Source organism: Caloenas nicobarica, chromosome 7, assembly GCF_036013445.1.
Source record: "Caloenas nicobarica isolate bCalNic1 chromosome 7, bCalNic1.hap1, whole genome shotgun sequence".
In the NCBI taxonomy this organism is placed as follows: domain Eukaryota; kingdom Metazoa; phylum Chordata; class Aves; order Columbiformes; family Columbidae; genus Caloenas; species Caloenas nicobarica.
Window position 1 is genome coordinate 11597652 of NC_088251.1, and position 576716 is coordinate 12174367.

The 576716-nt window shown below is 39.9% G+C and overlaps 1 protein-coding gene across 1 annotated transcript; it reads left to right on the forward strand.

Moving 5' to 3' along the window:
- The first annotated feature begins 180206 nt into the window (after positions 1-180206).
- On the forward strand, positions 180207-468333 carry SORCS1 (sortilin related VPS10 domain containing receptor 1). Its single transcript, XM_065638462.1, has 28 exons — positions 180207-180845; positions 268913-268980; positions 302778-302877; positions 354040-354198; positions 369653-369726; positions 384385-384449; positions 393404-393522; positions 396396-396485; positions 401364-401543; positions 405968-406114; positions 412807-412909; positions 413395-413471; positions 414678-414769; positions 415622-415729; positions 416758-416875; positions 418680-418810; positions 427451-427564; positions 428586-428757; positions 438625-438811; positions 443513-443646; positions 445579-445702; positions 446713-446825; positions 449914-450045; positions 460048-460147; positions 464911-465016; positions 465191-465351; positions 466667-466785; positions 468092-468333. Exons 1-28 carry the CDS (start codon positions 180207-180209, stop codon positions 468146-468148), a joined length of 3789 nt encoding a protein of 1262 aa, XP_065494534.1. The 3' UTR covers positions 468149-468333.
- Positions 468334-576716: the final 108383 nt, after the last annotated feature.

Below are 576716 nucleotides of genomic sequence, written 5' to 3' on the forward strand. Positions count from 1 at the left end.
TTACAGATACTAAAAAATCTGACTTCTCGGGATTGATTCTTTCCCTTAAGTGGCTGGTACACTTAAAAACCAACCAAGCAAACAAAACCCAAAACCAAAGAATACCTAAACCAAGAACCAAACCAAAAAAGCCCCCATCTTCCCAAGATTTTTTTTTTTTAGCATGATTTAGTACAGGAATTATATTTACAACCTTAACTTCCTTATGACAAGAAGAGTCATTGTTTATTGCCATATTCAGAGTACAGGTTCCTACCTGGAATAGTTTTAATCTAATGTCCTTCCAGTGAGTCTCAATTGACTCATGCAACTAGGCATTTTAAAAAAATAAGACTAATTTATGAAAAGAAAGATGATAAAGTCAGGGTCTAAGAAAAAAAATCTGAATATTAAGAAAAGATTTACTTTTCTGCTACAAGAACCCAGTACTTTAAAAATATCCTACCAGGATGAGAAACATTCAAAAAGCTTCCAAATAACAAATCTTCATAGGTCAAGACAGCTTTAAAATGTTCTTTTTCTTTCTTTCAACTCTCTCACCTCAGTAGGAGACCAAGCTTTCTTGTTGCAGCGAGTCTTGAACAACATTGTAAATATTTGAAGGCTCAAATGACTAGATTAGCAGTGATGCCATCATTAACATCAGTGACAGAAAAGTGTCAGAGTTGCAACTTTTAATGTTTTTAATTGGCCCTGCAATTGTATTGTCAAAACATTTACCCAAGGGTGTGATTAATAATAATAATAGGTGACAGCTTCAATTATCCTCAAACATATTAGAAAATATCAGCACTCAGATACAATCTTTAAAAGCACATCTTAAGCTGCTTTACAAGCTCACTATGACAAGAATAAATATAGAGATAACACTTGGAATTAAAATACTCCGTTATTTTAATCAGGACTTGTTTTTTTTTCTTTAAGCAGCACAAAGACAGAATGTTTATGTACATATCAATACTTATCTGAGGATCACCAAACATTTTGCCTGTAGTTTTCCTCAGTTCTTTAATTCAGTCCCAGACACAGGCACGACATTGAGAAGCAAAGTCATTTGACGCTGTGCTAATGATATACAGCCCCTCAGAATTTTTGAAGAATAAAAATAAAACCTCACAACCCCTTAATAAAATTAAGTAAAAACATGAGGTATCTTACACATCTGAGCGACAGGCTTTCCTTTGCAACCAAATAAAAAGAAAGCTTTGTATCTCCATATGTTTCGTTTTCTTCTCTGTCTTTTGCTCGTGTGGTGCATGGCAATGCATTTATCTTTTTTCTCTTTTTTTGTTTCTGATCAGTTTGTGGACCATCTTCTCTTCTCCCAAGGAAGAACAGTTGTTTACAGCCCCAGGAAGAAGCATGTAAGTTTAGTGGTTGTGGGATTTGCTTAGAAAAGGATTCAGGAGACATTTTGTCTTACCGTGTACAAATCCTGTAGCACCACACGACACAGGACATGCAGCACAGGCACCAATGGCCACAACATGCTTTTCAGTGCCTTCAGCTTTATATGGTGGGGCCAGAAGCCCTAACCATAGAATAATAAGAGAATGGAAGAATGCATCCAATTTCATAACAGCTCTAGTGAACAAACAACAGATCCTGATCTTTATTCAGGACTTTTTACTGGTTCTTTGTAGTCAATTCCATATCTCTACCTGTCTTCCCTTGAGAATTTTTAAGGCTTTAATAATGTATATTGAAGCGAGTTTAGTATTGTTTAATTTTTTTTAGAACCCTGATCTTCATCAGATCATTTAAACCAAGGAATAACATACTCTTTGAAGTGAGAATGACTAAGTCAGGAGGAAAAAACCACACAGTTTTTGGGTCCAGCAAATTTAAAATTGTTGGTTCTCAGACACTGAGAGTATTGCTGTGACAGGTGTGCTGTTGGCAAGAGGGAAGAGTGCTGGGTTTGATCCATAAATGACTGAAAGGAACCCAGATCTAAGTGCTCCATCTGTGTTATTTTTAATTGCGATGGCTCACAGGAATAGTGACCATGCAAAAGTCATGAGCTTCCTTGAAAAAAGCTGAAATCACCTTACTTCAAGGGCCCTTGGGCAGCATTTCACTTAAGCATATATTTAACATTCAATGTATGACTAGTCATTGACTAGTCATGCTGACATATAGGAGATTCCCAAGATGCTGAGGGCTGGGCAAGCGTGCAAGTACTTCTGCCAGTTCCAGAGCGGCGTCATCAAGAATACCTCAGCAATAAGCTATGATTTGATTTTTTTTTTTCTTTTTAAGTATAAGATTGGGCTTCTCTGATCAGAAATCAGTAAGAAATTAGAAGAAATGAGTTTTCATTATACAATCTGGAACATACTCTTTGACCACTTTTTGACCAATTTTTCATGTTTGTTTGGGGTTTTTTCCACCATGGATTATATGAGTCCAAGGTGCAAAACTGCTAACGTTTCCAGAAAAAGAATTACATGTTTCAAAAAATATATCTGGGGACAGTTTCCTGTTAAGACAGAATTTCACTTTGCTCTGTCTTATTACACAGAGTCTTTAATTGCAACCTAAACAATGTCTTGCTCACTTCAGAAAGAAAGAAAGAAAAAGAAAAAAAGAAAGAGAAATAAAAAGGAGGAAGGAATGAAATGGAGGGATGTGTGTGTGTATGCTGGGCGTGGGGGTGGGGAGGTGGCTGAAAGGATGCTGGGCCCTAAAATACTGCATCTAACATCCTCCTGCTGCTTATTCTGCACTTTGATTATGTGAACATCCTGTTCCTCTTTCTAATCCCACTAAACTGTGTGTCTCATTGATTTCCCATGGCAGCAAAGTCAACACATGCTGCATAAATGACTTATTCCCTTTTATATATTGTTTTAATTTTGCTGCCACTCATTTTCATTGCTTTTGGATTGCAAGGCTGAAAGAGGCAGAGCATGCAGTCTTCTGGGTTGTAAATCACTTATTTATTTACTAATCCACCCCTTTTCTGCCTCTTCCTTTTTTTTTTTTTTTCCTTCTTTTTTTTTCTTTTGCTCACTAGTGAAAGTTAGTGGGCCTTTGAGTATGTGGATAATGCCATCCTCCTGTATTGGAACAATGCAGTCAGAACACTGCAGCAGTGCTACATCTCTCAGAAATTTTCATGGTGAGGTTTTCTGCCTACTCCACCAACATACCTATGGCTGGGAAGAAGCTACTGAGATGCAGCAGCCTAGGCAGCATGCTGAGTCCCAGTCATATAAATCCACTGGGTAAATGTTATTGCCTTGAACACATTATTTTGGGAGATGGATATCTGAAAGATGAAAAACAGAATCGAGATGCAAAAGGTGAAAATGAGCTTTTGGATATTACAGAAATTAGGCAGAAAGAATAAACATCTCTCTGGTTGAGAAGCCAGGATGAGAATCTATCAGGCAGCTGCATTATCAATCTTATTATATTAAGCATAAGTGTAAACACTGAAAAATTCATGAAGCAGAATGAAACAGTAAAGCCTGGTTAAAACCCAGAGCTCCAGTTTGATATATGCGGTACTGACAGGATAAAGTGAAAGGAAGAAAGGAGAAAGAACAAGGGCAGTTTTACATGCTCTTTCCTTCACGGATTTTTTAAGGTGATTTGCATTCATGAAGTTCAAATGCTGGAAAGTGCAACTGTGTGTGTTGCATAGGGCACATCTCACTGATTCACCCCTGGAGGTTCCTCTCCCCCCTCCTTCGTTCCTGCAGAACCTTCAGTCAGAGTGTTCAAAAGTACAGCTCCCGCTAGTATCAGGTGAGGGCCAGACTTAGCAAAAATGAAGACTATGAGCAGAGAGTTTAGACATTAGAAAAGGGAATAAGACTTTTCCACTTTGCTGGGAACTCTTTTGGGAATAAGGCCGTGAAAGTGATAATGTGACCGCTGTTGGGAATGGACCTCCTTTGATGCAGTGGGCCCTACTGGGCATGCAAAGGCATTTCAGACTCAGCGCTGAGGTCTCTGCAAAGTTTAGCTCTGTATGTGGAAACATTTCATGCTTCATACCTTAGTGCCTATATCCTAGCTACCTGGCATAAGCATCATATGGATACTACGGTATGATGGCTATTGTAATCGATGGTACCTTGGCCATACTGCCAGTGGGCCACTGAGGACTACACTGCTGCGGCTCTAGACGTGCGTGTGTGTGGGGGCTCGTGCGTGCAAGAAGACTCAATTCCTCTCCAGTTTCACCCAGCGCTTTTGCTACTGAGGTTCAATGAGAAAGGCAAATGAAACATCCCACTCTCTGAGGATGTGCAGGCAATGTCAATAAAAAGGAGATCTGAGCTTTGACTCCACAAATAGAATGGAAGCAGGCAAATGCTCATAGGGCCTTTTGATACTGAGACTTCAGAGGGCCTCTGCACACAAAAAAGTGTATGGAGGGAGAGGGATAACTAAAAAGAGGGAACCAACAAAAGAAGTGAAGTGTGGAAAAAGACAACTCACTGATGCAAATTTATGGAAACCTCAGTGAATAAGCCACTTAGATGTTATATGTACAGAGAAAGAGGACAGATGCAAGTCATATTGGAAGTTATTTGAGCCAAAGAAGAGCCAGGTGGTTTGCTTACGAGGAAACACGAGGTAAAAGAAATAAGTACTTGTGCACCTAGAGGGACAATGTTCTTGGGTTTGGTGGGTTGTGTTCCTTCAAAGACCCTTTTATTTTCTCATATTCCTTCATGTACTGCTATCTCTCTCGAGGCCCAGAGGGACACATCATGGCAATCCGTCCCCTTTACTGTCCCCTGTGGAGACAGGGAAACCTCTGGAGAACTTCTCCCTGCCTGTCCTTCTGCCCCATCAGATAGGGCTTAGCTTAGGCTGTATGAATGAGCAGAGAGTGTCCTCCTGCCAGGACTTTGTTTAGGCTCCTAAATGTTGGAATGAAGAGAGTTGGAGAAATCTAGTCCTCCGGAATCTACTCTTTCCAACCTCATGTTCCAAATCCTCCAAAAATATGTGGTACTGGGAGCTATTATCCTCCTGAAGCTCTATAATGTTTGCTTCCTTCATGCCCCACAGGGCACTGTCCTCCCCACTTCTGCTGGTCAAAGAGGACCTTCTACACTCAAATCAAAATACCTTGTTTCTCCATTAAGTGTAGATGAGGTAGAGAAGATAGTCATGCATGCAGGGACACATAACGGGATGTTTTGCCTGGAGACAAAGAATGATTTTTACTTTATTGTCCAGTAAAACTGTAGTGCAAGAGTTTGGCGTCTGTATTGAAGGTATTTAGTGGTGTGGGTGTCGTATGTTCACTTCCCATTAACCAACATGGGATTGTGCCGTTTGGTTTCTGATTGCTGGGTTTGAAGCTCTGTGTGAGACACTGAGGCTTGAAAATAATCTTTCTTATCTATCCTAAACTGAAAATTTTGGATATATTTAATGTTTTGCCCTTGCACAATGGAGGGGACTTGTGAGGCAGCGAATTAATCAATCGATCGATCGATCAATCGGTCTCAGAGTACTTGTTGGGTAAGGACGTTACTTCTGATATATACAGAGCTAAAGTTTGATCCAAAACCACAGGCAACTACAGGTCAAGCCTCAAGAGCAAAGTGAACAACAACAAAAGCTCTAAAACCAAAGCTAAGAACAAAACCAGTAGCTATCTTCTGATGACAGCCAAGTAAGTTTTAACAGGTATGTGTGAATAAACACAGACCTACATGGACACTGACACACACACACAGACATGCACACTTCCTTGAATAAACTGATTTATTCCCCTTACAGAACAACTTAACTCAAAGCCAGCGTTTACAACTAGCCAAAGCTGACTAAGTCCCTGACAAAAGTCTCATTAGTTTAAGATGATACTGATGCGTTTTGATATTTTATCTTTATATGTGGCATCACAAAGATACGGAACAGTTCAGGGGATTCATCTGACTTTTTCATCAGGTGGACTTGTGCTGCATGGCTGAACCCTAAATTCATCTACATGGTGAGAAATAGCTATAATCTGCAGTGACTAAATAAGCAGCAGTTAAGCTTCATTATCTGAACTTAACCTAGACTAAAGAGTCAGTAATACTGATACCATTTCAAAAACATGAAGACTTTGACTATACATGGGGCTCACCTTAGAGATCTATACTAGCTCTGAAAATACTGTGCATATTTTCCATGTAAGCCATAAAATCTTTTTACATGTTATGATATCTTTATTTGCAACTGACCAAGAAATCAGCTGATTTCAAGGCTGCAAGTCTGAAATAATTGTCTCCTTAATACAATTGACATTCTTGGACTTTTCTCAGCTTTTATTTGGCTGAAGGATAATGCCATTTTAAAGGGTTAAAAACTTAATCTCTTTTGAACTTCTTTCAAGTAGTAGGACCTTCTCTGCTGATAATTTTTAGTTATTACATTGACTACATGGTATACATTCAGACTCCAACTGCATTGTAGGCAGAATCTCTATTGTTCTCAGTCTTTTTTCTGTCCTTTATCTAGAATTTTACACCTCATGCCAATTGTATGGGTTGTTCAATGGGACAGCCACTGACTTCATATCAAGGCATTGTGCTGACCTTATCACGGAGCTTTCATTTTTACCCACATTCTTTGAAAATAGCCTATTGTCAAGAAAGTTGCATGGTTAGAAAAATGTGCTATTTAATGGTTAATAGTTGCTATACAGTTTTCTGCCCACATTTTTACACTCTGACCTAGTCTTTGCACACATACATGCACTCACAGATACACTCATTTACTCAGTGTTTTCAGGCATCAGAAAAAATAAAGAGAAAGTTTCAGGCTCGTTGATATTCATGACACACAGTGGAAATGTGCTTGGCTCTGTTCAGCCATCTCTCAAGCTGCAAAGATGAAGGAATCAAGGACTCTCTGATCCAAGCTTCATCCAGCTACAAGAAGAGGGGGCATATCCCTGAACTACCTCAAGGAACAAGAATATATTCCGATGAACTATGGTATTTATAAGAGACATTAAAAAAATCTTATACTGTCTTCAAACTGAGATTTAGAAAAGGGAGAACTTATCATTTTGGTCATCTCCAGGTTTTATTTGATACTCCTCTGGAATTCTTTCATTTTTGCTAACATGAATAATTTTTAACTAACCTTTCCCCAAGAAATTTCCTTGCAGTTCCGAAATCCTTGAGAGGTATATGCTCAGGAAATACTGCCATGTTCTGTCTCCAGGCTCAGGAGTTGTACAGTATGCAGAGTAATATGCAGGGCAATTTATATTTGTCCCGAGTAACATGAAAAGAGTCACTGCCCTCCCAGTGATTTCTGCATGCAGGATTGGAATGGTAAGCAACTTAAATTGAAGTCACCAGCAACAAAATAGACTGCACAATTTCATTGCTACTGCTTACTGCTATACAATCTTGAGCAAAAAAATGTTTTATTTGCCCCCTTGTGAGTTATTAAATGTTTTTACAGCTCCAAATGCTTCTCTTTTCCTTCCCCTGCAAAATAAATATAAATGATGACTGATAAATTGTAAAATGTTTGGGAAAACAAGTTTCGATGTCATTGCAAACAGTAACAAAGCAAATCCTTCGGTCCTGTCAAATTCTAAATCATCAGATCAGTTCTGGTTTTACTCAGACTAGATCACCAATTATGGGGAGATAATGTGAAAGAAATTACATAGCTACTGGGCCTGGTTTTCCATTAGTCTGCAAATTGCAAACATTCTGATTTAGTAGCAGTTTATATTCACTTTGTAGGGGTGTAAAATTGCAGTCCTGCTGGCTTGAAGGAAGATTAATTCATACCAGCCAAGATTCTGGCCCTTAATGTACTTAGTTCAATGAGATGATCTTTTGGTAATGAGCAAATTGATTCTGATAATAACAGAATCAACCCAAATTGCCCAGGAAGCTCTTAAGGCCAAGAGCTTAGTAAGATTCAGAAAAAAGATTGGACATTTATGTGGATAATAAGTTTATCTGGAGTCAGCCTGTTTGTTAACCTCCACTATGCCAACCCTACCATCCTGTAGGTTTGGAGAGCTTGACCCAACTCTCATTTTCAGTAAAAGGAGATACTAGTGTGAGATATTGAGGAATATAATTTGTGTCTCTTGCAGTTTCACCACCATTCCACAGGGATAAGGTGTACTATGGTGTCTGAAAACGCTTGAGTCACCAAGCACAGCTGACGTGTTAGAAACCACCAGCTTAGGTAGTGAAGGAGTCACCTCTGTGCCCCAGGAACCTTGGGTAATTACATTTTTCCCACTAGATCTCGCAGATGTGTATGAAAGGGTTGATGTTCTTCACTCTGGCTAGGACTTTGTTCCAAGGTGCTGACATTTCAAGAAGAGATCACAGGCTCACAGTACTTTCCTGGAGACCCTCTATCTGCCACAGGACCAGGTTCAAAGTCATTCAGACATGAGTGCATTGAGCCCAGGCTCTGTGGGAGGAAACCAGAAAGGGGCAATTCTTGCTTGTAGCATGAAGACTGTACAAAGTCTGGTGCAACAGAGATTAACATGCACTCTGTGAGGTCCCTATGAAGTCTGATTTGGTTATTGAATTTATATGCTGGTCTAGATTCCAGTTTGTTACTAGCTTCTTGTTTAAGCAGGCATAAATTCCTCGAAAAGTCATTTTGATTTTTGCATCTGACAAATTACTCCTTTATATCTGCTATTTTTCTCTCCTTCCGTCTATATTTTTTTCTTACAGCAACGCTCATCCTTTTTTTTCCCAACATTACCATGTTGACAAGTACCGATGTTTAGGTTCAGACAGAAATCACTTCTGAACTGCAGCAGTCCACCCTTTCATTTTAAGAATGATCTGGGAGAACAAGATTACAGCAGGACCTTAATTTCCCTTGTTAGAGCTGTAGCATTTGGGGCTGATGAAGTTCACAGTAAACCTGTCGTAAGTGAACCTTACCTGATATATTATCTATCAAGGCAATATAACGAACATCTGGCGGGGATTGCAATCTGTATGCAGTGAGGCAGCAACTATTAAACTGCTGAGGTGTTGTGTGTTGCGCTTGGTGAGTTCACCCATGAGAAAGCAGAATGAGGCTTTCACTGAACTTGTCTTCACACTCATCGAGTACGGAGACACAGGCTGCCTGTGAGCCCAAAGGACCACGCAGAGCACACTGTGAAATGCGATATACTTCAGCCCACCAAGGTGTGAAGCAGCTGTATACACTTTGCTGAATCTTTTGGAAAATAAGGGTCTATGCTGAAGTAAGGTCACAAAGATTCGCTTTTACAATCTGCCAGTGAAGTGCCATGACAACTGGTGCCAGTTGACAAAAGATGTTTCCTTCTGACTCCAAAACATGTAAGACAATTGACAGGTGAGCCTGGATTCAGGGACACGTAGTGTTTTGTCACCTAGTGCTACACTGGCCATGACAGAGGAACTGCAGGGTAGATAGAGCCTTCAGTGAGCAATGCACAGCCACTCAATGTACAGGAATGATTTATGAATGACTTAAGAACGTGAAAATGACTGCACTGGATGAAAACAAAGGAAGTACTTTCAGGGTAAAATGTGAAAGAGTAGTGAACCCATTGCTTAAGGGATAGGTCACTGTCACCTCTTTTTGAAGGATCTTCAAGAGAAGAGGAATGTTAATGTCTTTCAAAGCAGACGTAGAATAATTAGTCTCTCTCTTAACTGACTGTTGGAATGGAAAGCAGTCAGCGATCAGCAGCCCATAGCAGCAGTCTGTAACAGATTAAGGCTCTGAGAAGAAATGCTTCCTGCTAAAGTGAGTAAGCAATATAAACAGACAGTGCAACTACTCTGAATTCAGCTGGACAACCAAACTCTGTCTTACAAATGTGGGGGGGTGGTTTCAGCCTTTGTTTTCAATTCACGATTGCGATGACCCAGACCTCAACAGTACCCAGACATCATATTAGCAAGCACTGTTGCAATTTGGATAGACAGGGTCTCTCAACTTTCTATTTTGTTGGATGTAAAGCACCTTTATGGAAGCGCAATCAACTCAGCTGAAAGTCACACAGGGCAGAAAAAGTTTGTGCACTTCATGAAGCAGTTCATGAGGTATCCATCCCTCCTCTTCCCAGGGATCATGTTTCTCTTTAGTATTCAGTCTAATCTTACACAGGTTCCTGTATTTCCTTTCCAAGATGCGTCCACATACCTTTCTGTCAAAGAGGAGACGTGGAGCTTTAAAGCATCTTTTCTTGAACTGAATAGGTTTAGGGACTTTCTTGAGAACTGGAGAACTGAAACTGTCTCTGTCATGGAGATATCCAAAGACCCGTCAGTGCCAGACTTGGAAATACTATCTGCTTTTGATTAACGGTGGGTTGGAGGGAGTTTATTTCTTCTTCCAGGGTTTCTCCCTTGTAATGCATCTTACCCGTGTTGTTTTAAGGTGTGAGGCACATAGCCAAATTTCTGGAGTTTGAAAGGAAGGAGTCTGAGGTTTCCTTTAATTTGCCAAAGGCTGCCTACAACTAATCTAATAGAAAATAGATATGTGATGGAGTTCATACAGCTCCAATTTGTCTGGCTTGCAGACAAATCAGGATACAGCTGGGAGGAAAATGAGATGCTGGAAATTGTGAATTTCTTGAGAGAGATACCTGGAGAAGAGTTCAGATGGAGGCAGCTTGCCAAAAAGAGACTTTGACCTCAAAGATGTGGCAGAAACAGGTTCCCCGCTCACCCCAGGGCTTGGGTATAGCTTGTAGACCAGAAACAAATCCCTGGGTTAAGGGAGACTGAGTGTGCTTGTCGGACTATTTCACAGACATGCAGAAAATGGGACCATTATCAGCCAGTGCTACCCACAGGCAGCCCTGCTCAAAATGATCTTCCTAATCACACAGTTTTCACTGCTGAAAGGCCATTTCCCTAGCAATTGCTGAATCATCAGCTCCAGTTTACCAGAAGTGCTGTTTTCCTTCACAGAAAGAAACCCGTGGCAATTTAAGTTCATGTCCTGAATGGAGTTTTTATCCCCCTTGTTTCTGAGTTTTTAAATAGATAATGTTGTGTCTCACATTTAAATTTTGGTAAACTGAGAGGTGGAATGTGTGTAAGTGTCATTTTATAGGCAAGTCTGTACAAGGCAGAATAACCCGCTCTATTATGCCAAGCATGTGTGACCAAACTGTACCTTATCCAAAGACATTTCTTAGATACGGGAAATTCCAGAGACTGACTCACAACAGCCCTTCAGAAGACAGATTTCTGCCCAAACCGTGCCTCATTCAACCCACGACTACATAAACTCACATCCTATTCTAAGTGCAGCCTCTATTTCCTTATGACACAAAGGAATTTATCTGCTTTATAGGCAGACAAATAAAGGGGAAAATAAAACTTAATTGTTCCAGAGTGTTTTCTGCCTCTGATATTCAGCTGTAAGGTCAGGGATAATATAATTAATGTAGGTAATGGATGAAAACAAAAAGCAGACAAATCTAGAGACTAATTGTGTTGGTGGTCACTAAGCAGTTTTGTAAATTTATTTGTCTCGATAGTCTCTCAATGAGTAGCTCACTGAGGATCACTCATCACTACAAAGATCTGGTTAATATATTTATACTGGCAAGTTTCTGGTAGCAGAGATAAAACTTGTGTAGCCAAAATAATTCCTATCCTGGTAGTAAAACCACTTCCCTAAGCTCTATTGACAAAAGGGCTCTTTTGCTAAAATGAGTTGCATCTGTACAGGGAGTTCTGACATTCAAACTGTACAAAGTTGAATCATCCTGTTTTGACTATGAATGAATGGGGCATCTTTCAATGTCAGTGCAGGGGATCCCAGCGGTACTTGTTATGCAGGAAAATTTAACCGTGAAGTTAAAGTATAATTTAAAAAATCTCCTTTATTTGAGCAGAAATGTAATGACTCCCAGTTTCAGCTCCAAAAAAATGATTTTCCCATTCCCTTAAGGTATGTTTAGTGACCAGTGTGAAATGAGTTTAATTATCTCAATATTTTGCTTCTTTCTGTTTGAACCGTTAAGTCTCACACTGGTGGCAGTGTCCTTTGGTTCAAGGCTGTCATCACCGACTGACTGCCTCTGGTCTCCTCTATGCTGCCCGTGCAAGTTTCCTCATGAGTGTAAGAGGAAATTCTCCTCCTGAGTTTGAAGGAGTTAGGGAATCACACTGTTTGGTGGATCACACTGATATGGTTTACTGTCTCCATTGACACACTTGATTCCGTTTTCATAGAATTGTAGAAGATTCCACAAATTCTGGTCTCAGAATTTTTCCAGCCATACAGAAATTCAAACAAATTCCACCCAATTTAAGTCTCCCTCTATTAATCCTGCCAGTGTAGTGTTCATGGGTGAATGGTGGCAGAATGGCTGCAGTAGATCCACTTCTGGGTTCAAAATTGAGTTCATGCCTTGGCCTAGACTTGGACCAAATCCCAATCCAGTTGTCAGCTTGTAAGAAGGGATCTGATCTTTTGGGCTGGTGAGACAAAAGGTGGCCAACTGGAATGCTTCTGTCCTTGAGTACAGAAGAGGCTGTTTCTTAACCACCGTGGAAAAACAAAAGTCATGGGCTCTGAGGCTGCCAAGGAGACAGCTCTTACCGACCTGGTGGGACTGCCAGGGTGCTGGAGCAGCTGGGGACAGATCCAACTCTACTGAGTCATAGCCCAAAACGTGCTCCTTCCGTCTGCCAGTTGTAACACACGTAAAGAAATCTGCCGAATGAAGCACCCTGTACAGAAAACAAATTAAATATATTTAGTCAATGAAGAGGTGTTACTGGTGAAATCAGTCCTATGTGTTTTGCAATGTTTACACCACAGTTAATTTGGGATATTATTTCTGTAAAACCTTACTTGGTATTGTAGCTGTGTAACACCAACACTGTACTTCCTGCAGGTTGTAGCACAAGGACTCTGGGATATTTATACCTATAGTACGTTGAGGAAGTGAAGTACATTAAATTCAAACTCAGTGGAGATCTGTTATGTTAGAATGAACATTGCCTACAGTACAGTAACTCATGGAGATAAGGGGAAACATGCTACTGGTACAAGAATTTGCATTTCGTAGTTTAGGATTGTAACCGATATAGCAGATGGTTTAATCGGGAGGCTTAGCTGTGTGACTCCACTGAAGGTCATTTATGCTCAGGGCAGGTATTGCTTGGATTGTGGAACAGCAAATCCAAGCTGGTGATGTTTGACTCTAAAGATGTGTAAACAGTTCAACTGTTTTCACAGTAAATATTTGCTAGAATATAAAAAATGGTGATTTGTTTTTTTCATGCTTATTTGTGTTTGCTTTCTAGTAAATGACTGTGAGGTGAGGACATGTATAAAATCAATTAATTTTGAACAAAGATCAAATAATATGTGTCCATTATCTTCTTAACTTTGGAATACAAAATTTGAAACCTAGGAGGGATTTTTGTAGGCCCATAGAACAGCAGCAATTCCATGCAATTTGTTACAGAGCGTACAAAGCAAGTCTGTGTGTGTCAAATGGTGCACTTTCTTAACATTAAGCAGAGTAAATATTTCTTTCTCTTTAGTCACAGATTGCATAAAGACGACCTTTTTGTGTTAAGGTATTACTTTCTTCTTGAGTCTTTAATGTAGGCAAAACAAAGTAAGGAAAGATGGCCTCTTTGAAAGCCAAGAAAATATCCATGACTTCTAGGTAAGTATCAAATGAATTTTCTTTTCCTTTCCACAAACAAGAGTCACCCACCATTTCTGTACCATGGTCACCTCTGTCTGGATCCCCAGCATCAGACAAAAGTTGTCCTTCATTTGTCTGTTGCTCATGTCAATGGAGAGGCTCCCATGGACTTCAAAGGAATTAGGATTTGGACCTTTGCAAATGATCAGGATATGGGTTTAGAAGGAACTGTGCTGCATTCTAACTATTTAGATTAATTCGTATTTACATATATTTATTTTACTGGAAGATCTCATTCAAGCAGGTGATCATCTCACTGCAAGCCCCCCTGTGACTCTCATCCCTACAGAAACATTCAGCAAAAACCACCAGTTTTTTAAAAGACCTGAGCCCTCACCTCCCTGCCAGCCTCTGCTGCTATGAACAGTGAGATACACAGTAACAGACTTCGAGTAAGATTGAAAAAGAGGAAAAAAAATATGCTCACAGCAGGCAAAATACTGCTGACATTTTTAATAATAATGAAACATAAGACCACAGTAGGGCAAAACTGAAATCCATTTTGCATGTCAAAAAATTGGTTGCATTTAATTTGTTTGGGATGTTTTACTAGGATTCTACTTCTTACGCAATAAGTTCAAGGTTATGAAAAGTTTTGCTAGGACTAAATGTTCATAAGGTTTTGAGATGAAAGAGAATAAAGCAGAGGAAGGTCTTCCGACTCAGTTTTGATTGATGAAGTCTTTTGTGAAAGATCCTCTTCTTCCCTCTCAATTTGGGTTTGAATTTGTATTTCAGAAACTAAGGTGGGGCAGTATGAAAAACACTGCTACAGCTTTTTCTTTAATTATTATTATTTTTTATTTTATTTTAGAGAGTCCTAGGTCACATTTAGTCCAAAATTGTTGAATTTGTCTAAATGGTTCCCTAACGCTGTGGCAGGACTTAAATGTCTGCAGTCTAGAGCTGAATTTGACTTTGCTTCTTGCTTGATTATTTTCCTATAAGCCTCTTTCCTTTAAACAACCTGATTTTGCTTGAATCTGTACAAGAGTGGCTTCATTTGTGCTCTTCATATGAAAATCAGTAATGTGGCAACTTCAAAAGCTTCTGAAAGGCCACGATAAGCCTCTGAATTACGGGAGGTTTGTTAAAGGATTTCATGCAGGTTCTCATGACGTGTCCGTGATTTGGAAGGACGGGAATAAACGAGCCCTGGGGAAGGGGAGACAGGGCAATCTCTAGGCTTTCTCTGTGTGGACAGACCTCTGGATGTGGCTTAGGCTGGTTCTCAGCCTGATGGCAGCGAGAGTGTGGGGTGGTTGGGGGCAAACCACCTCGGGCCACCTCAGTGGGGACAGGGTGCACAAGGTGTCACAGTTTTGGCCCTCCAGACCTCTTGGCTCTGCAGGATTTATCTGCTAGAGGTCTGTGTGTGCCCTTGAGAGGCTCTGAATACAGCTGAGCAAGTCTTGCCAAGCAGCACTTTCCCCCCATTTTTGGAGGAAAACATCAGTTCAGCGATACTGCTCCCTTTTTTCTGTGCAATTCCAACCCAATATTCATGAGTGGTTTTGTTCAGAACATTTCCCCACCTTCCAGAATTATTCCTTTTTATGTTTTTAAAGGAAAATAAACTTTTTTCTCCCCAAACCTTCAGGGTCACTGAATGACAATTACCTTAGCTTTCACTTGGAGAAAGAAAAACCCAGATCATTTCAGTTTTTCAAAGTAAAAAGATAATGTTTCATAGTGGGAGCTTTCAAACTAAATGGTTTGTAAGACCCAGTTTTCTTCCATCCCCATTTTTTTCAGTGCGTGGAAAATTAAACAAAACAATTAACCTCCTGCCTTCCCCAAGATACAAATAAATAAGCACCAAAATCCAAATAGTTTGGATGTGAGGAAACTTTTTTTTTCTGTTTTGCTTTCACCATTGATTTGAAAAGGCATTATTCATTCAGACGCAGGCTTGCTAAAGAAAAGAGATCTAATCTGAGCTCAAGCTGTGTTGAAATGCATGTTTCCCTTCACATTAGATTTATAGGACTACCTGCCATTAAATACAGCCCTGTCTGGGGAAGCAGGTTGGTGCACTTCGAAGGTTAACCTTGTTAAGACCCATAGATGATACTTTGCTCCTCTTTATCTGTTGCCCGTTGCTCCATGGAAAACTAAAGGTTAATCTCAGATTGTACAAGTGAGAGCATCCTCAGGCTGCTCCAGATTTGTGTGCACCTGGCCCTGTACAGCACTCTCAAAGACCGAAGAAATGAAAATGACAAGTTTAGACTATTTTATCTTTAACAATGCATTCTTAGTGTGCATTCACCAAAAACTTACGAAGTTTTTGTTTTCAAATGAGATAGGAGTGCAAAATTTCCACTGGTATAACTCTAGAAACATTAATCAAGGAACAAATCAATCTTCTGACTATTTTTGTGTGTCTAATCTAGGAAGAAAATTACTGCAGCTAGGTTTGATGTTTTGTAAACATCTGTCCATTTAAATAGCACCCACACAAGACACAGAAAAGCTGTTTGTTTGTGTTTTTTTAATTTTAAAAGTCTTACTGCCTTTTTTTTTTTTTTTTTTTTTAAGCAGAAATAACCATGTTCAGGAAAGTGATAAGTGTGGATGGCAAAGTGCAATAAATCTTTTTCCAAATAATTTCAGCTATCTCAATTCTGCTCTTATGTAACTACTGAGTAACAGAGTTACTTCACTGTTTCTTTTATAAGTCAGTACAGACTATGACCCACTAGCTAAATGGAAAAACATTGACATTTCCTTTATGATGCAAGGGAAATAATTTGAAAAATATAGCTACATGATAGAGATAATTTTTATATGAAAGTGAGAAATGCAGCTACTGAAATTCACAGTTACTGGAGCTTCTGAAGTAATACAACTATAATATTGTGTATTTGAGAACAAAACCTGTGATTAAAAAGCAAGTATTTTGAAAAATTAATTCTCAAAGTGGGACTGATGGTGGTAGAGATATTCTGATTTTACCAAAGAGCTGAGTGATTAATGAAACAAAATTAATCTCTCGTTAATCAGCGCAAGTCCTAAAATGGGGTAGACCAGATTAACTCACAACTCATTTGAAGTGTTGAAAAGCTGTAGAGATTCTAGTCTTAGAGCAGATATTCAGGAGAGAGAATGAATCTCTGCTCAAATAAATGGAAGTTTTATCTTATCAAAGGACTTTTTAATGTTAAGTGAGTAAAGAAGACACACACCCCCCACAAGCTTAAGAGGTGGAATTATTTGCAGAAAATAACTGCAAGTGGTTTTGAATAATGAATGCGTTCAAGAAACTAATGATCCTTAATGGAACTAAGAATTCATCCGTGGCAGTCATGGGCAACTTGGTGACATCAGTATGTGGCAATCAATTGATGTTATTCTGAATTTATTAGACACAGTGTTCTTCACATCTTTTCTTTTAGAGACATGTTAAAGAAACAATTAAAGATTTTAGGAAAAAGAAAAAACAAACCCAAAAGCCTGTGTAGTTCCGAGTTAAGTAGTTTGATTTTATTGGGATTTGATCAAAGTGAATCAAAATTAAAGTGGTAAAAGAAAATCAATCTAAATGAAGAAAATTGATCAGATAACAAGGCGCAGCTTGGTTTTAGGTTGTCTATTGGAAATGACAGTGAAAGATTAATACCAAGCAGCCCTGAGTGTCATTAAGCAGAGTAAAGCTAGCGTGTATCTTTTGATGTTCCTACATTATTTTTTTAACACATCATTTTTTTACTGGTCTTTGGTAATCACCATTCTACACCTGAAGACACAAATGAATACTTCCCAGTTGCTTGCTGTCCATATATCCAAAGTCCGATACTAGGAGATCGCATGTTTGCCTCAGCATAATTCAAGTCTGGGGGAGCCACACAGCTTACAGACATGATTTTGTGTTTGGGTGGAAAGGAACATTGTGCCTTCACCTTGGAGTTGCACACAGGAACCCTCACACCCCCTTGCCATGACATCATTTGACAAAAAAAGTCAGCATCATTTTCTAATATCAGAACTGTTGCAAGGAACAAAATTATTTTATTCTGGGCTTCCATGCAATGGATAAAGTTGAATTACTCATTGGACTAGAAACTGGTGGTTGGCTGGAGACCAGTTGTCTTGACCCCTTTGCACCCAGATGAGCAGACAGAAGGTAGATGCAACGATTACACTTGCAAAAAGACACACAGATACACAGTGCTGCAAAAGAAAGCTCAGCTTCACTGAGTGAAAGGAAAATCATTAGCTGAATTATTTAAAGGAGAAGGAATAGAAAGAAGAATGAGAAGGAAAATTGAGAGATTTTTTTAAATTTTAGGAATCCACAGATCAGGAAAAACAATGACTTCCACTAAAACCTGATTCTACTTTAATGTGCAAGTGAGACAGTTGATTTTTTTCAAAGCAATTTATAGTTAACATTGAAAAAGGGAAGCAGATGGCAATCAATAACCCTGGGAAATTGTGATGTGCAGATAAAGATAACAGGAGGCTACAAATATTAGAGAAAAATCCATGCTTGTAAGTCATACAGACTCCTTTGCTGTCAGTTATATTAGGTACCAAAATCCTTGCAAAACATATTCCTCTCATTGGTAGGGAGAGATAATGAAACTCTCTTTGGTGCAGAGAAAGCAGAATTTTTTCAAAGACTACTTTTGTCCTGTAGCTAGAAAGATGCAGGTGATGAACTTATCACACAAAGATGAAGAACTTTCCAATCCATGAATAAAATGAGAATGTTAGGCAATTTCTTGTAGAGTTTAAAAAGAAAAAAAAAAGATAACAGAGAAACATCTGTCCACCTGATCTTAGTGTGTAAGTAACTTTAGCTGGCTAGGGAAACTGCAGAAGGCAAAGACAGTGCTGATGTTGGACTGATATTAAAAAAAAAAAAAAAAGACAAACATGATGGACTGATAGCTACTAGTAGATGAAATAGAAGCTACAGTTACCAGTTGGCTTAACTAACTTCATATGGCTCCCAGGTACAGTGGTGGGAGGGCTATACTAGATTTTCAGGCAATAAACACTGAAAAGACAGGGATATAATTGCCCACAATTAAAGAAGTTATTTGCTAAATTTTAAGGAGTTAATGATTGTATGATAGAAATTCATGTACTGAAAGAATCAGGGAATAAAATGTAACATTCTACTTTGTAAGTGGGATGAACAGAAATATTTGCAAGAGGAAGAGAAGTCTGATAACAGAGAGGCCCCTTCATCGCCATAGACAAAAGTTAAGCCACATCAGATTTGGGAAGTTTCAAGAAAAAATTAGAGAAGGTGAAACATATTTTATATAAACAAGGATATTAGTGGTTGCAAATACTGAAGGCCGTGGTGAGTACACCAGCAGCTCCATTTGTAAATCTGCAGCAAGTTTTTTTTTCTGAGAAAGACTAGAACTCCAGGTTTGGGTGCTACAAGAATTCAGGCAAGATGGATACAAGCTGCAGCTGATTAAAAGCTATTTCTGCTCGTGTGTGTGTGTGTGAGAGTAGGTGGAAATTTTGTTGTGCTTTTTATAAACTGCATTCATAAAGAGAAAAAAATAGGTATTTACAACCTTTTTTGCCTGGAGGAGGGATGCACCCCAAGAAGTAAAGGCTGAAACTGAATTAGTACTCAAAAGAAACTTTTCAGGATACATGGTAATGGCAATAAACCACCAGAACAAAATACAAGGAAAGGGATAGAAACAAAGTCTCTTCAGATTTTGCAATAAGGGCTGAAAGCTTTTTTAGGAGACAAGCTTTAATCTACAACAAAGCATACTGTAGTCAAATAAAAGTTATTGGACTCAGGGCTGGATAATTGGGTGAAGTTTAGTGTCCTGAGATATTTCAATAAGAAAACAGAGACCTCTTTTGATCTTCCTCTTGTGAATCTGAGAGTTAGATTCTGCGTGACTCCTCTTGCAGTTTCACCCACTTACTGTTGTACTGAAACCAGTAACACATTTTTGATTCCGAATTCATTTCCAGTAAAGGGCTGCTTTTGTTTTGAAAAACTTCATAAAATACAAGCCGACTAGGAGCTAGTTGCTTTTCCTAGAAGCTAGCAGATCTCCACTCAGTGTCTAACTTCCAGCTTTGTCCAACCTGATTTTAAACTTGTCATTAGTCTCCTCCAGCTGGTAAAAAATTTCTCTATTATCCTGAAATATTCCCTGTGCTTCTTTGGAAGTATTTTGTCACATTTTATTCTTCCCTTTTCACAAATTAAGTGACTATTAATGGCCATTTGAGTTACAAAGTAGGATATCTCAATGGGAGCAGGCGTTTTGTTTGAACAGAGGTAACAAAAATCATTTCAGTAGATGCACACGAGGATTGAAGACAAGGTGAAGGATGCAGATTAATTCACGCATTGAAAGCTTTGCAGTGTGGGAATTTTTCCTATTGTTTAGCAAAAAGCAAGAGCAGGATTTTGAAATGGGCTAATTCCCTCTCACTGGAGTAAGCAGCAGAACCCCTATCTAAATGAAACTAGCAGAGTTGGGGCAGCGTATATCACAGCTTTACACTCCAACCTAAAATATTGTTCTCAATTTTCCGCTTGCTTGGTGTCTTGTATTGTCATTTACAGCAACGCAAACAGAGTGCTGCGTAGGTATAAAACAACATTAGGTCAGATTTTTCCACTCATTTATATTAGCTGTAGCATCTGGCAGCCTATTTATATTAGCTTTACATAGCATAAATGAGTGCGTTTATGCAATAGAAACTGCAGAGGTGCTCCCATTAAGCTTTTATTTCCTCTTCAAAAAAGTCTTAGCTTTCTTCTTAATATCCTCCAGGTATGCTAAATTTCCCCCTTCTTATGTTTTGCTATAGAAACTATACGATGTAATGGTTTCTATTCCCTGCTGGTGTAAAACAAAGTGATTGACTATACATCCCACACTCAACACTGCGAATATTCAGAGAGCACTCATCTTCATCTCTCATGACATCACATCACCTCTACTGCCTTTAGTGGATCCAGAAGAATCATTTCCTAGTCCTGTTCTTGGAACTAGGCTCTCTGTGGCCTCAGATTTAGTATATTTACAGCTGCAATGTTTCTACATTCCAGATACTTAATATATATTTAGAAGATAATGAGGCAAAGCAGTTGTATGCCGTGTGTTATCATGAAGTAACTCCCTTGCTCTCATGGCCCACCCATCAGCTTGCTGTAAGCTTGATCAGTTCCTTAAGAATGATGAATAGTGTTAAAATTTGCCATGTTCCTTTCTGCCAGATGCTCTGAAAAGCCTGTTAAAAGTCTATAAAACAAGCAAACCAAGTTCAGTTACGCTCTGCACTTTTCTGGCACTGCTGCCAGCACAAAAATTGATTGATTGTGCTTTGTGCTGGTCTAAATCTAGTCTGTTCACCTGCAAAGCAATGCTCTCTTGTACTTTTTTGTTGTCCTCAGCAACATGCCGGTGAATGTTTTTCCCGGCACAAGGATTTCACTCTAGCACTTGCTGGCCTCTTTTCTCCTCTCTGTGCTAATCTCCGTAGAGATTCACCCATTGCCTTAGCAGCATATTCCCCAGCTGCCGGCCAGAGTCCTGCTGCTCTTCTGTCACTTCTCTGTAGAAAACTAAAAGATGTCACCTCCTTTGTAGCACAGGGCTGTTTGTGTAGAAAGATGAGGTTTTGATAGCTTGCTCAGTATTTACTGGGAACTCTAGCTGGCTGCATCAATGTATGGCATTCAAGGCAATAATATTGGAGAATACAAGTGAATACTTTAGAGCTTTAAAAGTACAGCTTAATCTTGGTAAAGTGAAATCTTGCTGTGGTGGTTGGTAGAAAAATGAAGCATCTGTGGTCATTTTTTGGCAGGAAGGAATGTAAAGCATGCATTTGTCTCAGCTATAATTACTACAAGAAGAAAGGCTTGTAATCATGTTGAAAACTTTGAGGACAAACAATTTTCAGGAAACATGTAATACAGAATCATTAAACCTAAAAGTGGTTTGGGCCAATGTGAAGTTAAATGGGAAAACAGAGGTGAATCCTGCCAGAGATGTGTAGACATTAAGGAAACAAAATCTTTAAATCACTGCTGAAGGATGAGCGAATATTCAAGAGAACTGGAGTAAAAGTGAAAGAGAGATTATGGCACAGTTGGGGTACTAGCCACCAGCCCAAATGAGAAAGCCAAGGTGGAGGAGAACAGACCAGCTTCTGGTGAAAGAGAGGAATGGAAGCTGGCAGATAAGCAAATGAGGAATCCAGTAGGTTAATCATATACAATCAAATAAAGTAAAGAGAGAGGAAAGGGTTTACAAATCATTGGAGGGTTTACAAACCATGGAAGGAGGGGCTGGCCACTTGGGAAGAATATAAGGCTGTTGTCAGAGGATGTAGGGAGGCAACTAGGAAAGCTAAGGCCTCCTTAGAGTTAAACCTGGCGAGAGGGGTCAAGGACAACAGGAAGAGGTTCTTCAAATACATGGCAGATAAAACTAACACCAGAGGCAATGTAGGCCCACTGATGAACGGGGTGGGTGCCCTGGTGACAGAAGATACAGAGAAGGCAGAATTACTGAATGCCTTCTTTGTCTCTGTCTACTCTGCCGGAGGCTGTCCTGAGGAGCCCCGTACCCCTGAGGCCCCAGAGGAAGGCAGGGCAATGGAGGAGTCTGCCTCAGTTGATGAGGACTGGGTTAGGGAGCAATTAAGCAATCTGGACATCCATAAATCCATGGGTCCATATGGGATGCACCCGCGGGTGCTGAGGGAGCTGGCTGAAGTCATTGCTGGACCGCTCTCCATCATCTTTGCCAAGTCTTGGGAAACGGGAGAGGTGCCTGAGGACTGGAGGAAAGCAAATGTCACTCCGGTCTTCAAAAAGGGCAAGAAGGAGGACCCGGGCAACTATAGACCGGTCAGCCTCACCTCCATCCCTGGGAAAGTGATGGAACACCTTATCCTTGGTGCCATCTTAAGACATATCAAGGATAAGAGGGTCATCAGGGACAGTCAATATGGCTTCACCAAGGGGAAGTCGTGTTTGACCAACCTCATAGCCTTTTATGAAGACGTAACAAGGTGGATTGACAATGGCAGAGCAGTGGATGTGGTCTACCTTGACTTCAGCAAAGCATTTGACACCGTCTCCCACAGCATCCTCGCGGCAAAACTGAGGAAGTGTGGACTGGATGATCGGGTAGTGAGGTGGACTGCAAACTGGCTGAAGGAGAGAAGCCAGAGAGTTGTGATCAATGGGGCGGAGTCTGGTTGGAGGCCTGTATCTAGTGGAGTGCCTCAAGGGTCAGTTCTGGGACCAATACTGTTCAATATATTCATCAATGACTTGGATGAGGGAATTGAGTGTACTATCAGCAAGTTTGCTGATGACACCAAGCTGGGAGGAGTGGCTGACACGCCAGAAGGCTGTGCTGCCATCCAGCGAGATCTGGACAGGCTAGAGAGTTGGGCGGGGAAAAATTTAATGAAATATAACAAGGGGAAATGTAGAGTCTTGCATCTGGGCAGGAACAACCCCAGGTTCCAGTACAGGTTGGGGAATGACCTATTAGAGAGCAGCGTAGGGGAAAGAGACCTGGGGGTCCTGGTGGACAGCAGGATGACCATGAGCCAGCACTGTGCCCTTGTGGCCAAGAAGGCCAATGACATCCTGGGGTGTATTAGAAGGGGGGTGGTTAGTAGGTCCAGAGAGGTTCTCCTTCCCCTCTACTCTGCCCTGGTGAGACTTCATCTGGAATATTGTGTCCAGTTCTGGGCCCCTCAGTTCAAGAAGGACAGGGAACTGCTGGAGAGAGTCCAGCGCAGGGCCACAAAGATGATTAAGGGAGTGGAGCATCTCCCTTATGAGGAAAGGCTGAGGGAGCTGGGTCTCTTTAGCTTGGAGAAGAGGAGACTGAGGGGTGACCTCATTAATGTTTATAAATATGTAAAGGGTGGGTGTCACGAGGATGGAGCTAGGCTCTTCTCGCTGACAACCAACAGTAAGACAAGGGGTAATGGGTTCAAGCTGGAACACAAGAGGTTCCACTTAAATTTGAGAAGAAACTTCTTCTCAGTGAGGGTGACAGAACACTGGAACAGGCTGCCCAGGGGGGTTGTGGATTCTCCTTCTCTGGAGACATTCAAAACCCGCCTGGACGCCTTCCTGTGTAACCTCACCTAAGTTTTCCTGCTCTGGCAGGGGGATTGGACTAGATGATCTTTTGAGGTCCCTTCCAATCCCTAACATTCTGTGATTCTGTGATTCTGTGAAAGGATTGAATAAGGGTAAAAAATGTAAGGGAATAGAAGACAAAAATAAATGTGATACAGGTGTCATTTTAGTCTGTAAGAGAGCTGGTGGGGTGTTCAAATTTAAGATGTTGATGGTGAAAAAGTGCAGGCAAACAGCTGAGTCTCGGTAAACAAAGCTGGTGGTTTGGTGAGAGAAAGGATATTCTGAAGAGCTTGTGAGGACCTGAGAAGTCCTGGGGGTGCAGAGGAGAGCAGTGTCCCAGGTGCAAGACAGGATAAACTTCAATATTTAAAGGGTAATAAACAGCCTTTGGAAAAGAGAAAGAGTGCTGGAGATTACAGAGAGCCACAGAGCTTCTACAAGCAGTGAGCATATGGTGAAGGCGTAAACAAGCTATTGAGCAAGATTAACCAACATGAGCAAGTATCGCTTCCAAGAGACATGCCACATTCCTTGAAGTAGAAAAACCCCAGAGGTGTTTTACGTGTCTGGGAAAATGTCTTGCATGTGCCTGGCTGTACAGATAGTCATCCAGCAAAATCCCCAGCTCTTCCCCAGAGAAGTGTTCCCAGTGTAGGGTAAAAGACAGTTTTGCACTGCCCTGCTCCCTGTTGTGGCCTGTGAACTGCTGCATGCAGCCCCAATACAGCTGGTGGATAAATCGATATCTTCACTTTAGTTACCACAGCCAACCCATTTCTCTTTGCACTCCTGCAGCCGCAGGCTGCTGGTAAGGTTTGTTTTCTCATGGCCTCTTCCCAGGTTGTCAGCAAGCTGCTGGTGGTGGCTGAGGGATGAGAGCCTTTGTTGAGAGGAAATGCTGATGGCTCCAGGAGAGAAGTGCATCTACTCTGGAAGGGGTGCCTTTGGTTTAGGGACAGCAGTGATAGGTGGCCTCAGGGAAAGAACTTAACTAATCCCTAATGGGGCATCTGGCCAGCCTGGGTAGATTCTCTCAAAGGCTGTGAATGAAAGAAAACAAGTGCCTTACAAATAAGTTAAAGGCAATAGCCAATGATCAAAATACCAAAAAACCACTATTGACAGCAATCACTGTCGCTCCCAGTCCTCACAAAATGATGGCTGTGCACATCTGTAGCAGTGCCAGGATTTCTCCTGCTTTTGAATAGTCCATGGGGGGTTACTCTTTCCACCAAAGCATTGTTATGGCATTGTTTCATTTCCCTTCCGTAGCCTGAGTGAGCCCGAAGGATGGTGAAATGCTTCCCAAGGGGGTCAGCAGCTTTCTGAAGACAGGAGGTAAAATGCTTCAACTTTAGCATGTGCTTTAATAAACAATGAAATATCATTATGATGGTATGTGGACCTTATTGACTGCTCGAATATACTTAGTCATCAGCTGGAAAAGTAAAATTTCAACAGCAGAGTTCAGTCAGCCTTCCCTCTGCCTTTATTGGTCTCTGTAACTTGCACAAAAATGCAAAAACCATAAAATTATAAATTATTTTGGTTATACCAATCTCATTGTATTGCTCTACTTTCATTTCCATTAACTTCCCTGAGAATTCAGAAATTTTGAAGAAGTTACAAGCAGCAGTGACTAGGGATATGTTCATTCTGTTGGTTAAGCAAAGGCTTGAGTTATGTCAAGAGCAATCCATACTTTAAGCCTTTGGCACAATTTCTGCGTGAAATGGGAAATGCTCTTAACTTAAAGTCCAAGGTTTAAGGTCAAAAGTACTCCCGCTTATATGTGATCTCACTTCTCCAGTGGTTTTGTCCTGTTGGGAAATGCAGGATGAGAGAAGCCAGGTGACTTCTTCAGGGCTCCCACGTGTTTCACGATGTCACTCGCTGAGGCAGAAGCTCGGTGGACAATGCCTCTGGGAGCTTTGCAAGGCGATTTGTTCCCAGCTCTCTCAGGTCACTCTACTAAGACTAGTTTTATGGGATGACCTTATCCCGGACACCCAGTGAGACTGTTATTTTTTAACTAAACAAACATATTTCAGTCCTTTTGTTGGGGAGTTTTTGTCTGCATCTGAAGTTCAGCTTAACATATGCTTTTTAAAGTAGTGATAGTAAGTATACTTATTATGTGGAGTTAATAATAATAAATACATAATTATGCATATAATACCCATATAGATAAAACAACAAATAAATAGTAGCAACATTCCCTCTTCCCTCCTCAGATACTCTAGTCATCACTGAGCTGCATTCTGCTCCCCCAAAAATGAGCTAGCTCTTCATGTCTCAATAGTGGGTACTTTCCAACAGATAAAAGAGGATTTTGGTTTTATCTAGATACTGTGAGGTGTACAGCATATAAAAGAAATCAGAGATTGATATCTGAAGAAAGACTTTATAAAAAGAAGAAAAGCGGGGCAATTATCCAGGATAAATATGTCACACACTCGTGCCGAAGCACAGGGATGTAAGCACACCGTAAAAGACCCATCTAATCAGAACTTCAGGCTCTCAGTTCCGGTGAATGCTCAAATTACCTTGAATATGAATCAAATGGATAAGGGAGTGGATCATTGGTGCTTGTGATGAGAGACTCATGTTGCAAAAAGCCTCCACTTAGATCAAAATGGCATTATGATTTGTGCTCTCTTTCTGATGGTCTCCTCAGTAAATTTTAACTAAATACAAGAAAACAAACACTTCCAGCTGTCTCATGCCGAGGACTTGTCCCCATGCCTGCGAAGACAGCAGAATTATTTGAAGCACAGCTTTTTTCTGGGCATGGGTGGGGAGAGGGCAGTTTCTTTACATATTTTTGTGGGTAAAGAGTCCAGAACAGAGGAGGATTGCATTGCTTTTCTCAGTGATTGGACATGAAGTTAGTGCCTAATCATGCGTAGCAAATTTTATTCTCCTCAGTGGTCAGTCTCCTGGTAATTGATGAAGACCTAATCCATTACTCATTTTAGATCACTTTACATTCACAGTTAAGACTTAAAATAATTATCGCCTCATAAAAGACATTTCTCAGTATCACAAGAAGATACTTATCAAATAAAATGCTTGTCAATTGTCACATCTAGATTTTTTTTTTTTCAATATATAGCTGACATCAATTTCCGGGCATGTTCATATCTTATATCTCTGTTTTTTCTAAGCCCAGATGTTCCAACAGATCATGCTGGAAATTTGGAGGTTGGATCTGAATTCTTTGAAGGAACGTTAGAGCTGATATTCTGCTTCCAGCCTTAATCAACATCCTCAAAGATTCAGCAGATGATAGTACGAAACTGGGCTTTGTATCTGCATCTTTCAGAAGGCTGTCTCAGTTCTGGCCTCTCGCTGCTGTGAGCTTCCTTAAAAGATACATCAAACAACACAACATGAGTTCAAACAATTTTACTTGTAACTGCAACAAATCTAAAATGTAGTGATGAAAGATTTATTGATGTCGTGCAAGGTAGAGTGTCCTCATGTTAGCAGAGACAGTTTGAATCACTGAGCAGGCCATCAAAGAGAAATCAGCATGGTAATTAGAACAGCATTCTTAAGGTAATTACAATGGAGGTTAAGTCATCACCTGAGTAGGCCCTTGGATAATGACAACCACACAAAGCAGTAGTAACCTGGGCCAAACCTCCCTTTCTGTTCCTGTGGTGGATTAGGATGTGTGGCTCAGGCTGAGACAGACTTTGGTACCTTGCTTGGATCTTCAGCTACAGTGACTCCGGTGGACTCCAGCCAAGATGTGCTGACAAAAGAATTTTCATTGGAGAGGGACAAGCCTTATCTCTTGTGCTTGTGGAGATACTGGTACAGGAACAGTGAAAATTATGATTAGGAAAATGTATCGTGATGCTTTCCTAGTTTGCATAGACACACAGGTGAAGCTCAGGTTTCCCTAGGCTTGACCATACTGTTCTTTCTGATACTAGAGAACATTTTTGTGGGGTGGGAGGGTCATCCTCATTGCAAATAATGAAAGCCATGTACAGAACAGCCCACTGCTTCTTGGGCTCTTGGAAATATTACTCTGGGGTTTTCATGCATCATTACAGAATTTCTAAACAATTACATGGGCCCAGGCATTCAACTGGTGGTTTTAGCATCTCTCTAATAGGTGGACTTCATTACAGTCAGCAAGCTGGAATTCAATTCTACCTCTGTTTCTAACTCTGAATGCTGTCTCCCAAATTCTCACTTTCTCCTAGTTTCTCCTGGGTTTCTCCTCCCATTTGGAAGGACCATTGTTATTGGCCATTTGGCTTATTGAGAACCTGGTGGCAAAGTCATTTTGTTGGACTTCAAAATTTATCTCAAAACTCTTGTCTGTCACAATGGCCAGAACACATGATATTAGTCCATTGATGGACTGATTTTACTGTTTTTGAAGCTGACCTTGCATGTGCTTTCTTTGCCTTTACTACACTCAGCTCTGATAGGCCAATGTTCAGACACTTCTGCCTGATAGTATTAGCCACTGAAGATGCTTCATTTATTTCTGCAACATGGGCTTTTGGGTCTGAATGTAACCGTCAACTGACATTGTCTCTGGAACTAGAGCGTCATAAGGCTGCAAACGAAAGCTCATCACATGCTGATATTCAGCCCTGTCTGAAAGTCAGATTGGCATGGTAACACAGCAGGTGTTCTAGTTTTGGATTCAAAGAGATCTAAGAAACACAATAGCAAAAATTAAAAACTCATGTATAAGAAATTAACAACAATAAAAAGCAGCAGGCATAAAATTTTCAGGGTGCTGTTTGATTAACCCCAATTTAACAAAAAGGAGAAATTTCCTCAGTTATTATGTTTACATGGTAGAAAAATGAGTACAAAAATTCTCTGTGATGAATATTTACTAAAGAAGGTTGCAGACACTCACTGTCAAAAATCAGTCTCTCATCCTGTTGCTCAAATATATTCCATTTATGGTGAAAGAAATACACAATAAATAGATTTCTTCTTGCACTGGACAGGGATAAATAAATTCATCCTTCATCACTGATGGCATGGAGAGTTGGATGGCCAGCTCAAAGATCCTCTACCCAAACGCTATGGCTAAGGATGGTCCACACAAATGTACCTCAACCTTACTCTAGAAAGGCTATTGCTAGGCAGTTGTCAACAAGGCTGAGACAAGCCCTGGTATAAAGAATTTACAAGATCCTTGTTTAATTCCATGTTTAATACCTTGTCCTCACATTTTTCCAGATTTGCACCTGGGTACCTTGTAGTCCATCCAGCTAGCAATCAAGATACTTGTATATATGGTTGTGCCAGTCCATGAATAAAATGAGGAATAGATGAGGTGGCTGTAGAGTGGCTACAGAGAGACGTGTAACGTGACAGGGTGTGAGTGTACCTGTACCTGTTGACTCTAATGGGGAAGAATGGGCCTAACAGCTGTGCCCATCATCTGGGAAAACACTAATTAAGTTCAGTGATCCTTTTTGGGTCTTTCTTTCTGAGACTGCCCCCATATGTGATATTGTAATGACTGCCAACTGCTCTCTCTAATAAATGCAGACTTAGATGCAGCCCCAGTTGCTGTAAATCCCACCCAATGATGCTTGCTTTTGGGTTTGCCTTATTCTCCATTTCACTTAATTTGCATAAGCCAGTTTATTTGCCTGCTGTAACATTTCTGAATCTTGGATGGTGAACTTCTCTAGGAAGTTCTGCATTATTTACTTCTTGAGTAAGGTGTTCCAAGAGCCCTGGGAATTTTGACTTAACACTGATCCCTTTCAAATTAATCATTAAATATTTGTCCAGTTGTTGACATCTTTCTCCATTGATAACAGTGAAATATTTAGAAAATCCTGCATATCACAGCCTCTAAACAATATTATAACTAGAATTCCTAATACCAAAAGGAAGTTGGCGAAAAAAACTAATGACTAATACATGGACAGTCAGACCCTGTTGAATTGCCACCACAACACAAAGCAACTAATAGTGTTGTTAATTAATTCCGTAAAATATAAAGATTCAATTCCATATGGAATGCAAAACAGTTGGAAATCAACAGTGGTGGGTTTGGTTTTGTTTTTTTTTTTAATTCCACATCTGGAATTAAAAAAAAAAGAAGTTAGTTTTCACCCTTGAAGAAACGGCCTCACTCCTTGTAGTCCCTGACATTTCCTCATCCTTTTTGTCTTTGGATGTGTATGAAAGATTCGTTGATAGCATGTTGATTATGGAAAAAATGTTTCACACTTTTCATGTGGATGCCCTCCTAATGATGTTCTCCACACTTTCCTGCAGACTCTCTTCCCATTGTGAAACTATGTAAGATCAGTCACGAACAGGGCTGATGTCAGGGAGAACATTTAGACTGTTCTACCTTATCTTGTGGGGCTGGTCTTTGCTAGTTGAACATTAGGCCTTTTGCTAATGGCACTCAGATGTTATCCAACACGGAGTGGTTTATACAGCTGGTGAAACTGCTCATGTCTCAGTCAATGTCTCAGAGTGGGAGTATTCATTATTCCAATGATGCATGAAATATTAAGTCCTGAATTCGTGCAGACAGTAAAGACTCCAAAATATCTACATACAAAGATTAGTGCTATAGATTAATTCTTGCTCTATGAGCAAGATTCGGAGTATGATATGCTATTTTCTCAGATTCTTCCTCAGGGCCAATTATGTACAACAACATTCTTCTTCCTGTCCTAAAATGTTACTGCATCTGCTCTGAACAATTGAAACAGCTATTATGTCCCTGCCCCTAGATGGAGATGCATTTAATTAGTGGAGGGATAATGCTGCATATGGCCACTGTTTTGTAAGTTTTTTGATAGCAAGATTGCTCAGTATTGATTATAAGCTGGCAATGTGAAGATTTATTTTGCTGCAAGAGTCTTGCTGGAAAAACCCAAGTCCACTGTTCCTCTGGCTGGGAACCCAGGGAAGTGATGGATATCTCAGTATCACCACTATTGGAGTAAATCATAGTGACAATGTTTCAAAGATGTCAAAAGCAAAACTGTCTGTCAGCATGCAACATTCATCCCTAACCTATGTGAAAAGGAAAAAAAACCCAAGAAATTAGAATCTTGGTCCTTATTGAGGCTATTGAAAGGTCTGAGTGAGGAATAAAACTGGCTGTTGCCCTTGGAAACCATGAGAACCAAGATACATCTGCAGCCAAAAAGACGTATTGGAGGGTAGTATTAGCTAATTACAGTTAGATGGTGTCAGATTGCTACAAGGAACTGTGTTTTCCTTATAGAGCTTTTCTTACCTTACAGCAGACTGGAGGAGTCTTGAACAGACCCAGTTAGTATAAAACAAGTCAAGTGCAGGGAGGAGATGCTTTTTCTTTCCCTAACATATGGCATGAGTTTTGTCTTGCAGGGATCTACAATGGCATTCATAAAAGGTGATGTTTCTGTGATAATTTTGGCTGAGAAATCCTCCAAGTAAAACAACTAGAAAAAATAACTGAAAACGAAGGATCCATTAAATTCCCTCCTTCAACAATTCTGTAGATGTTAGTACAATTGCATCAGGTGTGAATTTGTTTAGTGGAGTCCAGCAACATGCTAAGCCCGAAGTAAAACACTCCAAGGGTCAACGGCTTATTACTGCAGCTGGTGAAATGATGAACACAAAACAGAAACTGAGACATCCCTTCCATTATTTTTCATAAAAATGATACACTAAGGTACTTCTAGAACCGATGCTGATTTTTCTTATTTTTTTTGGAAATTGGATAATGCCTATTATTCAGATTTCCTGTTTCATTCTGAGTGGTGCTTTGCTATTGAAGCCCTTGGAATAATGATAGAAAATGGACTAAAGTAGAAAATAGAGAAAGTGGAATCCCATAATAGCACTAACTAGCAATAACTTCTATAACCAGCCACTACAGGCACTCAAACCTGTTTAATTGCTAACAAGAAGAAATAGCTTTACCCTTGTGAATCAATGACATACTCACGCAGGGTGATTGGAGTAGGTAACTTCATGCACCCTGGAAGAGAAGGATAAGAGAAGAATGAAAATTGAAAGTAGGTGGAAAATAGGTTGGCTGGTTTCGAAATATATCTGCCTGACCATCTTCTTTTATTTAGACAAAACAGCTTGTAAGCAGAATTCCCATCACTGAGACATTATTGTTGCCAGTGAGAGAACTGCTCACTGCAGATGCACCTTCTGTGTGTTGCCTTTCAAACCCTTTTAGCGAAAGCTGAAGTGTTTTGCTCTCTTGTTTGTTTGAGAGATTTTCTGAAAGATTTTCTGCCAAAGAAGCATCCAAATAACCCACCAAGGGAAAAAGCCCCAACCCTGAAATACCCCATGCGTTCCACTGTTTAACTTTCAGCTGTATAGAAAAATATAGCCTGTCAGAAGATACACAAGACAGCAATGAGGAACACATTTAAAAAGGGCCCATTAATCCTAGCAGGCAACATTAATTTTTTACCTACGGAAGGTGTGAGCTAGAGGTATTTGGGAGTTGGAGGAAACAAATGTGAATGGTTCAAAAGAAGCTGAATTTATGTTAGTGGATATCTGTGTAATTCTAACCAGATGTCCTTAATGACTGTTGGATATTTTAAAAACTTATCCTTAGAGCTAATCTTGAGAAAGAATTGATCAATTTCCAAATAAATTACAGACAATTTGATTGTCTAAAAAATTACTAGCATAAGGTTTAGTTGTAAACATATTCATGTATTCCTTCAATAATTATATGAGTTTGAATGATTTCTATATTGTTACATTGTATTGTTATACTCACAATAAATATTGACATTTTCTGGTTTTTTTCAATGATGATAGAAAGACTAAAGTGCTAATGAAGATTTCAATGTTGTTAGACTGAAATACTTTTAAAAGGCTGGGTAGAGGTGGAAGATTGGACCCAATTCACTGTCCAGAGTGGCTAGGTTCCAGTCTAGGATTCTGCAGTTAATGGCTAGACTAGTGGAAAAACCTGGTGTCCCATTAAATATTCTCTGCTATTTAATCTTTCCTAATCAACAGCTTCTAAAACTCATTAAAAAAATTCTGAAGTTGGATTTTCTAGAACAAAGAATCCCTAAGTTTCAAGCCTTTTCAATCTACTGTAATTTTTCCATTTAAAAATAAAATAAAATAATTCTTATACTCAAAATAGGTTATGAAAATAGGAACTTCTGCACCAGATATGACATCTTTACACTTAGGTTGAAAATAGAAAGGCATTTCCAAAACATATCTTTTTTACATCATTCTATCTCTTTTTTCTTAGTCAACTCCTGAAGTAATACTACACTAAATCTGGATTTGATGTGTAGTCTAAAGAGTGAAGGGACTTGATAGGGTGGCAATTACTTAACTTGTCACTGATAAATTAATACTCCCCAAAGCAATGATGCTGTGCCCTGATGAATCTAACATTGGGCAAGCACATGGGAAAAATTCGGGTTCTCATTGCATCCAAGTCAGTAACCTGTTGTGTATCAATTTCTGTCTCCTGTCTTGTTGATATAAATGCCAATATTTGCATTTATAAACTTGAATACATTGAATAAATATTTCTCAAGATCTGCTTATCTAATGCCTGTTACCCTGAAACTTCATCTTTGGTGGGGTCTTCAGGTGATATTATTCCAGTCTTAGGACTGTGTCAGTTCTGCACTCCTGGAGCTGCAGCTCTTGGAAAGGAGGCAAAGCTTTCTTCCCCAGCTTAATGGATTGAACTGTCTCTCAGCCTTTTATATGATGTATCACTGCTAGCACTGTCTCCAAGACACTAATAAAGAGAAGACTCAATAGTATTGGCATGATAAAGTGAAAACTATTAATAAAAAAAAGCAAGTCCATCATACTCATTAGATTTAAGTATAAGTGAAAGAGTATAGTGTGTGTGTGTGTGTGATGTGGCTGGGGAATTATATTACAAGGCCAATCAATTTCCTTGCAGAGTTTTTGTTGTTGCTGTTGTTAGTGAGTAATTAATATAAATAATGCTGACTGTATTTAAATATTGAGGATACTAGGGAAAATAGTGTAGAAGATGGCAAGCAGATGGATCATTTAATTTATTCCCCAATTACAGCTGACATGTTGGGTACAGAAATCTGTGAGTCATCTATTATTTTTTATGGTCCATTTTACAGCTGTGTTTATTGTTATAATAAATAAATACATTATCTCATTAGGCTGGAATTGTAAAAAGCTTGCAAAATAACAAACATACACCTCTTTCAGCACTTCCACCCATATCAGGATATTACAGCCAAAGAGGATGGATGTATTTATACCTTATTAAGAACAAGGTAGATCTCATTTAGCTTGTAAAAGTACAGAGATATCCGGTGAAAACGACTCTCTCAAGTCAAAGTAAATAAATCTGATTCTTTTTTAGTGGAGGTAATGGGAGAGCCCTGCTGTATCTTTCTACCGTTTGACAGAGGGGAAAACATACCACTCCAGGCAGTAAATATACATTGCAAATAAATGTCAGATTGGCAATAAAGTTCATAGTATTTAAGTTTCAGACTATCCCATAAAATGGCAATTTGATGGGGAAAAACAACTGACTGTTACAGTATTTAAAGTTTGAAAGCTCTCTTTCTGAGACCGGCGGTGGCAAGGACTTTTCCCATTCAGTTGGATTCAGCTGGGGGGTGGGCACAGACCCTGGGGCAGCTGGCTTTGGGAGTGGCACAACAGCAGGGACTTGCTTTCTTGTTCTCTGTACCAGATATGAGAAAAATTATGATTGTTTTTGGGGAAGGGAGGCCAGTGGAAACACAACAGCTGCAGACACTGTGCACCAGCCTACCTATAGAAACAGCAAGTCTCACTCTCCAAGCCTCTCCAAGTCCAGTGACAGGCACCTATCTCAACCCAAACCATTCCCAAATCTGCCATCCCGTGGCAGAAGAAATGGCTGGCCATTGAGCGGTTCTTTCTCCAGGGGCCAGAATTCAGTTTTGTGCATCCTGCTGAGAGGCGTTGTGCAGATCAGCACTTAGAGGGGCCTCCAAGCTGGAAAGTCATCAGTCCGGCTGGCAGAGCTCAGGCAAGCTACTCCTGTTGCTGGGTGGCTGTATTCTCACATTTAAAAAATCTACGGACAAATTGCACCCAGGCTGATGTCTTCTACACATGAGGTCCTCAGTGTTTAGCCAGGCAGGTGGCACAGGGAATCTGTCAGCTGCTGCCCAGAACCCAGAGTCGATAGTTCTTAGGGAGATGCCTGTTGTCCCTCATCCAGCACAACAACAGATCTTGCTATGGCAACTTTATTAACTGTTTCACTGATCCCAAACTCTGCAAATGAGTAACACATCAGCCCAAGCAATATTGGCATCCCAAATGAGCTGGGCTTGTTTTCTGGGTGGAGCAAAATTACAGGGAAAAATGATCTGCAGACATATTTTCTCACTGTTTATGCCAATTTACTTGGCACTTTGTATTCTCTATTACCTTCCTTAGAACAGCTGAGAAAAAAAAAAATTCCTAGCTTTCATTATTTTAACAAAAAATCTAGAAGAAAGGATATATCTAGGCAATGGTTATTTTCACTCTTTTGAGCCAGGCTGGGATGTCTGTCTCTTGAGTAATTCAAGTGTTCTTCTGTTGTAGAACCAGAACTACGCCAAATGCTGTTTGCAGCACACTCATATCAGGGGAAATCTCTTCTTCTGCATGAGAAGTGGTTGTTCCAAAACAAGAAATTTTTGTTTTAGAAGCTCATGAAAGTTCAGTGTTACAAGTTTTGAAAGCAACCATGCAGAACAGTTAAGACTGAGCTCTACCTTTTGTGACTACGGTGTAAATCCAGCCTTCACTTAGACAATTTTTGTGGGTTACTCATGCGAAAGGTATATTATCAACTGATATGCTGAGAATGTTTATCTGAGGACAGAAGTTTAGTCATCTGAAGAAAACCGATGACAGCACCGTTCTCCAAGAGGCTTTTGTTTTTTCTTGGTTTGCTTAACTGGGGACTGGGGGAAGACGGCTTTGAGCAGTCCCAGCAGGAACCACAGATGAAATGAGCCCCCCAAGGCCACCAAGGACACAGAGCCCTGTGTTTGAGACCCAGATCACTGCTCTTGCTCTGCTCAGACAGGTTACCAGTCTCCAGGGACAATGAAAAGCAATTGAGAAGTAAGAGGAGAGGTTTGTCAGCTGGTGTATTTCAGCCTGGAAACAAGCAGTCCCCTCATCACTTCTCCTGTTCCCCACAGACATGATTCTTCATGAGGAAGCAGGCTGATAGATGTGTTATTTGTGTTTTCACATTACATTTAAAGAGGCAGCAAAAGCTTGAACTTTGGCTGAGAGGTCACCAGCCAGGGGAAAAAGGAGACATAAAAAAAAGGTTAAGAAAGGCTGTTTTAAACAGTATTAGTTCCTGGTTTCATAGCACACTCATCAGCTTAATCCCCTGAAGTGTCTCAAGATCAGAGCTTTTCCAGCAAGTAGAGGAACAGCATGTACAAGCAATTTCACATTATGTTCCTTCCTGATGGATCCATGGTCTCAGCCTCTTAGGTCTGCTACTGATATACATCAAGATTCTCATCTGATGTATTATGTCTACCACTGATCTCCTGTCCAGAGGGAATTTCTTGTGGAAGAAGGAATGCGTTTTTAGGAGATACAAAGGAGCTGGGTTATAATTTTAAAAATACTTTTCTATAATTCAGTCAGAAGAATATTGAGGGAGAGAACACAGGACAAATTTTCAGCCACTGATCTTTGACATCAACGTATTTGTAATGCGTATAGAACTTCATCACTCAAGGTGAGAGCCTTATCTAAAGAAGGGCAGGAAGAATGTTTCTCCACCAAAAAAAATGTCGTGCTGCTGCAATGCTAGTTACATCCACACCATGCTTATTCAAAGGGAGGATGCAGGTATACTGAATTATACCCACCTGGTGTGATCTGGGTAAACAGACCTGTGGCTCACAAAGTAAATCAAATCTGAATTTCTGTTACTGTATGAGCAAATATCTCAACTCAACTATGTTACCCTACAGTCTGCTGGTGGGCTGTTACCCATTCTGTTATCTGTGGCTTCCTCCTGCTTGGTCGTATTGCTACTCACAGCTTAATATTTCTCCACACAGCTATTTTCCCTCAGTTATTTCAAGATATAATTAGAGCACAGATTTAGCAATGCACTTTTCCTTATTTACTTGTAAGATGTGGATGAGGACTTGGTGGTTCTCTTGATCAATACATCTACCTGCTGCTGCTTCCACAAGCTTTTAAAGAATTGCCAGCTCAGGACAATGCTGATGTCTCCAGTGATGTACAAACAGGCGGAGGTGTAAATAGAGAGCTGTTGGTGCTATGCAGGTGCTTCTCTGCTATGCAGCAAGAATGGGGAATAAACAGCCTGGCTTGGAGCAGACGCAAGCACAATAAGGCAACTCTTTAGCTGTGCTAGAATTTTCGCGGCAGCAGGAACATGCATTCAGGCATCTTACTGTTGCCCATGTTGTACTTGGCATCAGGATGCCTGGATCAACATGCTACATCCCTACTGAAAGAGGCCAGAAACCATTTGGTTTTGTTTTAAATGGTGTTAAATGCTATGGGTCAGAGTAGCAAAAGAAAATCTGTCTTCCCTGTGCAATCAAATGTTTTCAGCAAGTTTTGGAGAAATATGAATAGAATATGCTTATAGAGATGTAGAGTTATACTGTGGAGTTGTGTACTGTGCATTACTGTGTCTTCCTATGAGAGCATTTGTCCTCTCTGCTTACAAATACTGCTTTATTAAATCAAGTCACATTTTTGCAGGTGGGAAAAATGAGCTTACGGAGTGTTGGAAAGTGAAATATTATTATACTATTAGTGAAGATTCAAGAGGCTGTCTTAATAGTAACTCCATTAATTATTATTCTAGTTCTTACTAGATCTGCTAAGGCCGCAGAAGAGAGCTTGCAAGCAAGAATGATTTGAGTTCTCAGGGCTGGAAACCAGACTTTGCTAACCGCCCATGAATGAAGGACTCTGAGTCCACTATTTCTTGAATCTACCGTTTGCCAAGCATTGGCAAGGGGAAGATTCCTACATACATAACCCACCAGGCCCTGCACGTTTTGCTGAGATTTTGCATGCAAAGAGAGAGCTGGGGAAGCTAAGCTTGTTCCAACCACACAACTTTGTTTTATTACCAATAGCGCTTCATTCCCTCAACTCCTTTTCATTCAGTGAATGGCAGGTGGCTGGACCTTGTTTTGTCTCGAAATTCTAGAGAGCTGGGAAAACACTGGGTTTCCATCTCATCAAGCTGACGGCAATGACATTAGATGGATAAAAAGAAAAACAATAATGCATCTGTCACTGCCTTACTCCTCTCTCCCTTGAGAGAGATTAGATCCAGAAGTCCAGTCTTTCTAGTGCTGGACCTTCATTTAAAAAGATCAGATCTTTGTCCCTTCTGTCCTGGGAGCTGCCACTTGGTGTTTCATATCTGATGACCATCTTTACACAGGGCATCTCTGCATTCAACTAAATTTTTCTTCTGCTCCTCTCCCAGAATCCAGAGGTAAAGGTCACATAGGGCAGAGTGGTGCTGAGCTCCATTACTAGCATGAGGAGGGAGCAGGTCTCCTCTGCTCAGCCACGTTGTGCAATGTTTTGTTGTCAGATTCAAACCCTGTGAACCTTTCAGAGATTAAAATTGATGAGATTATCTGCTGCTACCAGGGTCTTCAGAGCATGCGATTTTCCTGAGCTGCAGTCACTCAGAGTGGGAATTGCAGTCAGAAGGTCAGAAAGCTGTTAAGAAAAGGAAGTCTATATTTCTGTTTGCCATTATTTGAAGTTTAAAACTGATACCAAATAGCTATGGGTTTGATGGGGCTTTCTTGTACCCCAGCAGCAATAGAGATCAGTGAATTAATCCAATCATTTTTTGTTTGGTTGGTTGGATTTTTTGTTGATATGTAAGAGAAGAAAGTGATCTTCCAGTGCTTTTCTGACATTTTTGTCATGGGGAACTGTACATTTAAGAGGCTTATGTTAAGAGTCAGTGTGTGATGTTATTCATAGACTTACACTGCACCGTGCTGATCACTCAAGATAGAAACACAGGATGCGACTCTCTTGTCTCAACAAAATTGTCTGATTAATTTCCCCTACTGGTATTAATATGCCAGCTGCACTATCTCTGTTTGAGATGCATTTGCATTACAAAGGAATTATTTTATCTCAGCCTGCACAGTTTCAAGTGATGTTGGTGGCTCACAAGTTATTGTCCAGGACTGAAACTTTGCAGAGAAATGAGCTCCTGTCTCATCCATGTCAGTGTTATTTGCCTTAGTATTACTTTTTCTTTTCTTTTAGCTCATGCAGTCTAGATTTGTTTCAAACCTATGGTGAATGCTATGCCAATCTTTATCCTGCTGAGTTTACATTCAAGAAAAGAAGTGAGGTCCCCTAATAAATGCTATAATTTAGGATCGGAAGGGTCTTGCCTGCAGAGCCGTCTTAACTCCTGCCTGTGATGAGGTTCTACCTGCTTCCAAAAGAGACTTAAAAACCTCACCAGGAGGCAACAGAGAAACAGGCAGAAAAATTATAAAAATCAAACAAGAACTTTAACCAGTAAATTTATAATTGTTATCCTGTTCCTGGAAGCCCCAGACATTCAAATCTTTCCTTGTTTTTGCCATAAACAATGTGTAATTCCTGTCCTTTTGTGATCCGTGGCCTCAGGAGTAATTTTGTACAAGTGATTTGTGCTTTAAGTGAAGGAAGTGGTGCTTCTCCTCAGGAATTTTGAACCTGGTTTCCTTTCATTTTGTGTTCCCTCTGTGCTGAGACAGGGGAGGAAATGAGGGAAAGATGATGGAGAGTAGATGCTCAGATACTGACAGCTCTTGGGAAAGAGCGAGAAAGCAGGAGAGAGGCAGCTCAGATGGGGAGGAAATTTAGAGTTGAGAATCTGGTGGGGAAAAAAAAAAGACAGCCTAGTCTGCATTCTTTGAATGAGTGTTCCTCTCTCACTTTTTATACATTTTGGAAATGGAGTAAATGAAAACATTTTTGTGATCTGAAATAAGTCTGGTTGCCCTCACTTGGGCGCTATCAATCTTATTTCTTCCTAGACATGAGGTTACCCAAAGCGAACTGTGCATTTCGAATAAGGCATTTTCAACATTGTTTCTCTTCACGCATAAAACATCCATTGCATATTTGATTTCCACAGAAATGGGCCACATGAGCAAGAGCTCATGTAACGCCTTGTTTCCCACTCTCCTACTGTATTTTGGAGAGACAGATACTTCTGTGCTCTTCATCTCAGCCCCTTTTCTGGCCTCCAGGTCTATTGAGGCAGCTAAGGTCACCAGACTCTGACACCACACAATTTTTGTAAATAGTTTTCCAATACTACTGCATGTATTTTATATGCTTCACAGACTCTTTTCAAGTAATTGAGTAACACACATTATTTTTTTAAGCAGGGATTATGATGTTCTCTCCCTCCTTAAATGATGCCCAGAACTTGCTTCCATTTTGATATATTTGAGATATGTTTGTTTCTACTAGTTCGTAATTTCTATGCTTCTGAGAGGAAGTCTTTTGTTTAAGAGCATCAGCAGAGGGAGACAGAATATGCAGAAGAAAACATTTTTCTTATAACACTGGGCAGCAAGCTCCAGGTCTTTGGAAAAAGTCAGCTATTATTCTCTATTCAACCACTGGGAATTGTGCCAACACAACCAAGTGCCAGCAGAGCTGATGTGGATGAGAACTAACAAACTCATTTCACACAGGCAGAGCATAAAACAGTCATTACACTATAGCCAGGTCAATAGGAACCGGTGACCAAGGTCTCTGGGGAGCATGTCTACAGGCAGAGGCACCTGAGCCATGGCAGAGAGGGAGCTTGTCTGAGCTTGGCCACCACAGCAGAGACAATTCCTATTTCTGATGGCAATTTCTCATCTATCTCTACTCTAAATAAACTCTATTGCTTTTGATTGCTTTGAGTGTTTTGACACAAGTACCACTGAACAGAAGTACCATTTGGTTCATTGCTATAGGTGGTTTTTAAATGTTACAATGTTATTTCTGTTCATTAACATGGGGTAAAATGTCAGCATTTTCCACCAGTATTCAGTCATTCATGCTGAAAATACATTTATTCATTTATTCCCCCCCACACACATGTAAAACACAAAAGCTGCTTTTTTTTTGTCCACAGGTGAAAACATCAAGGATAGTGTGGTGTATGTGGTTAGTTGGTGGGTTTTGGTGGTGTTTTTTTTTTTTTCCTGGAAGTCCATTTTCTGTACGTAAACAGAAAGCATTAACCTTAACATCATATAACTCAAGATCAGAACTGCACAGCACTCATTGTCAGATATGTAATTAAAATGAGAGCTGCAGTACAATGGTCCTGAGGACATCAGGGGATAACTGCCCAGCATTATGGCAAGAATTATGATTAACTTGAGACATTTGGCCCAATTTAATGCTTACATACTATAAGCTACTGATTTTCTGGTGAGATCTGAGAGATGCTTCTTCTCTTCTGCTTTAAAGCCTGTAGTGAGAAGCTGCTTTGTATTATTTGCATTTTCATCAAGACTGGAAGAGTGCCTGTTGGATAGCACAGAAACTGCAGTGATTAAAAAGACCCAGTGACTGAACCAAAATCCAAGCTCTGACAGGCGTAAGTCTCCCTTCAAAGACTGCCAACGACCCAGAACTAAAGTATTGTCTGAATAACTTGTGCTCAGAGCATTTGAGAACCTAATCTTAGCCTACATTTTGTGGAAAGAAACCAAGCACTAAAGAAAGAGACTTCCAAATTTGAAGCTCACACATAGGAAGCAACAACAGGAGCTTCTGCAAGTAAGATTTTCATTGTGCCATTACAGGAATTTCTCACAGTCTAGACAGCCCCTAATAGAAATACTCCAGGCTTCCCACCCAGCCTTTCTGGGACCTCTGAAACACACCTTCACTCTTAGCACAACCTACCCTAGAAAATAAGCTGACTCCACTTGTCTCTTATTTATGGGCTTGGTGGCTATATTAACTCCCTTCAGCTGGCCCTAATGAGTGACTCATTTCTTTTTCTTGGTTGGCTTCTGCAGGAAAAGGAACAGCTGCTTGGTTTTGTGAGTCTGGTAACTCCATTCCTTCTAAGCTGCTGTAGGCAAAGTATATCAGAAACAGTATGTATGACATGCATAATTTTTTTGTGTTTGTGTTGTTATTGTTGTTATTCAGGTTTGGGCACGGAAAGCTTAAGTGTGTTGCTAAAACAGCTCCTTGGCCAGTGTTTCTGCCCAAGCAGCTCACTGCAGAATTGGGACTAAGTGATACTGTTGGGGCTGTGTGAGGAGATGGGGGCAGTGTTGGGAGATGGGGGCACTGTTAGGAGGAGACCCCTGGTTTGTGGTCATTCTTGGGTGCTGTGAGGAGAGAACAAGGTTTGAAAGCACCTTGTATTCTGAGTATGGTAGCTGGAATGTGGGCCTAAAGTGGACTTCTAATCTGATAGTTTTCCCTCATAGGCCAAGCAGACCTTATGCTGCTGTTGAGGAGAATTGGAAATTCTCCTTTTGGCATTTATTGGAAAACCCTTGGTTTCACTGGTCTGATTTTCTGTGATGCCTATCCCAGCAGCCACCTTTGCTATGCTAATAGCAGCAGGGATCCGTGACACACATGATTTGAAGGAGTATTTTGTTGTCTACAAATCTGCCAGCCGCTTTCTCAGCCTGAGCTCAAAACGGAGCATGCCAAGCCAGGGCTGCTGCTAGCTTAATGCATAAAAGTTGAGCTTCAAGCCACTGTAGGCTTTAGAATTGCTTATTGCATTAACTCAGATGCTACTATGGAGCATGCTGTGTGCTACTCTGATTTTATTAAAATAAAAAGATGAAATGCCAAATTAAAGAAAAATGAAAGGGATTATTGTGACTCCAGGTTAAACATAAACAGCAGGATCCAAAGAGCTCTTGGAGAACAGAACTACTCCTTCAATAAAATCTTTCCCATTTATAAAACCTTTAAAAAGAAAAGGGGAAAATGGGAAAACATCTATATGTCATATCAAGAAAATGGCCTTTAAATGGTATGTTTCTCAGGAGTTTCTATGAGGCACTAGTAGCTCTCCAAGAAACAGAGGCCTTGTTTTTATGCTAATGTTAACTGAAATAAAGACAGAGGGAGAGAAAATGCAAAATGCTTTGCTATGTAATCTGGGTTGTCTTGGAATAAGTATCTGTTCTTCATTGGAAGTTTTTTGCTGGCTAGTGGCAAGTCTTTAAAGGAAGTATTTTGTTTTTTCTTTGTGGCTTTATGATAATAATTGCCAAATGCAGGAGTGCTGTGAAAGGTGAAATATTTGTTTTATTTAATTTTCCTCCTTTACTCTTCGTTGCTTCCTCTGCCTCCAGTAACAAAAATAATGATAATAATAAACACAGGAAAAACCCTCAGGTAACTTACGAATGAAATGCAGGAGATGTATTTTTATAAATGAGAGTGTGAATGTCACGCTGATAAAATTAGAAAGAAATGTGTAAGTCCTGAGCCGGAGGGGAAAGCTTAAGAGATTTGATTTCTGAGCACAGCCCAGAGAAAGAGCTGCAATAGAAATCTCTGTTTTCATTAAAAACGCAAGCCAAAAAAGTATTTTTCAAAGCCTGATTACAAGGCCCTGACTTTGACCCCTATTTTGGTTGTAATGCTCTTGGAAGAAGAATAAATAAAATGTGTTTCGGTTTGAAACCTCTGACATAGCCACAGCAGGGTGCAATCTTCATGCAAATGCCTGGTGAAATTGTTTGGTGGGAGCCAGCACCATCCTCTGCAGCACCAGAGTGAGACAGCAAGAGAAAGGGAATAAATTTTTTCCTAAAGATGCATAACAACCTGGGGATGTGCTCAATGTTTAAACTTGGGCCTCATGAAGCACTTTTGCCAAAGGTTGCTAAAATGGCAGAAGCCTGTGGGCTACTTATCTCTTAAACTAATGCTGCAGTGCATGCAAGTTCATTTGGGGTCTACAGGGTAGGATGAAATGTTAGGTTTTTGCCTCTTGAGTCCTTTCTAGGATGCTTCATCGCAGGAATGACCTTTTTTTAATGTAAAGGAGGATCACAGTGCTCACTGGGCTGGACTTTGCAGCCTGTTCTAATAACTTGAGTGTTCTTTCTGATGAACCAGCTCTAAGCATGGGTAAATAAACAGCTGCTTTCTGTGGCGGACTGCTGTGGGCTGCAGAAGAGCCAGGCTCACGCATTGGAGAAGCGTACAAAATAACAAGTTATTGGTCGTGTGGTTTTGTGCTTGAGGGGAAAAAGTAGTGCATTTTGTTTGGTCCTATGCTCAAAACCTAGGGGAGCACAACAATGAGTGTCCTTGGAAAAGTGTGATGTTGGGAGACTGAGGTGTACCAATGGAGACTGTCTTGTGTTTTTAACCACTACATTGCCCTAAAATGTTGTTCAGTATCTTTGACTATAAGTTAATGAAGCATTTCTATGGGTTTGCTGAAATTTGTCATAAGATCATTGGCAGGAGTGGTTACAGCTGCAAATTTAATCATCTGCTTCTGTAGCCTAATGCAAATGTTGAAAGCCTGTGGAGCAGGTGAGCTCATCATTTATCTGCAGAAAAGTTCACTTGCAGTCAGTTGGCGCTTAAATCTTCAGCTCCTGAAGAGCTTTACAACTGTTTCTGAAATATTCAAAACATTTTATATCCAGTATGCTTTTCTGCTGTATTATTTAGACACCAGATTCACACCAGTGGACCTGTCTCAGGTGACTGTTTGCATTTTGCTTTTTATGCCTGGTGTAAAACATTCAAGCAGTTCATTAGAATAAAATGCTAAATAATTTTCTTAAACTATTTTCTTAAACTAGATATTCCTGGGTCTAGTAATATTTTTCTCTAGATATGAACAGAGGATTTGGAATATGGGATTGACTTGGATAGATAAACAGGATTTTGAACACTTTTCTGAACCATCTGAATTTTTAAGGCTCATCTATTAGCTGGAATAAGGTCCTTTAATCCCTTCTGAAAATATCAGACCAACCACTGGATTTGAGAAACACGGGAGCGTACAACAGCATCACACAGGACACCACCCAGTCCTAGTGAGCAGCTCAGCTCCCTCCTCCCCACTTCTGTAAGAAGAGTTGTAAATGAACAGTGTTTGTTTGAAAAGGGATGAGAAATATGCAGAGAAAGGAAGGCTTTTTTTTTTCCTGAAGCATGCTGTAACTGGGAAGGACACTTGTGCAAGTGTTTGGAAAGGAATGTTATGCTGAATAAGCCAGAGTCAACAGCTCTATTGCTTGCTTTGCAGCTCCCACACCTGGCATCTGAAGATGTAAATTCTTTGTGTCTGTTGTAAGCAGCTTTTGTTTGAACCCAGATGGAATACTGTAAAGTTTTCATACAAGTTTTGCATTTTATTTTGATAAAAGACATTCTCCCAGCTTCACAAGTTCAGAAATAGCCTCCCTTTTCCTGCTCAAAGCCATATGCTGCTGACAGCGCTACCTGATTATATGATTCTCTTTCTGGATCCTTTTCTTTTTTTGGAAATAAAAAGCAATTTCCTTGACTGAAGTGAAAAATAGGTTATTTTCCCCATTAGCAAAGAGAGTACTTTGTCTGTAAAGCCAAAACAAATGGAAACCAGTGTCTGATCTATACTCAGCGTGCGTTTCTACTCTAGACACAGTTAAGATGGCTTTGCATTGAATTCTGATGAAGTCGACAGTGGAATAATTTAAACATTTGTAGTTTTTCCAGTGTTTTTCATTGTGTTAGCAGTAATATCTCTTGGACTGAACTTCCTGGGAGTGATGTTTCCCTATAAATGAGCTGACTACAATATCTGTCCTGTCCTTCCAGCAAAGAGAAGAGAAAACACTGATATCTGGAAATGAATCAAAGTCCTTATATAGACAGTACTGGCTGCATATGTATTTATGGAGAGGTTTACTTCCCATCTGTCTTTACACCGCCTACAGATGTGAGCTATGCATGCCTGTTCAGAACGACAGTAATTTTTTTCTGTCCCTTGTCTCTATTGCCCTGCTCTTCTAGGGACTAAAGAGGAAATAAAACAATGAAAAAAAGCCTTCTGCCAGTATTTCTGAATTGAGTGGAATCAGGAGCAGGCTGCAGTTCTTGCAGTAAAGCTTGTCCCTCTTCATTTTCCAAATCACCAGAAACTTGGCCATGTCAAATTTCCAGATCGATTGCTATTAGATTTCATCTGAGCAAATCAGGAAAGTTCATCTAGTAGCACACCCTGAGAGATAAAGATTTGGTTTCTTCTGTACTGAAGGAAAGCAGAAACATTTCATTTTTGTGAAATGAAAGCATTCCTCTAAGTGTTTTGTTTCGATCTCATGGGAAATGTCATTTGCCTTTATTATATTGCATTTGAAAAGAAGCAATTTGTCTTATTGATGCAAAATATTTTGACTGCTTCAGAATGAAATGCTTCAATAACTTTTCACTGAAAGTTTCAACAAAAGATATGTGCTCCTGCCAGCACCTCGCACTGAACAGGCGTTTTGTCCAGGGAAACTCTTCTGTTAGGACAATCCTGCTCAGCACTAACTTCCAGGTCAGATCTCTTCTTGATTGCTCAAAGAACAACTATACCCTCTCCAGGTCGGAGACTGCTTCCTCTTGGTGCTTAAAAATGCCTTTGGATGCAGTGTACCTCCTGACCTGTAGCTCCAGGGTGGAAGGAAGAAGTAACAGTTGAAGAATAAGAAATTATGTTGTCAGTACTTCAGTTCACCTGGAATTCTGGACTAGGAGTAGTCTCACTGGAAAAATCAGTGAGCTTTGGGTCAATATTGAGGCTTCTGGAGGTGCTCCCACCAAATCATCAGCTACCCTGACTGTAAGCATATTCCTTTCCTCTAATGTTTACTGCACATGGTTGTAATATGTGTTTGTTCAGCTATGTGCCAGAGAGATAATGATGTATTCTTCAGATAAATACATTAATATCTGTATTTTTGCCAGAACAGTTCAAACCAGTTCTATCTTCTCCTTGTAAATGTTTTGGAAGTACTCTTAGGTTAACTTGGGTATAGGATTCAAATGGTGGTTATTTAAATGAACAGTAGTGTTCTGTCATATAAACATGGTCCAATCAGTGCTGTGTTCAGTGGGGCAGCATTGATCTGGAGGACTAAGACCTGGAAACTAAAATAATAGAAACTGAAATTGAAAACTCTGAAAAATCTATGCAACTCTAGATTTAGGAAGGTCTCCAACAAGTGAAAGATATCATCCTAGTTTTGTAGTCAACCGTGAGTGAAGTGAGAAAATATGGTGGACATCATTGAAAAGAGCCCTCTAATAATGTGAGAAAAAACTTCAATATTCATTAAAAAAAAAGATCCTGCAAGCAGTATGGAAATTGGTCATGATGCCATGTTCATTCTGAATTAAGTTCATGAATTAAAAAAAGAGGAGATTCACTCAAGAAACCCATTACTCTCTATTTTGTTGAGATTATTTATGTCAGAAGTACAATACTTTCCCTTCTTTAGGCCCTTCTAGAATATTTGTTTATAAAACCATTGCATAAAAGATCTGTTTTCTAACCATTGTGAGAAATAACTCCGTTGTGAAAAGAGGGGTGGAAAGTGTCTAAACATCTCCAGGTGGAAAATAATTCTAAATTGAATTTTACAAGCCACTATGGTTTTATTAACACTGATAAAATGAAATAAAGTGAGAGAGAAAAAGGGGGAGAGAGAGACAGAAAAGAAATTCAAATTCAATCTTATTTTAGTGGAGACTGCTCGGTGACTTGCATAAAACAAAATTAATCTTGTTTGGGAACAACAGGAAGTACACAACAGAAAATAAGGATAAGATTGATCCTGGAGTTAGACAGCTTTGTTGCCAAGCTGCTTATGCACAAAGGAGGGAAAAAATATTCAGCTCATCTCCAATAAATTATTAATCTATTATTTTTACAGTATTGTTAATGTTTGTGGCATAAAAGAAAAAGATCAAAGCAAGTGTATACTCAGCAGTGCAGACTTGGTACAAAAATCTTCTACCGTTGGAATAAATATGATTTTTTTTTTATTAGTAAGCTATTTATGTTGCAAAAAGTTAGATTTATTCTTGATTTCTAACCCAAGATTTCTGTGCAAAATATGTCAAAATATGTTCTTAGCACAATCAAAAATCATCAGTTTGTTTTCAGTGGATTGGGAAGAAGCTAGGGTCTAGCTCTTTATAATCAAGAGGAATTACAGCCTGCAACACAAAAATAATTGGCCTGTCACCAAATGAGCAAATAGCTCTCTAGAGTGAGACATGTGCAACCTGCAGATCCCTTGTGCCTCTCAAGTGAGGCTGGTGCTGTCGGTGTCACCTGTGCCTTGTCCCAAGAGCTTGGCAAAGGCCTGATATGGAAAGACACAAATTAAATCTTTGCTGATCTCATTGGAAAAATGGTGCCAGCTGGGTGTGAAACAGGTTTCTGTGAGCTGTGGGACCCCATCCCTTTTGGATTTCAGCCACTCGGGTGGATTCTTTTGTGCCTTTGGAAGGGACACGCTTTTCCCTGGAGGAGTTTTCAACCCACACCTCAACTCTGCCTGTGCTGCTAGTAGGGAAGCAATATCTTGCTGACTTCCTCTGGCTTAGTTGGGTTGAGAAAGGCTTCAGTATCAATATGCTGTTAGGAATACGGAGAAGCTCATGCACACAGCACAAGTCAGCCTAAGTATATAAAGCTACCCCAACAGCAAACAGAGAGGAAAGATGTGATAACCTGTTTCTGCTTGTTTAAGAGTGGAAATATCATAAAATTTAGGCAGTAGATGGGTATGTGTAACTATTAATGTTTGAAGAGCATGTTTTAGTTTAATTTAGAGATGAATGGTCTTAAATATTTTTCACCTATCTGCCTTTTTTCTCTCCCCAGCCCCCCAAAATTTTCTAGAAAAAGGTGATTTTTTTTTTAATTGCCCTCTAGATTCTTATCCTCATTTCTGTCCTTGCCCTCTTTTAGAGACCTAAGAAAAGTTATTCTCCTCTATAAAGGAAAAGCTATATTATTGTTATTCACTTTAATGCAAGCACTAACTATATTTTTCATGTTTAAGGCAACTGGAATCTTGTGTCAGTTGCAAAGCTCAGTTTCTCCTTTGCCATGGAGAGTTGTTCCATTAAGTTGTTTTGCTGCCTGGGAGCTCTGATGACAGTGACTCTTCTCAGGTACTGACTCTGATGAAGACTTATCTTTCTGCTTCTCTCCTGTTCAATATTTTCCCTGCTTGATGGCCATATTGGGTCTCAAGATTTGTAATGAACAGTGGCACCTTTCAGCTGCAGGTGACTAGTATTGAACCTGGCTTGGGTTGGGAATAACTCCAGAGACACCACACAAAGTTTTTAATCTCTGATGGCTTTTGGGTGATGTCTGGGATATAACTCCCACTCTTAGTAGCTGCATCTTGAAGCCTGACCTTGCAGCTGATAGTAATCTCTATTTACATGCTCATCAATTCTGGGAATCAGATGTGGAGACTGAATTACCCTTTGCTTTGGGAGGAGGTGACTCCAAAGCCTGGGTGACATGCAGTGGCTGAATTCACAGCCTGCCCTGTGTTTGCCTGGTTGACAAGGAGCAGCTGTCACCAGTGTGGTGTGTTAAGCTGTTTTTATCAGTATGAACTGCAAAGAGACTCCAACTTTTTGTTCCTTGTAGTATATTTCATTCAGTGTACTGGTTTGGGCTGCAATAGAATCAATTTTCTTTGTAGTAGCTTGCATGGTGCTACGTTTTGGATTTGTGACCAAAACAGCGCTGAAAACATAGGGATGTTTTAGCTCTTGCTGAAAAGTGCTTACACAGCGTCAAGGTCTTTTCTGTTTCCCTCACTTCCCTGCCAGTAAGTAGGCTGGGGGTGCTCAGGAAGTTGGGAGGGGACGCAGCAGGGACAACTGACCCCAGATGACCAAAGGGCTGTCCCATACTATAGGATGTCATGTTCAGCGATAAAAGCTGAGGAAAGAAGGGGGAGTGGGGAGACAGAGTGATGGTGTTTGTCTTCCCAAGTAATCATTATGCATGATGAAGCCCTACTTTCCTGGAGATGGGTGAACACCTGCCTGCCCATGGGAAGCCGTGAATGAGTCCCTTGTTTTGCTTCACTTGAGCGTGCAGCTTTTGCTTTACCTGTCTTTATCTCAAACTAAAAGTTTTCTCACTTTTACCCTTCGGATCCTCTCCCCCATCCTACTGGCGGAGAGCAAGGGGCTGCGTGGGACTGAGCTGCCCATCAGGGTTAAACCTCACAGTCCAGAACTTGCAGGATTGTTAGAGGAAACATTACCCCATACTTGAACTTTTAGGAGGGATACGTTTGTGTGTACATGTGTGCTCAGTAGATTCTTAGTATATGTAAGTGTGACAGTGTAGGTAGCTATGTTGTGTTTGTGTGTTGGAATGTAATTGTGTGTGAAGACTCAAGTGTATCTACTAAGGTGAGTGGATTTCCTGCACCATGGTCTAACCTTTTCAAGGGGTGCTAACTTGAGGCAGTGTCTCAGCACACTAATTGGTACAAAAGGGTGGTGTCCAACCTCATCAACACTTACTCTTACCTGCCCTTTCACAAACCAGCTTTTGGCACTTTTCTTGCCTCTGACATTGCACTTCACATTTATAATAGAATATCTTTCATCACGCAGGGGTGGACCAAGTTGACGTGGCCTCATTCATGCTGTCTGGCATCAGTTCCTTTCCAATATTCAAGGAAGCTGCCTTTGGGCAGTGTCTGTTTCTTCCATTTTTCCCAGAAATGTGGGTCTGGTGATGGTGTATTTAACAACTTTGATGGATTGCCTTTGAACTATCATATACCAGAAAGGGCACTGAGACAACAAGCTTGTAAGGCATGAAGCATAGTAAGGCATCCCTGCCCCTTCAGTTTTTTGGAATGCAAGAAAGAAGAAAACTTGGACAATTCCAGCAAAGCATTGGGTCAGATTTACAGAAAAACTTTATTATTATAGACCATCGGAGGTCCTTAGTCTCAAACATTTATACATCATGCTCTTCTTCCCTCTTCCAAACCAACAATTTCTGTTCCTTTGAAAGGTTTTGACCAATTCTGGCTCAAGGAGGCATCAGGCTTTCAGATGTACATAACTTCTGAGTGTTCTTTTGTTTAACTGTCACAAAGAAACCATGTAGCTGTTTGAAATGATGTGAGAAATCACTTTGCCTAAGTGACAATGGCATCACATTCTGTCTCTTTTATCTTGCAATTCTCTGAAAGGTCGCAGTGTAGCGATTTATGAAAATCATAATTTGGTTCTTTTTCTGATTATTTTTTCTACTGTAGAGTTTTTCAGTCTTGAATTATGCAACTTATTTTACCTTTTGATTCTCTTTTCCCTCTTTTGCAGCAAGTCTGTAGGAATTTAATTACAGCTGACTCGTAATTGCTGCTTTTTTAAAAGGAAGTATGTAATTGTTATATCAGCAAGTAATTCAGTCATAGTGTGTAAAGCTCAACATATCAGATGCTGATGTAGCTTTTCTCAAGATATCTTTTTCTTGTTCTTTTGCAAGTGATTTCATTGGAGGTGTTTGTGTTTTTTTTGGTTTTGTGGTTCCCCTCCCCGCTCCCTCCCCTGCTTGAATGATTTGCTTTTTAATTCATTCTTGATACAAGATGTATGTCTTCTATCTCTGCCTTCCTCTAGACTCAGAGGTTATAAGGCTCTTTCTCTTCCTCTAACCGGACCATCAGGGAATCTTCTTTTTGCTTCTCCACTGGTTGTGCCAAAAAAAAGTTGAGTTCTTGTTCTTGCCTACTAGATTGTACTGATATACATTATTAACATTTCAGAAGAAGACACTAAAAATTGCTTGAGAGAAAACTCTTCACTAAGAGTTCAAAGGCAGCCATGGTTGTTTGGTTTCTCTTATTGAAAACTAGGTATAACCTTAAAACAAATATCCTGTGTTTACCTTCTGAATATCAGTCTCTCTTTATGCACTTTTTCTAGTTCATTATGTGAAAATTTTACATACAATCATCAGCTACTTTAAAATCCTCAGGAATGTTTTCTTAACTTTCCTGTGATGCTTAAACTATCCTTCCAGTCTACCAAAATGTCTACCATTCTTATTATTGCTACCAGGTATTTTCCATGCCTGCAGACAGACCATTAATAGAACTCTGGCTAATCTCCAGTTCAGAATGACCTCTTTTGTGCTGTCTTTCAGCAGCTGCAATATTGCTTGTACATCCCTGTCGTTTAAGAGAAGATACATTGGAGCAGAAGTGATGCACGAGCAAATGTTACTTGAAACAACAAGATACAAGCTTGCCCATTAGCAAATGCCGTGTGGTGAGGTTATGGTTCAATGAAAAAGCCCTTTTAAATCAATCTCTGCTTCTCTTCTGCCAATTTCTAATCTCAACTCCACTGCTGGATTGCAACTTTATCATGTTGGAAGGACATAGCTTGATGCCATAAACTAAGCGTGCAGTAGATAGTTACACATTCCCAAGTGCCTGAGCCAAATGAAAGTTGTTATTGTTTCTGTTTTACATTATAAATACATCTGAATCGTCATTGGTTTCAAATGTAAGACTGGGGGAAAACCTATCACAATTACTAAGGGAAATACAGTTGTCAAGCCTTGGTCTTACACCAAGATGGACACAGCTGGGAGAGGGGAATGTGGAAAAGAGAAGAGCAGGGGTGAACCTGAGTAATGGCCCCAGTGTGAGGAACTGAACTGAAGAGCATCAGCACTGATGGCATGTGTCATCGCAGCTCAAAGTGATAAATCAAATGGTGGGTGGCGCAGAGAAGTAGGTGAGGTGCTGGGAGTGGGGAGAGTCAGATTCAGGTACCTGCTGAGCTGCAGCTTTTCCTTCTTGACAAATCGTTTCATCTCTCTGGGTGGGATTTGTCTCATCTAACTTCAGTGATCAAGAGTAACTGCTTAGCTACCCATGGATTTTTTTCCTTTTTTTTTTTTTTTTTGTATGCATGTAATGAAAAGAAATGTATGCCAAAAGAAAGCAAGGGCAGGTAGGAGAAAGTTGTCCTGTCAGTTTATGCTGCTGGATAGAAAAGCAATGGCTGAGCTCAAGCTCTCTGACAACAGTGGGGGGCTTTGCATTAATTTTCATAGATTTTTGGGGTAAGACTGAAGGTCTTCAGCTCTGGGCACTCTCCTGTGCTTGGGAAACAGGTATTTATCTGCAGGGCAAATCTCTCCAGGCAGAACTTTCTTTAGCTGCCTAAAATTAATTATTAAGGTCCATTTCTGGAATGGCTTTTCTATCCTCTGCATTACCTTGGTGGCTCAAAGAGCAGAGAGTGGTACCTGGAGATTTCTGTTTCTCAAAAATAAGCGTTTTAGACAGCGAAGAATTTCATTAGCCATCCTTTGGGGAAATGAGTCTGCTTTGCTTCCTGTCCACCCTAGCAGGAGGGATTAGATGAGCCACCATCCAAGAGCACACTAAATATGTGTCAAACAAGACCTGAGAACTAGCCTAAAGCATCTCTCTGGACGATAAGGTCCCTGGCTTTGCAACTGGTAGGGAAGGCAGCTGCCAAGCTCGGACACATTTTGAAGTGTCATAATTAGTGCCGTGATATATCTGTCAAATCCTGAGCTATAAAAACCAGTATCGTTGTCTTTCACGTGTGAATCAGTTTTGACAGTGACAAGGTATTCCTCTGTGATACTGAGCATGTAGGTGTGTGTGCATATATACCTATGTGGGTATTTTTATATTCTTATTTATATATGTATGTGTGTTTGTGTCTGGGAAGTGACCTTTTGCTCATGTAGACCAAATTTTGGCCCTGAGAACTAGGAGAAGTTTTCCAGTTAAGAATTTGAATTACTAAGCCTTTTTTTCTAACTAATAATGTTTTCTGTTTCTAAAGGTGGATGAAACATTCTGCACAAAGTCTCATTTTATGGGGGAAAAAAGAGTCTGTATTTGTCGAGGCTGAAAAATTCCTTGGAAACATTTTACCTACAAGGGGTTCTGCAAGTTGGGGAAAGTGTGGGAGCAGTGAGAGAGCAAAACGAAAACAGATGCAATTGTAACCTGAAATGTTTTGATGAAGACCTTTGAAACATTTTACCTTCACTTCAGTGCAGAAATAGGAAAACTCTTAAATGTACACCCAAAAATTACTTTAAAATAGACTAGTTATCTTCCAAGGGTATCGATGTTAAATACTTCTGTTGGATTTTCAGGTAGCACATTGTATTTCCAAATGCTCTGACCATCTTTCTTGCTAGTCAGCAGTTCAAGATTGCTGCAGGTTAAGTTTACATGAAATGGTGCTAGGAAGAGATGCATACTTTGCATCAAGTACTGGAAAGATCATTGCCATGTTCAGCAAGCCCATATAATGTAGAAGCAGTTTGAGATTAACGCAGTTAACCTAATCCCCTTATTGGTCGTTACTTCTCAGCTATCTCAGGTTCACTGAATTATGTTTTGTGATCTTGGCATACCTTCAAACCTGAAGCAAACACATTATGAATCGCTTTATTTGGTGTCTGTGGTTTGTGGGTTTTTTTGGTTTTGTTATTGTGTCGGGTTTTTTTGTTGTTTTGGTGGTTTTGTTTGTGGTTTTTGTTGTTGTCATTTTGTGAAACAACATAAAGCAGAGAGTGTGCGGAGTACTGTGGCACCCAGGGAGTCCTGTTCTGAATTCATGAGAATCACAGAATCACAGAATGTTAGGGATTGGAAGGGACCTTGAAAGATCATCTAGTCCAATCCGCCTGCCAGGGCAGGAACACCTAGGTGAGGTTACACAGGAAGGCGGCCAGGTGGGTTTTGAAAGTCTCCAGAGAAGGAGAATCCACAACCCCCCTGGGCAGCCTGTTCCAGTGTTCCGTCACCCTGACTGAGAAGAAGTTTCTTCTCAAATTTAAGTGGAACCTCTTGTGTTCCAGCTTGAACCCATTACCCCTTGTCTTACTGTTGGTTGTCAGCGAGAAGAGCCTGGCTCCATCCTCGTGACACCCACCCTTTATATATTTATAAACATTGATGAGGTGACCCTTCAGTTGCTTCTTCTCCAAGCTAAAGAGACCCAGCTCCCTCAGCCTTTCCTCATAAGGGAGATGCTCCACTCCCTTCATCATCTTTGTGGCCCTGCGCTGGACTCTCTCCAGCAGTTCCCTGTCCTTCTTGAACTGAGGGGCCCAGAACTGGACACAATATTCCAGATGAGGTCTCACCAGGGCAGAGTAGAGGGGAAGGAGAACCTCTCTCGACCTACTAACCACCCCCCTTCTAATACACCCCAGGATGCCATTGGCCTTCTTGGCCACAAGGGCACAGTGCTGGCTCATGGTCATCCTGCTGTCCACCAGGACCCCCAGGTCCCTTTCCCCTACACTGCTCTCTAATAGGTCATTCCCCAACCTATACTGGAACCTGGGGTCGTTCCTGCCCAGATGCAAGACTCTACATTCTCCCTTGTTATATTTCATTAAATTTTTCCCCGCCCAACTCTCTAGCCTGTCCAGATCTCGCTGGATGGCAGCGAGAGAAGCTGAGGAGGTTGCCTCACATTGACACCTCTGCGGGTTAAGCGCCCATTACTGGTTTGCAGGGCCATTTGGAGTGAATGTGGACTGAGTGTGGGACACCTGGGAGAGGCCTGTAACACGGGTGCGGGGGTTATCACCTTTAGAAAAGTGAACGATACACAACTGCTAAACTGAATATGTGCCTCCCAGAATGGATGTGGCCTTCCGTTTCTGTTGCCTGCAGCATTTCAGCAAGAGCTACATTAGAAATATTTGCCTCTCATGTTTATAACTTTCACCAAGGTTTCCTAAATATTAGTATGTGAGGTAGAAAAGCTAATTTTTCACCAACATTTTGTAATGATGGTTATTCCCTCCAGTACTTCTAAGGAAAGAAACAATTTTTCTTCTCTCTGCTCTTCTCCACATTATCATACCAGGGATGAGTATTTTAAAAAACACCTCTCTTATTCAGGAAAAACAGATAAGACCTTTGCTAGTTCAACATTTAAAAAAAAAAAAAAAAAGTGTTGCAGCATACTGGAATAACAAATGAGAAATTTATCAAAAGGGTAAAAGTGTTTGTTAAAAAATATTGTATTTATTACCTGTGATGGTGGATTTGTCTTACTAATAATCCAGCCAACATACTGATCAGACCTTTTGGAAAAGGAATAACATTGGTTGCCACTGACATATGCTTTGAACTTATTTGGAAGAGAAATGGGACTGAGAAGCTTTCTAACTGCGCATTAAAAGGATGTGAACTCCTTCTACCTTTGCCTGCAATTCCATCAAAACTCTGAAAGTTACGCAGAGTGAAGCTGGTTCTCCACTCTGCTGGTGATCCTGTCTCACATTAGAGATATTCCAACTAATATCACAGACAGCCCAAACTAGTGAGCTTCTAAATCAGGTATGTAAAAAAGCCAACAGGCTGGACAACTCTGTAAAGTCCTTTGGGATGGTTGGTGGTTTCAAAGGGTGCTTGTAATTGAATGTGAGTGAGTCATGAGCATTTAACACAGTCAGATTTGGTGTACCCCCAGTTAGACTCTCATTTGGCTTTGGATGTCTTTCTCAATGTGCTTTGGAACAGGTCACTGTCTGTACTGCTTAATTGTTTTTATTTGGAAATGTAACAAAAAAAGGGGGGGAAGGGGTGAGACACAGGGATGATGACACCCACCTAAACTGCTTAAATGCATCTAAAAAGCGTGCATTTTATCAATGTGAAATGGAAAACTTCTTGTACTTTGAGGGGCAATATGGTCCTAACTGCCCAAGCCAGGGCACCTCTGCCCAGAAAGGTGCAGCCCTAGTTAACTTTCAGGCTGAGTAGGAAGGTCAGCTCTTGGGCATCTAAGTTCAGAGAAGTGATTTGGAAAAACCTAGTCTTCTGATTCAGTGTATATGTGGTGTTGGCCTGGGTTTTTGGTGGGGTGGAGGGAAATAGCCTTGTCCCTCACCCCCTTTTCTCATCAGCCTTCTCTCATCTCTGCTGAGACATTGCCAAAACACAGTACAGCCAGACTGGTAGTGAAGACTGCAATGAGCTGCCTGTACCGCTTCCCTCCCCCACAATATGCTGAAAGTAATAATATCGACTCCATTATGCCTCACTGTAGGAAAAATACTCCATGATTATGGGCCTAATTCCAAACTGATACCAATCATAACAAGGGCATCCAAGATTAGGTGTTAATTTAGGCCAAGACCCTGCAGGCTGCTAGGAGAAATGAAATGGTAGTGGTTTTGCTATTCATCTGCAGTGTGTAGCAAAAGAAAGTCTTGACAAACCCTGAGGAAGAGGCTGAAGTGTGGGATAAGATCTATTGTTGGGGAGAGTGACTTTCCCTGTAGGTTTTGTAGTTTTTTATCTCAGGTGTCAACAGGTGCATGCAAGTCCAACTTTGAGTTTCGTCTTTGCAGTTCTCAAGGCAGGTCTGCCCTTCTCATGGCAGGTGTAGCTCATCCATAGGGTGAAAAATTGAATTTTCATATGTTTCTGAGAAGTGTTGAGCCAGCTCTGGGTGCATTAAGAGAGCTGGCCAAAATCCTATTGACATTACTGGGGATGCTTGATAACTTGTGCTGTGGTAAGTGCTTAAACCCTGATGCTCTATAGATCTAGGCTTAAACTGATACCATCGTGAGACGTTAATAACAAGCTTCTGTCTATTAAATCATCGATCAATTCTGGAGCTGTCAAAGCCCACAATATGGGAAAATTGCTGCCTGACAAACAGAAAAAGCTAGAGAAAGTAGAAGTTGAGCAACTCAACAGCTTTTGAAATCATCAGATTGATAGCTCAGTGAATACATGGCACTTTTTTAAGGACAAGAAAAGACTTTGAAAAATCCACCACTCGGGTGGAGATTCATGGAATGGCTGGATGGAAAATAAAACCCTAGCATTAATAAAAGAAAGCCCCAGTTGGCAACATGATTATTACCGGTACTAGTGATTACAACTGGGACTGTATTGCTCAAAGCCCATAGCAACCATCTTTCCAGGTAGCTTGATCCTGATCCTTTGTTCCCAGCCTCTCCCCAGTTCTGTCAGTGTTTTGTAAATTATTTGTCATGTTTTCCTTGGATGAGGACACTGCATCTCGAGACAAGGACATGGGCATTGGTAAGAGGTTGCCTGGTTCATGTGGCTCACAAGATCACTGTTACTTAACCAGTGTCTCGCATGGCTTCCATCAAACGTGACAGGGTGATGCTTCCTTGCAAGCAAATTAGCAGTCCCGCTGGGTACCAAAGGCCAACAATTTGTCCATTAGAGACAGAGCAGAGATGGCACTGGTTTTGTCTGCATTTAAATCTTGGCCTTCACAACTAGCCTGGTTTGTGAAGACGCTGGCCTTAAGTTTAACTTCAGAATCAGCAGAAAACAGCCATTTTCCATTTGCAGGGAGGCACAATGAGTGATTGGAATAGGTATAAAAATCACTTTCTGCTTTATGATGTGTGGATTAATGAAAGTGTTAAACCATTCTAAATGATAGATAAGGAAATTATTTCCCCTGTAGCTTGAAAGAAATAAAACTGCTCTGTCTTAAATTTAAGAGGTTTCAAACTTTGCAAGCTCATCAAAAGTGCATGGGAAACAAAGAGGGGTAAGTTTATAACCATTTATGGATCACCCTAATTTTTTAACATTCATCATTTTTCTGCTTCATTACTGTTAGTGTTTCCCATAAGCTTTGAGAAACCAACTAATTTATCCAGAAAAAGAGTAAATACGGGTCAGGCTAATATGCTTTTATGGGCAGTGCTGGGATTTTCCCATTTTATTGCCATTTTGCACTATTAATTTTATGGCATTGATGTTGGTGTCTTCATTGCTCATGTCTCACAGACTTGAAAGGTATTATTTACTGTGCTCAGGAGTTCAAGCTGGAGTTGAAATGGGATGAAATTCAAATGTGTTTCCGCTGGACAGTACAAGTGCTATGATGTGACTGTTTATGACTTCATACATGGAGCAGGGTGTAGCTTTTTGTTTTCATGTGCAGCTGTGATTGTGTTTGACTATAGCTTGTGTGTGAATGTTTTTGCACCAGAATGTGTGCAACCAGGTGCCTACCTGTAGATGAGTGTGTGGTCTCTCATGTAGTTGTAAATATTCACATGTGAATTTTTGTCTTGTGAATGTGTGATTCTGACTTTATCTATACACTTGCACTAGTGTTTGCATGGAACTATAGTTTTATGTATTTTGACATAAAGATGTGTGGATTCAAATGAATGCTGCTTTGTGTCTAGTGACTGCAGAACTTGCATACTTTGTGCAAAAAATATTTGAACATAGTAATTACCAATAGAAGTTCACATATTGAGTAGAACCAGATAATAAATAATTTCGTCTTGAAGAGCACCTGGAAAATGGAAGATATGGATCTGTTTATTGATACCTGGAGTTTAAGTCTTGCTGTCTTGAAAACTCAGTCATGAATTGGTAATAGGCTGTTCTTAACCTGATGTGCTGGACGATGACTGGTAGAATGTGCTCATTTATGGCATTTATGTAGAAAATAGACAGCAGAGGGTTTAAAAAGAGGCTGATATGTAATGTGGGGGAAGAAGTCATGGCTCCAGTGGACAAGAAGAAAACTAGAACTGCAGGGTAAGGGGAGAGGAGCAAGAAGCCAAGGTTCCTTCAGCGTAAGTGTTGAATAACTACCTTTGATTTCACAAGAAACCGTCTCTTCTCTCCCCAGCTCCTTCCTGCCTTGCACAAAGCCCTCGTGTAGTTTTGTTATGCTCTAACAAATCAGTTTGTCTGTCCTTTTCAAGAACCAGAAGCCTCTTGACCTCATATAAATCCAGACTCAGAATTGTAACTGAATAATACAAAGTACTGGTTATGTAAAACTGCAGAGTCACCTTTTGGACTGTGCATCCTCCTAATGTTGTCTGCTCCTATGAATTTTGATAATACAAAACTCGATTCAAAACAGAAAAAATAACTTTAGATTTCAAGTCCTATGCCCTTCATAACACATACCAGACAATTTCACCTAGCAAATCTTGTATCAAGCCTGCATAATTAGCAATGGGTTTATGAAGTGGAATTGCAGTAGTATCTTGAGACATCTAGAATGACAAAAGGATTTTAAGTTAGGGCAAATCTGCCATATCTTTGGGTATCATGTGTACAAAAGACCACCCTTTAAAAAAAATAATAAAAATTAAAAAGTCTGTGATCAAGGAGAAAACTCCCCGGCTCAGTCTTCTCCCTACTACAATGTGATGATTTACTGCTGTTATGACGGTAGAAATGTGCTACCTGGCAGCAGCGTAGCATGACTAGGCTTTGGCACTTAAGTCCATCTGAACCACATCAGCCACCTGAAAATTAACACACATTTCTAGGTGATTAACAATCTCCTATTTCTAATCAATATCTCAGTTACAATTTAGCTGCATTTGTTAATATTTCTTGTTCTTTATTTGCTATATCCATTTTATCTCTACCTAGCGTTGGGTAGCCATTAGAATATTATAATACATCATAGTGAATGCTTGAAAATCCTCCAGTAATCATGATAGTAGTGTCCCAAATCATGACACTTCTTCTTTGGGTTCAGATTTATGAGCAAAGAGAGCATATGATCTCTTGCCCCTCACTAACAGTAACTTACCAGATGATCTGACTTCTCTATGTGCTGGACTCCATCCTTCAACTGCTGTTTTTCATGGTGAAGGCTCCAGTTCATTATTTTTCTTTTAAATATTATTAATTTATCCAATGCTTTTCAGAGTCTTACCAGTAATTAATTAATGGGGTGCTCTGCTCAGCTTGTCTATCACAAGACAGGCAGATTCTCAGTCTGGCACTGCTCACCCAGTTACATCAGCCTTCATTATTTTAGTGATCAGAGATCTCTTGAATAAAACACATGGAGTTCATTAAGCAGATTATAGCATCGAGTCTGCAGTGCCTATTGAATGTCACGGGGATAACTGAAGGTGGTGTTGACTTGATTAAATAATTATGAGATACCACTTGAATGTTCAAAAAAAAATTTTCTTTTTACTACTTTAGATTTTCAAATTAGGTATGGCTCTATTCCTCAAACGTGGCTTATTTAGAACCTTTCCGAATCAGACTTGCTATTAATTTAGGTGATTCTCTACATTTTCTAAATGTCACTTATAACCAAACAAAACTCAGTTCTAACAGAGCTGAAATATTCCAATTATCTGTTCAGCATCTAGAAACAACATAAAAGGATATTTAGAAAAATGTAATTCTAACACGAAAAAAGTGGTGTTTAAAAAAAAAAAAAAATTAAAATGACCTATTCAGAGCAATTCAGTGTGTACTTAAGGTATTAATGGAATTATCAGGCACTTGCAATGTGCTTCAGTTGTGCCAAACTTGACGTTTTGACCCAAAATCGTTTCGGTCTGATAAATTCATCTCATCTCCAGGTTTAAGCAAAGCAAATATTTTTAGAAATGAAAGTTCAGTTGGCTTTGAGGCAGGAGACATCCTATAGTTCTTTCACCTCAACTTAATTTGTAAGTAGTACCGTGAGAGCAGCAGCTACCGACATGAGGTACATCCTTTTACTGTCAAGCTGAGCCCACATGAGCAGAAGTTTGTTCCCTGCTCATATCACATCAGAGAGTGATGGGGAATTTTTTCAGTGCTGCAACAATCCCTAGTCTCTCTACTTATGCAGAAAGCAATTTTATGTCTCCTTATATGACAACATGTGTTCAGCCAAACCTAGCTATATTTTATGAAGATGCTCTTTTCTGCACATCGGTCAGTGATTTTTTTTCCCCTTGGCTGGTTGTTTTTGACTGGTCATTTTTTATGGGTCTTGAGCCAAATTTCTTCTCTGCCCAGAATAAGGGGTGAGGTACATATCTGCAGTCTTGCTAGAGAATGATGTAGAGTGAAAAGGAACCTTTTATATAAGATGCCCTGAGCCCAGGCTAAAATTATTTATGAGTCTACGCAAGTTTTTTCTGAATCCATTTGTTCTCTGGCAGGGATGTTCATGCTTTCCCAACTGTGGGTCACACTGATGGTTTTCCAGGCACCTTCAGGCGATATGTGGTGTTGAGAAATCAGATAACCGCCAGCTTGTGTTCTGAACCTGGGAGCTGCCCCACAGGCACTGCCTGTTCTTGATCTCTTCAGGAGCCCAGGGGATGGCATGGGAGGACACACAGGTTGTACAGACTGCACACACAGAACCTCAGTGGGCCTGATCTTAAAAGTCAATTTCTTCAATGGATTTTTGCATCCCAGTGCCTTCCCGTGGAGGTCAGGGGAAACCAGAAGGAAGCTAATAGCTTGTATTTTAAGGTTCCCATGCCCCAAGCACCTGAGAGTGGTGCTTCCAAAGAGTACAAGTTCCCCTAAGCCTTGTAGTTCAGGTCTTGACTGACCTCTAAATGATACTGGATCAGATCTCTCTTAGGTGAAGCCTCTGACCATTACTTACGCTTATTATCATGTTATATATAGTGTGGAGCTGTCGTCTGTTACTCACATTCTTTCTCTTTTGTTGTTCATTCAGTAGTAGAGCTCAGGTTTGACAAAGGGAAAATTCCCATTTGGGATTCACCAGTGACTGTCACAGATCGGTGGCATTTACCCAGAGAAATGTCAAGTGGTGTCATGGAGGTGGAAGAAGTGATCCTTAATTTATTGAGGTTAACTTGTAAATTTAGCCTAATTTGCAATTTATGGCCCTTGACCATCATGAATTGGCCTGTGCAGAAGAATTCTTTCTGCCAGCATAATAATTATACCTTTGCACTAATGTGCAATGGTTTTTCTTTTCACCTTGCTCCAGCATGCTAGTATGCTGCTTTCTTGCCATGCCAGGTGAAATTCAAACCTTTTTTTGAGTATTGTTTATTAACCTGTTTTTTCTCAAATCCTACAAGGGCATTTAGCTCAGATTTAATATCATCATGCTAGGACTTGATCTTACGTGTTTAGCATAGTCACCTTTGCAACTTTGCACTTTTGCTTAACTCCAAGCCTAGACAATTTCTCTACAGCTAGAATGAAAATAGCAGTGCAGATGTTGACATGGGCTGTTGTTCTGAGCAAGGAGTTTTCGTTCCCTAACTAGATTCTTTGACACTTTGACAGGTCACTTAGTCACAGAAGCAGATCACTGTAATTACACCCAGGAAGTGATTGCTGAAGTTCTCTTATTGATATGCACACTGGAGTACTGCTAAGATGGGTTACTTTTTTCTTTTCACTTGAAAAAATATTCCCCTAGGGATTTATATTCCTTGAGTCAACTCGTCAACCATTATAAAAGGGATGCCATGGAATATCTAATGTGGAGGAGGCTTAGATGAGTGCTGGAAGAAGTGGAGAATTCTTCGCCTTTGAAAATACATTAGAAAATGTTTCCTTTCTCCTTCATTCACACCCTGAATGCCATCCTGGTGCTGGGTGGAGGCCACTGATGCTGCCCCATAGCTACAAGCAAAAGGTCAAGGTCCTGAGAAGAGGTGACGTGCTGATGGGATCTAGTAGTAAATGTGTGACACAGTTATACACAGCTCCTCCTACACTAGACCCACAGGCAGTGTGACTCAGTTCAGGCACAGCGAGAGATCTGGGTGTGACCAAGTGTAGCAGCTCATCCTTTTTGCTCTTTATTATCAGGGCCAAAATAATTAAAGGTCACATAAGCCTTACTGGAATAGGGAACTGCTGCTTATTCAATAAACACTACTGAAAGTGTGGGAAGAAGAACGTGTTAGAAGCGTGAGACTGATGACCTATAGGTCTGGAGTGGGTGGGTGGCAGCTCAGAGGAGCCGTAAGGAGGCTGGGAAAAGCACAGCTGAAATACCAGCCAGCAAGCTGGGCCTGGGGGAAACACATAGGTGTGAAAATGAATTACTACAGCTTTGCTCATTGGTGTCTTACAAGGGGTTGTCCCACAGTTAAATACAGTCTCCCTTCATTAGTCCTAAAGGGGGCACAGTAGAATAGCACCATCTACTTTATTCCCTGTCCTCCAAAATCACTGCAGAGCTTAACACACCTGATTCTAGCAAGAAAGCAAATTAAAATGGTGCATCTCATTTCTGGATTCCTGTAATTTGTGTTCAGCATTACCAAAGATAATATACTGAAGTAGATGTTCTACCAACCAAGGGCAATGGCATAAAAATCATGCTGACTCAGACTGGAGTAGCCTTCAACTGGGCCCATATGAAGATAGCTGGTACTTCTGCAACACTGAATAATATATATATATGTATTTTTTTTATCAATGGGAAATGAATTCACAGAATTTAGTCTTGAGACTCATAATGATGTGCTTGCAAGTAAAAATAGTAATTAAAAATAAAATGTCTTCATTGTTCTAACTCTGGGATCTGTAAGATCAAATCCTGCAGGGTGCTTGGTAGTTCTCATTAATGGTGCTAAGCACTTCTTACTAAATCAGAAATCCCATTGGGCTTTTTCAGTAGCTGAAGTTGTTCTTTGCTTGTAATTGCTTTTATAAAGAAGAATCAGCATATTGAAATGTGCTCAAGCCCACTTGTCAGCCTCCAAAGCAAAATAAAAAGGCAATAAATCCTGATTGAAACTCTGGCTTGATGCTCAGACCTGAACACTTTGATGCTGATAAAACGATTGATTGGCATGGCAGGGTGGGATGCTCACTCTACAAGTGTGAGCACAACAGGGTGACCCAGTAACACTCTAACCAAGCCCTGCCCTCAGATGCGAGATGGTCTGATGCTCTCAACTGAGGCTATGTTTAATTCATTGTGGGTTTAGAATTAAAATGTGTCAGCTGGAGAGCTGTTGTGAAGATGGTGACAGACCTGCAGCAAAGCATAGGATAGGGAATACAGAACTCCCTTCTTCTCTCTCATAAATTATTTTTGCTTAAAATAAACCAAAACCAACTAAACCAAACCAAACAAACAAAAAACAAACCCCCACTTTACAACAACAGGCTGTTTCATGTAACCAGTACTCTGATTTGAGTGCTGCTTGCTTGATGGTTTGGTTTCTAGCACTCTTTTTGAGAGATTAAGATTTTTGAAGGTTTCTGAAAGCTAGGGCTTTTGAAGATGTTCTAAAGTGGGCATCCCAAAATAGAGATCCTTGGGTTTACCTGTTTGGAGGGGATTTCCTTCACTCTTACAGAAAAGCCTGTGGTTAAGGTACTGACACATTAGAGGTCAGTGGGAATATTTCTTCTCTTAGATTCCCCTAGTGTTTTTCAGCTCTGAAACTCATTTTCACAAAACCTGATTTGACTCAAGTTTCTCTGGAAGCTATTTTGACATTTATGAAGTAATTGGGACTGATAACCTTTTTTTTTACTGTCCATGGACTTTAGACCAGCCCTTTTGAGAGGGACATATGACAACTTACTGGTGTGTAAATTCAAATTACAGGATTGTCAGGAATATAATTTTTCTTACCTCATATGAATGGTCCTAGGTCAACTTGCTGAGCTATGGGAGAGCAATCTTGGTCAACTTAGAGGTGTATTGTGGATGCTGTGGCACAGCTTCATTCCCCTTCTGTCAGAGCTGCAGGAAAAAGTAATTCCACCCCTCATACCTTTGACAAGTCTTTGTGTTGCTTGTCACAGTTCACTTTAAAAGAAAGAAACAAAACCCCACAAATTAAAAAAAACCTCACAACTTTGGATGGGGATGAGACTTTGACAACTCACACAAGCTGCTGTTCTGACAACAGGAGAAGAGCTTGGTGGCATGGTCTGAGAGAAGGGAACATGGAAGTGAAAGGTGCAATTGTTTTGAAGAGCTTAGTTTCATGGAAATGTATGGTTGTGGAGTTTTTCCTCAGCTTCTCTGCACCAAAGGGTAAAGTGACACTTCCCCGCTCTCTGCACTTGAAGGACCTTCACTGGCCTTTGTCCTCTTGTCAGTAGCTTCAATTCATTCTGTTTCCTCTATTTGTCTGGCTCCATCCTTGTCCCTCCTGGGAGCCAAAGACTGAAAGAGTGGCACTCGCATATGCCTTTTGTCCCAGTAGTGAGACAAAGTCCAAGTAAAGACGATGCCAGAGGTGAATCTGGGGCAAGCCAAGGCCGTGCTACAGAATGTGCTGGCCTCTAGCAGTGCTGTCAATTAGCTGGGACTGAAACAACCTGCTATAACCTCTTAGGTGAGTTGTGCTTTTCCATGCATCTCTGCTTTGTGTTCCCCGCTTATGTGCTTGGTTTACACCTATTATATGCTTTTCAGAGGCTGTTATGTGAATATTCAGCAGCGAACGCAACAGTTCTGTACAGTCTTCCTGTGACATATGGTGTAATTTGAAATAAGATGTAGCAAAATTGTCAATAGAAATGAAAGACAATATGTCAAAGACTGTTGTGATGTGTAATAATGGTATGATTAATAGCAAAAGTGGTATTTATATCAATGACAGTAGTAGTGGAAAAAGATGATGAAAAAAGAGAAACTTCTTCGAAGATTCAATTCCTCTCTGCTGTAACACACAAATTATAGGAAGAGCCATACTGAGTGAGGCCAGTGACTGCTTAGACCTTTATCCTGCTTTTAGCAGTAGTTACTAGCATTTATATCTCCACATAGATGTATAAGGAAGAGCTTAAGGGCAGAAAAAGCATGTGATGCTTTTCTTGGATGTGCTTCCAGACCCAGTCACTTGTGACGTGTGAGTTTCTTGAGCCAGAGATGGCATCTTTGTGTTTAATAGTCCTTTATAGATTTTTCTTCTCTAAATGTGAAACTGCGTAACATTTTGGCGTGTTCAGTAGCCCGTGCAAAGGAGCTCCAAAGTTTAACTCTGAGCTACGCGATGGAGTCCTGGCTGCTCTGAACCCATTGCCTGGAAATTCCATGTGATTCCCTCTGATTCTTGCATGAGGAGAGTCAGAAAGTGATCATTCCTTATTTTGCTCTGTGTGCTTTTGAAAGCATTTCCTTCACTGTGGCAATTCTAAAGCACCCATTTTTGAGCAGTAGCTGTTCAAGGTTGCTGAGAAATCATTAGGGGAATAATATTTAAAATAATAGATATTTGCCATACCAACCAAGTAAGACTCCTTCCTCCAAATTTTCAATTTCAGAACCAGTGAATTATAACTAGATCATGCTAGCAAAAGTAAAAATAAATAGATAAATAGATCAAAAGCAATAAATCCTTCTCCACCACCACCCTTCCCTTCTCTGCAGCACATCTAGTTTTCAGCAGCTGTTATTATGTTCTCCTGCTCTCTGCAATGAAACTGATACATTTTGCTGTAATCTTGTACAGTTGCAGCTCTCTGTTTTGTGGGGGTTTTTGTTTGTTTGTTAAGTCTGCTAGGCTATTGGTGGTTTTGTAATATATTAAAAAAAACACCCCTAAACAACAACAAAACCCAACAAAGTAAACCCAGCATCAAACAATCAAAGGAACACCACAAAAACACTCCAAGAGAACTAATTTTGTGCTTTTAAAATACTAGCTCTTATTAAACAATAAAGCTATTATGTAAATTGATCCTGCAGTCTTTTGGTGTTGAATTGGGTACTGGTTATTCTCTTTTGAAAAGGATATGACTGAGAGGGGATTCAGAAAAGGCTGAGCAAAGGTTCAAGCACTGGAGAAGAATCCTCTGTGAGGAGGTATGAGAAGAATGTGATAGCTTAGAAAAGACGTGAATAAGAGAAGCCAAGATAAAAGATCAAATAATGAATCATCTAGAAAAGATAGATATGATTCTCTTATGTCATGGCCATTCAATTCAATTAGAAGGTGGGAAATTTAAAACTTGTTGAAAGAAATACTTTTTGCATGGTGTGTAATTAGACTTTTGAACTCATTGCTACAGGAAATTGCTGAAGTCTAGACAATATGAAGCCTCAAGGAATAGATTGACCACTTTTATGAAAAATAAAAATGATGGTGCTGAATGTTAAATAACATTAGCGAAGAGAAATTACTCTTGGTGATTCATATCTTAAATCTTTCATGCCATGTTCTTCTGCATGAGGCATTGGAATGAGATCTAGCTTTGGATAAAGAGGTGAAATCATTACATATGTGTTTGTTGTGGGCTCTTACACCTTCCTCTCTCCAGTTTGTTGCTGTGCTCTGTTGGATACTGGACCAGATTCTTGTCTTTGCCTCAGTATGGCAATGTGTCTGCCTTTACTCAAAAGGGAGAGATGGGAGAAAGAGGACAAGAGCATTTAGCAAGATGGTAGCGTTACAGACCGCCTTTGGGTGTGTTCCTCACCAGAGCCTGAACTGGAGGTGGCTGCTGCTGCCGTTTACAAACAGTTAGATGTTGAGGCACTGATCCTTACATACCGGGAGTAAAACTGAGAGGCTATCACCAGGCAGGCCTGTATTGCTGAATTAAAGAGTAGCTGGAGATGCTATCAGAAAAGCTGCAAAGGGCTGAATGCCCTTATGTATTCTTGAGCATATTTTTCGCTGTCCATGCCAAGAGCTGCATGAGTTAGCTCTTCCTTCCTGTGATCCTACTGAGATTTTAAAGTCTTTCAAGAGCAACTCTAGGAGCACTGTGGTACATCTCCAGCTGAAACAGTGGAGCTATACTGATGGCGTGCCACCATATTTTTTTCTCAAAGGTGGTGAATTCACCCATGTATGACCAGCAATGCAATGGCCACTTTCTCATCTGGTGTGCAAATCCCCCTTCCCTCCTTCTATTCCTAGTCTTCTGAGCTGCTCCTGGCTCCTGAATGCTTATGAACTCGTGGCTATCACATGGGAGACCTAAACATAGGAGTTCTGATCTGACCATCCATTCTATAATTTCAGACACATTTCTATTGCAATGCTTTGGTCTACAGTATAGCAAAGCTCAGAAATATGTTTAATAATAAGCCTGTGAGAAATCTATATGAATTAGGAAAATATTAAGAGATCAGATTAATTTTTAGTGTATCTAAATCTAGTCCACTTCAGCACTGACAAATTTGTATTAAGCAAGCGCTGATATAGGTCTTCAACTTTAAGTACATGTTTATAATCCACTGAAGTGGATTGAGATCAATAGGCTTGAGGAATGTGCTTAAAATGAAGAGTATACTTGAGAGCTTGTAGAGTCAAAGCCTTGGTAAAGAGCTCATCAAAGGTTTTCCTAGATGCAAAGTTGCACTGATATAAATTTGAAAGTGACTTGAAATTGATTGGATTTAACTCATCTGAAAGTTTGGTAAGTGCATTTGATAAAAGGGTAGGTTTGAGGGCTAAGAGTTTAATTTTGTGAAAGTTAGTCAGTTAAAGGAGCTGCCACTCTCCCTTGTCTCCTTGCCCCTGTCATGAAGTTCACTTCCTCAGGAAAGAGTGGCAAAACGTAAGTGTCCCTGTCCTTCCACTGCTGTGTTTTACAGGCTCCTAGATTAAACTGTTCAGTAAACTGATTTTATTCTAAAATCTCAAAGTAGGAACAGAAGTAATTGAGAGATGTATCCAAGTTCCCTTTCAGTCTTCCTGAACTAGTGGCCAGGAGTGTCTGGCAATGGGACAGGCAAACAGCCAGGGAGTCAGAGCATCTTCACCTGCCCCTGCTCTTTATATCTCTGGGTGTTTGTGTGTGTTAGAGATGGCAAAAAACAAACAAACAAAAAAGGCAATGAAGCACTTGCTCATGGGTGTCTTCAAGCAGAAACATTTAACTAAGGCTTACATCAGTTTAACAAGATCAGCACTCTGCAATACACCCAAACCTCCCAAACTTTCACCTGCAAGACTGGGCTGGGGGTGGGAAGTCCCTGATTTAATATGCCTTATCAAGTCAATGTTCGTTAGCCAAACTGCAAAATTTGTGTGCATGCTCTCAGCTCACAGCAATCACAGTGTAAATTGTGTTAAATTCATGGTTCACTGGAGAGCCATGTAATGGAAGAACACTCCCAAAGTTTAAAAAAAACCTCATAAAACCTTTAACACCCTGCCTGCCGGCACACAGAGTGTAAGTGGATTTACCACATTTCTGAATAGGCATCACACTTACAATACATTGCTGATGTCAAAAGAGACTTCAGAAATTAGGGTGTGGTTCTATAAAGCCACACCTTGGATATCTGTGGATGCAGTGGCTTTCTATTCTTTGTGAAGTATTAGTATCTATCATTCACTGTATTTCAGTCCTTACCCCCATTCTCGTGCTTTTTTTCCTCCTTTTGAAACTTCTATGTAAATGTAAATACATCCTTAAAAATCTCTTGGTACGCATTCTCTCCTCCATAGCTCCTGGCAATGCAGTCTAGTTCAAGTTGACTTTTATTAAATATTATTTATTATTATTTATTTATCGTTATTTATTATTCTGGGGGAAAATAATAACTTTTGGGTTTTTTCAGTATTGCCAGTATTGAATCATCACATGTTTGAGTTCAATCCATTGCCCAGGAAGCTCTTACACAGATGGTCAGTAGTTCATGCAAGGAGGCAGCAGACTATGTAAACAATTCGGGAATTATTGTTACTAAAGTAGCTTATTAATAAGCCCAAACTCTTTGAGAAATTGCTTATTGCTATCGCTAGCATTCAAGCCTGGTCTAATTTAGGATTTAAAAAAAAAAAAATAAATTGGATTGCTGGAAATTTTATTTCTGTTTAAGTATATACATATATATATTTGTGCACTTGCGTATGTATACATACAATTGTAAAAGATAATCAGAACTAGTCTGATCTGACTATATCTGTAGTTTTCTAAGTCTTTGTTATGTCTCAGCCATTTTCCATAATATTTAAAGTACATGGGATTTTATTTGTCCTAATAAGTATGCATGCTACAAAGTGCAAGCAATAGGACATCAATATGTATGTAGACTCCAGAAGGAAAGACCAGACACAAGTGATAGTCCCTTAGTTAATCAGAAGGAAATTGTTCTTGCAGAAGAGGGCTTATTTTATTTTTGCTTTATTTTTAGCTGTGCCCACTTTTGATCCAGGTTTTGAGCACAGGTTTCACTACTGGATTTTAAATCTCTCTGGATGCTGTGCACTACTCGTTAGCCCAGCAGTGACAGCTTCACAACTCTGCTGTCTTACTTTCCTACAAAAAGTCGTCCCTAGAGAGATCCACCCCCAAGTCCTCAAGAACATCAGCACTGCTCTTACTCATACTGGCACCTGGCAGTCAAAGATTACATCTTATAAGAATTCATCATGATTTAAGTCACCTCCTGGTTTTCAGCTATATAGAGAAATGCAGCCACACTGCCTGCATGAGCCATTGTGATTTGGGGGTGAAGGAGAACCATCAAACTTGGTGGAAAGGGAAGCCAGAAAACAAAACGGTGCTGGATACCAACTTCATTCACTATAAGTGGATCTTTGGAACGATCTTTGACAAAGTAAGGAGTAGTTGTGTCCTGGTGAGTGAGTGGAATCACCTTCATGCACCTGTTCCTGCTCAGGCCTGTGAGAGAAGGTGGAGGGGTGAAGGGCTGCTCCTGCAGGTCGTGCCTTGGACCAGACTCACTCTGGAGAGGCAGAAGGTGAGAAGAATAGTGCAACTCCAGCGCAGTTGCATTTCTGCTGCCCTTTCTGTTTCTCACCTTGAGTTAGCAAGGCAACAGCCTAATATTACTAATATCACACTGTAGAGAGCAATGGTTCTTTTTTGCTGTTCTGTCTACTTAAAATTCTCCATGTCATTGACAAACTGGAGATGCCCTGCTGCATTCCTCTCCCTTTTTTTAACTTGTGATGTGGAGAAATGGGAAAACTGCAAACACTCTTGGGGTCTCTAATCGTTGGGGAACCACACTAGAAACTGCTGAGTTCCCCTAAACTCATGCTTGCACGCTGCCTGAGGAGAGATCGCCCTTCAGACTGCACACACGCATCTCTTCTTAGCAGACCTCAGGGTGCGCATTGCCCGTTGCAAGACCACTGGAGGCAAGCTGTGGGTGTGTGAAGTTGCTAACCGGTACATTCCCGGCAAACCAGAAGTGCTCCTTTTGTATATGCTGTGACACCAAACCTAATTTTAGGAGTTTATACATATGAAGAGCTTCCAAGAGATCCAGAAATGAACCAGCTTATTTATAAAGCGAGACTCCATTGTGGGAAATTAAGCACAAAGACCTCAGTTCTCGCTCTGGAAAGCACTGATCCACAGATTGCTGGATTTGGAGGATTTTCTTTGGCAATGTAATTTCTGTTTGCCTTCTCACTTTATGCATCTGCCGATGGCTGGAGCTGAGTACAGGACACCAAACTAAATGGTCTTTTGTTTTATCCAGTATGATTTTCTTATGCATAAACTGTTATGGAAGAAAACCAGGAGGGCTGGCTCTGCTCCTAGTGAACCATATTTAGCATTGAAGAAACAATGATCAGCCCCAGCTGAGAGCAAGTGCTGGTATGGATTAAATGTCCTACAGCTGTGGAACAAATTGGCAGGTTTGTATTTCTTGTGCAAGCCACGGTCATCCTGTGTCCGAAAACATTCTTTGTGTCTGCTGTGGCATTTCAGCTATGTGCTACTTGTGTGTGTGTGATGTTTCTGAAAGGTGATGGGCTATAGGGAAGTGGCTGGGGAGGGGGGAAGTTGCATCTTCACCCTTTCCAGTGAGGATCAAATCAATAGTTATGTCTGTGTGGGAAAGCACGGTTGTCTCATTAAAAGCTGAATTATAGCTTGCAAATTCTGCAGCTGCCATTCATTCCCTGCTTTTGGGGTAATGTTCTCAAGCTGTATGCAGCGGGTCAGTCCTTTTGTCCGGGCAAGACATATGATTTCATTTCTCATTTTCCCCCTGCAACATCCCCTTCAACACATAAGGATTTGTATCTGACCATGCCAAGGGCAGTGTTAAAAATCCATATTTGCGAAGAAAAGAGAGAGTACTAACATTTAGAAAAGTGGGAGGATGAATCTTCAGTGAAGATACAAAGTCGATAAAGAGACTTGCAGTGACCTGAGCATAGGTCAGGTTGACCTATGTGAGAATAGAGAGTAAAGAATGAAAGGAAAACAAGTTAGAGGAAAAGGCTGCACTAAAAATATGAGCTGCAGCCATTAGTTGCAGTACTGTCAGTTCCTAAAGTGCCTGGGCAATACTTTGCCTTTCTTTGTCTCCTGTGCAGGGATGTGAAAGCACAGGAGAGAATCAGCCTATGCACCAGCCTTGCAGTAAACAGAATATGTCTGTTTTCCTGAGTAGGGAAACTGAGTCGTGGATCAGGAAAATGTGCTGTCATGAGACACGTGCTAGAGCGTGTCTGGGGAAAGACAATCTTGTGAGCCTGTGACTCCGATTTATTACCATTATAATGCCTTTTCTCTCTCTGACCACAATGCTTTGGATGGAGATCATGGTCCACTCTTTTATGTCGTTACAGGAGCTTTGCATACAGACACATAGGATAAGAGGCACAGTTAAAAATGAATCCAACAATTTATGTCCTTCATTATCCAGCAGCCTTTGTAACTCTTGGCTTTATGTATTCCAGGGTGGTGCACCTCCTATTGGGGACCATAAAAGAGAATTTGGTTGAACTGCAAAGTAGATGCAAGAATATTACACTTCCTTAATTTTTACATTTTTCATGTCCAAGCTGCTAGTTGCAGAAAGCATAGGGTGGGGGAAGGAATTTCTCAGCACATGATTTGGAGATGCTCATGGGGATTTTTCTTGCTCTGCAGAGAGATGGCAAAGGATCAATAGTTAGGATACATAGGAATGTTATACTCAATTAATTTCCTGAAATTACACTCTGAAGTTGTGTTTAGAAAATGAATTAATATTGGTGAAAAGCACCAATATCCTTGGATAAAGGGCAACGAGAAGAACACATTGTTATTATTAAACTGTAGTAGAAATCCTCTCTTTGGCTTTGACTGAATTATTGCAGTGAGTTTCCTTGGTGATGTGACGAAGAATTTACTGGAGTGTTTGTGCTGTATAATTGAAAATGACACCACCTTTATTAAACAATCTCTGGGACTCTTAACTCTTCTCTATGCTGCAAACCAGCTTTGCCAGTGATTCTCATCAAGGGTCCTGAGCCAGTAAAGTGGAGGCTGGTGAGGTGTCTGCTATGAGACATCTAAGTTAAGAAAACACTGAGGGCAAAAAATACATGCCTTGCTCAAGGTAAGTGAAATAATAGTAGATGAGTGATGAATGTGTCTGAAGACTCATTAATTGCTCATTAAATTGTTGCCCATTGATAACAAAAGAAAGAGTGAAACTGCTTGTCATTTTGTCATTTTCTCCCTCAGAGAACATAAGGTTCAGGATGAAGAGACCTCTACCTAAGTCATCAGTTTCGAGCCAGCTTTGTTGGCACTGCCTGAAAGCTGTCACCAATGGCTTTTCATTTATCTGAGTAAAATGGTTCTAGTCCAGTTTTTCTTAGACAGGTGTCTGCATCTTAATGAATCTCATCTCAATCAAGGCTAATTGCTGCTCCTGACAGCAGCCTCCCAAGAGAGTCTTTAGGGAGCAAGCAGGCCATGGAGGTCAGATCTGATGGGGTCACACACCTAGGGATGAGTAACTGGGCTTGCCTTTCAAAAGCTGCCGGTCTGGAATGAAATCCAATGATTACTGGAGACTAATATTGTGCCTTGAATTTCTCTCATGCCTGAGACATTAGAATGCTCAGGTTAAAGGTGTCTAGCTTGTTAAGTGTTAGTGCAAATTGTTTAGCAGCGCTCTGTCCTGGTGCAGCAGGGTGGTAATGTGCTTCACAACCGAACCTCACCCTATGGCAACACTGATTTTTATCACCTAGGGTGTAGTGTAGTAGGACCCTTACATTTGGAGAGACTGCAATGCATCAGTTTTGCTCTGTGATAGTGGGTTTTACTGGTGTTGCATCTATGGTAACCTGTGGGGTTTGATGAAGAAGCTACAGGACTGAAAGCTTAACTGCCTTCTCCAAGTATATTATGATCTCAAAAATGAAATTACATCTTTGTAAGAATATAATCACCCCCTTGTCAAATTAAATTGAGTAAATTTTCCTCTCTTAAACTGAGTTTGATTGTTGTGATGACTGCTTTGTCCCACAGATATTGGTATAATGGGAATATAGATACATTTTGACTGAATGTGGATCCTCTCCTGGATACCCCAACTTGATTACAGATCCCAGTGAATCCTAACTAGGAAGCTCTGGATTCCTTAAATTAAGATGGTTGCTTCATTGTCACACCATTAGGAAAAAGCCAGGAACTTGACTAATAGCTGGGCTCCAGGCTTCTTTCACAAAGGCAAGAGAAACTCTGCAAAGAAATCAATAGGTTTGTTAAATACTGATACCTGTGTGGCACTGATATGTAGCTTCTCATTCTGGGATGGGATAGAATAATACATATACAAAGGAAAAAAGCAAAATTATTATACTGTATAAATATATATTTAATGAAGAAAATATAAATTATTCCCCTATTTGAATAAGGCAATTCTGTCAGTACCAAACAATCAATCTCTGATCCTGGGTATTGGAATTCTTTAGTTTTACATGAAAAAAAGAAACAAATTTTTTCTGGAAGTTCTGGGAGGTCTTAAAATGTAGCAGTTTTTTATTTTATGTTTCTCCCTAAGCCTCCCTTTGCCACCCTGAAAATTAATGGATTAATATAATGCTTAACTTCACACTAATACACAGCAGGCTGGACATAACAATTGGTTGAACCCTACATTTGTAAACCCAACAATATTGATTTGGCAGTCTCTCCGTGATGGGCTAGACCCTCTCTCTTTGATCCTCGGTTTGTGAAACTACCGAGGTGTCAGATGCAGACTGGCATAATCCATACCAGCATAAATGAGGGCAGAGTGTCAGCTGAAACATATTTTGCTAGTGATTTGCTTATTATCTGTGTCTTCTCAGCCTTTCAAGAAATGTGAGCTTTGGAGGGGGGACACAAATACAGCTGGATGAGTTGAGGTTGAGGAAAAAAAAGGGGGCATGTTAGATCAAGTTTGAAACTAGACCAGAAGAGACAGAAGTTTTTCTTTTTACTTATCCTATATATGTTATCATTACAGCTCAAATTATCTGTAACCAACTGATGCTGAGTTTGGGACTAAATGCTTGATCCTGGGACTTGCTGAGTGTTTTTCCCCTGGTCTGAATTCCCCTGCTGAATCCAGTGAAAAGATTTGCTCTGGATCAGGCTTAGCAGTAGGTGTTGAGGCTGCTTACAGCCAGAAGCAGAGATTTTTGCTTTCTCCAAGAAAGCAATTTCTTTGCTGCTTTAAGTTCTTCAAATCTTCCTCACCAGAATATAATGTGTCTGCAAAATTATACCCTTTATCGATTTGCTACTCAATCCGAGGAATTAAATTATTTTCTTCATACCACTCTGAGTCAGAATAGGACAAATCTGAATGAAGTAACTCACTAGTGGGCTAGTTCCCTTTGTGTCATCCAATGGAGAGAATTATTGTGAAAGGACAGTAGGAAAAGAAACTGAATCAGCTTGAAATAACTGTTGGGATTTTTCCCTCTTCAGCTCTCGCCTCAGATTTATTTTTTTTTCTCCTTGTAATGAGTGCTTGTGAAGATTGCAAATGCCAGAAACTGCAACATACCCTGTGCATCTACTCCATCTAATCACAAGCCGTGTACAGTTAGTGAGCCGAGCTACAGCTGCTGATCCCTTCTGACTTCCAGATGAATTGAAATGCTCGGCTGACACATACCGGGTCACAGGTTCATCTCATTCACAGGGAAAAGCAAGTGCTGTCTGCAAACAAACCACCAGCTGCACAGTTGAGCCAGGCCAGATTTATTATTCCTTTTCTTCCAGGTCACCAAGTCATGGCATATTGCTTCAGAGCCCAGTGGGCTCCATCCGAAGCCTGCCCTCAGTTCCACAGGTCCAGGGTCATTATGGGACTTACCCATGGCTGTACGCAGCTGACAGCTACATGTCCTCTAGAAGCTGGATGAAAAACAGACAAAGATTAATCAAAAATCTTTTATTTTAATTTGTATCAACCCACAGTATTAATTAAGTTTCCAGGTCAGGTTCTGCCTCTTGTTAGTTCATGGAGTTGACATTGTGGCACTAATGTTGTGTGAGACATTACATCAGTTAAATGTAGCTGGATTGCATTTACTTGCTTTTGAATATCTATGTACTGAGTCTCTTAAAGTTTTCTTTCCTTCTGGAGATTTCGGTTCATTCATTTTGTCACTTACTATGTATGGATGATTACAGTCTGCTCACAATTACTGGGAAGTGCTGATTTCATGCCCAGACATACAGGGCATTTAAACTGTGAACATGTTTAGGAAGCTCTCTTCCTTTTTGACACCTTATGCCCAGAGGAAAGAATGAGAGGAAAATTATGTGCATTTTTTGAGTAGGAGAAAAAAAAGATTGCTCTTAGGTGACTTCCTCCTCAGATTCTGTGATGAGTAATGCTCCTGTCAATTACTGAAATATTCAGAAACAAGCTAAAAAGATGCTTAATTTTAGTTTCATTTGGTTTTGGGGTTGATGTAATTTCTACTCCTGTGAAAACAGGTATTCCCTGTGGAAATGAAGAGCTCGTAGCTGGATGACAAATCAAAGCCAATTAAGATCTAAGTAATGATTAAGGACTTCCCACTCTGGGTCTTCATTTGAGATTTTATTAATACCTTTGGAGAGACGTATTCAGGCAGTTGTGTAGTTTCCCCACAACATTAGCTTTGGAACATTTCATGTGAGTCACAAAGTGCTAAAATAAGTAATTTTCTTCCATGTATCTATTGTGTCTTAGCATGGTACTAGGGACTATAATGGTTGATATCCCCTGATATCCATGACTTAACACCTGTTTGTGGAGAAGGTAGGGTGTACCACACGTATCGAGTGGCGGATTGTTTTCGGTGTGTGTGTTTTTGATTTTTCGTGGGTTTTGTTTGTTTGGGTTATTGTTTGTTTTAAATTTGTGTTAATTATTTGATAGTTTTATGACTCTTTCTTCACTGAGGTCCTTTTCCCAGGGTGAGAATATGTAAAACCTAAATCGATAACAATGAGGATTTATGTCTTGAAATTTGAACAAACGAAAATATGCCTCTAAAGCAGCTTAATTAGCTAGTATCCTTCTCTGCCCTATGAAAATCACATGGCAATTAAATCCACATCTTTTAGGTACCAGTTTTAGAAGGAATTCACTTGTCTCTCCCTTGCAGAGAGAAGAAGCTTGGCCACCACACTAAAAAGTTGGATGCATAATTTTTGTACCATTTTATACAATTTAAAATGGTGTGCGAATCCTGCCTCTGGTCTGTTTAAGAATCCCACACCTATTCTCTAAAGAGCTGTAAGGGCTAGGAGCTGCCTGCCCTGGTGTAAAGAATTTTATGCCTTTTGTCTTGGATTCAACTGCTCTGTCCAATACTGTTGGATGGATTTGTCAGCAATTTACCACACAAGCAACTGCATTATAGCAGTGAATCACCTAATTTAGGCCTGAAACTCTTAAATAATTCTAACAGACAGGTAGTCACAGGAAAAAGGACTGTTCCTTGGAACAGTATGGAGTGCTTAGAGTCTGCAAAAATTCATGCATGGATATTATTTGCTGCTTTATTTGGTTCTAAATTGCTTCAACCCACTTTAGTGAAAGGGCTCTACTCTTGTCCGTGTACCTGCATAGAGCATGATGTTTTTCTTTGGAAGCGTGTGAAGCTGCTAAATTCCTAATTTCCTTTCATGGTCAATGGGGTTTATACCCTTTAATCCCCATTGACATAAAATGGTTTCTCTTTTGTTGGTGAGAAGCTCTACCGTCAAACACAAACATGGAATTAAAAGTACTTCCTGTTTGTAGTAGCTGAAAAGCATCTTGTGGGCAGATGTTACATGGATAACTCAAAAAAAAAAAAATCTGAAAAATAAGAAATGCTTCAGAGAGATACTCTTAAGACTTTCAATCTCTTTCCATCTCTATCTCTTGAGCCCTTGATAAAACTCAGTCACAATGCAAATGGAATATTGACATTTAAGAAAAAAGAATGTGAAAAAAAATATTTGTTACCTACTACAGGGAAGGTTAGAGAAGAGGGGAAATAGGAAATTAAAAAAAAAAAAAACACACCAACAAACAACCCACTGAGCTAATTTTGCCCTCTAATAGAGGGTTTGGTATGAACATTATTCAGGACAATCTGGAATGTAGAATAAGAATGTAATTCTGTGTTGTAAACTTATTTAAAATGAATGAGACTGCCAGCTCTCATTCCTCTAATAACGTTTTATGTACCTAAGTTTATGAGTCAATCCCATACACTTTCTGGATTTCTTAGTTCAGATGTCATTCTGATTTCAAAAGGAGGAAAAGAAACCCAAGTGTCAAGGTTTGTGAAGGTAAGAGATGTCAGCTGAACCCTTCTTGTGTGGTGTCCCCTGCACTTTGACTCTCCCTTCACATAATTTCCTAAGTCCATGTTTTCTTTCTGCTGATCCAGCTGGGGAATGACTGGCCAAGAGATGTGAGAGCTGAGGTTCAGATCTTCATGTCCAGGCTAAGGATTTCTGTGACCTGAGCGTAGAAATGTTGTTTCCACAAGTTGAATGTTGAGGTATGTGAAACTGAGCAGGTTGTTTCAGCCCTCATCTGCATCACAGATCTCTGTGTCTAAGAACAGCCACCATTTCTGACACTTATTGCAGAATCCCCTAAGAGATCCCTGCAGTGTCAAAGAGAATAAATTGCTTCCGAACTTGGAGAAGTGGTCCCTGAAGTTCAGCGTTAAGGAGCGAATGGGGAGGCATCATAGGAGAGATTTTGCTGCTCCTGTCTGTAATAAGGTTAAAAAGTAACTTGATCGCATTCTCTAAGTATCTCCATGGGGATATCTAGTATACAGTGCAGAGGTGGGAGAGGGCTCATTAATTTTAGACAAAGTTGTAACGTGAAACAGTACCTGGAAATTGAAATTAGATGAATTAAAAATGAAAGCAAGTTTTTTTATTTCTGATTTATTTTCTTAACAGCAGAGATAATTAACAACCTTGTCTGACTGCTCAGAGGAAAATGAAGGTTTTCCATTGCTTTCAGTCTTTAAATTGCAATGAGAATTCTTTCTAAGATGAGAGTTTTAGCCACTCCAGAAGTTATTGAGCTGAGTAGAGGAATTCCTAGGTGAAGTGTTGCCATTAATATTATTGAGACTTTGAGGCTGCAGGATCACCATGGGTCTTTTTGGCCTTTAAAAAAATCTGTAAACAGTTGTATATAATATAACCTTTCAAAGCCATTTCACTGAATGGTTGAGCTTTTATGACGTTTTACCTGCACATTTCTGCATACATGTGCAACTCTTTCAGGCTATTTGTGCAGTGCTCTTAAGCTCAGTTTTATTCACAAACTACATCCCCCTTAACACTGCTGCTAGAAATGAGTAAAATAGAGAGGCAAGCGCGGATTGTTCTGGCTCAGGTTGTTAATTCATCCTTTGGCCTCTCTCTGAGACTGTTTGAACTCCATCCTAGCAGAGAGCACTGTGTCTTAAATCCACATCTTTTTAGGAAGAAACTGTTCAAGTATTGTTGTCTCTATAAATCTACAAGCTCTTTCAGTTACTTTTTCCCTTTTCCGTGGGCTCATATCTCTGGCATCAGCCCAGTGAAGATCTAAATGATCTCCTTCAACAATAATCAACTATCCTCACTCGATATCATCTGCAGGTGGAGGTTCTGCTCTGCCGCACATGATGAGCAGAGCAAGGAGCTTGCTAGGGCAGGAAAAAGGGGATGAGATAAAGCAAGGGACCTATTTAGCACCTGTATCAGGAATCAATACTCATTTTCATAATGAGTTTGCCTGTGTTTGTCATCACTGCAGCCTTTCATTGCGACAGTTGAGATTTCTTCATCTGCCATTTCCATGGTGCCCCCAGCTGTAGGTTGCTCAAGGAAAGATCTCTTACTTTGATCACTGTTGTGAAGCATTGGGTTGTGGGTGGGACTGGGGCTGTTTCTGGCAAGACAAGCAAGGGGAGAGAATTAAAGGAAAGTTTTCTATGCCTACAGCTTGTCAGCTTAGCACTAATATATGTGCTCCTGAGCTCTTCTTAACTCACTTCTTTATTGATTTGTGTATGTGGTACTTCATGATGAAGGAATACTGTCCACCCTTCCTCCTGAAATATGGCCACGTCTGCGGTGGAGCGGGACAGGTATTTAGCAACAGCCAGACAACATGACATTTCAGAAGCAGAAGAAGGAAAAAAACCCCAGATTTGGTTGAAGTATAGGGTAAACTAAGGAAGTATTTACACTGCGACACCATTTGTGGAGCCCATCTAAACAGCATATAAACATGGTAGCCTCATGTGGCCCAACAGGTTTTATATACATTTAGCTTGAGGCAGCACCAATTCAGGCTTTTTAGCTACACACCAAGAAAGATTTTGATATTTTCAATTTACAAGAAAGAATTTTCTGTAAGGAAGGGTGATGGGAGAGCCCACTAGGCTATGTTGACAACCAGCTTGCCTACCAGCACTGTCCCTTGGCAGCTGCTCGCGGACCATAAGTAATCGATGTGAAAGAACACAGAAGTGCAATTGTTTTTCCTTGCTGGATGAGATTTATCTGATGAGTATCCTGTCATCTGCTTTGTAGCATAAAGAGTTAAGAGCTGAAAAAAGTGGTGGTGATGTGTGGATAGAAGCTTCTAGCAGTGACTTATGTACATACATGCACACAGTGTGGCTTGATTCAAGATGAAGCAGCACTGAGGCTCTGCTTTATACACGTCAATTTTTCCTGCCTTTGCAGGCGATAAGTACCAGGGGACATCTCATGTAAATTGGAGACAGAAAAATTATCATCTGTTTATCTTACTTTCCTTTTAGAGAGGTACAATGAAATCAGCAGAACTCTTTTCCCCTGCTCCTCCTCTCTTCCTAGCAAATAAACCTTGTATTAGAAAAATTGGAATGCTTTGTAGATAAAGGAAGGTGACCCTAGGTCTTGGATCTGTTTCCTTCATTAGCAGAAAATCGGCATGTAGTGATTGCTGCTTCTAGTGTCAATGCTGGAGCATTTAACTAGTCAGAAGAGTTTACAGATGCCAGAAGAGAAAGCCAGCGATGCATATAATATATTGCTGGAATCATAAATAGCCGAGACAAGGGCTGGTTATTGCTTAGTTTAATATTGTTGTTTAATAGCAACACTAAATACACTCTGCTGGGTTAAATATTGTACTATTAACTCCAGAGATAATGATCTTCCTAGATTGAATGAGGGACAATCATATTATGGTGTGATGCATTTCTTTGAGCTCCCCATATGTGAGCAGGGTAATTGAGGGGACTAGCAATTCTGCAAACCATCTTGATGGTCACATTCTTGCATTGTATTAACTCCCCATTCCTAGAGAGTGCAGAAGGACTTACTCTATGAATACAAAGGCATCAGATGACCCTGCTTTTTATATTTGTAAAGCACCCATTAACCCAGCCTCCCAGCCCGTGGATATTATAAGTTTTTAACTAATTACAAGATAACTGTTCCACAGTAGTATCTTCACAGGTAACAATTTATCCAGGCTTTTCTCTCATCCTTTCTTACAGGTAACTGAACAAAGAAATGAGTTGTCTTCATGTTGATCTTTTTCTCTCTTGCCTGTCTAAGCTAGAAGAAAAATGAAAAAGGACTCAGCAGAGAAAGGAGCTCTCTTTCTAAAAGAGCAGTAATGTCCTACCCTTAAACCCAGCTGAATAGTTCAATGAGAGCATAGATCACGTAGGCAGCGGGAGTGGAAGTTTTTATGATATTTTAGGAATACACTTTTAGCTGGCCAAACAAAAGAGGAATCTGGAGGATAAAAGAAATGCCCACAGTTTACCTTTGCTTGCAATGGTCTATTCTCTTTACTCATGTTGTGCATTTAATCCTAGAGTGTCCCTGTTTTTCTGTTTCTCATGTCCTCAGTTCCCATTTTGTTCTGTGCTGTCTTTAAATGTTTCATTTAAAGGATTTGAAGCTATTGGGAGGAAGAAATTACATATATTTATATAGGTATAGATACACATGTGTACACATGAATGTGTGCATGTGTATAGACATACAAAGTTCTCAGTAACAAAGCCAAATGTTATGCACTTTTCTGCTCTCTTCTGTGATTTAACCCTTTACTCTCATTACTCTTTTGCTTTAAAATTCAGAACCTTTAGAGAGCAGCCTGATGTTGTCTAAATCCACGGAGGCTACCAAAGGCTGGCATCAGCAGACGTGCACCTCAGTTCTGTTCTCTCTCTTGCAAATGGCTATTTTAATTTGCCTGATGGACACTTAAGGTCTGTAGAAACTCCACACAGACATATAGCAAGAGGATTGTGATGGTAAATTATATGAACCATTTTAGAACCCAGAACTTTGTGGATCTCTCTATATCACAATTAAATGTAATTTACCTTAGCTGTTTGGCACTTACCTGGATAACTGTGGTAAATCAAGAACTATCCGGCAAAGACTATAAACAGTTCTTTAAAGCTTAATTTATACTAATCTATCTGCAGAATGACCTCTGCAAGTCTTGCTTATTGGGAGCATTCTGCACTTATTCTCAGGTTCTATTTCTTTTCTCCCTTTGAAGGTTATCTTCAAGGCAGGTTATCTATTAGGCCTTCTCCTTCATGGAGAAGAGGATTTATTTTTATTGCTTTTAAAAATGGGTTAGATGTTTCTGATTTGCTTGCTGGTGTCTTTTTAATTTCATCATGGGAGTCTTGCCACTGGATGCACTGTGATTTTTGAGTCCTAATTTTATTGTCTAGGTAAAATGAAGGACAAATTTGAAATGTTTTTCACCTGAAGTGCAAGGATACTTTTGATTCACAAGCCTATTGATGTCTGTGAAACTACTTGCCAAGTAATGACTGATAAGTTCTGGTGGATATATCCAGGTGTAACTGTTGGGTATGTAAATCTTCACATCATCATCAGCTATGGAATAATTTATGATGCAATAGCAGAGCTACATTAAAAGTATAGGCTTGATTTTATCTGAATGTGAAGATTCAGAGGTTCCTGGTCCAAAGTTACTTTTTTGCTATCTTTGCAATGACTTACGACTTTTTATTGAGCCCCCATTGTTCCTATAAGTTTTTTGTTTTAGTAGTTTTTAGATTTGTCTTGATTCCCATATTGAAGAATGTATATTACTTTGGGATTTTGGTTTATTCTATTGAAATTCTAATATTGAATAATAAATCATAAAATAATAATAGAAATAAAACACGAACAAAAACTTACAGTATTGCTTGATTACAATATTTTTGAGGAAAAAATAAAACTAATCTGATAACTGGATATTATATTAATTTGCACTAATTTAAGATCTAGTCAGCTTTGTGTCGTCTTTGTTTTGATTGTTTTTTTTCTTTAGAAGATCTAGCCCTTTCCTCCAAAAGCAGGAAGAGAAGCTACTGAAATTGCCATAAAGCAGATACTCCTTTTAATGAATGGTATAGCCGTGAAAGAAATATTTGCTTACCTAAACTGACATCATAATGTAACATGCCAGACTGTTTTGTAAAAACTTTTAGCAGAAATAAAGAAGCACATTGTTCTGGACACATCCTACCTGTAGGATTCATTAATATTAATGCTTGAAGCAACCTTAGCCTGCCTGTCTCTATCTATAAAGCAAGTATTTATATGTTTTTTGAGGGGGAAGGAGGAAAAAACTGAAAAAGTAAATGTGTACCAAAAAGAGGAGAGTACAACTATGTACCAGATGTTCATTTGCCATGAAATGATGCAGTGTCACTGAGAGCAGAGTAGCACTAGCAGCACAAAATGACAGGTTTACCTTCAGACCAGCTGCAGGATGCAGCTACAACATATGACATGGGAAATAAAATGAAACATTCTTGAGTCATTTTAATGCAAGGATAAAGAAAGAACAAATGGAGTCAAGACCTCCAGTAAGGACAATTATAGATATGTCTTTTGATGTGGAGAAGATGTTCTATTGTATTTAAAGCTAGGAGAAAAAAAAAATATTCTTAGCAACTGTACTTCCATTGTTCTGATCCCAGCTATGTATAGAGGTTTAGAACATATTTGGAGGAAAAGAAATAATAAGGGCCTGGATTTAAATAGAAATCAGGGCAACACACAACCTAGGTTTGCTAAAATTTGGTCATACTAAGCAAAAGTTTGGGGGTTGTTTGTGTTTAGGTTTTTTGTTGTTTGTTTGGTTTGGTTTTTTTAAATAAGCATTCTTCTGTACAAGGAAAAAACAGATCCTCTAATTTACCTTCTTCAGTAAAGCATTTGATGTAGGATTACATCAAGAGTTCTGAGTTAAGATAGGCTTGAAAAATGAGGGAAGAACTGGATAAAAGAGAATATTAAATGGAGAAGGGTTGGAGTGTGGAAGCAGGCTCCTAGCCAAGTTACCCAAGGACTGTTCTTAGGCTCAGTTTTGTGTAGTGTTTTCCTAAGGGACTTTGGTGCTGTAGAAATTTGCTGATGGTACAAAATTTGAAGAAGGCAGTACAGAGGAGCGTTGGGATTGTTCAAATGAACTCAGTGACCTTCAAGGGGAAGCAATAGAAATGGAATGAAATTCAAGCTAACAAAAGGCAAGTTCATACACTTTGGAACTAATCATAAGATTTTTCTCATTTAGACTGGAAACTCTGCAGTGGAAACGACAGAGGAGGAAAAGGAAATGGATTAGTTGAGCACAGGATGACTGTGAGCCCTCATCTTGCAGTATGTTGGAAAAGACAAACGAAACCATTCAGCCTATCAAGATAAGTAATACCCAGTGGAGACAAAAAAATCTGAATTCCATGGCACAAGGCAGTGATACAAAGCAAATCACTGCAGAGTGCAAAGCAATGAGACCTTACCTGGAATACCATGCTGAGCACTGGTGGCTTCTAGAAGAGAAAGCACAAGAGCTGGAACAACTGCAGCTAAGATCTACCAGAAGAATAAGTTAGAGAAAACAGACACAGGCTGGTTTGGCAGCTACGGTTGAGTCTGAGGAAGTCCTATGTACATGAGAGGAGAGTTCTGTCTACATGCAAGAAGGTCAGACAAACTTCTTCAGGATGGACTTTCCCTGTGTGAAGGGCACGTGGACCAGAGTTGTTGAAGTTGATGACTTTTTCTGTCCATGTGAGTAGGTATATGCTGCTGCACATCTGCATAGCGGGTCTAATGGACAGCAGCAGTGGGAGACACAGCATAGCAGGGTGAGACTGGAGCATGCTCTCTGCTTTCCTTTGGTCTGAGTTGAGTAATTGTCCCATCCCGGACAAGTAGAGTAGTGCAAGTACAGTGTACACCAGGAGACAGTGGTTGGTGCCAACTGCTGCACTGAGTGATGTTAGGCTTGGATCTGCTCCCGTAACACACCCTGCCACCCTCTGGGGTTTTTTCCCAGTGGGTTTATGTTATTAACTTTCATCGCTGGGGCTACTAATAGTTCTGCTCTAAACTTCTTTTGCCTTCAATGTCATGAGGCTTAGGGTGCATGCTGGACCCGACATCATATTTCTGGTCAAGTGCCAGATTGTCTGGACTCGGGCTCCACATACAAACATTTATATAACCAGAGAAAGCTTGATTTTTGTGTTTAATATACTTTCTAACATCATGAGTCAGCTCTGTCTTGAGCTATGTGGCACATCATAAGATGTCATGACACTGTGTCAAAGGTTTCAAATAGGGACAACATAATCTTAGTCTAAGTAAGTAATTTCTACTGCTAGAGATTAATTAAACATTATCAAATTAGTCACAGCTTGATGACTATCAGCCTCTTGGTGTAATTAAGATACAAGAATTATACAAAAGTTTCTACCTACTGGGTAGGCAAAATCCAATGCCAGTTGATCTTTTTCTGGATTAATCTTTTAGGCTTAATAATAATAGGATAAAATGCAGTGAAGACAGATGTAAAGTATGGCACATATGAGAAGTTTGGTTGCACAAACACAAAACAGGGACTATCTAGCTCAGCAACAGTACTTGCAGAAAGAGTATAATATGGGGTTATAGAATAGGGCTTAGCAATAGAGGCTCTGTGTAAAACAAACAAAAACCAAAAAAATATCCTCTTCATGAACAGCAGCTTGATGCAGAAGACATTCAGGATAACTACAGATATATTAAGAAAATAACTGTTCTCTGTCACTTTGAAGCATTCAGATGACAGAAGAACTATTGTAGAACAGTTTACATTGAAATAGGCCTCTGGAAGTGATGTCTTGTATTAAGTTTTTGGTACCAGATATTAAGAATCATGCAATGGGAGCAAGTTCTGGAGAACTGCCCAACAAATAGAGTAAGAAAGAACTGCGAAGAAAGGTTCAAAATTTGTGTTTGTTCTGTATGGAAGAGTCGGAAGAGAGACATTATAAAATATTTTGAAAATAAATGGATTGTTATAAAACTGATTACTTTTGTATTGATGTATATGTACTGATTGTTGTCCACAGACTGTTGGGCAAAAATTAGTTAACTGAAATAGCGGGAAAGGAGATTAGGGATATACATTAAGAATTAAGAATATATTATTAGACAAATATATTTCCAGGTAGTCTAAGTACCATATATCCTGCGTCAAAGTAGGGAAGAAGGACTTCTACCCAGAGAATTTTAGGATTCAGATAAATTTACAAAAATGGAGGACATGACCAATAAAGTAATGAGACTGACATATCTACTGAAAATGTTACATGGCCCTAGGAAACTTGAATGATTTCACTGCTTTCAAAGGCAATGGGATTCACACAGCTTGGTAAGGACTCTGATCATGAAGGACTTTTTATTTTTTTTTTCTCCTGGAAAAACATGTGTGTCCTTTCTGCTGTTCCTTAGGTAGGCAGCTTGGTGGTCTAATGCATGAAGAAAACATGCAGACAGAGAAGTGTAAAAATCTATTTCCAAAGCCAGGGAGTATCTAACTATCAAGTACTGAGTGTTAGCTAAATTAGGATGAAATAAGCTGCAAATAGTTTATGAAGGATAATTCTGATGAAATCAACAGAAGTTTCTACCTTAGGTAACTGTTTCTAATAACTTGGTCTTTCAGACTGCTGTAAATCTTCAGGATAATTCTGAATCCCTGGCAAAAGTCAAGGAAATGAAAACACCATGCACAAGCAGTGTGTGTCTTACTACTTCACTGAATCGAGTCAGAGCTATTACAAAAGACTTCATAACTTTAAGAAAATGCCACTGTCATGACTGCTTGCTTTATTCTTAGAGGACCTGTCTTCCCTGGAAGTCTGTTACAAATTCAGCACATCTAACTAAGTGGGGGAAAAGGCATATACAAAGAATTTTTTCCACCAGGTAAAATAACTTTATAACTTGGGATAGACAAGTTAACAGGTATGACAGCTAACTGTGGATGAGGAAACTCCGATTATAGCATCATCTTTATGGCAGAATTTTTTTCTAATGGGCCTAGAAGATCCCTTATGATTAAGTTAAGTAGATGACTAACTCCCACAGATTGCTTCCAACACATCTATCTGCTTTTCCAGGTGCAAGTGCAAAGGATTTGTTTTTCTGATATTTTTATTTTTCTCCTGTGTAGATCTGTGTTTGATATCTACAGTGCTTAATTCACTTGGGAAATTTGTATAGTAAATTGAAGCACACCCCAGGGTTACAAATGGTTGATGTGGCTCTGGCAGAGCCAGATATGCAGTGCCTGTGCCTCTATTTATTGTAACACTCTGTGGCACACAAAGCCAGAGAGAGGAGGTTTGGCTGCATACAAATTAGGTTTTCTTCCATTATTGTGCAAACATCTGAGTGGAAAGTGTGTGTCAGTGCTTGCACGAATGTTTAGAGATGGTTGATTCAGATTCATCCCAGTGCGTCAGGGCATATGGAGCAGGGCGGGTGGGTGGTGGCGATGCCTTGCAAAGCAACTCCCAAACAACACAACTGGGCTTCCAGACCAGCTGACAAGTGCTGATGAATCCTGAAGGCCACCTAATGATTTTTGTTCAGGAAGGGGCTGGTAAATGATGGATTTGAAACTGGACCTCCCATCTGTTCCTGATTCATCTTCCACTGAAGCTAAAGAATGAGAATGAGCAACCAGGCAAAAGCTTCATCCAGCTGTCTGGGGATCATGTCACCAAGCCAGACAGCAATAATTTAACTTTTCTCTCTCATAAGACTGGTATATACTGGCAGAAATTTCTTTCTTCATTACTAAGGATTTACTGGATGCTTCATTGTTCTTGGGGGGAAGGCAATATTTCCTGCTTTGTAAATGTGACCTTTTCTTTCTGGTTATTTTTTTAGCCAGCTATATTTTTCTTGTATGAGATAAATGTGTGGAGCATTACAGAGAGGACAAAGTTCCGGTGGAGGATTAATAAGGATTGTCCTGCACAGTGAGGAATACTTAGTTATGTCTAAATCTTCATACAGAATACTTTCACAGGGCTGTGATATAGCACCAAGTGGCTATAGAAAATCACCAGATTGAAAGGGGGGGGGGGGAGGGTTGGAAAACAACAAATTTTAGGAAAAAAATAGGCCAGATCTTTAATTATTAAATTAGTGGTGCTTCCCTAGAGATAATGACACATACCCACAGAAGTTCTGGCCACAGCAACTGGAGGCAGAGACCTGGGGCTGCAGGAACATAGACCTCAGGGTGACACGGACCGTGTACTGAAGACTGGTCTGTTTACATGCGATGTGAGTGCTGCTTGTTCTGCAGAAGGGCAAATCTGCACTAGATTAGCTCAATGAGCCTGCTGTCTCTATGGTTGCCACTGAATGATGTGGGGATTTTATGCTGTAAATCTCTTTTTAGTCTGTAAAAAGGCTGTTGTTTATTTTCAAAGCAGCTGTGTTTTTCTGATAGATAGAGAGACATCTGCTCTGGTTATTGTATCAGTCTAATGCATTTGTGATGGCTTTCCCACCACCTCACTATGTTGTGTTATCACCTCCTTCTTTGTGAGAGGAAACAGGAGGGAAGGCATATTTGATCTTTGGGATCTATTAGGGTTAAATATACAACGTACATGTTGATTATCTGAATTAGGTGAAAATACAAAGCACCGTTTTATGAAACACTTAAATATAATAACTTTATTCCCTGGAATCAAACATGCTCCCTATGACATTCAAAGAAGGAAGCCAGGAAAAAATTTCTAAATGAAACTTACTTAAAATGAACAAGTTACATGTTGAAAAATTGCTCTCACAGAAAGCCTGCTCATAGTTCCCAATCAAACTGGAAGGATGAGTTACATTGGGTGCACAGGGAGCTGCCTTAGGGCTGATAATACTCATCATTTTATTAATAATTTATTGATAGACTAAAATCAATAGTTATTTTATTAGCATCTTCTGTGATGTAAGCAGTATAGCTTACTGACGGTATGAAACCTGAAAAGTCTGCAGATGCCAGAAACACTGAAGAAACCGAAATGAACTTCATAAATCAGAGGAACCGTGTGCAAGAAAAGAGTCTGTGATTCAGGAAGAGTAAATGCAAATTATCACATGAAAGTTGAGGATTACCTGGCTCAGCAGGCTTTCTGCAGGAGTGGATCTAAGGCTTCTACGATGTTACAAAACAGCAAGAACCAGGAATATCACACCAGTGCAGAAACCCTAGACAGCTTTTACCGAAGCGTAGAGAAAGAGTGTTGTGCACTAAAAAACCTCAGCTGCAATGCTTCCCCACACCTGCAGATAAATGAAGGAAAGCTGGAAACAGTCTTATGGGTGGCCATAGAAGTGATCCCAGCATCTAAAAAGAGCCAGACATATGGATTATGGAAACTTCAATGGAGTTTGTAAAGAATAGGTTAGAAAAAAAATGTCACGGTAGATGTGAATATAGGAAATTTCCAGTCTTATTGGGGAACAGACCAACTGATATCTCAAAGTTATGTCCAGCCATACTGCTTCTAAGTCAATGATTTTCGAATCCTTTTTTGTATTGTAAGTTGAATTCTTCTCACTTTAAAAGAAAATCAAGATGAACTTTTTGTAACCTGAATTTAGAGTAAAAAATTTGTGGCTTTCTGTGGTTAAAAATTAGCTACCAATCCTAAAAAAATATTTTGATCTGAAAACTGGAAGATATCAATACAGCATTTTAGAAAGTATCTATACCATTGGTAGAACTGTACAGGATGAGAGTGCCTGATACCCACACTTCAGGAATTAAAATGTTTAAACCACATCCAATTTGCATAATGTTATTTGTAGCACAACAATACCAAGAAGATGAAGAAATGTCATGTCACTGAAGCACAAGGTACTGTACAATCCAGGTTTGAATGAAATCTCTTGGCCATACAATAATGGAAGTCCAGTGTGAAGGGGATAAACCATGATCCTTAGACCAGCAATCTGAGCTGTGCACAAAGCAGTGCAAAGTGGCCCGTCCCTCTGCTGTCCTGGCTGGGGATGTCCTTTAGACTTTGCATTTAGAGCAATGCCTGCAGGTGAAGCTGCTGCAGTGGGGAGTATCAGTCACACCCCAAAGCTGCTTCAAATATTCAGCACAGTCTTAGCTTTTGGGGCTTTCTAGGTCTTACTATGCTCTTGGAGAAAGATGATAAGAGAAATCAACTTCCAGCCTATTGCTTAAACCTCCATTTTTTTATTAAATAACCTTTTTTTTCTGTCTATACCTGCCCTTCCTGCCTTTGTGTATCAAGGCTTGGTACGGTTGTGAAGCTGAGACAATTTTGTGACAGCCAATGCAGGAATGGCTTCACTCCTTTCATTACCAGCCCAGCTGCATCTGTTTTTCAAACATGATGCCAAAAGAGAAATGTACTCCTCTACTTAGGTATCCTGCAGCACCAAGATCAATTATACAAAATCCATGCTCTTGGGCTTTAAAGACTGTAGATAGTGGGGATTTTGGAAATTAGATTGAAGTAGTTAAGTGTTGCAAATTTCCCTTCTCGAGCGGCTGTGGCTTGATACGGCTGCTTAAAGGATTCTTTGGCAAATGGATTGCATTTCCTAGTGGGATTTGTGCTGTGAATAAATAAATTTCTGTAATTAACTACTGATACTTCTGCAGTCTTCATAGCCTGCCTTTCAACTAAATGCGCATGAGTATAAAAATTTCTGTCCATTTAAAATCAAGTAAGGCATTGAACTGGAATGTAAACCCCACACCTTGCAAAAAAAATCCATCAATTTTTTACTTTGCTATGTAAATTTGTGAATTTTGTTAGTGCCTTTACCTAGTTAATGCTAACTAGGTGTCAATCAAATGCTGAGCTGACTTGCCAGTGGGAGTGCTCTGAAAATGAGAGGTAGCATCTTGGAACATCTTGCATTTAAAGAGTAATATGCCCTCAGCTTTCCGAAGATGTCTAATTTCCTTTTAAAATGATTCTGTCACAAATCCAAACAGCTCTCTTGTTTCAAACAGAAGCAGAATTAGGTAATACAAGCCTGGAGGGAAGGGAGCTTGAGGGATGAAGCACCCCAGGCTAGACAATGAAAGATCTTTAGGCATTATTTTTATGTTCTAAGTTGATAGTTGAACTTCCAGAATGCTGATAGGTTTGGCTGCAGTTTTGGCATGCCTTTCAGGGTTTTTTTTTGTTTTTTTGGTTTTTTTTTCGCTGACCTTTGAAAGACCTTGGCACTTTATATAGGCCTTAATAAAAAGCAACTGAAAATCTGGTTGCTTATTTGGTCCTGAAATGGAAGGAAACTCTTCTGAAAAATATGGTTTTAATAGTAGTAGGTGGTATGAGGCACAGGGCTGGGGAAACTCCGTAGTTACAGTTTTGAGTCTTAATAGCTTTTGACATAAATAGGACTGACTGTGTGAAATACTTCCACAGTTCGCGTGTTGTACACAGTTGATGATGCACAACATTGTGACTGCACCACTGTTCTTCCTTCAATAATCTCCTTATTCCTCTTTGAGCCTTAGCCTAGTGATGCCAGCACTTCTGTCAACTTAGGGAGTTCAATGCTTGCCAATGTGAGAATTATCTGTGAGCTTGTTAGTGTTAGCTCTTTGAACATCTTGTTCTTGAGCTGCCAGCTGTTATAGGTTCTGATTTATTTTCCTGACAAAGTTGGAATAAATAAATAAATACCACACCCTCAGCTAATACGTGCTCACACGTGATATCTACAACTTTCCATAGAAACTTATATTCTTTTTCTTGTTTGCTTTTCTTGTTCTCCATCCTCTTCCCAGTCCCTCAAAGTATTAGTTTAACCTAGAAATGCAGCTTTAAAGAAATTTTTTCCACTTTGGTGAAGTGAGTGTTATTTTCTTCTTCTCATTTCAGAAAATGAATCCATTTTCAGTTGTACCACTGTGCTATGGCCATATGCAGCAGGTGGTGCTGAAACTTCGAAGATTAAAATAAAATAAAGTAAGGGATGGACTGGTCTGCCAGCTCAGAGCCAAAGAACAAGGTTGGGATTCAGTGCTGGTCCTGCCAAACAGACTGTTGCCATTTCCGATAGGAGCAGGATCAAGATGGAAAATAGAGGGTTTTCATTCTATTGGAAAGGAATATAATTGTACAAAGATGGGAACTTAATTCTCCTCTGTCTTATCTCCACTGACTTTGGGTTGATAGGCTGACGTTGTCTTGCTTTTGCCTCGGAGTGTTTTGGCAGCAAAGTTCTCATTTTAAGCCTCTCCATGTAACCATAATGCTTCTGTTTCCCCAAATGGACTATTTCATTAGTAGAAGATAACTACTCCTTTTTCATTAACTTACTTAATACTGAACTTGATTAAGCACAAAGTGCCTGGAGCTTGCACACACACACACGCATATATATAATCTGCCCAAGAAACCCAATATTTCTATTTGACTTTCATTGACTGAGATTGAGGAATTTTTAAAGGCAGGGAATTGTCAGTTGTCACTACTCTTTCATAGTAGTTTAGGAGCTAGGTAGCAGAGCTCAGGATCCCATCTGTGGTGAAATCAAAGCTGTGTTGCCAATTCCTATGGTAAACTTAGTGGAGAAATGGTGGGAGAACAGCCTTCTCTGCACAGAGGTTGCAACTAAAATAGAAGAGTTTGAGCAAGCAAAATAATATCTCAGTCTGAGCCACCTGACAAGGGGAGTTACTTCCCTTGGCATCCCTTCTATTAATACAACCCCTTAATAGCTCTCCTCTCTCACTTTCCACAGAAAAACTCAAAGCTTTTGCCTACTTTCATTTTAGTCCTTGCTTACATCTTCTTACAGTTGTTATCTTTAATGGACCCAGATCTCATAAGATTATCACAAGTCTCTGCAATTTGCAGTTTGTCTTAAGTCCTCAGCTGGAGTTGAGGTTGTGGGAGAAACTGTAGTTGTTCAAAATTGGTCTAACTTGGCTCACGCTTGAGACCTTATGCAAAGTGTGCTGTGCAAAGACCACACCACTTTACAGAGCTCCAGCAACCTGGAAATGATCAGGCTTCAATAATTGCTTTGAAAGGCAGGAATAAGGTAGCTTGGAGAAGGCAAGTTCAAAAGTAGATGTCTGTTTTCATATAGAAGATGAACTGAGGGGACAGATTTCTATGAAGTGTGATGGAAGCTTCCTCTGTCCTGTATCTGTTTATGAGGATCTTTCACCAAGTCTGGGAACCCGATGAATGGTACTGCCTAATAAGTAGAAGTATTCTGAAAGTTGAGTTTCAAATACCTGGGACAACCTGTTGTATGACCTGATGAGTCCCCAGCCCACCTTTCCTTTCTGTAACAATAGGGTTTGGGGTGGCTATGTCTTTGTCCTGTTAATGCTGTCTACAAATTATTCCTGAAGTCCATGTTGCAAGCAAGGTGTGATTAGGAGATTGAGTTGGAGCTGGCACATCCAGCTGACACACCTGCTTAAATCCAGTGTGCTTTGGCAACAGTACCGCAGCTGTTGTTGCCAAAGAGGTGGTGAAAGAAGCCTTGAGATGCAGAAGGCCAGTGGTGGAGGAGGAGAAACAGATGCCAGGAAAAAGAAAAAAAAAGAAGAAATAAACAATAGTATCAATGAATTTTTGATGGCAGTACTTGGTGTTCAGCAATTAAGGTAGCAAGTACTGCCCGGTTGTCACAGACAGGAAGAAAGTCACAAATAAACCCCTTGACAAATTAAACTCACTTCCCCCCAGGTGTCTGTACCCATTTACAGCCCCAGGAATTGCTCCCATGGCGAATATCTTCCTTCTTTTTTCAACAGGGCAGATTCAATCAGCATGTCTGCTCTTGAAGGATAGCTGTTAGGGCTGGCTTCCCCATCCCAGTGAACCTATTCTTTCACAAATAGCACCTATTGGAGCTTCATCTTAGGGAAAAAAAAAAAAAAAAAGGAGAGAGAAAGAAAAAGTAGCTGGAAGAGGGTAGGGAAGTAATTTCTATCAAATGAAGATTCTGGGCGAAATTCTCAGCTACTGACGAACAGTGTCGCAACCAAGGGATGGCACTGTTCCTGGCTTTTTTCTGTGTCTTTTTCCTTCATGGAGGCAATAGGTGCTATGATTTGTCCAAGCTGTAGATAACGACACCAAAGTAGTCCTCAAGTGTTGGTCAGGAGCACTTGAATTTGTCAGAAGAGATGATTCTTCATCCCTGGCTTATTTTGTGTTATCTAGCTATTTCTTCAGATGGGAAAATCAAACTAGGTTGGATTTACTGAAGCATTCCTTGGAGTGGAAGATTTTTCCTTTGTTTTGTTCTTTTACCACATCTACTCCCCATCACAACTCTACCAGAGGACCAACAGAGTGAAGCTGCCACAGACACAGGAGGAACATCTCTGAACCTGACCTTGTGTGTCCAAGCAATGTGGGAGATAGGAGTTTGGACACTCTCTGCATTGATACCTTTGCTCTTCACATCTATGTTCACAGTAGTTTTTTATGAAAAAAAAATTATGTCCCTCAAGTAATAACATCATGTCTGGAAGTAGTGAGATTAGATAATGCACAGCTTTGGGGTTTTCAGCCCAGACAGCTCATAGAGCTGGCTTGTGGTCTTGCAAACCTATCTTTGCTTGCCTTGTGTTCTTACATACATTATACATTCCATTTCATGGCTATAATTTGTTCCTGTGTGTTTTTATCACACTACCTAGGTGACTGAGGCTCACTAGAGCTGTATTATGTGTTTGAAATCACCTGAAGTGGCTAAGAAGGATCTCTGGTTCCCAGCCATAATATATCCTGTCCTGTTTCTCTGATATCTCAGCCTGATGGGTGTATCCTAACCTCCAAGGCAAACTTTGCTGAATCTCACTAAGTGTCTGTAAAATAAGGTATTTCCAAAGGAAGGTATAAAACCAGGACCAGAAAAGACTTTTATGTCACTCAGTGCTGTCCCCTGGTATCACAGACAGCCATATAATTTAATTTCATTCATAAACTTAACAAAGTTTTTCATCCTGAAAGTAGTTTGGCCTTTCTGGGAGACCCAAATGGTATATGAAAGGGCAAAGTATATCCAGAGCATTTGATGATAGTGACTGCACAGGCTCGAGAAAGCAATGTTCTATGTGGTGTTTGGCTTTGCTCCGATGTCTTGAATGCAGCTGGAAATCTTACCATTCGAAACAGTAAAATTAGGGCTTCAGGGAGAAAACCCCCCAGCTTCTCAAAAACTTTGTGTCATTCCTCTCTTCTCTGAAACATACAATAGTAATAGGGATTTTTCCAATGAATGCTTCTATCTTTTGATCTCAATGGAAGGATCTCCAAAATGTGAGTTCTTTCTCCTCCCTTTTCCCCCCATAGTTAAAACTTTTATTTGACACAGAACAAAGAGACCCAGAAAAAAGAATACAGGAGTAGCCTCTGGGGCATGAAGGAGAATATAATTTTTTGCTTGGAGAAACCTTTTGAGTTGGGTAATAAAGTGAAACATGGAGATGCTGACAAAACGATAAGTGAAATAGTATTTAGCAGTGTTGCCATCACAAATTCTCAGCATGAACAAACTGATGTAGTCTATTATTTACAGGAAAATCAGCAAACAAAATGTTGAAATTATTCCTAATGTACATTTTTAAAAATATCACCAGAGTTGCTTGGCAACTAGTTGAAGGTGGTGCCGTGACACACAGTTTCCTTCTTCATGTTTTCTTTTTCTTTTTGAGTAGTTCCGTCCTTGTTTCGTATCTGAGCATAGAAGCTGATTCCTGATTTTGTGCTGCTCCAGATTTTGGTCTAGTTTTAGTTCAAGAAAGGAGAGTGGAACTTTTTACAAAGTATGAGTTTGATTTTAAATATATTGGAAGCCTGTTTTTTGCTTGTGATGCTGGGAGGGACGGGAAGCTTTCTGTGGTATATGAGAGTTAAGAAATACAGAGACATCATTTAACCATCAGCATCCATCTTCCAAACAGCTGGCCTAGCCAAAGTTTTGCATGCACACAAAATTTTTGCTGAGGTCAGGCAGGAACATTAAGAGAGATCCCACAGCTTGTTCTGTGAATATGTAAGGTTTAGACGGGTTAAAGAGATGCTTTTAGCTATTCCCTCTCCTTTCCATGCCTACAGGAAGCAGCATATGGAAGAAGTCTGCTGCATCAGTGTTAAGCTATTAGTGGAGTTATGAATTTTTGGTACCTTTTGCCTTTTTAGTTCAGAAGATGACTGTAGTGCTTAATTATTTATTTTTTGTAAGGAATCAAATCCCAGGAGGCTTGAAGCCTGGGATGACAGGTAAAAGGGACTTGGTCCTTTAATTTGCTTCCCTTCAATTTTCAGACTGAAATAGGGTAAAATTCGGCTCTACTTTACCTGAGGGGAATGCTCGAACTAGTCTGCATGAAAATTTCCTTCTTCTCACAAAAATGCTCAGAGGAAATATTAAAACAGTCAAAAATGCAGGTGTTTATATGAATAGTTGCATTCTGGTCACATCCACTTCCTTGGAAGACCTCATGAGATACCCAAAGCTGGGAAGCTTTGCTGGTCAGATCTCCCTTTAGCAATGTGTGGCCTTATTAGTGGGAAATGTAACTCTGAAGAAGTTGTGGCTACTCAAGAGTCTACTTTGAGAATATTTACAAACATGCTTTTGGTATGGTTCCTCATAACATGAGGGGTTATAAATATGCCCCTTTTCTATCTCTGTCCTCTGCTACCCACATACTGGGGGCTGTTGCCAAGTCTCAGACAGTATAGCCTCATAAATATATTTAAAGCTTTTGTTGTTTATTTTGTTGGGTTTTATTTGTTGTTGTTGTTATTGTTCTTTATGTTTTTTCCAAGTGAAAAGAAAACAAACACTGGAACCTCTTCTGATAATTAGATCTTGGGAGCCAGCCCATCTGTTTCTGTTTATGTGTTACCCAAAAAATGTCTATTTTAGCAACACTAACTGCCAGCAAGGTCCAGAAGTCCTTTTCAGTAATTACGTACTTTTGGTCTTTAGAAAACACATTTAGTAGCCAGCTGACCCTAGTGGAATACCATTTTATAGAGATCTTTGCTAGCAGTAATTGGCCAGCTGGAAATTCCCCTTAGGCAAGTTTAAAACACATCTTCTTTATCTATAATGGAAAATAACTTTGTCCTATTATCCTCTCAGACATAAAGATGTACTTTAGCCTCACAGAACTTTGCAAACATTCACATTAGAGAGAGTTCTGCTTATGTATGGGAGGACTCAATATGTTTAGTAATTATTACACAGAGTGCATTTGCAGAAAAATGGGAATTTTGTGGCTTGGCAGTTCATATATTTCTCAGCCAGATTTGCAATTTGCTGTCACATCTCTGGACTCTTCACAGCATTTGAGTAAATAATTAAAATACTGTGTCTGACTCTCCACTCTGTTACCAGCCTCTATAGCAGTGGAACTTCATTTAGCATCACAATTATGTATATTTATTGCCTCCTGGAGGGGGGGGTAAAGCACAGAGAGGTTCTGCCTGGCAAGTCAAACATTGCTAAAGAAAGTTCTGGGTGGGAATAATAATTTTTAATTTTAGGGCAAAATTACAGTGAAGAGGAAGAAAAAAATAATTTCCTCATCAGCCACAAGTCACCTCAAAGATAAATGATAATGTCAGAAGTGGAACCAAGTTACTCTAATTTTCAGCATCAGATTTTAATAAAAATTATATCCTTTTCCTCTGGTACTGTCACAATTATTTTCTAGGGGGATAATTGGAATCAAACATGATTAATTTCAGGTAGGAAAGCAAGCAGCAGGGGCAGATGAACTTCTGAGCCACAAAGCTCTTTTTCTTTTTTTTTCTATTGTCATTAAAAATAATAATTAAAAGGAAGCATAGCTCAGCCTCCTTCAAGATGTGATATTTCAGCAGATGTGTCCCTAAAATTAATATACAAGTTTTCCACCAAGTCTCAGGAGCTATTTAATTTTTGATCTCTCTTTTTTTTTTTTTTTTTGCTGGCAACCAAATACGTGTTTCCTCCATTAACAGCAAGATCATCCATAAGAAAAAGTGTTCACTGCCTGTGGCAGACAGGTGTAGGGAAGCCTGCTAGGACAGGGGGCGTTCCTGCTGATCGGCTATTTTCACTTCCATCGCTCATCCAAACACAGGCTGGGGTCTGCCCTGACAGAGCAGTGGGATGGAGATGCAGGTCTGAATGCTGAGGATGTGTCCCATTTGATTTTCTCATACTGGCTGGCAGATGCAACAAAACCTTTCAGTCATGACACCATCGGCCCTTCAAATGCCCGCGGGATGAGGGCTGTCCTGGCTCTGCGTGAAGAATGTGTTCTCTTCAGCCAAGGTTGTTCCAACATTTTAATCCAGCCTAACACCCACAACAAACATAATCCATGTTAGATTGTGAGTCATGCATTAACTCATCTTTGTGATGGCAAAGGTACTCATTTTCCTCAAGCATCTGAGATAGAAATGTCGTGTCTGTAGGATATTTCAAAAAACTCCCTGATGCTATTTTGCAATTGATCCTTGAAGTAACAAACTATTGTTTCTTCTCTGAACACAACACAACTTACTCATGGCCACTGAGACATTCATTGGAAAATGTCATTTGAAAGATGCCAGACAAACCTTTTTGTTTGGTTGGTTTTTTGTTTGTTTTTGTGATTTAAGGTGGTTAAAATATTTTCTTGGGGATATGTATCTGTGTTTCATTGTGAAACACCATCTTCCTCTGATTTTTTTTTTTTCTGATGCATTTTGCCTTGCCTAGATCTTGTCCCAACCTGTCATCACCTATGGTTTAATAATATGGTCTAGTGGGTTTTCATGTAATCATAAATGTTTTGGCGATTTACCCCTCCTTCCCCCCCCCCTTTTTTTTAATTGTTGCTTTCGAAATAAAACCTTTTGGGGTTAGATTTTCAGAAGAAAATCTTTCTTCTGTTATTTTTCTTCACTTAATGAAAAATGTCGAGACATTGTTATCCTGCTCTGATTCAAGATTGAAACAATTTGGGAATTTCCAACACACATAGACACACTCAAACAGCCATGACAAAATGGAAATTAAGTTGTTTTAATAGCACTGTTGTTCTACGTCTTGCCTAGTGTCTCTTTCAGTTGTGTAATTTTCAAGAAAATGTGTTGGAGAAGCTGTTCACCAACAAGCAGTGTGCTGTAAGAGGAGTGGGTCTGTGGAGGGAAATGTTGCTGAACAGGTACATAGATCTTGCAGATATTTCAGGGAGTTTTACTTTGGATCATCTTTACTGGTGTCCCATGAGCTGAAAGCCTCTGAGCAGCTGGAGTGGCTTGATTTCTTGCTAAAGGAGTCTAATTCCTGTGCTCCAAGGCTATGTGGTGATGCAAATCAAATTCTGTAGTGAGGCTGATGAGGACATTAGCTCTCTTATGTTTTACTGCCTTAAAATGTTCTCCATTGCAAATTTTGACCTTCCAGTTGTGTAGAGCTTGACAATAAAAGGTGTCCTATCATGCTTTCATGATGATCTTGCATTTGTCACACAATAGGAAAAAGGTCACCATTTATTGTTATTAATGGCAACTGTTGACTGTGCAATAGTAATTGCAATGTGAATTACTATGAAAGGAGGGATATCTATTATTGTAATTGTTTGGAAAACTGTAGCATGATAGAAGCCTTTGTTAAATTATTCTGTAGGCATGTGTGGAGACTCTTATCTTGCTATTTTTATTCTAGATAAGAGCAATTTCAAGATCCGAGAGACCAAAAATCGTACCATTTAATCCCAGAAACATAAATGGTTTTGTCAAGTTATTAGTGGAACTGACAATTTGACAATTTTTTGTAAATGCTGACATGACATGTATGTACTTAAGTAGTTTTACTCTGCAGGAAATAGATTAATTCAGACTCTTTTAAGCCCCACAAACTGTCACATTAGGGAGATGGTTTATTAATTTTACCTGAACGTGAAGTTAAAATGTGATTGATGTCTTCTTATTTGATATATGTATAATTTTGTGATACTAGTGAGAGCTGTGTATTTTAAACATTATGTACAATGAGTATTCAGTTGCAATTAAGTTAAACAGAGGATGAGGAAGCAGTTCATATAGAGGGTATTTCGTGACTAGTTCGCTCTTGTAGTCTCAGAAACGGTAATTAACCTGGGCGGATCTAAGATATCCTTAGCTATTGAAATTGAACTGTCTTTAGGGAGACTAAAAGAGAGATTATCCTTGGAGGGCAGTTTCTGAAGATATTGACTTTCTGCCATTTCTTCAGTGAAGTCTCTTAACACTTACAGTACTGCCATATGCTTTCTAATTTTATGGAGATTTTAGCAATAGTAGCCTGGTAATGTTCAGAAGCAAGGCCTACGATAGGGTAGTAAAGTTCAGCTCTGCTGAACTAAAACTGAAGCTGGAGGTTCATCTCAGAATGAATCCTTATTTCAGTATTTAAATATATGTTCCTTTCGTTTCCTTGATGACTGGAAAGAGATTGTAAGTCACGGTTGTGTTGAAGACATTTACAAATTAAAGTGTTCTAGATAAATCTTGTAGGAAAAGGATTTAAATTTCAATATAAATGACAGAAATGAAGGAATTAATGATTTGCACAACTTCTTAAAACAGTTAATGCAAAAATTTCCTGTAATGCAATGTTCTGGCTGAAAATTAACATGCAGAAATCCAAGACAATTAAAAATTATAGTTCCCATAGCTACTGTAACTCATCTAGCAATCCATTTAGGCAGTCCTTGATAAAAGTGTATCTGTCCATGTCTAATTAGGAGTTTTGGAGATGGTCATGTTAACTCCTCAGTGGGATAAAGGTAGATAGATAACTTGAGATATTATTTGCTCACACTCTCCTTAAATAAGCATCATAATGACTCAGCTAAATTGTACCAAAATGATAAAAGTCCATCATCACCTAGACATATTATTGCACCAAAAAAAAAAAGCCTTCTCACTTCAAATGAAGGAATCTCATTGGCTGCAGGTGGTTTGGGAAGGGACCCAGAGAAACAGTGAGGATTTGCATGCTGCAAATGGGCGCATACTGTGAAATCATCTTCTAGTCTGTCTTCTGCAAACCACAAACATGCTTTCTCTTGGGCATGCTGATAACGCAAGAATGCATAAACACCAATTAACATTTCCCTGCCTGTGATCAGAGAAAGCCATCATTCAAAACCTAAGTAACTGCAGCGGTACTGGAAAGAAAAAAAAAGCCCAACTGTTAGATATGTGTGTTTTCAGCAGAAGTGTCTTCTGAGCCTTTGGAGACAAAATAAATCTATCCTGATGATAGTCTCTGAAAGTCTCTGAAATTTGGTGGTCTAGATAGTTCACAGAAAATGGAATCTTGTATATTTGACAGCATAATTATTATGCTCTGTCAGATTTATACAGCTCTTTCGTAAGAAACACTTAATACTTCATACGGATATTACTTTTCCCATCAAATATCACTTTAGGAAAAGTTAATAATTTAGGAACTTTTATATTAAAAAATGGCTAATTCAACAGCTGTATCTGATACCATCATCAGGCTTTGCATGAAGGGCACTAAAACTTATCCCTTTTGACTTGAAGTAAACCTAGTGTTTATGCCACACTCTCCCAAGCTTGATGATCCTGGATTTCAAACAGTAGTTTAAAGCTACCCTACAGAGGATAGAGGGTTGCTCCCTTCAGTGTCATTCTGTCCTGAGATTCATGGCCAGTTTACTCTCCTTTCACTTCCTTTGCACTGCTCTATCTCTGGTCTCATTAGAAAAACACTATAATTATATATTATAAATATAAATATAACTAAAACTAAATATTCTATTTAGCCTTCTCTTCAAGTTTTGATTTTCAGGTTTATATCCATTTCAGTGGCACAGAAAATCACCTGTAAGGTATATCACACTGTAAATACATCTGTTACCTGGAGAAGTGATTAAATCAACCTCTGATATAGTTGTTAAAAACTGGAAAGAAGTGTGGGCTTCACTGTGAACATGACAGAGTTTCTTTAACTAGTTCTAAGAATGAGTATTTTCTTGATTTAAAAACAACAAATAATTCAGGGTACATAGCATACTATGGAAGACTTGTGGGAAAAACTGATTAAAATCCTTACAGATATAATTAATTTGCATGGGTTTTTCCATTCATAAATGCATGCTGGTTAGAAGCCTGGATGGGACTCCTTCCTTGGAGACAAATATAAATTAAGATGCGTACATTTTATTATGCATACACACACAGGGATTTACTTAAGCCTAAAAGTATATGTGTGTAATATGTCTGTATATGAGCTTCTTTTCCCCTAATTTACCAGTCACCCTGAAGAAAACAAAGCGCTGTGAAGCCTTGCTGTTGTGGGACCAGATTTGGAGGGAATAAATATCCAATGAGGAACATTTTAGGACACCACTTAGGCTCGAATCTCTGTCTGTGAAGTCAGAGGGAAATCAGGATAACACTGAGTAAATAAAAGATTGTTTCTGAAGTTCCTTCCATGGGAGCTTAAATATTTCATCATTGACATTGTAAATGTTCTTATTCCACCAGGGACACCACTGCCAATTTAGCCTCATTGATTATCAAGGAAAAGAACTATAACACCACTTCATTTTTCACTAGTCTATGAAAGAATACAACAGACCCACTGCAACACATTAAGTGGAATTAAGGGATGTGTGTAGCATCTGTCTGCAGCAGTTCCTGAGATGCCCATCAGTCTCTGTCTTCTGCTTTGCACGAGCGATGGTAGATCAATGTAATACAGAAACTATGCTCTTGTCTAGCTCAAGCTGAATGCCACAAATAGCCAAATGGACAAATTCGATCAGCCTGGGCTGCAGTCTTGTTGTTAATTGCTGCTGCTTTTGAAAATCTAAGTGCTTTGTATGATGGCTCATTTTTCTGCATGTTTATCTCTTTGAATCTCAGGAGAAGGCAATGCAAATCACACATCACACGAAAGGTAAGTACAGATAGCAGTGGAAAGTAGGAGTTTTTGGTAGACCAGACTTCATTCAAGAGGCATTTGAAGGTGTTCCTATCCATTTACCTGGTAGTGAGTTTAGGCACATACTTTCAGAGGATTACCATGCTCGGTACTTAAAATTATGTATGACTTGAATTCTGCTGTGCTTCTTTAGGATTCATCAGTTGATACGATAATGGAGTACAATACCTCAAATTTGTAGAGGTATGAGTCACCTCTCTGGAGATAGCTCGCTTGATTCAGAAGTAGGGAATAACTTAGAGTGAGGATCTTATCTGCCTGTGGCGAGTGAGGTGACTTTCCCAATTCTATCCCATTTGCTGTTAGCACAGAAACCAACACAAAGCTGAACTTTGGTAGCTGCTCATATTCTTTGGGGAATATGGTTCCAGATGAAGTGAAACTCAAGGAAAAAGGCATGTTGTCAGCTCGTAGAGGCGGTATTTGCCATTGCAGCTGTGTGCATACGTGCTAATTCTTACCTACATGGGACGAGTGGCAAGCCTGCTTTCAGACTGCGCTAACTGCATCTGCTACATGGTGGCCACTGCTGGTTATGCCCTTCCAGCAACACACTGGATCTGTCAGAGTATTACACTGCATTTCTCATTGTGTTGCTTCACTCCAGTTAGAAAAAAGACAGTAGCTGTATACAATCAGATGCATCTAGTCAAACATAACATGCAACTTCCTAGAGAAAACTGCTTGCCTGAGTTGGAGTTGAGGGAGATAGCACTGACCTTGGTATGTGTCCCTTTAAAGATACTGGGTCATCAAATATATAGGTTTTCTTCAGATACCAGCAGTAAAAAAGAGACATCCTTCCAGAGCTATGAAAAGCATTTACCAAGAGACTAAGCAGAATATCAACTCTTGAAATATGTGGTCTAGCGAGTTTCTTAAGGGTATTTGGCCTGTACAGAAAGCATTCAGTCATCCTAATCTTCAAGGATTGAGGAAAATGACTGTCAACATGTTGAGGAAAACTGCAGAGTGAATTGAGCCCATCCTTCTACCTTCTGCCTTGGCTGGGCAGAAAACCGCTATTAAGAAGAGTCAGAGAGGCAAGTGCTGACACCAATAAAGGATCTTTGCTACTGAATCCTAACCTGGGATACATCTTTACTAGGTGGTGTTTTGCTTTGCCAGGCCAAGGGTTAAGTCCTCAATCATTATTGCTATGCTGACAATTTTTTAGTTATCCTGTTATGATTAATCGAAATGCTTCTCTAACACTTGCTACGTATCTGGTCTAAACATTTAATTATTTTACTTTTTTTTCCCTGTTTCTCGATCACATGATGCACAGGTGAGGCAAAGGATTAAGATTTACTATGGAGATCAAAAGCTTTCACCTCTTCTTTCCCCCTCTCTCCCAAAGCAAAGGCAGGTATATGAAGTTTTTAAATGTGGATGAGGAGGACTGGGCACCTTTACATGTTACTCCATAGATGCAGCATCTAACACAGCAAAAGCATATGTTGTGTCAAAAAAAAAAAGACATCTGCCAGAGCATAGCTGAGTTATTGGTGTGTTTCAATACAGGAACACCAGTTTCTACAGCCAGCGGTACCCACTCATGTCAGAGAGACAACACGTCACTGGACTGTTTCTGTTTCCCAGCCTGGCTGCCCAGGGTCACACTTTCAGGGAGGAAGGGAGGAGAGAAGAAATAATAGGCAACAGTCTGAGTGGAGACTTAGGATTAAAGGATGGGCATTTCTGGAAATGAAGGCTATAGTGTATCTGTTTGGTATCAATAAAGTCACTTTTTATTGGATGGCAGAGCAAACATTAGCTAGCATCCAGTTACACCAGTTGAAAGAGAAAATAAATATTTATAATATCTAGGAGGAGAGAAATAAGTGAGCTTTTGGAATCTTATGGTAATTTTATTTTTTCTCCATTTTCCTTGGTATAACACTTTTAATTTACACTACAACTTTTTATCTTTTCTTATTTTTTATGATTCTCTATTTTATAAATCTATAAGGGGACTCATAAGGGTTTGGCTGTGGTTGAACTGGATTCATACTAATACAGAGGGTGAGCTAGCACTTTTTCTTATCTGCTTCTAACATCTTTGCATATGAAATACACTGTTGTATTTCAGCACATTGCAGTGTTATCTCAGTATAACCCAGACTTTGGTTGTGATGACCTGCTTGCACATTACCTTCAAGCGATGGAGCAAACTCAATGTGATTATACTTTTGTCAGGAAAAACAATTCCAGTTTTATTTAGGCTAATACCACAAAGTTATGTGGATGTTCTTTTCTGATGTATATTGGATCTGTAATCAAAAACTTTCACTATTTTCTGAATGCAGCATACTGTGATACACAGATCCTCTCAATTAAATATATGCATTGGATAGTTTTCTCCTGAAATGTGGTACTGGTTCCTGCTATATGATTCTTTAGTAAGGCTTCTGTGAGACTGTCCATTTAATGGGTTTGTGCACTTAGAGATTGTTTCCTTTAGACTAAAGAAAACATTATAACAAGCAATTCCAGATTGATAGTCCACTCTGGTCTGGAAGTGCTTTTCCCACAATTGCAAGTTATCAATTTGCTGCATCTGCGGACATGAGTTGAGACACAGTAGCAGTCCACATGGATGCTCTCAGCACAGCCCAACTGCAAAGTGAGACAGTTTGAGTTCAGTTACAGCAAACGTGTTTTGCCTCATAACTGGCGTGAGCTAGAAGTCAGCACCCCAATTACGATGTACTGGCTGGACGTGGGAAGTAAGATGAAATATGTTGGTTTACAAAAGTGTGAGTAGATTCTCTGGCTCCTTAAATACAGCTTTCTGAGAGCTGACGCAATAGGGTAAAGGAAGGAAATGTAAGTCTGGTACTGGTCTGACCTACTTCTGGTGAAATCATCAAGCAAGTAACCATACATGGCTATCCATTTTCTCTTTTTAATTTTCCCTTTTCCCTCTTTCTTTGAATCTGCTCAGAGACAGGGTGACTTCATTGAGAAAGGGAACATGCCAAACCAAAAGAAAACATGAAGTACTGTAGAGATCAGTGCAGGACTCCCCAGGGTTTTATTAGCTAAGTAAATGACATGCATGCCAGCAGCCAAAAGGTAAATTCTCAAGTCAGAGATGATGCCAAAAAATTAAAACAAACCCAACAAAAAAACCCCTTAAACCACATAGGAATGGATAATTGAAATTTTGCAACAGGCAGATGAAAAACTGGATTCTAGATTAACTCAAATGAATGCAAGTTTGGAAAGCAGCTTAATACAGATAACAGTAGAATAAAAAGATGCAGCAATGTGAAGAAAAGAAAAAAAAAAGATATCTTTCAGAAGAGATGTTGAAAGCTGCATACTGAAAAGAGACTTGGGAGTTTAACTGAAGGTAAAAATAAAGTAAAAAAAATAAAAATCCACCCTGTGTTCAGCTGCATTTCAGGATATCATAAGTATTCTAAGTAGCCTTGTAAGAGAAATGTAGTATAAATCAAAGAAGATAGTGTTATTGCTGGAAGACTTGGGGAATAAGGACCTTGCTCACAGCAGAGTGTTCTGGTTTCGTGACTAAAATTGAGAAAACGTGTAATCGCTCTTGAAGGGAAAGCAGTGCTGAGCAATCACAGATTAGTCCTGATTTCCAAGATTCAGCCACGCTAAAAAGAGTAAGAAAAGTCAGACTTATTTCTCCCTGCTGAAGATAAGAAAGAGCTCCATGGGGACCTACACATTTCTGACAGAATCACCAAAGTCTGACAAAATGTGTGCCAATTACATTATTTAAATAACCCGCAAGTGGAAACATTTGGGTGGATGTGTGCAGGAAAGGAATTTCAAGTGAAAGCCTTGCATTTCAGAATTAAGTTAGCAAAATCAAAAAATTAATTTTTGATGGGAAGGGTCAGAAAGAAAAAGAGACCCATAGAGCTCAAGAGTAAAAATGAACAAGTCTTTCTCAATCTAATAAACTCTCTCTTATTGTTCATACAACTAAGACAACAGTGACCAGAAGGTGACCCACTGGAAGCACAAGCTGAGGTGCTTCTTTGCACCTCTCCATTCACATCTGACCTACACAAATTCTGTTTCCTAAAGCTGAATGGCTTTTTTTTTTCTCTACTGAAGGTTTCTGGGATTTGAAATCAACTTGACAAGGGACAATGGCTTAATACTTGTACTGCAGTAGTTCATAAATGCCTGAATCCAGTACTGGTCTTCATGATGCCAGGTTGTGCACAGAGCAAAAAAGGGGTTTTCCCTTTCCTAAAGGTTTGATAAGCCACAAAATCAGAAGTTTATTCTCAAAAGGAGTTTGTTCCTATATCCCAAATGATTCCCATGAAGTATTTAGGCTGAACTTCTCATACATTTGGAGCACCATCCAGTGCTTCTAAGATACAATGAAAACAGAATAGAAATATTGTAAAATGTCTGCTAAATGCAAAGACTTCATGTCTGGCACAGGATCTGCAAACGTGTAAAAGTTGGGACCTTATAAAAACAGGATACTGTTCTTATCTTCTCTTATACTCTGTTACAGAGACCGAGTTGTTATTGGAAACACAACATTGTGCAAGATGAACCTATGCTCCGAACTAGTAAAGATGCTCTTGTGCTATGCATGTTATATACAAAGAAACTTCCTGATCATTTTGAACTCTCCAAGGTGGTGAGTACTTAGCTTTTCCACAGTCCTTACTGTGCCCTAAATCACCAGATGGTGCCAAGTATAATGACACTTTTATCATTTTCCCGTTTGCATGGATAAAGAAACAGCTACGCTGTAAGAGGTCTTTTTGTATGCTACTTTAACATAAAATGTATGAGCTTTATAAACACTTCAGTGGAAATAAATATGCAAAAGGAAATTTAATACAGGCTTCTGTGTGGTTCTGCAGAAGTCCATGATAACTTATCTGCATTAAGCTGATGTGGATTGCATTTGTGCTGGTTTTGGTGCAAAGGAAAAAAGAATGTTCTGATCGGAAAGAATAGTGGGGGGAATTCAATAATACATGTGAAGAGGCGAAATTTCATTAAGCTAATTTTGACTTAGGAGGCAGGTTAATGGGCAAAAGCTCATCCCTAGTGTATTCTGGTCTGTGATTTGCCCTTTTTCTATATGAGTGAGGGACAGTAAGAAGCCTATGTTCCTAGGCTACACCTGGGTTACAGCTATCTTCTACCCCCTTATATGGCACCTTCTTTGGTGTATAAACAGTGTCCAGAGACAGCCTGATATCGGTGGGCCTTTCAGGACCATGTCAAATACATGACCCCTTAAAAGCCAGTATCTTTGATAACTTCTCTTGGGAAATAGCTAAGAAAGCATCTGAGAGGGAAATTACTACAAATGTACTGTGGGGTCTCATCCAGAACTGAAATCCAGCTGAAAAATTGGAAAGACAAGGTTGAGATTTGTACTTCTGATCCAGACCTACCACTTTTGCTGGTATCAAACCCCAGTGCAGCTCAGGTTTGTTTGAAACCAGTCCTCACACACTCTGAATGTGACCTGAATAGACATTCTCGTCACTTGATGAATTATGCGTTTGGAATGTATTGTTGTTACTTTTGTGTTATTTGTTACTTCTTATGCTAAGTTACCCCTTCAATAGTCCTTAATAGCAACTTAAAAGCAATATCCCATAGGGAATATTTACTCTTGGAAGTATCAATATCAACATTCATTTAGGAGGGAGATCTGTTCTGAAAATTTTGCTTTGACCACACATAGAGCAATCCAAACATGAAACTTCTCAAAGCTTTGCAATGTGTTTCTTGGTATATCCAAATTCCTCATCTCTCTAAGTGCTTCCTGAAAATCAGGGAATGCTTTATGGTGAAAACTTAAAAAAATCAGTGTTATATTTTGCACATAACTGTTCATATCTTTGTGCAAGTAACCTCAGTGTTAAGCACTCCTGATTGTTTCCCCAAGGATACAGCATCTCTTTTCCCCCCCTTTTTTTATTTCTCTCTCTCTTTTTTTTTTTGTTTGTTTGTTTGTATATGTGTGTGGACATCTATAGCTTGGTATGAGTGCAGAGGGAGTGGAGGATGGAAATGTAATCTGGAAGAAGCTGTGAAGGCATGAAGGACCTGGTGAGAAGTGACTGATATCATCTGTTGTTGTTGTTGTTCCAAGCAGCCATAGCATAAGTGACTTGTGTTTCTTTTGAAAAAGTTCCTCTTATCCCATCTGTTGGCCATATGGGTGAAAAACATGGTTTTCAGCATGCCCACACCTATTCACTGGCCAACAATCTGTGCTGGCCTAAACACTGCTGCCTACTGTGCCTTGGCAAATTGTTCTTCTTAGGAACAATCAAGGGAATCTCTGCCTGCAAGGTGGGCTTGAGGAAAGATCTGAGAAAAATGAACATATGCATCAGTCTATTTTGAGCCAGTGAGATTCTTTAGCTTGCCTTGCTGCTCTTTCAGAGGATAGAGAGAGGAATTGTGCTGGATTTTCAGCCAACTGGATCAACTGAGACAGTTTTCTGCAAAGTGTCTGTGCAAAGACTTAATATAAAGTGGGCTGGCCACATTCCAAGTTAGAAGCCAAAAATGGATCATATCTTAGCATCTATCTCAGATTTTTCATTGGATCCATACATATATTGCTTTAGTATGCTGAAGATGTTGCTTTTAGGAGGGAATTTGCCTTGTGTTTATACTTGGGGTTCTTTGATATGCATTTGAGTGCAGTGCTGCTGTCCTCAGTGTGGTTTTCTTCCTGGTTGAGCCAAAGTTGAAGCCTACATTTGAGCACTATCTGAAGCCCCCTGCATGCCAGATGGATCCATGCCTTCCATCATTTAGCTCTCTACATATGCATGCTGCACACCTGGGAAAAGCGACTGGAGAAACTTCAATGCAATAACGACAGTGCAGACATGTGATCCAGAATCATAATGGATTTCTGCAAATTAAACTCTGGTCCTTCTCTCTTTCCATTTCATCAGGCTGAAGACATACTCACTGAGACCAGGGCTTTCTGGAAGGGTGTGTGGCAATTCATGTGGCACAGAAACAACAACTGAAATCCCCATTTGTGTACCTGATGAATTCATCTGAAGACCTGATCCAAATGTTATTGAAGTATTGGGGGAAAAGCATTTTTAAAACTTCTCACTGACTTGTTTGGGTTTTGCTTTTGAGTTTTGGACCTTGACCTAATTTAGTGGTGGCACTTTTCTCCTAAATATCAAATAGTGCTTTTCACAGCTTATATTCTTTTCTTGTTTCTTTCAGTCCAGAGAAAGAGTGTATTCCCAGTTACAGTGGAAAAGTTTGCCCTCTCCTGATAGTGACTTCGTATAATTGTCATCTGTGGGTGTAATGTTTTTAGATGAGTTTTTCTCATAATATGATAATGTCATGGTGGCCTTCAGAAACATTACAATTTTATGTTTGGACTCAATAAATCATTCCATTCTTTATATTCTGCAAGTCAGTGGGAAAATGATCTCTAATGTCCTATGCATTTGCAAGCAACAAGGACTGAGAACAGAGTCTAAAATTTGATCACATTTGGAACATGAACAACACAGCTTAAATATGAGGTCTGGGGCCCAGCAAAATCTTGACTGTAATGCCGTTAGCTTACTTCAAAAGCTGTGGGAATCAGGAAAGACTTCCAGCATGAAAAGTGGTTAATTAGTGAGAATCTTCTTCAGCTGATGCCCATTTTGAGCGTCTGACTCTACTAATAACTCTTCCTGACTTTGTTCACCTGTTTCTAGCTGTGTTTTGGACTGTGTTTTCTTGCTGCATCCATCAGATATGCTGCTGCTTTTTTTAAGAGGAAAAAAAAAAGTAAAGTATCAGTCTTGAACTTTGCAGTATGCTCCTTATGCCATAAAACTACATATGGAGACAAGATCTGGAAGGCCCTGGATAGTAAGTAGTCTGAATCATTCATTATTCTCTTAAATGTAGATGCGAACTGCAGGTACCTGAATCCAGCAAAACAAGCACTTGTGTATACTCTAAGTGGCTATAAAATGTTAATGTTCCATACCAAGGAAGTATGGAATAATATATGAAATGGAATAACACTTTGGTGACTCTACTTATCTTTGGGCTTCAAGTAATAGTTTTTACAGGGTTACGTGAAGTTTCTTATGTGATTATGAATATGCCTATTGCTGTTGGAAGCAATTATTTTGCTGAGCCTATGTGCATGAAGTTGTTTCCTCTCCTTTTTAGGGTATGCAGAAGTCTGTTTTACTAGGACAAAGGGAATGCTGCTTGTCTGCATTATTTTCAATAAATCCAGAATCCCTATGTGGTTCCAGTCATCCTTGAGCACTGTGGAGGTAGCTCAATACTTTGGATATGCTGGAACCTTGCTCTTTAACAGCAAGGTATCTTGAAAATTCCAACTATTGAAAGCGTTCTAAGTTAGCAGAGAAAACCTTAATATTATTCCCCTGCTAATGATTTTCTGGGAGCTGTATCTTGGGAGTGTTTCTTTGCCCTTTCAGTGTCTCCCCATAGCAGAGCAAATAGTTTGTCCTTAAATCTCAGCTTAGAATCAAGCTAAGAGGAGGAGGAAGGTGAGCAATACTACACCCTGGCGTTGTCTCTTGGTCTGGATATTCATATCAAAAATCACCAGGCTACCTTTTTTAAGAGAAAAGTTATTGTCAGAGTCCTAGTGATGGTCTGTATGCTGACTTGACTGCATTGGGAGGTCACAGCAAAATCTGAGGTAAGGCTGTTGGTTTCAAAAAGAGAGGAAATCAAAATCCATTTCAGGAGGCACATGAGCTCTGACCAACAGTCTTTTTTTTTTTTTTTTTGTTCTCTAGTTACACTGCAGACTGGTGTGCTCTTCACAACAAGGGAAAACATTTTTCTAGGTTGTTAACTAACGTTATGAACATATTTCCTTTTGGTGGAACATGAGTTTTTATTGCTCTTATTCCATCACACACAAACAAGACTGGGAAGGACAAAAAATCCCATCATAACGTACCAGATTTATTAAACTGGGGCTATTTGCTTACAGATTGGTGCTGAAACTAGAAAAGGCCTTGTTCTGTCAGATAACTGGTTCTGAGACATAGCTTTTATTAAAACTTAACACCCACATAATTGTCTCTTGCAGTGGTGTAAGGAAGAAAGAAAAAAAAATAACCGCAAATGAACAAAGAAACTATTTAAAGTGAAAGTAACTGTGGCTTGCACGGCAGCTTATCATACTGAGAGGAGGACTTTCATGGTAGAAGAATCAATTAATTAATGATAATCTTTGATTAACTGTCCTCAGGGTTTCTTTGCAGTCCTGTGTCCTAGAGTGCTTTAATGTGGCTTAGAAGTTCTGTGTGGCTATACTGCAATATTTCCATTTACCATATATAGTCCCAAAGTAAGAAAACATTAAAAGTCTGTGAGTGTCCTGCTGAAACACGTGGAAAAAGGAGTCTTGGTATTGTTACCTCCTGTAAGTTATGGCTGTTAAAGAACAGAGAGACTATATGGCCTAGTGGTCTCTGAAATATTGGGTTACCTCCTCAGTTCTCTTCCTAGTCTTGCCTGCATGATCCTGAGCAAATCTGGGTTTGTTTTGGTTTTTTCCTCCCTTGCACCTCTTGTGCTGTCTCTTCTGTTTCCCAAATTCTCTGGAGGCTAGAAATTGGCTTTTTGCAAAGGACTTACTTTATTCAGCTCTTGACTTATTTAATGTCAAATTTTTGCCTGGTGATTACTTACAAAATTAGGTATTTGTTCATGATGTAGAAAGTCTTTGCAAGATGGAAGCTTTGCTCTTGTGTTGTAGGTGCTTCCTGGTGGCAGAAATACCCTATGTATCCATATGGAAATGTTTGGGCTGCACAGATGACAGCTGATGTGGCCTGGGTCCAAAGGTGACCTGTGTCTATCTTATGCCTTTCTGCTCCTAAAAGTTCATCAAAGTTGGAGGCAACTGTTGTGCATACTTTAGGGGATTTCCAAATCTCTACCCAAGCTACCTAATGGAAACCTAAAAGTTACTACATGCTGTTGTCTTCTGAAAATCCAGATTCTCTCTGCTTGGGTTGCATGGGGTTAAGTATTAGAGTTACCTCTTTAGTGACTGAGATAATGCAGGACCCTCCAGGGTGTCAGAAGTGTCATCCAAGGATGATAAAGTGTTAAGGGGACTTCTAGAGAGTGAGAGGCTGAGCTGTCCTTCTGTTTGGGGAATGCCAGGGACACACTGTGCCTTCGTTTAGATGACAAAGACCACAGAATTTGCAAAGGTTTGTGGTGCAGGTCAGCAATGAGAGTCAGCTTGTATTTGTCCTCTATGTGTTTGGAGAGTACGCTGCAGCAATGCCATTGTATTGCTATTTCAGAGATGAACAGAAATTCAGCCAGTAGTTTCCCTTTACCTTCCCTTTCCTCAAGAGCTGAATCCTCATCCTCCAATCTTAGCTGCCTTTCACTTCTCCAGTTCTCTAAGTGCTTTTGGAAATGTGTATTGGAGTCAATGAAGGGTAACAGGATCAGATCCTCAGTGTCAAGCAGTATTGTTCCATCGTCATTGAAGAAATAGCGCCAATTTAGGTATATCCTATTGTATTTCTCCTGAGGACTAACATCAGTAATGGGTTTGTGCTCATTAAATGGTGTCTTCCTGACTTTGCTTTTCTCTGCTTCTGTGGAAATACATCAGTTTAAAAGTTCAGTCCCTGTAAAATAGCATGTGTAAGGCAGCTGTTCACTGAGTGGAAAATTATCTGGTTTGTTACAGGAATGCATATGTAAATCAGTGTTGGGAAACACTATGTTAAAACTTATTGTTACCGAATCCTTGACATTCTGAATTGGAAACATTGTTAACTGAGGAACTATTTTTCCTTGGCATTTTGTAAGAGAATCCTAAAGACGTCAAGAGGAGGAAGGAAGTGGGTGCTGATGAATTTGATAACAATGTGTCGTTTTAGATCTGGGATAATTTTGGTAAACATAACCAGATCTTTGCAATTGCAGGAGAAATTCAGGCTTCATCTGAATAGGTTTTACTAATGGCCAGGACAGACAGTTCCTTTCTTGGAGAGCTCAGGCTCTGGGTCATTGTGGTGGGAAGTGATGGTATTTGGTGTGGTACAAACTGAATGTGGGACATGAGAGCTCAGAAAAGAAAAACAGCAGAACAGAAGGGCCAGACTGGTTTGCAGCTGTTGTCTTGCTTACAGTAGCTGAGTGACCTTTTTTTTTTTTTTGGCTCAGCCGTTATAGGAGCATATGTTTTCTTGTATAGCCTCTGACAAAGAATTCCCCATTGTCCTAAATGGCTTGGTCTCCTCAAGGCATGAGCCACTCAGGAAGAGGTGTTCACTGTCACATGTCTTCTGCCTAGTTCCTTGGTAGATCACATATACTAATCTATGTTCATGCTTTTGCTTTCTTCTTGCCATGGGGAATCATAAGTTTCTCCTAAGAGTTCTGTTAAAATTCAAGAGTCCTTGTCTAAGTGAAGTTGGTGGGATAACCACCAGTTCAACCAGTGCTGTTATGTGATGAAAGTATATTATAAACTCTGGGCAGAAATCACATTTGCTTTTCCTGTCCTTATTACACCTCTTTGCATTTCTGAGCACATCTTTTCCAGACCTTGGGGGAAAAAAAAGGTATCTGACCAAAAGACGAATGAGAGCACTCTCTAGGAGTCAGTCTGAATGGTGTTGAGTGCCCTGCAGCCCTTCAATACATGTATATCATCTCTGTGCTTCTCTTATGCATAACAAGATAATTCTGAGTTTTGAATTAGGTGAACTATTTTTGTTTTGCCATTTGATGACATAGTATAGTTTATTCAATTTGTGTCTTTCCATTGCTGGGTTTCTGTGGCATCCAGGTTTGCTTTTTAGTTTTCTGGGTTGATTTTTGTTTATTTTGTGCTTTTCGTAATGTGACTTTCTCTCTCTCTGCCAGTCATGATATTTCAGTTATTCATAATCACTACTATAACACAAGACATTTCATCTACTTGGATTCTTTTGACATTCCTCATGCTCTATGTGCCTAAATCTTTCTAGATGTTCATGTGGCACAAAATCTGACAGTATCACAGAGCCTTCCTTGTTCTCATGATCTTTTCTAAATTCAGACAATTTTAGGAAACTATATTTTACCTATCTTTGCAATTAATTGCTGTGAACTCCTAATGGCTATTCAGGCTCAGATTAAAAACTAAACATAATCATGATCTTTTAGGTGAAATTATTTACTTGCCTTGAAGCAAACCATTGGCAAACTTGGTCTTTCTTTTGAGATGGGGACTGAGTGTCTTGTGTTAATGACAAGTATATGCTTTCCAACTAAGAAAACAGGTGACAGCCTCCTTCATATATTCATGTGCTTCCCAATTCTAGTGACATCTATCAGAAAGCGGTGTACAGAAAGCCCAGTAACAGATGATGATAGCAAAAAAATCTCACTGTTGAGTTAAATACCCCTCTCCCTTCTGGAAGGGCACAGCAATAGCCTGTCACTGCTGAGTCTTTCTGTGCTCATGTGTGTCATGGCACAGACACTGACACCAGGTTTCTTCCAGGTGGAGATTCTCAGCCAAAGTGCTCTGAAGTAGAGGGAATTGTGCTCGGGTAAAACAGCCCTGAGTGAGAGCACAGACGTGACGTGGGAATGTGACAGCAGACATGACATAAAGGTCTAAGCCTGGCACTGCTCCTCTCACCTGGCTTTTTTTAAGGTCACTGACTGACTCCTTTTGGTTTATGTAGTAGATGATACCTATTTCATTTATTTCTTCTCCACTTACATAATGTGGCACTTTTTAATAATAATTGAGAGACCGGGTTGGGTGGAGGCACTTTGGAGTAAGGAAACGTTACTCCATCTCTGAGGAGCAATTGAAAGGTGGTCACAGACTTCACCACGGGGCAGGAAGAAGAGACCCCCTCCAGCAGCTGCAGAGCCAGGAGTGCTGCTCAGCAGCAGGGAGAAGTGCACATGGACACACAGACAAACGTCTGTGGTTACAGCAGAAACCTCCCAGGGAGCAGACAGGACTGCTATGAGTGTGGTGTGCCCCAGATGCCACTGAGCTGGCAGCAGCCATGCCAGCAATTGGCTTTGAGCTGCCATCCAGCATGTGAAACCCTCCAGGTTGTAAAACTTTCTAATGCTCCTTTCTCATCAAGTCACTTTGAGTTGCTGCTTCTTTACAAAAGTAATTGCTCTAGTAAAACCTGACTTTTTGGTTTAAAAGCATTTAGGGGAACTCATGAAGAAAAGAATAAGGTTGGTTGATGGGATGTTCTGTGGCTTAGTACTCAGGGATTTTTGGCCAGGGGATCGTGAAAGGGAAGGAGAGCTAAACGTTTCACCTGAGGGCTGCAGAAGGCATCTGTGAGCTGCAGTTCTGCATGGGCAAGCGATGGGATCCTGCCGCAATCGCAGGGAACCACAAAAGTTATTCAGAAACTTTCTCACATGGATGACTCCTGGCTGCTTTTCTTAAAATATGAAACTTAAAGTCCTTCCTGAGATAGGTACCAGTCACCATAAATAATGTCAAAGGAGCGCAGGGAAATATTGAGATCACTAGGCAAAGAAAAAACAAACTTAGCCTGTCTAAATCATTTGCAGTCCCGCCTGTCTTCAGATCCAGGTGATTTTTATTCAGTTAGAGATGTCAGAGGGGAAGTGGAGGAGAGAGCACTAAGAGGATTTTGGCATGAAGTTGGACCATTTGTTTCTAGTTTCCAGCAGTGTGTTGTCACAGATGTTACTTTATCAGTTCTATAAGACAAAAGAGCAGGTCTCCTTTCCTCACCCGCTCCTCTTAATTTTCAGCAACAGTTGCTGTGCTTGAATCCTGCTGCCATTTTTATGACAGTGGAATGTTCTACCTCATTCTAGCTAATTGGTGCTCTAGCAGCAGGAGGTCGTGTGTGGAGACAGCAGAATTCCCTGACTGTTCAGCATCTGTAGTTTGCTCACATATGTAATTTCAAGATGAAGCTTAAATGTTATAAAAGTGAGTCTAGATAGTAATTGGTTGAAATACACACAGGGTTATCAAAACTTGTGTAGTTTCATGGTTTCACTTAAAGTTGCCAGCCTCTTCGAAACAATCAGGAGGAACAGGCTTAAAAGGAGGTCCCTTAACTTATACAGCAGTATGTTAGAATTTCAGGGTTGATAACTGTCGGTACGTTACTCAGACAAAAATAATATTTTCTGAGAAGCTACTTCCCAAATGAAGTGTTATGTATTTCCAGCTTAACAAATACATATATATATTCACATTGCTCACAAACTTTTTCTCTTTTAGTGTAGGCTCAAGAAGTGGTTTTTATCATCTTTTCTGTGTAATGTGCTCTTAGGATATTGAGGACTAATGAGGTGGGCCATCATAGCAGCCAAGGAATCTCCCTCCTTCATGAAATTGCTTCTTCCTGGGCCTCAGGCTGGGTGTTGTATCAAAAGAAACTGGGGAAGCTGTGAGTTTCAGTCCAAAACTGTATTTCACTTCTGACCTGTAACTCCCTTAGCTACATTCACAGTGCACTGAGATCCACCAGGAACATCATTTCAATCCCCCGTCACCTTTTCTCCTGCTAATGGCAGAGTGATGACAGGGGACAAAGTAGATTTGAAAACTATGCTTGTGGGAATGGTTTATAGACAATAAGATAGATGTCATCTAATCACCCCACAATGAATTCCTGCCTGCTTCATGCTGTGTTGTTCTCTTGCTGTCTTCTCGTTGATTCTCATTATCACCCAGGGCATCCCTCTCTCCTTCTGCTGCTCTCCCTGCTTCTGAAACCCCAATCTGCATTTAGTAAATAAAGGGCGAAATGAGTTCTCTTCCACCTGACTGATGTTTTAGGTCTGAAATGAGAAAGCCTCTGTTGACAATGCAGTGCCCAATTTAAAGCAATATCACCTGTCAGTTTGAAAAAAGGCATGGAGAAAATATCCAGTCTCTGCCAAAGGGGAAAAAAGTGTCATCTAAAATAAATGCTAACCTTAGGAAAAAAAAATACACAAACAAATGGCTGGGAATTGCTTCTATGGTTCTATTCACTGGGGCTAGTCCTCAAAACATAAATTACTGCTTATTTGTAACTCAAACAGAATGTCCAGGAATGAAGCTTGCAGACCAGCAAAGGTGCATTTCTTGTGGTGTTTTTTATCATAGCCATTGAAATGTACAGTGTGAAAGATGCATTTGCAGGACCTTAGGCTCAACTGTCTCAGCCCTCTGATCTTTCTTTCTGCCAGAAAATGAGTCAGTATATTTACCTTTTGTTCTTGGCCTCCTGAGCTTCTGCTTATGTTTCAGCTTATAGAAATGCAGTGTCCAGTTGGTTGGTTGGGGTTTTTTTGTTTGATTTGTTTTGTTTGTAAATAAGCATCTTGCTTAATGCTTCAGCTCTTTCTTTCACCGTGTTGCAGCAAAGCTGCTTCAAGGGGAACAGATGTGGCTCTGGAGTTGGTGCTGTTATTTTATGAGCACCAGTTTCACCTTCAGTTGCAGATTATGATACAAGAGGCTTTACAACTTGAACACAGTTTGCTATCCTATTTGAAATGGATCCAGTCACTAACATCCATCAATGATCGCTACCCCATACCTACAGTTTGGAGGGTTTTCCATCCAGGTGACCTGCAACACTTCCCCTGGGTCTAGTCAGGTCTCTCCTACTTGGCTTGGCCAGACTGCTGCAACAGAAGAGAAAATATCTATGAGATATATAACGAAGTATGTGGTATTCTGCAAGATATGAAATCGTCATCCAGGAGGTTGTCATCTATCTCAAGCTGGCTAAGAAAAATATTGCAACAGCTATGCATAAGAAAACATGTATTAATTGGAAAGTGAGGCAATTAATTTAATCCTAACAGATGACAAATAAATGTTTCCACCTGAGAATGGTAAAAGATGAATAAGCAAGAGATCCAGTCTATGTGCCCTCTAAAGAGGGGATAATTCAACCTAGAGCAAGGCCAAATTTGTTGGCAAGGCTGTGTTTTGGACTCAGGCACTGAAATAATTCTTATTACTATTATGTTAGCTATTAGACTGCAGTGAGGGTAATCTAGAAGCTTTTACCAATACAAAATGGACTGGAAACTGGACAGAAAAAACTAGTTGTATTTTAATGAGAGCATCTTTAGGAACATTTTTTAATCTAGAAATAGTCAAGTTCTGTACAAAAATTTAATTATCAGGAAAATAAAATGACACTTTACTACCAAACATTGTGGGAATTTCAAATGTAGAAAGAATATGGAGATGTACAGTTAAGTCTATTTTTCCCTCCCAGAGTGGAAATAAGCATATATTTCTTCTTCCAGAAGGATGCTGTAATGAAACAATTCTCGTGTGATTTTGAGGTGGACTTTGGAGCCATTAGTGAAGAATCTTTCCCCAAGATATCTAGCATAGAATTTCCATTTGGCCCGGGATATTTTAAAAACACCAGTGATATTTGGCTTATAAGTTTATGGATACAATCAAAAGCTTATACTTTTCTGTCTTTTGATAGTCAAAACCTAGTTCTCTATCATTTCTTTGCACCCTCTCAGGAGGATGTAAGTATTGTAACCTTTATAGTGGGAGTTTGATCCTTCAAGTAGCTCAGTGCAGGAATATCTAAATGTTCAGATATTATGCTAAATGGAAGCCAGCCAAACTGTAGTTTGTGACTTCCAGTAATTCTTCTTAGTCTGGATTCACCATCAGTTGTGCTGTACTAATTGCCACTGCAGAACCCATTCCGGATTTCGCTGAAATTAGAAGTCGTCTTCTGGATTCATATCCTCACTGTAGATACAGTCAAGTTGCATTAAACATTTTAATAAACTTCAGTGCCTAAGCCATTTTCATATTTGCCTCCAAATGGATCTTGTGTTTTCTGTTTTAATCCCCGAAAAGTCAGGATTTGGCCGTTAAACAGGGACAAATTTTTGCTCTAAAGGAGTGTGGCAGCCTGAGGTTGTGGCAACCAGAGGAACTAAAAAACTAGTGCTGGAGATAACTGTTAAGACATCTATGGGCAAGATATCAAGGAGCAGTAAAGCCCATATTGGGTCAATAACACCTATGAAGAAAGTCATGTGGATTGTGAGAATGCCTCATAAAGTGAGTTGCCTGGTGTGGGGAAGGGCATGTGGAACCTGTGAATCACAGGGAAGTGTTAAGTATATTCATAGCTCTCTCACCCTCAAGGTTTAAGTTTTGCTCCAAAGCCAGTATGAATCTGATTCCAGACGAATGCTTTTACTCAATCTGTAATGCACCGTGATATCCAGCAGGTAGAACTCATTGAGGAAAATTGCTTCCTGCGATGATATGATTCATTCAGTCACATCTCTGAGCTATTTAAGGGAAATTATCCATGGGATTGTATCATTAGTTTAAAAGCTGCCTCAATTGTTTTTCTGTCAGGATAATTTTAAGCCACGCGAGAGTATTAGTTGGAAAAACATGTTTGAAAAGGAGTCTAAATCCTCCCATATTTCTCAAATCTGGTTTTCAGGTAATATTTTCCTCTTCATTTGTAACCACTCTATTGAGGGATGGAGAGCAGAGTTCTGTCTCTGAGGTGGTCAGTGACTCCCTCTGAATACAGCTATCCTCTGTTCACGAGGTACTCAACTTTCATGGGTTTATACTTCAGCCACTGGCCTTGTCTGCCCTTGCTACATCAAAAGGAATACAGCTTTGAAAATTTCTAACCACAGTCCTAACTAATGCCAAAATCCAGGAAATAACAAAGTGCAAGCAAAGCAAATACCCTATTCACATTAATCAGTAATGTGAGCTGTTTCTGGAGGAGTTTGTTTAATCAGAAGTCTCTAGAGAGAGTCAGAAAGGAAATTTAGACCAAATAATGAAACTCTCAGAACTAGAGATACTGAACAACAGATACGATTGTTGGCATGTTGATGAGTTGCGAGTTGGTGGAAATACCAAGTTAAAAAGCAAACAAAACTTTATCCGAGGGAAAAGTTCTGTACATCAAAGAGAAAAACTGAATTGATAATAATGGTAAATAGAAACATGACCTAAAGACTGAATGAAAGACAATGCAGGCAGACATGAAGGCATGAGGGGAATTACCAGGTAACTGTTGGCAAGTTGCTTTAGCTTCCAGCAATAAAATGAGCTGGCATGGCTATGTTGTTCAACTGGAATATAAGGTAAAAGACATAATGAGCTTGAAGGTATAAGTTACTCTGACAGTAAGTGCTCTCTGTTGCATCTGAAAATGTAGCTTTTTTCTTTAGTTGCAGCCTGTTTACTGAGCCTTTCATGACTGTGATTTCTTCCTTGACATTTGGATGCATGTTAGGAACATACAGCCAAGCATTCTGCCCTGGGATAGATGACCTGGACTGGCAGCTGCTGTAAGAGCAGGCGGGCTGGCATGACAGAATTCGCATGCTTGGTTAATCACAGTGATCTTGAGGTGCATGGCAGGACCAGTAGTCTTAGCAATGCAAAAATGTTTTGTAATAACTGCTGTAAGGACAGGTATTGAAGAGGGATCCCTCTATATCATCAACAGCAAAGCAGGATTTAACTTTTCTTATGACAGGCCAGCTGCACTTGCTTGCTCTTTTATGAGCAACAGTTCTTCACAAGCCTGACTGTCTTCAGGCCAACAGAAATAATTCCAGCATTTCTAGTCCCAAAACTGGTCTTTCAGTTTGATTTGTAAATTAGATTTTTCTGTCTGAATCCATAAGACTGATCCAAAGTGGTGCGATGTACGTTCAGTTAGCAGAAAGATGTAGCTACAGGTATCATAGACTGCATTTATCACAAAGCAAGAAAAAGAGCTTTTGAAGTTTGTTTGGCTCCACTTGCTTTTCACCAGAGTGAAGATATGACACTGTCATGCACTACTGGCAATATCAATGTATCTTGAACAGGGTCTGTGATAGATCAGCAGAACTGATGTGTGTAGTTGGAAACACACACCAGGAGCAAATAACTCTGATGCAAGGAGCATTTTCTTGTGCCTTTTTAATTTTTCAGCAAAAGATACTCAGTATTTAATATAAATTACTTATTCTCACCCTGAAAGAATTGTACGCTATCCGACCACAAAAGACAGGCTGCATTTTAAAAATTCATGCAGGCAAAAGGGGAAGAGTTTGCAAGACAGTGCTTTATTTTCTGGGAAGAGTCTGGAAATGGACCATTAGCATCTTCCTTTCTGTCCTCTAATATGATCCCTCAGCATTTAGGAGATTAAAAAAAAAAAGCTCATCTTTATATGAAATCTCTTTCTGAAATTGGTCAATTGGAGAAATATTCGATGACAAAACATTTGAAAGCATTAAATGTATATGACCTGAAGGACCCATTTATAGAACTATACACATAGTCATATTTCCAGAGCTAACTCCAAGGTGTGCCTCAAACCACTTTAAGCTGCCAAACAAATATTTGGATGTAAGTAGTACCAAGGAACACTTGGAGTCTGGAGAGACTCTGAGATCAGAGAGTGTGGAATCTATTTCATTAAAGGCCTTCTCCAAACTTCTGGATTTGTTTGGCTTTGAGATTAATCTGACTTTTGCAAGGTAAGACCTTCTCTGGTTAAAAGGGATGGGATGTAAATGCTGTCTGTTCAAAGTTTGGCTTTTATGCAACTGAAAAGCATATCCAGGATATCTCTTGCCCTAGACTTCCCTCTCTTCTGTTGCCAGTTAGCATTACAGTAAGCTTAGATGGGACTCCTTGCCTAGACAGTACATCGTGTCATTTTAGATGTCCTAGGACATCATACCTGCTTTCCAACTGCCCAAAGAATGCATGTCTAACAGGTGAGAAAATCATACCTGGCAGCCCTCTGCATGCTCAGCACATCAGCATTGTGCAGCTGACTCTTAACTCCTCTCTCAGTGCTGTTGGAATTAAATCCTGTCCCCCAATATGCAAAACCTACGGATCCTGACAAGAGCACAATTCCCTGTCCCCATAGGTGGTGATGTTAGTCAGAAAATAGCAAGCTGTTACAAGGGAAGAAGTCCTGTCCATGGACAGAGAGAGATTACAAACACTAAATCAATATCCCTTAAACAGATGCTCAGGGTAAAACCAGCAAGAAATATCAAGACATACCAAAATCTTTGTAACCTGGATGTTACCAATCACATCAGAGTTCAGTTCAGCTCATTCAGGCTTTTTGTCAGCTTTGGGAAATTTCAGCAGAATAGGAAAGCCTACAGAGAAAGCACCAAAGCATAAAGCATATTTTAGTGGATCTCATTTCAAAAGGAAGTAAATGAAGTATCTGCATAGCTAAGGGAAAAAAGTCTTTGCAAAAACAAAACATTACCAGAGGACAAACAATTATGCATTATATTCCTGTTGTTTGTTGTGTTCCTTGCAAATCAAGATTATCTGCCTATGTATTGTGCTCCATCCTGGTCACTGATGTTGTAAAAAAATTCTATAAGGAAAAGATATAGGAATAACTGTCCACAAGAAAGCCACTTTTCAAGCTTCTTGTTGGGAGAGACTTTAGGAAAGGATGACTCTTCTGCATATTCTGTCTGTAAGATCATTGAAAATAAATAGGTACTGGGAGCCTAATTTTTTTTTTTTTAAATGCACTACTAATAACCACCTGCTGTAGATCTTGCCTCTAAAATCCACAATATGTTATTTCTGTGTTATACTAAAAAAGCTCTTTTTTCTGTCTGAGCACCATTAAGTAGCGATGTGCCCAGTGATCTTGAATACAAGGACATTTGGCATCTAGTATTGATGGAGACCAAACCCCATCATCTGTCCATGGCTTGTAATTATCCCTTTTCAATGATTTTCCTGACTACATTACTTTGTGAAAAATTAACCACCTGCAGCTCAAAAAGAGATTTCCATTTCATCCTCCAGAGGTAAAATACTCCACAAGAGATCGGTTCTCCACCTCAGCTGGGGTACATTTGCGTTAGCAAGAAGTGTGTGTTTTGCATATCTGTCTGCTTTGCTGCATCTTAAAAAAACACAAATGTAAACAGTAATTACATGTATTCAGAGATGAACAATATCCAGCATGAACATTACTGTTTATGAGAAAAATGGTTCTCAGATTCAGAGTTAAATGTACTAGAAGCCTAATTGAAACCCATATGTTTCCAATAGTCACACCTTCCCACTTTGTGACATCAGTATACCATAAATCCAATGGGACCATTGTACATAATTAGAGTTCAGGCTATACTTTTTAAGTGACACTTATTCAATGTTCAGTCATGATGGAAGTTTGGGATGAGAGTATGGCTTCTAAAAATGTTGTAGCTCACATGAAAGACGTTGCCATAGGAAAAGTAACTCTGAGAAGTGCTTGGCGGAGTGAGGATGACATATATTTGGAAGATGCAAGATATATAGCAACTGACTTGGCGGGACCCAAGGAAAAGACGTGATAAGTGAACACCAAATACCCAGAGATGCTACAAGTGTTGAGTGATAGCAACATTTCAGCATAATCCTTCTCAGGAATGGTGTCATATCATCTGATATATACTGAGCTGGTGCCTGGCTCTGCTCTATACCACAGAAAATATTCAGACAATAAGAGAAAATATTAGTGTGTGAGCATGCATGTGTGAGATAGAGCGAGTAAGAGAGGGAATGCAAACCAGTGACCTTTAACTGATGGAGTCAGAAGCAATCAACTTCACATCATAAGATCAACTGAATGTCAGAAGTTTTTCAGAGTGGCAACACTGTTGGAAATTCCTCTTTAACTCAAATCTTTGAGCTTCATAAGTAGTATGATTTCAGCATCACACCAATATCTCTTCAAAGTTTCTGTGAATCATGACATGGAACATAATGGAAAAGGTCCTAGACAGTGGTTGCTTTGTTCCAGGATGTCTGCATCTGGAGAATTTACAAATATCAACTTCATTTTAAGAAAATGGAGGGTTGGTTTTTGTTTGGTTTGAGGTTTTTTTTTGTATTACTACAGTTCAGACATCTCCCCCTCCCACCTTTGAGGGAACAAGGTGCCTATGGACCACATTTAGTTATCCTGTATTATGTTTTCAGTAAAAGTAAGTTGTTTTGTCTTTCTAATACACACCAGAAGTCTGTAAATGTACAAATGTTTGTCCAGGCCTTCTTTTTCCATTTCAGTTTCTTCCTCTCCTAGGATTTGACACTTTTGCATTTCCAATGCTTCCAAGACATTTGTTCTACAATCCATCTGTTTTCAGACTCTCTGTTATTATTTTCTTTTGCCTTTTTATTTTTTTTGTTTTGTTTTGGTTTTTTGTTTTGTTTTGTTTGGGTTTTTTGTTTTTGTTTGTTTGTTTGGGGTTTTTTTACATAGAAGTTGTTGCGAAAAGTACTTGAAATTCTGGAGTAGGCAATACCAAAGCAGAACAAAATGGTATCACCAGCACTTCTCTCTCTGGATTTTGCAGGACTAAATATGCCTCTCTACCCCTTTCTCATTGGAACCACTTTCAACTCTGGAAAAACTGCTGCTGTGGGATTGACTAGGTACCTCTGAAGTATTTTTCTAATGGAAAAGTTTTCTGTGAGGAAATGAGGATCTAAGCAGCTATATTTTACAGACGCATCTTGATTGCACAGAACTTTTCTGTGCTTCGTTTCTGAGAGCCTCTGGAGCGGTGCTTCATCTTCACAATATAATAACATGCAATTCAGTTAGCACTATCTAATCCAATGCATTGCAAGCACTTTCACAAAGGCATTGTGGTATTACATAGAGTTTGAAACTTCCGATTTCTGGAAAACCTCAAAGCTTCAACCTTTTGGTCAGATTTGGGAATAACTCAAATGTTTGAAATTCTGAGTTGAAGTCAGTTGTAACATGAGTGGTTGAATAGTATGCTGAGGTTAAGTGAAATTCTTGTGCCTTTTGAGTTTGTTTACAATCTGTTGGTTACTAATTCAACACTGGATATTACAGTCATAGAAAATGCCATGTGGACTAAAGGGAGCTGTCCTTAGGTTTATGATGCAAGTTTTAAAAAAGAAAAGAAAAAAGAATGATTGAGATACGATGTACCACAGGGTCAGACTGACATCTCCTATTGTGGTTGCCAGTTTGTTAGGTAATTTGCAGTTGGAGGAACCTGGGAGCCATATCAATGTCTGATGAATATTTGAGGAATCCTAGAAGCGCTCTTAGCTCTCTTGCTACTCTCTTGTGTTTGCCTCAGTTGCCGCTTACAATTATTGTTAGTGGTTGCTCCATAGGGGGAAGAGAAGTCAGTACAAAAACAGGTCGGAGAGCTAAGAACAGAGCTAATGGGCAAATTATCTTTCTCTGTTGTATGTGATGGTGTTATGATCCTGCACACTAGTTAATTCTTGGCTGGATTTTTCACAGGGCTGCAGTTTCTTTGGGTGGGTTTTGGTGATGCTAGAAAGCTCTTTTCTTCCTTTGTTCAGAATATTTGTCTGTGATTGAAGCTGGAGCTCAATGGACAGATTCAGAGAGGAACAAACAACTTTTCCATGTGTTAGTGTCTGTTCAGTGAGTATCTTCTGGAGGTAGAAAACCCCCAGGTGTCTGGAAAGCTTTTTCTCTTTGCTCAAGCTGCAGATTGAAGACAGTTAAATACAGTTGAGTTAAAGATATTCTGTGAGTTTTCCAAGGGCAAAGTCCTGAGCTCCCAATGTACCTCATTTATCTGTATTTTTGGACCAAAGAATACTTTTAAGTTCAATGACTTCTACGCAGGTTAGGGTGAGCCCTGAATGTGGGCTGAATATTGTCTAGTCATTTTAGACAGATCAAATCATGATTGCATGCACCACAGTTTTATTGTGTAACGGCTGCATCTATAATTTACAAAGACCTCAGTCTTCTGTAAGCTATAAGGACCTCAAGGTTTAGCATGATTTACATTATACAACCTGCTCTTCCCCACATTAGAGCTGGACTACTCCCTCCAGAAATTTGCTAAACACCCTGTGCAATACCGAGTATCTCTGGCCAGAACATGTTCCTTTTTAACACTCAGGTCATAAAGTGCCTATTAAAAGGACATTAAAGCCAAAGAAAATCTATCCACAGCCTCAAATAGGCACTAGATAAGGCCCACACTACAGAATATGCTATATAAGCATGCTTATAAATCATTAAAATTAAGATTAAATCCATCATTAATAAGTAAAGTTCAAGGACAGCCTTTATCTTGTTAAATTATCCAAATTTTGCTGTCTATTAGCATACCATTTAGAATGTAAGAGTGGCTGCAGGGGTTTTTTTCACCCTTCTTGGTAATGACATATTATGCAGAGTAAGAAGCCTTAGCAACTGTTCTAAGATGCCATAATAATGCTGGAATTATTCTTTGGGGGAGGTCGTTGCATTAAGCAGTAAGTAATTAATGGTAAATTGCACTGGAAATTCTTGGAAAAAAGACAAATTACATACGCTCTTGTACTCATACCCAGCAAGTCCCATGTAATTAACAATATTAAGATAAATATGAGAGGAATTATTAATGATGAGATTAACTTCAAATCATCGTGCAAACAGAGGTATTTCATCTATGCATGTGGTAGGAATTGAGAGTTAGTTGTAATTGCTAAAAATATCTGACGTTATTGCTTCATGGAAATTCATTGCAGAACTATTGATTATTATGCAATCCGTGACATTTGTATTGTGACTTCTGTCCCCATAGATCTTGAGTCACAAGAACAGTTTTGCTGGGTGGATTGAGGAGTATTTTGTTAAAGCTGCAACTGTTTGAGAATGTGAAACATTCATTCTACATGATGTGGGTCAGACCCTCGGTAAGCTGCAGTGACCAGGTAATATATTACAAATTACTAGCAGGGAAGGGGGCTGACCCACTTGGCACCATATTCAGCCCAGGTTCATGAGTTAACTCACCATTAAAACACAAGAATAAGTAGGGAATTGCCAGAAAAGGTGGCACATGACAACAGAAGGTAGCTCTTTCAAATGGCAAGTGGAGAAGGTTAGTGCACCCAGATGAAACTTCAAAGGCAGAGGACAAAAACAGCAGAATAATTTCTTCATTTTTAGTATGTCTTCAATAGCCATAGTACTTACTCTAGTGCATTTGTTCTATGTGTCTGGGATATTTCCAATGTAAGAGGAAATCTGCAGATTATTTTTGAATTCAGAAAATCCAGGTTCAATTTCTAGCCCTAGTTCAGTTTCTTTGTGCCTCAGTTTTCCCACCTCCACCAACTAATATCTTGATATCCATTATCAGGAACTTCAAAGTCTGTTTACAATATGGACTAAGGTACATGTGTTTATTCTTGTTTCCAGGCAGAATCATGTCTGCTATTATCAGCTGAAGGGCTACTGCTTCGAGCGCATGTCTCTCAGGTCACTGAGACCATTTCTTCTATGAGCTTCCTGGCCCCTGATTTTCCTGCCCCCCTAAGGGTCTGCTTGAATCCTGTTTAATTCTGCAATCTGACCAGTTGTTACAGTAAACTCCACCTGTGTCAACCTTGAAGCACACCTTTCACATAGCAACTTTTAATTTGATGATCAACTGGGCATCACTTCGGTGCCAACTGAGAGCATTTTGCTTGGTTAAACCACCACCTGGAAGAAAGAGAATTGTGTCTACTTTAACACAAAGGCAGAGGGGTGGTGCTTATAAATCCTGCCTCATTTGATCTCACTGTCACGTACAGAGGAGCAGTCACCAGACCTCCTAGGTTGATGAATCAAGACTCTCAAAAATGCAGATTCTTAATGGCTTCAGGTGCCTTCATTTTTCCTGTAGGTCCTGGTTTGAATCCAGCTTAAATCAGTAGGGATGGAGGGATGCAAGTGACTTCTGCCTGCTTTCTTCAGCAGTGGCAGCAACCGGTGACCTCAGTTGAGTTTTCATTTCATTAGGCACCTACGGGTTTAATATCAGAGTAGTAATTAGCCATCTCAGTGGGCAGACTTGGGCTAAATGTATGGAGTCCCTTCAGGTTGTGCTGGAGGGACACTCCTCCATGGTTGTCCGGACACTTCAGGTATCAGAGTGTGCTCTGTTTGTGCTCTTATTTTCCATTGCTTGCTCTCTTGCATGTTCCCTCTCTGAGGGAAAGGGGAATTAGAGGATAGCATTTTCTCTGTCAATCAAGTAGACTGGTGTCTCTCATGAGAACCCAACTGCACTCAGTCATTCAGCTTATTTTCTAGACATACGAATAATAGAAAATTGTTCTACTCTTGGCTTATATTTCCCTTTGGGGTTTTTTTTGGTAAATATAAAGATACTTTGGTGCTTTTTTTCCAAGGTAAAATAATTATCTCCTGGAGGTAGAGATGCCAGACTGTGTGCATCTCCATGGATTTTTAAAGCTGTGCTATGGGGTCTGTATTTTCTGATATATCTGTGCAGTGCCTGGCACAAAAGGATGCTGCTCATGGTTAGGGTCCACAGATTGGTCCTTGAAGGGGTACTGTATCATCATTGAATGCAATTTTATGTATTCTCATGTGTGCACACTGCACTTCTGACAAACTACACCCCTTTACTAGGATTCAAAAAGTTTTTACGCAAAATTAGCCAAGGCAGACACAGAGGTGGGGAACAACAGTGAAGACCACAAGAAGCAGCAAAATTATTAGAGAAGAGAGGACCTTCGGGATACATTTTCTGTTATTCTTCTCTTATAGTACTGAATTAAGTTGTTTAAGTCTATAACTTGAAGGTTATAGGAAGGAAACCATGTTCCCTGAGATTGTTTAATGCAATTTTTCACCTGTTTGATGTGTTAGCAGGATTATTTTTCAGCTGTCTCTGGTGATTACCTCTCACATTTCTTTGCTGCCCAAGATGATTCTTTGCTGTTATACGGTGGGATTTCCCTGGATATTTTTAGTTTCTAATGTGCCTGACAACACAAAAGTTAAGGAGTTTGGGAACCTACACATAAATGACCCCTAGCATTCTTCTGGGAACGTAAAAGGTTTATACTTTAAAGCCCTGAGGAAATGCAGCATCATTCATCTATGACCTCCACAGTATGCTGAACTCTTGAATGCTTACATCCCTCAAGCCTGGCTTGATGTTCTCATCGGTAATAATGACTGAGAAGTCAGTGAGAATTTTTTTTTTTTTTTTTTACTGTGTCCACAAAAGTGCTGCTTTAGCAACTGTAACTTCTGCTTTAAAAGAGGATGTCATCAATGCAAAGGGCAGCTCTATATTTTTCTGTGACTACAGCAGTACCATTACTGTCCAGAAAAATGACAGAGGAATGGATTTACTGTTTTAAGAGCTCCTCAATAAGTCATTGGTTTCAGTGAAGAAGCGATTGCCTAATTTATTGAGGAAGCAATCAGTCACCAGAAAATACATCCCATACACTAAAGTAAGCCTTTGGGTCTCTGCCCAGTTCAACCAAATGACCCGACAGGTCTCTGTAAGGTAGCCCAGACTGCTGGTCCCTGACATTAGGTGGGGTTTTTTTGGTTAGTGGCTTCAGAAGCAACATGGAAATGCTAGCATGGGGAAGACACAAGCCTTGAGAGATATCTGAGAGCATCTTATACAGAGAAAGGGGTTTGATCAGTGCATCTGCTGTGGAAAGGACAAGGAGTTGTGGGCTTACATTACAGGGAGAGATCCAGGGTAGGCTTTATTAAAAAAAAAAAATTAACAGTAAGGATCAGTACGGTTTTGAAATACATTATCTAAGTATACTAAGTGTAGTTTAGTTACCAGAAGTTTTAAGAGCAGGCAGGATGTGGTATACTTCAAGATGATTATATCTGGAGATGGATATCGCTGTGTCAAGATTTTTACACACTTTAAAAGAAACATCCAGAAAGAAACGGGTTGTTGAGACTTAGAAAGATGAAGCTGAAGCCCTGTAGTCAGCTCACAGTGGAGCCATCCCAGCCTTCATGGCCCCAGGCTGCTTGCCCAACTGAGGGGATGGAAGAGAGGGCAGCCCATAACCACAGCCCTCTGCTCCTTGTCTCTGCCAGATGTCAGCCTTCACTGTAGTGAATCCACAGTAAAGGCCACACAGGGCATCCTCTGATCCCTGCAAGATTTGTTGCCAAGGTTTGTCCTAACTGGCTCTCGTGACTGCTTTGCAGATCTCTCTGCTCTGTCAGCATTTCTCTATGCCTTCATTTGCCATAGATGGCAGTTCCAGGAATCAGGAGGTCTGCGACCTTTCTGCAGGGCACAATTTGGGTATAGGTACTAGATAGTGAATTAACCACAGGAGATGAAGGAAAGTTAATGCATGCTGACCTGATCCTCCTCTGTTGTTCTTGCCCAGCACCATGTCAGACCATCAGAGAAATGTAGTCCTTGCCTCTGGATTGAGGAGACCAAACACACCAGCTATTAGCAAGCAACTGGTGCAGAACACATGCCACCAATCCTGCAGCATGCTTAAGAACAAACATATTTTACTGCAAGCTGATCAGCTCTACAGTGATCATTTTGTAGGTGACCTCTGCTCTTATGAGAGCTATTTACTTCTCATTCAAAAAAGGCTAACTGCAGCAGAATAAATAATAGTTTAAATAGCTTTATAAGCTATAATAACAGTGTAATGAAAATATTTCCAAGGTTGAACACTACTGCTTCATATGTGCCTTTATATTGAATGTCCTGAATTTGTACTCTAATGGACAATAGTAGAAGAGGAAAGAATAAGGTAATAGATTTTCAATATCGCAAACTTAAGATACTTCACTTCACTGATTTTTGATATTTTTCTCAACAGTCATCTCTGAAATACTGCTATGACTAACATCAACTTTCATTAAAAAGAAACGTTGATTTTGACCCTGCATAGTCACAATGAAAGGCAAACGTGTGAGCTGTGATCAAAACAAAGGCACAATCTTTTTTAAAACCAACCCACCACAAACAAACAACACTGAAACACCAAACTGCAAAACGTATTTTTCCTTAACTTTCCTGCTTTTAAACTCGGGTCATGATTTTGAGACATGATTCCCTGTTGCTGAAATCATTAGATCAAAAATACTGCATATATCAGCAGGCAAAAAGGTATCTCTTCTGACGGTCAGGTCCCTTCTGCAGGGATGCTGTCATACTATTGATTTCTTTTGAAGTCTGTATCTTTACTATTGACTTTCCTAGCAGTGGAGATATTTCCTATATTTCCTGATAACAGTTGCTCTGGGATCTGGAGCTGAAGCACAAGCCCTTGCCCTTTTTATTTATATTGCAAGTGGTGTATAGCAACTACATAGCTAGTTGAACAATCCCTTTAAAAAGTGGGTTAAAAGACATTTTTTTTTAACTAAACACTCAGTTTCTTAGTTTTCAATTAAATGCTACATTCGTGTCAGAAAATGTGTCTGCTGTGTTGAGGAAATATAATCTTTTGGTCAAAACATTTGAATTTCAAAGTCTATTTAAGGTAAACCAAGAAGCTGTGTTGCCCTGAGTACAGAGCCTCCAACCCATCTTTCACTTCTCCAGGATGCGTCTCCACCACTTGCTGCATGTCCACTAACTGTTCCTACTCTAGTGAGCACCTGATAGATCTTTTCCTTTACAGAGGAATGCGTTATCCTCAAGATGCTTCATTTAGAAAGGCATTTGAGGCATTTCAGATACAAGTCCCATGAGGTGTCATGAAAGTGTTAAATATACTTCCCAGTACTTTCTGTAATGGTTCCACTGCATACACTAATCCTTCCAAGTAGGTGTCTTCAGTCCTGGGATTTTCTTTCTTGTTCTATTGATCTGACAAAGTAATTTGACATATTGTAAACTTTATGTACTCATACAGGCTTTTGCTGGAGGCCAGTAGTTTGAGAAGGTTGAATTTCATTTTGGAGGTGTGAGGGAATTTATGTGAGCTAGTTCTATAGTCAATTTTGTATCTTGTTAATTGGTGTTCTGTCAGTCTTGTACATGCATCTGGAGGGGATCTGCTTTTTTATGGTATGAAAAATAAATGAAATGACATAAAGAGTCCCTGAGGGACTGTTCATCGCTTTTATCCCTTTCACCAGTGTAGTCTTCTGTAAAAAATAGTGAGGATTCCTCAGTGGTCACTAATTGTTCCAGAGGTCTGGTGGAGATCCCAGGAGAAACCTCACCTTGTCAGATACATCTGGTGTTAGTTTGCCCCTAGGAACATACCCTGTGTATCTTGCTTGCAGCATTTAACTTTTTCTAGCACATACTCTGGGTACACAAAACCAGAACTGTGAGGGGGAGACTAAAAACATTTTTCTAAGAAATGGCAAGATGTTATTTCACAGCTTCTCATAATTGGCCCTACTTTGTGGGACTTCTTCAGAGGAACTTGTGATCGCTTTATTTAAAAAAAAAAAAAGCGAGTGGTAAGAGGGCACAGAGTTGTTGGCAGAGCACATGCTTTGTAGTATTCAAAATTTCACCTCTGTGGTAGCAATAGTGTTACAAAGCTATGTGTTTGCCATAGCCAGACAGTTTAATTAGCAGGACTTTACTTTTATCTGAATCCACTAACCAGAAAAGAGAGTCAGGTCTCTGAATACGGTTTAAAAAAATTAACCAACTGATGCTGATGGAAGCAAGCGTCTGCTAGACACTGTCTTTATCCTCCTGAATAACATTCAGTTCATATTGTGCATGTAACTAAGTGTTCAGATACCTCTCAAGTATTTTAAGGTCAAATATACCATTACAATTGATGACTTATGCTGTCAGTAAGCACCTATATTTCAGTAAGCTCACCACATCCCTTTCAAAAACGTTCTAGACAACAGCTGCTTATTATGAGTTGTTTTTACTATTTCTAAACCATTTATAATGTGGGGGAGACTAGGAACTTAGTATAGACCTTTTCCTTGAAAACTTTTCTCAAGGGATCATTCATAGTGTGTGCATACAATGCCATTTCGTAAAGCTTCAGTTTAGACTGATATTAAACTCTATGCCGCTTTATAACTAGTCAGCTGAGAAAGGAATTTTGCACAGATTTTTGCAGATAACTGGGCATTTTATTTCCACTGTATGTTTTCTGCATTTTCAGCTCCATTTTTTTCCTGTTTTATTTACTGGAACATATTTATCTTGTCAAATCCTGGACTGGGTGTGGAAATCTCTTGCTGAATCCCCAAAGAGCTGATTGGTGTGAAGATGCTTTTGCTTTAATGAGCCCCATGTGTAAAATAAAAGCTTTCAGTAGTAATTTCCCTTTTGTGATTACAGTTCGTATGACCAGCACAGCCTCAAATTGTGCACATTGCGAATATTTCTGATAATTTTTACAAAAATACCCTATATTTGAATGCATCCAGGACTCATCTTTTTTGATCTGTCTCTCATTTTCCTGTAACTTTTTTCTGTCTTCTGATTTTGCTCCTCAAGTTCCTTGTTTTCTTTCCCATATTAATAGAGGCTCTTTATGGATTTCTATTTCTTTTGCATTCCTTTCTTCCCCTCATTTCCTTTTTTTCCTGTTTAGTTCTTCTATTGCTTCTGGGGCCTAAGGTCATAATTTAGTCAGCCTGTTCTGCTGCCTGAAAAAATTCTTTCTCTTCCTGGACAGTAAATAATTCTTGAGCATGACTGCCTATCTTTCATCATCATCATCATCAATAATAATAATAATAATAATAATAAGTTTTCTTGTCCTACTGCTACTGTGTCCTCTCATTGTTCAGATGAAATGTCTTCCTTCCTCTGACCTCCCTGCCTTCTGTGCTTCATGCCTTACACTTCTGGGCTGCATGGGACGCAACAGAGTGGGATGTCTGTTGTTGGAGGTTGCAAACAGATGATCAATCCCAGGGCCATCTCTTCACAGCTATATAGACAGCAAAACCTTCAAGGCATTTCCTGTGTCACTAGCTATAATTTGAAAATCTGAATTCTCATTTAAAACCTCAAGCCCCTGCAGAATGATAGCTGTAGTAAATCAGATCCTGACTCGTTTTAATGAAATGTGAATGAGAGCCAGTAGTGGGCTAAGAACAACACAGGAGGTGGAATGAGCATGAACAATGAAGGACCATCTGAGCAGGGGGTCTGGGCTACCTGAAAGATTATTGCAGTTATGGGTTGATTGAGCCTTTGATCATGTACCTTAATGGATATTTTTATGATGAATCACCATGCAGTAAGTTTGGTTTATGTAAGTAAGTTAGTTAGTTACTAAGTTTGTTTAACAGGATGGCTGTTAGAGAGGCTTTTATGAACACTTTTGCAATTAAGGGCAACAGGTTAGTGCTCCATTCCTGAGTCTGGCATATTTACCTTGTAGGGTGCTCAGTAACTCATTTAAAATCTTTATGCCTTAATTCTGTAAAATAGCAATGGCAGTAAACTTTTGGCTGACCTTGTCCATTTACATTGTGAAGTTTAGGAGCTGTTTAATTGACCAGCACCTAGGCAACAGACCTCCTAGTACAGAAACTGCATGAAACATTGAATCCAGAATCCAAATTCCTCTTTCGGTTTGTGATTTCTTAGTGTCATGAATCAAAACCTCTAGTACTGCACTAGAAGTTTTGATGCTCTGCAGATTAGTTGGAACTCAGATTGGAATTTTAATCTTGCTATTGAAACTCATCTGGAGTCCTCATGCCACAGACGACTTCACTGATATACACAAGACAACACTGGAGAGCAAGGACTTAAGAGCAAATGTGAAAAATTTAAGTCCAGGATGCAGTAACCATCAAGCGATTTTTGTACAGTTACAATTCAAAGGGACATAGTCTATGCCCATTTTTTATAAAGAAACATAATTATCCATGTGTACCTCTATATCTCTGCTTACCATCCTAAGGAGAGACCCTGCCATCACAGATTTCAACATGCACATTTCTGTTTGCATACATGTAAACAAATTTTTCTCTGGTATTTAGTGTACTGGAGAGCAAAGAATATATTATACTAAGGCATATGTTCTCCTTTTACATACATACGTAAGCATATGCAGCCCCACACATGTACACTCTCCTATTGTGGATGTTTTTAAGAAAAAAATCATTGTGCTATTCGCTGCTACTTGGTACCTCTTGATATTTTTTAGCCTTTTGAAAAAAATTAGACCCTCAAAGACAAAAAATCTCAGTCAGAAATGTGCAGATGGAGGTTTTTCTTTTAAGGCAAGAATAAAAAGCAGAAGGGATTGGAACAATATAGCGTGAGTATTTCTTATTTCTTTCTGTGTCACTTTCTTTGCAAGAGTCATTCAAAACTAAACCATTGATGAGTAAGTTAACATGGTAGAAAGGGATTTTTAAAATGGATTAAATATCAATTTGAAGTTAACAACCTAAGAATTGGCCAAATCCACAGAGATTTCTGAAACAAACATCAAAAGGCACATTTCAGGACAGATAGTGCTAGGAATTAAAAAGGGAATTTGCTATTGATTCTGGGCTGCCTTCTGTGGCAGTCCCATTACTGCTCAAGTCTGAGTGGCTTGAGATTTTCCTCACACTGCTTCCCTTATGTGTTGTATCTTCATGGTCCCCTTATTGTTCCTTCCCACGTCTTCCTCAAAAATGTTGCTGTTTTCCAGTGGGTAGAATAGAGTGGAGAATTTCTGGGAACTCTCCAGAGAAGGCCTGATCAGCCCAATCAGCAAGCTCAACTGCAAAAAAGATCTTAATCCGAGAAAGGTAGTAAATAGTTTTAAGGAATTTATCCTGGACAAGATATGAAAGACTTCTGCATGATGGAGTATGAAGTTTCCAGAGCTGATGAGTGAAGCAGAATTGCTTAGGCTTCAAAGTCAATGGACAAGCACTGTGTATTGGCCTTTTGTGGGGTTCATTTGCACAGTACCATGGGTTTTAAGTGACTCATTGATCTTGCAGTAGTGGCACCAGAGAAGAGAGAGTGATGAGCTTTCTTCCTAGATTTCAAAAGATGGAAAACAGAAGTGAGAAGATTCTGGAAAGAGATGGCTGGCGGGGTAGAGAGTTCTGTAAAACTTACGCTGTGCTTTTTTGGTAGCAGCCATCAATTTCGCATCATTTTCTATCTCAGTGACAGTCTTCTAAAGGTCACCATGCTGGCCAGGCTGATCAGGAAAATACTGAAGAAGCAGCATAGGAAGGAGGGAAAAGGTCAAAAATGCATTGTTTTGGCACAAAATTAAGATATTATGGAAAAAAATAAAAGAAACACAAAAATAACTTAAAAGACCGGACTGGGTAATTATCCATACTCTAGTACTTGGAACTTTGGTAACAAACACATGTAGTTTTACATTTATGAACCCAAATTTGTTTTGATGGGTATTACTCAAGTCTAGCAAGAGTGTTTACATGCTGAAATTATGAAAATCACTATTTATAACCAGTTTAGGAAGGCTCAAATTGGCAAATTGATTTTCTCATGAATGTCATCATCTGTGCCATTGACAGCTTTGAGAATTATCTTCTGCATTTACAGATCATATTAAAATATTCAAAGAATACGATGGCCATTTGTTGCTGCTGTCAACTACCAATCACAAAAGCATGAAAGAACAATGTAAACACTTCCTTAAAGATCCCTTTGTGAGGCTTAGAGGTGGAAATTGTTACAGGGAGACAGGCATGTTCAAAGTTTCACACTGATAGTACTAAAATACCCTTTGTAGCACACAACAATTATATTGCATTCAACACTGGGGAATTCTATATTACGCTTTATATTCACAGTCAAAGAGAAACTGATCTGGAAACTGTGAGTGAGGTGTGCATGATCATGTCCTCAATGCAAACAGAATAAATTCAGAATCATTTATATTTATACCTTGTGCCTTGAAAAGGTCAGATTCTTAGAGATAGAAGCAATTATGAGCTAAATTTGCAGGGAGACAGCATTTAAATGGAAAAATGTAAAAAATAATTTGGACTTGTTTATGAACATTTTAATAAATGTCAAAAATCACATACTTTGAGGAAAATGCTATGTTGCTTTTAAAAGACCCCAACTCTGCTTAGAATGAAAAGGAAAATAGCCAAATCTAAATATGTGTGTGTGTGTATATATATATATATGTATATATGAGTGACACATGGAAGCAAAAATGCACATGTAGAAATTTGTAGTCAGCAGATGTAAAGATAACACCAACATTTTAATACTTTTTTACAAGTATATCAAAAACATGAGAAACATAACGACAACATTATTGCATTACTGCAACTGGAATACGGTTTAGTAAGGATTTCTGTTCCACGTCTGAGAGTCAATGAATATTAATATCAGATGGTGATCACAAGGAAGAAATAATTTCAACTCCAACAAAATTCTAGGATAGTGTCAAGCAGAACTTTTAAAATCAGCAGATATGGATAGCTTACAGCTAAGAAAAAAAAAAGCAGTGGTCAATGACCATTAATATTGATTGATTCTAGGAAGGCAGAGTGTATCCCAGAGAACTTGAATAAAATCACCACAATACAAATACTTGAAAAAAGAAACAAAAAAACAAAAAACAAACAAAAAACCCAAACAGGATGATTTAGGTAATTACAAGTTTGTCAGCCCACCATCATTTTGGGGCAAAATAAAGGCATGTCTGAGACATGACTCTAGTAATAAAAGAGGTACTGAGAGGGAAATAACAAATACCAATCAACATTTTTATGAAAAAGGGCCTTGTTTAACTGAATTGCTACTATATTCCAAAATGAAATTTCATCTCTCTTTTATAAATGTAATATTGCTGATATAATAGACTTTTCTCATATATTTGGAATGATACTCACATGATGTATTGATTTGCAAGCTAGAGTGATACAAAGTCAACAGGGCACACATGGAACGCATTGAAACCTCATTAAACAATGGATCAGAAAATCTAATAACAAAAAGAGAATTTTTGTCGAATGTCTGTGTTTCCTGTAAGAGTCTACTCAGACCTACACTATTCAAAAAATGTATCAACAACTTGGAAATAAAAATTAGAATGTAATTATGGATTAAGTCTATAAATAACACAGGCTTGGGGGAACTTGGAAGGGAACAGATTGCTGAGTGATCTGGCAGTTTGAAGATATCAGACAAACAGTATGCATTTCAGCTGAGCCAAATCTATGTTTGTATGTGTGAAAAAAAAAAATACAAAATATGTGCATAGCATGGAAGAATTCTGAAGGCAGTGGTAGAAGGAAGTCATGGGGGTCATAGTCTTCATGCTCACTGAGTGTGGTTCAAAACGCTTGTGTAATATTTAAATGTTTAAATGTGAGAGAACTCAGTAGGAGTAGTGAGGTTAAATTAACTCTGCGTTTGGCACTAGTGAGATTGCCGCTGGAATACTATTTGGTTCTGGTGTCTATGCTTCAGATGGATATTGATGAATTGGAAGGGATTCAGACAAGAGCCACGTGAATGCTTACAGGTTTGGGAAACGTGCCTTGTTGTGAAAGACTCAGGCAACTCTATTTAGTTATCAAAGAAGACTTAGAGGGGTGACCTGATTGCAGTCTAAATATATCTGCAGGGGGAATGGAAAGGGCAGAAGGAATAAATTTGATAAGGCTCTGCAGTGTAACAAACAAAGGCGAAACTATGACTGGTAGTTCAAACAAGACAAATTCCAACTGAAAATGAAGCGTGAATTCAAACAGTGAGCAAACTAACCACTGGAACAACTCGCTAAGAGCTGCAGTAGATTTTCTATCATTGGAAGTTTGAAATTCAACATTGGGTTTATCTTTCCTAAAAATTTAGAAAAAAAAAAATAGGTCAAGAAAACAGCTCTCTGGTCCATGGATTTAGTATGAAAATGAGTATCATGAAGACCTGTGCCTTGTGTTATGCATATCACACTAGACAGTCACTGGGGTCCTTTCTGCCCTTAAAAAAAAATCTATGAATCTTTTTCTCCACACTGACTTCAGGGGATGAAATTGAGCCAAAAGAAATAGACCCAGAATATAAAGTAAAACCCTCTAGCAGTGACTTCCATTAATTTCTGGAATGGTCTCCCAAGAGGAGAAGTCAGGGCTGGCAGGGGAAGGGCCCTTACTAGGTTATTTAAAAGGAAGGTGGTAAATAGAAAGGAAGAAATATCTCAACATTGAGACAGTGACCAGAGTAATAAGCTCAGGCATCTTTTCTTACCCTGTTTTTTAAACTGCTGAGCATTTAACTGAGCCACAGCTGGAAATGAATCATAGTGTCTTCAGAATTTGCTTTATTCCCCAAAGCTGTCCATCGCAGATGTTTGCTTGTCCTTTTAGGAGAAAGGAAGTCCACCTTTCCAGGCTCTAGTGGTGACCACTGTTCTCACCATTACTTTATAGCTTGAATTGTGAACAGCCTGTCTTTTAGGGGGACATTAAAGCAACGTGTCTGGTTCAGCCCTGTAGAGCAATGTCTGAAGTGCATTGCTCTCAGTTTATACCTCAATGGGTAAACGTTATGGAGGAAGACAGGTTGTTTCAGTTAAAAGTAAATATTCCCACAAAAAGAAACAGATATAAATTTTCTACAAGCAAATTTCTGCACTGGTCTTGCAGAATCTGGGAATGAAAAGCCTAAATAACTTTAAGATAGGTCCTAATATTTTCATCAAGTGATTACCTGCAGTATCAAAGAACCAGTGTGGCTGAGATTCTTTAAGGTTCTATGTTTCTGTGAAGCATGCTTCCATTTCTAACCTTGCATTACATATTCCTCTACTTCAGGAGGTCTCTAGTGGCTATGTGTTTCATATACAGTATAAACCCATAAGTCTAGTGCTGTCTGTTGTATTTAGAAACTCACTGCTCTCATATTCATGACATGCACACATCTGTCACTCAATCCTGCTCATAAATCCAAATTCACTAATAGGAGTCTTGCATGTTCCTATTTATCAAGGAACAGAATGGTGACCCTGGGCATAGCAGTAAATGGCAGCAATAATGCAGGTGCAGCTTATAAATTGGTAAAAATTCTAGTGTACCAGAAAGCTAAAATTTCAAAGTTGTTAAAAACTCCTCAAACCCAGCATCTTAGTGGCAGTCTTTTGCAGCGAGAGGGAAATTAATTTCTCTAAAAAAATGAAGAAGACTAAAACCTATTTCTTTTCCCACAATGTATGACCACAAAGCCTGAAAATAAGTTCAGTTTTTCTGATCCCCACAATATAAATTGCCGTAACTTTTAGGTTTTTCTCTGCTTGTTTTTATCTTGGAGGAAGAAAAAACAAAACAAAACATTTTTCTCTGAAAAAGAAGAATCAGTGTTATTATAATCCATATTCAGTCTGTGACAGTCATTGAATTTCAGGGATTCTGAGTGTTGGTGGCTCCTTCCAAAAGCAATGGGACACATATGAGGGGGAACTTGGGATTTTACCCAGAACTGAGATTCCTCGAATGAAAGTTAAGGAAGTGCTGAGCAATATTTCCTGTAACTCACAGACACTCTTATTCTTTAAGCCTGGGCTTCTGAGCTTGCTGAGCTCTACTGGCTTGTGCTCCAGGGGAAGTTACAGTAGTTCCAGTGTTTTCAGTTCTGCAGCTAATTGACTGGGGCTATGGTAGTAACTTGCTGTTGATGAGGTTTAATTGAAAGTGCAGGGCTTGCTGCATTAACACCGTGTTCTGAGCATAAGCAGAGTGCTCACCACAGCCAACTGCATCGTGAGCTAATGCCAGCTCTCCTTCAATCCCAAGAGGAAAAACACGTGGCCTTTATGAACAACAAGAACAACCAAGTAACACTGAGTAATAACTGAAGAGGGTGGGGGAAATAAAGGCTTATGGTCTTTGTGTGTGCAAATGGGTTTTTGTCCTTTTCTGAGCAAGTTTAAGTCACTTCAGAGTGGCAGGTGGGTAGGTCACCTTGTTCACTAGACACCAGCATTAGGATTGGATTTGGCTCTAGCTGAGAATCAGTGTAACTCAATACCCATCAGGCAGTGGTGACACTTAGGTGTGGTCTTGAATATTTTTCTGTCTCCTTTCTGGAGAAAAGTGAGGATTTAGATACCAATAAGCCTCCAATAGTCAGCTATGGAGCACAGCTGGTTTGGGGCTCCCTGCCCAGGAGCTCTGTTCTGTTGGGACAGACTGGTTTTGCTCCATGGTAACTCTGGAGTTTCTGCCCCGTGCAGTTAAAATTTGTGTGATTTACATCATCTCAGTGAGGATGAAGCTCCTCAGGGGGTAGGATGTTGCAATGTGGAGTGCAGCAATACCAAAATATTTTAAAAGTCTGAGCTTTAGCCAACTACTTTTCAAGGACAGGATATTCTCAACTCACGCCCAGTGTCTCTGCAGCAAGCAGATCTCTGACTCATCAAAATCTTCCCTAAGCCAAATCGATTATTTTTTTTTTCTTGCTTTTTTTCTTTCACTTTGGCCACTGAAGGCAAACAAACAAACATGACTTCCCCAACCAGCAGGCAATTTACAATGGTTGTGTGGCAGCCCCATGGTTTGGAAGGTGACTCTCTTCTCAGGTGGCTTTTTTCCATAATGCTGGGGACCAGCTTTGCGGAGCCTCCCCGTTGCATCCAAGGCAGTTAGAGCAGAGCCGGGAAGGATTCCCTTTGTTCACTCACCTCAGATCTCTTGTTTCTAAGTGTTTTGTGTAATGCACATCCATACTGAGTCTTGCTCCTCGTGTCCTGGTGCTTCTGGTGATATTTTGGAGATAGATCTAAATGTAGCCCTTTCAGACTTAATCCCCATATTTTCTGGAGTGACACGGTGAAAAGCTGACAGCTTCTGGTAAGCCATAGTGTATTTTACCACTCTTCTTGACTGCAAGGAAAAGAAAATTATCAGAACTCAGATTTCCTCACCCTTCTCCTCCTCCTTTTTTATAGGGTATCCTACCACTCTCCTCAGAGAGACCTGTCTTTGAAGATAAATAGTGCTTGCAGAAATATAGAGAACTATGTCTTTTTGATACTAAGTTTGACTTTTTAGAAGTTATTCTGTGGTTTAGTCTGGGCCTTGAGCATCTTTAGAGGCAGGTTCCTACCACAAAGCTTAGAAGCAGAACTGGAGTCTAAGGCTGGTACATAGAAATACGTCTCTGTATGGGCCCAGTTCCAAGGACATGAGACATTTTCAAATCATGCATTACATTTAGATTCAGATTTAAAATACTCAAAAATGTTAGTTTACTAAATATTTTCCTTTACACTAAGGCTCTATGCACTATATATAGTACAAAAGACTGCCTGCTTAATCGTTCAATTCTATTTTTAGCTCAATAAACCTTATGTTGTTGTTTTCCTGGTTGTGCCAGCACCGATCACAAATCTGCTTCATGGTATGCTTATAATGATACTGTGCTCCAGTTTCTGGACAATAAGAAAATCTTCACAACATTAATGCTTCAGAGACTAAAGCATGGCAAGGATCACAGATGTAAGGTTGGGAAGATAGGGACAAGGAGACTAAGAATGGGAGGAATCACAGAGAAAAGAATTTGCTGGAAGTTCTAAAGACGAATTCCCTTCCTAACAAATGTGAAGAGCACTGGTAGTGAGAGAAATCTGCCCTCTCTTTTTCCATCTATTTTCCAGGTGGCATATTGATAGAGATTTTCATTCTCCAGCTGTAAATCCAAAGTCATATACTAGGGCACACTCACAAAAAAAATCACTTAAAAAGAAAATAATAATCCTATTTGCTGGATAATTAACAGAGAGTAATATCATTCTGTGCTTTATATTTTCATTGAAATTCTTTATCTCACAGTAGTATGGACATAAAATATATTTCAATTATACAGCTATGCATGTCTTTTATATTAGGTGGAAATGTTTCAATAGATGTTTCAGTTATCCATTTATTGATCTTAATGTATTTTTAATATGCAGGCACCGGTCTCTGCTAACTGAGATATATCTGCTTTTCCCTAGTTGAGTTCTACAAATTAAAAATAACTCTTTTTCTCTTCCAAGAAGTAGTATATGGTGGGCTTCTGTCTTGTGGGCAATATCTGCTATGAGCTGCCTTTTAATTTATGAGATTAATCTGTGCTCACAAAGGGAGATCTGAATGTGAGTAGCAGAATTTGGCTATAGACTGCAGAAGAAATGAGATCAGAGAGAAATGTTGACCTAAGACTTTTTTGCTGGGGTGGACCTCCTTTGTTTTGCTCTGTATAGGAGGCCACAATCCTCTACATGACCTGTAAGGACCTATCTGAAGATCCTTACTTGGGAATGGTGACATCCCATGTTCAGGCTATTTTGAATAAGTTAACAGTTTTCAGTGTTTGTGATTATACATACTGAGTTTAGATAGCTGAGTGTGGGAAGATTTGGTTCTCATCCATTTTAACTATGCTTGCTTCTCCCATGGAGCCTGATCTCAAATGCTTTTTATCCCAGAAATTCCAGAGGGATGGCCTCTGGGCCCAAATGCACCTCCCATGAAGCACTGAATATCTACCTGCTACAAGCATTTCTAGTTACTTGGAAAAGGATTAAAAATCAGTGAGGAATTTTCTTTTAGCTTTCTGTTATAGATGAGAGTAATAAGGACAACATTCTGCATTGTTTTTCAATGTGGATATTTTGGTCATTTGACTGCTAGGTTAATAGGGAACCTTCATCCTGTGATGATCTGGTTTACTCCAGCAGTTACCTTTATATTTCATGTCTTGTTCTTTCTGTTGGTCAATGGGAATTATAATTCTTATTTTGTAAAGTGTTTTCAGATAACCAGATCTGTGAAAGGGCTATGGATTGATCATAGTTATTTCCTATGCTAAGGTTCTCAAAGGAAATATTCTTTCTCCTGGTGAAACTGGGACCTGATTGTGCTGAAATATCTTTGAAAAGATCATCTTTGATAGTAGGGTCAAGGACATATTTCCAAGAGTCCCAACATGACACAGTAGCAATGAAAACAAAAATGTGATGAGATTTGATGGACAAAGACAAAACCATCCAAAGAAAGTATTATTCACACAGGAGACAGGAATCACAAGGAACAGTAACAGTAAAGAAAATAATGAAAGGAAGATGGCTGCTTGTCTTTCGCCTTGGCAGACAGCGAACGATGAGTGGAGCCAAGGAGGAAATGAAGGAAATTGTAGGTGCAAATGACAAGCTCAACATCAGGAGAAATACTGGAGGTGTTAGAAGTGCTAAGCGTGAAACTGGAGGGTGGTAAAAGACATGAAAGGTCCTTTGAATAGCACACCAACCAACACAGTAATAACTGTGACAGATTTTTGAGTGTAGTGAACTTGCTTAAGTAGATGGAGATATTGTTTCTTGTTGTTACTTTTTGCCCCCTTCTCTTCACTTTCCAGAATAATGAGGACGAAAAATTGGGGGGAAAAAGCTTTTCATCATAGAGAAAAGAGATGTCCCTTGTGCATTATCTTTCACCTGCTCAGTTCCAGCCTGGAGGTTGCTGTCAAGTATTTTTGTTCTCTAGTCAGGCATCTTTAAACAGGGAGTGATTCATCAGGACAGCAGGGTGGCTGTGACCATCATTTGCCCTGTATGAATCCACTGGATAACCACCATGCCACTGGGAACAGTGAGTCCATTGTTTGGCGGTAGCATCGTCTCCAGGGAGGCTCCAGGGAAATAAAAGAGATCTTCCATTTGCAACCCAGAGCACTTCCATGCAGGAAGCTGAGGGAAACAGCCTATTTTTCACCCTCACCAACTCAATGCTGTTACGTTGATACACCTGTCATCTATCCTAGCAGTTGTGTACTGCAGTGGATTTTCTTTTCTAATCCTGTCATCTCCTAGTTTGTATCAGTTTCAGTCTTATGCTGATTATTATTGTAGGACAGAGTTTATTCTTCCCCATGCTGATATTTTATGGAGCATTGACATGCTCTGCCACCTCAGTGTAGGACTGGCTCATGAGTCAGGGTGTTAATATCCTCATTTATACTTACACGAAGCTGGGAATACATTTTTCTTCAGAGAAATATGCCAGCAGGGTGTAAAAAGGATAATTTTCCTACCAGTATAAAAATGATCTTTCTTTGTTCTGTGAACTTGGGGGTCTGGATGCAGAATGTGAGAGCATGTTCTTGCAAACTGAAAAAAAAACCAAAAAACAAAGAGAATTCAAAGAACTTGCTCTCATCTCATCCTAGGGAGAGATAAGAGCTAGTGCCCCTTATATAATTAGTTGACCCACAAGTGCAAGGCAAAAGGTGGGAGCACCAATACATGCATCTATAAAATAGAGTGTTTTATTAGTAAACTGTCATAGTAGTTGTCATAAAGATGCTTACAGAGGGGAAACAGCATGTCGCACTTGGTAATACACTAAATTAAGAACTGAGAAACACAATCCATTCTTAACTCTTCCAATTGGTGTGGCTTTGGCAAATTTGCTTCTGTCTTTTGACCTGTGTCCCTCTATCTCAGCAAGTTCCTTTGTAATCTCCAGGTTCACTAAACACAACACTAAAAATATGCAATTCCATTGATGAACTCGACATCATGCTATGATACACGTAATAATGCAATTGAAAGGATAATCATGCCTTTGCGTTAATCCTCTTGTAAGAAAAAAACTATAATCTCCCATAACAGAATGTATAGGCTATTAACTTGTTCCTACACCAGTCTTTTAAAAGATGGAGCATTAACAGATATATTTCTCATAGTTTTGTGATTAGTTTCCCAAAGTTATTGAAAAAAAAGTATCTGCATAAGCAGAGGTGAAAGTTTTAAAACTATAAAACTTTCAGATCTATAAAAATGACATGTTTATAATTTAATATTCCTAGAGCGTTTGCTCCTTTATTACATGGGTATTATAAAGATGACGTGATATAATATCTGTATATAGTAGTGGAAGCATTTGTGTATGTGTCTGTGTGTATGTTAAGCATACTAGTACCATTCTAGAGGGTGACAACACAGTGCTGTTAGCTCTCCAGCAACTAGCTAGAGAAGAGGTCCTTCAAATTGTGGCAGTGATTCACACAGAGAAGACAGCAAGAGCAGAAAAAACCCTGGATTCCGCTAATTATAAACAAATAAAAATTACAGACAGAGGAAAGAGGTGAAAGGTTCAGAAAAAGCTCAGGAGTACGGAGACGCCAACCAGAAAGACCCAGCCTGTTGCTGCATCATGCATTGACAGAGGGAGCTGATGGATATCTTCTGCTGAAGACCTACCCAGATGGAGGGATGGGTGTGAATAAGGGAAACATCCTCATTGTGCCTGTGAGTGCCTTGTGGATTTTGACATGCATGCTGATGCTGGAGTGAGCCTCTGAAGAAGGACACTTCAGATACAACAGAAGACCTTCTCTGTGAGAAGGTCTAAAAAGAAGGAACTCACTGATTATGGAGGATAATCTTAAAATAAGAAGCAGCCTGGGCAGTCTTATCTGGCATCTTGGAGTACTCACTAGGTCATGGAACAAAAAGCAGGAATTGTGGTATATACAATTTTGGGAAATAGATATATACAGACAGACTGAGACTGAAGGTGGCAACGTTTATTAACCAAGTTCTGCATCAGTACAAATATTGGCTACTGGGAGTGAGAGTGGTACTTAGAAATGCATTTGTACTTTGGTAACATGCATATGTACTTGGCTTTCTTTGGTGACACAAGTAAATTCTGTCCTCTGTCCCTTGGAGTAACTGCTAATCTGGCTGGTTTTCAGCTGAACCAGTTTTCCATTCTGATTCTCCACCTGGCCTCACAAATTCTCAGGCTGGCATCATGGATGGTGCACAGGAGTAAGAGCAAGCAGAAACAAATATCAAAAGCTGCTTAGACACTACTGACACCAAGTTCTAACCATTGTTAGATGAAAGACTTAAATGCCCTCTTTTGGCAATCTGCCAGAAGCGTTCTCTAAAAGCTGTCTTTGCCCAGGATAGGAAGACATTTTTGATGAGCTCTTCAGAGTTAAAAGAAATAGTTGAAAATGAGGGCCCTTTACCTTCTGCAGAATTATGAACTCACTTTGTATTTTGAATGTACCAGCAAAGTCATCTTCTGTGTTTTGAATAACAGTTGTACACTGTGAGTTCGTATTAACATCATTGTCACTTCTTCCACTACCTCCTTGCCTTTGGGAACACGCTAGAAACCAAACTGCCTCCTGCTAGCACTTTTTCCAGAAGACCAGACTCTTTCTCCTTAATAGGAAATTAGTGTCTCTATTTTTCTTTCCAAGATAAATGTATGTCAGTGTCCATCAAATTCTCACTTAAATCCATGTCTCTGCAGCTATCGATGTTTGGAAGAATGTCACCTTGCTAGGACTGGCACTGTGTTGGATTTTTCCTTTCTATTGGGAATGGGCTGCATTCTAATTTAAGAACCTCCATAATTTCCTTAGCTGTCATCCCAAATAGTCTTTTCCAAATGCTACGATCAATGTGAACCTCCTGTTTCCAATAAAGGAAGTTCTGAACTCAGGAGTGCCAACTAGAAAGGATGAGTAAGAAATCACAAAGCACTGGAAAAAAATGCAAAAGCAAAAAGCAAAGGAAAAGCCTGTGTCATTATACAGCTGCAGTGATCTGTGGCATGTGTGGTCTCTTACAATTACCAGCTAGCATAGAAGCTTGTTTATGGATGGAGTGGAGATAGCAATTGCTTACTTTCAATGCCTTAGCAATCGTAAAACTAATTATACCCCTCCCTAAATGTAAATATTTAACAGCAAGTATCTTCTCAGCCTTTTATTCATCTGTTTATCATTTTAGAAACAACTGGTTTATCTAGGCACGGACACATCTGAGCAGGAAAAACAGGCAATAATTACAGAAATCACAGATGTTCCAAACAGTCTGCACCAGGGGAATTTCTTGCTGGAAGTCTGCAGAGGTTTTGCCCTTATTTTTTACAGCATCTGTTAGAACAATTGGATTTCCCAGGGATAATGCCCATTGTAAGGTCTCTGAAAGTACCATGTGCCTGGGATAGGAGTCAGTTCCAGATTAAGACACGTTAATTTAGGTGGCCGCGCATCTAACTGTTGACTGAGTGTCTCTGCAGTTAGTGGAAACGTCGTCAGTCCAGGGAGTGGAGTTGAGAAAGCTGTTCAGCTGACTGAACATAAGTGTGAACTTCAGAGGGAGCTGAGCACCTTTCCATACTCAACAGATGCTATTGACTAGATCTCTGTAAACTCTAATGGAAATATAAGCTATTGGCTCCTGTGTCAGCCCAGTTTTGTGGGAAATAGAGGTATTTGAGATGTTAGAGTATTCAAGACATCTACAAGCAACTGATACAAATCCAGACCCACACTACCCTGAAGCCACAGCAGGAGTCCAGGAAAAATAGCACAGCTGAAATGACTCTACTTTGTACCAAATTCCATCTCCAATCTGGAACTGAATATCCCATGTAGGGTTTTACTATCCTGACCTTTCTGATGGTTTTGGGCTCAAAACACTTGAAATGGTATTCATCTAAATATCCACACTGTAGATGTCTACCTCTTAAGCTGGACATCCTCTGTTCTCTCTGGAGTTTCTGGACAGAAGAGATACTTTGAGAATATGTTTCATCCATCCTACTCTGAAGGAATATTTTAAAATTAGAGAAATCATAATCTAGAAGTATCTGTTTCTCTCCAGGGTTTGTAAAAAGAGTCTACACAAGTAATTTGAAAGTAGGAGCATACCAGTTTGAAAACCAAGATGATTTTCATGGCACCAGATTAATGAAGCATTTATAACTGCACCAAGTGCCTAGGTTCCCATTAAATCAGTGGCGCTATTCTAAGTGCAGTCAGCTGGGTATGATCTATGAATTCATCTGCAAATTAAGGGAGGTATCTACTTCAGGATGCAGCAAATCATTTCCCAAACTCAAAGGCTGATACTAAGCAGTTTTCATTGGTTATAAAGAGAGGAGAAGGTCTCATATATTGTACAAACTGTACTGAGTCTTATGAATTCTGTTACACAACATCTTTTTGAGCAACTAATTTCTGCTCCTGTCAATAAGTTTTAATGCTTTTAAGCAGGTAATAGAAGCCTAAATACTTCTGTACTATGGAGAGATGAAGGTCGTCTCTTCAGTCTCTAACATTTTTTAATATAAATTATGGTATAGTTTTCTTTTTAAAAATTATCAAAAAATGATACACTTTTTCTAGAACCCAAATGCTCTTTGGAATCAGAGCCTTCAGCAGGCATCAAGCTGAGAAACAAGTTCTTTAACCTTCTAGTCAAAGCACCTAGATCGAAAGGAATTTCCACTATACATTTTCTTGTGGAGAAAAAAAAAAAGCAAACAAACAAACATTTGTTGAAACATTTGTTGTGGTTCAGCAGGACTGAGCACATAAATGACTGTGTTTGCATTTCAAAGAGAAATGTGCATCTTAGTGGGTCATTGCAAGCAACTTATACAGGAGCATAGGCAGGATTTTGTTGAAGAGGGAGGACTACATTAGCAAGTGTCACTTCTGAAGAAGGAAAAGGTTAGATGAGAAGGTGCTGCTGGATTTCTCCCCAAGTTTTTGGATTGCATGGAGGGTTTTCTAGCAGCCAGCCCACATCCTACTGAGTTCACTAAACACAGAAAGCTGCAGTGAGAAGCTGCATAGGATGCCTCTTGGAGCAGCTCTAGGGTGCTTGTAGCTATCAGGAGCTCTTGGAGAATCTTTTGAAGACAGAGAGTTTAGAAAGAGGTGGCCTATTCCCCCACTGCTTTTGCCTAAGCAAAGCAAACTTCTAAACCAGCTCATTGTCATGGCCAGGGGGGATCAGGAGATGCCTGATTCCTGTCTGCCATTTAGAAGCTCTGGTTAGGGAGCAAGAATGGTTTGGAAAGGTGTCCATCAGGACACTGGGGACAGAGACAGCACATTAGAAAACACTGGTGGTTTTGGAAGGGGAGTGGAAAACTGACTGCTTGCCCCATGAAAAGATTTGATGCTTTCAGCTGATATCCTCATCTTTTAAAATCATGTTCCAATTGGTGACATGTACTCGGACAATTAACCCTGAAAAGCAGGAAGTATCATGTGCAATAGTAGATTGTAATCATGAGTTCTGCAAATTAACAGAATTCATCAGGTGGCCTTCAGTGATAGGTACCAATTCCATCCAATACTGGAGACAGCGTTGTGTCATTTTATTCCTATGCGGTTAATTTAGATTAATGCTTTTTATTGTTGGTTGTCAGCTTTGATTGACTCAACAGCAAAGTAACATATCATTTCCCTTCTTCCATTATTGCACTTTGTGAGGAAAATACAAATGAATTCACATGTTTAATTGGAGCATAGAAATATTGGGTTTGGCTCTGGTTTCAAGAACAAGCATTGAGAGCTGTGTAAAAGCACTGATTGGGTTACTGAATGTGTTAGTGTAAATCTGTAATTGTTTGTTCTTTCTGTCTGTAGTGAGTAGTTTGACAGAAGCTGTTTTTCATTGCCAGTTTATCACTTTCTGGGATTCTGTAAATATCTGCAGAAAGAACAGTCATATTCCTGCAAAGAGATTTTTCCACTGCCTCAACTTCTGTTCTCTCTCTGAATTAATTTCCCTCTTCTGTATAATCTTAATCTCACTCTCTCTGACCTATCCACAGAGAAGGGAAGAAAGCCTGAGAACGAGTGCAGGTGTAAGAAGTTAGTGCATGTGCAAACTTAATTGGATACAAGGAAGAATGTCAGTCCTAGAAGCTGATCAATCCATCAGAGCTGGCAAATACCCTCATGGACTTTTATCAAGGATGAAAAATGAACAGCACGGGAATGTCTTTTCTAGTCTTTTTCTAGCTGAGCAGGGAAACAGTTTCACTCTTCTCTCCTGCATCTCAAAATGTCATTTTGGTAGGCTCTGTAATGCTGAAGGACACCAGTGGTATTTGATCTGGTCAGTCACAGACTCCTGGATGCTATGGGAGGTTGAGTTCAGTGGAATAGCCAGTTAAACTGCTTGAAGTAATGAAGGAGCTTCAGACCTTGAAACCACTGTCCATAGCACTAGGCTGTAGGTAAGTCAGAATAAATTATTTGGAGTGAGGTATACTTTCTGCAGAAAGTGTGAAGAAGATATTTCAGGTCTGTAGGCTGCAGGGCTTGGGAAAACAGGAAGGCTAAAAAGAGGACTAGCAAGGGAATAGTAAGAGGAAATTTTGGGCAGATGAAAACCATAAACTGACAGGCTTTGTGATTTCTGCCAGTGATTTTTGACCAAGGACACTGCTTACTTTGGTTTATTGCTACAGTGCTCAGGAAAGACAGAGCCTGGGTGCATGCTTTTTAAACAGAAGAGCATACACTGAGACTACCAGTCTCATATCACTGGTGATTTTGTTTTTCTCTCAGTGCAAATGAGCCTCCAGCACACCATATAATGAATCACAGTCCAAAACATAAGGAAAACAGATCTGGGTTGAGCAGACTCATTCACAGTAAAACTGTTTTTCTGAGATGCTAAATACCTTCAAAATGAGCCCATACCCCCATCTTCTTAAGTACTCAAGACCAGGATTAATATCTATGCTGATCTAACCTGAGTGTTCCTAAATCTCATTTTTAGAAGTTTCTTTTTCAAAGAAAAATGTGTTGTACCTATCTTATTAAAAAACAAAACCAACCAACCAAACAAACCCCACCACTAAACACTGTGCTCAACAATTGCGTCTGACCAGATTTGGAAAATCTTGCAGAGGAGATGCTGCTCATCATTGCCCACTCTGCACTCTTAGAGCCCTTGCACTAGCAGCTACTAGACAGACCTGAAATGCTAAATTAGCAGATTTCCTCACGTCATGGTAACGTACTTTTTGTTAACTCTTTCCATTTGTTTCATTTTCCCTGAAATAAATTTAGTTCTGGTAAACATTCCTATAATAGGCAACATGACAAAATGCAGATGTCTGTTGTGTCTAAGCACAAGAGAGGCTCTGCTAATTATACAGGGCTGTGCTGTGTTTTCTGAACAGTTGTAAGGGCAGGCTTAGGGATATTGGGTATTGAAGCAAAAAGTGATGAGGCTGTGAGTGCTGTCCAGTGGGACAGGCAATGAGACATGGCATGATGTGGCATATACTCCTCCCTCTTTTAGAGTCTGAAGAACTAAGGGTGATTTCAGAGGATTAACATTTTTTATTTCCTTGGTCTATAAGTGCAGAAAAATCTATTGCAGCCCCTAAAGGAAAAGCAAGGTATTCCCATCTACATCTACCAATGGATGAGGAGTCTGCAGCTTAGGAGGGGGTAAGTCCAGGAGAAGTTCAAAATCTCGACTACTTTCTCCTGTGCATTTTTAAAATTTCCTTAGAAGACAGTTTCTTAGTCACTTTGGAATTTTTCACTGCAATCAGGTCATTTTTATCTCTGGTCAATGAGTTCTGTTGTTATTGGAATGCAAGCCATCAAACCTGTCTGGTCTCTTTTCTCCATAAAAAGTGAGCCTATGGTTTTCAAAGCCTTAAATCAGTACTTTGCTAAAAGTGCACTGGCAAGAGCATTCTGGAAAGTTTGGAGGTGAAAATGGCAGCTACCTGTACAGTTATTTTGTGAACTCAAGTTGATATAAGGCAGATAATTCAGGAAAGGATTAGGCACTTACATGAACATGAATGTGAATAACATCAGCAATTGCACTGGCAAAGAGAAAATTTAGAGGGGTTATCCATCCTTATGCTTCAGACCATGAGGTCATTTCTGGGAAGAAATATTTTCGTACCTATATAGCCCTTAATCCTCGAAGGCCTCAGTGTGTGACACCACCCTTTAAAGCATCTCTGAGTGACTTGGAATGAGAGGCACAACAAAATTCAGGGTGGGGTGGGATGAGTTTCTTTAGGAGGTTAGGAAGGCAGAAGGGCTGGCAATTCCCACTGATCTCCACTAGTCCTGAAGCAGAGACTTAACAGTTCAGCTGTTTTTCTAGGAAACACTGAAATGTGAATTGCTGTTGCCAACTGAAGGGCAATAAATCTTTTTAAAGTGTGGTGAGGGTCTCTGCCAGGTTTTCCTCAGAGTTAAATACAGGAAACCTTTTCACTTCCCACCTTTGGCCTGGTGAGTATTTTGCTAAGTCACCACTAAATCATGAAGCACTGGGAATAAAGTCCTCCTTTGCTCCAGCTGTACACACCACCACCTGAATTACAAGCTCCACATCTAGATATTGGCTTCTTCTGTCCTCCTCTTCCCACCGCAGCATTACACTCCTTGGGGAAACAGAGTCACTAACAGTTTCCACAACTGTGGTATTAAATCAGTACAGCAAAATTTATGGAAAGACTAAGAGAAGCAAGTTTGTACTGTAATGACACCTTAAATAGTCACTTTCTGTTGCCTTTCTCAGAAGGCACAGAAGAAGGTTTTATCTTGGATGTAACTCTGCCAACGTATGTAGAGCTGCACTGGGAGTTAGTCCCTTGTGATGTTGTCTCTACTGAGGGGGTCTTATCTTCAAATTGCTTAAAGTACCTATTCCCCAGCCCAAATGATAAAATAGAGCTTTAGGATCTGGATGTCCTCTAGGCTTCCCAGCAGGAGTATTTCATTGCCAAAAATACAATCCAGCCTCATGCTTGCCAACTCACATTTGCCTTGATGTCTCAAATGTGATATCCTGGATTTCATCAGGAGATTCCTCTCAAATATGAGAGACAATGAAGCCAAAGGAATTGTTTGGAATTCAAACCCTCTTAAGCGTAGCATCATATCATGGTGAAGCCACTAGCTGTAATGAAGACTGACAGTTAATTTCTTGAAGTACTGGAAAAGAAAAGACATCTGCCATGATGGCTGCTGGCTTCCACAAGCTGATGGTAATTGACTGTGAGACCCTTTACAGCTAAAGAAATTAATTCTTTTTTTCTCCGTAATATACCCGTCATTTTCTATATGAGAAAATATGTTTTTTACAATCTACAGCATGGCTATTTTGTCTCCCTATCCCTTCTCTGTCTGCCTCTAGCCTCTGCTTTCCACATATTTTATAAGTTTTACAGTCTAGTCTACCTTGTGATGAGGCAGGAGTGGGTTTGGCAAACAACAAAACCAAAACTTGAGAAGGTTTGCTCAAAACTTTGTTTTGTTTTGTTTGTCTTAGTTAAATATAAACAGGAGATTTCTAAATAATAATGTAATAATATACATATAATTATAATAACAATAATCCTTCTCCACGTGACATGGCATTTCATAAACAGCTATCTCCTTTGCTAACTCAATGAAACATTCTGGTATCTTGAATCCATGACAGAAAATCACCTAAAAGGCAAAGAAAAGAGGATAAAATTTAGGATCATAAAAACTAACTGGGAATGCAATAAGCAGCAGAGCAGCAGTCAGGTTATGTGTGTATTTGTAGTTGTCATCTCTTCCACCAGAACAGCAGCGTCTCCCTATACCCAGCCTGGTCCTCTGGGTGCCTGTGGCTTCCTTGAATCCCTGCGCTGACTTGCTCCCCGTCCCTCTTCCAACATAACCAGCCCTTCACATCTCACTTCTCTACTCTGGCAGTTCAGTGAAACTTGTAAAATGTCACTGTTCCTGGGACTTATCTCCCTGTTTCAAATGTGGTTTAAATTGGCAAGTATGTTCAAAAGTATTAAGGGAGGAATGATGGACAGTTTGACAAGGCACCTGATTTCCTAAGGAAATCAAGCTAAAAAAGAAAAGGGGGGTTGTAATGTAAAAATCATACTGTTTTCCAAAATAAAAACTTCTTTTGTTCCCTTGAGCATCAAAGATTAGCAAAAACTGGAGGAATTTTAAACTCCAATTTAAACTTCAGCACTCACATTAGTGGTTTACTATTGAATTGTCAATTATCTTGGTCTTTTTAATTAACTCTGCTTTTGGGCTCTTGTACAATATTTATTTATTCTGTTTTTAATGAAAAAAAATGGAACATAATACTTAATGGAAATAAAGCTGGCTTTCCATGGAGGGAAAATAAAACCATAAAACTAAAACATAATTTAATCCAACATTTGAAGTTTGTTTGGCTTTTTTTAAGGTTTTCCATCAGTGGGATCTGGCAAATGATGGGAAAGTGATTGTTTTCTAACACATGCTATAGTGTTCTTTCCTGATCAACGCATTTTGTACGCTTTTCTATTGGGCTCATTCGTATAGTGTTTTTACTCTTGTTTGGTGAAGAACTGAAGGTGCAAAGAGAAGTGTCTGAGACAGCCCATGGTGTGTGTCTCTTCAGATAGATGCAGCATCCAAAACCAAAGTTACAACAGTCCTCAGAGGGGAGAAGAAAAGACTTGGCTACATAAAGGTTTGACCACAGGATAGAAAACCTCAGCACCAGGGCATGTAAAATGCAACAAACATTGACATATTCTCAGACTCCCTGTCCATGTAAATGCAGGAGTATGCAGGGTGCAAATTGGTCATGAAGTTCAAGAGCGATGGAGCAAAGGAGGCCTCCTCTCCTTTGGCTTCAGCCAGAGGTTGCAGGATCATCTTTCCCACCGCACTTGTGTAAGGCTGTGCATGTGGGTACTTGACTTTCATGCTAAGAACTGAAGAGCTACAGATTTACAGAGTGATCAGAGAGGCAGAGCATCTGTATATTGAGACTATAACCTTTCATATTCTTTATGGACTGAAAGAAGAGAATTTTCATGTACACTGTTTAGTGAGTTACATGCAAAATGCTTAAGCAGAGACAGACTGAGACCTGTATTGCACGAAACTGTAAACAGATAAAATTAGACTTTAAGCTAGAGCGTATCTGCCTGATATTTTCTTCTCCCATACCAAAACAGGCAAATGTTTGCGTGGAGTACCAGAGAAGTGGTATCTGGAATTCCTCATGAGCTTTCTGACACACTAAGGTGAAATCTCCTAAAATCTGGTGTTGAGATGAGATTTTGCAGAATTAAAGCCAAAAAACCTAGCATTTTTGTCGCAGTGCAGGACCTTTGAAATGTTCTATTTGACTATTCCATGAAACTGGATTCCCAAGGTTTATTTATTTTTTCTATAAATATATATGAGTTACAAAAGTATTTCAAAATGTTCTACTGTGAAAAAGCAATGTTAGGAAAACATAATGCTAACACTAAATTTCAAAACTTTTGACCACTTCTTCTTTTTTAGGACTGCTTTTTGGATGTAGTTCTTTTAAAAGTTCCTAGGGATGACAAAATAGCAAATAGTATCCTGAACTATTTTAATAATGTATGATTGATGACTAGACACATAGAACTTTTTGTAGGTCTTAAATGATTTTTTTTTTAATTAGACCATGTCTTTGAATAATATCCCAAATCACACTTTTAATCTTTACCAAGAGACAATTTCCTCTCCTTGCACTGTTGATGCCTTTCTGTTGCCAGCAATAAATAAACAAATACCAGTAACCTAGTTTTTTATCATCTTGCAGTGGTACACTGCAATCTGAACATCCTAAAGCCATGAAGATAACTGAGTTAATCAGTGGACATTTGCAGATGGCAGTCAGGTACCAGAATTTTCTTCTGTGTCTCTTCCCTTCCATATGGAAATTTATCAATAATCAAGATGTCTCCAACATAATTTTGTAAGGAAACAGACAAGTCAAACCCATGCCTGTAGGGTTCTTGATAGAAATTATGATGTGCCTGCTGGGACTCCTGTTACAAAGGAGGAAGGAGAAACTCTTATCTTTTTCTTTCAGAATGCGCCCTTATTGGATCACAAGCAAAATTGCATTCAAGATCTTCAACTACAGAATTATTATAATTATTGAGGTGCAAACATGTATAAACTCGCACATATATCTTATATAGACTTTGGGAAGGCAGAATGCCTTATATTAAAAAATACCCTTTTTCACAGCTCCTAGCTGCTGTTATCAGAAAAAGAAAAACAAAAAAAAAAAGAGATAACATTGAAAAATCAGAGAACCAGGGGAACTGTTAGCATGAATGTACTTGATATATCAACATGCATGGTGTATGTGTGTACATCTATATATATCACATATTTGTGGGGTTTCTATGTGTGTACATATATATATATATATATGCAGGCACAATGCTCAAAAAAGTAATATAGATGTTCTTCTAGGGAAATTTGGGCATCTGGGTATGATTTATATCTCAGATGGACTGAAGAGATTTTTCTGTTAATTTTGACTTCTGTATATCTCTATAACTGGGCTTCTACTGGATTGCATCAAAGTGTGTGTCCTTATGAGCTGGTGAAAAATTGTGACCTCTATGGAAATACTAATGGCACACATGCAATGTACAGAACTGGAGATAAAATCTCTGCAGAGGGGACCTTCAATAGGCTGGGTGGAATCCAGTGTGGAAGAGGAAACACTTGGTACAGATTTGCACTTAGTTTGGGAGTTGAAACATTTTTGAAGGGTCAAACTGGGAGAAAGGACAGAGTCACCAAAGTGAATTGTGAAACAATCTTCATGACTGTGCTTTTCATTGCATGCCTGGATGGTCCTCCAGTTTATATCTGAAATCTTCACCCACTCTGAACTGAATGGTAAAACAAACTATTAACTGCTCGAGTCTCCTTGTAGAGTTGAAAAATCGTTGACAGTGCTTCTGTCCTCAGGGAGTAGAAGTGAGGAATAGAAATGTCTTAAGGTAATAATTGCTTGCAGTCAGTATAGTTTGATGTTAAGCTGCAATAGTTGCAAAGGCTTTCTCGGGAACAGCCAAGCCTTAGATATTTGTCTGTGGTGCCTTCCCAAGCACTTTGACCATTTTTTGGAGCTAAGCGCCCACATGACTGTACGGAGTTCCAGTCGCTTTGGTAGCAATATGGCACTGGATCCAGCCACCTTGTTTCAGGGTGATCAAACTCATCTTTTAGAGAGAAAGAACTTCTATTACAGTGATTATCAACATTTTCTTTGAGAAAACTATTTCCCTGTCCATACTTTCCCTTAGAATTGCCGAACTTCTAGGTCTCCACACCTGCATCCAATCAAGCTGGGATCAATAGGAGATTGCTTCTGCTGGTTCTGGTCACTGTCAATGAACCAAAGAGCTAGCAAACTTCTTTCTTTCAGTTATTTTTACTATCTCCTTTTTCAGAAAAATAGCAGTGAAGGAAGGGTCTGCAATGGCAGAAGGAGGACTGTTTTGAGAAGCAGTTGGCTAAGGGTTTGAATATTTGTCTGATCCATTTCCCAGGACATTATCTGTGTACTTTCTCTCTGTCCTGACTCAGATTTGCAATGTTCCTGTAGCAGGTGAAGTGCTGCTTTGTGCGTTGCCGGTCCCTGAAATGGCTAAATCAAAATTCTCTGGTGCGTTGAATTTTGACATTATTATTCAGTAAATCATTCATCTTCCCCTCATCTGCTCCCTCTTGATATGTCTTGTTGTTAAACAGCCAATGCCTCTGACACCAGATGAATGCAGCCTAGAAATCCAGGCATGGCGAAGCACGCCCAGGAACAGAGGTTGCTCCAGAGGCAACCCTCACCGAGCGTGTCTCCAGACACATTAACAATGCTGCATCCAGAGCTGCTTATCAAGTGCCAAAAGTGGCTCCTGAGGTGCTGTTGGATATGCTTCTAACTCCATTAGACTGTAAAGAAGAGAAAGAACCAGTTGTAGGAGGCGAGGTGGGAGAGCAAAGGCAATACAGGCTAGAGTTTAAATCCAAAAGTTACACACTATTTCAAAATCCCCTTAGCTTTTCAGTGAATGATCCTCTGGTCTGCAATATTAATTCACCAATTTGGAGGTATTTCTCTAGCCAGTAAGATTCGTTCAATCTACTTATGCATTTCTCTGAATGTTGGGTCTGACTTTGGGTTGGGACATCGCTAACTTCCTATAACAAACTCATGGTATTTACAGAACTATTTCAGTTTGGTCGACCTGTGCCATGCCAGAAAGGTCCTCATCTTTTAACATTTTTCAGAAAGGAAGCACCTATTGTGAACCCAGCGGTTGTTCAGTCAGTTTGGGCTCTTTTACTCAATTACTTTTGATGGTTAACTCAGCTCTGCAACCTAAAGCATGCTTTGCTTAAGAGCTGTGGCTGTACTACCCTTTCAGAGCAAGTTATTATGCTTGTGAAAGTTTTTCAATCATGCTCCAAGGTCCTTTGGGACAGGTAACATTTGTTTATTAAGAACTTTTCTGATAATGACTTCATTTTGACATCTCTGTGCCTAAGACCACACTGTACTGGGCTTGATGTTAGAATTAGTGGGGAAAGGCCTGTACTCGGTGACTGCATTCAGTGATTATGACAACACACCTTTTTGATACCTCCAAATCCTCTGCCCATTTCTTTGAACAATACAACCCTTTTTGCATGGTCAGTCATCAGCCATTGAGCTGAGGTGGGTTCACACCAGAACAATCCTTCACTCAGAAAAAATCTGAAAAGAGAGGAGGACAAAAAGATGCAGATAAAAATGGTCAAACCATTATTTGAACTCAAAATTTCAAAATCACTCCCTTATTTTCCATCTTTGGATGTTGTACACCAATTCTATAGGAACACTTATTGACATACCCCTGTGGAGGACTGTTTTGTACATCTATAGGATCTGCTTCAGTTCAGAGAAAAGCCTCAGCAAAAGCTCACACTGAGTTTATTAGGCTGAGGATCAAGTCTCTCCTAGGATAGCTGCGTTACAGCAATTTGCCTTGTTGACACTTGGGGAAGGTGGAGCTGGTACAGTTTTGCCCACTTAAAAAACAAATATTGCTGTCCTTCATAATAATCTTGTTTGTTGTTTTGCAGTTGCTTCTGTCAAACACTGACAAGTTGGTGTGATTAGTGGGATGCTTTTGGCAAGGTAGCTTGCTTCTTCAGGTTCTCCCACTCCTCATCTGTCCATTTCGGCAAGTTTTGCTAAATTAGTGGCATTTAAAAAATAATTTTAAAGGGGGAAAATCCAGTATTCAGAGGTAGCAAAGCAGAAAGCTGAAGATGCAATGGCTTTTACTTTTTGTGTCAAATTTAAGATCTGTCATCAAGGAAAAAAAAACCCCAAAAACAAGAAAAATGACTACTCAAAAAAGAGGAAGAAAAATAAAAAGGAAAAAGCTTTCCTCGTCTTAAATGTACTCATGTCCATCTTCCAACCTGCAAAACTAAGGGTTAAGCTGTGAATTGGGAATAGCAAAACAGGCCATCGAAAGAGAAAATCTGTGGCAAAAGACTTCAGTAATGTATACAGGGGACTCATTTGGGGAGATACAGGGACGTTGGAGATGCTGTTTGAAGACATACGGGCAATTTCCTGGTGAGTGTCCCCAGGTACTGTGAGTGATCTGGCTGTCTACTACCTTTTCTAGCTTCTCCGGTTTCTCTTGAAATAAATGCATGCAGGTTTTGCTCAAAAGTTTCATGCTGTTGAATTGGTGTACAACCCTAGAAAGGACCACCATGCCAGAGTCCTTGAGCTTTGTCAGATGCTCAGTCCATCCTCACCTCCTGCAGCTGCAGCAGGCAGTGTTTGACACAGGTACTGCTCTGGAGCGGTTAGATCTGATAGAGTGGAAGATGAAGCAAGTGGTGGATCCCAAATCGAGTCCTGTATCCAAAGGCTTTAATGCATTCTGTGCGTATGACTCTAATCCAAATGTGGTTTCAGGTCCGCATTCAGAGGAACCAATTTGCTGGTAAAACAGGTTTGGTAGATCATTCAGCCTGATGGCGCAGGTTTCACAAGCGGTACCCAGATGCCCCCAGCTTGTGTATTGGTGTAAAACTCCAGCCTGATTTCACCGCCTCTTTTCTTATTCCATCTTGATAACTGGCATAGGTTCTGTTTATCTATAATAATAGACAGTTTTTTCAGTCGTTGCCCTTTCAGTGTGTTATGGCTATAAACCACTGGTTACAAAGCCTGAACATTTAATAATCTAGTGGCATTTAAGGAAAAAGTTTCCCAAGCCCTTGAAAGAAACATGCCACTGAAATACACAAAGAAGCACGTGCAACTTCCTTGCTGTTAAAGCGATAAAGAAATTAACAGCACACCAGGTTCCAAAATCCCACTGCTGTTTGGAGATATCTTCTCTTTTCTCTTTTTTCAAACTCTTCTCTCCCTCCACAATGTATAAAGGTAGCTGCAGCTAAAGGGATGGCAAGGCGCAGAAAAGATATTGCTTCCCCTGAGTCTTATGAAGCTGATATCAATCTTTTATTTCATAAACTTCAGGCCTGTTATTACCCTAAAAGCGTGTTCCACGGCATTTAATGCGACACTGATGAGAATACAAATAAGGGGAAGTGAGGGAGATGTAGGACAGGGAGAGAAGAATCAAATAATGTTAAATGAGAGGACCTGAACAACGCTTCCATATCCGTTGCCATTGAGGAGAGTTTAAAAGGGGCCATGAAACCACAGAGCATCTGAATTGTGTTTGGGGGCAGTAAATCAATTTAAGCTGCAGCAGTGAGGGAAAAAATACCATCTGAGGAAGGTGAGAAAAGGAATTTGGATTATGGAGGCATGAAGTCTTCTGTGCGAGTTAATGAGGCATGATTTCACTGAGTGTTGTGTGGAAAGTCAGGGTATAAATGCCCCTGAAATTGGGATGATTTGGAGTGAAAAAAAAAAAAAAAAAGCTTTGCATTTTCTAAACTTTCACCTGGAGGTGTATGAAATGCTGATTAGTTCTATGTCATGTTTATCCAGTGCAGAAATCCATTGAGAATTACTGCACGTATATGAGCACGTATATTTGGTTTGGGAAGTCCTTCAGCTGCAAACTGCTGGAGGTTGGAGAGTATTCTGAAGAAGTATTACTACATGACTGTCCAAGGCTTATATTTCTTCCTTGGCATTTGCTTTTTTTGCTTTCAGGCATGCGATCCCAGGTGGCCTTGACTCACTATGTTCACTGTGCCTATTACCAGCCTTAAGACCAGAATCACTAAGATTTTAGGCATGATTAGGGATTATTCTTTGGAATAAGTTTACCCTGCCACATGCACACCCCAAGATAATTTTTGCATATTGCTCGGAAGCAGTCAGCCTTCCTCCTTAGCCCCACAGGCAGAGCCAGGATGGAAGAGCAGGACCTACCAACATCATGGCCTTTCTGGAGACAATTCTTTCATTGCAGCAGATATTTACATGAGGCATTGTTCAGCACTAGGTTTATCCAAGGCCAAGTGTGGTTTTTTACAGTACTAGTGCTGGACTTTTAGATGGCCTTCATGAGGCCATGTCCTAGGGGAAAACCAGAGTGGCCTCACTAGAGTCTGCCTAGAGCTATCTCAGCTGGAGATCAGACCTACAGTGCTATTGACACAGGCTCACCAGACTGCTGTAGTGACCATGCAGGGCACAGAAACCCGCTGCAGTGCCACAGGGTAACAAGCTGAGCTTTCAGCTGGCCCATGGAGTCACTCCTTTCCTCAACGTACATCCTCAAACTTTATTGTTGTGAGGAAGTTTACAGGACCATGAAGACAGAAGAAAGTAACCACCTCTGAACAGAACCTGGAGGAGAAGTGGTGGAGTGTGAGCTGGACCCAGGCTTGAATGCAGTCAGATCCATAATGTCTTTCTGTTCATCACATTTTTTCCAATGTGATGTACCATGAGCTCTTGGGAGACTAGTTAAGGAATCTGAGAAGTCAGTTCAACAGCCTGTAGAGAAATTGATGTCAGCGCTTTTGAGAAGTGTCGCTGTGAACAGGATGTAGCTGAAATGGTGATAAATTACCTGATACTGCTGTAGGAAACAGCACTGCAGGCATCCTCTTGGCAGCCCTTCCACACTCCCTAAATACTCCAAAAATATATTAGTTTTTTTTAATGAATTGTACCATATGCAAAATATATTATCAGTTCTTAGTTCATAATTTCAGTTCAGGTACCCTGTGCCAAATTCGCACACATGCATATCAAGGAAAATTATATCATTTTCAAATGACTATTCTGAATGAAGATTCAGAACGTGTACATGAAGATCATATGTAATTTTCCATAGACATGAAACTTTTCATATCACTGAATATATATATTTTGATAAGAAAAAAACTACTACAACTCAGCTTTTGTCAAAAAAGCTATAATACTGTTTAGAAACAAGAAAATGGTGATAAAATTGCAGCAGTCAGAGTATCTGTTTTGAGTTTTGATGAGATGTAAAATTGGCTGAAGTTATTTCAGATTTCTGCAAAAGAAGACTGTCTTGAAATGTCAGTATTTGATGAGATTTTTCAATAGCTCTTCAAGTGACACAAAGTACTCTCATGTCAACCTTAGAAACTCCAACTTATGCAGCTGTTCCTACACATGGAATTTCCTTCACAAAGGTAATTCACAGCTGAGGACCAAAACAGTTCTTCAGGGCTGTTAGAAAGAGAAAACAAGTTTCAGGAGAGATTGCAAGTCTGCAAAGCAGTGTGTTTCTCACATTTTTTCCTGACTGAATACTCAGTGGAGGAAGAGGGAATATCTCTTACCATGTTTTGGAAAAAAAAAAAAAAAAACAAAACCAACCAAGCAAACAACCAAAACCAACCACAACAACAAAAAAAACCCCAACACATTAACAATGTAATCTGAAGGCTTAGTCCTGTGACTTTTTTGGGGTAAAGTTTTACCCCAGACATGTGATTTACACTGATTTAATGTTGGACACCTTTCAACTCCTCCATGTACAGGCTAATGACTGTTAACACTTTGATAACTTGGACTACAACTTTTTATGGGAAGGGACTGTGGTCTTTGCTCAGTGCTCAGTTTGAGACTCCTTAAGGATTTCAAGAAGCACAATGATAAATTGGGGAAAAAAAAAAAAGGTACTTCATGATGTCCTGGTACACTGTTTAGTTTCTGGGGAGCTATTCTTGAGAGGTCAGATAGTCACGGAAAGAGTTTACCCTGTGCCAAACTGGTACATGGGCAACAAACAACTTCTTTCCAGATTTATGATTATTTGTGTCTTTGGTACACCACATACAGCAGAAAAATCTTCCCATGTATCTGTGTACCTACATTTAATCCTATGTTTAGGATGTCAGACTTTTGAACAGCAAAACCCATCAATTCCTAAATAGAGACACCCCAACACTATCAAATCATTCCACAAAAGCCCCAGATATTTGTTTTTTCCCTGAAAAGCATTCCAAGAGTGGAAAAACACTGAAGAATTTCATATGTATATACATTTCCACCCCCACCCCCAAATTCAGGAATAAACCATCCTGAAATCCTCTACAAAAGCATGTTTTGGGGCCACTTCAAGTAAAGGCATGAAAATCACCAGAGGTGTCCTAGTTGCGCAAAAAAAAGCTATAGCGATGGTGTCACTAGGTCACTGCCTGTCTTTCTATAATGGTCCTGTGGGACCTTCGTGCCATGACAACCCCCAGCCTTTGTGATGAGGTGGTGGGTTTTTTATTTTTTTCCCAGCTGCTTGTGAATATTTTCGTGTCTTTTATGAGAAGAGAGAATTTGCCCTCTGCCTCTCTCTCCTTTAGTGGATGTTTCTGTTTGCCTGATTAACTTTCTCTTTTCCTCGTACAGTCTTCATTCCCTTGCATAATCCAGGAAGCAGATCCATTTTCCTCAGAGCTGATGAAGTTAGTAGCAGGACAGGGTGAGACAGACCAGGACATGATGTAATTATCCCCACATTTGTGAGAGCAGGAATTTATTTATGCCTTCAAAGCTAATAAAAATCCCCACTTGTTTGTGGGACGATTCTGCCAGCACCCAACAGGTGGCAGAACAATTTTCACTGAACTGAAATAGTATGTTTAAAAAAGGTCCTTCAGGAAATAGAAACAATTTTATTTTATTACTTAAAACTTGATTCTGCTGAATACTAAAAGACCTATCTAATAGCAATACATTTTTAAAGTAATGAAATATTTATGGCTGGAGCCTTCAGCAGAGGAACAGTAGAGTATGTTTATTTTGCAGCTCAGTAAATTATATATATACCAAGAATCAAATTGATGCTTTCAGTTGATCATGCTAATCCAAACAAGCTTTCTTTATGCTTTTTAATCTGGAGAATTTGTTTTCCATTCCCATGCACATAATTATCAAAGCATCTATTAAACACTATAAATAAATCCAGGCCCTAAAATTTGTCTCCAGAATCTAAATACACAGTATGACTGCAGGGCATATCATTTCTCAGCAGAGTCTGGTGTTTTTTTCACTCTCCCTGGGCCCTTGCTAGACCCTTAAAGGAAAACCACAGTGATAGCTAAATAAATATTTGCTAAATAAGAACATATATATTGAAATTTATGCAAAACTGTTGAGAAATATCTGGCAAAATTTCCACCTCTGTACAACAGTAAAGGGTGCTTGTAGCTTTCCATAAGCTTTGCCAAGTCCAGGATGGGCAGGAGCAGGATTCAGTTTTGACACTTTTTGTCATAACTTGTATACAAAGGAAAGTCCCAATGTGGACTTTCTACAGGCAAATTCCCTGAGCATTTGGGAGGAGAGGGACAAATCATATGGAAATACAGTGGATGCTGCTGGCCAGCCAAGCCCTGCTGTTGCTTGAGCTCAGCAGAGTTCACTCCAGCACAAATCAGTAATTTGAAAAACGCAATGTGCAAGAGAGAAAAATAAAAATTCAGGAAGCTTAGGGGGCTTGAAAACTCAGATAAAACCTCAGAAACCTGTCAAAAAAATAAGGATCTCAATTTATGTGAATGTATGTTTACCTGTGTGTGCACATATTTACGCAGAAAAGTAGTAATTCCTCTGCTTCCTATCAGCTTTCCTGTTATCAGCGCTCATTACTGCAGGCGCATAGCATAAGCTGCAGGATCTAATGCTTGTTGAGTCTCACAGGAGAGTCAGTGGCATCACCTTGAGCTGCCTGTTGGATTTGTGCTGGAGGCTTCTCCTAGTCACATCACTCCAATGAAGCCATTTAGCCAGTGGTCACTAAGGGGGACTTGAAGGTGGTTGGATGTGATGGTATCATTTTCACTTGTTGTTTGCTATTGAATCTGGTGAACTTCAGGTGTGCTAAACCGTAAGAAGGAAGAGGCATGGACATTGTGACAGGCAGAATAAAAAAGAGAGGTGAAAAGGGTGACTCAGCCAGAATCAGACTAGAGGTCATCAGCAGTCTCATCAGAATCCCAGACCTGCTCTAGGATTCATAGAGAAGCACCCTTATCACCAGTGCTACATTCAGATGGTTTTCCTCTCTCACACTTTCTTTCAGCACTGGAGCAGGGGCAGCCTTTATTTGATGAACATGCCTTCTGTTTCAAGCATAAACTGTTGGATTCCCACCACGAATATTTCATAGTCACGCCAGTAAAGTCCATGGCAAGTTAATTCCCATTATCCAAAGAAATGACCTAAGTAGCTTTTAGGGTCTTTTTTTAAGAAGCTAAATGAGGAAAAAATATCACTAGAAAATGTGCAGAAAGCAAAAAGCGTGGTATTGCTTAGCTGGTTCTTTCCAGCTGGATTGGTCTCTAATGCTGAACATTAATTGGAAAATAACAGCATTCCTGCCTGCTTTTAGAAAATCAATATGAGTTTTTCTGTCCCCCTCCCTCTATCCAGGTTAATTCATTACTGGGATATTTTTAGACAACCGAATAAATAAAAACAACCCTTTTCCAGTCAAAAATTAATAACTATAACCAGCCAGAAAGACCTCCCAGGTGCCTTCAGCATTGCTTACTGTAGTCCTTGCCAATCCCCTGCCCCAAATCACTTGTCAGCCATTCCACAAAACTGGATACGCATCTGATGGTCCTTTGAACTGGCACAAGCTGGAGGATCAATGGCTCTGTTTGGCAAGGGCTGAGCTGCTGGACATTTTGCAGCACCAACATCTTGGCAGCATCGCCTCAGTACATGGATGTTAATGCCAGTTCACCATTCCCTGTCCACCAAGTGAAAGAGCAAGGCAGGAGAAGAGAGGACAGAGGTAGAAATGCAAAGAGGCAACGTCATATTTCACAGAAGATGTCTCACAACATAAGCAAACATTAATTCTAGCAACATTATTTTGCTTTTTTTTTTTAATACACAGTCCTGCTCAAATCCCCCTGGATCTAATTAAAACTTTGTTGGCCACCCACCAATCAAGATAATTACATTGTCTGGCAAAAACAACAGCAACAGAGACAAAATAAGATTGTTCAGAGAGATGCACCTATGTAACAAAATAAACCAAAACAAACCAGGAAAACAGTCCAGGCCCCATGCCTCATTTATTTATTTTTGCCTCTTTTGGAAACTGAAAAAAAGAACCAAACTGTGTAAAAGATGTTGAGTTTGTACCTCAAAGAGTCCTTCAGCAGATGTTTAAAGCAGCAAAATTCCCAGAGTGTGCCAATGAGGATTTGAAATCACAATAAGGGAATCTTACAGAAGACTGAGGAACCATATTAAATATTAAATTGAGCTGACTGCTGGGAGAGAATGAATCAGAAAAGAAGCTCTTACTGCAGTGAAGGGGCAGATGCTCAAGATGTGTTATATGGAGCAGTCATCACTAATAAGCCAGGACTTGCTTAAATTCGTCGCAAGCAAGGTCTGAGATCCTGGATTTATTCCTTGTTCTCCAAAGTTCCCTGGATGCTGCTGCTGTGGTAACTGGCTTATTCCATGACAGCAAACATATGTAAGTTATACTGCAAACAAACCTGATCCAAATTCCATTAAAATCAATGAAAAGACTCCCACTGACTGTAATCAGACTTAAATGAACTAAAATGTACACGGAGACTTGGCCAGACTGGAAAATTTAAACTGTTTTAAAACAGGATATCAAGGAGTCTTGATAAAAATGTTAAAAATTACTTTGGACTGAACAAAGAGGAAAGTGAAGCACACTTAATATCTTTTGAACAAACATTGTTTCAAACAGAGGAGAAAGTCAAAGTGATTCAGACTTGGACTAACGTGCATTTGGAGGGCTTCAAACATTGGCAAGCACATTTTTGGCATAAGAGAAGCACAAACCCTGAACTACTATTAGTTGAATGAAAATACATCCAAATTGAGTTTTTCTGCTATACTTCCCTGAAATGAGAATAGATATTAAGCACACAGAGCCATCCACATGCGAACACTCCCACAAATATGTGGTATCTCAGGGAATACCTGCAATGGAATCGGCAGAAGCATCACTTACGAGTTCCTTCCACTGCTTGGGCTATTTATTGACTTTTCTGTGTGTATACATGTACCAAATAGAGTTATTGTTTTTCCATCACCCGTATTTCATAAATCTGATTCTTCTACGAGGAAGCATTTTCACTGAAGATGAAGGGATTTCTTTCTTTTCCTCCCCGCCAGGGGATTCATTGAAAACTGAAATAATTTCAATTCATTTTGAAATTATTTCATAGAGTCCCTTTATACATAATATCAACTTTAATCCTAAAATAAATTATCATTATCAGGGTCCTGTTTATCTGATACAAATATCTGTTTATGAGCTTTATATAGCTTAATCTTCCAGGTGCTACTCCCACTGATGTCCCAGATAAACTGCTAAGAGCTCTGGGCAAGAAATGAACCCAGTACCAAATTTATACAAAGAAATTATTTTATGTTGCAAGGTGTTCTGGGAAACATCTCAAATAATTGGAGCCATACAAATCACTGATTTTTTTATTTCCCTGACCAAATTGAATTTTAAAAAGGCACAAAAGAGACTGAGAAATCAAAGATTCATTTTGAGCTGAATGTAGTAGTTTTTTTCAGCTTGCAAAAAAGTGCTTCCTTTTATGTGTGTGTATATATGTAGAAACATATGTAAAATATATGTATTTTTAAAAATCTTGCAAGCAGGCAAAATTAGCTGTAGAATATATTTTTTTAAAAAAAGGAAACCCTTCATTTTCAAAGTATTCAAATGGAATATTTAAATTTGACTGCTTTGGCTTTTTATCTTGTGTTGAAACAATTCGGATTAGATTTTGAGCCAGTAGAAGCCTTGTCTTCATACTGTTCTCCATAGGTAGGAGTACTAGGGTTTTGTTTGTTTGTTTTTGTTTTGGTCAGGCGTTTTTTTTGTTTGGTTGTTTTTTTGTTGTTGGGGTTTGTTTTGTTTTGTTTTCTTAAGAAAACAAAGGAAGGGATTTGATAATCTCATATAAATTCATGACATCAGGAGCTCAGAATGTGTTTCTCAATGAAAAGACTGACAACACAGAAATAGAGATTTCCTTTTTATCCTGATTTTCCACTATCCACTGCAAATCCTTCCTTCTGATACAGGAGTTTCTCACCAAATGTGGGACTGACATGCTATCCTTCATGACTACTTCTTCTGCCCTCATTAGAGGGGGTACCTCTCTTTGTCCCACCAAGAACAAAACAGTAGATAGATGCCACAGATCTGAGCAGCTGTTGAAGAAGTTCTCAGGCTGGAGGGAGAAAAGGTCAGAGGAAGTTTTCCTCTCTTCATCTGCCTTTGTTTCTGGCCAGGTGGATTGTAGGAAACCATTAACCTTCCAAACAGCTGCCCCAATGGGAAAGGTGTCTCTGCCTATGTATTGTAATGTTTGGATGTGGATGTCTGTTGGGAAGTATCACACTGGTTGTCAACTAGCAGAAGCATTCATGTGAGTATCCTCTAACTTGTTTTAGGCAGAAATGAGTTGTGTTAGTAAAACCAGTTTTAACTGGTGGGCAGATCTATCTATCCTGATTTTGTACCATGGAAGTGTGTGTATGAAAAGCTCTCCTGGTTGATATGTGAGTGTTGCAGCTGTCTCCAGAAAAGGATTTCTGACCATGACTTAAGAAATTGTGCATCAGTGAAGCAGGACAGAGTTGCCTAACAGAAATTTTTGCCTGGTCGTTTTTTCAGTCCTGAAACAAAATACTGTCAATAAGCGAGCTTGCACTTTTAAGCAGCCTCAAGGGTTCTTGGTTTTTTTCTTTTTTTGTTGTTGGTGGGGTTTTGTTTTGTTTTTGTTTGTTTGTTGTTTTGTTGTTGTTGGGGGTTTTGTGTGGTTTTTTGTTAGTTTTGCTTGGGGGTTTTTTGTTTGGGTTTTTTTATTTTTTTCTTGCAGTAAAAAAGTAGGATAGAAAAATTTTTTTTTCTGTCTTCTCTTTTTTCTAGTAGAAATTTTATCTTTATCTGTACCTGGAACTTCTACTTTGTCAACACTTCTGGCTAAGAGAAATCAAGCAAGGTGCACAAGCAAGAAAACACCATCTGTAATGATGACAAACTATAAACAGCATTCACAGTCCATTAAGTTTGTAATCTTTTTCTCTTCATCATTATTCTCTTTCCTCCATTAAATTCTTCCACAACCAAGTGAAGAAGCCGAAGGTGACAGTGGTAGAATGACAGACAAGAAATTTTATTGCCCTGTCGATACAGATAAACCCAGAGCTGACAGAATGTCAGGCAAACTTCCCCAGTGATGACTAAAGTTCAGTAATCTCTGAAAAAGGGACAAAATTCAAATTATTTTTACACCTTTTAGGCTTTTAGGAAGATTTATGTTACTGAAGTATCCTGACTCTATGGGAGATGCTTTGAGTGGTATTTATTGTTCACAGGAAACTAACATCTGTACTTGATCAGTCTGCTTCAAATTGCAGATTTTTGAGGTCACAGGACAACCAGAGGCATCCCACAGCCATAGTTCTCTTGAGGAACTGGAAAGGATTAGAAGATGAGGGAATGAAAATGGACACAGTAAGCAATTTGCAACTGATTTTCAATAGATGCAAAGACCCTTCGTTGGTCATTGAAAGGAAGGTTTGTATCTCCACCCAAGGAAGAGAAAGAACATGCTGAGAGCCATATATATAACAGATACGTGCCCAGTGGAACAAGAGAGAGAAAGGTAAAGCCTAAGTTTTTTAGTATGGTCAAATCTAGGATGTTATAGCACAACAGTCCCTGATTGTTATCTTCCAATGCATACCACCACTGGAAATAGCACTACATCAGACCTTGAACTCCAATTTACCCCACTCTCACATTAATGATGAGAGTCCTGTAGGACTCTGCGAAGATTTGGCAACAATACTAAAGGTAAGGGAGATGGGAACCAAGAGGATGAAATTGTCCAAGAGTCCGCACTGATTTGTTAAACTAATGCTGGGGATACAAGCACCTAAAGAAAGGAGAACTGGACTGGTCTCTGGAGGAATCTGAATTTCACTGTAAGATGGTATCTAAACTCATGCTGAACCTGGGAATCATTCATCATTGGAACAGGTTACTGGCTTTATCTTGGGGAGAGATGGATTTATTCCTGCCTATAGCTGTAGACGTGTCTTCTCCTTGAGCTCTTCATGTCTCATAGATTCAAATATCCAAAGAAATGTTGATCAGGAGAGAACAGTCTCCCACTTGAAGCCAGGCTGCCATCATTACTAGATCAGGTTGGCTGTAGCTTTGTCTTCCTGAGGGAGATTCTATAATCTAAAGAAATTGTCCTGGAGTGGTAATATCTTTCTGGGTGAGCTTTTCCTAATTTTCAGTCTGAATGTTTTAAACACCAATTTTGTCTTTTCTTTGTTTTAACACCTGCCACAATGAAGAAGAGTTTGTCTTCTTCATCTTTGTAACTCCCTCTCAGGTAGTTGTAGGCTGATATTTGATTGCCTCTTAGCCTCCTCCAGGCTAAACAAGCCCAGCTCTCAACCTCTCTTTGTAGGTTATATGCTCACCAACTTGGTAGCCCTCCACTTGGTAACCTTCCTCAGTTTCTCCATGTCCCCCTTGAACTGGAGGCCCACACCAGAAACAGTGCTTCAGCCTCCCCAGTGCTAAGAAGGAGATTATAGTTTCTTCTGATTTCCTGATGATGCTTCGCCAAAGGCAGATGAATATGCAATTTACCTTGATTGCAAAGAAAGAGCCCAGTCCAATCCGCACACCTTTTCCGGTCAGTTGATTCTCTACCTCTGAAACTGGTGGTCTAGACAACTTTCAAACCTCTGTCAATTGCTTTGACCTGCTCATACTTCCTTAGTTAACCATGAGACTGTTGTGAGAGCCAGTGTTACAATAGTCAGCTATTTAGTGACAGTAGACAATCAGGTCAGTCAAGCATTATTTGCTTTTGCTGAAGTAATTTTCATTTTTCCTGGTTACATTCTTGCTTTTCCTGTAGTTGGAAATGTCTACAGCATACATTTCAGTTATTGATGGCAAAAACCTTCTGGATATTATGGGGTTGCTTTAAAACAGTCAGGATGAAATGTGACAATTGCTGGGTCATCCCTGTGGTTATCATTCATCTCAGTGGTGGTGAATGACTTGACTACGAGATACACCTCAGGCTTCCTGCTTCCGCCAGTGCTTACTAGTTTAGAAGTTGTTATAATAAAGCTCATTCTAACTCTGAGCTCCAGCTCAGTTTTTTCCTTAGCTGCAAGCTCAGAGCACTAGCTGGGTACGTGCAGTCCTGATGTAAGTGCAGTCCTTGCAGTTCTACTTTACACCCAACTAAACTACGAAACCCAGCAGAAGCTAAGACGAGCTTTTCAGGGCAGTTTTCCAGGTTTCTTAAGCTGCAAAAGCTGATCAAGAGAGAATGCCAGCTGGGAATTTCAAGCAGAAAATTTTCTCATCAACTGTCTTCTGTGGCCTGGAGTGTTTTCAGCTCCTAAATACCATGCTAATCCCTGACAGAGGAGCAGTACTTAGGAGCACAGGTGGGAATGGGTTGATGTGTCCAGATCACAAGGGGAGGGGGTCACTGGACCAGTGATATGTGAGGCCAGCACAGAGGAGCAGATGTCAATAGAGAAGAAATGGCAGAGGTGGGATTAAATCCCAGGATTTACAGGCATAGTGGCAAAGAAGGCTGGATTCAATGTAAGTATGAGTCTGGTAGTTGTGCAGCCACAAGTATTGCTTCTGCACGTGATTGGGAGTACAAGCTTATTTGGGGGGAGGGAGGTCCACATGCTCCCTTTCTGCCATGGCAAATCCATCCTTGGTTTATCCCTGAAATCACTGTGCAAAGCTGGCTCAGGAAATCTCTGCAGCTGGAAGAGTGGGAAGGAGGGCTGGAACCATGAGTCTTGCACCATGAGTGTGAGCTTTGCTGTCTGTGGTGGGATGGTGTGAAAACCCTTTGGATCCAGAAGTGGAAGTGAAACAGAGGAGCCAGCATGAGAGATTTTCCAGAGGAGAAAGATCCAGACAACTCCTCTTGTCCGCAGAGAGAGCTGCTGGCTGATGAGCATCACTAGATATTTCAGTATAAACAGCGCTTTAAGGAAAACTGGCACCAGCTATGGGTGCTGAGTACCCTCCTGCACTTAGAGGCAATCACCCTGATCGAATCTGCTCACCACCCAGCTCTCCTTGCCAGATAAATTGCTGTCTGAAATCTCCATTTGAGGATTTAGCAAAGTGAAATGGCTCTTTAAGTTATAAAGTGGCAAAGTCTTGCACTATTTGAGGTTACTTTAAACCTCGGTCTTTGCAACAGGCTGCAGCAAGAGGGAGTAAAAGAACAAAAAGCCCTTGCTGTTAATATTTATGGCAACTAAAGCAAAATCACATCACATTTGCAGATGAATGGGAGCCCCTGTTAAAAGCTGCAGCAGCTTAATTTTGGGATGGCACTGGTTTGGGGCTTGATTGTCTGGAATAACAAAGGAGAGCTTTCATGATAATAAATTTAGATGAATTATTAGTGTTAAAAATAAATAGTTCAATCACCTTTCCAAAAATAATCTCAGTGAGGGAAATGAAATTCAGTGGAAGGAAGATACAGATTTTATTTCAGTTCCAGATTTTTTTCAGATCATTTTTGTGTGCTGAATGCATTTCCCTGATGTGAGATCCTAGGATTTATTTCTGATAATACTTATGTAACAATTATCTCAATATTGCTACAAAACAAGCCACATAGGTAAATAATTTCCATTTGCTCAGTGAAATAAGAAGCACTTGGAAGTAGTAATTTTGATGTATATAATTAGTCTCTATTTTATTTAAAGAATGAAGCATCCAGAACCTATTCAGAAAAAAAAAAATTCTTTTTGTGATATTTACAGTTGAGAACCGTCTTTTTTTTTTTTTCCCTAAGGGAAACTTCAGCAAGCCCTGTTTTATCCTGATTTGTAATTTTTTTTTTCAAACAGAGATTCCTTTTGGAGGAATTATGTGTAATGTCAAACTACGGTATTCATCACTCACCATGGCTTGATAGGAATCAATGGAACAGTGTTCTTCTTGGGCTCCCTTCATTACACAGTCTTTACAGAGAAAACTGATGGTTTAAAATGAGTGTGGATTCACAAAATCCTGATTATACAAATATTTACTAGATATTTGCCAAAGATTATACTGCTTAGACTAAAAGATGTTCGTGTCCAAGACAGACCAGGCTATATTATGCCCCTGCCCTATATTGAAAACTCAGCTTGTTAAGCCCACCCAATTCTGTTTCTTTCTCTACATCCTCTTTCATTCCTCTTTCTCCTTTTATATACCACCAAAGCGCAGGCAATGTTGGCAAAGGCCTTGAGATGCTTCCCTCATGCAGGGTACATTGCCTAACGTGTTTTAGAAGACAGGAATCCTGTGGAGCCAGGACGTATCTTGGGACCACATTTTCACAAGTCGTCTCTGATTGCAAGTGTGAAACACTCCAGATGAAAGGATTCCCGCAGATGATGGATTATTGCAATCATTGTCACAAGGATTTATGTCCTTGACCAAGCCCTGTCTCTGAACCTGCCCAATCCCAAGTGAAGATTTGTGTAGTCATCTGCATTTCATTCTGTTCCTGCTTTTCTTCTTCAGGCTATATAAATCCTTAGGAAGATGCTTGCTCCACTGCAACAGCTGCCCTGAACTGGTATCTACTCCCTTCACTAGATTCCTGCTTGTGCTTCCTGATCCTGAAAGCGAGAACCTCCTCAAACCCTCTCATGTCTGTGCAGATCTCTGCCTTTGTGGTAGCTCCTCCCTGGCAAAAAGGTTCACCTCCTGCCACTGCTCATCATGGTAAAGGCAGAGGCTGATGAGGCCAGCTGAGACCTGCATTTTTCATTTGCTCTCATAGCATCATGTTTTATAGTGCCAACGATTGTCTCCTGTTCCACAGCCCCTAGTGCTCACTCCTGTCTCCCTCCCTCAAGGCAATATTGCCCGTGTGAAACAGAAGAGCAGTCTCTGATTGGGTAGCGTAGCAGGTCTGATGGAAAACACATTCTCATCAGAGATTGGAGCTGGACATGTGGTGTAGTCTATGCTATTGAAACATCAGATCAGGTGTAGATCCAGGTCAGGATACCCACGAGTGCAGCCTTTCGTTTCTTGTTAGCAAGGCCATGGGTTTCAGTCACTACACGCCAAAGCTTCTTTCTGGCTGAGTGTACGAATTTAGCCCCTCTCCAATGACAGCATCTGGGCTTACTGCAGCTCCCAACTCAGAAAGCTATCCCTTACATCAAAAGGAAGAGGATTATTCTTTTGTGCCAAAGACTTTTGGCTTCTTATATCAGATAGCTCAGTCATCACATCATCTGTGGCAGAGGGATGGCTGGCAACAAGATTAGATTATGGCAATTTAAAATGTCCCAGTTAAGTGCAGATCATGAGTATTCAAAAGCACACATAATCAGGTTGTAAAATTGACCACCACAGCATGCCTCAGATGCCAAGAGTATAAATAAGGATTAGACAAAGTTAGGGAAGACAGGTCCATCCGTAGCTATTAAATGTAAGGAATCAGGTGAAGTTTCTGATGCTGAAATTGCCTAAACTGATCATTTGTGGAAATAGAGATCAGGGAAAGGGTTGTACTGTACATCTCTGTCTTATATCCACCCACAACAAGGGTTATGCTGGAAAAAGTGACAGCAGCCCTCAGGTCAGATCCAGTATTTTCTCTCCATGACTGACTCTCACGTGCATTTGCTGCAGAGCTCTGCAGGTGTAGTGTATTCACAGTGTTTAAGTTGTGCTCTACCAGGCACATCCATATCACTCACTGGTCACTCATCACAACGCAGAGATAATCATCTGCCTAAATGAGACAACTAGATTGTTTCTCTCATTAGCTTTAGCCATTCATTTTCATGCAAATCTCTATTACAATCCCAGGAGAAATTTCCTCTGGCCGCTTATTAATTTCCTTCTTCTGAATTATTTTTCTGACTTCCCACTCATCTCTTTGAATTTCATCCCTTTAGACTGAAGTCTCTTTAAGAGACTTATCCTGGGAAGATGCCACTTTTCAGTGCATCCTTTGGGATAAATCCATCTCGTCAATCTGTTGTATAAAAACCAAAGGATTGGGTTAATAATAAGGTAGCGCCATCTCCAACCCTTGCTGCTTTGCTGATCGCACTGTGACTCGGTTTCCCCTGTTTATACAACAAGAGTAAAATTCACTGGCCTTTTTGAAAAGATTTGGGCTTAGTAAAGGAAAGTTGTAAGTACAGACTCTTAATTATTATTACTGACAGGCTGTAACTAATAGTAACCATTTAGCTGGGAGATACAGAAACAGGTATGCAGTTAATTGGTTTACAGTAGATTTAGCTGAGGTCTGGTAGTTACATTGCCAGCAATCCATCGTTGTTGTAAGCAGCATGAAGTTATGCCCAGCCTTGATTACTGCAAGTCTCCCTTCACCTGTGGTCTTGTGCTAATATCCCAAGACATGTCACCAGTGAGCATTTGAGTGAAATCTCTAAAAGAATGTGGAACAAATCTGCAAATCTCTTTCTGAAATGCCCTGCCAAAAACATACAATAAAGTCTTCCATGTCAGGAAGGAAATGTTAAAAACGTTAATTAAAAAATAAACTCTCCTGGAAATCAAATGGGAATGAGTGAGAGCAAGCAGATGGGGATGGAATAAAATTCTTGTGGAAGAGCCTTTAATTCTCTTCAGTCTTAAGACAGGTGGGCATTTGCAAGTGCCTGTTAAAGCTCGGGCCCCTGCTCTGCTGTGTGAGCAGTGACCGATGGTGCTGCCCACACGAAGGGACCAGCAGCTCCCATGACCAGCAGACAGCAACCTCTGCAGTCAGGGTTTGGTGATCTCCTCTGGCTACCACTAGTGGCTGATCCCTGGGGCAGAGAGCTAGTGAGAGAGGAGCACAGCTCCTGGGTGAGAAATTGCTGGTCCTGAAAACCTGAGGGACAGCTAGAGCAGAAAGAGTTTTTTCTGCTGATAAACCAATGGTGGGGAATCTCTCTCTCCCCCTCTCCCACCACCAACTGCTGTCATTTCATTTCCAAAAGCTTGTCCCTGTCTCCATCGGCATTTATGTGATTACATCTTTGCTGTGCCTGAGTGATTTATCTAAACATGGGCAGCTACTGTAAATGATGGTACAACAAAGCAAAAGCAGAGAAGGAAACGGAGGGGCAGAAATGTGAATTTCCCTCAGTGTAATTGAGCAAAGGTGCCTATTCCCAGCAACTCCAGTGCATTTCCATCAGTCACAGGAAGAGAGGAAGAAAGGGACATTTCAGAGTCTACTCAGACATTTAAGGCCACTTAATTAATCGAATTGAAATATTTCTTCTGGAAAGACTGTACGCACACATATGTATGTGTACATGTATGTATTACTCCTTCAGTTTGCACATTCGCTTCCAGTCGCCATGCAGTGGCTTTAGTATTTTGGGTCTCGGAAGCAGATTTTAGGGGTTTGAGCTGATGGGAAGCACAGGGAAGCAAGAGGATCAGATGGTGTGAGTTTAAAAGTTGGGGTAAGTCCTCCTTGGAGTGGGTGTGTGGTGTATGCGTGAGAGAGAGGGGGAATGAGTAACCAATCGCTCACAGAACACACGCAGGGCGTCCTGACGGGAGGAGTGTGATGCAGAAGCGGCGAAGTGAGAGGGAGCAGAGAGAGAGCGAGAGGGAGACGAGCGAGCTGAGACTTCCACAGAGGCAGCGGGGAGAAATCACCAGCCAGGATTTGCTCCTCTCTCTCTCCCTCTCTCTCTGATTTCAATTCAGCTCCTCCCCCGTGTGGTGGTGACTTTGCCTTCCATCAAAAGCCTGATCAGCAACGCCAATCTTGGGAGACAGGAAAAGAAAAAAAAAAAAAAAGAAAAAGAGGAAAAAAGGGGAAAAGTGCAAAAGAAGGAAAAGAAAATAAGGGGGAAAAAAGAAGGGGAAAGAAAGCAATCTCCTCTACCTCCCGGCTTCATCTAATACGGCAGAGTCTGAAACTTTACGGAGTTTTCGCTGTGTTTACCCCGCGGCGGGTAAATCGGCAGCACCCTTCTCTCCTGCTCTCGCTCCTGCTCTTTCTCCCTCGCACTCATCAGCAGTCAGCAGCGATGGAAAAAGTTGCTGGCTGGTATCCAGCCTGGCACATTGCTCTTCTGTACTGGACATGGCTTTTCCTCCTCACTTTTGGCTGTACCGGTGCAGAAATAACTTGCAGATACTGCCATTCCCAGGTGAAGCCGCAGCAGCAACATCCGCAGCAGGGATTAATGCATTTGAGGACCGACGGAGGAGAAAAGGAGCAGAGGAGGTTTCCCGGGGAGAAGGGAGGTGAGAGAGGGCAAGGGGCCGGGATGGAGGCGGAGGATGCCGGGCTGCCAGCGACCCTCGCCCCTGCTCCCGCGGGAGAGAAATTCAGCGGCTGGGAGACCCGGCAATTGACGAGGCAGCCCGAGAAAGTGGCCGGGGAGAGCCGGCCCCGAGCGGCGGCGGCTCCTGCCGAGGAGCATCCTCTCCGGGGACATGCATCCCCCCCGGCGGGCGCCCGGCCGGGGCCGGGCCGGCGGCGGCGGGGCCGCAGCCCTCGGGGCGCCGCGGGGCCGGGCGGCGCGGCGGGGCGGGAGCCGGGGGACGCCGGCGCCGCCCGCTTCGGGCTGGAGGAGCTGCGGCTGGGCAGCACCACCTTCGCCCTCGCCGGCGACTCGGCGCACAACCAAGCCATGGTGCACTGGTCGGGGCACAACAGCAGCGTGAGTACCGCCGCCGCGGGGTGCGGGCGGAGGGTTTGCTTTTGTCCTTGGTTTGCTTTTTTTTCTTTTTTTTTTTTTTTTCCTTTTTTTTTGGAGGGGGGGCTGGGGAGGATGCAGAGTTTTTCTTCCTCGAGGGAGGGTTTTGCGCCTCCGGGCGCCGGGGATTGGTTTCGCTTAGCAGTGTGCAGTGGGGCAGAAGTGCTTCAAAAGGGCCATTCTTCTGGAGCAAAAAAACTTTCCGGCGCTCGCCCGCTGAGCACAGCCCCCTCCACCCCCTTCTCCCTCACCCTGCGGGCAGAGAGGTATAAAACACTGTGGGGAGGGAAAAGGTCAGTCTAGGGGGGATTCTCGCACCCATCCTTTTCCCCAGGGTAACCCCCGCCGGGAGCCTGTGAAGATAAGCTGGGAGTACGGCCTGGGAAAGCCCCTCTGGTTGCTGCTCCTCCTCCTCCCTGCCCTGGGGGCCCCACGTCAGTCCAAGGGCTGGTCCTCAGGCCCTGCTGATGGGGAGATGCTGGAGGGCTTCAGAACTTCATCTCGAAAGTGCCGAGGTGCAGGACATAAAGCTGCTTTTTGCCTCTTGTCACTGGGCTGTTGAAAAGAGACAGTTCTTGTCTCTTTCCCATAACCTGAACCTTCCTTGTGAATAGCAGCAAAAAGGCTCTGACATGAGAACAAAACCAGCCACAGAAACAGGGGACTGGTTTTCCGGCTGGAGCAATAGCTGTGGCATCAAAGTTACCAGCTTAACTTGAGCTCTGTATCACTCCAGCCTCTGCTGCAGAGGTAGCCTGGAGCTGCAGGGCTGAGGCCTGGGTGCGCTTTCTGCCTGCCTTTAAGTCTGCTTCTGGACTAGCAGAAGTGGGGGGATCTGGCTGTCTGAATGCTCCAACTTCTGTCACTTTGCCTCCTAGAGACAGCAAGCAGAATGCTAATAAGAGAGAAAGGGATAGTTGCCGGCAAGACATAGTCATTGCCTGTACAACTTCCCAGGAGAAACTGGGACTCGGGCTTTTCTCCTCTAAGGTGTCTGCAGCTGTAATGCCAGAAGGTTTCTGGTTGCTTGGCATAAATCCTTGGCCTTTCTTTCAGCTTTTAGTACTATGAGCCTGGTAACATTTTGAAATAATAGTCTAATTATCATGAATTCCTTTCAGTATAGATTGTATTGAGGTATATCACAGCCACCCAATTTAGAATTACAGCGGATGTCGTAAGCACCTCACTGTAGGGTTCAGCCCTAGTTAATTGGGACATGGTTTTATGGTCTCATCAGGAGCTTTTTAATCAATGAGTTGACAGAATAATACTTGTCATCTCTGTTTTGAAGGACTTTACTCTTTCTTCACAACTCAGCCTGTCTCTTATGTAGTTGTGCGAACAGAAGCTGCCTTGTAGGAGCTCAGGTCTGTTCATACAAATGGAATTGAGGCCGACACTGGTTTAAAGTGACCCATTTGCTAAGAAAAAGCTTCTGATATAAAAAATCATCTAGCAGGCATCAGTTTTCCTGGTCTGTCACTGCAATTATGTTTAATCTGTAGATTTATCAAGACAGATATACTGCTATTATATATGTGTTTTAAAATATATGTGCTTAGGTATGCACATATATGTATATATGTTTCTGCCCACTGTGGTAGTATGGACTATTAATGCTAGGGACTGATTTACTTTCTGCATGTCTTAGTGTACAAATGTTTTCAGGGAGCTGTGGGGAAATAATTTGCCGCTGTTCTCCCCAAAGAGCTGCGGGTTGCATTGCATATGGGAGATTATGCTTCCACCTTGCTGCTGGGGGCTCTGTCAGTGCTGTGCGACCCTGTGCTGTGATTGCAGCCCCCTCACAACAATAAATGAAGTTTGGCCTCAGCAGGACATGGATACACGACAGGCTTGTCTGGGCCCAGCTGAAGCAATGGTGCGTGTTCATTAGGTAGCCCAAAGTGGCACTGACCCAGTGTCTTTTTGTGGAGATTTTGGGCACTCATCTGTGAAGAAATGCTTCCTGTAGGGTACAATGTATGTTGTTCTGCCTGTGTGGGGGTTGCAGAGGATCCCATGGTGCTGCTTGCGAGGGATGCTGTGTAACTCTGGTGCCCTGGCTGCACGCCAGCAGCGGCAGCTGCTACTTCCCTGCCTCCGTTTCCCTGCTGTGACAGGGAGATGCAACACACCTCTTCACATTTTCAGTCTAATGCACTCTGTAAGTGCTGCTGTTAAACAGCTTTTCCCTTTCACCCAGGCACAGGGGCACGATGAAGATGATAATGGTTTGCAGCATCTGTGTGAGTACGGGAAAAATCCAAAACAAAGCTCAAAACACTGGAGAACCCTTTAGATAGAAAAGCTGGAAAATTAAAGCACTGCCACCAATAAGGTTTTCTGTTGTAATGTACCTGATTCTGCCAGCTTCGGTGTGGTTCCCTATATCCTTATCTTGGTAGTGGTTTGAATACAACTGTAATGCTTCTGATGGAGGAGAAGGGACTCGTGAAAGGACTCTTGATTTCTGTTAGGGATCGTTTTTAGTGTTTGCAGCTTCTTTTGGGCTTGACTGTGATTTCATGTTGAGTGTGTGCACCACCTAACTGATGGCATTCTGCTCTGAGGATGAACTCGCTGTATGCTTGGTCACAGGTACAATGAGAATAATAAATAGTAGTCCAAGTCATCCAGGTGTAATTCCACCAATGTAAATTGTCTTACATCAGCAATTATTTTGGCCTGTCAGTGACTTTAGATACTCCCTGAACAGCCTACCCTCCAGCACAATATCTGTAGCTGGACATTTGGAGTGTGCCCAAGTCACATCTGTAGGTACACACCTCACATGTGCACTAATCCCTCCTTTCTACCTTGGCTTTTTCACTGGTGGAGTCAGCAGGAGTTCCCCAGAGGAGTGCTGTGAAGGAAAGCAGCATGGGTTTCACGTTCACTTCATAAGGCAGTTTACCTTTGCCTTGCTCTGGACTGAGTGCTCTCCTGGGCTGGATGTTGGTGTAGATCTCAAAGTGTTTAGCAAAGAATTTGAGCATGTACCTTGCTGTACACCTGGGGGTTGGCTTTTACATGGTCATGGTACCTTTAAACATCTGTTTCAAACTTCTATGATTTACATGGCTGGAAAGACAAAGCTGAGATTCTCCTAGGTCCTCCACAACAGAAGATCCTCAACAGACTACTGGAGATGAAGTCTGGACCAGATGCAAAATAACCACGGCCAGACAGGTTTTATATTCCATCCACAGTAGAAAATCAATACAACTGATGGGTCCAATGCAGGATGCAGCCTGCAAGGTCATCATTGCTGTTGTCAGGTGATTACACTAGACAACAGGGAAGAGTTAGGTCTCTTATGGGAGAGCTTTTAGGCAAGATGAGACTCTACATCAGGTATTGGAATATTTTACTTGATGTTATTGACAGGACAAACTGGGCACAGGTAAGGCAGAATAACAAAGCACCTATATATTTCCAATGCACTGTACTTCCTCCTGGGCAAAGTAATTGTGAATAACTTGTTGGATTTTCAGCTGGAGTGTTCCAACCTACTTTATAAATTAGGAACTTAAAGAAAGTACAGGGCTACAACAGGTATTGCACCCTACAGCCATAAACTGATCAAACTGCATCTTGAAAACAGGTTTCTTTAAACCAACCCTCCTATTGCCTTCTTCCTTTCTTGGTAGCTATTCCAAGCTTTATTCTTCACGTTGTTGGAAGCTTCTCATTTCTTTTCTAATGTTGCTATTGGGCAATTCAAAATTTGTTTGTTTGTTTGTGCATATGCTTTTTAATTAAAGTTATTTTCTCTCCCTGACACTTATGTCCCCTGGAATCATTTTACAGGCAGTGATCATATTCCCTTTCAGCCTCTGGTTTGCTAAATCAAGCAAGCACTGTTCTTTCTGTATTCTCTTGTAAGACAGATTGTGGAAAGCGAACTGTGAATTTCTAGGAGTCAGGCTCCCGAGAGCTTGAATTTGAATCAGATTTTTGCTTTTGATGAACAAAATCCCATGCAGATGATAACGAATGTATTCCCTTTTACAAGGGAGACAGTAAAGGCATGGTAAAAGTATCTTAAATTGCCAGTGTTCTTCTGTTCAGACCAGAATGGAGGATCACAATCAAAATGTCACTTTTCACATCATCTCACTCTGAATCTTCTTTGCTCAAATGCTGTGTTCATGCAACAGGCTGTATTTGGTACCCTCTGTCCTTCTCTCACTGGCAGAGTGTAAAACTACAAGGCATGGATGAAGAATCTGTAAACATCATCCCACGACTGACTGGCACTACATTGTATGACACTGTGACAGCCCATTGATCCCTTCGTCCCATGGCAATTGCATTATTATAAAGGAGGAGTTTTAAGTATATGAATATATCTGTGGAGCCCAGAGCCAGCTGTGTGGTGAGACCCACAGTGAAGAATGACCCCTCTGTCAGTCACTTTGCATTTAGATTGGTTCCTAGGGTGCAAGAAACGGGTCCGAAGAATGATTCATCTGAGAAGGATGTCTGCATTAAAATGCTTCAGTGAGATGTAGTAGGTATTTCTTACATATTACAATGATATATAATAGTATTAATAGTATAATGCACCAGAAGCTGAGACTGTTTCAGGCTAATCTCTTGCTAGAGCTAATGAGAATATATTTAGGAAGGGCTGGATAAAAAGTGAGGAAACAAAAATAGGGATTTAAACCAGAAAAAATCAGGTCAAATTGGTATTGCTCAAAGTCCCCTGTTTCAGATTTTGGTCTTCTGAACTAGATTTGCTACTGTGTAGATCATAAATACTTTACATCCATTTTATATATGAAGCCTACTTAAAAACCAAGCCTTCAGTGAGAGAAAACACTGGAAAATTTCCTGTAACTTTGACTAGGACTTTATTTCTTTAACCAGAAAGTTTTGAGGTTTGTTTGTTTGTTTTTGGTTTTATTTTGTTTTTGTTTTTCCTGCATGAGTGATTTGGCAAAAATTAGTCAATAGCCATAGTATTTCTTTCTTCTGTGTTGTAATCCATCTCTAGATATATTTCTTGCCTAGCTAAAACGTAGGCTTTTCATATATAGAACACAAAATAAGAGATGTGGGAATTTGTTAATAAGAATAGCTGTGCACTGAGGGAAAGCAGTGGGTGAAAGAGAATCCATGAAGACTAGAAGAAAGGCTTGTCATTGTATGAATCTGGTCTCTGTGAAAGTGTTTGGGAGATGATGAGTAGCTTCCTTATGGACTGACAGGTGAGATATGCAAATCCTATCATGAGGTGAGATTAAGGAGAATAATGGAAGAGCTCTGACAGTTGCAACTGGCATTGACACAATATTAGGAGGCTACAAACTGTATAAAGCAAAAGGGTTATAGTTTTCAATCTCCTTAATACTGTGCTTCATGGTAGAAGAGGGTTTTCTCCCTCTCCTCCTAACTTTAAGTAAAGTTTTTTATTTATCTGACCTGGCAGTCATGATGAGGTCTGTCCAGAGGGAGAAGCAAGGAGGTCAGAAGTTTTCCACTCATTCTGGAGAGGTTAGAAACCATTCTGACCCCTCCTGTTGTGATACAGCTCTACATGTGAAGGGCTGCAAGATTAGCATTGGCCTTGGACAATCTTGTGTCCTCTGGGCCTTTCTTACTATGCCAGACTCAATACAACCCTCATGTTGTGCAAGGCGGGTGAAACTGGCCCATCAAAGACCTCTTCCCCTAGAAATACTGTTGTAGCTTGGCCAGAGCATTTAATTTTATTTCCTTCTGATCCCAAGGCACCTGCAAAACAGCCTCGAACAAGCCAAAATCTTGAAAGTTTAAATGTAACATTTTTTTCATTGTTTTGTTTCATGAGAGTATTTTTTAATGGATTTCCAGTTCTTTTGTTCTGTATTTAAAAATGATCCTGTGACACAAAAACCTTGATTCAGTGTCCCACACAGAGGAATGTAGTGATATCTGAGATGGTATTGCCTCTAGCTGCTGCTTCACAGGGCAAAGGTGTCCTGTGGATCCTGCACCCTACCTGATGCCCAAGCCTGGGAATAGTAGAGTATCTCAAACTAGATTTGCCTATATGTGGGCAACCGACACTACCATGAATGCTGTGTGTACTGGATCATGTTCAGCCAGAACCAAACCTACATTCAGGTTTTTGTTTCACAGGAGGACAAAAAAAATCAGACTGACACAAGGCATTTCTTTTCTCTCATTTTCTTTTTTTATATCTGGCCAGCAAACCAAAAAATCAATGACTCCCACAGCTCTAATTGACATTTCTATGTTAAATGAAAATGGGCCTCGATTCCAATTCAAATGGCAGCATTGGGTGATAGACTAATTATTTTGGAATTTTAAATGCACATAAAAGTTGATGCAGTAAAATGATTTTTGTGCCACTAGCAATTTTTTTGGCTGTCTCTTAAATCAAACAACAGTTAACATGAGAGCCCTTAATCCCTAATTCTCGGTGCTGGTAACACAATAACACTTTTACTTGGTACTGCACTTTCTTTCCTTGGGGAACATAAAAGGAAAGTACTTTGAGAAGGAACAGGATATTTTAGGATATGTCCTAAAATGTAATTCCTTTATTTTAGAGGGTCTCCAAGATCTTAATTTAACCTCATATTGTGTCTCTAAATAGGGGAGCGATGTTCTCCCGTGATGGCACACCAGCACTCAAAGCTGCCTCTGAACTTCTTCCCCATGTGCTGCCACGCCAGGGACGTGCTCAGGACAGGCTGTGCTGAGGTGCCCCTGACATGGGGCGAGTGGGCAGGAGAAGGCTGAGAAAAGAGATGGAGATTTAGGTGTGTGGGGGGAAAGAAGGTGGGAAATGGGACCTGTTTCTGCTGCTATGGAGGGATGTCAATGCCAAGCATCCCTGCCATGGGCAGCCTGTGTTGGGACAGGGCCTCCAGTGCCCCCCTGTGCTGTGGTTAGGGGCAGAACTGTTCCTGCAGGGGCAGGAAAGTGAAGGGAATCACAGGCCTTGTGATTTCTCTTCTTCTGGAGAGAAAGCTCTGAGATAGCCCAGGTGAGATGAAGCCCACCTCAAGCGAGGGGCTTGAGTGGGCTGGAGGGATTGACCCATGCTGTGCTTCTGGCAAGTGTGGCTGAGGAACTTCAGGGTGGGATGAGGAGAGCACAAAGTGTACATAAGGCAGCAAATTATGTGATACCAGCAACCACCACCCACCTTCACCCACAGAGGGGCTGACCTCATTAAAAATAATTTAGAAAAAACCCAACTTTCCTCCTCCCGTCCCTCCCCCACTACTGCATTCCCTAAGGCAGAAGCAGCAAGGTAGAGAAGATACTCTTGGACTGTCTGAGCAGGCAAAAATACTGGAGTGCGACTAGGACATAAACCTATGGCTGGTGTTTAGAGGGTGTGTCTGAAATTCATTCATCAAGACAGTTTTCACACTGCCACCAGGAATATGTCCCCCGTGCCCTGTGTATCGCTTCTTGCTGCTCCTTGGAACTTAAGAGCCCATTTGCAGAATCTTCCATGCTTTGCACAAATACATTAAATCAAAAGATGAAGGAAAGGAGATGGAAGGGGATGATTTGCAGTTGGCATTTGAAGGCAAACCTTTTCTCAAGGCACGGAATGGCTGGGTTTCTTTGGGTGGAGAGTGTTCAGCTACACGTAGGAAGCTCTTGTTCCCTTACAATACCGGGTCTCAACTCAGTGTCAGTGCTCGCATTCTATTTGTGTTAGGTTTTATGTCACCTTTGCTGGTGATTATTTAAGGACAGGCCAGTGCCATGAGCTCTTGCAGATCATTTTCATGCAGGTCTTCAGGAGGAGGTGAAAGGCACTTCATAAAATCTCAGGCTATTTAGATAACCCAACAGAGACATCCCATGTCTTTACCCAGATGTTTTTCTTCCTCCCTCATTCTCACTTCCCCCACTACATTTAAGGTTGAGAAAATAATTCAAGGGAAATATTTTATACAACAAATATAGGCTTGTTTTTCTCTTCGTAAATTGCCTCTGCTCAGTATGCGATTTTCTCAGGTGTGATTTTTTGTGGTGTGAAGTAATCATTAAGTTCCTCATTCAGAAATCAGTGGGAAATTCCTTGGTAATGTGCGAATAGACAGAATTTAGTCATTTGGAATAGACTTTGCATGGAATTTTTTATTTAAAATTCAAGGTATATTTTTAGTAGATGAAAGAGGTCATATGCTTCCTTTTTGTGTGTGTGACTGGGTCAGTATAAACCTTTTGAAACAGCTTAATGTTCACTGCCTTGGCCAAGAATGTTGCCAGTACCATTCACTGAATATTCTCTGAAAACAGAACTAGGAGAAGTGAATTCCACTGAATATTTGAATGAATGTTCAAGGACTATTTTTTTTTAAGAATTTACCTATATATAAGTATAAATATATTTTTCTGTGTTAAAATCATACTTATGGTGAAAAATCAAGCTCTATATGCAAATAATAGGATATGGAAAATTAATTTGCCTTCTGTTGAGTTTTAGTTCAGGTTTTCAAAAAAAAAAAGTTTTCTATAGATGAAACAGAAAATATTTAAATTGTTCATTATTGGAAACAAAATAAAATTTGGGGAATAATTATCTGCAAATCAAAGTTTGATCTTACTTTGCTTATGTTAATGTATTTTTTATAGGAGAAGATAAACAGGTAAATAGAAGATACACCAGCAAAACAGCCGATGCATTAAACTTAATACAAGAATGTACAGGTCGTGAAATGTCACGAGTTAGAAGAGTTTTGAGGATAATTATTCCCTGAGATGTTATTCTGGTTGAGGATCACACCATGGAAAAGGACTGCACTACACATCTTCCACTTCATTTGTGTGCATGTTCCAACACTCTTCTAAATAGGTTAAAGGAGACAGAGCCTGAGCTACAGATATGAAGAATATAGATCTGGACTATATAGATCTGGACTTAGCTTGGATCCAGTGACCTAGTGTCTCTACAGAATTGCTACTGAAGTTTAGTAATAACTGTTTACACTATTGTAACCCAAAGCTGCTTTGATTCTGATCTGCATCTGTTTGTTAAATGACAAATGACTGTTTAATTGTGTATCTCCTGGAAAACAAAATGAAACAAAACCAACCAAAACATCCTCCAGCTCATCTTTTGGTTGAAAAGCTCCAAGTTCAGTGTTGCTCTTCATTTTGTTTTCAACTTGAATAAGTTGACATGTAGTCTTTCTTTTTGCTTCAGAAACTTCTCACCCGCTCCCAAACAACTCCTTTAAAGTTGTTAAAGGAATAAAAGTGGTTGATTCCAGGTGTCTCTAACCGCAGGCTGTGTCCGTGGCTGTGAGCCAGACAGGACAGCAGTGCCCTTCCATCCTGCCTGTGGTGGGGGGACCAGGACCATGGACACCCATGGGAGCTGGAGCCAGGAACCAAGCTCTGCGTTAATGTGCCATGGGACAGAGTCCTGCCATGTTCTCTGACTCCACCAGAACACCAGGTTCTGCAGTCACTGAAATCCCTGTTATTTTCATCATGCTGCAAGCTGGGATCCTGTCAGATAGACTTGGTAGCTCTTGTGCCTCCCTCTCCCATGGAAACATGAGTTGTTCCTCCCTGCAAACCCTAGTGTGCTCCATCCTCCTCCTCCTCCTCCTCCCCAGGCACCCACAGCCCTGTCTGTTGATGCTGTTGCCTGGTGACCACCCTGTGACGGGCAGTTTAGAGGGAAGCGATGATTAAACAACATGAACGGGCTTCTGAAAGCAGCGATCGTTATTGTAATGTGACAAGCAGTGACAGCTGAGAGAGCAACACATTCTCTGTGTGCTTCCTAAAAACCATGAAAAATAATAAACGTACGAGGAAAGTGCTGTACACATACCTGTGTGGGTAGGTGTGCGGGTGCTGATGCCTTCCCTTGATGCAGAAGGGCCAGGGAAGACCTGAGGTTCTTTATTAATGAAAGGCGAACATAACCCTAATAATTGCCATGATGAACAGGCCACGAGCCAGTGCAGCTGGTATTGATGCTGTCAAACATCTCAGCTGCTCTGGTGGGCCAAGGCAGCAGTGAACTGGGATGTGTAGTTGTGAGCAAGGGGTGACTACAAAGCCAGCAGCCCCTCACCAGCTGTGAGCAGGAATATCCTCTGCATGGGGAGGAACAGATTGAAGCTTCACTATGAAGGTGGTGGTGCTGCTGGGTCCACCTGCCATTTCTCCTGCCTTCCAGATGGACGGGACCGCTATAGGCACAAGGATGCAAGGTGGATTCAGCCCTGATAGGAAACGAATGTGGCTGTATGACCGCAGGGCCCAGCTTAGGGCATTGTGCATCACATCTTCCAGCATCAATTGGGAGGTTCCTTCCTTCCAAATCCAGATGACACCAAACATTGTCCTTACAGAACACATTTGGAAACAAGACCAGATGCATCTCAACAACTGGGTAAACCAGGATGCTAAGAAACGTATCACTACTAGTTGAGAAATCTTAAGAAACTCCCACTCATGAACCAAAAGCCACCTTGACTGTTTGTTTGTTTTTGTTTTGAGTGCTTGGAGCAGGCCAGTTCTGCAACAACTGGATTGGGGCTCTGGGGATTTAGTAATTCAAGTTTCCTTAAGCCACAGGTTCCTATAGTCTCTTCCCTCTTATACTGCCAAAAACTTCCTGAAAATCTTAAAAAGTTCTGTAGAAAGTGTATTGTTTCCCTTTTTCCTCAGCTTGCTTTGATTTAATTCCTTGTAATGTAGCTCAGAATTAGGCTGGGAGCTGGGATTGCAATAGGCAACTTTGATAGCTGAGGAGCTGCTGGACAGGATCATAGCTGAGATCTGACAAAATTCAGCATCCCCACACTACAGAGATATGGGCCAGTTTTGCCAGCATTTGTCTGAAGCCCAGAAAGAGTAGGTTTCCACGCCTTCCATTTTTTTTCCTTGTTTTCAAGTGTAACAGGCTCTAGCGGGTTTAAGTCCTGTCACTGTCCGGGACTCATTACAATGTTAAAGCTTGTGTTTATGAACACAAGATATAGATACAGGATCCAATGAAGCAAATAACATATTCATACTGATGGTTTGTCTGATTTGTGCATGGATTTGGAGGAAGGAAATGAATGTTCTTGATGCTTCCCACTTGCTTCTCAATCGCCCATTTTAGTCTTATCCCAAGTTAGAGTTGATTGCATTTCTACTGTTCTCTTGTCCTGTTTGGGTGCGGGTCCCTTTTAGCCCTCCTCAGGGAAATAGTGCTGTCTTGGCAGGTTCCTTACATTTGTATTTGCACCTCAAAGAACAGTAGGGGGTAAGGTACAGCTTCAGTGCAGGTGAACATCACCTTTCTCTTAAGGCAAGAGTTAACCAAAGACATTCTGATTTTTTTTTTAACTTTTAAAGTGATGTTAAGTGTAGCAAGTATTTTCAGTAAATGTTTGTGCTCTGGATTATCTGCCTATGCTTTGATGGCTGCTCATGTCCTTTTAAAATTGCTGTCAATGTCTGTGCTTGGTACAGCAGCACTGATTTTCTTTAGTGTTATTCAGGTTCTAAGGCAGGTTTATTGACAAGGCATCTGAGTGATGTCTCTAAAGGGAAATAAGAAAACAAACCCCAAACTACTTTACAAAAATCCTTCCAAAAAGAGTTAAGAAATCACCAGTGTTCCTGTCAGACTGAAAGAGAAACACACACACATAAAGAGAAGAAAATTTAATCACCGTAGTTAGTCTATCCTTTCTGTATCTCCATTGCGTCTGGCACCATCTCAGAATGAAACAGTTGAGAAGGAATGTTGAGTCTGTGTCTTGGCTCCTTTTCTGTTCATGGAAATCAGGATTCACTTAGAGGAAGCCAAGAACCACTGTGTGGCAAGCAGAAGGAGAATCTATTCCTTTCTAACACTGAGGTATTGAAAGACCAGGCAGAAAGAATAATTTCTGAGAAATCTTGTGTTTGACAAGGTGGATTTTAGTGAAAAACAAATCTTTATGAGCAAGCAAAGCAAAGAAATACCTTGAGAAATTTTATGAGGAGCAGAGAATATAGTACAAAAGAATCAGCATCTCATTATGAAATGTTACTCAGGAAACCTGTACTTAATGCTCTATATAAAGAGCATTTTGTTTAAATAAGGACATGCTGTTTTATTAAACAAATCCTGGAGATCTTTGCTGGAGAGAGTTCAGAGAAACGGAAAGATTTCTGCAATTTGGTGCTCCCGCTTAAATATATGGAATTGTGTGGTTGACATCTGAACTTGGATGATACAATATGAATTAAACTTTAACCCACTAGTAAATTTGTCCTTCTAACAAGCTACTCAGATGATGCAGAAATATGCGGTAACAGTTGCTAGAAGATGAAAATACTTCATCACAGAGATACATAGTACAATAAAGTATGGGAAATGAATGCAATATCACAATAAGGATAAAAGAAGATAAATGACATACAGTTTTAAATATCCACCTTCTGTGTTGAGTTTACAAAGGACAGATGACGTCAGTAAATTGAAAACACCACTGAGACACATAAATCATTAAACATGAGTATTAGAGCCACTTGGGGAAAGAAAGTTGTCAGAAGAATTTTCCATTAGAAAACATAGTTTAATCAAAATCAGAAAATTTCTTGGGAGTATGTCATTTTCAGTGACATTTGCTATACTAAAATATCAACCAAAATTGTCTGCATTCTGATAGTGTCAAAAACTGTAGTGAGAAACAGTCACAGTTGGCTTTTGCTTTGGCACCAACAGGATACTAATGCTATATCATGGACACATCTTTTATACTGAATATATAAGAATATGTGAGTATATGGGACACTACATGACACATCATCTTATTCCCAGGAGGTGTAAAAGTTTGTTGCTCCTCCATCTTCTTCCACCTTCCCTTCTGGAAATGGGCCCTATGAACAAGCAGTGTTCTTTCTCCTTCCTGGAGAGATTTTGTTTCCAGCTGTCTCTTCTCTGCTATGTCTCCTTTGTCGCATGGTGGGTGTCACCGAAGGCTTTTTGCTGAAGGTAACAACTTCTTTGGGCAGTGAAGGCACTGCAGGGAGGCAATTTGGTGGGTAGTCTCAAAGGCAATACAGTGTTTTCATTTCTGATACAGTATTTGTGAGGATTTTATCACTGATAACCCTTGGAGTGTCTGTAATCACATCTCTATATATGTTTTTAATTAATGTTTAATATTCTGACATCATCAAAAGGAAATGCTTTAGTGCTATTGATTATCAGCTGAAAAATGTTTACCGATAGTCGTTTTCATGGGAAATGTCATGGTCTTGCCTTTCCCTCTTGAGACAGAAGCCAAGCATTAGCCTGTCTGCATCCATCACAGAACAGAAATGCTGGCTTCTGACACATACAGGTAGAGAATGTAGCTTGGAAGGTCTTTTTAAACTGAATCTCAGCAATTTTTGCATTCTATAAAATGATACTTATTGGCTGCTATAAAGTTACGGTGAAGGTAACTTGAATATCAAAGGTTCCTTTTTGTTCCTGAAACAGTCTCAGCGTTACTAAGGATAGCTCTGTGGAAAGTCAGAAGGGTGGCAGCTCAGCCATTACTTACCTAACCAGAAACTCAAGGGGAGAGTAGATTGCAAGAGGAACATTTGAAAACCCAAACAGCTGCTTTTTACTGTTCTGACCCCTTTCCCCTCCAAGCATATTGACAGCTGAGATCCTAAGGTATGCGATTCCATCCAAGCAAGAGCCTCCTAAAGGTGTTAATCGCTGATATTGTTTAAGTGTGAGGCAGGGGTGGGAGGGGAAAGAAATGTCTTTGCTCTGTTAATCACAAAGCCTGTAAAACGTTCCTCTTACAGCATTGAAATGCTTTAAAGACAAATATTTGATTCCTGGCTAAAAAAACTGACAGTCTCAGCTGTGATCTGGGAGGCAGATACAGCCACTCCGCTGTAGGAACAGTTACAAGTTACATGCTCTGGATTGCTTTAGGTAGAAGTCAGATAACATGATCGCAATGGTCTCTTCCTTAGGCAGGAGGTAGACTAGATAACTGGTTCTTCTTCAAATGTGCAAACAGGCAACAAGAAGCAGCAGAAACACGAGGTTTACAAATGGATCAATTATGTGATCACTTGATTCAGCTTAGCAAAGTTTTTTTGTGATTTAGATAGCTAACTTCTGAAAGGAAAATAATTATAGTAAAGAAGATAGAGACAGGCAGGAACACACAAGAGGTGAGCATTGATTTTAGGGTGTGGTTAGAAGCAGCAGAAGGCAATTTGAAGGAAGCCCTCAGGGTGTAAATTGGCCCTTGAAAAGCAGAGGATCCAGCTGGCTGTAATTCCTTTCTTCCCAGGTGGAAGGAATAAGTAATTAAGGAGGAAGAGATATGAGGGGTAAGAGAGAAGGGTGAGAGCCTTTTGTAGGATTGCAGGAAGTTGTAAGTAGTTTGTGGAAGAACAGCTTTTTTGGTGGAGAGGCTGACCTGTGGCTGTTGGTAAACTTTGGAAGAAGCTGATGCTGAGTGGCCTCACCAAATGAAGAAAAATGCTGTGGTCTGAAGTCCCTTCTACCAGCAAAGAGATGCTAAGGAAGAAATGTGTCCTAAGCAGGTAGGAAGCCTCTGCTGTGGGGGGTGCTAACTGGAGAATGAGAGAAGACTTGGCAAAATAGGGGAGGGTGAGGCTGGAAAGCAGTGTGCTGAGGTGTTGCCTGGAAAATGCAGGGAATGGAGCAGCAAATTGAAGAGGCTGATAGAGCAGGATAATGTGATGATGTTAAAAAGCTAGATTTGTGGGATGTGGCCTTGAGAAGTGAAAGAGCAGGCAATGGAATAAGTGGAGACAAAGCAAGGTTAGTGGACTGGAGTAATGTAATCAGAACAGTTGGTTTTAAGGGTGGTTTGAGCTCCAGAATAGGCTAAAAAGAGACTAGAGGGGAGAGAACATTTCACTAGTCAAGATGCAGGTAGCTGGATTGATTTTCTTCAAAAAAGAAGAGCAGGAGTTTTTGAGAAGGCGTGTGGATTTTTCTATTGGGGATTTTGGATTTAAGTGATGTAGAAGCACTGGCTGGTAACAAAGAGGCAGAAAAAGGGTAAAAACCAGGATAAAAATGAAGAAGCATTATTATGCACTGGTGAATGTTGTGTTACTGGTGAAACAGTTTGGAGGGAGAGATAAGGAGATAAATTGGCAGATACTAATACTGCTATACAAAGTTGAATACTTTGTGGGAAGAGACTGTTGCTGGAGGGTGGGACGTACATGGAGGAGTTTACATAAAAGTAATTTTCAATGCTGTGACTTTCCCTGCATACACTGTGCTATTTATTCTAAGCATCTCTGAATGAAAGTCATGTCTTTAAGCACCACCTGTGGAGGTTTGATATGAGCCAGCCAGCAAGTTGTGTCTGATGCATCTGGTTTAATTGTATTCCAATGTTTAGAGTCAGAGCTATAATATGTGAACAAGACCCTCTTCAGGGACGGAGGTAATTATACAAATTGGTGTGGAGACATTTTGCCAGAAGAGATGTGTTTTGTTTACTACCTTGAATTTGGCAGGGAATGATCTTGCTATTTGTAGAGATACAAGTTCTTATAGCTGGAGAGCTGCTATCTGGGCTTAGAAAGGAGTGAAACAATTGGGGACAACAAAAGCTTGTAGTATAGCAGCCTATGTTTTTAGAAGGATGATGTAAGCAAAACCAGAAGCCTTTATACCCTCCTGTATCTTTGTGACAAAAGCCAATATGGACAAGGGACTGCCCTGGTCTCAGCAGGGAATTTTGGTGGTGCAGTTTTTAATTTTGAACATGCAGCCTTAGAAACAAGCTCTTCTGCAGCTGACAATGCAATCACAGCAGAATGTTTGCAGCCTGGCTTGGATTTGAGGCTTAGACCTGAGGTGTAGTAGACTGTCACTGTTGAGCCAAGGAGGGACAATGTCATATATACGCTTGTCTTGCAGCAAGTTACCTGGCGTGTATCTGTATTTACCCTAGCGTATGTTGAGAGGCATTTAAACCAAATTATCTTTCAAGATGAGAAGCCTGCATGTGGACAGTTATCACAGATGGGCTAATGTGTGACAGCTCCGTAAGTTGTACTAGTGTGAGATACTTCATTTAAATCTTCAGATTTTTCCAGATGAAGCTTTTGCATGTTTTCACACAGAAGCTTGCACTATGGTATTGCTTCTTGTTTTTTTTTTTTTTTAAGCTAGTGTTGGCAGCCTGTGGCAGAGTTGATCTTAAATGGTTTGGCATGTCATGAGTGGCACAAAAAGGCAGCTTTTAGCACCAGATATCCTGCAGTATGTCATCCAAAGGGGGCTGGGAGTCTCTGGCCTAAACAAAAGTCACAACCTTCCTTATCAGCTGCTGATTCCCTTTGGCTTCTGTCAAAGGTGGTTTTTCCCATTCTTCTTGCTTGTGGTTTGTTTGTTTTTCCCCTAATTGGTTCCAACTTCTTTAACTCATGAAAGTGAAGCACAACTTGTCTTGTTTCCCTTGAAGATCTGCCAAACCTCACATTTAACCCACAAATATCTGCTTTCTAGCCAGTGTTTTGGCAGGAGACCTTCTGTCTTCATACTGCATAGTTCATTCTGGACAGTAGAAGGGACAGATTTTTGCATTACTGTTTGTAGTTCTATTTAGAAGACTTGCAAATATGTGCCTTGAGGTCAAAAGGGGGTTGAATTTTCTGCATGATTTCTATTGTATGAGATGTGGAAATGAATCTGTACTTAGATGGACTGCTCTTTTTGTTGCTCTTTACTAAGGATGTTTTTAGCTCGCTCTGTAGCCCTTGGCATGTTTGTATGCATTGAAAGGCAGTGAGGATGGCCACTTCTACTGTGGTAATGGACAGATGATAGAATCCCAACTGTCCCTGCTTCCAGCTGTTACACGAGCACCACTCCTGTTGGTGTCACAAGACAAACGGCGTCACCAACCCATATGTAAGAAAATGACAAATCGTGTCTTAACAGAAGGTGTGAAGGTGACGCAGCTGTCAGTCTAGTGAGGTTAAAGCATAGCAGTTTCATGGGCCAAAGCATCAAGCAGTCAATGCTGCAGCTACTTCAGATACCTTGGTCACAATAATCATCTGTTTGCTTATTTTTGATCAGCTGGGAGAGCTTACATAGAACTGTGCTTTGCAGATACAACAGGGTGCATTAGCTGCTCTGCTGGCATAAGCTCTTGAACTAATCTGGAAGTCATTTTCAGAAGTCAGTTGAGTTGGGTCGTGTTATTTCTCTTCTGGGCTTTGAGTTATTAAACTTGCCATTGCTTTTTGCCATAAGAAAGATGACAATGAGCAGGTCTAGTATTTTTTTTTTTTTGCCTCTGATCATGTTGGAATAAATGGACTATCTTGATGAAGGTCTGCAATAATATTTTGTGCTGCATTTCCATTGATGTGCCAGGCTTTACTTGTTATCCTCACCAGATTAGGAACTGACTTGTTCAAGACAGGACTTAGCACTTGTCCTGCGTTTTAATCCAATTCAGCATACCCCTGACTTTTTAAACAAATCAGAAATGTTCACTTTGAATAGCAAAACAGTATTTTAAGGCGTGTGGGACAAGTGCTTATTCCCATTTCAGTCCTATTATAAGAAGATAAATGCTCCAGCTATCCCATCCATCATGCAAAGGTGGGACATTGCAAGAACCACGCAGAAGTCTTGACAAGACTCTTCCAGCTGATGGTATCCATTGCCACTGAATAGCATTTCCCCTAGCAAGGGCATAAGCATAATGCAGGTCTGCCAACTTAGCCACAGCTAGCTGCAACCTGCCATTGTCACCACTTCTTTTGCCTCACACAGAAGCTAAATTGTAGCCAGGTTGAAATATTTTGCTAATTAAAAAACATTAAGTGATTTCCATCTACCTTCTCCCCAATGAACAATGCAATTGCATTATCATTAGAGCTTGTACAGAACCTTTGATAATAGTGGAGCCATTTGTACTAAATTCAGCCTTCATTTTCTTATTCCACCAAGTCCCATCATTGTGTTCATTTTACTTTAAAGTCATAGTAAGCTTCCCTCTCCTGCTATTTACCTGATTTATTTTAGCCCAAACACACAGCTCCTAAATTCTTGTTAAATTTGTTTCTGAACAAAAGGACTAAAATCACAGTGTTTTAAATGAAAGGCATGAGGCAGTTATGGTTCCATTCATTTGTTTGTATCTATTTGCTGTGTCTAGAGAGCTATTGTTATGCATCCAGTACTGGCAAATAATAATACTAATAAAAAATAATAATTCTCCCAGGCTTTGCTGTCAATAGCAACGATCTAAAGAGGACTCAAGCCTAGAGAGTGAATGACAATATTTCAGTTCTGCTGCTAAACTTTAATGCTTTCTGGATGGAAAAAGGGGCTGAAGAAGACAAATAGGAACTAGAGGGTTCTGTTCTGTCTCTGAAGCCAGCTCCTCATGTGGTGTGAATAGGGTCATTCAACTCCACCTGAGGCCTTTTCAGAAGGGACATGCCTGCTGCTCAAGGATGTGTGACTTAGAGTGATGCTCCAAAGGGGTGGGAACTCTGCCTCCTCGTGGCCTTTCTTTCTCTTTCCCCAGGAAACTCTTTTCTGACTCAGGGACATGCAGCAGCTGAAGTTTTACCTCTGTCTTGGGCAGAGCAGGAGTTCAAGAGCTTAGGGAGAAGTTTGAGTGAACTCAGTGCGTGAAAGGGTTTATAAAGCTGCTGCGGGGCTGTCTGTGTCTCTGGGGACTGTGCGTGGATGATGCTGAGTGGACAGTAGGATGTTTCTGCTGCCTTTATTCCTTCCAGATATCAGAGATTTGACTGACTTCTGAGAACTGACCTTCCCCAAGAAGAAATTAAGAGTCTTGCTGTTTGCACCCACTTTGAATTGTATCAGGACTGGTGATGAACTTGGTGATGAGCTTGGCCTTGTAGAAGCCGTGCTGTCTAGGCTAGGTGCTTGGCCCCACTATCAGGAAGATTCCTGCCCCCGCCCCCCAACATAGATGAGTAAACTTATGGAATCCCAGGCTCAGTGAAACACCTGATTATTAAAAACCTGCTGCCTCTGTCTCAGTCTTCTCTGAAAGCAGAGAACAGAATTGCTGGGCAGGTGGGATTAGTTTCCTTTATCTGATAAAAGCAGATTAATTTTAACACTGGCTAAAATTGCATCCATTTTTTTCTTGGTAAATGAACCATAAGACACGTTGTCAGAAGCGAGCCTTCCGTAATGACTGCGGTTAATATTTTAGAGCCATTTTCTCTGTGGATCAGAGCTTAGACTCAAGTGTGTGAGAATCAGCAATATATGCTGTATATTAGCTTGATTTCTATTCATTTTCAGCTCAAGAGTGTTTTTCCCTTCCCTCATGCTAATTTCAGAATACCTTTGAGTTCTGTTCTGTAGAGCAAGGGATTTGCATCTGATTTCCTACCCAGGTATATGCGTATTTACTCTGGGAGAACTGTATCATAGACAAAAGAGAGGTAGGAGAGTTCATGTGCTTGTGGATCTAAGCTGAGGCCTGGGAAATCTCAGCTCAGTTATCTGCTCTGCTGTGGAGTTCTGTCTGTTTTCCAGAAAATCCCTGTGCCTGGTCATGATTCAGTTTCCTCTATTGTAAAGTACATATTAAAATCCTTGCCATGCTTCCTATGGAGCCCATCAGTCTAAATCTTTTCAAAGGCTGTGGTGCACTAAAATACCCTTTTATTAAGATGCAAAGGTAGAGGGGGGAGGTCTCCTAGTGCCCATTGCCAAAGCCCATATTCTAGTCATACATAATTATTTCCAAAGGCTCATTTTGGATGTTGTTTCTACTCGCATGATTTTTGTTCTCTAAGCATGACAGTCTGCTTCAACAGAGCTCAGCAAGAAACATTAATTTTAATTTACTAAAGTGTCCAGTGAATTGGATAAGGACCATTTCTGCAGGGATTACTTCCACAGAGTTCATCTAAGCGATTGATCCTACTGTCCTGAGCTGATCTTGTCCATTCCTGGTGTAAGGAAGAGGTGAGGATTGTTTTTTGGGAGCAATGGGGAAAGTTGGACCTCAGCAGGACGTGGGGTGGCTGAGGCTGCCATGGGACTGTGCCAGTGGGCTGATGTGGCTAGTGAACTTTCACAGCCTAAATGTTGCCTCTGGGAGTGGGGAGAGACAAGTGAAAGGAGGTTATTGTGCACAGCACTGCCAGGAGGGTATTCGTTTTCAGACTTGGATCTTGTGGAGTATTTAATGATGCACAGTCTTATTTGCTGAAGGACAGCTGATTGAGTTGTGCAAATGCAAATTCTTGTGGTATGAGTAATACTGCACATAACAAGGCATGTGCCCTGACTGTCTGGGCCTACTAGTCTGTCCTTGTGTGTGTTTTGGTTTTTTGCCTCCCCTACGTTTATTCCATACTACATAGTACAGGGAACACTGGGACCAGCTACAAAGTGCCCAAAGGGGTAGGGAAGACCAGCTGTCTGTGTGTCTCAAGACACTAACACTTAAGTGCCAGGCAAAGGATGGCTTTTGTCCCCTGATTAGCTCCTGTGTGGACCATTTTCTGTAAAGATGGTCTTTAGTCAGATCCCTCTGGTATTGTCTGCAAGTGCTTCTTCATCTGGAGAGAACATGAATGACCAAATGCAGTTTCCATTTGCTACGTGCTCCACAGGGATGTTTTCTGCCTGATTCCTGCTCTCACTTTCCTGGAAGAAAACATTACATTTCAGACCATGGCACCTTTGTTGTTAAAACCCCATCTGTGTCTGACTGCCTGGGTTTCCCATTACTTTCTAGTCCTAGTGCATAAACCAGTGCAGCCAAGTAAACAATATAAGACTTAAAAATGACTTGGCCCTGTCATTTGTTCTTAACATCTGCTTCAGTACTGCTTGGGGTCTGTAACAACTGAATAGCCCTTGTCACTGACAAAACTTTAGTTGAGAAAATACAGCAGGAATACTGAAGTTTTAAGACAGCCACTTGGGAATTTGAAAAAATTATGCTGTGGATGTATCATAATGGCCTGAGCCTAGGATGAGAAGTTGTAGGGCAAATGCAACAGCCCTGGTGTGCTACAAAATATAATTGTATACAACCAAGGTAATAGTTTTCCAAAGAGGTCTTGAAACAACTGAAATTGTTAACATGACAATTATTCTCTATGAAGGAGTATTCTTCTACTTACACATTGTCTTGCTTTTTGCCCAAATTAGGGGGCGAATTTCTTTCTTAATCAGCCACTTCTTTGGCCCTGATGTTGATTTCTAACACTGGTATATTTAACCAGATCCTCGTTTATGAAGCTGGAGGGGGAAGGAAATTTAGAAAATATTTTTCACTCCAGCAAGTCTTTAGTGAAAACATACTGTTCTACTGATTGGTAACCAGTAACGCTAAGCAACTGTTTTTTCTACAACTTGAGTGCAATATTCATTCCAGAGGAGTGGCAGAAGATAGAAGCTGTTATTCCTGCTGTTGTCCCTTGATAAATTAGTACTTTTTTTTCCCAAAAGTCTTTATCAGTTTGACACTTTTCATCCTTACTTGCATAAGGAAAAGGGTGCTGCAAAGACCCAGGAAAGGTTTCAAGAACACAACATTTAATGAAAAGAAATTAGAAAGCACCAGTACCACAGCTGGGGCAAGCAAGAATTTCCATTTCAAATCTTTATTATGGGAATCCCCAGAGCTTCTGCTGGGATTCTGCTCTTTGTTTTTTCTGCCCCATTTCACAGCTTGCTCGCACTGCAGCATTGTCACAGAGGAAATCCACCTTTTTTATTCATGAGTATCTGAGAAGGAAATTATCAGCACCATCTATTGGGGAAACAGAGGTATTGGCTTCTTCACTGATTTGAATATGCGAAATCTTGTGGTTTTTTGCTTGCTTTTTTGATTTCTAGCTATAGTTGAAAGTGAAAATGTGCCTAGACAACCTGCTTGTTTTTTAACTTATAGCAGCCTGGAGTCTGTGCTTGGGGGATTGTGCCTTGCTTCAAAAGGTGCCCTCAAGAAAAGCAGTGAACCATTTAAAAGGGGGCAAGCAGACAAAGATTCAAATGTCAAAATGGTACCTTGGCCATGGCAGGTTCTGTCACATCAATAGGACAAGGGCAACAGCTGAGAAACAATTTGCAGCCGAGGACATAGGCATGTCTAGCGCCTTGAGTCAATCTAGACTAGGATGTCTGAGAAATTTGCATGAGGAATGGGATATTTGACTTTCTTGATCTTTTAGGACAAAGAAAACTCTATAGCTTGGAGAAAAGGCAGAGGAATTATCAGTTAGCAGAAGACTGGCTTGAAGTATGTCTTGGGGTTGGAGAGTAGTAATGATCTGAAGTAACTTCAGGACAAGCGTGGTTTGATCAGCAAGACTCCTGATCAGATTAGTGGTCTCCCTGGCATGTTTCAGGAAACTCGCGCATGTAGAGCCTGTTCAGACATCTCATGTGAAATTGTCCCCTAACACTCACTTATTCTGCTACGTTACGAGCTGCTTCCTGTTTTGCCGGTACTCTGACCCATTGCATTTTTGTGCCGTTCCTGTAGCTGTGTGTCCCCAGTGGTTTTGTCTTCCCTGTTCTCCTCCTTTGATAAAAGTGATTTCTTGCTGGGACCACCATGCTGACAGGCCAAGGTTCAAATCCCACTGGTGATAAGCAATGATACTGCAAGAATACAGCCGGTAATGGTCTCTTAACTCAACAAGCTCTAATCTCTGCTGCTGTGAGAAAGATATAGCCCATGTACTGATGGACTGTTTTAAGTGGCTTACCCTACAATATTTCTTGAAGAACAGTTAAATCTTTCTGGTCTGTCCATTGGAGAGAAAAAAAAAAATCTTAATGCACAGCATAATTATGTTTAGGTCTTGTTTATCCACTTGCTGTTCTGCCAACACAATCTTTCAATTTCCACTCTGTGATATTTGCACTTTTCTTCTATTTAGAAACATAAGTCCTATCCTTTTGTAGCCTCTATTTTGCTTGGTAAACAAGCAAAGGTCTTTTATGGCATGACCACATGATTGCAGCTAACTGAATTAGCATTTTAAGAAGTTAATGTCCCCCGGGTAACTCAAACAATAAAATTTTAGCTTTGTAAAAGTTTGGCAATTATTATTCCAGACTCTCTGGGTGGCTATTGGAGAGACCTGAGTACTTTCTGTGATAAATTCCTATTTCAGTAGCTTGCTCTATCAGTGATAGGGGGATAAGATAGCTGGATTTTGGATAATTAACACCTTAATATTCAATGACTGTTAGCTAGATGAATGCCATTCTGAGAGTATGTGAGGATAAAGTACAAGAAGAGGGAGAATAGAACTGTATTACTTTTGGGAATGTGAACATAGACACGAAAGGGTTATTAATACCTCTGCAGGTGGTATAAGATGGACAGTTTCAGCTTTGATCCCATGGCCTGGAGGGAATAGCAGCACTCCAGAATTGCAAACTGCAGAATTGCTTATGCAGTGACAACCTCCAGAGCTCTTTCACTCCAGTTTTAAGTGATCTCAATGACAGGTTTCCCCGCACGCTTCCCTTGAGAGGCGTATGCTCTGTCTAATTGATCGACCCATTAGCAAAGCAAATTTCTCTTGCTATTCAGCCAAAATTTTCCTTCTGCTTAATTTCAGCCCATCACTCCTAGTTATGCCCCCTGCGAGCCTGCCTGAGCTGCCACACTACAGCTTTATTGATCTTGGCGCTGTAATTCCCAACTCGCTGAACTCACCCCTGGCAGTACCAGGGCAGCAAAGGCGCTGGGGAGAGCTTGTTTCTTGGCTTTTTGATCTGTGGGGCTCAGAGAGGAATGCAGAGAAAGAGTTTGGTGTTGCTCAGTGAACTTTCTGAATGGCCATATGGTGCGGTAAAAAGTGATTTCTGAGTTTTCCCCAAGTCCTCAGATGTTTGAGTTTCCACAGCTATGGAGGGGAGGGGGTTGTATGCAAACATCCAAGCCACTGGATGTCAGAGCAGGTATCTTGAAATCAGAAGGTACCTTATTAGTATTTGGCCTTTGGAAGATCTCTCAAGAGTAACTTTTGGGTTCCTGTAAGTCAATGTGTCAATGTATTTTTGGGGGACAGGGCAGGATGGTGTCTGGGGAAAGTGCTTTATGCAAGTGTTTGGCTGAGGAAACCTGTTGCCATATGGAAGAGAAGCATCATGAGAACTGACCCCCAAACTTCCTTACCTATGATCCTTTCATTTCAATGTCTAGTCAAGGTTACATATTTCAGAAGCACTAAGTATGCTCAAGTACCTATGAACTGGGGAGAATAATCACCCCTGGACTCTCTCAGGCCCTGTGTACATCTACCTTGTACTGGGCAGATCTCTATCTCATCATAAGCTTTGTGCTGGTGAGTTTATCCTGCTTCTGGAGATGCCATTCAGCCGAGTGGCTGAGCAGAAGGATCAATGGTGCTACTGAATTCCGAAGTTGGGAATGTGCATGGGCACATACTTTTCCTGTGCCTCAGTTTACTCCTGAATGCAACAAGACCTCTTTCTCAGAGGTACTAGAGTGGAAGGGGAAAAAACAGTATTTCTTTCATTGGGATTTAATTTGAAGACCATTTGCAAGACACTTTGGGCAGGTGCTTGTGCTATCTTGGAAGCTGCTTTTGTATGTATTTCTCTGAGCTCATAGAAAAACATATCAACAGGATGGTTAGAAGGACACTACTAGTGAGAACTTTAAAACAAAAGACACCAATGAAATTGTTTCCTGTGTAGCTGAAAGCAGGGAGGCATGTGTGGGTTTGTATATGCTGGGAAATAAAGCCATTCCGTCGGAAAAAACCCCAGCATAATCATCTGTACTGTTACTTCTCCCATTGAGTCTGTTGAAACACTAGCACAAAACTAGTTCTCAAGCCTTAGGCGCTACACAGCATTTAAAAGCTGAGGTATCAAACTCCCTGTTTTGGTATAAAAAGCCCCTATCAATGCAAGGAGAAGAGCTAAGCAGAGAAAATAGCAGCAGCCTGCTACTGAAATGCTGGTGGACACTGAGCCTCCCAGATACCACTGTGTGTTCCCAGAGGCTGCATATGCAGGTGTATTAATAAGTGTGAGCTGTGCATCTTTCTGCTGCCACTGCAGGAGCAAAGCCAAGCCAATTATTTGCCCATCAGAGCATGGTTACGGTGGCCCTCCTCCCCTCTTCTCTATCCATTCTTTTGTGTTTGTGTTGTTTTGCTGAGAGTGTAAATTCAGAGATGATTAATTGCATTGCTGACCTGATTCTGTCTCTACATGGTATCTGCTCATATCAAAATGCTCTGGCCCAAATGACTGAAGTGTGTCAAAGTGTGGTGATTAAAGAATTATGAAATAATTTCTGAACATCTTATTCTTAACTCATTGTGACTTTGGACAGAAGCCCAGCCAAGGCGGGGGGAGGGGAGGGAATCAGTGAGAGGGACTTCTACAATATTTTTGCTCCCATTTTATTGAGAAGAGAAGATAGATAACAAACATGAGTGAGACAAGGCTACAGTGATTTCTACAGATTCCCAGGTGGACAAGTTTAACATTAATAAAATATTATAGCCTTCTCTATCACAGAACTATTGTACTGATCATAAAATGAAAGGGCTTTATATATAGGCAGGGGAGTGTGTGTGTGCTCTTATAATATGAGGCATCTCATTTTCCACTAATAGATTAAAATCCTGTGTTGGGCTGGAATAGCAAAGTGTTTAACTTTCTGCTAATGCTGTGGATGATTACTCTGGGAGAAGACACACCTGGCAAACTCCTTCATTTCAGATGCCAAAGCAAACCCATTGGGTCTTGCTGAAATGACCCCTAAGCCACCAGTGCTGTAAATCTGGTAGCTCAGGTGCCCTGTTTGTTTCTTTGGAGGCTGTCAGCAAGCTGGGCACCCCATGGCTCTCGGAGGTGTGAGTGTGATGCAGCACATCAGAGTTGACAGTTTAAGTGCTTTCTCCCTGCTGCTCTTGAGTCTGTGGCGAGAACTGCGCAAAACTGAAAAACAACTAAATAGAAATAAACACTTCAGGATGAGAATCTTTTATGTGGTGTTTTTAAAGTAAGTTTCTTTTGGATTTCTGTAATACCTGGTTTTATTTTATTACAGATTAAGCTGAGTGATAGGCTTGGTAATGCTGCCTTGTGCTGGCTTCTTACCAGCACTCATCTATCTCTGCTCTGGTGGGAGAGGAGCTGATGCTCTCTCCTGATCCTGGGACACTTTTCTGACAATTGCTTTGGTTTACAGCAAATATCTACTGGTTTTGTGGCCCTAAAACAGCAGAGGAAGAGCAGAGATGAATTTCACCATGATGCAACACAGTCCCCTGTTGTCCTGATGCACCCTCTGAGTTTGACCAAATTGCCAGAGTCAGGTGAAATGAATCAATGTTGATGCTTATCCCACCTGTGGACTTCAATGCACTCCTTAATCTCCTCAATTTACTATATTAAACTTATCACCAAATTTGTGGTGATGGTATTTAGCTGATAAATTCCCGTTGATGTCATGTTTCATTCTCTGGTGTGATAAACTAATGTTGTATACTGGACATCTGCTTTCCTTTAAACCATGTCAAACCAATGAATTGTGGTTTTAATTATTTCCAGGGATTAAAAAAGCAAGATTAAATATTTTTTTCCAATATTAAGTATTTCAGAGGCTAATACTCTTGGAAGTGAAGATAACATTAACTGCAAAATCACATTTGTTTTGATAGCTTTGTATGTTTTAGTCATGTGAAATGAAGAAAACAGACACTTTATTTCTTTCATTTCATTTGGCTCCTGTTTCTGATTTCAATTAAAAACCAGTATAATTCTAACCCTGTTACTCTTTCTGTAGTTTTGCTGCTACCCTTTACCAGGTTTTTTTACTGTAAATATTTAAGAAATAGAAAATGCAGAAGTAGTCCCTATTCCCCATTCTTCTATGTGCTCTCTACATATACTCTAAATGATGTTTGGAAATGAAATGTAAAGAAAAGTTCTTTTTTTCAAACAAAGTCAAAGGAAAACTCAGTCTAGAAATCAAATAAATCAAAATTCAATCAAGAAATTTCAATAAACATTTTCAGAGAGGGCTTATTTTTCTCTGTGATATGTTTTCCTGGGAAAGAAAGGCATAGGCTTTCTGACCAACTCTCATTACTAATAACAAAGGGGACTATCAGAAGGGAAAGAGATATTGATACTTCACTTGACTTCCAATATTTTTTTTTTGTCCTTTGAGTCAGATGGTTGATTAATGATTGATGCCTGCCAGAGCTGGAACTTGGGATGCTTTGGTTAAATTTCCTGTTTCACCACAGCATTCCTGTTTGGGATCAAACAAATTAATTTCTCAAGCTGGGATATATTTTAACCCAGACTTATCCTGCAGCTGGCACACTGGAGCTCCTTACTTTGCTTCAAGTTTTTGAATCCTATGCAGAGCAGTGCAGCATCTGGCTCTGGCAGACTGTATTTATCTTTTTTGTCCTTTCTCATAAGTTAGTCTTTACTGCTCACTATTTGTTCTCTTATGCTTTGAGTTCACTTTAATATATGGGTGTCTTTTGTCATGTGTTGTGGACTGAAGAAAGTCAACTGAGGAAGAACATTGAAGGACTATGTCTGTGTGTACACTCACAGCTTTTCGTAAGCATGAGCTATGGGGTGTAGGGTTGGGAGGGTGGAGAGGGATGTTCAGTCCTGCCCAGGGTTGGACAGAGTCTAAAAAATTACTGAAGACAACTTCAGTAGTAGGAGAAAAATCTACACTAGTGTTCATATTTGAAACAATAGCTGTCATTGCATTCTTCAGTTTTTTTCTCTGCCAGGTAACTTCTATTCTAGCAGACCAAATGATTGTGGATTTTAGATGTCTATATGTTGGGGGAACCAATCTCACTTGGATAGAAACCAAGAATGGATTTAGGGTAACTGGTTTGATTCATAGCTTGCTGACCCTGCTGGGCAACCTCTAGAAAATTGCTCCACTGGTGTCTATTTGTACTGGCAGTTGCATGAAGCAGCAGCTTTCCATGGGATAGTTATGTTTCTTTTGCAGTCTCTGTGTCAGTGGTCTGCGTGCCTTGCTGATCCGTAGGTAGTAATACAGACCATGTAATACTCTGGACTGGCTGAATCTTTTCCTTCCTCCGAAGGAAGGCATGACTGCTTCATGTGGCCTCAGTCTAGTACACCTGTCTCCGGCAGCCAGAAGTTGGGTACCACTGCTTTAGATGCTTCCGTTAGGTGTTTATCATCCCCAATTTTAGGAGTACTGTCCATGCACTTTCCTTTAAAAAGAAGGGGGGATGTTGTGGGGGATGAGCTCTGTAAACCTGTTATTTCCCCCAAGAAGTGAAGATTAATGTTTCTTCATAGCGTCTGTTGTTATTCAGGCAGCTTTAGAACAGCTGTGCTAAAAGTGAAACAATGGGTTGTCACTTCTAAAATGCTGGTGCTGTAAAGACAAGGAAGGAAAGGGATGGCAGATGCTTATCTCCACATTTATACCAAGTTTTAAGGCATCAGTCACTTGGTGATAACAAAACTTGTGGAGGAAAGATAATAAGATTTATTGGTGGCTGTCGAGATAACCCACCTGGTGCATAAAATATGTTAGTAAAACTCCAGAGAGTCTTGGTCTATCAAAATGAAATAGGAAGAAAGGAGCACAAGCCTCCCAGCAATGGAACAGCTGAGTTCTTTGTGGGAGGTCAGTTCTTCGTGATCAACAGGAATTGCACAAATCTTCCGGTGGTGTGGTGTGTTTTTTTTTTTTTAATCCCCACATTCAGTGAAAGACTGAGAGGCAGAAATTAAGAAAGCAGAGATTTGCAGTGGAGGAGGAGTAAAAGGCAAGGGATAAGGTGTGGTTTGCATGTCTTCTGTCCTCCATGTGACCATGGCAGGTGGACTAGGAGCAAGCTCCTGAGTTGATGCTGGAAAGAGGGAGTAGGGGTTGTGACAGGGAAAAGACTCAGCTGGAGAGCTGAGGTAACCTATGAGCATTTGAATAATAAGGGAAAATTTTGACTCACAGTTATTCACTAATCTTTGAATTATCAGTAGAAGCAGGTGATTCAGAGCATGTTGGGGAAGGGACATCTGGGTTTCCCCTTGCTTCACTGCAGAGAAAGAGGAGTGTTGTCTCCAATTAACGTAGTTGTGTTTCCTTTGTCCTCTTCTGATGCTGTTGGTGTCATTTTGAAAGGAAACACAAGCTATGATCATGATGCATCTGTGTAGTTACTACTATACAGATGTTGATAATCCAGATGATCAATTCTTCTTCAAAGTTACCTGTTGTTTTTGGCTGATATACTTTGAGTTATGCATTTTGTGTGATCAAACTGTGTGATAAGCACTCATCTAACCACACAATTGGTTTGGAACTTAAACTCAATTATCTAACAATGTGCAGCACTCTGGGATTTGTGGAAAAACAAATCCCAAAGAATGACTTCAGCATTTGTGGACCAGGTGGAAGGAAGACAAGGTATGCTAACGTAGGGGCTGGTCCTTGTTACCAGCAGATACAAGTGTGGCCTTCAGTGCTTCAGGCTCACTCCACTGTAGTAAGCAAAACATAAAATAGTTCCAGCTATGCTAAAATGGAAAAAACCCATACACAAACTGGCTTCCCTTTCCACTGTGTGGATACAAATGCACGCATACCTACCTGTTCAGGCAGATAAAACTCTGGGTCCAAAGAACAGCCAAACGTCCATAAGAAGCCACAAGCCTACATACCACAACCCAAGAGAGGCCCCTGAGGTTTCAGTTTTATACTAAAATATTTGAACTCAAACTGCCTGCTTTGCAGCAGAGCGCCCCCCAAAAAAACTTAATTCAGAGTGGGAGGAACCTCAGGAAATCTTAAGTCTAATTTCCTGCTCGAAGCAGGGACAGTTTGATATTCAGCCCAGGTAGATCAGAGCTATTCCCAGTTGAGTCTTGAAAACCTCCCTAGATGGAGACTAAGTAACTCTGGGCAACCTGTCCCACTGCTGTTGTTACAAGGAGCCAGATCACAAACATAGTTCCTGGACTTGCCCATGTTACATGTGTCCAGAAGATGAGGTTGCCTTCAGGCACCCTGATATGGATTAGTTTCTTTGCACACCTAGCAACTTGGCACTGGTTGAAGCACAAGTGTGGTTTAGTTTAAAAAACCCAAAAAACCAAAAAAAAAAACCCAACAAAAAAACCCAACAAAAACCACCACACACAAAAAAACCAACCCACCCACAAACAAAAACCAAACCAACCATCCAAAAAACAAACAAAACCACCACCAAACAAAAATGCCTCTTAACAGCCATGACTGAAATGTTCTATGCTTAGAACGAATTCCAGTCTAGGGAGGTTTTTTTACTCACCCCTTTTCTCCTCTTGAACAGGATGACTTTAAGAACAAATTTGATAATCTGGGAGATGTCTCTGAATCTTAAACAGGAGCTACTCAATGTGATTGTGTATTTGCATCAACATAATAAGAAATTCTCCTTTGCATCCACTTGTTACACTGAATGGAAATGACACTGCATGTGCTTCCTTCCTTTTCTCAAAGATGCTGTAAAATTCTATCTCTCAGTCAAAAAAACAATCTTCCCCTTAACTTCTCAATGACTCAGCTAAGGTGAGAAGTAGCTGCAGAGAAACAGTAATCCCTTATGCTTAATTGAATCTGTGCATTAGACTGAACAAATTTCACTTCAGTAGTGTTAAAGCTCCATGGGTGTGTTAACTAGGTTTTATCCAACTGGGGTTTTATTACTTTGTAATTTTAATTACTTTGTAATTTTTATTAATGCTTAAATTAAAAAATAACCCTACAAAGCTGAGAATGGGCTTGATGTGTGTGGTGTTTGTATGTGTGTTTTTGTGTGGTTTTGTTTGTTTTTTTTCTTTGTGTGTGTGGGTTTTTTGTTTCATTTTTGTCTTTAACTAAAAAAACCCAACACACACAAAAAACCCCAAACAAAACTGGCATGCTGCAGTTGCCTTACTAGAGCATTAGCAAAGGGCTTTTCCCATGAGAAGAGCCCCACATTCTGTTATGGGACTGATATAATGAAGCTGATGTGCTCTGCTTTGTCTCTGGGTGAATGGACTTGTTGCTAGCTCCAGATCTGTGGGCAGGGTTGGAACCCAGCAGCTCATTTCTCTGGGCTGCAGAAGCTCTATAGCCTCACGGAGCACAAATACTTAAATAGCTCAAGAAAAGCCTGAGCTCTAATGTCAGGCATACCATAGTTTGCCTAGTCTAGCTATAGATTACTACATTTTTAGTGATAAATCTAATAGAATAAAACTGTATTTATTCACTTACGTTTTCTGATCTGTTTCATCTTTATAATTTGACACACTCCCATATTTACTCAGTACACAGACCCTTTCCTTTCTTTGATTTCATCCCTTAGCTATTTATATACAATGATATTTTCTTTGCTAAAGCTATTATTTAACCATAACAATGTTACCAGCGGTACTATTTTAATGAACAATAGATTTCATAGCTGGAGGTGTGTCCTTCTATAGTTCTGATTTCTCATGGGAACTGGAGTTATTCCATGCATGACATATCTGATGTCTTGTTTTAGTTATGCACAATCCAGCTTTTGAGCTGCTAGGAGAGGCAGACTGTGACTAACATTTAACATCTTTTATAGCACTGTGAGGAGTAAAGTTAGGAATGGGAGGATCTGTTTTATTTTTTCATTCCCTTATTTTCATTTTTGGTCTCAAAAGTGCTTTCTACCTACTTGTAGCCAGCTGTGAAGCAATGCTCTGTATTCAGGTAAATCTCAGCTTTGAGTGCTTTGAAGCTCAAGAAAATCATGGAGCTGGAAAATGAAACAAAAACCACAATTTGGCAATAAATACACTTGATGTGATGGAATTTATTTAAAATAAAGTCCTAATTATCAGGGACAGCTGATTGAAAGACGGACAAGCTTTTGTTACCGCTCTCCTGGACACCTGCAGGAGGAACTCCATCTGCTCTTGGTTTCGGAACTGCATCCAAGGCCAGACTTGCTGCCCATGTGCACAGGAGGCAGAAGGGCTGGCCCTGGCTTTCCAGAGCCTGTGCGCTGGGAGGGCTGAAGTGCACCTGCCAGCCATGGGCTTCATCGGCAGAGGTGGATGAGCTGCTGGGTGCCTGATGTTTACAGCTCCTCTTGCATCCAGCTGTAGAGCCTAGCCTAAGTGTGGCTGTGGTCCTTCATGCAAAACCAGAGCCAGAGGTGCAGCTGAGCGAAGCTGCTGTGAGACGCAGCAGTCTTCGGATTGAGCCAAAGTGGAAAGATGTTCAGAGCAAGTGAGGACTTGGCAGTCTCATCTCAATGTGCCAGCTGGCCTCCTGCGCAGATGATGGGGCTATCTGGGTTTTGTGCTGTGGGACTGCTGTAAAGACCTCCAAATGTAAATTGAATTGAGTACCTTTATTATTATAGTTAAAGAAAAAGACCAGATAGGCAGGACTCATGGGTTTCTGTGCCACTCCTCTGGTGTGGTGATGGGTAACTCAATTAACTGCTCAATGCTTCAGTGCAAGCCATCTGTAACATAAGCATCATCATACTTACCTGCCTCCAAGGGCCATTTCCTTAATTAAATTGCTGATATCTTCAGGTAAGAGATACTTTAAACAAGTAGTTCTGTGTGCAGTAGAAGTAATGGAGCTTGGTTTCCAATGGCTTTGTCTTGTGGTTCATTGCCAGGTCTGACTGAAACTTTTCCCCTAGGCCTGGACTTCGTGAGGGTTTTCTTTCTCTTTCTAATTCTCTCTCCAGGATTTGCAGGTGTTCAATGTAAGCTTGGCCTTCGCTGTAGAAAGGGCAGTCTCAGGGGATGTTTCTTGGATGTCTCTTTTCTGCCCAGCTGCCTGGCTTTTTTAGAGATTTTTCTGTGTTACTGCAGCTGTAAAACTCAGCCTAAGTCAGCCAGTAAGTTCAAGCAGAGCGGCAGGAGAGGAGACTTGCAGACACATTCACCTACAAACTCACAGGACAACTTGCAAAAGCCAGCTTGCCTTGCAAAGCATGTGGAAACCAGAGCATGATAGCGTAGACGTATTGCTTAGAAATGATGGAGGAGCTGAGACAGGCAGTGAGGTTCCAGTGTCTAACTTGGGCACTGTTAGAATGAGGGCTTGTGATCAAACTCCTAAATCAGTTGGATGCTTTGCTCACCTGCTCCAGTGTGATGCTGTCCTAAGGATGCATACATCCCTTTTTCCTTTTTAATCATTCCCTTTGCATTTGGACACATTCCTGTAAGGCAAGTGTGGTTTATGGATTTTCCTCAGTGCTTAAGGTCAAGGAGAGCCTGTCAAAACCAGTTAGCTGATCCCATGTGTCTCCTGTTGATAGCTCTGCTGCAATTGCTCTTGCTGTAATTCCTCCCTGCTGACAGGCTGCCCAGTTGGGAAGAGTTTTGTAGGATTTTTCAGCTGTTCCAGCTTTTGTGCCCACTGCCTTCTGGGACTCCCACAAACATAATAATGCAGATGCACCTTGGCACCCCACTTTAAATTAGGCTGGCAAATGCATTGCAAGTCTAGGAGAGCAGCTGGGGACTTGCCCCCTGCAAAGAAGGGTGTCTGAAGAGTGTTTGAGATGGGGACCAGGGAATGGGGGACATACCTGGTGGCCTCTATTTGAATGTGTGTGAATACACATCAGTACATCTGCACCCTTTAAGCAGTACTCCCGATGTGGTTAAGCTGTTGTCAAGTCAGCCCAGGCCTTCACACTTTCTCCCTGTTATAGTCTGAGTGAAGCACAGTGAGAAGCTCCTCTGAGCTACATTTCTGTTTCCTTGGGTGCTGCACAGCAGAAGCTGGGAATAAACTGACTGAAGGGTGTAAATGCAGAGTAACATCACTTACTGGTGGAGGCATCCATGGGTGCAGGAATTACTCTGCAGATGCAGACTCTGGCTTTGGGCTTGCAGCTGCAGAGTAAATGAGCAATGAATAGGCAGTTAATTGAAAGCTAAAGTAGCTATTTACTGACAGTATAGTCTTGCCTTTTCTCTTATGTGTAATCTGTGTGAAATCACTTGAAGTCAGCCTCTTTGACCCAACTTGTTTCCAATATTTGTTTGTTTTCCCTTTTCCAGGCGAATTTATATGCCATGCTTTTCATTCTTTCTTTTTGTTTTTTGATATTAGCTGCTTAAATTGTTGATCCTCAGTGTTAAACTGCTGCTATGCATCAGTGGTGGAAAACAGATTCTTTCACTGAACAAGTTAAATTTTGCTGATCTTTGCTCAACGGGTAATTGCAACTTTAGAGAACAGAGATACAAGAAGGACTACTTGAATAAGGAAGAGTTTACAGGTCTGAGCAAAAGGAGTTTCAAAATTCTTTTGGGATACTTAGAGTAAAGGTTGAGTCAGGAAAAGAGGTAAATATTTGTGGAATCCCACTGGTTGAATGGAGCTACTTAAGTCTCCTTAAATTCTTTGCAAGGCTAAGGGGTTCATTCCTTGAAAGAATAATGTAGTTAATAATTTCCTACTGGCTGAGTTGCTGACTGGTAGTTTGTACCTGTTCAGCTCTTTCATATTTAAATACACCATCTTATGAATACGTAGTATTAATGCTTTCATTTAGAAAATCACATTGGTCAAAAATATAGAACAGGAAAGCATTTTACTGAGAAGACAAACTTCTCTCATGTGGGAGATTATAGAAAACAACACAATAACACTTTAGTATTCTGATGATGTAGCTGCTCATGGCCTCTGACTTGAAAAGCTCCCTATAAGCTAATGCAGAATGTAATTACTGAGCAGAAGCCCTTGACAATAGGTTTGTCTGTGGATACAGTATTGACAAGATCCTAAACACAGCCAATATCAGAACTGCTTGCCATCAGCTGCCAATAGAGCTGGCCAGCATTTCTTTCATTAATATTAAAATAATTAGCAGTGTGTGAGAAGTTTTTTTACAAAGGGTTAAATTTGGGGGAGAATTGAAATGAAATATAGCTCTCTTGCTGTTTACCTAGAAGCTTAATGCCCCATTCCTAATCTGTCTACAGATAGAAAGTGGGGCTGAGAAGAGACTTTCAACTGAGTTGCCAGAAAAGGAGGCAGGCAGGGCCACCTCCATAGAAAGCCACGAGTATACTTAAAAGAAAGGAGGTTGTATAGCTGAGAGAAAGAAATTGGGGCAATCTATTTCCATCAGCCTGCTTGGATGCCACTTGTTAGCTTCACTAGGCACTTATTGGTTTGATTTTTTTTTTTTCTTTTCTCCCCTCTCTTCCCTGGTAGAACATCCCTTTTAGATGGAGAAGGGAGAGAAGGAAGAGGATCTGAAAATTATCTCTGGAAAACTCATTTTAAGAGTGTTTCCACCTGCAAATTATTCTGACACAGAATTCCCAAATAGTTAGTAATTTTCTTCAAATATTTGAAAAGCAGTCAATCACAAAAGGTGTTTCAGGAAAGGATTTTTCTTTAATAAGTCTCAAAGTACACAATAAGGAACGTTAGAACAGCTCTTTAACTGCTTAATATCCAGACACCATGCAAATGAAAACTTCAGAAATGCCAGAAACACAGCATAGACTTGCATTGGTATTTACACTGAAGAAGTATTTGGGACTTAAAACAAGGACTCAATGTAGTAGATGTTAGACAAGTGGTGGTTTATATAATACTTGGAAGGTGCTCATGGTTACAATTAAAGCTATGAAGGATGTAAAAGGAAGTGAGCTGGGAGCTAATGTGGGCAGGGTGACTAAGGTGTGCTGGGAACATGGCCCTGGCTGTTGAGCCCGAGGAATCCTGAGTGATGCCCCAGGTAAGGGGAGAGGTGAGACAGTGTCAAGATCCTCAGAAGTATGCTGGAAACCTGACAGCAAAATGAGACAGTGATGGGCTATTTAGAGTAATTCTAAAATGGATCCAGAGATGTTTATGGCAGCAATTTCATTGCTTGGAAACAAGGACTTTTAATTTCTAAGCTTTGTGTAATATATGCAGTTGCGTCTCCAGGGAATTAAAGCAGCAAGAATTATTTGGATTGCCTGCATGTATTTGTATTACTGTTCAGAAGCTGAATCTACTTTTGTTTGTGTTTTGATTAATTTCCTGGATTGAAGCTGCACAAGAAAAATGTTTCAAGCCATTTAAGGGGCAGGCTTTTATTTGGTAGAACCATTTTGCAATTGGTTATTAAATCCCTTTGCTGTCTTAGAGCTCAGCGTCCCTTTGGCTCTATAGACTGGACAGCTGGATTGGAGAGTGCCAGCTTGTCCACTAAGTCTGGAAAGATGAATGGGGGGAAAAAAGTTTTCCTTGTAAATGAACCCAGTAACTTGGCAGAAAAGTTTCCCATCTGACTTGCTTGCAATGTCTCTGTCTTGGAATCAGCAGAAATGGCTTTGTGTTAATTTGGATTTGGTTATACTCGGAGCAGGAATAGCTGCATTTGGCAGTGGTGTTTATGTCAGAGAAATAACCAGAAGCCTCAGAACAGGTCTCCATTGTGTGTAGAACTGTACACCTACCTGCAAATCTTTCTCTAAATTCAGTAACTTTTAGACGATTTGGTTGTGTTAATGTAACAGCTGAACTCTTTGTGGAGGAACCCTGGTTTGGAAATGGACATCTGAGCTGGTGGTGCTGGGGAGATGTAGCCCCAGTCTGTACTCTGGGGTGAGGCAGGTTATCTGCAGAGAGTTTGGTGATTGTGTATAATAGAACTGCTCTGTGCTGTTAGTGAGATTACTTTGAGTCTTCGTCTAAGAGCCGCCATGCATTTTCACTTTGCAGAGAAGGAAGCCAGGAATGGTCAGATCTCTGCCTGTGATAGTGTCTGACTCTTTCTTTCCAGACAAGCCAGTTTTTTCCCATGTGGTAAAGGGTCTTGTCTTCTGTGTCACCTTAATCAGAGGGTGGTTACCATACAAAACAGTGGACTTATGGCAGTGGGAAACAGACATTGATTGACTGACTGGTCTGTCCTAAGAAACACCTTGTGGAGCAGAGATTGCCCCAGCTGGTGATCTCAGTGTGGTTCAGTACAGGCTTGCCTGCTCAGGTCTGCTTGCAGGAATGAGTCCTACACTGCATCCCAGTGAGGAAAGCAGCACTCAGAGGCTGGTTTAGAGCTGCACTGTGGCCCCGTGGGCACCACTTCATACCTGCATGCCCTGCTGTACCAGAGGTCAGCAGAGAGCAGGGAGCTTGGACCACCTTGACTGCCCCATGTTTCTCAGATGAGCTCGTGAGCTTGGCCTTGCCCCATGCTGCTGAGTCTTTTCCTTATTGCTCCTTTCAGCTGCATCCTGAGTGGGACTCCTTTCAGCAGGTGTGATGATCCTGCAGGGAAGTCTGGGATGGGCTGAATTTGTCTGAATTGGCTAGACCTCAGCCTCATACATTTCAGCACAGAACTGCCATTACCTGGACAGCTGGGATCTGCTGACCTTCTGTACCTTGAACAGCAAATCTTATTGTGAGGAAAAAGGCCACAGATGTGTCTTTGAAACTTGACATAAAGCAATACCTTTAATAAAAGTCTGGCCTTGCCATGGACCCTTAATTACCAGGTGACCAACCACTCTGTCATGTATTGATTACGCAGCTGCCATGTGGGGCCTCGCATACAGGGAAGGGAAATATTTTGGAAAGCTTACAGGTATCTAGTGGAATGTGGTATTGGACAAGTGTCTGGCCAGCTTTCATTTTCCTTATTGTGCCAGCTTGAGAGAGACAGGGATGGCTCATCCTGTCCAAGATGGGGGAAATCAAGTGCTCTGTTCTGTTGTTTTAATAAGTTCTCCTGGAAAATCGAAGTAATGCAGTACTTTCTAAAGATGAGTACTTCTGGAAACAGTATACATTATGGTTAAAACCTCAGCCAATTAAATTAAAAAACAAACCACTAATTATTCACCTATGTTCTAATAAAGAAATGGAGGTCAGTTGTCAAGGCCACTCACAGTAAAGCTTCTGCTACACTCTGGTAGAAGAAATACCCCATACCTCAAAACCACTTCCTTTTTTTTCCTCTGGAGAATGTGCTTTCTTATCAATAGTTCCCACCAATTAACCTTTATAGAATCGTAGAATCATTTATTGTAGTGTTCTGAAGACCTAGGCTACAGTTATGCATGTCTGATGGCAGAGAGCGAACTGGTTTGTCTTTGTGCTTCAGTTTTCTATCTGTGGCAAAAGGCCATGACCCAGCCTGGAAGTATGTTGGGACTCCCAGTGAAGAGCAGTGTTTAGGAACAGAACGGAGTGCTGTGGGAGCTGTCCACTGCTAAGGTCCTCCAGGGTCTATGTTGGCCCCCATGGCCTCATGTATTGGGAGACAATTTGCAGGTACCACCACCATACCAGTGGGGATGGAGGCTCCCTGGGAGGCCCTGAGCATTCAGTGGCCCATCAGATGGTCCATAAAAATGGTCCATGTGAGCTAGGTAGGAAGGAGGAGAATGGTTTAAGGGGAGTGGTGTATTGCATCAGTGGAGCCAGAACCAGGTTACTTGGCTTGAGACCTCACCCTGCGGGGACCTCTGCTGCTAGGTGGCTGTGGAAGGTGTCGCTGTATGTGTCAGAACAGGAAATACTGCACCTGTGCCTCTGTTTAGATAGCCATGCAAATTTAATACAAGCGCTGACCATCCCTAGCCTGAAGAGCTAGGATTTTGGTTTTTAAATCTGCCATGTCCCCTTGAGCTCCAATGTTTCCAAATCAAAATCTCGCTCATTCAAACCTTTGAATTGTTGATCCTAAGCTGCTACAAATCCCACTTCTGATGGGGAGCTGGCTCAGCTCTGGCAGATTTGGTCTTAGTTTTGGGTTCTGTTCATCCATGTGCAGCATTAACAGCTTTAATCAATGGAAGAGCTGAGCAACAGAGGTTGACTTTTCAGCTGTCTTGCAAATCCTACATCCAAAGCATGTAATGTGCATGGGGTTTTTTGGTTTTGGTGTGTGGTTGTTGTTGTTTCACACCTGGAAAGTACAAACTACTTCAGAAAATGTTACCAACAAAACAACTGTTCAGAAAATTAGCCCATAAATATCACTACCAAATGTGACAGAGCATCTGGAGATGCTGAATGCAATATGTGCGCTTTTCCTGTCTAAGATGGAACTTCAGCTTGCTGGAGGTGAGCTGCTGTAGCCATTTAAAAGGAAGCCATCATTGGCAACAAAATAGGAGCAGTCTGTGTAGTGGGATGACAGTCCCCAGAGACACATGGCTAGGCTGTGCCTGGGCTTTTGCATTATAAAAATCTCCACACAGAACCAGCAAAATAAATTTTGGAACTGAAGGCATGTGTGGCTCAGGTGTGTACAGGAGACAAAGGGATTGTTAAGGGGACATGTGCAGGGGGCATTCTGCAGAGGGAAGAGGGAAGGGGAAGTTTGGACAGAGGGAACAAAAAGGTCTGGAAGAATGAGCAAAGTGAGTGAAATTTCAGAGAAAAGAAAGGATCCAAACCTTGATTTCCACAGATTAACAGAGATTGTCCCCACTGTATTTTACAGACTGGCTGGTAGGATTTGTACTCCTCAGGGGGAGTGAGATTAGACAACTGGAACAATTCCTTTAGGTGGTAAAAATCCACAGTCTAGGCAACCTGTCCCAGAGTGCCTGCATTTAGATAAGATCAAGAAAAGCAGTGCAGTGTGGGGAAAGCAATGTGCCCAGGTTACCAGCAGAGAGTCCTGAGCAGTCCCTTACTCCCTGTCTGTCCCATTCTGTACCCAGTCCACCTTGTTTTTGAGGCAACTATTTGAGTTCAACGCTGCAGCACCAAATGCTCTTTCTCAGCTCTGGGGGGGAATCTGTTTTGCTGTTTAAAAAGAAAATAACAATCTTGCTTCTGAGGGTGCTCAAGCATTCATTTTTCTGAAGACAGCAGTAGACTCTCTGTTTAAAAACAGAATACAACCCCCACTTTCTTGTTTGTTTTTTTTTTAAATGGAAAGCGAATAACACTGCAGTACAAATCCAGCAGCACTTCCCAGTAAGAAAGGGCAGCTCAGTATGAGGTGCTGAATAATGCTAAAACAGCAAATAAGTGAACTGAAAACAGTAAGCCCAGGGAATGCATCACATGTTGGACTCTGTCTTACTGGAGAAGGGCTTATTATGTGGGGAAATCTACAAAAAGGTACTTGTGCATATTTCAGGAGTGCTGCTCAGTAAACAGTTTTGAACCAGGTATGCTTCACTATTGGAGCTGTAGGAAACTCAGCACAGTGATGGAGGGACCCTGACTGGATGTTTGACAAAGCCATTTTTAACTGTGTGTTGTGTTTTAGTATATGTGAAAAGCACTAACTTTCCAACAAAAAATGTAGTGCTAAATAAAAAAAAAGTAGAAAACAACCCCAAACATTACTAGAAATAAACACCCTCAAAATTCAAGTTTTTGGTCCCCTTCTGAGGTCTGCCACGATCACCCCTAGATGGGCTTGTGACCTGGATTGAGTCCATGTTGCTCTGTACATGATTTCACCTCCTTCCATGCATTATCACATTTTTCCACCATTACATCGGGCTAATCTTGTTATGGTATGTAGCTATTACACTTTATGATGTGACCAGCACTTTTAAAGTCAGTTACATCTTTTGCCACAATGCTTATGTCAAGTATCACCAACAGCTCTCTTTCTACAAAGATATCTGAAGTTCGAGCGAGGAGCAAACACCCTTTGAAATCCAGTCCTCATTCACAAGAACATAAACTGTACTGTTGATGCTGATGGCAACATAGATTTCCACTTGCTAGTCTGAAAGTATGGCACCAAAAGAAATTACCGCTTTCTCAAAGAACCAGATACAAAGCTCACAAAGATTATTGGGATGATTCTTCTCCTAATGACCTTTACACCAGCCCTTCATTGGGTTGACTGAATGAAACACTGCTGAGTCTGCTTCTTACTTGAAATACAAGAGAGAGTTTTTCATACTTTTGTTTATCAAGAAGATGGATCCAAGCCAGGCTACTTCCTTAAATTTATCTTTGGCAATATGTGGAAAGTCTCAATTACCTTTGATTATGGTAAGATTTTTTTTTCAGCTTTAATTAAATATAGGTGGAAGTTTTTCCTTAGTAATTATTCCTTGGGATAATTATTTTAGATTTGATACATTTCATGAGAATTGTTTCTAAGGGATTCAGTCTTATCGGGGATAGGAGTGATGGAAGTAAAGCTGGACAAAAAGTAATTTTTATCATTTGATAATAAAAATTTTGTCTAATTTTTGGAGTGAATTCAACAGCAGCTAACAACACAGTAAGTTTAAATGTTGCTGAATGGAATATTCATACTAAGTGCTTGGGTTTCAAGGAGCTCCTACATAACTCTTGGTGCACAAAAGGCCCCTAGTCAAGGTAATGTGGCCTTAGTATCACTCTGTGCAGTTACGTGCTGAAGTAAGAGTTAACTTTGTAAGAGAAGTTTCTTGCTAACATCGGTGGAAGCTGGGAATTCTTGTCAAACTTAGCTTTTGTATGTTGACGTTGCATTGACTCTACTCTTGTTGCAATGATGATATTGCTGAATTGTCCAAGGCTGTGAGAAAGGCAAGTTGAGATCAAATCCACAAGAGTCTGTTTCCTTGTCCTGTGCTGGGGTCTTGCTCTTTCTTGGCCTCAAAAGACTTTATTGATCTTCAAGTACTGTTGTTGTTGTTAGACTGAACTGTATGCTTAAGCTTCTGTCTTCTGTTGATGTGCAAATGGTTTTGAGTTTCACATAGTGCGGGGGATGCTGGCTGCAGTAGTAATCCTAGAACAGGGAAACCTGTCAAGACTAACTATCAGATATAAACATCCAGCAATGGCTCTGCAATGCAAAAGTGCCAACTATTTTTGTTTAGAAATACTTCATTTAGTATTTAATACCCTTTTTGTATTCAGATTGACTAAGATTTAGCTAGCTGCATGCTGGACATGGAATCTGTTACAGACACTGCAAATGGACATGCACAAGAGTCCTTTGGACTCCATTTAGAGAACAAAAGTGATCTCAGATGAATTCCGTCTTAAGTAACAAGTAGCATCTACTGTGGAAAATTAGTAATCGCTATCTGTTTTACACCTAAGATCTTTCAGAGATTGTATCCACACAGGTCCTCCCTGAACTGCTGATGCAACCCATGGAAACAGACCCGTGATTCTGTTAACCCTGAATTTTTGCATGCTCTTTTGCTTGTTCCTAAATTTAAAGGGTAGGGGAGACTTCTTTCTTAAAATCTGCAGGTATGATTTCCCTCATGTAGATAGCATTTTTCTGTGTGGCAGTTTGATCTGGAAATTGAGGATAAATGTTTTCATACTTGCACAGAAAGCTCATGAAAACTTAAAAGCCTGTGCAGTCTGCAGACCTAATCTTGCCACATCTCTCTTGACAGGTGAGATGTACTTCCTTTTGGACCAACTGTTTCAAAGGTTTTTATTAATGTAGTGGGTAGCTGAGGAAAAATCACCTGCTTGAAAGACAGAAGGAGTTTGATTTCAGTCTTTGATCCGGAAGAAAAAGGGACATTCAATCACCATGTTATCTAGATCCTTGGAGATTTTCTTGTAACAGAGTCCAGCTTAAATCATCCACTCACATGTGGAGCTCGAAGAGAGGGGTCATCAAAGATCTACACCTAACTGAGGTTTTCTGTTCCTACGCTCATTATCGAGGCTGATTGTAGTCCAGAAGCAGACTATATACATCTTCAGGCTAGGGATAGTACTTTTCCAGCATCCTGTAACACTGTCATGTAAAGGTAGATATTTCAGGTACTTGAAACAGAGTTGGCACTTGTTACGAATAAGCAGTTCTGCTCGATCTTTAAAAGCAGATCCATGCTTGAGCTGACCTGTGATAGACTTGCTTGATGTTGATTTAAAAAAATCCTCTCTGAAAAACTGGAGCTGTCATAAACCTTGTCACAAGTGTCAAAGAGTTAAGAAAAACACAAACTTGCTGTGCTAACCCTGCTGTTTGTTCTGTTAGTAGATGGTTACCTAGGAAAACTGTGCCCTAGGTAAGGCAATTTTTAAAGCAGCACTAATGACAGACTTAAAATATTGCATGTCTTAGAAAAAAAAAGTTAGTATCTGAAGCATGCAACTGTATACTTTTAAAAGTTAGCTTATGACACCTCTCTAAATATTTTTATTTAAAAACAAACCAAAACCTGAAACAAACAAAACCACCCTCCCAAACAACAACAACAACAAGGGGAAAACAAACAAAACCAAAAACCAAACAAAAACCCCACCACCAACTACAAAAACAAAAACCCCGAACAACAAAAAAAATGCACACAACCACACCTTCAGCATCTGAAATAAAAAAGACTGTATTTGCAAATTAGGACTTTCATGGCAAATTAATCCTGGCGTTGGGTCAAAAAACATTACTCTGGACTGGTAAATATTTCAAATTCAGGCTCTTATTTTTGGAGATAATAATCCAAAGACATCTGTATTAGTGTAGCATAGTTTGATATATGTATTGGAACAAGATATATAAGTAAAATACACACCTATACTGAGTTGTAATGACATCCACAGGGAGTTTCTTGCTTAAACTGTATTGATTTATAAACATGATTATATTGATATGAAATATGTAGAGGAGACCTAGGAGTTGTGTTTCTGTAGCCAAGGGTATGGAGACATACCACAGGGCACATCTGTCCAATTAGAAACTCAGACTTTGTTTTATATAAATCACATGGTAACAATTCGCAGTGATGGATGCATGGTCACTTGGTGAATGCATTGCAAACTATCTGAAAGAGCCGGTCTGCTCAAATTGTAGAAAATCTGGGTGGAGATCACCTCAGGAAGGCACGTGAGAAGTGTTTTGCCTAGAAATATTTGAAGTGCCAGCTTGCCCTGTCTGATTAGCTCCAAAGTAGAGAGATAAGTAGCACGGAAGAGCTTTAAGCAGTGGTAGGGGAACCATTTTAAGCAAGATCTTTTTCCCTGCATGTCAACTTCAATTCACTTTCAGTACTTGGAAGAGCTAGTTAAATTCCTTATCGCTAAATTCTCCTTCTGTATAAAGGATCAGGAAGGGTTTGGGGACTTCACATCCATGTTTGCGTTAATTGCCAAAATATCTTCTACACAAATCTGTTTGTGGAAGATGAGGAAAAAGTGAATGAGGTGGTGATGTCTGTGTGAATTGAGGTCCACAATGTTGTAGCTCCTATTGCCACAACCAAAAGTTTAATGAAAAACCCATCAGAACCTATGTGCTGTTTCAATTTGAAGAATTATTTGAACCTTCAGTGGTTTTGTTGTTTGTTTTTTTTTTTTTTTCAGATGCACTGGAAGACTAGCACCTTTTCCCTGCTCCTAGTAAAACATAATTATGGCAAAACTAGGCATGTTTATGTTATAATCACAAAAGTATGTCTTTTACCTGAGTACTAAAAACTGTCAGTTTTTCATGCTCTTCTCTGACCAGGAATAGCACTACTAGGCCACCTACATTGAGCTCAGAGTAATTCCTTTTGTTAAGAAATTCTCTCCAGTGTGCAGAAAATGTCTTGGAAAAGGGGCCATTGTTCTGGGAAATTGTAGTTGTCATCTTTCAAGGTATCACCAAAAAAAGAATGTCTACATTTGTCATTTCCTATTGAAAGAACTCTCTTAAGTTGTTAATGGGATTTGATTTCAAATGTATTTTAACAGACTTCTCTAAAGCCTCTGCTTCTGACTTAAATACTGCTCCAAAGCCTTGTTTGCTGGTGTGACAGTAAGCTGACAGACCCATAGGAAACAAAGGGTTTATCTGGCATGGATTATATGAGGGCATTTCATACCATATATTGTTGGGGATGAGGAGGAAATATATTCTGAATACGCTTCATATTTTCATTGATTACTTTTGTTGGCCTCAGAGGCAGGTAGCAACATACAAGAACTGTTGTATATTAAAATGCCTGTAGCATTATTGCACTTTCTAGCAGTACTGAGGCACAACTTTTGCTTTGTAGACTGGATTAGGGCACCTCTTTTGCAAACTGCATTATACTAACAAAATGTTTAGCAGGCAGTGAAATGCTGGGAGAGAATGCATTTCCATTCTGGTTTAGAAATTTGTAGCTGCAATTTAATTTTTCAAAAGCAAAGACTAGAAGTAGCGAAGGAAATATCTTGAAGTTTTCAGGAGGTATGAGCACCTGCCCTATGCAAGCCTCATCCTTTTCAGGTCTTACTGAAATGGATCACTGAAGATTTCTGTTCTTGAACTACATGAATGTGGCTTCTGTGATACTGAAGATTTCAAGTGACTACTCTAGCACTTTTTTTTTTAAAATAAAAAAACAAGGGGAAAACAAACAGTCCTGTTCATCTCAAATCAGAGCTAACTACAGTTTACAAAGTGCTCTGTTCTTGGAATAGAAGGTCTAAGTTCACTCCAGCTAGCGGCAGTATCTTTTGGTGACTCTAATATAAAGTAGTACCACTAGATCTATTGAGATTCCAATTGCTTGAGCAACAGAATTGAGGGGAGGAGGGGTAATGTGTCTGAGACAGAAGGAATTGAATCAAAGTTCTTTATATTCAGAATTTCTAGCCAAAAACATGTGTAGATTTTTGTACACGTATTTGTTATCAGAGGCAAGCCATGACATAGTCCCCTCTTAGTGAGCTTCTTTTAGCCAGTTATCAATATATCTATGTTTTCTTTCCACTCTTTGACTTTCCCTGTTTGTTATTTTCTTTTTTTGTTCTCAACTGACAGTTCTGTCCACCAATTCTGTAATTACTGTCTATCATTTTAAGTGATGGGCTAAGGGCCAATCTCTAGGGTCAGGGCCATGCACATCTAACTTCCCTTGAGAGTCGAACTGGTTGAGTGGGAAGAATATTGATTCACTGAGTAGATCAGTGAAAAAGAAGGAAATTTTTTAAATGCTTTTGACCTAATAGTGTCCAACCATCTATACTTGGGGCAAGCTAATGAAGGGGTAAACCATATCTTGTATGAATCATGCATCAAAATACAAAATGAGAAACTTTGAAAAAGCAGCCCAGAGACTAGCTGTAGACAAATGAGAGCATGTCTTAGCCAGAGGTTAGACAAGATTTATAGAAAATTTCTAGATTTATAGAAAATGCAGAAATTTGACCTCTAATTCAGAGTGAAAATTGATTCACTTCCATGGCTACTTTAGTGGCTCTGTATCTTAAACAAGAGCATATAAGCAAAAGCAGAATTCACTGTTTTACCTAAAAATGAGTGATCTAATTCAAATAAAGGGAGAATCTTAACTTACTCTTCCCTCAAATGGTAGCTTAATTTAGAAAAAAAAAAATCATCCCAATTCTTTCCAGGTATTTCTTCCTTTCCCTCATACATGTAACCCTGAGCAGCTATACTTTGCGTCATTGGACAATAGCATCAATTACAGAACATTAAAAACTTCCCAAGCTACTCAAAGAACATTGCAGATGATGAAAAAAGCAACCCCTTCTTCCCCCTAAAAAACAAAACCAAGGATGTTTCCAACATGCCGCTCATGAGTGGTATTTCAGAAGGTCATAAGTAAGTTCAAGTGCCCATCTCCCATCTGGTGACAATCCCAGTCTGGAGTCTGCTGATGTTTGATTATCTGAAAACCTTGAATTCTGTATTTGTGTCTCTGGTTTGAATGAAGGATGTGGAAATGTAAAAGCAGCTTTTTGTATGATGAACAGTAATAGAGAGAGAAGCAAAATACTTATCCAAAAAGACCTTTAGATGTCTTGGCAGAGTTTAACTTTCCTGTCAAATCTTAGCTACAAATAACAGAAACAGCTTGCCCTGCAGGAGGAAAGAAATGCCATGCAAGAAATGTCCTAATCTGCTGGGTTATCCACTCTGATACTTTTATCCTTGAACATGAATAATTTATGGTCAGGAAGTTGGTTTCACTGTGACAGACAAGCATTTGTTGAGAGCTCAGTATCCATCCATTCAGAGGTACCTGAGTGCTTCCTGTTGCCATTTTAGAGAAGAAAAAGATGGAAAATTGAAAAAAGCTCAGGCTTGTTCTAAGGGAGTGTAACAGAAATGCTCCTACCTTTTGATTTTATTTTTTTTTAACTCTGTTAGGAAGCTCATGAAATGCTGCTGACTAGCAGAACACTATTGCTGTCAACACTTAACCATTTCAAGATAGAGGAACAAAGAAGTGTTAGTCTGGAATGGTTAGAAATAAACACTGATCTTGTTCTTTGCATACACTGAGCGGGTTTATAATTTCCAGTTTCACCTATTACTACTTTATCTCCTGCTGTCTGTCCTCTCTTCCTCACATTTGTAGCACACCAACCTTTTAATGAGCTAGTGTGGAGCAGACAAAGGGGTCCAAGGCCAAACCTTAGTCTTCAGTTTGGGTGGAAAAGGGAATAATTGAATGCTGAAAAGGTGATGCAGTCAGGTGCCCTGGAAATGAGGGCAGAAGGCTAATGAGCAAAGTGAGGTCAGTTTTGATAAACCTCTCTAGGGGTGACTTCTGACAGCCAAAGCCACTTTTCCAATGTGGCATGGCATGGCTGTGCTTTTACACACTGCTGATTGAGGGGAACGCTCAAAAAGTCTTGAGCAAGGATAAGTGCAACTTTCTTTGCTCAGTTTGGATGTTGTGTGGAGAGAAAGTGAGCCCTTACCTTAAAAGTCAATGTATAAAATGCCAGTTTTCTGGTCTCATAGAGGCAGATGAGTTAGAGTGGTTTGTGCTTAATTCCACTCATGTTCCTGGAGGATGAGAATGCAACATAAATATTTTAATGCTCTGAATGGCTCTTGTTATATGGTGAGGCAGTACAAGAAGAAGCTAAGCCATGATTAGGAAGGGATTTTCAGTAGCCGTGTGTATAGGGGAAAAACACCAGTAGGCTGTGACACAAACTGTTGCAGATAACATTTCCCAAATGCTGGCTGGGCTGCAGAGTCATCAAGGGAAAGAGGAGGAGTTGCTCTAGGAGGGATCAGGCACTTGAATTAGGAGAATCAATCACTGGTTGGTAAGTGGCCATGGTAGCCATCTGGCAGTGTGACTGTACACAGCTGTGACCCCCCTGTATCTGGACATGCAGAGATGGGCCTCTATAGTACCCATATTGGAGACAGTTACATCACTTTGTGTCAAAAGCAGGCGTTTAAACATAAATCTGAATTAGAGTGCAAAGTCATTCCTAGTTGACTGAAGGGTGCAAAGGGACTCAAAGGTGCCCTAGAGCAAAGCTGTCTGTCCTGGCAGTTTTAGGATCACCCATGCTGACTGAGCCAGCCTGAGGATGGGGTGAGGTGGTGGATATATCTGTCTTGGTGGGGGCTGGTTCAGCTCCAAATCTCTTGCCTGTCTCCACTCCTTAGTGATGAGCACTGGCCCATCTGTGAGCGTACAAGACAGTGACACAGCCAAGGTTTTGCCTGTGGCTCTGGACATCAGGTTTGTGACTGCTGTAATCCAACCTTCCCCTGATCACCCTCAGATGAAAGATACGAGAAGATTTTTGTTCTAAAATTAAGTAGCTTTGTTTCACCAAGAGCACATCACAAAGCCAAAAAAAAAAAAGTTCCTTTCTCAGTCTCCCTTAAAGTATGCCAGACATGGACTGAATTTCTTAGAGAATCTGCAGCATTGCCATTCTTTTGTTTTGTTATCCCTCCCTATCTTCAACACCAACATCTGATATGCAAATGTGGAAAGCAGGGCTTGGGTTTGTAATGATGACAATGTGCTTTTTTTTTTTAATGCTGGCACGCTCCTTTTTTTTTTTTTCCCTTCCCTGCTCTGTAGAGAAGGTAAAATGTGGTCGTAGTTGTTTGGTTGTGTTGTTTGGTTGATGGTTTTTGTTTTGTGGAGGGGTTGAGGGTTTTTTTGTGTTTTTTTCTTCCTTGTTTTGTGTTTTGCAGTGCTGACCCACAAAGTGGAGTAGGTCAGATTCCACTTGGTCATATACCTCACAGGTGCCTGAGCAAATGTAAAAGGAGCTGTACACACTGAGGAGTGGAAAGAAAATCAGCTCAAGCTGTTTTTTGGGACTTTCCATATTGGTTTGAGGGTTATCTGATCTTTTGATGCTAGCTCCTCACAACGTCCTTGTGCAGGAAGGATGTTTGGAAGAGAGGACAGAATCATATACCTACTCGATTAGGCTTGTCTCCGTACCTCTCTCCCTGGGGAAGTGAAGGGGAGAGGTCTAAGGGAGATCTCAAGCTGCTGAAAAACTTGAAGGGTTTAGACTAGCTGGATTAATATTTGCTAGTGTTCACAACCAATCAAAGGACGACTGTAGCTAGCACTTGCTAACTAGTCAGTTCTGACTCACTGGCATGAAAAAGATCAGGTTATAGGTAAAACTACAGGGCAGCCTTTGTCATGATTAAAATTAAGTAAAATTCATCTCCCTTGATCCAAAGGATGATGATGTAACAACCCAATTTGCAATATCATACACTGTCAGCATGAGTGTTAAAAATGAAACTAGCCAAAACCCTTATGGCATAGGTCTTAAAATGTTTAATCTGTAACACGGAGCAAATGCAGAAGAACTAGCAATAAGGAAGGAAATTAAATTTCTGAAAAGGATCTAGCAATTTGCTGGCGTCAATATGTTACAGACACAATGCTGGTAAGAGCACAGCTGTCCAGCTCTCAAGGTGTGACTACTGCAGGGCCAAGCAGAGATACCTCCAGGTAATGTGCCCTTTCTAGCATAATACTGAAATTACACCAATTATTCCTGCTTCTTGAAAGGGCTAATGAGCTCCAGAGTAGAGTCATGCAGAAGGGCTACCTACCTTCCAAGGTCTCAGTTACATTCTTTTCACCTGAGGCCATTTGGACATATTGGCTAATTCAGGGGGAAATACCTCTATATCATTGCACATTGCCCTGAGCAATTGTCAGCTTTTGGAGAAAAGAACAAACAACAATGTATAATTAGCTTCATTTTTCTACAGACTCTGATTTCACTGGCTGTTGTTATAAAGGCAGTCTCTTGGATCTTGCCTTTTAAAATTCAGGACAGACAGCTAGCTGCATCTTTAGTGGGAGATGTTTTGTCTTTGCCAATTACTTCCCAGCTGGAAAGAGTATCCAGCAAGCAGTTACCTTTGCTCATGTTGTATATTACTGAGTATTTATTTTCAATTTATTTTTTGTAGTAATGGCCTGTTTCTGCATACAGGTATATGGTTTCTTGGGAAAAGCAAAAATCATGTTTCCCATTTAGGTAGTTAAATTAGGAACAGGTTTAACAGTATGGCTAAGTAAGCATTGGAACAAGTTAGCAAAGGAATATATGGTAGATTCACTATCTCACAAAGCCTTCATCAAGATTGGTACTTCTCTACAAGGGATTTTGCAGCCCAAAGAAGATACTGGGTTTAATGTGGGAGTCTGAAGGATATTCTTTGATCTGCCTTACAGAAAAAGGCAGATACCACCACTACAATAACCTTTAAAGGCGGTGGGTCTGATTAAATTGCAGTGGTTCAGTAGGCAGTGAGAATCTTAATAGTCTCCCGTGTGTCCAGTGCTGGTACAACTGAGAACTTGGCTAAGGGACTATCCAGTTTTCTGGAACGATCAGCTCTTATGTAAAAAATGCAATCATGTTAGATGAGAGCTGAAAGTTTTACATGTGTTTCTGCAATTTATTTCCCTCTCGTGCCTCTCATATGTAAACTGCTATGCTTTTCTTTCTCCATCTTTTCCATGGTGGTCTCTTCCTCCTGGATAACCCTTCCTTGAGTCTACTTTCCTTGCTGTCTATATCTTTACCTCATCATGATGTTGCATTTTGACAATGTGTATGGTTGTAGAGATGGAAAGGTGCCACCTTGGGAAGGATGCAGTAGGTTAGAGAAAGAAATATAGGGTGGGGGTGAAGATAAAGAAATGTAATAAAATATGAAGCTTAAAAATAATAGTTTCTGCCTTCGGATTTCGCATGTACTTGAACCAGATGTTAAGTGAACTTTTTGCTAACTTGCGGACTTCCAGATAGTGATTCTGAAGGGGAATAAGAACACTGGCTGGAACTGAGTTGATTTTTGATACTTTAAACCTTACCTCCTGTTTTAAACGACAGGAAAAAAGAAATCAGTTCTTTGGGCTTATGTAACTTCTGATTGGAAGTATTAACTAGAAGATAAAAATACTATGTTGCACAAAGCATTAAAATCTGAAAAACTTACATCTTATTTACAGTTTAATTAAGACAAGCATGGATATTTTCATGAATGGAAACAGTGAAGAGGTCAGTGCTTCAGAAAAGATATGACAATTTAAAACCTTTAAATTTCTCTTAAAATATACAGAATTGTAAAAAAGTAGAACTGGAAGAGATCACGAGAGATCTTGCCCTGTGGCAAGAACAACTCAACCTGAACTCTTTCTGACAGAAGTGCATCCACCCTCTTCTTCAAGATGTACTGAGAATAGACACTCCATAGAAAGCCTCAATAACCTATTCTCATGCTTCATTGGTATTGCTGGAATGATGTTCCTCTTAATATCTATCTTGTGTTTCTTTGTAGGTATTACAGTTTGATTCCTGTCATGTCCACCACAAACTTGGGCAATAGTTTGTTCCCTCTTTGAAACAGCCCTGCTCAAACTTTTCCAAGACAGGATTATGATAATGCATTAGGATGGTTTTAAACATGTTTGAAACTTTTAAAATTTTTTGGTGAGGTCTTAAGTTCACAATGTTACAAAGATGTAGTATGGAAGAGGGAAGATAAACACCGAGAAATGAGCTGGCTTGTATAGCTCAGCAAAGCCAAAAGTAGAGACCACCCGTCCTGACTCCAGATTCGATTCCTTGTCTGTTACACCAATCTGTCTTCCTTACCTGAAAAGTACCAAGGCACACAAGGGACACTTGTCATCTAAAGCAGCCTATTCTAGGGACAGTCTGTTGGTCAATTTTTGAATCCAGGTGCTGGTCGTCCTATGCAAGGCAGATTGCATGAGATCTGAGTAAGTGCTCTTTGCTGCGATAACTCTGATAGATGTGATATGGAAGGAGGCAAGTGCCTATATATGGTGAAGAGAAGTACTGAAAGGAGATGCTGCTAAAAACTTAAAAGCTGTCTCTGAAATCCCATCATTTTTTATTGCATAATTAAGCACTATTGCTGACACATCCTCCCTTATGATTCCCTTTAAGTTGGAGCATCTGGCCGGGTGTTGCACAAGAGCCCAGTTTTCTCTTCCCTATGCAACAGAGTTTTGATTAATTAATCATTGCTTCTGTTTGAATAATACATTAAAGATGCGCTTGAATGTTCTAGGAAAAAAGTAAAATAAAAAAAAAGATCCACACAAAACGAAATACTGCTCTGGCTTGTGAAAGGACATACTCTTCAAATGACAAAATAGTTGTAAAGGTAAATGCGTTACTGGTCAGACTATTTATTTTCCTGCTTGTTTATTTTCTGTGCATTTGACTTGGTGACAGTCACTTGCATCAGCAAGATGTTAAGTCACAAAATATATGAACTTCAATACAATAATATTAAAGAACGCTACAATTGTGACAAATAAACTTTTTTGTCAGTGTTTTGCCCTACTCAAAAAAATAAAGGAATTATGAAATATGCATATAATTGGCTGCTGTCCATCATTGTTTGTGGCTTCACAATATCTGCTGCATGCTGATATGACCACTAGTTGGGTAGTCATCCTCCTAAAAATCCTACTATGGTCTCCAAAGTGCAGGATTTGTTTGCTTGGCACTGAACCGGCCACTTAACAGCAGCTATTGCTGGTCCTGTGCTTGTGTAGGAACATTAATTCTAACCAGTGCATATCCTTCACAATCTGGAAGCAATGAGACAAAGCTTCTGAAAGCACAGAGCAAAACTGTTTGTATCCAAAGGCCAGGCTTTCCTGGTATTGGGGTTTTTTTTCCATTATCTAACAACAGTCAGGATTTTCCAAGGAAGACGTCACCCAGCTATCGCTGTCATACTGCATGCAGTCTTCAATGTTGGGGGGCTCAGTTCTTGAAAATTTGGATGTTAACTCCTGGACTCTGACTTTTCAGAAATGCTCAGAGTTAGCCTAAGCTTTTCTTTAGATAATGTTAGCTTTCTGGAGTTGCTCAGTGTTCTCTGTAGAAAGCCAGAGAAGCAGCATGTTGAGGTTGGATCTGGCTTGTTCTGTGTATCTGCTAGATATGATTCTCTGTAGTCCTGTTGTATTCATACTTTTTAAATAATTCTTAGTAGTGTTAAGGACAGAAAAGATAACGTGATGCAGAGTGCTGGGTGACAGCTACAGCCAGGGTAATCCTGATCGCTGAAGAGTTGGGATGCTGGAAGAGCTCACTTACGGAAGCCTGGCTGTGCAAAGCTGAGGTGGCCTCTGTACCTAACCTTGAGACTATGTGCTCCCTTCTCGCTGAAGGATCATGGGGAAATTGGGAACCAATGCAAAACTAATCCTACTGTTCCTTTGTGCCTCATGAGTGCGGGCAGCAGCAAGATACAGGATATGCTTGTGGGGCCAAATTTGGATCTGCCTTCCTAGGTGACCAAGCAGGAGGGCTTTCCAGTCTTTAGCATAGATGCATTCCTGCTGTCAGATATGACACTAGGCTAAAACTCCCTACTCTGAAAGCCAAAGTCAAGCCCAAACGACCACTGTGATCTCACTAGAAGGAAAGGAGGCACTACTGGATTTTACCCATGGAGGCTCTTGCAAGAGCTTGCTGTCCCCTGCTGTCTGTAATCCATTTTCAAGCTTAGCAATGCCTCATGTTTACCCAGCAGGCCCACGTGAAAAGGTCAGTTTTATTTCTTTGACCTTTTTCAGCTCAGTAAACGCTGGCAGCTGGAGGTCCTTGCTGTAGACATGTCAGCTGCAATGAAATGGTGTTGCAGGTACTGACATGCATACAGAGCGTTTCTGATCTCTGATGTTGTTTGCCCATCAACATGGTAGTCATCCCAAAATCCTACACACTTGAAAAGTACTGAGACTGATTTGCTTTCAAGGAACTTGTGGGTCGGTTTTCTTTCACTTTGCCCTTGGCATTGTTTGGGTTTTTCCCTTTTTTGAGTTCCGATCTTAGACATTCATAATCTTAAAATTACAGGCGTACTGATTGCCACTGGTGTGTAGCCCTGGGTTTTATGTTTTATCCCTGGTATGTTAGTTCCAGTTAGGATATAAGGATATTTTCTTCCACCATTAATAGCAGAGTTTTGTCCTGCTTCAGTTTCAGAAGGTAGGCTCCAGCATCTCTGGTCCCTTTTTGGACCTTCTTTCTAAAACAAGTTAAACCAGTATCCATGTTTCCTATGTTGCGCTTAATCTGTGGCCATGTGTTGCCATCAGCCACTGTGTAAATCCTGTGTCCCATCAGCAGGAGCAGGTATGGGAGCTGATGGAAAGCAAGTTGTTGTGTTGTGCTCAAATTGCAAGTGCTTCTTGATGGAGTGATAACTACATGATTCCCATTAGACAAGTGATGTTTTTCTACCCACTCTGTGTAAGGTTGAACCCCATTTATTACATTTGATTTCTGATGAACATAAATATCTTTACTGACTGAATTATATCAAGGGGTTCAATCTGCAGAGTTTTTTTCATCCTCTGGAATGTAGTGAAGAATTTGTTTTGATAAATTTTGATAGCATTTTGACAAATTTTATAGCTAGATTAGTACAATACAAAACAAAACATAGGAGTGTGTCTCTGGGTGAAAGCTTCTGCTCTGTATCAAATTAATGATGTCTTCCTAAACTTTCAGAAAGCACAATAACCTTAAAAGTAATTCCTGGGTAATGATAGGAACACTCCTGGGTACTCTGTAAGTCCTTCTGTCCCTTGATAATACCTCATTTTGATTGCTGCATTTTTAATATTTGGATTAAGACAGTGACATACTCTGATCACTTCTGCTGAATGCGTGAACATCTGTTTTTTGCTGTGGTTTAGTGTTGTTTGCTATTGGCTGGGGATGAAAGGAGAGATCAAATTGTTTGATGCTGGCTTTTTTGTTTTTCAAAGTTGCCTTTGTTCATAATCTACAACCCAGAAACTGAGCAGCAATTGTAATTGTGACTGACATGCAATGATGGGAAAGAGAAAAATGTAAGTGATGATACGTTTGCCATGCTAGCTCAGCAGTGGAAGAAAAAAAATCTTACAATTGCTCCTTAAAATTGCCCATGCTTTACCTAGTGGAGAGATGAGGTTGCAAAAAGAAGGTACTTCATTATGCACTGAGCAACGTGACTATGCTGTGTACAGATTAGAGACCCGCTCCTTGCCCAGAAACTGAAAAGTATTTGGCATCTGCAGCCTGGTTACCCAAGGGCAAGGACATGGGTTCTTTGACTTGTGCCAGCTTGAAGTTGTAAAAAGTGAAACCACTCTGACTATGGTTTATTGAAACTTCAACAGAAGCCAGCATCCTTTTAACAGGTCACAGTCTGTAAACTTCTGCCCTTGCCCCTCCTCTCTTCTTTGAAAATTTTGGATTTTCATATAGTAACTGGATAGTTATTACCTTGTGCCATTAAACAATAATATCAAGGAAAGGCCATTCTACCCTGTGTGTTTAATGATATATGATATATGATATATGAACAGCTGGCAAGCATCAGTGTCTAGGGAGAACTTGGAAAGCTCAGGGTACAGAAGTGGGTGATTAAACCATCTGAAAGTATGTAGAATTGATTGCTTGCTCTGTGGATGAAGTACTTCTGCAAGCCTGAAGAATGTTGTTTCATGCAATGTGCTGTATGCAGCTGGCTAAAGCTTTCTTTAACTACTTCCCACATCTTTCATGCTTGTTGGAAGGACTGTGCTGTCAGCTATGGAGAACAGAGAGATCAGTCTCTGCTACACTTGCTTTGAAAGAACACCCGTTTAAATGAAAACACCTCTCCTGTGTTTAAAGTTAGGTAAGAAAAAAATCTGCCCTACTGTAAAAGCTGGTGCCTGAGCTCCTGCTGGGCAGAGAGGAGATTTCCAAAAGATGAGCCAGAAAATGTCTTAAATATTTCTATAAGAATGGATGATTTTTTTTTCCCTCTAGGAGCACCTCTCTTACCATTGTCCAGAAAAAAAATGTCAGCGTGACCAACTTTAATCCCTGGAGTTTAACTTAATTTCCAAGAGATGAAGCCTATACTCAGTGAATTACAACCTTCCTTAACATATAATAATTTAACTTAAAAACTAGACTAAAGGATAGGGGATGGTAAGTAGACCATCTCTTTAGTCTGGGGAGGTTGCTGCCAGTGTCCTGCTCAATGCAGAGGTTGGTGTCTGCACACTCAATCTGTTGGTTGCTTCCCACGAAGGAGGTTGCTTCTGTGGTCTGTTTGCTAAAAGTCACATTGGTTTCGCTTTGTTTTCTTTCTTCTCGTGCTTAAGGAGATTCTGACTTAATATATGGTGTGTACCTCAGCTTGCTTAGGAAAATTTTAGCACTAAGAAGATAGTCATTCTAGGTGTTCACAAAAAAACTTTCTGCTCTGCACGTGTCGTTGCACCATCCACTGCTGAAATGATGTAGCACAGCAGTGCTGCTGCTAGAAGAGGCACGAATACGCTATGTCCTGATACAACAAGCACAGAATCTGGGGGAAGAATGGGTTAAACATGCTGGTGGTGTTAACAGGGATGAATTTGGTCTCCTTAGGCCTCGTTGAAACAAAGGCAGGAGTGGAAATGGAAATTACCTTAATGGGAATATGGCCAGGGCATTGGGATTGACATGAATGAAAAAATGCAGTGGGATTGGGATGGATCTTTAATGATTCTTGAGGTTAAGACCTTGGCTTTACACCTGATCTGAAGAGAACAATTCCTGAAGCACAGCACAAGATGGCTTTGGTTCAGTATTAGATGAAAAAATGCTGCACTGATATTTTGTATTCTGCTACCGGTCTCTACACTGCAGAGTACTGGAAGGGCACACAAAGTGAAGTACTGCTCCATCCATACCTTCTTAGGCGTATTCTAGTCCCAGCTGGGAGCATGAAACATATGGTGCCTTTGCTCTGTCCTGGGATCACAGTTGTGCTGTTTTCTTCCGGCAGTGATCCGTATGGACCTGTTTCTAAATGCTATAACATGGCTGAACCTGGTCACACTTGCACTTGGAGATGTGCAATTCATTAGCCTTGGTCTGTCCATGCTCAGTGGCTGTGGCGATGACTTCTACCACCATATCATTGGTATAAAACCTAATTTGTTCCCTCTGTCTGCAGGTTACAGAGCGGTACCAGTTACATTGCACTGTACTGGAATCCTGCTATTCTAAGTTTTCAACCCTTTGTGGGGAAAACCAAATGTGCTAAGCAGCTTTTTTTTTTTGGTTTCCCCACACAGGGAAGTTCCCATTTAATATCTCTAAGAAGGTAATGTGCCTCAAAAAACCTCCTCTATTGAAAGCTTCCTTGGACTTGATCAATTCATTTGTAACCTTTGTAAGCAGGAATACAAATGTTGCTCACCTGATTAGCCTGTTTTATAGCATTTCAAAAGCTTTCATAAAACTGGTCAATGCAATAAATGCCTAATGAGCACTGAGCCTCCTTCCTTGGCAAATAAATAAATAAAGTGTAGTGCAGACTCTAGGTAGTGCTTTCAATCAATCAGCATAAATCCTTCTTTGGCTGCAAAAATGAAGCCTGAGATGATGAAATGCAGTGGCTTTGATTATATTCTTTCTTTTTCTATATGGTAATAAGGACAAATACAAGTCACTTTCTTTTCTCTTCCAGTTTAAATGCCTTCTGCTGGTAGTTTCACATCTGCTAGTTTGTAGTACTTAGGGCATTGCTATTTCAGTATTTTAAAGGAATGTGAGCTGCTGGTACTGAATTTATTGGACTATATCTTTGAGGTACAGTCAGTGATGGATAGGTCTCCAAAAGGAAGCTTTTTATTTGCTTGTGGTCCTGTTGCTATTCCTTAATTCTCACAACCCCACAGCTGCTTAACCAAGTGATATTGTTGGTAACAGCAGGTTTATTCTTGAATCGCATATTTTGAAGAATAACGTAGCAAAGTGTCATGACAGCAGAGGATGCTGTCTTGATAATTGCTGTAGGAAAATATTTGAGAGAATGCTTGAGCTTGAGAATGAAGAGGGATACCTTAAGGTTCATTATCTCTCTGATGTCGTCTTAATATGGCTAGGAAAGACCACTGTGGTGCACATAATCTGGAAGCAATAAAGGGTTCTCAGCATGGTTCGTGATAGGTGATCCACGTTACCCTCCTGTTCTTTGTATTGACCTTCCCTGGCCATTGCACCATGTATTTTGTTCTTTCATAGAAGCTCAAGCTTATGGATGATTTATAGAAATCCCATGTGTGTTAAACCACAATAAAAATGGCTGTGACTGTTCTTACTGGTGGTCTGGAAGATTGGCTGAGTTGACCCAGCTGTTAAGGATTCTAGCAGTAAGAATAAAAGTATTTGGGTTTTGAGCAGAGTGATTTATTTCCCATGCTTGATTTTATGTTATTTTAGAGTGCCTACAGCACACTGCTCAGTCCTTGGTATTCCTGTGACAAGAGCAAAAATTTGGAATATTTTAGGCACATCCCTCTCAGGTTAGAGCGCAGCCTGGGCCTATTTCCCTGCAGCCAACTGTAGAGTCACGGTGGCACAAGCAGCATTAAAAAACTCTGCAGTTCCACTGAATGTGATTGCATCAGATCTTTGTGAAAGCAATTAAGTCATCCTTTGGATTTTTTGATGCCTAATAATGACACTGAACCACTTGTTTTTCATAAGCACAGAATTTGGCCCTTCTCCCTCTCTTATTCAGATCCTACAGAAAATTCACTTCTAACATTCCTCTTCCTTTGCTAAATTTAACTGAAATTAACACATCTTTTCTCAAACGAATAGGTTCTGTTTCAGGTATTGGATCCTCTTAAAGATTGCAGGTAATGTCTTGACTTTTACTTAGCATCATAATATATGACTATGGATGTCAAATTCTACAAATCATCTTCGAACCTATGTGTAATATCTGTAGTAAATTTGCAAGGCTTTTTTTCTGGAAGCTTTTAAGACATGCCATGACTAATCCAACCTACTGTAACATGACTAATTAAAAAAAGAAGTAGCCAACTTCCAAGTAAAGCTAGAAGAAAATACTAATATTTTCCTGAATTTTTCCACCAAAAATGATGTTGATCTGGCAACTTCCAAGGTTTCTCAAGTTCCTTTAAGTTTCATAAATCCCTACGCATCAGTAAAACGAAAAGCTCTGTCTTTAAAAAGAAACAAAAAATAGTGCACGAAGTTTCTGCCTCAGTAAAATACATGAACAAATGATGAGGAATGTCACTGGGTTTTGCATTGATTTAACAAGATTTTTTTTTCCACACACACTAGTATAAATTTATATATATATTTTTTTTTTTAGTTTACATATACACATACTTGTATAACTGTTTAGAAAATCTGGTAACTTTGCAGGTCAAGAGTCAAGCATATCTGCCTCAGAGGAAAGGAGTCATGCATAGGCTAGTGTGGCTTTTTGTTTATTCTTCTGATTGCACTGAAATTAGCAAGAGGAAAAATATATATTTTTTTCATGTGCACTTTTTCTGGGAAATCATCCTCGTTAATAGCCTGCTCTTAGATGGGATGAAACATTAAGTGCAAAAATGCTCTTTGGCTAACAGAGGAAGTAAATTGAAAACAAAAACATGTCATGTAGCTTGTACTCTAATGGTGAAGCTTATTCTGTTTATTGTACAAAAGCATCTCTCTTCTGACAAAAATGTACCTTTAGGCAACCTTTCTTGTAGCTGAGGCAATCTGCTAGTCTGGGTCCATAATGCAAAGACTACTGTCATTGTCCTGACCGTTTTGATGCCATCTTAAACAGGGTCTGAAATTCCCATCCCAATCCTTAAGACTACAGTGTGAAGAGAAAACTGAGGTTTTAAGGCATTTATTTTATGGATTGGTGTCTTTTTCTTATTTTTGTGCCAGCCTCTGACAAACGTTGGGGATATTTGAGTAACTGCTTCCCTGTTGCCTAACATGTCTTTTTTGCTATTAATATTATGACATCTATTATCTTTGTGATTAAAATCCATGGCAAATTGTAAAGCAGGGCATTGTATAAAAAGAGTAGCCTTTTTTTCCTCCCTAATGGCTGTAAAAGTAGTGTCCAAGTTAATTATGTAGATAATGGCTTTTGGGACCAGTGACTTCACAAACATCAGAAACATAAATCCTTTACAACTTGGTTGTCTGTGTCAATGATGCATTGAAAATTTGCAAGAATTAATTTTCTGGATCCACATAAGCCACTTCTTTTGAAGGCCACCATCTGCTAGTGACTGGATGCTTAGGGCAGCTCTTCCTTGATGGCCAGACCTTTTAGTTAGAAAGACAGTTCTATTCAAGATTTGCTAAAGATTTCCTTAAAAGAACATTCTAGCTATTTGGGGGAATTTTGAAGACCCTTTTCCCAAAGCCAGGATTAGTGTGTCAAGAGCCGAGTTTGGTCTTCCTGCCATGATAGACAAATGAAAAATTATCCAGAGACTTGTGACTATTGTACCCTCTTCGAAGAAATATGGGTTGTTTTGGCCAGCCCTTGTGAGACATGACAGGAGGAGAACAGGTCTCTTTCACACTCCTGGAGGGTTCTGGCAGAGGTACAGTCCTGACACATGTGCCTTCTCTGAACTCTCTGGTGTGTGTGTTCAGAGTAAACAGATGTTTACTTCTAGTAAAGAAGCAGGTCACCAGAAGATGTTATGTCAGCCCTAGCAGGCAAATACCCAGCAGCCCAGCATGGGCAGCGATCTTGACAACAGCAAAGCAGGTTCAGCCCACAGTACAAAGAAATGAAATGTTAGTAGAAATGTGAGGATAATTTGTATCAAAGGTGTGGAGAATTGAACTTGTTGGGGGGCAGAATACGTAGGGGAAAAGTCATGCTAATGAAAACCTCCCTGATATGGTGGTCTGTAGATAGTCTGATGTCTGACAGTAGGGCAGTAAGGGAACCCAGCACTATGGCACCTACTGAAAGGGTTAATGTGGGATTTTCTGCTGGAGGATGAGATGATAATTTAAGGACTTGCATATCCTTGATGTTTGCACTAATAGATCGGGTTTGAGTAATTATTCCAGTTTTTTTATGCTGTCCTTGGAGAAGGTTGTCAAACAGTTGCTTAGAAGGGAGCATAATGGTTTATGACCACAGCACCTGAAGTCCTTTCATGGAATGAGTTCCCAGGAGATCCTAATCATACAAAGCTAATATTGCTTAGCTAGTGATAGTGTCATGCTGCCAGGCTGAGTTACATGGATTGCTGTGGCAAATGCCCAACTGATTAATTTTAATTCAATGTAAATAGAAACAGTGTCAAGGATATATTGTAAATAAGAAATGGCTCTACATGTGAAGGCATTAGTGGGGGACTGATGAGCCAAGATGACATGACCACCACATTCTTCAGTCACGTCTGACAGTGTTGCTGATATCATGAGTGATCTGCAGCTCGGCTATGAGATAGTGCAGTGAGCTCTGAGAAGACCTGGACAAAAGGGATTTCTCTCTAGAGATGTGGATGATTTAAGAAAAACAAAACAAAACAAAAAAAAAAAAAAAAACAAGAAGAGAGGAAAAGCAGTGATATAGGAGTATGAGGTTGAGGGTCCCGAGGCTGATGGAAAAACTTAATGGCAGAGTCAGTGTCAGTACTGCAGCCTCTGCTGCCTTCTGTTGATTTCAGGGAGGGCTCAGGACAGTTAACATCTGGAGACCATCAAGACCTATACAAGAAAGTTTAGTGTCTTCTGCTTTAACTGATGGGGGAGCTGAGACAGACTGAAGAGAAGTACCACGCTGAAGGGAGTAAAGGCTGAAGCATGGTTTGATCTGTTCTCACAAAGCACTCATGTCTATGCAATTGAGGTGTCTCTCATTTTATGGAGGCAGAACCCAAGTGTGGCACTCTTCTGCTGGGTGTGCTCTGCTGTGGACCCCTCAGCTTTGTCTATGGGAGTTAATTCTCCTGAATTAACCCATCAGCAAAATTATTTCCTGTAACCCCAGGATACAGAGAGAAACAATTAGCTGCAGGTTTATATTGCTGATGAAATCAGCTAACAAACTGCTTCTATTCCTGTAGCAGTTCTATTCCCGTTTATAATTTACACCCTCAAAAAAAGAAAAAAATCCAAATATGTATGTAAATGAAGTGAATCACTTAAGCTCCTGTCAAGTTGCCAGTTTAAACCTTCTTACTGTGGGCAGATCTCTCTCTATCATGAGAACCTGGTTGCTCACTTTGGACTCAGTCCCACAGACTTTCCTTTTTGTCTTTCAGGCTATACATAAGCAGTTAATCACATTACAGGCAATAAATGACTCCAAGTTGCAGTAGGTCATTAGATTTTTTTTCTTTTTAGTAGGTTGTTATTTTTTTTCTTTCTCCAGAGAGAAACTCTGTGAATATTCATAAGAATACTAAAAGTAGGCAAGTGAAAAGATGGGCATGTTATTTATGTTTGAGGAAAAAACTGTAGCTTTGCTTTCATAGTATTGACTTCTAGTAAATTGCATAGTGGACTGCAATAATTCAATTACATGGGTTATAGGAAGAAAAGGATGGCTCTCTGTCCAGAGTGCTGGGTCAGAGTTATGCGTGCTCTGTTCTGTGCCATACACCTTGTTTGACCTGGGCAAGTCATTATCATTTAGTTTTTCCACTTGTGCTAAATGGAGGTAGTAATTACCCACTTCACAGAGAAGGGCATGTGGCTGAAATTCATTAATGTTTGTAATATACTTGATTTCCCTGATAAGACTTGTAACTCTGTTACGGAATACACTTATTTCTGGGTTCTGGCTTATGTGTATGCATGTGGCATACAAAGGCTGGCTCCAGTAGGAAGGGCGGTAAGATGCAGCTTTAATAAAATTCCTTGGCACTTATATAAGTGCAATTAATCGCTAAAGGTTTTAAAGCATTAATGCAGCTGATACTGGCTTTACTACTGAAATGTAACAGCTCTGTGGAAAGCCAGAAGGTAAATAACAAGGAGGAAGGCTTATGGTATTTTTTAATGCGAGGGGTAAAATATTGGCCCTTGAGGATAGCCCTCAAAGGACAGACATCTTTAGGACACTGAACACAGCTCACCTGAAACCTTGTGGATATGAGTGACTGAAAAATCTGGTCACTTGATTGACTTCAGTGCTAACTTGTTGGAAGAAACTGAAATCCTGATTGAGCCTCAAATGCTTATTTTACAGTATGTTAGTGGAAGATGTTATAAAACATATCAATAGACATGCTAAAAATCATATCAGTGGATATGTAACAAATACTTAACACACATCGTGGTGTAACGGACAGAGGATTCTTTTTCAGCTGTATTTCTGTACCATCTCCAATCTTTGCCACACTATTTTCTATCAACTACACAAATCCAGTGAAACCTAATAAGAAGCTCCAGCATTCAGAATATTTGCTGGAAAGCGAATTTAAGCAAAATCTGCTCAAGAGTGAAGTCTTAGTGAAAAACATATTGCAGTGAATGAGTTGCCTTCCAATGTCAAAAATTCTCCGTGTGAGGGGCCCACTGACAACAAACCTGCATCAGCGATGGTGCATTGCAACCAGCAATACTCTGCTTTAGCAGCAGGTCAAGCTAAGCAGAAGCTTAAATCTTGTCAGTGCAATGGAAATTGCCCTTGGATTAAGCATATCTTAATGCAGTTTGTCAGATTGTGATGATATCAAAGAGATGTTCTATGTAAAGAATGAGTTTAAGTGCTTTGAATCCAGGCCATAATGGCCAAGATCTTCATCTTTCATTGGTATGATGGGTAGCATCTACCAGGTGAATTACTGCTCTTCGGCTTCAAACACTGGGCTTTTAAGCCAGCCTTAACTGTAACACAGATTTTCAGATGAGTACTCTAGCATTTTCTGTAGAGTCCCTTTGATGCTGTCAGTGAATCCTGCTTAATTCATCTACCCAAGGAGGACTCCAGAGAGCTCTTGTTTTCTCATCCTGGAGTGAGTTTTTATTTTCTAATAACTTCTCTCTGAATTTTGACTCAGATTAGCAGCATGCCTGCGTTTTAATAAATGATCTTAAAGAGCTCCCTTCCGTCTTCCCCTAGCACTTAATTACAATGTGTAAATATGCACACAGGCCTATTACTGATGTTAATCCCAATGCTGATAAAGCCGGATAGGAGTGAACAGAAATGAATTGGAATAAGGATAAGCACAGGTCTTTTATTATCCCAACTAAAAGTAATCACAGATCTCTTGCTGGTAATATACATCTTCCAGATAGAGCACTAATTACTTCTGGCAGTGCTGTGCTCTATCACAGAGATAACTTCATTGTAATCCTGCAGTGATCTAATGCTTTCACGTTCTAGTTGCTGTTTTTCCTCCTTTCTCTCCTTGATAATGTGACCTTACAGATTTCAAACCTTCAAAATACACCTTGTGGTGTCAAGGCTGAGGAAATCTGACAAGTATATTTATTTATTTTCCTCAAAGTTTTCCTCCAATGTTTGCCATAAAGTTGTACAGAATTCAGGGCAATAATCTTGCATGTTACTTATCCCAGACTAATGTTGTATGCACTATCCAGTATAGCTGCAAATGTGTCATTGATAGATAAATCAACTACTCCTTCCTGCTTGAGGAACCTGAAGTGCTAACGTATGTGTTTTGTGTTATTTATGTGTTATGGCTATTTTTTTTTTTCAAACTGCGGCACCTAAAATTAAGCTTATGAGTCCAAATTTAGGGCCCAGCTCTCATTCTCTGAATTCTTTTTAAGGGATACTAAACTCCATAAATTAAAGCTATTATGTACTACTAATTAGTAGAATCAAATACTGCTTGAAATGATTGAGAGAGGTGCTGGGATGTGGCCCTTAGGAACCTGTGGAAGTTGTCTGGTTTTTGTGGGTGTGTGGTGTGTTGTGGGGTTTTTTTTTGTTAAAGCTGTGGGAGTTCCACCTAGAGGTGCAGCTGTATGGGTAACTGATAATTTTGTTTTGCTAACTTTAAAGCAAATAACAGGGAGATTGACATTGTATGGGTTGATGAAGACAGGGGCATTAAAAGGTTGAAATGTCTTTTCCTTAAAATACTTAATATCCAGTTAAATTCTTTTGTTGAAGACAGATCACCAGACTCAGAGTGAAGTATTCATCATCAATGTGTTAATTAGCAAAACTGAAGGAGCTTTCAAGTCAAAGAAGTAACTTTTATTAACACAAAAAACCCCAAACACTCAACATATGCCATTTACATGGAATCCCTCCTATATTTTTTATATTTTTTGAACACAAAACCAAGAGCAAACAGTTCAACCAAAAATGGATTAATGAAATAACTTCTTGTCATTGCATGTTCCAAATGGTCCTTTTGGCTTTGAGAGTATTATATTGTGATGTACCAAATCCAGTCAGCACAGGGTTTTGCCACATTCTTCCTGGGGAATACTTGTGATCATGTAGCTTTTTGAGACGTTAATTCCCACCTCTGTTGCTAAAGCAGTTGTTAGGTTACTGAGAAACATTGTCATTTTGAGTAACATATTTTGCCTGAAGATAAAAGCCCTTTCTGTGAGTTGTGTGAATGAGTTCTGTAAGTACTTATGTATGTGCAGATGAAGAAAGGTGCCAGAACATGAGGTTGAAGAATATGTGCTGAGATGTAGCATTTGCAAATCTCCCAAGGACTGACAAGGTTCAGAGATGAGCGGTACGTTCTCATTTACAGCTTAATAAAAGGTGTTGAAGTAATAACCAGTTGTGATTTGGTGCCCCAGCTTGATGCTGTGCTAGGGAGGGGAAACAATTTGTTTATAACAGCTTGACTGTGTTTTTCTGGTGTCCATGACTTCTTTAGCCTTTCCTCCTGTGTGACGTTATCTCATGTGCTTGCATTAGACTTTCACTGTTTTATGGACCTGTCTTCCTTTTTTTTAGACTGCAATGAAATACTTTATTGTGGTTTCCTGAAAGCACAGCAGGGCTTGGTTGTCTGACTGCTCCTAGGTCATAGTATCACACTGAGTCTTGGCTGCTTGCTTTAAGCAAAATGGTGCCTGGTATTTTTTCTTGTTTCAAATCAAAACAAATAATTTGGAGGAAATTGTGTCTATTTTGTAAACAATTTATTTCAATTACAGTTTATCATAGAACTTACAAAACTTGTACACTGGAATGCAATTTAATGAATTATTAAAGACATCAATCTTATTCTATGATAAATATGAACCTGTAAATATCAAGAACTGAAAGAAAAATCATAAAAGTTGACTTGTATTTTAACCAACGCCAAGAATTTAATATCAGATTTTGTCCATGCAGTTAGTTTTTATATAGTAGTTGCGAAGACTCAGTCAAGAGGAAATATTTCTGAAATTATATGAGATTTTAAACTAACTTATTTGCATAGCATCATATTAAAACTTCTAGAAATTGTCTATTTTGGCTCTTATGAAAAACTTCAAGACTTCTTGCATAAAACACTTACAAACGGTTGCTTCTCTGCTGGCAAGGGCTATGATAACATCAGTAAGTGTGGTGTGAGCTTGCAAGGAAACAGACAAGCAGAAAATAAAAACCTGGTTACTAAGAGGCACATGTTCAATATCACTATGTAACTACAGAAATTTTGTTTTCTGGTGTGAGAACTGGGGGCGATTTGGCTATAGGGCAGGAGCTTGGAACATCTGCCCTGACATATCCAGTTCCCAGTGGAGCTTCTGAGCTGCCTACCATGGGTGAGTCAATTGTGCCCAGTAACGAAGGGCAGTTGGAGAATGTGCTTACCTTGCATTGTACTGCCTAAACAAAAACTGGGAGCGGATGGCAGATGCTTGTCTGTCTTGCAAGCAGTGGCCTGAGTCGGTAGCTCTATAATGTCCCCTCCTGTGTTTTTTGGTGCCAGGCAGCACCCCAAAACAGCACCGCTTCCACACAGCTGCTGTGTGAGATAGCCAAATCATTCGTGTCTCTATGTTAATGTGCAAATTACGATGCTTGGGTAATGACAGCACCCTGTTTGGAGAGGATGACAGAAACTGGGGATTTGAAGTGTAAGCTTATGGTGCTTATCATTGATTTTTTTTTTTTGGTATGGCTGATTTTTATTTCCATTGCTTAATTTTAAACCACAAGTTTGCCTAAAAATTAAATGAGAGATGATCGATGTTCTTGTGTTGTTATTCCAATGGCCCTGTGAATTATGCTACAGGTCTGAAGGCAGTTTGCTTCACAGAGAGTTGCATTCTCAAAACTTTCTTTTGGAAGCAGAGGGGGCTCTGACACTGCTATACAGATTCTGAGGTGATTTCAGTCTAAACCAGGGAGAAAAATTACTTTTGATATCTGATTTTAGGACTGTGATAAGTCTTGCGTCTGTTTTACAGGCCAAGAGCTAATAAATGTCAGTGTTATAGCCAGGGAAAATATCGTAGAATGAAACACAAAGAAACAGTCCACAAATACAGTTTAATTTTCTGTTTGATGTTGCTGCCCCCTGTTTTCTTTGAACACCAGAACGTTAGAAACTCTTCATCTCACCTTGTCTTTTGCATGATGCCTGAAGAGTTTAAAGTCACCTACACGTGATATGCTGAGCTATTGTTTTATATTTTACATGGACATCCCCATCCTTTTGTTTCCAGATATCTAAAGCTATATCTCTTCAAAAATGAGAGAGAGGAAAGACTGTTTGACTATGTTTGATTTTTTTTTCTTTTTTTTTTTCTTTGAGAAACAAATTTCTGGGACCTCATTCCTTCATTCCATTAGAAAGCAAGACAACAGCTGCCAATAGAAGGTGACTCATAGGTACAAATGACAGGCTCGCAGAAGCTAGATTTAGACAGAAGAAAAGATGATACTGTCTTGTAGTTGTAATGAAAGGTGAACCTATTTTTGTTTTACATGCAGCTTGCTTTATTTCTTCAGTATCCTGCATAAAATTACATTATTTGTCCTGTAAGGAGAAAGCGAAGGGGAATAACGTAATTTCTGATTTAATGCATTAAGGTCAGGTGGAAAATCTCAGTTTTCCAGCCACAAATGTTTTTAGTTGTCTAATTCACTGTTGAGAATAAGGGACTGAAATCCTATCATGGGTATGGGTCTCTGTTACTGTGGTGGCTGGAATAGCTAGTACCTTGGAACACGCAACTGTTTGAAATGTTAAGAATTAGACAGTTCACAGGAGAACTGATTGGGAACCCCTTGCTGCAGGGGATTTTGCTGTGTCTTTTCATGTTTCGTTACTTTAGGGTTTTATCTGGATGGAGAGACAGGAAGGATGGAACAGTTCTAAAGAAAATGGATAAGTGAAGAAAACAGCTGTTTGGAGATTTTTAAAGCTGTTGAATAATTCAATATGATTTTCTTTGGGAATAGTGAATGAGACTGCCTTTTTAATGTAAAAATAGACAAGTTCAGTTGAGATTGAACAGTGCACTTGAAGGCAGTTTAGATTGCATATTTCTGTTGTAGCCAAATCATCAGCATTTAAAAGCAATTTAAGAACCTGCAGTCATAATAGTCTATTTACTTAAGAAGAAAAAAATATTATATATGGCATTTTGTTTAGTAAGTAGAAAGTATTTTATTTAATTGCAGAGCAGTTGCCCTCAATCTAGAGACTGCTGATGAGGTACTCACATAAGTGAGGCTATAAGTCTATGCTAAAAGTCCTTTGCATATGTAGATATCTTTATATATTGTACTGATAAAGTGCTTTCTAAACACACATGGCCATGTTGACAACATGGGGATTTGCACTGCTGCAATGGAAGTAGTGCTGCGGTCCCTTCACTGAGGTTGACCAACACAATCAATGTAGTTGTTAAGTGCTTCCTTGGAGACTTCTGTCCATGCAGGGTCACGTAGCTGGTCAGTGCAAGCAAGCAGAAAGATAAACATACCTGACACTCTGGATTAGATTTTAAGCTAAACTGAGAAAAAGAATGTTTTCACGCTATTTTCTCCAACAAAATTCAGAAAATGTGTCTTGATTTGCACCTAGAAAACAACAGTCAGTTTCAAATGGTAACATGCAATTTTTGAAAGCTTTTATTCTGCTTGTTGCATGTGTGTGTGGTTTTTGTTGTTGTTATTTGGTGGTTTGTTTGGTTGTTTTTTTCCTATGGGGGCTTTCCTTCTTCTTCCTACTCAATTTTCCTGTATTTATCTTCTTTTCTACCAAGAAATACAGGAAAGAGTTTTAGAAAGGCAAAACACAGTGAATAATTTTTTTTTCTGTTTATTATAAGTGGTGATACGAGATACAGATTTTTGTTTCATACTATCTTAACCTTCTTTCTCTTCCTTCAAAACAAACAAAAACCCCACAACCCTATCCCCCCCACCCCCCCCAAAAAAAAGCCAAACAATCAAACAAACTTAAAATTTACTGTGAATTCTTGGTTGTACATATGGAAGGAGGAACTGTATTAATCAGCTTTGCTAGTCAACTAGAATTGGAGCAGTAATTTGCTCCTGTATTAAGGCAAATAACTTGTCACTATAATGCTACATTTTCTTGCTCTCTATATGCTGCTTTTTTCAAAGTTCTTGAAGGCAGAAATCAAAACTTTAGTCCTCAGGAACTGAAAAAGAAGAAAGTGAATTTGTTATTCAGCAAAACAACAGTATCTCCATGAAACGAACACACATCTCCAGAAAAACTATGGTCTACTGCCCTTCCTACTTACCAGTCTTTCAATATCAGCCACGAAGAGCCTTAGGGCCAGATTATAAAAAGAATAATAATTGAAAGTGCAGATCACTGCATAAACAACGTGCTCATGCAATGCCATGTCTAATTTCTGCATGGAGTTAGTGTAATTGCCAGTGCAAGCTGGGTAATTGGGTGTGGAAATTATTACCATGATTTCCTCATCTGCACAAACTGCACTGAAAATTGGTTGCACTTTATTTACTTAAAGTGATCATTTCCACAATAGCTTATCCTTTGGTGTAGATGAACTCAGTGGGACCGATCTCTCTTTGCTGGCGCAGCATGTGGTTTCAGAAGTCTAAGGGTAGTGAGCACAATGGGTCTGGAAAAGACAACTGAATATCGGAGAGATTTTCCCTTAAACTGTCAGTGCTGTTCAAACAGGAGCTACTCTGTTCCCTTCTGATTATTTGCACACATCCTCCTAATTAAGAGAGAGAAAGGTGTTTTCTTGAGTAACTCCAGCTTGTGTAACTTTTCACCTGTGAATGATGTTGGCATTTTAATGCTTCCTACTGAACACGAACGAAGTTTTGGCAGTGTTAGGTTAATGGTTGGACTCAATCTTAAAGGTCTTTTCCAGCATAAGTGGTTCTATGAAGATACCAGTGTGTCGCTGCTCTCTCACCTGGCAGTTCTTGTAGGCACAAACCCTCCTGGGAGGAGCACAACAGGGCTTTGTAGAGGCACTCGGAGACTTCTTGGTGCAGCAGCATCAAGCTGCCATTTGTGCCGTCCTGTGTTCCCACCGCGGCTGGGCTGAGCTGTGCTTTGTGTGACCTGTGGCAAGTACTGCATTCAATCTGTGCCCTTCTCTCTGCCAGGCACTGAGTCCCTTGCCACTTTGCTAGTTTTACATGAGCAATTGCTTTGCTTTCTGCATACAGAAGGAAGAAAGAACAGGGGAAAACTGGGAGGAAACAAACAACACAAAAGTCTTTGGGTCTGTCTTTGACTCCAGGGCATCTGCCTTTTCCTAGCGAGATCAGTATTGGTAAACCAGTTATTGCCTCTTCATGTGTTTCTTCTCAAGCAAAATGTTCTGGTTCATTTCATGCTGGTATTTTCTGCACCTTTTCAAACTGTGCTAGAAATTTAACATGGAGCTAGCACTAAATAACATGTTTTCTCTGTGGAGGAAATTAAAGCCAAAGGACCAGAATTCTTTCTTTGGGAAATAATGTGGCATTTTCTTTTTCAGCTTGGTTTTGCTTTAATCATCTTCTAAAATGCTTAACATTCTTTTTCCTATTGAAGAAGAAACTGGTTTTAAAAGAATAACACAATCTTTATGGAAAGATTTTACTGGTTTAACGACATGTCAGTCAGTTACAGCTGAGTAGTGTTTAATCTTTAGATGCATTTGTGCAGCAATAATCCCTTTTAAAATGATAGGAAGCTCATTACAGAGAGCTGAATTTTGAGTTGTCACAAGTAAATCTGTACAGCTGATACCTTTTCATGCTGGCTGTAACTTACCCCAGAAAAGGAGAGGCCGCTGTCTGCTGATGCTGTGTCTTGGTATTACATCTTATTCAAAAAAATCATGATGATATTTTATGTTCATGAGACTTTTTCCAGATGAAAGATGTAAACTTTGCCTCTGCTTCATGAGATTCTTTAAGTCAGTTTCTATCCTTTTAACAAACAGGGAAGGAAGCTTTTTTTATTTTATAAAATTGCACATAAGCCCCAGCTGTAGGGTCAGGCAACTATTCTTAGCACAACAGATAGTGCAAGATTTGTGATAAAATTGAGGGAGCTTCTTCACAGTGAAGGTACATACAGTGTTGCTTCCCCCATCACCTTCCACCATCAGGTATGTGTTTTCTGTGAGCATAGTGCAAACAGCATCAGTGTTGTCCTTTGCAAATTAGGATGTGGTTTTCAGCAGTTTTCTTGACAAATTTATTTTTACTGAATTCAGTACTAACAGAATTCTTTCTTTGTTTCAGTTTGAGGTGTAGCTTTCAAATGCATGCATTAGACTTCCTCTGCAGTGGAAGAGAGGAGAAAGAGAAAGAAAAAAAAAAAAAAAGCCCCCAGAGAGCTAAGCTCTCTGCAGCTTGTAAACTTTTTTGGGGTCTCCTGGGCTTCGTGCAGTTTGTGAGGTGGAAGAGCACAGCCCTTGGGGACATTGTTTCTTTCATTCGGGCTTTCCAAGTTATGTGTGGTTCAGTGAGGCAAATCTTTCAGTGAAAGACATTGGAGGCAATAATTCGTGATGTTCTGCTGCTTTCCACTGGCTAAAGATCTGGTCTGCAGAGTGCATTATTCTGGCTGTAGGAATCTCTCAGAAGGTCTTGCCCTCCCTGAATGATATCCCAAACTGGTGGAAATTATTGGTGCTCCACTGGAAACCTATAGAGTGACAGAAGCTTGTCTCCTACCTTTTTAATCTCTGGGGAATATACGCTGCTAGTGGTGCTTACGGTACAATACAAAGCTACTTGATTAATAGCAAGCCAAGGGTAAAGGCTAATAATCTGCTTTCACTACTGAGCTTTATGGAACAGGCAGCTGAGGATAAAGGTGGTAGGTGACATGAGGAGAATATTTTTCTTCCACAAGACCTATTCAGTTGCTTGGCTATCTCAAAGGCAAAAATGTGGAAATACCACTCTCCCTGAGAACAGGTGTTGAGCAAAGAGCAGGGATTCTGGGGAAAAAATTGTACACGCTTCCCCAGAGGCACATGTGTCAAATGTAAAATATAAGTCAAAGGGAATGGTATATAAAGCTTTGTTCCATACCTGTGTTTGGCTGACTGTAAGTGTAAGACAAATTAGTTTAGTAGATGGGTCAGCGAACTACTGACAGGGATAAAGTTTGTTAGAAATAATTCAGGAGAATTCTCTGCTATAATAAATGAATCCATGATATTTTTCTAGTGGCTTTTTGGGGTAATGGTTTACAGCTGAGAGGAATGGAAGCAACATCCAGCTTTGGGGCGAAATTCAGATCTCTGGAATGCCTTCTTAGCTGAGGCCAAGGTCAAATTGGTTTGCTATAGGATGAAGTTTAAGTTTGAGTGGAAAGGTCAGGAGACTGGAATTTGGGAATATAATGCTGGAAAACAAGAAACATGGCGTAAGTGGGAAAGAGACACTTATTTGGTTGGAGGCTTGTATTCAGAAATAAAGTATTTCTTTTATAGGAAAGGCGTATCTGAGGGTAGGAGAAGTAATTTTCAAACCATTGAGTGCTCCTGAAATAAAATCTCTAAACCAATGCTTTAGTGTTCCCAAGTTATCTGTGACTTTCCAGGGCTTCAAGAGTCTGGCTCACGTCAGACCTTAAGGGATTAATCTTGTCCATAGAGCTTGGGATCAGTATTTCTGTATTTGTAGGAAGGAACTTACATGATGTTAACTGTGGAAGGATACCCAGAACTGCTGAAAACCCAATGTTTTCAGTATAAAACATTTGTATCAGAGTCTGAAATTCTCAGAAGACCTCAAAATATGTTCTTTTTCCTCCAGCTTTTACTTTTGTCTGATAGAGCTGATGAAACAATACACATCTTTGCAGTGTGTTGAGAGGAATGGGACATTTTTCTATGCTATGCCAATCAGGCAAGGTAGTTAATTTTGTTGATAGGCACTAATAGGTGTGGTGTGTGTTTTTTCAAATTATGTGAATTTTGAAAATCACAGTTAATACACCGCTTTCTAACAAGCTTAAGAAGGAGTACAGTAAAGCCAACAGGGGGATTCAGATGTGTGGGCTAGGTCTAGGATCGAGACTATACCCCATAAGGAAATCATCCTTGGACCTGTGTATTGGTCTGCTTTTGTTTTAATGTAGAGCTGTAGGTTTGACCCAAACCATAGCTAAAGGAGTTGACGTGATGGAGGGACAGACAAAGGAGCTTACACTTTAAAAAATAAAAAATACAATTTCAGTAGTGGGAATGACCATACCAGTGCTATTTCTTAGCCTAATGTCTGGAAGTCCAAAAGGACATCAGATTCCACAGGAAGTTTACAAATCATCATTTTTTTCACTTGGAAGACAGCACTGTCATCAAAAATGGTCAGTGATTTGGGTGCTGCTGTTCCACCCAGCAAGCTTTTGTTCTTGGTTTTGCCCTCTGCAGACAGAGGAAGTCAGGAACTGACTTGGCGTTTTCCCTCCAAAAAAACCCCATGAAAACCCTAAACTTTAAATAGTTTATATGTAGTAACTGAGAGTATCTCCTCCTTTGTCCCTCTTGACAGTAAATGAGAAGAAATTAAGATGGTCACCAGTCACTTCAAACTACTGTGCTGCTTCTACGCTTTCTTCCAAAGCCTTGCAGATACACGCAGAAGGCAGATTAGGTTCGTTATCCTTCAGATAATAGGGTCTTAGTCATACATCTTAGTGGGTTAATAAGATTTTTGTGCTTTGGTTTGTAATATGCTTTGACTTCCCTCTCCTTTTGAGTTAGCTTCTTGATAAAACGTGTGCTGGGAGAGGAGATGTGAGGTGCAAATCACTATCCTGCCCCTTAATTTTAAGAGGTGAACCCTCTGCAGGAGGTATGCATGTACCTTTCTTTTTATTTCATAACTAGGAGGCAGGTAAAACCTAGCAAGTTGTCTTCCTGACAGATAGGAAGGACCTCAGGTCAGAATGTCTTGTAATTACAAAGTCTTAATTGTTTTATCTTTCTTTTATTCTGTTTTATCCTCCTCATCCTTCCTTGTTTCAATCAGAGTCCTGGAGGGGTGCAGTTCCTATCCCTGTTCCACCAGATCTTCTCTCTCCCTCCATTCCCCTCCTGCATGATTAAAAAAATACAGCAAGAGAAATATGAGACTGGAATTTGCAGAGGAAGGAAAGATGTAGAAGGCAATGAGCACCTTTTTAAAGAATAAAAACCTTGGAATTTTTTTTTAACTTGAGGGGATGGTTGGTTTTGGCCTCAGTTTCTCAGGCCTAATACCTTCCCTAAAGATATTTAGCATTAATGTGTCTTGACTTATACAGTAGTTATAAATATTATGGCCCATTAGAAGATGGAGTCATTTGTTTCTGTTGAACTTCTTCCCAAAGGCATATGAATGTGAGCTGAATATGCTTTAAATCCTGTGGAGGTAAATATCCAATACATTCCTTGTATGTGGAGGGTATAGTTTAATACAAACATCTGTCTTTGTGCTCCGGTCAGTGGTGAGTCTGCAGCTGGTGCAGATAACTTGTGAGGTAGCTCATGGGCTGCTGATTTATCTTTTGATGGGAGGCTCAGTAGCAGATTTTCTGTCCTGCATGGTTCTACCTTTCTTCCAGTCCTGCTGCATTCTTCAGCTTTTGCTATAACTGTGTGGCTGTGTTACAAATAAGATCAAAAGAATGAGAATGATCTAACAGTTGTCTGAATGAATTTTTCCTAATCAGGTGGATAAATCTACCCACCACAATACCAATTCCAAACTTCTCAGATGGTGGACTATCAATGCTATCTTTTGACCAGGGTCACTTAAACTATTTCGACATAAGAGTTTTTCTATGGGGATATGACTGTACAGCTCCATTTTAAGGTTTGTGTGATCTGCTTGATGAGGTTTGCATCAGTGCTGCACGTCACCAGATGTGCTCATTTTCCCGAAGTATTATTTTGCCAGCACTAATTTTATGATCCCAGGTAGGAATGTAGCAAGAGCTCCCACTCAATGGGTGCAGCTTTCCATATGTTACATCAATGCTTGTACTTGTTGCTAGGGTTGCCACTACTGGCTGCCAGTTGATGATGCCAATGGGAGCTGGTTCATCTTTAGCTGGTGACTCTAAGTTGGATGGGAGGAGGAGAAAAAATAAAAAGAGAGAAAAAGGAACAACTTGTAATTTGTGTTCTAATGACAGGATGTTGTGTGGTATGGTGGGAGGTTTTTTGTTGTGTGTGTGTGTTTGTTTTTCCCTGAAAGGACTGGGGGAAGGATCTTACTTTGAATATATCTCACTTGCTTTAACAAGCTGGTTTTGACTAAATCCTCCTCTCTTTCCTAAAATACAATAGTTTTCATTTTGACAGCATCAACCTGTTCTATAGAATATAGAGCCCCTGTGAGAATAGACCTTTAACAAGAATTTATATCCCAAGTCTGAAATGTGCACTTTATATCTGTTCTGATCCCTGGGTGCCTGTTAAGGGATTACTTACATCTTACCATCCTAAGTTTCTTTCCATAAACAAATGAAACCTTTGAGTCTGAGGTTCAAGGAATATGCTCAGATGAAATATGGTTTAATAGCTCCTTGGGGAGAAAGAGATAAGGTGGGAAAGTGAAGAATTGATGACCTATTAACTGTTTCAATTTCCCACCTTGAATTATTGACAACACATGACATTACCACCTTACAAATTACCATCTATAAACAGGTTGGAAAATATGACCTTTGCATCACAACTGGTCTCAAGATGCCTTCCAGCTTATTACAAACAGCTGCTGCTGGCATATTTTGTTGCAGCTGGAGTGGGTGAAAGAATGCAAGGAACTAAAGAACTTTTCTTGTATAATCAGACAAATCTCCGATGACAAAATGTACTGGCTGATGGCTGAAATGTCCCTTTTTGAGACAGCTCACTCCTCTGGGAGTTGAGGAGTCATATAATTATCCAATTAGTTAAGCTTAGTTGTCCTTGTGTTCTACCCTGTTTCTTTCTAGAGCAAATGGTGATTCTGTTCAGAACTGCTAGAAAGCTTGATGTTACTCTAAATCTTACCACCTCCTTGACTGTGGTGACCAGTGAGTACAAGCTGAATGGATGGTTTGTCTCGTTTATGGCAAACCAAGTGCACTAAATTCTTGCTTTTTGTTGTTCATGTGATTAACACACAAACTAAAGTAAGTGTTGTGCTGAATTTGGCCCAGATGTCTGCGGGTTTGGGTGAAGCTGAGAACACAAGGATATGATTTTGCATCTTTTCCTTTTAGCACTATTGAGGAGTAACAAGTGACGAAACTAGTGTTGGCAGCCAGAGAGCTCATGAGGCACTTTCTGAACCCTAGGTCTGAGCCAAATTAATTTCTAATTTAACTCCATTAACAAAGGGTTGCAATAAGATGAGACCTGCCATGTTCGTCTATGGAGTGACGCATTTTATTGTTATTCGTTAATGTAAGATGTGTAGGGAGTGCTAGAAGAGCGTTTTCAGGGAACTAGTGTTTGGAAGAATAGATGTCCCCAATACAGCGTAACAAAAGACCGTGCTGAATGAAAGTCATCTTTCCATCAAGCTTGTTTGTTTTCTCATTTTCTGAGAAATATACCTCGTACCTGTTAGTATGGTGGTGTTCATCACTGACTGAAGATCAGTCAGAAAAATGTATGTTCCTGTTTGTGTTGATGCAAAAAGGCAATAGGATTACAGGAAGGGGAGCAGAAAACTTGAATTTGATTCATTTCCTGTTAGAGCTAGACAAGGGTGGAACCTGTGATTTAAAGAGCAGGTCAGGACCTTATGAAGTCCATCTCTCCATGCATTAGAGGGCAGGGAAGAAAGATTTTGAAAGTGAAGACCCAGGAGTTCATCAGAGTAAGCCTTCCCTCCCTGTCTTTCATAACAAACTCTCTTAAACTCTCCGCGTTTGTGTGTAACAAAACCAACCTATATCACAGAGCTGTTGTTAGGAGTGATCAATTAATGTTTTCAGGGCACTTTTGGGACCTAAAGATCAAAGGGACTTATGATTGTAAGTTTCACTACCCCTGCTGCCCCAGGATGAAAGTTTTACTTTAAAGATTTAATGTCTTCCCTGGGGTGAGAAGGAGGCAGTCCATTATTCAAGGACACCATCCTTATCTCTGTTGTAGTTGCCTTGTGGCCATGCAACATCATTCAATAATTCTGTCAAGTAGTATCTTTTGCTTGTGACAGAGTGCTAAACAGTGATTTATTGCTTGAATACACATTGCTTTCATGAAAGTGATTTGTTTAAACAACATCAAATGCTAAATAAATTATTCATTGCATGCTAATTTTTCACTTTTATATTCTGTAGTGAGCTCCAGAATAAGCAATCTGGGTATTCTACATACCATGAGTTTCAGGTTTTTTTTGTTCCCCTCTCCCCCACTGTTCCCGCAGGACACAGCTTCTCTCACAAGGAAAGATTTCTAGTTTCAGCCTTTCTCAACTTTGTTGTCTTTTGTGATATTTTTCTTCTTCATTTTTTCTTCAGACAGAGTTGGGTGAATTACGTTCAAGTAGAGGTTTGGATTGCTGGTTTGGGAAATACTGTGTGTGTTTGGAGTTTATGGGTATTTCTAAATCCTTCAGAAACTTCTGAGTCTTAACCAGAAGGGCACTGCCATAAATATAGCTTGCAAAGTAGGATCTTAACGGCCAAGTGGCATGTTTTCATGAAGTCTCTTCTCGCATGCCCCCTCTTTTTCTGCATGTGTTGTATGCCGCTCTCTCTTAGCTGCCAGTGGCTTTGCTGGAGCACCAGTTTGCATGTAAGATCAGGTGACTGTGAAACTCCTCAGGAGCAAGGTTTTTTTACTTGTAAATGTGCAAGCTTTCCAAATTAGCTTCAGAAATGCCTTCTCAGCATTTAAAATCTTTGTCTATTGGCAAAGCCCAGAGCCTCCTGAATGTCTCTAAGTGTTTGAATAGCAAGCCCGAGAGCAGGCCAGGCCCAGAACAACTTAATGCTTTTCTCCAATGGATCCTTTTGCACTTTCTGGGTGTCCAGTCTAAATCACTGGCAGTAACTGCGTGTTCAAGCAAGAGCTGCTGATTGACAGCAAATATAATAGGGCAAAAGAGTAGAAATTTCCTTCCAAGCAGTTTAAGGCTTCACCCTCCTCTGGTCTTAATTCTGAAATAATCCCCCAAAGGCCTATGTGGGTATTCAATGAAATGAATAAACAGAAGGCTTCATTTCCCCCTTGAAACATGCACAGAGCTCTCATGCTAATGGCTTTTAAGCATCAATGCAATTATAGTGTGTAATTGATTCTCTCTATACCAACTTTTGTCTTCTGAAATGAAACCTTTTGTCTTTCTTAACTACTTGCCTTTGTATTAAAACATTTCAAGATGACAGACAGGGTTTTTTTTCCCCTTGTTTTTTTGTCCGCCTTCACCTCTTTCATGCCTACTTCTGCCACTGAAAGAAAATCTATTATTACATTTACTTTGGAACCTAAATATCTCTGCTTTTTTTCCTACAGTAATTTACTCCCTGGAATTTCCTTTTTTTCATTTTAATTTGTTGGGTTTGTGATGTTTTTAGTTCATTAATTGCAATATGGAACTGCTCAGAAATATTTCCATGAAACAGATTCTCAGTGAATGAAAGGAGAATTTGCAAGAATGGATTTCAGTGTTGGAAAAGGGGTTAAAGCAGGGTATTAACTCCCGTTTTCTAAGTTATTCGCATGTCAGTGGCTAGGTTGTTTCTCTGGAATGTGGTAGGCCTAGATTTGGGTCCCTTTTGGAGCCAGGAGAAGCAGCAACTCAGTGTCTTGACCATTGAGCTTTAGCTATTACAGAAACATAATTTCCTTTCCTGTTCTTTGGTGGTGGTAGTATTTGAAATTATTTTTAAAGCATAATAAATTTATCTTTCATCCTTAAGAATGAAGACTGAGGCTATCTTTAAAAGATTTGAGAGAGATGCCTCTTTTTGCCTCTCATGATAATAATTCATATCGTAGTCTCCTCTAAGAGTTGTCACCTTGCCAGGGACTCCTGTAAGACAAGTGTAATAGAAACCGCTGTACATCTTGCTCTACTGATTAAATTATACAAGGCTGAAAAAGGAAATACTGGTTTCCGTGTTCGGCAAACATTGAATTTCCTGCATACAGGTGGTTTTTATAGATGCCGAAAATATTAATAACTATAAACAGATTTAGACAAAATCATGAGGGCTAAAGCCACCTTGGTAGATATAAGAACAAAAGAATTGTCATACTTGGCCATATTTCCTCTCCAACAGTGGCTGAAATTGTACACCCGGGAAAACTTGCACAAACATGCTAGATATGGTTTTACTTATATCATTGACTTCAGTGCACATCTCTTCCCTGAATTTCTCCTGTCTCCCCTAGAACCAACATTGTGTTCAGTATCCAAAAAATAGAGTGGGAAGGAATTTCCCAGTTCATGTATATGTAATATTTCGAGCGTTCCATTTTCACTTGCTCTCCTAGGTCTTAGGTACTGAAAAAGAGTGAATAATCAATTCAGGACAGTTTTGACTTTACAGATGTCTTTCATGTCTCCTTTTCTATCTCCTTCTTGGATTGAGAGTTTGAGCCATTTCTCATAAAAACAAACAAACAAAACCAAAAAACAACAACAAAAACCAACGAACCAAAAAAAAAAATTCCACATCTTTGATCATCCTTGTTTACTTTCTTTCTAATGTTTTATTATTATGCACAATAGTAGCAATAGTTTTTGAATTAGGAAGAGTGCAATCTGATTGCTGAAACTTAATAAGTGGAAGAATTATGCTTTGGACAATTTTTAATACTTTCTCTCTGAACTTCTGCTATCATCGCCTGTCACAAAGGGAATAGTGTGCAGAATCGGGCCTTTTTCTGTCCATTGAAGGATGAAGAAAAATGAAGTGATTTTTACTTTTTGGATTCTTCATAACAAAGACTCTGAAATAGGCAGTTGATAGTCTAGCTGTGTAACCGTGTGGCTGTCCTCCTCTATCACCACATTTTTTCTTTGCTTGCTGATGTATTTATGTAAGGAAGCCTGTTGATCTGTAGTCCAGGTGGAAAGCAAATCACAAAGACTTCATGTGTCCATAGTTCTGCTACTTGCATAGTTGTTAAAGACCCTGATATTGGCTGACTGGTATAAAATTGCTAAATAATAATACAAAGAACAAGATTTATACAAGTAATTTGCCCCAAATAATGAGTTCTCTAGAGTTTGTCTTTTTTTTAATTCATGAACAGCCTGTAAAATTCTCAGTCGTGAATTATTCAGACTTATTTATGAATTTGTTTGAAAACAGTTCTGCACATAGCTGCCTCACCAAACAGCTCATTGAGAATATTCTCGTGTTCTTGTTGTGTTCCCCCTTTTTTTTTCCCAGTCCTAAAGTTCTGTGCTGTATTGGGAAGGTAGAGATGAAGAAAGGAACAGATAGGGGTTGCCTAATTATTTCTGATCTTTGATTGAATGGTGCAGGCTCTCAAACACTGCCGTCTAGCCCAAGAAACATGGTTTATTAACACATAATGCATAAGAAAACTTCAAGTCCTTTAGCTTCCTGCTCAGTTATAGCAGACCAGCGAGCTTGTGAAAACTTAATTTAGTGCTTGTTTGTTATTGACTTACGTTTCTGCTAAGTAGGTGATGGGAAGGATCTCTAGAGCTTAGTAAGGGATTCATGGATCACTGCACACTGAGGTGTACTTAAACTGTCTTGACTGTGGCTGGACATTTGTTTCGCTCTTCCCAATTAGAAGGCAGCGTGACAGTTTCATCAGGATTGTCTTGTAAAGATAGTTACACCATTACAATCTCTTTCATGGCTATATGTATTACAATACCTTATTAACAAAATATTGTTATATTTAAGACTGTTCGTGTTCTGTGCATGTGTGAGACAGCCCTTATGCCAAAACATCTACAGCTCATACCAACAGAGTAACCCAACTGCAGATGTGGTGTGTTGGGTCCCAGAAGCTCTGGTTGTGTTTCATGGTCTTTGCCTGGGCAGAGAGCATCAGAGGGGAGGGAAGACTATTGTGGGTACTTTCGTCAAATTGTGGCACATCCTGAAGATCAGGTTACAGTGTAGGGTATATAGCTGGCACATGACTGAAATTAAAAACTTTCAATCTGGTTATTAGTTTTAATACAGGAATAATGCTGGAGTTCATGAAGAGCATCTCAGATATTTTACACCGGAAAGAATATGCTCTTAAGTCTGTGGCTTGAGACAGAAAAATCCATGGTGCTAGATGAGAAGTCAGGACAAAATAGAAACTTTTGAAGGCTTTCATTGGGTTGCTGGGTTGTGGAGAGAGGGGTGGGCAACCTTCCTTTTTTTTCTGGATCTTCTCTGGTCAAAAAGAGGTGTCCGATCACCGTACTAACAGTCTACAGAAGAAACTGATTCTCAAACTGATTCAGAAAGCTGCTGTGAGTGGTTTGCAGTCATGTATTAGAAATATTTCATCAACTATACCATTTGCATCACTTCCAAATCATTTCAACAAAATATTGAGTAAGGAACAGTCTGTACACAAGTAACACTGAGAGCTGATGGTGTGCAAGTCAGGAAAGTGGACTACTGACTAAATGTTTTTTAGTTATGTGGCTTATCCCAGAACAACTGCAGTCTTGACTGAAACAGGTATAACTGTATGTGCAAAGCATGGAAGTCTGAAAACATTAAAGCAGGGGTGAAACCTTTGCCTTCTTAAGCAAAGGCCTCTTACAATTTTGAAATCAGCACTTGAATCCTGTAGGACTAATCTTTCTGGCACAGTTTTAGATCAATCTGCAGATAACTTTCTAAAAATCAAAGCCAAGAAGTTATAGTGAACACCTTTAAAAAATTGAGTTCTTCTGTTGGAAAAATATCTATCAGCATGGAGCTATAAAAGTTGTTGGTTTGAATTTAGCATCCCGTTGTGCTGTGTAGAGTGGAAAGCATTTGCAGAGAGGACCTGGGGGGCGGTGGTGATGAGAACACAGCTGACAAAATGTATCCAGGACAAGAGCACTGTTGGTAGAAATGAGATTGAGTTGCATTATTACAGACCGCTTTGCATAGGTGCGTTTTTAATAATGGTGATCAAACCTTGAACACAACAATTGTTCCAGTCCAGATCTTTGTTTCACCTAGCTTGAATAAGTATGGACATGTTTTAACATAGTGCTCGTATAGTGTTCCCAGGAGTAAATTTTGCAATTGTCAGTGACTAGTGCAGAGTGTTACAATCCCTGACCTAGTGTGCTATTAGCTGGCTCACGTACTGGTTTCTCTGTAGTTGTGGCAGAAAATAGCTCAGTGTGGGCTTGCTTGCTTTCTGGACACACATCATTGGCAGCAGATGAGTTACACAGTCACAGAGTGTAGCCTGTCTCTTCCTTTTTAATGTGTTATGAGCCTGATCGGCAGCAGTGTGCACACTTTTGTTCACTACCTTCCTGATCAGCTAGTTAAGTACTGTTCAATAAGACAAAATATTTTTTTGCCAGGGGACAAATGTCAGGATAAATGTAATCCTTGCATTACATTTGGAATTGGCGCTGTAGTAAGGAATGGTATTTGTCCGATACCCCGTAGGAGCCTTCCTACTTGTATTTGTAAGGCAGTTGAAAACAAGTTCATGACAAATATTTAAGCCAGTACTAAACCTGAGCCAGAAGCACAAGGAAGGGTGTGGTGAGACAGCGTACACCAGTCGAACATGAGCGAAGGTAGATCTGTGAAAAATTTAGCCATGCTTACCCTAGAATTTCTCCCAAGATAGTAAAGAGCCTCCTAGGGCCTAAAATGGCAAATTCACAGAGCAGTCTCTTCTGTCCAGCCACTGATTCCATCTCAAAACATATAGGTGGGCCTTCACATCCCAAGTCTTGAAAAGCAATCACAGGTCAGGAGTGATTAACAAAGTATGTTTTCCTTGAAAATGCTGTTTTAGTTTAAAGAAAAACATAATAGTGTACAAGATGCAAATACCTTTGCCCTTCCTAGAATAGCCCCTGGGAACTGATTTCCTTTGGGAGATGGGTGAGCCAGGTTTAAGTACCTCTTTTGTCAGTCTGTCTTTTCCCAGGTGAGTGTGCTAACCTACCAAGCCTTCTGTCAATTTCTTGCCTGCTGGGGCTTTTCCACTTTATGTAAGTAATTCTAACAAAACATTTTTAGTGGTATACCTCATGGTTAGTGTACTCACTGGGGATGTGGTAAACCCAGGTTCAAATATCTTTTGCTCTGAACTGTCAATGCAGAAGTGAAGAAGTTTTCTCTCTCCTTCTCTTCCTTACCTGCTAAGGTAGAATAAGCCACTTCAACTGCTGATCCTAATGAAGAACAGACTTTTTGAAGCTTTGCATTCCTATGCAATAGGAAGGCTTATCTGTATTCACAGCAGAACTGGCATAAGACTGGATTTTCAGCTCCTTTTCCATTATATTTCTAGTTTACTTTTTCTTTTCTTTTGCTCTTGTTAGCTTGCATTGATTGGTAAGTGGTAAAGAAGGGACAAAAACACAGAGTCCCAGAAAATGAAAACAAAGGAAGAAATAAAAAAAGCAAGACAAAATTTTTCATTTCGTTGCTGTGCTTCAGAGCCGCTATTCTGACATTTAGAACAACATAATATGCATGTCTCTGTTCATTAGGTTCCTCAGTACTACATAGTGACAGCCACAGAGGGAGAAGGAAAAAAAAAAAAGGAAAAGAAACAATCTTAAATGGGAATTAACCTTTGCAAGCTAAATAACAAAGAAATGAGAACAGCAAAGGAGAAATATGTTTTCTGAAAAAGTAAATATAACCAATATCATGGCCTCGCATATGTTATTCAAATGTCATTACAAAGGGGAAAAGAGAATACTGAACACTAGGGCAGATATACCTAATTTTCTGCCCAATGACTTGTTTGTTTTGCACATACGTGTTTGACCAAATCTAATGATAGTGTTTGAACTACAGTAAATGACACAAGGAGACTGCTGAAACTAGAGATAAGCTTAAAGATATTAGAGACCTGATACAGGTCTGTGAAAATGAGAAAGCTTCCTCTAGGAAAATCCCTTCTGTGTTTTGGGAATAGGATATCTGCACCAAGTGAAGATATGTAAGCTATGACCCAACAAACTGGTGCATACCTTTCCACAGTGTGGTGTCACATACAGGTATTAGTTTGGAAATGTTAAATGTTAAGAATTGATCCTAAATTTACTAAGAAGTCAGGATATAACAACATTATTTGGGGTTCTGGATGTAGTAAGTCTGCAACTAACATGCGCATTTGGATGGGTCCAGGGGTGCCTCTGCAGAAGGGGTATTAAAACTATATTGAAAAGAAGTATGATGGAATGTAGTTGGGTTCCACCCTATCTGTCAGTTCTAAGAGAACTACAGCACTCAAAGCGTGTGTGGGTTTTACTGAAATTTCTGTGGGAAGAAAAAAAAGAACAAGAGAGATGTTTCAGCTCTCTGGAAGTGAAATATTTTGATTTCTCATATTGGCACTTTTGATTTTTTGTCACTTAATATTATTTCTAGGGTTATATTTTTTTTTTTCTTCTCAAGAGTGGAGATTAAAATTCTCACTGGAATTTTCTGTTGTGGAAGTTTTGAGATTTGTGAATTTTCCTCAGCTGCAAAAAGTAAAAATCTGAGCAAACTGTGAAAAAAAAATTCTCAGTCTGTTTAGCACCAGCACTTGCTGCTAATCTTAGTATTCCATAGTATTAGCCTGATGCTAATTCTTGGGTTTTACAGATGGGAAAAGTGTTTCTTGATTCTTGTATGGTCTTCCCCAAGATTACATCAGCCAGTGGCAAAGAATGGGGGGAAGACACCACTCATTTTCCTATTTATTTTGCTCAGTTTCTATGTCTGCTATCTTCAGTTCTGCTTCTAAAATCATCAGATGTCAAAATATTAATTAGGGGAAATATTCAGTAGTCATTGACATCTCTAGTTCCTCTGGCAAGCAGAGGAGAGGGCCAAGAGAAGACAAGGCTTGGAAAAAGATGCAAGTAACTGACCGGCTGCTCTGCAGATCCAGGAGAGGCTTGAAGCCAAGGGTGTGTGCAACTCCCACACTGTATTGAAGGTCTCCATGCAGGCTGGTGCTGAACCTCATCGAGTTCACTGCTACCTTTCATTGGGAGGGTTGTTATTGAGAAAGGCCTTATGTGCACACCCTTTCCTCTTTTTTGTTTTCCCTCCTTAATTTTCATTTATTTGTTGAGTAGGGGATTTATAGATCTGTATAAAGGGTGCTGTGAGAGATAGCAGTGGCACGGTTCTGTATCTGGAGCAGACAGCTGCCCTGCTGTCACTGATAAGCATTCCTGGGAGGGCTGAGATTGAAATTTAGCATGTGTAAAGCCCTAACTAGTGCAAGCCTTTGCAAAGCATATGTGCCTGCTGCTGCTCTGCCAGCTGATGCCTCAGCAGGTGGCTGGCACTTGGCACGTTGGCCGCCTCTTCAAAGAAGGACTCTTCAGGCTAGAGAGACTCACCTCCCTGATGACAGTGGGGTTGTCTGTTTTGGGGGATGGAGGGGCCATCCATGTCAGGGTGCCCAGGGGAGCAAAGGAAGGTTCATGGTGGTTGTGTGAAGTGCCTCCATTGTAGCATGGGATGCATGTTGTCCTCTGGACCTTTGGCCAAGGCAGGAGTCACTGTGGGTTGGGGCCACTGTGGATCGGTCACCAGTTGCCACAGGGCGGGTGCTGCTGGAGGACATGGTGGAGTCCAGGCTTGGTGGTTCAGGGACCTGGGGATGGCTTGCTGCTGTGAGGCTGGGGCTGGTGGGGAAACACGTGAGGGAGCTGCTGTGGAAAGCAGGATCTGGAGATGGACTTGGGAAGTCATGCAAGAGCTCAGGGCTTGGCTGGGCCTGGCTCTAGGGGGATGGTTTGCCCTGGTGAAGCACTGTTTTTTCAGGTGTCTCTACTGTCTCCATCATCAGCTGCACATGACTTGTGTTAGTGCAGATTGGAAACGCTTTGGGCAGCCTCTCTCTATGCTCTGAGGGATTTAACAGTTGTGCTGTAGAAACAAATGCCTGCCAGATTCATGTGCCCTGTCCCCTGTACCTTACTCTATCGCGGTAACTATGTGCTCACTTGTGTCCTCAGCTCCAGCGTGGCTGTGCTTTTCCTGCTCTGTCTCACATGCTGAATGTATTGGAAAGAGACGGTTCATGGTGTGGCTGGTCTGGGGCTACTGGTTTGTAAGAGGTATTATAGGATGGCTGTTGCCTTTGGAAGTGGCAGTGGTGAGCTCTGTTCCTCTCCCCCAGTGCAAGCAGCCACATGGCTCTGTTGTGCTGGTGCCAGCTTGCACAGAGCTTATAGGGGCTGAATTTGCTCCAGTACTTGTTTCTCTGCCAAATTGGTTGAAGTTGGCAATATTATCAAGGGAGCAGGGGATATGTATTAGTGAGTCTCATTTCTTAAGAACCCAGGCTGAAAATAATAACATAGAGGTATACAGATCAGGGGTTTTGTCAGATAAGAGGTGTTGTGCCTCTTTAGTTTACTGCGGTTTTAATGGGATAGAGAGGAGGATAAGATATACAGTGACTTGGCAGGGTGAAATGCAAAATAAATTAGTAGCAGTAGTAATGATCTGGTAGTTTATGTCCCAAATATAGGTCTTGTTAAAGAAGCCCATCATCTTGAATGTCAATATTTATATATATATATATATATATATATATATATATATTAACAAAAGAGCAGGCTGAAATGCTTTGCTGGAAATTCTTTTTGCTAAAATTGCTTTCCTCCCCATGGTAAGATAATTTTATTCTAGAAGTGTCTGTTTTGGCAGGAGGGAAAAGATGTTTATCAAAAGAGCTAATAAACCTCCTAAACCTGGAAACACTACCATTCTGGCTAAATAGAAATCTTTTCACTGAAGTCATAGAAGTGTTGGTTGTTAGAGACATTTGGAGGTCTCTAGTTCAACCTTTTACTCAAAGCAGGATTACCACTGGCTATAGATCAGGTCAGCTATGACACTTTGTCTAGGCAGGCCTCAAAAATCTCCAAGAATGGATGCTTCATAGGTGTTCTGAATAGCCTGTTCCAGTGTTGAACTATTTTCCTTATGGAGATTTTTTCCTGATGTCCAGTCTGAGTCTCCCAGGCTAAGACTGGTGATCATATGCTTGTGTTATCTCATCTGCTACAACCAAAAAGAGTTTGACTGGAGACAGGCTGGTTAGGTATCTGTGGACCACAGCTGTGGAAAAGATCAGCAACTTCAGTGCTTGTGAAACATAGCAGAAAGTAATCACTATTTCTGTTGCGTACAGCAGATCTCATCTGGTATCCTGAAATATTGTCTAGCATGTCAGCTCCTTCCCACTGAACTCTGCCTCCTGAGGTTAAGGCAAGAACCTGTTGGCGATAGCATGCAGAGGAGCTGAGCAAGAAAAGATCTGATTGGCTCAACATACATCTCTGCAAATACTTCCCATGTCAGTTTAGGCAAATGCTTTTAGCAATTCATTCAATTATGTTAAGCACCCATTAAAGGAATTCTAAGCCCTCCCTGGGGTCATTTCAGTTCTGTAAGATTGTAATTGTTTGAGACTAACCATGATTTCTTCTTTTGCCTTCAGGTGATTCTAATTCTGACAAAACTGTATGACTACAACCTGGGAAGCATCACAGAGAGCTCTCTTTGGAGGTATGGAGATAAATTGAGTTAATAATCACCACCTTACTTAAATAGAAAGAACCCAATACAATTATTTTATTGAATTTAATTGGATTTTTTAAAATATGCTGGAAGGTTTGTAGCTGAACCCTCTCATTTCTATTCTTTCATGCTCAAGGATGAAGAGGCTGAAGTCTGATTGTCTTGTTTCAGCTAGATAACATATTTAATGAACCTGCTATCATTTGATTTCCCCTTTCCCATCTTATTCAGAATCAAATAAACCAATTGGTTTATTTTTAGGCGAAGTTAGTAGCCTTAAGTCCTTGTTTGTAAGGAAGAATCTTATGGCCGTCTGCTGCCCAAATGATCATTATGAAAAGTCAGTGCTACTAAGACTGGTGGAATACCTGAGAGCGAGTATTCCATGTCTGTTTATCCAGAACTGATAGTATTAGCACAAGATAATAGATTACCACTGGTGTGATGTTTACTACTAGGCTGATTTATAGTGAATGCCTTGATACTTTCATGATTTCAAAGCATATCATGCACTTTGTGAACCAAAAGAAAGAGAGTTGGACCATGTTCTGTTTCTTAAGGCTATTATTTGGATTCAGTGAGAGCAGATGGTGCCTGTTTTTCTCTCTTTCATGACCTGTAATTGACGAAAGGGAGGTTTTCTTGTCATTCCATCTGTCAACCATTGGTGGGAAGTATAGGGGTTTTGTATGCAGGTCATTGGTGGAAGTGGACAGGCTACCATCTTGATACAAGAAGACTTTGGGTATTTGAAACTAAAACGTCTTGTTAGAATGAACTTGTTTTGATGAACTTGTTGAAGAAATGTTTTTCATTTTCAAGGAAGAATTTTGGGTCAGAAGTAGAACAAATAACATTTCTGTTCAAGGTACTGAGCAAGGTTTTAAGAGAATGACAGAGGAGGGATTTGACATGGAGTGTATTCTGAACGCAGGCTAGTGCTGTACTCGCTGGCCTGAAGAAATAAAACAAACAAACAAAATACTTCAAAAAACCATAAAAACCAAAAAGCTAAAGAAATTCAAAGTTTCTAGGATTTGTTCTGAACAGCAACAGGAACACGTTACTGGTTTGTGGGGTTGGACAAATGGTTTCTCATCCTGCAGTGAGGGGATACTTAGATCTTTCCATTTCTTATACATTACTGCTATGTTTTGAGATCACAACTAATCCCATTTTCTCTACTCCCTTTGTCTTTACTATGGTGTATACACCATAGTAAAGGACCTTTCAGGACTGTGGCTTTGGCAATGTTTTTCTGAAAGCGTTTTGGGGTAGATTGTTTTACTTCCTAATGGTTTTGAGAAAGAATCTTCATAAATATGAAATATTTTTATTTCCTCTTACTGTCCTCAGTCATTTCAGCCTGAAAAAATATTAATCTCTGTTTCTTCCTTCTTTGAGGAAGGTGTGGTGTTTCAACATGTGGAGACATTTCTTTCCCCATTGATGACAGTGTTGAAGAATTAATTTACTCATGTGATGCAATGCAGGATTGTGTTGAGGTATTGGTTTAGGACTGAAAATAGGACAGACACATGATAGTGGAAAACACACTTCTTGTTGAAGTGTATGAATGTGGGCTCGAAATTGTGCTGATGACCTTATGCTGTTGCCTTTTTCAGAATTGGTTTTTTGTGGAACATGCCCCAGTGGCATAAACTTTATCCCGATTGTAAGAAAAGGGACTGTGGGGATGTCATTGGAAGATGTACCAGAAGATGGGGCTTGGGCAGTGTAGCAGTCCTAGAGCCAGTGAGTGAAACGCAGTTGTCTGGACTTCAGACAGTCCTAATGTCAGAACGTGATTAACAATAAAGTAATAGCCTGGTTGTTTCCTCTAGTTTAGTACCATATTACAAAAAAAGCAGTCTAAGAATGAATATATGAACAGGTTTGTCATCTCTGACACTTTCTCCTAGTATTCTCCTAGGATTTGTTCTTAGGTTTGATGGTCCTTCCTCAACCTTCAGTTTAAGGTCTATCAAGGTCTGAATATCTTTGGGGGTTTAGTATATAACAGGGGACTAATATCCCACGTGCTAACTTTCTTAATGTCTCTTGGAGCATGTTAATTTTTTTGGTACCTGTGACATCTTAGAGCTAGGAGTTCCACAGATTGAGGAACCACTTGTCTTGCTTTGGACCTATCAGTTTCAGGTTCACTTGGCACATGTCACTTGTGAGGACTTGGTTACAGTTCCATGGCCAACCATCCAGAATCCCTGGGCAAATACTTTGGACTGGGAAATGTTGAAGGAGAAACAGGATAGCTAAAATCAACTCACTTATCTTTGTAGTGCTCCATTATTCTTGATTGGCTCTTCGGTGCTCATGACTGGTCTGAAAGTTGCCAGTGAACTTCATTGTCATTCCTTGGTCCTGTTGCCTTACCCATGCCTCAGGTGGTTATATTGTGCTCTGTCTTGAGTCTGTCTCTGGTGTTAGATCCCTGCTCACCATGCATGCATGCCTTCAGGTCACTAATAAATATCCTTGTGAAGATCCCAGGACAGGTTCTCCATTCTTAGTGTGAACGGAAAAAAATGACAGGATGGGTGTATCTTATTATTCAATGTACCTGACAGAGGTTATTAGCTGTTGCTCCTCCTGGCTGCTTAAGTGACATGTTAATTTAAATCTCCCTGCTTGTTTAAAAAGGATAGAAAAAAACAGAAGTGAGAGAAGAAGAGAAATGTATCTTATGCTTTATTTCATGCCTCTAGTTTTGATGCTGGCAAATGGAAGAAAGCATGATCTCATGTCTAGTTTGATTTCTGATGTCAAGAGTTCTTGTTCCTTAAGGACAGAGGAGAAAGGCAGTTCTGCAAGTACCTGCAACTGAAGAGGAATCTCTGCCTTGAATACATGACAAAGAAATACCACGCTGTCCTCTTGTGCAGAGTGCATTCTCAAAAGGTTGATGAATGATGAGGGGCTGTTTAGAAGCATGTCACAGAAACTAGTCATTTATGCTATAGCTAGTTATAAGCATATCTGTCATTCGAAGATGTAGTTGGGTGATTTAAGCAGTCTTGTGACAGATGGGACTGTAACCATCTATAACACAACTATGCCATTGCCTACAAGATATGAATCTATCTTCTTTATAAACACACCACTGCCTGCAAGGATGGCATTTCCTTGTAATTTTTCAGCCAGTTTAACTACAGCAGGCCACAGCACTAATGGATGGAGATCACCCTTCTAAAACTATCGATGAATTAAGAGGCCACTGGCAACGGACATGAGGGGATGAAATACAGTAAGAGAAAAGAGACAGGGAGAATCTGTACAGTCTCTTAGAGTGCTAAGGCTCTATGCTCACCGAGCTTCGGATGGCAAGTGAGCTGCTGCTTCTGTATGTGGGAAATGAGATTTCGCATCAGGCTGAGCCTCACTTTAATTACGCAGTTATTCTCTCAGCAGCCTTTTTCCACAGTTTTAGTTGTGGGGTTTTTATTTACTTCTTGTTATTCTTTTTATAGAAGAGGAAGAAAATGGAGGGGAAAAGATTACCTGTCACTGAGCAATTAACTGAGTGTATTGGATTTATTTCTCTTCTTCTCCTAGAGATATCTCAGATCACGAAGAGGATTAAGCTGTGAGAGTTAGGAGAAGATATTTTTTACTACTGGAGTAAGATAAGCTTACGTTTCCAATAAATAAATATGTCAGAATAGTGACTGTTATCCATGAGCTGCAGACAGCTGTGGGGAGCACTAATCTTTTTTCTGTTTGTGTAAATATGATGCTTTGGAAAGATGTGTGTGCAGGACACTTTCCCTCAGGGCAGTGAGAGGCTGATAAGCAAGGATTGCTGCCACTCACTTCTTTGCCTTCTTATGACTCCATATTTCATCACAAATGAGTAATTTCATGGAACTAGCTGTAAAAATAGCAGTAATTAAACATTGCTTTTATCCAGAAAGTAGGAAGATCTAGAGTTTGCTTGGTTTGAGAGCGTTTGTATTCTAAATCACAATCTGTTGCTCTGTTGGTTCTGGAAGTTGTTGATAGTAGTCCTGCACTCCAATGCTGTGCCTGAACTCTGAGTTCCCTGGTTCAGGAGTGCTTAACACTCCAGCCTGTTTTCACTGCTCCTGGTTTCTGCAGTAAGGAAGCTTTAGCACATATGCCATAAAGGAATCTTAGGGACTCTGAAAAATACCTATGCCTCATACAGATCTAGCTTTAACTTCCAATATGTAAAGCAGGTTATGTTAATAGTTGCACTTACCCCACCCTGCCCCAGATATCTTAGAGTGGGTTTAGCTAACTGGCATCTGCAATATTTTGAAGACTGCCTGGTGATAAATATTAGAGAGGTTGCAGCAAGATAAAAATTCTCAGAACTCCAAGACTCTGTTTCCAGTTTTTTTATGGCCTTTTTGTTTAAGCATGAACTAGTGCTGTAGCCCTTCCATCACTTTACTCAGCTCCACCTTCCAACACCACCAATGCACATCTGCAACTCTGTCCTTTCAAGAAGGGAAATTGGGTAGGTAAGCCAGAGAAGAATCAGACCCCTCAGAGCATCTCCACTTCTCAGTATTGGAATAAACTTCATTTATCTTATGGGACAGTTCGATAAAATAAATAATTCACTGCCCTTACCCTGTTTTTATCCTTTTCTGCTCTCAGCCACTGCTGGAGACAAGATTTCAGGCTAATGTAGACCAACGTACTTGGTATTCTACCAAGGTCTAAGTACCGTTGCTTTATGTCTGTATGTTGGATAGTCCCATAATCTCCATTGCACATGGGAGTGTTTGCGTTAAAACACTTATTTGTTGGAGATGGGTTTGCACTAGCTGGTCAGCTACTGAAAACGAGCAAAGGCCAACAGGAATGTGTTCTTTTCTCTTGCAGCTATTCTAGGGCTAGAAGCCTCAGGGAGAAAGACAGATGTAGATTGAGGATCAAATCTGAATACAACCTTGCAATATTAGCCAGATGATCTCTGTTAGGCATCTTTCTCCCTTGAATCCTGCTGTTTGAATAGACTTGGTTGTGAGTTGACCTCAGCTATGTGGTTATAAATACCGTAGATGCTCTAAAGCCTCACTTATGTTTCTGCATGCAGTTTTCTGGCTCCTTGCTATGTAAGAATGCTGTCTACAGATAGGAGCTGTAGCCGCCCATGTCGTCTTCAGTATTTTTGATGTGTTTGTGAAGATTTTCTTCTCTAGACCAGAGACTTCTTGCAACAGGAGACTTTGAAGACTGTCAGTATTTGCTTACTTCTTTTGAGGGGAATTTCTAGAATACGTCTGGTGTTGTATTTGTCATTTTCTTGCACACTTTATGCTGGTTCCTTACTTCTGTTTTGCAGATGAGCTGTTCTTAACTCATGTTTATTTTCTACCTGCTGAGCCACATTAATAAGGTCATAACTTATGGCTTAGTGATACAGTGTGCTCTGCAACAGCAGATTAGGGCCTTTTAGCTGAAGCAGGTAGAAGAAACAAATCCATATGAGAGAGGAACTGACAAAACAAAGGGAGGGAAAGTCACGTGAAGCACGTTTTAACCAGCAGTTTCATGGGAAAGGGGAACTTGAAAAGAACTATTTGAAATGCATTTACCTATAAATATGGTGCTTCAGTTGCTCAATGTAAGTCACTTTTCTTAACTGATTATCAGAGCTTGATAAATGCTGCTACGTTATCTCCCATGGGCATTTAGTGAAATTGTAACAATGACATTTCCTTGTGGTTTTTTATTTCAATTTTTTAAATTTTTTTGCTCCCACAAACGTATGAACCCTGGGCTGCTCGGTGTGTAGATGCTGGAGGGCATCCGGAGGGAAGGAAGAGTGGGTTTGCACACTCAGCTATTCACAAAAGAAGCAGTGTCTTTTTACGGTTTGATTGCAGCAGGATACCTTGCTCTGGAAGCAAGCTTAGAACATGAATTTCGCATGCTGACTGAATCTGGAGCCAAGTACAGCCTTTTCCTGTGTGATGGGACACTGTTCAGCCATGAGGACACCTAGGGACCTAGCAGCTTCTATAGCTATCAATTTTTTTCACGAGGGGGCTCATTTTACCCTGGTGACCAACAGTAATAAATTTCTAGCACAGTCAGTTCTTCTAGTTGGTTGCCAAAGTTTCCTAGGGTGTTTTGCCTGCTATCAAAAAGAGCTCCCATAACACCAGAGAAAGGAGAAAAAAACAAACAAAAATCTTATTTAATTTTACCGCATTCTTACCTTCCATGAAGAACGAGGGCCAGTATAACCCTTGCATTTTGCGGTGTAACGTTTGTCTTTGTTAAATCAGTTTCAAGTAAGTTCTGCCTTGGCATGCCTTGAAGAATCATACCCTGATATTCTGAAGGATCAGATTTGGTTGAGGATTTAGTGATGTGCTCCTCATTCCCTGGTCTGCATGGATAAAACATTCAGCACTACTGACGACACAAATTTATTAAGCATATTAAAAATGTGTTCCCTATTGCAGCCAGTCATGAAATGTAGGACTCTTAGTAAATAAAAAAGAACCCAAATAAATTTTCTGCATGAAAAAAAACATATAAATCAAGATAATAAATATTAATACTGACATATATTACCAATGTATTGTAAGTACCAGATGCACAATGTTCATGCCACTTTATAGACATACAATGTTTAAATGTGGTTTTTATTCTTGTTCTGCAAATTAGAAGATGGACTTGCACATCTGTTTCCTAGACTATACCTATTTTTACAAATTATATTGGTGAAACATAGCAGAACTATCTCTGGTTCCAGTCCATGGGGTTTCTCCATCTATTTGGCTGTGTAGTAATTGCAGACAAGCTGGACTGGAGCTGATATGTAAGAGGAAAGACAACCAATGCAGTAGTTTCCAATTCATAAACAGAAAGCAAAACACCCTTTATATGCTGCTATTTCAATCTCTTTCATATCTATGCAGTCACTCTTCCTTTTGCAAAGCTGGGTAAAATCGTACATATCTTTTCAGAGGGATATATATATTCTCTACTAATCACAAAGAAGAATGAATGTATTTGGGGCTGAGCTTGGGTTAACAAAAAACTACTGTAGTTGAGTGAGTTATTCTAGCTTGAGATCTGAACTCCAAGGTCTTCAGATCCAGGTCCCAAATACTCTTGCACCTGCAATTTGGGAATTACCCAGACGAACATTCAAAGTTTATTTTACTACAGAAAGAGGGACACGTGTCAATAGGTCTCTCTTGAAGGACATGGTGAAACACCTGGAAACCATGCGCTGTAAGAATGCCTATTTAAATATATATATGCATATACTAGTGGCATGTTTGTGCAGCGTAAGCTGATGATTGTTTACACCAAAACATAGTGTCTTGCTTGAAATTGTCCTTTTTTTCTGATTTCTCTAACCTATTGAATAATAATTGGGCAAAACAGAAAAGGAGAAGCCTACAATTAATCAGCTTGTGTCATCAATAGTGATAGCAAAGCCATCTGTTGAGTGCAATCCTGCCGGTGGCTCCTGTGCCTCGAAGCACAACACAGTTCTCAGCAGCAGTGAGCTTTTCTTTCTTGTATCAGAAGCTTAGCGAGGCTGGGGGAAAGTAGGACATCAATGCATGAGCTGTTCACTAAGAAGGTTCAGAGTCCTTTAGGAAGGCCAAGGGCCACTGGATGAGAGTCCACATCTGCATGTGTGCACCAGTATTGTCAGTGAATACTGTGCTTTCCACGGAGCTGGAGCAATCAGGGCAAGGAAGGTTCATTTTTGCCTCTTGTCATTAGGATGTACCATTGAGAGTCCATGTGTACTTAGTACTGAGAAGTTTTGTGCTTGTATGACAGGGACAACTTGAGAGAGACTTGTTTCCTGGTGAGCAAGGAATTAATTTTCAGCTTGACTTCCCCTTATGAAGGCTTGGAGGAGGCATGTGTGGATTCAAGAACTTTCCTATGCTGGCTGGCAGCCTCTCCCTGCTATTGCACTGAGTCATTTCACTGGTGACATGCATTGAGTGGTGGGTGAAGATGTGTCCTGTTGATTATGAACATCAGTTGTAATGCATTCTAAACCAATACAATGCTTTACCAGTGTGAGGTAAAAAGCCTTCGTTCTCTCTTTCACTCATTATTTCCCCCTACTCCCAAAATGAGTTTTTTCTGTAAGGAAGTTGCAGGAATTTCCCTAGCATGTATTTTACTGTGTGCTGAGTAGTTGGGTGTGAAGATAAAACCTCTTTTCAATGATGTTTTGATCTGGATAGATAGTGTATCTATGAGAGGTGCTGAGTTGGAAAGTAATAAAAATTCAGCCGTGTATTGTGTATTAAATGACTTCATAAGGAGAAACACTGATATCCAGTCTTCTCCAAGGTAGAATTATTGCAAAAAAGACCATGTTGTTCATTCTACTAATTTGTTTTTACTACTGTATTTCCAGACTGTGTACTTATCTGTGTATGTGTTCCCATTCATTTCCTTCTGTTTTTCCTTCAAGCCTGAGCTCCTGGCATCAGGTGACTGCTCACAATCTCAGCTTTCCTGTGGTGGGAGAAAGCCCCAATTCCCAGTTTTCAAAGCTGAAGAGAAGATTGACTGGCTCCAACTATTGTACAGATGAGAAAACCCAAACATAGATTCTTCACACTTGAGAGGTTTTTTTTTTTTTTTCTTTGCTTAAAGTATGTTGGCTAGATAGACAAATCAGGATGGGATGGAAGGGGAATTAGTGTGGGGTGGATTTCTCCATGAACTGGATGTGTAGATGCTGATTTGTCATACTGAAGGCTGAGGTTCAGATCACTGCTCTGATCAGGCCAAGCAGAACTTTTAACCTGGCATTCCTGTAAACCAGCTTGAGTATTGACTGTTGACTTACATGATTATGCTGCCCAGCAATTAAAAAAAAAAAAGAAAAAAGTTATCTTTGCGTTCTGCTGGTGAACAAAAGCAAATTTAGTTTACTTTTGATAAAACTAGAGGGGTTTTGCTCTTTTATGGTGATAAAGCTACAAAGTTGCTCACTCTCTCCTAAGGCAGAACACAAGGAGAAGAGACACCCCTTTAGTTAACTGGAAACCAGGTATTTCCCATATATAAGGGAGAAACACAGCTGGGAGGAAAGAACACAGACATTGGAATGTGGTCTGAGGAGATGGCAGGTTCCTTGTCACTGATTAAAAGCTGCCAGTCTTCCCCAGTGGTCTGACTGCTGGTCTTGAGTCCCCAGGAGATATTTGTTAAGCTGCAAGCTTTAAAATTTGCACAGCACTCGGCTGGGCATCGTTTATCTCTGGGGAAGAAGGGTCTACATTGTTCTTTTACATTTGAATACAGAACCTTTTCTAAATAAGCTAAAATGGAAACAGGAGGCCAGAAGAACTTGTGTGCTAAATAACTCTTCTGTAAGACAGGAGGATAAAAGGAAGCTGTAGGCAGGTCTGAGCTACCGTTATGCTTTACCGACAAGTCATTGTGTTCTTACTGATAGTTTGGGTGTGTTTATTTCTGTCCTTGCTTGTAGGAAGCAACATATAGTCTGAGAGCTGCGGAATGGGAACCAGAGCTGTGAGCCCCAGCCTTCCTGCACACAGCTTTGCGAAAGCAGCTTCACCATTGCATGTGTGGATAATGGGGTTATGTTACCTGTCTGCAGTAAATGAGCTGGGAGGTTTCGATGAAGCTGGCTACTTAAAAACAGTCCTGAAAGAGTCAGAGTGGAAACACAGCTGCATAAACTTACAATCTCTGTCCATGGTTGAAGACTAGCACATCTGACCTATGCTTTACCAAGACAAAGTTATGGTCTATTCTCATCCAATTCCTAACAGGACATTGAGAAACCCTTGTATTATCTTTGTAGGCAGGGTGAATTGTCATCTTTGGGTCAGTTTATGACATCTTGAGTTTGGATTTTGCCTGAACAGAGATTGATGCTTGCAAAAGGGTAAGAAATGAGATTCAAAACCATTCCTCTAAAATAATCAATTATCTTTCCAAGGAAGGAAAAAATCAATGCAGAAGGTGTTTTATGACCGTGGACTCTGTGGCATTGCTTCTCCCATCTGGTGGTTCTTCCCAGCACTAGAGGTAGCAGCAAAGCAAAATCTTTATGAACCTCACTTGTAACAGTTATTTCTTTATGAAGATATGAAAACTTTTTTTTCTAATTGTTTGTACCTTCTCAGCTCCCCTGTTCTTGTGTTTTCTGGGAGGTGAGGGAAGCAGAAGTGCAGCCTTTTTTCCTTCTTACTATTGTACATGGTAGCACTGCCTAAGTGGAAGCAGCACCCTTCCATGTGAAGTTTTTTGCACAGTTCTTCCTCAAAATTAGATTTCCTTGCTAGAGTCTTCAAGAGGTAGTCTGCTTTTTTCCTACCCTGCCTCCAGCAATGCCCAATAAATGACAGCTGTTATCAATGTTAAACTCTCAAAAAGAAACCTACTGTCTTTGGGATAATTTTTTGTTCTTGCCCTGCTATAGAAATGAGCTTATTCCCGAAGTTCTGATGACTTGCCATATTAATACCTAGTTAAAAATGTAAGTTTTATATATTAGGCTATTAAATTATTGGCCCTTTCCAGTAACCACATCTGTGGTTTGCAAGACTCTGACCTTGTTTTTCTGTGAGCAGTGTGCACTGACTACAGGCATTGTGAAAATATAATTTTTTTGCTTCCCTGCCAATGCTCGAGTGAGGATGTGCTCTCTTGTTATGAGGCAGCATAACATTTAGAGGCTAGTCACGATGAAGGTAGTAAGAAAGAAACTTAAAGACCTCAGTAAATTTCCCTTCTAAGTGTTCCCTTTTCAAAGGTAAATGGTCTTATTCTTTGTAATCTCTGTGTGTGTGTTAACAGCTTTCACAATGCTAACTCTTTTGTAAGAAAAGCACATTACAATGCCAGTCTGCTTTATCTCTGGTAAAGGAGCCAAGGGAGGAAGAAACCAATACGTTTTTTATTTTTTCTTTAAAGTCTACCACCTACTCAGCACTCACGTACTGTAAATTAAAGATGTGGATGTTACTCAGAGAAGCAAGTGTGATGTCACAAGTGTTTTAATAGCCTTTGATTTATTTCCCTAAGTGTTTTATTAAGATGATGCACAACAGCGTTTGGAAGCCAAATGCAGTCTTAGGAGAGACTCGGAGGAGTTATTTTCAGTCTCCTGACTTTTCTTCCTCAACACAGTAATTTGTTTGATTGGGGAAGAAGGGCCCTGGATTCAGAACAGGGATTCTGCTTCTTATTTAGTGTTTCTTTGTGAGTTAATCAGCCCAGTTTGTGATCTGAGTGAGCAGGAGTATGAATGAACTTACTGTGATATAAAAGAGCTGCATGGTTCAGAGAACAGGATACTGGCTGGGTTTGGGAGATTTGTGTTCTGTCACTGTATGGGCTTGTGGCTATTAGATGGTGAAATATTTGGTTAGGCATAATCAAGAATCAGCAAATTCAAGTGTATCAAAAGTCAGCTGCAAGGGATCCTCTTTTGGCAAGATATTTATAATGACATTCTGCAAGGTTAGTTCTAGGTGCAGTGATATAGGCCATTTTTGCCATTAGTCTGGTAATAAATCTGGTATAACTTCCAAGTTTTAAGACAAGTGGCATAGTGAATCATAAAGAGACCTGAGGTAGTCACAGTGAGCAAATGGATTACTTACTAAGCTGAGCTCACTTGAAGAAATGTGTTTTAGTCCAACAAAACATAACAGTAGGACAAGAGCTGAAGGGTTGTACTTACAGTACTATGTACTCTCTCCTTACAGCATTGTGAAGAGCTGCGATCAGCCAGTACATAGGAACTGGAATAGACAGAGAACTGAACACCATGTCCCATTGTGAAGGCGCCAAAATGGACTGCTTTGATCAATGGCTATGTAAGCTAAGGAGCCAGGAGCTGAATTTGTAAAGAAATTAAAACTGAGAAACATTTATTTTAAGACAATGATTTGGCATGAAAAACTTTGTGACAATGTGCAAAACTAGGATGGGATTTCTGTGCAGAATTGAAAGACAAAAGGGAAGTGCAACAATGCATTGCACAGTTTAGGGTGTTAATATGCTTCAGAAACAATTTAAATATGCTTACAGAGTATGGCATCTGTCGCCCAGAAAGTCACTGTATCCCAGTTATTGGAGGCTGGGAGAGTATTTAGAGGAAATACAAATTGATGCTTCCTGAGGTCTTCCACAGATACCTGTTGTTAATCATTGTTAGAGACAGGGCACTGAGCTAAATGAACTTCTGCTCTGACACGAGATGCACGCCTTGCACAGAACTCTGTATAGGTAAATGTACTCAATGGAAGTACATTCTGGGCCCCTCAGTTCAAGAAGGACAGGGAACTGCTGGAGAGAGTCCAGTGCAGGGCCACAAAGATGATTAAGGGAGTGGAACATCTCCCTTATGAGGAAAGGCTGAGGGAGCTGGGGCTCTTTAGCTTGGAGAAGAGGAGACTGAGGGGTGACCTCATCAATGTTTGTAAATATATAAAGGGTGGGTGTCATGAGGATGGAGCCAGGCTCTTCTCGGTGACAACCAACAGTAAGACAAGGGGTAATGGGTTCAAGCTGGAACACAAGAGGTTCCACTTAAATGTGAGAAGAAACTTCTTCTCAGTCAGGGTGACGGAACACTGGAACAGGCTGCCCAGGGAGGTTGTGGATTCTCCTTCTCTGGAGACTTTCAAAACCCGCCTGGACGCCTTCCTGTGTAACCTCACCTAGGTGTTCCTGCTCTGGCAGGGGGATTGGACTAGATGATCTTTTGAGGTCCCTTCCAATCCCTAACATTCTGTGATTCTGTGAAGTGTTGCTATTGCAATGTAGTTGCATCTCGTGTCTAAATTTGCTCATTTTCTTTTTGCTAAGGTAATCATTTTAGGTTAATTCATTCCAAATTACCCAATTCAGCACAAGGCTAACTTAGTGAAATGTTGATTTGAATTAAAGAATAGACATAAAATTAAACAGATCTGAAACACCTCCCTAAGGTCATGCACATAGCAAACACTTTAAACTGCAAGTGAACCAAGTTTTGTGTCTGTTTATAAGAATAGTGAGTTGGGAGGTGAAACAAAGGAAACAAAATCATGAATTGTGGAATAAGGCAGGCAAAAGACTGCTCAGGCCAGGTAAAAAAAGACAAGTACAGAAGAGAGGTGGGGGAGGAAATCTAGTTTTTTGAAGCAAAGAAGGTTAGACATGGTTAAGGTTAGAGGGGTTGCCTGAGTCCTCAGCTCTTTTGCTTATAGAAACTGGTATTAATTCACTGACCTGAGTCAAACTGCACCACTTTCCACTAGCTGTTGATCTGCTCCAGAAATGACTTCTGGCCACTAATATAAAAGCAGCAGCATCTTCTTGTTAAGCTTTTCTTCTTACTATTGATACTATTTTGATAGCTGCTCTTACTGCTTAGCTTTTTAGCATTACGAAAATGCAAAGTAAACAGAAAAGGTGGTTAAAAATACAGTAAGTGTAGCTATAAAGTCGATTCAATCTATGTCCCATTAGAAAATAATGGTCAGCATTGTAATAAGTATAAATTCATTGTCCAGCCACTCTATTAACATAATTTAAAAGGTGTTAGGTTTGGCAGTTGGCTTGTCTTACATTCAGTAGTTGTTCTTTATTGTTTCAGAAGAAACCTGCTGAGTGAATTGGTTTAGAAAGAAAATGGAATAAACCTCTCAGAGTGAACAAGGCTAGTTAATTTGCAGAATTTCTATTTGTATTGCTTGAAAAAAAACCCTTGTATAGAGAGATAATAACCTAGTTTTATGTGTGTGGATTATCTTTGATATACAGTAACTCCTGGAATGTTGGTTATTGCTCTGAAAAAAAAAAATCCAGGGGAGGGGGAGGCTGGGAATGGAGATTTTTTGTTAGTTTGATATGGAAGAAAAGGTAAGATCTAGAATTATTCATGAAACCGATTGCAGTGGCAGAGGAGCTGCACGCTGCAACTTTCTTCCAAACCAAATCCAAAATCCGAGTGTCTCGCTTAGCTGAGGGCAGGTCTGAGGCTATTTATTCCTGTTATAACAGCTAGCATTCTAGCCTTTTTTTGTATTATTATAAATAATCTTATCAAGTGTGTAAGAGTTGATCATTGAAGGAGGTGTGTGATACTTACTTGATGTAGCCTTCCAGCTAATACAGACTTCTGGCTCCAGGACTTTATAAACAGCAGAAGTGTTTTAATAGAGGTGTTTATTAGCCTTTGGTGGGTGTGCTTATGTGAGAATTATTTTTCCTTCATTTCAACCAATGTAAACTTTTAGTGTCCAGAATGGTAGACAGCTGAAAGGCATCAGGTGGTTGTTGGGCTACATCAACTGCAGTGAGAGCTGAATTAATGCTCGAGTGAGACGTTTTCTGTGCCTTCAGCCACCCAGTTTCTTTTCCCACATTTCTTTATATACATGGAGTCCTGCTGTGTGATGAAAGCAAATTCACCCAACCGTATTTTATTATAAAATGAACTTGCCACTCCCCATGTTAGACTGAGTGCCCTATGGAAATGAAAAAGAAGTAAATGATACAAAATTGCACTTGTGTGTAGCCTTTAGGGCAAGAAGCTCCATATGGCAGATGGAGTACAGTCTGTCTTTTGAGTTTTATTGATTGCTCTTTAAGCATTGCCTTATTCTTTTAATGAATGGAGAAAGTAAAAGGGATGCCTTTGGAAAGCTCCATTAAGCAGTAAGGAAAAATGCTGGTTCTTTAGTAAACTTGTGCTGCATAGTTTTGTACCATGCTGCTTACTAGAAAATGAAAGTATGGAAGAGTAAAGTGTGTGGTGGTCCTGGATGATATTTGGTTCTGTAGTGCTGCCAGGCTGGCTATATTGTTCCTACTACCTCAGAAATATTTTTCTCTTCAGAGAGGTGGCAACGACCTTGACTCTGAAGACCCAGCTACTTGGGGCATGTGACTCAGCACCTCAGTGACTCCTATTTCATTAGTATGCCTGAACCTACAATGGGGATCTTATTGGCTTGTTGATTAGTTTGATTTTCTGGATGAACCTAGTGATGACTGCTTTGCCGCCTTCTGCTTGGATGTGATGTAGAGAGTTGAATCTACATCCTCCTCTGTTTGATAGATCATCTTCCCATGAGAAAACTCACCCCCCCAAAATACCTGCAGAAGTCTTGGTCAGAGGGAGTTAAAATTCTAGCAAGCTGTGTGCACTCTGTTCTGAGAAAGAAATCTGAAAGTCAGTCTTAACTTCTGCAAAGCTTTGACATTCACCATCTGATAGGATGAGTCAGCCTCTACTGGCTGCAAAATATCTATTCACTGATTGAGAGGTAAGTTGGGGGAAAAGGGGAATTATTGCCAGTGTTACTCTCAGTGGTTCCAGGTAACATCATACGTGGAATGATGCCAACACTCACCGTGTCTACCCATCCTTATGTAGGAACTCTCCCTCACTGCTTAAAGATTGAACATTGATACCTTTTGATACCTGTGTTGTGTAACTTTAAGGACCTAATCTTGATGGAAGGATTTCTGTTACTTCAGAAAACACAAAAAATGTCATAGCTCAGTCTGGCAAATAGGGACAGTACACGTAGGATGTGTAGTATAAATTTGGCTGCATAATTCCATTCATTTTGGCACCTGTTTTATTTCACATAGGAACCAATGTCTTCTAGCTGCACTTAATGAGCTTTAATCCATCCAGGAAGCGGGGAGAGGATGCTGAGTGAATCAGCAACATTTCAGCTACCTTAGAGCCTTAATTTACATGTGTATTTGGCCTGTGCTTGACAGTCATCACATACATGCCTTAACAACAACTCACTGGGCATTGTCATCCTGACAGAATGTTGGGTTTTGCCCTCTTTTTGTTTTGTTTTTGGTTTTGTTTTTTTTTTTTTCCATGCTATCTGCAAGTACACAAAATTCTTATAAATTGAATTAGTATTTCTAAAATTGGATGCACCTTCCTGTTTGTGCACTTGCCAGTGATGTACCTCCTATGAAAGCAGCCCTTGCACTAGGACTGATGCAGCTGAGTATCCAGCAAGTCAGTTGAGCCTGATGCAGTGGGGAAGGAAGAGTTGCTGGCACATCAGGCAATGACTCACAGCTCACTGCCCTACTTCTTGGAGGAGTTCACACCATCTTCTGTTTGTATCTGATTCCTAGGAGAGACCTGAAGTATGTGAATAGAGGCTAAAGTTAATAACAGAGATTAGTGAACCCAGAGGGCTTTATGGAGAACCAAACTCAGTTGCCTCAATAGTGTGAATAGGCTTATTGTCCAAGGGATTGGAGATGCTAAGGCAGAGGTAAATTCTAAGAAAGAATTTGAGGCTAAAGGGCTCTTTTTTTAATATATATCTAATGGGCAACTGCTGTGCTGTGTCACAAAAATTAAATGCATGCAGGTGGGTAAGTTTGATCAATGGCCAGCTAGGGATGTTGACCTTGCTGATGTGTTACCAGGATCACTGTGCTATCTCTGGGAAACAAAAAGGAAAAAAAAAAGCGTCAGGCATCCCACAGTAACTGTTAGACTCTTCTGATCAAGCCTAGCTCCTGCTCTTCTGCAGCAAGGTGCCATGGCCTCTCTCTTGCTCTGGTGTAGTGGGTGCAGGTGGTTGCCCTGATATTTTTTTGTCACCAACTGTGCCTAGTATGTGACTGTAACATTGCTGTACAGCTGTGGCACAGACCTGTGGGAGATGAATCTCATCTGCTCAAATCATGAGCTGGCAGTAGTCCTGCCAAAAGGCTGAAGCTCGCTGCTGCTAATTCACTGAGCTTGCAGAACAGCTTCTTCAGAAACTCAGCTATATCCTAAATATCGCTCTGTAATGTCTAAATGCAAAAAAAAAAAAAAAAAAGTAAAGATAGGATAAACTGCCAAGAGGCCTAGATTCTTTGTAGGAACAGGGTTGGCAGCATAACTCTTCTACTGACAGACTCCTTCAAAAATGAGGTAGTTACACTCAAAGAACTGAACTTGCTGTCCTCTGAATCGGGCAGGACTTGTCAGCTTTATGAGCTGAGTTATTGCCCAGTGGTACAGTAAGGAAGATGCACTGTTAGTGTTGCCTTTCTGCCAGAGTCACCGAGTAGACAAGCAATAATGTCTTCATTTAGCATAAAAAGACTGTTCCATTAGTTGAAATAATAGACTAAGAATGGATTTGTCTGGAGATAGAGAGCAGAGAGCTAGTCCCAGTCCCCAGGCAGGGGTGTATGTGATTTACTCACTGTTTGTGTTCCAGCACTGTCATTTGCTGCACTCTAGGTTGACTTTCTGTGATTAATAATTTATTATGCTTAGTTACCAGTGCTTTCCCCTAAAGTAGACTCTTTACTACTGAGTTGCCCACCAGCACTGCAGATCAGATAGTCTATCAATTGCCAGAAGAATCACTTATACCTTTATACCTGTGTTCACTGCTAATTTTCTAAAGCAAACTTTATTCTTACCTGCTGATGCTTTTCCTGCCTTTTTTTTTTTTTTTTTTTTGCTTTGTCAAAGACTTGCAGTCCAGTAGGTCCCAAACGTGTTGTTTCTTCATTCCCTGGTTCGTTTTGAAATACACACATTTCTCATACAAAACCTAGCTCACTTTCTGAGATTTGTCATGGCCTTCCCTCAGAGCTACAGTTGGTTCCATCGCTATAAGAAAACCTGTCATCTTCAGCTACTGTGTACAATCACCTGACCTAAATGATTCTATAGGTACAAGGGCTTCCCTCTTTGCAGTTTTTGTTTGCTGATCCTTGGCAGTGAAGCTAGAAGAGCTAGTCCAGTCTTAGCTGTACCCTACACCTCATTTTTATTATCTATATCTTGTTGATAGTTGAGATTATTCAGGCTATTCCCTTTCCTTTCTTTTTATGGACCAGTAAATCCTTTTTGTTACATTGGAAAAATGAAGTTTCATTTTTATTTTAATGAACTGCTGCTGGGAGAGTCCTTCCCTTTTTGAACCCAATCACTTTGTCAGCTTGATTAGTCAAATTGCTGGTGAATCTATTACTCTCCCCCATAATCACGGGTGTAGTTGCGTTATTAAACATCTTTCTGTCCTACACAAAAGCAGAGTTCAAAGGGCTGAAGGAGAGCATCACCCCACAATAATAAGTAGTATAGTGGCTTAAAAAAGCTCTCTTCAGATTGAGGAGGCTCCTAAATTGAAATTTTGTGTCATTCAAGAATGACTTTATCTCAGTGTTTGCCCTGCTGTAGAAAGATTATTTGATAGAAACTGATTTCAGTATATTGGTGGTTGCTGCAATAACAGCCTCAACTCTTGTTTTAATGCTTAGCTACAAAAATGTCAGTACTTTAGCTCGCTATTTTGCTGTATGCTGTCCTTTCCTTCCACAAAAGCCTAGACCTTTCACATCTCAGGTGAATATCTTCCCAGAGCTAACTAATCTGTTCCTTCTGATTTCTGCCAGGAAATTCCATTCAGGTGCTTTTCTGAAAAGTTTTGCTTTGACAGGTTGGCATTTTCTAACATGAAAACGTCTGAAATATTTCCAAGTGACCCTGCAGATAACTGAATTTAATTTCAGTTTTATTACTGAACTTTCAATGTGTTTGAGGTCTTGTTTTGGTGTGGTTTTGTGTGGAGGTTTTTTGGGTCTTGTTTGTTGGTTTGTTTTTCCTCCAACCACGCCTTCCAGGCAGAAGCACAAGCCCATGAAATAATGAAGGTTGCTCAGACAGTGACAGTACAGATGTCAAAGATATTCTTTGAAGCCTCTCTAGGACTCCTGCAGAGCTTGGAAATTTACACCATGGTGAACCTACTTAGCTGGCTGGAAAAATAGAATTTCTGGTTTATGAGGAATTCTGCATTTCTGAAACTGTAATAAAACATGACAGTGAAAAACACTGTGAAACGTGTCACAAAACAGATGATGTCATTCTGCCAGCCAGCTGGCTAGGAAGGTTGGACATGTCCCTGGAGGATGTTTTGATTCTATCCAGGAACTGTCACCTGATGCAAAACATCCTGAGGGAAAACTTTATTTCCAATGAAAAAGTCTGTTAGGACCCATTACATTCTTGTATGGGTAGGACAGTAAGAGAAGGTCTTAGTGACTGTTACCAATGGAAGGCTCAGCAGCAGTGTGCCCCAGGATCTTGTCACTATGTGTTCTCCAGAGGTTACTCGTTCAAAGATTCAAATGCTACAGGTTATTTCCTGCTTTTTATTTGTGATTATACCAGTTGCAGGGTACAGAGAGGGTGCGGCAGAGGGGTTGCTTTTCTGCCCTTTTTGGGTTGAACTTGCTTTGGACTCCCACAGGGTGTTTTCCTGCCTCCTAGAAGGCTAAGTCTTGCTGCCTCCAAGGAAATGTGAACACAGGGACTTTGAGCACCACAAGATCCTGCTGAATCCATGGGAGTAGGCATATTCTGAGTCTGCTGAGCAACTTCAAAGCTCAGATGTGTGATTCACATCAGTTAAGTGTCTATGCACCACTTTTTTGCATGACAGGTTAATCTTGAAGCTCTTGTAAGTAGTTAAACTCAAGAAGTAAGTTCTTGGTTCAACAACCATACACTAGTAACAGGAATACTGTTTTGCATCCAGTTTTGGTCTGTCTTATCTCAAAAAGTGTGTGTTAGAAGTAGGGAAGGTTCAGAGAAGAGCAGTATGGATGGGCCAAGATATGGAGTGATTTGTGTGGATGGAATGACTGAGCTGCTCAGAAGTCTTTGGTCTGGAAACTGATGACTAATGGGGATATGTCAGAGACCTGTGAAATCACAAAAGTCTCAAGGAAGGCAAGGATTGCTTGTTCCCTCTCTTTTCTGTTACAGATATTAGACACTATGAAATAAATGTATCAGAAAGCAAATTCAAGTCAGCGGAGGTGTGTTAATTGCTTATGCTACTGTCAGTTTCAACTCTTTGTGATAATGTAAGATTGGAACCGGGAAACTTACCTGACTTGATCCTATGTTATATGTTACAGAGTTATAAACCTGGGAACCTGTGATTTTATGAGGTGGTGCCTTGACAAAGACTATGTAAAACTTGAGAGATCATGCTGCTGAGGCCGGCTTCAGCAAGGGTAGAAAATTCTCTCTACACATAGTGGTTTGACTGGAACTCTGGAGAAGAGTCTTGGAAAAACAAAACAAAAAAGTGGGTACTGGTTTTCTGTCCCACTCAGAGAAGAGAAGGCAGTACCTGCCACATGTGATCCACTCCGGATTTGTGGTAATGCTGTGAAGCCTTTTAATAGAGCAGATATTTTGTGGAAGAGTTGTCTAAGTGACTGGTGTAGGGCACCTGTCTTCCTAATCTGGAGGCAGGACCATCTCCAGCTATAGGGGAGTTGGGCTACTGTTGAGGGTGTCGCTGAGACAGCATGACAGGTATCACCTCTCTGCTTACCGTGCCACTGTCCTGGAAAGCTGAACCGCCTCTGGCAGGCACAGAAGCAATAATAAATCCTCATGGGACACACATATAATAACCCCTTTCTGTAGCACACAAGGTTGTTCCCACTGCATTCTTGTTGCTGCAGCCATTAGAAATGAGAAGTCTGACTTGTCAGGGGCTTGCCTAGACACTCCCAGCTCTGCCTTCCCAGCTTTCTGTGGTGTTGTCTGGCTCCAGCCCCAGTCCTTGAACAGTGGGGCAGGAATATTTGAGTTTTGCCCCACATGTCTGAGCTGCCTTTGGGCTTGGTGTGTAGGGAGGAGGCATCAGTGAACTTCCTCCCTTGGGCACCTGACACTTTTCTCTTTTGATTGACATGCCTCTGAAGCGGACTTGAGGACTGTTTGCACTTGAAACAAGTGGAGCAAATTCTAATTTGTCTGGAATGGGCCCTCCTGTTAAATGTTAAACTGACCTTTTCAAGAGAAATTTACTCGATAGTTCTAAGTGAAGCCCTGCTTTAAGCTAAACCTGTCACTACAACATGATTAAATTCACTTAAATGTACATCAGTTGCACATATTATTAATGGAAATTGAAATCACACTAAATGGTAACTATAAATTTTAAAACAGGGAGAAGAGGATGGAGATAGGAAAAAAAAAACCCACACATGATGTGAAGGTTAAGGTGTCTTATTCACCCAAAGATTAGATGGGCTGAAGAGATAATTTTATTCTGAAGCAGTGAAAAATCACTGACTACATTTTGTGTATTTACAGTGTTCCAATTCTAATCTACTAAAGAAGGGGGATTCAGTGCATTTTTGGCAGGAGGTTGATCTGTGGAGACATAGAAGAATTGATCGGAGTTGTCTGGTCTTATTTCACCTGCTACTGTACCTTTAAGCAACAAATGGTCAGATTTCTGGCAGTCAGTTTGACAGATGGTGGAGGTGTGTGTGTAGATAGTGCTGAAAGTGGGTTTTTCGACATACCTGTGACATACCTGCTCCTCAGTTGAACTACACATTTAAAATATTGTACCCATTCTTGTCCCCTTCCCTTCCCCACCATCCAGAACGACAGTTCCAGTGTTTGGCTATTGTGATGACTGTTACTTAATGTGCCTGTTCTAATTGGGCCTTAATAAATCAAAACTAAATTGAAGACCTTCCACTTATGGCGATTTATCAGTGACTTTCCATCAAGCAGAAGGACAGGACTTGGCAAGCATCTCTCAGACAGATGTCCAGGGACTTATGAAGGTTCTTTTTGAGGGTGTTATCTTTATGTAGCTGTATGACCTTTGTGATTCAAAGTGCAAATTTGAACCTTTTATAATTAATAACTCTTGTTCTACCAGACTTGGCTTCCACACAGGTGAGATTAGCATGACTTTTTGCCAGCTATTTTGGGACATAGAATGCTTGCATGTGGCACATAAAATACTCCATAAATATAGCCAGATAATCTCTTTGGGTTAGGAGCTGGGCGGTCTGCATTGTCCATAGCTTGGAAGTGAAGATTGATGGGGTTTTTTTGGTTTGGTGGGGTTTTTTTTCCCACTAATGCTGCCTCCCCTTCCTATGATAGGAATGTGAGTGGGCACATATAATATATTCCACCAGCTGCGCTCAGTGTAGTAGGATGCACATATTGCAGCCTGGTTGCATCTATTGCACTAGTACTTGCATGATTGTGTTAGCACAGAGCAATGATATGCCTGAAAGTGATGGACTCTGGAGGCAGGCTGCTGCATTAGACATAAATTTGGGGGTTTACACAGTTGTTGTGCTCACGTGTGATATTTAGGGGTCAGCGATGATGAATTTGCTGACTTGTGAGCATGTGGGACGACATACCTTTTATTAAAAGGAATTGGTGGTGGCTGAGGATGGTAGGTCTCTTATAAGAAGGTAGAAGGACTTTTCAGGTACTTGTCTGAGTTACTGTTGGTAGCATTATTTTAATGGCTCAATTGTATAATTAATGTCTTTATGCACCCACAACTTTGGAAGGACCTTTCTCATAATTTTAGTTCCAAATAAGTTAAAAACAGATGACCTGGGGGGAGGGAAAATCTTGTGGTCAAATTCCACTTTTTTTTTTTTAAAGGCACTTGAATATAAGTTGTGAGTAATGGACCGATATGGCCCATCAGTAAGGATGTTAGTATCAAGGAATCTTTTCAAGATGTTTCAATCTGCAGTCAGTATTTTCTCACAAACAGAAAATATAATTAATACAAGATGTTTTTGCAATGCAGGGCAAAATCGTAATTTGATCTTGTGCAAGATGTATCTGATATGGAATTTACAGCCTAGCTTTAACTTTTTTATCACTTAACAGTAACATAAAAGCAAGATCCCATTTTATCTGTAGCTGGCACTGACTTAAAGATGACTTTCAAAATCAAAGAACCAGAAGAGCTGAACTCATTTCTAGACCATCAGCCTGTCATTCCTCTATGTACAAATGCTGGTGTATCAGTTTGCTAATAGCCTCTTTGAACACCTCACCTTGACCACGTCTTGCTCTATTTTTAATACACAACACATATGCTCCTGACCATTTTTTCTGCAGAGTGATTGGGGGCATACATTCTCCTCAGGTCTAGGAAATGGTATTAATCTTCTGCTGTGTACTTTCATTTCATTTCCTGTAAAAATCCATCTTCCGCTACTGGAGCTGACCTGAGGTTAGATGTCAAAGGAACAAATTACTGTCACCTGCTCGATACCCTAAGAGTAGCTATAAATAGCAAGCTTTATAACCCCACTGATCCTTGACAATACATAGTGATAAATATGCTTCTACCAACCAACAGGAAAAAATAAAGCTGCATGGTGGCTTAGGGTGATGGATATTATTTGAAACTGACACAAATGGTACAGGTCCATCATTCAAATAGTTTTTAAAAGAAAAAAAGTAATAATCCTTGTATTTGCCTGCTTTAGAGCTTGCTCTAGTGATTCTTGGGTACAGTAACCGAAGTAATCTACTAACACAGCTTTTAAATCCAGCAACAGCAAATTCTTTCTTAGGTGATGTGGTAGGGTAACAGTCTAGTGAACAGCTTAGCCTGTTCACTACTAGGACCCAGAGAACTAATCGAAGTCTTTTCAATGGAACGATTTTCTGCTAGGAAATGCAGCATCAGTTAGATATATCTTCTGCAATATTTTAAAAATGAAATCTTGACAGAAAATGTCAGAATGATTTGAAACTGAAAGTGTGTTTCATTTTGATTTTCCCCTTGTTTAATTTGAGTTTTTTTTCTATGTGGGGTGACAACTAGACTGTAATATAAAATATTCAATTGAATGTATAACGATAATGCTGGTACTAGTGGCATGAAACACTCTGAAATTTGAAAACTTTTTACTTAATATTTTTTTTCACTGTATTCTTATTCTATCCAGATTTTGGGTATCATGATAGTTTAAAACAGGGCAAAAAAAATGTTAGCATTGCCTGACAGATGAGAATTCCATCTTCCAACTAACTTTAACAGAAATTAATGCATGAGGCACATTTTTAACTGGTTTTAAAATGCTACTGGTCCTTGGGAGTTACTCCGGTATAACAAGCAAGGACAGTGATTTTGAAAATAATGTTTTGGGCTGTCTGGATCTTTTAAGCTTTCTAGCTGTTGATTTGCACTGGCAGGATAGAACGAAGATTGCATATTGTGTTGTAAATGCTTGGATGGTGCTAGCTTAGAAAACTTCTTCTGCAGGGTGTATACTAAAAGCCAGAGAAGATCCACAACATTTTTATGACACAATGATGCTCCTTCTTAGTTTTAATTGGAGATGGGCTAAAGCAGTTTCCTGAATGTATAATGTGACTATGGATGCTAAGTGACATAGCTCTGCTGAGCTGGTACATCAAACCTTGTAACTGAGCTCAGCCTGCTGTGAGGGATTTTTTTTTTTGCCTGGCAACACCCTCCTTTTCAACAAAGCTGCAATGACCTCAGTGTTATGATGGGATGGGAAATGTAGGACATGTATGGTTGTCTCATTTCACTGATTAATGGAAAAGCTTCCTGTTGCTCTGCCCTCAAGCTACAAAATCCATTAACCACCCCTTGGGGTGCCTGAAATTTATTCTGGCCATTACCATCAATTAGAAAGTTAATAGTGTGATGATTACTGGGCTGCAGTCCTAGCTATTTGTGTGATTTACACCAGACTGGGATGGAAATGGGAAGATGCAACACTGGAAGAATCACTTTACAAGCAAGAATTTGGCATTGAGGGTGCGGTGATGTCAGTGTGCCCCGTGTAAACATACAGCGAGAAGAATCATTAGTCATTCTCAATCCTTCTAATTCAAAAGCCATCTTTTAATTTAAATTTAAGGAAGAACAACTTTAATATCTGTCACAGCTAAGCTGAAACTTTTTATTGACTTTGTTGATGACCATAAGCCTTGAGTCAGGCTGGGCTTGTGGAAATGGCTTCATTCTGAGTTGTGCTGTCACCTGGTAGACAATACTCTGATGAAAAAAGGGTGGAAATTGGCATCCTAGCCTGCTTGTTTGCTTTGACAAGCAAGTCAGGTTGGCAGGGAGATCTTCCATACCAGTGCTTTTCTATTTGTGGTCCACTGATCCCAAAAAATTCTCTATGAGCAGCAAGGAACAGGTCTGTTACCAGTAAGATTTAATTACTTTCTTCAGGCTCAGCTCTTTCGTCAAAAATAATGCTGTGATGGCAAATGGAAAAAATATTGAAAAACAGCACTATGGACTTAAGGAAGGAGAAAATGCTTGTAGTGTACATACAGTGCGATGCGCAAGTGTAAATAACATATCAACTTTTGGTATTTATTAATTAGGTGCCAAAAATTCACTGGTCCTACTGGAGTTACTGATCCATCTCACATGCATCCAGGCACTGTGGCACAAAATGGCTCATAGGAAAAACAGGAGAGATTGCACTGGTGTTTCAGCCAGGACACTGCTAGTGCCAACCTCTTGAGTCTTTCACTGAGAGGGTCAAGTGGAGGTCTTGCTTTGATGCCCACCCCTTTGTTTCTTGCTGCAGCTTTCACCTGCTATTGGGTTAGAACAGTTGAAGTGGTTATGATTGCCAGTTTGGCTACACTCTTGACTTCTGCTGCTTCTGTCAGTGAGGGCTAGAGATGAGTCTTTCAGGCCACAGGATAATAAGGTGGAAGGGAGATTTGAGGGGGAGAGCTCTGGAGAGACATCTTCTATACTGCTCAAGCAATGGAGGTGAAAAACCCAGTTCCTTCTACTGTCACCATACGTTGCCTTCAGGGGCAACAGCCAGTCTTGCTGTTGGTCTGTTAGCCAGGCAAAATAGATGGTAAGTCCACAGTTATTTTGCTACAAATGCAGTCCTTTGCCCTAGACATCCCACCTCCTTTCCCAGAGCTAACCCTGCAAGTGGTCATTTAGCACAGCAGTGTTTGAGAGGACTTCCAGAATGTGGGTCTGTCCCCCAAAGTGGGGTCATCCGCAGCAAAACCCTGGATTTACAGTTTATTCCTGCAAAACAATGCCTAGAAAACACTTTCAGGGCAGAGTCCAGTCATATCTCAGTGCATTATTTTTTGCATAAAAAGTTGGGAATTGTGCACTTGAAAGAAGAATCTTTGTGTCTTGCATTCTGACAGCACACATCCTTCTGATTTCCTGGAAGCAGCTGCTTCCAAGCCAGGGAGAGTCGATCACAGATGCTGTCCAGTTCAATGTTTATGGTGGTGCATTTCTATAGTAAATACTTAAGGTTTACATGGGAGTGTGATCAGGATCTGGACTCTGATCAGCAAGCAGTGGAGTGGGGAATCTGAATATGGTTTTGATCAACTGCCAGAAACTTCTGTTCTTAGACTGCCGACAGGAAAAAAACATTGTACTGTGCAGTAAAAGGGGGATTATTGGTCAAACAAGACAGGACAGACATCTAAAATTATAGAAGCAGTTAAAGAGGGGAAAAAAGTGCATTATTCCCATCTATTCCAAATTTGATCTTTTTTTCTTCTTAAGTATTTGATCATCTTCTCTTCTTTGGGTATCCAGCCTTTATGCAGCAATTTATCTCAAGCCTGAAGGTAAAAAAGCCTATCTCCACAATGTAGTAGAATGTTACTTCTGCTGAAAAAGGCAATAGCATCAGAAACTGGTATTAAAAAAAAAAAGGCTTTTAATGCCAGCTTGCAAGCAGCCTTTGGATTTTTTTAACATGGAAGTTTGGTTGGAGTTATGCCATCCCATGGCTATCCAGTAAGATAGGAGGATCTGACGAGGTGTTATGCAACAGGATGCATGTGTCACCAAAGCTGAAGCAGAGATACATCCACATTGGATAGATGAGGCTTTGCCTCATTTTATCTTTGATGCTTTACTTTTGATGATCTATACCACCGACCCTCTCTTCCCTAGGTTTTCATTTCCAGTGAATTTACTAGATATCTCTAAGAAGAAGCTGGATGTGCAACACGAACTGGTTTGTTCTAAGGGTTTTTCACCCTAAACAATAGAGATGTGGTTGATCTCTGCAAAGAATACTATGCTTTAGCAGAATAGATATGAACTAGTCTTTTAGCAGTTCACAGAGGGACAAGGTCATAGCAGAGACAGTGTAGATCAATCCAGGTAGAATAATTCTGACTTCAGGACAAGAGTGCCTGAGTCCATTTAGCACAATTCTTCTAAGCTTTCAGGTAAAAAAGGACTTACAGGGTCTTATGCTCTGCTTGGGCAATTGGAGAGACTTTTAAGTTTCTGCCAGCTTTCAGTCTTGGCAGCCTGGTCAGCATTCATGTGGTACCCAGACTACAAGGAGAATTCTTCTTTTCCTTGTCCTTCCATTCAAAAATTCTAAGTCTTGCTGCTGCCTAATGCTGTACACGATGGTATTAGTAGGTTCACTCTTCTGTCTTGTTCAACTGGGAACACTTGCGTATTCATCATAGTTGACTGTTTCGCTTCACCTCTCCCTGGCACAGATAAGAGTAAGAAATAACCTCACCCTGATTACATGGCTTCCTTTTATCCTATGCAATCTGTCTTCCGTCCTGTTGGAAGATTCCTACTGTCATCATCCCTTGGCTTCTGAAGCTATTGACTTGTTAACCTTGACAGAAGGATTCAAAGCCTCAGGCATATTGAACTGCTACTTGTTTTCCTAAAACTTTCCAAATTGCAAACGTTTTTCCTTCTCCTTGTCCTTGTGAAAGGAACATAAGATGTGTTATATGGTGAAAGGTGTGGCTTGCTGAAGCTGTAGTGGTTGGGTTGTACCAAAATCCTTCTGTGTGCTCAGTGCAGCCCTAGATGACAATAGGAATGTGGATGGCTGTTAAACTGTGACCTGCACCTACAGCTTGTGTGAGCAGATGAAGGTTTAGCCACATGCATACAGATTCTGGCACACCCTTAACTACATATATGCAAAGGGATGGATGGTCTTTACTTTAGATATGGTAGAGACAGAGACAGGCCTTCTTTTCTTAGGTTGCTAACCTGAGTTACTAACTCTCAACTAAAATAGCAGTGAAGGCAAGTTCTTCAACCATTATTTTAAGGGGAAATAAACAACTCATCTGGGTCACATACAGATAACATCTCCTTGGTCTCCAACCGCTCTGTTTCCTTTCTTTCTGATTTGGATAAGATATGAATAACTATCCAATGCAATATGTAAACTCGGGATTGGCTGATAAAATATGAGCTGCTTCTACTGCTTGTCACATCTTTAAATTATTTATAGCAATAATCAGCTGAACTATAATAAGCCAAAAATTGCAATAAATTTGAGTGTATATTTCTGTTCATTTAGATTACTACAAATAAGTTGATTAAAAAGAAGAAAATGGAATTAATTTAACTGATTATGCAGAGAAATGTCTATTTCATAGATTTGTATTGTTTCTTTTAATTTTTTTCACTGCCTCTCATCCCCCAAGTAATTTTGATGGCTTCTGTAGATGGAAAACTATTTTGTGATGAAAATTTTTTTTCCATAAGGGAAAAAATACACATTTTTTGGTAAAGTCATATAAAAATTCATATCTTAATTTCTAGTAAAAACTCAAACTAGAAGCAAGACATTTTCAAAATGAAAGCTTAAATTGGTTTTAAAATGCACATTTTAAACTATATTTAATTTTGTATTTCTTGCATTTGACATTGATACTAAGGCTCTTGCCAATCCTTTTTTACACACATGAAACTCCAGAAAACTTATGCTGTCAGTACAGTGGAAAGTCTGTGGAGCCTGAGGGCTCTTGCGTTTGGCTCTGTCACAGGCTTCCTTCAAATGTAGGATTAGTTATCTAGTCTTTCCCTCCATTTCCCCCACCTAGGAAGTGGGAACAATGATACCTGCCAGGCTGCTGGGGCCTCATGAGAAAAAAGTCATCAGAAATGTCTTCACTTGGGGAGTGAGACATGTGGGTCCCTTGAGTTTTGAAATCTCTTCCTTTTCTTTACCCTGGAGATGTCTTTAAAAGTTAATTTCAATCTGCCGGGATAAATGTGAAGTGTGTTAATGCTGTGACATGTGCAGTGCCAGTACAGACGTTTGAAGAAACGCTAACCAGCTCTTTGGCTTGTCACTGCTGTCAGGCCACCTAACTATGCCCTCTTGAACCAAACTCTTACGAAGGTAAAAAAAGCCTTTTATTTAAAAATTCTGTGTCCTGCCTTAAAATGTTCATGAGGACAAATTCCCCAGATTTTCTAATGTGATAACCTGTGTGCTGTGGGGACCAGTAGCCATTCAGAATGTGACGTCAGGAGAGAAACCTGTACAAATGAGGGGAAAATCTTCCTCTTTGCTACGTGGAAACTGTGTCCAAGGACACAGGATTCACTGTGTTTACATCTTGTAATTGGTTTTCAATGTAGAGTTGTAAAACTCCTCTCAAAATATATCAGAGTCTATGAGCTGGGCAAACAGTTCCCATTAGAAATGGTCAAGGTCTTGGGGAATTATTTATACAATGAGTTAGAAAGACAGTCTTTGGTGAGAAGCATCCAGGTGAAGCAAGGTAATTTGTAAAGCAAGAGTAACTTTCTATGAAAATAAAGAATGGGAGAAAAACCAACCAACCAAACACCCCCCCACACACAACCCACAGCTCCTCCTGAGAGAAGCTGAGATCAGACATTATCACTTTCTGGAAAAAATACCAGGGTTACACATGAAGGAGTAAAACCAAAACAGGCGTCAGATGAAAAGGGACATCTATCAATGGCTTTTGAAAGGTTTAATAGGAAGAACATGTGAACTTCAGTGGTTAGCTGTTGAAGACGACTTTGACATTACTAGCTTTTGTGAAACATGGTGGCATGGCAAAAATCAATGAGAAACTGCAGTACTTGGCTATAAAACCTTAAAGGAAAGAGTTTCAATTTAAGTGATGAGGGAATAGCACTTCAGCCTAGAAATATCTGAAGAAAGAAAGAAAAAATGCAGAAGTCAACAACTATGCAGCTGTTTACAAACAGGCTTAAAACATTGCACACAGGAATACAAATAATCCCTAGAATTACCAGTTCCAGTATTTTTCACATTCAGACATGAAAGATCATTTTTAATGTCTTAATTATTCCCTTATTCAAAAACTTGGTCAGTGAAAGCCTTTTGTAAGTACAGCCTGTGACTTCACAGTTCTGCCTTCTGTGATCTGAAAGCTTTCTATCTAAAACATCTGCTCATGTAGAGATTAATACTATAGCAACTGGCAAATCTTGTGCTCCACTGGCCAGTCCTTTTGGAGGCAAACCAGGTGGCAAATGTTGTTATGCAGGAGGTTGGAACAGATGATCTAATAGTCATTGCTGTTTCTTTCTTACAAAACCCGACTGCTGCCAGGGGTGAATTCATATGTAGAGGGAAAAACAAGCTAGAGTCCATCTCTTTTCTCTGCTTCTAGTTGCGACAGGCTGCCCTGCTCTGCTGCTCTCTAACAACACTACAGATGCTTCTGGTCCTGCCTTCTAGGGCTGCTGAGACTCAGGCAGCAGTTAGAGCAGCAAATGGAACTGCAGAGGAAGGACGGTGGGGACATGATACATAGACTGTCTTCTCATGGTGGAGGTGTGGGAAGCAGCAACATTAATGTCTGAAAACAAGGCATAGCTGGTGTAAAAAAGAAATAAATAGTAAATGGTGCCAGTTAAAATGGTTGCTTCTTAATGATGTAACATAACAAGGAACTTCATCTATTAACATATGTGTTTTATGGGAAGAAATCTGCACTCTAGTAGACAGGAGACATTATGTTACACAGCTTGAAGTTTACATGTCACATTTTTCTTTTTTTCTCATTAACTGTTGCAGAAAGATCTTGTTGCAAAAGAAACCTTGACCAGCCAATCAACTGGTTGGTTCTTCAAGTCTTCAGCAGCCTGTGTAAAATAAGTACAGACAACCTTAAATTTGTAACGAAGGAGAATAAACAGCAACTTGCTAGGAAATTTATTTAATCTGTATGTTCAAACTGACAGTCCTCTGAATTTCAGTTTGCGCTTCTTGAGAAAGAAGAGAATTTCCATAGGGTTCATGTTACTGGTTGATTCAGAATGCCTATTATAATTGTGAAATATTGGTAGGAATGGATTGAGATATATTCATGACAGTAGGTGGACTAATGGAATTCAGTGACTTTATTTAAAATGTGCAGGAGTTTATTATAATACTGTAATAGAAATGTCATTTACCCTGATGGGAGGAGAGGGAAAAGTCCTGTCAATGAATAATAATGAAGTTATCTAAATGTCAACCTTCTTGCAAATAGTTTGCAAAATATAAATTATTCTATGTGTTTCTAGTTTTGTTCTAATTTATTACTCAGGGAAGTCAGAGCTTCAGTCCCACTGTTTTGATAGTTTTTTATACTGTCAAATGAACTAATAATAATTAAAATGTTTATCATCTTGGGTGTTTGCAAAAATCATTCTGCTTTACTGAAAAAAATAGGTAGTCTTATTCTAAACAGCTACTGGTAATATTTGAGACGGATTTAATGGGAGCATGTACACAGTCTCTGATAGAATTCTTTTGTTCCATTGTTCTATGTGTACCTATCACTATTTCTTTGTCTTAAAGCACTTCTAGGTACCTATCTGCTGTTGTTTAACATTTACCTCCTTGTTAAAATGAAGATCAATTGTAAAGTGGTATAGGAGAGACAACAACTTGTAACAGGGCAGGTAGAAGGATGGGATGTTGCTAGTTTTGAACATGATAAGGAGAGTGAGATCTAATAGTAGTGTATTAGTTCATCTTCAAAAAAATGTTTTTCTAGCTTTCCAGTCTTTCAGTTGCTTTTGTAGACGTTGACAGAAGCACAGACTTCCTTCTGTATGTAACATTACCTGTAAATAAAGCTATGAATGCAAAATAATTGCCTAGAGATTTGAAGTAAGAAATAGCTGGCAATTCTAAGAGTACCATTTGCCATAGGCCTTTGACGTGTTTACCTGTGCTGTGGAAGGGGTACTGGCTGCTTTTCTTTAACTATTTCAAAGCAAGATTTATGTGTCAGATTTTCTTCACTCCTATCCCTTTTTGAAATCGTGGTCACTGGTATGAAGAAGAGCTGCATTACTTGATGAATATATATTTTTCCTAACTCAGGAGATCAGTTTTAGTCTTTACATTTCTCTATCAGCCCCAACTTCACAAAGGATAGGCTTTGGTTTTTAGGCAGACTTCAACAGAAATACTAATTTTTGAGAAGACTGCGTGGTGAGGTGGACAGGGTAACCAAAGTGAACCAGCAGACCTTGGCAGGGCTGTGTTCAGCATCCTGCTCTGGCTTCCTTCACCTGAATGCTGAAACATCTCTGACATATTCAGTACCAGTAATAACCATGACAGTATCCTCTTTCTCAGTCCACTGAGGAAATAGCTCAGTTAGTTTATATGTGCTCCTGAGAGAGATGACCTTATAAAAGGGAAAGATCAATCAGATGAGAATTTGACATTAATGTTCTAACCAACAAAGGTCATATATGTGCACAGGAGTGCTTGTGTTTATTGGCAGGAGGATGGGAGGGGAAGAAAAAAACCTGTGGTCATAGACCACAGGTCAACGTTATATCACCAGAACAGATACTTGCAAATGCTTTGACAAAATTCCTGAATAGAAAGACTCAACTTTAATGCAGATGCACATTTTAGTGCAATTCCTCTCAATGGGTGAAAACCCAAGCTGCTGCCTTCTTGTTTTATTCATGTACTGATCGCAAAATCTGAAATCCCAGAAGCTGTGGTACAAATGTAGATGTGGAACCTGATCCAGAAATTTAATACCCTCCACATCGAGTCAAAAAAAAAAAATGTAGACATTGTGTCTTAAATTCCATTGTGAATTTAGCCATTGTTTCCCAGATAGGAGAGAACCTGGAAATAACAGGTGCCTAGGGTTTTGTTTAGAATGACTAGTTCTGGAGTGGTTAGCAGAAGGGAAAACTCACGTTACTGCTTGCAAGTGAAGTCCTGTGTGAACCCATTAGCACATTTTAAAGACAAGATGTGGATTTATTATTTGCAAGAATATGTTATACTTTTAAATACCTCTGTTAACCAAATACATGTCACTTTTCTGTAATTTGTGGATACCAACTGTACTGATTTGGCTGATGATCTAAATCCTCTGGATATTAGGATATACTTCAGGCAAGCATGAGCTGCATAGTGAACAAAACCTCTTCTGATAATTGATCTTGGTTCCAGTCGCATATTAGGAGTATATGTAACAGGAACTCTGCACAGTCTGTTTTGTTCAGTTGTTTTGTTTTTTCCCCAAGAGATGTAGTCAGTGTCTCTACAGGCAACCCTCATATCAGCAGTGTATTATATTCTTACTTAATGGTGGCTCTTAGAGCAAGAATAATGCACATCTGTCCATATTCTTTGCCAGTCCTGTGAAAAATCCATATAAATTGTAGATGTAATGCTCATGTATATAGGTTTTCAAAAGGACATCAATGTTATTGCAGAAAACTGTACTTCAGTTTCACTGAACAATCATCTGGAGCAGTTACTTCGGAATATGCTGAGAAAATACTCTTAAAATTAGTCTAAGCTTGGAATATATAATGAATTGGTAACTTTGCTGTCTGGTATTTGGCATTTCTGACAATCATTATCATTGTCTATATGCAGAATTTAGCATTTCTTATTGTACATGTTTATTTTAAAATGCTTTAGGAAGATGTAGGTTTAATTTTTCCTAATCTAATTTAAATGCAAATTATAAGCACTCACATGATGCTGTGTGTATATATAATTAAGTATCATTATATACTACATGAATCATTCAAAAAGCTCTAGAGAGCCATTCCACTATGTAAAGCATGACTTATATTGAAAAGCCGCCAAGTGACTTGTGGTTGTGTGATTAAGTGTTTGTACTTATGAAATCTCTCTTTGAATTGTAGGTCAACAGATTATGGGACAACGTATGAGAAACTGAATGATAAAATTGGCCTGAAGACTATTTTGAGCTACTTGTATGTTTGTCCAACAAACAAACGTAAGGTAGGTGATAATGTGGTTGGCTCATTTTGACTTTATGGTGCAATTTCTGTCCTAATGATTTCTCCCAGTTTCCTCTATCTGTTATTACTTAAATGGCCAGAAACTCGCTGTTTCACTCCCACTGAAAAAATACGTAGCCTTACCAAAATATAAGCCAGTTTGTACCACCTATACTAACAACCAGTGTACTTCAGGGAATATATGTTAGCAAAAGATGGCTATTAAATGGATGGGCATAATAGGTATCTTGCATTTAATTGTTTGCTTACCTTCTGCATGGTAATGGTTTTGTTATCTGAAAGTGAAAGAGACTCATTAAAACTGCAGAAATGCATCTACAATGGCCAGATTGTATGTAACACGGTCTTTTAAGTGCTCCCAATAGTGAGCTGAACAGGATTTGACAAATTCCTGCAGAGAACATGCCTTGTGAAGCCCAGAAGGTTTTAATCATGCAAGGACCCTAATGACCAACAATCTACTAAAAATTTATAACTCAGACATATTCATAAAAAGAATCTGATACCATCTTTGAGATACATTTTTGACATTTTTTTAATAATTCGGAGGTATACAATAGGAAGTGATGAAGCACAGTTTTTAATGATGAGGAAGACTTGTATTCTTACATATGTTAGTGTATGGACATGCTAGTAAACAATATCATACATAAATGCTTTCCTTTATGTGCTGTCCAAGAAAAGAGTTTAACTCTCATATTTAGTGATAACCAGTTATTGCTACTGGTGTTTTGGTGTGGAAGCTAAAAAGTAGTTTAAATCACCCTGAAATTACTAGCAATTTTATTTCAGATTTCCTCATATGTTGTTCTAGAAGAAAAAAAAAAACACATGAGTAAATAGACAGCAATGGTGACACCATTGTCCTCTTGAGTTACGAGGCCACAGTGTGCATGCGGTGGGTGGAAGACCCAACTCCAGCTCTTTCTTCTGCCAGAGGGAACATGAACCTGGCTAGAGAAGTTTTCTCTCCTTTGCCTTCTGTCTCAGTGGATAGTTCAAGTTATTCCAGGCAAAACTGAATTGCATCAGCAGAAGATGCTAATGAAGGCTGACCTCTAAAGGAGGCTGTGTATATTTGGGCAGCCAGGGTCACTTATGATGCTCTTTTAATTTTACTGAATCTTCTGTGTATTAAGACAGGTTGTGAAAGGAAGATGGAGCTGTTCTAACTGGAGAGGACAAAGCTCAGTTTTATTCTCTTGTAGTTCATGTTTAATTCTTTGTTCAAAAGAAGATGATGCTTCTAGGCATGAGACATTTGACCTGCTAAGAAATTGACCGTAGGATGACACAAATAATGTCCTGATATCACCTTCTTCTCTTGAACTGATGTAAGTGGAAGTCTGTACCACGACCTGAAGTGCAGACACATGACAGGGTACACTTGATCTCATCCTCTACTTCCCCACCTCACCTGGGAATAATTCCTCATATTACCTACATTGCTATGATTGTATAAGACTAGAAGAAAAAGGCATAAGGGTGGAGAAGTAACTGTCTTTAATTAAAACAAGCAAGAAAAAGTGTGAGTTCAAGTCTCCTGATGAAAGTCGGGACTGGGATTAAATGGTCCCAAGTTAGTGATGAGATGTCATCTCATTGCAGTGACCCCTGATGAAGAAATGAAGCTTTTCACTAAAAGCCAAATTATCAGATCACTTAAATATCCCTTGGTTTTGAGGTTTGAAAGGTTGGTCTCCTGGCCCAGAAACTGTAGTGTGTGGTGTATAATATGTATATAATATGTATATAATATGTATATGTATATAACCATGCCTGATGTTTGTTGGAGAGTAATAATACTCTTCTCTAGAACTAAGAAGGGTTTTATCTGAGCAAAATCTACATGATCTCTTAGCTATTGTGGTGCAGAGAAACCTAAGAAGAAACTAAGAGATTTGCAAACATGTTAAGCCAACTTAAGTGCGGACTGGCTCTAAAAAAGCTTCACCACCTCTGGCTGCACCTTCCCACTCCCTCCCTCAAACTGCCACCTTTGTTTGTGTAGCCATCTGGTGAGCTGGATCAAGGACTAATCTGCCTGAAAACTAATCCCTTTCCAGCTCAAAAAAACCTCAAAACAACAACAAAAAACACAGGTGAAAGGAGAAAGCTTTCAGGTCAAGGGGTGGAACTGCCTGTTCTGGCATTAGACTGCACTGAAGTTGGCCTATAATCAATATGGGACAGTGCCAGAGGAAAACTGCAACTCCTGTGATAAAAAGACCTATGTAAAGGTCTAAGATTGGATTTTTCAAAACTTATTTCAGCAGCAGCAGCATTAGGCCTTTAGGGAGAACTTTTGGAGGTCCTGCTTATGCTGTTTGTGTAGAACATCAGGCCATTCCTCCAATAAATGTTTAACTATAAACACCTAGCTAGTCCCCCATGATTGAGAGCGTGGGGAAGAGAGCATAGAGCTATATTATACTTCCACACTAAAAATACTTTCTCAGTGAAAGCAAAAATACTGAAACTCATGGTATTTATCATACTTGCTGTGGAATAGAAAGCAGAAAGAAACATATTTACAAATTTTGCCACTAAGAACATTTTTAGCAAAAACATATGGATTCTGAGACCTATTTTTCCCCCCGCCTCTGAATTTCTGATAATACTGTGAGAAACTCCGGTTACCCTGAAAGTTGCATCTTGTTTCACTAATGTGGGCTGGGTAAGTAGCTGCAGACTTTTTTTTTGTTTTTTAATGTAGAACTCAACTACTGTAAAATGCATGAATTTTGTAACATTGATACTGTTTGCGTGAAGGGTTTATACACTGTTGCAGTTAATACTGGGCAAATGCTATAGTGTGTTTTCTCTAAATATTTATTATATTTGGTAAGTGCTTTTTCTGACTGCACCTGCAGCCTTTGATATTATTTGTTCTGCAAGGCATTCCTTAGCAGAGAGAAAAGGCTTCTTCAGTAGTGGAAAAGAAATGAGGCATTTTTTTAATCTTGAAGCTATTGGACAAGAGACCTTGCTATAATACAACACTAATTCATTGGTGCGGCCAACATGTCCTTAACTTACTGAAGCTGCCTTCTTACGAAAAAAAATCCTTTTAGCACATGCTTAAGTTTTAGGAATAATCCCACTGAAAGAGACTGTAGATGTTGAACTTTACTGACTCAAGACTGATTGCTTCTGATGAAAAAAAACAAGTGTATTCTGTACGTAGTCTCATCTGTTCCTTGCAAAGCAGAGCAGTTGAACTGTAGAATGCATGTAATTGGATTTATTCAAATAATTAATAGATTTGTTTATGATTTTCTGATGATTTTCACATTCTGAAAAAGAACAAACAGTAACATGTGTTCAATAAATTGTTTTATTTGCTCTTTTCCATCTAGAAAAATGTATCTATAAATACATGGGATTTTCAGAGCTTCCCACAGTCTATGAATGCCAATTTCTTTCAAGAAGCTTCTGACTTCCAGTTCTTCTCTCTTTATTGAACAAAATTAAATCCTTTAACTAGGCATTGCAGGCAATGTCGTATTACAAAGGGGTGCTTTGAAAATAGAAATGAGAACAAAGTAAACCATTACTTACAATTTAAACTGATGACCTAATGACCTATTGCTGTTGCTCAATATTTTTCTGAGTTACAGTATTTTCTTAAGGAAATTGCAGAAAACAGTGAGTAACATAGTGATGTAGAAGCTCTGGCTATAAGAGGTGGAAATCCTTTTTTTCTATATTCTTTCCTTTCACTGAATTACTGTACTACTTGATTGTATGACTGATGACATGGATCAGTGGAGATGGGAATTGTAACATATGGATCTTGCCCAAGAAACAAAGCATGTTTGAGTATTTGTCAACAAGTGTCCAGAAGAGAGAATCCCTGATGTGCAATAAGTCCCTAGGCTTAGGTATGTTAACATTGGTTTGTTAGGGCCGTAGAGCCTTTTGTGAGGGAAAATAAAATGATTTAGGTACTTCTACATGAGGAAATAGTGTTTGGAAACAATGCACTGGTGGATTAAGAAATAAACTAAAATAGTTAAACTAAACTGAAATAAACTAAAAATCCAAGTCAATGTCTTGAAAATCCATTTTCACGAAAGTGTCATTCACCTTCCTAGAAATTCACATGCACTAAGTTTTATGGCCTTTCCTTATAAAATCCTTTCAGGTAGTTGCTTTTAAGCATTGCATGGAAAATCATAGACCTGTGCAAATTAAAAGTGACTGAGAAGTGGTTGGGACTCTACAATTCACTTACCTATAGGTTTTATTTTCAAAAAGTGCTGCTGCTAATGTAGGCACTGTATCCATGTACGCAGACACTGTGTTCTTTGCAAAGAGCCAGTTTGTGCAGCCCATTTGTTCCTTGTACTTTCAAACCCTTTGTCTCCATGTATCTCCAGTTAATTAATGAAATGCTGGGTGATAGTATCTGCTAGCAACTTTTATGTTTTAGTAGAACTAGTGCATCAGATATGTCCTGTGGATTTGAATTTTTGTGTTATGTTTTGTTTTCTCTCCCACTTTCTTTCTGCAGGCCTGCCTTGAATTTTCCCTTTATTCCTCCAGCTGTTCAGATTTTAATTGCTTTGTGGTACGATGTCCTCTTTTCTCTCTAAAGATGAATGGATTACAGATGCCTTCCTCTTCTTTTATATTTAGTGATCACTATTTGCACCTTTATCACAGCGTGTTAAGCACTGCCCTGTTGTGTGTGTAGCTCCAAGATAACGGATATTTATTGTAAATATAATTGCATGAGTTTCAGTGCTGGCTAGATCCCCAACTACTTCAAATTCATGTCTATTAATGAGTTTTAAATGAAACGAATGGTGGCCCAGCCTTCTGTTCTTTCTAGCATCAGGGGGTGGTGGTGGAGGGAAGAGCTGGCAAATGTTGCTATCAGTCAAGACAGGAGATTTATCCTTATTAGCTGAGATAGGAATGATTCAGTGCTACTTCGTATCCTATGGTGTTAGATGAGTTCATTTGCTTCAGGGAGCTTTCCGGTCTGGGAAAGTAAACTGCCTAGCTGTGTAAAGGGCAAGACCCAGACCTGTGTGCTTTACACTCACTTGTAAGTTGGAGAAAACAACTGTAGAGATGAACAGTTCTACCAGATGTTGTTTCTATAGAAGCTGCAACCCTCAGTTGCTGAAATCAGATTGGGAAGACTTCTAAAAATCCTCTCTCTGACTTGTTTCACCATGGCAGCTTTCACAAGTCTGATGTGATGGCAGGTCTTGATTTTTTTTTTTTTTTTTTTTTTTTTTTTTTTACTCAGTGAAAAACAGTTATTTCCAGTGTCATCCTCCTTGCAGGCCTCTATAGATCTGAGTGCAAAGACTATCAGTTTATATTGCAGAGGTTAGCACTCAGTAGAGCCCTGAGCACACCTCACTGTACGCTGAGCCAGATCCTGTGGCTGTCAAGGGATGGCATCCTTAGCAAATTAGGCACAGTGAGAGACTCAGGGTCTACGGTCGATCAGTCATGCCAGTAACCCAAGTGCTATTGCAGTCCACTCTTGCAGAGATAAAATCAATTATTCCATTGCTCTCCTCTTTTCATTTGGAAGGAAAGGTCCTTGTTAGCTGCAGGCTGTGAGTACAACCTTCAAAGAGACAGTCATAAGAGACCAAAAAGGAATTGTCTCACAGATGTGAATGGTGGTTGTTTGTTTTTAATGACATAGTTCACAGGAGATTTCAAGGAGATGTTTAATGTAAGTCTTTTCTTATCTTTTGGAAGGGAGGGACCACCGTACTGAAGTCTTTGGCAGATTGAAATATAAACTTCATCAAATGAAACTTCTGGATTAAACCCTGTATAGCATAGGAAGGTATATGAAGAATCCCTCCAATTTGTTTTAAATGTTTCCTATGCTATGACCACAGATAATGATTCTTCATAGCCTCACCATTTACTTTGGAGAGGATACTTTGCAGGGAGGGAGTCAAGAGAATGTGGGGTGGGATTCATCAGCTGGTTTTGCTGATCTAATAGGCAGTTTGGGATAAATTGCACTACTTGTGCCTTTTCTCCAATGGTCTACCAGTGGGAGAACATAGGGGTTCTTGTATCTTTTCTCTAAATACAGCAGTCTAAATATGTTTTAGCAGTTTTGACTTAAGATTTCACAACCTGATCAGAAAAGAGTTGAAATCCTGGACCTACAAGGGTCAGAATTATTATCTTGAACTGTAGGGGTGGTTCAGTGGATGTCTGGTAACACTATACACATGTAAACAGTTCACTACCCACAGGAAGAGACATATTTCACCCCTCAAATTAAGAAATCTTCCATTTTTTGCAGTTCAGCAATAATGATTATGTCTACTGCTATATACCTAGCCACTATTGGTGGTGACTCGAAAGTCTTATGTCCTTATGATAATACATATATTATAGTTTTCACTTCTGCTTGTAATACCTTTTAGATTCAAGACTAATGCTTCTACCTGTGCACCATATATTCAGGCAAAGACTTGATTTCTATTTCAGAAGACTGTCTTTTCTGCCCTTCATCCCATATGAAAACAAGGATAAAACAAACTTATATTATTATTATTATTTCAGAAAGGTAGATTTTTCCTCATATCTTTTGGATGTGATCTAACACAGCTGCAGTCTGACAGAGTTTCACTGGAGTCAATGAAGACCTGTAAAGTGGCAGTGACTGAAGAGCTGGTGCTGTATTGTTAGTCTTTACTACTAAGTTCATGGGAAACCAATAATTAACAAGTATTTGGTCCATGTTAACAAAGTGAAGGGAGAGTCTCATCTTTCAAAGTGAATATTTTGACTTTTGAAGTGTCTGGCAGCATTCACTACCAAACTTTGTGATTCATGGCTATAGTATATGACAGCTCTCACAATAGCCATTGCACACAAAGCCCTCGCCATTATTCTACATCCATATCTCTTCTTGGATATGAAGTGAAATCAAAGCCCATTTATTCCACTGCTGCTCTTGTAAGCCTATCAAAAATAGTGGCAGTTTTGACGTTTTCTCACTAAAACTAGTACTACAGCATGCTGCTGTATCTCACAGAAGTCTCCAAGGGCACACGGAGTGTTGAAAGTAATGATAGGGAAGTATGAGCCATGGATTTCATCTTTAGCACTAAAATCCACACAGACTGAGGAGGATTTTAAAGGAGTTATTTCCATTCTGACTCTCACCCCTGTTTTCTACAAACTGGACAGTTAAAATTTATGCAAGATAATCTCTTGTTGAGTGTCCTTCAATTGTTTTATTCCTTTTTAATTCCTCAGCAATTTACCAGATATTATGGAATAAATGATATCCCTTTTGGCAACAGAGGGTATATGCCAGCAGCTTAGAAAGTAGAGGAATGATATGTTGTTAGTTGCAGGCCAAATACAGGCAGCTGGGATTGATGGTAGTGCAAGAATGTGTCTAACTACAGAACAGACCTGTCTTATTGTCAAACTTGTAGCTCCATCCATTTCCGCAAGTAAGACAGGCTGTTTAACCCAGGAAAAAAGCCAGTTGCCATAATATTGTGTTTTATTTTTCATTCCTATGAAAAACTAGCCCCAAGCAGTTGAAAATTGGTTTGTTCACTGTCCCATAAAGTTGGACTAAAAATATGTACAGTAGGGTTGTTTTCACTTACCTTCTGGATTTTGAGCCATTAAAGATACATACCTAAATCTCACTTCTATATCATTTCACTCTCTGTTGTGGTAGGAACATACTTCTTCGGTCATAAAATGTGGAAATTGTCTTGTTACTATTACTTCAGAAGTTGGCCTTAAAGGGAAGAATAGCATGGTACTGTGGTGTAACCCTCTGATGGTTGGTTTGTTGGAGACTGGAACTGATAACATTAAAATAACAAATGTATGAGTATTGACCACAGGAGCTTCTAACTCAACCTTCCCTTGCCAGGACTGCAACAAAGTCGTATGCAATATCTGTTAATTAGCAGACAGTGTAATATCTAGTGCATGTTTACCAGCAGATTGCAATTGCTCACCCCTTCTGTTGTCTAGTTATGTTATTATGAAGAAATGAATGACTAAATGACAGAGTACTTTATTGTGCCTTCTGTCTAGTTGTACTTGGAGTACAAGGGGAACAAAGTGAAGAAAACAAAAAAAGAAAAACATTCTTGATTACAAAACTTCTGATTGGTAAATGCAGAGAGAGGGGAGTGACGGCAAAGATTAATGCATGTAATTAGAAAGTTGTCTGCTGCTAAGAAAATGTGGAATTTGACTTGTATGCAGATACCATGAGAATTAGAGACTAACAAGTGGTGAGTCATCATATAAAGAGTAAAAGGTCATTGTGGAAGCAGCTAAGCCTTTTGGAGAAAATGGGAATAATTCAGTGTATGGTATGGGAGAAGATAGTGCAAAAACTGTGAAGGAGCTTTTTCCTTTTAGTGCTACAAAGTGAAAAGGTTAGGTTTCTTGTTGCAGGGGCAGAGATTTCCTAGAGCCAGAAGAGGAAAAAAAGCCTTGAGTCAAAGGTAACACAAAACAGAGAATTCAAGGGTCAAAACTTACTGAAAATAAGGCACTGTAATCTGTATTTTTGTCTCTTGAGTCTTTTCCCCATCTCTCTACCTTTCTCATTAGTAGCAAAAAAGGAATTAAAACATTTAGGAAGGGCATATAACTTGAGAGCAAGGAAAATACAGTACCTACTACAGCTTGGAGAATAATGTCGTATAGAAGCTGGGGGTAGGAACACACAGAATTATCCTTCTGTTTACCATGATTTGGCTTTCAGATGGGTACAGGTCTCCCACAAATTTTCACAAACCCGCATTTTCTGTAGAGAAGTCTCTTCTATCATATTCAGAAGTACTGAGTTGTGGTCAATGATTCTTTAAAGGTAGGATTTTTTTTTTTTTTTTTTAGGAATAAGCGACTGCAAAGGAGAGAAAGCTGTTGAGGAAGGGTAGTGGTGATAATGACAATAATTGGAGACAGTGCTGAGGGTGGTGCAGAGAGACTGAAATTGACTAGACCAAATTAGGTTCATAAAGAAATATCTCGCCATGTATTCTGATCCCATGGATCAAGCTCTAGACCACTGTTTTCCAAGCTTTTTTTCATCAACAGGGAAGGGTAATCAGACCATGGTGAATATTCTGGGCACACTCATACCTTCACAGTGTTTTTGTGTACATTTGCTAAGACGGACATGTGAGGATTTGAGAGAAAAACTTGGTAGTAAATGTTGAGTGTGTCCAACTGTTCCCATAGATTTGGGAGCCACAACATTGTTTTGTTGCTTTTTCTTAACCTGCCAGTGCATTTAAACAATTGGAGGTGGCAGAATATAATCAAAAGATAAACGTTTAAATTAACACATTATTTGATAAGAAAGAATCAAATTTAGAAAGTGATCTATTGCATATTTAACATAATGAATAATGGTTTTTGCTATTTAAAGAAATAAAATTTTCATATTTATTGAAAGTGTTTATTCCTCTCTCTCTTATTTTTTTTCCTCTTTTTTCCTCTTCTTCTGCTCAGGTCATCCAAGGCTTTTCTGTCTTGGAGGCATTAATGTTAAATCAACAATGTTTTGGAGGTGAAAAGCTAATTTTGTTTTTAAATGTTTCCGCTTTTAATTCTTAATAGATTTACAAAGATAAATCCTACTGAAAACAATGGATCTTAAAAATTATACTGAAACTAACTTCTTAGTCACTTTGCTGGTTCTTTCTTTGTTAAAAGTCTGTCCTTAACAGTTTAAATATAGTAAATGCTGAATTTTCCTTTGCACATATGTATTTAGATCTCTGCACGTGTCTGTGTACACATAAAACCTCTTCACAGTCTCCAGTCCCACATACCTAATTCCTTCATCAGAGGAAATAAGCATGATTAGAAGGGAACTGAGTGGACAATAATGGCAATGGAAAAAAAAGAGGGGAGAATGATACTAGAAGTTGAAGTAATTTAGGATGGCTGAACAATGTGGATGTAGCAAGAACTTTCAGACATTAGTCCCTTGGGAGAACAATCTTGAAGAATATGCAGAAAGAAACATGAGAATGGACTGTGACCTGGTCCTTGCATCCCAAATTCCATATGTGCAGGCAGATCTCAGGGTTTTGTCTCTCCTGCTGAATGATTAAATGCTTATGTGCTTGTTTCAATATTTTTTTTTTCCACACAGACCAAAGATACAGATACAAAGCAATGGGACACATTTTCCGTGAAATCACATGGTTAATAACAGAAACTGCCTCTTTTGATGGCTAATCTTGCTCTAAAATTAGTAGGTGTATCTTCAGCAGATAAGATTAAAAAACAAACAAACAAAAAACCTCAAAAAACCAACCAACCAAAAACAAACAAAAAAACCCAACCCCACAGTTCTCTGTTTTAAGGCTTCTCTGCACAGCAAATTGCACAAAGTTTGAACATTATTTTGATGTGTTGCTCTTTTTTTCAGCCAGAATATGTTTTGGAGCATGGAAGGATTTAGCTTTGAGCATGTGGTGTGGATGCTGGGTTTTGCTCATAGGTTCAACATTTGTTGTGAGCTGTACACTTGAGCATGTCATCTACTCTGGATGTAGCTTCCCAGTGAAGACAATCAACTAGAAGTAGTTCCTTAATAACAGGCATAGCAATGGGTTTACAGCTGTTTCTGGACACTATGCAGGACTGAGAATTTGATATTGTATTACTGGGACACATCCTTCTGCATCAAGCTTAAGTCTCTTCTGTCCTATTTATAAGTTAAGAACTTTGGATGTGGAGATTTTTTTCTCCGTGTTTGAACAGCATCTGTTCCTTTGGGTTCTGGTGTACAACTTCTCTCCCCTCTATTACTATTAGTAGTGGTAAATAATGTGTGATAGCATAGCAAACCTGAAGGACATCAGTCTCTGCTTAGCCCCTTCACCTAGGGAAGAAATGCAAACACATCTATATGCCCTCCCTAATGTAATGTTCAGCTCCCAGAAAGTAAAGAACAAATGCAGGTGAACCAAAGGCAGACAGACAGTATCAACTGTGGAAGAAAGTATAACAGTTTTTCTACCTACATCTTGAGACCCTTGTTCACGGATGGATTCTGTGTTAATAGGTACTTGAAGAAATATTGTCAGTCCTAGTTTATGAATGAGATCAAGTGTATGTTTTGATAAGGTCAGAAAATATTCAGCTGCAAAGACAGGAAGTGAACACAGGATTTTGATTGAAATCCTAGCCACAAAATCATCTTTTCTCCTAATGCATGCCATTCTGGAAGATCTGATCTCCTTTTATACCATTCCTTCCTGGTAGAGAATCCCAAACTGCATCCAACTCATGTAAGTTTGTAGCCTTCATTTGTATTGCTAAAAAAAAAAAGTAGTAGTAAATATTTTCACCCCCCACAAAGAAAAAGGCAGAAAGGAAAGAAGGAAACATCACTCAATGCCTTCTCGGGAAAAGAGCGGCACGAGGCCATTGCAGAGGGAGAGAGGAAGCTTAGGTCAGTCATCCAGTGCAGCAGTGGGCAAAGTTCACAAATCATCTAGTGCTTCAAACCCCTGTGTGTCTGACATCAGCATGCACTACAATATTCCTTTTTTAATCTCAAAAATAAATAAATTTCTCCCACACCTTTTGAAATGTGTCTGGCATTTTGAACCTTGGAGCTGAGAGCTATCTTCCAAGTTGTGTTCTTTGTTAAAGTGTTTTGCCATTCTCTTTTTAGAATACATCTGCCAGCAAAAACTCTCCTGCATGTTCCAGGATGCCAAACCTTTCCTTTTGCTGGTGTTTCAAGTGTGTTACTGACATTTACAGGCTCCCACAGGAGCATTCAGTCAATTACCACCAAAGACTCCTGTTGTTCCAAGGAGACTGACCTTTCCCCTTGGGTACCAATTAAAATCTATTACTTTTATTCCCATAGTGCTTGCTGTAATTGGAGCTCTGGCTCTTTGCCAGGTAGAACATGTTGGGTTTTCATCTCCTTTTCTTTATTACTGAAACTTTGCTAAAGATAGCAAGAGTGAAAGTTCCAAAATATATGTATATGCTCTGGGTACAACAACATAATTTTAATGAAGCTTTTACATTAGTCTCTCTTTCTTTTTTTTTTTTTTTTATCAGGAGTGAAAGAACAGACGTTTCACACAATGGCGTGGCTGGCTTGCTTCTTCTTTTAGTTTTCTTTCTTCAGCTAATGCGCTCCAGTTATTCCACAGCAGAGATTTGCCAGCAACTGAAGGACAAACATGCTGTGGGCCTTGTTAGTACCCAACTACTGTGCTCTGAAAGTTGAGGGAAGAAATGCAGAGGGCCATGTACCTGTTAAGTGTTCTGAGCCTCAAGCCTTGTCCTTTCTTGTACTACAACTGCTAAAACAAGGACTGTTAATGCTGTGTTACTGTTAGCAAAGCTGCATATTGCAGTTAAAGTTCTTGCTGTAGAATCATACTTTCATGTTTATCAAGTTTTTCCACCAACATATGGCTCCTTTCAGTTGGAATTTATGAGGGTAGAAGTATGGAGAATTTTTCCTGTATTAAAGATGTCTGGGTGCACAGCTGGTAAGACATCACATCTGTCAGAGCATGATTTTTGTGAAAAATCAGGATTTTGAAAAATGTGTTCAGGTATCTGCTTGTTATTGTCACTTCTTGTTTGAGATCTTTGAGACTGTATGAAAGCTTTGTGTGTTCAAGCTGTTGCCAAATCTCAACACTTCTTAAGTAAAAAAGTAGTAAGTTATATCAGTATTTATCACAAAAGGCAATTCAGTTTTAAGATCAGCATAGTATAGATGGTTGGTTATAAAACAGACGTTGATAAGTTGGCCAGGGGTTTCTAAATCATTATGATAACAAAGAATTCAGAAAAATCTAGTATTTATCAGTTTGCATAAGCCTAATTGCAAGAGAATTTGACTTGTTTAGAAAATAGCCATGTTGTGTATAAGCCAGTATACTACCTGCCCAAATCTTCCTGATAGCTATAGAGCAACTTGTGGTTCCTTTTGCTTCCTGGATTTGGTATAAGGCAGTATGTTTTTCCTGCTTATTCACTTGTTTTGCCAAAGTCTTCTAATATTCTAGTAACTTAATGCACCATATTTTGACATTTTTGTGCAGAATGATTTCCATGCCTTTGTGTCCAAGTTAAATAATCAAGACCTTCATTTACCACCTGGCACCAAATAACATTATGCTTGGTGTCTTAAATAAGTCACAGGTAGTCCTAGGAATGTGCATGGGTAAGACAAATAATTAATTTTTGCTTCACCTACAAAACTCTGTGTGGCACCTTGAATAACTAGAATTATGAACAATGTTTTTCCTGTGCTCATATTCTTCCTTTAGTAGAATTTGATGAAACATTGTTTCCTTCCTCACAGTGACTTCAAAGTGTTCTTTTTCCCTCCACTAAATGGGATTGAAATGACCCAAACTTGTGAACAGCCATTGAGTAGCTTCACTGTTGAGAAGGAACACAAGATAGGCCTTTCTTCTCTTGTCCAAGGTCCTAGGAAAGAGTTGCTTGTGCATTTTGGTTTCACATGTACCTTTTATCTTATGATTTCCATATCTCTGCAGATTCAAAGAATCACTCTTCCCCACCATCTTCCCTGGAACAAGGCTACCAAAAACTGGAAATACTGACAGTCCTTTATACTATTCTACTTTAAATACTCTTTCTGTTTGCTTTTGCCAGTTCCAGAAGGTTGTTTTAGATGTGAATCAGGCTCAAAATTTTATTTTTTTGATTTTTATATCTAATATCTAAGATTTTTATATCTAATAAACCTGGAAAAATAACACTTTCTAAACTGGTGGATGAATTAACTGCAGGAACAGATTTGTCAAGCCCTGCTCCATGCTATTTCATATGTTATGGGGAAAATAAAAAAATATCAAAAAGTGAAAATAAAAAGTATTTTATAGAAGGGTTTGAAATTTCCCTAGGGATAAACTAAACCACCTACCTATTTCCCTTCCCTCCCATGCCCCCCCAGCTATTGGAAAAGATAAGTAAAAGATTATGACTTAGGAGGCAACCCCCCAGGGATGAATGCAAACTTCCTATCATCTGAAGCCAGCAGGAAGCCACTAGGTTTGCATGATAAAGAAGCGGTTCATCATCTGTACCTTTATGTGCTTTAACATTACAAATCCAAGGCAACACCAGTTAATTATTAAGTCTTTTTATATGGTGGATAAAAGCAACCTTGTTTCATTATAGCCAACATAAAGAAGAACTGAAATATTGAGGCTTCCCTGAGAAGTCTAAGAGGTAGAACTCACCTCAGCCTTTTTGTTTGCTAAAAGTTTCCTTCACAGCTGAAGAGATTATGGTGGAGGAAAAAAAGAAAAAAAGGTCCAAGAACCTCTTTCTAATGAAAAATAAGAGAACAAAATATGTTATAGACTTCATAGGGTCGAGTAGCACCTGACCTGAGGTTGTTGGTGTCTACAAAATGTTTGACTTTGGTCTGAAGCTAGTAATCACATTTTTGTTACAGAAGCAGTGTCTTCCCCTTCTGTAAGCCTTTTGAGCTGGGTTAGTCTGAGTTTGGAGGTTTGCTTAACTTCCACATAATTTTCTCTGATGCCAAGCTACCACGCTGTCAGCTAGGAAAAGCCAGCATGTAACAATTCTCTGGAAACAATTGCCTTACTCTGAGAGATCTCCCACCCCTTGTCTTCACACTGCAGACTCTGACAGGAGGTGTCACTGGCTGCATGACAAGGGAGGCAGCAGAACGAGAGGTTTGAACTTGGCTCCTGGGTTCATGCCATACTGAGACAGATATTTCCATTAAATCATTTTAAAATGTTTTAGGAGTGTATGGACAGTTTTTCTGATTTTTTTGTAGGCAGCCTGAAAAGTAACTCTGAAACATGTGAATTGTCTTGTTTCTCTCGTTGAGCTGTTAATTCCAGTTCTAGGTAATCAAAAAGTCCCTCTTCACTTTTAACCTAACTGTGACTGCAGGTATATGCTATTAACTCGCTGACATCATATCTCTCAGCTGATAGGTATCCCTGATCCTTTTGCTCTCTGTTATACAGGTCAGGTATTGCAATAAATATTTTCCCTTCGTAACAAAATGAAGCTGGACGGGTCAACCTGACAGGTAGAATTTGGACAGGAAATTAAAATCATCTGAGCTGAATTTGGCATACAGGTAAAGCATGCAGGTTACCCTGGATAGGTGTACTTTCCTTCCCACAAAATCTCTAGCTCACATTCTCTAAATCAACAGCAAAAAAGGTTTATAAAACCATTTCTTTCTCTCCTAGTGATAGATAGTGATCAAGCAGTGTATGTTAACTGGCTAGCAGCATGAACTGTGCTTGTCAAAGCAGAGACCCACAAACTTAGATGCAGCAAAATAAGAAAAGATGTTTGTATTGTTTTTTAGTTGTGTCAACCTGCCTGTTTGTTTGGCCCTGTAATTAGGATCATGCCATTAGCTGTTCAGCTTGAGGCTGTGGTTACAGATGTAGTAAAAAAGGGCTAGGAATAAAAGAAAAAGAAATTTCTGCAGAGCACTAGCAGAGTCATGAATAAAGAGGTGAGTAAAATATGATGTCTAGGGTGGCTAGGTCATTTCTGGGAGTGTTCCAGATGCCAGCACTTGCCTGCTGCTTGGTCTGTTTCTGTGTTGTTAGAGCCCCTAAAATCGTGCTGTCTTATCTAAGGATGGCTCCGTCCTCAGTCAGTGTCTTTCAAGAATGAGCCTAAGCCTGTTCTAAGGGTGAGATTTGCAAATGTGCTGAGTGTGCACTAAAAGGAAACTCAGGGAGGAAACAAACCACTTGTTTGTCTGGGCCTCAGGATTCCCTTGCTTCCAGTGAGGATATTCTATGTTAATAACATGTGATTGAACATCACCAAATGATTGATGCTGAACAGAAAAGTAAATCGCAAAGAGGCATTTTGAGGATGTTGATGGTGTTTATAGGTAGTATGAGTTTTGGCTGGCTTTTCCACTGTTTGGACAATAGATGCAGTGTGACAAGGGTATATTCAGCAAGGTAGCCTCACGGAGCTAAGTCAGGACGATTCAGATTTTAGGTTCTTTATCTATTAATAGCTCCCTGAAGATACTTTAGATATAGCCAAATCTATGTATAGTTATAACTTGCTAGGGCACCTCTGTCACAAAACCATCCATAAGTTGATGAGGAGGCTTGGAGTACATCTCTCTCCTAGCTGCCTGCTACAAGTGACAGGCTGGCACAGCCCAAGGTTTCTTTCAGCTAATTCAGCTACCACCAGAAGTGACATAGGCTTCAATATGGGTTACAACAGCTTGCCAGGAACTTGGAGGGCTTTCCTTATGTGGTTAAAACTTGTGTCACCTGGTGTCAGTATTCAAGTTAACTGAATTATATTCTTATCTGTAGGAGTCTCACCTCCCCAAAGCAGTGGGGAGGTGACTTTAAGAAATGTAAGAACGTTTAATAATCTGGAATTTAAGTAATCTGGGTTTATTTCTTTACCTGCTTTCCAACTTGCCACATAACTTTGAAAAAGCTGTATTAATGACTTGCACCTGGAAGTGCTAGCTCTTAACCTTTGCAAAACAGAAATATATTTAGCTGAGAAATTCTTAGAGTTTCTTTTGGTGAGGTGCAGCGTAAGTGCAAACAATTTTTATTAATAGCCAATTCATGTGAATAATAAAAAAAATAGGTTCCCAACATAAAGAAGGTTATATTGTTCAATATATCTAAATTACAGCCACAGTAAATCTGCACATATCAGTTCTGTTTGGAATTATATGAATAGACGCTACATTATACTATATCCTCTTGTATGTTATTGCTTTCTGAGAGAAATACAACCTATGCCACTCAAGAAAACATGTCTTTCAGTGAAAAGACATTTCCTAGGCTAGGTGCACTTATATTTTATGAAGACATGAATAAGTGAAGCAGATTCATTGGAAGGATAATGAGAAAATATTATTTTTTCTGGGGTGCAGGATAGTTTAAAAAAAAAAAATCAACCCCCTGAACAGCATCTCTCTAGGTTATCTGCTTTCAGATTCTAAGCAATGGAAGGGCTGTTCTCTCCTTAAAATGCAAAACCCCAGGAAAAAAAAAAAGTCTCATCCTTTTGAAAAATCCATCCCTAAATGTCATAAAATATTACTCGGTAATCTGTCAAATCATTCACACTGAAGGCTGCTGTAGTCCAGCCTGAGTTTAATCTAAAGTGAAATTAGCTCACGTTTCCTCCTCCTAGGTCAGACTTTCTTCCCACACGGGTTCTTTCCTAGGGGTTCTCCAGGGACAGGGTGGCCATGATCAGAGGCAGCATTAGTGGTGACGCATGTGTAACAGGAGAAGAGATTTTCAGAGGCACGGAGGGTCAGGCAGGTGCCAGCTCTCAGCAAGTGCCTTCAGTGAATGCTCTATATATGCAATTCCTTTTTTAGTGTGTTTCCATCCAGATAATACGTTCCACCTTGCTGATTTTGTGGAGAGCAACAAAGATAAGTTTTTTCCCCTGTTTGAACATGTGCAAGAGCCCCTTTTCCCCTTCAGTCTGTGAGTATTTGTAATGATCTTAGTTACTAGCAGGGTGGATGTGGGTTTTTTTTTGCTATCTTTGGTGCTTCAGCAACCAAAACGAGCAATGAATTTCTGTGATTGACAGGCTTATGCATGACTGTACAGGAGCACATCTTGCCTCCTTCTCTGGATTGTACTTCTTGTATATCAGCCTGGTCACTGGTAGTGTCTGTGGCCAGGAAAATAATTGGACCTGAGGGTTAAACAGCTCACCACCACATTGCAGGGGGGTGAAAGGCTGAAAGGTTTCCAGTTGTCATCCCATAAGTAAGAATATGGTGGGTACAGGTGTAGGTTACGTTCACCCTGGATGAAGCTGCTTCTGTTCCACTCAGACTGCTGAAGGATCCAACATGGAGACGGGATGTCCAGACCTACTCTTCTTAGGCAGGCAGGAAGCCTGCTGGCAGGTGATCCTTGAGGTCTTAACAGTACACAGTGATTACCAAACAGGCTCAACCTCCATCTCTCAACTTTTTTTCCCACTTGCTGATAGCCACCTGTGAATAGTTTGGCAGGGAAAGCTGCCACAATCTTCATCATCCATTTAGCTCTGTGCTTCAAGTTGGTAACAAGGGGTTCATTTCAAGAGCAGTCTGTGCTGGGATGGGCATGTGCACAGTAGCAATTCAGACTCCTTGCCAAATTATTTTGTGTGAACCATCAAGCAATGACTGGAGAATGACTCTTCTCATCACTCTAGGCACTGGAGGCATTCTTAAGTGCTACCTACTGTTATTGGCTTCAAAGGGCTTTTATTCATGTTCTTCAAAATATTCTCCTTCTCTTTCCAGCCTCTCTTTTCAGCCATGCTTCTTGGAGAGTGCACATGCCACCACCTTGGTCCCAAAACTCATTTTCAGAACCAGAGCTCTACAAAGGCATCACAGATCATAAATGAGCCTAGTTTAAACTGAGCAACTGAGTATTGAAGATATATCATTAGTGAGACTAAATAAACTGTGTGAGATATTCCTTTTCTTCATGATTCTTCCTTTTTCTATAAGAGCCTGTGTCCCTTTACTATAAGAGCAAACAGAGCTTCAAGCCTCATGTTTTCTAGATACAGATAATCACCCAGATCTTGCCCAGTTATGTGTCTGTTCTGTTTTTCTTCTCAGTGGTCTTGTGTATTTTCTTTTGAAAGCAAGGGAGGAATCTTGGTATCATTTGGAGAATGGAGAGAAGAAAAAAAAAAAAAAGCCCAAGGTGTTTGTTTGGTTTTTTTTTTGTGCCGCTGACTTCTTTTGCTCTTTATGGCTATTTGCTCCTCTCTTCAAAGACTTGCCAAAGGGAAAATAAAAAGCAACGTAAGAACTGAGCTATAGCTCATCACTGCTACATCATTTGACTGTCATTTTTGAAAATTTCCTCAAGTAGCAAAAACACTTAAAAGGGGCTTGGCACCAAGTAGCTGGCAGTGCTGACACAGCAAATTGTGCTGCTGTTCAGACAGCAAGTTGGAGTGAGAGAGTGCTCTGTGGGGTGACCACAGGCATCTGTTAGAGTAGATATGTCTCACGGGCTGCATTGTGTATTTGTTTCCCTATTGGTTTGCTTATGGACTGAGGAAAATAATCTGAATCTTTGAACAAGGAGGTTTCAGACTGCAATGAGTTGTTCAAAGTATCTGTAGCTTGGATTTTTTCTGAAAGACTTTTCAATGTCAATTTTTTTTTTTATCAGTGGTGTCCCCACGAAGACATGCAAACATATGCAAGCAGATCTGAAAATACCTGGTAGCCAGTCTTAGTTGCTATAAGCTGACGATGCGAAGTGTTTTATCGTCTAATTATCTAAATCTGTATGTTAAAGGATTACTTCATCTGCTCCTGAAATTAGATTTGATCAGTATTTTTAGAGGATTATTTTTTTTTTTTAGAAGAGGAAAGGCATGGAAGATGAAAAATATTGCTTTTCCAAGGTTGGCAGAGTCTTTGGGAAGAACAACTTCAATGCAGAATAGAAATAATAATTAAAAGTAGGGAAAAAGAAGGAATCTGAAGGATCTGGTAAGAAAGATAATCCTAATGGAAGAGAGAATGTCAAGTCCAGGTCTCTGAAGAGTATGCATTATGGATTTTATACAGTGTAGATATGTTCAATGATAACCAGACTGGCTTTTCTAAAGCTAGAAAAAAAAAGTGAAGGATTTCCTTCTCATGAAGATAGTTTTCTTTTTCAATTACGAACATTTCTAAGAAGAAATGAAATAAAAATAAACAAAAAATTCTCAATTTCCCTTCTCCATTGTACCTGAAATATGTCGTCTTCTGAGACAAAAATATTTGGGCCTATTTAACAACATGTGGTAAAACTACAGAAATGTTTGTGAGGAAAGGAAGAAAGAAATCATCTCTTCCTGAAGCTGTAAGGGAAATTTAGGCAGAGAAAATATAATTAGCCAAGCTAAAAAAATGCCTGAGAGAACAGAAGTTGCCATCATCATTCCTGTACAGTTTTTTGACAATTTTAACAAATGTAAGTGGTCAGCACAGTAGTTTTTAGTGTAATCTGGAGGCTGACAGTAAAAACCAACCAAACAAAAGCCAAACAAAAAACAACAGCAACAAAAAAAAACAACAAAAAAGAAAACAAAATAAACAAAAAACCCCCACAGCCTACAACGAAATTAGAGGTATTTTGCAGGGGAGAGTACTTATTTTAATACTTGTCATAAACATATAATCCACAGATAGGATATCTGGGAGAGAGTAAGTATATCTTCCAGTCATACAAAGGGAAATTTGCTTATAGTTCAGTGTTCAGTTTGTAAAAGCATTTATTGAGTCTTAAAAGCTGTATTTAGACAAGACTTTGCATGCGTGAGAGAAACTAATATGCCCACTAATGTTGTTCCAAATTCAGGAACATAAAGAAGGAGGATGCTTCATCTCTGGCACCCCACCACCTTGAGGTGACCTTGCTTCTTGCAGTGTTAAGAATGTGCCTGTTTAAAAACTGTTTGTTCTATGGCCCTGAAATGTCCCTATTTTATATAAGGATGTCATGTAATAATGTGTTAAAGTAGCTACAATAAAAAGTAGGATAGGAAAGCAGGAAAAGTGAAAAGGAATAAGAAAACCAAAACTCCTTTACGCAAAAAGATCTGATTATTATACTATAGCCTTGTTAAGCTGAGTAATAATCAGAATGTGTTTTCCTCTGATTTTAATTGTGGTTATAGCTGGAGTAATTTGAAAAATATAGATTTGATTATCATGTTAAACAAGATCCTTTTACCCCATTTAAATTACAGTTACTGATTTAGTACAGTGTTAAGGTGTTTGAAAATAAGAAAATAATCCATTATAAATTAAAAATAAGGGTGTACAGAGAAGAGTGCTAAGTGAATTGGAATGAAAACTTGGAAAAAAAGAATCTAAGCCTGTCCTGGAAATGGTTTACAAGCTTTTAAATGCAAATATGTTGAAGCTTTTTGTAAGCCATGGATCTCGGTTTTAATCAGTATTCCATTTTTTGAAAATCAGCCACGTAGACTCTCACTTGGTTAACATTCATTTTACTAGTCTCAGATCTTGATCCAAAATCTACTGAAGTCAATAAAAAGACTCACTTTGAATACAGAATTAAATTTTTCTTATTAGCATGTTAGAAGAGCTTCCTCTTTCAGTGTCCCACCATTGCAGCATGGAAAACTGGAGCATGGCAGAATATTCAGCAAGAAGGTGAGATTTTCTTTATGAGCCTGTGGACAAGCTGGGCACACAGGCAATATACTTCATCAGATCTCCTAAAGCAGGAGTTTCAAACTCATTTTCACTGGGGGCCACATCAGTCTCGTGGTCGCATTCAAAGGGCTGACTAATTTTAGGACTGTATAGATGTAACTACTCCTACATTTATACAGTCCTAAAATTACAGTCACCCCTTTGAAGGCAACCGCGAGGCTGATGTGGCCTCCGGTGAAAATGAGTTTGACGCCCCTGCCCTAATGTGTCATTTCAGTAGGTGTTAGAAACTCTAAGTCTTTGAGGTGTTTCAGAATTTACCTCACTGTCATTTTTTTGTTTCACTCAGATTTGTAGTCAGGCCCCATATACAAGACCACGTATTTAACATGTAGTTATAGCACTAGTTTCATATGCTACACAGGTACCACTGTGGTTTACCTACCAGAGATTGGTGCGTGGTCTACTGTATTAAAAAGATATATAAAATGAGATATATACAAAATCCTCCTGGTAGTTTTGTAGTCAATGATGTACACATATCAGGAAACCACTACTGCAGTCAACAACAGTTAATATCCTGTATATCATTCCTAAGTTGTTCTCGTACACTTGACATCCACCATAAAACTTAGTCAAGGGTAACCATTTGCGAAAGGATTTATGAAGTCTTGCAGAATAATCACTAAGCTGATGCACAAAAGAAAATACTGGTGACATCATCTGAAATGAGAGCTTTTAAAATGCTGGCCAGCCGAGCGACCGGACCCACATATTCAATATGTTTTCCTGTTTACCCGTGTGCCCTTTCATGCATACATAGGTATCTTTTTACTGGATTGTGTGTGTATTGAAGTATCTAGGTTTTTTATGTGTATTTAAAATTTATTTTTTATCTGAAAGAAATCTACTGCAATTATTCTAAGTTGAAAGTTGCTATTGTCTTCTACATTTGATATTGTGTGTGAGATAAGAGAACTACCATGGTCTCTTCTGCCCTTAACATCCATATTTGAATAGCCAAGACCAGACAACTCATGGGAAGACTAAAAAGGTCTAAAAATATTGAATTATTTGTCTACATCTGTGACACCAGTGGAGAAATGGCAATTTGAAGCTCAGTATAAATCCTGACTATGAATTTGACAATGCTTTTTTCCTCATGTTTCCAATTCAACTCAGTTAAAATGCTGCTGAGAATGTGTACATTTTCTAGATCAATGGAAGGTCAGCAGCATGCAGGAGGCTGATGGAGGCCAAGCAAAGGAGAGCATCACACTTGTGATTAGATTGAACCACAGGTGACTACAATTCCTTGTGCTTAATTTTTCATTAATTAAAAATCATAAATTATTTTTTATCAAACTCAGCTAAAGAGAGTGTTTGTGGATGATTTGTATTAATAGTTCATGGCATGACTTCCAACAATGGTAACATAAGTTCTGTATTTGATACCTGGTTTTAATGGAAACTGCTTCTTTTTGAAGTAGAGCTTTCCTAACTCATGCAAATGTCCAAAGTGCCGTGAAATTAATTCTAATCTACAAATGGTGATGCAAGCTATTTCTTCTAGGCTGGCAACATGCACAATGTGTTTCTATTCTCAGACTTTCAGAAAGATCAGTGGTTGCTTTTGGTTAAACTTTCAGAGACTGGCATATTCCTGTAGTTGCTTGTTTATTTGGTTGGGTTTTTTGATTCTGGTCTAGTGGTCACAATGGGCAAAAGATGCTCCCTCATTAATTTTGTATTAGGAGCTTCATCCTGGTTCTTGAGGGGGGACCGTGAGAAAGTTTGGCTTGTAAATTCTGCTGTGATATAAGCAGCAGCCAAAATCTACTTGTCTTTGATTTTTTTTCTTTTCCTAGTTGTTGCCAATATCAATACCTGGTGCCCAAATATGAATGCTAAGTTCCTAATCAATGTCTAATCAATAGGCATTGATTGATGTAACCTTAGAATTCCTTGTGGGAGAAATGTCTTTATCCAGTATTTGTAAGTGAGGACATCGGAGCTGCAAGACACCTACAAGACTATGTGAGAAATCAGATATAGCCATGAATACTAGTTCAGAGTGACAAATGATAACATCTTCACTACTTTTATTAAACTCTTAAGGGCATATTCATGTGTAAGTGGCTACAAAATTATCTTGTACCCATTGAATAATCTAGGTTATCACTTGTGTTATGAGTTACTGATGCAGAATGTTGTACATATATTAAGAGAGTCGGTATGATTACTCTGTTTTGAAGGATCACTGAAGTTTTAACTCTGTCAAATGACTTCATAGCAGAAATGTAACACAGATACTTTCAAAATGTTTAATTGCTTCAAACCACTTTGCAGCTTTTCACTTTTAATTGAACTCTTATAGTGATATCACAAATAATTTACTATCTGTTTACTGCTCAAAAACAGGTAGAGAAAAAGGTGTTTTGTGTCCTTTAGTCATCAAACACTCATTGCTTATAGGAAAAAAATGCATGTCTTAACCTATTTTAGTTGGTATTATTAGGTTACCATGTATAACACAATCTGCAGATCTAAGAATACACAGATTTTTATTATTCACCAGCTGTTCTCTGATTCACTTTGTACACTTTTTGAAGAAAGACCAGGGTCAAGCATGACAGGGCTGTGGTCCTTGTGTGGGGTCTTCTGTGTTATTGTGTAAGTGATAACTATATTCTATGCATTGCGGAGTACATTTGATAGTTCAATATATGACATTCAATCACTATCCCATAAGTGTACCAAAGACTTTTTTAATGCATGAAATACCATTATTTGGATGAGGGGTTAATCTACTGTTATAAAGTACCCCAGGATTTTTTTTTTAACTGTAAAGCAGATAAATCTTATTTTTTTTTTCCAAAATCAAAGAGCTCTGCTATATTTTACCTTAGAGGTCTAATGGTTTCATTGTAGGTGCAGATGGAATGAAACATTTCTAATCATGAGGGATTTTAGTCAAGTGAGCTGTGATGATTTTTTTTTTTTTAATTCTATCTGTCAAAAGGTTTTATTACAGTTGATTTGTTTCTTCATTCTATAATGATAGTGCAAAATATTTGCCATCCTGGAATCTTCTGCAGGAGCAATGTTGGAACATCAAGAGGCCTAACACCTACCTTTGGTCCAGAAGGCATGTGAAGGGACTAGATCAGTGGGTGCAAGCCAGCTAGATGGATGGCAGAAGGTGCTTACCAGTTTGCTAAACAGAGTTGTTTAAGACTGAGGCTTTTGTAGACTCTCAAAGAGGAGCTGAATGGGAACAGTTCCTGAGTAATGCTCTTGGGACTTCTAGACCTCTGGGTCAGCAGGCTGCCTCGTGATTCCAGGGTACATATGCATTGGTGTAGCAGCTCCAAGAGTGTCTGTGTTGTGTCAGTTTTCACCCTTTTCTGTCCCTGGGATCCAAATCAAGATGTTCCCCAGGCTGACCATTGAAGCATGGATGTTCTGTTGTTTTATGTTGTGCTGAACTTTACCTGTCAAGAAAGTCTGAAATCTAAGCATCCGTTGATTCTAGTAACAGAAAGTGTCAGTTAAAACGCCAACAGTTTACCCAGTGCATTCTAGAGAGAGGTGTAAGTGTGACATTGATGGAATACACACCTACATACAAACATACTGATGGAATACATGCACATACATACATACATGCAGTCATACCTAAACAGATATGTGTGTACCAAAGGAGCAAGGGTGGACTTCTGGGTCCTAATGACTAGCTATCCCAACCCTTTGAGAGGTACGTCAAATTTTCATCCCACAGACATTACAGAGTAGATGAGAAGGAAGCTCTGGGATGGTTGTGCAGTTATGAGTTTAGTAATGTGTCCCAGTTATTGCAAGATAGAGCTGACAGGCTCTACAACAGCACAAGTATGTTTTTTGAGAAGTCTCTTTTTGTTCATTTCCTCCTAGTCAGGGTTTGGACTACCCACTGGACTGTAAAGCAGTATAACACCATTTCTGACTGGATGCCATTACATTTCTTGTAGTTTAATTGCTTGTCACTGTTTGGGTATCACAGGTCTAATGGGTGATATTCTAATCTGCAGATGAAGAGACCCAAATACATTATCCTGTTTGCTACTGTTCTACTTTACCATAGACATCATTTGTGTTTTTTGCGAAGTCACAGATGTTAGAATCTATGAAGGTCTATAGATGCTTAGCTCCCATGGTTTAAAAAGAGTTAAACAGGAGATAGATTCCTCCTTTCCTTTACAGTCTGGCCCAAAGTCTGATGCCAGCCTGAATTTCTGACAAGGGGGTGACACAGATGGAAAATGCTCTGAAAGTCCCCCCATTTCTTATCTCTCCTCAAGGTTTGGGAACTCTAACTTTTCTCATCAGAGAGTTGTGTAGCTGAATATTAACAGCTATAGTAGCTACTCAGATACTGCTGTAATGAATAGATATATATATAGCTGTATACTTTACTATTAATTTAGTAGTGGTTTGCCTGCATTCACTCACACTTAGGTGTGCACTGAACCCTGCTCCCCTCTGGCTTCCTCTTCATTGCTGTGGAGAGAGCTGCAAAACTCAGTGTCTGCCTTGCTGGTTTCTGAGTAAGTCACTGCAAGTGCAAGTCCATAGGAACACCAAGTCCTTTTCTATGAACTAGGATTTATTTGCTTTCGAAGTGTTAATACTAGAGAGGAGGAGGAGATGCCTTCCTCAGATGCCTTAAGGAAGTCATTTACTATTTTAATATGTTGCTGTGGATTAAGAGGACTGCTGAAGGGCAGAATGGCAACCTCCTCTTTGATCCAGATGACTGGCTCTGTAGGTGGTGGTCATTAGAACGGAGAAACAGCTCCATCTATCCTGTGACTCCAGCTGTAGGGAGGCATAAAGCTGGTTTATATCAGGTCAGGCTTTCTATGCAGGTTGTGTTAAAGTTTGGCCTATTCTTTTTGCATTCCTATTCCTAACACACTGCCTTTCCTAGCTGTCTACAGGACTAATGCTCTTATTCAGGCTTTCAGCATCTCATATTTCAATTATTGCAATGTCCTTTCTCCTAGTCCTGACAAATGTGGCATGGCCATTTCTGATTTGTTCAGAATGCAGCTGCAGAAATTGGACACCTAGCTTTCTGCTTCAGACATACGACACATCTTTTTGAAATGCTCCCTGGCTTAAAATACACTAAAAATAAGGCTGCCAGCCTTTGCTTTCTAGGTTTCACTACCTTTGCCATACCTCACTGCATGTTAGGAGGTCGACTGCTGCCTCCAATTAACCTGTGATGCTTGTCTCCATTTCTGCATCAAACCTTTTGAATTTAGTTACCTTTATATGGCTTCTCAGTGTGCCCATCATGCATGAGAGGAGATGCTTTCTAGGGAACATCCACTACCTTGTGCCAATACTTTGCTTAAATAAAGAAGGGGCGAGGGTTTTGGTTTTTGCGTCTGGTTTGGTTTGGTTTTTTTCCTTTCTGCTTCTGTCATTCACACAAATCTCGATCATAGTTGGGTTTGGGATCGCTTTTGGCTGCCTTTAATTTGTACCTTTGCAGGTACCATACATTCGTAGTTCTCTGCAACAAAGACCACTGTTCTGTTGATATTTGCATATTAATTAGTGCAACAGACTCCTGGACCATGATTGGGCTGCTGAGATGCTGAGTTAACACAAGCAATAATTAATGAAGTAGTTGGAAAGAGCTACACAAAATAATGAACCAGACGGGGAGCAGACGGTCATCCGTCTGCTGGAACAAATATGAGAGAAAAAAAGGACAGTAAAAGTGAAGGAATTGGAGGAAGGCAGAAAAGAAAGAATGGAGTTGAGTGGGGTTGGGGCTGAGAGGATTAACAAGAGGGGGTTTACAGAACCACAGGTAGGGGGTTCTTGCAAATCAAGTCATTATTTTTTTGTTTGGTGGGCGCACAATGCATTAAATCATTTGCATAACATTCCCAGGCCCTCCAGTTTAATCCTTACAGTTCTGAAAGATTCTTTGTTTGAGGAGGATTAAATTCTCTAAAGAATTTAGCACCAGGTCTACAAGGAAGGGTTAGGATGAAGTCTTTTCTTTTGACTATAGTGGGAACTACGCCCTAATTAGGGCTTAGTTTAGCCTTCTGTGGAGTTAGGACTTTGTTCTTTTTTATTGTATTTATGGAAGGTTGATATTTCATTTGTCTGAAATAAGAGATGGAAGAAACATAATTGAGGGTTTAAAAACTTGTTTTGAAATGTTTAGAATAAAACATTTAGGCTTTTCTGATGTTGTGGGGGGGCTTTTGTTTGTTTTTCACATGAAAATATTTCAGGTGAAACTAGTTTCTAAGCTTGCTGGGATATGTGACTTCATAGTGGTCTTCCTGAATCTTCAGGGTTTTGAAACACAAAATATTTGCAAGAAAAATGTCTGTTTCTGCTTGTTAGAAACCAGAACCACGTATAAGTCAGCATGGTTATGAAACATAGGCTTTTCCTTTGATATCTTGAACAGTGTCCTACATGTGGCTTTTTGAGAAATTGTCGCTTCACCCACTTTATTCCTGCTTTTGACTTGGAAATGTGACGTTATCCCTGTTTTGTGGGCATTTTTACATATAGGAAAACAGGGAAATAACTAAATGAGTAGTAAGTGAAATTACTTTTGTCACCAGAGTATTTGATGGGGTTTTTTTTGTCTACCAGCTGCTGTTCTTGTCCTTGCATGTACACCTGTGTTTGTCTGTAGGAGGAGACATGGCTCGGCTCTAAAGGACCATATGTGATTCACCGTGTCGTACAACACAGGGTGGTTCTTGTCTCAAGAAGACTGTGCACTATCAGCTTCTCATCTCTTCTATGTCCATATTGATTTCATCCACCTCCAACTACTTTTAGAGGGAAAAGGCAAGAAAAGCAAACACAAAACTCGCAACTCCCTCAAATGTTATTAAAAGCAACCCCAATGAAAACCCTATGAAACACTATTAGATTTGTTAATACATCTGGATGTGGGCTACCAAACCTCTACAGGGTGTTCAGCATTTGTCTGAGGATACAGATGAAATCTAATGAAGTTGTAATGGAGGGGAAATAAAAATAAAATTGACATCTAAAATGCAGCTTGGTCATTCTAGGATCTGTGTAATGGTGGTCTTGCTCATTTTTAGGTAGTGTTGGAAGAATTTATCAGAGCAATTAAATTTAATGTCTTCAAATGTTGCTTATACACATAACTATTAACTATTTCTTCAGTAGCTGAATGCGTAGGGGGAATCTCTTAGTGCTGCAAATAGTGACTGCTTTTGGAGGGGTTCTTTTCATTAACATTGAAACATTGTTGTTCCCCTTATAAAAAAGGGGAAAAAAGAAAGAAAAAAAACCCCAACCTTATACTGACTTACTAATGTATTTAAGGCCTAGCAAGTTTAAACAACTCACATGCTAAAATTTCGACCAATTTGTAAAACAAATATTTTCTTTAAAAGCTGTGTTTTCACACAAATGTCTGTGTATTTTCACATGCATATTCTGCTAAGGATATCTATTATATGAAATAGGTTAAAAGTATTCTAACTTCTTCTTGTTCTCTTACTACTTTGCTTTTCATGAAATAGGATTATTAAAAAAATAAGAGGTCAGTGTGTCTTCCTCCCAACAATGTTTTCAGGAACCAAAACTCATAAAACATATTCTAAAAAAAGAGATGTGGGACCAGATCATCAGCTACATGAATTCTAGTATGTGATCACAGTTATTATTAAATTAGCTTTCACAATGATTGTAGCCTGAACCTCTCCCTTACATGCTGACTTTAAACTTCTTTACACTGATTTTATACTTGAGGGACAATAGAGAATTATAGTCTCAGACGTACAGTTATATAAAAATAATTTACCAAGTTGAGAGGTAAACTGCTAATGAATTGGTGGCATCAACATCCATGCATGTCCTCTTAACCTTGGCAGTGCAAAGTGGCAGAACTTAGTTTAGGTCAAAGCAAAAAAATGCTTTAAATAAGTCTAATTATCCTGCATGTACTGGTGATAAAAGTATGTGCATAGACAGGTAAATGCCTCAGGTAAGGTGCAGTAAGTTCTTAAGCTGAGACAAATTGACTCTAAGTCTGAAGATTTACTCCTGACTTGTCCTAGTGTAACGAAGATCAAACCTGGGTGATGATTACTAAAAAAAAAAAAAAGGAGAGAAAACTGCAACTAGATTTTATGAAGTATTGATTTTTAGTGTAACTAGTTATCCTTGGGAATGGACCACTAAAATGAGTCTGAGTGTAAAATTTTCCCCTTCAGGGTAGCAGAATTTTGAGATGTCGTACCTCAGGGGCAGGGTGGGAACAGAAGCCAGATGAGAAACAGCAAGCAAGAGATCTGAATATAGGAGTATCTAACAGAATATCTAACAATTTCTCACTTCTGTAATCCTGGCTCTTGCATAACATTGTTGGTCTCTTTGTTGTCATCTTTCATTGCAGAAATAATTTAAACAAGGACCTCACATTTTATTTGTGACTATGGTGCCTTTGAGGCTGGATAAATAGTACTCTGAGTGGAAGGCAGAGAATTTCATGTTGCCCGAGTTATAAAACTTATAGGCTGGATGCCCTTTGAGGTATTGAATCCTGTATCTGTTGCTACCCCTTTGATTAGCATTGCTTTTCTTGGCACTGTTCTAGAGCTTCAATGTCTGGGGCCTTCTGATATTGAAGACTCTCATCTTTGGCACATGGAGTAGGAGTTAAGAGTGGAAAGGAAACAAAGATCTAAAAGCCCCTAATTCTGATCTGAAGAAGAGCTAATTCTTCTGGGTCTAAAAAAGAATTAGAGAAGATTAAACAGTATTGATGCAACTGACACAATGATTTGCTTCCAAATAAAAACCTTTGTCTGGAACGAATCAAGCCAGCCATTAACCTTACAAGTAAGAGACAAAACAGTCTTCAGTCTTACAAAGCATGTTCACTTTGCCTTCTGTAGGCCTGTTACTAAGTTTGCAAAGCTATGAGGTTATCACTTTTGACTCCCTCTTGTCATCAAGATGACAGACTCATCAGGAGAACAGTTCAGCAATCAAACAAAAGGTGAAATTCCACTGTAGCCCAAGCCAGTCTATGTCAGGGTTACTGCAGGTCCCTGCGTCCCCCCTCACACCCTACTCAATAGTTGTGTTTCCCGTTTGTTCTAGCATTAGGGCTATGTGCCCCTGCAGTGGGCTGGTTCAGGCTGATAAAGCAGCAGGCAGGTTGAGTAACGCAAGAGGAAGGGCAAGAAAATCCACAGCTAGAGGCAGAGGAGACAGGAGAATTCTAACACCTATCAGACTATCTTGCTGTGACATTAGATTTTCTGAGGCAGCATCTAAAAAAACTATTTCTCTTTGCTGGTCCAGAGAGTCCAGAGCTGTGTATATGAGATGTTTGATGTGAAGCAATGTGACTACTCTTTTCCTTATCATCTCCCAACAGAGCAACAGGCGATGAAGACAAAATAAACTCAGGATTCAAGTTTCTTTATTCTTCCATACCTGTTCTGTCTGGTTAGTTGATGTCACTGCTGTGAGGGGACTTGAGAAGAAAAATGTCAGTATAGACAGGACACACTGAGCTGCAATCTTCTTAATTAGCCCTCTGCCAGCTCCATGAAGGACCCTGGAGAGAAGAGCACGTCTAGTGACTATATTCACAGAGGTCAGTGTAGTTTTCCAGTGCCTGCTGGGCAAAGCACAGCTAAATGTGGAAGCTGGCACTGTTCTCATGCTTGGATTTTGATCCGGTTCTTTTCAGAACCTTAGTATAAGAAGGTTGAAATCATTGAGTTTTTTGGAGTTTTGCCATTTTACTCACTATGTAAATTATCCCAGTGCCTTTATTATGCATGAGAACATGGACGAGGTAGATCTGAGTATAATAAAAGGGGGAAAGCTGTGCCAAATCAGCACCTGAATCAAAGAAGAATTTAGTCATCTGATGTCTGTTTCACTTGTCAGCTAAAAATATTATGTAACTTGCTAGATACATGCCTACAAAAAACTACAATATATCAGCAGGATTACAAAGCTGTGGAAAGGTACAAGGTCTACATTTTTTTATGCAAGTGCTCTGGAGCTAGGGGGAAAATCCACATGCTCACAACTGCTGACCAAATGCTTGTAACTTAAATAATTGTTTGGGAGAGCATATGTAATCAAATAGAAGACTTCCTGGAGCGTTGGTTAGCACACAAAGTAGGCTTTCTTTTTGAAGGCTTTTAAAATTCATTTTAATGGCTGAGAAAAGCTGGCTGATGTTTTAGAACCAAACAAGTGCTGATATAACAGCTATCTCTTCCACAACCCATGCAAATGTTGAACATTGACTGGATTTTAAATCTCTGAATTTGCTGCTATAGCTATATAGCAGCCTAATATTCCTGTCAGAACCAATTTGAAAATGACCCATAAACCCAAGAAAGAACTAAAGCTGAAAGGATGCTCTGGGCAATATTGTTCTCTTTAGTGACTTTTTGTTTGAATCTGAGTCATTGCTAAAGTTTTCAGGATGCAACTTCTATTCAAGCTTAATAAAGAAATCAGGATATATGGAGAATTAAATGAAGTTAATTGTTATCACATAGTAATGAGACTTTATTTGCTTCTATGACATTTGGCCTAGGCTGTGGAGAGAGTATTTTTCAGAATCTCTCTAAAGAGGAGGCATGTCCAGAGGGCCAAGAATAGGACATACTGTCTATTATATCTTGGCTATGCAAAGTAAGCCAGCCAGCTATAGGCTGACAAACAACATTATTGATAAAATTATACATTAATTTGTCAGTGGCCTTAGAAAACTTCCTCAGGTTACACTGACTAAAAACTACATACATGACTGAAATTAACAATCTGTCTGCACTTATATTTAAGGCACTTGAACAGAGGCAAGGGAAGATACCCTTTTGCTGCTTTATGTGTTCTATGAATTAATAAATAACTTCAGGCCTCCAGGAACCTGAATCCTCTGGAGAGATTTCTCTTGACTCCAGGGAGCTTTGGATCAAACATCAAAGAAGGTGCAGGATTCTTTGGCAATTTTTCATAAAGCAGTTCAGAAAGGCTTTGTGCAAGTCAGTTTGAGAGAGTTATCTGACAATGCCAGTGTGTGAAAAAGAAACAGTAAACATCCCTGTTATTCAGGAATATTAAAATACAACAAAAAGACAAAGTATGTGGGGAAAAAAAAAATATTATTTTTAAAAACATATAGCTATGGAACTGGTGACCTGAAGGAAACATTCCACCTCCAGCTTCCAGTCAGGTGTAATCTCTGTCTTGGACTTTTTCTCAGACTAGGAAGTTCGGTTGGATGAATTTTAACTTTCTTTTTAAAAGGAGAGAATGACTGTACTCAAAGCTATTCAGAGACTGGGACTGAACTGCCGCAAAAGTCTGTGTCTCAACAACTCTTTTTTTTCTTTGTTGACAGTATGTCGATAGACTGATAGTCCCCCGAAGAAGATAATTGGCCCATAAATATGTGATAGGGAGAAGGATAGTCTTCTATTAAAGATGCTGCACTTAAAGCATTTGAGGTTTGGCATGGTCTTTCTTAAGTCTTTTAGTGAATGTGATCTTTAATTGCTTTGTGCCTTATCTTTCCATGATTAAAAGTGAAGGTGAGAACACTTACTATGCTTATGATATTCAAAGAATAACTGAATGAAGACATGTGAGGTAATCAAATTTTCTGGAGATCATTTGGCCCATAGAAATCTATGGTAGATAGAGATTATGAGATTGATGGAAATTTGATGCCAATTATTTATAAAGAAAAAATAATTTGGACTCCACAAGTTAGTTATAGAAATGTTAATAATTTCTTTGCTTTGGAATCTTAACAATTGGGCACACCCTTATTAGAATTTGGGGAAATGGGAAAAAGATGTCTCTGACACTTTTTTGATGTATCGGGTACAACACAGTAGTATTATAAGAGCTAATTAAGGAAATGCATTTCAAATAATTTATTAAAAAAAAAACCCTGGCAAAAATCTTCTATTTGTCATGTTCCTAGCTCTAATGCAGTGAATTCTGTTTTTCATAGTGACAGTTCAACTGGTGAGAGTGGCAAATACCTTGTTGGAGACTGAAGAAGATTAAGCAATTATGTGAAGAAGAATGTCTTTGCTAGATTCAATAATTACTACAAAATCACACGATTTGGAATCCTGAGCAGTATTTGATGACCCACTATATTCAGGAAGAACATCTTTTAGTTTATTGATGTGACAACATAAATCTATCATATCTTCGTTTTCAGGTACCTGGATGTTCAGTGATTCTTTTAGGCAGTTCTTTTATTCCCTAGAACATCACGTAGCCTCAAGAGAAGTTTTCTCCTGCAAGTAGACTAAGAGAAACAGAAAATTCAGCATAAACTCTGTGTGCTTTGGTTTTATTTGCAGCCGAAGTATTCCTTTAGCAGGATTAGTGCATCACCTGGATAAGGTTACACTTTTTTTCTTTAATGTTCCATTTATCTGTAACATCTGGGCTTAATGACATATTTGTGAGCAGGGCCTATGGTTAGATTTGATTGCCAAGACCACTAACACTCTTGAATTTTTTGCCTCTTTTCCTTTTTGACTGCCAGTCCTCAATTATATTCTACTTCTGGTTATGATTCCATGAAAAAATTACTGTTGAGCATGTTGGGCTGTTGATTTCTAGTGTGGTAACTACTGCATAGTAACTGTCCATATGCTTACTCTTACAGTGTGATAAATTTGATGGTGCTTACTCCTTAGAGAAAGTGAGGAGAAATGTCTACACATCAGCAACTAATGTACAACAAATAAAGGACAGTTATCCTGCCTTGTGGGAATTGACTTATGTAGTCATAGTTTTTACTTCTTCTCTAGCCTTCTTAGTACATATAATTTTTTCATTCACCCAAACACATGGAGTGAAATTAAACTGCTGTTTCATTGGTGTTATCCCTATGTTTTGAGGACCTTAGAATCTGCAGTGCATGAACAAAATGTAATTGACACTTTTATGACTCAAGCAATGACAGCAAATGATCCAGCATAGTAGGCACTTGGCAATGTTGTTTGGCTTCACCTCTGTTCTCCCTGTTTTTCTCACCAACCATATTTGTTGTGAAAGGCTTTTCGCTGCATCTAATTCTTGTACCTTTGTCTTAACTGAGTCGAAGTCTGCTCTGAAACTTCACTTCAAGATGCAGTCCTCCTCTCTGGCCTCTGACTTACCTAAACCCTTTCTGGAGCAAAGTTATTAGATCCTATTCCCTCAACTTTCCACTATTGCCATGCTTCTGTGGTCTCTCCGTGATGTGTCTGGTACAAGTTCTTTCCATCACTGGCTTATCACATCTTGTTTTCCTTACTTATGGAATGTACTGCCATCTGAAATGTTATGTTTGGGGCATTGTTTTAACTTATGCACAGAAGATATTACAAAGAAATCAGTTGGACTGTATTATGCTATTGCCCCCTATGGCAGTGGGGATAGTATTTGCAGTGGCTAGAGTGGTCTATCATTTGTTCTTTCTTTTGAATTGAATGTGGCCAGAAAAAACTTAAGAAAAGGCTACCTCACGCATTGAGTGCAAATGTAGAACTATTACTATGAGCATCCGATCAACTAACGTCTTCTGCATCACTGAGCAACTGACAGACCTGGACATTAACAAGTGTCTATATCTGAAGTATATCCTTCAGGAAGTAGTGCAAGAAAATGCTGGTAATATATGATCCTTTTTGAGGCCGTCTGAATAGTAAGATATGGTAGCTTTGCTCTCACCTAATATCCATTAGGCATTGTAGAAATAACAAATGATTAGTAGGCAACTCAAGAGTTTTAGAAATGGGCAAATTGCATGGAAAGAAAAGGGAAAAACAAGAGAGCCAAGGAAGAGAAGCACCAGCAACTCTGGAACAGAATACTAGTAGGATAAGAGCACCTCACTTTGTACATTTTCATCTGTCTTGGATGTAATATAGCATGTGCAAGGAGGGAAATGAGACATGAGGCATCATGTCCTCATTAATATTTTATCCATCACACTCTTTCAGCATCTCAACATGACCCAGAACAGCTTTCAGGTGCATGTGTCTGAATAGGCTCAGGAAGTCCTCTCGTGAAGAACAGCTATACTGAGTCTGAACAATGGTGCTCTTGCTTACTGTGAGCTTAACACTCACATTGAAGTTGCTTAGGTATCACAGGTGGTCTTTGACTATGTAGTTCCATTTGAGACCCAGCATTATGGTAACCAGAGGGTAACAGTACAGTTGAAATATTTTAACGCAGTAGCTTTCTAGGTGCATATGTGAAAGACCATGTAAGAGCGTTACAAAGTTACTCTTACATAGTAATTCAACCATTACAACAAAAACTGGTAATGAAAAAAAGTGGTTTATGTTACTGCTTAACAGAGTGCACTGAATTCCCTTAACAAAAACCAATACAGAAAGTAAAGAGAATTATTTATTGTTAGAGGTGGAATTCTTTTCAGGCACATTTGGTATGGATAATTTGAGTTCATCAACTGCAGCAACAAAAATAAAAAGCAAAGCTAACAACTTGCAAGCAGATGCTAATTCCCCAATTGTTCATGCAACATGGAACATAATTTGAAATGATTATGAAATTAATGCATTAATACAAAAAATGCTTTAGAGAGAAGCAAATCAGATAAATGTGCATAAAAAGAACTAGCTGCTGTAGACATAATTTGTGAAGCTGTGCTTTATTCTCAGTCAGTGGGAAAAATTAAAACTTAACTGAGGAGATATTTTAAAGAACACTTCAGAATTACCATGTAAGAAACCAAAATGAAACAAAGCACGGAGCTTCAGCAAAGCCAGCACATAGTCTGCTTTGGAATTAAATGGTACAGAAAGTGTAATGTCATGTATTTGGGAAAGGAGCAGTTGCTCACGTGAGTAAGGAAGAATTTCCAGCTGTATGAGCACATATCCTAGATGAAGATGACTGTGTGAAGGGCAGGATACTCAAAGCCTGGAAGTAGGTGGGTTGTAGAACAGAACTGTGTACCATGAATCTGAAGAGACTTCATACCTGAGTAGTGAGAACTGGAAAACTAACAGACAAGGTGGGGAGGCTCTGTGCTCTCTGGAGTTTCCTCCTTGAAGTGCCCATTTGTCTCCTTTACTGTAGTTAGAAGAAAGAGAACTGACCCTCCACTGTCCTCGTTCACGGCCCAGAGCTGGAGTTTACCTTTCCCATATTATATCAACTTTATTTATAGAGTCTTTGATTTTTCTGTAACAGTCTTTTGAATCTAATTTCAGTGGCACAGGCGGATAGGCTCAACATTCTGCTTGAAATGTTTGGTCTTTTAGTGAAAACTTACTTGTTAAAATTACAGAGGATTTCACTGCTCAGTTTTACCACTGCCAGCGAACTCACCACAAAGTAGTTTCTTTCTGGTTTTCTTCCTCATCTTGTTTTGATGACCATCATACAGTAGGAAAATTGTCCTGATTCACACCCTCAAGCCAGAGACTTCATTCATGCCGAATTCCTGCCCCTCCACTCATTTTTTTCCATCTCCACACCTAAAAATCAAGTAGTAGAACCAGATGTACCATGCCAAAGTTTATATTGATCCAGCAAATGTACACTCAGCTATTATCATCATCTGTTGCATAGATGTCTGTTGAAAGACAGATAATTACTTAAAAGCAATTCCATTTAAATCTAGTCAGAAAATATCACTAACAACCATTAGATTGTGTAGCTATCTCCCAAGAGTAAAGTGTTGTAACTCTCAGTGCAGGAATTGTGATGCCAACTCTCATGATTTTGTCAGGATTCTTATGATGTGTGTCTTTTCTAAAGTTATCAACTGCTAGAATCAATTTTAGATTGGAAAGAATTTAATTTTTTGTTACAATAAAGTTTCTAGACCTCGGAGTTTCACAGCAAAGCTTTAAGAATTAATGTAAATATTACCTAAGGAAATCTCTCTTCTTTATACCAAGAATAACCAAAAGGCAAACAAAAATCCTAAATTAAATGAGATTTTTATTAATGACTCCTTGGAGCCAGATATTTGTTTTTCAGGGAGTTACATTTGAAAATACTGTCTGAGTATTTATAAAATACATAAGTAAAATAAATGAAAAAAAATCTTCTAGGAGCTGAAAAATACCTTTTATTTTTGCAGACAATTTAGTAAACTTACTGCTTTTTTACTGTATAGAAGATTTCCTTTTCTTTTGCATAGGTTCTCTACAGTTTCAGGGAAAAAGTCTGAAATGTGAATTACTTTTTTTTCAAAATATTGATAACTACAGTGAAAAATTGTACTTACACTTCTCCCTGCCCCACTTCCCTGACCTCCCCCCCCCTACCCCCCAACATCCAGAACATAAACCTTGGGGAACAGCTGCATACTCCAAGTTTTATCTTGTTATACTTTCTATTAAGGTTGTACTTTCTTACTTTCAGAACACAAAAGCAGCAGGCACTAAAGGATCTGATACTTGCTTCAGACGGGTATAATGTCACCAGCTGCAGTGAAGTTAGTCCCAATAATTTTGCCCGTTAGGGCAAAGCAGATGAAGGAAAAATAGCAGTTTCTTACCAAGCCTACCTGGTTCAGCCAGCTACTATTCAAAGTTATTACCGGGTTCCAGCGGTTCTTTAGCACTCTTGCAGGAGGCACCAGCCTCCACCTGAGAACTGATGGACCGTTTTGAGTGTTTTGGATAAAATCAGCCGTGTTTATTGAACAGTTTCAGCTGATGGATTTTAGGTGAAATAAGATTTAAGTATTTGTAAGCAATGGAGGGATAAGAACCTTGTACAGAGAGGTGGAGATGAGCAGATAGGGATAGTCATGTCCTTGGGACCAGCAGGGCACCTCTTCCCCCAGTCTGAGGTGCATGTAGCTTTGTGATGTCTGCCTTGTTTTTTCACTGTGGGTATGCTGTGAAACACAGGCAAGAGTAAAAGCCTCTGAAATATTAAACAGCACACTGCCACATGAGTGCCAGGGCTGGCCAGAGGCAAGTGGCATGGCTTTAAATAGTTGGCTATGAAACAAAGTGTTTAGTGAATTGACCATCTGTCCAAGCTTGGCATAACTGTGATATAGCAGAGACTGTCAGCAGACCATCAGCGTTGCTATTTAAAATTGTTTACTATGTTAACATTTTTTAAAATTTCTGTCTGCAGCTCATCACTGTTCCCGTCTCTGTTCTGCCCTTTCTGAAATATCCCTGACACAAGGAAATGGATTTCATACTCTAACAGTATTACATGTGGTAGAGGCAGAGTGAAGGTTGGGTAAATCTGAAACAGATCTTTGACTCAAAACATTCTATGGTCTCTAGTTATCATTGCCTGCACTAATATAACACTGGGAGTGCGAGAGGTCTCTATGCCAAAAAGTTTGAGCTGAGTCCATGGCCTTTTGCCTCTTGTAGCAGCGTTAGAGTGCAATGTTCCTCCCTCCTATCCCTCCCAGTTGTTCTCACTTGTGGAAGACAGAGAGCAGGAGACAATTTACTCTTCCTCTGTTTTAAGGGCAGAAAAGTATACAATTTCCTTGCCAATCACTCCATTTATCCTCGTTCCAGTAGCCAGTCTGGTATTACTGTTCCTCTGATTGCACCTCCTTTTCAGTGCATCTTCCTTCCTACCATAATAGTTGTGTCTAGGTGTCTTACTCTTTCTTGTAGTGGCATAATCATCCTTAATGCAGCATTCTTTATAGAGCATGTATGTACGTCTTGTGATAGAGACTGGCTGAAAACAATGAACCACCCGAGAACTACTCTCTCAAGAAGAAAACCTTACTGTAGTGGGGTATGAAAAAGGCGTAACTAGGGGAAAGAGAAAACTAGGCATCACATGGAGAACAAGGACAGATTAATATAATGAGAAGCTTCCTTTATAAAGCACTTTATTTACTTAGAACTAGTCTCCCTTGTAGGCTTGATAAAAGATTCATGCAAAGATTTGAGCGTTCGTGAGGCCAAATAAAAATAAACAGACAAGAAACTCCTAAAATGATAAATCTCTGATTCCCTGTAGCCAGAGGCTGAAACCTATTGAGCAGCTGTCTGGCCATCAACTCATCCATCTTCACAATGTATTGGAGATTTTTCTTACCTTAGGCTATCCCTGGTTATAGTGGGGTACACCCCACTGTCTAAATACAGTGAGCACATGTCTATGAACTTTACAACTCGGGATGTATCAGTCATCCATGCTGTTAGACTGTTTTCAACGCCTCACGGGATTAAGTTCAAATGACTTGAAGTTCAAGGACATATTAGGGGATATCACAAGAAATAGGAAACAATATCATGTGTATTGTGAGTTTATCAGTAACTCGTCCTTTCAGGGAAAAACTTCTCCCTTAGTGTCTCTCTTTTCCCTGTCCCTTTTGTACTTCTGCTTAGGTTACCATAGTTCTAGGCCAAGAGTCTCCTCTTGCTTCGATTAGGATTAATGACCATTAAGGCCCCGTATTTGGGGCTGGAAGATGCTATTGTTTGTAATACGCTTACAGTGCAAGTGGCTCCTTTCTTGTTGTGCCACTGATTGATTAGTGGAGTTTGTCCAAGTAATTTTCCCTCTTGATATGTGCGCTTTCCTTCTCTGCCACAAAGTTGGTGTGAAGGTTAACTAATTAATCTCATGAGATTCTTTAATGAAAGGAGTGCCTTACTGAGCAACAGAACAAAGTACAGGCAATATGTATGAATACAGCTCATTCCAGATCTCTACAAAGTTGAGGTTTCTTTTCTCCTCTGAGCAAGTAAGACTGTCTCAGCTTAAAAAAAAGGTTTTTTTCTCTGTTCAGTACAATGCAGAACATCTGTTGCAAAATAACAGATGATTAATAATTGAAACTAGATTGCACTGCCCAAAATAAAGTGCCTGTAGTATTGTAGCTTTCCTGAGTTTTTTGCCTTTGTTTCTTTATTTCTTCTCAAAACATAGTAATCAAATACAATCATTGTTATGAGTTAAATTTTATTCCAGAATGGAAGTTTCGACAGTGTTTTATTTAAGTTTCGAGGAACAGTTTTTCAAGCTGTTTTCTGTGATAAAGCTTTGTATGTCGAATATATGTAAGAGAAAGTAGTGTGTAAAAATAATGAAATGGGAATAGTAAAATTTGATTCTGTGTCAGGCTACTAGATGAGACCCGAATGGGCTGTGGAATTAAGAGGCAAGAATCTAGAATTTGATTTGAGAGAGATTTGAAAACTGAGAAGCTTAATCATTTCGTGTCCCTTCCCACAGAACTGATTGCTCCGGAGCCAATGTTTATGTACGTGATTAGGAGCTGAACCTGCCGAATTCTATTTTCAGCACTGCTACGGGACCGCAGCGGGGTGAAACTAACCTTGGTGTTTTGGGCTCATACGGCACTTCGAGCTTCCAAAGCTCTTGCTAAGTTAAGATGGGCCTTTAAGTTAAAAGGAGTGTAAAACTAAAGGTATTCTTGTTTGTTCTAAAACTGACGTTATAACCCCAGACATCTAAAATTAAGATTAACATGGAATGGAAAATAAATAGTTTCAGATTGGTTAGGCCCAAAGAGTTTGTGGAATCTTTATCCCTGAAGGTATTTAAAAACTGACAGAATAAAACCTTGAGCATCTATTTGTACCTTTGAAGCTGGCTCAGTAGGGAGCAAGAGTTTGGAGTAAAAAAACCTCCAGAGCCCTTTACCTACCTAAATTAAATAATTTAAATTATAAATCACTTTATAATTCTAGATAAAGCGAAAGTTGCCCTGAAACTTCCCTCAATAATCTATTAAATTATCTTAATGAAATGTTTTCTGTATTGTTTTAGTATTACATTTCTAGTTTTGCATAAGGAAGATGCAAATAAGAGTTCCTTTTTTACAGTCCTCATTAAGACGCTACGTGCATTAGCTCAAGTAAAGACAACATAGAATCTTTAATTCTTGAGTAATGGAAACTGCAATTTAAAAAGCTAAGGTTTGAAAAGTGATGCTAATCTTCAGGGAGTCCTTTCTCCCCCATCTTGTCTTTTTTTCCTCCTTCAGCTAAAAGTTATTACCTCAAAGCAAAGGCATGTATTTTAAGAATTCCCCTTCTCTGCTGGGATTGCAGCTTACTCTTGGGACAGTGAAGGTCAATGTTTCCCTCTCCTCCCAGTCCAGCTCACAAGCAGTGACTCAGCAGCACACAAAAAACCTGAAGATGTGACAGCTTCTTCACCTTAATGAAAAAAGAAGCAGTTGAATCTTTTCAGGTCTGGGTCAAGGTGAAACACTTTCGAGAAAGGGGCATCTGCCAAAGCTCAGCCACAGAGAGAAAAGGCTGCAGGTAGAGACCTGTCTGCTTGATGGATGTTGCCATGCTGAGGAGCTGCGAGGACTGAACTGGGCTGTGTGTGGGTGCACTGCCCTCTCTTGGGTTTTCTTAGAAACAGGATCAGCCCCATCCCACTTGGTGCTTCAGATGTTTTCTGAAGTTCAGAGTAGGGAGTGGTTGTTATTGTACCTCGTTCTCTCTCAGGAAAAATCTTCTCCCCCATACCACTGGACTTTAATATCTCAATTAATATCGAGTAGGATTAGTGGAGAGAAAACTGAATGACATCTGCACAGATGTCTCAGCCTCATGTTTGCTTTTCGTGAGCCTATATTGCATTGACTCAACCCTATACCTGGGACTTGGCTGGTATGGAAATTCAGATAATGTGGAGAAACCATATTAAACTGGGATGAGTCAAAGTAGAGAAAGCTCAGCAACAATAACAGCACTTGTTCATTAATACAGTTAATACATGAGTACTAATTTTGGCTTGTGATGTTCAAGATAGAAAGTTTCACTAGTACTTATTCACTGGCTTTCAGACAACAGTCACATAAAAGAAATAGGGAAATGTCAACTGACTATTAAGATTATGATTATCATTGAAAATCACAACAGTAGTTGTAATTCTGGAAGTGTTCCTAAACATGAAAAAAAAATTTTTTTGTTTAATTTGAATGGTTAGATATTGAGAGAATTAAAGCTTTTTCATTTATTACAAAATATTATTTCAGTGAATATGGGAAGGAGGAACAGTGAGCTGAAGTGACCTCTTATTCCTGGAATAATCAGAAATAAGTCTTCTAAAGCTCACAGTTATTAGTCAAAACCTTTTACAAATTACTAAAACAAGTCTATTAAAAACCATCTGGATAGGACTCCAAATATTGCGCTCAACCAAAAATGGGCTAGAGACAAAAAGCAGAGGATTAGACAGTTTGTAATATAAAAGTTTAAGACCATATTTTTAAGTCCTGTAACAGAAAGAAGACATCATGTTCAGCCAAGGTAGCCAGTCAATGGTCTTATTTGATGCATAGGGTAACAGGACTGCTCTAGTTTCTTGCAATGTCATTTTTAAAACGTGTTTGCTAAGGCAGCTGGTGGTGTTTTCCATTTGATGCATAGAGAAATATTATTTTAAAACAGATTAGATGTGTTTTCTTGTTTATTTGTTGGGGAGTTTACGGTTGGTGGTTTTTTGTTGTAGTTTTTGTTTTGTTTTCTGGTTAGCATGTGTGTAGTGGGGTTCAGTCCCTGTTCGATGCTCTTTGCTTAGCCTCGTATAAGCATGTGCTGTAAAAATAAGTATAATCTCTCATACTTTTTGTATTCTGAAACCTCTAAACAGGACAGTTTGTGCAGAAGAGCTACTGAAATCTCATGTATTTTGTGGCAAATTCTAAATGTAGATGCACGCTATTTTCTACCTATGTGCAAAATGGGGAGGCACACACACAAAAATTTCTTCCAAAATGTCTCCTCTTCCTTTTAAAATTGCTTTGGACTTTCACTAAATAATGGTATTATTCTGTATAACTGAAGAGGCAATCAGAAGAATTTTGGAAGTGACTGTTTACGCCTCCGTCTGATGCTTGGATAACAGGGAGTTATAGTGGTTTTTTTTATTATCGTAAGTTGATATATACATTCACTTTCTCTGTCTGGTAAAACCATCCCACATGATTCCCACAGATAATTAAAAAATAAACTTTAATTGACTGCTTTCTTTTGTGGTCACTTTTGGCCTATAATGAACTTCTTCACTAATACAGAATAGGTAAATGGATTATTTTTTCCAGCCAATTAGCCAGCTTTTTATTTCAAGTCACATTCATCAAGATGCCAAATGTGATTCTCAACAATTCTTCTATTAGGGACACTGTACAATCCCAGCTTTCAGAAATATTGGCAGGTGATAATTTTTCTCTCTTAAAAGATAGTCCTTTGCCATCTAGTATTCTGCTGACAAGAGATTGTCTTATCGCTCAATGAACACTAAATCTTTCATGTGTGCAAACAGGATAAATTTACTATCTGAACCTTTCACCACATCATTTCTCTTACCTTTGAACAGCCAAGATTTGAGGAAGATGGTAATATTCTAGGAGTTACAGAACTCCTGTGGGTTCTTGGGGGGAAATGATGCTAGAGTTTCCACTGTCCAGATCTTGATTGAGTTTAAATCTGAATTACTTTCTCTAGGAATCATGAGTATAATTTCAATTGGGGGAGACTTGGAGTATGTTACCATCCGTATGAGCAAAGTTCAGACTGATTTAATGAGTTTGGGTTATATAACTTTGTATAAATAAGAACATTTTTATTCTTAAGTCACTGAGTTATAGTTGCAAAATAATTTGTGCATAGACCTTTTCTTTATATTAAAATGGTAATTTCTACTTATTTCTGAGACCATTCCAAACCTTGTCATCATTCAAAGGCCATGTTATTTTTTTCTTCAGTGTTGAAAGTGTAATTCTGTCACTGAAGTCTTTTCTTTCCCTACAAAATTACTGCACTTTCTGAGTTAACATGGACTTCTGGAAATATTAATAAAACGATTCACAGTCCCTTGATTGAATTATTGGTGTATTATTTTAATGATGTCTTAATGAAATTGCTCAGTAACTAACCTTGTCTTTTAGTTGGCATTAGAGACAGCTTCAAAACTGTCAGCTCTAGGCCATTTCATATTTTCATGTAGGTGCTAATACTGTTGGCTAATTTATTTAAAGCAAAGACTTGGGCCAAATTTTGGTGACATTACTCATGAGCACAGTTCTATAGCAGTTGATATTAACCCATGAGTAAACCTTGTTAGGCTTTGCGGAGGCTTTAGTTTCCTTTTTCTCTGTTAATATCCAAATGAATGTTTGAGTTATTTCTTTTTTTGGTAATTTTGTCCCTAATTTATTTGCTTTTGCAACCACTTACTGCTTCCAGCAACTCAGTCCTGTAAAAGGAGTTGATTTAATTTCTGTTACAGTAGTGTTCCATGTATTTCAGAATGTCATGGCCAAAGCAGTTCCTTTCTTTGGCTTGTTTCATTTTATTTCTTATTCCAGGTCTTGCAAAAGCTTAAGGGATGAGCTAGTTTGATTAGTTAAAAGATGGCACATGAAATGCTTGTGTGAATTGGCAAATCTGGAGAATCAGTTTTTCTTTTTACACAATCTTCATGCCTTGTAAATGGTAATGCAAATTCAGCAGTGATATGTAAAGTGGTAGAAATTACATTTCATTATGCTGGGATTCCATGGCACTGATGCTCTTGCAATCAGTTACTATGTGAAAAAAACCACCCCCAACCCTCTAAAATTATGTAACTGGCATGCAGAGAAGCTGGAAGAAAATGCAAATGCTTAAAGAATTTAAGTAGCAAATGGCCTGCTTTGTTAAGAGTGGGACATTTCTGTTCCTCCTTGCTGATTACCTTTTTTGCCGTACTTGACTCTTCTGTTTTCCTGTGAGAAATGTTACTTGTTCCATTTTGGTCACTAGTGTTGGGTCTATGCATGAAGCATGTGATAGGTGAGGAGGGTGAAGGTTCTTTGAGGGGATTCAACCCAATTTGCATTTCATCCCTATTTCTGGTCAGGTGATATAATTCAGATCTATTGATACATCAGAAATGAATGAAAGAACACATGAATCTATGAGATATATTTGCAGGGTTTTTTTCATACCTTTCTATTTCATTGATATGAAATATCAATTGATATGAAATATTCATTGATATGAAATATCAATTTCCTACAAAGTATTAAAGTTTGTCCAAATGGAGATATAAGGGGCCAAAATAAAATACTGAAAGAAGTTCTAGACTTGTTTTGACTAAGCCACTGAAGCTGGCATTCAGGACAGTTGTATAAGGATCATGATTCCATCTGTAGAAGAAAAATCAGAATCCTCTTTTGAAGTGTTCCTGAGTTTCTACATGAGGACAGCAAAAATCAACGTGATTGTCAAGGACAATCTGCCATCACCAGATTTAGCAGCGAAAAAGGTGTGAAAGAAGTGTGGACTGTTTAAGATCTATAAATTATTTTTCGTCTTCATTTTTCACTTCTAGGTAAAGCAAATCAAGTTTCTCCCTTTTCAGGGGTTGAATGATTAATGGATGCCTTGCATTTGGTTGCAAAAGCCTGTGTCATCGTTATTGACTTTTGCTACTGAGAAAATCCCACTCCGTCTGAAGCATCAGGCAATGCAGCGTGTACCTGCTGTGCCTGGTGTGAGTAAGCAGATTCTGATTGTTGCTGAGCACTGATCTACACAAAGAGCAATTACTTTTGCTGGGAAGAAATAGTGTCTTGGCTTATCCTCACTCTACATTTTTGTTTAACATAAGACAACAACAAATCAGACCAGAGACACTCTGAGGTTGGTCTCCCTTTACGAAGGGCTTTTGCTGGAAGTGAGAGGCAGATATGTATGCCTCTTTTTACTCCTGTGTTAATAGCTTTATTTTGTAACGGTGGAATCAGAGGCAGTTGAAAAACTGACGAGATAAAAATGATAGGCGCAATTTTTCACATAAGAAGTTGCTGGATCAGCCCACCGAGCTGATAATGTTATCGTTTATCATTTTCACTCACCCTCCAGTGACGTAAAAACAGCCATGCTAAATCAGACTGAATCTTAACCAATCTCACTCTCTGTTAAGAGGGAAGTGTCAGATCAGGGTAAGTATATAATTATATTTTCCTGTATATTTTCCCAGATTTCCACAATTTGTGGTTCAGATTCCTGAAACTACAGTGACATTTTTGAATTTATTTTTTTTTTCTCCAGGAACATTTTCTGTTCGTTTTTCCTATTCATATAAACTTTTGCCATCGACAACAAACTATAGCAAGGAGATCCATGGTTTAACCAGGTAAAAATCATGGCCTTAGATGTGTTTTGTATCTCACTCTGGATAATTTCATTTGATGCTCATGAGTTTTATAATATGACAGAGTGAATAATTGTTCTCTAAGCATTTCCAGGCCAGTCATAGTTTTGTAGATTTTGGTCAAATTGCCTCTTATTTATATCTTTTGGAAGTTGAAGAGTTCATTTATTTGCTGCTTGTATGAAAAATGTTTCATAGGTTTTTTTTGATCACTCTTATAGCTATTCTGTGTGTTCTACTATAGCTCTTTTTTTTTTTTTTTTCAAGATGGATAGCACCAAATGTTAAAGAAGTGGGAACACTTTACAGTGGCCTAATAGCATCATTTGTCATGCTATTTAATTCTTTCCCCCAATAATTCCTACTGCTGTATTGAGGCTTTTTTGTAGGACCTGAGGATTGAGCTTCTATTTTCACAGACATTTTCACTGAAACAAAGCCCCAGACTTCTTTCCTAAGGGGAAATATGTGTGCTGAGTCTACTGTCCTATCTATTATGATGGGATTGCTTTTCTCCATCTGTATTTTTTTTTCATACATCATCAGTGAATTTCACCTGTCCTTTTACTGCTCAGGTAAACTGCAAAATCTTTTTACAGATCTTCATAGCTGAAGATACTTTACAGGTCTTTCATCGTTCTGAATGCCTTACTGCCATCACCAAACTTTGTCACCTATCTTTCCTTTCTTCTTTCCAAATGATGAACGAATAAATTGAACAGCACAAAGCATTGAGGAAATTTCAAATGAATGCTTTTCTCCACTGTGGAAATGGAAAGGTTTTTCCCTAACCTTTGATGCTGATCTTCCAACCATAAGTTAATCTATGGAAAGGCATTTTATCCCATGACAATTTCACATCCTTTGGCAAGGGACCCCCTCAAAAATCCTATTAAACTTTGTCAGCTAAGTTGTCTTTCCCTGCAGGCTCTGAGAACCTGGTTAGATTTAAGGTGTGATTTTCATGTGCAAAAGTCATGTTGACTCCTCAATGATGTCCAGAATATACTCGTCTAGAAGCCAGTGTTAGCTGGGAAAGCAGTGATATGGTGTATTGGGCACTGTAGAAACAGAGCGAGAAGATTGCTCCTTTGAGGAGCTCACATTTAAGGAATTGAGCATGCTTTCTACAGTGAAGTTAGAAATCATAAAAATAATTTCTTTCTAATCTCATCTCTTATATATTCTCATATACTAAAATTTATTACTTCTAAACTTAGATTCACTTGATTATTCTTACTGGTTTTCTTTTCCATGCTTTTCCAGGAAAAGTGTCTGTGTCCAGTTTTATCTTCAGTATAAGCAACTGCACCAAGTCTTCAAAGCAGAAATTGGCAGAAATTTATTTCAAAGTAAAATCAAAAATATATTTACTCTGTATTTCATATGCTGCAACAACAAAAACATTAAAATTAATTGTACTTTTCCTCCTTTCTCATTTATGTTCCAGGCAACTTATGCAATAAAACTGAGCTAATGTGGCTGCAACTACATTAGCATGTAGCGTAGCTCAGTGGAAGTGGGTTTGTAGAACTAGGTAGTTGATGTTGAGATGACATCTGTCTGCAATATAGATGTTTTGGAGGGAGGTGGTCTGACTTTAGAGTAGTGCTAACTAGGTACTCCGAGCTAAAAATCCTGTAGCGGTCAGAGCACATTAGATGAACTCCTGAAATGTATATTCTGGTTTAGTTTCCTTGAAAGGGAATTCAGTTCCTGTGATCTGAGATCACTGTGGTGTGAACCAGAACATAGTATGTAAGAATTTGCTGTAAATATTTCCTCCTTAAACTTGTGAGATTCATTTCAGAAGCACACTCCTGGTCTAATTAGAAAGGTTCGTGTAGATACATGCTGCAATTCCACCTCATTTTGGCAGATTTTTCATTCAGGTATCAATTCTCCTTCTTATCCAATAAATGTTATCTTTTGGGCTTGTAACTCTGATTATTCACATGCAGACATGTTATAATTAAATTTGCTTTTCTTATCTTGTAAGAAACACGGTGCTCTGACTATGATGTGAGCAGTGGCTGCTTAGTCACCTCTTGCTTGTTTTGGTTTATGGCATCTGTGCAAAGCGATTGTCCACGCAGGGTACAACAGTGGAGCAGACAGTTCTGTCCCAGCACTGAAGTTGGTCTCAGTTAACAGTCCGAGTGGTGGCTACAGAGTCACCTGTCAACTCCCTCCCCGTCTCCAGCTCTGTATGCCCTTGCATAAATCTGCAGCAGTTTGCACAGCTCCATCATATCTAAAACGCTATTGGCAAATGTAGTAAAACCAAAGTGTCCTGAAACACTGCATATGTGCAGAATAGCTGGTTATCACAGTGCAACAACTAAAGCTTCCAGAGACAGTAAATACCTGAAAACACAGTAGTAATAGCCCAGGGTGGTAGTTAGCAGATTAAAGCCAGTGTCAGCAGTGCCGGCAAGTCTGTTTAGGCACTTAACTTTTATTGATTGAAAGAGGAATTAGGTGCTTCAGTGCCTCAGAAGTTTGTCCCTCAATTCCCTTTCTAAGAAATGGAGATAAGAACATTTTCACACTTGAGAGGAGTGGCCTGACAGAAAATGTGTTGAGGCAGTGATGTGCCTGGATGTGACAGTGATGAGGTCAGATGAGTTTCATGTGCAGGCATAAGGAAATATGTGAGACTAGAGTGGATCTTGATTATCAACTTGCCTTAGAGGCACAAACCAAAGTCAATGACAAAACTCTTATTAACTTCAGGGAGCTCGGATCAAGCCCATTGATTTGTGCGTATTTCTGCTCTAGTTGCTATAGTCCAAATTAATGCTGTGCTCTGATATTTTCAAATACCAGCATAAACAAAACCCACTCAAGAAGGTAGTCGTAAAAACAGGAGAATCATAATGCCTGAATCATGGTACTGAATTGATAAATGTTACCCATAGGAACATTGTCCCAGAAATTAATCTGGTAAGAAAAAAGAATCGACTGATAAACATCACAATTAATTTTTGGCTTCAGAAGCTGGATAGGCTACTTAGTGACGGTAGATGTTCTATATATTGATGTTTTGATTATTAATGCATTCTGTGTAGCTTCTGTCATGTAATCTTTAGTTTAGAAGTCGCATCAATGGTATGCGTAGTCTGTTTAAAAGTGTTAAAGAATGTTTAATTCTAATAATGCATGTTTTCATCACAAAATTTCAAAAGTAAATCAGAGATACAAAGGGAGGCTGTACCTTTATGCTACCTTTTTTACACTAGAGATATGGTGTGATAATGTAACTTGTCTAAGATCACTCAGGATATTAAATTTCAGGGATTTTCAAGAACCTCAGCCTTCCAAGTCACAGGCCAAATAGTTATGCTACGGAGGGGTTTTCTAGCCACAAATAAGAAACTCTGGCAGTTACCCAATAATGAAGGACATTTCCTGTGTAGATTATATGTGTATTTATAACTTCACATACAAGTAGTTCTTTCGCATCTGGTGTCTATCAAGACTTATGGCACCCTATAACTCATAGGTAGTGAGTTAAGTTATATTTAACTCTGCCTGCCTAAATGAAAGAAAGAGAAGGAAATGGAGTGTGTGATTTTTGCAGTGCCCAAACCCAGATGGGAATTTGTCAGGCATGGATCCTTTCATTTTAGTCTTGTCTAAGAACAGATCAGTGTTTGCCATTTGCAAAGCAACAGCAGGACCAGTACTTCAAAAAAAAGAAAAAAAATTCTTATGATTCAAGGCTTTAATACCTTCCCAGGCAAATATTCTTCAGAAGTTTTCGTGTTTGTTGTTCATGGTGCCTCATTCCCATTCCTTAGGGGTATTACTTCTTTGCTTGCTGAAATACTGCAATACTGGAATTATCTCTTTCTAGTGCTCAAACCTATATATTCTCTCATGCAGAGACACATGAAAGGAGTATCTCATTATTCTCTCTGATTCATCAGCAATGCAGACCAATTAATACCACAGTTAATGGGAAGAAGTAGCTACTACAACTGCAGGCCATATATCTTCTGTCACTCCTGAACTAAAACTCTTGGACAAAGCTAGAAAGCAACTTTGCTGTGTGAAGATTATTTTTGATACACGACCGAATCTATCATTCACAGCACCGTAGAAACTGGAGATGGAAAGAACCCAGCATGTTATCAAATGTGTTCTCCTGCCAAAGCAAGATTGCTTCTTGCAGACAGCCAGGTTATAACATTTCAGGCAATGAAGCTGTCATCTTCTCTGAAAGTTCTGCTGGAGTCTAACAAACCTTACTGTTAGAGGTTGTTCTGTGTGTCTGTCTCTGTCTCTCTTTTTTTTTTTTCTTAACACCCAACTTTTCATCTGCCCCTCCAATGGGTCATTCATGAAGACTAGCAGCCCACTGTGGCTGCCTGGTAACTTAGTAAGTTTGCACTCTGGTGTTACAAATTTCAGGTTTGATTTTTCTGATAAACTAAAAATAACTTCATTTAGGTCTGTTTTAACTAGTAGTAAAGTCATTCTGCCTGTTTGGTCATGTGTTGTGTGTTTTTATATAAATAGCTGAAATATACTGTTTTCCTTACTGTAAGATAGGTTAAGCTTAATTTTGATATTACATTGACACGTTTTGAAATAGGCATATTTAATAAGTTCATCTGAAGTTCCTAGCTGTGTACTTATTTCTCCATCTGACTACTTTTCACCATTTTATTTTCATCTTTCCATTCCATATAGATTATGCTGCTGACTGATCCAGAAGTTGAGAGCAGCTTATTAATCAGTTCTGATGAAGGGGCCACCTATCAAAAATACCGTCTGAACTTCTACATCCACAGTCTGCTCTTCCATCCCAAGCAGGAAGATTGGATCTTAGCATACAGCCAAGATCAGAAGGTAAGAATTGTTGACAGCATTTTGCTTTGTTTCCTTAGGAACAACCTAGGATTTCTCCATCTCTCCACATTACTGCTGCAGAGAATTCAGGACAGTCTTTGGAAATACCAAACTTATATTTCAAAGCAAGAAACATTGAGTAAACCTCAATGTAAAGGACGAAGTAAAAGGCATGGGTATCTACTGTTATTGGTGTCTAGCCCTCTATGGCTGACCTGACAGTCTGCATTTATTCATCAGTCCTTTTGGCAATATCATGTGACGGGCAATGGGCAAAGAAGACAGCTGGGATCCTTCATGCTAGGAATAACAACTAATCTGTAATGAGGCCTTTTGTCCTCTTATTTGATAATTCTCTTGCTCCATCCTAGCACCAGCTCCAAGAACAGTGTAAGGCACTCCTTGTTCTTATCTGGTTAGCACTTTTTCAAGTAGCCTTTGATTTTTTAAGAGACAAGTAGCGGTGAATCAATTTCCTTTGGAGTCCAGTTCCTTCAGTATGGGTAATCCATCAGCTGAATAAATATGCTGTGAGATTTGTCTTGATTTTTTCCTGCCCAACTTGAGACAACAGAACAGGACATGATTGTAAGAGGACCTCATTGTCAGAACTTTCTGAAAATCAGGCACATCAGTACTTAAAAGTCAGTCTTCTTCCAGTGAAGAACTTTATGGAACACAATCTGTTTATTTTGCCAAAAAGCAGATTGAAGGGAAACGAGGTAAATGTGAGGGAAGACAAAATGTATGAGTAAGAATTGTAATCTAGCAAAAATCTTGTAACAAGGGTTGATGGCTGGGAGTTAATGGCAGATAAACTCAACTGTAAAGTAACTAACCATGGGAGCAAACTGCTCTGAGAAATGGCGGGTTTCACATCCTGACATTTTGGCGTTTTTGAATAAAACTGGAAGAAGACCAAAACAATTTGCTGAGATCCTAACAGGGGTAAAAGAATGAAATATCTTGGCATCTAATATATAAGACTTTATACGAAGTAATTTAGTCATTTATTTTTCTTTTACATGTGATGAAGCTATGAGAATCTGAATCTAATCAATAATCAAAGTATTGGCTGATTTTTTTCAGGTTATACATTAATGGAGATAGCAACATAGAAGTTTGAATTCTATGATGTTTCCCATCTCTGTATTTGAATTCACTTTTCAAACATTAAACAACTAATTTTCCTTTAGCCTAAATTTGGCTTGCTGTTACTGTTAGTGTAAGACTGAGAAAATAAAGGCATAAGGAAGCTAAATAAGTAGCTAAAGTCACAAAATAATTTTGTGGGAATTTTTGGGGCAGAAATTCAGTCCTGTGCTTTATACTCAAAACCAGTATCCTTCCAGGACTGTAGCTTAATATCCTTCCCATATATCGGAAATGCACTTTGTTTGCCTAATTCTTCCTGTGAAGTCAGTTGTATGCAATATTTTTCACTCACCACTCTCACAGCATTTTGTAGAGTGTACTGTGGTTATAATCTGTTCAGAGGAAGGTGCAAATTAAATGATTTCTGGGTGTTCAGTATGTCATTAGACAAGGTCAAAATGTTTCCTTTCCCCTGTGCCTGTTGAATTCTCTGGACAGATATGAAACCAAACAGAATCTGGTCTCTGCTGCCTTTTAGGACCTATTGGAATGAAAATTACTGTGTGTTAGTAACAGGAAATTTATTACATGAGGATCAATGAAACTTTCAGTGGTAAATTTGTCAAACAGAATCAGGAATAGTGGAAAATGAATTTCAGCTGTTGTAGTAGTCAGGCTGCTCAGGAAATAATTCTGAATTAGAGTCCATACAACTAATGGTCATCTAATCTATGGTAGATGGGTACCAGCAAGTATATTGTCACTATTCTATAGGAAACTCCCACTCTTCTATAGAATTCTGTAGAATCCTTAAGAAGAATCTGGATATAAGAAAAAGGGCCCTTTTGTGTGTTATCCTGAATTTAGGGCTTTTTCTTTTTTTTTTGCATGAGAGGGTGCAGGCTGTATAGTAAAGTGTCTTTGTATTATGTCATTGATTATCAAATTGGATAACTGTTGGTAGTTCAATACAGTAGTTGCAAGAGAAAAATCATGTAGCACAAGGTCTGTAGATCTGTACCAATTAGCTCTACAATAGAATTTTAAAAGTAGTCTGTATAGGTATGAGTCACAGACCTGGTTTCTACTTTAAAACATAATGGACATGTTTTCTGACTTCAACGAGCTTTGGCCAAGAACCACAGACAGTAACCAACAGTCAGAGAGTATTAATCAGATCGGACCAAATTAAACGTAACTCAAACTAAAGGTCAGGTTCAGCCTGTGTCTAACCGTAAATTACTCCCATTGGTTGCATGCTTGTATATCCAAAGGCAAAATTTTCTCAGAGTAATTAAGATGTCCTTCAAGTATTAGATAATTGCAGTGGCAACTGTGGGGTCATTTGGAACAAATGACACTGCTATTTGCTATTTTGTGATGTTGTGCTAAGGCCATATTTAACGAAAGAGAACCCATTACTCTGTGGATTCCAAGCACTGTGTGCACACTAAGCATCACTCAAGGAAGCAAGGGAAACATATCTGCATGGTAAGGAATTTACATTTTGATATCACTGATTTTGATGCCATTGGCTGAAGAGGCTGTGAGGGTTTTGTTGATGGGGGCCATAATGGAGTAAGCTGGATTTTGACCAGTTAGGATTGTTGCAGTCATGTAATTTTGCTGTTGACAGTCATGAGGGAGGTGAGAATGAACTAGAAAACACATTTACATGCTTCTAGCAAGCCGTATCATTGTTGCCATCTGTTTACATCTTGTCATTGCAGCAGGTGAGACCAGGAGAATTGGATGGTGAATAGAGCAAGAGCTGGATAGGCAGGAATCATATTGGGTCCAAGCTGGTTTTGTTCTTGGAAATTGTCCATCCAATTCAAGACTGATGAGGGCAAAGCCAACAGTTGGTGCATGCTTCTCATTGCTCAGTTGTAATGAACAGGAAATGGGTCACATAGCATCATCCCTCAATCTCTTCACAGCCCACTGAGTCTATCACTATGATAAGTACTACAGATTTTTTAAATTATTTATTACTTGGTTGAATAAGGATTTACTCAATGGAAGGGAAATCTGTGTTAACCGAAGTCACTTTATGTCCTATCTTCTTTGGTGTTGTGTGTGAGTGAATGTGGTTAATTACTGGGGTTCAGCTAATGAGCTATAACTCATTAAGCTTCAGTGACTTGGTTGCTTTTGTTCATGTATCTCTCCCCTGTGTCTCTGCCTTGGGCAGCAGACTTGAATTACCACTGCTGACAGGCCAGTCCCTTATTCAGTCATGACTTTTTTCCTGCCAGTCTTGAGAAAAAAAAAAAAAGAGCAGCCAAGCAGCCAACCATCTGTCGCCTACACTAATTGCTTCATGATTGCATTCATTGTTCTGGCTGAAAGTACAGTTGTTACATGGCTGATTCTTACCACGTAATTGCAGAACTATTGCATGCTTCTGCATTTTCTGTGCAAGAGGAGTTACAAATCAGGAGGAAACTGCAGATACAATAAAGTGTTGTGTGTGAGGCAAAAACTTGTTGGACGTTGTGTACGTGTGATCTCTTGTGAGTGTAATCAACTCGGTTGTGGAATGGGGAACTGTATTTTATGGGAGTATTGCTTATGTATTATTATGTAATCTTCAAAAGTGGCTTGCTGTGTAATCAGAGGGTGGGATGGAAGAGCCTCTGCTTCATACGGAGACATCTTCTGCTATTCAGATGGGTCAGACACACAGAGGAATGCTTAGTAATCAGCAATGAATAACAGAGCTGTTTGGAGAGATGAAATACAGGTGAAATTGGGAAACACAAGTCAGACGGACAAAAAGCAGGGTTGTAATTGCTCAGCTCAGGAATAAATGCACAAAGGCACTCAGGCACTGAAAGGCAGCAACAGAGGCTGAAAAAGCAGGTTTAAAATGGAGTTACTGTTGTTGCTTCTCCTGTTTCATTTTAAATGAACTCTTGAAAAGCAAGGCACCCCGGACTGTAGGAGCTCTGTTGACATAGTGCTGGTAAATTAACAGGTTTACTTTTTTTCTTTTTTTTTTTCTTTTTTTTTCCCCCCTGATTTTGGCCTTTCCTAAATATCTGATTCCCTCTGTCTACCTTTATTTAACATGTGTGTCATGCTGGAGATCAATCAGTTAGGGACTGATACTTGACTGTATAGCTCAAGTACCAAAGTTTAGTAAATCAGGATTCTGGTGCTTATGGGACAACGTATATCCTGTCATCAAACCATATTGTCTTCCTCAGTTTCCTACAGTAAAGAAGGTCCACTCCTCATGCATTCAAGTAGAAGAGGAAGGTGTCCATACATCCGGAATGACAGAGAAACTGCTTACAATAGAGATAAGGATGCATATGGCCACAGGTTGTCTGTGTGAGAACAGATCAACTCTTAGAAGTACCTTCAACTACATCTGTCCTTGAGTTTGATGTAATGCTTGTGTCTGACAGTAGGCTCCCTGCCACAGTTGTAGCCAGCATTCGCTCTTCCAGATGTGATGACTATTTTGGATGCACTACATAATTCTAAAACCTTTCGTTTCTCTGTATTAGGATGTAACTTTGAGAGTGACCCTGCTCAGAAAAGGGTCAAACCAGGGACCCCCAGAGGTTCCTTTCAACATACATTATTCTGTTTCTATTTACACCATCTCAATTTCAGTGGCAACAGTCACTGCCTACATAGATAAGAAAACAGGGAATAAAATCCAGATTTATTTTATCTGAAATTGCATCGTAGTTTTTTTAAAAATTGACGTTACCATATAGTGCTATCATTTTGGGATGTTTCCTTTTTCCACACTGATGACGACATTTAGAGGACTATTCATTGGGCTAATGTTAGCTGAGGTAGGCTAATTCCATCTAAAATTAATGGAGAGGAAAAAAGCTTCTGTAGAGTGGTAAGCATTAGCCACTTCGAATCATTCTCTGGAAAAGCCTATCTCTCTTGACAGACTACAGACAAAACCAGGGAGCTAGTTTGCATAAAGCTAACGTTAGCCAATGCGAATAACTCCCCCCTTCCCTAAGGCATTACTCCTCCAGCAGTCTACACTATTTGTGCTAATATGTAGGGCACCACTAATCAACCAAGCCAGTTTTCCAGCAGACTTGATTCTCTTTGACACATATTGTTGAAGATGAAAAGCAGGAAGGAATTTGCACGTTAAAAGGTGTTTGTTCCAAGGCTTTGCAGCGCCTCGCTTTCTGCATGGTATTAGATATCTTTTTCTGGGTTACCAGCACCTGTGCCAGGGATGGAAAGGGCCTTCCACACAAAGGCCTTGTGAATGCTAACCTGTATTTCTAAGATTTTCCGTGTTGTTACGTCTGTAAGCAAGTGATCAGTCATACATAGAAACATCCACATTTCTAGTTAGGGCTATGCACGCCATTTGTGTGAAGATCTTAACAGAGACCTGTCGGGCATCCTGATAACACATCCTGCACACAACTCACTGCAATTACATAATACCTTGTTATCTCTAGGCAAACAGAGTAACATTTGGTGGCAACCAGCATACTGAAAATGAACAAGGAAGGGACATAAGAACTACTTATCTGGCTCTTATTTTATTAGGGGTTTTCCTCTTCTTGTACAGTCAGTTCCTCAGCATTGTCTCAGCAAGAAGAATAATGGTGTCAGATTGTGTATTTTGTTTTCATTGGCCATAAGCCAGTGTACAAACTATGTCATAAAATATACCTACCTAGTGTACCATCAGTCTTTTACACACCTCACTAAGCATAATGTGCTGGGGTAACAAAATAAAGAATGGAATTAAAACTGGGAGGAATCTCTAACGTTCTTTCTTCCCCTACTAAATAATAAAGACCAAAAAAAAAATCAACTAACAGAGCCCAGTGGCAGCCTGGCAGTCCAGAGAGGAAGATAGATTTTTGAGCCACGAATATGATCAGTGAAACAGAAGGAAAGCCTCTTGAGCAATAATCACTTCACTCTTTACCACCAACTTACTCATCTTCAGGCAAATCAATATGTTCTTGCTTATCCATCTGTATGAACAACAGCCCTCTGAAGCCCTAGAGAACTTGGTTTTTTGCTGCTTTGAGATCCTTGGATACATACTTATAGCTATGAGTAGATCCATTTTTCTCTGAAAGGTTTTCTGTACTCTACATAACTCCAGTTTTCCCACTTCCATGAGAAAATTATTTTTTTCCTTTCTATCAGAGCTGGACAGTTCACTGGATTAGGAATAAACAAATGTACTCTGTATCACTAGGTCTGCCACTGATCTCTGTGGTGCTGAACAATTCCCTTCACTCTTCTGTTGTAAAGACTCACCTCTCCCTTTGTCATTTGTTTTGACTGTATTCTCCGATATGTCTCCAGTTTCTTATTGTACGAAGTGCCTCTCAACACTAAATTCACTTGGAACCATAGGTTTTAATATAATGCAAATGATAAAAATATTTTAAAATTTAAAGCTATGCATGTGTGCATTGTAAATTCTGACACTTTGTCCTAAATTCTGCTGTAATGTGCCTTTTCTGTTCTCATTCTAATACAACATACTTTTTAAACAAAAATGTATTTAATGAAGTTATCTAAACAGTTATGAACCTACCTAGTAAATTTACAACTCAACAGAAAGCAAGTGCAGGATACACTGTTATGTGTTACAAAGAATAGTATTTTTTACTAGAGAAGGGAATTAACCTTGAGGACAACATACTAAGTGAAGTGGTAAATTCATCCTCCCCTGGAATTGAGATTGTCTGTCTTTCCAAATGATACAATCTAGTTCAGCCTTCAGTTGTTGGCCTAAATAATCCCTTTTAGTACTTGAGTTAGTGGTAAAGATTCTGCAGCATCTGTTAGGAGGAGAACAGACCGATGATACTAGTGGCTCCTTCTGGCTTTAAAATATATATGCCTGGCAGATTCCTTTAAGTATCTGCTGGTAAAAATGTGTTTCCTGCCACTTTTTTAGCCTATGAGTTGAATGCACTGGAGACATCATGCTAATAGAGTTGCTTGCAAACTGCCACAAAACCAGAACACCAGCTGATGTGGCTCGTATGAGAATGTATGTGGATAGGTAGGAAGAAAGCTGAGGGTCATCTCCAGGATCCTTTGGTCTGATTAACAAGCACAAAAGAGACTAACGTGTTACAACCATACTGAACAAGTCTACATGACAGCAGCAAAAGCAGCAACAGAGACCTCACTGGTATCCGAATGGGCTGTGAAACAAGTATATGAAAGCTTTATCACTCTGTGTTTCCATCAGCATTCAATAAACACCAATTATTGGGTATCCTTATTGATGCCTTCTGTGTCACATGATTCATGCATTGCTGCAATTTAAAATGTTCAAAGTCTTTGCAGTGTCCTATGAACTTTATTGCTTCAAGGGTACTTAAGCATCTTAACCTACAATTTGATCAGAGACCAGGGAAGTAAACACCTATCAGCACTTTAGCCTGGTTTGTATCCTGGATCATGAGTCTTATGCTCTATTTTAGGAAGGAAGTAACATGCATGATTTCAGATTCTTTGTTTATACAAAACAAACTGTTCTATTAAATCCAGTGGTGGAAGAGAAAAGCTTTAGAAGGGAATAGTGTGATTCAGGGAATAGTAACATAGCTCCCAGCCTTTGACTGCTCTGAGAAAGAAATGCCCTGTGCAGTAATTCCTTTAAATTTAATGTACTTTGTTAAATACCCAAGTAAGCCGCACTGGATGCACGTTGGGAACATATGTGCACCAACACGCCGTTCATCTTTCTCACTGTTTGAGAAGTCTGTAGTACCACTGTAGAAACTTCTTTCCCACTGTGGTAATTTTTTGTCCAGTAAGTAGATCCAAGTGTATAAGGATCTGAAAGATCATCAAGAACTACTATATATCTATATAAACATGCTCAATCTTAATTCTTTACCAGATGCACTAACCCCAATCTTTTCTTCAAACTGCATAGAAAGTGAAAGAAATGCAAGAGAGACTTAAATTGAAGTAGTACATCACCGAATTGAAGCAATCCATTTGATGTCTGTCCTATTGCTCTTTACTTTCCTGAAGGCTTCAGATTAATTCTAAATATGGTCTTTCACAGTTGACTAGCATTTGAATGATGCCCCTATGAACAATGAGAATAATGACTAAAACTTTGTAGAAGAGTGGAATTTTGTCAAATACACCTGTGGTGGTAGTAAAGTACGATTTCTCAGCAATAAATTTATTCAGTATAAATGAATGGGGATAAGAAGAAGGACCTGCCTGCATTTATTTCAAATTCTTGCATATTCACAAAGAGTTCTCTTCATCCAGTTTCACTCTGTTATGTTTATAGTTAAAGCTAAACTGCTTTGGAATGCTATATTCTTTGGTGAGATCAGGATAAATTAAAAAAAAATATACTGAAGATGAGTAAAAAGTGATCTCTCAATCTTTATATGGCTTATAAGACAAATCTGTGCTTTAGGTTTACTGGTGTTTGGGGGATTTTTATGTGTGAATAAATTCTATTTGAAGGGTTGAAGGTGAAATACCATGAACAGGGTTAGTCTTAATCTTCTCATAGAAACACCAGGAAGCATAAGAGGCAAGAAATCAGTGTATGTGAAGAAACTACCAGGACGATTCACAAGGAGGAACTTTCTCAGGGAATCAGAGGTGAATTTGGATCAAACCTGGTGCTTTCAAAGATGTTCTGAGCTACTGTTCCAGGTGCATATGGTTTTTTTAGGTCAATACAGTAGTGTAGGTTAAATCGCTTTGGTCAGATCTGTGTCCAGGGAGAATGAGTGTAGCTTTTATGGAAACTAGAGGTGAAAGAAAGCTTTTTCTTTTGTGAAAACAAGAATAGCAAAGTTGGTAAATCCAACCAACAAATAAATTTATTCTCCATGCCATATTCTATTATAACTTGTTCAGGGAAATTTTCTTAAGTAAAAGAAAAATAATGGGAACTACTAGTTTGGTCAAAGTATTTCCCTCGTGTCACTTCCAGCTTGCAATTTAAATCACCTTTTCTTCATCCAGACTCTGAATTCCCATGTGCATAATGTTTTTTGTATAAGATGAAATCAGCGCATAAAATCAAATATTCTTATCAGCATAGCAAGCACAAGAAACTACTACATGAATCAAGATCAGTATGTGAAGAAGCATCATAACCAATCAGAATATCCAATTAAATACTGAGTCACATATTAAATGAGGACATGTTTGTCTGTCTTCTTGGGTAATATACAGATTACTGAGAGAGTTGAGTTTTTGGTATGGTGCATTTGATGAGTGTGCAGGTAGCAGTTACCCACTGGCTCTGGAGACCCCAGAGCTTGTCGGAACTGGGGAAGAATGGAGACTGCTCTCTTTAAGACAAGTTTGCATTTACTAGCAACGTCTAATTGATGCCATGCTTTCTTACCCATCAAGTTCAACAGCCAAAGAAACAGTTCAACTGCCTCATAAGAGCCAGATTTTTGGCTGGGAAAAATCCAGTGTTTGTAAGGGAAACAAGTGGTGCATAGTACAGTTTTATTAAAGTGCATGTCCAGGTGCAATACTTTATGAAACTGTTAACAGCTCATTTTTTTTTGTCCTAAACATATGAGTTTATTTCAGAAGATCTCAACTTCATAATTCAGTCAAAGCCAGATAGACAAGCAGCGTCCTGTAGGTCGTAATCTCATATCATCAGTGATTATATCAGAATGAATCAAATTTGTAGCACACCTAGAGAACATTAGGCCCTCAAATCTCATATTTTAGCTACTTGTTTTAGAGTTTTTTAAATGTATATAGACGATTTTTTTAAAAAAAAAGCCAAATAAGACTGCTGGTAAATTAAAGAGAGAGATTAATCCCCAGTTAGTGTCATTTGTCTTAGGTCCATAAAAGTGAGAGGAGGTTTGATGTTTTATAGCCCTTGTGACTCCCACACAGTCCCTTTAGGAGAGGCGTTTTAAGGATGAGTCTGTATATTACACATTAGAGGTTCTCTACAGTTTTTCATTGAAGATATGCAGCCTTTATCTGTAAAATGGCGAGAAGATTGTGTTCTTTAGAGTAAGTATTTGTTTATTAGACATATTTCTCACTAAAAGAACTATTGAAGGAGTTCATTACCTTCTGAATCCTTTTTTGATAGTCTAGTTATATAAGCTACACATAAGACGTATGTATGTTTTATATATAACGTACAAGTTAATACCAACTTCATGGATATTGATACTGGTGTTCAAATGTGATAGTATTTCAGTTCAGAGACTTAAAAAGCATAAGATATTGAAGAAAAATGAGAAGAATTGAATCAATGGTATTTAAATATTTTCTGAGCCCTGTGAGTTATTGATAGCTGGTTTTGAAGCCTTACACTTATCTGCATGTGTGATTTCTCTGTATTTGTAATAGTGACTGAGAGCCCCAGAAATCTTTATGTTATCTAAATACATGCTGCAACAGATGATTGCTAGTCTAAAGAGCTTAGAAATCTGAGTGAAGGGAAGATGTGGAGAAGGTAAAATACATGGACAAACCAGGGAAGAATAAAATAGATCTAGTCAAATGATGGAAGGGGCCAGAGATCTTTTACAGCCGTGAACTAGAACATGGGTAGATTATGAAAAAATACAAGTGTTTGTTCCATGCAATACAGGGTTGAAAGGCAAAGAAAGATGTGTGGCAGAATGTATCCAGAACGAATAAATAGAGGGTTTTATGAAGATAAGATCTCGAGAGCTTTCTACTTTAGAGAGATTTTCCAGAGCTGAAGTAAACAAAAGTCTAGAGTTCTTTTTCCTCTTCCATAGTACACACTTCCCCTTCTAGGAGTGACGTTGTAGTGTAGATCAGTCGCATAAAATAAAATTCCAGTTATTCTTCATGGAACATTTTGGAAGAACATCATTTTTTCTCCCTACGTTTTCTGAAGTGTAGTTATTTTTTTATAGTGCTGAACCTGTCAAACCACAGTAAATAAACCAATCAGGTTTGTCTGATTTCTGATAAATAGTTTACTTTCACTAAGAATCTATACATACAGCTTCTTCCTCTTCATCAAGTGCTTTGATTTTTTTTTAACAACAAATATTTCTGAAATGTTTTATTTTTCTTCTGCTTCTTCATTGGATTATGGGAAAGTTTATCCATAGTTTGCAGAAAATATTTCTTATGTTTTTAAAAAATCTGTGTCTTAAAGAATGTTTTGACTGTCTCAAATTGAAAATGTTATCAACTAATATATCCCAAAATGCAAAAAAAATTACTCAAGTCTAAAATTACTGCTGGAAAGACCAGGAAAATTAGAAGGGAAAGGGATGATTACATGGCAATTGTATCCTACTGTTACCCAGATATCCCAGAACATTTTAAGGTGAAGCTCACACTGTCACTATGAAATACATGAGCAGCTCTTATGCTTCTCACACAGGATGGGAAACAAACAACAGAGAGGGTGAGCAGCATACAGGTATTGTTTGGTGTAGATAAGGAAATAAGTTTTCGGATGTCAGCTTTCCCTGTTCCAGAAGATAGCAGTGTCATGTTGCAAGAAAGCTCTTCCTATAGCTGGGGGATTGTCTTGTCGTTCAGAGGGTTTATTTGAATCCCAACTCAGCCTCAGAAAGTATTTGTAACCTTGGGACAGCCTTTCCTTTTGCCTTGCATTTCTGTTCTCCCATCTAAAAGAAGTATACGATAGATTTCTATTTTACAGAATATTAGGATTTTAAAAAGCAAAACAAAGCAAAACCAGACTGTTAATTATTAAGTATTCAGGTATTGTACAGAAAAAATAAATATATGAGAGAAGAGGAAGCAAGAAGAGAATTATTCCCTGATGATCCAGGGTCAAATCTGAGAGATCAATATGAGATTTGTACTTCGTAACAGTTTTGTGTCAGTGAAAACAGAAATGTCAGTTCACTACCTGGCCCTCAGATGAAAACATACATTGAAATTGTAATAGGTTCCTTTTCTATTTGTGGTTGAAAAAGAAGTGTAGCAAAGAACATGATCTAATTTCAGTCTAATAATGAAAATTGTCATCAGGCAACAGTGCTTGCCAAAGAAAATAAAATGTCATCTCTGAAGGGACTGTATGCACGAGTCTGTCACAAGAAGTCCCAGGAGGGAGAGGGCTTTTATACAACAAAAAAATATGATGCTGGGTTTAAAAAATATCCATACAAGCACTATAATTGCTAAACAGGGAAAAATAATCCCAGCTGTATCATAACTGATACTTGACAAAAACGTAGCCTCCAAATATTTCTTTTTTTTTCTGGTCCAACAAAATAAACTCAGTCTAAAACAAATAATACTTAGAATAAAATATCTGAAAACATTCTCACTGCAAGGGATTTTTTTTTTGCCCTTTGTGGGAGCTGACACACAAGGTGGGGAATTCACCCTTTGCTAAAGATGTATCAGTGCAGCTTGTGTTGCTGTGAGTCAGTGAAGACTGAGATTGATGCTGAGGTAATGGCAAGGGAGGAAAAACCTTCTAAAGTCTGGTTACTAAAGTGTCTCATCAAAGACAAGAAGAGCTTTGGGCATGGGTTCCCAGGGAGCTGGTGTTTCCCTTTGAGAACTGTTGCCTTTTCTCACATGCTGTGTCCAGCTCACTGGGCACTGGCTTCTAATTTGAGAGGCCAGTCCTGACAGCAGAATTGCGATATCCATTTCCTCTCTTTGAAACAAACTTATAAAGTCTTGCATTTCTTCGCTTTTTGGCTGAATCACGCATCTCGTTCAGGGCTCCCTGGGTGCTCTGCAGCATCGCAGCTTCTGCTGTGCTGGGGCAGTTGTGGATGCAGCAGGTGACCATCCCCTCTGCAGAGCTGGGCTGGGAGAGCCCAGAGGAAGCTGTGGCTCTGTGGCACTTGGACTGCAGGCACAGAGGAGGATGCTACACAAGCACAGAGAAAGCTTTCACAGGCTGTGTTTAATTCATTCAGGCTACTGTTACCATCACCAGCAAATTGGGAGAGCAGGTAACCTGCCAAAAGTTGTGCTTGGTAAAACTAGAGCAGGAGTAGGGTGAGAGATAAAAAAGGAAGAAAACAACATTTACTGTGATGATTTCAGCCATCTGAACATCAGTGTCCCTGGAAAGCTTACATCCTATATATTCCTGGTCTGGAAACAGGGATATTGTTGTTTGGATTGTTCCTTGTTCTCAAAGGATGATAGAATCATAGAATGGTTTGGGTTGGAAGGGACCTTCAAAGGTCAGCTAGTCCAAACCCCCTGCCATGAGCAGGGACATCTTCAGCTAGATCAGGTTGCTCAGAGCCCCGTCCAGCCTGGCCTGGGATGTCTTCAGGGATGGGGCATCTACCACCTCTCTGGGCAACCTGGGCCAGTGTTTCATGGCCCTCATTGTATTTTTTTTTTTTTATATCTAGTCTAAATCTACCCTCCTTTAGTTTAAAACAATAAACCTTTGTCCTATCGCAACAGGTCCTGCTAAAAATCTTGCCCCCTGAGCATTATTAAAACTTAAATTGCTGGTATGTCAAAGACATATTACTTGGAATAGAAAAAAACTACTTTGCCATGAAAGGGAAAACACTGACATCAGAGAGATAGATTGACAGTAATTTATTGTTATTATGTTTTTATTTTTACTGCAACTACAAAAGCAGGTCTAGAAATGGATTTTGAACGTGAAGGGGGACAAATACCTCCTGTGATGGTAAAGTTCTTGATTAGGTGACCACAAAGCACTTTACAAAAGTCATTGTTAAATGTCTCAAAATATTTTCTTTAATTTTCAAAAATGAAAGTTTTCCTTAGTTACAGTTAGGGTCTCGAAGTTTCAAATGAAAATGTATCTAGAATGTTTTGCTTAAGAAAAATAACAGATTCACCACTGAAGCTTTAAAAGTGGATGCATTTCTATCCACAAAGCTAAACTATTTTTCCTTTTCTTACCCTCGTTATGTTCTATCCTCTCTGCCTTCTTCCCTTTCTCTTCTTTGACACTGTTCAAGAGAAAGGGAGATGAGGAAAAGAGGTGGATTTTCAAGTTTCCTATTTTAAAGTAGGTTTCAACATAGACACAGTCCACTGTTCACCGAAAAGCTGTTGTAATTATTTTCTTCATGTCCTTCCGAGGTTTTACAGTAGGGAAACTGAAGGACATAGCGGTTTGCGTTGGGAATGTAATGCAGACTAGGAAGTAGATCTCAAGGTTTCTCACATCCCAGTCTCGTAATTTTTAAAATACATTCAAAACATCTTTCTGATCAACCCAAAGCTTTAAATCAGCTTCTCTCCTTCTCAGTCATTCTCTCGCACATCCATCTTTCTCTTCTCTTCTCTGCCAATCCACTGCCACTATTTGTTCAAATACAATCAGTCAGGGTTTGCACATAAAGATTTGGATTGTTTGCATTTTCTGCAAGATCTCTGAAGAGGTGTCATGAAAGGACAGATCACAGTTCAAAAAAGGGGTCTGACATCTTTCTTGCCAGAAAAGGGGACTGACCAAGTCTATCAAGCATAGCAAGGAAGGGAAATGGGATGCATCTGCAAAAAATGTATAGGGCTGACTGCTTCTCAGTGCTTCCACATGAGAAATTTGAAGTTAAATAAAGCAAAAGAAAGTCAGAACCCAAGTGATCCTCCCCTCTGCTATCTTTCTGAGAATTACCTGTTGGCAGCATTTACAGAGAGCAGCTATTTGTAGGTGCTTTATAACAGTGACATTTGTATATCATTCCAAAAGACACGTCAAAGTATTTGCAATACCTGTAACATGCCTTTTTTGCTGACCTTTCTTAGTCTGGTTTGGTATTTACCATGGAAGGATTTTCCGAAGTGATTGATGTATTTGGATATTGTTTGCGTAACCACACTAGGAGAAGGTGTCACATTGTTTGCAGGAGAAGGATGGGAGCAAAGGTGGAATCGCAGATTTTCATGGTACAAGTAACTTGTACTATTTAAACTCATTCAGTCCTGCAAAAGAAATCTGGACACGTTAAGTCACTTTTTTTGGTGCCAGATTGAACAATCTCTCTAGAGGTGGCTGCGGGTAACTGGAAAGAGAATGGCCTTCTGTATATCTGTTGTTAGAGCTAGGCTAGGATATCAGGCTGCCGTGTTTTACCTTTGGTGTCCACAACAAGTTTATAAAATTAAAAGGCAGCTTTCCCATACTGCATGATTTTATTACCCGAGAGTGCCACAAAGAGCTAGGTGTGTCCCACGTCACACAGCTCAGTATTGCCTCTGCCAAGAAAAGGCACCACAGACACTTCTCAGCTGCCGCAGATGCGTCCCTTTGAGACTGGAGGAAGTAAAAGTTCAAGTCAGAACGTCAGAAGTAAAATAAGCTTCTTCAGATTAATTTCTCTAATATCTTTGTGTTTCACTGTGATTTATGACTGTTTGGTTTTGTCCCCAGTTATTCAGTTCAGTGGAGTTTGGCAGAAGATGGCTACTTCTTCATGAGGGAGTTGCACCAAACAGGTTCTACTGGTAAGAGCAAAAATCTCTTTCTTATTTCCCAGGCAAAGCTTCCCCATAAGCACACAGATGTTGAAAAGGGGGCTTGAAGGCAATGTGACTGAATGCAGTCTGCACTGCTGATTTGCTGAGATTAACTTTGAACTGGTATGAAAGGGGCATTGTTTCTCCTGTTATCTGTTTATACAGCACTTGAAAGTGGGGTCTTTGATCTAAGGATGATGCACGACTGAAATATACTGAATAATAGTCTGAGGAAAGCATTGATTTGGGAGAGGAGAGTTCTGCAATTTCCTGTGAACATTTTGAGTTTGAGGGAAGCTCTGTTCAGCACAAACTCGTTTACTTTTGCACTAAATATGATTCTGCTACTAGTGAGGGCCAAAGACTGAAGTCTTGGACTCTATGAGGATACTAGTATGTCTGCCACGGGTAACGGTGTGCATCCTCCAGTGGCTGGTGTTGTGTTTTTAACTGCTGTTAGACCCAGTTCAGTCCCTGAAAGTAAGCAGGTTAATGGCTATTGAACTAGGAACACACAGCTCTTCATTATGAGCTTAAATCACGGTGCAGTATTGTTTCTAAGCAGCCATACAAGATTTCCAGTCAGATTTGAAGCTATATGAATCAGCCATGCGTAAGTTCCTGTCGCTGAAGCTTTGAATGTCCCCTGGTTACAGCAATGGTAAAATGTTTACAAGTTTGATGCCAAAGTTACCTTAAAGAAGTATCATAACTCTTTGCCACTGATGCAAGCTTAATTCTTTACTGCATTAACTTATGCTGTACAATTTGTATCTAAATTCACTTGGGGCCTACATGCTTGTAATAGATACTGAGCAACTCACAGATTTTAATATATGAGGTGTCTGTAATGGGTTATTTGACCTCAGATTCAAATGCTTGTAGTAGCCACAACCACTGGAAAAAAAAAATCAACAATAAAAAACCATAAACAAACAAAACCAACCAACCAAACAAAACAACCCAACACCTGGATGTAGGTCCAAAGTTTATTTTACAGTTCTTCACTACTCGCATATTTCTTTGTAATTGGTATAATCTTGATTTTTATTCATCACAGATTTGCCCAGTGATTCTGGTATACTGATTCTCTTCTCATGAGTCTGATTGCAGACAGATCTCTTTGCATTTGCTTTCTATAGCAGTGATTTGCATACCCAGTGTAAAGCTCTGTAACCATGCTCACAGTAAAATACTTATCTGAAACGCCTCCTCGCTGTCATGCAATAGCAATTAGTGTAACTTCTAGTTACGTGGAAAAGAAAGGTGAAGAACGAAGGAGACACTGGACTGTTCTCCTGAAAATATGGTTGCCATAGTCTAAATTGAATATAAGTTTATTTCTTTATGTTTGTCTTCTCTTTTTGCTTACATTGGTGTAAATTTGTTGAGACTTCTCATCTGTTCTTTATGGAGGCAGTACCCACCTGTGAGCAGAATCTGGCTCATGTCCTGCGAATCTGGCCTTTAAAAGAGCAGCTTTCTGTAAAACAGTCATCTTGAAATCAGAAGGAGCTGAACCAGGTGATTAAAATGAGAGCCTTTCAGTAGCTTCTTAAACTACAATTTTGTGCCCAAACCACAGGTTTTGAATGTATCAAGATTCAGGAGGGGCTCAGTCAAATATTTTCTTTTAATTTATGAAAGAAATAAGAGTTCCAGCTTGAATTTACTTCCAAAGTTGAATTTATATTTAGTCTGCAAACAATATACCAGAGATTTTGTTTGCTGCTCCTGCTTTTTAATCCTTTCTCAGAACCAGTGTTAGCTGAAGCTTTTGCAAACTTAATTCTATTTTTAACTTAAACCTGGGTTTGTGTGTCTATATAGACAGGCATATATATATTTCTAGCACTCCTGTTTCCTGCAGGACTCCTAACAGGGTTTCAAAGTGTCAGATGCAAACACACAGCCCCACACATCTCTTTATTAGCCTGGAGCGGGCGGAAGAGAAGGCAAGCAAAAAGTCCTAGAAATCTGGGGACCCAGTCTCACTCACTGAAGAGAGTCAGAGAGCTGGAAAGAATGTCCCTTTTCCTGGATCACTGTGTCCTGTGCTGCGCTCCAAACCTTTTGAAGTTTCCCATCATTACTTGCAGTAGTGGTTTATTGTGAACTGAGATGATGGGTGCCTACAATAAGAATAATTATGAAAATGGTCGTTTTCCCTTTCCATGGAGCTCAAACTTTGAAGGCCTCTTAGAACCTAACAGATAAGAGAACTCAGGCTTGAAGCTTCAAAGGCAAAGCATAAGTTGAAAAGATGAAAAAAATGTTCCAACCACCCATCTAATTGCCTACAGCCATAAACAAAACACGAAATTGCAAGCCTGTATTTTCACCTTGAACAACATATACCACACCTCAGTATAAGCTAGAGTGTACTACTGCTATCTAAAGTAAAAACGATACAACTTGTGGAGACAGTGTTCCATCTCGTTATGGCTTGTTTATTATGAACATCACAAAAAAAAATTACTGCTAGCTGCAATGTCTGTCCTCAAAACCATCCACAGGAGAAATCAGAGTTGTGCATGTGTAATTGAGTACATCCACACCACAGAGTGCAACAGTGGGCTTTTCTGTGTATTTCCATTTCTGTGCAGCCAAGTACCTAAGGACAAAAAAGACACTGAAGTGCTTGAATGAGAGGGGCAACGCTTTGCTCTCAGAGCATGGCCACTGCTGACTTCTTGTGCAAGAAAACAAAAGGGAGATGGGATGTAAGAGGGTGCAGAATTACAGCTGAAACCCAAACATCTACAGCAACATCTCTGTAGCCAGTGCTGATGTACAAGTTGGGTAGAGCCTTGCTCAGTGCCATGTGGTTTGTTTGGTTTGGTTTTTTAGTCCACTATACATTTTGGCTTGGAAATATGTGATCTAATGAACCTCAAAAGTCAGAAGACTGATTTCCCATTCTTCTTAAGAGCAGAAATGAATAGTTAAGGTAAATGTCCCAAAGGCACTATTTTTCAAGGAAAGCAGACTGTGGGGATACTCTCTCCTGTTCCTGGTGCTTTCTCTAAATCAAATGGTTTTGAAGGGATCAACCAGGACACAGCTGTATTGTGCAGAGAATGGGGGCTATAACGTCTGTGGAGAATGTGGGCTATATTCCACTATCTAGCGAAGGCTGAGCTTTACTACAGGCTGCTTCCAGGACTATCTAAACTGGGACTTTTCTAAGATCAGGAAGACACAAAGCAGAGTCTTTGGCATCAGGCTCTCTTGAGGCTGCATTTACTTAACGCTGCTTATTTTGACAGGGAAGGAACATCTGGAAGACTTTAAAGACTTTTAAATTTATTCAAATGGTTGATAAAAGCAAAGATGTGTCATCCTGATTGCTCACTGATATTTTAATTGCCATTTTGCTCTGTCATGGTGGTTTTGTAAATAGTTCGTGGGTCACTAAGTCTTGTGAATAAACACCACTGAGCTTGCTAGTTTTAGTCTTGAGAAGGTTCTGCCTGCAAATGCTGTAGTGTCTTTTACAGCTGCATTTGTTATATCTGTCTCCAAGAGATTTTTCTTTTTTATTTGCTTATTTTTGGCTGCTGTGTGAAACACCCCTCCTACTACCATCCCAGAGAAATTTAAACCCCTGAAGAGCAACAATAAAGCAATCTGCTGATGCTTACTGCATAACTCTGAGAAAACACTCTGTGTAGAGACAACTCAGCTCCTTGCAGCTCATATGTATTTTGTATTCTTGCGTCCTCTATTTCATTAAGAGGAGTAATTAACCTCAGAATAGAATCTTTGTTTATTCAGAGATCCTCTGTTCCCTCCTTTTATTCTTCTCCGTGCAGCTCTGTTATGCCCTGACATCTGCACTTGTGATGAACGTCATTCCGTGGAGGAAGATGTCAGGTGGGGGATGAGCAAATAACTGAAACCTTTAAACTGAGAGGTGCCTGGAGTTTTCTCTCTCTTTTTTTTTTTTTTTTTTTAAAATAGGGGAGCTGTAATTCTCTGCCTTATTAAAAGGTTATAAGGACACGTTTGTGATGGGCTACTGTAAAAGTGAGATCTCTAATAATTGCTGTAATTCGGGTATCTTATCACATATCTGTGTCTATAATCTAAGTATGTGAAAGTGGTATACTGAGGAAAGTGTAATCTACTCTGAGAGTCAACCATATGTGTTTGATGAGAACATGAAAGAATCCACACTGCATACAACCCCAAGGTACTGCAGTGCTGCACTGTATCGATGTTTTTAATGGTTTTTATTATTTCTCTGGCAGGTTCTTGAGATTGTGGTGTTCAATGTACTGTGACAGAAAAATGCATGAAAGTTATCAAGGTGTTTAATAATTCTAGAACTGTACTGTATGAAAATACCCTAATTACTAGGAAAGGAGTATTCTAAGCAATATTAGTTCATCAGGGTAATACAGAAACAGCAGATTAATATCCATGGCTTACTGCTGATAGCACAGTGTTTACTAATGTGGTTGACATTAGGGAAAGATAATGCAGTAGATGATAGAAGAGCTGGACAAATGCTTTATGTAAATACTTCTGGGTTTATTTTTATGATATTTGCTGATTTTCAGCATACATTCCTATGGTGGAATTTTGCTGGCAAAGACACTGGTTTGTACTGAATATAAATGTGAAGACAATTGGTGAATCAGTCATACTGGGAAAAAATAAAGTAATATTTTTTTATTGCTTTCTTTTTTAAAGTTGTCCTGTCAAAGTTCAAAAGTGATACCTTGTGACTCACAAATCCAAACATTCATGACTAGCAGTTGCAGAAACCTAGTCAAAGCGCATGTAGTTCAATATGCCCAAAATATATATGCAGAAATAGCTCATTAAAATCTAGATTTTTGTTCTGGTCCTCAGATCAAGTCATGTCTTCAACTAGAACTTATTTTCTGAAAGTCAGTATGTCAGGGTATCTCAATTAGAGCTGGCCCTAAAAATATAAAAAATAAAAGCTTAGAAAGCTTATTAAAATGCCTGCAAAATGTAGGGGGTTTTTTTATTAAAATGAGACAATTTCTGAAAAGGTTCTCACCTAATACTAGTCATTGCCTAAACTTGAAAAGCTTAGCGGGGGGAGGGAAGAAATAAAGCCAAAGAATAAAAGTATCTTAAAAACTAACATGAAATAAACAATAGAAAAGCCCAGCTAGTACATTATAGTATCATGTTATAATCATTAATTGTATCAATGCTGTTGATTTTTCGTTTTTACTTATTTGAGTATTGCAGCCAGACAAGCAAGTAGGAGAAATACAAAAGAAATACCGCTCCATACTTCAAGGTCAGAGTGCTTTAATGATGATAGATAGGGCTGGAACACCTCTTCTGTGAAGACAGGCTGAGAGAGTTGGTGGTGTTCAGCATGGAGAAGAGAAGGCGGCTCCAGGGAGACCTTATAGCAGCCTTCCAGTACCTAAAGACGATCTATAAGGAAAAAGGAGAGACTCTACTGGTGCAGGGACTGTAGTGATAGGACAAGGGGTAACAGTTTTAGACCGACAGGATAGATTTATATTACATATGAGGAGTAAATTCTTCACTATGAGGGTTGTGGGATACTTGCCCAGAGAAGCTGTGAATGCCTCATTCATGGAAGTATTCAAGGTCAGGATGGATGGGGCTTTGAGCAACCCGACGTAGTGAAAGATGTCCCTGCCCATGACAGGGGTCAGACTAGATTATCCTTAAAGGTCCACTCCAAGCCAAAACCATTCCATGATTCTAAGATGACTGTATTAATTAGACAAAAAAATACAGCTCAGGGCTTTCATGCACTACATAGGTGTAACAGGCTGATTAGAAGTAAAAACATATCATTGTGTATCTCATTTCCAGTAGGGTCATGTGTCTATGATGTCAATGATTCCCTGAAGAAATTACAGGAGATGAGTCAATTTGGTAAGAGATGTTGCTATGTCTTCAGTCTGTATTGGGTTTTTTTCTAAGTATTAGAAGAAAAAATGGATGGAAACATTGTAAAAAAAGCAGCCAACCAACCTTTCTCCTCAAACAATATGGAGATATTCACACACACTGAAAGAGAGAAAAAGATAAACTCGTAAGCAGCTGGGAGGACAGATGAGTAGATAGGGCTATATTTGTGTTTCCTTTATCAGCGATGTCAAAGAAAGTTAATCTTCAGAGGAGAATTATAGAGTATATATCTTTTATTTTCCAGAGGAGGCTAGAGACTGTATTTTAAAAGCTCTGTGTTCATTGGAGCAGCTGAAAGAGCTGAAAATCAAGGCGGGGGGGGAAGTCTCAAAGCCCTGTTAAAAACTTCATTATATTTAAGCAGTTGGAGCAAGCTGGGCGAGCTGTGCCAGTGTTCTTGTCAGATCTCAGCTTGGTGAGATTTGCACACCCACTCAGGTGGGCTGAGGCAATTTAAATGGCATGGTATCTGGGCTGTTTACAAATGATGCTGTGTATTGCTGAACAAGACCTTTTAAGCACTGCAGGGCAACTGCTGGAGGCTGACGGGGAAGAAGCCAATCAAAGGGCATTGTGACAGCCTGTCCAGAAAATCGACCGCTTGATCTAACACACAAACCAGACCCAATGAGCTGAAGTGTACCGGAAATTTAATTTAAAATATATGTATTTCATAGCTTAAATGTGGCAGAGATGGGCATGCGCCAGAGGGGCACAACACAGAGTAACCCTTGAAAGTTTTCAGGAGACCTGAATTAAGCAACTGACTGATGGTGAATAGCAAGAGTAGTGAATTTTGCTTGATGTTATTTTTTTTCTTTTTTTTTGTTTTGTTTTCTTTTTTACCTGAATGCCACACCACACATTTGCTTCCAGTTGAAGTTGGGTGTTCGGAGAAAGTCTGGCTGCTATTACCTTACTAATATTTTTATGCAGTTTCACAGCTGGCAGCCTAAAGATACAGATGAGCTGCAGACGAGCAATACTGCCCAAGACTAGAGTGAAAAGCAAATCTGCAAATGCTCATTTCCTTGGTCTTCACCACTCTGCTGCTGCTAACGTTACTGATGGTAACACGCATTAGAGCACTTTGTCACTGTTCAGTGCCCCTGACATTTACCATTTCCTCACCAGAAAGGTCAGTGTTACACCCTGCCCAGCCAGGGTGCAAGGAAGCGTTACCCTCGGTTGGTAGTGTTCACTAAAGATCCCACTGGCATTTCAAAGGATTTACTGAAATTCTTTACTTGTAGTTCTCAGACAGCTGGACCTTGATGTAGTGCTATCTCTTTGCTACAAATGATGGTTAAAATCTCTCAGGTTTATCTTGGGAATTAGGATTTTATTCCTGTCTGGCTTCCAGAGATACAAAACTTGCCAGCCCCATGTGGGTCAGCAAGGACAGAAAAAAGGCAGCATCCTCTGCTGCTCTTGAAAGCTCATTTAGACTCTTCGGATTTATGCTGAGTTTTATTTCTTAAGAAACTAAGATCTGAAATACAGATGTTTCTTCTCTAGACAAGGCTGAGAAATAGGAGTTGGGCTTTACTCACTGCACTTTTCCATCAGTAAAGCATACCATAGGATGGATTTGACCCAGTGGCTTCCAGCTGAATTGCACAGAATTATATCATTTCCTCTAATTGGACAATATGGGAAAGAACAGTGTAGAGATGTAGCAGGAAAAAAAAACCCTAATTAGATGATCGTCAGGTGAAATTTGTTGGCCAGGTACAAAGAAATGAAGTGCTGATTTATGCCTGTCTAGAATCTGGCCTTTTGTTTCTAAAACATGTCAGGAGAATAAGACTGTTAAGAGATGTTAAAGCTAGAAGGCAGTCTTTAAAGTATGTTTTGAATAGTAAAATCTGTAAAACTTCACATAATAGAGAAGACTAAACTAAAGAAACCACAAGAATTCCCTCCCACATTAATCTCCCTGGGGCAGATTCTCTGACCTCTGCAAGCAAAAAAAAAGGAACATAGAGTATCTGTAAAGTCCTCATGGAGTCAATGTAAGTACTAAAAGAAAAAGGAGCCTAGAGGACTCTCGGGCTCTATTTCTGTCTCTGCCACATAACAGCTGTGTGATAGCGGTCAAATCAATGAGGTCCCTGTGCACTTGACTAATCAGTGGAGTTTATCTATAAAGCTGAGAACAAAAATTTTCCTCAGCCCCTGCTTCTAACATGGTTTGCTGGTCTTGTACTTTTCCATAGGTCTTGAACAAATCAGTAGCATGCAGGGAAGGTTACTTAAAGGTTGATTGTCAAGTACTTTTGTATCTTTGGACAAAAAGCTCCCTGTTCAGTGCTACATGTTACTATTTTTATGAATGACAATTAGGATTTAGAGTGTTACAGAAGCATCAGTGAAACCAAAAAACTTGATGCTACTGATGTCTCCATGAACATCATCCACAGTTGTTGTTTTCATTCTGTCCTTTAAAACAAAAACAAAGCCTGCCATTCACTAAGTTGGAATAAGCTGTCATTTTTTTAAGGTGAAGTGGCAGGATGTGTCCCAGAGGCAATGGGGGAGCTGATCTTGCGTTGGCAAGATTTACGATAAAGGATTCGCATGAGTGCTGAGGCTAAAGGAAGATAAATCCCTGAAGGCAAATTCTACCAATAATTGAATTACAAAGCCATTATCATGTGCTGAACAGAGAAACTTTATAGCTCTATTGTGACAGGATAAAGCTTGTTAGAATATTTATGTTCATAGGACAACTTTGGCACAAGGATCCCTGAGAGTATGTTCTCTCTTCCATCTTTCTGTTGCAGCTAATTAGTCTTTCTGTGTAAGTTAGTCATTCTGTGTAATGCATTGTATGTGGAGATGGAGTTCTGCTCAGATGGAGGCTGGGAAGAAGGAATTCTGAAGGTCAGGAAACATCTCAAAATAAACAACATGTTAAGCAAAAAGTCATTTGCCGAATGCAATTAGAGTCTAATGTCCAGAAAGAGAATCAGGACAGGTTGCAGGAAGGGAGAAAGAAGGTACACAGGCAAATGAGCATTTTTAGTGATGAGGGGTGAAACTGCATTTTCCAAGTGATGTGTCACTTTTCTGTTTGGTATTGCATTGCAGCCACTTCTGACCTACTCTGAGTCAGTGTCAATAAGCTCAAAATGGGTAGAGCTCTGGGGATCTCATTCTACTCACCTTAGAAAAGTTATACTGATATCTGTCAGTTATCAGCCATCCTTTGCTGCATGAGCAAATCATACTTCTTTCCCCCCAAAAGAAGGTGAGGGATGGTCATAGGAGTACTGGTTCTGCACTTGTTTGCTTCCTCCGAGACATGGGAAAGCTGCATAGAATCTCTGTCCCCATAAAAGGAATGAACCACATTTGCACTAGTTCTGCCTGTGAAAAGGGCGTAGTAGCATTTGTGTTCTTCCAGCCTTTCATCCTGGGCCATTTGTATTAGATACTCTAAAATAGGGTTGTCTTTTATTGCTTAGCTTAAAATACCTTTGATCTTGGCTGCTGTGGGCATGCATGATACAAGTAATACACATGAAAAGTTTGCCATTGAGTTACTTGTGCAGGTAGTCTCAGATATGTTGTGACTGTGTCTGAAGGCAAGCATCCAAAATCAAAGGCAACCAAAGCTACTTTCCAGAATGCACAAGCCCCTGAGATGGATTGTCTGGTGCTTTGATTTATTTGTTTATGAAAAACAGTAGTTTTCAATTAAGTTCACCAAGTAGAAGCTTTTGCTGTCTTTACAGTTATGCCTTTTTGCAGTTTTGTGTGGTCTGACTGCCTTGCAAGCCTCATCTGTTCCCAGCATCCATAAAGAATTACTTTTGTTCCTAGAAGTGAAAAAAGAAGAGGTGGAAACCCTGGGATAACAGGGTCTCTGTTGAGTTTCCTTGGCTCAGAAGAGCTGACAGGCCAAGGAAGCCAAGGTTTTAGAAATATTTCAGACAGACAGATGGCAAGGGGTTGGTCACTACAGAAATATGCCAACTAGCATTTGCGGTGGAATGGAGAGTGCCAGGCTGCTTTTGTTTATTTTAGCCTAGTTCTAAACCAGAGGATGATTTGGGGTCTTTTCCCTGTGCTGCTTCTCACAATGGATGTAGGATCTGCATTCAGAACAATTAGTGCACTGCAGCCACTGATATCAATTTGTGAAGCTTTCAACAGTAGATGACTACTTAGCAGGCTTGACAGTGATTAAACTTTTAGGAAACAACTTTGTCATAGGACTACGGGGGTCCTATATTTTTCATAATGCAAACATCATCTGTGTAAAGGCAGTGGGGTCACTGCCTTCCAATCCCCATGGCTTTTTTAAGTCCTCCGTTTCCCAAAAGATTAATTTTGGTTTGTGCTTTGTTGGTTTTTTTTTTCTCCTCTCTCTTTTCCTTTTTTTGTTTTTCAAAGCAACCAGACAATTGTACCAACAAAACACAAAAAACTAATTGCAAAAATACAACAGGCACTGTTCAGCAGAAAGTGTTGCAAGCATATCTCTGGTATACTGAAGTTTCAGGGAGTATTTCAGAAAGCCTGAGATTAAATAGGTGGACAAAGGGCATGTTGGCATTTTACCATAAAGTGAAAACATAGACTGTTGCGAGAAGAAAAGTTTGTGGATGTAGGAGCAATTGCTCTTTGAGAATGAATGCTGAAAGGGAAGAACAGAATTGAGAAATATGAGAAGGTGGCATTGCTGGTGTAGCTAACAAAAGTTGCTCAAAATAGCGTATGGCGAAGTTTTGGACTGCTGTTTATTTTTAGAGAAATTTCTGAGAGAAATCAATAACTGAGTGGGTCCCAGAGTGTACCTGTATGCATGTTCTTTGCAAGGTGCTGGGTTTAAAAGCTATCAAATGTGCAGCACTCTACCTTGTTTAGCTTGTGAAGTATATATTGACCAGGTCACATTGACCATGTCCACAAAGATAATGAAGCAGAGCAGGCAGCTGTGTCAAGTTAGAAACACTGAGTTTGAGGTTTTGGTGGTATCTAGGGCAAATCCAGCAGGTAGTTGCCTTCTTCCATGTGTGAAGCTTGCATTTATTTTTCACTCGACTTTTGTTATAGTAACCTTCAAATCTGGTCAACAGTCAGAACTGAATTTCATTGTAATCAGTCAGGTTTATTCATTTTGTTTCATACTGATGCTGTGGGCTTAACACTGTTACTTGATAATACTCAGACTTGTAGAAGTACATTGTCCTGCTTAGCTTCTAAGAATGATTGTTTTTTCACCCATCCAAATGAAAAAGCCAAGAAAACCCAGTAATAGTATAGCTTGCATGCTTGGCATTGTTGTGATAGATCTCATTGACATATTAAAAATTCAAGATTTCTGATGTATATTCCACAGTTTCTAGCACCTTGTTTCCGGTAGATTCTTTAAGAGCTGGTTGTCCTACGTGCGTAAAAGGATATGCAGAGTGCAAGTTCTCAGGTGCAGCACAAACAAAAGCATGGTATTTATCTCCTGCATATGCGCATTGTGGTCAATATTGCATTTCTGAATGTCTCCTGGACTTTTGCGTGCTATATAGCAAATAATAAAGCTGAGGTAAGCTATATAAAGCATTACTCTCTCAGAGAGAAGGTGGCCCAGGACATTCTCTTTCACCTTTAGTTACAATCCATAGTTTCATCTGTAATTTATGTTTTGAAACGTGGGTAATAAACACGTCAGGTCTGTTTTGTTACCTGCTTTGGGACCTTTTTGTGATCACGTGTAGTTGTTTGTAGTATACGTGTTCAGACATCCTATATCCAATGGAGTGAAACAGCCTTTTCTAGGATAAAGTTTGTCTTCTGGTGAAGTCATATCTAACACCCATCAGATGAACCCCTGTGCAAAACTGCCCGTTTTTCCTCACTGCTTACAGGGACTATTGAGTGTGAGTAGCTCAGAGTTAAATATCTATAGTGTATAACTGGGTAACATGAATATTACTTCATGTGGCTCTTCAGGTGGTATAGAGGGACGTATAGAGAAATATCACAGGGCTACCATGGAACAAAACAGCATGATACAAGAAAATGTGACATTAAAAAAATTCTGGCTAGTAAGATCTCAGCAGAAGCCAGATGGGAGTAATGTTTCTGGATGTCTGCTATGTACAGCTAGTATTGATTTCAGCCGATATGTATTTGTATTTTGCCTGTCCTTTGCAACTGATTGTTCATGTTATTTAATATTATAGGCCTGACTGTGACCTTGTGCTGTCACAAGTAAATTAAGCCCGTTATATATCAAAGCAATGGAATGTATATTTTCTAAGGTAGGAAGAACAATCTAGCAGATAGGAAGACTGGAGTATGGTTCTTGCCTCTACCTCAGATGTCCTGTTTGACTTTAGGAACTCCTTTAGATTCTCTGGGTCTTAGTTTTCATCTTCGTTTCTCATCTTATTTCTAATTTGCAGGAGTTAGGAGAGGAAGCCGTATGAGCAGCAGCTGAAGTCACTTGGTTTGTTCAGCCTGGAGGAGAGTGAGAGGAGACCTCATCATCATCTACAGCTTCCTCACCAAGGGGAGAGGAGGGGCAGATGCTGATTTCTGCTCTCTGGTGACCAATGACATGACTTGAGTGAATGGCAGGAAGTTGTGCCAGAGGAGGTTTAGGTTGGGCGTTAGGAAAAGGTTCTACAGCCAGAGGGTCATGGAGCACTGGAGGAGGCTCCTCAGGGAGGTGTCACGGCCCCAAGCCTGACAGGAAGTGACTGGACAATGCCCTCAGACACATGGTGTGAATTTTGCAGTTGTCCTGTGCAGGGGCAGGAGTTGGACTTGATGATCCTTGTGGGTCCTTCCAACTCAGGACATTCTATGATTTCAATGAGACATCTCATTCTGAATTAGCTGTCTTGGCCTGAGAAGACGCAACTTAGGTGTTTTGGAGGGGTCAGAATAACACTGTGAGGAGGAACCTCACAAAGCACCAGGCTTTAACTAGGACAAGTTCTTTGCTGGATGAATACCATTGTTGCATGTCTCTGAAGAGACAAAGTGTTCAAATCTGTGGAATATAATCCTTGTTTCCTTGGAGAGTTCACATCCCCATGGGGCTGTGTCAGGTCTGGAGGAGGAATGCTCTGACAAAACTCTGCTGTGTCTTCTGCAATAGCCCAGTTCTAGGTGTGCTTAAAGCTCGACTGAATAAACAACAATAAAAAAGAGATATGCCAAATTACAAGCTTAGTCCTCCTGCAGTGTTTTAGAGCTGTTTGTTACTGGCATGCATCTATCTTGAACGGAATTGTAACTAAGAGGTCCAGCATTTTGGTCCTAAATATCCTGATGACAGCAAGTAAAGGAAAAAATGCCCTAGGAAGGTACTCCCCACCCACTTGGTGTCAATTATCAGGAAGGAGAGATTTTCAATGGAAGTTGAATGTTTAGGAGAGAAAGACCTTGCCATAAATGTTCTTAAAAATGGAGAAGATGTGAAAGCAATGCTGGCTCAGAGTCTTTTCTGAAACTTTCCAGTCCCCAGCAGAGGAGAAAAAAAAATCCAACCCTTTTCTAGCTAAAGAATTGTTACAGATTTTGTCAAGCAAAGCTAAAGATTAATCAGGGCACAAGTAGTCTTGTTATCGTTAACGTTTTTATAATGGTTATTAGTTAATGCACATGATGATTAAGAGCTGGAGCTGCCTCTGATTGCAGTCAGTGGGAACTAAATTAAGGTCTAAATCACTGTTTGAACCTCACTTTTGATTTCCTGAAAAATAATGAAGCTTTGAACAGAACAGTATCTAATTTGTCTATCACTGGAAACGCATGTTTCTCTTGTCTCACGCATCTATTAACTTGGAGGTCAGGCATCTAAAAAGAAACTGGTTGTTTAACCTTTAGCTTTAACCTGGGATTGTGACTGGGGTGATGGGAGCAAAACCAGAAACCAGGCTGATGGTCAGAGATGCTGCCGAGGCTGCTGTACAATGTGCTTGGTACATACTTGCAGTCAGTACTGCCATAATTCAGACTGACCATCAAACTACTGGCCGTTTGGCCTGTCCCAGGGAGTTCTCAAAGCCAGCAGTGCCAGTGCAGGGGAACCTCAGCAATGGAAGCAAAGTCTGAGTCCATAATCCCCTTATTTGAAGTGCACAATGTCTTTATCTTGTTGCTTGTTAATTCAGAGTGAACAGTCATTTTCTAAGTCAATCAGACATTTATTAACGGAACACTGTTTTTATTAGATCAGAAGTGATAAAATGTCTCAGGATTAAATGGGTTATTAAAATTTCTTAATGAGGGAATATTGATCGTTAAGAGTGTCAATTAAGCAAATGTGCATAAAATGTCCAATATAAAGGAACAGCTATAATTAGTATGCTGGCAAATACTATTATCCCATCAATTAAATTCTTCTGTATCCCACCTAGAACTGAAATGCATTCTTCTGACCAAATCAGGAAAAGCATAAACTGTCAGGATCCAATGACAACGGAAGCAAGTCTCCAGGAGGAAAGAAGTTAAATAAAGGGGTCAGAAATAAAGAACTCATAAGTGCAGTGGCATTGATTTGATAATACGGTAGAATTTCTTTCAAAGTTTCAAGATTATTTTAGGAAAAACTCAAAAATGCTTTCAAAACAATCAGCTCTTACCTATGAGTTTAGGTCCAGCTAAACAAGATCTTCTGTGGAATTAATATCTCAGACATTCGTGGTATCTGTTATTTTTTATGCTTTTGTATCAATCTGTCTTCTACAGGTCTATGATGGGGTCCGGTAGAGAACCTGATCTTGTGCACCTGGAGGCAAAGACAGTGGATGGTCGTAAGTACCTCAGCTTCCAAATATTGTGGCATTCTGGACTGCTCTCATCTTCTTGTAGCCACACAATATCATGATGGAAATCTGACTTCTGTTTAGTGATTCACTCATTTAATATGAGGGGTTTCACTGTTCCAAGACACATTGGTCAGAAGAGTCTTGCTAGCAAGGCAAAAGTTTGCGATTAACAGGCCGTGAAAGGAGCTAAGAACATGGTAAGGAAGAACAGGTGATAGGTAGTAATTTGAGTTAGTATATACAGCACTTTTCTTTCTTACTACGTGATTTTTGTTTATGGGAACATGACATTGGAGAGAAGTTTCTGGGTCACAAAGTCTAGCTGTTTCACACAGTACATAATATATCTCCTTGTTCATAGCTTTGCAGTTTTAACAAACCAGTGATACTCTGCCTTAGGTATTACCTTTGAAAATACCTCATTTCTCTCACATTAAAAACCTTTTAATGACCAGCCTGTTGTTGCTGGTCCTGTCATTGTCCTTCACTTTCAACAGCTCCTCTCCCTCCCTGCTTTGACTCTTGAGGTGTTTTTCTCCTTTTCAGGAGCCTCCTTTACCTGTAACTCCAAAATATTCTCCTAATTGGCTGTAAATTCTCTCAGGCACCCTGAGCACCCACTGGCCTTTTCTCCTCCCACCCATGCTTCCTCAAGGTTCATCTTTGAGGTCCACTGCCTTTGCAGATCTTCCTCCATGGATTTCTTTTCCACAACACTGCATTGCCTCAGGCAGGCATCACACTGAAAGCTTAGCTGCCATAGATCTCATCATTGTAATTCCATACTGTTTCCTCTGTAAATAGCAACTTTGCTGTAATATAACAAGCAGATTTTTACCATTTGCTATATATATGTATTAAAGATGCAGTCAATTAATTCCTTTAAATATGGATAAATTTCTCTCCTGAATTGTACCCCCAAATGCAATGGTATTACTTGAAATGTGTATTTTGTCATCAGAAGCTTGAAAACTTTCTGAAAAGGTAACTGTAAGGTAATCGGGTTTTTAACTCACTGAAATTTAGCATGAAAGAGAATTTTTTGGAAGATGAATTTTGAAAAGAAACAGTTGCGATAGAAACCGTAAAGTTTTAAAGGTCTTTCCATTTCAAGATATGCAAGATTAGTAAAAGTGAAGTATTATATCTATTGCTTATCATTTGTGATCTCTGATTATTATTTCTCCTCTCAGTTTCAATTACCTGAACACGGGAGCAAGGCTGGGAACATGAGGCTTTCTATTTCTTGGGACATGCTAAATGAGAATGAAATATTCTAACAGGAATATTTCAGCACAAATTATTACTGTTATAAGGCATTAAGAATTTGTGGTCATTGAGATGAAGCACTACAATTGATGTTTCAGGAGCTATGTTCTGGTGATGCTTTTGAGGCATGTTCAGCTTACAGTGGGTAGAGGAAGTGCCATGCTCCAAATGTCTTGAACAGTCCAGTTTGAGTTCTTAGGATGTAATAAGAACATTTTGTACAGCTGCCCACATTTCTGCAAAAGACTTCTTGAGTGCTTAAGAAATTAGTAAGCACTATTACACCTCTTAAGATGGAAACCAAAAACACCAAGTGAATGAAACTGGCTTGAGGGTTCAGGTATATTAGTAAGGAACTGTGGAATAACAAATTATTGCTCATCAGCTGAGCTCTAGTAACTGATTCTGTGCACTTATTTTGGCTTAGTTGTGTGGCAACACAACTTAAGTTTCTTTGTTTAGGCAATGACAGAACTATCAGTGTAAATATAGTGATGGTGTCAAATCTTCAGCCCCTCTTGCAAACCAGTCATTCAGATGAAACTTCTGCCGATGAATCAGGAGGTCCCCACTCAACTCATTGGCAATATAAGAAAACGTGTTGGATTTTCAGTATATGCATGCTCTGTTTTGCCCATCATTCCAGGGAGCATTGGTCTTTGGCAGAGGACTATAGTGGTGAGTTTGGACCAGTAACCTTGGAACATATCGCAGCACTTTTTGTCGTAAGACATTTGGTAGCAGGTCACAGGATTTTGAGACTGAGACAGACTATGAGCGTGCACGTGGTCCATTACTCTAGTTACCATTTAGGTCTCTTGGCTGTTAGAGCCTTCTTCTATGTACTAAATCATTCCACTTTTCCTGGATGAAGTAACTATGAACCTCCAGTGGATGAACAAACCTTTCTCTTCTGGAATGAAGCAGGTGTGTCACTGCCAGTGAGGTGATGGGCAGAAGTGTACTAAAGTGAAAAAGATACCTTTTTTCAAGCTGAGAGTAATTTGCAAATAATTTGTTGTGGTGTTTTGTGGTTTTGTTTGTTTGTTTTGTGGGTCATTGTTGTTGTATTTTTTAAAAGTTCTTGCATTTACTTATTTATACTTTGTTTGCGATATCTCTTTTGAGGGTTAACCAAGTGTAAAAATTCAATAAAGGGATTAAATTTGAGAAGGTAGACTTGCCAAAACAAGGCAGAGAGAAAGAAGGAAAGAAAGGGGGGTGGTGTGGAAACAACCACACAATCTATACAATAAAATAATAGATCCTGAAGTGAAAATATAAGGGCTAAGCAAAAACCTGCTGAACTCAGTACAAATAAGAAAAACTAGCTCATTCTTGTGCTGGTATCTTTTCCAGCAGAAGCTGAAGAGTATAACTGCAGCTTTAGGTAAGAAGAAGTAGAAATGTCAGCAGAGTTTGGTGTAAGCCTGTCTCCCTGGAAGGGTTGTTTGAGAACATCTGTCAGCAGCAATCTTAGTATTGGGCTTTTCCTGCTAGAACACCCGTAACTCTCTGTCTCTGCTCCCTGATTATGGTCTGTCTGTGCATTTTATTTATTGTGTTTATATACATAATGTAAAAGGTTTACGAGGACCAAAACAGGAGTCCCTTAGCAGGCATAAATCGGTATAACTTCAGTTGCATGTTGATTTACACCTGCTGTGGATCTGGCTAGCAATGTTTTACCTGAGCTCACATTCTCCCTACTTTTTTCTTCTCTCGGGATCCAGGCAAACCTGGACTCCTTCTGAACACATCATGTCTCATCAAACAAGGTTGCAGCTAGTGATGAACAAACTGAGTACAGACTGTGCAATTTAGTTGTATTGATGGAGACAGATTTGCAGGGCTAATCATTGCTATTTATGTTTTTAATCCTGTTGTGTAAATTTTGGAGAGCACCAGGCAAATTTTCATCTCATCAAATGTGATGGTTTTGTTTATTTTTCAAGGCTTTGGGCCCATTCAGAGTCAAACTGAGACTGAAAGCACAGTAGTAATACTTATTTTTTCTGGTTGGAAGAAGTTCATATGAACCTTATCTCACATTTGCATTTGTACGCTTGGGTGTCCCTGGTGTTCCACTTTGATTTTGGAACAGGATCAAAGACAAGCTGGCAAAGTCAGCAGGAATTGTGGAATTTTTTTTGCCTGTTTCAGGTCAACACCCTGGTAAGACAATTAATCCCCTACAGTTCTTAACCACACAATAAGCTTCTCTTGGTACATCACCATAGTCAGCAGGCAGAATCACTGGTGGAAATTAAATCCAGGTTTGCCCAAATGCAGCTTGATGTGCTTTCAGAAGGCATATAAACTTAGTGACATGTAGGTTTTAGGTTCATAAAGAATACACAGGTCCTGAAAGATCCTTAATTAATGGGTTTATCTGATTTGGGATATTTACCCCAGTAAGGCCCGATTCAAGCTAATTGACATGGGACGTAATTTTTATTCAGGTGATCCCTACTGAGGAATCCAGACAGTTGGTGATAATTAGATTCCTACAGGGCATTTGGAGACTAACTGGCTATAAACTGGCCCTCCACAGAATGGCAAAGCTGACTCGGAGGATGTCTAAGTGACAATTTCTACACACACAAACCAAGAAAACCAACTGTTACATTTGAGATATGCACTTACTTGTGTAGATGTGATTTTTTTTTTTAAGTGTCGATGAACGAAGCTAAGAGGTTTTCTAATGTGACAGCAAAAATTTAGAGAGGTCCTGATACTTTAAAATCCTTTTGTTTCCTTTGCTTTTCTTCTGCTGTCCTGATTTACACAGCAGCTTTTCTTATTGAAAGGTAATTTAGGTGCTGCTGTGGTTGCAGGTAAGATCAAAGCCTCACCTGGGGTCAGCAGGCACATTCTGCTTGCTGATCAAGAGAAGGACTGAGCATCTGTCCAATAGCATCTGAATCACAAAGTAATACTAGGACTTAAATTTCTGTTTTCACAAAACATTGCTAAGAAGAATAAAATAATCACTGCTGTGGAGAAAATGAGTAGGCAACCTAGCCTGACAATCTTTTGCTAGCATAGCTAGAGAATTAATTCCCATAGTGCCCGAAAACTGTGCAGTGATATTTTTTTTCCTGACTGTGATTAGCAGTTTTTCCTGATTGTGATTAGTATTTGTCCTGGAGAATGACATCTGTTAGTTTCTCTAATTACATCCTTCTGCCAGAAATGGCAGTGGGTATACTTCCACATGTAAAGAAAGATTCCTGACTCTGACATGCAGTGAAGAAAGAGTTGCAGCAGGATAAAAACAGATTTGTGAGTAGTTAGTAAGTGGGACGGCTTCATTTCACTGATCTTCGTTACTGCTTAATTGCTTTGCAGTTGCTGAGTCCTGGAGAGTTGTGAGTATATTCCCATATCATAAATGTTTCACAAATCAACATTCAGACCAGATGGAAATGGATAAAGAACGGTTGTTTTGTGTGCTTCTCACAAAACAAACAGAAACATTAATGTTTGGGAGAAATTTCAATTAAATTGCGGTACCCATTACAATGGGAAACTGTGGATGCTGAAGGCATACCTGGACTGCCAAGGCATCTGAGCAAATTCTCTTTTATACGCTTCTGTTATTAGTCACTGTTGGAGGGGGGTTACAGTCCTGGGTCTTTCTGTGAGACATGTTACTACCATGATCTTCCTGTCCATTAGTTACAGGATGCCAGTCATCCTTCAAAAGCAGAAACTATCCCTAATGTATAAACTGCTCAGTAATGAACTGGAGTACTTCACAGTAAATCTGGAAGGCACGTGAGTCATAGACTGTGTGGATGCTCTTTGCATAAACTCCTGCTTTGTCATTAGTGGGTTTATTTGTAGAGATAAGGACACATTCCTCAATGAATTAAAGACAAGAAAAATTAAAATCATGAGGAATTATACTTTCTACAGTGAAGCACAGTGAATATTTTCTCTGACTCTTTGTGATCAAATAAGGTTCTTGAAAGACGTACATGAAAGCTTAGACTGGAAAGCAGTGGATATTATGGTTTGATGTGTCATACAAAATAACGCTTGGTAACAAAGTGTTCTGAAGAAAGTCTTCCTCTGCTGTAGGAAAGGATTTGAAACTCTCCCCGTACTTTTGCAGAGGTTCACCAACCTCCAATAACCACCAACAACCTTCCATCTCCACCAGCTGAGCCAAGAAATGTCTCTGGGACAGGCTGAATGCATTTCCCTTGAGAACACACTAGCATGGAGTGCAAGCTAAACAGAAAAGACTAAAATATTTAATGGCATAGGGTCCTCCTGGCTCTCAACCTTTGTTATGTGTTAGCATTTGCAATTCTCTTTCACTACTGAAGGAGATTAATTTTGTCAGAGGTTTCCCTTACAAGACGTCTCCTCCATTCCTGTGACTTTTCTTGCTTCCTCTTCAGAAATAGCTGCCATTCCCTAAGAACAATCCTACTCTAGGTGTCTAAACCTGTCAAAATCAAAGTGTCTGGGGGTGTAAGTGCTGGGAGTTGCTATGTTCTTCTCTGCAGGCATAGTGTGACTTAGTTGTTGTATATTAAAAACAGCAGCTGTTGTTGGAGGTGAGAGTTCTGGAACTGAAAAGCATAATGTCCTAATTACCTATGGCAGGGAAAACATCTGTGCAGGAAAACTAATGAAATTAATTCCAGAGCTTAGCAACTGAATACATTAATTGACATTAATTAATGCTAAATTACAAAGCTCTGACAACGGAATCACATAAAATGTCCATGAGAGTCAAATGCTGAAACAAAATCCTTGAGTTAATGTGAATGCAGCAAAACTTGCCTTAGGAAAAAAGAGGGATCCAGGCACTGCAAGAAGCCTGTTTTCCTTCTTTCTGTCTCCCATAGCGGAGGGAGCTTTTCTTGGAGTGCACATCTTGGAGTTTGGTTGTTCGGGAGATTAGCTTAAGCAATTTCAATGCTCTGCCCTTTAGTAGTTATTACTGGCATTTTAGAGTTGAAGCCATGGAGAATTGCACTGTAAAAGTTCACAGGAATTGCCTTAGTAAATCTTCATCAACGGTACAATCACGCCTGTACAGACTCCTGTGATCACAGCAGAAATAGACACAGTCCCCATTCCTCCATTAAAACAGGATTGAGAAAACTTCAGTCACCTCTAATAGATGTCAACTCAGCCTGCTCTTTAAAGTCTCTTGTGGTGGAGAGATTCTTTAATCCTCTTTGCTGGCTGGTCCCAGCAGCACCCGTCCTGTAACCTCCCTGTGCTCCCAGAATAGATAACGCATTTCCATGGGCAGTAAAATGGTACTGTGGTCTCCTCTTTTGTCTCCAAGGAAGACGGTGTGCCTGTGGAATTAAAAGGAAACAATGGTGGAAAACAGAGGTCTGCTGCTTTGTAGTTCTCTGCTGGGTTATTTGATCCCATGTGTGAAAAGCCACCCAGTCTTGCCAACAGCCCAGGGGGTGGTGGGGCCAGCCATTTCCACTGATGCTGCTTTGTTTAAGCACAGGATTACCAGACATTTCACTCAGAACCCCAGAATGAGAGGAGGTGAATGTGGGGCTGGGTATGGAGGGCTGTCCTTCATGATACAATGGATTGCGTTAACAGAAGTGGGAGTTAGTTGTGTTGCAGGTGAAAAGATGCATGCACATTCTATGTCTTATGACTAGGAGGGAACGTGCTGCACCACGCAGTACTGTTGTGTGGGGGAAGAGGCTCTGGCCCCATTGTCCTCCTCCTTCCCTTGGAGCAGAGGGACAGAGCGCTGAACAGCTCTGAAAGAGAACTTTCCTGAGCTCAGTTGAATGAGCAGGCTGGGAGTCGTGTCATTCCCTGCCCTCTCGTGGCTAATGTGGAAAAATTCCCTCTGAAGGGAAATGCATTTCAATCATGCTGTCCAGGCTGTATTAATTAATGTTTTGCAGTGAGCTGCAAAAGCATAAAATGTTATAAACTGTAGTGACTAATAATGCTTAGCACTTTATATATTCCAAGAATTCCGCAAATGCTGTGGTAAAGTCATCCCTCATCAAACTTTCCTGAAGGTTCATCACTGTGCACGTCTGTTTCAAGCAGAAGTCAACAGCCATTAGAAGCAAAGAAAGAAATATCAAACAATAGATTTTAATTAAAACCAAGATTAAATATGAGATGGTAAAAATCCATCCATTTCTATTTCAGTGTAAAATGCTGCTTCTCTGGTCAGAAAGTGATAATTATATCAAATAGGGGCTGCACTTCTCTGACAAGGAAAAAGATTAAAGTAGTTCTAAGATTAAATGCCATGTAGTGTTTCTGTCATAGAAGTGCTAATGCTAAAATGCCAAAATCCTTCTTCCTGTGAATCAGCTTTGTCATTAAACAAAGAACAACTTCTTCATTGATCTGAAAGAGCCCAAATTGAATACTGACAATCTGGTTCTGTATTCTAGGATCAATTACCACCATGAAATTACACAAATTGTTTTTCTTCAGGTCATGGATTATGAGATGAGTGCTCTACAGTGCTTCAGAATAGGAGATGAGGACATCCCATAAGCGACAACGGATGACATGGCTTCAGGGCTGCATTTAGGCTATTTACTTTGAAACATACTACCGATGGAAACTCTAGTTTCAAGAGAGTGTGGAATGATTGCACAGGTCTGCCAGAGTGCACCCACCTGCATTGCCAACAGGGAAGTAGGTAAAACCCCTGGACAGGAGGTGGTCTGAATTACACTGCAGAGTAAAAATGTTGTAGGAAAGCTGTAGATAAACCATGGAAGGGTTTGTCAGTGGTGAAACTATGGGGCAGGTATCTTTTGAAGGTGTCCTCATACTTGTGTATGGTCTGGACCTTGGCCATGTTCTAAATCAGGGGTGTCAAACTCATTTTCACCGGAGGCCACATCAGCCTCGCAGTTGCCTTCAAAAGGCTAAATGTAACTTTAGGACTGTATAAATGTAACTACTCCTACATTTTTACATGAACTCAGCATGTGACCATGAAGAAGCTGACATGCTTTCCAGCAAATCCCACACCATGGGGACAACAGGGAAACTGTAGAGGCTCAGCACAGAGGGTATCTGTCCTGCAGCATAAACACAACTCTTCAGAGCCATAGTTACTTTAAGAGTCACAGGACTTGGGCTGTTTGTTGTCTCTGTAAAGGGTCCTTCGTGTGTCTATTTTTTCCTCACTCAGTTACTTGCTTTAAGCTTAAACCTGTGTAACGTCCAAGTAAATTCATCAGGGCAGGTGACAGTGCTGAATGAAACACTCTTAACTAGGTTTCTGTCAGACCTGAGCCATCAGCAGTGCGTTGTGCCAACTTCAAATGCTGCCTCTGGTCTACTTCCAGCATGGAACAACAAGAGTCATATGGAACAATCAGGTCAGCTCTGCTGGGGTCTTTCTTGGTATAAAGGAGCAATGTGTAGCTCTGAGGTAGGGTAGAATGAAAGAAATAATGGGAGGCTGAGGCAGGTGAAGAAGGAAGGAACTTAAGGGAAGAAAGTAATCAAGGATGGATTTAGGTGGGGTGTAAGAGAAAGAAGTGTTGTGTCGAGTTGAATCAATGGTGTCACTTCTTGACACTTGAAGCTGGGAAGCAAAAACGCTGTCTCAGCAGATGGGTTTGAGACAGTAGGAAGGGTCTGTGCTCCGGATCTCAAGTGTCTTGGTTCTGTTCTTTTCCTTTCAGATGCCCAATACATCACCTGCAAGATGCAGAACTGCAGTGAAGCCACTCGCAGCAAACCCTTTCCAGGCTATATTGACCACAACTCCCTCATCGTCCAGGATGATTATGTCTTTGTTCAGGTGCAGAACACCCTCTTCTCTTATTTATCCTATTATTTTACATTATATTATTTCTTCCTCCCTTCCTTTGCACTAGTGTGCATGTGTGCTGGTCCCCAACTACTCAGGCAAAACTAGATCCGTATAATAAAGGCACTGAGTGGATTGCAGCAGTTGATTACAATGCTAGTACTGTTCCTTTTACCTCTAGTATCTTGTCACTGTAGGGTCGTAGAGTTCCTGCCTGGAGCATCCACAATATCTAGCGGAGTGCTCTGTGCCACTCCCTGCAGTCCCATCAGCACCCCAACCCCCCAGCTTGAAGCAATGTGTCAGTCATGTACTATCACAAGGGAGCAGACCAAAGCTTTTTTTGGCATGTGAGGGAAATAGAAAAGGAGGGAGGGAGTCAGGGGAAGAACCAAAGAAGGAGTAATCAAGCTTTATTGTTATGCCTCAGTCATGATTATAGTGAAAAGGCTGAAGATGAGATGTACTCAGCCAAGCTGTGTTCCAGGTGAGAGCTGGTGAATAGATCTGAACTACTGTGGGTCTTATTAGCCTGCCACCAGTGTCCGTTTAATAAAATCTGAAAAGGACAAAAAATAACAACAAAATTGCAGGCACCATGGAGGTGAACTGGAAATCATTAAGACTAAACTGGTCTTCCAGACAGTTTATATTCTGCCATACTCAGGGGTGGAGGGAGGAGAGAGGACTGATACTTTAAATTGGGTGAGTTGATTGTTAATTACCTTCAGTTAACGAACTCGGCCATAAACACCAATCTAAATCATCCACAAATAAATCTAGGATATACATTCCAGCATAGCTTTTGTGCCTAGTCTGTCTGAGGCATAAATGAAATGTTTATATGGTAAGGAAAAAAGGGGCACGCGTCACTGTTCAGGCATGGTCTTTAATTTCAGAATAACTGTGGTTTTGTGGTTCAAGTGACACAGGAGCTGGAGAATTTCTCTTCATATGTGAATTGATTCATTACTTCATTACTTGTTTTTTTGCTTTTTGAGATTGTTAATCTTCTCTGTTCTGACCTGAAGTTATTACACACTGTAGAGAAACCAACCCCTTTGCCCCATCTGAAGTCAGTGCTGCGGAGATTGTCTGCCTTTCTGAATAGCCCTTGTATTTTGATGCATTTCACTTTCTGTCTATAAGCTGTTGTATAGTGTTCCCAGTGCTGTCAAATTTCGGCTTTGTTACACCTCTGTGCTAGCTGCCTCTGGAAGGAGGAACATAGGAGGAGAGGCAGTCTCTTATGATGCTCCCCTTAATGCCCAATGGGACTTTGTACAACTTTATGTATTCATGTTTGTAATGCAGTTTGAGAAGGTGTCATGGACTATTTGGATCTGGAAAGCTCCTATTTTAATCCTTAAACTCCTTAGGATTCTTAAACAGAAATAAATATATCAGGTCAAAGAGAAAGTACTTACCAGTCATAAATAATTGATACTTGCAGACATCAAATAATAATATTGTAATCCCTGGAAACAACCTCTGGTTTGTTCCTAGTAGTCAGTGAATTCACTGTTGGCTGGTAATTTAAAATGAGATTCTTCAAGTGATTACATATATATATGAATGTATCTGGCTTGCAAGGAACAGCTAAATAATGCTGTGGCTGATGCTGGACCCTGCCATATCCCAGGCACTGTTCTTCAGAATAGCCCTACATCAGTCAGTGAGGGTTTGGAAGAATAGATGGATGCCCTGAGCACCCTCACATAGACTTTCCTGCCTTCCTTGATCCCCATCGAGCTTTTCTGCAACTAAGGTATTTGGAATGAGAACTAGTAGGCTCAAAAGCATGAGGATAAAGGAATGTGGGTTTATTTCTCCCACTACACTGCATTTTCTTTACAAACTCTCACTCTGTCATAAACAATACTTCTGGTCTTCTTTCTCCTAACTTTTGCACATTTTTTTTAAATAGTTGAAGAGCTTTAGAATAAGAAATAGTTCTTATTTTACTTAATCTGGTATGAACTTAGCCTCTGTGTGTCTTGCATTTTAAACTACTGCAGCACATTTTAAAACAGTACTAAAGAAAAAGATCTTGATAAGCCCATATATCAGGCAATTAAAGCAAAGTTCTACATGGAGGATCACTGGGAATATTTTTTCTTCAGTATCTTTCATCCAAGCATTTCCAAGTACTTTGCAAACATTGATTATGCTTCAGCAGCACTGGAAACCAGATAAAATTGACGGGTTTTTTTATTTCTATTTTTTACCCCTTTAATAGGTGGTAGGAAGTGAAATCTCACATTGCTCTAACTCAGCCTTTTCAAGGTATTGCCATCAGTATTTAGACACTGAAATAAATGGCCAGAATCACAGAAATACCAAATCAACTTGGCTTCTCCTGGTTTCAGGAGCAGTGAATGCTTAGCTGATCTGGTTACAGATACATGTTATGGCTTGTACAAGCCCACACAGGAACAAAAGCTGGAGGCAGAAATAGAAATCAATAGTATCAAGTCTGTCAATCTGCTTATCTAACCAATAGCCTCCATGGCAGCTCTGCAGATAGCAAAGAACAGGCTGCTTTGTGGCAAGTCAGAGAAGAGCTGTGGTGGCAGCAGGTGGCATAATGGCCCAAATGAAGCCTGGACTTCACTTTCCCCAGACTTTCACCTGGAGTTCTGGCCTTTGTCTCTCTTTGCAGAAAATGAGATTCTTCTTTCTCTCTTCTTCAGCCACTATCAGTTGGATCAATGTTTATTCATCAGCTGTAGTAGAGCTGCAGTTTTAAGCCATTGCTACCAACACTGTGGTATATTTCTTGACAGCTTTTGCTTGATATTTTCTCTGACAATAAAAAAATATTTTAAAAAATCCTGATGATAACTTTCCTGCTTCTCTTATAGTTGACATCAGGAGGAAGACCACATTATTACGTTTCTTACAGGAGGAGTGCATTTGCACAGATGAAGCTGCCAAAGTACGCCTTGCCCAAGGTATGTTGCTGTTGCTGGAATGCCCATGTGAACCTACAGATATTTTGATTGGGCAGAAATTCTTGAATCTAACACAAATAACTGCAAGATGACATGCAATGAGTGAAAACATTATTCTTCTTTAAATAGAACATTTGCAAGCAAGAAAGGACTGAAAGAAAAGTCAGCACTTTGGTTAGTCAAGGACACCAGCATGAAATGTAGGCAGATACCACAGCCCATGTCAAGTGCCATTTCTTTATGGTTAGTTGGTTAGTTAATTAAGTTTTGGAGGAGACTCTCTTTTCTTTTTTTTCCTTTATTTTTGGTCTTAAAGTTCCCTTCTCCTGTCCCTATCCTGTGTGAGCTGCGTTCTGTGATTTGCCTCATTAGCAGCTTTTAATGGGAGCCAAGCAAAGAGATGTCTTTGTGTCTGCTCCATATCTTCCCTAATTAAGAACAATGGTGAATTAGCATTGGAGCTTGAAAGGCTATTGCTGCCTTCTGGAGCTGAATTTTTATAAGACCTATATAAAATTTTTAGGTCCATTTTGAAGAAATCACCGTTTTGCAGCTGAGCTCCTAACAGCTTCTTAACGAAGAGGAAATTTTTTGAGGCCACCTCATTCTTGATATAGTCTGGCTTAAATGAAATTTAATCTCGAAGGTAGCAAATGATATTGTGGATTCTGTGTCTCTCTATCTGGAGACAAATGCATTCCCAGAAATTAAGCAAGAATTGTCAAAAGGAAAAAAAGAAAATCCAAGGTCAGCCTGTTCCTAGAAGTTGAAAGTACACCAGACTGTAGGTAGAAATATTCAAAGGGATAATTTTGCTAATATCACAGCTGGCCATCTTTGATGCTTCAACCCACTTGACCTGTGTATAGTGGATTGACTGGGTGACCATCATACAACCAGACTGCAGTTCAAACCCAGGCCTTTGATGCCATACCTTACCTACTCTGCTGTTGTCCCCTTTGCTCCTGTCTACATCACCTGAAAACCCAAGTCTACAGGAACTTGAAGACCTTACCAGAAGCCATGATATCTTCTTGGCTCTGACACAGGAGACCTGTGGTCTGCCCCAAAATCTTCAGTCACATTTAAAGACAGGTTGGTTTGAAACTTCCTATCCAAGCAGGAAGGAAGTACTCTGCAATTTGGATCAAATTTAAACAGGTGTTATTTGAAGTAGCTCTTAGCAAAGGAGTTGCATTTTTAGCACAGTTGTTGTAACACTGAAATCAAAATCGTCATTTGCAGCTGATTCAGACTATCTGTGGAGAGACTGCTTGCTTTGAACCAGTTGTCTCCTTTAGCACACACTTATTTTTCAACTGTCCACCCTCTCAAAGAGATCTCTGGAGAGCCAGGGAAAATGCACTACAATTAAATTGCAATGTGTTCTCAGAGAATAGGAATTGGAGCAATACATTCATATTATCTGACCGAAAGAAAAAGACAGATATTTAAGGAGATATGATGATTTGTCACAATCTCAGAATATCTTCAAAGACCAAAGAGCTACGTTTGGCTTGGAAGGAGCTACAGTGGAACTGTGGCTGTCTAGGAGGCCGCTATCAAAGAAGGATAGCTGCTTTTATTAAAAATGCACAAAGCGTTATACTATTCAGGGAACTGAAACAAACAGTTCCTTTTATGCCTAAATTCTCTTTTATCTCCTTCAGCTAAGAAAGTGGAGCCAAATACAGTAAACAGTACTAAGCGACTTCTGGAATTGAAAATGGAAATATCAAGATTTTGTCTCTACATGTGTCACTCTTGCAAAACTGGAGGAGGGTGATGTCAAGCAGCTTTGCAAGTGATACTGCTGCTCAGGCAGGAATGGCCTATAGCAATTCAAAACTAAAATATTCTTGTTCTTGACACTGATAGTCCGACAACCAGTTTGATTAAAAGCCTAAATGAACTTGAAACACTCTCTCATACAAGATGATGTCTGCACATGTTCATACAGGCTGTGTCAACCCTGTAAAGGGTCTTTATTGAGGCATAATAATTTCTGCAGTGATCTGTGTGTTGGTACTACCTATTCTATACCACAGCAGCACAATGTGGGATCTGTTGCAGACTCTGTAACGTCACTCATGAAAATCACCTTAAATGTACACAGAGAGTATAATTACTTTATTTTAGACCAATGCTCTGGGCAGACATCTGTGAGTACTGAAGGAATCCAAGCAATTTCTATTTTAAAAAGACCTGTCCTTAACTGGCGCTGGGCTGAATACTGATGGGGTGGGCACGTGTGGTACCTCTGTTTTAAATTCATCACCTTCTTTCAACCTCAGGATGCACATCCTGATGGAAGAAGCAATAACCACAACAAAAAAATGCTTAAATACAGACCTTAAAAAGAGCTGACAGTCCCAGTAATTGACAGGATAAAACAGACATTACACATCCCTGCTATTTAACTTGCCAGGAAGAAAAGTTCCATGACCAAGTGCAAAAAGGGCAGTTGAAGCATGTTTCGTAATTCAGAAAGCCTTGTCCTTTAGTCTTTTGAACAGACACCTGATCAAACCCATGTCCAGCATTGTGCTCTTACTTTTGTCTTTGGAAAGGCAAGAGGGGTAGATAGAAGAACTGCATATTAATGTCATTCTCCTGTGCGCGGGAAGTGAGAGAGGAAAGCTCAGGCTCTCAGTAGGCAAATGGATGGGGAGCCCCTGAAGATGACAATGACTTTGAGAAAGGTGACTTACTTTACCTTCCTGTCCTCTTCCTTTTCTCTAGGGAGGTGAAGTGAACTTCTGTTGTAGTAGTGGAAGATGCAGTGAACTTCTTGCTCCATATCAAAACGAAGGCTGTCTTTTAGTATTATTCTCTCCCTGTGCACCACCCCCTGCCCCCCCCCCCCCCCCCCAAGAAAAAGCAACCCATACCCTGAAAAAAAAAATAGAAATTAATATGAAATGCTGACTATTTTTAGTTTTCCCAATGTGGAAACCAAACAGTTCTTGATATTGGTCAAAGACCTGTTTGATGCCCAGCTACTGATCTCTTTCCATCAAAGCTTTGTATTGTTACTGCATCTATTGGACAAGGCCATATTAAGACGAAAACTTCATTGATCCCCAAAGGCAAACAGTTGGAACACTATCTTTTTTTACTTTCTGCACTACGTATATTATGCCAATTCTGTCCCAATCTCTGATTCTCCAGGCTTAAATTCCTTCAGTCCTACCGGAATCTTCTTTAGACTTGCATCTTACAGCATGATCTGATCAAAACTTGGAAAGCATCTAATGGATAAATTATTTGCTCCTTAAGCATTCCTGAAATTGCATTTAGTTTTCCCTGGTGTTGATCAAAATATCTTTTTACTTCTCTCCCCTAGTTATTGCAAAACTATTGATTAAAATGGTAAGTTAATGAAACTGTTTGTTCACCAGATAAAAGAAGTTTTACTTATCTCTATGTTTAAATAGAGAAGTCTGCCCATGTATATGCACATCTGCAAAAATTTAAACTTGAGATTAGAGCTGTGCTAGCCAGTGCTACCTGAAGCATATTGGGAGCACCTTCTCATGTAGATGTACCAGCAGATTGACTGAGGTGACAGTCTGAAATAAGGAGACTCTGACAAACAGCTGTGACAGTAACTTCTACTAGCACAGCTGGAGCTAGGAGAGGATATCTATTCACAACCACAACTGGTAGAAGGCAGTGGGATTTATATTGCCTTTCCTGTTGCCTCAGGATTTAAGCCAATCTCTTCCTCCATAAAACCAGCCTGTCTTCTGGGATATATTTTTCTCCAGCGCAAAGAAGCAAGTAAATCAAGTGAATATTCATCCTCTCCATACTCAGATTGGGATCTGGATGAACAAACAACTGTTCTGAATCTTAATTTCAACGTGAATCCCCTTTCGAGTTTATAGATCAGATTTCCTCATTATATTTTTTTCATCTTTATGTTACAAGGCTCCATCTGGAAGTATTAATTCCCCCTACAAAACCACAAGAAAGTAAATTTTCAGAGACTATTATTAACAGAAGCAAGAAGTAGCATCAGCTTTCAAAGAGTATATTTTCCGATAAAGTTCCCAGTTTTGCATATAGAAAGCCCTGGCTGAGATTCATGGAAGCAGAATAACTTTGGGATATCTGCCCAAAACAGACAAAACAGCTGAATCTTCTGGGAATCACCTGGTGCTAAGAAACTTGCGTTTATTTTCCTACCTCCACAAATGTTTATGGCATCAAAGAATTCAGGGTGCCTGTGCTGGGCAGATAGAGTCTAGGAATTTCATTATAACAATCTCAGTGGGTTTTTCCACTGGATAATACTTTTTCCAGGCATTGAAAGACAGAAGTGGGTTTAATAGTTTCTGTTTTTCCTTTAATTATGCAGTATTTTCGTTGCTTCCTGGCTTTTGTAACATGCAGAAAAAACAGAGTAAACCAAAACCTCACTCATAACACTAGTGATCTAACTACAATTCCGCTCTTTACATCTAGTGAGGATTAGAGTTTTCTTTCTGTTATATTTCTCGTGGGGGTGGTTAGCACAGTGGGCCAGGGCCCACAAACAAACAAAAAACATGCAACACACATCCTGCCCAAACAAAGTACTCATTAAAATGAAAGTGCTGGGGGAGACGGGGGAAGCGATGCCGTATAACACTGTACTGCCAATGTAAATCTTCAATTAACACCTAACAAGTTAATTACTGCTTTGAAAATTGGCAGAGGAGAGCTGGTGTAAAATATTCCTGGATGGTATTACCCGCTTACAGCAGTGCTGTCTACAGTTTCTGATTAAACTCCAGCCTAAATAGATCCCTTGCTCTTCTGCAATTACTTTGGTGCCCTTGGAAAAGACAGAGCAGAGCTCCCTCTAGTAACCTTCCTCTTTTCTTTCCCCAGGACATGCATGTTATCAGCACAGATGAGAATCAGGTGTTTGCAGCTGTACAAGAGTGGAACCAGAACGACACGTACAATCTGTATATCTCAGACACCCGAGGGGTGTACTTCACCCTGGCCTTGGAAAATGTCAAGAGTAGTCAAGGGCTGGAGGGGAATGTGATGATTGACCTCTATGAGGTATGTCATGTCTCCAAACATCTCTTTCCTATCTCAGGAGGTCACATGATGCCAGTGCCATTTCCCTCTTGCACATCAGTTTTGTTATATGCATGTGAACAGCAGAGCCAAAAAAATGACTAAATGCATAGTTTTACCACTTAAGGGCCTCAGTGCAATCAGCCGAGATTCAAAGGCTAGGTTTGTACACGGGTGTTGAATTTAGGCTCAGCCTAATATTGTGAACAGATTCACTTCTGTACTCTCCTGTAGGTTTTATCAGGTGAAGAAGAGCTCGTGGCTCTTTCATGCATAGGAAGATAGGCATCAGAAGGTGTGGTGGAATAGTTCACTCAGTCCCTAAGAGGAACTTTTTCAGTTTCTCAGCAAAAATCCTGCTGATCCATATTGGTCCAGCCTATGGCTCTGATAGTTGCCAACACTCAGAATATCACCATTCTCCAGTTTTTGTTGCATTTCTGACAGCATAATCTCTAGTTTTAGAAGTAAGGAGAGCCAGCAGTTTTCAGCTATCTTTGTCACCTTCCTCAGCTTGGACAATTCTGGGAACTGAATTGGTTTTAGATACACTCTCTTGGGCTATCCCATGAACACGGAAACTCTCCTACCTCGTCTTGATGTCCCTTTTACTCCTGAGCCTTTTCCTGACAAACAGAGTCTTCCTAAGCTCACCAGTAAGAAGGTCAATTTACGTTGTCTTCTCTGACAACTGATCCTAAATACAGGACTTTTAATGTGCTACTCTTGCTATGCTGCCTGTTTCACCTCTGGAGACAGCACTCAGCTAAGTAGAAATTCAGTCCTCAGCTGCTGTTTTGAGGGTCAGCTTTTCCTTTCAGGTCTCCTTCAGGGGGTTTTCTGACCATTTGGAATAAAGGCCAGGAACTAATCCAAATTCCTTTGAGAATGAAGATGCTCCCTGTATTTTCCCATCACTATCTGAATAGTAGCTCTGCTATATAGTTTGTCTTCAGCTGCCCTTTACTTGGAAACCACCTTGAATTGTCCAGAGAGCCCGAGTGTTGTACATAAATGCCTATGAACTGTAGGAGGATGGGCACTGGCATTTCAGTCATTTTGAGATTTTTACTGTTAATCTTTCTTCAATGCTGGCAGCCCATGGAAATACTGTTGCCTCTTATTACTGTCAGTTGGAGAAGCAGTTTCACTGCATTATGTAAAGGTGTCCTACATCCCAGGGGGAAAGAAAAGCCTTTGTTTTGTTTTATTAAGCTGACACCACACAGTAACCTGGATTGAAATTGATGGAATCAGACTTGTAGCATCATATCTGCTGATTATCTAGATAGAAAGAATATTGGCTGACACTGAACTTGGCACAAACCTTCCTTTCAATTTGATGTTCTAGCTGGAAGGGAACAGAAGGCTATCCAGCATGATACTCCCAGTACGGTTGTTGCAAATGATGAATGCTCTAAGGGTAAATGGGGATGAAGATGAGAGAAGAAAAAACTCCATAGATAAATTAAGAGGAAGTAGAGAGATTACAAAATTAGTCCTTCTGTGGTGACAGCAGCATATTTCATTATTGTACATGCAAGCAAGATCATTTGAGGAGATGCCAGAAAGAGACCTGTTAAATGTGTGTGTGTCTGTATGCATGTTTGTCAGGTGTTAGAAGTAAGTTCATCTGGTTGCATTGCAGTGAACGTGTTTGTGGGTGTAGATTCCTAAAGCAATTCTGCAACAAGGAAAAATCTACTCAGTGCATCTCAATGGGAAATTGCACTGGGCATGAAGAGAAAATAGAAGTTCTTTCATGGTGCTGCATCATGTTCTCCCTTCTCCTATCCTGTAAATCATCAAGACCCTTTCACTGGGAGGCTGTTATTTCAATGTATGGGCTCTTCTGCTGTTGGACCTTGTAGAGGATGAGAAGACCACTCCTAGAGTGACACTCTTCACCCTCCTGCCTGTTGGACGGAGCAGGGTGTAAGAATAGCTCTTCTCTCCACCACCTTCCAGTGCCACTTCATAAGTAGCACATTGGACTCGGCATTCAATGGGTCTGCAGTCACAAAGGAGCTGTCCTAGAGACCATCTCCTAGAGCAAGGGAAGAGCAAGAATCACTGGCCGTTGGGCCTGAATGCCCTTTCTAGTTCCTGCACCTCTCCAATGATGCAGTACAGTTCTGCTCAGCTCTGTAGTTGGATTGGTCCACAGAAAGAGAATCCTCCCTGTGGGAATCCATGCCTGAAGTCATAACAGACCAGGAGATGTGTCTATAGCTATGGTATATATGCCTATTACTGTGGGATTTATTTTTTTGTTTAGCAGTATGCATCTTAGATAGGAAGTGTATGTTTGATGTATGAAGTTGGAGACGGAGGAGTAAAGAATGTGAGTTGTGTGTTCAAGTGTCCTGTGTGAATCTTTCACTAAAACCGTAGACAGCATTTGTACCTGTAGACAATGTATTCAAGGTGGTGAGGTCTACAAAGTCTGTGTGGGAGCTGACAGAGTGCTTTTCTCTCTGACCACTTACTTGCATGAGTCTTTCTCTGTTATGATTTTATGAACAGCACAGATGAACATTGTGTGTATTCTGGCTGTGTATGCAACATGTGTATCGCTTCCTACTGAGAGAACACAAACGTGTAGTGTGTGCAGTCTTTTTTTAAGATAAAGCTGTCCAAGACTGACAGTATAACTTACACTTTGCTTTCTCTGGAAAGGATTCTGAGTCCTGGCCCTTTACTAGAATCATAAAAAGAAAAATTCACAGGATTTCAGAACACATTTATCACCCAATATATAAAATGTTCTTTAATAATTTATGGCCAGCATTTCACACGGACTCTATAATACAAATATTTCTGGACAACAATAAAGAAAATTACAAATGGAGCAATGGGCTCTGGCCTCTGGTAGTAAAGGCAGAACTATGTTATTTTTCCAGCTCTGTCTGTTCATGCAGTATCACTGGGAGATGGAGTACTCTTGTCTTATCAGGGTGCCTCTCTACAACAACAAAGAAATCTTGGATATTTAGTTGGACAGTACCAAACAGTCCAGCTAAGTCATTGAAAATATTCTCTTTTTATGTTTATATCAACAATAACTTAGTTAATTACTTAATTTGAAGACCATTGCCCACTATAGCAAGTCAAGTCTAAGTCTTTATGTAACTTCAAATGAAATTCACTGCCATTGTTCAAGGAGAAAAGTGCTATTCAAAGTGACGAAGTACACCAATGTTTTGTACCAATGCACTGTGCCCTGGTAGTCCCACAGCATGTGACTAAAAGTGCAATAAGGTCCTACTCACTGGGAGCTCTTGCATCCAAATCCAGCCACATGATTAAATCAGTTGAGCTAGAGCAAATTCTGAATCTGCCGTGTAACCATTTGCCACATGATGCCATTTAAGTAATAATCGCTATGAATAAAAAGTGTCTCAATGAATGATTCTGTGTACTAGTTCTGCACTGTAAGAAGAGACGAGGTGGATGACGGAACAGACTTGCTGGAAACCAAGAAGTTTCTCACTTCCCCCCTCCTTATACCAATTTCGCTTTCCTTTTTATTGCAGCACTCAGATTGCAGAATGACACCCTAACAAATTCATTCGCGAGCTGCAGCAGCTATTGGGCTATTGATTTTCAGTATGCTGAGAAGATGGGAACATTCTGCAGTGTGAGCTGTGATTTGAGGCTGAATTTTTTTCTCCCCACTAAGACACTTTTGGGCTTGTTTCCAATGTGAGTCTATTGGCATCACGTCTTTACAAAATCCTCTTGCAGGTCTATGGAGTAAAACATCAGGAAAAATGAAAGGGTGAGAATCTCATTGTTCGCTCTGTAACTAGCGTTCTGGGTGGCCTTGCTTTTAAGTCACCAATGCTTTAGTTTCTTCAGAATATGAAACTGTAATAAAAATACCTCTGTGCCCCAAGTTGTGCTGTTGAAACACTGATGATTATGAAACACATTAGGATTCTTAGATGAAATGTGTTAAGCAGGCTGTGTGAGAAAAGAAGCACTGAACTGCAAGTTTATGCATGCATTGCCATTTTCTTTGCAAGGCCAAAATTGCTGCTGTTTCCTGCTACTGCAGTGCAAGAGACAAATAATTGCCCTGTACATATTTCATCCTCAGGGGGAAGGATGCCTACACAGTGGAGAGATTGTCAGTTGACAGATAAGGTATTGGCATTGTACCATGCACCCATGCTCATTCTGAAATACAAACTTTCTTCTCCATTTGTCAGTTTTCCACCTGTGATAGTCTTAGCTTGTCCCCAGCACCTCATTTTACCTTCCTGAGGTGCTCCTTGGCAATTCTTGCCCTGACACAGTGACACAGCCACAAGATCCCTGTTGGATTTGCCAGGGCAAGAGACACACATGCACAAAACCTGCCTCGGCTTGATCTATTTTTCAGCCATGTCAATTTTTCCTAGGTAGCAGGGATAAAGGGAATGTTCTTGGCTAACAAGAAGATTGACAACCAAGTGAAAACTTTCATCACCTACAATAAAGGGAGAGACTGGAGTTTGTTGCAGGCACCGGGCACTGATCTGAGAGGAAACCCCGTTCACTGCCTCCTAGTAAGTACCTGGAGGGGAACTTGGGGGGTGGTAACATCCCAGAACAATCTTTTTCTGCCAGATAACACAAGAAGGAAAGGGCAGTTCCTCTCTCCATGTGGTGTATCTCATGGAGGGAATACTGCACATTAAAAGTACGGTACACCAGGCTTCAGCTGCCAGGTGGTATTGTAAGAGCCGGCGTTGTAATTTAACTTAATTTAATTTCTGGAACAAAAGGAAGCATCGCAGATCAGCTTCCTGCTGCACAATTGATGATCTCCCCTTAAGCAGCAGATGCAGCTGGATGTTGTTTCTGCGCAGTTGATTCTCTGGACACTAGATGGGAGGAGTGAGCTGTTGTAGCTCAGGAACTTTCAGGGACCTCATAACTTGAGACAGGCTCAAAGGAGAGGTCTGATTTCTTTCAGGCCACTCTGTAAGCAGTATTAATATTTATCATTTTCTCTTTGAGCCCAGAATTGAGAATTGACACATTCATCCAAATATTTGTATAGCTATATGTTTGGTGTATATTGTATTTGCCTCTGAACTTATTGATACAGATCAGCATAAATATAAATCTTTAATCATCATTATATACAAACAGTTTCCAAGAGTGAAAGTGAAATATAAGCAGTGTAAATAGAGTTGGAGATCTCTCTCAAAAAGAAAACTTAGGCCAATCTCGACATGTTTTTCAGCTGATATAATCTATACATAGTAGTGAGGTAATAATCAGAACTCCAGCCTTTGGGATTCTCAATAGCTTTTATGTTACAAAAATTCTAACATGGTTCCAGGCAGAATCAGGAACACTACTTACACTGCTCTTCTTCCTGCTGTCCTGTACCTGCATGTTATTTTCCATCGGGGAGGGAAGGGGGTGTTTCTCATTTTGAGGCTGTATGTTTGTTAGAATCTAAAAATCAGCATTATATTTCATGTATTGTAGTATGTAGGGGAATGCTGCAGTAATCTCTTAAATGGACTCCATGTGTTATTGCAAGAGCTGTTCAAGTAACTGGTTTTTTTTGATTGAGCCAAAATGTAAGCCTTTCATTTTCTTTCCAGTTTGGAAAAAAAGAAATAGGGAGGACAGAGGGTCAAACAGAAGAGGTATTTCAGAGCATGTCTAAATTTGCGTGGGTTTGTTTTCTTCTTCCAAGTTTTTTAAAAATGTAACTAAGGACATTTCAAAATTAAATCTTTCTATAAGATGAAAACCAAAAAGATGACATTGAGAAAACTTCGCAGATGTAAAACAATTGAGTTTTTTGGAAGGGGCAATGTGTAGAAGCCTTTGTGTTTCAAATACATTGTAATCTAGTTTTAATTCAAGTGAACGTATCTGGTAAAAATCGCCCACCTTCACCTTTTCAAATTATGACCAATTTTATCAGGAAAAAAAAAATTTATTATATGATATGATAGTGTAATATTTTGGGGGGCTGGCAAGGCAGAAGAAATAAAAACCATGCGGGCAAGTAAAAGAATCAAAGTATACGCTATTCTTTTTCTATAAATTTGAAGTTTGACTTCTGAGAAAAGGTCTTTCTTGGTATTGTTGTGCACTGCTGAAGAGAGATCTGACTTGCCATTGTGGTTAAAAATGAGCCAGCAGTACTGCTCTGCAGGGTCCTTATGGAACAGTCATTTGCAGGAACCATGTGTTTTATACACAAGCGTATGCCGCCACTGCGGTTATCCACTGCATAGTGGAAGTGGTCCTATGACTGTGTATAAATCAGGACTGGATGGTTCTTATGGAGAGAGGGAATTATGGCTCCACTACACCTTCCCATCTATGCCGTATCTGCTACTATACTCATGGGAACCTGAGAGCACAGTTTCATTTTATTTGAAATGAGACCAGATATGCCTGGACAAGCTGGAAAAAACTCCCTTGGGGGTGGTAAACTTGAACAAGCCGGGCAAGGGGTCATGAGGAAGAGCGGAAGCGTGGGCACTTGTAGGGACCCACTGAGACGTGACCCAGAGAAGCTCTTGGTTCTCTGTGGATTGCCTTTACACCCTTGCAGCTCCACTGAGTGCTGTTTAAACACTGGTTCATTTTTATTTTGTTCTCTGTGCAATGGTAGTAGTTGCCTGAAGAACTGCTTCCAGCATTGAAAGCTTGATGTAGGCTTGTCATTCTGTTTTTGCTGGAAAGCAACCCACTTCTTAAATGCTCTGTGACTTGGGCTGGGGTAGGCATCTCAGGTCCACAGGTGTCTGCTGAAATTGGACCATGATTTCAGGGTGGTAAGGGACAAATCCTCAATGAACTTAAACTGTGTAGCTCAGTCTTTGCATTTCCAGAAGAATGGGAAGGAACTTCATCAGCTCTTCCCTGCGGTAACGCTAGAGGAATGAATAGCCACGCTTATTTTTTCTTCTTCCCTTAACATCATGTAAAACAGGCAAAAAGCCTCTTTCATTGCCTGAGCCTGTCTGCCTCCTTCAGGCTTAGGTTGTCAGAAGCTAGTGGAAAGGTAGCAGAGCAGAGATCATTAGCTGAACATACAGGGTCTCAGGTGATCAACTTGCAAATTTGCAAGAAAGGAAATACATGAAATCTGAACAAAACTGACTTGTTAGGTCTTTTACAGGAACAGGCAGTCTACCTCAAACAGAAAGGAAGTATAGCGGCACAGAAAATGCACCAAAACCACAAAGTAAAACAGCAGTGCTACAAGAGAGACAAGCTATTTAAAAATCCGATTCGAGCTTCACACTTAATGGTGGGGGCAGATGAAGGCAGAATATGGAGTGCAAGGAAATTTTCAAAGCAAAAGCACTGAAAGTATTCTGTATTTCTGGAAATAAGTCAAGGATCCATAATGATGTTCTGCTGAGGAAAAGCATGGAGAAAAGGAATTGTTCCCTGCTCTAAGGCAAATCTGTTCCTTGTCAGTGTGACATAGCTATAGTATTTAAACAGTTCACAAACTCCACTCACCTCTTTAGCCATATTCTGTCTATCTCTGCATCGCCAGAGGTTTCACCTCCTTACAGCAATTGCTCCTCTTCCATCTACATATTGTTCTTGGCATGATCCTGATTCTCCTTATGGCATAGGTAAGAGATTTCCTAACAGTCCATTTTACATCTAGCTTAGCTCCCGTCCTTACTCCAAAGCAGTTACAAATGCTTTCACGCCGCTGGTTTTCAGCATAATTGTCTCTAGCAATATCTTGGGACACAGCAATGGATGTATATTCCAGCTTGCAGGCAGAATGGGATCTGCCATTTCCCAGAGTGACGGGAAGGTCCTCAGCCTCTGAGTGCAATGCTGTGTTCTTTGTGCATCTGGTCTTTAAACATAAGCTAAGGGAGAGTTAATGCAGAAATAAGTACATAGCAGCTAAGTTGGCAGCTAAGGAGGTTAAGAGGGAATCTGGTTGAAACACAAGGCAAGCCAGACGGAACCATCCCTCTACTGACAGTACGCTTGAGGGGTTTTTTTTCAAAGCAACTCAAAGAATCTTTTGCATTTTTTGCAAGATGGCTCTGAATAATGAGGATGGAGGAAAGCTATGAAATTCCATCTAATCCCAAGGTTTTCTTTTTCTTGTTTATAGCACTTGTTTTCTAAGCTGAATGCGTTTAGTCTTCATAAAATAGCTGTCACGGTATTATATCCCAAAGATGCTGGTTTTGTTTGACACTTACCTTGTGCTGTGAAGTGGTTAGCTGAGAAGTAATTCTATCTTGCAAGTTATGGGCATCTGTCTAGGATAGTTAATCAATTAGCTTTCAAGGATGGTCTTGTGGTTAAAACACAGGGCTGAATCTCAGGAGAATCTTGATTCAATTTTTAGGCCCATTTCCAATTTTGTATGTGACCTTGGGCAAGTCATTTATTTTCTCTGTGCCTCCCTTCCCTAGACATCTGTTTATTCCCTCCCACATTTTGTTTGTCTTGTCTATCTGAATTATAAGGATTTCAAGACAGAGAGCCTTTTTTCATAAGGGAGGGCATTCATGCCATCTGCTACAGAATAATTTAGGCATCTAAGTGAGATGTTTTGAATGTCTCTCCTGGAAGTGTTTATCTCTTTTCATTGCTCCTTGCTCTTGCAGGTGAGCAAATACTCTGACTACCCTTTGTTCGTGAATGGTATCTAGCATCATCCTTGTGATATAATAGTTGGCCCTACTCCTGATCAGGGACAGTCGCTAATAGCTGGTTTGTGTGTGACATGCCATTGAAGATGGTTCAGCTGGGCTTTGCAGAACTGCCAAGAAGTGTGTTTGTGAGTATTTATGAGAAATTTTACTAAAGATCAATGAGACTCCTGAGAGGGGAGCATGGAAGTGCTGGCTTGAAAAATATTAAGCAAGTAACAAACTCCAGTGTGACTGTAAGAACAATGGCAGTGAGCAGATCAATGGGCTATGTCACTCATGGTTTATCTTCTACCTGGGTTGTAAATGCTCCATGGCAGTGGTTGTCTTTTCCTTGGTGTCTGTGTAGCATCTAGCACACCCGGGTACTAGGCAATGACAGGGAAACCCAAAACTGGTGATTCTGATGATAATTATTTCAGTTGCCTATTGGTAACAACAAGAAAGATAGAAACAACCAAAGGATATTCTAGAAAACAAAGCTGAGGTAATCTGTGTATGAGTTAAGATGTGGGAGCTAGAGGATGAACACAAAGGGACCAACAGTTACGGTGGAAGACAAACTAGTCTGGAAAACTGTGTCAGTGAACTGTATAAGGATACAGATGGAGGAAGTGTACGTCAGGGATGGAGAAGAGGGTGCTGCCACAGTAAGGATGTGAGATGGCCATGGGCAGTAACTTTAGGTATTTGGCTAGAGTGGGGAGGTTGGTTTTTACAGCGTACCCAATTGCCAATAGAGTTTCTAAGCGTTACTGCACTCCAACCAATAAGAAGTCATGCCACTAAAAATACTCTCTCTCTGCTTAGTCAGCTGACTGGCTTTTAATATATGAGATACATATTCCATTTCAATATACTATATCTGTGAAATGAGGAAAATTTGAAAGAAAACTTCTGGCAGCACAAAGATTTGAGTCTAATGAGGTCCAATCTCTGTCAGAGTGGGGAATTGGCTCAGTTGCTGCCATTAGCCTACTCTCCTCAAAATGCTGAAGTGGGCTTGGAGTATTCTGGTTCTAAAAATGTGTTCTTTATTTAGTCTTTTCATAATGTATAACAATGGAAAAGTAAAGAATTCATGCTCTTGCCGTGCTTTTCCACTTCCTGCATGCATGTCAGCTCAATTTGGTTTTCACTCCCTTGCTGCGCCCCCGGGCTGCTCCAGCGGCTGCCCTCACAAGGCTGTCAGGTGGAGTTAGGCTGCTCAGTACATTCCATTTGGCAGGTTGTGTTCCCTTCTGCACAAACCACGTCCTCTTTTCCTGTCTCATATGTGAGAGCTTCCATCCCTCCTCACCACTCTTATCCACCTTTGCCAAGAAAAAAAAAAAAAAAACAAAAAACAAACCAACCTCCTGCTGTTCTCCACAGGGAGGTTTTCAATTCAGAGTCATAGACACCTACCCTGAGAAGTGGTGGATCAGTGGGCTTCCTCCAGTGACTTATGGGGCTAAGTGTCCTGCAGAAGAAGCCTACAAAACTTTCGGGACCGCAGACCTAGCCTTTAGACAGCTGATGTTAGACAGAACGACCTGCCTCCTTACAGCCTGAAGGTCCTTCTGCCCAGCCTCTCTTGCTCATCTTACAGGGTCATGCAAGCTGAAGCATGGGCTTTGCTTTATTTGTGTTCCTGTGTGATGTCTTGAGCGGGCCAGTTTGCTTCTGGTTTTCTTGACAATATTTTTCCACCTCACTTCTCTTAGCATGTTTCATAAAGGACTCTTCAGGAGGTTTGGAAGAAAAAAATGCTGAAAATAAAACCCAAGAGATGGCGAAAGTTTTCAGCATTTTCGGGATTACCAGACTACAGATTTGGAGGGAATTATTATGGCAACTTTGGAAATCTGCCTGTCTTACCTTCCTGCTCACCTAATTTATTCTGTACCATTCCTGTCTATCTGAGTACCTGACATACAAAATCAATAACAAACAGGTGAGGTTTTCATAGGTGTCTTTGTATTGAAATCTCAAAGGTCGCATCCAGATGGGGTAATGAAGCATTTTATTAAATAACTTTTAAACAAACACTTTCCAGTCTTGGTATTTCTTCTTAGTGCAGAGCAGAACAGAGTCATGTGTCAAAAATACTCAGAGTCAAAGAAATGGTATGACACTGTCTGAATTAAGTTGTTTCTCATGGCTAATTAGTGGTGACGCAGCACCACACCAATAGGGTTATATTGCCTCTTGTTGCAGAGATAACTTGGGCACTACCGCTCTGGGAGTCACTTCATATCTGCAGCCTTGCTTGCTTCTCAAGAGAGCTAGGAGCCAGGGAGCTGGGTAGTCCTTACCATTACCTGCTCTTGCAAGCCTGGTTGCCTCCTTTGTGGGTACAGCCTCAAAGATCTTGTCCTTTTGAGGGGGTTTCAGCCTAGTGAATTAGTTTCCCAGTGGGAATAGGTTGCATTAGAAAATGATAGTGAAGCTCTCACAACAGAACCAGGATGGTGGCCGTGCCTTTCTAAGGGTGGCTGACTGCATCAGCTGGTAAGTAATACAGGAAGATGCTGTATATTTCAAAACCTTTAGGAACATGTTGTGTCTGCTTTTTACTTTTATTTCCCCTTTCTCCATAGCCCTACTGCTCCCTTCATCTTCACCTGAAGGTCTCAGAGAATCCCTACACCTCAGGAAACATCGCCAGCCGAGACACTGCCCCTAGTATTATCGTAGCTTCAGGTATGAAATATTTAAAGATTGCCTGTGTATGACATGCAAACACTAACAAAATCTTGAGTTTGTGATGGGTGTGGCAGGTGTTGACTGGATTGTGGGCTATCACACCATCAGTATTGGGAAGGAATACAGACTGTCAAATTGGAAGTCCTTATGGACCTTCAACTTGTCATGTTTTAACGGAAACTGGTCTTCAAGACTGAGGAGATCACTTCTAGTCCTCCACTCCCATGAACATAATATTAAAATCAGGGCATTTCCTTTGCATATGGAGGTATGTAGAGCTGTACAGATTGGATCCTTTACATGTATTTTCTTTAAACTGAAAGTCTTTCCCCTTTTCCTCTCTATCCTCTCCCTTTCCCTCTTTCTCTTCCCAAAACTGGAAATTTTATAATCACAAAAGGTAAATAAATATATTTTCTCCCCTGATTTGCTAATTCTACTATTTCTTAGTGTTACATCACTAATCAATGCTTGTCTTACAGGTAATATAGGCACTGAACTATCAGACACTGACATCAGCATGTTTGTTTCTTCTGATGCTGGGAACACTTGGAGACAGGTAAATGACACAGAATCACAGGTTTAAATAGTAATCATACAAAATTGTCATAAAAGTAGATTCAAACTGTCACTTAGTGTTTGTTTCTTTTGGTTCAGAGTAGCTTTTTGTGAATGTTTAAAAAAGCATAATTTTCCCTTCCGAGAAGTAGAGATGCTCAAAGAAAAGGACTGAATATATCATTAGACTTCTTATAACAGAAAATTATTTTTATAATTCTACTCAAGAGTTTGACTTCAGTTTAAACCTGTAGCAAAGTAAATAGATTAAAATATTAATACTAAGGGGAGAAAATGTGTTTCTGTTTGCTGTTGTTTGTCCCCTATAACAACCAAACCGTTTTTCTCTTAGTCCATGATTATACTGTCCTGAGAATCTGCAGTTGCACTAGTCTACTATCCCTCACTTGCGTGGGACTCATTTCACCTAAGCTGAGTGGTCCAAAGTTCAGTGTTCCTATAAACTGATTATTTTGCCTTGCTCTTAAGTTAATGGAGAAAAAGACAGAGTTCAGTTTATCTTGTTCCAAAGCTACCTAACTTTCTATTAATTGTGGAAAGAGGCTCGATGATGAAGTTAAATTGAGTTCCTAACATCTAGTGGAACCCCACCTGTTAACAAAGCATTGCTACCCTTTAATATGTTTATCCTCAGAACAGGAAATTCTGTTATTCCTATTTTCTGGATGAGATATCAAGTCATGGAGAGAGTGACTTTCCTAGACTGACAAATGCTGCCATCTAAACTAGAGAGCAGATGTTTGCAGAAAGCCAATACAAAAGAGACACAGGAAAAGGAAGTCTTTAAAAATATTTGATATTCCAAGAGTATAATTATTTTACAATCTCTGACCAGCCTTCATTTTTCCATATACATCACTTACATGAGAGAAGGCCAGGTACATGCAAACACATGCAGAAGTTCTTTAAACAAAAAAAAAATCTTATCAAAAGGAGGGAAATTGTTGATCCTTGCAAAAATTCATATTTCTAACTTTCTGTGAAGGAGAGACAGAATGCAATTCCCAAGGATCTGGAAAAACTAAAATAAACAAAACCAAAATAAATTTTAAAAACCACACGCAAAAACCAAACCAACCAACCAACTTCCTTAGCATATACCTGTCATGATCATACTTAAAAAAGTATGATATTTCTTGATACTAAGGAAAATAGATTTAAATAGACTCTTTTTTTTTTTTTTCAGATCTTCGAGGAAGAGCACAGTGTTCTGTACCTGGATCAAGGTGGAGTACTGGTGGCCATGAAACATACATCTCTGCCTATTAGACATCTCTGGTAATAACTCCGTCCTTGCTGAATGTCTGCTGTCCCTGTTTTCAGATGCCAGGAAGGAGGCAGTTAGGCTGCATCCAGAGTTTTCTGTAGCTACAAGCTAGAAAATATCAGTTAGGATACTGGCAAATGTTAACTCAGGTAAAGCTAAAACATCCTGGCAATTCCAGCTTACATAGTTTCAGCTTGACCAGATCTGAGATATCATCAATGTAATTCCACATCGGTTTGACTTCTTGAGTTTGGTTATTTATGTAATATGTATCTGGATTATGGCTTTGTCTTTTAGTAAGTTACCAAAATATTATTTATTTTCAAAATTATTGATTTACTTGTCTTCTATGTGGCAGGCAGCTGTTATGAACCAGAATTTTGTTGAATAGATTCAGGGTTATATAGCCAAAGGCAAAAGTGCTTTCACTTAGATCCACCTCAGGGAAGACTGCTGGTCAGAAGAGACAGAGCTTTTGTGATGCATAAATCTAACCTCCGTAGAATGTCTTATGTTTGGGATCCAAAAATAAGATGCTCAAAATCACTTGTTTGGTTTTTAAAAATCCTAGCCCTAGGTTACATTTTGCCCTTAAAACATCAATCTCTAACATAACTTTCTTAGTTTCTGCCACTTAAGTATTGACCATGGGTTACAAGCATGATGCCAAACAAGCTTGATCAGTGCTCTGATTTATGATGCTTCTCAAAAAAATATTCATTTAAAGGACTAAAAATGCAGTATCCAAGAAGAGAAGCTGCTTTCCACACTTCCATAGCAACTGTAGTGGACTAGAGAATCTCCTCAGATGAAGTAGGAAGAGAGTAAATAAAGAAGATACTAAATTCTGCTTTCTCCACTAGGTTAAGTTTTGATGAAGGGAGATCTTGGAGCAAGTACAGTTTCACATCCCTCCCACTGTTTGTAGATGGAGTTTTAGGGGAACCTGGAGAGGAAACACTTATCATGACGTAAGTGAGCATGCCATCATGCTACTGTTGATGGGAACTGCACCGTAAATATCTTATGAGGGCTGTTCACGACATAATAGCATTTCTGGTTGGGCACCAAACCAAGTGTTCTCTGAAGCCAGGAGTATGTGGTCTTCTGTTGCTAAATCATCAATGTTTATTTGTGATGTTATTAAGGGAATGACAATATGGTTCCTTGTAAGCTGCAAAAACATTATCACTTAGCTTATCAGCATGAAACCTGACTTCTCAAATTGAATGTGATTTAAAGCAGAGTTACTCTTGACAGATAAATATTTGAAAGAAAAATGGTGGATATTTTTATAGCTGTGTTTTTGGTGCTACTCTATTTTTAACTGAGACAGAAAAATGAAGACATTCTTTTGTAAAAATGAATGCCAAAATGTTGCCTGGAGGCTGACTCATGAAAAATTATGATTAGTTTCAATGTGTTATGCTGAGTTCTGCATGGTACATAAATCTGGATTTACCCTGCCGGATATTGTGACATTTTACCTGAGATCAAATTTGCAAAAACAGGAGGAAAATTCAGTTTCTATCTGTAAAAAATTGACTGACCTGTAATAAATAGAAGATGTGTCTTGGAAACTAACCTGAGTTAATAGAGATGCATGAAGAATGATCTCTTCAGGTTCTGATTTTAATTTGAGTGGAAGAGATTCCCAAAGCTCATAATTGAGATATCAAACTCCTGTAGGTATAACTGCCTCCAGCCTCATGTCAAGTTTTCTCTGTATAGTCATTTTGGGGATTGATGTAAGTGGGAGCATCTTGATTCAGAGAATATGTGCAACATGCAATTTTTAAGATGGTTGTAGGTATTAAGGAGCCTAAGTCTCACGTTCATTATGTCAGTCGAGTAAAAAGGCACTCCTACACAATAATCTCTGCTTGAAATCTGTGGGTGACTATACCTCTGTATGCTGGTTGAACCACAACACTCTGTAACTACCAGGCTCCATCTGGTGCTACCTTTTACTGTGTGCTTTTTCTGCTCTATTCTGTAGAGTGTTTGGACACTTCAGCCACCGCTCAGAGTGGCAGCTGGTGAAAGTAGACTACAAGTCCATTTTTGATCGGAGGTGTGCAGAAGAGGACTACAGACCCTGGCAACTCCATAGCCAGGTGAGAGGCAAGGAGTCTGGGATTGACCTGAAGTAGCTAATGGTCCTACGGTTAAAGAACAGTGTGATCTGATGTCTTTTCCTCTGACTTTGGGGTATCAGATTGTCCCTGACTGGATGGGTCTGTTTCGTTACATAGGCATGTTGTACTCAGGTTGCACTCTGTGAGACCCAAAGGATGAACAGCTACCTTTTGGCTTGTTCTGCAACTAATTAATTAAAGGCTGTGTTGAAGAAGAAATAGAGGTTTCAGTCTCCATGCAGGCAATTAGCTCAGACTTATCCAAAGCTGAGGAATGCAACAACAGCAGAAGCGCTGCTGCTGAAAGAGGACCGAACTCCTTCAGCCTAACATCTCCCATCCAGTTTCCCTGTCATTACTTCCTTTCTTTTCCTCCATCCTTCTCCGTCCTCAGAGCCAGTATCTTCTAGTGCTCTCACACTTCTTTTTCCAGATTTCTACCCTCCCACTTCCATTTCTTTCTTACTTAGTTTCATCCTCGTTCCATCTTTCTGAGCAGTGGTACTTCTGCTGGGGGGTTGGGGAATGTTGAGCACCCATGCCCTGTCCTTTGCATCCTGGTTGCAGCTGCTGCATCACTCCTGGAACCATTGCTTAAGTGCCCAACAAGGTAACACGCTTCACACAGTGCCTGTGCCTGCCTTGGGGCACCTTCCCAGCTCTGCCAAGTTTGACACAGCAGCCTGTGTTATAGCAGGTTAGAATAAAATAGGGCCCAAATTCTGCAGTTATATAAACACCACAGGCTCCACTGAAGTCTAAAGCAACACACCCATTTATATCATCAAAGGTTGTCTTTCTGTATATATCTTGCCGGGCAAGAATTTAATAATGAATATGAAATGAATGTAGCTTGACTCAGACTAGCAGCTCACACAAGGCACAACTCCGCACTAAAAATACCAGTTCCAGTTATGACGTAGATCATTAGATGTTGAAAATCAGTACAGCTCCCTGAAATTCAAGGAGGCACAGCATTTTACACCAGTTGCTATTCGGGCCCTTCTGTTTCATGGGCTAATCAAAGCCATGAAAGTTTCTCCTTCCTGCAGTGATTTTAACAGCATGAAAAGTAACAAGTGAGACCCCACTGTATTTTGTTCTTTCTTCTGCTTGCATAAGCAAAAATGCCAAGGATTTTGCAGTACATCCTTGAGGATGTTGGCTTTGGAGCTTGCAGAACTATTTTAAGGAAAGCTGCTGCGGACTCTTGCCTTTTGATTTGCTTTCCATTGAGAAATTACAAGGCTGAGTCCTATTCCCTAGATAGAAATATTTAGCAGGCTGCTGAAGATAGGAGTGAAAAGACAAGGAAGTTTTAGCATCCACATAACAAGTCAGACCCTATAAAACCTGAACTCAGACTCTGTGGAAAGTGTTTACACAATACTAGTTTCTACTGAACAAAATTATTACCAAAGAAATAGACCCTGCTCTGTGTCTCAGATTGCAGAGGGATCAGACTGTGTTTTCAGTTGCTGTGATACCTGATCTATAAGTGAGAAATGGACCTGAATCAATTGCTTATTGACTTTGGAACAAATTCAGAGCTGAATCAAATACATAAGTAAGCTCAGATCATTTCGTAATGTGTATTGGAAAAGCTGTTTTGGTTTAAGTTAAAGATTCAGTAGCTTTAACGAGCTCCTGTGTACTGACATGGCATTTGACTTCCCATCTTCTTTCCTTGAGTCACAGCTCCTATTACACGGGTTTGGAAAAGTGGGGTGATACAAATACCCTGGTGGGCGTCAGAGAAATATATTTTTGCTTTTGTTTCCAGGGAGAGGCTTGCATCATGGGAGCAAAAAGGATCTACAGGAAGCGCAAGTCAGAGAAGAAATGCATGCAAGGAAAATATGCTGGGGCTATGACCTCAGAGCCATGTGTGTGCACAGAGGCAGACTTTAACTGGTGAGCAATGGGCACAAGAACCACGTGCTTTCTATCACACCAATGCAGAGCTCACTAGAGAGCATGTAGCCTTGCAGAGAGTAGATATTTATAAACATCTAAGTGGCTAAATAGGTTGCTTCTTGATAGTAGGTATGTCAAAAGAAAGAAAGGTGGAATAGATATCTGTAATCTGCTAAGGCTCCTACAAAAGTGATGCTGAACAGACCATTTTACAGGTGACATCTGAGCTCTAAGATAAAAGGTCCATTTAGCACATCTGACCTCATCAATGATCAGGGGTGGCTGTGAACGTAGTATGTATGTTTTACATTCAGTGTGCGGGGAAAAAAAAAACAACAAAACCAACCTTCATACATACACACACATGTGTAAAAGTAAATATTACAAAGTGAGCCTTTAGCTTCTGGAAATCAAGTATCTAGGGAATTCCTGGGTTACTTGTTATATCTGGACCCTCGTGTTTGATAGTACCTAACAGCCATTACCCTCATGATTTATGTCAATCTTCTTTTGAAGCCTTTTCTCCTCTGCTGTGTGATATAGGAAATAGAGTCCATTAGTGAATGCCATGATTAAAATGTTCAGCTTCTAGTTTCATTTCAAGATTCCTTTCATTAACAGCAATTTGCATAAAAAGGCAGGGAATCACATTATTGAAACTGTCACCTGTTTTCTCTAAGTCTGAGACAATCCTGAGTATCCTAAAAGAGAGAAATGGTGGCTCTTTGACAGTGCTGATAAACCCACTTTGTGCCTCACACAGCTAGATCTATGCCATGTTATTCATTAAATCCAGAAGCCGTAACATCTCATGAATATTTTGTTTCTTGCTATATGAGTTCACTCCAGGATGATGAAAATTTACAGCATTTCCCTTCTCACCCTTCCATAACTAGTAGATATATTGATTTTTCTATGTAAAATCACAGAAGGCTTTTCCATGTGTCAAAAAAAGGTAAATCCTCTTGCACCAAATAATAAAAATTATGAGCATACTTGGGCACAGATTATCTTAATGCGGTTTCCTGATGATTTCCCCATCTTCCAGTGAGTTCTTTGTTAGGGAGAAGATACCTCAGTTCTGTGTGTAGTTCATCACGTAGGTGCCCAAAGGTCCTGGATTTCAGCTGTTTGACGTATCTCTGGTAATGTAAAAAAGGTAGCAGCCAAAAAGGGGAAAAAAAAATCAATCCATATAGATTTTGACTTTCCTGTTGAGCATGCATTACAAAGCTGTGTCAGGCTCGTGCCCAGGCTCAAGAAAATAACTGCTGGGATTGACTCACGGCCAGCCTGTTAGTGGTTAAATCCCTTATGCTCATAAGGGACATGCACTCGCAAAACACTTCTGATAAAAATATGCTTTCCTTTCAGAACTACTCTCTCTATCTGAGAACGTATGTTTTTATTTCATTAAAATTGATTTTGTAGCTCGCTACTACAAAACTTCATTGCTAGGTGCAGAAGTAGCACAGTGGCACTTGCTGGGGAAAACATGTTTTTATTTCTTTTACATTCACTTTGAGTAAACGTTCTCCAAAAGGTCTGCTGGGTTGTGAGAGAATCTCTAAGAGAAAGCTCAGATGGCTGGGAATGCATGACAGACATCCGCAGGTCGCATGCACCAACAAGACCCCTCAAATTTGTTGGAAGAGGCAGAATTAGGACTTTAGTAAAGTCGTTTTGTTAAAAGTAGCCTAAGAGAAATAACCTTATAAATATTGCAGATCTCTGTGCTGAGCTGACTGATAAAAAGCCTTCCTGACCTAATAGGGCCTTCCTCCTTCTGATGGAATCAGCTCTGGTTTAGAGCAGACTGTCGTGATCCCCTGCAATTCTCTGAGCTCTTGTTATTCATATAGTCCTCAGATCTGAATTTTTACTTTATCCATTTCAGCTTCCTTCCCCATCACCTCTGAGGAATAAAGACTGAAATGTGCCTTTAAGCATCCATTTCAGAAATATTTACCAGCATTATTCATCACTTATTAGTCTACTTAATAAAGTCAGGAGCATAGTTTGACATAGATTTGGCAGAGAAGGACAGAAAAGCCATAGGGAACAGAAGACAGAGATTTATTAAGGAAGGAGAAAAGAGATGGCAAGAAAAAAAACCAGTTCTGCTGGCTCTACTGAATTCCTCAGCCTGGTTTTATTGTGCTAAGAAAGGTAAAGCTGCTGCTGCACTGTAGCATTCAGTGCCTGCCTTGTTGAACACTGCACTGGGCTTCACTGCCCATGCACCTGGCAGAAGGTGATCTGAAAAGTCATTTGGAGGAAAACGAGTGAATGAATTCTTGTTGACTTCTTGCTGTGGAAGGATGTCCTCTGTGGGGCCCTTCCTGCAAAAGGAAGAAGCATTTTCACCATCCTCATGAATGACATTTCAGCAGTGCTTTTGAATTCTCTATCTCCCTTTTTGCTGGGCAAGGCTCTTAGTTGAAGGAGACATGTGTCCCCCAGGCAGGGAGAAGCCCCTTAGCTGACTGCACTTGATTTTGCAATATTGAAACTGGGTGGCTTTTTATATTAACATCATTGGTTACAGGACCCAGACTTGTATACAGAATTAAAGACAACAATTATCTCTGCCCAAACCAGAGTAGGACTTTTTTTGCTGTTTGAACACTGAATTTGTATCGAGAAAATTTTATTATCCAAATTTGTCAGAGCTCGGAATAAAAGAAATGTATCTGTATGGTCAGAAAAAGTGAAAAAAACCAAACCTACACAAAAAGCATTATTGCTGTTAATCCCGAGAGTGTCTTTTTGTCAGTTCAGGGGAAAAAAATACCAGTTATACAAGGCATAAAGATTTTATAATATTTTTTTTCTCCTGGTAATATCATAGAACTCCAGGTTCATTTCAAATTTGTATTCAGCCCGTGGTAGTTCTTCCTCAGAGAAAAGGGCATAGTTGTTTATTGTTTTACACAGCAACAAAACTGAGTGACATTCGAGATGACTGTAGTTTCTCCAGCCTTGGGAACCTCAGCTCTTCTGACAGGGGGCATCTCTTCTCAGGGGCTAGAACCAAAACTAGCTGCGGACAGGGCTGGAGCTGCTGGTGGTGGTTCTGGGTGCAGGGGCTCAGGCTCACAGCCAGAGGGCAACAGCGCTTCAGGAATAGGAGGAGTGGAACTCGGCAAAACCCTGGGCACATCTGTCCTAGCAACGGCCTAGAAACGAGATTCTCCTTCTTCATTTAATTGATTTGGGTAAATGGATGACACCGTTACTTGTGTGTTATTAAAGCATTAATTTACCCGGTTTCTTTACACTGTGTTCCCGCCGTTTGAGCATTATTACGGCAATATCTCTTTGGTAGAGTCGCCTACTAGACACAGATGGAAATCTTTGGTGGTGTTTATCCTTCAGCTACCTGTCTCCCAGGTGCTTTAATAGAAACTTTGACTTAAGTGTTGTACTGTCAGTTCTCCCTCTGAGAACCCACTGTCATTAATACTGAGGGCTTCTCCTGTCAGTATTCTCCTATCTCACACCTTCCTGGGAAGTACGTGCATGTTGATGCTGGTGCTAGTGACTTTGCAATTAAGAATCAGGCCTATTTATTTCACTGATGATATCAGCAAGGATCTGGCTAGCTCTTCTCAATTTTTTTTTTTTGTTGTCTGGCGCTTAAATTACAGACCTGCCTGCCAGGTTTAGTTCTTATTCTAAAACATCAGAGTCCTGTGTCATGAGAAACTGTCCTGACAAGCTACAGGAAGGCAAAAGGCAGATATTGAATGTGGTTGGGCTCTGTTGGCTTCACGTGTTACCCACCTATTAGTTCAGACGATCATGAAAGTGCTAATTCTGAAGTACACATACATTTGCACCCTTGGGTTAACTAACTTCGTTTTATCGTTGAGATAGGCTTTGTTAGCTAATGAACAGTAATTTTAAACGAATTTTTAGTTCATTTTGAATGCTTGTAGAAAAGGCAGATTCACTGTGCAAAGTCTACAGTGCATCTCTACATCTTCAGAGACCTAGATATCTACTGGGCATGGATTTACTGCAAAGATTCTGGGGATTTTAGATTCCTTCTTAACACAAGCTGATACAGCTTGTACTCCAAGTACTGTGGTGCAATTATAATCATGTGGCTTTACAGATCCGTAACACAAACTGCAGCTGAATCCATCCTTCTCTGAGATAAATCCCGTGTCAGATCCCATAGTACTGGGAAGGAAGCACCTCTCCCCTGTACTTATACCATGCTTCAGTATTTAGACAGTGATATTAAGTGGGAAAAAAAAAAGGTGGTAAGATATTACCATGGCTGTGGCCACAGTTAATTGTTTCCACAAAGGCTTTTGAAAACTGTAGAACAAAGGTGACTGTAATCACAGATACCTCGGTTCCACCCCATTTAATGTTTGAAAAGTTTGCAAAGCACAGCATACAAAACCACAAGTAACACTTTCAGTTTCTGGCATAGCTGACCTTCAGGTGAAGCTGTTAGCATCAAGGAAATCCTGAGGTTACATGTTAAGTCATGTCTTGATTTTTAGAAGGCATGAGTATGGCAATCACTCATATGATACTCACATGGCAGTGGGATTTTAATAATTTTGTGCAGATTTACAGTTCTTCCAAGACAGTATGTTTGTCCTGTCTGTATTCAAACTATAAAATTTCTTAAGGGATTTATTTTCCTTTTATTACCTGTGCTGCAAATAATCTTAGACAGAGGAATTCACTGTGAACTTTGAGTGGGGATACAGAACTTATGGAATGAATTTGTATCTGTCTCTAGTTGCAGAGAAAGAGTTGCAATCCTACTTGACTAAGACAAACGGGATTCCAGTTTAAACCAGTAAAGGTGGTTAGGGTAAAACCATCGTCAGTGAGAGTTAGATGATAAGCTGCTTCATACTGATAGAACAATCCCTGCTGGTAAATGCTCCACTCTTTTTTTATAGGTACATTATCTATTTCACCCAAGTTCTTTTCAGGCAGGCACAAAATATCATCAATATATGCAAATTCTAATTCCCAGTTACCAGGCAATGACTCGGCTAGCTGATTGCAGTCTGAAGCTGATGCCTTCCCTGTCTCCAGATTTTGCTATACTGGCTCGTGCTATGGCAATCCAACTGATGCTAATGCTTGTTGATTGCTGCAAAGCCTGTTGTGCCAAATTGTAGGCAGCAATTCGTTGTCGGCATCAGTGTTCTGCGTGCACCAGCCTGTAGCCAAGGAATTCATTAGATTTCAAGACTGCGGAGGTGAATGGGCGGCTGATGCATCTGTAGAGAGATGTGGAACAGCAATTCATGTCATTTACTGGGATGATATTTCTGTAGGGCCTTAATGAGCCAGACGATTTGCTAGCCCGAAAATGGCACTGTGAAACTTCTGTGCTTAGAACTATTCCTGCTGAGGAAAATCCTATCATTTCACTCCCCTGACTTTGAGAAATACAATCCAAGTATAGTCAAACCTAATTAAGTCAACCTTGGCTTGTCTGCATGTGCAGGTACTAATACAAACCAAAATTATGGCATGAGTCTAGATGCATGTATAGTAAGAAATCCCAGACTGGTACTACTGTATCAAACTGGACTGCAAGTACTGGTCCTGTCTGAGGCAGATTTCACTGTATTATTTTGTTTTGTTTTCACCTAACTAATTACAGAATATTGTGTGTGTACGGTGTTACAGCTTTTTAATGAGTGATAGGAACACAGTGCTGCGGAGTGTTGACAAAGGAATTACAAAATTAAAGGAGTCCCACTTGTATGTAAATATTTGTTTTCTCTAAGCAAATCAGAATGGTATTATTTTTCATTATAAAGTGTATTCTGCAGCTATAGTGTTCTTATTCCAACAAGGATGATTAGAGAAGCACATGGCAGTGGGACAATAGGCTGGCTGATGCTTCCAAAGCAATTAAGCAACATCCAGTCACTACATCTGAGTAAACAGATTGATGAAAATTCAATCAAAAAACTGAGGAAAAAGACTATTTAGGTCATCTACTTCATTGCTGCTTCCTATAGTATATTCTCAATTACTTGTTGCAGAGATTCCAAGCACCACAGCTGCCAAAATGTTCGTTTGGAATGGTCATGCAGTCTAATGGATGTTTAGGAGTTTTCCCAAGTGATATTCAGCTTTAATTTTCTTTTGCTTAATGTCATCTTTTTAATTTCTCCTTCTCTAGATTATGTCAAAACATTTTTCTTCCTGATTCAGAGGGAAAAATTGCAGGCAGAAGTAAAAAAAGCAACAAAATTCTTCTTAATGCCCTGCTTTTGATAACAAGTATAAGAAATTTAACAAAACAAATTGGAAAATATTCTCTCTTTTTTTTGTCTCATATAGTAGATCAGTATCAGTCTGCTTGAAATTGTTCAATAGTGATTCATCACATGTTTGTTTTAAGGCATCGTGCTTGGGTCCAGAAAGAAAAAGACATTTGGAAAAAAGTCTTCATAATGTTAAACTTTCTTCTTGTTGTTAATATTATTCTACAAACATCACTGATCGCACTGCTGCCCCTTAGGAGCTGCTGAATCCAGTAGCCTCATAGAGCTGAGGCTGCTGCAGCTCCATGTCCCCTGACCCAGGAGTAGCAAGGCTCAGTGTCTGTCCCTGCTGTGGCACATGTGTGCATCTACGTGCAGTACACACACACATACGTACACTGCTGGTGACTCAGATTAGCACAAACAGAAAATGCAACACTCACACAAATGCCGGTTGCCTCATGCTGTTTCTCCCTCTGGTTGATCAACATGAAATCCCATTTGTGGAAGATACATGCACTGTAAACGTACAATATTGATCCCACCAGAAGCTGGCTTTGGACACCTGCATCTGTCCAGTATCTGTCCCCTGGATGCCTTGTCTCCCCAGTTGCTGACAACCGGACATCACCAGTTGCCTTGTGCATAGACATACGCACATGTAACAGGTCTCCTCACGAGCAGGTCCAGACCTATATGTGTTCACACCAGTAGCCATTCCTCCAGACCTCTTGGTCTCTCCAGTAACCAATTAACAGAATTAGTATCTAGCCCAGACTTATGACCACATCAGCACCTAGCTCCCAATCTCTTCTCCTAGTCACTGACTTGTCTACCTTGGTGTTCACCACACAGTATGCACACACTCGAGTCACTCCAGTTGCTGACAATATGGGCACATGGACCCCTGTGACTGAGCCCAGGTACTGACACTTAAGCCACCACACACACACAACAGATAGCCACTCACCCAGGAAAACACAAATGGAGATGCCAGATTCTCACCCCTGGCATAATGAGCCCCGTATCCTCATGTGAAGTAGCTCTACCCAGGGATCTGCAAAGGGATCTGGGGTGATCCACTGCCATTGACAATCTGGTAGGTCTCACTCTGGTCATGGGCTAGATAGCTTTCCTGTGACAGCCCCGGGAGAAGCTGGGGAGGAGGCTCCACTGGCTCTGACCAGGTTATTGAGGTTCTTCTGCTGCCTGTTTTTCCTCTCTGCTTCTTTACATAAACAGAGATGAGCCTTTAATCACGTAATCTAATGTTGCCCTAATCCTCTTTTTTTAGAACATCAGACTACTTGATACCAAGACATTAAAGATAGGCAGAAAAGTGCTTTGCAAATAAGTGCCTTTTTAAGATAAAGGATCACGTTGCAACTGGAATATTAGAATGGAGATGGTGGACTCTGGATCGCAGTTCTCAGAAATGACATCCCTTTAACTTCTGTGTTATGGCTATGGAGAAAGCTAGTAAAAGGAAAAAATTATTTTCCAACCAACCAGTCCTCATTACTCAAGGACTGGAGAGTAAATCCACATGTGAATGGAATACTGATTAAATGGGTACTTTTGTTTGTTTATTTGTTCCACAATAACAATTCTTGTAGAGTTTCTGTTTACCTGGAATAAAAAACAGTTTGAACTGTTGTTTGTTTTTAGTGGAACCAAATAAAATTTAGTGGTAACTAAACCCATATTGAGAAAAAAAAAGATTACAGTTTGACTGTTTTTAGTGGAACCAAATAAAATTTAGTGGTAACTAAACCCATATTGAGAAAAAAAAAATTACAGTTTGACTCATTGTTTCTAACACATGATTTTTGGTAGCATTTCCTCTTCCAAACCAAAACAGAATTGAAGATCACAGCCTTCTTTTCCATTATCAAATATGCTGTTAATGCCTTCAGCCAAGAGCTCTCTCAGGGCTGTAAATTTTCCTTCACAGCTCATGTGATATAGTTTCCAAATACAATTAACTGTTTAGCACTTTAGTTTTCTAAGATGTGACTGAGACAGCAGTGATTGAGCTTAGCTTATATCTCTAGCTTTTATGATTATATATTTATGTCTGGTGTTGAACCTGAGAAGCACTGTTAGACTGCAGAGAGAGAACAGATAATGCAATAGCTCACGAACTACCTGGTCTCACTCTGCTTGTTTATACTGTATGCAAGGTAACTCTACTCCCCAAAAAAGCTAAAGTAGGATAAAGAATCTGACATTAAATCAATTAAAAAACCAGAAATCCTAGTAAACAGATTGAGGAAAATCAAAACTTGTATCAAAAGAAGAGAGTATGAGCTAATACCTGTATTTGGTTTTTTGTTTGTTTGTTTTTATGTCACTGTTTCTTTTAATCCTAAAACAGCGATTATGGATATGAACGTCACAGCAATGGGCAGTGTTTACCAGCTTTCTGGTATAACCCATCTTCCTTGTCAAAAGACTGTAGCCTTGGACAGAGTTATCTCAACAGCACTGGGTAAGTGGCACACCAGACTTTTTCCAGCTAGACCACCCATATGGACTTTAACCCAATGAAAACTACAGATTGCATTTACTGTAAGCGTCTCAAAGTTGGCTGAAGCCCTTGGGACCTCTTCTTCATTGAGTTTGTTATTGTGTGCAGTCTGGCCCTCCACATTTCCACCATGTATAGTCCAGACCTTTCCCTGAAAAAGGATGCCTTAAAGAAACTTTGGGCAGAAACTCTAAGTCAAAGCCCAAGTCATTAAAGTCTCTGAAAATACTCCTGTTAAAATCATGTGGAATCATGTGGGGCAGAAAGGGTGAAAAACAAGTCAGAAGAAAGAAATTAAACTGATATATATGTGAACAGAAGCAATAGATGGGCAGCTAGCCCAGATGCTGATTATTCTTTTGGCCTCTTTGAAGTCAGTGGAAAATGTAGTTTAAGTAAAGATACTGACCTCAAACTTCATTTCTGATGCAAGCAATTAAAGAAAACAAATGAATCCAAGTTGTCTTTTGGCATTTTATAGGCTTAAAGACAGGCAGATTTTTTTTTTTTCTTCAGTTGTCTCATTTATGTAGCTCTGGAGGGTTGCATCTGTAGAGAGAGTTGCCTCACAGCTGTTGAGGGGTGGATAGCATGTGAGAAAAGTTGTTTAACTATGCCTAACAGTGTAATAATTGAATATAATTCCATACTATGTATATATATCATTTATTTACAACTTTATAGTTATTTAACATGTAACATAGATCATCATATAAATTAATGTTTTATGCAGTTTATTAATATGTGGAATGTAGATGTGCTATGCAGGAAAATATTGCATGCCATTAACACCACTATTAATTACTCGTATGTTAGGCATATGATGAAAGCTTGGCTGAGTCAAATGCGAAAATATATCTGGGAATACATTTTCTTTCAATCTCCCGAATCTAAAGAAACCTCAGAAATCTTCCCCTCTTTCCAGTTAACACTGTTGTGCTCCCTGTCTGCATCTTGCACAGATTTCTCTTTCACTTTGCAGATACCGGAAAGTTGTTTCTAATAACTGCACGGATGGTGTGAGGGAGCGGTACACAGCAAAACCCCAGCAATGTCCCGGCAAAGCCCCCCAGGGCCTTCGCATAGTCACATCTGATGGCAAACTGACAGCCGAGCAGGGACACAACGTCACTTTCCTGGTGCAGCTGGAAGAGGTAGGCTCTATTTCTATGTTGCATCCCAGGCCCCATGGGTGTGTTTGAGCCTGATTTATGTCAGATGAAGTTTGCAAAGTGGTGAAGAAGTGAACCAAGAAAGTGTGGGATAAAGTCAGTCAGCTCCATGCTGGAGCTGGGGTGGAGTTTGCTATAAAATGTAATGACGATATATGGAGTTGGTGGGACTGGAAGAGTATTGTGGTGCATACAGCACTAGCTGGGAAAAGTTGATAAAAACTGGGAACTGACTTGGTCTGGGAATTTCACAGTAGAACTGAAGAGTGCAGCTTTGAATCCTGATCCCCACCCTGAAGTGTGCTTTTGATTTCTTGCTTCATTTGAAACTGAATTTCCACTTTCACTTGCCGCTGCCTTTCAACCAAACATGGCTAAAAGTAGCTGTGAAGATCTGTCCCCATCGCACAAGTTGGTACCAATTGTTTAGGCATTTGTGGATGAGATCTCCAGATAAGAGCAGCATTAAGCCTAAAATTGATTGCAAATGTGAAGCTGATTCAGACTCTGATCAGAACCTGTGTTTTTGTTACATCTGTAACTAACTTGGTATTTCGCTATTTTGCTCCCTTCATTTCAGAAAAAAAATACTTTGAATCTTTTTGTCTGTTCTTAATTTTCAGTACTTATTTATCTATGTTTAATTGTAGGGTCCCAAATAATAAAATTCACAAAGTATGTGTTTTCTCTCTTTCCCTGATCCAGTTTGATTTCTTTACACTTCTACCATTTTTTCCTGTGTAGCTGCCAATAAATCCTAAAACAGCTATGCCGTTACACTGGGGCACAATGGACATCCCTTTATAGTTTAGAGCATTCATGGAAATTACTTCTGATCCTCTCCATAATAAATGTCATCTGTAGTGAGGAAAGAGAAATGAGGATGACCTTTGGAGCTGAGTTTTGTCTGGGGGTGTGTTGGGCTTTTTACATCTCTATTATTGATGGTTTCCTCAGCAAACAGGTCTCTTGATTTGTAAAGGCAATAACATATAATAAATCATATCTAACCTGAAGCAGTTGTTTGACCTGAATGTTCATTTTCTCCTAAATGTGGTCACTTTATTTCAGTAGTGACAGGCATACAGCGTTGCTACTGTAGATGCTGTCATAACAGTATAAACATAGAATTTCATCTGGATAAGTTATTGATTTCTGTGTTTGAAGATCAAGAATAAAAAGTCCAAAACAAGATACGAAGTCTTCAGGCTTAAGGGGGGAAAAAAAAAAAAAAAAAAAAAGGTGTTGTTACATACCCCCAAAAAAGTGTTCATTGTATCACCTTTCTCTTCTCAGCAAAGTTTTTAAATGGATCGAGAAAAGGAATTGGGCAATCTGAGAAGTCAGGCACGAAACTACCAAAGAATTATGCCAATAGTCCGAGGAAGAGACAATCATCCACAGCGTGGGGAAACTCAGGACAAATGTCCTGCTCTTCCTTCTGTGTGCGTTTCAGTTTACGTATCCTATAAGAATACCCCTAGCACTCTGTCATTTGGGGATCTGCTGTGAATTGTTCTGTCTTTGCTATTGATTCTGATCTTTTTGATAGCCCTGCTTCAGTGTTCAGCAGAGTCAGGAAGCAACACCACCTCCATTAGGAGATGGTGTCTTTCTCATGCTGTGTAACAGGGAGTATGTGAAGTATGTTTGGGTGAGTGAGTCGGCTTCTGAGGAGATCTAAAAGGGGCTCTTCTTTCAGTATATCTGGTAAGGAAGAGGTTAGGGACTGCTCTGAGGGCTGAAACAGTATTGTTCAACCTCCAGCCTTTCTAATTACTGTTCCTGCTAGATGAATCTTGACCACCTGCCCCAAGATTTGTCAATGTAAAGAGTTTACAAAGCAACCAACCAAACTTCTGGGTGAATTGGACCTAATCTGACAATGACTTCAGGCTGATATTGCAGCAAAAGAAATATTCAACAAAGAAGAAAATGTGTTCTGTTCAACCATTGTCCTCTGGAATGGTGGTCAATATTTTTAAGTGCTTCACCCTGGTGGGAACTCTTTAGTTTGTGTCACACTAAAAAAAACAGTGGCCTTTGCTTGTATTGTGGTCCCCTTGCATCTTCAACGTCTCCTGTACGCCTCTCAGACAGGGGTTCCATACACTGCAGCCTCTCAGTTCTCTTTGTTCATGCTTATATTCTACTTGACCTGCAGGAAAAAAAAATTAAAAAAGGAGAGAGAGAAGCTGGTGAGCCAAGGTGCAAGAGTTTGTTTGAGATTTGTACTCCTAGTATCTTTCTAGGGCTTTCTGCTTCACCTGAGGTCCTACCTGGGTCTGGAAAGAAGAACGAACTGCAGAGGCTGGCTCACTGCAGGCCCTGAAAAGTGACTGCATCTCTGTAGTGAAGGCATCTGCTAAGAAGGGAGGGAGAAGCAAATGGTGGCAGTAAAAAAACTGGTTTTCACTCAGGTATGGGAATCAAGGGCAGGAACCACAGCACAAGGGTTTCTTGTAGAGCCTCCTTGTGCCTGTGGTGATGCTGAGGGCCAGGACTGTGTCATTCCAACAATGACACAAGGTCAGTAAAAGATGTCTGAAGAGAAAAACAAGGACGAGGCATTCAGAAGCGTTCCTCTATTGAAAAAGACACAGAAAGAAAATAATCACTGAAGTCAGTGCAAGCAAAGAGGGGGCAGGTACCAAAATCAGCAGTGTGCAGAGCATTGTTGATTTCTGAGAGCTGGGACTCTGGCTCAGTTTCTCTAACTCTGGGTCACAATAAATTTTCTTGTGAGGCATATCTATCTGGCAGCATGTAAATATAATTAGAAGCAATAACAACCAACAACTCAAATGATTGGAATGCATTCCAAAATGGTCTAACTTTCCTGTCACCTTTTAGGATTTCTGTATGACTTCTTAAAAACTGTTTGCAAAGTTACCTTGTACTTAATATTTTTGGATAGGTTTGTCCAGGTTAGTTCTCCTATTAATCTCAGTACAATCATAATTATATTCTTAGTAGGTGACAATAGCCAAGAAACATCAATATTTCCTTATATAATTAGCACATGTCCCATTTTACAAAGCATTATAGAAGTGGTTAATAAGCAGAGCACCATACTTATGCTGGTGATTTTGCTCTTAAATTTCCATTAAGCAAAGCAGAATGACAACAGCATCTCTGTCACTAAATAGCAGCGCAGGAGAAAACTAGTTATGCTTAAAACCAAATGCTCCCAGTGCCTCAAAATGCTGCCAGTTTAAAGGTTATTGCTTTGGCCTGGCCTGGGTTGTATGTACAGGGACCCATGGCTGGTACCTCTCTCACTGCAGCATTCACAACAGAGTTGTTTCTCAACCTAAACAACCCAAATCCTCACTTTCTTTTTGTACAGCAACAAAAGAAACCTAAGACCAAAAATTATAGAGCCATTTTTGCTACTGAAGTTGTTGAACCCAATGTCCCTGACGTATTTTGCTGCTCTGTTGTAGAAAATAGAGGAATTTTATTAAGTGGATGTTGTTTCTGAGTGCCTTCCTCATCACATGGTTGTGGGGGTCTCTCACCTGTCAGAAACCCAATTGTTATTTGTGTGTTTGAGTTATTTGTACGAACATCAGACGCTTGTGCTTGCTGTACTGCTTCGGCAGAAACACTGAAAGCTGCAGCCTCCAGAACAACACTATTCAACACAATGGCTTTCAAACTTGTTTCATCTGATTGCTCATACATCTTTGCTGGGGAATTGGATGGTAAAGACATTCAGGGCAGAAAGGTTCAGGGCTTTGGCTGTTTCATTACAGATAATTCACAGAGAAACTGCCTCCTCTAATTTATTTTTTATCTTGATAAAATGACAGCCGAAAGTCTTTGACATTCCAGGGCTGCCTCAGTTCTCACTTGACAAAGTCACTCCACTGGGAGTAGATTTTGGCTTGCTTTTGCCTACTTGCTGCCTCTGTATGATGTCTGGATTAGACTAATGTGTGGGGAAAGCTCATTTGTTTCTACAGTTCAGGCCATGGGCTAGAATTCAGGCAATCTGAACTCATTCCTGAACCACACTCTGACCTCCTTCTGCATGGCCTTGAGTAAGAAACTTAACCTTTCTTCTTTTTTATTGCCTCATTTGAAAATAGAGCTTTACTTTCTCCCTCATGCATCCCATGCCTTTCATTTATGTGTTGAATGTTCAGAAGGCCAGAGGACTCTCTCTTACCATGCGAATATACAAATGGAATTGAATTTCCTAAAGACCACTATGGTTTTCTCTAATGACAGTGTTAATAAATAGCTGTGCAAGGTACATTGTGTCTCAGGTACATTTAATGAGCTTGGGGACCCTGCTTGGGGGACATTACTATTAGCATTTCCCACCTCAGCACTGTTGTTTGGTGCAATTCGGAATTCAGCTCAGCTGAAGTCTCTGGAGATGAGCTTAGCATTAGGATTGTTTTGATTGTCGATGTACCCAAATTAAAGATGCAAAGCTAGTAGTACTTAAAAGCATAGTCTCTATTTTTTGTGGTATCCTATTGTGTTCCCTCTTTGATATCACAAGTTAGTTAGTAATAATTACAGAAGTATGAAACCTTCATCCTAACTTTCAACGTACATGCTGAATCATGGCTGTTTATCTTACTAATACCACCACATTCCTGTTAACACACAGATGAAAGATCAGTACATCCCCTCCCCCGTACCACTGTCATCTGAATTATAATTGCATTTTCTGTGTCACTGATGATGAAAAGCTGGTTGGGAGAAATCAGAGCCTTTCATGCATTTTTAAATCCACTGCTGAAATTCCACAAAAATGTATGAAAGTTGACCTCGCCTTCTTGATGACACACAGCACTACAGTCTTCTAATGCACCCCCAGTTCAATTATTCTGCATAATCCTGAGACACTGTAGTTATTGATTCCTGTGGAGCACAGAAGATCTGCTCCTGTAGGAAAAGCTCATGAGTCAAGCTGGTACAAGTGGCAGGTGGAATTAATAGTTTTATTAGTACAGTTAACTGTTTTGGTCTAGAGAAAGAAGCACATGTGAAAAGTGTCAAGCTATTTGCTCTGATAAGGGACACATATCTTTTTAGTTTCTGATTTTAAAAAGTTAAGAACATCCCTCTGAAAGCAGGAATTTACACAGGAAAGCATGTTTTTCAGTACGCGATCAAGTTGGACTTAAATGTTGAAAATTAAGCATATGCTTCAAACAGACCTAGAAGAAAGGTGTCCCAAATGTAGAGATACTCTGTTGCAACAGAGATATCCTTGGTGGATATTTTCTGATAGTGATAGGAAAATACCAGAGGGAAAAAGGTTAATCTAAAGAAAGCACAAAACATTAATCCGTTAAGACAATCCAACAGCAGCAGGATCTGTCTCTTGCAAAGGATAATTAAATCCATATCAACATGTGTAAGGAAGGTGCACAAGTCAGTGTATAATTGAAGACTTAAAAATCAGATCTGAATCATGGGAACCAAAATTAAGAACCTTGAACTGCATTTCATTGTTTTAATACTTCTGTTTAGATACAAATGCTGGAAGTCAATAAGGAAAATTCAGTATTATAGCCTTTGGGCAAGATTCGGATGGAGTGTTTGAGAGAGAATCCTGCTATGTGGGCCTCACATCTCACACCACAATTCTGAGAGCTGCATAAAGTAATCAGAATGTAAAAACATTGCTGCAAACTGTATGGGCTGTTTCTTGATAGATCCCGGGGCAGGAAGCTTCATAGAGTTTTCTGGAAGCATCCAGATCTTGTCTACGCTGTAAACTTTTATTCTTCTGGTAAGGTGCAGCAAAAATGTGCATTTGGCTTGGGAAGCCAGGGAGAGGAAGGAGGGAAGGGAATCTTTTATATATGCTTCAAAACCTCCTGGACATTTAATTAGAAAATCCCTTAGAAAATAGGAAATTTCTGATTTATACTTTAGTAAAAAAATGTTGTATAGGTAAAGGGCATAATATGGGGGCTTGGGAAATTTGTTTTTAATTCCCAGGGCTTATTTTCAGGGTAAAAGAAGTACTTATGTGCTTAAAGTTCAGCATATGCTTAAGTCTTTGGCTGGACTAAAGGCTTTATTAAGATTGTGGTGTACTTCAGGTCATATCTAAGATTGTGCATACTGTATGTTCCTAATAGAAGGTAAAAAAAAAATCCATCAAAAATACTTCCATTTTTTTCAGCTATTGTAGCTGGTTGGTGATTAGCTTAGGGTGATTGAAATACTGAGCTGAATGCAGAGCTATCACCACAAGCAGCCACCTGGGCAAATTTTGCCCTTGATGCCCAAGAGCACTAGCATTAAAGACCTCTAACAATGAAGGCCAGAGAGGCTGCCCAGAGACAGCTGGGTGCTGACTGCATCCAAGTGCTTTGCTGTGGCTGCACAAGTGATGCAGGGAGTTTTGTGTCTGCCTAATTGAGCTAAAAGCTTCAGAAAAACCCTATCATGTGGTATTTGGCTTGTCAAAATGATAAGTAGCAGTTGGAAAAAAGCAAAAGGAGAGGGTTTTGCAAGATGTATGTATATACATCAAATTGTTGCAAAACAAAACTTCTCTTGGTAAAACAGCCACTTGCACGTGGCTCTGGAGGGCTGCCTGAGGCAGAGACAGCTGGGGTTGATGTAGATCAAGTGTGAGCTGTATGGGAAGTTTTGATTTTGGCTCACCTGCTTACTCTGCCTGTCTTATTCTGCCTGCGCTCTTACCTGGCACAGATGAAATATTAAAATAAGTCAAAAAACAGGCTCTCTGTTTTTCTTTTTTCTCCTGCTTCCTGAGCTAAAATTTTAAATGTCAGCTTTTCAAAATGTGGCATTTTCAGAGAAGTGTTATAGCCTGGGTCTTACTGAATGGAAAATGTATTTCCAGTTCAAAGGGTTTTGAAACAAAACAGAAAAGGCCAAGACAAATGAAAAAGACTGGAGGAACAGCAGCTGAAGCTCTTCTCTAACAAGATTTTCAGATGTCTCTGTCAGCATCTTTTCTCCCTAGGGAATCTAGAAGAAAAATTGAAATCTAAATCTTACATGCCTTAGAAGTTGCTCCCTTGCCTGGCAACACCTGTAGACACTGTGGGTTTTGTGGCTCTGGACAAAATGAAGAGAAAAAACACTCATTAGAGTACAAATTTTGACACTTGCAGAAACAGGGCTGCTCTAAAATGCTGTCACCCTTTGCATCTTCCAATGCTACCTCAAATATGCAGAGGAATATACCCGAACCTAAAATAGGCTTCAGCTGCTTGACCTCGAATATACTCAGAGATGATAAAGCCAGCAGTGTCACTATGGTGATGCAGTTTGACCGAACTGCACATCTTCTTTCATCTAACTCAGCCCAACAAAGGACATAACTCCATACCTAAGATCATCTCCTGTGTTCCTAGTGGCTCTTCATGAGGACTGGTTTGAGCTTCTCTGCAAAACAGGTAGGAGCCCTTGCCTCAGTGATTTGTGTCTCAAAGAAGAATGTAAGCAGGTGCTTAAACTTCTAGTAAAGCATCCAATGGAGAATTTGCCATGAACTTTGCTGAATGGAGGCCTTAGTACTTTGCATTGCTCAGGCACCTTTCTGAGGTTTGAGAATGTGTCGCTAAAAACTCCAGATGTTACCAAGTTAATTACTAAGAGAAACTTAGTTAAGAACTACCCAGGGGCAACCTGAAGCTGCATTAATGTGCAAGATCACCATGTTTCATTCTAATGGTTGGACTTCTTAGTAATGTCTCAGCAGCTCAGGGTTCCTTTGCCATCACTGGTGCTCTCAAGAGGAGAAAAGGGAGTTGCCGTCTTTATCTTCAAGACACCAGGAAGGAAATAGCATGAGATATTTGCAGGAATTCCCAGGCATGTGCCTCTGTCAAGGGATATCTTCCCCTCCAACACCTTCAGTCTCGGATCCTCAGAACAGAGCAACACCATTATTTTTGTTTCATCCATTTGGAAGCAACTGAGCTTCCAGCAGGGTATGAGGGCAGTGTGATGACTACAACTTCAGCCTGTAAAAACAGAGCATCTGGGAAAATGTGTCTCTCTTGCCATCCCCAGGTATAGCTCTGCTCCTCCCGCCCTCCATTCAGGCAAAATTCCACTATTTCTGTCTTCTCAACAAGTTACAAAAAGACTGAGACAACACAAGGAATATAAAGCTTATGTTGTAATTCCCTCCTATACTTATACACACGCTTATTTCCCTTTCTGATGTGGAAACCTGCCTGATGCCAACTGTTTACATGGGTACCTTTCATTCCAGTCGGGTATCCAGAGGACTGTTTCTCAAGGGAAAGAAAAACAAAACCAAACCAAACCAAACAAACGTGCCAAAAAGGAAAAGGAAACCAAAGTAAATTAAATGTCCTTTCAGCCAATTTTATGAACTGCCCTCAGCTATTAATTTACCAGCATTATTCCAGACAGCGTGAGCTGCTCCATGGCAACAGCCAGCAAGCATGAACATACCCAGCATAGCATCCTGCAGAGCCGCTGAAGGGAACTTTCAAAAGGAGCAAGAATACTTAAAATTAACACAAGGTACTGCCTCTTACCTGAAAGGGAGAGGATCTATAGCAGCCACAGTTGTTATATAGGTCAGTGTAGTCTATGTAGCTATTTGACTGTCAGAAACTGCCATTACCATAGGCATATAGCTGCCTCGTGATATGAGAAATCTTGCAGGTGTTTCTAGTATGTGAGGCGTAGGTTATAGTGATTTTTTGTATATGAGTGTGACTCACTTCTCTGTCTTTTAAACAGGCTTGCAACAAAAAAATTGCTCTTCGTTGTAAAGCAGAATAAGGGAAAGGTTTCGCTCCCCTCTTTTGGGTTTTAAAAGCCTTTTAGGACTGAGTGACTCTGACGTTGCATTTGACAAAGCTGCGTACACCAGGTTGAAATTCAGTTTCAGAAGTGCAAGATTAAAACCTGTCTGAAGATTGTTCCACATTAGCAGAACCCTGTTCTGGTTTGGAGAGAACAGATCCCTGATATCCTTGGGTTTTGTTTTCTGGTGGTGGTTTTGTTTATGTTTTTGTCTCCCAACTGTGATTTTTATTTATTTTTTGTAATTTGTTGTAACAATTATGGAGTGTGCTAGACTAGCAGTCCAGGAGACCAATGTCATGAAGTGACGGTCAGAGTTATACCACAAACCCACTCCAATGGGATTATCTCTAGGCAGGAGGAGAAGAGTTTAATCAGCTCTGTCAGTTCATTAGCCCTTCGCTTCTGAGGCAGGCACAAAGGGTCCCACTTGGTGTCAGTAGTGCTGGTAGCTGTTCCAAAATAAACACAAATCCAGCCCATTTTAAATCAGGCCACTGAGCAAGTCATAAACTGCTGTAAGCTGTCATTATCATGTGAGGCTGAAGCGGTTCTTTTGACGCCCCACCACTTTGATATGGTTGACCCTTCCCCAAGGACTTCTCAGTTTTCTCTTTCTACTTTTTATGGTTTTAAATACAAAAGCTGGCAATGTGAGTTGTTCCAAAGACTCCTGATGCAATCTGAATAGCTACCCATGTCCTGGGGACTTGCTGGGGTGAGCACCATTCCCCACTCTTCACTAAAAGGAAACCCAGGGGAACGTGCCAGTATAGTTTCCAGACGATCCCTCATTTCCATGGTGATTAGCAAAGCAGGGCTACAACACACGCCTTGGAGGACACCTCCTTCACAGTGCAGCTGAGTCAGCCCCAGGAGGGGGGTCACTCTCTGCTGAGTGCTGAACAAGTTGATGAAGTGACCACCTTTGCTCTGGCAACATCAGACCTTGTGACTATCCCCCAGTTGTGGTCTAGGTCACTCCACTGATCCAGTCTTTCTCAAAAAAACAGGAGAGTCTATTCTGATCCTTTCTCTTTTCTATTCCCACAGGGAGACCTTCAGAGATCCCTCATTCAGGTGGATTTTGGAGACGGCATTGCTGTGTCATATGCCAATCTCAGCTCAACAGAAGATGGGATCAAGCATATTTACCAGAACGTGGGCATATTCCGAGTGACTGTGCTGGTGGAAAACAGTCTGGGATCTGACAACGCTGTCCTCTACCTACATGTAACATGTATGTATGTTCATACTCATTGTTAGCTCCTGTTATTCCTAAAAAAAAAAATTACTTGTCCTTAGAGATGACATTTGAGGCTTTGCAGCTGGGAGCAGAGTGATAGGGTACTGTGGGTGTTTGCCTGCCCTCCAGCAAAGGAGTCCAGACTGAGAGCAGCAACAAGCAACAGTGATGTTTTCTTTTATACCATGTTCACCCTCTAATTTTGCATAGTCTAATTTGGGACACCTCAAAGAAGTGTCCAGCCCTTTCTGAGATGCACCTTCATTAGTATGTTTACACTTCCAGAAAAACAAAGACATCTGGATCTTTAATCACTTTTAAAAGCCTTGACTTTTACTTTATATATCTGGTTTGCTCTCTAATGAAATACAACCACATCTGGGATGTAAACCTGTGCATTTCAGTCTTTTCGTTGTCATAGGAACTAAAATCTTGGTGTTAAAGTGTATTACAAGAAAAAGTATTATCTTCGCATTGCTCTTCTGCTGTTCTTTTTAACCTTTTTATACTTCAGCTGTCTCTGATTTACAACTGAAATGTTTCTCAAGTCCTTGCATAAAACCAGCAATGTATTCTTTCGTATTTTTTGTAGTGCATGGTTATGGACCCAAAGGGTCAACCTATTGTTGAAATTTTGTAACACCCCTAATGGATTTTGGTTTAGACCATCATTTTTTTCATACAGTAGGGTTTTTTTGTCAATTGTTTATGTTTTCAACCACCTGCCTGTATGCCAGATGTACTGAGAAAAATGAAATTCCAAAACTTAAAGTTATGCTTACAGAAATTCCACTTACACTCTGCCAAATTAACTCTATTTATTATATAGGTAATTTAGTACATTCCATATACTTTAAGTCCAGTTTTGGAGCTACCTCATACACCTGCCTCTTCAGGGGAAGAGAGCAGCTTTTTAATGGTGCACCTTCGTATCGACAGATGGGAGCAGTGGGAGGTATAGCCATGGGAGACAGGAGGTTTATGAGGGAGCACTAGAGAAGCAGGAGCAAATATCTCCCTGAATGCCTCCCTTCTAAAAGACCTTCAGTTCACCATCATAGTGTACCTTTTATGATTCCCTAGCCTGATAGATCCCTGTCTGTGGCAAACATTTATGTCACATAATCCTTCAGCACATCACGTGTTTGAAAGACTCGTAATACCTTGCAAAAATAACTGTATTCATAAATTAGCTTATTGTGAAGCTCGGGATTTTTATTTGGGGGCTTAGCCTGTATCACTTTTGTGCTGAGGAACTGGTGAATCAAGCTGAATTCTGAGCTTTCAGATAGCTACTGATTTTTATTTTTAGTAATTCAAATATCATCCTAGGTAGGGTAGAGAAAAAGACCTCTGGTCAGAATAGGCATTTATACGCTTTTGTGTAATATCTTCAGTTCTGGACTCATATTTGAGTTTGTGTCTCTGCGTGTGCTTGCATAATTATCATGGGAGCTGCTGAGGGCTCTGAATGCCTAAATCCCCATCCCACTGCTGCTGGTTATAAAAGTCAGCTCAACAGGAGTCGTTTTGGTTTTTTTTACTCTTTGTAAAGGTCATTGGAAACAATTGGAGAAGTGGTTGATATTTTGCAGGAGGTTCTGACAGCCTCGTGCAAGCAGGGTTTGTAATTGTTTGCTGTTTGACAAGAGACGATTCCATGGGGACCACTGCAAACCCTCAGCCTATCTGTAAAGTAATGAGGTCATGTAAAGCAACAACTGCTTTCTTGTGCAACAATCACAAAGTGAAAGGAGAAGACAGGTGTCCAGCCTTTGCTCTCACTCATAATGGTGCTCTACTTTATAGCTGTTTTAATCAATTTTCTTGAGAAATTGAAGGCTTAAGAACTGTTTTGGTTGTTTAAGCGGTACAGGAAATAAACAATGGTCAGATACGTTCCTGTGACTTAGCAGCCGATAGTGTATGTTTCCGTGTTGCACGTAGGTAATCCCAGCATAGGATTTAAGTCCTGTGTAATCATTGTAGCCAGGCCCAGATTATATGTGCTTAAACCCTTGGAGAAGTGACAGCTCTAAGGGATATGTCTCACCTTTCTCTACATGACAAGGACTAAGGACTTCAAAAGAGGTTGCGGACTGAGCATGGTGCCACTCAGAGTAGCAATAGATTTGCTGAGGACAGAGGTGTACAGTAAATCCAGTCCCCTCCAGAGCCTAACACCCAGATCCACGGAAGCTTCTAAATCCTGTTTAAATGCTTGCATTGCCACTCAGCGCTCTGCTGACCATTCTGCTGGGGGTGTATGAGCTTGGCCTTTGTGGAGTTTTGTAAGAATACCTGTCCTTACAACAGATGCACACACTGCATTGCAAAGATCCACAGAAACGCCGTGTGCAGCCTGAACACTCAGGGAGTTTTAGGAAGGGCTACTAACTGTAGCCCCTTGTTACTGGGTTAACACATAAGTGTCTGCAGCCAGATCTGGGCCTTTCAGCACCTTTCCCTACCTGTGGCCAACAGCCTTGCTGAGGGGAAAACTGCAGGCACTGACCCACGGTGCTTGTGATCTCAAAGATCAGAGTGAACTCTCCATTCCGTGCCCTCCTCATCCTCCTGCAGCCATGGGGCCAGTGCAGGGTAGCAGTGCCTTTGCTGCAGTTGGTCCAGGGATCCAGAAATGCAGGTTATTGTGAGGCAGGAGCATTTGGGGTGGATGGACTGTAAATTATATATAAACTGCTTCTCCAGCCAAAAGGCTGTCTCTGAACTGTCCTCACAGGTCAGAATTTTCCTCTGGAAAGTTAGTTATGCATTTGCCCGAATGCCTTCAGAATAACATCACCTGCTCAAGTGAACCTTTTGAGAAGCTTCTGCATTTCTATTGTCTGGCACTTGTGCACAGTTTTTTCCTGGGGCAGGTGAAGGTCTGTAGTCTCCATGGCCCTGCATGAAGCTCAGAAATTAATTCTCTTCAGACTTACCTGGGAGAAAGCAGTTGTCTACCAAGTAAAGGGCCTATGCAGAGTGAGCTATCCCCATCTGCTGGCCAGAGAATAGTTCAGCATTTCACCCACTTTGACCCATCAGCTATTTGGACAGAAATACTGAGGTAGAATTGGCTTGCTTGAGCTATTCTTTCTTGTTCTTTCCTGGCCACCATATGGTGGAGGTCTGAGGAGATACTGGACACCCTCTGCAGTGCAGGGTCATTTGAGATGTATTCAGAGCAACTGTGCAGTTATGTTGGAGGGTATTAGACTTTATCTGGGCTCCACTGTCTCTGCTGTCACCGCATCCAGTGTTAGGAAATTTATTCCTTTAGAGGGCTGTGCTGACATTGGACATTTGGCAAACATCCCAAAGGATACCAGACCTGCTAAAAATTTAGCCTGAGAAGGAGCCATTTTTCAGGTCTCAGGGTCTTGCTGAGAGCAGGCATGGAAATGTGCCTGAGCAGGGGAATGCCATTAAAATCATAAGGGTGAAATTCTGGCTTCTCAAGAATTTTCAAGAAGTGTGTTTACTCCTGATTATAAAAGGAAAAATGAGCCCTGGTTAGTCTGATCATGGATAACTCTTAATTGGGCTGCATCAAGTTAAGCAGCAGCTGTGTCTACAACCCAGTGAAAGCTGCAGTTCAGTAATAAGCCAGGGATGCTGGTCCTTGTTTATGCTGGCATTGTTTATACAGTCTGATTTGGGAGAAGTTTTGCTCATGTGTCTCTCTCTGCATATGAGTGCTGTATAGAGTACAGGGTGCTTGCTCCAAAATGTGTGATGTTCCTTCAGGCTGAAAAGCACGGTCTAAGTGGTAATACAGGCATGGCTTATGTCTCAAAAAATCCTTTGCTGAAATACACAAGATCCTTTAGCAATGTATCTCAGCTCCATCTGGACAATGCAATCCCAGGCTGTGGTCTCTGCTTCTCATCACTGGGGAGCTTGCAGATGTAGAAGATGTAGATGTGGCCTTAATTTGTTTAAGAAACCTATGTCCCCATGTCACCTGGGGTTTCTTCATTTTTCTTTCTCTGTCACTCTCAGGACAATTGTTTTCTTCTCTAAGTGAACAGTCGGAACACATTTTAAAAAATAATCTATAGGACAAGATGTAACAACAAAGGCCCGTCTGTCTCCAGAAGATGGGAAATGTGTAACCCTGGGCATAATGTCACTTGTCGAATGAATTATGTTCTGTTTATACTGAAGAAATAAAAGAGTTTATTGAAGAAAAGAAGGGAGTATAAGGTAACATTAAAATGAAGGCACTCAGTGAATAGCTGCCTTCAGACAGAATTTCAGTGGATATAAAATAGATACACCGCTGCTGAAGTTCTCCAAATCATAGCAGTTTGCATTAGGGATGCTTCATGTCCACTGAAGCCATTTGTCCTGCGCATTATTATGTCTTTGCAGTAAAGACAGTATTGACGTAGCAGGGTTCTGCCCATATTGTTTAAGTTGTATATAACGTCCCTGTGTATATGACGTTCATTCAGTGAAGAGTCCAAGTTTTTCATCCCCAGGTACAGGGGTAGCTGCTGTTCTAGGAGGAACAGATTTAAGCTTGTCTCTCTAGAAATGGCACCAAGCTGAAACATTAACTGTCATGCCCCACAGTGATTTGGAAGACCTCTCCCCTAAACCAACGGGTATCCCCTCACCTCCCTTCTCCCCCAGGCTGACGTTTCAGAGGGAAGGAACGCTCACCTGCTGCTTGTGTCTCTGCAGGCCCCTTGGAACATGTTCACTTATCTCTGCCATTTGTCACCACAAAGAACAAGGAGGTCAATGCCACAACAGTGCTGTGGCCAAGCCAAGTGGGAACACTTACTTACGTCTGGTGGTTTGGGAACAACACGGAGGTTTGTATTGCCTATGGATTGAGATCAAAATAGTACCAGAGGGCCTCTCTGACTGAGCAGGGAGGGGCAAACGGATCTGGGAATGCTTCTAAATAGTCACACACGCAAGAAAATTATAAATCAGAGACTGAGAGACTAAGGGTTCTTTGATGTACCAACACTGAAATGTAAGAACCGCTTTTTCTTTCTTGCTGTGACTTAGTTGTAGTGTTTATTGCCATTTCACATAAGTTGCCAATAGCTTTCTTGTTGTCTTTACATCCAAGGTAGATGTCATGAACCAAAATCCAGAAGAGTTTCTAGCATGTTTCCCGCACCACCACCCCCCCCCTCCAATAACAAAACACAACAACAAAAAAAGCCTGGGTTCGGGGGTGTGGTTCAGGAAACTAAATTTTCAAACCGAAGCTGGTTTTATATCTGGAACTGACTTTATATAGCCCTAGAGTTTAAACCTCGTTTCTCTGGTCACTAACAAGGGTAGAGATTGCCATCAGTTCTGTGCCTCCCCCTAAATGATAAGCCCAGTCCTGAGCCCCCACACTCCATGCTAAAGCACATGTGCGAGAAGACTTTATTATCATGTGCTACCGGTGAATAAAACATATCCCTGCCTCTGAGCTCTGCTCAGTTATGAGAACAGCATGCACCACATTCTGTCACCTCTGTGCTTGCAGTGTGGGTAAATCTGCACAGGCATTATAAATGTTATTTTATATATCTTTGTGGATGAAGTACCCAGAGAACCTAATTAGTCTCTGAGGGGAGAGATTCTTGTGGATGTTGTAGAGCCAAGAGGGACCTTGAACCACACATGGTTATCTTCTGTAGAATGCAGGTCATCAGAGATATTCACCAGTACTTTCTGCTTAATTTAACTCTTTGTGATTAAGGCAGAACCTGACTACTTGTTGTTTTGCATTAATAATTTCTCTCAGATGTTGGAGAATTCACTGCTGCTCTTTCTTACCCTCTCCCCAACTCTTTCCCCAGAGCTAATTATCCTGAGCATTAAACACATGCGCTGTGTTTGTAGTCTGTATTTATCTAGCTACAGTCTCAAGCTGTTGGATCTTGTTGTGCCTTTGTGTGTAGATTAAAGAACCCTCTCTACTATCAGAAGTCATCTCCCCCTGTAGGTACTCACAGGCTGTGATTGTCACCTTTTAACCTTCTCTCTGATCTGCTAAGCTCATAAGTGATCAGAGTTGGTCTACCTCTGTTCTCATTGAAGTGAGAGTTTTACTACAGACTACAATAGCAACAGAGTTTTACTTCATATTGGGTGCTTTGAAGATCTCACCCAGAGTTCATTAATAAGCGAAAACAGAAGTTAGGGCAGAGACTGCTGAAAGGAGGCACAACTCATTGATGAACTGTTTTTGTACAGTGAAACAGGATGAGGGGATCTGTGTCCTCCCTAAACACCATCGCTTTCCAAAAGCGATGTCTCCATGGCTAAGAATAACATGGGAGAAATCTTAATTTGCCTCCTGGTTCTGCTACAACCTCTTTGAGTGACCATGAATCACTGACAGCTAGATATGGGAAAAGCATGGGACACCTGAGCAGTGAGTCTTGCGGGTCATCATATTATGATTTGGGCCTCTCTGGAGACTGCAGCAAAGATGGACACTATAACATGGGTTCCAGAATATGCTGCATGCTAAGTGGGAAGTAAATATTGAGGTCTTAAAACTTAGCTCCTTTGGAAATTATAGTACCTTACTTTGAGCTTCCAGAGGACATAATTATCTGGATCCCTGGGCCCTCTCCAGAAAATAGTCTTCCATGTGCTCAGGACCCTTTCTGTGTCTTAAGTTTCCAAGCTGGAACTGACTCCCCAAACCATGCCAACAGGCTAGATAGCCGAACTTGTTTTTACTTATCAGATAAATTAACTTAATTTCTCATTTTCTGATATATTTGCAGCCACTGATCACATTGGAAGGGAGCATCACATTCACATTTTCTGTGGAAGGGATGAACACCATCACCGTTCAGGTCTCAGCAGGAAACACCATCCTTCAGGACACAAAGACTATTGCTGTGTATGGTGAGCCCTCCCCGCTTCATTTTGCATAGGATTCTCCATAGTCAAGAGCTGCAGAGCCAGGTTACCTGGCAGCAACATGAGGTCTTTATTCCAGGATGCTTGGACTGAGATTGTAAGATCAGTTTTAGTATTATCTGTTCAGCATAACATCTCTGAAGGCAATTGACTGACATTCATCCAGACTGAGGTGATTGCAGAAAGTTGATCTCCTTCCCAGAGCTCTCTGCGTCTGCTCTATGACTATTTGGCCATCCGACATGATTGTGAAAATGTTAGGTCATTTTGTGAGCTAGTTTTCCCCCTTTTTGGCCAGCAGAGGCCTCTTAACTCTTGCAAAAGCTGTTTAGCTTGAAAGATAAGTCAATGCTGTGTGCTGCAGTTCTGTACAGAAATCTGTACGGATTTGTTATTGTACTTGGGCCTTAGAGGCAGTTAGGGCACACAAATATTATATCATATAGTGTAGGTGTAGTCTAAGAACCACTGGGAATCCCAAATTTAGCTGTTTATACTAAGCACATGGTCTTAGTGATCGGTGTGGGCACCTCTGTTAACAGCAATAGAGATTAAGAAGTGCATTTCCAAGGCTAGTCCTCTCCCCACCTTTATCCCTGTCCCCTTCCAGTTAAGATTTTAAGTGTTTGTGGCACGTCTATGAGAGTGCAACCCCAGCTGCTTTCATAGGGCTTGCCGGCTTCAGAAGTAAAGATGAAGGTAACATTTCAGTTACATTCCCGACACAGCTCTCTTTCCAGTGCTCTTCATCCATTAAAGTAGGGACCCATCAGCCTTTTTGGTTCTGTGACACTTGAGCAGTGAATCTCTCAGATTCCCCAGATCTCTCGGTGAACCTCTCAGACACGCTGCTGGATTCTCTGACGGTCTGTGCATCACCTGCAGATTAATTAAGCAAAACATGAGCTGCAGCAGGTTTCAGTAGGTTCTGCCTACTCATGCAGCATTAAGGCATTTCACAGTCTTTACTCACCACCGTGTCATTGTATCTGCAGAGCAATTTCAGTCCCTGCGCTTATCATTCTCTCCAAACCTCGATGACTACAATCCAGATATCCCCGAGTGGAGAAGGGACATCAGTAGAGTAGTCAAGAGAGCGCTGGTGGAGGTAAGTGATGTGTATAACCTGCATTACAATGGTTCTAATTTCTGCTTTGTGCCTACATTAGGACTGGATCAGCTCTTCTTGCAAGGTGTCTCTCTGTTTCTATCAACTATAAAAGGCAGTTAGACTGATGTTGGAGGCCAGATTCCCACATTTTAGACAGATGATATTATCCCATTCTATGGCAGTCTGGTGCTCAGAGTAAGCCTTCCATTTATTCTTTTTAATGACAGTGGATTATGTGGAATATTTCTGAGAAAAGGGCATGTAGAAAGCAAATCGCTTATACCTGCCTCTAGCTGTACAAATGTCTTTACTGATGCATAGCAATTCTTACTTCTTTCACTGATATACAGCAGTGGAAAGCAGTGCTATTCTAATGGAATTACAAATATGCTGTAGGAAATTTAGGAGTCCAAAAAGAAAATAATTTTTGTTACATAGAAGAGGACCACAGTAAGTGCTTTATGTCTTTCACACAGCATGAGGATCATGGGTCAGGATTGGATGCTATTTATCCCATCAACACTATGGAGAATCTCTGGAGTTCCTTTTTTAAATGTAGAACCGAGTGTCATAAAAATGTTCTTGTGTGGCTGAAGATTTGGATTTCAAACTGAGAGGCTAAGAAAAGTTAGAGACAGCTGGGGTTTCTCAGCTCAGCAGAAAAATAGTGAAACTGTTTGAAACAGGGTTTCTGCTTTTTTTTTAAAATAAATTTACTCAGATTTTTGAAATTATGCAAGGCTTGTAGCTGTTTTTAGCAGGTTTATATGTTCATTTGTGGCATTATCTGTACAAAAAGACTGGAAAGACACTGCAATAATCAGTTGCACACAAACCTGTCTGGGTTGTTTCTGAGATTCTTTCCTCAAATTTCCTCAAAACACAGGAGAAGAGGAGGGAGGAAAGAAAAAAAAAATTCCTGGAGCTTGTTCTTCTGACTTATTTATGTCAGTATCAAGTATTCAAGGATCCATTTATCTTCAGGATGAATTTTCAGAATATAAACAACTCAATAAAACAAAATCAAGCCATAAAAAAGGATTATAAAACTACAGTACCAAGGCTACATTCAAAAGCAGAGCAGCGAAAACACAAAGAGTCTTTTTGTTGAGTAAAAAAAATATAAAAAATTGATAGCTAATTATCCCTCTTTACATAGCTAAATGATTCACCTTAAACAAGCCTTTGTGAGAAGTTCCTGTAAAAATTAAACATAAAACCAATAGATTTCTACAGCAATTAAGTAAACTTGTAAAAAAATGAGTTGAATAACTAAATAATTCAATAGGAAATTATAACTGTGCTATAGAATTTTTATGAACTTTTATTAAAGTATTACATTCTTATTACAGAGTACCATAGACTTGGATAAAAATTCTGCATAAGAAATTATATCTCTCTACTAAAATCTGATCTTCTCTCTATGTAGGGATAATTTCAGATTATCACAAAATATCCTACTTGTATTATGATCATAATTATTTGCTCAGATCATTGATTTTCTGAGTCCTGTCTCCTGCTTTTGATGAAGAAGACAAGAATAAACTGAGTAGATCAGCCAAAAGCTTCCAGATAAAAAAAGTCATTCCCAGCCTCAGAAAATGAAGACTTTCCATTAACTGGTAATACTGTGTCCTTTTCTTGATATCTTAAAACCAACTGTTAGGCAAGCACAAATAATGCGAGCTCTGGCTTCACAGAATACTTGGAAAGAATATGGAACATTTATGTTGTTGTAGGTGGGGGGTTTTTTTCCTAAATCCACACTAAAAAAACCAACAGCAACAAACCCATGTGCTTGTCCTTGGCATATAGTGGAGAAGGGTTCCCTCTCCGCAGCTCCTCAGGGTGTTCCTTGGGCTGCCAGCAGCCACGTGTGGGACAGCCACAAAATTAGCCCAGACAATAGTGATGTGTAATCAGTTCCACTGACTCCTCATCCTCTCTCCATCATTTCCTTCAATGAGCAGCACTCTGAGTCTTTGCTCCTGAACTACTAGGGAGAAGAATTCATGAGGTTTAGGTCCCATTAATGTCTTGAGAGAGTTGCAAGTCCTGACTGCAGGGGAAGCCCTGTGCTGCTTCCAGCTGCTGTGGTCTACTTTTATATCTGAGGGCACTTTTTTTCCTTTAAAAAGTGACCTACTAAATTCAGCACTTGGAAACTTGAGATTTAAGTGCATTTGCTGGATAATCCACAACACAAAGAGGCAATGGAGGAAGATTCCGCAAACTATGTTTCTCCTCCTTTTTGTTCACAAAACTTCCTGGAGGCCAAACTAGTTCCTTTTCTGGAGAAGAACTCTGCAATCTGATTGTGTTATGTCCTGGTAACAGCAGCTGAAACCCATGACCAGAGATGACCATGGTCACGATGCCTGTGGGGTACTTTTTTCTGAGTTTTGGCTAATCTATATTGAAGGCAGATCTGGGTTTAGACTGGTTGCTTAAGATTTTCAGCCAGCAAGACCGGAAAAAAAAATATTGCAGATTAATACAATCTTTAAAGCCTAAAGCAAAAAGGAATGTCCCTCATTAACTTGTGGAATTGACCTGGGACGTGAATTATAAGAATTTGTTTGGCTTTTGGGATTCAAACTCGGTTCATCATCATCTCTCTCCCAGAGTGTCCACAAGGCTTTTAAGATGTTTTGGCTAATCGCACCTCTAGAGTGCGATTCTGCCCACATATCTCGTCCTTTAACATGCGGCTTCTTACCATTGACTAAATGAAGAACCTCAGGGACTAACTTGGGATAGTCAGATAACTTTAAAATAGCACAGTTTAGACAAAGCAAATAGTACCATATGCAACTGTTATTCAGGAGCTTCTTTTAGCATGTCTGATTATCACTGTTGCCATAGGATCCTGCATATTTTACTGGATAACAAGGTAAAATAGTGTAGATCAGGAAATGATTAATCCCTGACTTTTTACCTGCAGTGGGCTTTAACAAGATTCTCCCTTTTGTACCAGATATACCCTAAATCATTTGTGTAAGTACTGTGATGCCTTAGCAAAGAAGCTGTCAGCATTCAATGCTATCCCTACTGGTTATTTGTCCATTAATTGTCTATGTATCAGGCAACAGGTATTTCAAGCAAGCATATTCTGGTCTCAGTGCTCCCTGGACTGCCCACGTCTGCCGAACTCTTCATTTTACCATATCAAGATGCCACCGGAGAAAATAAAAGAACAGCAGCGGACCTAGAGCAGGTATTGTGTCTGTTACTTGGAGAAGTGTATGTTTATGCATTTGTGTGTGTGTATATATATATATGGGATTTCCAAGACAGGTTAGAACAAATACTTATTGTGGTACAAATGCATCTGATTCACTGGGGTCTAAATGACAACCGTGGTACATATTTGTTGTTTTTTGGTTGGTTGAGTTTTGTTTGTTTGTTTGTTTTTCTCCCAAACACTGAAAACAGGCTTTGGAGCTGTATTTGGGAGTGGAGACTCCCATTTGGGTTCCCTCAGTAATGTTAAATTGGCATAAATTTGTATGATGTCATGTCTCTCCCTTAAAAGTTCTGTTCTACTTCATGGAAGTAGTAAGAAAGCAGGAAGGATTTAGGGGATGATTCCCACTAGCATGAACTGGAGTAGCCTCATAAGGCAAAGTTTATGAGGCTGTCAAGAGTTTAGGAAGCACTGGAGAACAGAGCTGGATGTTAGACGTGGGCGGAGCAGAACTTTATTACTTCAAGGCACAGGAATGGGCTTGGATTATCTCCCCACCTTCTTCATGATGTATCAGCCTCAGTGGTATGGGGAAATCCTCAGCATTACTGGACACCAGCTACTCCATTGGATGGCACAAGGGCTTTGGCATTTCTCTTTGGATTTGTCCCTCAATTTATGAATAAGTGAAGTCTTCCCATAAGTGCATGTATTAACAGTATCTTCCCCTTCTTGTACTCTTGTTTTCTAATAGCCTTTTCATTTGCCTGACCTGTAATTGGTTGTTGCAATTGCCTCCTGTGGTGGTCTAAAGCCTTGTTAACTTAGCTGTGGCCTTCAAACCACTAGTCACCCATATTCTTAAGCTTTCCCTTTTTCAACATCCGTAGCTATCGTCTTTTTTTTGACAAATGATTTTCCTCTGAATTTTTTGCCACACATGTAATAAACAAAAAATATGGAGATTTACTGCTCTGCAAAACCTCTCCTTTTCTTCTTCATCCCCCTTCTCCTTTCCTCTGTGAAGAATTGGCAAGGAAGCCCATCCATAAACTTGAAATTTACATCTGACCCAGCTCCCCTCCTGCACTCAGCAGCTCAGTAATTTGTCAATTACTCCCTCTCTTTGTCCCTTTCTTTTTTTTCCCCTGTAAAAATGGAGTCTCTATGGCTTTGGAGGAAGGAAGCCCTGACAGTGCTCTCATGACCCTTTTTATGGACAAGAAGAAATGCCATTTTCAGTGATACTCCAGTAGCTCTATGGCATCCTGCAGGGTCCAAGTGGTAACCTTTGAGGAGGGAGAAACTATTCACCGTTTGCAGCCAGCTGTTTCTTGTGGAGAAGTATCTCCCCTGCTCCCATCAGAATGATCAGAATGTTTTTCTTACTAATCTGCGGGTACTGCATTCCCCTTCCTTGTTACTCCAGTAGAAAATACAACATTGGTTTTGGTGTGAACTGCCTGAGGAGGGCCCCAAAAGTTGTCTGTTCCCTCAGCTCTGAAGCATATCCTGATACTGTTCATGTTTTGTCATCCCTTTGGCCTGTGATCCTTCACTATCCCTTTCCCAAAGTGTTTCAGAGCCCATCCAACAGCTTCTCTCTGTGCCCAAAGTCACTGGGATGAGTGCTGGGAGCAGATGTTTTTGCTGATGACAGCTTAAGTTGCTGCTTAGGTACTTTGTGATATATAGTGTTCTTTTCTGGTTGGAACAGAATTCTGGTTTGTGTTCTTGAGCAAGCAACAAGCTGTTCAAAGGCACGTACGTGAGTTTGTGTGTTTGCAGGTGCACACCCAAAGGAGTTAGTTATGGATTATTTTTTTCAAATTTGGAAGAGAAACTTAAAAGTATACGGGAACAAAATGGAAATAGTTTTCACAAACACTGCAATGGAATCAGGTTTCTTAAGGAAGCAACTGTATAGGTTCCATTTTTTTATTTCATGGTATCATATCACATGTGGAAGCTATTCTCCAAACCTGAGACTCGTGGCGAGCCTGTCCAGAAGCACAGCAACAAATAGTTTCTGTCCCTTGCCATCAGAATGGATCAGATGCAGAGGAGTTACGGAAAACAATGTTTCTATTCTGCAAAAGGTCTTGTTTCAGCACCTGAGGGAAAACCCAATCCATTCTCCAAATCAAAAGCTGGTGAAACTGAGTGAAACACCACAGAAGGGCACAAAACCCACCATGCACACTGTAGGGACAGATTTACCAGGAGAATGTACTGTGCTTATAGCCCCCTCCTTTTCTTCCCCTCCTATTAGAGCCTCCTAAATTCAGCATGTATACTTGCTGTCGTATGGTGTGGATGTGATGACACAGACCTGGACCCACCATACTCCCATGCCAGGTACTAGAACAGAGGAAGGGACACTTTGTTGTCCTGATGTTCTGCTCATCCAACCTGGGTTTGAAAGGGAGAAGCCATGTAAATCATGTGGGTGGTGCATGCTAACTTTTGTTAGCTAGAACACGCAAGGCTAAGGACAGCTGATGGAATGGAAGGGAAAAGTGACAGAAACAGTAGCTGAAGAAGGAATTCGAACTACATCTCCCCACATGAAACTCCTGAAGTTGCTGTGGGCCATGTCTGTCACAGAGCACCTGTGAGGATTTTGGACAACTTGCTTAACCAGCCAAGCTGTATTTCATCACCTGAACTAGAACATTATTCTGCCATGGGTAACAGTGAAGGGTATATGTGGTTTCATGGACTTTCACATTTACCAGTAAATCTGATATGTATCTGACGACCATGAGGGGGCTGCTTTCTTGCTGTTTTCCCTTGAGTCAGATTAAGCTGGTCTATTTTTATCTGGTTCATACTAATTTGGCTTTTTAAGCATACCTTTGGGTCTCTCTGTCCAGCCAGTCTGTGATCTCTAGGTACATAATTCCCATGGGCTTCAGAGGCAGCTGGATGTCCACTGTCCCTTGCAAATCTAGGTCTTAGTCTCCCATTTGTCCAAGTCTATAGTACTGCTCTATGTCACTCATATTTTATGACTCTAAACACAGTAAGCCATTAATTGTTGGGTAAATAATAGTGAGACTGTGGATGTTGTCCTAGGCCTTGTATCACAATTGACAAATATACATTTCCGTGTAGTTTTCCATTAGGGTGGTGCATTTGTGTCTCATGCTCTTGTTGAGGCTGTGGGTAGATGGTAGACGTCATTTTCTCCTTGAGCTGATGTACCACTCTCATTCAAGTGCCCCAAATTATTTTTTTTTGTGTACACACAGTACCAATTATTGTCATGTCTGTTTGCAGATTGCATTTAGAAATGTGAACTCTGCATTCCTGATATTTCCCATGGGAGACTGAAGTACCTTTTAAAAAAAACCTACTTTGGACAGCTAAAAAAATATGCTACATATGAAACTGGGGACATTTTCTCAATGTGAAGCATGGGACAATTCCATCTCACACATAAACAGAATTTCTGAGGAACTCAGATTGCTTGATCCACTCCATTTTCTGTAGTCAGTGTAAACTTATTCTTCATAGCTTCATAAAAATCAAAAGGCCTTTTCATCCTGCAGAATCCCAAAATATTTTGCATATTCTTGTGTTTATGACCAGAGTATTGTGACTTTGCTTTTTTTTTCTTTTTATTGGGTTACTTGGTTCCTTCATTTCACAGTAGCTGAGGACAGACTGCTAACCTGCTTAAAAATGTAGAAATAGTTGGCAGATGTAAAATGCTGCTGTTTGATTTGCATGTTATCACTACAACACCACTAAATTGTCCCAAACCTTGCAAATATAGCCACCCAGAACTGCCATTGGCCACTTGGGCTGGCATGCAGTTGTTACACCATTTTTATGGACAGGCTTGGTGAATGTGATGATCACAGAATTCAGATCTGCCACTTCAAAATCCCTGAATTCTTTCTCTTCAGTGAAGGGCAAACCTCTAATTAGTCGCATTTCAAGTAATTTTTGAGTAATTTTTAGCACTAAAACAGTTCAAAATGAATGTGTGCTAAGAAAATATTCTACTTACAATTCAGCAGAGGGCAGTGATACAAATACACAGACACAATTATTCAGTTCATTTCAGTGTACAGTTTTACTCTATAGGAAGATTCTGAAGGGTTTTTTTTTATTTATGCATTTCACAAATTATCTTCTCTCCACAACTTTTACTAGTGGAAGCTTTTTGTCAAATACAGTGAATGTGTCTCCTGTCAGTCAAATGAAATGTAAGCACAAGAATTCTAAAGTGATGTTTTCATGTGTTTCTCTTTCGTTCTCCATTTGCATGCTTTTACCTGGCCTATTCAAAATAACTGTGAAAGCAGAATGCAAAATAGATGTAGGAGCAACTAGTTAATGACATTTGAGGCCATCAATCTTTTCTCTGAAAAGAGCTATCCGCAATGTAACAAGCATTACAGAGTCTTTGGCAAATGGCAATACCAGCTGCTTGGTGGCCAACTGTGCTCAACATGTTGCAGCTGTGGCCATTATCTGTATTCTGCCAAAGAGATGGGAAATGACATGGATGACTGAATATCAAATGGACAGTGATGAACTGAGGAGATGAAATACCTTGGGTGAATTTAACGCTACAGAGAATGGCCTGTATGTGTATATATCTCAGGATTCTTTCCTAAGATTTAGTTTTACTTCTGCTTTATTGTAGCTGCTGGAGCTTCTGTCTTTTTTTATACTTTTTTTTTTCACTCGCAGTCCTAAGCTTTAGTGTTTTAGCATATTTACTTTTGTTACTTTTGTTTCCTCTGATGTAATTCAGATGTGTCTATCACAAAAATATTTTAGCAACAAGATCATGACAGCGAACACCTTCAAATCTTACAGAAAATGCTGGCAATCAGTCCTGAAAATCAAATTCCAGGAAGAGAAGTAAATCATCTAGTGTTACTAGGAGAGATTTTTGTAACATCTGTGCCTTTGTATGCAGACCAAATCTTCCACTGGGTGCTTAGGGAAGGCTGGGCCGGTATTTAAGAAGTAAAGGCAGGTGGGGAGATAATGGAATCATATGAATAAGACCATATACTGAGGGCTTTTTTTCCTTAGCCAGCTTAGATCAGCTGTTTGAGTGCTGTAGAAGAGGCTGTCTATATATCTTGTTGTAATACCTCTGCGACTGTTGGCCCTCTCGCCTTCTCATCTTTTGCTCAGTGTACAGAGCAGCCCTTGATTATCAAGACTCCTTCTGGTCAACTTTGTTCATCTAAAGTGTATCCTGACATTTATGTCCAGGTTCTCTCTGGGTTCATATCTGCTGGTCAGTTGCTGTCCCAGAGTAACCTCAGGAATGTCCTCTGCCTTGTGCTCTCACAGGATCTCTGGATACTAACAGCAGCTTGGATTTAGCATCTTTCATTAAAAGATCTCAAGAAATGAACCCGCTGGACACTGTAAGTCAGTGATTATGTTCTATTCAGTGCTAAGGCAAGCAAGCTTTAGAGGCCTCATGTGAAGTAATCAAGGTTATGCAGGGCGAGTGGCACAGTTTAGAGTAATCTACGTTTGCCCTGACTCCTGATTCACTTTTGTAACGCGGGTTCAAGTTGCTTCCTACCAATCAATGTGCATAATACTTTCCTTAGTTGTTTATTGATTTACTCAATGAATTGAATAGAAGCGTAGCACTCATTAGTTGAGATCCTTACATAGTATCTACAAAATTATCTAGATTCTTAGCTAGTACATACTGGCACAGTTGAATCACATTCAATTAGTCTAAACCAATTTACACCAGAGGTTTCAAAATTCAATAAAAGTATGTGAAAATGCTGTTCTGAGTAATAATTCTGTTTCTTGGTGCACATGGTTCTTTCACAGTCCTAATTCTGACAAAATGCTAAGAGAAGCCAAATTAATTTTTGTTTTGTTCCATTTTTAAATTGGAATATCTTTTTTTTTCCTTCACAAATTGTCTGCTATTATTATTCATTATGTGTCCTTTGATGAAAAATGATACATGAGGAATGGTTGCTATTACTGAATTATTTTTGCACATCATGCTTAATTCTGCAAATGAAGCAGATAAAGTCAATGAGGCTCAGTTAAGGACCAAAACTAATTCTGAAAGCTAATTATTTTCACAAGGGAGACTCTTGAAGACTATAAATTAGGAGGTTGCTATTCTAAGAAGTTTTGTCTTGAGCTGAGTTAGATGCATCTCCAGGAATGAGAGAGGAACAGAGACAGGCCTCAGGCCAACCTATTCCCCAGCTGAAGGTCTAGCTCTTCAATTGGAGTTGCACAGCTAGTTTTGAAACGGGCCAAAGTACTATGATGTTTCCTTATCTGCTTTTTAAACAAAAATGCATCTATGGTACCACTTTGAATGCAGTAATAAAGGGAGGCACAAGACCCAAAATGTTTCCCATTGAAACCTTTTCACTACCTTGGTGACTGAGTTCAGCCTTTGTGTGGAGATTTATTTCAAAGACACTTTATTAATGTTGTAAACAAACTATGAGAGTCAGAACCATTCTTGGGTTAAATTCTGATAACCTGTAATCCACCGAGGTAGAAATAGACTTGGCAGAATAAGAATGGCAGATGAGCCACTTCTCCAATCTCAAAGTGAGTGTCCTGAGTGATCTGGGGTTCACAGATCCCCTTGGAACCATGTGAGGACCAGAAACATCATCAGGTCCAATTTTGGAGAGCAGTGTCCTATCCGAAAGTGAATTTGGCACTTTAGCTCTATGTAACCTCGTCGTTGACCTCAATACTGATGTTTGTAAACCATTGTGTATGGTTTCTATTTCAGATAATTTTTAAAAGTACAGAATGTGTTTTTTCTCCCTCTTTCTGTACTGCCTACACGCCTGTTTCAAGGAGAATCTGACTTTCCATGTAAAGAAAAATGAAAATATTGTACCAAGCAAGCAAACATTTTAAAACCATGTCTGAAAGCATCCGTTCTTCCCTCAGAAGTGTGTGTCAGGAATCTCTAGAGCTGCCTGAGGAAGGCAGATGACTGATTCTCACAAGAACTTCTGGTGCTTTTGAAAGTCTCAGGCTGTTACTCATTTTTTGACTTGTTCTGATGTCATAGAGACACAGGCAAAAAAGCTGCATCCAAAAAGCCACTGAGAGAGCATATAATTAATTGAGTGGAGGAAAGATGCTGTATACTCTGAGCAGCGTGAACAGGTGCTGCCTGTTTTGACACTTCGCATATAGACCTGGAACAGTGATGGTTTTTTCAAGCTTATGCTGAGATATTGATGGTTTCAGGCAGAAATCATTTTATTCTGAGTTGCATTTGTGCAGGATGTAGCACAATGAGGACCTCATTCATGACCAGGTAACAATGCAACACAGTAATAATAAACTTCAGTTGCGACTGTTTCTTTCTGCCTTTCTTCCTTTTTTTTTACTACATCACTCTTGCTGCCTCTCGCCTTCTTATTATGATTTTTCATCACCTTGCCAGACAAGAATATTGGTTGAGCTTTCTCTTGCATACTTGGCTTTCCTGCTGGGAGGCTGCCACGGCACCTCTTGGCTGTGATGTCCCTGTCGGTGCTGATGTTTTGCCCTCTTCACTCTGTGCCACAGGAGTCCTCAGGCAGGCCAGGTGAGAACTCAGTGTTCCTTCATCTGACTGGTGCCCAGCAAAGTCTCTGGTCCTTTCTCATGCTGACTTTCTCAAGATTCTCCTGTTCTTCCGTTTCTTGCCCAAATCCTTGATGAAACCACTCTCCAGTACTAGATAGCAACATTTTCTAGCCGCGTTCTCATACATCACATTAAGCCTCTTTTTATATAGAAGACATCATGTATGGTTTTTACCTCTACTGTTTTCCTGACCATTTCGTGCAGCTCTCACGATGTGTTGAAGAGGAATCACACAATGTGGTTGGTGATTTTCTTCAGTTCTCTGTCTTGTGGTTTTGTTCATAGGCTCAGCTGCTCCAGCAGCATCAGAATCGCAGACCACGAAGGAAGATAATTCCTGCAAGGATATGGAGGATAGTTGTTAGGTCATATTTGGGCCTGGAAATGGCCAGAATGATATTTTTCCTGTTATTTCCATGAGCCATTAATGTACCTGGTTTACAGCATATCAGCCTGCATCTGTTGCCCCAGTTTTAGAGATGAAGCACTCTTTATAGTTGCCAGTTGCCAGTTGGTTATTAATATGCTCATATTCTTAAAGAGGAATATAATTTGCTTCCCAGGCTTTCTTCATGTACAGCACATCTTTGTGTCACCATCCCTGCTGCTCTGATCTCAGCAGATGGCTCTTTGTAAGCAGGTGGTATTTTTTTTCTTGCTATTGGAAGAAATATATTTACTGCTCATTCTGGCACCAATGAAAAAATTGTAAACTTTAAAGAGATATGTTAAAAATATAAATAAAATGCCTGTAAGAGTTATTGCCAAATTGGTATTGGACCAAAGGCACCTATTCAAGTGATCAGCAGCCAGAAATGAAGTGTACAAGCCAAAAGTATTGAAAGAATCATTAAGAATGTTAAAAGAATAAAAGAGGCAGATAAATCTCATACTATGATGAATGATAGCCGAGGAACATCTAATCATATCTGAGTAGCATTTATTGAAATAACTCAACCAGACAAAAATGAAGAACATGAAAAAGATGCTGTAAAAATTATTGGAATGTTCTTTTTTCTGACAATTTTTCATTAATCTTCAGGAAGGAATAAGGATTTATTTAAAACAAATTAAATTAAGTGGTGAGCACTAGAATATGGTTCCTCTTGATCTTGCTATGACTATAAAAACACAATGTTCTCAGCAACTGCATATTAAGGGTTATGGGGTTGTTTTTTGTGGTTTTCCAACCCTTTCTCCCTAATAAACCAACACACAGAACAGTGGCTGTGTTCAACTGGAAAATTACTCAGTGCTGTCAGAAACTGTGAAATCCATGAAATATCAGCAAATTAACAAAGTCACACAAGGAACTATCAACACCATATCTATAGGCTTCCATTCCTTGATTAATCTATCTGTATTTTTTGCTTTTAATGGCAACATGCCTGGAACTTCTTGGATATAATTAAGAGTGATATGGAGAAAGTGGGTCTGTGCATATTGTGACGAACTGACTTAAAAAAGTGAATGTTTACCAACAGATTGGACCAAACCTTGACTTCTTCACTTAAAAATACAGATTTCATAAGGTCTTATCTCAGCAAATGCTCATCTTTTCTATTATGTCCTTTAAGAAGGAATAATATGCATAATTTCTTCTAGAGATCTATTGTCATCAGAGTTACAGCAAGATAATATAGTGATCTAAAAGCTCTGTGGAATGTCTCCCCCATTAAAGGGAGAATACAAGAGCATATTCTCTCTGTCTGTAGCCCATAAGAATAGATGGAACATGCATTTCATTTAAGCTGCACTCTGTAGTCAGTAAATACTTTCAGATTCAAGCTGGTTCTGGTACATACTTAAGGATCATTGAGCAGCTGGCTTGAAACTCAGAGCTGGATGAAATGAAATTTGGGTTTAGGACTTGAAATTTCAGTGCAAGCTGGGATAAGGACTTAAAACTATTCATTTTGATTCAGGTATATTGCATGCTATGAATATGCTCTAAGATCATAGAGCTGGCCACTCAACAAATGAAAAGTTATTTGTTATGAGCAAATTAGTGTTAACAATTGAAATGCTTCTCTTTGCTTGAATAGTACATGGAGTTCAGTGATGTGCCATTGCTGGCTGGTCCTGCAGACACACACACATGTGGGTGTAACATTCCTTTGGGGCTCAATTCCCTTTTGCCGCTGGTCTGCTCCTACAGGGGTGTGACAGGGCAACTTGTTGCTATCAGTCATTGCTAACTGTACACAAACCACTCTGGACATGGTACTGGCAGATGTGTTCAGCTTTCACAAACTCCCTCTTTGTAAGGTGATGGGAAATCGTGCTCAGAAACCTGGTGCCTCTGTAAAACCTTTGCTTTGCGTGCAGATCCATTTCCTACCTAGCTATTGGCAATCTAAACCAATGATAAAGAAACAAAGGTATTTCTTATTTTACCCTTTTCTCCAGATTTCAGAAACGCTGATCCAGAAGCTGAACCAAAACCTGGTCCATTTTGAGTTGAAGCCAGGGGTTCAAATCCTTGTCCATGCTGCTCATTTAACATCAGGTCAGTATTCTCTTTCTGTGTACACACTCTCTGGTGCAAGCAATATATTCCTTAATGGTAGTAGTGTGCTATCAGCTGTACTTTAAACATTTGTCATTTTTATGTTACAATGATAACTCAGAGTATGTGCAGACATTAAAATGCCCGCTCCACCTGTCCTTTCTTTATCATGACAAAGATGTGGTGGCTTTTGCATTTGCACCTAATCCTTTTGTTTTCTTACGCACAAGAATTTGTTGTTGTTGTTGGAAATGCGGTAGAAATGTGTACTTCTTGACTGTCTCTGAAATATTCAATAGCTAAGTAGCACCATGGCATATTCAGCCTGGATCACACAGTGCAAAGGTTACCAGCTAGCTTTGGATGTGTTCAGATATTCTAGAAGCAGCAAACATTCAAAGCTACTAAGCACAGGTCAGAAAGTTGTTCAGCAGTCTGAAAGACTAGAATCAATTTACATATGCACACACATGAGCTTAGGCAGTTTGGACTTTAACTAATCCTATCTCAAAAAGAGCCATCTCCAAAGTCCTGATATTTAATTACATGTGTCTCTGTCTGTTCTGTATGCTAAACCTTCATTTCACAGCACAGGCCTTATTTAACTACTACAAGAAATGGGACAAACAATGCTGTGCTCAGGATTATTAGGAATTCATTTTCTCCAGGAGCTGCTGATAATTCTCATCAGTTGGTATCAGCTTCTTTTGCTAACTTGTAAACTAAAAGCCTCAGTTCACTTTTACCAGCAAATGCTTTGCAAAAAGCTTTTAATGCTATGAACAGGTCTGCCCAAGCTGTTGTCAGTCCACATGCTGTCTTGTCCGTAAAGGGAAGGAAAAAGAGACTGTTAAGAAAGCATGTGATGCGACTGCATTTAAATCCCCCCAGAAGAAAGCTTTGGTGTTTACAATATTTCATTTTTCTTAAGCAGAGCTTGATAATATCTGTCCTGGGAATATTGCTGCATGTTTCTGCTTTCCATTTGCTGTTGAACAGATGATCAGATACTTATTTTGAGACCTGTTAGAACCAAAAGCATAAAAAAGCAGAGATGCAGCACAGCTGAGTAATCTTTAAAGAAAAAAAAAGTGCACAACAGCTTGAGACGTCAGTTTGATTTTCTCTCCTGTAGATTGTGGAAAAAAAAAAGTAATAGACCTATGATTCAGAAAAATTGCATTACTTTACATTTAAGATTTAAATTCATATACATTTTACATAATAGTTGTTATCAAAGAAGCAAACCTTGGCCTGAATTTTCAGTGATGACCAGTGATGCTATATGTACTTCCAGAAAATGCTCAGTGCCCATCTCTTAAAAGAAACGTATCTAAAAGCATCTTAATATGACCTTCAAATTTAGAGTTACCTGCAATTCCTTGCCATATTTGTAATTTGTTTCTGGACATTTATTCTGCCAATGCACATGGCTATTTTCCATTTTGATCAATGTTCATTAAGTCAAGATCAAATCCCAAATGAACATTTAGACATGACTACTCTGGCCCTGAATATCCTCTAGGCCGTTTCTAAAAAATTACAGTTAGAAAGAATCACATCAGATATTCCTGGGTAAGGCTCGTCTTTACCTCTTGCTACCAAAGGGACATTCCTGACTTTGTGTAGTGGAAACAGATGACACTTAAAACTGCATCTCCAGTCCTGCCTTTAGTACAAGATGAATCTGGGTGCAAGTTTTGTGCTGTATGTAGGAGCCTCCTGCAACTTCTTGGAGAGGAATTCTGGGCATGTCGGCATGAGGGAGTGCAGAGTCCCCAGCTGCTCCATCCACGCTCAGAGCTGGCAAAAGCTGCATAGCTCCAGTCCCAAAGCCAGATAGTTAGTAGAGGTACCATAGCACTGTTTAGGGATACTAAACCTTGCCTGTTGCCCTGAATGAACCAAAAGATGGGGGTCTACCAGGATGGTGTACTGCAATGCTAGATAATGGCATGGCCTCCGAGGATATGCTGGCCTGTTTCTTGCTAGCTCAGGCTGAAGCAGACGGATGGCTCAGGCTGAGCAGCTGGGATATGCTGTTTAAACACATGATCTTTGTGCTCAGCGAAAATGCACATTTTTGGTTTTATTTACACACACACCAAGAATGAGTACGTTTTGTCCGTAATAGATGCAAACACTTGTTTGTCTTGCAAGGTAGGCTTTTTGTACTTCTGTTCAAAGCTGCTGGTGAGAGGCGAGTGATTGCTGTAACTGACTTCACAGTGTTCTACAGGAACACTACAGGATTTTGTCTCTCGCAGAAATATGATTCAGTAAGAATGCAAAATGAGTCTGGACTGCCAAATTAGATATTAAAAAACCCAGAGAGTAGCCACTGTGAGGTCTTTCATGGAATGTGGCTTCTTATCAAGCTGCAGAGGTCATGACTCAATTCCCTGTCTAAATATTACAAAAGGCCTGATTTCATGACATCAAAACTCGAGAAGAGTTTAGAATTTCACAAAATTCCAAAAGAGAGATTTACTTCACTGCTGAAAACTGTTGTTTTGGTTGTCAAGGAGGAAGAATTGTCCTTTTTAAATCCCGGCTTTTATTAAAAAGAAAAATAAAATAAAGCGGGGAATCCTGGAACACAAACCAGCACTGGAAGCAGTCCCTAGAAAACACACTCCGGGGGGATGCATGTGGTCCAGAGGTGCTGCTCTGGTCTGTGGTATCCCTTCTGTCCCAGACTTTTCGCTGTGTTGGATTTCTGTATTGGATTCCTGGCAGCTATTGGCTCTAGTTGACTGAAACACAAGTCTCAGCATGTGTTTGCTTAAGTGCACGTATGTATACCTATGCCTACATTTATGTTCCCGTGCCTCAGTGCACATGTATGTTCCTCCCTGTGTGTGTGCCTCATCATGCACAGCAGAAACTTCTGCAGCAGAGGTGCTGCAAGAAACAGAAGCCCAGGTATCTAAACTAGCTTGGTGTGGATTTTGAAGCAGAACCTGTAGAAATAAGCCTCTGTGTGTGCGCGTCTCATGTGCGTGTTGTATGTGAGCATGTGCGTTCCCTGGAGCACAGAAGAATGACAGACATTAGGCTCAGAATATTTAACACCTCCATCTTCTTTGTTCAGGCCACACTGGAGAAAGGATTAATTTATAGCAATTATGGACAACAGATTGCAATTCATTCATCGTGTTCATTCCTTCTTCTCGTGAAAAACAAAACCAAAACCAAAACAGTGTCCCCAACCCAACAGACAGCCTCAGCTCCAAGGCAGAGTACAATATGCCAATATTCCTCACAAAGCAGTTAAATAGCTGTTCATTACCAGACTCTCAGCACAGCATTATAACAAGAACACTGAGTGATGCTGAACCTGAATTGGCTGGAGAGCCACTTCATCATCCTGCAGAACTGCAGAGACCCACAAAATAGAGACGCAGAGGACACAAAATGGAGATGTATGAGGAATTCATAATAATGGATCATTTCACCCTGGTGCCTCACCTTTCTGAGGACAGCCTGCTTGATATGGGAATGCAAAGTTTTTTTTCACTTCTTCTGGTAAACTTTGGCTTTATCAGGCTGGGTGTGAGAGCTGAAAGTGTCTATGCGTATGATATATGTGTCTGAGTAAGTACTTACTAGCGTTTGTAAGTTTTCTTGTGTCTGCTGGCTCTGGTTTAGGATGAGTGTGTTCAGTGCATGTGAAGAGGGACAAGAGACAGAGAACATGTATGACCGTGGTTCAAGTTACAGCCATTGCTTTACAGAGGAGGGCACTACCTACACCTTGTTCTGCGTGTAACACCAGGCAGAGACAGTCAGCAAGGATGTATCTGCTGCGTGTGATAGCTCTCTGTAATGGCACACCTACAGCTGCATGTCTGTCTATAGTATGTTTTATTAATGTCTGCATGAACCACCGAGACTTCTGGTTTTATGTGTGTCCCTTTGTGGATGCTAGGTGTCTTTGTGTGTGTATGAGAGAGGGAAACTGTCTCTATTTAATACAATTTGCTGTGTATTTCTGGGAAAGCCACACTTCTGGCTGTTTTGTGTAGCCTTATTTTGCAAGGGGCTATGAAAAGGCGGTGAGCAAAGCTTGTAGGAGAAGCACAGAGAGACTTTTTGGTTTGTTAGGTTTTGTTCGTTTGTTTTTCTTAAACCTATGTACTCTCTTGCATGGAAGACTTGTGGAGAGAGAGCAGGGCACCCGAGGAAGGAGAGCATAATATGTTCAGAAGAGTAGGAAGGGGATAAAGGAAGCAACTGAAAATGTCAGAGGTGTGAGGACAGGTTGCCATGGTAAGTCATGGATGCTGAGGCAGTGTCTGTGGAGGGCAATGGACTTCTGGTCACAAAGGAAGAGGATAATGGTAAGCATTACTACTTCAGTAAAACTGAGGACTCAGTTGCTCATTATTCACTATGCATTGGGAGCTACCCAGGCTGGCTCTAAGCAAAACAGAAAGTCAACATGACAAGTTAGCCTATGGATAGCTCCAGGACCATAGAGAAAACACTAGTTTTGGTACCCAAGTGACCTCATTTGCAACTACCTTAGGTAATTGTCTGCAATATGAGAGACTATGTTTCAGGCAGTCCTCTAACAGGCCAGAGAGGAGAGGCCTCTAAGGAGAAAGGTATGGGGCTTCACATCAAGCCGTAGGTTGAGCACCCCAAGTGGCCTGAACCCAAGTTTCTTCCCAGCTGGATTAAAAAGGGAGAGAAGCCCTGGAGATGGGTGGACAGATGAGGCCTGGGGGCAGCTCTAACCTTCTCCTCCTCTGTTGCAGCTCCCCTGGTGGACCTCACTCCCAGTCACAGTGGTTCAGCTATGCTGATGCTCCTCTCTGTCGTTTTTGTGGGACTAGCTGTGTTTGTAATCTACAAATTCAAAAGGTATGATGCTCACTGAGCCGTTTCCTTCTCCCCATTGCTGCCTTTCACTGAGGTGTTTGGGTTTTGTTTTGCTGGGTTTTGTTTTTTGCAGTGATTTGTTCCTTGGTTTGTAATAGCTGATGCTCCGTCATCTGCTAGAGTACCCCACAATGATGGTTTCTGTTGATGTTTTAGGAAGATTCCTGGCCTTAATAGATATGCACAGATGCAGAATGAAAAAGATCAAGAGATGGTCAGTCCAGTCAGTCAGAGGGAAAGCATACCTAATGTCCCTCAAAGTGAGCTGGTGAGCCCTCAGCAACTAGTAGATGAGAAGTTGGAAGTCCAGCCCATAGGTAAATAATTTGCAGCATCCTGCAGCTGGTCAGACTCTGACTTATAATTGGCTAACCCTTTTCTCAGCCTCCCTCTTCCCATATTCCTGCACACTCCTCCCATCCTCTTCTGCTGCAGCTTTAGTTTTACTACAGGAAATCTTGCTAACTCTCCCCTCTCCCTCACTGCCATGTAATGAAAGGGAGGGGAACAACTTCAGGCTTTTTCTCTCTTCTAGTTGCTCTATGTAGATCCCCTCCCCTTCTCAAAAACCCTGCTGGCACTTAACTTGCGCTATAAGGCAATTAAATTTATTTTGCTGGGGCTGATGTAGTTGTGGGGCTAAACCCCATACCTGAGGCATATCCAGAACTTCAGCCACCCTCACCTGGAACATGGAGGTGAGCAGGTGATTTGGTAAGTCAGATCTAAAAGCTAAATATTTGTTTATGTTTTGACTGCTGTGGCCTTTGTGTTGTGCCAGACCTTGTTGCCAGCAGCAATGCTAGCCTGGCTGATTGCCAGGAGGATCCAGCAAAACCTGGGATCTCGGCTCGGTGTTGGACAGCTGGCTTTGCCCTCAGGCTGATTACTCACATAGGTCTTTGTGGCTGGAAATTTGCAAAGCAGGATTTCATAGGACCTAAATTGGACAGACTCGAAGTGGGCATACTGGGTTCAGTTACACATTTGCTCATGCTTGTATGTTTTCCATTATCCTCACTGTAGTAAAAGTCTTGGGATGGAACAGGGAGGTTTCAGCCTGGGGACACGTTCTGCTAAAGCCAGCATAGCTCAGCTTCACTTATGAGGTGACAAGTCTGCAGGCTCAGACTTAGAGGTACAGTATAGGACCCCTGCAGATAACGACATGGACCTGGTTTAGAGAACTGCTGTTGTGACTCAGATATGAGTGAGGCATAGTCACAGCTGAGATCCCTTATTCTCACGGTTTCATCAGCTTAACCAAACCTTAGATCCTACCCAAAGACGTCTCTAAATTGTACGGGATGTTTGCTAAGGCAGGTTTGATGTCGTAGCTACTTTGGAGTGGGAGCAAGGGCAATTAAAGGAGGGAATGTGATGTCCTAAGATTGTGGCCAATGAAACAAACTGGGAGGAAAAAGAAGAAAGTCTCTTGTTGAAACTGATGTCTAAGCTGGAACCCCTCCTGCAATCAATACCGATCTCTCCTCACCTGTTCACCAAAGAGAGCTCTGGTAGCTATTAAAAGCTTTTAAGCAGCTGTTCATCAGCAGACCTAGACATCCCTGCTTAGCAGAACACAGGATGGAATGAGGGGACCAACCTTCCCATGTGGTGTTCCCCATACAGAGCAACCCCAGGCCACAGTCCAGAACCCAAGGAAAGGAAATGCAACCAAGGTAGTCTGGACAGAGGACTTCCAAAAGGCTTGTGGATCACCAAGAGGTTTCAAGCCAAGACCCGGAGCGGTGGGTCCTAAACTTTAACAATTCTTTTTTCCATTTGTTTTTCTTTCCTTTTCCCCCAGAAGCCTCCAAGGCAAAATTGATGTAAGCTGCTAAGGGAGAAACACCCAATTTCAGTTAGGAACTCTCTTTCTGGAGTTTGAGATAGGCTTTAAGCTTCCCCTTTCTAAAAGAATGTAATGACTTTCATTCATGCTGTTCCAGGGGTAGGGAAACAAATGTTTTCACAGGTCACTGAGACCAAAGTGGCAAGAGTCAGTCACCTGCTATTCAAGGTATCTTCAAACCTGCTCTTGCTGGTGTTGGAAACTAATCCTTTGAAGCCTCTAGGATAAGAGTAGTCAAAAGCCAATTTTGGGTTTAGGTTTTCATTTGGTGCAAATATAGCATTTCTGGCTTTCTACAATAGCTAGCATTTTGTGTTTTTCCACTGTGCTGCTGGACACTGTATTGAACCAGAAATTGGCCTTTTATAACTCCTTGGTTTGCACCTGTAACCACACTAGCGAGTACAAAAGGTAAACGTGTGGGATACACAGACTCAATTCTCTATGAAAAGCAATCAGTCCAACAAACTTCCTAAGAGTATTTTTCCATCCTGTCAGTAAGATGAATGAGGAAACTGAATCACAGCTTGTTGACAAAATGAAAAGGTCTGGACCTAGGTGTGAACAGAATAGAAAGTGCATAGGCTCTTCACTCTCCTATACAATCAGCTCATCTGTTTCTGGAAATCAGCAATTTCTTTTTTAATGAGTTTTCTTTCTTTTGGGAAAACAAAGCAAGACTGTAATTGGGTGTTTCTCTTCCGTGTGCTTGTTCAGAAGCCAGGTTTTTTTCATCCCTTTGACTAATATTCAGGGATCCTTCCTTGGAGGAATCTGAATGAATGTCCCTGGATCATTTAATTTTCTCTCCAAACTCTGGCAGCAAACCCCCATATTTTCTGGATGTGAGTGGTTTAGGCTCTTCTTTTGCGAATGTAAAGCTTAAGGTTATTTATGAAATCTCCAACACCTTATCATTGCAAATGAGTTACACCTTTCCTCCGAGGACCTCCACCCCTCCTTTCCTCCACCCCTCTGCTCTGGCCTCTCCCACTTCTGTTCAACATGAGTGAATCATCTTCATTAGCAAAAGAACAGGACATCACCTTCAGTGTTTTGAATGACAAGAAAACACTTCTGGGAAGAATGTGTCAGTCTGAACAGCTGAATCTCAAACGCCAGCAAGGTGATACCTTCAAAGATCTTTCTTGGCTAAATGCACTTGTTATTTACTGACTCTTTATTTTCTTTCTTTGCCACAGGAAGTATTTCCACAGCTGCTGAGCCCCAGAGCACAAAAGAAATCCCTACCTATGTAAATGGTTGAATTGAGGACACCAATATATATCTATAACTAAAAAAAGAGGAGAGCTCACTGCATTTGGACTTTTAAATTCTTCAGATGACAAAGGGTTTTTAGCTTTAAGCCTGTGCATGTGGACATTATACTGAGACCATAGTGGAACTGCATTGTACAGGTGTTCAATTTTAGTGGGGGGTGGGGGGAGAGGAACTGGTACCACTATTCACTCCTGCGGCCCTTCCCCTCACCCCTCCACTGTCTTTTTTTTTTTTTTTTCTTATGTCTCTAATTTGTAGAAAATTCATAATGATATAGGCCAAGAATATGCATGGGGGTCTCTTCTTTAGGGAGAGGGGTGGGCTGGGATGTGGGGGGACAAGGGCTGGGGGGAGGCGGGAGGGGGCGTTTATGGTTCTTGGCTTTAGATTTAACTGCTCTTTTAGCACTTTGGGCTGCGGGAGGGCTAGCCGCCCCAGCAGACTTTCATAGGACACACAAGAAATCACACTGGAGTTTCAAGGCACTGAAAATATTCTTGGTCAGTCTGGTTTATGTCTTTCTTTGGACTCTGCCCTTCCTTCCTCTATCTGCAGCTGCTGCCTGTGCCCACGGCTGCAAGGCTGAGCGCGAGTGTGGGCGATCCCAACTGCAAAGCCAGGCTCTTTCTTAAACAGCTTTTTTAGCCTACTCACACCAAGGCCTCCCTCTGACAGCACTGTTGAAAGATAACTTTTTGCCTCCTAACCTTGAATGGAACAGAACTAGCATGCATTACAGGTGGGGAGGTCTGTCCATACTGCACTTGTAGGAGGTTATTGCCAGCACGAACTTACACTGTACTTTGTACCAGCCTTACACCTTCAGTTTTGGCTAAGAGAAAGCCCTAGTAACACCCTCAGCTGCATTTAATGCTGATGTTTGGATTTGTCTGGGGAAGTCCCAGTAGACCTCTGCCTTTTGGGAGTCAACCCAAGGCCTGTTAATTTTTTGAAAGACACCTTGTCCATAGAATAGGAAACAGGGAAAGGTCTGTGTGCAGTTTCCTATGGCCTTCTCGGCAACCCCCCGTGGTTGTAGATCTGCAAACTCCTGCCACTCTGGGCAGAGGAGGGGGAATAGAGGAGCATTTAGTTTGAGATTGTTGCCATGCGTTTTGAGCCCCAGCACCACAGGACCACTCTTGGACTAGATCTGATTTCTTACCAATAACAGAAGCGCGCATTTTACACTGCAACTAGAAATGAGGCTGCAGAACATGTTCACGTAGACTATGCAAGGGAAGAGCAGGAAAGCAGGCTTAGCATATCTCCAACAAGTCCTCCCAAGACACTGGATATCTGGCCGAAGCCTAACTTGTGGTTACTACAGCTGTTGATTTCCCACCAAATTCAGGTAAACCTGGCACCAGGATTTTGTTTTGAAGTGCGAAGAGAGAAAGACCGTAACCAATATATATTTAGTTAACTGCACCAGGTGAAGGCAAAGAGAGGCCAGTTCAAAATCAGCGTAGCACACTCAGGAGGCACCCTGATTCCTGACATGAGTGGGCTCTGTTCAATAGACATTGCACAAGGCAGCCTGAGTCAAAACCAGGAGATAGCAGCGTTGTTGTCATTGCCCGGAGTCCTGGGGCGGGGGTTTGGTGCTGGTGGTGGGTTTGAATTTCTGTTACAGATTGAGCACAAGCCCAAATCAACCTACTTGCTGGCAAAGAAAAGAAGTGATACCAAGTGTAAGAACATTAGACCCATAGTAGTTAAATAATAATCACAGTAAGTCTTCTGCCTCTTTCTGTAGTTTCTCTGAAGACACCAGAAACACAGGAGTTTGTATGGCTTTGCTATTGTCCTTGCAATTAGAGCTTTAAGAAAGATGGGAAAGTTTTGGCAGCAACTATATAATATTCCCCACTGAAGTCCAACATTAGCCAACTTATTTTTATAGTAAGCCAATCAAAAAGTTTTCTTAGTGTTGGAACTATTTCTAATTTTAAAATTACTTTTTTGATGTACTTTTTCATCTTCTGTTTCCCTTTCCTTAAATACAATGTAGTGTAATGTATAATTGCTATCGTTTATTGCTTTTACAGTCATATTTATTAAACAGATTATGTCTCTAAATGAAGGCTGGTGTTTTTGTTGCTCATTTTAGCTCCCACACTGGGATCACTAACACAGTAGGGAGTTGATAACTTGAAAAAGAAAGGGTAGTGGGAGTAGAAGTGGGAGAGGGTGGCAACAGTGTGCTTCTGAACATATAGTTCCTAGAGGCAGGATGCCGATATCAAGGTAACTTTCTCAGTCCTCACTCAAAGTGCTTTATAAAGTGAAGCTTGGTACTGCTGTCTCTATTTTATGGATTGGGAAGCTGAGGGATGTTGTTTTTCTGATTTCCAAACAGGCAATGGTAGAGCTCTGAGCAGCGGCCTGGAACTCCAGTTCCATTCCCTGCCCATGGCTATCCTTCCCCATAAAGTCCCTGTTAAAGGTTCCTTTAAAATACCTTTTTTGACTACCCATTTGCCAACACTGATGAAAGTTTAAATTATTCACATTGCTGATTAATCAGGTTTTACATGTGAGGAAAATGAGGCATAGGAAGTTTCTTACAGCTTGGCAGATGACAGTGGATATATGTTGTTGAGAAAAAGAAAGAAAACACAGCTTCTCTGCTTTTCAAGTCAGGATGCAATCACAAGATCATTCTATCTCTTTTAACTGGCTCATTGTTCAGTTCCCTAGCCTTTTTTGTACCCCTGGCATAAGAATGTATGTATGCAGTATGCATGTATGTATGCGGTACATAAATAGTTGAAGATCTGGGGCTTATGGATTGTCAACAAACAAGGCTGTGGTATCGCATGTCAAGTCCAGGAATGATGAGTTTGCTTATTGGAGGAGCGTGTAGTTTTCAAATCCTGGGCAAATCCCAGTTTAATTATAATTACCAGGCTAAAATGTTAAAGCAGAGATTGCAACCTTTCTTCACCTGGATGAATGGCTGGAGCAGCCATGGTGCAGGTAACTCAGAGATGTGTGTGTAGATGGAATCTCCTTTTATAGTTGAAGGGCCCACCTGAATTAGCAGGCATCTGTTCTGCCCATACACAGTAAGTCTGGTTTTGGGAAGCATCTCTAAAGCATTTTCAGATCATTCTCTTCAGCATGTTTTGCGTCCTGAGGCAGAGACTGATTGTTATTTGTCATCGTTGTTTTCTGGTTTGTGTAACAACACAGCAATTCATTGCTAATGGCTGAACACTGAAACAATAAACAAAGAATATCCCAAATACTTATAAAATCCAATATGATTTTTTATGAGGATATTATGCCTTGAGAGAATAAAAAAATGTGTGTTATCCTTTGTCAGAATGAGGAGGGAGTTAAAATATGGTTAAAAACTCCAAGTGTTTTCCTAATTTGATGTTTATTCTCTACCATCATCATCAACTGCCAGAAAACAGAAATATGGATGGGACAGACGTATTGGCTTCAGAGAGATTTATACTTCTCCAGCTAGCAGAACATTTGAGCCAAGATGCTGGGTTGCCTTTCCTGGAAATCAGTAGGTGTTAGTGTTTAAATACGTTTGAGGATCTGGGCCTTAAACAATTGCTTGCTGTTAATATGTGGCTACGTTTGATTGCTTAAGCTTTTGGTGGAAAGCAAGACTCTTAAAACACTTGCTGAAATGCTTATGCAGATGAAATGGGAATTTCCTGTGACCCTAAATGAACCCTGTCTTGGTCCTGTCAACTTCTGCTGAGAATTTCTGACAACTGCATTTAGTCTGGTACCTAGAGATGATAACAAGGGATTAGTATTTTATCTGTGTGCTGTCATCTCTCATTGAATGCATGGAAAGTTTCCTTGCCACATTATATCTCTGGGTAAATTCAGTGTTTTAAACAGTACCCCTGATTGCAGAGCTGCCGTGTTCATGACGTTAAAAAAGAAAACTGTGTTCTCCTTCAGTTAATGAGATATTGTCCTTGCATTTCTCCATGAAACAGAATAATAAAGCATGTGAATAAATAATACTTGAGCTAGAACAGATCCTTTTAGAGTGCTGGTATGATCCTGGCCATAATACCCAGAAGAAAAGACTGAAGTCAAATTGTTTTCTGATTGCAAAGATCAAAGTGCTATCATGTACCAAGTCATCATCCTAAGAGATTTGTTTCATCTGCAGTTTTGACTTTAGCTTTTTCTTTTCCCTTATTTCCTACTGGGGAATATGGCCATTTATTACTGTTCATTTTGCAGAAAGCAGGACCTAGAGGAGATCTGTGCTGTTATGTATTCCTCAATGAGAGAATTTCAAAATGTTTTCCTTGTTTGCATTGCAATACAGCCACCCCAATGCTGTATGCACATGGGCGTTAGGGGTGACATTGTAACTGGATAAAATTAACAAAATAATGGAAGATGTTTTCTCACCTCTGAATCTCACATTGTAATCTTGGGCCGTTTTGACAAGTGGACCTTAACCAGACCTTCTCTTTATGAAAAAATCTCAGCACTGTGTGAGAGAGCTCTGGATGAAATGGACAGTCCAACATCTAAACAGCTCGATATACTATTAATGGCTTGAGTCCTAGGAGGAATGAGATGCATGGGAGACCAGCCAGCCTTCCAGGGCAGTAGCTCCATGCTGTTCTGCCTGTGCAAAGGCTTGCTATCTGCTGGGGTAAATTAGAGAGATTTGAAGTTTGTGCTAATTTATGTTGTTTTCTCAAGGAATTTTATGAGCTTTTGTTAGCACAGAGAGTAGCAGGACTAAAATACATCCAGTCAAATATTTAACCTTGACTCTTAAGTGCTTAGAGAGCAGGGCCATGCTTGAGTTTTGTGTAATGACTCCCCACCAAGCTACAACAGCCCAGCCATGTGTCAGCAGAATAGGAGCCAGACATCTGTTGGATTCCCTCAACTTCTCTGAGTCTGTAGCATATCCAGCCATTGTGGACACAGGTACCACTAACAGTAACCAGGATACTGCTTCTGTTGTGCTTCAAATTAGTTGTATAGAAGGATCCCAACCAGAATCATTAGTCCGACATGCAAAGTGCTGTATCCACTAAACTGCAGAGAAAATAAGATACAAACCCAAAGTTTTGTAGTTTTAACACTTTTTTTTTATGGAGAAGCCCTGAGATACGAAGATGCCAGAGAAGAAATGTAGCAAAGCTGTTGAGAGTCATGATTGCCTGTCTTTGGTACAACATAGATGCAAGGAAAACCCCTTGCTTTTTCTAACAAAATCCTCGTTCAGCTTTCTTTAGACGAAGTTGGATACGGTGGTGTTTCTAGGACTGCAGCTACCCTGGCAAATAATGGCTCCCCAGCCTGAAAGCGTGGGCCATTTGTGCCATGGACCATGTCATTCCTTAGCACGCCCCCACAGGCAGCTGGAGGGGAGAGCTCTGAAGCATGGATTGGACTGACAGCTGCCTCCCTCTTGCTGCTTGCTGCAAAAAGATGAATAATGCATGCAGCACATTTAAATGTAGTGTTAGAAAGTGCTTTGAGGGAGAAACCCTTCTATTATTAATCCTGCATGGGAGGAACATCCTTATTCTGTCACTGCAGAGAAAGCCTGAACTGAGGGGCTGAACCCTCATCTCCACACCAGAAGGGTCTGGGATGCAGCGTGTCTCCATCTCTCTGCATGTGCGGTGCACTCAGGGCTGAGGGTCCCTCCTGGAGCTAAGGTGGTCTCAGTCCTGCGCTTGGCATTTTGGCTGAATCTGGAAACCTTCCTTAACCTCTGTAGCAGACACAGATATTACACAGACTGCCCATCCTAAGTGATTCCTGCTTGATGTCACCCCAGGTGAGTGGATGAGACCCAGCACTCTTGAGAAGGGGATGCTGTACATCATGTGGGATATTTACACCAGATGTTTCACAACCCGTAACCCTTTTTCTCACTTCCCACACCCACCTAGTCCCACCCAGGGAGTGTGAGATTCAAAACAGTGTAATAATCCTCCTTCAAGCTCCCCTGAAGCCACAACATGTCTGTAGCAGAGACCTGAGGTTTTCTCTCTTCTATGTCCTTATGGGTGAGGTGAAGCTGTTTGTTCTGAGCTGCAATCCACTGACCAGCTGCACCTCTGTGTCTCTGCGAAGCGCTTGCTCAAGAGACCCAGAAGAAGCACTAATAAATGTACAACCAAAATCCTTCCTCAGACCATGCCACAGAGCCACAGGACTAGAGAGACTGGCCTCTGAGACACTGATTTCTTGAACAAAATCTTGGAGTGGGCTGTTCGTGGAGCAGGTATTTCCCCTGCTGCTGCATTGGTTTGTGTAGATAAAAGTGTTTTCCACTACAGATGAAATTGCAGGAATATTGTTTGGTTAATTATTTATGTTCCATTAGTGACTAGAGGGCCTGGCACTCTTAACAGTCACAGAATGAAAGAAAACTTGAATCCAAAATAATGTGCAGTTCAGGGAGGAAATTTTCAAAGCCACGGAAAGCAGTTAAGTTTCCCAGCTGATGTTTACACTTTGAAAAACATTTTCTTAATGGACATGAGAGAGACCATTTGTGAGTCCAGAAACTTTTCCTCCTCACTTGAAATCCTAAAATACAGAAGTCGGGTTATTAATCCCACTTGCCTGCCACATATAGCTAACCCTGAGCCAGGGTCAGAGCCTGCGTGCCCATCTGAGCCTGGATGTGACCGCGGAGGAAAGCTCCAGAGTTCGGCTGCCGACAGTGCCCCATCAGAACGGCTGACCTGCCGATCTGCATTGACCAATTTTTCATTATTGGGATTATATTTTTTTCCCCTCATGTCTTCATGCCATGTTGACCTGAAAACACCACATTGCCTGCTGCTGCGGGCCTTCCTCCCATTTCACGAGGGTACCCAAGGAGAGCCCACAGCCTTCAGCTGGCCTCGGTGTTTATCTGTAAAAGAGTAGCTCTTATTTCCTTTGCCATGTTTTTTTAAGATTCCTCAGCCCTTTGATACAGTTACAAGAAGAGCTCGTTTCTGCTAAGGCACAATCAGGGTCACTGGAGTTAACTTCAGGGGAAAATAAACACTAGTTTATTTTCAGTAACGCTTTGTTGCTGAAACTTCTTGAGCATTCAGTGTCTGTTATGATGTAGGAGGATTACATTTAGCAACTCTTAGCAAAAATGAAATTCTGATCATTCCCTAGCAATCTATTTTGCTTTATTGTTAATCTAAACATTTTTATTAATTACAAGCAATTATTCTTTTGCAGGTAATTATTGCACCCTTTTTACTAATTTCAAAGAATGTTCTGGTTTCAAGGAGAGGAAATTTACCTTCAATCCTTAGTTTTATTTGAACTTTTCCTTCATCTATACAATACTTCTCATCATTATTCTTTTTAATTGAGATGGTAATGCAGAGGGCAGCCAACATTATTTTGTTGACTTGTTTGAAGTAGATTCCAAAAATAGATTATTGTATTTTCTCCCTTTTGAAATTCTGATTTTCACATTGTGCACAGCAAGATACTAATGTGCGTTTTTCCAGAACTTGCATAAAAAGAAGGCCCCAACTCTTCAGAAACATAAATAAGAAGGAGAAATCATGAATATTTCTAGCTCTGAAGTTGGATCCCATTTTCATATCTCACAATCTTTTCCCCAGTATTCATGAAAAATTATGGACAAATTAAATGACAGAGAAGCTAAGACTTGAGCACCTGGGGAAATAATAACAATAAAAAGCTCTCTTTTTTTCTCCTTTTTCTTTTTTACTAGATGATGCCTGAAAGAGCATTAAAATCATGTCTGCAGAGATCTCTACCAGCTATCTGCAGATGCGTGCTGGTTGGATTAGCTGGACACTCACCAGCCTTTGATTTTGGCATCTTTGAATATTTCAGTGCTTTTCCAATGGACTGTAAAGTGTACAGTTAAAAGGAGACTTTTAGAAGCATACAGAGGACCCCTTGTGTGAGTTCTAGTAATGTTTTTCAAAGAACTAAAAAGGCTTTCTTATTCTTGAAGAACAGATGAATTGGAAAGATTTGTTACAAGCCCAGCCTTGAGAGACCATCTGAGTTGTCAAGGCCCATTGTCATCCAGAATTTGGCAGCGGACCTGAAAGATGAATGTATTTACCTTGTGATCATTTCCACTCACATGGACTTATTGCCTTATTTACAACCTGATCCTGAGTGCTTCAACCCAGGATGGAAAAACCGTAGGAGTAAACTCCACTGCTCAGGTGCTGCATGATGTTGGCATCTATGGAAAGAAGGGAAGGAGGGAAGGAAGGATTCTGTCCTGGGAGCTACCGTTCCCTCCTGTAATTCAGAGGAATCCCTTTCCTCAGCATCTTGCCAGACGTTGCTCTGATGCGATGCCCTGAGATGGCAGGGAACCTGGTGTGGTGGTTCATGTGGTCCATTCCCATCCTACACCCCGATGCAATCTTCCTCAGCCTCCTTTGTCACAGGCATCATAGCCGAGCAATTCTCAGCTGGAAGAGGGGCAAAAGAGAGGGAACGGAGAGACGTGGCAAAGGTACAGGGTTTTGTAGCAGACTTGTATGGCTATGGAAGGACCAATGTCATTTTAGATAACCATTGCAAACCCTCAGCTAAGGTAAGGGGGTGAAGGCAGTGAATTGTATGGAGAACAGCAGCAGGTCCGGCTGAGGAAGTTCAGCTGAAATGGTTCTCAGGAAAGTTCCTTTAGCCAGGAAGACTTGGAGGTGCACTCCCTGTTGGAAGGGCTGCCTGGAGTTCAACACCCCTTATTCACCTAGCAGCAACCCTATTAGCTAATAATTTGTGCCACAAATTTCTCACACTGTTGCAAAGTCTCCTCCACAAATCTGTTCCCAGAGGCTCCTGCTGAGAAGACTCCTTCCCTGTCTTTCCAAGCTGACCTTCATTTATTGGTCATGAATTCCTAAGAGAGCAACACTGAGGAGTGTAATGCAAAACCCTCTCCACATACATTGGAAATACCTCATCGCTGTGTTTTTAAAACTAGATACCTTATTTTTTCCAAAATAAAGTGACATGGGAGACGCCTAAACAAACCCCCAAACAATGTCACATTCTTTTCTTTAAAAATATTACTATTATATTAAGAAATCAGAAACTCTTTTTTTCGTTTGCTTGTGTTTTTTTTTTTTTTAGTAAAACTATCCTCATTTTTTTTTTCTTTTTCTTTTTTTTTTTTTTCCTAAGACAGGATCTTAAAGCCTTTTAGAAGATGCAACAAAGAGGAAAAATAAAAGCCCAGTTCCCTTTATCAGAAATTTTTACTCTTAAAGACGTCAGACTGCCTCCACTTCTGAATCTTGTTCAGTTCTTAAATACCAGCATATTAACAGTTTGTAGATTTTGAGTTAAGTAATACTATTACTATGAATAATATGTATAAATGCAGCCAGAAGGTTCCTCCAAGAAAAAAACTCAATGAACATTGATGATGATTATTAGCAATTTTTTATTTAATTAGAGTTCTCAGTTGTTGAAAACGTGGCCGTGATTATCATATTAAGCAGTAGACACATTAATTACCAAAAGACGACTCTGCAGGTTACTACTGGATTGAAGCTAGTAAAGAATCTTATTCTTAATTAAATTCACTAGAATATTTCCTTAGCCTGAAGACTCATAAATAGATCCTGTTTTTAAAATCCCTTTCAGCCAAATAGCCACTTAACTAATTTCAAATTAAATATCTTAGTCAGGATTTGAAATTACTCAGTCTTCTCAGGGAATTGCATTTGAATATTATTATAAATCACCTAGGGAAATGTTTTCTTCCCAACTATGAAAATTTTTTAAAAAAGTAAATAAAACCTTATTTTAAATGGAATTTTAATTTATTTTTCTAAAAGTGAATTCAGCAGTTGGCCACTTCGGAAACCAGCATTTTTCATTTACCCACAGAATGTAAGCACTAAGCCCTCTTCACATCAGTACTTCAATGCACCTAGGTCATAATTAGCAACATCTATATCTTTGCTTTTCACAAATCCTTTGTTACCACTGGGAATCAAACTGTGTCATCTCTTTCAATGAAAAGTAAATTTTTCAAAGAATTAGATTTTTCTGAGAGAAGAAACCATAACTGTACACACATTTGAGGGCAATTCTGCCAGTCAGTTTCTCCAATATTTTCACCCAGTTTTTAGTTTAGTTTTAATATGTTATCTCCACCAGAATGGAACATCTCTGTTTCTCCTCAGCAAGATTTTTATTCACCAGAGCAGAACACAAGCAAAAAATGAAGCTATTGCTATTGCCGAGATGTTCACAGCAGCCACAGCATTTGCTGCAGAGGCTCTAGCAGTGTCTCTCTGACCACTCCCTGCTATTTTGAAGTGCAGCAAAGACACTTGAGCTCTCAGCCTGAGATCTTTTCCAAAATAATGAACCATAGGAGGAATCTTCTGGATCTCAGCGCTGCAGGCAGTAGGGCTGGGAAGCCCCTCCGGACGAGCCCGCGCAGCTCTGCAGATGCTGTTCTCTGCTGTGGGACACACTGGGGCCAGGTCTGCATCGATGTGCTGACACCAGCAGCGCTGGGAGCTGGGGGAAAACACAGACAAGTTGCCACAACTTGTTTTTCTTGTCTATGGATGTTTTCCCCCAATCCTACATCTCCTATTGGGGTTATATCACAAGACATCAGCCAGCAAGGACGGTCCAGGATTTCAAGAAATGTGTTTTTATAAAGATGCTCCTATGGCATGTGGACTTTGTAGGTAACCCAGGCTCATCCTGGTTTCAGATTTGCCCACCAGGGGAGTAAGGGCTCAAGGTACCGGCTCTTGCTCATACCCCTGTTCTCAGCATGCTCCTGCTTCCAGGCAGCAGAGTGATCAAGTGTTGAGTACCAAAAAAACAAAGCAAAGCAAATTCTAGTCCAATTCCTGCTCTGAGCTTGGTGACGTCTAGATGAAATAGGAAATTTTAGAAAGACATCTATTCTTAACTAAAGCATTTGTGTCTTTTTGGTATAAAGATTCACTTTCAGAAGAAAATTGATTAGGCAAGAAAATAAAAAGTATTCTACAGGGTTCTGCAGACCTTTCTCATGACAGAAGCCCCACTCAATATCCTGATAATGAACAAGAGCTCAGCGCCCCCATTTTCTCTACCACCACAGCTATGCAGGAAAGATGAGTCCCTGGAGGAGGTCTTGAAGCCACCAAGACTTGAGTTTGAATATAAATGGTAATGGCGGAACATTTTTTTCAATTTAGTCTAATGATGGTGTAGGAAAAAAATCAGTGGAAGAGCAATTTGGAAGCTACACTTTAGGTATTCATATCCAGAAGGAATCTGTCAGTGTGGATTAACCTGCTTCTAGGGTAGGGCTTCTTTTAAATGGCCTGGGATTTGTTTAAAAAAAAAAAAATATATATATATATATATATATATATTTGTATTTATATACTAAAGTGTGGGGTTTTTTTTTTTTGTTTTTTTTTTCCGCCTTATGAAGGCTATTATTTGCCTGCTTTTTAAGCAATGTCATGTAATCTCCAGTGAGCAAGGGCATTGGGAGAGAAAAAACTACAATAATCGCTACAAATTCTCCATCCTCAGGCAGTCTGGCTACTGGTAAGTCGTTCCACAAATTAGCCATATAAATCCTTCCTTCTGGGAGATGACGGTGCACTGAGCGCTATGAGAAAAGCACCTGAACACTGGTGGTCCTACTTCTACTTCTACAGTGGTTTTTCAACCCTTTTTCATGTCTATACTTCATACTCACTGCAGTTAAGTATCCGCTCATCAGAACAGTGTAGTTCTTCAGCTCCCAGCCCAAATCCCTTTATTTACCAATGTCTGAACTGCTTTAAGGGTGAAGCACTGCTCTATAGCACTTTTCATGGTATATACTGTGCTCTTCTAGATCAGACTTACCATGCTTTTTTCTTTTTCCTTTTTTTTTTTTTTAATCCTTTAATCAAGTCATCAGGAAGGAATTTCAGCAAGCTGAAGAAACAGAATGGCTCCATTATGAAATGAGAACAGACCTCACCCTGCCAAATTTCCAGCACACTGGGTCTCTGCCCTTGCTCTGGAGGAAGCTGAGAGGGTTGCAGTGATACGTGCACGCAAACAAGAAATCTCCGGGTGATATCGCTTTAATCACTTCAGTGAGTAAGAAAACCAGGCTGTGGTAAGTTGTCATGTAAGATGCTCATGAATAAAAAATAGTGAAGCAAAACCTGCTAGAGGGGCAGATGCTGTTCCTTTCTAGAAGTCCTTTCAGACTTAATGCTGGGGGTTTTAGCTGAGTTTGTACGTGATTATACTATTTAGTCATGACAACAAAGATAAAATAATCTTTGGGTCCAGAACTGCAGAGTCATGTACATCCCATAGGAAAGAGCTCTTCAGCCGCGACTGGATATACCTTTCCAGCTGAGGGAAGAACTAAGCAATTTCTGGTTTTCCAGACAAATATGTTTTAATAAGGCCTCACATCAACAAGATCTTTTCAGTAGGACATGACAAGCAACTGCTTGCCACATTCATGGTGGTTATAAATTGTTTCTGCTCCAACAGACAGTGGATAAGCCTCCTCACTCAGCCAAGTGAGAAGATCTGCTGATTACAGCCTGGGTGTTAAGGTAATGTAATGGCCTAACTCAAGAGTGCTTTAATTAGGTTGCTCTCAGACCTTCTGTATTTGTATTTTCAGTATAAATTGCTGATCATTCTCGGTCGTTGTCTGAGATGACGGGCTGTGGCGCAGCCATAGGGACTGGTGAGGTATGGGTGAGATATGGCTACAGCAACGTGTGAATAAGCAAGTGTGACATCAGCAGGAATGGGACCGACAGCTGGGAAAAAGTGAGGAACAGGCAAAAATCCTGCCTCTGTGGCTTTCATTGGGAGATTGCCAGGATTTTGTTCCCATTCATCATCCATACCATCATTCAGAGGGCAATAATGACTGCTCGGACAGGATATTTTAGCTGTCCAGACATTGCAATTGACCTACAAAAGGTCAATTGATGTCCTACTGAAATCAGCAGGAACTGATTAAACATGCAGCAATGGTGGTGAAAGGTACCGACTGGGTGGGAAAAAAACAATGTCATTCCACTGACACCTTCAATGGAAATCTGACAATTTTCAACAGAAATCATCCAAAGGCTCTTGAAGTGCACTGGAGTTGTCATTAACTTCAATGAGCTTCTAATCAGGGCACACATCTGGATAACGCATAAAATTAGCGTGTTATTCTTTAAACATGGAAAAAAATTAAATAGGAAACTCATTGTGTTTCACTTAGGCAGATGTGATTCCTCACTACCACTGCCCTTCCCTCACACCTTTCATTATCAGAATAATAAAGTAATAAAATTAACTCTCTTTGTTGTAGTACAAAAATTGCAACTGGATGCTTGGAAGCTTAGCAAAGGTAAAACACAAACTAAAATCCAGAAAAGTAAAATAAAGGACTTAGCTTAAGCACACAAAAAATATTGATCAAAGACCTTTAAACATTACCTTAATAGTTGCAACTGACAATTTCAGCAGCAGCATCAGGGAAAAAAAATTAAATGGTGTCTTGCTTTGTGTTTGCATGACTGGGTGTGAGGTGAAAGGGAAAATAAAACTATTAAGTGCCCTAATATTCTTCATTTGGATGAATACACCCAGAATACTTGGAATAATGAATATAACCAAGAGATGGCAGCAGTTCATGCACTATGCATTTATTTGTTTTTCAACATTATTTTCTTGCTATATGGTACAAGGAAATTATGACTTAGCTTATGATGTAAATTGTTTCCCTTATTAAAGGGAAAGGAGGGGAAGAGACAAAGGAGAGAGTGAGGAATAGTCTCATGAGGGATCTGGAAATCTGTCTTAGGCATGCATCCAAGGACTCTTTTTGGAAAGTAATGATAACTGTTTGCTGCATGAAAGAGCTAAAAACCAGTTGGAAATCTCTTATGGGTGTACATACTGTACAGCTACACTGGTAACTGGTAAAACACATTTCCTGTGATCTTCTATGGTTCTAGGACCATAAATCCACATCCCATTTTCACAGGCAAAGATAACTGCTGCCATCTGGAGAACCTTACATTTGCTTTGAAGGTGGGAGGCTCTAAATGATGCTCCAGTGAGCAGCTTCAACGTTGCTTCTCCAGGGAGGGAAACTGTTTCAAGTACAGAAGTGCTGTGGTAAAGAGAACTACGGGGCTCATGTTTAGTTACAAATGTGCACCTAAAAAGAAATCCTCCTGTACGCTGAATCGCTGATTTTGACTCGCTCATGCATATTCAAAGCACCTCTTTCTTCAGGAGCGTATCTTGCAGGGACTAGACACTTTCTAGTGGCTTCCATCTTTTTTAGTGATGAAAATATGACACCTGTAAAATCGAGCAACTTTTTTGGATAGACAGTAAAATTAAAAAAGAAAAGCTGAAACTACTTCATTTGTGAGGGCGGATTACTTTAAAAAGAATGTGGAGTGAATGAGGCATTGCTACAATATTCAAAGGAAAATACTGCAATTATTAGTCACATCTTATAAAGGACTTAACAGAGAGACAAATACACACTCCAACTCCCTGATTATCTCAAGGAGGAAAATTTTGTATTAATTGAATTAAAACATTTTGAGGGATTCAGAAAACCTTCAGTGACTTGGGAAAAGGTGATTGCATCAGTAGAAAACTTAGATCATAGCTCAGTAGTTCAAACAAATGCAGATAATCATAGACTTGCTTATCTGACAGGTAGATAGCTAGATAAATATACAAAAAACCCTAAATTATCACCGCTAGACTAAATGCCTTTGTGTTGTGATCAGCCTAGTCTACCATCACTGTCTTTCACAGAATCAACAAATTATACTTTTCTCCCTTCACTGCTTCAGAGGTGAAGGAATAGTTATGACAAAATCCAGAATGCAGATACTCCATCTAAAGTGGCTTTTAGGTGTGGTTCACGCCCAGTCCACAGTCCAGATGGGTGATCACTAAGTATTGGCCAAGCACCTCTGGGTGAGTCCTTTGTATGTGCATACATTTAAGCACTGCATATACACCAGAGCACATTCATTCGGCTCACAGATCTTGCCAGCATGGTCTGGACTGTAGCGGAGTGGCTTAGTGCTGCCTAAAAGCTGCCCAAGTCCTGGAGAAAGATGCTGATCGAGGAAGAACTGGCTGAGAAAGTCTTGCCAATGCTGGTGTAAACATAAACCCAACTTCTCTGAGTACAGGCTACTCTTTGCCTTGATGATTAGTGCATGTGTGAATGACCTGGATGATCTGCCTTCTAGTTCCCCTTCTTTCTGATTTTGTTAGGTAGGGATGAAAAATATCTAAATTCCCCATGTCTAAGCTGTGTGCATTACGCACTGGCCTTCCTAGTCAGGTTTCCTCTTATTTGCCCTCATCATGATTTTGCATTTCAGGGTGCAGAAGTGGTCCTGTTTCAAAAGAAGAGTGTAGTGCATACCCCACTCCAGGTCATAATTCAGGATTGAGATTTTTGAATCTTCCTAGGCCAGAGCCTGAATTTCTCATCTTCAGAGTAATCACTTTAAAATCATATGCAATTCAAAAGAAAGGATACAACAATATTAGATTTCTTTCTAAAAGTCTTGAGTAGTGCCTCATGATTATTATTGGCTAGTCCTAAGTGGCTGTTCTTTCAGCACAGAGAACATTCCTGACTGTTTTTCAGAAATGGCTAGTTCTTTCACTCACGCTGTTCACTGTCAAGGTCAGCTAATGCAAACAGTACAGATTTTTGTTCTAAAGCTAGGTGGCAAGATAATACAGTTAAATAGTTTCAAGGACTTCATTCACATGCTCTTATAAAATGACATAGCATGACATGAAACACTCATCTCTTCACTTGCAACTAAATAAAGCAGTAAAGTATGGTGATTCTAATTATAGTGTATTTATATAGAGTAGATTTCTCAAACAGATTCCAATGCCGCTTAAACTTTTTTTAAAAAAATCAAACATGTCAAAATTTGTATAATGAATTAATGTGCATTAAAAATGGTGCCAAATTAGCACTTCGAAATTAATTTGATGAGCAAAGCTCTGTCAAATCTTTTGAGAAACTTTTGTGCCTTCATGAATTTGCTTTATAAGTAATGTGGTAACCATGGATGCTTGTTTACATGTAATAGTTATTGTCAAGCTACAGTTATTTTCAAAACAATTACGGGGCATAAATTCTTAACTTAATATGGAAATCCTATTCACCTTTTTTTCAGTCTTCCACTGCTTGGATTTATGTTAATGTAATGCCATTGATTCTGTTGGGGGTCAAAAAGATGTAAAACCGTAGTAACTTCTTGTTGGAGGGAGATATTGAAAAGGAATTGATTGAACAGGTCGGTCAGCTATTGGAGTAAGACTTGTAAATGTAGAAGTGGCAGCTTTGCTTGCTGTAGTCCAAAGTCCTGCTGGGGATCCAGGCGTGAAGCCATCAGCTCGTCAACCCAAGGATGAGTTCTTACTGTGTCAGGACCACCAGGAGCACGGCGGGTCACTCACCCTGTCTGTAGCTTTTACTGATATCTCTAGAGCCATGAAAGATCTAGAAAATACTTAGGATACTAGGCCTGACAAACTTTCTGTCTATCTTGATGGCTTCTGCTCAGGAAGAGCCTGGCAATAACATTTTCATGCTTGTGCAAAGTCTTTACAAAGTTCTTAGTACATACGCAGGAAGCGGCTCATTGAACCTTTACTGCAGCAATGAGCCTTCTAGGCACAGCTCCTAAGGTTTCTGGGTTATCTATTGGAGGACTGAACATTATCACCTTAAAGTCGTCTTAGTCCATCCAGGCGGTGAAAGGATGCTGAGAATTCCCGGACATAAGTAAAGCATTCCTGTGAAAATCTCATACGAAATTTATGGGAAAAGTGAAAAGCATGACTGTAGCAGCAGGGTAAAAATGCAGATAACGTGGGGGGGAAAAAAAAAAAAAAAAAAAAAGAGTAGGCAGGGAGAGATGCAATTTTTGAGTAGGTCTTTCCATATACTCCAATCTGTGTTAGTGCCAGCAATGTAGGAAGTCAGTGGGTGTCTGATTATTATCTCCTGAAGACAGAAAAATTGCCATTGTAACATTTTTTTTTTAAATCAGGTGAATTTTTAAATAATAATTGAATGTATATATAGCAGCACCGTTTGCCCTTTTTTTTTTTTTTTTTCCCCCTGTCCACCTGGCTTTCTCATACAAAAGCTTCCCCTTCACATACCATTGGTAGCTTGGAATATGAACAACATATTTTGTCTTCAGCTTAAGTTCAGTACGTGTTTCTGAACTACTTGGTGGGGGGAATCCCTTTGTAATGGCTTCTAAATAAATTCAGTATCAATTTAAACTATTAGAGGAACTTAAATCAAAATAATTAGGATATTAAAATACTTTGTGCATTTCCAATCACTGGTTTATTGCAAATCTGGATATTTTCCAAGGAACAATAATAGAATGAATAAATTGGAATGTTTCCTTACCCTTAATATGAAACCATTTGCTCATGAAAAGATGATTGATAACTTGCATTAAGCACAAAGCCAGACTGATTTGCAGACATGCTTGAGGAGGGGCTGGAAGGAAAGGAGAATAAATGTCACATTAACAAAACATTACACAGATGCACATTCACACACACTAAGTGTATTAACCAAATAGAGAAGAAAACAACATCAAAGCTTTCATAGCACCTCTTCTCATTAGAAAGATATACTAACTCTGTGCAATGTAATTGCTAAATACACCATGGCATGGAGAAAGAGATATTTGGAGATTCTGATTGCAAGTGCTCTGAACCAGTTCAGAAAAAAAGCTAGAGTAGGGTACAGAGTGAGAGAAACATAACCTGATGGCAGTCTCAGCTAAGTTATTGGCTCTGTCTTGTTTCTGATCTACCATCTTCCTTCATAAACTGAATAATTATGTCTTACAAAATGTGTAGCCTACTGGGACTAGGGAGCGTAATTAAGCTTGCGCTGTCCAAGACCACGGTCTGTGGGAGCTGCCATGCTCTTCTCTCTGCCACTACCACAGAAAGTGTCTGTCTGATAGGGCAGACTGAACTTTCCAGCCTCAGAGGTCGTTGTTTCAAGCCCTGATGTAGTGTCCAAGTGTTACACATACATATGCATCCATGGGCAGGCTTCTGCCAGCTGGAGAGAGCAGGGCTGCAACCAAAGCCCAGTCTTGGGCAAAGTACAGCAGGGTGAGCATTATCACTTGAAGAGATCTCTGTGTATTTCTGCGACTCCTCAACACCTTTGTCAATTGTAGGTTTTTTTGTTCTGCTTAGGTCTGGGACAGGATTGTAATTTGCCATATTCTTCTATTAGCTTTCCTCTTCTTTCTTTTTCTCTCCCCTGAAGAGGATAAGAAATGCTTTACTACATCAGATTAAATGTCTATCTCAGATGGTATTCATTGACAGATTCTTAGGGAAGAATATAAGAAACAACATAAATATTCACTCTGTGGTACATTCCTCTACCTTTCTGAAGAGAAAGCAAACCAATAGTATACCCCTCTTCTGTTCACTTAAATTTTCTGGAGTAATTTCTTGGGCCATCGGCATTCACAAAGTTGCAGAGTCACCCAGTGCCTCTGATGTATGGGCTACATAGGAGTCCAGTTCCTGCTGGGAAGGTCCTTGCACCTTAATCTCCTAAGGAAATCAATCTATATGTAACTAATGTATGCCAGCAGAGAGAGAAGGGGAATGAAGAGTGCTAGACACAGCAGACATAGCTACAACCTACATAAATGGGGAAGAAAAGAACTCTGCTGTAGTGAATTTGAAACAAGGATAAGCATTCTTGAATCAAGTGAACATAATGCTGCCTACAAAAGACTCCAGTGAAAAATGTGTATTACAGTATAAACAAGAGAATTCTGAGTAGAGTTCAAGATGCTGTTTTTCCTCAGCATTTGCTAATGCTGCAATCACTGCATGAATATTATGTCCAGGTCCGCGGTCTGATATTCAGGAAGGATGTTGCCAACTGTTCAGAAAAGAGGAATGAGTGAAGTACTGAAAAACATGCCCCAAAGACAAATATTTAAAGAATTCAATCTATTAGTTTATAAAAGAGACAGAGTAGTTTCATCCCATTTCATACAGATTTCAGTAGGGAGGATGAGTTTACTATTGAAACTCAAGCCAATAAAGCTACAGTAAAGCCAGGGATTAGAATCCAAAATTGAACAAACAATCTGTGTGGTAAGATACCCATTTTTTAATAGGGAGAATATTAATCATTAGAATAATGCAACAAGAGCTTTCACAGTATCACTGTGCAATTTTGGATTACCATCAAATGCTTATAGATTTTGTTTGATTTTGTTTTCTTTCCTAAAAATATTCTTTAAAGAAATAAGCTTAAACAGAATGCAGTTGAAGCGTGTTGTAATATCCACATTATGTAAGTAATCCTTTAGAAGTTCACTTTGGGTCCTTTCTGGATTTGTAATGTAGAAGCTGATGACTCTGAAATACCTAAGGATGTTCAGCTGCACCTAGCAGAGCACAGCTCTATCTCTGCAAACATATTTCAGTGCCAAGGCAAAGCAAAACCACACCTGATGCAGTGGGCCATTGATATTTGAAAGTAAATCCCTTGGTTTTTCATTTATATGTCCCAAGATCCCTGTTTAAAAATGTGTTTCCTTTCTCATAAGTCACCACATAACTCCATGCTAATCCCTCTCGTTTAAATTGAATATTAGCTTTATGGAGAATGGTACTAATTAATCCTGCATAGCTATAATTTAGTGGCTGGGCTGCACAACAGCATGAAAATTAGCATGGCACTGGGTGCCAGGTTATTGGATTCATTTTCTGGGTAAGTCCTATTATGTTCTGTTGGATGGGCACAGCACACAACCAATTAAATTACACAGGCTTTCAATCAGCTTTCTTGTAAGCCAGGAAACTATCTTCTAGCCCTTTCACTTTACAGAAAGCAGTGCTTGCTCTGAAGGCACTTGCATTGTACTTGACCAGCTAATCGCTCTACCTGGACACTAATTATTAGTAGTAGCTAATGACTAATGATTTTTCCTGTAAGGTCATATCCCAAGATGACACCAGAGTCTATAAACATTCTCCTAAATTGGTAATGACTTGTAGTAAAGATTATGATTAACAGCACACAGTCCACTTTCTGAATAAAATATAAATGAACATATCACAATAAAAACAATATTACACTGATTAATAGCATAAATAAATAGATAAATATAGTCTCCACTTCGTGATGAGGTATGATGTTGTCACACATCATTCTCTCCACAGGGGCATTACCCCTTCGATGCTGTCCATTAAAAGACCTGGGTTATATTGCCGAGTCTGGCAGTGACCTGCCTCCACTCCAACCCTCTCTGCCTGATCCCCTACTGCTCTTTTTTACTTTTTCCGATGTTGACAGTAGTTTTGTTCAGTGTGCTGACACCAACACCTCCAGCAGAGACCTATCCCATGAAGGTGACTCAGACTGTTTCTGTGCTGTCAGTGGATACAGAGAGTATTTTAAGGATGTACCTCAGATCTACAGCAGCATGAAGCATCCTTTGGAAGTTCTTCTCCAAGATACAGAGTAAGTAGGCTCGTAGTTTTGATGACTTGGTTAAGAACTTCCAATTCATTAAAAGATCCTGGCTTATGCATGCTTGTTTATCTTCTCTACCAGCTAAGACAAAAGAGATGGCAGAGTAAGGGAGATTTTTAGACTTTCTTACTGCTAAAATGTTTGGGTTATAGAGATACATGACTATGTTTCACCAAAAAAGGAAAAGGGAAGTCAAATAAAGTGAAAACATTCAGAAGTGAGAAAAGCAGCACAGGACTACAAAGAGATAGCTGGAGATTCTCCTTGTTTCATTATTTATATTTCCCGACAGTGGCAAAAAACCACATTCCTATATTCCATATAAAATATAATGCACTTAATTGATCTAAGTAATTTCAAGGCTGCTGAATAGCAGAAGCCTCCAGAGTGGAATATTCTGACTTAATGATCACATAAAATTGCTCAAAGTGTTTTTAATGTCATTGTAATTTCTGAGTTTATTTAATAGTTGAGGGGGAGAGAGGGTAACATTAACAGTCGTCTGCATGGCTTGCACGACCGCATATAACAAATGAGACATGTGTATGCCACAAGAGCCATCATTTTTAAATGGCTGCAGTAAAAATGCAGTTATATTGAGCATTTGTTTTAGGCCGTGACACAGTTTTATGAGGATGATATTGCATTAGGATTCAGGATATCTCAGATTTGTTTCCAATTGTTTGACCTTTTAAGGAGTCAGATCACTTCTTGATTGTACTGATTTTTTCCTCTTTCTTTCTCAGTCTCATCCATTCAGTTCATAAAAACTTCAGCCACGAGCTATCCAGCTCAGATGTCCACCACAATATGGTTGTAATCCACGTTACACCTGCAGAGTATATGGTAAACAGATTTCTGTATTTATTTGTTATTTCTTCTGTTGTGAACAGCAGCCTTTCATCCCTAATCATCAAAACTTCGGTTAATTTCAGATTTTTTGTATTCTCACTGCCCTAAGCTCAGACTTGCTTGCAGATGTGGGTCAACACATTCACAAGCCAGAAGTGCAAAGCCACTATGGGCCTATTTTGAAGCACAAGTGGGTACTATGTATGCAATCAGCACAGGTGCTTCTCAGTACAGGTGGGCTCACTGACTACAAAACAGTGGTAGGTGCAGTAGCAGCACGTATTGCTCGATTTTTACTTTTTACCTTTACTCTCTCCAGCCTGATGTTTGCCTGGTGTTGAAGTAAGTCAATCCCTACCAACTTTCTCAGAATTATTTTGTAATATTAAAACAAGAATTAAGATTTTAAAGCAAATTCAGTATTCTTCTCTATTCCTTCTACCCCTCTGCTCTGTTTGAAGTTATTTTAATCTCCTCTCAACCTTGCCATTTTTTTCCTGTTGGAGTTGCCTAATTTGCCTCATTTCTAAGTCATGATGATATCCTCAAGACACCAATTCATAACTTCCTCATATTGAAATTGTTCATTAAAATCTAATTTTTACCATCTAATTCTAGCTTTTTAGCTAATTAAATCAGAGTAATTATAAATATCTATCTTGCAACATTGCATATTGACATTTGAATATAAAGACTTGGAATGGAAGAAAAGCACCACTGGAGAACTTATTTTATTTCCTCTAACTGTAAAGGAAGTCAGCTAAATCATAAATATATAGATTAAAATACTCTCACCTAAGTTAATTTCAATATTAACTTTATACTACCATTAAGGTTTGCCTTAATATAAACCATAAGGGACCATATCTAATTTCAACAGCTTCACATGAGGTATGTTTGGTTTGCTCAGATCCATTATTTAACAAAGAGAACTGAAATGCTCAGAAATAAAGGTACAGCTCATGCTGTATTTGATGCGGAGTTCAACAGGAGCTTTAACATATTCCAAAAATATTAGGATATATTGAAGAAAAGAATCACTCAAGAGAACTTTTAGTACTTTTTTTCTAGTTTTATTTTAGCTGATGACTCTAGACTAGATTCATGGCTGAATTTTATAGCATTATATTGTATTAAGACTCTCTGTGACACCAAATAGCTACCTAAAAATGTCATAAGAATAATTTTTTTATATTTTTAAATTTTTGGCAACCCTAACTAGAAGTTGTAGACACTGATGGCTAACAATATACTGATGCAACAGTCCGAAAAATGTATGGATAGGGGAAAGACAATCAGACTTTTAATAGGTTAATATATTATCACCACAAGATAGGGATGTGATCATATGTGTAATTCTGCAGTTATAGATCCTCCTGAAATAGTGTGGTTTGGAGAGCTTGTTGTCAGTTCCGCAAGTAACACTGCTTTTAAAAAGGCTTCAGAAAAACATAGGTAAGGTAGGTGCATTATTACGAGAGAAAAAGAATGATTTGTTGAAACCAAAACGATTTACCTAGTGGGATCCACTTTTATAAACTTCCTGTAGATCTCTGCCCAGTTTCTTGCCAAATTGCTTTGTGAAATGTGGGGATGCTCACTTACCGTTTCCACCACAGAGAGCCCAACTTCATACTGCCTTGCAAACGGGTCCTGCTGGGCCTCCAGGTCCTGAGCCACAGAGCCAAGAGTCCAGGTGAGCTGAAAGCCCCAGCCCACGTCCTGACAACAATCTGCAATTTGAGAAGCAAGGAGGTTTCAGCTCCACTGCAGCTGGGAATTGACTTAAAGATGATGGTAAGTTGAGAAGTTTAACTGTTTTTTTGGGATCTAAAAGCTTAGACTCCTAGGTTTGTCCTTTTTCTAATTTTCCAACATTATGCAAAGAAACACTTGGATGTTCTGTATACATTTTTTTTTTTTTTTAAACGAAACAGTAGATACATTTGCTGAGAACTACTGGCAAGAGTGAAGACACTAGACAGAAATTCTTCCCTCAGAGTGCCTCAGCCACAACAGAGATGTTCTCTCAGTCCATATTTTACACAACAGTTCAGAAGAGAAGTTTGTCTAGTGAAGGCAGCTAAAGTCATCACTGCCAGTCTCCACAACGTACAATTACTTTGATTCATGCAATCTGCCTCTGTAATGAGATGTCTCACAGTAAAGACATAATAACCACTAAAATAACTATTTAGTTATAATAGGCAGATGATTCTAAGATCATTTTAATCAAAAGTATCAGATGGTTTGATATCTGTTGGCAAAAATACTCTTCTTGGCAATGGACCAATGAATTCACAGAACAGACACAAGGGAGAGTTGTTTCAGGCCCAACATCAGTTAAAGGACAGTATTCTTCATGGACATCAAGTCACTGCAGACCGAACAGAGAATGGCGTGCTTCAGTGGCAGAGATAAGAGATCTCTGCATGTAACAGCATGTTCAGGGGAGCATTCGCTGAGGATGAGTATAAGCTGATCCTCCAGAAATTTGCAGCTGCAGCTTTTCATGCTGGAATTGTGAGCATTGACCTGCAGCTTTTGAGTAACAGGTCCTGGTGAGATAACTGGTGGGCCACTGACACTGGTTGGCACCCAGAAATGCAGTGACTGTGGGGCTGCAGTTCATTAACTCTTGTGAAAACAACAATTTAGTCTTGTGCAGTCAAATGTGAATGTTTGTTCCATTTCAAAGCATGGAATGTTGAATCTCTATGGCAGTCTGCTGGCTCTGATTTTACTTGGAATAATGCAGAAGGGTTATTCTGGAAGTCAGCTTTCTTTTGGAAATAAAAAGGATCTGGCAATTACTGCAATTGAGTATTAACATGAAGAGAAAATGAATCAAAGCAATCTTACACAGCTATCATTTACTTCTACTGCCAATTTAGTGGCATTAATGCACTGCACATATGCATCTCAGAGAGGTCAGTGGTAGGTGCACGTAACTTTTTCAGAAGATGTAAACAACAGAATAAATATTTTGAAAGCATTGATCTTGGAGAACAGCAGTTGTAATATCATGGGCATAAAGTTAATGATGAAAGGATATGGAAAATAACCTTGGAACATCTTTGTTTTCAACCCGGTGCTCAGTCAAGGGACTTCTGTACCAGGGAGGTCCAAGTATAAGGATTACCAGGGTAGTTAAGCTAAATTTGGTTTACACTGCAACCTAGAGCTAAACAAAGAACTGGTATAACTGTCTGTTGTCTTCCTGAGGGGACCGAAAACCACAACCAAAATGAGCAGATGTCAATATCTTGACTTGTCTGTCCCACTGCCTAAAGAAGGGTGAATATTATCCTTAGACAGAATCAAAAAGGCAGCAGAACTAAGGGTAATTGATTTTTTTTTTTTAGGGCACTCAGATCTATTTTTTAGTTTTTCTTTGTATGATTATCTGAGCGACTGTCTTTTGGTATAATTGGTGCAAGGTGCAGGGTCCAGATATCCGTGCCAATAGCCTGAGTGCTATTGCCAGCAAGTTGCATAATTTGTCAAGAAACTATGAGAGGTTTTATGTAATTTACCCTTTTTTTCCATGACCTATGATACAACTCTCTACATAGTACTATAAGTAAACTATCCTGGCTTGTCAGCCTTTTCCTCAAGCTTAGATATCAGATGCATGTGAGGAAGACCATGAAACAAAGAATATAAATACGCTTTGTCTGGTCACCTTCAGCACCTTGTCTTCAGCGACATTGATCCAATGAGATATTTTGATCTCATGTGCAGCTCCTGTCAAGGCTTTCTTCCCTGTATCTTGTAGTGGACATGCATGATATCTGGACAGCTGATTTATAAACCTCAATTCTTGCCTAAAACGGGTGAGAACCAATAGTCTGGTTTTTTGCATTATTCCCATTCTTTAGCATATTATGCCTGTTTCCCTGTGAATCTTCAAATTCTTCCTCTACTTTTAACATCTCCCCACTTTCTCTGTATATATTGTGCCTTCCCTTTGATTCTCCCTGCTTATTGCACCCTTGGCTGTTCAGCTCCTTCCTCTCTCTGATTGTGTATTAGGTTTTTTGTCATGAACTGACAGTAACTTTCCCCCAAAATTATCCTGAAGAAACTAAAAACTGGACTAGAACTTGGTTACTAATATCAGATTTTGCTAATACTATTAATGGAAGACAACATTTTGAAAATATATATTAAAAAAATATTACAAATTTAAATGGCCTCTTGAAGTGCCATTTTTATTGAAGAATGAAAACAAAGGAATTTTCAAGCTAAAAAATCTTTTTCCTTGAAAAGAGGTTTTTTAATTATCACAACAGTAAAAGAACACAAAAAATATTCTCAAGACTTTTAATCTCAAGTTGAACAAAATACCTTAGTAAAATTCAAAATCAGTTTCTGGTGGGTTTTAGATATTGTGTTCATGTTTTTTAAAGTTGTTGACATTAAGCTGTGAGCAATTTTAAAAATCTTTTTTGGTCTACCAAAGAAATGAAAGATCTGTTATTCTGTCTTCTATTCCTCCTTTCTCTTCTATTTTTGAACTGTCAATTTTCTCTTTGCCTGGCTGCCATCGATACTATATTGTCTCTACATGGTCTAGTCCGGCCTCTCACTCAATAGCACTCACTGGTCTATAAACACTAACAAATTAATTCTATATTCAATGGAATGAAGCAGTACTGCTGAAAGAGATTGAGGGCTAGCAATGGAGAAATCACAGATTAATTTGCAATGTGATACAGCAAAAAGAAGGGCAATGCAATCTTAGGTTATGGTTAGAGAGACATTACATTACGGAGAAAAACAAAAAGGCCAATAATTTCCCTCTGTACAGCTTGGCTGCGACTGCACCTGGAATATTACATTCAGTCCAGAGTACCAGAGAGATATTGACAAACGGGCATTCAGAGAGAAGTGTTGTAGTAGTTGATGTACTGGGGAAAGTTTAAATGAGCTAAATAAAACAGCTGTGCTCCTCTGGGCAGCACAGGACAGAAAGCAGCATAGCTGGGAGCAAAGCAGTCGCTTGCCATGGGGATCTGTTAATGGTTGGACTTGATGATCTTAGAGGCCTTTTTCCAACCAAAATGATTCTATGACTCTAAGCAAGTTCAGATCACTGCAGGTCTGCATCTACATCCTACCTTTTCCTTCACCTATTCCTTCAGAATAAACCTTTCTGAAACTAAATCTCTGACAACCAAGCCACATAAGCAAATTTCTCCTTGTCTGCGGACAGAATATTTACCCTCAGCACAACAAAGCTCCAGGCCATCTGCCAGAGGTTAGCAATCTCTGCCCAGCTGCAGAGGCTGGAACTCTGGGGACAGTTCAGTCCACTCCTTTGCCTGCCACAGCTGGAAGAGGCAAATGCCACAAATGGGTTAGGTAGAAGGGCTATCTTATATTCATTTCCCATGTTCACATCAGAATTTGGCACAAGATACTCAAAGAATGGTCTACAGCAAACAAGATTAATAATGGCATAATTTCAACTGTGGAAGACCCAGACAAGATCAGGGTCTCAATATGCTTTGGTTGTGCCAATATGTACTGTGGAAAGCCTTGAAATATCAAGAACTTCAGCAAACATTCTGTGACAGTGTGTGATATATTTGTATCAGATTATGCAGGACATTTGCTTTTCATGATGCTTTCAGAACACCTGCACTGCTCCTGCCCAAGCTATATATTGTACTTCTGCAAGCAACCAGCCCCCAAGAAAGACAGATTACAATTCACCAGGAAAACAGCAGGTTGCTGCCCTAGCACTAGGGAATTTCTCTCCTGGTTTCTGTAACACATCTAGGGAAGAGCAACTTTTTTGCAGGTGGCTGTAAGGAGCTGTGAGTTGAGAGTAGGGATGAAATTTTCCAAGATGATCATATGATATGGAGAGTTTGCTTTTTTAAGAGCTGAATACTTCTGGTGCAGGAAGCACACTTCATACGAGGTTAACCGCCATGCAGACAGTAAACCACATCCCCCTAAGGAGGTGTGAAAAAGAACATGATCAGACATTTATCTCGGCACTTAGGTTTTTAAAGAAGTTTCCGCTCTTGTTTTCAATACTGTATTTTCTATGCTCTGTTAAGACTTTGTTCTCTGTCTTAAGTTACTTTTCCGTGCATTGAGTGCCTGAAGACCTATAGTTGAGAAGCCAGTAGGTATCCGCTGAAGCTAGAGCGGTGTGGTGCAGTGGAAGGCAAGCTCTGGAGGCCAAAGGCTACAACCTCAGTAACCCATCACCAGGGAGAGCCCATCTCAGAGGTCTGACCATGGTGCTGTGATCTGCAGGCCCACAGAATAAATTAGCATAGAGGATTAAATGAGACCTAACTGACTTGAAGATAGCCTATACTCAGCCGAATGTCCTTGAAAGAGGTGTGTGGTGACAGCAAGGGATCCTGACTAAAGTGCAACAGAAAGGAAATAAAACTGTTGTCATTTTATTGGGAGGAGACGTATGTAGAGCATTTTATTAGGAGAAATGGGAAAAAAAAAAAAATCAAAGTCTAATATATACACCCAGGGGTTATTTGAAGCTAAAAATTAGTTGTGCAGTAAAAAGTAGAACTTGCTAACTGGCTCAACTATCATTTAGGAATCTGCAGTGAAATGTCTAATTTATTATACAAATTAGACCAAGACAGACTAAGGCATTCTGTTTCATCATAAAGATTGGGGGGCGGGAGGGGTAGAAGTCTTGTATTTTTGAGCAAGACTGAATATTCTATAAAGTCAAATCTCACTTAACTGAAGGTAATAAAAGAGAGGGAAGAGAGTGAAAGAGGTCACACTGTTTCACCAGGATTACTTTCAAGTAGTTAGTCACTAACTCGTTGGGTTTTTAATGAGAAAAATGGCTCAAATTTCTCTTGTAGCTAACTCAGCTATTATATGGTGCGAGAAGTGGCTAGTTAAATGGCTTATATAAACAAAGAAAGGTCAGGATTTCTTGTCAATATTTCTGTCTGGGCGATAACTATGTTTCCTTTTCCTCTGCTTCCAGAATGAATTATCTATATATGTTCTTAGTGACATTAGCAGTAAGTTGAATAAGTGCTTGATTTGCCCATTGGTTCACAAGTGGAGATAATTCTTATCTTCACAGGCAGAAAAAGTGTCTGCTAGGAGGAAAAGCTGCAGTTCAAGTGTTAATCACAAGAAGCCTGAGGTATGTGCAATACTATTCCCTTCAAGGAACTTTGTGTTAATTATGGTCAATAGCTGAATTTGTTAGGATTTTGTTAAACTGTAGTCCTCTAGTCAGCAAGATGCCTAAATCCCTCTACATTCGAAGCCCTTCAATGTTTTACCTGGCCCATGATTGCTTTCTCAATTATGCTCTGGGAAAGATGCAAAGATAATGTGATTCCTTGAACTTCTCAGGTCATTCTGACCTCCATTGCTTCACTAGAAATAGATGGGAGTGAAAGAAATACCAGCCACCTGAGTCTTCCTTTCTTCCTAGTCCAAGCAGTTTGAGAAGAAAAGTTATAGAGCAGATGAAACCACAAAGACGAAGACTACTTTGCCACTAGTAGGGCAGCCAGTGAAGCTGGCTTCAGACTATTTTCTTTCTTGCCAGGGAAGTTCAATATGTGAAGTATTGCATAAGACCAGGGTATGCTTTGTCTTTCAAAGGCCTGGTCCAAACTTCTATGAAGTCAACACAAACTGTCCATTGAGTTCATGGGCTTGGGATTAGGTTTAAAAACTTCTGGCTTAAAGTCATTATTTCAAGATCCAGGCTCTCATCCAAAAGTTCCTGAATTTTAGAGATGCTTCTGTGAAGAGTTCCTTGGGGAAGCGTCATTATTTTTAATCAATTTTTGGGATTCACAAAGTAAGCTGTTGTTGATTACATGATTTATACATGCTCTCCATAGACTTGGAGGGGCTTCATGCATTATTTTATAGTGTTTATTGCTTATTATGGAAACTACAGGATAATAGTGGTTTCAATTATAAGCCTATTAGGCAGGTAATTGACAACACAAGTATACTATAAAGTTACACACTGCTTGCTTCCGTACAAGTGCTGTGTTGTGTTTTTAGGCAGGCAGTACTGATAATCAGTGCATAAATTATTTCCCAATTAACGGCTTCTGTCAGAATTCCAGTTTCACTCAACAAGAGAGTTGGCCAAGAGTTCATTTGTCTTCCTTTTCCTCTTCAGCTGCTTTATCTCTCATGATGAGAAACTGTTCATCTCAACAGGAGTCCTGCCCAGACCATGGCAGCAAATGCATCTGTCTGTGATTACATCTCTTTCAAGTTCATACCTGCAGAAGATCACTGAAAACAACATGGTGGCAATGCCTGAAAGTGGATTATTACCCTTAAGAGATGCTTCTAAAGGAGTCACAGGTATTCAGTTCAGCCCAATGGCTCTCAGCACCTTCTCAGGATAGTTGCAAATGATACTTGAAATTTCAAATGCCTTACAGGTTTTACTCATATTTGTAATGCATCAGAAAAGCCCACAGTGCTTTATGGGACTATAGGGAGGAGAGATCAAATCCTGTGTGAAAGGATACACACACACACGAAAAAAAAAAAGGTGAGGAAAAAACCAGGAAAAGAATCTAAGTGTTCTGAATGCTTGTTCTCTTTGAAATAAGAAAGGTGTTAGTTCAAAAAATATTGATCTGGGTGATTTTGCAGGTAATCAGCAATCAGATCTGAAGTACGCCGCAAGAACAGTGGTTTAAGGTTGACCAGTGAGGAGTGACACGTTCCTCCCTTTTTCCCACTGAGGTGCTGAGATGTCTGAATGTGGATTCCTCCTTATACTAGTCAGAAGGACATACAAGGTTTATAAATTGTATCCTCTGTATGGAAGACTGAACACAAAAGTAAAGCAAACACTGTCCTCTTTGGACACTTTTAACCAGGCACCTGCCTACAGCCTATTAAGAAACTGCTCTATTTATGTTATCTCTGAAACTTTCATTGAACTCCAGCTATGGTAGAGCTATGGTGGAGACAATAAACAAGACTCTAATTTTTCTTAAACTTTTAGGCTTTCCTAGACAGCTACATGAGACAAATGCTGAACTTCTTAAAGAAATTCTTACAGGTGCTTTTCATCAAATCTCACCCTGACCAACTCAGGCTGACCTTATGAGCTCTTGTTTGGAGTAAAATTTCTGATCTCCCATCTTGAGATAGCACAGACACATTTTACACTCAAATGTCTGCAGTTTCTGCTGTGGAGTTGGAAATACTGTCATGCTAGTTCAGAGAACTAGCAAATCATCATTTTTGTCTTGCTGACACTGATCTTGTTGCTTTCATCATCACAGATCACTGCAAATCTCCAACATGTAGCATGTTCTGTGTCATTTCACATTTTAGTCATTTAAGCGTGCCCTCCAGCTTTTCTGGAAAGGGGAGATGCATGAAAGGTCTCCTCTCACAGTAACAATTTCTCTTTAATCTCTGACTTTTAATGAGCAGCTTGATGCATTCTGTTCAGAAAGGTTCTATTAAGACAAATAAGGAAATGAATTTTGTTTCATCTTTGCCTTCAAAATGTTGCTTCTCTTGTAGCAGCTCAAAGGGAGAAGGAGGAAAGAAAAACTACTTTGATACTCCCAGGGTCCAAAGAGTATGAGAATTACAGTATTTGCTGGATAACAGGCACAGTTCAAGACAAAAGCCCTTGTGGTCCCCGTTCATCTCTGAAAAACAAAATGTCATCACTGATGGCAAACATCCTTCCTGACTATGCGCAACTGAATCACATTTGCTATTTTCCTAGCTGGAAAGGACTTCACCCTTTTCGGCCTGGAGAAGAAGTAGAACCTTCTCACCCAGCATCTGTAGGTCCTCCCAAAGGCTGAAGGGTAAAACTGAGGGAGTTCACTAGTTAATAGCTAGTTAAGATGTCCTTTTAGTGGCCAAGAAAACAGGTCTAACTCACAGGAGGTATTTTTGATGGACAGACGATTTTCTGCACTAGCACTATTCTGAAGTTGTCCGTTTGCACTATTGGAGGCTTCTAGATGCAGTCATCATTACCAATAGAGCAAAATAACAGGGCACTATAAAAGGCAAGTTTATCTGCAATCCCACTTATCCTGCTGATTCTAACCCCACCAATCCTGCTGTGGCGTTTAATTGACAACTAGAGATCAGCTGAATTGTGGATTTCCTACAGCTCATTAGACTGCCAAGAACCTGATTTCAACTTTTCAATGAAAAGAAAACAATTCCAATTAGCAGTGCTCCTCAAGATTTCAGTCTTTCAGGGGATAGTTATGTAACAGTCTGTCTGTAAGCATTTTTTTTTTTACTGAAAAAATCCTTGAATAAGGAATTAATTTTCTCAATTATTTTAAACATTTCCAGTACACTGGAAATCTTACTGTAAATAATTTTATTATTCATTATTAATTCTTATTCTTACTATATGCAGGTGATGGAGTGACAGCATAGGCCTGCTTTCCCCAAGTTGTTTATTTAAGCTTAAATTTCAAGCTCCAACCTCCAGGTATAAAATTCAGTACAATATTTGATTCGTAGATGCTGAAATAATCTCTTTTTACTTGAGTTCACAAGATTAGGCCCATAGTTCATTTCAGATATTTCTGTCTGCAGGAAAAAAAATTGGCACCAATGAAAGAGAGGAGATGGCACTCAGTCCGAGGCCAATAAATACATATCACAAAATGGGAGGTTCCATCAGAAACGCTTATGAAATGAATCCTGTCCATTTCATGTCATCTACTTAGAATGGCAGTGTTACTGTTTATATGAGAATTGTAATTAAGATTTCAATTGCTTCTAAATTAGGAAGCACACATGCACATGTGTGAATAAATGCACATGCACAGAAGTGAATAAATTTAGAAACAGAGAGGACAACAACAATGGGATGCAGAGGGGTTTTGATTATTTCAGCATGTGGCCTAAAATACGGCAGATTCAGCATGATGGAGATTTGCATAATGTAATGAGACTGGAATCAAAGTATCAGGAAGACAGACCGAGTGCTAATTAACTAGACACTGCAGTAAAAACACCAGGACGGAAGGACAGCACAATGCAGGAAAACATTCCAGGGACAAATAGATAGTGGTGTAAATTGCATTAGAAAAAAAATTCTTGGCTAGCATACTCCAGAGCCACAGCTACAAACTTTAGCAGACCATTCAAAAGGATTCATTTCAGCCTGAAGTTGTTTGGATTCCTGACAATTGCTAGACTGGGAAACAACCTGATCAGTCCTTTGCTGAAAGGAGACAGCCCGAATCTACAGCTTGGTGCCACAGCAATAAGATGGAGAGCACGAAGTGAGCCCTCCATCCCCTCTAGAAATGTCTGCTCTTTGTAGCTTGCCTTATTTACAATCTATGTACACAGACCACTGAAGATACTCTGTAAAGGACTCCATGCCCTCTTTGGTGTTCTGGCAGCATGTCATGGCTGAAAAGGAACAGTTTGGGCCTCTTCCCTTATTGTGAGGAGTAAGATCTGGGACTGGGATTATTGTCTTTTACTGATCACCCAGAAAAATCCTAACAGCTTCCTAATTCTTTTTTCCTTGCCTTCAGCATTGAATAACGAGAGCTAAATTGATAAAAAGCCTTTTTAATAAAAAATCATTAATATTTAACAGCTGGAATAAAACTTAAAAATGTATGTGTGCCTATTTTACATAAAGGTCTGCAATCCCTTATCAATAATTTAGGCACATGAGTTTCCTTAGACAACTCCAGCAGTTCTGTTAGGCTGGTCCTTTCTTTCTTTCATAAGGATTCAGTGGGTGGGTGTGGGTGTGTGGATAGCTGTGCACGGGGGGAGGACTGCCATGCCCCACCGTACTCTGCTCACAAAGAAGAGCAGAAGAACACTCTTCCCAAGTCTGAGGCCGGCTGCAGAACCTTCTCTTGAATTCAAGCGACAGTAGTTTATGCTTTTAGCTCTGACAGACTCCTCTACAGCGTGTCACCTAAGCCTAACAGTGGTGTAGCTTCCTTTTCTCCAGAGGAAACCTAGTTCTCTCTCAACAGCCTGTTCAGAGGGAACAAAACTCACTTAGAAGCCTCAAGATGAGGCCATTTTCTGGGAAGAGCTCCAGGAAAACTTTAATAGGCTTCTTTTTGCTTTCATTAGATAAGTGGTTCTTCAATTAGTGTATTAGGTGAGCAGGAGAGGCTTCTGAATCCTGCTTAGCAGCTAGAAATAATGATGAGTTCATTAGCTGTGTTATACTGTTGTTCCAGCTACTGCCACCTGACTGCAGAACTGTCCAAACACTGAAAAAAGGTTACTTGTAAATGAAATTCTGAAATCTGCAACTGGAAAAGGACAGCTAATAGATGTGATGAAAACATTTTGACCATCTTATTGCACAAAAGTGAAAAAAAAAATCCCAAATAATTTATGCAGTAGGTGATACGCATATTATTTGAGCAGGCTAGCTAGAGTGTTTTGCTAGCTGTTGTGAATGACCACACTCCATGTACTTAATTCCATGCAAGGATATTGCTTTTTCATCATTTTCTGTGGAATACCTTGCCTTATTCAGACTGGCTCTTATAGATGGAGTTTACACACCCTTTTGAAGATCATTTAGAGGAGAACTAGAACAGGTGTTTCTCAATTGGATAAGAGCAGAAATTAATCCCAGTCAAAGTTTTAACTAAGTCGCCATGCAAAGTGAAAAGAATTGATCTGTTTGATTATTAAAAGGCCCCCAAAACTCAGCAATGAAAACACCCAGATACTTAGATTTCAGGAGTTTCTGAGATGCTTCTGAAATAGTCTTTTCTGTCCCTTACCTGTGGACTGGTGAGGCAACGACGACCATGGGAAATAAAATATATTACGCCATTGACTCCCTCCTGGCATGCTCTTTGTTAGAGACCCAGGTTCATCTGCAGGCAGACAAATGGGGACAGTGAGATGAAAAAAACATAAAAGGAAATAATGTAGAGCTGGGAAGAAATAGGATGAGGGGACCTCTTTATCTCTCTGCTTCTTTCCCTTCCTTTCAAGCTCATTAATATCTATACGAATATATATTGAGCCATCCCACCAGAATTAAAGCTGCTTGGTTTATGTAATGTGATTCACTGCATCCCTGGTCACTGTCCCAAAGAAAAGTCAAGAGGTTTCTCTGTACTTGATAAAAGTCAAAGCTGAGAAATCCATCAGCTCCATTTGTACTTGAAATCAGTGACGAGTTGGATCTGGCACTTCTTCTTCTAATTTCACATCCATATCAGATGATACATATCCTTCTCTATTCCCCTTCCTCCTTAGTATTGAGACATTACAGGTACATTTTCCTTCTGGAAGCTGCAAATGACTTTTCCAGAGGTGAAGGCTGGTGTGTAGGGAGTTTCTACTCATAAACAGTATCCACTTCCTTTGAGATGCGTTCACCTAGTTAGCCAGAATGAACTGTGTCCCTGAACTATATCAGCAGGCATGGGGGAAAAATAAATGTCTTCTGAGTACATGGATGAATGCATGCAATGCTCTTAAATTATTTTGAAAGTTTCCTCTGGGTTTGGCTTTCAACTTACCAGGCCCTTCACTAGCTGGTAGATATCCTTCAGGTAGTAAAGTATTGCCCATGGCCATACATTATTTGTGGTAATTATCATATATACTTGAATTCATCCCTGCAAATCTCAGGACTAATGCAATACTCAATCATGCAGGCAACACATACAGAAAATAGAAAACCGTATGGGCTTGACTCCTTAGGGAAAATCTTGATATATCAGTGCATAGTTATTAACTTCATTTGTTAAGGAATATGTCATCATTCCAGCCACACTGTAGAGCTTGCAGCATCCATTGATCTCCCAAGGAAACTCAGCAAATAATTGATTTTAACGATCAGATGCCAAAAAAAAACCCCAAACCTATATAATTTGATATGATCCCCAATTATTATTATTTTTATGTTACGCAGTGAGAGAAAAAGAACATGAAAAATGTCCATCAAATGACAGCTATAATATACTCTAGAGAAATAGGGGTTTGTCCTCTGTTTTGGAGGGTATCTTTAACCCATTTCTTAACCCCCCTTTGAATTAAGATTCCTGGCAATTTTCAACATAGGATATAATTTAAAAAATTTTGAAAATGTATTATTTGTTTGAAAATGTCTAATTGTTTTGACTTTTCAGGTTTTACTATTTTTTCTTTACTTTCATTACTTGCAAGATTTTGCTCATTATCACTCGCTGTCACCAATTCAACCAGCCTAAACCTGCAATTTATGAAGAAATATCCTTTGGAAAAACAATTTTAAAAATTCCGCCTCAACGCAACGTATTCTTTCTCAGTCAAGGAAATTACACAGCGTCAGTGAGTTTGATCCCGTATCTGTACAAGACATAATAGCAATCTTCCTCTCACACTGTCCACAGAAATTCTCCATTCACATGGAAACAAATTGTGTATTAGATTAATACTCTAAAAAAGTACAAATCCCAGCAGGGAACTAGCCTTTTCTGCCAGAAGATCATTCCAGATTGCTTCCAGACATTTCTCACCCTGCAAAAAATTCAAGCAAAATGTCAGTAAAGTTTGATATTTTGAGATGTAGCTGACAGGAGAATTCTGGCCTGTCAGGTTGTGGTGGGTTTTGAAATATTTTTTATATTGCAATCCATTGTGTTTAAAAAAAAAAAAAAAAGAAGTAGTAAAAAATAGAAATGGCCAAGTGCCGTCAGTCAAAGTTTTACTATTATAAGAATAATTACGTTCCTGATCCATTAAACCTGTGACACATACTCTATAAATGCTTCAGGGAATAAGATGCAATATTGTGATGGTAAAACCTGTATCTGCTGAAGGGAAGAGTTCCACTAAAATAAAGGGAAATATTATAATGAAATTGAGTTTTTATGAGGTAAGGTATGGCAGGTAAGCATGATGAAATGCTAATTTATGTCCTTTACAGAGCAGTCCTTGCTGCTACAGCAGGAACTAATCTTCCTCTGTCAGTGGAGAAGTGGAAATGTTGGAGACAGATGGCACCAGGTACCACATCAGTGATGAACATACCTCTTTTGGAAGTGTTCCGATCAACCCAGTGCCTCTGCGTCAGGAGGTCCGTAGCTTTTCTCTCCTAAAGAACTTATCCTGACACGGTGGAATGGTTTCCACAGAGCTGAAATTTCTTCCTAGTTCCCTGAAAGATCAGACCCACAGTGAGAGAGAAAAAAATGGGAAAGCACGGAGCCACAGATTGCTGGCTGGCAGTTGTGGGGAAATGGACACATGGAGCTTTGAGAAGTCCTGGGTCACCCTAAGGCAGACCAGGCAAGCCAGAGGGGACAGGGACCGCGGAGTCCCTTCCTCCTGCTCTCTTCTTCATCACCATTATGGCTGCATCCAGCCCTGCTGGAGCTGGGTGACAGTTTCATTCTTATGCAAAAGATCAATTAACTGTCATGATTTTGTGTTGAGAAGCAGGCCCATATACTTTGTGTATTTTCACACCCAGACATTCAGGTTTGGTAAAGCCAGACCGTCTCATATCAGTGCTTTCTAAATGAAGCATTCAGAGTCTTTCATAATGGCATGTTTAATTTCAGAAAATGTTTCCTTTGAGAAAGGAGACTTTTCCTTCATAGCAGTTGTTTTTCAGTCTGACAATGAACCAAGTTCCCTCATTCTTCACCCAACTCGAGCCTTGTGCAAACACAGTGGAATCACACAGAACAGGATCCATGACATATTCTTTCTACCCACGCAGATATGGTTTCTGGGCATTTTCAATCTCTTTGATTTCTTCTTCAGTCTAGTGAGAACTTTTCCACTTTTATATCCTTCACACTTGAGCGAAGTGAGAGGGCAGTTGCTTCCAGTGTGTGGTTAAGAAGAGGAATATGATGAGAGACTGGCTGAGTTATGGAACAACAGGATTCTGTCTTTCCTCATTTCCTTCTTTTTGTTAATTCTATTAGCAACTTTAAATCCATGAGGTACAAAACTTGGGCAATTTGGAGTGAGATACAAATGACAAGATTAAAAATAGGGCCTTAAATGCTGTTCAGTAGTTTGGGAGCATGCTTCATTATAACCTGCGGAGGAATTCAAATAGAAAAGCACAGCTGCTTTGGATTCTTGTCCAGAGAAACTACACAAGCACAGCTTGCATAAAAATAAATGCTTTGCATATTAAGGAAATGCTCTGTTACTTGCCATAGGAACATTCTCGTCTTATTCTTCCTTTTTAAAATCATCTATTATAAAGCTTCAGAGTTGTTCGCTCACATTCTTGTTGGAACAATTTTCATGCCTGTGACCAATGAATGACTATAACTACTAGCCAGGACACAGATATGAACAGCAGCCACATGGGTTATCTACTAACTTATCCCAAAGGGCCAACAACACATCAGCTTCTCCTCCTATAAGCCCAGCACAACCCCTGACGCCTCCTTTTCCAAATGCCATAAAGTTATAGATTACTAATATCAAAACAAAGAAGAAAAGACCTCTGCAAGTACTGTGCATCACAGGAGATCTCAAAAACACAAGCAATGCTTTGAGCCTGCAGGATGAAGACATCTTTTAGGAGCAAATAGCTAGAAGTTGATGCAAAAAGCAGTATTTTCCACACTAAAAAGGAAAAACCTCAAATGCCCACTGCTGTTCTGCCTGAAGAATTAATTTCTTCCTGACTCTAGGTCTGGAGAAAGTTTTCATCGTGCCAGTGTGAGCAAGTCACATCAGTCTGACCAGGAAAAAGCTGCTTCTTTCTCTAAGTTGTTGTGAGAGCATCTTTCCTCCTGCGTTCATGTCAGAGAAAGGACAGTCCAGCCAATGCAGAAATAGAATATTGAGTAAGTTTTCTGGCATAAGCAGGTGCATAGTCTCGTTTTATCTGTAAAAGTGTGTACAAGGTGTAAAAAGCACATTAAGAGAACATGTAAGTGACCCAAAGTGGATACTAGAGTAAGAAAAGAAAAAAAGCATCAACATGAACAACATATTCCACCCTGCAAAGGTCTCCAGATCCTGACAAGTCTCTGCAACATCCCACGAGCACAAATGCCAGAATGAAACCTCTAACCTCAGCAGCCTGAGGAGCAGGGGAAGGGGAAGCATAACACTTGGAAAAGGATAGAAACTGGGAAGTGTATAACAATTGCAACTATATTATAGTATTTCTTTTTTGATAATAGATGTGGTCTACTAATGGTAAGTGTGTTAAGATTTCTATTGTATCAACAAATTATTGGTTTGATATAAAAATAGACAAAAAAATGTGTGCTTTGTCTTTGCCCATAAAACAAGATATTTGAGTATAACACTTCTCATAAGGCAGATCCTTTGTACTTGGGAGTCCTGTTTGGAAGTATAAGAAAAGGTCACAAAATTCCCGAGCATGGAAGTTCTTATGGGATTTTTGAGTCAAAGTACAAGAAGCATCTAAAAAAATCTTTTTCACTGTCTGCTATATCATGCTAAAGTTTTATTGGAAGTGTATAAAGAATATCTAGTGTCAATGTAGTGTGTTTAAAACTTATCATACTACACAATGCTTAACAGTACATGTTGTGTTTTTAAGGAAGTTGTATAAAATTTTCAAAGTGAAATGAGGCGTTTAATAAGATGCTACTCAGTATTACCACTTTCAGTCAAAACCAGAACGTTGGGGACAATATTATGATTCATCAGCAATTCAGATCTTTACATCACAATGACACATTCCTGACATGTTCTAGGCCAAGGGAAGGTTTGATGCAAGAACTATCAGGTGACATTCTTTTGGTTGTGCAACTTGGGAGATCAACAAGAACAGACTTAAAATCTGTGCTTCTACGGGTCACATACTGAACTAGCAACATTTACAGTGGGTAAACAATTACTGTGTTTTGATGAAAGAAAATTGCTTGAAACTTGAGAAGCGTTTGACAAGGTCAAAAAAACAGGCAGCATAATGTCAGTGCAAACAAAGGCTAATGAATATGAAACCCAGTAGTGACATATTACAAGTTCTACCTCCACAACATTGAATCCCAGAGGAACTCAGCTGTTCCTTGCTTGTTTCTCAGCACAAACCTTGGAATCTCTATTTCACTCTCCCATCTCAGCCAAAAAGTCAAATGTCACACTTGCAGAGCTCAAGGAATTACTTCTACACATTGCTGAGTTTTAATTTCACTGAAAATAAAAGAAAACAAAATCATGATTTAGCACCACATGGACACAGAATACTAGAGGTGTTCTTAAAATTCTGAGATCCAGATGTATGTTGAATTAATTTGTGTAGATGAAAGCATGAAAATTAGCAAGGTGCCCCTGCAGACTGTAGGATGCGACAAAAGCTCTCCTCATAAAAACTCCAAGATGTTATTCCCTGTGCCTTTTTGCTCCTTCCCAGGCATATCCCACATGTACTACTCTTATTCCCCTACATCTCCCCACTTGGGAAAGTGCTGTTGGAGGCTTTTAGGAGTGGAGAAAATGGGTGGAAGGTGGTGACCAAGAAAGAGGTGACCTAGGAAGAGGTGACCAGCATGGGGTGGCATCACAGGCTGAAGCAAAACCAAACTGCCCACACTTAGTATTTTCAGGACTGCTCTGTGCTCAGGCCAGTGACTTGCAGCCCCTGGGTGACAGCCACAGCTCTGCTCTCAGAGGCTCTGATGCCAGTACTGTTGGACCTGATACATCCTCCAGTTGAATAACTACTTCTGATACCTCCATTTTGATGCTGACAGAACCAAAATGACAAAGCAAAAAATAAGTGGAGTACTGGAAGAACACCTCATCTTGGGGAGCCAGAAGGGACAACTCCTTTCTTTCAGAAATTCATGTACTATCTCCTTTTTTGTCAGGAGTGGAGAGTTACAGAGAGTGGCAGGAGAAAGAAGTTATACAGCACCTTGAATCTAAACTTGATTTTTCTCCAGGCATAAATTAAGTCGTAAACTCACCCAACCAGAGAAATTAGTTGGGGAAAACATTGGCATTTCCAGACTAGAAAAGAAAACTGACATCCCCTCACATGCATGTCATGTTTCAGTTAAGCAGCTCACTGTTAATAGTCAAAGCTGTGAGGAAGGAGATATCCAGCTTGCCAGTGACAAATGACAAATATGTTTGCTTCACACTGGGATGTCATTTCAGTTGGAGTTTGCATTCAAAATTTCAGATCCTATTTCCATCCCCACTGAATCACAGTGCCACCAGAAATGTATGTTTCTTCAGCTGCATATGTAACACCTAAGCAGTGCTACAACGAAAAGCAACCCCTTAAGCACCGCATACCAGTGGCTTGTTAATAACTCCTTGAGCTCTTTCCTCTTAGAAACCAGCCCCTGCCTCAGAGACAAATAAATCATCTGCATAGACATTGCTCAGCCTTGTGGGAAGGAAGAAGTTTTCATGGGTGTTCAGACTTTGCCCTTGTCTTGGCTACAGTTACAAACTCAAAAACTCTGCTGGTTTTGAAGTACCATTGGAGAAACTGGTACAATTCCTACTTATGTTGCTTGGTTTTATCTTATTCACCTAAACCTTTGCTTTTCAGGCTGAGAATTTCTTCTCACATAAACGCTTGGAGTTTTCAAGTGCTGGAGCATCCTGTCCTGGAGGACCCTGACATAATCAATTAGCAAAGCTCCAACAAACACAGGTCCCCAAAGAGGGAGGGAGACAGGAATAGAGACAAAGACACCTTGAAGAAATCTGCAAATTATTAGTAATTTCAAAACAGGGGAAATGAGATTATATCTAAAAGCTCCCTGAACAGAAGATACAGAGTTCAGACAAAGATACAGTTCCAAGATCATTTATGATCATCCCTTTCCCAAAGAAACACATCAGCACATATAAACACCAAAGTCCACCATTTATGAATGTATTTTCCTTCATGCAACACAGGTAAAACCTCAGCAGGAATACTTAGGCAGTTTTCAGCAATGAATGGAAAAAATGTGTAGTGTCTGAAGTCATAAAAAAAACAAACCCGCAAAGCATAAGGAAACCCAAAAATATGGTTCTAAAGGAAAAAGCAGGTTTGAGAATTTTGAGGGGGGGAAGTAGAGTAGTAGTCTCTAAAAGGCTATTAGAAAAAAAAAAAGGCAGGGAATGTTCTTCACGGTGAAGCTCAACATGTGTGAACTGAGATTGAGGTTACTTTTAGAGAGGAACCTTCTAACAGAAAGGGAGATAAAGAATTGAGATGGGCATCCTGGGAAGATAACAAGTGAAAGTCTTAGGGAAGACCGGACAGTTCTTCATTAACAGTAGCACAGATGGATGACTTAAATGACCACTTGAAATTATTTCATGTGACTTCATGAAATAAAATGTATTTGTGGGAAGCCAGCATTGCAGTTTGGCATGTGCCTGACTAGTAGTGAATATAAGATGAAATAAAGGTTCATCTTGCGATGAAGACAGAGGTGTTTAATTCTTAGCTTCCTGGAAAAATATCTATTCACCTTTCAAACCTGGGTAATTTAGGCAGACACAATATGTAGGATACAACGCTCTGTAACAGGTAAATGGCAGAGAAGCTTTAAAACAATTTATTTCTAAGTCATGCATTCAGCACTTTCGTAAGGAACAGACTGTTTGCAGATCAATCTTTTAGTCACTGATGTGAGCAACATTTTCTTACCTTCACAACACTGCAACTGAGTTCAGCAGAAGACATGATTATTTTTCTCTGCATCTGACTCCACCACAAGATCTCTTAGTAAGACACACCTGTTACACCAAGGAGTGTGTTATTGATGCCTCAAAAAGAGGTGCATCCCTAGCAATGGGGCACAACAGTACACAGCTGATGTACGATAGCTGGGTTGAAACTGCTTCAAGAGAAGTTTTAGCTTCAGGGAATCATGAGGAAATGGAGTCTCCTCTGTGCACACAGTACTTAACTCTCTGGTTAAATGATCATGTTAACTGAAACAATCAAAACCAAGTTACGACTATTTACCTAAAATAATTTATCATTTCCTAATGTCCTCCAAACAACCGCAATTCAGAAACAGGACCTAGTACAATATTTTGTGTGCTTTGTTGGCTTTGCTCCAGAGAGTTAAGCAGCTCATTACGGTAGCAGGGACCTTTGAAGACCTCATGGATATTTACAATTGTATGTGAGGTGCAAATGCTAGAGCTAGAAATAACCCACAGAGCACAACTGCCTAACATTGTTCAGAGATACAGACTTGGTCCCAAAGTAGTACAGTGGCACTTGAACGGTGCTGTCTCTGAAATATGCTGTTCTGTTTCTGTGGAAGGCTAATTAGTCCCACTTTCCTAACCTGACTGTATGATCTCCTGTGCCACTGTTACCCCTAGATCATCTCTCATTGCCTGGAGAATACATGGCCTAATTCAGGTAAGATAATGTTATCTCAAAGGAGAAAGGGCTAGTGCAAAGCCTTTTAATGCCTGTTCACTTCAATGCACCTTGTGTCCTAATAACAGCAGCAGAAATCCATCTGAGGGGAGATCTGAAAAAGATATGGAGTGGTTCAAACAGGAAAGGAGACACTTTTTATAAGAGTTATTTGGAATATATATGTGACTATTACTGTAAGCCTTTAGCAGAAAGATTTGTGAAATTTCTGTGAATGCAGAATATCTCTGAAAACATCTCCAGGAGACTGGCTGAGGAGGGGATTCATTAGATGGGATTTCATTGTAGGAAAATAATGAAAAACCTGAAAATAGTTCAAGAGCAAGTCTGTCATTTAACCTAGAACTTCTTGCCACTCAGCCATAAGCTGGCCACAAAGCAACTTAACTTACTAGAGAGATTTTTCAAAGCAGAAATTACTACTACATGATTTGGGGCGGCAAGACTGAACAGTGTGACAGACACTTATTGTTGTGCAAGTCTGACAGTGCAGTCTTGTCTCAGCTTAAATGCAGTCTTTATGGACTCTTTAAGAATACCGTAGCATTTTAAAATGCACCGTATCTACCCAGTAAAAGGTGTGGAAAAACCACAATTGTTTGTTTAAACACTTTTGTATTATTAAAGCCTGTGAACTACCATAACCACCCTGCACTGCAAACAGAGTCTGAGGGAAGAAATTGATCAAGAGCATTAAAAATACGTTGATGCCTCTAGTTACCAATTTATCATATCTACCCCCTGTTCTTTTTTTGTAGTGAAATGAATGATGAACCTATTCTAAATAATCAATTCCCATAAAATATATACCTCCAAGTAGGAATACGCTAAAAGGATTTATGAAGAGCACAGTGGGCTTGGATACATTGTCTTGTTTGACATTGCTTATACAAGAAACCTTAAATGCATAAATTGATTGATTTGTATATTTCATCAAAGCTTGATTTAATTTATCAAGGAGAGAATACCAATTTGCATTCATCAATACATGAAGTCAGGTTAGAGACGAGCTGCTGGCTCAAACCCTGGTTTTGTATTGTCTTTGTTGTATTCCCTGTTCTCTTTGATTAGTTTTAAAGGCACACATGTGAGAGCATTCTCATCCTTTTAAAATGTTTTCTGAAATGTTTAGGTGAACAAGACAGTAATGCTGGTTACTCTGTGTCTGTGCAAGACTTGCACAGCTGGTGAAGTCGCATATTGGTTAGTTTTCAGACCTCACTACTATAGTAGTGATCTTTTCACAGCCCTAATGAAGTCTGTCTAATCTCCCTGCAAGCTGAATTAAGGTGGAATTTGAGGGGGTTTTTACAGTAGATATGAGACCTGATGCCTGTGCCATTTCTCCCAGTCATGTGTACAGCTGGAGATATGCAGCCCACAACACAAATAGGAGTTGTGCACCTAAATTCCATAGTAAGCTTTAAAAGTTCATGCCCTTTTTATTCCCTTTTTTTTTTGCTACTGTTTCTCTCCTTCATTTGACCTGTGTTTTTTCAGAGCAGTAACTCTTTCTACTAGCAGCCATGAAATCCTTCCTAATTCTGACCCTGCTCCTCTGAGTTGAGCCTGAGCCTTTGTCAGCTTGGGATCAGTTCAGGAAACCATTACTAGGGGGAGGGACCCAGTCCTTACTCACCTCCCTATCAGATTTGGGTTATATTTCTACAGACATCACCCAGACAAAAGCCCCATGCAGCTCATGAGGCTTTTCTCTGATCTGGCTTCCACTCACTGCACAGAGACCGGTCAGCAGTCACCTTACTTGTATGCCTGGAAAATAAGATGTCCAAACTCAGAGATCGGTCTCCAAGTCAGCTTGGTTTTCAGCACCTGTGCTTTTCATTGATTTTAATGAAATTTCAGAAGAGCTATGTTTTATGAATTTCCTTCCACTTTCCATGAAGTGCCTCTTAAGTGAGAAGTTGCATAATTCTGAGCCTAATTTCAGACTGATTTAAAACTGTAGTTCTGCTCTTTCTACAGCTTTATTGGCAAAATATCTTTCTGAGCTATGTTTTCTTACTTTTTCACATATAATTAATTACAAGGGAGGCTTGCTATTTAGAAGATAAGATACTTTAATGTAAAGATGTCACATCTGTTAGATAAGGGGACAGTGAAATCTGAAGCATTACCTGTAAGTGAGCTAAAAGCCAATAATATTAAGTGCTTCTCATGTAATTAAACTGGACATTACTCAATCTAGTCAGGAACATTAGAAGAGAGATACACTATTTAGAAGAGGCTGGATTGTTATACCGGAGCCTGATTCAACAAAGCACTTGAGCATGAGCTTCAGATTAAGCACACATTTAATTCTTCCTTCTACTGCAAAATACATTAAAGTGAGCATACACATGCTTGCCTTGCAGAATATGTTAATTATATTCAGAGAAGAAACTTGCAGGGCCCACTTCACTGAGATCACCTCATAATCTTTAATGCCTCTATCTTCACAATCCTCCTGTGACAGAAAAGCCTGCTATTATCTTCAGTTTTTTAAAATCCAAATAAGGAGTTGAGGAACAGGAGAAAAAAGACTAAGCTCATGAAATTATTTAGCACCTCACCGCTCAACTGATTTTGATAATGTGAAGACACCTAATATGCTCGGACAATTTTGTGAGCATCATTAGGAACAAAGTCGACTAAATTATTTTAGCAAAGAAGGGGCCAAAAGTCCTAATCCTGAAAGGTGCTTTGTGATGTATTTGGATCCCAGTGATCCCAATAGTAGATGCATGGCTAAGCAGCTGAACTTTCCTCTTTGAACAGATCTGAAGTGAAACTTAAATTCATATTTCCTGATGCAGAGAAGGACACCTTTAACACGTATCTAATGTACCCATGTTTACCAAGGCTATGGTAAACAAAACACTCTTAACATCTGAGCTTTCAGTTTGGACTGTCAGCAAGGTGTCCTTCACAGACTGTCAGGTACTTAGATGTCAGTCTGAAACTGGTCCAGAAAAATACACCGGGTAAAATTATACACAGATTAAATCATTGATTTCAAACTCTACTTAAACTGGTATCATAAGATACAGTTGGCTTGCTTCATTAAAAGATTTTAAAAATCTAAAAGCTTTAGGGAGAAAAGTGTGTACCATTTGTTTGAAAGTGCAGTATTGCAACTGATGATCCAACACTTTTTTCTCTAGAGCTGAAGAAATTTAACAAGGTAAAAATAAGTTGGGAAGAGTTTCAAAAGTACTCTGATACTAGAGTGGAAATGGATAGGGGGGAAAAAGAAATGGAGGAAAAGCACTGAGCTGATCAATATGAGAAACTCCTAAATTAGAAGAGTTCTGTTAATGAAATAATTCCAAAATCCCACTTGCCTAAATCTTGGTAAAAATCTCTCCTACAAATCCTTCTTCCACAGTAGTTGATATCAATCAAAGTTTGAGAGATGAGAGTACAGTCCTTTGGCTGAAAATTCTCAGGAATTTACTTTAAATGTCCAGAGTAAAACACGGTGCACTTGCCAGTTGTGTTCTTGGTTCCAAGAAATCTGCCAGAGGGCAGGAAAATGCATCTAACTTCCATTAGCCTTTTCAGTAGGACTGTCATAAATTTCTTTCCTTTCCTCAGGATACATCAACAGGAAGACAAACCACTGTATGCACCAAGTAAAACTAATCTGTTACACTGAAGAGAGGTAATTTTGTTCCAGTTCATTTGTCTGTGTGCATAATTTATTATAATACAGACCAATGAGTTTGGCATGGAATAAAAAGAAAAGAGTTGACTAAAAATAATATAAACTGTGTTCTAAAAGCAGCTAAAAGTTTTAATTTCTTAATGAGCTCATTTAATCCAGATAGATGACTGTGCTCTTTAATAAGCCAGTTGAAAAATAAATTGCATTTGCAAAAGCCTGCCTGCACAAATCCACATAGAAGAGGATTATATTCCAAGGAAAATATGTGAAGCATATTGGAATAAGAACTCTGATGACAAGAACACAATAAAGCAAAATAATATTGGGAGCAAATACAACAAGCTTTGTGATGACATACCAGCTCGAGAGCTCTGAAGAATGACCTAAATGGCTATCTCCAGGGTTACTGTTTCATTCCATGAAGCTTATTTTAGGGCTGGGAAGTATTTAGTTGCAGATGCTACCTTTTAGCACTGCTAAGAATTGAAACAGCAGCAAAAAGATTAAAATACATTACAAGAATACTATGGCTAAACAAGCAGAGAAACTTGATGCAGTCCTTCTAATTTCTATTATGACATTATTATGACAACACTTATAGATCCCCTCAATCTAAGTGCTGTGGTTAGACTAGTTCTCTTAAAAAAATAGATTAAATAAAGTAGTAATTGCAAAATGTGGTATTGTGGGAATAGAGTTCCTATCCACAGGGAAATACCCCATGCCCTGTTCAGCTGAGATTTCACTGACGAAGAGGTTCTGGGGAAGGTCTGGTAGTATGTAATGAAAATGTGTAATAAAGCTGCTTTGATTTTTCATTTTGAAATGAATTCTACACATATATTCTGCAGATTTAAAATGTAACTGAAATAGAAGGCTGACATAGCTTGTGTTTTTTCTTTGCATTTTTAAATCCATCCAAGCATAATATAATTTCTCCACATTCTCCACAGGGTTTTCTGGTTTCAGTCTTGATCAGAAGGAAAGTAAATGTCATTACCCCAAAATCTTTCCTCCTGGCACATTTCTAACTGTGCTGCTCAGTCATTCCCTTTGGAAGTTTAGGAAGATTAGATGGAGGAACAGGACCGTAATTCAAAAACCTGAATCCAGGTCCAGTGTCACAATAGTGCACCAGAGGTGACGTGAGCAGGACAATTACCTCATCAGGGGATAGCTGAAAAATTTTAAATGCCCGTCATATTTGGGAACAGTGCTACTGTGATACTTAGTGCCTGAGGTCCACATCTTTCTACTGCTCCCTCTCCTGTGCTTGAGCTGCAGCCTGACCAGGAAAGGGACACCCTCTTCCAAACCTCCTCTCAGAGCAGTTCTCTCACTGAGCTCCAGCAAATGTTTCCAAGCAACTCAATTGTATGGAGTCCAGAGTGATTTTCTTTTCAGGGACACAGGGACACACTCTTAATCTAAATACATGATGAAAACAATGCCTTACACCGCATCTAAACAAAAGCAAGCATCTACCTTTTATGGAAATATATCGATATACGTGACACAAACCAGAGCAATACCTTTTTAAAATCAGCCCAACAGTCAGTCTTGGCTATTTAAAGCACCTAAGCCCCCATACAAATATATGTATTCCCAGCTGAAAAAAAAAAAAAATAAGAGCATCCAAAAATTCAGTATTCAAGAACAGCCTCACATTATTTACTGCAGTTGCTTAATGGTCTTCAACTAAAAAGAAAAAACAAACAACAACAACAAAACCCTCTTCAAACTAAAAATAAACCCAAATTTATTTGAATAGCTCAAAAAAGTAAATTTCTGCCAGCTAAGAGATGGTCAGTGGGGTGGAACAGAACATCATTTCAAGGCCAGGCTCTTCATCTGTTTCTTAACAAGATGGGGTACACATCGAAATTGCTGCCAGTTCTCCTGAACACCTAAGCACCAAGAAACAGCAGTATGACTATGCTCCTATCTGAATCCACGCCAAAAAGACCATCAGCTTCAGAAAGACGGAATGCAGCTGGAAATAGGTACTGGAGTGAAAGGCTCTTTGCAGGCAGACATAAGCTCTCCCTGTGTGCCCTCTGAACTTGGATGCTGAATAGTTGCCATACGCTCAAGCCAATAAGTCCTCCCAAAGTGCAAGGTGTGTTACTTCAGGCTCACCTGTGTGCCACTTCTCTAAAGCTGATTTGCACTGCTTTTTCAGGTATTTAGAGCATAGACAGCATCTGTCTGGAAAAAAACAAAACAAAACAGAGGATCCCAAGAAGCAACTGTAATGTCAGTCACTTGAATGGGAGCCACTGGAATGGCAAAAGATCCGTGTCCTTGAGCTGTTCCACAGATCAGTAGATGACCAGGGTTTTGCATTCACTACAGTTTAAACAAAGAATCTCACTGGAAATTAACAGTCAGGCTAAAACCTAACTGATATCAGCAGGGGAAGCTAAACAAAGGCAACGCAACAGTTCTGTTTGTTTAAAGGCTTTGGGGATGCAAAAGGAAATCCATTTGTCCCAAGGCAGGTCAAGGAATTTCACAGAATATTTGCACTTCATATGTAGAGTTCAGCATGACTGTGTAATTACTGCAGCGTGCAGAAGAAAGAAACTTTGAAATAACTCTTTGTCACCCACCTTTTTGATCTGGTTCAAAGCACTGAAGCTGGTATTTGTTATACAGACACACATTCACTATGTTTCCTAAAGCTTAGTAGGCTGGGCAGCAGAGACAGTTGCTTTCTACTTTTGTGCCTTGCTTGGCCAGCAGCGCTGGTTTTGCAGTGCAGAGCTACCCAGCCTCATGCTGGGGCTGCAAGCTCTATGTGCAACTCCAGCTGTCACACTGCGGAGCTCAGCACCAGGCAGGAGCTCCAGGTTCTCAGGTATATTGGTGGGACCTGTGCAGCTGCAAGTAGCTTCTCAGTGCTTCGGGATCTAAGTAATTCCAAATAAATGTGGTTGTATTGATGCTGCCTGTCTATACTGCTGGCACTGAACCCTATGTTGTTGGCTCTGCTAAATTATAAAGGTATGATGGGTGTTTGTTATCATCTTCTGGTCCGCCATACCCTTCATGTAAAAAAAGGTAGAAGAGGGCTCTTAGGACAAGACAGTTTTGAGAAAAGTCTGTATCTTGGGAAGTGTCATCACAAATGAAGATTTAACAGTGAGACCAAGAACTGAAATCTGTCCAACCTTCACTGACTTCAAACACAAGGTTAGCGCATCCATGGCCAGAGCTTCTGTGCACCGGCACCATGTAAACTGTAATATTAATTGTCTCCCTCACACCACATGTATGCAGCTTAATGTGGGGGACTAGGGTGGATCTGTGGATTCCCTGATGGAGGGTATGGGAACAGAGATTGGCCTTGAAGATACTAAGGTGTACCAGTGAGAAAGAAGACAGTAAAAGAGTAACATTGACGACAGCAAAATTAGCCAATGATATGTTACTATTGCAGCCTGTAACCAATAGCAAAAAGACACTTAAGTTGGTAAAGACTATATAAAAAAGTGTTTGTGGCAATAAATGGAGACTGCTGTTTGTACTTAAGAACTTGGTCTATGTCATTTGTCTGTCTCAACCGCGACAGCTTAACTCAGAGCTGACTACTGCCTTATCTGTCCCAGACTTTACTTTCTTCCTCAATGTTTCCCGATGCCTGTGAGAGTCCATCCAAATGGCCCATCTGATGGCAAAGGACACAGTTCTGCAAAAGGTGCACAATGGCAGAGGATCGGTGTCACTCTGATTTACCCACGGGCATTTTCTGCAGCCAGCTGTCAGGGTGTGAGGCTCCTCTCCTCGTTGCTGCCTGAGATAAGGATTTTGTGGGGCAGGGAGGGGGGCACAGCACAAAGTATTTGCCAGTTGCAAGATCCTGTTAAAATATTCAGTATCTTCCTCTCCAGAGATGGTTGCATTTCACAGGTGAGTGAAATGATCACCGCATGCAATATCTGTAGAGCACTTGCTGAACTTCTGTAAGCTTTATTATTACTGATTCAATCTGTGTAAGAGGAAAAAGGGCATCCAAATGGCACTTAAGATGGAATAAGGAGCCCTTCATAAAGCTATTAAGAATTTAATAATTACAGGAAGACAGATGTAATTACATCCAGAAGATCAATGCAGCTTTTACCGAAGAAGAAGAATTTCAAGATCCTAAATACAAATTGAGACAAGGAACTTTTGAGGCTCTCCCACAGACCCACTGCTAGATAAACGTATCCAGGGAACAAAGGAATTCCAATGTTGTTACACAAAACAAAGTGATTCTGGGATCCTACTGAAAACATTGAGAAAGCCAGTCTGAGTTGCAAAACCATGTCGTCTTTGATATATCGTTATGCGTGATGTTTACAAATGATCCTAGTAAGAAAACTTTAGGCGTGCTTACTGCAAATGCGGCAAATTATCCGAAAAGTTGCCTCCTGTTCAAAACAGTTTACATTTTTCAGCAGATATGAAAAAAAAAAGTCAAAGGCTCCCCAAGACTTAAGGACCAGTAAAAGAAATCCTCCCCTTCCACCCTGCAGAAATCTCTATGTAATGGCATGATAGAGAAGGCAAGTCACCATCATCCCTTGCTTGTCATTGAAGCCAGGAGATAATGAAGGACACTTGCATGTTGAATGTCTGTGTTGGGGTTGTAGCTCCGTCAAGGAAGAGGAGGGAGAATGTTGTCACTCCTCCTCTCTTTCATACAGATCCCCTGGGTTTAGCGTGGGCAAGCAATACATGATCAGAAGAGAAATTCTACTGGGTGGGAACTTTTCTTTACCTCCCATCTGCTGCAGAGCAAGTATACAAAGGGGAACGATAATAACTGAACCCTGTATACAGTGGGGAATTATATGGGAACATAAGCACAGAGGAAGACAAACTGAATTAGCAAGTTCACGCAAGGCAGTGATGTAATTTAAAATAACCCTACAAAACCCAACCACTCCACTTGCATCCAGCGATGAAGCAGATGTCCTTCACACAGGCAGATACACACTACAGTAAAATCGAGTGTTTTGTCAAAATAACAGTCCCCAACCAAACCAAACCAAGAGCATCATAAAAGCAGAGCAAAGAGCAATAAGCTATTGCTAAAATCATAGGGCCCAAAGAAACAGCTGAAGATGGTGATACATGTAAGGAATGGAAGCATCAACTAGAGAAGAAGGCAAACACAAAAGGAAAATCTTTTTGCCAATGAACTTCGGAAATTCTTTCTTGACCTTCTCTCTTTCTACTCCTTCATCATTCAAGTACATCTCTGCACTATCTCCTCCTTATGACTGTCTCCAACTCCTATTCATTTGCACCTCAGCAGGAAAAATAGCAAATAATGCTTTATTTGCAACATCTCTCTTGTAGGTACAAAACTTAATTAAAAGCAACAATTTGTCTGATCAATGGGGGAGTTGGAGGAAAAAAAAAAAAAATCAAACTGGTCTTAGCACAAAACAGACATTGAAAAATAGCTGCAGCTAAAACATTGCAAAACACACTGTGGAGAGCAATTCTTCACTCTTTAAGAAGGGTGTGAGCAAGCTCTGCTCCCGATTTGCAGCTGTTACAGCTCTGCGAGCTTTGCAAGAAGCATGTCAGTTTGTACCAGCCACAGATCTATTATAGCTCACAGTGGAGCACATCTGAAGGAATTTCCTGGTCAATATCTCTCTGAAGTTTGCTTCCAGCACTTATCAGCAAAGTTAATTTGTTATGATGGCAGAACCAAAACCCTCCTTCAAAGAGAAAGAAAATCTGCAATTATCAATTTACTGGCTTCAGCAGTACTTCTTGAGAGAGCAGGGAAAAGGACAACCTCTCGAGAGATTTTGAAGATTAGTGGGGATTTACTAGGAAAGGCACTGTAGACAGCAACTTGTGTCAGTAATTTGAAGACCTGGATGGTCTGATTCAATAGGATGGAACAGATGAGAATCTGACACCAAAAAAAATATTTACCAACAACAGAATAGAATAATAGAATTGCTTATCTTGGGAAAAAACCTTAAAATCATTGAGTCCAACCATAAATCTAACATTGCCAAGTATACCACTAAATGTCCCTAAGTGCCACATCTACACATTTTTTAAATTATGAAACAGCAAGCCCAAACTCCTTCTCATAAGGTCAATACATGTTATAAGGTCAATACACGTCATATTTTTTGATCTGCTCCAAAGCACTGTTATGATATTACTTCTGGGTGAACATTTGTCAATCGGTAAGCATGACAGAGAATATCTTGACTTAGTTGCAATACACTGTGTTTTAGTTGTAATACACTGCTATGGGGTTCAGCTTGGACAAACTCATTGTTCTTAAAGTGGGAAGACCCTTGAAAATAGAAAACTTCCAATTGAAAAGGGCGATTGCTTAGCACCACATCACACGCAGCCACAGGGTGTGTAGAAAGAGGCGCAGAATGCCTAGGTGGGAAAAAGGGTGTCTGGGCCCCTGTCTGGCTCCACAAAAAGACTTAGCATAAGTCTAGCCCTCAATAGCTAAGGTATGCAAGATGATTATTGCTAAGAATTTGAAATGTAAAATTGCAAAGACATAAGAGATGTAGGAGACATATCAATTTAAAGACAAGGTTTTCAACCCATCCATCTTGGTTTCCTTACTGATGAATTCTTCCCACTTTATTTTGCCTGACCATGGGTTTTCATTCAAATAGGACTCAGAAGCAAGTTGTCTACCATAAATAAAGAGTTATCAGTTTTGATAGCCTCCTGTCAACAGTATTCCAAGAAGGAGATGGGGCAGGATTAAACCCAGAAATAGAGTTTACGAGTAGCTGTACTATCCACTGGGTTACCAGGTCAGAGGACTCCAATGAATTATTAATATACTCCATAATTTCCTTTGTTTTCTTTTTGAGCATAGAGTATTTCAGACTGAGCAAAACATTTTGAATGATAATGAAGAAATGTATTTGTTTGTTTCTGTAGCAGCCCTCCCCCCCCCCAATTAAATGTTATCAGATCTGACTTTTCATTTGTTGGTGTGGGTATTGGATGAAAAATCAATTATTCATTTCAGCACACAAATAAGTGTCCTCAGCACTTTTTATAGTATAATGAATGTACTTAGCAGGATATGAACTTCAATGACAAGATCTCTGTAGGGGGGTTGTTGTTTTGTTCTTGGTTTTGTTTTAAACATGTGTGATGCATGAGACTTAAGAGAAATGTAAGCATCTCAGCATGCTGCTACACTTTGCTGTCAGAAATCTGCCTGACATGTGTCTGTAAATTGGGTGGAAAAATCCCCTCCGAATTGCTACAATTTCCATTGCTCTGTTCCCTTTTTAGGCCCCCTACCTCAAAAAAAAAAAAAAAAAAAAAAAAAAAAAAAAAGCCTGGCACTGTTTGGGCAGCACTCACTCAAAACTCAGAACATTGCTCACTAACAGTGAACCACACTGCATTTGAGTTGCTTTACCCATACAAACTTCTGAGATAGGGATAGGAAGGAGCTGACTGTGCATCTCCTGTGCTCTGTCCTCTGAGTTACCGGGTAAAAAGAGGAAACAGGTACATCCAATTCAGCTCTGGAACTCTTACATGTTGATTTAAGTTTGCAGGGACAGTTTGTGTTATCATGGAAGTCAAAGAAACCTATCTATCCTATGAATGCCCAGGACCATTATAATTACAATCCTTTTTGTCTTCATTAGTTCTCAAATTATTTTACTACAAAGAGATAGCAAAAATGAGGTAACTTCATTTAAATTCACACCATTACCTAGCCACATAGAATTGCAACAAACATGTGGTCCCCAAAACATAGTCAATCTCCAACAAAATCCATTACAATAACTGAGGGTAAGGTCCTACAGAGCATCCAGATTTTTCTGTGTGTGGTCTGGCAACATTCCTACTGTGGCAAACTTCACAGGTGCCCGCATGAAGCTTTGGGCTCTCAACCAGGACAGCGCAGCAACAGCCTCTGGGAGCCCACCATCATCCTCATGAGGGCTTGGCATTGTTTGGTTTGTCTGCACTAATGCAACTGAATTCCATCTGTGTGGGGCTACTGATAACCTGGGCAAAGCTAGAAAGTATTTCACGCATGTCCACTTTATTCTTACTGGTAACCTTAACAAAACATTGGCCTATAGTATCTGAAAACATTTTAAGAAGCATTTGAGCTTGTTAGTGTCCTAGCAGCTATTTCTACTCTCATGCATGTTACTGAAACAGGATTCACATGTATGAAGCATGACTGGTGGTGGACTGAACAGACAATCGTATTCTCCGCTTCCACCACTACTGTCATGGAGGCACCCCAGAAGTCTATTTAGGCAGACAACAAGCTCCAAATGGACTTTATTCTAACCAGAACTGTTTAGCAGAAAACCACCTACAAACAGGGTTTTCCAAAATTATTTAGCACTCCGAGAACATTATAAAACACAGGTTCAGATACCAGTTTGGTGTTAATTACTACACAGCCAACTCAAACTCAAGCGATCAGATCCCAAAACTCTAGGGTAATGATTCAAAATTCACATCTTCCCACTCTGTGTCAAAGTGAGGACTCTTAAGGGTACCCAGATCACTTACCGGGTTGGCAAGGTGTCTCAGTCTCCAAGGAAAGTTCCTCAGATGGCCAGTCTAAGGAGCAGAGTATCTCACCACGCACCCACTGCTCTGGTCAACGCCAACTCAATGGGGTTCTCCATTTATGCCCTAGTTGAATCTGAGCTGTGGTCATTTATGGTAGTGGTCCAGAAACTTCTCTCAACTGAGGTGTGTCATTGGTCAAAGGCGCTGTCTGTCAACCAAGAGTCCCGCCCCTCCTGCCCCCCCTGAGGAGTCACCACACCTGGGGGTGGGAGATGTGACTTTGACCAAGGTGTGTATGTGGGGACAGGCACGGAGGGGCACTAAAGGTGCTAAACAGCCATCACCTGCCCTATTGAAAGCTCCGGACCTCATGGGGAGGGAAGGTGTGTGTGTGTGTTCGTGCAGCTGCCACAATTACAAAGACAACTCTTCACTGCTCATAACACCTTTATGTACAGGGGAAGAGAAGACACCCTGCTGACAAGTATTACTAGCCATGCACATACCTAAACCAGCTATACGGATTAAGAAGCTGGAGTTTTTGTGCCAATTAAGATTATATTTTTTTCATTCATATCAGAAACGAGTATAATCATCTCTCTGCCTTCTCGCTCCACCAAACTATCCGGGACCCCTTAAGATGTCTCTCACCTCATTTCCAAAGCAGTAATATATTTGTCTCTCATTTCCAAAGCAGTAATATATTAATCCACACAACGCAGCTTAAATGTGCCCATCATATGGACGATAAAACAATTTTGATTCATCATCACACAAAAATAATTTCCCTGCCACTTCCTTTATCCCTTTTCTTTTAACGCCCCTCTCCCACTCCACACTGTACATCCAAATAAGCACTTTAACAACAACAGAATTAATTAGTCAAGCCAGCTGCTGTGGCTTCGTAACTCATTCCTCTTGTTACTCACCACTGAGTCATGGAGCAGAAGGTGGGCGTCTTGATCTTGAAGGTAGGACAATGAAACAATATATTTCCATCAGGTGCTGGAAGAAAGGTTACAACCTGCTTCATACAGAATTCAATTAGGAATCACAGAGAGGGGAAGCAAGTTTGTATTAACTCCTGTAGATGCCAGAATGCTTTCAATCTATTTCTGTTTCATCTTTTTCCTCTGAAAGACTTTTAACTAATCACAACATTAGATTAGTTCCTTTAAAACAGTAGGCGATCAATTTTGCTTCAATGCCTGGAGAAAGAAATTTTAAAATTCCCAGATGTTTTATGGAAGTCACCAAAAAAAAATTCAATTGAGAAGCAATTCTGAAACTAACTGAATTATCTACCCGAGTATTTCTATTACACTCCTATCATGAGGCATTTCCTGTTTGTTCAGTAGGAAATGTGGATAGACTCAAGCAAACAAGGTTTCATTTGTTTGTGTATTTAAAGGCAGGGCTGTACCAAATTAAAGTTAGTGTTTGGTATACTCCATTTGGCTTTTAGTTCTAAAAACCTAGGGAAAAGATCTTACCACAAAATTAGTTTAATACCTCTGGGTTTAATGCCAGTGAATGCCAGGAGGGCATGCGAAGTCTTCTGTTGGAGATTATCAGCTGCCTCCATAAAGGACGGCCAGATGCTGATCTAATGCTACGGTAAAGTAGAAAGTTAAATTTTTGTTCCTTGAAACATTCCGAACCATCACCATTTTATCTTCTTTAATATTTGGAACAAATAGAAATAAATTTACATTTTTTCTCATATTTGTGTGTATGCATATGTGCGTGGGTATAAAAATATCTGTACAAAGCTGATAAATGCTATGTAGAAAAGATACATTTGAAAATGACAAAATAGTTTTACAAAAAGTATTAAACATTCTCATATTCCCAAATCTAGACGTGTCATTTAAATTTGCTGTTCTAACAAATTGACCTTTTGAGTCAGTTTGACATTTAACTGCCTTCCTTTTTTGCAAAATCAGCTTGGAGTGGTAGCCTCGTTTTCTGATGCTACCATTTTTCCTGATGAGTCAGGAACCATCTGGAAGAAAATCCATGTTTTGATGCTTGATGGAGATAATTTCTTATGTGTGGATTTATGACACATATTTATCTTAACATTACCAGATCTATCAGTTATTTTCCATAAAGTTCAGGTTGCAGAAGTTCATAAGAGGCATTGCTGAATAATTGAACCCATAGCCTTCTTGTGTCAGTCAACAATGTTTTTGCTCTAGCTTCATATTCCTTGTGGTCATAAAGAGAATTAATGAGAAAATAAAGTTGAAGCTGCATCCTGTGTGCAGATGGCACATATTTGATAGGTCAAATCCTCTTGCATGAAGTGCTTATTGCTTTATTCATTTCATCTACTGTCTGTGTCATGTCTTTAATCTCAAGTGCAAGATCTTCACTTCAGGAGCTATTCGAACTGCTTGGAAAAGGAAGGTCTCATGGTAAAGGCACTGAACAAAAGAGATATTTATTCCCCACCTTCCATTTCACAGATTCTTGATGGAACAGTGATGAATTCAAATCCCTCTGTTGGTGGGTGTCTCTGAGAGCTGTGTTGTAGATTGTAGTCTGAGAAGAGGTTTCTCAACCAGCAGATCTGATGAAAACAGTGTTCAGGCTATCTCCTGAGGACCACTTCATAAACCTGAGGTCAGGAACTGGAGAGTATGTTAAACATACGGTTTAAGAAAGCAGTGAGAGAAATTCCATGCAATAACTTGATCCAAAGTCTTTTACAAAGTAGCTGCCGTAAGGGGAATTTAGACTTGCGATTTCTAGCAACTGGCACTGAAATGATGCATGAGAGAAGTGCTGACTGCTGCCCACTCTACCTTTCCACCAGACTTCATCACCCCCGTAGCTGAGGCAGCAGAAGAAATTGTGTATCCATCTCCGAGCCACTACAATTCAAAGCTTGATGTATTCACTTCAGGGTCCACCTGGAAATGTGCCCACATCTGTGCAGGTTACATCCATCTTTCCAATGGACAGCACAGGGTTCACAGAGCCAGCTCATTTTCTCAGAAGTGGAAGCAAAAGCAAATGTTGCCCCTCCAGGCTAAAAACTGATGCCAGCCCCCTCCTGTCCTAGAAAGCAGAGAGGAGGGAGGGCTGAGATGGAGTCTGGAGTTAGAGACATGGAGAGCTGTGTTGCCTGTTTTTGCAGCTCTGAGCAAGATGTTGAGAAGCCGCATCTGGCACAACCACAGGTGTGCACACCCCAGTGCTGCTCATCAGCGAGCAGGGATTCCTAGAGCTGTCCTGCAACGGTGGAGCCACCATCTCAACAGCCCATCCTGATGCCTGAGGAGCCTCCACCTGCTGTGCCACCACCTGATCGTGCATGCTGAATTTTTAGGGAACGTCACTAGATTTAAAGTAGCTAACAAATACTGCAAGAGTGAGAACTGAGGCAGGAAGAGCTCAGCAGTGACCAGCTAACAAAATCTTCATCTTTCTCCCCAGTTCCTCTGAGCTGTGTGGGGCTGCAGGTGGGCTGGGCACAGCAGCACTCCCCTGCTGAGGCTGCAGAGCAGGCAGAGGAAGAGAAGGCACTTTGCTCCTTTGGTTACAAGATGTAAATGAATATAATCCTTTTGCTTGTTCAAGGTGGAGGCATATGTGTTCCTAGGCAACCATGACTTTTGGGGAAATTTTGAAACTCTTTTGATTCTCTCTCCTAAGGCATAGACAGATTTGACCGTTTCATTTGCCTACTGAATATTTATTACTATTTTCTACAAAATGCTGTCTAGTCCTCGGTACAACTGGTCCCAAGTTCAGTGAGGAGGTTTATGCACCACCACTAATACAAACCATGTCTTAGAAATATTAATGATGAATTCACAGTGCTAGAAAGCAGAGATTTCCAGCTAAATCATAATAAAAATCAATAAACCTAAACCTGGATAATCCACCATGCATTCAATTATAATGCCTTCCTGCCATGAAAAAGCAAATACGAAAACTTGCTTAATAAAAAACCCACCCACCCCCAAAAGAAACCAAGCTGTTCTTTCGAGCAGACTGCTCCTCCCTTCTGCCTCCCCCAGCCATTGCTGTTAGTTTAACAGCAGAAAGAATGCATAAGAATTCAAACTAGTCTTCCTTGGAGGGATGCAAAGGACAATCCAATGAATAATGCTGTGGGAATGATTTGTAGTTTCCACCAAAGCGTGAGCTGATTTGTTATGAATAGAACTCAGCCTGCTGCTCTGTTGAAAGCCAAATCTATGTGACTGATCTTCTTTTAATGCATTTATGGTAAAGAATGAACCTGCATTTGATTGTGTGACTGATCACCCTGACACATGCAGCTGATATTCTACCTGTGCAATCATAATTCTACACATACTGACAAAAGAAAAGGGAAAAAAAAGCGCCATGTCTTAGCTCACTGCCTTGCTTTCTCATTTCACTAGTGCAAAGGCCATCTGATTCAAATTCTTTAAAGATACATCAGCTAAAAAGCAGCACTTTGGGTAATCATTTCAAGATTGTATTTGCAGTGTGGTTTAAAAGGATAGCATATGTGGATTTTGACTAGAGAGACCACTGATTGGAAAGTTAAAACTTGATAACAATATCTGGGATTACATAACTGATTTTTTTATGTTCTTGTTAATTAATTAAGTTTAAAAAAGCTTGTAACTTTCCTTGAGTAACCAGATACAAACAAGATCAACTTCTATGTTTCAGGGCAGAAACATACTGTCCCTGTAGGACTGAAGGAATTAAAACCCAATGGAAGATGACACCTCTATTCAGAATGTTTAAATACAGTCTTGTACCTCATGATCTGGATGGAAATTATTTGGCAAAATATAGTGAAAATAACCCTTATACTGTCCCTACTTCTGCTGGCCTGCTTCTGTAGATGACTGTATTATAACCCAAAGAGCCCTTCTATACAGCAGCTTTCATGGCCATGGAGAACACTCAGAAGAAGGTGGTTCCAGACACATGTAGAATTTTCCTGACAAGGGTCTGGCCCACAAAGGAGGAACATTTGTGAGTTCCTGTTCTGCAGGGGATGAAGTTATTTTGTAATGGTATGTCTTCTGCAGAATGGGAGAAAACCCACTGGAAATAGCTTGTGCTTTTAAACAGCTGTGAGAAAGGACATTGGATAACTCACCCATGGGCTGACACATGCCTGGAAGAGGAAGGTAGTATTCAAACAGCTGAAAATGGCAATGGATAGATGGATAGAGAATACAGCAAAATATTTTTCCCTCCTATTTTCTATGCATTAAGAGATGACATCTTAGGCGTTTTTTGTTTGTGGTGGGTTGGGTTTGGTTTTGGGTGGGTGGGTGGATTTGTGTGTGTGTGTGGTTTTGTTCTGTTTTACTCGCCTGGTTCCATGCCATTACTCTCCCAGAGATAAGTCTGGGGAAAAATTTAAGCACTACAACTGACTAGAAGTGATCAGTGACCAAATCTCAGCTATGCTGGGTCCATTCAGATACTCGTGCTCAGAGAAAAGTCAGTCAGTCACCATTTGATCCTAGGAAGCACTTCCTTGTGCACCTGTTCTGGTCCTGTTTGCTCCATCACTCTTACCCAATTGAACCACCCAGCACATTCAAAATCTGCTCCTCCCCACTCATCATCATTTGTACAGACTTCTCTGGTATTAGTCATTTGAGAGAAAGAGACAGTCTCTTCTGACAGTGCTATTTTAAATGTGTTGTTTCTGACTTAAGGAGGGATGACAACATCACTGTCATGAGCATCACATGCAAATAGCCAGTGATGGCTTCACTGTGCTTTGGCACCAAATCGAGGAGCAGTGGCATGAAGTGATAGTGACCTGCAAATAAAGACTCTAACTGTAATTTTCCAAGGATATATTTATACTGACACAAAGATGTGAGTAAAACATTTAAATTGCATCTAAGTTAGCTAATAACAAATTACCACTGCCGCAACCACTGCTTATTGCATTGCCTCTGGCTATGAACTCATGTTGTTCCCCCACAATGAAGTCTGCTACCCTATTCACAGTTTAGGCAAATATGTTCTATTAATTTCAAAGGCATTTAGACATCCAAATAATTTTTGACATTTGTAGGAGATGAGGCTAGAATTGGATGTGACTGTTCCTCACATACCATCAGGCAGCCATTTGTCTGTTGACCAGTGAAATGGTTAATTGGTGATAAGTGGGTCAGGTGTAAGAAGAATGATGAAATCAACACTTGCTAATTTTTTTAAAGGGGAAAAATCCTTTGGCATTGATCCTCATGATTCACAAGAAATAGAAGCAGCCTGGCAAAGTTTAAATGATTGAAAATGATGCCCGTGGCCTTCTGCAAAAATGTGATTACAGCTCAAATGATCGATGGGTTGCCATTAGCAGGAGAAAAAAAAGGGTTCAGAAATTGAGCCAAGTAAATCAAGAAAGACCTTTCCAGTTTACAATGAACACTTCAACATGATTCAAAAAGTGTTTTAACCAAGATTTCATTTTCTGTAAATATATGTTGCCTTCAGAATATGAACTATTCATTTCTACAAGTCCCTTTTGAGCCAGGCTTTCATTTGGCCTGAAAAGATGCCCAGCTTTCCCTGCCAGTTTTTCAAGGCTTCCTTTGATTTACTTCAATGACATTGGAGGACTTCAGCTTCTGCATCTGAGGTCTGGCAGAAACTCTCCTCTTTTTAGCTTTAGATCGGTCAGATGCATGAAACTTTGAAGCTCTCATTCTGCATTTGTTAAAGTCTTTTTTTTTTTTTTAATATCTGAAATCATTCTGCCTTTTTAAACAAATTAACTAGTTTCAGGTTCATTAAAACATGCTATGAACTCCTGTCATGACTGGCAAACTCACTCCACTGCAAAATACAAAGTAAAATGAAAAATAACTGAAAATCTGAAAATAAAATTGTGCCAGCATTATAAGCAGTGGAGTAACAGGAGTGACTGGTTCACTGACTCAATTGAGAGAGAATGCTGCTTTCATGTCAGGACAGTATTTAATAATTTTTAAAAATCAGAAAATTAAAAAAGTTGTTTTGTTTTTAATTTTATCCCAAGTGAAATATTTCCTTTTGGTTTTGAGCTTTCAAATATGTAACTTATTTTTTAAATAATGAAGCATGTCTCAAAAGTATTTTGAATCAAAATATACTCATTTTTAAGACAAGAAAAGTATTATTTTTGTTTACTGAGAGAAGAGGAACATCCTGCCAGTCACACTACCCAAGAGAGAAACAGTCTCATGCAAAATTACAGCTCATCTATGAATGTTTGTCCTAGCTTTAAATCAAGACACAGCTGTACCATTTTGTAATTTTTCTTTGTAATTTGTAACATCAGTATCTCTTGCCTTTTCTCTGAAGAGCTCTGAAGTCTCAGCTCTGACACAGACCACTAGTGCAAACCAGGACCAAACCTGGTATCTCTTTCTTTTTTTTAAAATTCAAATGGAATTATCTGCAATTTGCGAACAATACCTTCAGAGCTATACTGAATGCCACTTCCTTAAACTTTTTAATCTCAGATCAGGAAACTTTCTACAACATCTGCTTTTTGCTGATGACCAGAACTCCTCTGAGGCATCACAGAGAAGATCAGAACAGCTGTCAAGTGATTTTTAGCATACTTCAGTCTACTACCAAAGCCTCGACAATGTTATTACCATATTCCGGGGTAAAAATGGCAAAAATGCTACCAAGGTAGCATTTGAGGATTTTTAAATTAAACCAAATCATGTAAAGCAAATAGAAGAGCAACAGACAAACTCTTCATTTACGAGGCTTCCTAGAGAGCTCTGTGACATAAATAAAAGAATTATGGGTAAGCTGATTTCAGCTTGGTGTTAGTCATACAGTGTAATGTAGTTTTATGTTAATTAAGAAATAGAGCATAACCTGACGCTATTTGGTGAATAGGATTATAAAGATGCAATTTTATGTTAGACTGCTGTGTAAATTGACTCATTCCCAGATTGTTAGAGCAGTGAGCATTTTGATAAGATACCTGGAAAGCCTGATTATAACAACAGTATAAACTTCATAATTGTGTTATTGTTGAAAAGATGGCAACATAAATAAATACATGATATATCAAAAGGAGTGGCAGTATACAGGAGTGCACACAAGCATAAAAGTTTAGGACTGATGCAGAAAGTAGATTAATAAAATTGAGCATTTAAGTAGCATTCTTTAGAACTCCCTATGTAAATTCCTGTGGTATCCTTGTTGAGAAAATCCAGTGTAGGTTTACGGGCAGAAAAAGAACAGCCTGTTTCAGAGAGCTGAAGGGCTGTGGTGAGCCCATTTCTCTTTGCATGTTCACAGCACATTGCAAATCTCTTTTTCCCAAAGTGTGTCACCCCACGCTGATGCTTTTAAGCAGCTCCTCCTTGTGCTAGTGAAGATCCAGGTCTGACAAGGCACCAAAGCCAAATCTCATGTGAGACCCCTTCCTTCTCTTCCTCCCTGTACTTCATTGCTGGACCATCCTTTGCTTCATCTTTTGTGGGGATCCAAAGTGGTGCCCTTCAGGCTCAGAAATAACTTTTTCCCCACTCTCGGGACTCTCAGAATGGGAACTAGCTTCACCATGAGATGTGAGTTGGGTCCTCCTGCAAGAAAGCCACCAGAGGGAGCAATGCCAGAAGTACCCTTTAAATAAAACTAATTAGGATTTCTAGAGCTGTTTGGGGTTAGCTCACTGGAAGATAAGTACTGCTGTTGAGTGCTATTTTTAATTAAGCAAAGATAGCACTCCAGTAATCATGAGACTGATGATGCAGCAACTTGCCAGCTTCATTATAACTGAAAACATATTCCTAGGTCTGTCCTGGATTGCTCTTCAAGCACCTGTGTAAGAGCATCATTCCCCCTCATTTCCAAGGAGACTGAGATTCAGTTTGATTTGGAACCATAAAAGTTGTAGCAGAGTCAGGACCATTAGCTAAATGTGCAGGACCCTAAAGTTTTCTGGCTTGTCACCATAGTGCATAATAGAGTGCCCCAAAGTGACTAATTGAGGCTTGCCTGTCCTGCTATGCTGATCTAGCACAGCACACAGAGCTTGGACATCAAAAGCTAACTAGTAGTAGTCTACTAAATTCCTTTGTCAAGGTGACATCATTGTCAGATCACCATTTCCCTGCCTCTCAAATATCTGACAGAAAAAGCCTGCAGTCTTTAGATGCTGGATCGGTGCAGTTCCTTTCAGGTTTATCCACACTGGCTCTCAGGACAGTCCCAGAAAGACACTCTGGAGCAGGCTCAGAGGAAACAGCCACCTAAAAATCCAACCTCCAGAGCACGTGCTGAGAGCAGCAGCTGGGTCCCACATACCCAGCACCACATGTAAGTTAGTATCTTAGGAACTCCTCTCCACAAGGGCTATATTAGCTAGGCAGCCACGGAAATAGAGATGAGGCATGTCACCCTTATGGATGGTTTGGATGTCTTCTCTGAACTCAACTGAACAATTGCAGCCAAGGTATATCTGGTGCTGAAGAAAATATCACCTTGTGGTACACCTAGCCAAGTTCCTGATGTTATAGATAACATCTATAGACCAACTTCACCTTTAAATTAAAGATGCACTTTCCCCCATTGTGGGATGTATACTCCAGAACAGACCTGGTCCAATGTTTGGAAAAAAATATCTATCATTATGGTTAGTTTAGACTTGGTCTTGGTACAATATCCTCTTTCCAAAATATTTCTCTTCCCTATAAAACCTACTGACATCATCATAACGTTCTGTGATCCCTTGAAGTAGTCTCTTTTCTTTGATTAAAACCAGCTCTTTTTCAGTCTCTTAGTAAGACTGGATCAAAGTGTTCTCTATTGTTTACATGACTGATTTTAGCTCTTTGGATCAGGCATGGGATCCTAACTGTACTTACTGTGCAATGACACCCCCTGACACCTCCCTGGCATGTAGGAATGTCACAAAGCAGAGCGTGCAACAGGCAGTGGAGCTGGCATTTCACAGCAGTAAGAGCTGAGTGCAGCTCCTGGTGCTGCTCCTAATCCCCAACACGAGCACTGCAGATCCCCACATTCCCTTTTTCCTTTAGATAAACAGGTGTAGCAGCTACACTTACCTCCTTTATTTTGAAAGATGCTGAAAAAAACATACTACAGCCAAGCATGATATTTTTCCACACTATCTTTGATTAAACTTGCCTTCTGTATACTACATGTAAATACAACTATAATTTGTATTTAATGTGAATGTATTCTGCTCTCCTGGCATAAGAGATTCCATCAATTGAAGAAAAATTCAGGGCATTTGGGATTAGGGCTATAAAGAACCTCCACACTTGAAATAACCCATCTCCTCATCTATTTTAATTTAAAACCTGCTTAAAACCCATTTTCAAGTTTCCAGAGCAGTTATAAGGTGCTTTAACACACATGAAGCAAATGAAATTATTTTGTAATGAAAGTCTTGTCATACATCATTAGGATTTTCCTCCTACCTATAGGGCCATTTAGGAAGCTGAATAAATCTATCCAGTTTTATAGCTGTAAGAGATGGTACATTAAGTTTGCTAGTCCCAGAGTGCCTGAAGAAATCCAAACACCAGTATTCTTCAAGTCCAGTAGATTTTCTAACTTCCAAATGTTGATGGGCAGAGATCTCCAACAGAAAGTCCTCAGCTGGCAACCATGAACAGAGGTCTACAAGCTTTAAAGAGACATATCTATCACAAAGCACACCAAAAGATGTGAGCACTGAATCTGTAGTGAACTCAAATCTATCGCCTCCTCACATCCACATTGTCAGCAATTTCAAGGCACAGAAACCTGGTGTTCTAGACCCCTATTTAGTCACAGCCTCCTGCAGTACTGGAGCTTGCTATAAACTGCAGGCAGCTGTAGCAGCTCTCAGATGTTGCGGCTGAGAATATTGGACCCCCATCACCCTGACCAACAGGGTGACAGTCCCAGCTACTCCTCAACTACCTCTGGGGCTCCAGCACGAGCTGGGCCACAGAACTGCTCGGTGTTAAGAAGCTGGTAATGGTATCCATGGCAGCATGTATAAAAAGATTAGGCACCTGGGCACTTAGATTTTAAATGAAAAACATAGAAAATAGACACTTTAAATGAAAATATGCATGATCAAAATCCCTTTTTTCCCCCGAAAGCACACCTATTGAATTTACTTTCTAGCATCCCCAGCTGTATCTGTCTTTGAGTCAGACCTAAATTATTTTCATTCCTGTTATGGTAGCATCATTTTCCATTATCCCAGTGGAAAGGATGTAATCAAACTAATGCATTTATCGAGTTTGATGCTGGTTCTGTGACATTTTGCTTTTTGCTCTGATGGAAAACTGACAGTTGCTTGGTTTCACTTATGTTTGTTCTGCAGCTAGTTGAATAATACATTTTTCAAAGCCATCTGACTCCCTGTGTAGGAAGGAAAAGAAATAAAACTTACTCCATTTTAAATGTCCATTATTTCCTTTTTGTACTCATTTGTTGTAGTTAAGCAAAAAACCCAAACAAGTTACTCACTCCTTGCAGTCAATTCAGGTTGATGAGCTGCCTGCTCTGGTATGTGGGATCTGCGTGGGGGTCAAACATATAAACTGGCTCCGTTTAAAAGTACAGTGGGACATGGATGAAAGACCACCACTTTTATGAAGGTCAGTAACAGAAACATTATTAACTAACTTTTCATTTATGACTTCCATCTAGAATTTGTTGCACCTCTTGCTCACCCTCATATTTAGTGTCTGCTGACTTGCATGAGTGCAGGCTAAGAAAAACACCATGGCAGAACCCAAACATCTGTATTTCTTGTCTTTCAGAAAGCCACATACTTACACCTAAGCTAGATCTTATGATTAGCTTCCTATATGCTTCACATTTTGTTACAGACACAGCTGAACTCCCCAAGCAGAGCAGGAGGTACAGCCAGACTGTGCAGCTCATGAAGTCAGGGGAAGAAGACCACAGAAACCTGTTCAGAGTTCACCCACAGGATGATTTAGGTGCATCATTCCATATGTCTGCCCTTCCATATAGTCACTGTGATGTTCATTGACAGCAAGTCAAAAACACCTTCTTAGCCTTCCATCCATCCAGTTAAGATATCTCCTCATCTCTTAAAAGCCAAGTCTTCTGAAACTGGCTTGCATTATTTTCCCTCCTTCCCCACCCCCCCGCCCTGCCCCCTGGCAAAATTAATTAGTCTCTATGTGCTGGAAGAATTATGTTAATGTTTATATGAATTCTAAGATTAAATCTATCCTGAAAATAAGAATTGAGTAGAATGTGTCCCATCACCTGTCCATCTGCTTCCCACACTGTTAGCTTTGTCCTGCTTGAAGGAACAGGCTCAAAATGTCCATGCAGTGCAGTGGAAGAGCCAACTCCTGATAAGCAACCTGAGCTGCAGTGCACTCAGCTCTCCCTGGGCTTAATGTTAGCATTTTTCCACATACTATGCCAAGATAGTGAGCATCCTCCAGACCTAGCCCTCAGAGACCTCAGGAGTATGGCCAAAGCTTGCACATGAGCATTAATCAGCGTGGAAGAAAACAAGTCTAGACTTCGGTAGGAGCTCCGACTGCTGACCTCGTCTGACAGTGCTCTGATCCTAAAGCAATTTCAGGTAAGAGCTTCCGCCAAAAAAGTGTGTGGCCAGCAGGTGAGAAGCATCCATTTTTAATTGGAAAAACTGTAAATAAGACAAGGGTATCAGACACAGGTTGCCAGCAGAGAGCTGCAAGTCAGAGTAGGAACTAGTGTACTTAATTTCTAAAGCTGTCAATGCATGGGGACAAGGGAGATGGGGTACAGAGAACATGTTTTGTTCTTGTATCACAAAATCCACCTAGCACCCCCTGAGTGAAAAGATTTAAGACTTGGCTTTGACGGTAACTGTTTGTGTCAGTGGCTGACCTGCTGCTCTATTTACACTCTCATTCTCTGAGAAACACTACACTCTTTAGGCAATTTAAAAATCCTAAATCCATTTTCTGAAAATACTTTCTAACTAATGGGCATCCTAGGGATGAGCAAAACAACAACAACAAAAATCTTTCTTGCTTTTTGGAGGCTGGATTGGTGAAAAAGGTTATTTATCTGTAGGCAGAATGGTCTTTTGGTCATTCTTCTGGTCTTTAGCAGAGGAAGACTTGGGCCTGTCTAATAAACAACAACTGAAAAAAAAAAAATCTCATTTCAGCTGCATTGACCTTTACACAGTGGGAGTTTCAGACACTGAGAATATCTATTAGCTTTTCTTTTCCAACCTAAACCCATTTTTGGTGTCCTAAAACCCTCCATACCTATTTTTGCATGTGTTCTGCAGGGCTTACTCCAATATCTTTGTCAAACCACTAACATCCAAAAAAATATTCATTTAATTGAGATTTTTAGCTTTCTTTTGCTCCTCACAGAGATTTGAGAACCCACTCCTTAGCCCCACACAGACTGCACCACTAAGAATTAGTGCATGATAACTTTCTAACACTCTCCACAAGCAACCCTGTGACCTCAGTAATCCATCATTCCAGCGGTAACACAAAAATGCAGTATGTACCCAGTTTAAAGACTCCCTTTGATCTCAACAGTTCCTTGAACTGGTAAAACCACTTCTGGCAAAACCATATTGAAATACCACTGATAATCAGTCAAACTCTGAGGGTGCTCTATTGCAAAGCCTTCTTGGATGAAGGTCTGGGTGCTGCCACAGGAAGAGATTTCCTTTTCCAAAGTCAGCTTCAGGTGGCAAGATGGATAGGCTGATCAAGGAGTCACTTGATAAAAGAGGGGGTAGAAGCTCTCCAAGGGAAATATTCTTCACTTGTTACTATGTCACTTCCCTTCACTGCATTTTATATTTGTTTTCTATTAGCAAACACTATGCAAGTAAGCTTCCCCAAAGATCACATCGTACAGAAATAATTACCATGCTGTCACGAGACACCAGTAAAAAAAGCCAAATTTGCCCTTGAAATAAGGAATTCTCCCATTTCCTGTCTGTTAACTATGCATTACATTGGCCAGAAGCTACTTCAGAAGTGACTACTACATATTTATTGCATGTTACACACTGTTGCTCAACTCCCTGTGCTTGAGTAGAGGGAAAGCACACACTCCAGCTGCACCTAATGTGCAAAGGGAGAAGAGTGAAAGCCCCAGGGCTGCAGTTACCTAATGAAGTGTTGTATGTTCTGGTGGAACAGCGAAATGCAAGTGTTCTCTCTGACCAGCCTTGCAAATTTTTCTGGACCACCCTGGCAGCTTGACTCTTGGTTTAAAAATCTCCTTCAATTTTAAACTATCAGATACTCCCTCCCAAACAAACCTCCAGAAAACCCTACAAATTAAAGCCTGCATAACTACCAAGACAAGTAGATTAAAATCCAGGGAAAGCGTAAGTTTTGGAAATATAACAGAGCATAAAGTACAAGCTTTTGTTATTATGTCCATCTCATTGCTGCCCTGAGCCTCACCAATACCGTGCAGCAAAGCTGTTTGTAAGATGTGGTGCCAATAGACAGCATACACCCCAAAGGCAAACCAACATAAAAACCAAAAACAAGCAAAGGAATACAAGGCAAGTATTAAGAAACATTTTATCATAATCAACATCTGAATTTCTAGAAGGCCTGAAGAAATGATTGTGGACCCAAATGTTTGTCTGTTTTTTTAAATATATCAGCAGAATTCCTTCTACAGATTTCATGTGCCTACACCATCACATGACCTCGGCTACAGTAACACTATTATTTAAGCTCCTAGAATATTTATATTTACCTAAATTTTATGCTAAGTTAGGCAAATCTTGAGAGGGGAAAGACCATCTTCTCATAACACAGTCTCTGTGTCAGGTATTAGTACAGTATTCTTACTAGCTTGGAAAGCTGGTCAAAGCAAGAACAAAGAACAGGTCAAAAATCCATTTAAAAATAACATTGGAAATTTACATAAGCATTTCTGAGCCTTTGTATTTTAGTAGTTGTATATAAGGCAATTATCACCACCCTGCTCTCCAGAGAGGTAATGTGCTTAAGTGTTCCCTTTGAGAACTTGTCATTTACTGTGTTTATAAAACCCCAGCATTTTAAATGTTAAACCTTAAAAGAATCCAGTTCACAGATTCATAACAACTACATAAGACAAGAGGCATCTTTTCAGGACAGCCCTAAAGAGGTACAAGCAAGGGAAAACGAGAACATACCTTTCTTGCCACACCCAAATGTCGCATATGGGTAAAGCAATTGAAATTCTCACCTGAAAAAAAAAAAAAAACCACAAAGACAAAACCCAAACACCACCCCTAACCACAGAATATAGCCTGGTAGCCAGGAAAGGAATAAAATAGAAAGTCAAGTCTCAGTCCTGTTAGGACCAGGGGTGTGACAGGGGCTCAGCCATAGAGCACCAGAGCAAGCCAGGGAAGACAGGGCTCCTTTCCCAGGTTTCATGCATCCCTCTCACAACAGGTGCTTGTAGCCAAACTAGCAAAAGGAGCAGGTGGAGAGGGATAAATGTTGTCATCATTGCACAAATGTTTTAGTACAGCTCTGGCAATAAACATTAGCTGTAAATCAAGATTCACTGTGATGTACTAAAACAGGCTGCTTATGAAAATCTAGCAACTAACTCTTTTATGTTCTTGTTGTTTAAAGCCCAAGAAGAAAGCATTAGAAAAGAGCTTGAGGAAGGTTAACAAGACAGTTTTGCAAATGTTTATAAGGAACTCCTGAGCAAGATAAAAGGATGACTGTATCTGTTTGATTGTCAAGAAATTACAGCCTCCAGCTGCAGCACGTTATGCTTTTAGCCAGGCTCGCTCATCCACAGCAACAGATGAGAAACCTCCTTCCAAAATGAGGGCTACACAACAGCTTATTGCTTACCTGGTGGTCTAAAATATCCCTCTTTTCTAAAATGCTTGCTACATTCTACTTTGTAAGTGTTCATCCTTACCAATCCCCTTGGTAATGGCTGAGGGTCCTTCAAACATGAGTCTGGAATGAAAGTCCATTGCCTTAATAAAAGGTTGCTTCTCCCAAGACTTTCACTTCTCATATAACACGCACCTATGGAACTGGTTAATGTGGCTACAAAACAATCAACGTCTGGTCAGTTTGTAACCCATCTCTTACAATGCTGTTGCACAATGTTGAATGATCAGTATTCAAAGTGAAGAGTTGATCTCACGAATTTACTAAACCAGGTCATAATTAAGGTCTGTTTCCCATGGTACCAAAGAAAGGACTCAGAAAAGCAGGCCACAGTGTTATGGGGAATTCTGAGTGTCAAAAAAAAGGCTATTAGCTAGCAGTTCTATCAGCAACAAAAAGCTGGAAATGAATTGACATTTACTCACCTCCCCACACTGTTTTTGAACCTGTGTGAAGCCTGCTGCCTCTGAGCCATCTAAATGCTTCAAGATGACATAAAAAGTTCTGTTACTGGTCAAGGCTCCCAGGGCTGGGAGAAGGATATAAAGACAGATCAGCTCATCTCATGTCTACTCTTTTAAGAAGTTAGCCATGTTACTTTATGATATCAGTCAACACAGAGAAGGTAAGAGTTGCTGCCTTCGCCCTCATCACTGGTATCCTCTGATTGTCTTTTCTGCAGGGCTGCAGAGAACAACATCCTGCCGAAGCCCAGACACAACCTTGCCAAGTAATCGCAGGAAGCCTAGAGCCACTAGCAGGTGCATAAAAGACAAATAAGCCTCATAAACTACTAAAAGTAGAATTTAGAATTTTGGCTATGCGGATCAACAAATGTTCCAGAAAATGCATGTGGACGTTTGTGTGGTCTTACCAAAGCAATGGTTGGAGAAAAGATTATGTAAATAACAAAAAAGAACAAACAAAAACCAACCAACCAACCAAAAACCCCAAACAAACAAACCAAAACCAAAACAAAACAAACTCCGAAGTTAGGTGGCACAGGTCAAGTCTATTTCCTTATTTATTTCCCTGTATTTTTCTAGTGCTTATTCCAGGAGAGAGAAAAATAAAGGAAGAGGGAAAGGAAAAGAATAAACAGAGGTAGTTTATAACAATGTTGTAAGAATAATGCTTTTCCCATTACCACAGAGCACATCTGTCAACTCTATCCATTTCTTCTAGATGAGGTGGAGAGACCTCTGACATTTCAAATGCATCACCCTAATCAAATCCCTATCCTCCTGAAATTCTTTCTGAGACTGCATTATAGGTCTATAGAAAGGCATGAATGAATAATATGATGGAGAACAATAAGTAAGGTAGCAGGAACAGAGCTGAAATAACTGGGTTCACCAGCATTAAAAAAGTGAGGGAACCATTAATCCCCCAAGATACAGTATTTTCAGCTCTACACCACTGAGATCTGCAGGGCTGTAGGGAGAAGCCACTCAATGAGTTCTCGTTTACCACTGCGGAGCAGTGAAATTACCAGCACTTCTCACTCTGGTGTGCTGCCTGGATGGAGAGTCAAACACCAAGTCTCATGAAAGGCTGAGGGGCCCTTAAAGGCAGTTTTCAGTCTCACTTTTTTAGCTAAAGGATTTATCTGACTTTCTTCTCCCACAGCCCTCGGTAGCCACATTTCAACCTCTCTCTCAATTGCAACGTTTCCCTTGTCCTTCGAGTCAGCATTGCAGGAAAAAAGGTATGAGGCGACGTAAGTCACGGTCCAGTACCTAAAACCATTTAAGAGTTACATCTGCTGGTTCAATTACAAGCACTGTAATGGGCTTGATGCGCGATTTTGTATTTCTCTTCAGACTCAATTCACCTCATTTGAGCTCAGCCACCAAAACAGGGTGTATCTAGTCTGAACCGGAGACCTGGGCTTCCACAATCAATGAGGAGAGGTAAGCACATGCAGAAAGCAATTCCTCCTGTCTCAGGACTCACTTTAGACTAAGTTACCCGATACATATTCCCTTCTTTCCCCCCCCCTCCATTAACTACAGAGAAAGTGCAGAGGACAAGTTTAGGTGATAATTCGTTTCATCTAACCATGGGTGTCTAGAAGTTAAACACCTATACTCCCTCAATAGTGAGAGCAGTAGGAATTCTTGCAGGGTAATTCATTCTTTCTGTCTTGAACAAGGACCTTAGGGTGGAATGAGGCACCCTGTGGAAGTCCTTGTTTCTGTCTGTTGAGGGAGTCTAAGGATGGGTTTCATAACACTTCTTTTTTGAGCGTTTGCCACACAGGGGCAGCACACAAATATTTAAATTGCTGTTACAGTTAATATCATTTATACAGAATAGTGTCGAGAAATGAAATGGTAATAAGGGAGAGAAAAGGAGGAATATAAAGTCAAAAGCAAGGAGAAAGTAGTCTAGAATCACAAAAGACAACTAACAGGACTCTGAGAGGTCATTTAGTCCATTCCCATGCTCAAGTCTTGCCCAGCACGAAGCAGACACGTAGCAACGAGGAGTTTGCTTTGACTGGGTACAAACATTGCAATGCTATCACCCCAGCTGCTCAGATTCTCAGCAGACATTTTTCTTCTGCATCTGGGAACAGAGTACTCCGGATTTCAAATACAGGCAAAAGGGAATAAGAGGGGGGAAACCCAGCAAATGACTTCATGCTCTGTGGACAGACACATTGCTTTCACCTGTAGTACTGTCAGGAGACCAAGGGTTTAGGACAAACACACCAAAATGTTCTGGTCGAGGCACTTAGTAGATGCTATTGTTTCTGCAAAAGAGAAACAAGTGAAAACAACTTCCTGTGAAGAATTTAAAGCAAGAAGTATACTGTATGACAGCAGGACCAAGTTCGTGTGGTTCAGTTGAATTAATTAGCAGGCTCCCAAGTGGAGTTACACTGATTTATGCCATTTAGGATTCCGGTTCAAAATACTTTCCTAAGAAACTAGCGCCAGATTAAAACTAATAATGGGACCTTCTCCAAGCGGAACTCACAGTTAATTTACAACCTTACAACTGCTGAGCAAGGCTTAGGTAAAAGTCTAAATCATGAGCTTGAGCAATGGAACTTGCTGGAAAATTTAAGACTAAATAAATTTTGATGGAAAAAGTTCTATAAGTCAGTATTTTCTACTAAAAAAAAATCTAATGTATTTTCAGACTTCTCAGAGGGTAATATTTTGATTAGCTACACTGTACTAATGTATTTAGTATGGCTTCCAATCTGGGAAAGGCAGTCTGGGATGTCTCAAAGCTCCACAAGAGTCATAGCGGATCTGTCCCAAATTAAATTATTTCCAAGAGGGAGGTTTCACCACCTGCACTGTATCTACCATGATATAATGCAACTTCTCTTCTGACAGTGTTGCAGTATGTGACTCCCATGATTACAACTCCATGTTAAAGGCAGTTTAAACTGGTTGACATACTACTGCATTTATTGCTCTTTTCGAGACAGATTTTATGACAGCAGGTGGAGATAGATGGGGATAATCTCAATATCCGAGCCCCTATATTCCTGAAAAGAAAGCGGCACTCCCTGCACTCGCCTTCACGTAGATAGTTCTACAACATGGATTATACAGGAAAAGATGACACTGAAGTTTGCCTTCCTCTTAGGAAATCCAGTGACACATTCTCCTCTCATACTGTTAGGGTAAGTATGTAAATCTTACAAAATGACCTAAAGAGCTGTAGGAAGTGCTGCTTTCCCTTCCTCTTCTTCTGAACATTTGATCAAGACAGCTGACAAGAATGAACTCAGGATATTTATCAGTAGGTATGGCCACTGACTAACACCAAAGAGAGCTGAATAAATAATCCCACCCAATGGCACTGGGCCAGCCATGAAAGAGGAGTCTTCCTGGTGTCTGAGCAGAGGGTAGGGTGAAGACATTTCCATGTTAATCTCCTTTCATGAGCAGTGGCGGCAAGAGGTCACTTGGGGTGTTTTAAATGCTGATTATGGGAATATTTGCAGTTACTGGCTATTTTGGTTTAGGAAATTCCATTTATTTGGTGGTGTAATGAAGGACACTCATGTCTCAACTGTGGAAGTGCTGCTCAGTCCTAAACAGGACTTTAAGCACAGCTGTAATCTCTGGAAGGACAGAGGTGCAAGGAAAAAGTGGTTACAATGCAAGACACTCCTTGCCTCGGGCAAATGCAGCACAGTAAAAGCAGTTTGTCACAGGACTTCTATCATCATCATGTACAAACACGGGCTCCCTCAGCACTGTACGTGTACGAATGGGAAATAGCAATTCCTCTACCCTGCGGTTGGATCTATTCTCACGCAAACCTCATCACTGCCAATTTTAAACAGATTCGCATTCTGGTTTCCTCTAGTTTTCATAATAATATCATTCTGGAAATCTTTTGACTGCTCTATTTATAAAGAAAAGAAATAATTTAATTGCATGTTACCTCAGCTCTTGACAGATGAGGGAAAACACCATTTGATCTCAGTCCAGTGGCTGGAAGCCCAGCACATAACTGATAGCAGAACCTCTTATCTGGAATAGCAGCAAAATGGGAAGGTTAAAAATAAATAATAAAAGAAGAAAGCTTGAGAAAAAGATAAGGAATTCAGAACTTCTCCAGGGTCTCCCTGAATCCCTGAGATACAGAGATCAGCCGGATTCATCTGCCTTTTCTGAGGCATGATATTGTGTGTTCTCTGTGAGCCTCCTAATTCTAAAACAGGATATGGAAGACCTGGTGGGATCATGATTAAATAACATCATGTAATCATAACAAAATAGTAAAGTGTCCCCCTTACTCTTTAGGTCCAGGGTAAAATGAACCACCAGCCCACTGAGGAAAATACAACCACAAATGTTAAGGCCTTGGACACGCAGCATCTTTTCATATCTCTGCCACTGGTGCAAGAAATCTGCATAGTCTGGGCTTCCCAGATGGCCTAAAGATCATCCAGCAAGTGGGACGGCAGCCTGAGTAAATGCAAAATAAAATATTTTGGTTTATCCAAAAGAGTTCACCCCTGAGATCAAATATAGAGAGTGTGGTCCTGTAGTTCTCATAACTCAGAGCCAGTCTAGGTTCACTTAAAATCCAGCTGACTCCCTGGGTGGAACAGGTAGGTCATTGCTTCTCCTTCAGATATCCGTTAGACAGGCATGCTACTCCTTTTTTTGTCCTGCCCGTTTAGGGATCTGTAAGACAAAGACTTTCAGACATGTGCAGCACTCTATTTGAGACATAGTTTTCATGGGTCAGAACGAGGAGAGTACCTCTGCCCTTTGCTGCAGAAATGTTTCCTGAATTTCCCTGCAATTTCTCAGTTGACGTTGCTGCTCTTCATCATTACCAAGGTGCTTCTAGTAAAGCTATTTCAGCAGAACTTTGTTATGTATTAGATTGTATAGAATATGACAAAATAAGCCCTTTGACTGTTCTCTTGCTAAGCCTTTGCACCAGGATGATCTACAGGCAACATGCCACCTGCGGGGCAATATAAACTGGCTCACAGTTCTATTATTTTAGTTATGACCTAACACGAGGCTGGAAGATCAGGTAAGAGGGTATCTGACCTCTCTGCTCTCAGCCACTTAGCCTCTAGATCCACCTCCCCATCCTCATGGAAGAAGGGTGTTGCTTCCTGGAAGACAAGACAGAGGCCTGAATGGTTACTGGAAAAGCTTTTTTCTTGATTTGAAGAATCATAGTAAGGTGAGTGGATTGTGTTTACAAACTTGTCCAATAAGTTGCCTCATTTTGAGTAAATAAAGCTGCTAGGAAGATGGGAAGATGGATCAGTCTCGTCTAGTCTTTTTCATTTCATCCTGCTAGATGTACCCAAGAACTATTTTTGTTTTCATCAAACATTTTAAATATGAAAAAAAAAAAATCTGGGGCAAGAATTTTTAAGGGGAAGAGATTTTTTTGCAGAAAACTGACAATTTTTACAGTCATTTTCTGCAAGTCATGAGAAAAATCAACTTCATATTAAGACTAACACTGGAGGAAATGTTTGAAAACTCCACATCAGGGAAGATTTTCTTATATTCATTCTTCGTAGTGACTTCCCTCGTATCTTTTCCATATGTCCTATACCAATCTCAGAGAGTTTTCTAAGTACATTTCTTGCACATTGAATTCCTCATTACACTGGGGGGCGGCGGGGGGAGGCGGGCAGGGAAGGGCTAATACTCTATTTTAGGAAGTTGCTCAAATACTAATAAAACACAAGTTTATAGATCTACAACTATCTCCACAGGAAAAGGAAATCTGGTTTTCTTACCACTTGTCATGTAACCTGTTCTCAGCCATTCTGTGTTCATATGTTTTCAAGACGAGAACGGTGAAAGGAGCCTCACTGAACTCTCAACAGGACTCCCCAGTTGTGACATTTCTTTTGCTAATTCTCTGGAAGAACAACCCTGCAGCTCCTGACAGTAATTAAACAAAACCCTGCACAAATTCCTGCTGTGAAAACAGGATCAGACTCTGTTCTTCACACTGCTAAGAAGAGCATTACAAGCTCTTTATTTTTTAGATGCATTCGTTTAAAGCTTGCCAGTAAGCTGTGATGTGACTGTTGTCTCCCTTGAGTTTTCACTACACACTGAGAAAAAGGGTGTCTATCCTAATTACGACATATTACTTTGCACATGGGGAAGTAATAGTTTTAGGAGTGGCCTAATCCCTCACCTTCCTCTTTTTACTGGCAAAAAAAAAAAAAAAGCTGTTAGCTTTTCTCCTTTTTTTGGACCTTGAGTGGGGCAGAGGAATGCAGGCAGACAGTTCATGGGGGCTTCGTCTGTGGGTGCTGTGCTCTGCAAAAGCGCTTGGTCTTTGGCTTCCAGGAATTCTGCTCCAGTGGTCCAGGCCAGGGAAAGTTTATGTTAGAGAGAGCTGAAGACCAGCAGAGTTCCTGAGCCATGAACACATACTCCTTAGCTCCACTCTCTGCCAAACTCAGACTACCCCACCTTCAGTCCTGTAAGAAAGCACAAGATGAACTCCACATTCCCATTTTGTTCCAGATCTGGCTGTTGAATGTTACCTCTGTGATTCTGTGATTCATGCACAGTCCGCTGGCACGCCTGCCACATAATATGCTCATTTGAAAACTCTTCACAGGGATGAACAGCTTTGCTTTCATTTCTCCTTATAGTCAATGCCACCAAAAGGGGAAGAAAATGCTGTAAGAAGGTAAATTTTTTCATGTCTCAAATGTTTTTTTTGACTGAGAGAGAAAAAAGGAAATCAAAAATCCACCAATAGCAAAGCAGAAATCATTAAACTTCAGAAGTCAGAAAAAGAACATGGAACATCATGGAGAGAAATGTCCCAGCAACACCATTGAGCTGGAAGACTCCAGTGCTCTTGGGTTACCTACCTCTGTCGCAGTATGTCAGAATTCCTCACAATCAAAATTCATGTTTCTGAGCTGGTTTGCTGCTCTCAGAAAGTGCCTGTGAGCTAAGTACTCTGTGACCTGATGAGGTATAATGAGAGAGGAATATTGTTTTTGCCATCCCTTTCTGGCATATCCGACGGGAGAGTTCAGCATTGCCATCATCTTTTACAATGCCATTTTTACTACAGGAGCCTGGAGTTCATTTGACATTTTATGCTGCACTGCTGCTGTGTTCTGTTGGGCGAGAGGAAAACAAAGGTTTGTGCAGCAATTTAAAGATTTTGCAGTGAAGCAGGGAGGTGATAGTTTGTAACAGGATAAGTCAGACCACTCTCAGTAATGACTAACCCAAGACCTCTAGTTCAGATTCAGACCAAAGCTGAACTTCTTTTAGACATTGTGAAAAGTCAGTTTATTTCACTGTGGAAAGTCAGATTATTAAACTTGGTTAGCGTTTGCTGATTTCTGTACTGGACAGTTGAACTGGGACCATGGTGCTTGTTCTTGATACTCCTGGCCAGGCTGAAATCCAAAGGACAGGACAAGAATCAAATTTCTCAAGACCTAGAGCCCAATTTGAAAATGAAGAGATAATGCGTGGCTTCCAGGAACTTTTACAAAAGTACCTGAGTGAATTTTGTAATGTAGAGAAGAAAACAGAATGCATATCTCCTTCTAATCCCAATTTAAAGACGGTTACTTGCATAAAATTGCCAGCCACCCTCCTAGTCCTCTAAAATATACCATGAGTTGGCTGCCTAGGGGTTATTGCACTACTGCTGAGATGTGCAACAGCTAGCAATGTGTGTTCACTTGGGAGGCCTGTCATAGCCTTGAAGATCAGAAAGGATGTCTCCCATGCTTTGTAATTCCCCTCAGCCCTCAAGATATCCTTCAAGTGTGCCCCATTTTTTGCTTTCTCCTATACACAGCAGTAAACCTGCTTTTCCCACTAATCTGGTAAGATCTTTCCATAGGTAGTAAATAGTACACGGTTTATAGGACAGCTTCAGAAATGATATCTAAGGTCGACTCTAGGTTTGTCCTTTGGACATTAGAAGACACTTCACCTGGTTTGGTTAATTTTAACTCTGCCTTCACAAGCAACTTTTCTCTTGTCAACTTCCGCTGATAATTGGTTTATAAAACCTGAAAGGACTGACTGTGTGTACACTTTTAATGTGATGGTGTTTAAAGCCATCCAGGATAGCATAAATAACCTTCAGACGTGGCTAATCTAAATTGCTTCACTTGCCTTATAAGAACTGAGGAGGATTGATGCAGGCAACCTGAGAACGCAAGCAGCCTGTTCTCCACTGAAAGTCAGTACCTCTTTGCTGAAGAAGTATGATTAGTGTTTGCTAACAAATCAATAAATTAGCAAATGGTAAATTTTCATTGCACTTGGTTTAGCCCATTTGAGCTTTTGCTGTGTCTTTATTATTTTGTAGTTACTCTTACATTTTTTTCAGTCTAGTATAATACACCAGAATTGTTCAGATACTTAAATGCAGGAAGGAAGTGTGAGACAGAAGGAGGACCTCAAGTTAAAGCATTTTTGTGGAAGTTATTCAATTAGACTTGTCCATCTACTACAAGAATGAATATCTGCAGGACTAAAGGTGGTAGTGAGGGAAGGGCAGATACACATAAGTGTTTTGAAGAATCAAACTGAAGATAGCATCTGCCCTCCAACAGATTTGAAAAATGTATAAGATATAGAAGTGCTTTTTGAAGACAATGAAACTACTCTTACAGTTAAAGTTAAATGCATGGAGCCAAGCTTATGACTGCATCACGAGATTGGGTCCTGACTGAACACAGTGACTGAAAGGCTTTGAAGCCTGTTACTGAGGATAACTAGTGGTGGAAAACAAACTGGAATCGCACGTATGGCTATAGGGAAGGTGGAAACAGTTCCCAGGAGCTAAGCTCATAAACATGACTCCAGACACTAGGGGAGGGAGGGGAGAACAAAAAACAAACCTACACTGTAGTAGCGTTTGTTTAACAGAATTGCATTAAACCACCTGTTGTTGGTAACATTTATTTTATTAATTTTATTTTTATATATGGATATAAGCATTTTACTGCATGAAAAAATGTACTTTTGCCTCATGTAACTGGTCCTTCAGCAAGCAGTGCCAGACAGCTGCACTGAGAATACTGAATACTGAATAAATAAATAATATACATGGTATTTCTTATAAATTGCCCAGACACCAACAATAGAAATGTGAACTCAGAGAAACAGGAACCAGACGTGGCAGGAGAATATGGTAGATAGATCCATAAACTTCAGAAAATAGTAAAAATAATAATGACATCATTCAGTGAATGAGTCTCTCATGCACTAGCATTTCCTGATGGCGGCTCCTGGGAAAAGGAGGAAGATGATGGAATCCAGAGGAGATAGGTAGCACACAACAAATTCAAAATGATACCCGGTCATGCTGTGCAGATAAGACTTTCATTAATGCCACCAAGCCTCCCATGCCGATCACGGAAGAGCAGTTGGCTCCAGCTTCTGTGGCTTTTAGCACTTTATGCTGAGTGAGAGGACAGAATTACGTATCATGCCCCGCTTCACACTTCTCACTGCCCCTCACATAAACTTGACCGTGCCATTGCTTCCCAAGCTCAAAACCTGGTTCTGATTCGCATTCCCTGCTTTGATAGCATACAGTAAATCCTACAACGCTTTGCTTTTACTTTGTATGGCCTGTACTGGACATATCAGTTATTTGTGCTACAATACAGAAGGATTCAGTGTCACACAGTGCAAAGCACTGCAGGAAAGGCATGTCACCAGGCTACAATGCCCTAGCATCAGTAAGGTGGAGAGAAAGCATCTCTGAACGTAATATATGGGACTACACCCATTTGGCCCATGGTCTTAGGAAGGGTTTTGGCACATCTCAAGAACACAGAAAATAAACAGTAGGACAGAGAGGAATTACTCCAAGGATCCTCGGCACCTGAGCTATTTATTTAAGTAGTGTTCCTTAGTGTCCTTCCTTAAAGGGAGTATAAATTAATGTAAAGCTTCATTCAGGACCTGAACAGGAGAGAGAAACATGAACAAAAACGAGCCTGCAGGAATGCAGACATTTCCACTTTTAGGCTGAAGCTGTGATTTCTTTTTCTGCCTTTGCTCCTAGCACTTTTTATTATAAATTTAAGGAAAGATTATACTGTAATAAAGAGGTTATTCAGTGGAATTAATGGCTGGGAAATTTAGAAAAGATTAACAGGAGAGACTTGCTGTGCTGTGTGTCATTGGCTCATGTAATAATTTGCTGCTGTCTCCCAGGCAGTCAGCTAGTCAAACACAGTAGCTCAAATCTGGGAAGGGACTAATAATATATGACCCCTACCACCCTACCATAGCTTACAGTTATGTAGGCTTTAAGTATGAGCAATCAATTTTCATACTTTTGAGAAAAAAGCTACCATTGTAGAGAGAAGGCATTTGAAACTGCCTCCTCCGTGCTACTGATGCTGAGGGCTGAACGGAGTCACCCCCCAATTTGGTGAGCACTACCACAGCCATGACCCAGTCCTTCTTGAAGTCACCAAAGGTTTTCTTTTGATTTTTCTCAAGCAGAAAGTCCCCTCACACATATACATATTTCAGGCTCTTGAAGGGTGAGGGTGGTGCTGAGAAGCAGGACAGAGAGAGAGAAGAAAAGGACAGTATTTATTGTTTTGCCTCCTTCGGCAAAGGCATGTGTAAATGGCAAGAAATCAGACTTCATAAGAAGCTATTGCTGGTCCAATTTCCATAATTGCCATGGAAACCTGACCAATTGCCAGACTGTACATGCCAGTGTACATGAAGACGTTGTGTATGGGAAAGGGATATTAGAGCAATCTGTTTTTCTAAGCTTCTCAAGGGCTTGCTAGCTCCCTTACTAGCCACTAATACCTTCATCCTAATTACACTCCCATCCAGTCAAATAGCTCTAATGAAAATGAAAGGTGGACAGAGGTAAAAACTGCACAAAAATCACAGGGTGCAGAAGTATGTATGAGCTCAGGTAGTTATTTGTAAGGAGTGCTACATACATTAAATGTATTGAGGGCTCAGACAGCACTATATGCCATATAAATACATTTATGTGAGCTGAAATACCTACTTTTGCTCAAGTGACAGAGCACTAGTAGAAAGCTTAGATTTAGGAATTCCTAAGCTGGAAGGCTGCTTGCTGATGGTTTAACCACCTTTTTTTAGTATTACAAACCTTTGTGTATGAGTTTTGGACATTGAAACATGTAGTGAAAGGACAAATTTAACCTACATAGGTTCTACATTTTGGCTCACTTGTGAGATCAAAAAAAAAAGGCAATAAGATAGGGAACAAAAATGATTGCAACAAAACAGCTCAAGCCTGGTAAGGAAAATCAGCCAGTTTGCAAGACTGGCAGCTACTCAGCCAGTGAATCGGCTCTCATGGCAATGAATCCCAAGCACTGATTGAATTCAGCACAGGATTTCTTTTTCACTTTTGAGTCCTAGTTTATAGACCTCAGAACAAGGTTTGTTAAATTAGGCTATAATTCCTCCATTATAAAATGACATCTTAATGGTTCTGATCTTTTGGAAGACTTTTAGCAGATTAGGAGGTGATGGGATAGGAGAAAAGATTTATTGCATGCTCAAAGCCATGTGGTAATCCAAAGGGATTTATAGACAGTACTCTTCACTACTTGTGCTGAACAAGGATGTGAATTATTTGATTCTGATAACATGAGAATCCTCTTACAATACAGTATGAGCTTGACAAAATGTGAATATTGCTAAAAAAAACATTCAGGAGTAGATTCTTCTCATTTTCCCGTTAGTTGCCTTTAAAGGAGTAGGAACTTGGGTTTGTATAATTTTTAAGTCCCTTTAGATAGTTTTTGTTCAGAGCTTCCCTCTGAGTTGCATGTCTATGGATACAGCTAATTGGGAATTTCCATTAGAAACTTTTTTTCTAGCTGTTCAAGTATGCACAGGCACTGAAGTTACTACTTTATGCAAGGACGTTCATTTTAGTTTGGACGGGAAGGTTTCTAGGGTTTGGGAGAGGATTTTAGGTCAAGGTAGGGGAAACCGAAATTCATAGTCTTTTTTAGCCTAGTTCAGACAAGACACTGGGCTTAAGGATGCCGTTAGACGTGCTGTTCTGCTGTATCTGAGCTACATTAATTTGTAGCTCTCCAGTTGCTTTACACTGCTAGTGCACTGCAAACCCTCCCCAAGACTTGCCAGTGAAACTGATTGTGTAGCCAATAGTTACTCCATTTTCATCAGAATTATCTAGGCTATCAACAAACTACAGTTTAAAGCGTTTGTACGTAATATGGTCTATATGATAATAAATACTCATTGGTTTGAATCTGAAATATTCCCTAATGCATATCTGATCAGATTCTCTTATGAGCCTCATTAATATATAGTTCTGGATTAATTATAGAAATGTTTTCATAACAACTTTAGGAGGTACTGAAAAATGATTGTCTTCATACACCAGAGGAGACAAAGGGATTATATGATCAATCCAAGATTATAGATGATATTTGTGGGCAACCCAGTAACAGAAGAGCCAAAGCCTAATGCTTCATCCTTGGTTCACTCTCCACACTTCAGAAATTTTTTAAAAGAATTGAAAAAATAATTGTTATTCTTAGCTGGAACAGTAGGGAACTCCTAGAACAGAAATATGAGCATGAGGGGAAGTTCAACTGCGAAAGAAACAGTTGTTAGTTCAATAACAATTTAATAGGAGAAAACCAAACCCCAGTTAAATAAGCTCGATATATATATTTTTCTTTTTATTAAATAAAATCACAAGTTTAGTTCCAAAGGGTTCTGTTCTTTAGATTGATCTGAACTGCTAGGCAAGCTATAATGCCTTAAAAGTTTGTGTGGTTTTGGTACATCTGAGAGCTAGGTCACACAATACCCAAGAGTTTGGGCCACATACAGAGATGATATTTCTCATACCTGAGAGAGTTCTAAGATATCCTGGAAAAGGCAGAGCAAAAGCTGTATATCAGCAGTGAAAGCTGGACAAATTCACTCCCATAACAGGCCTTGATTTTTTTTTTTTAACAGTCATGATAACTAATCATTTGCACAATTTACCACGAAACAAAGCAGTTACTCCATCACTTGAAAATTTTAAATCAAGTCTGAGTGTTTCTTCAATGAGATGTATTCACTAAACTGGCAGCATCACACTTCAACGAGGCAGGAGAGGGGAGAAATTACCTGATGAACTTGTTACTCTGCATCATGAAGGCAAATCACACAGGAGATTCCTTCTGCCTATCAGACCCAAAATCTTTCTTTAGTGGAATGCAGTGAAAGGATTTCACTGTTGTTAAAATCTGGTTTAACCGACTATGTGTTTCTGCAGAGAGGCAGGAAAGGACCCCAAAGAACTAAATATGGAAAGTCTGATATAATCCCTCAGGTTAACGTTTTGCTACACACACACAGAAGAGTGCTTGTGCATGGTTCTTTCTGCTTTTGCTCAAAGCTAAATTTTTGCAAAGATTTATATATTTCCATCAGAACTGACAGCTGCTGCATCTTTTGTGATTTTACACACCTCTATATCAATCAATTCAATTTGATTTATTTTCTTTACTTTTATTTTACTTTATTTTATTTTATCCCTCTGTGTTCTTCCTATTGGATTCTGATTGGTAATACTACTTAAAAGCCAGTGCCATTTCAACTGGGGAAGATTCCTGCCCTTCTGAAATATATGTATTTATTTCCTTTAGATGTGGAATTCCTGTTCTCACAGGATAGTTGCCACAGAGCACAAAAATACTTCAATGCTAAGTTAGCAATTGGAATTACACCCTTGTTGTAATGCTTTTAATTAGTCATTACTCATTGGAATGGAATATTTTTTAATAGTTCTTTCACTTGATGAGACTGATTTTCCCTGGAAGAAAAAGCAGCTGTCCCCAGCCATGCTAAATTTGAGATTATGACAAGCCATACGGTTGTATCCAGGGTGTACAGTACACTTTATCTCACTCTGCTTGGCAATAGCTCAGTGCTACAGTCAGCACTGTATGAATTGTACTGTAATATGTCTACAGAGTACCTAATAATCTGCAATGAGTCATAACAAGAGTCTCCTTATCATGATAGTTTTAGGATCAAATTTAGGAAATTCAACAGGGTTAATAAATAAGAGGGAGACATTCACCTCCAGGAAGTAATAGCATCAAGTCTATTAGAGCTCTGTCTTATGGGCTGAATTGAATTGTTATGAAGGGGTGAAGTGTAACACATTGTCACTCCTGAGTGAGGATCTGAGCTTTGCATAGCAATTGAGCAAGTTGCTAGTTGTTACTTGACCCTCTCAGGCCAAATGCATGTCTGAGGGCAAACCCAGGCACAGCAGGTGCTCCCCTGTGGTTTCAGTCCTTGTCTTTGGGCTCGTGTCAACGAGCTTCACAGACCCCAAGTGGGAGTGATGGCAACGGGGCAATTACCACAGTCTCTGGACTCCAGGGATGATTGTGTTGCAGCTGCCGTACTAAACAACCCCTCCTGGCCACAGCTATGCCTTGCCTCTCTCCAACCTTGAAGAGACATTGCAATGTCCGCAGATTCCCTATTTAGTGTCAGACATCATATTTGGTTACTTGTTCCAGGCTTCATTTCTCCTCCCTGCTTCTCTTGCTCGCAGATCCTACTGCCTGCTGAGGCAAACCCATCTCCACTGGCTGCTCCACCAGCTTCGGCATTTTCCCAGCCTGGGCCAGCCCTGGAGGTTTAGGCAGATGTGTTGGGGTTATTGTCATTAAGCTACCACCATGTCCCTCCTCATCCAAAGACGTAACAGCAGCCTCTGGCGTCACCAGAACTGTGAGAGGAATTTACTGGTTTTTCTGTTTTTCTGCTTCTGCAGAGATGCAGAAGTAACCTCCCTAGGCTGATTCAAGTCCAGCCCCACTTTATAGGATATTGGAAGCAAGAGTAAATTTGCAGTGTTTGTTCATGTCACATTGACTGGTCACAGCCAAATATGTAAGACTGGACGGTAAAGGTAAAATATGCTTCCATCACTTTATTTCTTCTCTCACATAAATGTTCACACAACACTGGGCTACCTGCTGACTCCCCAAAATACGATGTTTGTACCTGGTGGTAGATAACAAACATCTCCAACCCTATAACATAAGAGTGGTCCTTGTCTCACTTCTACTCCCAGCACTTTAAAAAACCTATACATTAGGCAGTGGTAGTTCAACAACTGTCTACTTAAATGACCATCACTCTTTCTGCAATTGGAGCTCATGCAGTTGCCAGCCCATTCTGCTGAGGAAGGAATCCTGTCTAAGACAATGATATTTGTTTCAGCATTATTTTGAGTTACAGTGCTGCTCTTCACTTTGGTATTTACTGAAGAGTAATGTGTACATTCTGCAAGCCAGTGGGTAACAGTGGATAATCCTGTCTTGTTGAATTAGGAATTTTTCACCAAAATCTGTCTTCCACTTCAGTTCCCCAAACTTAATAAGGGTTATAGGATTAGGAAGACTATATGTCAGAGCATCTGCTTCTCCTGTTCCTACACAAATTTTGAACAGCTGGCCAACCTTAACTTAATTTGATGAGAGCTAGGACTCTAACACTCAGCACTCCTAGAGGGTGTGGGTCAAGAACACTATCAAGGTACAATTACATAGGCCCTGAACATCCATTCAAATCTATTTTGTAAAGGTAGGTTTTTTCGTATCAAATAGGGAAACCAAGGACGTTCAGGTAGACTAAATGGAGATAAAGCCATTGGCTTGGGGAGGATGTGAGGTTGTAGAGGATGTAGTAGAAAATCCAATGTAATACCATAAAATATAAAGCTCATAAAAAACCAGACCTTGTTACGTTTATTGCTTATAGGAACAACTAGTTCATTTCAAATGCTAGCTTTTGCAAAATTGCTGTTTTGTTTTGGACAATGTTATTACTTACAACTATTTTCAATTTTCCCCTTGGTAGAAAAGCCAAATAGAAACAAAGCATTTTTTAATTTGGGTTAAATTTGCTTAAGCTAATGGAAAGTGTATTTCACATAAATGCTCCTCACATTCTCCTCCATGGAACTGATTTTATGGCCATGCTACCTGTCTCACAAACCGTCACTGCTGCTGAGACTTCCCCACATATTACACAGCTAAGACAATTTCATTTTGGACCTACTCCAACCAAAAAAGAAACATTTCTAAATGGAATAATGTTCAAAAAATTTTGTTCCAGGAAAGAGGTTCTGTGCTTCGTGATTTCTTCCCAGTTAGGATAAAAACATGAATCAAAATATGATGATGGGAGGAGAAATAAAATTTTGAATTAGTCTAGCTGTGATTATATAGTTACTTAAAAATCACATTTTTGTATATGCTTAATTATAATTTCATAACCTACATCCTCCTCTTCCAATGAATCTCTTTATAACAATTAATGAACAATGCCATCTTACGAGTGATGAAATATAATGAAATGTGTTTCTGATGCAAACTCATTGAAATCTTTGGAAATTCTCTTTCACTCCAGTGGCCTTTGGATCAGGTCCCTGGTGTGTTTATCCAGCTTGAAAATGTTCCCAAGGTTATACTGCCCTGAATGAGAAATAAAGTAATCCAATTCCAGATATTACGTAGCTTAGCAGAAGAGGAAAAAAAAAAAATGAGGTCATGATGTAGTTATGAATTTTTTTCTTTTTTGCTGCCTTTTCTCAGTGTGGAAGTAGGTAAAGCTTTCTTTGCGCTAGCAGTTATGAGGATTAGATAATAGGAAGAATTCAATTTAACCAGTTCAATGAATTTTGGCTCATTAGAAATTCATGCAAATTGTCAAGTTCTAAGTCCTCCTAAGATTGTCCTGTTTTTTTGAGAAGTGCAGAGAAAGGTTTTATCCATAGACTGTTGGTTTCAGCTAATTACATTAAGAGCTAATACGATTTCCTTGTTTATGCTGTTTGTACAGGAAGATGATTGTTTAATCCTTTAAGCAGTACATTTAATTTTGGTTTCTATTTCAAGTCTTTAAATTGTGTTAACTACTTCTAGTTCTCAAGGTAAACGTAGTTTATATCTAAAATGTTTACTTCTGAGTAGCTTCAAGGATGAAGCTGCCCTGGTTTCATTTCAGACAAGGAACATCATTTCATGCCCATTGGTTCTAAGCTGAAGGACAATGGAGGAAGCAGGGGAGAGGAAACAAGAAAATTACTCTTCTAAAGCAAGTTCAGGACTTCAGCTGCAGTATTGTCACACAGTGGCTGGCTGAATTGTTCATTGCTACACTGCAGTCATTATCACTAATTATCTGTCCGTCTGTCACATATGTCTACTCTGGTCATGCATCTCTATCCAAGTATTTTAAATCTGCATTTCAAAGTATATAATGAAATTATACTTGGCCTAGCAAATTGTGTACCTTAATTGCATTTCCTCTCCTTGGAAATTCTGTTTCTGTTGCATCTTTGAAATAATATTGGAGGAAAAAAAAGAGTCTAAAAAGTCTTGAGAAGAAGATAAATAAATGCCACTGCCTAAAATTGCATGCAGATATCATTGTCAGGTTAGACTTCCTTCTGTTTTTCTAGTTTGCAAATAAATAAAAAGTAAATAAAATTAGGGATGCTGACAATTGTCAGTATTGAAACCCTGGAGCTTTGATGTGAGTTAAACACATATTTTTGTTCTCAACCTCTTGTATTTCAGCATTGACCCTTATTCAGATTCTATGCATACATTATAATTATTTATGCTGCAGTATAGTAATATAGTCTCAAGGTATCATCACCCAAGAGGCAGTAATACTCCATTCTCTAAGACATTTCCCATAGGTCTTCTCTAGAAGAACTTTCAGCCCGTGATACATTATTTCTAGGCAATTTATGAAAGGTGACATTAAAAGCAAGTTTTTATGAATTCTCCAGAAATCTACCTAATCCAGAAATCTGAATCTCTCATGGAAAATTTGTAGGAAGAGTCTGTAAAAAAAAACCCTAAAATCCATTAGTTTCTACTATTGCCTATGTGTAAGTCTCAAGTGCAGCCATACCTAATATACACCAGATAACATACTACCTCCAGATATTGATAATGGTAGAGTTTTTGTGACTGCTTTTAACTTCCAAGTATTTCATAGACCTGGGTTGGAGTACAAAAAGAGGAATAATTAAGGCTTCAAAAGCAACAAGAGGTAACTTCTAGTAGGAGTGAATCGAAACATGTGAGAAGGAGTCATGAAGGGAGTAACAAAATAGATTTGCTGAAATAATTGTTCATAACTCATCAAAAAGATTATGGACTATGGTCATTTCCCCAAAAACGTGAGATTGGTGATGAAAACAATGGAGTAATTATTAAGAAAACAATTGAGAACTAACCAGAAAACCTTATTTAGCCACTGCATAAATCTGAGGTGCACCAGCATCCTGACTCCTGAGAGTACATCTTCTCATTCTACACCAAAAAGAGGGCACATTCAAAAGGGCACAAAACAGAATGACAACATAACCAGGAAAGTTAAAGTGACAGCCATGCAAGGAGACAGCAAATAGCGTGGAAATTTTCAGCTTCTGAGACAGATGACAGGGATCATGGGTATACAGTCAATTCTCAAAAATCACATATTGTGTAAAGACAGTGAAAAAGAGATGAGTTGCTGCTTTCCACAGTCTAAGAGCAGAGTACACACGGTATTATTATTGGGTGTCAGAGCTTATACAAATCAGAACAGAAGAACATTTCCCAACAACACAAAACTAAATTGAGGACCTTGTTGACACGGTATTTTGTAGATGGTCCAAGTACTGATGGATTAAAGTAGAAGTTAAGTAAGATATAGCCTCGCTGGTATCTGCTAAATTCTTTAATCTGGATGTATCCTCTAGTTCAGTGTTGTCAGGAACTACAGAGCGATATCGCAAATATTTTCAAAAGCATCCAGCATCATCTGGTGTTAGCAACCAAAAAAGAGACTGGCTGGGACTTTTCCTGACCTAATGCAGCTATTCTTATGTTACACTTTTTTTCTTATACCAGTACTGGAATTGTCTTAGTCATTGCTGCACTATATTCACAGAACATTGAGCCCTATATATGGGTCACTGTTGTAAGACAGGTCATCATTTATCCAAATCATGTCATGGAAACTAAAGACACTGCGTTATAATTATCAACATTTGTTTTATAGAATTGTCACTGTCACCATGGAAGTTTTTTGTCTCTTGGAAAAAATAATGATATCTCTATTTTATATTTTGGTCAGTAAGGAGTTTTCATACTATCACTTTTTTCAGAGTGGGAAACAGAAATAGGAAAATAAATCTCTCTCATTAATTCCATTTCCCATCAGTAAAACAGATGAAACAATTGCAAGCTAGTATTAAGAAATGCTATTCAGAGCTAGTTTAGATCATTACACCTTTGTTACTGATTTCCTGGCTGAGATAATGAGTCATACCTTGATATTCTTACATCTTTTTCTTAGACAAACAAAAAGCTGCAAGAAACTGGGATGATGCCAACCCACTCATCTCACTTGTATAATAAGCCATTCTTCAGCTGCCATTGAAAAGAAGTAGCTGTTGCAGACTTTTTTCTCTGGCGGTCCTCTGAGGAAACTCCACCTTACACGTACAAAAATTACTGGATGCAATCCTCTTCTCCACCCAGCCCAAGAATAAACGAAAACCATATTAGTTTGATGGTTTTTAACCTGGACATCTCCATTACAGGGACGGACAGCAGAAAACAGAATAAACAGAAATGTGCACATCTTAACAGAGGATCAGGCTGCCAAAGCTGAGGCCCTGAGGTGTCCTGCTAAACTAGAGGAGACCAAGGAGCCCTTTGGCTCATTCTTGCTAGTGACAGCTTGCCAGCAAGGGGAAGCTGAGTTTCAAGCTCTGCTTCTGATAATCATACTATAAAATTAGTATTTTGATGAGTCACAGTTTGTAGCAAAATGTTACCCGGACAATTCGTGTCCTTGTAATCTCCTCGGGACGCAGTGTAACACAGCAGAAATGCACTAGACGATATTAAAAAGGCAGAATATCTGATGCAGTAATTCAGGAGGTTACCTGGGTGCATTACAGGTGTAACAAGTCTTATCAGGGACACCGCACATTTCCCTTTATTTCCAAACTCTTTCAGATATGCAGTTTAAAAATTATACCTTAAACTGGTCTCAAAATGCATGCTAAACAGTTCAGCTGGACTTGATCAACACTTTTTTTTGGTATTCTTTTTAAGTGGGAGAAAAATTCCCCTCACCTACACTCAAGTATTGTCTTGTAATCTCTAGATACAGAATTTTCACTTTGGTATTTAAATTACAAAAAATTGCATTGCATTTGTATGTAAATCATAAATTTGTAGCTGAAGAATATGGTGCCTAGTTTACAAATGCAGGTCAATACCTGTTTAAATTCAGGCTGTGCTTTAAGTTGACTTTCTCCTTACTACCTCCATCAGTAGCGTGAATATTGATGCAGAAAGGAAATTCCTTAGAACTACTTCAGCACCTGTTGGGATTTTTCGTTAATAAAATTATATCCAAAGACACTTTTCATTATTAATAATTTCTGAAGATGTTTTCTTTCACATAAAGATTGGATTTGGGATGAAAGGAAAAAGAGGAATCATTGTGAGGGTTTTCATTGAAACTAGAAAACTTTTAGCTCAAAAGTTGATTTATTGGAAAAGCAATAATCTGTTTTGTTAAAGATATTTTTCTTCAAAATCACTATGTTTTTATTGATCTACTTCAGTGGTTATATACCATATTTCAATCCAGGGAAATGTGCTCTCTAACACATCTTTACTTCAGACGTATGATATCTCTTTAGAACAGAGGAAACAGATTGATAAGGTTAGCTCCTCATATTCCAATGATTAACAAAGCTTTTGGCAAACCTTCCTCAATATCTGAAGGGCAAAATAAATAAATAAATATAAAACAAATTAAGAGTCAGGCAGAATTCATGTCTGGATTTAAGATTGCTGATGAAAAAAGACGAGCTTCATTTGAACACATTTTCCTTGCAGACTTGTCCCTCAATAATAGTCTTGTTTTAGTGTAAAGATAGCATGTTACAATTTTCAAGTAAAATTAGGCTGGATATGTGCTCTAAATTTTAGTGTTTTGCACATTTGCTTAGATAAAATACATTATACTCGTCAACATGAAAAAGCTGTAGAACTGTGACAGTCAAAAAGCTTCTACTCATCTGAATTGCTAACAAAAGACTCATTGCCACAGCCAGTAAGTACTACATATGTGTTCTGATCATGGCCTCATGTTCACGGTAAAACATTGCCCAGACCTAGACACACCAATGCTCTTAATGGCTAAAAGCGGTTCTATAGTCTGTGTAATAAAAGCCCCCATGTCAGAACCAAGCCCAAGGGACTAATTATGATTTAGGCGTCCACAGACAGCAGCTTTTTGCACTACAGGGCAGAAGTTCTCCACCAGGTAGAATTTCTCTTCTTCAGAAGTCAGCTCAAAAGGATAAATTTACCCTTGTCAGACTTGATGCCTATATGAAAGCCCAATTATTTGCAAATGCCTGTGTTTGCTGGAGGATGATGCTCAGGCAGAGAGGGCCATGGGGATGTGCACACCACGGCTGTGACCAAGGGTCTCATTTCTGGCCTTGATCCTCAGGAGCCAGAAAACCTGAATGGTCCCAGCCAGCAAGGACACAGGAATGCACTTTTATTCTGGGAAGTGGCAAAGTCTAAAGCTTTCTCTCAGAAAAGTGAATGACCTGCTAAAAGCAATGTTAACCTTAAAAGAAATTTCATTTGCCCTGTCAAGGGCTCTGGTCGCTGTAACCCATTCACTCCCAGGAAGACCCATGACTGAACTGAGCAGATTAGTGCTTCTACAGAGATCATAACAGTGCCACGACCCTACTTAAAGGAAGAGCAATTGTATAAAAGAGGGATCAGTCAGCACAATTTCTGGCTCAGACCTGGGCTGGCCATGCAGGACAGATGTACTTTTTCCATAAAACTATCTAGGCAGCCCCTGGCCTCAATCCATGGTCTAAGTGACTGTCTGGTTCATCTTCGTAAAATGGTGGATGAACACGGTCCCAGATAAAGATAAGATTCAGGTAATCAGGAGATTCAAATTCTCCAGGTGCTCTCACAATTGCAATTAAAGTTCCCTATTGAACAGCGCTGGAGACTCAAGTATTCTTTCTACCCACTGAGCATGCCATCTGCAGACACCATTGCTACTAGCCTCTACTTGACACAGCATATTGAAGAACCAGTTTTACTGAAACCATCTCAAAACAGTCATTTGTGTTTCAGAAGAGCTTTAAAAGCCACAGAGACTTTCAAAGGAACTTGTAGAAAACACTGTATTAAAAATGCTGTTGGTAGATTCATAGTAGGCAACTGTCTCTGGCCTAGAAGTCTAAATAAAGATGTGAATACAATGTACATACATACACACACATATATGTATATATATACACATAAATGTATACATAGGCGCATGCACAGGTGTACGCATATTACTTCTGCTTGATACTTGAGAAACCAGCGAGCTGAGGTACCACAAGGTTTAACCTAATCCAAATCAGCAGACATAGGTAAGGAACCATGCTTTTCTCCTGGGTCCTGAGTCAATGAACCCTGAAAGAATTCAGAGCAGCTGATCCCCCAGTACACTCTGTCCCCAGGGAGCTGATAGTAGATGGGCTGCAATTCCAAGCGAGACTTTGCCATACGTTCATCCAGCCTGCTTCTCTACTCCTTTGGGGGAAGCCATCCCACACAGTAGCTGACCAGCCTTCTCTGGCTTGTCAGTTTTGTACCATGAATCACAGTGACCCAGGAGTTTATTCTCTTTTTCTAGTCATCACTGCAGATATTAAATAAGCATCAGCTGTAGAGTTTCGTATTCTGACACATCCTGGTGTGCTGATAGTTACACTTTGAGACCCCTACCTCAGCGTGCCTTTCAGTAAGACCAAATAATTCCTGACAAATAGATGCCTGCGGTAGCTGATGAAAAATGGATGCGCTTGCCTGACATAAGCAGCGTTTCAGAAAAGGAACTTATTGACTGGCTTGCAGAATTTCCCTCCTGGTTGAGGATTCTGGGGTTCAATGCATTAGTGCTGAGTGCTTCACTCATCACATTACTAGTTTTCTTGCAACTTTATTAGTTTTCCTCTCTCTCTCCTTCCTCCTCCTCTCAATTTCTCGTATCAGAATGTCCAAGAGTCAAAATTCATTCTTTTCTTCCATCTCAAGTCTTCAGGAGGCTGAGACCTGCTCAGCCAGAATAGTTTCAAAATACACTGGTGCTGACAAGTGTCAACCAAATGTATTCCTCCCTGGCTGTGCTGCAACTTCCCTCCTCCCCCCATTTTGTGTGGTTTTCATGAAAGTCATCGGCAGGGGATATTTGAGAAGGCCATTTTTCACATGGGATGAGGAAAATATTAGGTGAAAGGAGAGAAGGAAAGTAATGTTTGATGAATACGAACTTCCCCTTTTGTCTGAAATTGAACCCGCTAAAATGTATGTACTAGAATCTCCACCACTTCCCTCCCTTTGTGAAGGCATTGTGATGTTTGTTGATTTGCTCTGAATGCCAGTCAAATAAAACATCATGTATACTGCACAGTTCAAATGAAAAAAATAAACAAAAAACACCTCCTCCCCTAAAAAAAACCACCAGCAAAGCCTGACATGAAGTGAGCTTAAATTCTTTGTTCTGTAATTGCTCTGACTTTATAGTTTCCACACGACATATCGTTATGGAAAGGAAAGCCACAAAGATGTCATAGGCTGTCAAAAAGGGACAGGCCCAGTAGATCCATGACTTTGTAAGTGCGCAACCAAGGCCTCATAAACAATGCCTGGGATGCGTTCCTTCTGTCTGTCTCAAAGGGGTCATGTGAAAATGTATGCATTTTAAGGGTGCCAAGACACATTCCCAGAGGACACACATATATACACAAGTTGCTTCTTTATTTGAAAAGAGTGCATAATTCTCCAGAGTGGTGCATTTTTTCAAGAGCTCTCTCTAAGTGGTAAGGGAGAAGAGGCTGTTAATGCATGATAAGGAAGTTTTTGAATGATAATTTAAAGATAGTCTTTTAAGATTTGGAGCAACCTCATTATGCACATTTCTAAGTGACTTAACTACAAGTTTTAATTATTCCTATCTCTATTTTGAAGCTTCCTCAAGAAGCCTTTCAAAAAAACCATACCAGCTCATAGCTGAACTGCAGCCTTGCAACTCATAAACTGTACTTCAGCTTTGGTTAACTGGAAATAGGTCTAATCCAATTGCTTGCCAACCTTCACTGGAATAATAATACTGAACAAATAACCCTACAGGCAGTATCGCATTGCTTTTCCTGCCAATGTCAATTTTAACTTGATTGTTTCTTAATGCCACAGGTGATGTCAGGGAGAGTCAGGACAATATGTTGCCAAGAGGCATGACTTGAAGAAGAACAGTCTGAAATACCATTACTCTTAATCCTAGTTTATATGTACCTGTAAGTGTTAGTAAAACGTAGCACGGTACCTGTGGGAAATTTAATTTGATTCTTATTTTCCTACTCTAAGCAGTTAATGTGAAAGGTAAGAGAAGGACAGGCAGGCAGACAGACAAAAAGAGAGAAAGATCATGAAAAATTAAGTGTTGTCTAATGTTTTGGGTATTTTTCACCTCTGTTCTTATTATCTGAATAAATACATTTTGCCTTTCATCTTATGGTCTTGATTGTTTCGTGATCCTGAGAAACACTCAGCACGCTTAAAAGGGCCACATGAACTGTTTGCCAAGCCAAAACCAAAGACCAATAGAGCACTATAGCCAGAGGACAAAACATGGCAGCAGAGTCCTTTTTCCTCGTCCTCTGAGGATTTCTCACCTGTAGTAGTGAAATATATTGTATAAGGAGGGAAAATTTGGATTAACATCAAAAACCTCACATAATCCTCTCCCTTCATGGGGTCAGCAGTTGTGAATTCAGCTGCAAAAAAAGCTTCATGAAACAGCTCGTTTCACTTGTTGAGTCCAGAATGAAAGAAGGGAGAAAAGAACTCCAGTCTTTTTTTTGTTTTGTTTTTTTGTATTGCACATGCAAAAATGGAAAACTTTGTGAACTGCTTTTACATCCTGGACTAGATATCAATCTCAATGCACCTGCATTGATAGCTTGCTTGATAATTCCTAGGATTGTGTACAACTTTTTAATGTGCAGCACCACTTTGGCTAACAGTCATACTTGACTTGAGAGTATTCATATCCTCCTGGTGTTGCTTCCAGCTGATAAGCTTCATTTTTTCCATTCTTAGTTTCTAAACACATATATTTTATATGTATTTTTAATACATTTTGTATTCTTGATTCAGTCTCAACATTAAGACTCTAACTCTTTCTGTAGCATAACCTGACAATCTGTGTTAACAATACTTTACATCTTCATTTCATCAGCATATTAGCCAAAGAAGTGGGAGTGTGTTAATATAAGGTTATTATTGAAAATATTAGGTACAATCAATTCCAAAATGTGTCCTTTATGAATTCTATTAGTTACCTTTTCAAGCTTCATACACCTCCTTTCGACACTGCTTGTTATATTCTAATTTCTTAATCCTCCATCATGATACTCCTTTTTTAAACTTCCCCTTTTCTTTTCCATCTCTATTTTCTTTCCTGTTTGGAATAAATAAAATACTTTTTAAAAGACAAGAACACCTGTCTTTTCTAGAAGGGAAATTCCCTTATCAAATACAGTTATCGACTTAGTCTTGTGTTATCTGCCTTTGGGAAATCCATATTTTGCTTGATGCCATTTTTCAGCTACTCTGACATCTTAAAATACTCTTTCTAACAAAGTGGTTTAAACATTTGAAGGCTACAAAGAACTGACAAATGGGCCTGCATCATCATTTTCCACTTCTTAAATAAATAAGCACTATTTGTTCTTCTCTCGTTTTATACCACCACTTCCTAACACAACAGACTACTGAAAATAACTTACTATAAATTAAAATTCCTTGGAAAAACTAGTCTTATTCATTGCCACTTCTACGTGGAATGATACCGCAATGTTTCCCCATTTTGAAGTCAATTAAATGGGACTTACCCCAAGAAAGAATGATCAAACCTATCAACACAATAAACTTTGCATCTAAATTACTGAATTTTCCTATCTTATTTTAACTGATTGATTAAACAGTTGAAATAAATCTTCTTTAAAGTACTAGGAAGCTTGAGGGTTTATTAGATTAATCTGAGTAAAGGAACAAGTATGATGTGCACTGTGAAATATCTTTCAACCTCATTACCTGCCTATTAGGCTGCAAGAAAAGAATATTGAAGTGTCTGTTTATTAACTGATTGTCAAAGAGGTCTGATTATTTGAAGGAGATAGCTTTGCACAAGAAAGAGTAAGATGAACTGAAGAGCAACAAAATGATTGATTCATTTCCTTTGGGGGAGGCAAGGGAATAAAATAAAATAATGAAACATAAATGTGTCAGATCCATTTATACAGGATTGATATTTAATGTAGGCCCTTTTGAAGTTGAAATTAAATTTTCTTAAGAGGTATTATTAAAAGGGAGATGGGATGTAACCTTCTATCAAGATATCATTATTTTAATACATCTTAAAAAAAATGAACTTTTTTTCCTGAAGTGTGCTAGTAAATTGATTTATGCAGATCTAAGCAGTAATTATGAAACGTGCTTATCTAGACACCTTCTGTTTCTATTGATCCTACACGCTAGTCTGATGAAAAGCTCATAATTCATAGCATTCTTGATGTTTAGAATTGTTGGAATTATTTATAACATGCAGTCCAAAGGTACTGCTAAGGAAATGCAATTTGAAAGTGATTTGCAATGCACCAACTCGTCTGTTTTCAGGCCCTGAGCACAGATAGTTACAGCACTCTGCTTTGTAACCCATAAATGGAGAATACAGCACCACTGAGGAAAAACAAGGCCAGTGTGGGAAAGGGAGGTGCAAGTCTTTCCAAGAGATTCAAATCAGGAGAATGGATAAAGACAGGAGATTAAGAAACTTCCAGAACTGTTGCAATAGACAAAACAAGTGTTTTGACAGGTGCTAGGAAAAAAAAAACTTAGTTAAGTCTGCCCTCACACTCATTTGCTAGTGATGGTTACCTCTTTCAACAACCTGGAATATTTTAATTTCTTCAGATATTTCTTATGAGCCAAACCACCTCTTGAAGTTGCAACTGCTACTGCAGTTAGAAATTGCTGGGGGAAGAAAAAAATAGCCATTCCTTCTCTGAACAGCAAGGACAGAACTGAAGGCTTCCAGCCATTATAACAATACTTACTCCAAAAATACCTCCTCACGGGGTCATTGCGGGCAAAGGTGCCGTGTGTCAGTTCCGAGAGCTCTTTCCAGCTGCTCTGCTGCCACCCAAAACCCACACAGGAGGCTCCACAGAGAAGGCAGCTTCCCCTGTGTGGGTTTGCTGGGCGGGGGACTGTGGGGACAAGGGAAAGAAAACAGACAAAATGTGAGAGGGCAAGTGATTCAGTGAACAGCTGATGTTGCTCTGATTACAGCCCAGTCTGGGGGTATGTGAAAGAGGGGTGAAGTGTCACAGCATTTGGCTGTTCCTTGTGATGTTACTGGGATTTGACTGTTCCTACATGTGCTTTTTCATGGGGATAAACATCAGTATTTGCGGCCCTGCTCTCCCAGTATTGCCTTCAGGAGCTAGTTGGCATTTCTTTATCCTTTGACCCCATCAGGGACAAATCTTACCACAGACTCCTTGGGCACCTTTTATATCTGCAGGAAGTTCTTGTGCCACAACAGTTTGAAAATAGAGTGGCACTTACACTAAACACATTGCTCCCTTACTGGGTAGCAGCAACAGCAGATCTAGTCCACAGGAGGAATGTTCCCAGAGACATAACTATGGCAACACGACCTGACAGCCATCAGAGTGATTATCATTTATCATTATGATACCAGCTAACAGCCTCAAGGACATCTCAAAAGTCCCTTTAATGACAGATTTCTAGTCCCATAGCAGAAAGAACGCTGGTCTAAATTATCGTGGAGATTTTACTTGGTAATTCCTGGTCCACATCTAAACACAGTGATGCACAAAACAAAATTTTTATTTTCTTGCCATTATTGTCCCTTTGAATGCTATATTGGATTAATATGAGGACATTTTTCGTCATCCAGAGGGACCTCTCTAATTTCTTTGGTAGGCATTCCATTAATATGCATCTTGGTGTTATCCAGAATAAAATGATCATCTGCCACAGGCTCTGTGAAACAAAATTGCAAGCCACAAATGACCCAGAGGCTGTAAATTACCCACCTCTCAATTAAATAGAACAAAACAGGGCATATCCAGGGAGCTGTCATAAACACATGATACTACAATGAGTTACAGGGCCCTGTCAGTAACCAAACACAGCACAAGGATATGCTAAAACAACTCCATAAAGAAGTGCATGAGCAGGAGAGCAGCTTTTTATAAATACTAAACAGACTCATAGCATTTATTAAAAACCAACAGAACTTCTTAAACTGAAGCCAAATGACATCCTTATTGGCACTGACCTTCACATTTGAAGATCCCACTAGATGCTAATAGAATTAGGTAATTGCAACTGCTCAGCAAAACAAAAGGAATGAAGTCCACTAATAGGCATGAATCCCAAGAGTAACTCAACATTTCTGTTCAGTGTGTTGTCACATACTCTACCTGAACAGGTGTTGGGCATGGCATTTACAGCAGGAATTTAAATTCTCAAGTAGTCAAAATTGCCTTTATCTAAATCCAGTTATTCTTTCTTGAAAAGAACTGACCATCAACATCAGAATTTACCTTAGATGTGACTATGTAGCTGAAATTCAATTTGGGAAAAAAATCAGAACAAAAGGGATTACACCATTCTTTGTCTCATAATGACTTCTTATTTCTAACTCTATTTTCAGAAAACAGACATTCAAATAAAGAGAACAAAAGAAACAAAATATGTTCAAATACTTCTAAAAACTTAAGCTGAGACTGCCTTTCACTATCAATCTCCTGGGGCTTTCAGATTCATCTTACAGAATAATTCAATGCTACACTGACTTTATCCCTGAAATTGTTTTGCAGAGCTCCTGCTTCTTACAGTGACCAGCTATTTCTAATCCTGTGTTTGATCTGCCTGTTTTAGAAGCTCAAATGTACAAACCTACACTCACCCCATGCTAATCCCAAAATAATACACTCCACCACCCAAATTTATACACTCAGGGCTGACTAACTCAAGCCCAGCACTGGAGGAGTACCCGACATTGACCTGGAACATGGTCTACACCCGGAGAAAGTGGAACAAGGCAGTCTTGGGCTGTGAAAAGACTATATTTTACCATGAATATATTTTGTACCTCTGTCCCTTATTTCTAATCAGATGTCAAAACAGAATGCTTTTCTCCTGAATTTCAGCACAGCCTTTATTTGTCACATCTTTAACCAAACAGGACTTCATTCTGTAAGACACAAGGAAGTTGCAAGTCAGAACACAAATAACAGTCATCAGGCCCTGACCTCAGTGACCAAGAGACTCAGGGTGTTGGGTGGGCAAGAAATATTGACTAAGTTTATAAAGTCAATGGTGTTAGTAAATGATTGCATTAGGATTAATTTACTTTTCCAAGATCACTATTTTTTTTCCTATCTTCTCCCTTCCAAAGACACTGTAATAGAAGTATTTGGAACTTAAATGAACTCAGGTTCCTTCAACAACTTAACCAGAAACATGCTCTCGACTTTGAATGATGCCTTTTTCATCTTGTCTCAAAGCTCCTGACTCATTTCATCTCCAGATACAACCTTTCTCTAGTGCTTCGGTTCCTGGTCAGAGTGTTTGCAAATTCCTGGAAAACAAAATGCACAGTGAGCTCTTCTCTGACAGAGATCCAGTCAGCTGTGCTACCAGCTGTCCTTGCCACGGACTGAGCCAGAGGCTGGAAAAGTTGATGAGAATTGCTCTTCCATTGCCTACTGCTTCCTGCATTTTGTATTAGGTCATTCATGATCTTCAGTTGATGTTGGCTGAATGGTGAAATAAAATACCCACTGGGCTTTAGAGCGAAACTGCATGGAACTGATTATTTTAATGGATTCTGTACCTTATGTGTCATGGTGAATCAGCAAAGAAAAAAGGAAATCCCTAACTTAGTGAAGTGCAGGAAACTTCTCTCACAAGGACAGCCATAAACAGGCTTGAAGTGGCAGACCCGTGGCCACGGTGGCCCTACAAACTTGGGCATAACACTCCAAAGAAGCATTTTGTGAGATGCCATCTAAGGAGAAGGAAACTTCTCATAGAGCTTAGAAAGTTTTCTTTAGACGTCAGTCCTTAGGACAATTAGATCTCAGAGCACCTCGGGGGGCTGCTGCCGATAGAGGCCTGATTTGCTGTCCATCATCAGCCTGCTGTATTTTCTTGGAAACTCTTCCTTTCAGGCTGGCTCATTATTTTACAATATACCCTGAGGTGACTTGTATCTACTGTAAGAGCAACTAGCAAAGGATATTGTGACTGAAGAGATTTGGTACAGAGTTTTGGTAAAGTATCTTTCTGAGTTTTGGAATATATCACTTGTATTTCAGGAGAAGAATCAGATTTGTTTTAGACTGTCTTTCTACTTAATTTCTTTGGCCAGAGGGGACTGGCCAGCTTTGAGCAATCTGAATTTGGCTGTTACAACCTGGCTACTGAATAGCCATCACCACAGTTGTGTATAAAGACATGTCCACCTTCATCTTTCCTTATCTTTCAAGGACAGTCCATCTGGTAGAAAGAAAGGGACTTGAACAGGAATACCAACCGACACCTTCACATGTTTCGAGGCTGGGATCTCACACCAACTTTTCCACATCCTGTCTGTCTCCATGTTATGTGGAAATTTTAAGGCAATTGTCCTTCAGGCAAGGCTGAATTGAACTCAAATACGTAGTGATAAATTATTGTGGCTGCTGGGAACTAAAAAAAGTTTCTTCTCAGTGTTAATAACAGCCACAGCACAGTAAGCACACTTGCAGATAATGGTGTTCTCACAGAGTACACCAGACACCAATTACAGATGTAGATATAACCTACAGTTAAGGAAAAATCAAATAAACCAAAAAATGACAACTGGAAACCAAGCCAAGCAAACAGAAAACAACAACAATAAAAAAATATAACAACAAAAAACCCCACCACACTTCCAGACAGAAAGCTAGCATTAGATTTCAGAGGCAGTCTAAAGTAGAGAAATGTCAAGAACTCTTCCAGAGTACTCTGAGTGGACATTTCCATATATATAGGAAATATATCATCATATATTTCAAAAGCTGTCAATGCACAAAGTGATGAAACTGAGGTTTGCCTTCTACTTGGGCTCCAGAATTCAGCAGCAACTGAAACCCGGTCTAGTTCCTTGTTCTGGGTATGGTGTTTTCCATCCCAATGTCTCTTTCTCTCTCCTCTCCCGTTGTATCTTCTGCCTCCTGCCTTTGTTTCTACTGTTGCTCTTGCTTTTGCTCTCTCCCTCTTAGTGATAAAAGTGCTGTAAATAGCACCTGGAAAATCACATCAAAACAGCTTCTTAATACCACAGGAGATACGGAAAGGAATGCTTTCAGTGTAGGCAAACTGGTTTCACCATCTCTATAACAGGCAGAAATACAGACAATCCTTCTTGTAGAATATGCAACATGGTTTGCTAAGCATGTGTTTGATTCACACTTCATTATATATGTGTAATGAGGGAATCCTATGTTCTACAGTCTATACATGTTTTAAATGAATTTCATTTAACCATAATTTATTATTATTAAAAGTTAGTGGGCTTTCTGTCTTGATTAGCTGGCTGACTGGACTTTTTGTTGTTTGCAAAGGGTTTACAGCAAAACCCCTCTTACAGCATTTAAGCTAAAGTTACAAAAAGACCTCACAGAAAATAAACATTAAACTGGTAAACACAAGTACTCATATGGACTTCATCTGAAAATCCGTTTAGTCTAACCAGGGAGCAAAAATAGGACCATTTTACCAGGGATGGTGTTAGATTCAGAACAGAAGTTGTTGGACAGTGTTATTGGCTGAATAGAATGACTAAATTAATAATACCTGTTTCAGGTTGTCAGACTATGAGATTTCCCAATAGCCAGAAGGAAAGGGGGTTTACAAATTACTCATTACAAGTTTTTTATTCAGCTCTATAGTAGCCTAGCACTTGGTGTTACCTTGACACACAATGCCCTTTGTGACACGGTAATTTGATACTAAATCCAGCCCCATAGTAAGTTTGCCCATCACCCAGAAATGTATTCTACACAACTTTGTTATGGGAAAGGTCTTTGTCTTTCTCAGCTTGCTGGGAGCACCACGTATACCTCTACTGCTCCTACGTGCTAATGTTAAACAACAGCATATATTGAAGATAAGGTCAATGCATAAAGACCACTCTAGAAAAGTTCACAGACTCTTCTCCCCTGACCTGAAACCACTGCATTTTCCTGCAGATACCGTGTCGCCAAATGTCAGCCCATGCAAGCCAAGGCATTTCCCTATTAGTTACATGCTGAAGCACTTCATTAAGGAGTCACTTTAAAAACTGCCCTGATCAGACTCCTGATGGTGTGCTGATGGTGTGAACTCACTGGGAAAGAGCAAAATGGATTAATTTAGGCCCAGAGATATTTCCTAAAGCCTTCTAGCTGCCTTTTAGCAATTTTGCCTGTGTGCAGCCTGCTGCAGATTTCTCCTCTAGATACTTTTTTTCTTTGTTTCTAATTTAAATTAAAAGCTTGGCATTGATAACTGAAGTATAGTTAATCTAAACTAGATAGATGATTTATATTAGATTAACTTTGAGGCATGGATCCAGTTCCCAAGGGAAGTAAGGAAACGCTGAAAATGGAAAAAGCACACATGTAAATGTACACATGAGAAATTTCCAGGAAACTAGTCTGATTTTTGACTAGCACTAAACTGGTTCTTAAAACATGAGGAAGAAACCCTGTTTATTTAGAAAAGCTGAGAGCACCTTGATTTCTGTGGTCATAAGGCACGTAAGAAGGTGAAAATGTAAGAGACAAGGCATGCATTGGCTATGCCTGTGGCACAAGCTGCAGTGGGGGATTTTGCCTCAAGACTATACTTGTGTTTCTCTCCATAGATCCCATTCTCCCAGTAGAGCAAGGCCAATTAGCACCATGTAAGCATCTCTCCTTTCTATTTTGGTCAGCATTTTCCTTCCTCAAACAGCCTGTGCCAGCATATGCTCCACTATAAACTAATCACTAGCTCCAGCTATCCCTGTCTTACAGAAATTGAAATTACCTTAGCATTCGTGGGTCGGACTAGGTGATCCCCAGAGGTCCCTTCTGTGACTCTTTAAGATGCATGTTCAGCCATGCCCGTGGCTTTGGATATTTCATTGCTGTATATGATTTCCGCTGGTTCCCAGTATGTTCTGCGTGCTTCTCCATGCAACTCAGGTATGGTTATTTGTCCTGTCTCTTCTCTCAGGAATATTTTTGTTTGGGTTTTTTTTGTTTGTGGTTTTTTGTTTGTTTGTTAGTGAGGGGTTTTTTTGTTTTGGTTTTGGGTTGGTTTGTTTGTTTGGTTGGTTGGTTTTGTTTTCCCACAGGCACAGCAACAGTTTTCCCCAGTCTCTGCATCTCTCTGAGGCACAGGGCTCCCCAGACTATGCTCTCTCTTCCATTCTGGTTGTCTCATGTTAGAAGACTGGCAGCTTCACTAGTTCAAACACAATGCTCCTTCAGCGAAATCTGTCTGATATATTCTATGTTTCACATCAAGCTTTATGTGGGTAGAAGGGAGAGATATCACTGGATCCCCAGCAACAGTGTTTATCAGGCAGTACAGCTTTGTCCTGTTATCTGTCATGAGGAAAAAAAAAAAAGTTGTGTTTTTGAACGTTAAATAAGACTGTTTTAAAGTGTCACAATAAAAGAAAGAGGGAATTAAAGTGGAGAGTAATGAGAGAAGCAATAAGCAGCTTTCCAGGGAAGCTGTAATAAAAAAAAAGAAAAAAGGGAAAGAAGAGTTGATGATGCTGCAGATGCAAGGCATGCTAGGAGGGAAGAGTGCTGCAATAACGTGGAGACTACTAGAGAGGGCCAAACTTCTTCTTAAGATAAAGTACTCTTCAGCTAGAGAAAAAGAGAAGGAGGATATTAATTAACTGACATTAACTGAGGCTAACTTAGGAGGTAGTTGGCCCATCATATCTTTACAGGAAGCAGATAAGAAGAGGGGCCAGATGACAGTAAAAATTTAAGATCATTTTAGTTAACTCACAGCCATGCATGTCATCAAAGTCTTCAAAAAATAACCTTAAACTATCTGGGGGACTCACTGATTGAATCTTCAGCAATTAGCTTGAGAGACCATGGAGGGCAGAGGAGATGTCACAGGATTAAGGGCAACTGAATAAGTTTTTCAGCGAAAAGAGTTACAAATTCATCATGCTATCTTATCATAGAATCATGGAATGGTTTGGGTTGGAAGGGACCTTAAAGATCAACTAGTTTAAACCCCCTGCAGGGACACCTTCCACTAGAGCAGGTTGCTCAAAGCCCCATCAAACCTGGCCTGGAACAGTCCCAGGGATGGGGCATCCACAGCTTCTCTGGGCAGCCTGTTGCGGTGCCTCACCACCCTCATTTCTTCCTTATATCTAATCTAAATCTACCCTCTTTTGGTTTTAAGCCATTACCTTTTGTCCTGTCACGACATGCCCTTGTAAAAAGTCCCTCTCCAGCTTTCTTGTAGATCCCCTTTAGGTACTGGAAGCCTGCTGTAAGGTCTCCCCAGGGCCTCCTCCAGGCTGAACAACCCCAACCGTCTCAGCCTGTCTTTATAAGAGAGGTGTTCTAGCCCTCTGATCATCTTCATGGCCTCCTCTAGACTCCCTCCAACAGGTCCATGTCCTGTTGGGGGCCCCAGAGCTGGATGCAGTACTCCAGGTGGGGTCTCAAGAGAGTGGAGTAGAGGGGCAGAATCACCTCCCTCGACCTGCTGGTAACACTTGTTCTGATGCAGCCAAGGATACAGATTGATAGAATCTGGAAAATCTGGAAAGATTTTTGAACAAAATATTACACAATCTTTTTGCAAGTACCTGGAAGATAATAAAATAAACCCCTTTGCCCTAATGTTTCCATCAAAACTGGACCATATCAAACTAGTCTATTTTCCTGTTTGTCAGGAATATTCTTGTTAGAGAAAAAGTTGAAGGCAGTATATTTAATACACATGGACCTTAATTAAGTTTCTTTTTCTCAAACTCATACGACATTCTCATGAGGGACCTAAGGGAATACGGTCAGGCTACAATTATAAAGAGACACATGCACAAAGAGATAAAAAATACGTCTCAGAAAAGAGTTATGACATGTTTGCAAACAAAAGAAAAGTGATATGTCCCACCAGTTCCAAGTGACACTCTTCTAAGGCTTGAACAGAGGACAGACTGAACTTTCATGAATGCCTTCAAGCTCAGAATGACTGAAATCCAAAATGACTTAAACCACTGGGCAAAGTAAGCTGAAATTAGCATAACGAAATGCAGCAAAATCCCCCTTGTTGCAAAAAGGGTTGGTAGCTGAGCTACTAGAAGCTAAATCAGCTGTTGTAATTTCGGTTCCAAGTAGTGTGCACAGGTGTGTGCACCTACACTCCGAGTGAAGGTAACACTCCTTAGGTAGTCTTCGCCCTGCTAAAACTTCTGGCCTGGAGACTGCTGTAGGCAGCACCCCTTGACAGCAGCTCTCACAGCTAAGACATATACCCCCGCTGCAATACCATATTTCTCTTTACTCTCCAAACTTCCTATATATCTCTGTAGTTTCCCTGTCCCATGCTAGCTTCTGTGATTTTGAAAGTTAGCATCGTTTCTTGGTTTCTTACTTCTACATTTGAGCATCTTCACTTTAATTTAATCCCATCACAGAGATGGTGGAGCAATGGACCTCTTCTAGCAAACTCATTACTCTGGGGTGCTTCTGCTTGATATTGGTGCTTATGAGAGAAGAAGGATGCAAACAGATTACTCCAGCCATAGCTTCTACCTATACTGAGGCACAACAGGTTATCTCAATTTTCAAACCAGAATTTATAAATGGTTTCTAGCGAGGTGCATAAACTAACTAGATGCTACAGTACCTCAGTTAAATTGAAATGATCAAACTGAAGTAGAAGAATTTCTAACTCTAAAATCTGAAAAGCCATTTTGATTCAGTATTATCTTTCTATATTTTCCAATGAAAAGGCCAAATCCTGAAGTCTTTCCTTGTTTAATCTGCCTATATTCAGCTCCAGCTGAAGCCAGCAAGAATTTAGCTCTTCAAAGAATAAGTATAGATTATATCCCTGTTAAGAAAGATTATATAAAATACACCATGGGTGTATGATGTGCTAAATATGACAGTTCAATAGCACAGCACACAAAGAGAAGAATATTTCTTTTTTCAATAATGCAAAAAGGAGAAAATTAGCATCCAATTGCTTTGCCAGCTTCCTTAGATTCCAATTAGATCTGCTATGCTAACAAGAAACTTGTACTAAGAACATTTCTCCTTTTTAGCATGCACAATGTGACTTTACATCAAAACGCAGCAGGATCTGGCAGGCAGCAGCACATTCCTACGGGGAAATATCACACATAGTTGTTTTTTTACGGTGAAACACACGCTGGAGGGACTCAATTGTCATACCAGTTGTTACCACCTATAATTACTTTTAAAGTTTCATGTCCTGTAATGATCTAAGACACTCCTGTTATCTCTTTCCAGCGATTGATCTGTCATCAACGCCTGCACGGCTAAGAGAGCTATTTTGCTCAGGAATGATACGGAGTGCAGACATTGTCATTGAGTTATAGTATGTTATGCATGCAAAATCAAAAATGTCACACAGCAGTCTCCAGCTGAAGATTTAATGGCGTCTAAATTGAAGCCAGTAGCATTTTGTTTTGCAAGGTGGCAATGAAAGCACGTTTGTTTACAAGCCTGCTACTTGGCAGGTCTGACGTGGCAAAGCATCAGCAGAGGATGAGAAAGTGGAACCAGTTTCTGATTGCCTCCAGCCCCTGCCAAATCACTCCTGGTCTGATAGAGAAGGAAAGATTCAGAACCTGCCCCTGTTTTGCTAGTTTAGATAATCTGTTAATTACTCTTCCTACTTATTACT

Bases quoted from the DNA above. Each gene is read 5' to 3' on its own strand.
- SORCS1 (XM_065638462.1), top strand. From the start codon at position 180,207: ATGGAAAAAGTTGCTGGCTGGTATCCAGCCTGGCACATTGCTCTTCTG. The intron at 393,523-396,395 runs GTGCAGAACACC...CTTCTCTTATAG, and splicing joins ATGATTATGTCTTTGTTCAG to TTGACATCAGGAGGAAGACC. The intron at 465,352-466,666 runs GTAAATAATTTG...TTCCCCATACAG, and splicing joins GTTGGAAGTCCAGCCCATAG to AGCAACCCCAGGCCACAGTC.